General features: G+C 43.9%; 2 long non-coding RNA genes across 4 annotated transcripts; both read right to left on the bottom strand.

The window, feature by feature from the left end:
- Positions 1-146,019: 146,019 nt before the first annotated feature.
- On the bottom strand, positions 146,020-389,718 carry LOC135321033 (uncharacterized). Of its 3 annotated transcripts, XR_010380443.1 has the most exons (7): positions 389,114-389,718; positions 372,463-372,513; positions 191,399-191,606; positions 161,226-161,412; positions 157,107-157,235; positions 147,670-147,768; positions 146,020-146,344 (listed from the first exon to the last, which is right to left on the bottom strand). It is a non-coding gene; the product is annotated as an uncharacterized LOC135321033 (long non-coding RNA). The 3 variants fall into 3 exon arrangements; XR_010380441.1 differs by lacking the exon at positions 147,670-147,768; XR_010380442.1 differs by lacking the exons at positions 147,670-147,768; positions 161,226-161,412.
- A 133,684-nt stretch (positions 389,719-523,402) lies between these two features.
- Positions 523,403-537,549, bottom strand: LOC135321085 (uncharacterized). Its single transcript, XR_010380509.1, has 3 exons — positions 537,477-537,549; positions 529,479-529,675; positions 523,403-523,533 (listed from the first exon to the last, which is right to left on the bottom strand). It is a non-coding gene; the product is annotated as an uncharacterized LOC135321085 (long non-coding RNA).
- Positions 537,550-576,716: the final 39,167 nt, after the last annotated feature.

Below are 576,716 nucleotides of genomic sequence, written 5' to 3'. Positions count from 1 at the left end.
ACTTTCGCTCATCTAGCACAAAGGGAACGGGTTGCAGGAGAAACTTTTACTCTGGTTTCTCAGTCTGTTTCCTAGTGCCGTTTTGAAGTTCCTGCAGTTTTCACTGTAAAACCGAGTTGGAGTTAGTACCTCCCCATATATATGTATGGAGTGGAGTTTGCAACTTAAAAAAACTTTGTGTTCCCAACAAGCTAGGTTAATGAAGGCTTTCACACACACTTATCTCTCAGAACTGAGCATGTGGAGAGACGTTCGTTCATCTAGAATAATGGGAACGTGTTGCAGGGCAACTTTTACTCTGGTTTCACAGTCTGTTTCCTAGTGCCGGTTTGAAGTTCCTGCAGTTTCACTGTAAAACCGTGTTGGAGCTAGTAAATCCCCATATGTATGTATGGAGTGGAGTTTGCCACTGAAAATAAACTTTGGGTTCCCAACAAGCTAGGTGAAGGACGGCTTTAACACACACTTATCTCTCAGAAATGAGCATGTGGAGAGACGTTCGTTCATCTAGCACAATGGGAACGGGTTGCAGGAGAAAGTATTTCTCTGGTTTCTCAGTCTGTTACCTATTGCGTGTTTGAAGTTCCTGCAGTTTTCACTGTAAAACCGAGTTGGAGCTAGTACCTGCCCATATATATGTATGGAGTGGAGTTTGCAACTGAAATGAAACTTTGTGTTCCCTACAAGCTAGTTGAAGGACAGCTTTCACACTCACTTATCTCTCAGAACTGAGCATGTGGAGAGACGTTCGTTCATCTAGCACAAAGGGAACGGGTTGCAGGAGAAACTTTTACTCTTGTTTCTCAGTCTGTTTCCTAGTGCCGGTTTGAAGTTCCTGCAGTTTTCACTGTAAAACCGAGTTGGAGTTTGTACCTCCCCATATGTATGTATGGAGTGGTGTTGCAAGTGAAAAGAAAATTTGTGTTCCCAACAAGATAGTTGAAGGAAGGCTTTCACACACACTTATCTCTCAGAAATGAGCATGTGGAGAGACTTTTGCTCATCTAGCACAAAGGGAACGGGTTGCAGGAGAAACTGTTACTGTGGTTTCTCAGTCTGTTTCCTAGTGCCGGTTTGAAGTTCCTGCAGTTTTCACTGTAAAACCGAGTTGGAGCTAGTACCTCCCCATATATATGTATGGAGAGGAGTTTGCAACTTAAAAAAACTTTGTGTTCCCAAAAAGCTAGGTTAATGATGGCTTTCACACACACTTATCTCTCAGAACTGAGCATGTGGAGAGACGTTCGTTCATGTAGAACAATGGGAACGGGTTGCAGGGCAACATTTACTCTGGTTTCTCAGTCTGTTTCCTAGTGCCGGTTTGGTGTTCCTGCAGTTTTCTCTATAAAATCGAGTTGGAGCTAGTACCTCCCCATATATATGTATGGATTGGAGTTTGCAAGTGAAATAAACTTTGTGTTCCCAACAAGCTAGGTGAAGGACGCCTTTCTCACACACTTATCTCTGAGAACTGAGCATGTGGAGTGACGTTCGTTCATCTAGCACAAAGGGAACGGGTTGCAGGAGAAACTTTTACTCTGGTTTCTCAGTCTGTTTCCTAGTGCCGGTTTAAAGTTCCTGCAGTTTTCACTGTAAAACCGTGTTGGAGCTAGTAACACCCCATATATATGTATGGAGTGGAGTTTGCAACTGAAAAGAAACTTTGTGTTCCCAACAAGCTAGGTGAAGGACGGCTTTCACACACACTTATCTCTCAGAACTTAGCATGTGGAGAGACGTTCGTTCATCTAGCAAAAAGGGAACGGGTTGCAGGAGAAACTTTTACTCTGGTTTCTCAGTCTGTTTCCTAGTGCCGGTTTTAAGTTCCTTTAGTTTTCACTGTAAAAACGAGTTGGAGCTAGTACCTCCCCATATATATGTATGGAGTGGAGTTTGCCACTGAAAAGAAACTTTGTTTTCCAACAAGCTAGGTGAAATACGGCATTCACACACAATTATCTCTCAGAACTGAGCATGTGGAGAGACGTTCGTTCATCTAGCACAAAAGGAACGGGTTGCAGGAGAAACTTTTACTCTTGTTTCTCAGTCTGCTTCCTAGTGCCGGTTTGAAGTTCCTGCAGTTTTCACTGTAAAACCGAGTTGAAGTTTGTACCTCCCCATATGTATGTATGGAGTGGTGTTGCAAGTGAAAAGAAAATTTGTGTTCCCAACAAGCTAGTTGAAGGAAGGCTTTCACACACACTTATCTCTCAGAAATGAGCATGTGGAGAGACTTTCGCTCATCTAGCACAAAGGGAACGGGTTGCAGGAGAAACTTTTACTCTGGTTTCTCAGTCTGTTTCCTAGTGCCGTTTTGAAGTTCCTGCAGTTTTCACTGTAAAACCGAGTTGGAGCTAGTACCTCCCCATATATATGTATGGAGTGGAGTTTGCAACTTAAAAAAACTTTGTGATCCCAACAAGCTAGGTTAATGAAGGCTTTCACACACACTTATCTCTCAGAACTGAGCATGTGGAGAGACGTTCGTTCATCTAGAACAATGGGAACGGGTTGCAGGGCAACTTTTACTCTGGTTTCTCAGTCTGTTTCCTAGTGCCGGTTTGGTGTTCCTGCAGTTTTCTCTATAAAAACGAGTTGGAGCTAGTACCTCCCCATATATATGTATGGATTGGAGTTTGCAAGTGAAATAAACTTTGTGTTCCCAACAAGCTAGGTGAAGGACGGCTTTCTCACACACTTATCTCTGAGAACTGAGCATGTGGAGTGACGTTCGTTCATCTAGCACAAAGGGAACGGGTTGCAGGAGAAACTTTTACTCTGGTTTCTCAGTCTGTTTCCTAGTGCCGGTTTAAAGTTCTTGCAGTTTTCACTGTAAAATCGTGTTGGAGCTAGTAACACCCCATATATATGTATGGAGTGGAGTTTGCAACTGAAAAGAAACTTTGTGTTCCCAACAAGCTAGGTGAAGGACGGCTTTCACACACACTTATCTCTCAGAACTGAGCATGTGGAGAGACTTTCGTTCATCTAGCACAAAGGGAACGGGATGCAGGAGAAACTTTTACTCTGGTTTCTCAGTCTGTTTCCTAGTGCCGGTTTGAAGTTCCTGCAGTTGTCACTGTAAAACAGAGTTGGAGCTTGTACCTCCCCATATGTATGTATTTAGTGGTGTTGCAAGTGAAAAGAAACTTTGTGTTCCCAACAAGCTAGTTGAAGGACGGCTTTAACACACAATTATCTCTCAGAAATGAGCATGTGGAGAGACGTTCGCTCATCTAGCACAAAGGGAACGGGTTGCAGGAGAAACTTATACTCTGGCTTCTCAGTCTGTTTCCTAGTGCCGTTTTGAAGTTCCTGCAGTTTTCACTGTAAAACCGAGTTGGAGCGAGTACCTCCCCTTATATATGTATGGAATGGAGTTTGCAACTAAAAAAAACTTTGTGTTCCCAACAAGCTAGGTGAATGACGGCTTTCACACACACTTCTCTCTCAGAACTGAGCATGTGGAGAGACGTTCGTTCATCTAGAGCAATGGGAACGGGTTGCAGGGGGACTTTTACTCTGGCTTCTCAGTCGGTTTCCTAGTGCCGGTTTGAAATTCCTTCAGTTTTCACTGTAAAACAGAGTTGGAGATAGTACCTCCCCATGTATATATATGGAGTGGATTTGCAAGTGAATAGAAACTTTGTGTTCCCAACAAGCCAAGTGAAGGACGGCTTTCACACACACTTATCTCTCAGAACTGAGCATGTGGAGAGACGTTCGTTCATCTAGCACAAAGGGAAAGGGTTGCAGGAGAAACTTTTTCTCTGGTTTCTCAGTCTGTTTCCTAGTGCCGGTTTGAAATTCCTGCAGATTTCATTGTAAAATCGAGTTGGAGCTTATACCTCCCCATATATATTTATGGAGTGGAGTTTGCAAGTGAAAAGAAACTTTGTGTTCCCAACATGCTAGGTGAAGGACGGCTTTCACACTCACTTATCTCTCAGAACTGAGCATGTGGAGAGACGTTCGTTCAACTAGCAAAAAGGGAACGGCTAGCAGGAGAAATTTTTCTCTGGTTTCTCAGTCTGTTTCCTAGTGCCGGTTTGAATTTCCTGTAGTTTTCACAGTAAAACCGATTTGGAGCTAGTACCTCCCCATATATATGTATGGATTGGAGTTTGCAACTGAAAAGACACTTTGTGTTCCCAACAAGCTAGGTGAAGTACGGCTTTCACACACACTTAACTCTCAGAACTGAGCATGTGGAGAGTCGTTCGTTCATCTAACACAAAGGGAACGGGATGCAGGTGAAACTTTTACTCTGGGTTCTCATTCTGTTCCCTAGTGCCGGTTTGAGTTTCCTGTAGTTTTCACTGTAAAACCGAGTTGGAGCTAGTACCACCCCATATATATGTATGGGGTGGAGTTTGCAACTGAAAAGAAACTTTGTGTTCCCAACAGCTAGGTGAAGAACGGCTTTCACACACACTAATCTCTCAGAACTGAGCATGTGGAGAGACGTTCGTTCATCTAGCACAAATTGAACGGGTAGCAGGGGAAACTTTTACTCTGGTTTCTCAGTCTGTTTCCTAGTGCCGGTTTGAAGTTCCTTCAGTTTTCACTGTAAAACCGAGTTGGAGCTAGTAACTTCCCATATATATGTATGGAGAGGAGTTTGCAACTGAAAAGAAACTTTGTGTTCCCAACAAGCTAGGTGAAGGACGGCTTTCACACACACTTATCTCTCAGAACTGAGCATGTGCAGAGACGTTTGTTCATCTAGCACAATGGGAACGGGTAGCAGGGGAAACTTTCACTCTGTTTTCTCAGTCTGTTTCCTAGTGCCGGTTTTAAGTTCCTGCAGTTTTCACTGTAAAACTGAGTTGGAGCTAGTACCTCCCCATATATATGTATGGAGTGGAGTTTGCAACTGAAAAGAAACTTTGTGTTCCCAACAAGCTAGGTGAAGGACGGCTTTCACACACACTTATCTCTCAGAACTGAGCATGTGGAGAGACGTTCGTTCATCTAGCACAAAGGGAACGGGTTGCAGGAGAAACTTTTACTCTGGTTTCTCAGTCTGTTTCCTAGTGCTGGTTTGAAATTCCTCCAGTTTTCATTGTAAAATAGTGTTGGAGCTTGTACCTCCCCATATATGTTTATGGAGTGGAGTTTGCAAGTGAAAAGAAACCTTGTGTTCCCAACAAGCTATGTGAAGGACGGCTTTCACACACACTTATCTCTCAGAACTGATTACGTGTAGAGACGTTCGTTCAACTAGCACAAAGGGAACGGGTAGCAGGAGAAATTTTTCTCTGGTTTCTCAGTCTGTTTCCTAGTGCCGGTTTGAACTTCCTGCAGTTTTCACTGTAAAATCGATTTGGAAATTGTACCTCCCCTTATATATTTAAGGATTGGAGATTGCAAGTGAAAAGAAACGTTGTGTTCCCAACAAGCTAGGTGAAGGACGGCTTTCACACACAATTATCTCTCAGAACTTAGCATGTGGAGAGACGTTCGCTCATCTAGAACAAAGCGAACGGGTTGCAGGAGAACCTTTTACTCTGGTTTCCTAGTCTGTTTCCTGGTGCCGGTTTGAAGTTCCTTCAGTTTTCACTGTAAAACCGAGTTGGAGCTAGTAACTTCCCATATATATGTATGGAGTGGAGTTTGCAACTGAAAAGAAACTTTGTGTTCCCAACAATCTATGTGAAGGACGGCTTTCACACACACTTATCTCTCAGAACTCAGCATGTGGAGAGACGTTTGTTCATCTATCACACTGGGAACGGGTTGCAGGGGAAACTATTACTCTGGTTTCTCAATCTGTTTCCAAGTGCCGGTTTTAAGTTCCTGCAGTTTTCACTGTAAAACTGAGTTGGAGCTAGTACCTCCCCATATATATGTATGGAGTGGAGTTTGCAAGTGAAAAGAAACGTTGTGTTCCCAACAAGCTAGGTGAAGAACGGCTTTCACTCACACTTATTTCTCACAACTGAGCATGTGGAGAGACGTTCGTTCATCTAGCACAAAGGGAACGGGTTGCAGGAGAAACTTTTACTCTGGTTTCTCAGTCTGTTTCCTAGTGCCGGTTTGAAGTTCCTGCAATTTTCACTGTAAAACAGAGTTGAATCTAGTACCTCCCCATATATATGTATGGAGTGGTGTTTGTACCTGAAAGAAACTTTGTGTTCTCAACAAGCAAAGTGAAGGACGGCTTTACACACACATATCTCTGAGACCTGAGCATGTGGTGAGACATTCGTTCAACTAGCACAAAGGGAACGGTTTGCAGGGAAATTTTACTCTGGTTTCTCTGTCTGTTTCCTAGTGCTGGTTGGAAGTTCCTGCAGTTTTCACTGTAAAACCGAGTTGGATCTAGTACCTCCCCATATATATGTATGGAGTGTAGTTTGCAACTGAAAAGAAAGTTTGTGTTCCCAACAAGCTAGACGAAGGACGGATTTCATACACACATATATCTCACAATTGAGCATGTGGATTGACGTACGTTCATCTAGCACAAATGGAAATGCTTGCAGGAGAAACTTTTACTCTGGTTTCTCAGTCTGTTTCCTAGTGCCGGTTTGAAATTCCTGCATTTTTCAATGTGAAACCGATTTGGAACTAGTACTTCCCCATATATATGTATGGAGTGTAGTTTGCAACTGAAAAGAAACTTTGTGTTCCAAACAAGCTAGGTGAAGAACGGCTTTCACACAAACTTATCTCTCAGAACTGAGCATGTGGAGAGATTTTCGTTCATCTAGAACAAATGTAACGGGTTGCAGGAGAAAATATTCTTCTGGATTCTCAGTCTGTTTCCTAGTGCCGTTTTGAAGCTCCTACAGTTTTCACTGTAAAAACGAGTTGGTGCTAATACCTCCTCATATATATGTATGCATTGCAGTTTGCAACTGTAAAGAATCTTTGTGTTCCAAACAAGCTGGGTGAAGGAAGGCTTTCATACACACATATCTCTCACAATTGAGCATGTGGAGAGACGTACGTTCATCTAGCACAAATGGAAATGCTTGCAGGAGAAACTTTTACTCTGGTTTCTCAGTCTGTTGCCTAGTGCAGGTTTGAAGTTCCTGCAGTTTTCACTGTAAAACCGAGTTGGAGCAAGTAACTCCCCATATATGTATATGGAGTGTAGTGTGCAACTGAAAAGAAACTTAGTGTTCCCCCAAGCTAGATGAAGGACGGCTTTCACACACACTTATCTCTCAGAACTGAACATGTGGAGACACGTTCGTTCATCTAGCAAAATGGAACGAGTTGCAAGAGAAACTTTTACTCTGGTTTCTCAGTCTGTTTCCTAGTGCCGGTTTGAATTTCCTGCATTTTTCAATGTGAAACCGATTTGGAACTAGTACTTCCCCATATATATGTATGGAGTGTAGTTTGCAACTGAAAAGAAACATTGTGTTCCAAACAAGCTGGTTAAGAACGGCTTTCACAGCCACTTATCTCTCGGAAAGTAGCATGTGGAGAGACGTTCGTTCATTTGCATAAAGGGAACTGTTTGCAGGAGAAACTATTACTCCGGATTCTCAGTCTGTTTCATACTGCCGGTTTGATTTTCCTGCATTTTTCACTGTAAAACCGATTTGGAACTAGTACTTCCCCATATATATGTATGGAGTGTAGTTTGCAACTGAAAAGGAACTTTCTGTTCCCAACATGCTACGTGAAGGACGGGTTTCAAACACACTTATATCTAAGAAATGAGCATGTGGAGAGACGTTCGTTCATCTAGCACAAAAGGAACGTTTTTTAGGAAAAACATTTTCTCTGGTTTCTCAGTCTGTTTCCTAGTGCTGGTTTGAAGTTCCTGCAGTTTTCACTGTAAAACCGATTTGGAGCTAGTACCTCCCCATATATATGTATGGAATGGAGATTGCAACTGTAAAGAAAATTTGTGTTCCCAACAAGATATGTTAAAGACTCCTTTCACACACAATTATTTCTCATAACTGAGCATGTGGAGAGACGTTTCTTCCTCTAACAAAATGGTAATCGGTTGCAAGAGAAACTTTTAATCTGGTTTCTCAGTCTGTTTCCTAGTGCCTGTTTGAAGTTCCTGCAGTTTTCACTGTAAAACACAGTTAGAGCTAGTACTTCCCCATAAATATGTATGGAGTGGAGTTTGCAATTGAAAACAAACTATGTGTTCCCATCAAGCTAGGTGAAGAATGGCTTTCACACACACTTATTTCTCAGAACTGAGCATGTGGAGAGACTTTCGTTCATCTAGCACAAAGGGAACGGGTGGCAGGAGAAAATTTTCCTCTGGATTCTCAGTCAGTTTCCTAGTGCCGTTTTGATGTTCCTGCAGTTTTCCCTGTAAATTCGTATTGGAGCTAGTACCAACCCATTTATATGTATTGAGTGGAGGATGCAAGTGGAAAGAATCTTTGTGTTCCCAACAACCTTGGTGAAGGAAGGCTTTCACAGACATTTATCTCTCAGAACTGAGCATGAGGAGAGACGATCGTTCATCTAGCACAAATGGAACTGTTTGCTGGAGAAACTTTTACTCTGGTTTCACAGTGTGTTTCCTAGTGCCGGTTTGAAGTTCCTGCAGTTTTCACTGTAAATCCAAGTTGGAGCTAGTACCTCCCCATATATATGTATGGAGTGTAGTTTGCAACTGAAAAGAAAGTTTGTGTTCCCAACAAGCTAGACGAAGGACGGATTTCATACACACATATCTCTCACAATTGAGCATGTGGATTGACGTACGTTCATCTAGCACAAATGGAAATGCTTGCAGGAGAAACTTTTACTCTGGTTTCTCAGTCTGTTTCCTAGTGCCGGTTTGAATTTCCTGCATTTTTCAATGTGAAACCGATTTGGAACTAGTACTTCCCCATATATATGTATGGAGTGTAGTTTGCAACTGAAAAGAAACTTTGTGTTCCAAACAAGCTAGGTGAAGAACGGCTTTCACACAAACTTATCTCTCAGAACTGAGCATGTGGAGAGACTTTTGTTCATCTAGAACAAATGTAACTGGTTGCAGGAGAAAATATTCTTCTGGATTCTCAGTCTGTTTCCTAGTGCCGTTTTGAAGTTCCTGCCGTTTTCACTGTTAATACGAGTTGGAGCTAGTACCTCCCCATATATATGTATGGAGTGTAGTTTGCAACTGAAAAGAAACTTTCTGTTCCCAACATGGTAAGTAAAGGACGGGTTTCAAGCACAATTATATCTCAGAAATAAGCATGTGGAAAGATTTTCTTTCATCTAGCAGAAAGGTAACTTGTTGCAGGAGAATATATTCCTCTGGATTCTCAGTCTGTTTCCTAGTGCCGTTTTGAAGCTCCTGCAGTTTTCACTGTAAAAACGAGTTGGAGCTAATACCTCCTCATATATATGTATGGATTGCAGTTTGCAACTTTAAAGAATCTTTGTGTTCCAAAAAAGCTGGTTGAAGGAAGGCTTTCATACACACATATCTCTCACAATTGAGCATGTGGAGAGACATACGTTCATCTAGCACAAATGGAAATGCTTGCAGAAGAAACTTTTACTCTGGTTTCTCAGTCTGTTGCCTAGTGCCGGTTTGAAGTTATTGAAGTTTTCACTGTAAAACCGAGTTGGAGCAAGTAACGCCCCATATATATATATGGAGTGTAGTGTGCAACTGAAAAGAAACTTTGTGTTCCCAACAAGCTAGTTGAAGGACGGCTTTCACACACACTTATCTCTCAGAAATGAACATGTGGAGACACGTTCGTTCATCTAGCAAAATGGGAACGAGTTGCAAGAGAAACTTTTACTCTGGTTTCTCAGTCTGTTTCCTAGTGCCGGTTTGAATTTCCTGCATTTTTCAATGTGAAACCGATTTGGAACTAGTACTTCCCCATATATATGTATGGAGTGTAGTTTGCAACTGAAAAGAAACATTGTGTTCCAAACAAGCTGGTTAAGAACGGCTTTCACAGGCACTTATCTCTCGGAACGTAGCATGTGGAGAGACGTTCGTTCATCTAGCATAAAGGGAACTGATTGCAGGAGAAACTATTACTCCGGATTCTCAGTCTGTTTCATACTGCCGGTTTGATTTTCCTGCATTTTTCACTGTAAAACCGATTTGGAACTAGTACTTCCCCATATATATGTATGGAGTGTAGTTTGCAACTGAAAAGAAACTTTCTGTTCCCAACATGCTACGTGAAGGACGGGTTACAAACACACTTATATCTAAGAAATGAGCATGTGGAGAGACGTTCGTTCATCTAGCACAAAAGGAACGTTTTGTAGGAAAAACATTTTCTCTGGTTTCTCAGTCTGTTTCCTAGTGCTGGTTTGAAGTTCCTGCAGTTTTCACTGTAAAACCGATTTGGAGCTAGTACCTCCCCATATATATGTATGGAATGGAGATTGCAACTGTAAAGAAAATTTGTGTTCCCAACAAGATATGTGAAGGACGCCTTTCACACACAATTATTTCTCATAACTGAGCATGTGGAGAGACGTTTCTTCATCTAACAAAATGGTAACCGGTTGCAAGAGAAACATTTAATCTGGTTTCTCAGTCTGTTTCCTAGTGCCTGTTTGAAGTTCCTGCAGTTTTCACTGTAAAACACAGTTAGAGCTAGTACTTCCCCATAAATATGTATGGAGTGGAGTTTGCAATTGAAAACAAACTTTGTGTTCCCAACAAGCTAGGTGAAGGATGGCTTTCACACACACTTATGTCTCAGAACTGAGCATGTGGAGAGACTTTCGTTCATCTAGCAAAAAGGGAACGGGTGGCAGGAGAAAATTTTCCTCTGGATTCTCAGTCTGTTTCCTAGTGCCGTTTTGATGTTCCTGCAGTTTTCACTGTAAATTAGTGTTGGAGCTAGTACCACCCATTTATATTTATTGAGTGGATGTTGCAAGTGGAAAGAATCTTTGTGTTCCCAACAAGCTTGGTGAAGGAAGGCTTTCACAGACATTTATCTCTCAGAACTGAGCATGAGGAGAGACGATCATTCATCTAGCACAAATGGAACTGTTTGCTGGAGAAACTTTTACTCTGGTTTCACAGTGTGTTTCCTAGTGCCAGTTGGAAGTTCCTAAAGTTTTCACTGTAAAACCGTGTTGGAACTAGTATCTCCCCATATATATTTATGGAGTGTAGTTTGCAACTGAAAAGAAAGTTTGTGTTCCCAACAAGCTAGGTGAAAGACGGCTTTCACACACACTTATCTGAGAACTGAGCATGTGGAGAGACGATGGTTCATCTAGCCAAAACTGAAAGGATTGCAGGTGAAACACTTACTCTGGTTTTTCAGTGTGTTTCCTAGTGCCGTTTTGAAGTTCCTGCGATTTTCACTGTAAAAACGAGTTCGAGCTAGTAACACAACATATATATTTATGGAGTGTATTTTGCAACTGAAAAGGAACTTGGTGTTCCCATCAAGCTAGATGAAGGACGGCTTTCATACACATTTATCTCTCAGAACTGAACATGTGGAGACACGTTCGTTCATATACCACAATGGGAACGAGTAGCAGGAGAAACATTTACTATGGTTTCTCAGTCTGTTTCCTAGTGCCGGTTTGATGTTCCTGCACTTTTCACTGTAAAATACAGTTGGAGCTACTACATCCCCATAAATATGTATGGAGTGGAGTTTGCAATTGAAAACAAACTTTCTGTTCCCAACAATCTATGTGAAGGACGGCTTTCACACACAAATATCTCTCACAAATTAGCATGTGGAGAGTCGTTCCTTCATGTAGCAAAAATAGAACAGGTTGCAGGAGAAACTTTTACTCTGCTTTCTCAGTCTGTTTCCTAGTGCCGGTTTGAAGTTCCTGCTGTTTTCAGTTTTAAACCATGTTGGAGCTAGTACATCCACTATATATGTATGGAGTGGAATTTACAACTGGAAACAATCTTTGTGTTCCCAACAAACTAGGTGAAGGACGGCATTCATACACACTTATCTCTCAGAACTGAGCAAGTGGAGAGACTTTCGTTCAACAAGCAGAAAGGGAACTGGTTGCAGGATAAATTTTACTCTGTGTTCTCAGTCTGTTTCCTAGTGCCGGTATGAAGTTCCTGCAGTTTTCACTGTAAAAACGATTTGGAGCTAATACCTCCCCATATATATGTATGGATTGCAGTTTGCAACTGAAAAGAATCTTTGTGTTCCCAACAAGCTGGGTGAAGGAAGGCTTTCATACACACATATCTCTCACAATTGAGCATGTGGAGAGACGTACGTTCATCTAGCACAAATGAAAATGCTTGCAGGAGAAACTTTTTCTCTGGTTTCTCAGTCTGTTACCTGGTGCCAGTTTGACGTTCCTGCAGTTATCACTGTAAAACCGAGTTGGAGCAAGTAACACCCCATATATATATATGGAGTGTAGTGTGCAACTGAAAAGAAATTTTGTGTTCCCAACAAGCTAGATGAAGGACGGCTTTCACACACACTTATCTCTCAGAACTGAACATGTAGAGACACGTTCGTTCATCTAGCAAAATGGGAACGAGTTGCAAGGGAAACTTATACTCTGGTTTCTCAGTCTGTTTCCTAGTTCCGGTTTGAATTTCCTGCATTTTTCAATGTGAAACGGATTTGGAACTAGTATTTCCCCATATATATGTATGGAGTGTAGTTTGCAACTGACAAGAAACATTGTGCTCCAAACAAACTAGGTGAAGAACGGCTTTCACACCCACTTATCTCTCAGAACGTAGCATGTGGAGAGACGTTCGTTCATCTAGCATAAAGGGAACTGTTTGCAGGAGAAACTATTACTCTGGATTCTCAGTCTGTTTCATAGTGCCGGTTTGAATTTCCTGCATTTTTCACTGTAAAACCGATTTGGAACTAGTACTTCCCCATATTATTTATGGAGTGTAGTTTGCAACTGAAAAGAAACTTTCTGTTCCCAACATGCTACGTGAAAGGACGGGTTCCAAACACGCTTATATCTCAGAAATGAACATGTGGAGAGACGTTCGTTCATCTAGCACAAAGGGAACGGGTTGCAGGAGAAACTTTTACTCTGGTTTCTCAGTCTGTTTAAAAGTGCCGGTTTGAAGTTCCTGCAGTTTTCTCTGTAAAACCGAGTTGTAGCATGTACCTCCCCATATATATGTATGGAGTGTAATTTGCAACTGAAAAGAATCTTTGTGTTCCCAACAAGTTATTTGAAATACGGCTTTCACACACACTTAACCCTCAGAAATGAGCATGTGGAAAGACTTTCGTTCATCTAGCACAAAAGGAACGGTTTGTAGGAAAAACATTTTCTCTGGTTTCTCAGTCTGTTTCCTAGTGCCGTTTTGAAGTTCCTGCAGTTTTCACTGTAAAACCGATTTGGAGCTAGTACCTCCCCATATATATGTATGGATTGGAGATTGCAACTGTAAAGAAACTTTGTGTTCCCAACAAGATAGGTGAAGGACGCCTTTCACACAAACTTATTTCTCATAACTGAGCATGTGGAGAGACGTTTCTTCATCTAACACAAGGGTAGCCGGTTGCAAGGGAAACATTTAATCTAGTATCTCAGTCTGTTTCCTAGTGCCTGATTGAAGTTCCTGCAGTTTTCACTGTATACCCAGTTGGAGCTAGTACTTCCCCATAATTATGTATGGAGTGGAGTTTGCAATTGAAAACAAACTTTGTGTTCCCAGCAAGCTAGGTGAAGGACGTCTTTCACACACAATTATCTCTCAGCACTTATCTTGTGGAGAGACGTTCGTTCATGTAGCACAAATGGAATGGTTTGCAGGAGAAATTTTTACTCTGGTTTCTCAGAATTTTTCCTAGTGTCGGTTTGAAGTTCCAGCAGTTTTCACTGTAAAACCGAGTATGAGCCAATTCCTCCCCATATATGTGAATGGAGTGTAGTTCACAACTGAAAAGAATCTTTGTTTTCCCAATAAGCTATGTGAAGTATGGCATTCACAAACACTTGTCTCTCAAAACTGAGCATGTGGGGATACGTTCGTTCGTGTAGCACAAGGGAACGGTTTGCTGGATAAACTTTTACTCTGGTTGCACAGTTTCCTAGTGCCGGTGGGAAGTTCCTGCAGTTTTCACATTGAACCCGAGTTGGAGCTAGTACCTCCCCATATATATGTATGGAGTGTAGTTTGCACCTGAAAAGATAATTTGTCTTCCCAACAAGCTACGTGAAGAACGGCATTCACACAAACTTATCTCTCAGAACTGAGCATTTGGGGAGGCATTCGTTCATGTAGCACAACGGGAACTGGTAGCAGGAGAAATTTTAATTAGTTTTATTGTGTTTCCCAGTGTTGGTTTGAAGTTCCAGCAATTTTCGCTGTAAAAAAATTTTGGTGCTAATAACTCCCCATACATATATATGGATTGTAATTTGCAACTGAATACAATCTTTGTGTTCCCAACCAAGCTGTGTGAAGGGTGGCATTCACACACATATAACTCTCAGAACTGAGCATGTGGGGAGACTTTCGTTCATCAAGCAGAAAGGGAACTGGTTGCAGGATAAATTTTACTCTGTGTTCTCAGTCTGTTTCCTAGTGCCGGTATGAAGTTCCTGCAGTTTTCACTGTAAAAACGATTTGGAGCTAATACCTCCCCATATATATGTATGGATTGCAGTTTGCAACTGAAAAGAATCTTTGTGTTCCCAACAAGCTGGGTGAAGGAAGGCTTTCATACACACATATCTCTCACAATTGAGCATGTGGAGAGACGTACGTTCATCTAGCACAAATGAAAATGCTTGCAGGAGAAACTTTTTCTCTGGTTTCTCAGTCTGTTACCTGGTGCCAGTTTGACGTTCCTGCAGTTATCACTGTAAAACCGAGTTGGAGCAAGTAACACCCCATATATATATATGGAGTGTAGTGTGCAACTGAAAAGAAATTTTGTGTTCCCAACAAGCTAGATGAAGGACGGCTTTCACACACACTTATCTCTCAGAACTGAACATGTAGAGACACGTTCGTTCATCTAGCAAAATGGGAACGAGTTGCAAGGGAAACTTATACTCTGGTTTCTCAGTCTGTTTCCTAGTTCCGGTTTGAATTTCCTGCATTTTTCAATGTGAAACGGATTTGGAACTAGTATTTCCCCATATATATGTATGGAGTGTAGTTTGCAACTGACAAGAAACATTGTGCTCCAAACAAACTAGGTGAAGAACGGCTTTCACACCCACTTATCTCTCAGAACGTAGCATGTGGAGAGACGTTCGTTCATCTAGCATAAAGGGAACTGTTTGCAGGAGAAACTATTACTCTGGATTCTCAGTCTGTTTCATAGTGCCGGTTTGAATTTCCTGCATTTTTCACTGTAAAACCGATTTGGAACTAGTACTTCCCCATATTATTTATGGAGTGTAGTTTGCAACTGAAAAGAAACTTTCTGTTCCCAACATGCTACGTGAAAGGACGGGTTCCAAACACGCTTATATCTCAGAAATGAACATGTGGAGAGACGTTCGTTCATCTAGCACAAAGGGAACGGGTTGCAGGAGAAACTTTTACTCTGGTTTCTCAGTCTGTTTAAAAGTGCCGGTTTGAAGTTCCTGCAGTTTTCTCTGTAAAACCGAGTTGTAGCATGTACCTCCCCATATATATGTATGGAGTGTAATTTGCAACTGAAAAGAATCTTTGTGTTCCCAACAAGTTATTTGAAATACGGCTTTCACACACACTTAACCCTCAGAAATGAGCATGTGGAAAGACTTTCGTTCATCTAGCACAAAAGGAACGGTTTGTAGGAAAAACATTTTCTCTGGTTTCTCAGTCTGTTTCCTAGTGCCGTTTTGAAGTTCCTGCAGTTTTCACTGTAAAACCGATTTGGAGCTAGTACCTCCCCATATATATGTATGGATTGGAGATTGCAACTGTAAAGAAACTTTGTGTTCCCAACAAGATAGGTGAAGGACGCCTTTCACACAAACTTATTTCTCATAACTGAGCATGTGGAGAGACGTTTCTTCATCTAACACAAGGGTAGCCGGTTGCAAGGGAAACATTTAATCTAGTATCTCAGTCTGTTTCCTAGTGCCTGATTGAAGTTCCTGCAGTTTTCACTGTATACCCAGTTGGAGCTAGTACTTCCCCATAATTATGTATGGAGTGGAGTTTGCAATTGAAAACAAACTTTGTGTTCCCAGCAAGCTAGGTGAAGGACGTCTTTCACACACAATTATCTCTCAGCACTTATCTTGTGGAGAGACGTTCGTTCATGTAGCACAAATGGAATGGTTTGCAGGAGAAATTTTTACTCTGGTTTCTCAGAATTTTTCCTAGTGTCGGTTTGAAGTTCCAGCAGTTTTCACTGTAAAACCGAGTATGAGCCAATTCCTCCCCATATATGTGAATGGAGTGTAGTTCACAACTGAAAAGAATCTTTGTTTTCCCAATAAGCTATGTGAAGTATGGCATTCACAAACACTTGTCTCTCAAAACTGAGCATGTGGGGATACGTTCGTTCGTGTAGCACAAGGGAACGGTTTGCTGGATAAACTTTTACTCTGGTTGCACAGTTTCCTAGTGCCGGTGGGAAGTTCCTGCAGTTTTCACATTGAACCCGAGTTGGAGCTAGTACCTCCCCATATATATGTATGGAGTGTAGTTTGCACCTGAAAAGATAATTTGTCTTCCCAACAAGCTACGTGAAGAACGGCATTCACACAAACTTATCTCTCAGAACTGAGCATTTGGGGAGGCATTCGTTCATGTAGCACAACGGGAACTGGTAGCAGGAGAAATTTTAATTAGTTTTATTGTGATTCCCAGTGTTGGTTTGAAGTTCCAGCAATTTTCGCTGTAAAAAAATTTTGGTGCTAATAACTCCCCATACATATATATGGATTGTAATTTGCAACTGAATACAATCTTTGTGTTCCCAACCAAGCTGTGTGAAGGGTGGCATTCACACACATATAACTCTCAGAACTGAGCATGTGGGGAGACTTTCGTTCCTGTAGCACAAGGGAACGTTTTGCTGGGGAAACTTGTACTCTGGTTTCACAGTTAGTTTCCTACTGCCGGACGGAAGTTCCTGCAGTTTTCACTGTGAGCCTGAAATCTAGCTAGTACTTCCCCATATATATGTATGGAGTGTATTTTGCACCTGAAAAGATAATTTGTGTTCTCAACAAGCTAGGTGAAGGACGGCATTCACACAATCTTATCTCTCAGAACTGAGCATTTGGGGAGACGTTCGTTCATGTAGCACAAAGGGAACGGGTTGTAGGAGAAAATTTAATTTGGTTTTTCAGTGTGTTTCCTAGTGTCCGTTTGAAGTTCTTGCAGTTTTCACTGTAAAAACGAGTTGGTGCTAGTACCTCCCCATATATATATATGGAGTGTCTTTTGCAACTGAATAGTGTCTTTGTGTTCCCAACAAGCTCTTTGAAGGGCGGCTTTCACACACATATATCTTTCAGAACTGAGCATGTGGATAGACTTTCGTTCATCTAGCACAAATGGAACGGGTTTCAGGAGAAATTTTAATCTTGTTTCTCAGTCTCTTTCTTAGTGCTGGTTTGAAATTCCTTTAGTTTTCACTATAAAACCGAGTTGGAACAAATACCACCTCATATATAAATATTGTATGTAGTTTGCTTCTGAAAAGAAACTTTGTGTTCCCAACAAGCTTGGTAAGGACGGGTTTCACACATATTTATCTCTCAGAACTGAGCATGTGGGGAGACATTCGTTCATCTAGCAAAAATAAACGAGTTGCATGGAAAACTATTACTCTGGTTTCTCAGTCTGTTTCCTAATTCCGGTTGTAAGTTCCTGCAATTTTCACTGTAAAACCGATTTGGAACTAGTACTTCCCCATATGTATATATGGAGTGTAGTTTGCAACTGAATAGAATCTTTGTGTTCCCAACAAGCTATGTGAAGGACGGCTTTCGCACACATAGATCTCCAGAACATAGCATGTCGGGAGACATTCATTCATCTACCAAAACAGAATGGGATGCATGGGAAATTTTTACTCTTCTTTCACAGCCTTTTCCTAGTGTCGGTTGGAAATTCCTGCACTTTTCACTTTAAAACCGAGTTGGAGTTATTAATTCCCCATATATATGTATGGATTGTCATTTGCTTCTTAAAAAAACTTTGTGTTCCCAACTAGCTATTTGAAGTACGGCTTTCACACACACTTATCTCTCAAACTGAGCATAAGGGGAGACGTTCGTTCGTCTAGCACATGGGAAAGCTTTGCTGAAGTAAATTTTACTCTGGATTCTCAGTCTGTTTCCTAGTGCCGGTCTAAAGATCCTGCAGTGTTCGCTGTAAAACCGAGTTGGTTCTACTACTTCCACATATAAATATATGGAATGTAGTTTGCAACTGAATAGTAACTTTGTGTTCCCAACAAGCTAGTTGAAGGACTGCTTTCACACACAATTATGTCTCAGAACTAAGCATGTGTGGAGACTTTCGTTCAAATAGCAAAAAGGGAACGGATTGCATGTGGAATATTTACTCTGGTTTCTCAGTCAGTTTCCTAGTGCTGGGATGAAGTTCTTGCAGTTTTCATTGTAAATCCGTGTTGGAGCTAATACTTCCCCATATATATATATGGAGTGTTGTTTGCATTTGAAAAGAGTATTTGTGTTCCCAAAAAGCTAGTTTAAGGGAGGGTTTCACACAAACTTACCTCTCTAAACTGAGCATGTAGAGAGACTCTCGTTCATCTAGCACAATTTGAACGTGTTTCAAGAATCTTTACTTTGGTTTCTCAGTCTATATCCTAGTGCCGGTTTTAAGTTACTGTAGTTTTCTCTGTAAAACCGAGTTGGATCTAGAACCTCCCCATATATATTTATGGAGTGTAGATAGCACCTGAAGAGAAACTCTATGTTCCCAACAAGCTTGTTGAAGGACGACTTTCACACACACATATATTTCAGTGCTGAGGATGTGGATAGGCTTTAGTTCATGTAGCACAAAAGGAAAGTTTTGCAGGAGAAAATTTACTCTGGCTTCTCAGTCTGTTTCCTAGTGCCGTTTTGAAATTCCTGCATTTTTCACTGTAAAAACGAGTTAGAGCTGGTTCTTCCCTACAAAATGAATGGATGGCAGTTTGCTTCTTAAAAGTAACTTTGTGTTCCCAAGAAGCAAGGTGAAGGATGGCATTCACACACACTTATCTCTCAGCACAGAGCTTGTGGAGAGACGTTCGTTCATCTAGCACAAATGGAATGGTTTGAGGTGAAATTTTTACTCTGGATTCTCAGAATTTTTCCTAGTGTCGGTTTGAAGTTCCTGCAGTTTTCACTGTAAAACCGAGTATGAGCCAATTCCTCCCCATATATGTGAATGGAGTGTAGTTCACAACTGAAAAGAATCTTTGTGTTCCCAATAAGCTATGTGAATTATGGCATTCACACACACTTGTCTCTCAAAACTGAGCATGTGGGGATACGTTCGTTTGTGTAGCACAAGGGAACGGCTGGCTGGAGAAAGTTTTACTCTGGTTTCACAGTTAGTTTCCTAGTGCCGGTGGGAAGTTCCTGCAGTTTTCACTGTGAACACGAGTTGGAGCTAGTACCTCCCCATATATACGTATGGAGTGTAGATTGCACCTGAATAGAAATTTTGTGTTCCCAACAAGCTAGGTGAAGGACGGCATTCACACAAACTTATCTCTCAGAACTGAGCATTTGGGGAGGCATTCGTTCATGTAGCAAAACGGGACCTGGTAGCAGGAGAAATTTTAATTAGTTTTATTGTGTTTCCCAGTGTTGGTTTGAAGTTCCAGCAATTTTCGCTGTAAAAAAATTTTGGTGCTAATAACTCCCCATACATATATATGGATTGTATTTTGCAACTGAATAGAATCTTTGTGTTCCCAACCAAGCTGTGTGAAGGGTGGCATTCACACACATATAACTCTCAGAACTGAGCATGTGGGGAGACTTTCGTTCATCTAGCACATAGGGAATGGTTTGCAGGAGAAACTTTTACTCTGGTTTCTCAGTCTGTTTCCTAGTGTCGGTTTGGATTTCATGCTGTTTTCCCTTTAAATCCGAGTATGGGCCAATACTTCCCCATATATATGAATGGAGTGTAGTTTACAACTGAAAGAATCTTTGTGTTCCCAACAAGCTTTGTGAAGTACGGCATTCACACACACTTGTCTCTTAAAAGTGAGCATGTGGGGAGACATTCGTTCGTCTAGCAAAAGGGAACGTTTTGCTACAGAAACCTGTACACTGTTTTCTCAGTTAGTTTCCTAGTGCCAGTCGGAAGTTCCTGCAGTTTTCACTGTGAGCACGAATTCGAGCTAGTACCTCCCCATATATATGTATGGAGTGTAGTTTGCACCTGAAGAGATAATTAGTGTTCCCAACAAGCTAGGTGAAGGACGGCATTCACACAATCTTATATCTCAGAACTGAGCATTTGGGGAGACGTTCGTTCATGTAGCACAAAGGGAACGGGTTGTAGGAGAAAATTTAATTTGGTTTTTCAGTGTGTTTCCTAGTGTCCGTTTGAGGTTCTTGCAGTTTTCGCTGTAAAAAAGAGATGATGCTAGTACCTCCCCATATATATATATGGAGTGTCTTTTGCAACTGAATAGTGTCTTTGTGTTCCCAACAAGCTCTTTGAAGGGCGGCTTTCACACACATATATCTTTCAGAACTGAGCATGTGGATAGACTTTCGTTCATCTAGCACAAATGGAACGGGTTTCAGGAGAAATTTTACTCTTGTTTCTCAGTCTCTTTCTTAGTGCCGGTTTGAAATTCCTTTAGTTTTCACTGTAAAACCGAGTTGGAACAAATACCACCCCATATATATGTATTGTATGTAGTTTGCATCTGAAAAGAAACTTTGTGTTCCCAACAAGCTAGGTAAGGACGGGTTTCTCACACATTTATCTCTCAGAACTGAGCATGTGGGGAGACATTCGTTCATCTAGCAAAAATGAAAGAGTTGCATGGAAAAATATTTCTCTGGTTTCTCAGTCTGTTTCCTACTTCCGGTTGGAAGTTCCTGCAATTTTCACTGTAAATTCTATTTGGAGCTTGTAATACCCCATATATATATATGGAGTGCAGTTTGCAACTGAATAGAATCTTTGTGTTCCCAACAAGCTATGTGAAGGACGGCTTTCACACACATAGGTCTCCAGAACATAGCATGTCAGGAGACACTCATTCATCTACCAAAACCGAATGGGATGCATGGGAAATTTTTACTCTTGTTTCACAGTCTTTTCCTAGTGTCGGTTGGAAATTCCTGCACTTTTCACTTTAAAACCGAGTTGGAGTTATTAATTCCCCATATATATGTATGGATTGTAGTTTGCTTATTAAAAAAACTTTGTGTTCCCAACTAGCTATGTGAAGTACGCCTTTCACACACACTTATCTCTCAAAGTGAGCTTAAGGGGAGATGTTCGTTCGTCTAGCACATGGGAACGTTTTGCTGGAGAAACTTTTACTCTGGATTCTCAGTCTGTTTCCTAGTGCCGGTCTGAAGATCCTGCAGTGTTCGCTGTAAAACCGAGTTGGTTCTAGTGCCTCCCCATAAAAATATATGGAGTGTAGTTTGCAACAGAATAGTAACTTTGTGTTCCCAACAAGCTAGTTGAAGGACTGCTTTCACACACAATTATGTCTCAGAACTAAGCATGTGTGGAGACTTTCGTTCAAATAGCAAAAAGGGAACGGATTGCATGTGGAATATTTACTCTGGTTTCTCAGTCAGTTTCCTAGTGCTGGGATGAAGTTCTTGCAGTTTTCAATGTAAAACCGTGTTGGAGCTAATACTTCCCCATATATATATATGGAGTGTAGTTTGCATCTGTAAAGAGTATTTGTGTTCCCAAAAAGCTAGTTTAAGGGAGGGTTTCACACAAACATATCTCTCTAAACTGAGCATGTAGGGAGACTCTCGTTCATCTAGCACAATGGGAACGTGTTGCAAGAAACTTTTACTTTGGTTTCTCAGTCTATTTCCTAGTGCCGGGTTTAAGTTACTGTAGTTTCCACTGTAAAACCGAGTTGGATCTAGAACCTCCCCATATATATTTATGGAGTATAGTTTGCACCTGAAGAGAAACTCTATGTTCAAAACAAGCTTGTTGAAGGACGACTTTCACACGCACATATATTTCAGTGCTCAGCATGTGGATAGGCTTTAGTTCATGTAGCACAAAAGGAAAGTTTTGCAGGAGAAAATTTACTCTGGTTTCTCAGTCTGTTTCCTAGTGCCGTTTTGAAATTCCTGCATTTTTCGCTGTAAAAACGAGTTGGAGTTGGTTCTTCCCTACAAAATGAATGGATGGCAGTTTGCTTCTTAAAAGTAATTTTGTGTTCCCAAGAAGCAAGGTGAAGGATGGCATTCACACACACTTATCTCTCAGCAGAGAGCTTGTGGAGAGACGTTCGTTCATCTAGCACAAATGGAATTGTTTGAGGTGAAATTTTTACTCTGGATTCTCAGAATTTTTCCTAGTGTCGGTTTGAAGTTCCTGCAGTTTTCACTGTAAAACTGAGTATGAGCCAATTCCTCCCCATATATGTGAATGGAGTGTAGTTCACAACTGAAAAGAATCTTTGTGTTCCCAATAAGCATTGTGAAGTATGGCATTCACACACACTTGTCTCTCAAAACTGAGCATGTGGGGATACGTTCGTTCGTGTAGCACAAGGGAACGGTTTGCCTGAGAAACTTTTACTCTGGTTTCTCAGTCTGTTTCCTAGTGCCGGTCGGAACATCCTGCAGTTTTCACTGTGAACACGAGTTGGAGCTAGTACCTCCCCATATATATGTATGGAGTATAGATTGCACCTGAAGGGAAATTTTGTGTTCCCAACAAGCTAGGTGAAGGACGGCATTCACACAAAATTATCTCTCAGAACTGAGCATTTGGGGAGGCATCCGTTCATGTAGCACAACTGGAACAGGTTGCAGGAGAAATTTTAATTAGTTTTATTGTGTTTCCTAGTGTTGGTTTGAAGTTCCAGCAATTTTCGCTGTAAAGAAAATTTGGTGCTAATACCTCCCCATACATACATATGGATTGTATTTTGCAACTGAATAGAATCTTTGTGTTCCCAACAAGCTCTGTGTAGGGTGGCTTTCACACACATATAACTCTCAGAACTGAGCATGTGGGGAGACTTTCGTTCATCTAGCTCAAATGGAATGGTTTGCAGGAGAAACTTTTACTCTGGTTTCTCAGTCTGTTTCCTAGTGTCGGTTTTGATTTCCTGCAGTTTTCACTGTAAATCCGAGTATGAGCCAATACTTCCCCATATATATGAATGGAGTGTAATTTACAACTGAAAGAATTTTGTGTTCCCAACAAGCTTTGTGAAGTACGGCATTCACACACACTTGTCTCTCAAAAGTGAGCATGTGGGGAGACATTCGTTCGTCTACCAAAAGGGAACGTTTTGCTAGAGAAACTTGTACTCTGTTTTCTCAGTTAGTTTCCTAGTGCCAGTCAGAAGTTCCTGCAGTTTTCACTGTGAGCCCGAATTCGAGCTAGTACCTCCCCATATATATGTATGGAGTGTAGTTTGCACCTGAAGAGATAATTTGTTTTCCCAACAAGCTAGGTGAAGGACGGCATTCACACAATCTTATCTCTCAGATCTGAGCATTTGGGGAGACGTTCGTTCATGTAGCACAAAGGGAACGGGTTGTAGGAGAAAATTTAATTTGGTTTTCCTTGTGTTTCCTAGTGTCCGTTTGAAGTTCTTGCAGTTTTCGCTGTAAAAACGAGTTGGTGCTAGTACCTCCCCATATATATATATGGAGTGTCTTTTGCAACTGAATAGTGTCTTTGTGTTCCCAACAAGCTCTTTGAAGGGCGGCTTTCACACACATATATCTCTCAGAACTGAGCATGTTGGGAGACGTTCGTTCATCTAGCACAAAATGAATGGTATGCAATAGAATATTTTACTCTGTTTTCTCAGTCTTTTTCCTAGTGCCGGTTTGAATTTTTTGCAGTTTTGACTGTAAAAACGATTTGGAGCTATTACCTCCCCTTATAAATTTATGTAGTGTAGTTTGTCAATGAAAGGAGACTTTGTGTTCCCAACAAGCTACATGAAGAAGTGCATTCAAAGACACCTATCTCTGAGATCTGAGCATGTGGAGAGATGTTTGTTCATCTAGCACATAGGAACGTGTTTCACGGGAAACTTTTACTCTTCTTTCTCAGTCTGTTTCCTCGTGCCGTTTTGAATTTCCTGCAGTTTTCACTGTAAAACCGATTTGGAGCTAGTACATCCCCAAATATATGTATGGATTGTAGTTTTCATCTGAAAATAAACTTTGTATTCCAAACAAGGTAGGTTAAATACGGGTTTCACACACACTTATCTCTCACAACTGAGCATGAGGGGAGACTTTCATTCATCTAGCACAAAGGGAACTGGTTGCAGGAGAAATTTTACTCTGGTTTCTCAGTCTGTTTCCTTGTTCCGGTTTGAAGTTCCTGCAGTTTTCACTGTAAAACCGCGTTGGAGCTAGTACCTCCCCATATATATATATGGAGTGTAATTTGCAAGTGGAAAGCAATCATCACCAAGTTTTTTAGGAAACCAGAATATCTGTCCCCTGGGAATTATTCTTCTTACATATCTAAGTGGAGGCAGAATCTCCAGTGCGCTTTTCCATTGCAAACCACTTTTACTTGAAACTGGCATTAAGAATCATGCTGTGAAATCAGACTTAGTATTTCTATAAATCACTCTGCCTTATATGATGGATTACAGAGCACCACTCCACACGATCAATTATCAGATCTGTATGAATTTGGCAGCCGATCTTCACCTAGCTTGTTGGGAAACTAGAATTTCATGTCTATGGGAGCTATGCTGCTTTGATATATATGGGGACACACAAGCACCAGCACGGTTTTCAACCCCAAACTTCATTTAATTGAAACGAGTTTTGAGAAACATGCTGAGGAATCAGAGTAAATGTTTCTATATGTCAATTAAACTTCAATGGTGGATGAAAGAACGCGTCTCTACAAGCTCACTTCTAAGATCTTAATATGTGTTGGAGCCGTCCTTCACTTAATTTGATTGAAACTGAGAGTTTCGTGTCTAGGGGAACTATGATACTTATATATCTAAGGGGAGGTAATCGCTCTCATGAGGTTTCCCACAGCAAACCGCTTTTACATTGAAAACGGCATTAGGAAACATGCTGTGAAGTCAGAGAATGTGTGTCTAGAAGTCCGTCTGCCTTTTATGCTACATGAAGTAACGCCTCCCCATATGCTCAATTTTCAGAATTTTATGAGCGTGTGAGCCGTCCGTCACCTACCTTGTTAGAAACCCAGAGATTCAGTCCCAGATAAACTATGCTGCTTTCATATATATGGAGACATACTAGCCTGAACTCGGTTTATAACTGCAAAACACTTTTACTTGAAACCGGCTTTAAGACACATGCTGAGAATTCAGAGTAAGTGTTTCAGTATGTCACTTAACCTTCAATGCTGGATGAAAGAACGCCTCTCCACAAGCTCAATTCTGATATCTGAATTTGTGTTGGAGACGTCCTTCAACAAACTTGTTGGAAACCCAGAGTTTGTGGTATAGGGGAAATACGCTACTTACATATATAAGGAGAGGCACTCGCTCCAACATGGTTTTCTACTGCAAACCTCTTTTACATTGAAACGGAGTATGGAAACGTGCTGAGAAATCAGAGAATGAGTGTCTAGAAGTCCCTCTGCATTTTATGCTGGATGAAGGAATGCAACTCCACATGCTCAACTTGAGAACTATATGAGTATGGGAGGCGTTCTTCACCTAACTTGTTGGAAACTCAGATTTTCTGGTATAGAGGAACTATGCTACTTACATATGTAAGGGGAGGCACTCCCTCCAATGCGGTTTTTGAAAGCAAACCGCTTTTTTTTTTTTTTTTGCTTCATAATTAAACTTAGAATTTTTTATCATTTTTTATTGATTTATAATCACTTTACAATGTTGTGTCAAATTCCAGTGTTCAGCACAATTTTTCAGTCATTCATGGACATATACACACTCATTGTCACATTTTTTTCTCTGTGAGCTATCATAACATTTTGTGTATATTTCCCTGGGCTATACAGTGTAATCTTGTTCAAAGCAAATCGCTTTTACATTGAAACAGGCATTAGGAAGCATGCTGAGAAATCAGAGAATGTGTGTCTATAAGTCCCTCTGCCTTTTATGCTGCATGAAGGAATGCCTCTCCACATGATCAATTTTGAGAACTGTATGAGTGTGGAAGCCGTCCTTCAACTAGCTTGTTGGAAACTGAGAGTTCCAGTCCAAGGTAAACTATGCTGTTTTCATATATATGGGGATGTACTAGAATGAACACAGTTTTTCACTGCAAACTGCTTTTACTTGAAACCGGGTTAGAGGGACATACTGAGAAATCAGAGTAAGTGTTTCTGTAGGTCACCTAACCTTCAATGCAGGATGAAAGGATGCATCTCCACAAGCCCACTTCTAACATCTGAATTTGTGCTGTAGCAGTCCTTCCCCTAACTTGTTGGAAACTCAGATTTTCTGGTATAGGGGAACTACACTACTTACATATCTGAAGGGAGGCACTCTCTCCAACGCAGTTTTCCACAGCAAACCGCTTTTACATTGAGACCGGCGTCAGGAAACATGCTGAGAAAACAGGGAATGTGTGTCTAGATGTCCCTCTGAGTTTTATGCTGGATGAAGGAAAGCGTTTCCACATGCTCCATTTTCAGAAATGTCTGAGTATGGAAGCCGTCCTTCACATAACTTGTTGGAAACCCAGAGTTTCAGTACAAGGTAAACTACTCTGATTTCATATATATGGGGACGTATTAGCACATACTCAGTTTATCACTGGAAACCACTTTTACTTGATACTGGCTTTGAGAAATACACTGAGAAATCAGAGTAAGTGTTTCTGTATGTCACTTAACCTTCAATGCTGGATGAAACAACGCCTCTCCACAAGCTCACTTCTGATATCTGAATTTGTGTTGGAGACGTCCTTCACCTAACTTGGTGGAAACCCAGGGTTTCTGGTATAGGGGAACTACTCTACTTACATATATAAGGGGAGGCACTCGCTCCAACATGGTTTTCCACAGCAAACGGCTTTCACATTGAAAATGGAGATAGGAAACATGCTGAGAAATCAGAGGATATATGTCTGGAAGTCCCTCTACATTTTATGCTGTATGAAAGAACGGATCTACACATGCTCAATTAACAGAACTGTATGAGTGTGGAAGCCGTCCTTCAACAACTTGTTGGAAACTCAGAGATTCAGTCCAATTTAATCTATGCTGCTTTCATATATATGGGGACATACTAGCTCCAACTCGTTATTTCACAGCAACCTGCTTTTACTTTAAAACTGGCTTTGAGATACATGCTGAGAAACCAGAGTAAGTGTTTCTGCTGCAACCCATTCCCTTTATGCTAGATTAACGAACGTCTCTCCGCAGGGTCAATTCTGAGTGTTAAGTGTGTGTGAAAGCAGTTAATCACCTAGCTTGTTGGGAACACACAGTTTCTTTTGATTGGGAAACTACACTAGATACATATATATGGGTAGGTACAAGCTCCACTGGGTTTTACAGTGAAAACTGCATGAACTTCAAACGCTACTTATATATCTAAGAGGAGGCAATCACTCAAATGCAGTTTTCCACAGCAAACCTCTTTTACTTTGAAACAGGCATTAGTAAACATGCTGAGAAATCAGAGACTGTGTTTCTACATGTCACTCTGCATTTTATGCTGGATGAAAGATCGCCTCTACACATGCTTTATTTTCAGATTTGTATCGGTGTGGAAGCCGTCCTTCACCTAGCTTGTAAGGAACCCAGACATTCTTGTCTAGCGAAACAATGCTGCTTTCATATATATGGGGATGTATTAGCACCAACCCACTTTTCACTGCAAACCCATTTTACTTGAAGCCAGCATTGAGAATCATGCTGAGAAATCAGAGTAAGTGTTTCTGTATGTCACTTAACCTTCAATGCTGGATGAAAGAACGCCTCTCCACAAGCTCTCTTCTTACATCTGAATTTGTGTTGGAGCCATCCTACACCTAACTTGTTGGTAACCCAGAGTTTCTGGTATAGGGGAACTACGCAACTTACATATCTAAGGGGAGGCACTCGCTCCAATGCAGTTTTCCACAGCAAACCACTTTTACATTAAAAACAGCATTAGGAAACATGCTGGGAATTCAGAGAATGTGTGTCTAGAATACCTCTGCCTTCTCTGCTGGATGAAGGAACGCCTCTCCACATTCTCAATTTTCAGAACTGTATAAGTGTGGAAATCGTATTCACCTAGCTTGATGGAAACCCAGATTTTCAGTCCAAGGTAAACTACGCTGCTTTCATATATATGGGGATGTACTAGCACGAATTCGGTATTTCACAGCAAACCGCTTTTACTTGAAACCGGCTTTGAGAATCATGCTGAGAAACCAGGGTAAGTTTTTCTAGTGCTACATATTCTCTTTATGCTAGATGAATGAATATCTCTCCACGTGCTCAATTCTGAGGGTTAAGTGTGTGTGACAGCCTTCAATCACCTACCTTGTTGGGAACACACAGTTTCTTTTTAGTGGGCAATAACACTACATACATATATATGGGGAGGTACTATCTCCAACTCGCTTTTACAGTGAAAAATTCATGAATTTCAAACCCGCACTAGGAACATACTTTGAAATCAGTGTAAGTGTTTCCACTGCAACCCATTCCCTTAATGCTAGATAAACGAACATCTTTCCACATGCTCAATTCTCAGTGTTAAGTGTGTGTGAAAGCCGTCAATCACCTAGCTTGTTGGGAATACACAGTTTCTTTTCAGTGGGAAACTACACTACATAAACATATATGTGGAGGAACTGGCTCCAACTCGGTTTTATAGTGAAAACTGTATGAACTTCATACCTGCACTAAGAAACATGAGAAACCAGAGTAAATGTTTCTACTACAACCCATTCCCTTTATGCTAGATGAACGAATGTCTCTCCACATGCTCAATTCTGAGAGTTAATTGTTTGTGACAGCCTTCAATCACCTTCCTTGTTGGGAACACACAGTTTCTTTTGAGTTGTAAACTACAATGCATACATATAAATGGGGAGGTTCTATATCCAACTCACTTTTACAGTGAAAAATGCATGAATTTCAAACTGGCACTAGGAACATACTTTGAAATCAGAGTAAGTGTTTCTACTGCAACCCATTCCCTTTATGGTAGATGAACAAAAGTCTCTCCACATGCTCAATTCTGAGAGTTAAATGTGTGTGAAAGCCATCAATCACCTAGCTTGTTGGGAACACACAGTTTCTTTTCAGTGGGAAACTACACTAGATACATATATATGGGAAGGTACAAGCTCCAACTAGGTTTTACAGTGAAAACTGCACGAACTTCAAACGCTACTTACATATCTAAACAGAGGAAATCACTCCAACCTGGTTTTCCAGAGCACAGCGCTTTTACTTTGAAACTGGCATTAGTAAACATGCTGAGAAATCAGAGAATATATTTCTACATGTCACTCTTCCTTTTATGCTGGATGAAAGACAGCCTCTCTACGTGCTCTAATTTCAGATCTGTGTATGTGTGGAAGCCGTCCTTCACCTACCTTGTTGGGAACTCAGATTTTCTGGACTAGGGAAACTACACTGCTTTCATATATATGGGAACGTTTTAGCACCAACTCGGTTTTTCACAGCAAAGAGCTTTTACTTGAAATTGGCTTTGAGAAACAAGCTGAGAAATCAGAGTAAGTGATTCTGTATATCACATTACCTCCAATGCTGGATGAAAGAACACCTCTGCGCATGCTCACTTCTGATATCTGAATGTGTGTTAGATCCATTCTTCACTTAACTTGTTGGAAACCCATAGTTCCTGGTCTATGGGAACTATGCTGCTTACACATCTAAGCAAAAGCAATCGCTCCAACTCTGTTTTCCTCAGCAAACTTGTTTTAGTTTGAAACTGGCCTAAGGAAACTTGTTGAGAAATCAAAGAATGTGTTTCTGTATGTCACTTAACCTTCAATGCTCGATTGAAGAACACCACTCCACATGCTCTATTTTTAGATCTGTATGTGTTTGGAAGCCGTTCTTCACCTAGCTTGTTGGGAACCCAGATTTTCTGGACTAGGGAAACTACACTGCTTTCATATATATGGGAACGTTTTAGCACCAACTCGGTTTTCCACAGCAAACCCCTTTAATCGAAACTGGCTTTGAAATACATGCTGAGAAATCAGAGTAAGGGTTTCTGTATCACTTAACCTTCAATGCTGGATGAAAGAACGCCTCTCTACAAGCTCACTTCTGACATCTGAATGTGTATTAGGGCCGTCCTTCACCTAACTTGTTGGAAAACCTGAGCTGGTCTATGGGAACTACGCTGCTTACATATCTAAGCAGAGGCACTTGCTCCCACTCTGTTTTCCTCAGCAAACTTGTTTTACTTTCAAACTGGCCTAAGGAAATATGCTGAGAAATCAGAGAATGTGTTTCTGTATGTCACTTGAACTTCAACGCTGGATGGAAGAATGCCTCTCCACATGCTCTATTTTCATGTCTGTGTATGTGTGGAAGCCGTCCTTCACCTACGTTGCTGGGAACTCAGATTTTCTGGACTAGGAAAACTATGCTGTTTTCAAATATATGGGGACGTACTGGCAACAACTTGGTTTTCCACTACAAACCACTTTTACTTGAAATCAGCTTTGAGAAACAAGCTGAGAAATCAGTGTAAGTGTTTCTGTTTTTGCTTAAACTTGAATGCTGGATGAAAGAACGCCTCTCCACATGCTCACTTCTGACAGATAAATGTGTTTTGGAGCAATCTTTCACGTAACTTGTTGGAAACCCAGAGTTTCTGGTATAGGGGAACTGAGCTACTTACATATCTAAGCGGAGGCACTCGCTCCAATGTGGTTTTCCACAGCAAACCGCTTTTACTTTGAAACCGGCATTAGGAAATATGCTGAGAAATCAGAGACTGTGTTTCTACATGTCACTCTACCTTTTATGCGGGATGAAGGCTTGCCTCTATACATACTCAGTTTTCAGATCTGTATGTGTGTGGGAAGCCGTCCTTCACCTAGGTTTTTGGGAACCCAGAGTTTCTGGACTAGGGAAACTACACTGTTTTCATATATATGGGAAAGTATTAGCACCAACTCGGTTTTCCACTGCAAATTGCTTTTACTTGCAACCGGCTTTGAGAAACATGCTGAGAAATCAGAGAAAATGTTTATGTATGTCACTTAACCTTCAGTGCTTGATGAAAGAACGCTTCTCCACATGCTCACTTCTGACAGCTGAATGTGTGTTGGAGCCATCTTTCACCTAACTTGCTGGAAACCCAGAGTTTCTGGTCTTCGGGAACTACACTACTATCATATCTAAGTGGAGGCATTTGCTCCAATGAGGTTTTCCTCAGCAAGGTGATTTTACTTTGAAACCGGCATTAGTAAACTTGCCGAGAAACCTGAGAATGTGTTTCTACATGTCACTCTGCCCTTTTTGCTGGATGAAAGTACGCCTCTCCACATGCTGTCTTTTGAGGTCTGAATGTGTGTTGGAGCCGTCCTTCACCTACCTTGTTTGGGAACGCAGTGTTTTTAGCCTAGGGGAACTACACTGCTTACATTTCTAATGGGTGACACTCCCTCCAAAGCGCTTTTTCAGGGAAATCTGCTTTTACTTTGAAAGTGGCTTTAGGAAGCATTCTGAGAAATCAGAGTAAGTGTTTCTGCATGCAGTTTGCGTTTTAAGCTGGATGAAAGAACGCCTCTCCACATGCTCATTTCTGAGATCTGTGTGTGTGGAAACCGTCATTCACCTAGCTTGTTGGGAACCCAGAGTCTCTGACCTAAGGTATCTACGCCTCTTACATATCTATCGTTTGTCACTCACTCCAACCCCGTTTTCCACTGCAAACCGCTTTTAATTGGAAACTGGCTTTTGGAAACTTGCTGAGAAATCAGAATATGTGTTTATATAAAGTCCCTCTGCCTTTTATGCTGGATGAAAAAACACCTTTCCCCATGCTCACTGTAGAGTGTTGAATGTGTTTGGAAGCTGTCCTTCACCTAGCTTGTTGTAAACCCAGATATTCTGTCCTATCAAAAACACGCTACTTATATGTCTTTGTGGAGGCACTCGCTCCAACTTGGTTTTTCAGCGCAAACTGCCCTTTCTTGCAAAAAGGAGCTGGGAAACCGAATTTGAGCGATTGCCTCCCCATAGATATGTAAGTAGCACAGTTTCCCTGAAGCAGAACCCTCTGTTACAGGTTTTATAGGGACACCATGAACTGACCCACGTGGAAGATGCAGAGGATTCCAAGAACAAAAACTCCTACACAAAGAAGTTTGAAACAACTAACCACAGCTCTTGCCATTTTTACAAAAAATGAGCCTGAAGTCTCACTTGGGGAAGATTGTTCTCCAGGACATTAGTCTGCCTTTATCTTGGTCTGCAGCTGTCTATATGGATCAGGTCATAGTGCCTCTGTAAAACCTCTAACAAAACAAAATTTATTTTCTATTCTGCAATTTGTTGTCTTTATATCAGTGCAAAAGTTTTAAGATCCTTAAAGATCAGAGACTTGAAAATAGGCTTTCCTATAAATTTTAGGTAAAGGCAACATTGTCTCACAAAAGGTGCAGAGTTAGCAAGACTAAGCCCAGAAAAGAGGGCATGGGGTTAAAGCCAAAGAACAGATCTAATATGAAGTCAGGTTTGTTCTTTTCTAATATAGTATATTCGATTTTTATATTTTAAGTATATGAGTAAAGTTTAGCCTTTTCCCATTTTAAATTGTGCAATTAAGGTGCATTAGCTGCATTAACAATGCTGTGAGACCAACACCACTGGTTTCAGACTATTGTCTTCCTCAAAGTAAAAGCTTGTATCCAAAGCACACCCCACGTCCTCCCTCCCCCAGCCTGTGACAAGCCCTCATCCCCTGTCTCTTTCTATGTCTTTACCTATCCTGGAGGTTCCCTATCAATTAAATCATATAAATGGTGGCTTTTCTGTTTTTGTTTTTGTTTTTGTTTTTTTGCATGCCCATATATCTTAAGCAGGGTTGGGTGAATTTTTTTGTTTTTATGTGAATTAGCATTTTTGTATTTTGAGAGGAAAATCCAGATGGATTAAAGATGAGATGTATTAAATGAAGCCCTTTTAGTAACTCTGTGCATAATCTCATAGTAGGAACTGATGTTCTAAGTGTGAAACCAGAGCCAGAAGGGAGGTGCTTAGCTCTTCCTGTGGCAAAATAAATGCAAACAAAACCAGAAAACAAAGGCCAAGAAAGACAGCTGGAAAGACAATCCACAACCTGGAAAAAGCATTCCTCATGACTCAAGGTCAGAGAAAGGCTTCACATCCCTGTGGTCCAAAAACCTCTTGAAATCCAGTGTTCTGAAAAGAAACAAAACACACAGTCAGTTCCAATGAGAGGCAGTGCCGGTGGCCAGTGTGTGTCAGGTGAGGACACAGACATAGGGACACACTGTGGAGACAGCATTGGCCAACGTCAGACTGACAGGCATTTAGCCTGGTGACAACCAGATCTGGTGACAATGTGAGAGGGCAGAGGACCCAGCAGGTTGCCTGGAAAGAAGAGCAAATGGATGCTTCTCTCTGGGAGAACAGGGTACAGGACACATCAAAGTACCACAGGTGCATCCATTCCCCAGCAGTGCTGATCCTTAGGGCTGATCCCACCAAAGATCTTGCACAATTTTCAAAGATTATTTTTCTTCAGTAACATGAATTCAAAATAATCAATATGTCATCAAGGGATTTTCAGAAGTGACCTTCCCTGGGCCCTAACAATACACACACATAAATACACACATATACACATAAATACAAATAGAAACATAAATATGTACACACATACATCCAGGAAAAGAGACAGACAGAGTGAAACACAGAGAAGCAGAGGGAGACAGAGAAACAGAGAGAGACAAGACAGAGAGAGAGGCACTGAGAGACAGACAGGGAAAATAAACACTGGAGCTGGGAAGGAGTGGAAATCACGCACATTTTCACAAGTCAGTCTACATCTCAGAACCTGGTCCCAATGTCCATCGACCCTCCAGGGAAGGGTGTGGGGATCACACAAGGACGTGTGACCAGAAGGCAAAAAACAGGAAGCCATTGTGGGGCAGCCCACCACAGAGGCCTAGATTGGACACTGGGCCTGTTTGTCAACATGACAGAATGACCTAGGAGGTTGTATGCCAGAGTGGACTATGTCAGAGTTGTATTTAATTTCAGCCCCAAGACTGGGAGCTGGGAAGCAAGCAGCAAGGAAAGTGACTTTCTCCAGGCCCCAGGGCAGACTCTGGCCTGTGTGGCATGTGATCTGCACTCTGCCAGCCCTCTGTGGGGTCCTTCCTTTGCTGAGTCTGTGCACAAGCTCCCTGTGATGCCAGCCCATGGAGGTGACAGGTGCAGTAGGGGTTTCTTGGTCTAGAGACAGGATGGGTTCTCTAGGAAGCAGAGGATAGAATGATCCCCACTGTGCCAATGGGGGATTCGGGAGACACTGAGAGGCACGTGGCTTGTCCATGGTGACAGCACTGCTGAGTGGGGGGAGCCAGGTATGAACCCAGCTGTGTCCTCAGAGCTGCGGCCCTGGCTGCATCCAGGCCTCCCCAGGGCTATGGGGGAATTCTCAGTTGGTGTTGCTGTGTAAGGACATGGCATGGGGTGGGAAGTGAGCCATTGGCAGCCCAGAAAGTCCCTTGGGGAGCTTTGTTTAGGGAGGAGGCTTGGGTAAGGGGGCTCCAGGAAGTGACCTTACTTCCCTGGCAATAGAGCACAACAAATTGGAACCGAGGTCACCAGGCACCCATTCTGTAGAGAAGTCCCTACTCAGCTCACCTGGTTGGAGACAGAGGCATGTTCTGCTGCATCCCAATATCCCGAGGCCACAGCCCCTGGAAAGCCCACAGGGAGGGGCTGTAACAATGGAGCCGACACTGGGTCAGGTCTCACCCCAGGCGCCTCTGGCCTTTTGGCCAGAGAGACCCAAAGGTAACACAGGGAGACCAGGACAGTCCCACCCAGGCCGGGCCACCACTAAGATCCCACCCAGGTAGGCCCACGGCCACTTCCTGGCTGGTGGAGGTGGAGCAGTCATGTTGGGGATGGGTTTCTGCCTCAAGCAAGAGCAGGTCAGAGTCCTGGGGGGCCGGTAACATCCACAGCCCAGGTCAAAGCTGGCTGGATGGGATGTGGAGAGCTGGGGCAGGGTCCTGCTGCCCGAGGTAGAGCCCATGATCTCTGGGTACGTCTTTTCCCACCCAGGTGTCTGAGCTGAACAAGGTCCCGGTCTGATCTGGCAGCAGAGGGTCGAGTGGACGGAAGCAGTTTTCCTGGTTGGGCAGGGCTCTGAGACTTCCAGGCCGGGTCAGCTGCTGGTCACTGTCATTGCAGAACCAGATACCACATACTGAACAGAAGCTGATGAATAAGAACACCAACGCCCCCTCCCCAAGTGAAGGGCTGGTGTGCTACTCTTCTGAGGGCCAGCGCAGGATCCAGGTGAGTCTGGATATGGAGGGGTCCCCACCACGATGGCCCAGAAATGAATGGGGCAGGCCTCCGACCCAGACATCACCCAGGGCTCTCCCCAGGGACCTGCCCGGGGCTGACGGGCAGCTCAGCACACTCGGCTCTTAGCTGGAGCACCGTGCCCACCTCGCTGCAAGTCAGGTGGAGGACCAGGAGCCCCCAAAGCAGAGCCCAAAGGTCAGAAATGCAGGGCTGGTGCCTGTGTGTAGGTGAGGGAGGGGCAAGGGCTGGGCCACACAGGGAGGTGTCCCCAGAGGCTACTGTTGGGACCAGAGCAAAGAATGGCCTCAGACCACCTGTCTAGAAGAATTCAGTCACAGAAAACATCCTGTGGGCACTTTCTGGGTGGGAGCTGTCTGGAAAGCTCTGGGAAGGTTTCTGTCTTTCAAGAGGCACATGGAAAGGGAGGCAGGTGGGTAAATTATTCCTCTCTCACAGCATGAGCTCTTCCACAAGACTTAAAACTCTCTCCACATCCAACAGTTACAGAGCAGGCAGGGGCAGGGGAAGATGTCAGAGACCAAAAAAAGGACGATCTAGACCCAGCAGGAGACCCCGAGCTCCCTCCTGCTGCTCCTGCAGATCCTCCTGAACCTGCATCTGCACCTGGACTGCTGGGCAACAGAGAAGCAGTTCAGGCATCACCACCCCCTGGGACGGAGCCCCCTCTGTGCCCACCCACACCTTCTTCTCCAAAATGTTCTCCAAAATCCCACCGTCATTCTGCCCTCCTCCCCCTCACAAAGTTGACGTCCTTTCCACTGGAGATGTTATTGTTTGGTTTTTCTTTAATTTCCTTTGTTTGTTTCACATTTTCTTTTTTCTTTTTAAAGTTTCTTGTAATAAAATATAGACCTTTTCCCTTTTAAGTTGTGCAATTCAGGAGCATTAGGTGCATTAACATGATGTGCGACCATCACTACCATCTAGTTTCACACTATTTCTTTCCTCAAAGTAAAACCCTGGATCCAGAGCACACACTCCCCTTTCTCCCTCCCCCAGGCCCTGACAACCCTAAGTCCTCTTTCTCTCTGGGTGTCTTTACCTCTCCTGGGTGTTCCCTATCAATGAAACTTTATGAAAGGTGGATTTTTGTGCTTGCCCACTTGTTTTAAGCTGTGGCTGGTGATTTTTTGCTTGTTTGTTTTCACTTGAAATAGCATTTTTATTATTTGAAAGGGAAATCCAGGGGGATTAAAGATGTGATGTACAAAATGAAGCCCTTTTAGAAACTCTGTGCATAATCTCATTGTAGACACTGCTGTTCCCCCTGTGACACCACAGCCAGAAGACAGAAAGGAGATTCTTAGCTCTTCCTGTGGCAAAAACAAAACCAAACAAATCAAAAAACAAGCAAAAGCCCAGAAAAACAGCTGGAAAGACAAATCACAACCTGGCAAAATTGTTCCTCATAACCCAAGGTTGGAGAAAGTTTTCACATCCCTGTAGCCCAAAAACCTCTTGAAACCCCTTGTTCTAAAGAGAAAGAGAACAGACATGGGTAGTTTCAATGAGAAGCAGTGCAGGTGGCCAGTGTGTGTCAGAGATGCTTGATCTCTCAGGTGAGGACACAGGTGGATGGATACACTATTGAAACAACACTTGTCACCATCACACTAGCAGGTCTTTATTCAAGTGACAACCAGCCCTGGTGACAATGTGAGCAGGCAGAGGATCCAGCAGATACCCTGGAGGGAAGAGTGGACGGACACTCCTCTCCAGGGGAACAGGGTGCAGCACTCATCAAAGGGCCACAGGTGCATCCCTTCCCCAGGATCCTTAGAGTTCATCCCACTAAAGTCCTAGCACACCTGTTCAAAGATGTCTTTTCAAGGGTGTTCATCACAGCACTGGTCGAAACATTTGGAATTAAAGCATCACTAAGGTAAATGGAGAGGGGATGTGGTCCATTCGTTCTGGTTCATGTAGATGAATGAATGTTGTGCAGTTGGAAAAGTGGGTGCCTAGTCTCTACCCAATGTCAAGGGAGGCCTCAGGGTGGAAGTATGCAGACCCACCATCTGCATCCAGGGTCCCATCTGCACGACCACATATGTGTGAAATTAACATAGATGGAAATGAATCTGATTGAGTGTGTGAGAGACAGAGATAGAGAGAGAGACTGAGAGACACAGAGACTGAGAGATAAGCACCAAATCATTCATGACAGTCACCTATGTGGGTGGGATTTACAAATCTCTTTTCTTTTAAGTAATATTTCAATTTTTTGTAATGTGATGTATTGCTCTACTAATTCTAAAAGGATTAAAATCCTAAGTTAATGTAACCCATTGATTACTTATCTATGGAGTAATTAAAGTACATTAATCCTATTTTTAAAAGAATTTAAAGCCTTCTCAAGACTCAGTTCCATGTCCACTCCGTGGCAGCAGAGGTTCTCCAGGAGGTCGTGTCTCTTCTGAATCAGCATCCAATAGAGGTGAGGAAGAAGTCCCAGACTTGGACACTGAAGACTACAATAGATTAGAGATTCTGTTGAGAGAAATTAAGACCTACATTCACAGAAAATAATCCCATATTCATGGAGCAGAAGGCTTCATTCTACTAAGATGACAATAGTCCATGAATAGATCTAAGGATTCAAAGAATGCCTACCCAAATCACAGGTGGTGTTTTGCAGAAATTGACAATCAATCTAAAATTCACGTGGAAAATCCAGGGGCTCTGAATACATGAGTGAATCTTGAAAAAGAAGAACAAAGTTCGAGGAATGGAAAGTCAGATAGAACCCACGGTTAATACAAAAGCACTTTAAGCTGAAGATACCTGAGATTCAATAGATGTAGAAGAAAACCTGTCATGGAAGCCAGTTCTCTCCTCCCCCTTTGCCCTATTAAGTTAGGTTGATAAAAAAAAAGTCTTTAACTTTCACCATTTAACATGGTAGTTACTTTTCTGGTTGGCTCCTGCGTGTGTATAAATAAACCGTTTCTCTTGTTCATCTCCTCTTTACTTCTGTGGTCTCTTTGGGAGGGACTCTGGATGATAGGGACTTGATCTTTTCTCACCTTCTTTAGTAACATCTTTTGTCCATGGTGAAGTGATTAAAAAAAAAAGACGCTCATTGGTTTTGGGTCAGATTTGGAACATGTATACCTTTGGAGACCCCCTGGAGGAACAAGGGGGTTAAATACTGCTGGGAGAATTTACTGGTTTTATTGTCCAAATGCCCAGTAAGATGCTATTTGCAAGGATTTTTTTAAAGGTTCTTACCCTAAAACAAGTACCCTATCTAAACTTCTTACCTGATCAAATAGAAAGAAAGACAACAGAGAATCATGCTTAGCCTAAGATTTCCTTAACAAAATGGAAGGTCAGAATCAGATTCATAGCAAAAATTAAAATCCATGTATACCATCAACCCTCCCACCCTTTTGTAGACTGTCCTCATGTAATCTTCCAGATGGCTCCCTGGAGAAAGCCCTCCCCAAGATCGCACATGGCCAGCTCTTTGCCTGGACCTCTTGCTTGCTTTCAGAGCTTGGCCCAGTGGGAGGTTGGTCCCCACGGCCTGAGAGGGGCTATTTGTGAAACATTCTCTGCTAAGACCCACAAGGCTGAAGGGGACCTGTGTTCTCTGAGGGAGAGAGAGCACACCGAGCCTCTGTGGAGGCATCTCTGAAATCATCCAAAAGGCACACAATTCTAACTCTGGACACAGAAATTTTTGATTGGCGTCTTAGTTGGAAATCTCCTCCTAGATAGAAAGAAGCAGATTCAAGATGTTGCAATTGGATGGGGAGGTCAGCCTCTCGAATTTGTCAATGAGGAGGATACACAATTCTCTGCAGAAGTAGGAACACCCACCTCTGCTCTGCTGACTTCATCTATAGAGAAACAGAGACGCAGCTCTAGGGGGAATTCAACGCCCAACAACCCTTCTTACTGACGTCAACGTCCCTACTTTATTCTCCTGTCAGTTCCCTGCAGAAAACCTGTGGCTCAGCCCCAAATATCACATACCCGTCAACCTGAACCACTCTGTGTCTCTCTGTGTCCAACTCGAGCACTAAGGCCTGTGACCGTTATTGTCAAGTCGTGTCCCCTTTGAGCCCGTCTCCCGCCATCATCCCAGCCCAACCTCGGTGTCTCTCTCCAGGTCAGCAGCACTCTTCCCACTGGCTTCCCATCAGCTTACCTTGCCCTGCTTCCATTGCTCATTCCCCATACATTACCCACAACAGTCTTATTAAAGTATGAATCAGATCAAGATGTTCCCCTGTACAAAATACTCTCGTGATTTTCCATTTTATTGAGAAGAATATCGAGTCCCTACCAAGGCCCTGTGTGATCCGGTCCCTCACCCGTCTCTGCAGCCTCAGTTCTCACCGTCCTGCTCCAGCCCATCTTCACCGCCCAGATGGTCCCCAGCAGGAGAGCTGTGTTTGTAACTCCAAGTCTTGTACTTGCACTTCTCCCGGCCTGGGAGGCTTTTCTTGTCTGTTCCCTACGTGGCTTATTCTTTTGCTTCATTCAGGACTTTGTTCAAATTATTTTACCCTCAAAGAGGACTTATCTGACCACATTATTTAAAATAGCACACACATATTTCCTATTCAATCATTTTCTCTCCTAATATGGTTTATGTTTCTTTGTGTCAATTATTAGCACCTGGCAGTACATCATATATTTATTTGCTTACTGGTTTATTGTCTATCTTTCTTACTAGTCCTACATTCACAGAACCACAAATTAATGTTTTAAGCAGTAACTTTCAAACCACATTTAAATGAGTTATTTTATAAGATGAGAATTTTAGAGGCTTCCACGGGTTGCTTAGGGGAAAAAAGAGAAAGGATTCAGGTTGAACTAGGTTATTAAGGACCTGGGAGTTGGTTATTTATTTTATTCACAGTAGTGTGTATCTGTTAATCCCAAACTCCTAATCTAGCAAAGGACCGAGCTGATTACTATTTTTAAAAAGCTTTTTTTTTCCTTTTAAATTTGGGTTGTTTGAGATCTCTTTTCTCCTTTGTTCTTTTTCTTTTTTAAAAAAAGCATTTTTCTTCTTATTAATTTTTAAATTGAGGTACTGTGAATTGAACCCAGCACGTACTCTACCCCTTGAACTATACCATCCCCTCCAAAGACAATTATTTTTATACTTTGACAATACCATACTGAATTAAGATTTTTTTTTTACTTTATTTTCCCTTCAGAGAGTTTATAACTGAGGGATAGAGTCAGAGGAAGCCCTGGGCCATTTCTTCCTTCTCAGCGCATTACTACACAGCAGAGGAGCTTGGATGTCACCAGGCCCAGCTCACCTTTCTGCACTGAGGGCTGACTCAGGCCACTTCTTTAAACAGAAGCGTGTTATAAGCAGCAGAAAGCCAACTAGCCAGCAACAATGACAAAACTGACCCACCTGCAGTTGGACATCATCTGCTCTGAAATGATCCTCTTAAACCTCTTCTTCCTAATAGTGGATGGTTTTCAAAAATATTCCCAAGGAGACGAATCTCACTCTATTTTTCTGGATTTCTTGGGCCTTCTATGACTTTAACTGCAGGCTTGATTTTCTGCAGAACGTCTGCAGGGAAGCCAGCCAGAACACGTGAACAGACCCTGCAGGCCACAGCTGAGGCCTCCGGTCAAAACATCCTTGTTGTGCAGAGCCTACATTCATGGGACCATTTTCATGACTGCTGTAATTAGTTCTCATCCAAGTGTCCCACCGAAAATGTTTCTAGATGGAAGGTGATCTGATGCACGTGAGCAGTGGGGATGTGGGATGCAGATGGCAGACATACTGGAAGGAGAGAAGGGAAATGTTTGTTCAGGCTTCAGTTTGGAAGATTTCTGATTTTCATATGAACATTAAACTGGGTCAGGCTGAAGCGCCATTTGCTCTAAGACGGGATGATGTACACGTATCCCTACAACTTCTAAAAGCTATGTTGAAGATGGACGTGACAGCCTAGGGGACAGAGAGCTTAGAGTGACACCTATGTTCCAGGATGCCTATGATCTCGGGCTCACAAAGAGGAAAAGAATACACATATTTTGCCTGTGTAGTTCTATGTGAAATTATTTTGACCCTTGCCAGATGGTGCAAGATCAGAGATCATGTAGTCTTTCTTACATCGCAAAGACGACAATTCTTCTTGATGAGTTAGCACGCTGTTTCCAATGGCCCAGGGTCTGTGCCAGACATTAGCTGTCTAGACAAATACCACACAGCCCCCATTCCTCAAGGAGTTCACAGTGTGTCATGAAAGAAACAAATTTAAATAGGTTTTCAAAACAATGTGGCAAGAGTCACTTGGCATCATGTATACTTAATGTTCAGAGGGGCTCTTGCACTGCCTTGGGCTGGGTTCTAGAAGGTAGGGAAGGTGTCAGAGAGGAAATGCTTTCTGCACTGACATCTGAAGGATTCCAGCAAATCTGTAGACCAGGAGAGTCCGTGGTGTGGACAGGATTCTCGGCAGCTTGCGTGTCTCGTGCAGACGCCTGGTCGTGCCTAAGATCACTTTGCACTTAGGGAAGGAAGGTCAGTGAGGCTGCAGGCTGTGAGGAACTAATGGAAGCTGAGGCTGAAAAAAAGCAACAAGTAGGTGATGAGAAGGTGTAACATTAAATCAGGGAGCGTGGACATCCTCACATATGCACCGGGGAATTCTCTGGGATTTTAAAGAGGAGAGTGACACAGATTAGTCATTAAAAGTGAGAAAAGTGGATTGTTCACTCTAAAGAACAGCACTGGGGAGACTAGCAAGGGGTGTGAATTAATGCAGAGAGGAGCGAGGAGCAGGGACTTAGTTGGGGGATATTAAGGAAGAGAATTCTAGTACTGATGGGGGTGAGGGAGTGGAAAAGTAAAGGAAAACTCCCAGATGTATGGCACGGAAAACAGATGGGATAGTGATGCCATTATTTGAAGAAGTAAACCTAGTTCTGAGCGAGTGTAAATTCAAACATACAAAGCTTGACATTTTTATGGGTTAATCAAGTGTGAATGTCTACTTGTCAATTATAAGTATATTTCTGGGACTGAAATAAGATGTCCTTGCTGGAAAAGATTTGACAATTAATCAGCGGACAGAGAGAGGTTGAAGCCACGGGAATAAATGCCACCCACTGACAGTTTATCAAAGAAAAGGGAAGGAGGGAACTTCTGGTTCAGAAAATAAGGCAGACCAGAAACTTGAAGACCCACTCACTGAAGACACATAAAAACGTAGGGCACAATGCCGCCAATCTTTTCTTGTTTTTTTTTCTACAGGCACCTTTATTGTGGTATGATTCCTGTACAGTAAACTACACATATTTCACATACACTATTTGATGAATTTGACAGATGTCTACACCCAGAAAACCATCACCACAATCAAGATAGCTAACATTTCCTTCACTCCCCAAGAGGGGCACTTTTCGAATTCCCATATTTATCCCTTCCCATATCCTTCTCTACATGGTAACCATAAGTTTGTTTCTCAATCTCTGTGGGTCTATTTCTCTTTTGTAATTAATTTCATTGGTGTCTTTTTCAGATTCTACATGTAAGTGATATATGGCATTTTTCTCATTTTCTGGCTTACTTCACTTAGAATGACTATCTCTAAGTCCATCCATGTTGCTGCAAATGGCATTATTTTGTTCTTTTTAATGGCTGAGTAGTATGCCTTGGTCTAAATATACTGCTACTTCTTTATCCAGTCACCTGTGGATGGACATTGGGGTTGCTGCCATGTCCTGGCTATTATAAATACTGCTGCTGTGAGCATTGAGGTGCATGTGAATTTTTGAACTAGAGTTTTCTCCTGACATATGCCTGGGAGTGGGATGGCTGGATCATGAGTTAAGTCCATTTTCATGTTTAAAGGAACCACCACACTGTCTTCTTTAGTGACAATGCAGCCCGTCTTACTGAAGCAGAGCCATGCTCAGAAATTAATGGGTATTTCTAGGGGCCAGATATGAAGTACAGTGAGTGTGGCCTGTTCAAGAATCAGAGGGCAGTCTGGCAGGGATGGAGGAGAGTGACTGGGAGACAGAGGTACAGGCAAGATTCAAACCACGTGGGTACATAACAGGCTGGGATAAGGAGACTGGACTTCCTGTCATCCATTTGTAACCACGGGGCACTGGTTCCAGAACTCCCCTCAGATGTCAACATCCATGGATGCTGATGCCTTTTGTATAAAATGGTACAGGACCTGTATGGAACTTATGTGAACCCTCCCATGTAGTTTTTTTATATATATATACAAAATTTTAATCGAGATATACACGTTTTACAATGTTGCATCAAATTCCAGTGTAGAGCATAACTTTTCAGTTATACATGAATATACACATAAATTCATTGTCAGATTATCTTTTGCTGGGTCCTCCTGTGTACTTTTAATAATCCCTAGCTTACTCACAGTATCTAGTAAAACATGAATGCTATGTAAATAGTTGCAGGTGTATGCCAAATTCAAGTGCTGTTTTTTGAAACTTTCCGATTTTTCCCGAATATTTTCAACCCAAAGTTAGTTGAATCTGCTGGAAAGGGAGCCACAACATATGGAGAACCACCAAGCTCCTCCAACCCACTTGCTAAATTTCCACTGTAAGTGCTGAAAGGGACCAAAGAGAGAAGAGTGCCCTCTAGCGGCTGAAAACGCTGAGTAATTCCTTCAGCATAAGCAGCGCAGGAGAGTTTTCGGGCCAACTAGCACAAAAGGAGGGCCCGCCTGCACAGGAAGGAGGAAGGAAGGCAGTGGAAGCAAACTCGCACCCTTCCTCGAGCTAGCAGATAGCAGTGAGGGAAGCCAAGGAACTGGGGACACGTCGAGTGGGGGGCAAACCTGGCCGCCAGGTGCAGGGTTCACACAGCAGAAAACATTTTGCAGGATCAAAATAAAAAGGAGTGGGGGTGGAGGGAAGGGGCTGCCTCAGAAGCGGGATCCAGACAAGGGCAAGAGAACCGTGACCTCAGGTAATGCAGCTCCCTTAGTAAGCCAGAAAAAGTAAACAATAAGGCAAGATATTGCAGATTCCACCACAGCCACACGAATAACTCGATCTCTCAGCTGACAAAATGGAACAATCGGAAAGAGGAATGTTTCTTTTTCTCTTATTTTGGAACTTGGGAAAGGGAGCCACACATCTCTGATGGGAAGCATCCTTACTCTGGTAGAGAGATCACTTTCTCAGGAATAAGCATGGAGAGAAAGAGTGCGGTGAAGCTTTAGTGGTTCAAAACACAAGCCAGTCTGAGAAACGGTAAAAACATGCTTCTCAATGAAGCCGAGTTATGGCAAAAAGCAGGAGGAAGCTTAAGGTAACATCTCTTAATATCCATTCAGCAGACAAGACTAGTGGGAACTTAAAGGCAGCACTTTTAATCAGGATAATTTTGTTATGATTTGTTGGTTTAGTTTTGTTTTTTGGTTAAGAAAAACAAAGCCGTATTTTAAAACACAGCTAGGGGCCCTAGATATGGAGAGTGTTGTAGAGAGTTGAGGCAGAAAATTGTTGATGAGGAGAACATAAAGCTGCGTATAGACAGGTAAGGGTTCCAAGACCACTGCTCGAAAAACATTAGCCAATCAAGTGTCCATTTGATTGGAAAAGAAGTAAGTAACTCAAAAATGGGAAAGACATCGGATTAAATAGCAGTAGTGAGCAATTACATCCAAGAAGTTTATACCTCTATTTTCATCGTGAATGTAACAAACTTAAAGCAACTGTCTAAAAAGCAGTAACTGTAGCACGAGTGCGCACAAACACACACAATTGGGAAGAGCAGAGAGGTAAAATATGCTCGATCTATCATGCTTGAGAAACAAGATCTAAAAGATTATTTCATTTTTGAGACTGTTATAGCAATACTGGTCCAATTACATATAAAGCCATGAACTTAGAGATGATTTATAAAAAATTAGAGCGAGTTTTCATTGAAAGGCAATATAGCTTCCAAATCATTGAAGAGAATATTAACCTCAAAAAAATTAATCAATCCAGCTAAGATGGAGTAACGGAGACCATAGTTACCAACTTAGAATAAAACCAAAATAGATAAAATATATGAAGCAAAGATTTGTAACATATGTGAAAAAGATCATCCACTAGGACCTCGTCCTGCTGCCCCCATACCAAGGCTGCTAGGCCACCTAATGCCACTACCAAGGAGGACCAACAGGTGGCGACATTGCCTCGCTCTGAACCTGCTGCAGAGCCAGTACTGATTAGTCCTGTTCCAGGTTTTGGCAGGAAGCTCCCAAAAGCGCTCTCGTGGGCCTTGGTCCCTTTTAGCCACCAGCAAAGGGATCAAGGATGAGCAGTTAGCCCCTTTACTCTGTGAAGTTCCAGGAAGCTATTGGATTTCTGAGCAGCCCTTTACCCTTGTCTGCTGTCTCGTACTCTCCACACGACTTGCAGAGTCCGCGGCTTGGGCAGACTGCACGCTGGCCCTGACCCATCAGAATCAGTTCCCCTGGAAGAGAGGACATGCACGGTCTTGTGCAGGGCTCCGGGCCTCTGGAGCCATGCCGCTTGGACTGCGTCCTGGCCCTGGGATCGTGAGATCCATGCCCTTGGCTGAGTCACTTAACGTCTCTAAGCTACTTTCCTCATCAGTACAATGAAGGCACAATCAATGTGGGGGAGAAAATCAGAATCCGGGGGGACTACATTTCTGGTGATTGAAGATTATTTTCATTTGGAATTATACAGTGAGGGACACCATACAGTTTTTACTACTTCAGACTTCAAAAGGACAGCTTCTACTATTCTTCAAACTAATGCATTCACTTACACGCAAACACACGTGAACGCACACTGACTCTGCTCCACATTCTTCCCCATGCACGCACACGTGGACACATGGACCAAAATCACACCCATAACATACACACAACCACACACGTCCCAAGGTGCGTGCGAGCGCACTTGCACACACACGTCACACACACCTTTGGCGTCACTCTAAACCAACTTCCAATCGAGGGTCTCAGTGTCCATTGTTTCATCTGCTCAGAAGCTCCTGACTTCGGAGCATGAAGCAGGATCCCCTCCTCTCTGGAGATGGTCTTTGCCTCTTCCAGTCTCAACAGAGCCAACAGAACTGCTCTGGACCTTTGGAAATGCAGGGCCAGAGCATACATGGGAGTTCCCATCCTATGTAGGTCAACATTTTAAGTGCAGTCAGTTCAAAACTCCTGCCTTTACAACCACACATTCATTAGAATGGGGAAGGCCAGGTTCAACTTTAGAATTCCCAGACCCAGGGGAGTCCCACAAAGAAAGTGCCAGTGTGGGGAGAGCCGATTCCCAGTCTCTGACCACTAGCCTCACCCTTTTCTTCCCAATGAAGGGTCCATCCCTTGCCCCAGGGTCCTTGGTTGTTCACAGGGGGAACCTCAGATCTCACATCCTGGCTCTCTCCATAACCTCCATGCCAACAGCTGCCCGTTGGCATCCCTGTGAGTCCTGGGTAGCTGAAATCCAGGGAGAGCTGGTGCAGACACTACAAGTGGGTCAGGGGCTGCTGGAGCGGGGAATTCGGGTTCCTGGGTTTCCAGAGCACGGGTTGGAGCCAATGGGTGTGTCCCCTTGGCCCCGCTGACTCCAGCCCGTGGAGGGCTTGGCCAGAGGGAGTGTCAGGGCCACATGGACCCTCTGTAGTGCAGGACCCAGGGAAGGGGGATGGGCAGCCCGAAAAGTTGTCTAAGGGCAGAAGCAGTAAGGAAGGGACTGAGGAAGCTGTAAGGTATCCACATTCCCATCAATTAAAAGAAAAGCTCGCCAGAGGCGAGGGTGTGAAGGCTTTTGTTAAAACAATGAAGGCGATTGCCAAGGTATGGCCAGAGATGGCTGGGGGGCTTGCCAGGCTGATGACGAACCGAGAGGCCATCAGCCTCGAAACACCACCCAACTTCCTCCTGGTGACACTGAAATGCAGTGAGACACGGAAAGCACAATAAACACAGGCTGGAAAATCAGCAGCCTGTTGCTTGTTTCTCCATCCATATGGCGTCCCCAATTTTTGGAGCCTTTAGTGCATCACCCAGGGCTGACCCGGCTCAGGATTACAGCTGATATTCCACAGGTGGCATCACTCGCTTGTGACACGAAGCAGGCATGTTAGCCACCTTGCAAACACTGAGGCTCCTCCTGGGAGGAGCTTCCGGGTCCCCAGTCCACACTCTGCGCCACCATGCTCCTTAGTGCCACTCACGGTTTGCTGCCCTGGCCTCTAGCTCTGGCCACAAACTCGCTGGATTGTCGATAATTATCCCCCATGCACCACGTCTAAGCTTGGGGTCCAGATGTGACCATGGCTCTTATCTTCTTCCCATCGATGTATCCTTCGGGTTTTATGTCATCGTGTTGGCAGGAAGGTCAGCACCACATTCTTGAGGCCTCCCTAAAGACACATAGAAACATAGGACACAATGAAGCCCAACTCTACTTGTTAAAACACCTTTATTTTGGTACGATTTTTGTTCCATGAATTAGACACATCTCACATGTAATATTTAATGAATTTTCCCAGATGTCTACACCCAGAAAGCCATCACCACCATCAAGAAAGCTACCATTTCCGTCACTCCCCAAGAGGGGCAATTTTCCAATTTCCATATTTACCCCTTCCCACCACCTTCCCTCCATGGTAACCATAACTTAGTTCCTCTATGTCTGTGGGTCTGTTGCTCTTTGGTCGTTAAGTTCATTTCAGTCATTTTTTTAGATTCCACACGGAAGTGGTATCATATGTCAGTTTTCTCTCTTCTGGCTTACTTCGCTCAGAATGACTATCTCTGTGTCCATCCATGTTGCCGCAAATGGCATGGTTTCATCCTTTTTCATGGCAGAGTAGTATTCGACGGCAGAAATAGAACACTGTTTTTTATCCAGTCCCCAGTCAACGGACGTTTGGGTTAGTTCCACGTCCTGGCCATTATAAATAGGGCTGCTGTGAGCATTGAGGTGCATGTGACTTATTGAATTAGAGATTTCTCCTGACATATCCCCAGGCGTGGGAAGGCTGGATCATAAGGTTAGTCCATTTGTACTTTTCTAAGGACCCTCCATCCTGTCTTCTCTAGTGGCAGTGCAGCCCCTCTTATTGAAGCAGAGCCATGCTCAGAAAGTATTGGGTGTTTCTAGAGGTCAGACATGAAGTGCAGTGAGCTTGGCCTGTTCCAGAAGAGGGCATTCTGTCAGGGCTGGAGGAGACTGACCAGGGGAGTGTGGTACAGGAAGGATTCAGGCCACGTGGGGACATCACAGGCTGGGATAAGGAGCCTGGGCTTCCAGTCATGCCTTGGTAACCATGGGGCACTGGTCCCAGGACTCCACACACATGAAAAAATCCATGGATGCTGACGCCTCTTGTAGAAAATGACATAGGACTTACATGGAATTACATGCATCCTCCCGTGTACTTTATTTTTTACCAAGAAACATTTTATTTTTCGAGTTATACTCACTTACAGTGTGTCGAATTCCAGTCTAGAGCAAAATATTTCAGTTATACATGAAAATATGCATACATTCATTGTCACATTCTCTTTCGCTGTGTCCTCCTGTGTACTTTAAATCATCTCTAGATGACGCGCGGTATGAAAGGCAACGTGAATGCTGTGTAAGCATTTGCCGGTGTGTGGCAAGTTCAAGGGTTGCTTTTTGAAACTTTCTCTTTTTTTCGAATATTTTCAACCCACAGTTATTTGAATCAGCTGGATCGGGAGCCCCTAGATACAGAGAACCTCCAAGCCCGTCCCACCTCCAAAATTTCCACTGGAAGCACTGAAGGAGACCAAAGACAGGAGAAGAGCGCACTCTAGTGGCTGAAAACGCTGAGGAATTACTTCAGCATATGCAGCGCAGGAGAGAAGGTTTCGGGCAGACTAGTGCAAAAGGAGGGCCCGCCTGGACAGGAAGGAGGAAGGACGGCAGTGGAAGCCAGCTCGCACCCTTCCTGGAGCTAGCTGGTAGCCGTGTGGGACACCGAGGAACTGGGGACAAGTCACGTGGGTGGCAATCCTGGCCGCCAGGTGCAGGGTTCACACAGCAGGCACCCAGTTTGCAGGATCAAAATGGCAAGGAGTGGGGGTGGGGGGAAGGAACTGCCTCAGCACCGGGATCCTGACAAGGGCCTGAGCGCCACGACCTCAGCTGATGCGGCTGCCCTAGTAAGCCAGAAAAAGGAAACTCTGAGGCAACATATTGCAGATTCCACCGAAGCCGCACGGAGAACTAGACCTCTATTCTGACAGAATGGAAGCATCAGAAACAGGAATCTTCCCTTTTCTCTTCATTTTGAACTTTGGACAGGGAGCCATGCTTCTCTGACAGAAACCATCTTTAATCTGTTAGAGAGATCCACTTTTCCAGGAATAAGCATGGAGAAAAAGAGTACGGTGATGATTTAGCAGTTCAAAGCGGAAGCCCATCTGAGAAACGGTACAGACATGCTTCTCAATGAAGCTGAGTTATGGCAAAAAGCAGGAGGAAGGTTAAGGTAACCTCTCTTAATATTCAATCAGCAGACAACAAGCTGGAACTTAAAGGCAGAACTTTCAATGAGGATACTTTTGATTTTTTTTTTTTTTGGATATGAAAAACAATACCGTATTTTAAAACAGAGCTTGGGGACCTAGATACGAAGAGTTTTGTAGAGTGTTGAGGCTGAGAGTTGTTGATGAGGAGAACATAAAGCTGCGTATAGACAGGTAAGGGATCAAAGTCCACTGATTGAAAAATAATTAGCCAATCATGTGTCCATTAGATTGGGAAAGAAGTGAGTAACTCAAAAATGGGAAAGACATGGGATTAAATAGCGGTAGTGAGCAATTACATCCAAGATGTTTATGCCTCTATTTTCATTGTGAATGTAACAAAATTAAAGCAACTGTCTAAAAAGCAGTAACTGTAGCGCGTGCGCACACACACACACGCACAATTGGGAAGAGCAGAGAGGTAAAATATGCTCGATGTATCATGATTGAGAAACAAGATCTAAAAGATTATTTCGTTTTTGAGACTGTTATAGCAATACTGGCCCAATTACATATAAAGCCATGAAATTAAAGATGATTTATACAAAATTAGAGCGAGTTTTCATTGAAAGGCAATATAGCTTCGAAATCATTGAAGAGAACATTAACCTCAAAAAAATTAATCAATCCAGCTAAGATGGAGTAACGGAGACCATAGTTACCAACCTCGAATATACACCAAAATGGATAAAATATATGAAGCAATGATTTGGAAGACATGTGAAAACGATCATCCACTAGGACCTCGTCCTGCCTCCTCCATAAAAAGGGTGCTAGGCCTCCTACCTCCACTATCAAGGATGAACACCAGGTGGCGACATTGACTCCCTCTGCTCCTGCGGCAGAGCCAGTCTTGATCAGTCCAGTTCCAGGATTTGTCAGGCCGCTCCCAGAAGCGCTCTCGTGGGCCTTGTTCCCTTTTAGCCACCAGCAAAGGGATCGAGGATGAGCAGTGAGCCTCCTTACTCATCGAAGAACTAGGAAGCTATCAGATTTGTGAGCAGCCCTTTACCCTCATCTGCTGTCTGGTACTCTCAACACGACTTGCAGAGTCCGTGGATTGGGTAGCCTGCACGCTGGCCCTGGCCCATCAGAATCTGTTCCCCCGGCCGAGAGGCCACACGTGGTCGTGAGCAGAGCTCCAGGCCTCTGGAGCCGGGCCGCTTGGACTGTGTCCTGGCCCTGGGCTCGTGAGCTCCATGCCCTTGATTGAGTCACTTAAAGTCTCTAAGCTACATTCCTCATCATTACAATGAAGGCATAATCAATATGGAGGAGAAAATCAGAATCAGGGGGGACTACATTTCTGGTGATTGAAGATTATTTTCATCTGGAATTATACAGTGAGGGATACCATACAATTTTTACTACTTCAGACTTCTAAGGGACAGCTTCTACTATTCTTCAAAATAATGCATGCACCTACACCAAAACACACGTGCACACACACTGACTCTGATCCACATACATCCCCACGCACACACACGTGGAGTCATGGACCACACTCACACCCATAACATAAAAACAACCACACACGTCCCCAGGTGCACTCGAGAGCACACACACACACATGTCACACACACCTTTGGTGTCATTCTAAATCAACTTACAATCGAGGGTCTCAGTGTCCATTGTTTCATCCGCTCAAAAGCTCCTGAATTCGGAGCAGGAATCAGCAGCCCCTCCCCTCTAGAGATGGTCTTTGCCACTTGCAGTCTCAGCAGAGCCAAAAGAAAAGCTCTGGACCTTTGGAAGTGCAGGGCCAGAACATACATGGGAGTTCCCATCCTATGTAGGTCAACATTTTAAGTGCACTCAGTTCTAAACTCCTGCCTTTACAACTACACATTCATTAGAAGGGGGAAGGCCAGGCTCAACTTTAGAATTCCCAGACTCAGGGGAGTCCCGCAAAGAAAGTGCCAGTGTGGGGAGAGCCAATTCCCAGTCTCTGACCACTAGGCTGACCCTTTTCTTCCCAATGCTGGGTCCATCCCATGCCCCAAGGGGACTTGTGTGTGCACAGGGGGACCTGCAGAACTCACATCCGGGCTCTGCCCATACCCTCCATGCCAACAGTTGCCCGTTGGCCTCCCTGTGAGTCCTGGGGAGATGACTCTGGGGAGAGCCGGTGCAGAAACTATAAGTACCACAATAAAGGTGTTTTAAAAAAAGAGAGATGGGCTGCTTTGTGTCATATGTTTCTATGTGTCATCCGGGAGGCCTCAAGAGAGCGGTGCTGGCCTTCCAGCCAACATGATGGCATAAAGCCCGAACGATCCATCGGTGGGAAGAAAACAAGAGCCCTGGCAACATCTGGACCCCAAGCTTAGACATGGTGCGTGGGTGACAATTATCGACAATCCGGCGAGGTTCCGGCCAGAGCTATAGGCCGGGGCAGCAAAGCGGGAGCGGCACTAAGGAGCATGGTGGCGCAGAGGCTGGACTGGGGGCCCGCAGGCTCCTCCCGGGAGGAGCCTCAGAGTTTGGGAGGTGGCTATCGTGCATGCTTCATGTCACCAGCGAGTGATGCAACCTGCGGACAATCAGCTGGAATCCTCAGCCGGGTCAGCCCTGGGTGAGGCGCTAAGGGCTCCTAGCATAGGGGACGCCAGATGGACAGTGAAACAAGCAAAAGGCTGCTGAGTTTGGGGCTTGTATTTCTCGTGCTTTCCATGTCACACTGCATTTCAGTGTCACCCGGAGGAATTGTGGCGGTGTTTGAGGCTGATGACCTCTTGGTTCCTCATCACACTGGCAAGCCATTCAGTCCTCTCCAGCCAGACATTGGCAAGCGCCTTCCCTTGTTCTAACAAAAGCCTTCCCACCCTCGCCTGAGGGGAGTTTTGGTTTTCTTAATTGATGGGAATGACGATATCTTCCAGCCTCCTCAGGCCCTTCCTTAGGGCTTCTTCCCTTAGACCCCGGCAAGGGATTCCTCCCCCACACTGCTGCCCTGGGTCCTGCACTACCGAGGGTCCTTCTGGCCCTGACACTCGCTCTGGCCATGCCCTGCACAGGCTGGAGTCAGCAGGGCCAAAAGGACACGCCCATTGGCTCCAACCCATGCTCTGGAAACACAGGACCACGAATGCTCTTCCCCAGCAGTCCCTAACCCACTTCTAGTGTCTGCACCGGCTCTCGCCAGAGCTCAGCTTCCAAGGGCTCACACAGAGGCCAACAGGCAGCTGTTGGCATGGAGGGTATGGACAGAGCCTGGATGAGAGGAATGAGTGTCCACCTGTGCAACTAATAGGCCACTTGGGGCATGGGATTGATCCAACATTGGGAAGAAAACGGTCAGGCTAGTGGTCAGACACTGGGAATCGGCTCTCCACACACTGTCAATTTCTGGGTGGAACTCCCCAGAGTCTGGGAATTCTAAAGTTGAGCCTGGCCTTCCCCCGTAGAATGAATGTGTCATTGTAAAGTCAGTAGTTTAGAACTTATCGCACTTAAAATGTTGACAAATATACGATGGGAACTACCAGATAAGCTCTAGCAATGCACTTGCAAAGGTCCAGAGAAGTTCTATTGACTCTGCTGAGACTGCAAGGGGCAAAGAACATTCCAAGAAGGGAGGGGCTCCTGCTTCATGCTCCGGAGTCAGGAGCTTCTGAGCGGATGAAACAATGGACACTGAGACCCTCGATTGGAAGTTGCTTTAGAATGACGCCAAAGTTGTGTGTGACCTGTGTGTGCGTACGCGCTCGCGTACACCTGGGGACGTGTGAGGTACGTGACAGTGATTTTGCGTTTGTGTGTGCGCCTGAGGACGTGGGAGGATGTGTGTTATGATATGTGTGTGTGTGGGTCACATGACTCCGAGTGTGTGTGTGGTGATGTAGGAGCAGCAGAGCAAGTGTTTCTGGATGTGTGTTTGGGTGTAGGTGCATCCAGTAGTTTTAAGAATAGCAGAAGCTCTCCCTTAGGAGTCTGAAGTAGTAAAACTTGTATGGTGTCCCTCACTGTATAATTCAAAATGAAAATAATATTCAATCACCAAAATTATTCTCCACCCCAACCCGATTCTCATTTATTACCCGATATTGATTCTGTCTTCATTTTACTGATGGGGAAACTAGCTTAGAGATGTTAAATGACTCAGCCAAGGGTATGGAGCTCGCGAGCCCAGGGTCAAGACGCAGTCCAAGTGGCCCAGCTCCAGAGGCCTTGAGCCCTGCTTATGACCGGGTATGGAATCTTGGCCGGGGGAACAGATACAGATGGGCAGGGGCCAGCGTGAAGGCTGCCAAAGACACGGATTCTGCAAGTTGTGTTGAGAGTACCAGACAGTAGACGAGGGTAAAGGGTTGCTCAGAAATCAGATAGCTTCCTAGATCTTCGTTGAGTAAGGTGGCTCACTGCTCATCCTCGATCCCTTTGCTGGTGGCTAAAAGGGACCAAGGCCCACAAGAGTGCTTAAGGGAGCTGCCTGCCGAAACCTGGAACAGGACTGCTCAGCACTGGCTCTGCAGCAGGGGCGGAGGGAGGCAATGTCGCCACCTGGTTGACATACTAGGTAGAGGCATTAGGAGGCACAGCACCCTTGGATTGGAAGTGGCAGGAGGAGACCTTGGGGACGATCGTTTCGACGGGTCTTAAAAATCATTGCGTGATATATATTATCCATCTTGGGGTTTACTGTAGGATGGTAAATATGGTCTCGTTACTCCTTCATAGCTGGATTGATGAATTATATTTGAGCTTAATTTTCACTTCAGTGATTTGCAAGCTACATTGCCTTTTAAGTATAAATCTCTCTAAGTGTTTATAAATCATCTCGAAGTACATAAATCTGTATGTAATTGGAACAGTATTGCTAAAAGAGCCTCAAAAATGAAATCATATATTAGATCTTGTTTCCCAAGAATGACACATTTAGCATATTTAACAACTCTGCTTTTCCTAATGGTGCATGTGTGTGCGCTCGCGAGATACACTTACTGCTTTTTAGACAGTTCCTTTAAGTTTGTTACATTCACAATGAAAAGAAAGTTATAAACATTTTGGATTTCATTACTCACTACCACTACTTAATCCCATGTCTTTCCCATTTTTGAGTTATTTACTTCTTTCCCAATCAAAAGGAGACATGATTGGCTAACATTTTTCGAGCAGTGGACTTGGAACCCTTCCCTGTCTATACGCAGCTTTATCTTCTTGCCATAACTTGGCATCATTGAGAAGTATATTTTTAACATTTCTCAGACTTGCTTCCGCTTTGAACCACTAAACCGTCACCGCACACTTTCTCTCCATGCTTATACCTGAAAAAGTGAGCTCTCTACTGAAATAAAGTTGCTTCCCGTCAGAGATGTGTGGCTCCGTATCCAAAGGTCCAGAAGAAGAGAAAAGGAAAGATTCCTGGCTCCGATGCTTCCATTCTGTCAGCTGAGAGATCTAGTTATTCGTGTGCCTGGGGTGGATCCTGCAACTACTTGCCTCAGAATTTCCTTTTTCTGGCTTACTAAGGGAGCCACATTAGCTGAGGTCAAGGCACTCTGGCCCTTGTCATGATCCCAGTGCTGAGGCAGCCACTTCCCCCCACTCCCACTCCTTGTCATTTGGATCGAGCAAACTGGGTGACATCAATGCAAACCCTGATGGCGGCCAGGATTGCCCCCCCACGCGACGTGTCCCCATTTCCTCGGCATCCCTCACTGTTACCAGCTATCTCCCGGAAGGGTACGAGCTGGCTTCCACTGCCGTCCATTCTCCTTCCTGTACAGGCTGGCCCTCCATTTGCGCTAGTTGGCCCGAAACCTTCTCTCCTGCGCTGCTAACGCTGACGAACTGCCTCAACGTTTCCAGCCTCTAGAGGGCGCTCTTCTCCACCCTTTTGTCCCCTTCAGTGCTGACAGTGGAAATTGAGCAGGTGGGAAGGACTTGGGCGTTCTCCGTATCTAGGGGCTCCCGATCCAGCAGATTCAAATAAGTGTGGGTTGAAAATATTCGGGAAAAAAAACAGAAAGTTTCAAAAAGCAACACTTGAATTTGCCACACAACTGCAACTGCTTCCATATCATTGATGTTGCCTTACATACCACTCGTCACTTAGAGATGATTTAAAGTGCAAAGGAGGACACAGTGAAAGATAATGTGACAATGAATTTATGAGTATGTTCGTGTATAACTAAAAAATTGTGCTCTACAATGGAATCTGACACAACATTGTCAAATGACTATAACTCGGTGAAAAAAAGTTTGTATGTAAAAAGTAAGTACACGGGAGGGTGCGTGTAATTGCATGTAAGCCCTATGTCATTTTATACAAGAGATGTCAGCATCCATGGATGTTGGCAATTGTGTGGATTCCTGGGACAAGTGCCCCATGGTTAACAAGGGATGAGTGGAGGACCAGGCTCCTCGTCCCAGCCTGTCATGTCCCTACGTGGTCTGAACACTGAATGAGCCACACTCCCCTTTTCACCCTCCTCCAGGCCTGCCACACTGCCCTCTACTTCTGGAACAGTCCAAGCTCACTGCACTTCATGTCTGACCTCTAGAATTACCTGTTGTTTTCTGAGCACGGCCCTGCTTCAGAAAGGCGGCCTGCATTGCCGCTAGAGAAGACAGGATGTGGGTTCCTTAAAAAACTACAATTGGTGTTACCTTATCATCCAGCCTTCCCACACCTGAGGATAAGTGAGGAGGAACCTCTAATTCAAAAAGTCACATGCACCTCAATGCTCACAGCAGCCCTATTTATAACAGCCGGGACGTAAAACCAAGCCAAACGTCCATCAGCTGGCGAGTAGATAAAGAAGTAGTAGCCTATATATGCCATTGAATACTACAAAGCCATGCAAAAGCATAAAACAATGCCTTTTGCGGCAACATGGACGGACACAGTGATAGTCATTCGGAGTGAATGAAGCCAGAAGAGAGAAAAATGCCGAAGGATACCACTTCAATGCGGAATCTAAACAAAAGACAGAAACGAACTTAACGACCAAAGAGGAACAGACCCACATACATAGAGAAACAAACTTACAGTTACCAGGGCGGGAAGCGGGTGGGAAGGGGTAAATATGGGAATTGGAGAATTGCCCTTCTCGCAGAGTGATGGAAATGGTAGCTATCTTGATGGTGGTGATGGTTTTCTGGGTGCAGACGTCTATGAAAATTCATCAAATACTACAAGTGAGATGTGTCTAATTGATGGAAGAGAAATTGTACCACAATAAAGGTGTTTTAAAGAAAGAGAGATGGGCTGCATTGTGTCGTATGTTTCTATGTGTCTTAAGGGAGGCCTCAAGAGTGCGGTGCTGGCCTTCCTGCCAAAACGATTTCATGAAGCCTGAACGATCCATCGATGGGAAGAAGATAAGAGCCGTGGTCACATCTGGACCCCAAGCTTAGACATGGTGCATGGGTGACATTTATCGACAATCTGGAGAGATTCCGGCCAGAGCTAAAAGCAGGAGCAGCAAACCGGGAGCGGCACTAAGGAGCATGGTGCCGCAGAGGCTGGAATGGGGGCCCGCAGGCTATTCCCAGGAGGAGCTTCAGAGTTTGGGAAGTTTCAAACGTGCCTGCTTCATTTCACCAGCAAGTGAAGCCACCTGTGGACAATCACCTGGAATCGGGAGCCGGGTCAGCCCTGGGTGTTGCGCTAAATGTTCCTAGCAGTGGTGGCACCAGACGGACAGTGAACCAAGCAACAGGCTGCTGAGTTTTGGGCCTGTGTTTCTCGTGCTTTCTGTGTCTCACTGCATCTCAGTGTCTCCTGGAGGAATTGCGGCGGTGTTTCGAGGCTGATGGCCTCTCGGTTCCTCATCAGCCTGGCAAGCCCACCAGCCATCTCAGGCCAGAACTTGGCAAGCACCTTCCCTTGTTCTAACAAAAGCCTTCCCACCCTCACATGCATGGAGCTTTTGTTTTCTAAATACTTGGGAATGATGATACCTTCCAGGCTCCTCAGGCCTTTCCTTAGGGCTTATGCCTTTAGACCATGGCAAGGGGGCCCTCCCCCACCACGCTGTCCTGGGTCCTGCACTACCGAGGGCACCTCTGGCCCTGACACTCCCTCTGGCTAAGCCCTGTATGGGCTGGATTCCGCAGGACCAAGGGCACACGACCATTGGCTTTACCACGTGCTCTGAAAACACAGGATGCCGAATGCCAAGCACCAGCAGCCCCGGAAACACTTCGAGTGTCTGCACTGTCTCTCGCCTGAGCTCAGCTTCCCAGGATTCACACAGGGGCCAACGGGCAGCTGTTGGCATGAAGGGTATGGACAGAGCCCGGATGTGAGAACTGAGTGTCCCCCTGTGCACCTAAGAGGCCACTTGGGGCATGGGATACAACCAGCATTGGGAAGAAAACGGTTAGGCTAGTGGTCAGACACTGGGATTCGGCTATCCCCACACTGTCACTTTCTGCTAGGGACTCCCCTGTTTCTGGGAATTCTAAAGTTGAACCTGGACTTCCCCCTTAGAATGAATGTGTCATTGTAAAGGCAGGAGTTTAGAACCTACCACACTTAAAATGACCAATATACGATGGAAACTAGCAGATAAGCTCTGGCCCTGCACTTGCAAAGATCCAGAGCAGTTCTGTAGGCTCTGCTGAGACTGCAAGGGGCAAAGAACATCTCCAGAAGGGAGGGGCTACTTCTTCATGCTCCAAAGTCAGGAGCTTCTGAGCAGAAGAAACAATGGACACTGAGACCCTCGATTGGAAGTTGCTTTAGAATGACGCCAAAGGTGTGTGTGACGTGTGTGTGCGTGCACGCTCGGGAGCACCTTGGGACATGTGAGGTACGTGAGGGTGAATTTGCGTGTGTGTGCGCCCCTGAGGACGTGGGTGGTTGTGTGTTATGTTATGTGAGTGTGTGCGGCACATGAATACGAATGTGTGCGTGGGGATGTATGTGGGGCAGAGCCAGTGTTTCTGCACTTGTGTTTGGGTGTAGGTGCATGCAGTAGTTTTAAGAATAGCAGAAGCAGTCCCTTAGGAGTCTGTAGAAGTAAAACTACTATGGTGTCCCTCACTGTATAATACAAAATGGAAATAATCTTCAATCACCAGAAATGTACTCACCCCCACCCCGATTCTCATTTTTTCCCCGATATATACCCTGTATTCATTTTATTGATGGGGAAACTAGCTTAGAGATTTTAAGTGACTCAGCCAAGGGCATGGAGCTCGCGAGTCCAGGGACATGACGAGGTCCAAGCGGCCCCACTCCAGAGGCCTGGAACCCTGCTCACGACCGCGCATGGCCTCTCGGCCGGGGGAACAAATTCTGATGGGCAGGGGACAGCGTGCAGGCTGCCCAAGCCACGGACTCTGCAAGTCGGGTGGAGAGTACCAGACAGCAGACGAGGGAAAATGGCTGCTCAGAAATCAGATTGCTTCCTAGACATTCGATGAGTATGGAAGCTCACTGCTAATCCTCGATCCCTTTGCTGGTGGCTAAAAGGGACCAAGGCCAACGAGAGCGCTTCAGGGAGCTGCCTTCCGAAAACTGGTACAGGACTGCTCAGGACTGGCTCTGCAGCAGGAGCGAAGGGAGGCAATGTCGCCACCCGGTGGACATCCTGTGTAGTGGCAGTAGGAGGCTTGGCACCCTTGGTATGGAGGTGGCAGGATGAGGTCCTAGGGGATGATCGTTTCCACGGGTCTTAAAAATCATTGCTTCATATATTTTATCCATCTTGGGGTTTTCTGTAGGATGGTAAATATGGTCTCAGTTACTCCTTCTTAGCTGGATTGATGAATTTTTTTAACGTTAATTTTCTCTTCAGTGATTTGGAAGCTATATTGCCTTTTAAGAAAAATTCTCTCTAAATGTTTATAAATCATATCCAAGTTCATAAAACTATATTTAAATGGACCAGTATTACTACAAGAGCCTCAAAAATGAAATCATCTCTTAGATCTTGTGTGTCAATCATGATTCATTTATCATATTTTACCACTCTGCTCTTCCCAATGGTGCGTGTGTTTGAGCGCGCGATCTACACTTACTGATTTTTAGAGAGTTGCTTTATGTTTGTTATATTCACAATGAAAATATAGGTATAAACATCTTGGATTTCATTAAACACTACTACTACTTAATCACATGTCATCCCCATGTTTGAGTTATTTACTTCTTTCCCAATCAAATGAGACATAATTGGCTAATTTTATTCTAGCGGTGGACTTGGAACCCTTACCTTTCTATACGCAGCTTAATTTTCTTGCCATAACTCGGCTTCAGTGAGAAGCATGTTTTTACCGTTTCACAGACGGGCTTCCGTTTTGAACCACTAAACCATTACCGCACTCTTTCTCTCCATTCTTATTCCTGAAAAAGTGAGCTCTCTACTGGAGTAAAGATGCTTCACGTCAGAGATGTGTGGCTCCCTTTGCCAAGGTCCAGAAGAAGAGAAAAGGAAAGATTCCTGTTTCCGATGCTTCCATTCTGTCAGCTGAGGGATCTAGTTATCCGTGTGGCTGCCGTGGAACTTGCAACACCTTGCCTCAGAGTCTCCTTTTTCTGGCTTACTAGGGTAGCCGCATTAGCTGAGTTCACGGCATTCTGGACCATGTCGGGATCCCGGTGCTGAGGCAGCCCTTTCCCCCCACCCCCACTTCTTGTCATTTGGATCGTGCAAACTGGGTGCCAGCCGTGCGAACCCTGCTGGTGGCCAGGATTGCCCCCCCACGCGACGTGTCCCCAGTTCCTCGGCGTCCTTCAATGCTACCAGCTAGCTCCAGGAAGGGTGTGAGCTGGCTTCCACTGCCGTCCTTCTTCCTTCCTGTAGAGGCAGGCCTTCCATTTGCGCTAGTTGCCCCGAAATTTCTCTCCTGCGCTGCATACGCTGAAGAACTGCCTCAGAGTTTTCAGCTGCTAGAGGGCGCTCTTCTCCTCTCTTTGGTCCCCTTCAGCACTGACAGTGGAAATTGAGCAGGTGGGAAGGGCTTGGGGGTTCTCCGTATCTAGGGGCTCCCGATGCAGCAGATTCAACTAAGTGTGGGTTGAAAATATTCGGGAAAGAAACAGAAAGTTTCAAAAAGCAACACTTGAATTTGCCACACAACCGCAAATGCTTCCATAACATTGACTTTGCCTTACATACCACGCGTCACCTAGAGATGATTTAAAGTGCACAGGAGGACACAGCGAAAGACAATGTGACAATGAATGTATGAGTATGTTCCTGTATAACTAAAAAATTGTTCTCTACACTGGAATCCGACACAACATTGTCAAATGACTATAACTCGGGAAAAAAAGTTTGTATGTAAAAAGTAAAGTACACGGGAGGGTGCGTGTAATTGCATGTAAGCCCTATGTCATTTTATGCAAGAGGCGTCAGAATCCATGGATGCTGGCATGTGAGGGGAGTCCTGGGAAAAGTGCCCCATGGTTACAAATGGATGACTGGAAGCCCAGGCCCCTTGTCCCAGCCTGTCTTGTCCCCACGTGGTCTGAAACCTGCCTATGCCACACTCCCCATGTCACCCTCCTCCAGCCCTGCAAGACTGCCCTCTTTTTCTGGAACAGTCCAAGATCACTGCAATTCATGTCTGATCTCTAGAAATTCCCGTTACTTTCTGAGCATGGCTCTGCTTCAGAAAGGCGTCCTGCATTGCCGCTAGAGAAGACAGGATGTGGGTTCCTTAAAAAACTACATTTGGAGTTAACTTATGATCCTGCTTTAACACACCTGAGAATAAGTGAGGAGGAATCTCTAATTCAAAATGTCACATGCACCTCAATGCTCACAGCAGCCCTATTTATAACAGCCGGGAATAAAACCAAGCCAAACGTCCAACAGCTTGCGTGTGGTTAAAGCAGTAGTAGCCTATTTATGCCATGGATACTACTCAGCCATGCAAAAGGATAAAACAATGCCATTTGCGGCCACATGGACTGACACAGGGATAGACATTCGGAGTGAATGAAGCCAGAAGAGGGAAAAATGTCGTAGGATACCACTTCCATGCAGAATCTAAACAAATGACAGAAACGAACTTAACGACCAAACAGGAACAGACCCACAGACATAGAGAAACAAACTTACGGTTACCAGGGTGGGAAGGGGGTGGAAAGGGGTAAATATGGTAATTGGAAAAATGCCCTTCTTGGAGAGTGATGGAAATGGTAGCTATCTTGATGGTGGTGATGGTTTTCTGGGTGCAGACGTCTATGAAAATTCATCAAATACTACAAGTGAGATGTGTCTAATTGACCGAACAGAAATCGTACCACAGAAAATGTGTTTTAAACAAAGAGAGATGGGCTGCATTGTGTCCTCTGTTTCTATGTGTCTTCAGGGAGGCCTCAAGAGGGCGGTCCTGGCCTTTCTGACAACACGATTGCATGAAGCCCAAACGATCCATCGATGGGAAGAAGATAAGAGCCGTGGTCACATGTGGACCCCAAGCTTAGATATGGTGCGTGGGTTACATTTATCGACAATCCGGCGAGGTTCCTGCCAGAGCTATAGGCCGGGGCAGCAAAGCGGGAGCGGCACTAAGGAGCATGGTGGCGCAGAGGCTGGACTGGGGGCCCGCAGGCTCCTCCCGGGAGGAGCCTCAGAGTTTGGGAGGTGGCTAACGTGCCTGCTTCATGTCACCAGCAAGTGATGCCACCTGTGGGCAATCAGCTGGAATCCTGAGCCGGATCAACCCTTTGTGATGCACTATGGTCTCCTAGCAGAGTGGGCGACAGACGGACAGTGAACAAAGCAACAGGCTTCTGAGTTTGGGGCCTGTGTTTCTCGTGCATTCTGTGTCTCACTGCATCTCAGTGTCGCCCAGAGGAATTGCGGCGGTGTATCGAGGCTGATGGCCTCTCGGTTCCTCATCAGCCTGGCAAGCCCCCCAGCCCTCTCTGGCCAGACCATGGCAAGCGCCTTCCCTTGTTCTAAAAAAGCCTTCCCATCCTCGCCTGTGGGGAGCTTTTGATTTCTTAATTGATGGGAATGAGGATACCTTCCAGCCTCCTCATGCCTACCTTAGTGCTTCTGCCATTTGACCCCGGCAAGGGGGCCCTCCCCAACCCTGCTGCCCTGGGTCTTGAACTACAGAGGGTCCCTCTGGCCCTGACACTCCCTCTGGCCACGCCCTCCACGGGATGGATTCAGCAGGGCCATGGGGACACTCCAAATGGCTCCACCCCATGCTCTGGAAACCCAGGATCACGAATGCCCTGCCCCAGCAGCCCCTGACCCACTTCTAGTGTCTGCACCAGCTCTCGCCAGAGCTCAGCTTCCCAGGACTCACACAGAGGACAACGGTAAGCTGTTGGCATGGAGGGTATGGACAGAGCCAGAAAGTGAGGACTGAGTGTCCCCCTGTGCACCTAAGAGGCTACTTGGGGCATGGGATGGACCCAGCATTGGGAAGAAAATGGTATGGCTATTGGTCAGACACTGGGAATCGGCTCTCCCCACACTGTCACTTTCTGTGCAGGACTCCACTGAGTCTGGGAAATGTAAAGTGGAGCCTGGCCTTCCCTCTTAGAATGAATGTGTCATTGTAAAGGCAGGAGTTTAGAACCTACCGCACTTAAAATGTTGACAAATATACGATGGGAACTACCACATAAGCTCTGGAACTGCACTTGCAAAGGACCAGAGCAGTTCTTTTGGCTCTGCTGAGACTGCCAGCGGTAAAGAACTTCTCCAGAGTGGAGGGGCTCCTGCTTCATGCTCCGAATTCAGGGGCTTCTGAGCAGATGAAACAATGGACACTGAGACCCTCGATTGGAAGTTGCTTTAGAATGACGCCAAAGATGTGTATGACGTGTGTGTGCGTACGCGCTCTTGTGCTCCTTGGGATGTTTGAGGTACGTCACAGTGATTTTGCGTGTGTGTGCCCGCCTGAGGACGTGGGAGGTTGTGTGTTATGTTATGGGTGTGTGTGTGGCACATGACTCCGAGTGTGTGCGTGGGGATGTATGTGGAGCAGAGTCAGTTTTTCTGCAAGTGTGTTTTGGTGTAGGTGCATGCAGTATTTTTAAGAATACCAGAAGCTGTCCCTAAGGGGTCAGAAGTAGTAAACTTGTATGGTGTCCCTCACTGTATAATTCAAAATGAAAATAAACTTCAATCACCAGAAATGTACTCCCCCCCACCCCGATTCTCATTTTATCCCCGATATGGATTCTGTCTTCATTTTACTGATGGGGAAACTAGCTTAGAGTTGTTAAGTGACTCAATCAAGGGCATAAAGCTCGCGAGCCCAGGGCCAGGATGCAGTCCAAGCGGCCCGGCTCCAGAGGCCTGGAAACCTGATCATGACCGCGCGTGGCCTCTTGGCCTGGGGAACAGATTCTGACGGGCAGGGGCCAGCGTGGCGGCTGCCCAAGCCACGTGCTCTGCAAGTCGGGTGGAGAGTACCAGACAGCAGACGAGGGTAAAGGGCTGCTCAGAAATCAGTTAGCTTCCTAGATCTTCGATGAGTAAGGAGGCTCACTGCTCATCCTCGATCCCTTTGCTGGTGGCTAAAAGGGACCAAGGCCCACGAGAGCGCTTCTGGGAGCTGCCTGCCGAAACCTGGAACAGGACTGCTCAGGACTGGCTCTGCAGCAGGAGCGAAGGGAGGCAATGTCGCCACCTGGTGGACATCCTGGGTAGTGGCGGTAGGAGGCCTAGCACCCTTGGTATGGAGGTGGCAGGACGAGGTCCTACGGGATGATCGTTTCCACGGGTCTTAAAAATCATTGCTTGATATATTTTATCCGCTTTGGGGTTTACTGTAGGATGGTAAATATGGTCTCCGTTACTCCTTCTTAGCTGGATTGATGAATTGTTTTTGAGGTTAATTTTCTCTTCAGTGATTTGGAAGCTATATTGCCTTTTAAGGAAAATTCTCTCTAAATGTTTATAAATCATCTCGAAGTTCATAACTCTATATTTAATTCGACCAGTATTGCTACAAGAGCCTCAAAAACGAAATCATCTATTAGATCTTGTTTCACAATCATGATACATTTAGCATATTTTACCTCTCTGCTCTTCCCAATGGTGCATGTGTGTGAGCGCGTGATCTACACTTACTGCTTTTTAGACAGTTGCTTTAAGTTTGTTACATTCACAATGAAAATATAGGTATAAATAACTTGGATTTCATTACTCACTACCACTACTTAATCCCATGTCTTTCCCATTTTTGAGTTATTTACTTCTTTCCCAATCAAATGGAGACATGATTGGCTAATTTTTTTTGAGCGGTGGACTTGGAACCCTTCCCTGTCTATAAGCAGCTTTAGGTTCTTGCCATAACTCGGCTTCATTGAGAAGCATGTTTTTACCGTTTCTCAGACGGGCTTCCGCTTTGAAGCACTAAACCGTCTCTGTACTCTTTCTCTCCATGCTTATTCCTGAAAAAGTGAGCTCTCTACCGGAATAAAGATGCTTCCCGTCAGAGATGTTTGGCTCCCTGTCCCAAGGTCCAGAAGAAGAGAAAAGGAAAGATTCCTGGCTCCGATGCTTCTGTTCTGTCAGCTGAGAGATCTAGTTATCCGTGTGGCTGCGGTGGAACCTGCAACAACTTGCCTCATAGTTTCCTTTTTCTGGCTTACTAGGGGAGCCGCAGTAACTGAGGTCACGGCGCTCTGGCCCTTTTCGGGATCCCGGTGCTGAGGCAGCCCCTTCCCCCCACCCCCACTCCTTGTCATTTGGATCGTGCAAACTGGGTGCCAGCCGTGCGAACCCTGCACCTGGCGGCCAGGATTGCCCCCCCACGCGACGTGTCCCCAGTTCCTCGGCATCCCTCACTGCTACCAGCTAGCTCCAGGAAGGGTGCGAGCTGGCTTCCACTGCCGTCCTTCCTCCTTCCTGTCCAGGCGGGCCCTCCTTTTGCGCTAGTCGGCCCGAAACCTTCTCTCCTGCGCTGCATACGCTGAAGAACTGCCTCAACGTTTCCAGCCGCTAGAGGGCGCTCTTGTCCTCTTTTTGGTCCCCTTCAGCGCTGACAGTGGAAATTGAGCAGGTGGGAAGGGCTTGGGGGTTCTCCGTATCTAGGGGCTCCCGATCCAGCAGATTCAAATATGTGTTGGTAGAAAATTTTCGGGAAAGAAACAGAAAGTTTCAAAAAGCAACAATTGAATTTGCCACACAACCGCAACTGCTTCCATAGCGTTGACGTTTCCTTACATACCACGCGTCACCTAGCGATGATTTAAAGTGCACAGGAGACACAGCAAAAGAGAATGTGACAATGAATGTATGAGTATGTTCCTGTATAACTAAAAAATTGTGCCCTACACTGGAATCCGACACAACATTGTCAAATGACTTTAACACTTGGAAAAAAAATGTTTGTATGTAAAAAGTAAAGTACATGGGAGGGTGAGTGTAATTGCATGTAAGCCCTATGGCATTTTATGCAAGAGGCGTCAGCATCCATGGATGATGGCATGTGTGGTGAGTCCTGGGAAAAGTGCCCCATGGTTACAAATGATGACTGGAAGCCCAGGCCCCTTGCCCCAGCATGTCTTGTCCCCTCGTGGTATGAAACCTGCCTATGCCACACTCCATTTCTCACCCTCCTCCAGCCCTGCCAGACTGCCCTCTTCTTCTGGAACAGTCCAAGCTCACTGCACTTCATGTCTGACCTCTAGAAATTCCCGTTACTTTCTGAGCATGGCTCTGCTTCAGAAAGGCAGCCTGCATTGCCACTAGAGAAGACAGGATGGGGGTTCTTTAAAAAACTACAATTGGACTTAACTTATGATGCAGCCTTCACACACCTGAGGATATGTGAGGAGGAACGTCTAATTCAAAAATTCACATGCACTTCAATCCTCACAGCAGCCCTATTTATAACAGCCGGGACGTAAAACCAAGACAAACGTCCATCAGCTGGCGAGTGGATAAAGGATTAGTAGCCTATTTATGCCATTGAATACTACTCAGCCATGAAAAAGGATAAATCAATGCCATTTGCGGCCACATGGACGGACACAGAGATAGTCATTCGGAGTGAATGAAGCCAGAAGAGAGAAAAATGCCGTATGATACCACTTCCATGCGGAATCTAAACAAAAGTCAGAGACGAAGTTAACGACAAAAGAGGAACAGACCCACAGACATAGAGAAACAAACTTACGGTTACCAGGGCGGGAAGGGGGTGGAAAGGGGAAAATATGGGCATTGGAGAATTGCCCCTCTTGGGGAGTGATGGAAATGGTAGCTATCTTGATGGTGGTGATGGTTTTCTGGGTGCAGACGTCTATGAAAATTCATCAGATACTACATGTGAGATGTGTCTAATTGACGGAACAGAAATCGTACCACAATAAAGGTGTTTTAAACAAAGAGAGATGGGCTGCATTGTGTCCTATGTTTCTATGTGTCTTCAGGGAGGCCTCAACAGGGCGGTGCTGGCCTTCCTGCCAACACGATGGCAAGAAGCCCGAACGATCCATCGATGGGAAGAAGATAAGAGCTGTGGTCACATCTGGACCCCAAGCTTAGACATGGTGCGTGGGTGACATTTATCGACAATCCGGCGAGGTTCCGGCCAGAGCTATAGGCCGGGGCAGCAAAGCGGGAGCGGCACTAAGGAGCATGGTGGCGCAGAGGCTGGACTGGGGGCCCGCAGGCTCCTCCCGGGAGGAGCCTCAGAGTTTGGGAGGTGGCTAACGTGCCTGCTTCGTGTCACCAGCAAGTGATGCCACCTGTGGGCAATCAGCTGGAATCCTGAGCCGGGTCAGCCCTGGGTGATGCGCTAAGGGCTCCTAGCATAGGGGGCGACAGACGGACAGTGAACCAAGCAACAGGCTGCTGAGTTTGGGGCCTGTGTTTCTCGTGCTTTCCGTGTCTCACTGCACCTCAGTGTCGCCCGGAGGAATTGCAGCGGTGTTTTGAGGCTGATGGCCTCTCGGTTCCTCATCAGCCTGGCAAGCCCCCAGCTTTCTCCGGCCAGACCTTGGCAAGCGCCTTCCCTTGTTCTAACAAAAGCCTTCCCACCCTCGCCTGCGGGGAGCTTTTGTTTTCTTAATTGATGGGAATGACGATACCTTCCAGCCTCCTCAGGCCTTTCCTTAGTGCTTCTGCCCTTAGACACCGGCAAGGGGGCCTTCCCCAACCCCGCTGCCCTGGGTCCTGAACTACAGAGGGTCCCTCTGGCCCTGACACTCCCTCTGGCCACGCCCTCCACGGGATGGATTCAGCAGGGCCAAGGGGACACGCCAAATGGCTCCACCCCGTGCTCTGGAAACCCAGGATCACGAATGCCCTGCCCCAGCAGCCCCTGACCCACTTCTAGTGTCTGCACCGGCTCTCGCCAGAGCTCAGCTTCCCAGGACTCACACAGAGGCCAACGGTCAGCTGTTTGCATGGAGGGTATGGACAGAGCCCGGACGTGAGGGCTGAGTGTCCCCCTGTGCAACTAAGAGGCCACTTGTGGCATGGGATGGACCCAGCATTGGGAAGAAAACGGTCAGGCTATTGGTCAGACACTGGGAATCGGCTCTCCCCACACTGTCACTTTCTGTGCGGGACTCCCTTGAGTCTGGGAATTCTAAAGTTGAGCCTGGCCTTCCCTCTTAGAATGAATGTGTCATTGTAAAGTCAGGAGTTTGGAACCTACCGCGCTTAAAATGTTGACAAATATACGATGGGAACTACCAAATAAGCTCTGGCCCTGCACTTGCAAAGGACCAGAGCAGTTCTTTTGGCTCTGCTGAGACTGCAAGGGGCAAAGACCTTCTCCAGAGTGGAGGGGCTCCTGCTTCATGCTCCGAATTCAGGAGCTTCTGAGCGGATGAAACAATGGACACTGAGACCCTCGATTGGAAGTTGCTTTAGAATGACGCCAAAGTTGTGAGTGACGTGTGTGTGCGTACACGCTCGCGTACACCTGGAAACGTGTGAGGTACATGACAGTGACTTTGCGTGTGTGTGCGCGCCTGAGGACGTGGGTGGTTGTGTGTTATGTTATGGGTGTGTGTGTGGCACATGACTCCGAGTGTGTGCGTGGGGATGTATGTGGAGCAGAGCCAGTGTGTCTGCACGTGTGTTTGGGTGTAGGTGCATGCAGTAGTTTTAAGAAAAGCAGAAGCTGTCCCTAAGGAGTCTGAAGTATTAAAACATTTATGGTGTCCCTCACTGTATAATTCAAAATGAAAATAATCTTCAATCACCAGAAATGTACTCCCCCCAACCCCGATTCTCTTTTTTTCCCCGATATGGATTCTGTCTTCATTTTACTGATGGGGAAACTAGCTTAGAGTTGTTAAGTAACTCAAACAAGGGCATGGAGATCACGAGCCCAGGGCCAGGATGCAGTCCAAGCGGCCCGGCTCCAGAGGCCTGGAAACCTGCTCATGACCGCGCGTGGCCTCTTGCCCGGGGGAACAGTTTCTGTTGGGCAGGGGCCAGCGTGCCGGCTGCCCAAGCCACGGACTCTGCAAGTCGGGTGGAGAGTACCAGACAGCAGACGAGGGTAAAGGGCTGCTCAGAAATCAGTTAGCTTCCTAGATCTTCGATGAGTAAGGAGGCTCACTGCTCATCCTCGATCCCTTTGCTGGTGGCTAAAAGGGACCAAGGCCCACGAGAGCGCTTCTGGGAGCTGCCTGCCGAAACCTGGAACAGGACTGCTCAGGACTGGCTCTGCAGCAGGAGTGAAGGGAGGCAATGTCGCCACCTGGTGGACATCCTGGGTAGTGGCGGTAGGAGGCCTAGCACCCTTGGTATGGAAGTGGCAGGACGAGGTCCTACGGGATGATCGTTTCCACGGGTCTTAAAAATCATTGCTTGATATATTTTATCCGCTTTGGGTTTTACTGTAGGATGGTAAATATGGTCTCCGTTACTTCTTCTTAGATGGATTGCTGAACTGTTTTTGAGGTTAATTTTCTCTTCAGTGATTTGGAAGCTATATTGCTTTTTAAGGAAAATTCTCTCTAAATGTTTATAAATCATCTCGAAGTTCATAACTCTATATTTATTTCCACCAGTATTGCTACAATAGCCTCAAAAACGAAATCATCTATTAGATCTTGTTTCTCAATCATGATACATTTAGCATATTTTACCTCTCTGCTATTCCCAATGGTGCATGTGTGTGAGCGCGTGATCTACACTTACTGCTTTTTAGACAGTTGCTTTAAGTTTGTTACATTCACAATGAAAATATAGGTATAAATAACTTGGATTTCATTACTCACTACCACTACTTAATCCCATGTCTTTCCCATTTTTGAGTTATTTACTTCTTTCCCAATCAAATGGAGACATGATTGGCTAATTTTTTTTGAGCGGTGGACTTGGAACCCTTCCCTGTCTATAAGCAGCTTTAGGTTCTTGCCATAACTCGGCTTCATTGAGAAGCATGTTTTTACCGTTTCTCAGACGGGCTTCCGCTTTGAAGCACTAAACCGTCTCTGTACTCTTTCTCTCCATGCTTATTCCTGAAAAAGTGAGCTCTCTACCGGAATAAAGATGCTTCCCGTCAGAGATGTTTGGCTCCCTGTCCCAAGGTCCAGAAGAAGAGAAAAGGAAAGATTCCTGGCTCCGATGCTTCTGTTCTGTCAGCTGAGAGATCTAGTTATCCGTGTGGCTGCGGTGGAACCTGCAACAACTTGCCTCATAGTTTCCTTTTTCTGGCTTACTAGGGGAGCCGCAGTAACTGAGGTCACGGCGCTCTGGCCCTTTTCGGGATCCCGGTGCTGAGGCAGCCCCTTACCCCCACCCCCACTCCTTGTCATTTGGATCGTGCAAACTGGGTGCCAGCCGTGCGAACCCTGCACCTGGCGGCCAGGATTGCCCCCCCACGCGACGTGTCCCCAGTTCCTCGGCATCCCTCACTACTACCAGCTAGCTCCAGGAAGGGTGCGAGCTGGCTTCCACTGCCGTCCTTCCTCCTTCCTGTCCAGGCGGGCCCTCCTTTTGCGCTAGTCGGCCCGAAACCTTCTCTCCTGCGCTGCATACACTGAAGAACTGCCTCAACGTTTCCAGCCGCTAGAGGGCGCTCTTCTCCTCTTTTTGGTCCCCTTCAGCGCTGACAGTGGAAATTGAGCAGGTGGGAAGGGCTTGGGGGTTCTCCGTATCTAGGGGCTCCCGATCCATCAGATTCAACTAAATGCGGGTTGAAAATATTCGGGAAAAAACAGAAAGTTTCAAAAAGCAACACTTGAATTTGCCACACACACGCAACTGCTTGCATAGCATTGATGTTGCCTTACATAACACGCGTCACCTAGAGATGATTTAAAGTGCACAGGAGGACACAGCGAAAGAGAATGTGAAAATGAATGTTGGCGTATGTTCGTGTGTAACTGAAAAATTGTGCTCTACACTGGAATCTGACACAACATTTTCAAATGACAATAACTCGGGGGAAAAAAATGTTTGTATGTGAAAAGTAAAGTACACGGGAGGGTGCGTGTAATTGTCTGTAAGCCCTATGTCATTTTATGCAAGAGGCATCAGCATCCATGAATGTTGGCATGTGTGGGGAGTCCTGGGACCAGTGCCCCATGGTTACCAAGGGATGACTGGAAGCCCAGGCTCCTCGTCCCAGCCTGTCATGTCCCCACATGGTCTGAACCCTGCCTGTGCCACACTCCCCTGGTCACCCTCCCCCAGCCCTGCCAGACTGCCCACTTCTTCTGGAACAGTCCAAGCTCACTGCACTTCATGCCTGACCTCTAGTAATACCCGTTACTTTCTGAGCATGGCTCTGCTTCAGAAAGGCGGCCTGCATTGCCACTAGAGAAGACAGGATGGGAGTTCCTTAAAAAACTAACATTGGACTTACCGTATGATCCAGCCTTCCCATGCCTGGGGATATGTGAGGAGAAATCTCTAATTCAAAATGTCACATGCACCTCAATGCTCACAGCAGCCCTATTTATAACAGCCGGGACGTGGAAAGAAGACAAACGTCCATCGGCTGGCGAGTGGACAAAGGTGCAGTGTCCTATTTATGCCATGGAATACTACTCAGCCATGAAAAAGGATAAACCAGTGACATTTGCGGCCACATGTACGGACACAGAGATAGTCATTCTGTGTGAAGGAAGCCAGAAGAGAGAAAAATGCCGTATGATAAAACTTCCATGCGGAATCAAAACAAAAGTCAGAGACAAAGTTAACGACAAAAGAGGAACAGACCCACAGACATAGAGAAACAAACTTACGGTTACCAGGGCGGGAAGGGGGTGGAAAGGGGAAAATATGGGCATTGGAGAATTGCCCCTCTTGGGGAGTGATGGAAATGGTAGCTATCTTGATGGTGGTGATGGTTTTCTGGGTGCAGACGTCTATGAAAATTCATCAGATACTACATGTGAGATGTGTCTAATTGACGGAACAGAAATCGTACCACAATAAAGGTGTTTTAAACAAAGAGAGATGGGCTGCATTGTGTCCTATGTTTCTATGTGTCTTCAGGGAGGCCTCAACAGGGCGGTGCTGGCCTTCCTGCCAACACGATGGCAAGAAGCCCAAACGATCCATCGATGGGAAGAAGATAAGAGCTGTGGTCACATCTGGACCCCAAGCTTAGACATGGTGCGTGGGTGACATTTATCGACAATCCGGCGAGGTTCCGGCCAGAGCTATAGGCCGGGGCAGCAAAGCGGGAGCGGCACTAAGGAGCATGGTGGCGCAGAGGCTGGACTGGGGGCCCGCAGACTCCTCTCGGGAGGAGCCTCAGAGTTTGGGAGGTTGCTAACGTGCCTGCTTCGTGTCACCAGAGAGTGATGCCACCTGTGGGCAATCAGCTGGAATCCTGAGCCGGGTCAGCCCTGGGTGATGCGCTAAGGGCTTCTAGCATAGGGGGCGACAGACGGACAGTGAACCAAGCAACAGGCTGCTGAGTTTGGGGCCTGTGTTTCTCGTGCTTTCCGTGTCTCACTGCACCTCAGTGTCGCCCGGAGGAATTGCTGCGGTGTTTTGAGGCTGATGGCCTCTCGGTTCCTCATCAGCCTGGCAAGCCCCCAGCTTTCTCCGGCCAGACCTTGGCAAGCGCCTTCCCTTGTTCTAACAAAAGCCTTCCCACCCTCGCCTGCGGGGAGCTTTTGTTTTCTTAATTGATGGGAATGACGATACCTTCCAGCCTCCTCAGGCCTTTCCTTAGTGCTTCTGCTCTTAGACCCTGGCAGGGGGCCGTCCCCAACCCCGCTGATCTGGGTCCTGAACTACAGAGGGTCCCTCTGGCCCTGACACTCCCTCTGGCCACGCCCTCCACGGGATGGATTCAGCAGGGCCAAGGGGACACGCCAAATGGCTCCACCCCGTGCTCTGGAAACCCAGGATCATGAATGCCCTGCCCCAGCAGCCCCTGACCCACTTCTAGTGTCTGCACCGGCTCTCGCCAGAGCTCAGCATCCCAGGACTCACACAGAGGCCAACGGTCAGCTGTTGGCATGGAGGGTATGGACAGAGCCCGGACGTGAGGGCTGAGTGTCCCCCTGTGCAACTAAGAGGCCACTTGTGGCATGGGATGGACCCAGCATTGGGAAGAAAACGGTCAGGCTATTGGTCAGACACTGGGAATCGGCTCTCCCCACACTGTCACTTTCTGTGCGGGACTCCCTTGAGTCTGGGAATTCTAAAGTTGAGCCTGGCCTTCCCTCTTAGAATGAATGTGTCATCGTAAAGTCAGGAGTTTGGAACCTACCGCGCTTAAAATGTTGACAAATATACGATGGGAACTACCAGATAAGCTCTGGCCCTGCACTTGCAAAGGACCAGAGCAGTTCTTTTGGCTCTGCTGAGACTGCAAGGGGCAAAGACCTTCTCCAGAGTGGAGGGGCTCCTGCTTCATGCTCCGAATTCAGGAGCTTCTGAGCGGATGAAACAATGGACACTGAGACCCTCGATTGGAAGTTGCTTTAGAATGACGCCAAAGTTGTGAGTGACGTGTGTGTGCGTACGCGCTCGCGTACACCTGGAAACGTGTGAGGTACGTGACAGTGACTTTGCGTGTGTGTGCGCGCCTGAGGACGTGGGTGGTTGTGTGTTATGTTATGGGTGTGTGTGTGGCACATGAGTCCGAGTGTGTGCGTGGGGATGTATGTGGAGCAGAGCCAGTGTGTCTGCACGTGTGTTTGGGTGTAGGTGCATGCAGTAGTTTTAAGAAAAGCAGAAGCTGTCCCTAAGGAGTCTGAAGTATTAAAACATTTATGGTGTCCCTCACTGTATAATTCAAAATGAAAATAATCTTCAATCACCAGAAATGTACTCCCCCCCACCCCGATTCTCTTTTTTTCCCCGATATGGATTCTGTCTTCATTTTACTGATGGGGAAACTAGCTTAGAGTTGTTAAGTAACTCAAACAAGGGTATGGAGATCACGAGCCCAGGGCCAGGATGCAGTCCAAGCGGCCCGGCTCCAGAGGCCTGGAAACCTGCTCATGACCGCGCGTGGCCTCTTGCCCGGGGGAACAGTTTCTGTTGGGCAGGGGCCAGCGTGCCGGCTGCCCAAGCCACGGACTCTGCAAGTCGGGTGGAGAGTACCAGACAGCAGACGAGGGTAAAGGGCTGCTCAGAAATCAGTTAGCTTCCTAGATCTTCGATGAGTAAGGAGGCTCACTGCTCATCCTCGATCCCTTTGCTGGTGGCTAAAAGGGACCAAGGCCCACGAGAGCGCTTCTGGGAGCTGCCTGCCGAAACCTGGAACAGGACTGCTCAGGACTGGCTCTGCAGCAGGAGTGAAGGGAGGCAATGTCGCCACCTGGTGGACATCCTGGGTAGTGGCGGTAGGAGGCCTAGCACCCTTGGTATGGAAGTGGCAGGACGAGGTCCTACGGGATGATCGTTTCCACGGGTCTTAAAAATCATTGCTTGATATATTTTATCCGCTTTGGGTTTTACTGTAGGATGGTAAATATGGTCTCCGTTACTTCTTCTTAGATGGATTGCTGAACTGTTTTTGAGGTTAATTTTCTCTTCAGTGATTTGGAAGCTATATTGCTTTTTAAGGAAAATTCTCTCTAAATGTTTATAAATCATCTCGAAGTTCATAACTCTATATTTATTTCCACCAGTATTGCTACAATAGCCTCAAAAACGAAATCATCTATTAGATCTTGTTTCTCAATCATGATACATTTAGCATATTTTACCTCTCTGCTATTCCCAATGGTGCATGTGTGTGAGCGCGTGATCTACACTTACTGCTTTTTAGACAGTTGCTTTAAGTTTGTTACATTCACAATGAAAATATAGGTATAAATAACTTGGATTTCATTACTCACTACCACTACTTAATCCCATGTCTTTCCCATTTTTGAGTTATTTACTTCTTTCCCAATCAAATGGAGACATGATTGGCTAATTTTTTTTGAGCGGTGGACTTGGAACCCTTCCCTGTCTATAAGCAGCTTTAGGTTCTTGCCATAACTCGGCTTCATTGAGAAGCATGTTTTTACCGTTTCTCAGACGGGCTTCCGCTTTGAAGCACTAAACCGTCTCTGTACTCTTTCTCTCCATGCTTATTCCTGAAAAAGTGAGCTCTCTACCGGAATAAAGATGCTTCCCGTCAGAGATGTTTGGCTCCCTGTCCCAAGGTCCAGAAGAAGAGAAAAGGAGAGATTCCTGGCTCCGATGCTTCTGTTCTGTCAGCTGAGAGATCTAGTTATCCGTGTGGCTGCGGTGGAACCTGCAACAACTTGCCTCATAGTTTCCTTTTTCTGGCTTACTAGGGGAGCCGCAGTAACTGAGGTCACGGTGCTCTGGCCCTTTTCGGGATCCCGGTGCTGAGGCAGCCCCTTCCCCCCACCCCCACTCCTTGTCATTTGGATCGTGCAAACTGGGTGCCAGCCGTGCGAACCCTGCACCTGGCGGCCAGGATTGCCCCCCCACGCGACGTGTCCCCAGTTCCTCGGCATCCCTCACTACTACCAGCTAGCTCCAGGAAGGGTGCGAGCTGGCTTCCACTGCCGTCCTTCCTCCTTCCTGTCCAGGCGGGCCCTCCTTTTGCGCTAGTCGGCCCGAAACCTTCTCTCCTGCGCTGCATACACTGAAGAACTGCCTCAACGTTTCCAGCCGCTAGAGGGCGCTCTTCTCCTCTTTTTGGTCCCCTTCAGCGCTGACAGTGGAAATTGAGCAGGTGGGAAGGGCTTGGGGGTTCTCCGTATCTAGGGGCTCCCGATCCATCAGATTCAACTAAATGCGGGTTGAAAATATTCGGGAAAAAACAGAAAGTTTCAAAAAGCAACACTTGAATTTGCCACACACACGCAACTGCTTGCATAGCATTGATGTTGCCTTACATACCACGCGTCACCTAGAGATGATTTAAAGTGCACAGGAGGACACAGCGAAAGAGAATGTGAAAATGAATGTTGGCGTATGTTCGTGTATAACTGAAAAATTGTGCTCTACACTGGAATCTGACACAACATTTTCAAATGACAATAACTCGGGGGAAAAAAATGTTTGTATGTGAAAAGTAAAGTACACGGGAGGGTGCGTGTAATTGTCTGTAAGCCCTATGTCATTTTATGCAAGAGGCATCAGCATCCATGAATGTTGGCATGTGTGGGGAGTCCTGGGACCAGTGCCCCATGGTTACCAAGGGATGACTGGAAGCCCAGGCTCCTCGTCCCAGCCTGTCATGTCCCCACATGGTCTGAACCCTGCCTGTGCCACACTCCCCTGGTCACCCTCCCCCAGCCCTGCCAGACTGCCCACTTCTTCTGGAACAGTCCAAGCTCACTGCACTTCATGCCTGACCTCTAGTAATACCCGTTACTTTCTGAGCATGGCTCTGCTTCAGAAAGGCGGCCTGCATTGCCACTAGAGAAGACAGGATGGGAGTTCCTTAAAAAACTAACATTGGACTTACCGTATGATCCAGCCTTCCCATGCCTGGGGATATGTGAGGAGAAATCTCTAATTCAAAATGTCACATGCACCTCAATGCTCACAGCAGCCCTATTTATAACAGCCGGGACGTGGAAAGAAGACAAACGTCCATCGGCTGGCGAGTGGACAAAGGTGCAGTGTCCTATTTATGCCATGGAATACTACTCAGCCATGAAAAAGGATAAACCAGTGACATTTGCGGCCACATGTACGGACACAGAGATAGTCATTCTGTGTGAAGGAAGCCAGAAGAGAGAAAAATGCCGAATGATAAAACTTCCATGCGGAATCAAAACAAAAGTCAGAGACAAAGTTAACGACAAAAGAGGAACAGACCCACAGACATAGAGAAACAAACTTACGGTTACCAGGGCGGGAAGGGGGTGGAAAGGGGAAAATATGGGCATTGGAGAATTGCCCCTCTTGGGGAGTGATGAAAATGGTAGCTATCTTGATGGTGGTGATGGTTTTGAGGGTGCAGACGTCTATGAAAATTCATCAAATACTACATGTGAGATGTGTCTAATTGACGGAACAGAAATCGTACCACAATAAAGGTGTTTTAAACAAAGAGAGATGGGCTGCATTGTGTCCTATGTTTCTATGTGTCTTCAGGGAGGCCTCAACAGGGCGGTGCTGGCCTTCCTGCCAACACGATGGCAAGAAGCCCGAACGATCCATCGATGGGAAGAAGATAAGAGCTGTGGTCACATCTGGACCCCAAGCTTAGACATGGTGCGTGGGTGACATTTATCGACAATCCGGCGAGGTTCCGGCCAGAGCTATAGGCCGGGGCAGCAAAGCGGGAGCGGCACTAAGGAGCATGGTGGCGCAGAGGCTGGACTGGGGGCCCGCAGGCTCCTCCCGGGAGGAGCCTCAGAGTTTGGGAGGTGGCTAACGTGCCTGCTTCGTGTCACCAGCGAGTGATGCCACCTGTGGGCAATCAGCTGGAATCCTGAGCCGGGTCAGCCCTGGGTGATGCGCTAAGGGCTCCTAGCATAGGGGGCGACAGACGGACAGTGAACCAAGCAACAGGCTGCTGAGTTTGGGGCCTGTGTTTCTCGTGCTTTCCGTGTCTCACTGCACCTCAGTGTCGCCTGGAGGAATTGCGGCGGTGTTCCGAGCCTGATGGCCTCTCGGTTCCTCATCAGCCTGGCAAGCCCCCAGCTTTCTCCGGCCAGACCTTGGCAAGCGCCTTCCCTTGTTCTAACAAAAGCCTTCCCACCCTCGCCTGCGGGGAGCTTTTGTTTTCTTAATTGATGGGAATGACGATACCTTCCAGCCTCCTCAGGCCTTTCCTTAGTGCTTCTGCCCTTAGACCCCGGCAAGGGGGCCCTCCCCAACCCCGCTGCCCTGGGTCCTGAACTACAGAGGGTCCCTCTGGCCCTGACACTCCCTCTGGCCACGCCCTCCACGGGATGGATTCAGCAGGGCCAAGGGGACACGCCAAATGGCTCCACCCCGTGCTCTGGAAACCCAGGATCACGAATGCCCTGCCCCAGCAGCCCCTGACCAACTTCTAGTGTCTGCACCAGCTCTCGCCAGAACTCAGCTTCCCAGGAATCACACAGAGGCCAACGGTCAGCTGTTGGCATGGAGGGTATGGACAGAGCCCAGATGTGAGGACTGAGTGTCCCCCTGTGCACCTAAGAGGCCACTTGGGGCATGGGATGGACCCAGCATTGGGAAGAAAACAGTCAGGCTATTGGTCAGACACTGGGAATCGGCTCTCCCCACACTGTCACTTTCTGTGCGGGACTCCCTTGAGTCTGGGAATTCTAAGGTTGAGCCTGGCCTTCCCTCTTAGAATGAATGTGTCATTGTAAAGTCAGGATTTTAGAACCTACCGCGCTTAAAATGTTGACAAATATACGATGGGAACTACCAGATAAACTCTGGCCCTGCACTTGCAAAGGACCAGAGCAGTTCTTTTGGCTCTGCTGAGACTGCAAGGGGCAAAGACCTTCTCCAGAGTGGAGGGGCTCCTGCTTCATGCTCCGAATTCAGGAGCTTCTGAGCGGATGAAACAATGGACACTGAGACCCTCGATTGGAAGTTGTTTTAGAATGACGCCAAAGTTGTGTGTGACGTGTGTGTGCGTACGCGCTCGCGTACACCTGGGGACGTGTGAGGTACGTGACAGTGACTTTGCGTGTGTGTGCGCGCCTGAGGACGTGGGTGGTTGTGTGTTATGTTATGGGTGTGTGTGTGGCACATGACTCCGAGTGTGTGCGTGGGGATGTATGTGGAGCAGAGCCAGTATGTCTGCACGTGTGTTTGGGTGTAGGTGCATGCAGTAGTTTTAAGAAAAGCAGAAGCTGTCCCTTAGGAGTCTGAAGTAGTAAAACTTGTATGGTGTCCCTCACTGTATAATTCAAAATGAAAATAATCTTCAATCACCAGAAATGTACTCCCCCCAACCCCGATTCTCATTTTTTCCCCGATATGGATTCTGTCTTCATTTTACTGATGGGGAAACTAGCTTAGAGTTGTTAAGTGACTCAGTCAAGGGCATGGAGCTCGCGAGCCCAGGGCCAGGATGCAGTCCAAGCAGCCCGGCTCCAGAGGCCTGGAAACCTGCTCACGACCGCGCGTGGCCTCTTGGCCGGGGGAACAGATTCTGATGGGCAGGGGCCAGCGTGCCGGCTGCCCAAGCCACGGACTCTGCAAGTCGGGTGGAGAGTACCAGACAGCAGACGAGGGTAAAGGGCTGCTCAGAAATCAGTTAGCTTCCTAGATCTTCGATGAGTAAGGAGGCTCACTGCTCATCCTCGATCCCTTTGCTGGTGGCTAAAAGGGACCAAGGCCCACGAGAGCGCTTCTGGGAGCTGCCTGCCGAAACCTGGAACAGGACTGCTCAGGACTGGCTCTGCAGCAGGAGCGAAGGGAGGCAATGTCGCCACCTGGTGGACATCCTGGGTAGTGGCGGTAGGAGGCCTAGCACCCTTGGTATGGAGGTGGCAGGACGAGGTCCTACGGGATGATCGTTTCCACGGGTCTTAAAAATCATTGCTTGATATATTTTATCCGCTTTGGGGTTTACTGTAGGATGGTAAATATGGTCTCCGTTACTCCTTCTTAGCTGGATTGATGAATTGTTTTTGAGGTTAATTTTCTCTTCAGTGATTTGGAAGCTATATTGCCTTTTAAGGAAAATTCTCTCTAAATGTTTATAAATCATCTCGAAGTTCATAACTCTATATTTAATTCGACCAGTATTGCTACAAGAGCCTCAAAAACGAAATCATCTATTAGATCTTGTTTCTCAATCATGATACATTTAGCATATTTTACCTCTCTGCTCTTCCCAATGGTGCATGTGTGTGAGCGTGTGATCTACACTTACTGCTTTTTAGACAGTTGCTTTAAGTTTGTTACATTCACAATGAAAATATAGGTATAAATAACTTGGATTTCATTACTCACTACCACTACTTAATCCCATGTCTTTCCCATTTTTGAGTTATTTACTTCTTTCCCAATCAAATGGAGACGTGATTGGCTAATTTTTTTTGAGCGGTGGACTTGGAACCCTTCCCTGTCTATAAGCAGCTTTAGGTTCTTGCCATAACTCGGCTTCATTGAGAAGCATGTTTTTACCGTTTCTCAGACGGTTTCCGCTTTGAAGCACTAAACCGTCTCTGTACTCTTTCTCTCCATGCTTATTCCTGAAAAAGTGAGCTCTCTACCGGAATAAAGATGCTTCCCGTCAGAGATGTTTGGCTCCCTGTCCCAAGGTCCAGAAGAAGAGAAAAGGAAAGATTCCTGGCTCCGATGCTTCTGTTCTGTCAGCTGAGAGATCTAGTTATCCGTGTGGCTGCGGTGGAACCTGCAACAACTTGCCTCATAGTTTCCTTTTTCTGGCTTACTAGGGGAGCCGCATTAACTGAGGTCACGGCGCTCTGGCCCTTTTCGGGATCCCGGTGCTGAGGCAGCCCCTTCCCCCCACCCCCACTCCTTGTCATTTGGATCGTGCAAACTGGGTGCCAGCCGTGCGAACCCTGCACCTGGCGGCCAGGATTGCCCCCCCACGCGACGTGTCCCCAGTTCCTCGGCATCCCTCACTGCTACCAGCTAGCTCCAGGAAGGGTGCGAGCTGGCTTCCACTGCCGTCCTTCCTCCTTCCTGTCCAGGCGGGCCCTCCTTTTGCGCTAGTCGGCCCGAAACCTTCTCTCCTGCGCTGCATACACTGAAGAACTGCCTCAACGTTTCCAGCCGCTAGAGGGCGCTCTTCTCCTCTTTTTGGTCCCCTTCAGCGCTGACAGTGGAAATTGAGCAGGTGGGAAGGGCTTGGGGGTTCTCCGTATCTAGGGGCTCCCGATCCATCAGATTCAACTAAATGCGGGTTGAAAATATTCGGGAAAAAACAGAAAGTTTCAAAAAGCAACACTTGAATTTGCCACACACACGCAACTGCTTGCATAGCATTGATGTTGCCTTACATACCACGCGTCACCTAGAGATGATTTAAAGTGCACAGGAGGACACAGCGAAAGAGAATGTGAAAATGAATGTTGGCGTATGTTCGTGTATAACTGAAAAATTGTGCTCTACACTGGAATCTGACACAACATTTTCAAATGACAATAACTCGGGGGAAAAAAATGTTTGTATGTGAAAAGTAAAGTACACGGGAGGGTGCGTGTAATTGTCTGTAAGCCCTATGTCATTTTATGCAAGAGGCATCAGCATCCATGAATGTTGGCATGTGTGGGGAGTCTTGGGACCAGTGCCCCATGGTTACCAAGGGATGACTGGAAGCCCAGGCTCCTCGTCCCAGCCTGTCATGTCCCCACATGGTCTGAACCCTGCCTGTGCCACACTCCCCTGGTCACCCTCCCCCAGCCCTGCCAGACTGCCCACTTCTTCTGGAACAGTCCAAGCTCACTGCACTTCATGCCTGACCTCTAGTAATACCCGTTACTTTCTGAGCATGGCTCTGCTTCAGAAAGGCGGCCTGCATTGCCACTAGAGAAGACAGGATGGGAGTTCCTTAAAAAACTAACATTGGACTTACCGTATGATCCAGCCTTCCCATGCCTGGGGATATGTGAGGAGAAATCTCTAATTCAAAATGTCACATGCACCTCAATGCTCACAGCAGCCCTATTTATAACAGCCGGGACGTGGAAAGAAGACAAACGTCCATCGGCTGGCGAGTGGACAAAGGTGCAGTGTCCTATTTATGCCATGGAATACTACTCAGCCATGAAAAAGGATAAACCAGTGACATTTGCGGCCACATGTACGGACACAGAGATAGTCATTCTGTGTGAAGGAAGCCAGAAGAGAGAAAAATGCCGTATGATAAAACTTCCATGCGGAATCAAAACAAAAGTCAGAGACAAAGTTAACGACAAAAGAGGAACAGACCCACAGACATAGAGAAACAAACTTACGGTTACCAGGGCGGGAAGGGGGTGGAAAGGGGAAAATATGGGCATTGGAGAATTGCCCCTCTTGGGGAGTGATGGAAATGGTAGCTATCTTGATGGTGGTGATGGTTTTCTGGGTGCAGACGTCTATGAAAATTCATCAGATACTACATGTGAGATGTGTCTAATTGACGGAACAGAAATCGTACCACAATAAAGGTGTTTTAAACAAAGAGAGATGGGCTGCATTGTGTCCTATGTTTCTATGTGTCTTCAGGGAGGCCTCAACAGGGCGGTGCTGGCCTTCCTGCCAACACGATGGCAAGAAGCCCAAACGATCCATCGATGGGAAGAAGATAAGAGCTGTGGTCACATCTGGACCCCAAGCTTAGACATGGTGCGTGGGTGACATTTATCGACAATCCGGCGAGGTTCCGGCCAGAGCTATAGGCCGGGGCAGCAAAGCGGGAGCGGCACTAAGGAGCATGGTGGCGCAGAGGCTGGACTGGGGGCCCGCAGACTCCTCTCGGGAGGAGCCTCAGAGTTTGGGAGGTGGCTAACGTGCCTGCTTCGTGTCACCAGAGAGTGATGCCACCTGTGGGCAATCAGCTGGAATCCTGAGCCGGGTCAGCCCTGGGTGATGCGCTAAGGGCTTCTAGCATAGGGGGCGACAGACGGACAGTGAACCAAGCAACAGGCTGCTGAGTTTGGGGCCTGTGTTTCTCGTGCTTTCCGTGTCTCACTGCACCTCAGTGTCGCCCGGAGGAATTGCTGCGGTGTTTTGAGGCTGATGGCCTCTCGGTTCCTCATCAGCCTGGCAAGCCCCCAGCTTTCTCCGGCCAGACCTTGGCAAGCGCCTTCCCTTGTTCTAACAAAAGCCTTCCCACCCTCGCCTGCGGGGAGCTTTTGTTTTCTTAATTGATGGGAATGACGATACCTTCCAGCCTCCTCAGGCCTTTCCTTAGTGCTTCTGCTCTTAGACCCTGGCAAGGGGGCCCTCCCCAACCCCGCTGCCCTGGGTCCTGAACTACAGAGGGTCCCTCTGGCCCTGACACTCCCTCTGGCCACGCCCTCCACGGGATGGATTCAGCAGGGCCAAGGGGACACGCCAAATGGCTCCACCCCGTGCTCTGGAAACCCAGGATCACGAATGCCCTGCCCCAGCAGCCCCTGACCCACTTCTAGTGTCTGCACCGGCTCTCGCCAGAGCTCAGCTTCCCAGGACTCACACAGAGGCCAACGGTCAGCTGTTGGCATGGAGGGTATGGACAGAGCCCGGACGTGAGGGCTGAGTGTCCCCCTGTGCAACTAAGAGGCCACTTGTGGCATGGGATGGACCCAGCATTGGGAAGAAAACGGTCAGGCTATTGGTCAGACACTGGGAATCGGCTCTCCCCACACTGTCACTTTCTGTGCGGGACTCCCTTGAGTCTGGGAATTCTAAAGTTGAGCCTGGCCTTCCCTCTTAGAATGAATGTGTCATCGTAAAGTCAGGAGTTTGGAACCTACCGCGCTTAAAATGTTGACAAATATACGATGGGAACTACCAGATAAGCTCTGGCCCTGCACTTGCAAAGGACCAGAGCAGTTCTTTTGGCTCTGCTGAGACTGCAAGGGGCAAAGACCTTCTCCAGAGTGGAGGGGCTCCTGCTTCATGCTCCGAATTCAGGAGCTTCTGAGCGGATGAAACAATGGACACTGAGACCCTCGATTGGAAGTTGCTTTAGAATGACGCCAAAGTTGTGAGTGACGTGTGTGTGCGTACGCGCTCGCGTACACCTGGAAACGTGTGAGGTACGTGACAGTGACTTTGCGTGTGTGTGCGCGCCTGAGGACGTGGGTGGTTGTGTGTTATGTTATGGGTGTGTGTGTGGCACATGAGTCCGAGTGTGTGCGTGGGGATGTATGTGGAGCAGAGCCAGTGTGTCTGCACGTGTGTTTGGGTGTAGGTGCATGCAGTAGTTTTAAGAAAAGCAGAAGCTGTCCCTAAGGAGTCTGAAGTATTAAAACATTTATGGTGTCCCTCACTGTATAATTCAAAATGAAAATAATCTTCAATCACCAGAAATGTACTCCCCCCCACCCCGATTCTCTTTTTTTCCCCGATATGGATTCTGTCTTCATTTTACTGATGGGGAAACTAGCTTAGAGTTGTTAAGTAACTCAAACAAGGGCATGGAGATCACGAGCCCAGGGCCAGGATGCAGTCCAAGCGGCCCGGCTCCAGAGGCCTGGAAACCTGCTCATGACCGCGCGTGGCCTCTTGCCCGGGGGAACAGTTTCTGTTGGGCAGGGGCCAGCGTGCCGGCTGCCCAAGCCACGGACTCTGCAAGTCGGGTGGAGAGTACCAGACAGCAGACGAGGGTAAAGGGCTGCTCAGAAATCAGTTAGCTTCCTAGATCTTCGATGAGTAAGGAGGCTCACTGCTCATCCTCGATCCCTTTGCTGGTGGCTAAAAGGGACCAAGGCCCACGAGAGTGCTTCTGGGAGCTGCCTGCCGAAACCTGGAACAGGACTGCTCAGGACTGGCTCTGCAGCAGGAGTGAAGGGAGGCAATGTCGCCACCTGGTGGACATCCTGGGTAGTGGCGGTAGGAGGCCTAGCACCCTTGGTATGGAAGTGGCAGGACGAGGTCCTACGGGATGATCGTTTCCACGGGTCTTAAAAATCATTGCTTGATATATTTTATCCGCTTTGGGTTTTACTGTAGGATGGTAAATATGGTCTCCGTTACTTCTTCTTAGATGGATTGCTGAACTGTTTTTGAGGTTAATTTTCTCTTCAGTGATTTGGAAGCTATATTGCTTTTTAAGGAAAATTCTCTCTAAATGTTTATAAATCATCTCGAAGTTCATAACTCTATATTTATTTCCACCAGTATTGCTACAATAGCCTCAAAAACGAAATCATCTATTAGATCTTGTTTCTCAATCATGATACATTTAGCATATTTTACCTCTCTGCTATTCCCAATGGTGCATGTGTGTGAGCGCGTGATCTACACTTACTGCTTTTTAGACAGTTGCTTTAAGTTTGTTACATTCACAATGAAAATATAGGTATAAATAACTTGGATTTCATTACTCACTACCACTACTTAATCCCATGTCTTTCCCATTTTTGAGTTATTTACTTCTTTCCCAATCAAATGGAGACATGATTGGCTAATTTTTTTTGAGCGGTGGACTTGGAACCCTTCCCTGTCTATAAGCAGCTTTAGGTTCTTGCCATAACTCGGCTTCATTGAGAAGCATGTTTTTACCGTTTCTCAGACGGGCTTCCGCTTTGAAGCACTAAACCGTCTCTGTACTCTTTCTCTCCATGCTTATTCCTGAAAAAGTGAGCTCTCTACCGGAATAAAGATGCTTCCCGTCAGAGATGTTTGGCTCCCTGTCCCAAGGTCCAGAAGAAGAGAAAAGGAAAGATTCCTGGCTCCGATGCTTCTGTTCTGTCAGCTGAGAGATCTAGTTATCCGTGTGGCTGCGGTGGAACCTGCAACAACTTGCCTCATAGTTTCCTTTTTCTGGCTTACTAGGGGAGCCGCAGTAACTGAGGTCACGGTGCTCTGGCCCTTTTCGGGATCCCGGTGCTGAGGCAGCCCCTTCCCCCCACCCCCACTCCTTGTCATTTGGATCGTGCAAACTGGGTGCCAGCCGTGCGAACCCTGCACCTGGCGGCCAGGATTGCCCCCCCACGCGACGTGTCCCCAGTTCCTCGGCATCCCTCACTACTACCAGCTAGCTCCAGGAAGGGTGCGAGCTGGCTTCCACTGCCGTCCTTCCTCCTTCCTGTCCAGGCGGGCCCTCCTTTTGCGCTAGTCGGCCCGAAACCTTCTCTCCTGCGCTGCATACACTGAAGAACTGCCTCAACGTTTCCAGCCGCTAGAGGGCGCTCTTCTCCTCTTTTTGGTCCCCTTCAGCGCTGACAGTGGAAATTGAGCAGGTGGGAAGGGCTTGGGGGTTCTCCGTATCTAGGGGCTCCCGATCCATCAGATTCAACTAAATGCGGGTTGAAAATATTCGGGAAAAAACAGAAAGTTTCAAAAAGCAACACTTGAATTTGCCACACACACGCAACTGCTTGCATAGCATTGATGTTGCCTTACATACCACGCGTCACCTAGAGATGATTTAAAGTGCACAGGAGGACACAGCGAAAGAGAATGTGAAAATGAATGTTGGCGTATGTTCGTGTATAACTGAAAAATTGTGCTCTACACTGGAATCTGACACAACATTTTCAAATGACAATAACTCGGGGGAAAAAAATGTTTGTATGTGAAAAGTAAAGTACACGGGAGGGTGCGTGTAATTGTCTGTAAGCCCTATGTCATTTTATGCAAGAGGCATCAGCATCCATGAATGTTGGCATGTGTGGGGAGTCCTGGGACCAGTGCCCCATGGTTACCAAGGGATGACTGGAAGCCCAGGCTCCTCGTCCCAGCCTGTCATGTCCCCACATGGTCTGAACCCTGCCTGTGCCACACTCCCCTGGTCACCCTCCCCCAGCCCTGCCAGACTGCCCACTTCTTCTGGAACAGTCCAAGCTCACTGCACTTCATGCCTGACCTCTAGTAATACCCGTTACTTTCTGAGCATGGCTCTGCTTCAGAAAGGCGGCCTGCATTGCCACTAGAGAAGACAGGATGGGAGTTCCTTAAAAAACTAACATTGGACTTACCGTATGATCCAGCCTTCCCATGCCTGGGGATATGTGAGGAGAAATCTCTAATTCAAAATGTCACATGCACCTCAATGCTCACAGCAGCCCTATTTATAACAGCCGGGACGTGGAAAGAAGACAAACGTCCATCGGCTGGCGAGTGGACAAAGGTGCAGTGTCCTATTTATGCCATGGAATACTACTCAGCCATGAAAAAGGATAAACCAGTGACATTTGCGGCCACATGTACGGACACAGAGATAGTCATTCTGTGTGAAGGAAGCCAGAAGAGAGAAAAATGCCGAATGATAAAACTTCCATGCGGAATCAAAACAAAAGTCAGAGACAAAGTTAACGACAAAAGAGGAACAGACCCACAGACATAGAGAAACAAACTTACGGTTACCAGGGCGGGAAGGGGGTGGAAAGGGGAAAATATGGGCATTGGAGAATTGCCCCTCTTGGGGAGTGATGAAAATGGTAGCTATCTTGATGGTGGTGATGGTTTTGAGGGTGCAGACGTCTATGAAAATTCATCAAATACTACATGTGAGATGTGTCTAATTGACGGAACAGAAATCGTACCACAATAAAGGTGTTTTAAACAAAGAGAGATGGGCTGCATTGTGTCCTATGTTTCTATGTGTCTTCAGGGAGGCCTCAACAGGGCGGTGCTGGCCTTCCTGCCAACACGATGGCAAGAAGCCCGAACGATCCATCGATGGGAAGAAGATAAGAGCTGTGGTCACATCTGGACCCCAAGCTTAGACATGGTGCGTGGGTGACATTTATCGACAATCCGGCGAGGTTCCGGCCAGAGCTATAGGCCGGGGCAGCAAAGCGGGAGCGGCACTAAGGAGCATGGTGGCGCAGAGGCTGGACTGGGGGCCCGCAGGCTCCTCCCGGGAGGAGCCTCAGAGTTTGGGAGGTGGCTAACGTGCCTGCTTCGTGTCACCAGCGAGTGATGCCACCTGTGGGCAATCAGCTGGAATCCTGAGCCGGGTCAGCCCTGGGTGATGCGCTAAGGGCTCCTAGCATAGGGGGCGACAGACGGACAGTGAACCAAGCAACAGGCTGCTGAGTTTGGGGCCTGTGTTTCTCGTGCTTTCCGTGTCTCACTGCACCTCAGTGTCGCCCGGAGGAATTGCAGCGGTGTTTTGAGGCTGATGGCCTCTCGGTTCCTCATCAGCCTGGCAAGCCCCCAGCTTTCTCCGGCCAGACCTTGGCAAGCGCCTTCCCTTGTTCTAACAAAAGCCTTCCCACCCTCGCCTGCGGGGAGCTTTTGTTTTCTTAATTGATGGGAATGACGATACCTTCCAGCCTCCTCAGGCCTTTCCTTAGTGCTTCTGCCCTTAGACCCCGGCAAGGGGGCCCTCCCCAACCCCGCTGCCCTGGGTCCTGAACTACAGAGGGTCCCTCTGGCCCTGACACTCCCTCTGGCCACGCCCTCCACGGGATTGATTCAGCAGGGCCAAGGGGACACGCCAAATGGCTCCACCCCGTGCTCTGGAAACCCAGGATCACGAATGCCCTGCCCCAGCAGCCCCTGACCAACTTCTAGTGTCTGCACCAGCTCTCGCCAGAACTCAGCTTCCCAGGAATCACACAGAGGCCAACGGTCAGCTGTTGGCATGGAGGGTATGGACAGAGCCCAGATGTGAGGACTGAGTGTCCCCCTGTGCACCTAAGAGGCCACTTGTGGCATGGGATGGACCCAGCATTGGGAAGAAAACAGTCAGGCTATTGGTCAGACACTGGGAATCGGCTCTCCCCACACTGTCACTTTCTGTGCGGGACTCCCTTGAGTCTGGGAATTCTAAGGTTGAGCCTGGCCTTCCCTCTTAGAATGAATGTGTCATTGTAAAGTCAGGATTTTAGAACCTACCGCGCTTAAAATGTTGACAAATATACGATGGGAACTACCAGATAAACTCTGGCCCTGCACTTGCAAAGGACCAGAGCAGTTCTTTTGGCTCTGCTGAGACTGCAAGGGGCAAAGACCTTCTCCAGAGTGGAGGGGCTCCTGCTTCATGCTCCGAATTCAGGAGCTTCTGAGCGGATGAAACAATGGACACTGAGACCCTCGATTGGAAGTTGTTTTAGAATGACGCCAAAGTTGTGTGTGACGTGTGTGTGCGTACGCGCTCGCGTACACCTGGGGACGTGTGAGGTACGTGACAGTGACTTTGTGTGTGTGTGCGCGCCTGAGGACGTGGGTGGTTGTGTGTTATGTTATGGGTGTGTGTGTGGCACATGACTCCGAGTGTGTGCGTTGGGATGTATGTGGAGCAGAGCCAGTATGTCTGCACGTGTGTTTGGGTGTAGGTGCATGCAGTAGTTTTAAGAAAAGCAGAAGCTGTCCCTTAGGAGTCTGAAGTAGTAAAACTTGTATGGTGTCCCTCACTGTATAATTCAAAATGAAAATAATCTTCAATCACCAGAAATGTACTCCCCCCAACCCCGATTCTCATTTTTTCCCCGATATGGATTCTGTCTTCATTTTACTGATGGGGAAACTAGCTTAGAGTTGTTAAGTGACTCAGTCAAGGGCATGGAGCTCGCGAGCCCAGGGCCAGGATGCAGTCCAAGCGGCCCGGCTCCAGAGGCCTGGAAACCTGCTCACGACCGCGCGTGGCCTCTTGGCCGGGGGAACAGATTCTGATGGGCAGGGGCCAGCGTGCCGGCTGCCCAAGCCACGGACTCTGCAAGTCGGGTGGAGAGTACCAGACAGCAGACGAGGGTAAAGGGCTGCTCAGAAATCAGTTAGCTTCCTAGATCTTCAATGAGTAAGGAGGCTCACTGCTCATCCTCGATCCCTTTGCTGGTGGCTAAAAGGGACCAAGGCCCACGAGAGTGCTTCTGGGAGCTGCCTGCCGAAACCTGGAACAGGACTGCTCAGGACTGGCTCTGCAGCAGGAGCGAAGGGAGGCAATGTCGCCACCTGGTGGACATCCTGGGTAATGGCGGTAGGAGGCCTAGCACCCTTGGTATGGAGGTGGCAGGACGAGGTCCTACGGGATGATCGTTTCCACGGGTCTTAAAAATCATTGCTTGATATATTTTATCCGCTTTGGGGTTTACTGTAGGATGGTAAATATGGTCTCCGTTACTCCTTCTTAGCTGGATTGATGAATTGTTTTTGAGGTTAATTTTCTCTTCAGTGATTTGGAAGCTATATTGCCTTTTAAGGAAAATTCTCTCTAAATGTTTATAAATCATCTCGAAGTTCATAACTCTATATTTAATTCGACCAGTATTGCTACAAGAGCCTCAAAAACGAAATCATCTATTAGATCTTGTTTCTCAATCATGATACATTTAGCATATTTTACCTCTCTGCTCTTCCCAATGGTGCATGTGTGTGAGCGTGTGATCTACACTTACTGCTTTTTAGACAGTTGCTTTAAGTTTGTTTCATTCACAATGAAAATATAGGTATAATACCACTACTTAATCCCATGTCTTTCCCATTTTTGAGTTATTTACTTCTTTCCCAATCAAATGGAGACATGATTGGCTAATTTTTTTTGAGCGGTGGACTTGGAACCCTTCCCTGTCTATAAGCAGCTTTAGGTTCTTGCCATAACTCGGCTTCATTGAGAAGCATGTTTTTACCGTTTCTCAGACGGGCTTCCGCTTTGAAGCACTAAACCGTCTCTGTACTCTTTCTCTCCATGCTTATTCCTGAAAAAGTGAGCTCTCTACCGGAATAAAGATGCTTCCCGTCAGAGATGTTTGGCTCCCTGTCCCAAGGTCCAGAAGAAGAGAAAAGGAAAGATTCCTGGCTCCGATGCTTCTGTTCTGTCAGCTGAGAGATCTAGTTATCCGTGTGGCTGCGGTGGAACCTGCAACAACTTGCCTCATAGTTTCCTTTTTCTGGCTTACTAGGGGAGCCGCAGTAACTGAGGTCACGGCGCTCTGGCCCTTTTCGGGATCCCGGTGCTGAGGCAGCCCCTTACCCCCACCCCCACTCCTTGTCATTTGGATCGTGCAAACTGGGTGCCAGCCGTGCGAACCCTGCACCTGGCGGCCAGGATTGCCCCCCCACGCGACGTGTCCCCAGTTCCTCGGCATCCCTCACTACTACCAGCTAGCTCCAGGAAGGGTGCGAGCTGGCTTCCACTGCCGTCCTTCCTCCTTCCTGTCCAGGCGGGCCCTCCTTTTGCGCTAGTCGGCCCGAAACCTTCTCTCCTGCGCTGCATACACTGAAGAACTGCCTCAACGTTTCCAGCCGCTAGAGGGCGCTCTTCTCCTCTTTTTGGTCCCCTTCAGCGCTGACAGTGGAAATTGAGCAGGTGGGAAGGGCTTGGGGGTTCTCCGTATCTAGGGGCTCCCAATCCATCAGATTCAACTAAATGCGGGTTGAAAATATTCGGGAAAAAACAGAAAGTTTCAAAAAGCAACACTTGAATTTGCCACACACACGCAACTGCTTGCATAGCATTGATGTTGCCTTACATACCACGCGTCACCTAGAGATGATTTAAAGTGCACAGGAGGACACAGCGAAAGAGAATGTGAAAATGAATGTTGGCGTATGTTCGTGTATAACTGAAAAATTGTGCTCTACACTGGAATCTGACACAACATTTTCAAATGACAATAACTCGGGGGAAAAAAATGTTTGTATGTGAAAAGTAAAGTACACGGGAGGGTGCGTGTAATTGTCTGTAAGCCCTATGTCATTTTATGCAAGAGGCATCAGCATCCATGAATGTTGGCATGTGTGGGGAGTCCTGGGACCAGTGCCCCATGGTTACCAAGGGATGACTGGAAGCCCAGGCTCCTCGTCCCAGCCTGTCATGTCCCCACATGGTCTGAACCCTGCCTGTGCCACACTCCCCTGGTCACCCTCCCCCAGCCCTGCCAGACTGCCCACTTCTTCTGGAACAGTCCAAGCTCACTGCACTTCATGCCTGACCTCTAGTAATACCCGTTACTTTCTGAGCATGGCTCTGCTTCAGAAAGGCGGCCTGCATTGCCACTAGAGAAGACAGGATGGGAGTTCCTTAAAAAACTAACATTGGACTTACCGTATGATCCAGCCTTCCCATGCCTGGGGATATGTGAGGAGAAATCTCTAATTCAAAATGTCACATGCACCTCAATGCTCACAGCAGCCCTATTTATAACAGCCGGGACGTGGAAAGAAGACAAACGTCCATCGGCTGGCGAGTGGACAAAGGTGCAGTGTCCTATTTATGCCATGGAATACTACTCAGCCATGAAAAAGGATAAACCAGTGACATTTGCGGCCACATGTACGGACACAGAGATAGTCATTCTGTGTGAAGGAAGCCAGAAGAGAGAAAAATGCCGAATGATAAAACTTCCATGCGGAATCAAAACAAAAGTCAGAGACAAAGTTAACGACAAAAGAGGAACAGACCCACAGACATAGAGAAACAAACTTACGGTTACCAGGGCGGGAAGGGGGTGGAAAGGGGAAAATATGGGCATTGGAGAATTGCCCCTCTTGGGGAGTGATGAAAATGGTAGCTATCTTGATGGTGGTGATGGTTTTGAGGGTGCAGACGTCTATGAAAATTCATCAAATACTACATGTGAGATGTGTCTAATTGACGGAACAGAAATCGTACCACAATAAAGGTGTTTTAAACAAAGAGAGATGGGCTGCATTGTGTCCTATGTTTCTATGTGTCTTCAGGGAGGCCTCAACAGGGCGGTGCTGGCCTTCCTGCCAACACGATGGCAAGAAGCCCGAACGATCCATCGATGGGAAGAAGATAAGAGCTGTGGTCACATCTGGACCCCAAGCTTAGACATGGTGCGTGGGTGACATTTATCGACAATCCGGCGAGGTTCCGGCCAGAGCTATAGGCCGGGGCAGCAAAGCGGGAGCGGCACTAAGGAGCATGGTGGCGCAGAGGCTGGACTGGGGGCCCGCAGGCTCCTCCCGGGAGGAGCCTCAGAGTTTGGGAGGTGGCTAACGTGCCTGCTTCGTGTCACCAGCGAGTGATGCCACCTGTGGGCAATCAGCTGGAATCCTGAGCCGGGTCAGCCCTGGGTGATGCGCTAAGGGCTCCTAGCATAGGGGGCGACAGACGGACAGTGAACCAAGCAACAGGCTGCTGAGTTTGGGGCCTGTGTTTCTCGTGCTTTCCGTGTCTCACTGCACCTCAGTGTCGCCTGGAGGAATTGCGGCGGTGTTCCGAGCCTGATGGCCTCTCGGTTCCTCATCAGCCTGGCAAGCCCCCAGCTTTCTCCGGCCAGACCTTGGCAAGCGCCTTCCCTTGTTCTAACAAAAGCCTTCCCACCCTCGCCTGCGGGGAGCTTTTGTTTTCTTAATTGATGGGAATGACGATACCTTCCAGCCTCCTCAGGCCTTTCCTTAGTGCTTCTGCCCTTAGACCCCGGCAAGGGGGCCCTCCCCAACCCCGCTGCCCTGGGTCCTGAACTACAGAGGGTCCCTCTGGCCCTGACACTCCCTCTGGCCACGCCCTCCACGGGATGGATTCAGCAGGGCCAAGGGGACACGCCAAATGGCTCCACCCCGTGCTCTGGAAACCCAGGATCACGAATGCCCTGCCCCAGCAGCCCCTGACCAACTTCTAGTGTCTGCACCAGCTCTCGCCAGAACTCAGCTTCCCAGGAATCACACAGAGGCCAACGGTCAGCTGTTGGCATGGAGGGTATGGACAGAGCCCAGATGTGAGGACTGAGTGTCCCCCTGTGCACCTAAGAGGCCACTTGTGGCATGGGATGGACCCAGCATTGGGAAGAAAACAGTCAGGCTATTGGTCAGACACTGGGAATCGGCTCTCCCCACACTGTCACTTTCTGTGCGGGACTCCCTTGAGTCTGGGAATTCTAAGGTTGAGCCTGGCCTTCCCTCTTAGAATGAATGTGTCATTGTAAAGTCAGGATTTTAGAACCTACCGCGCTTAAAATGTTGACAAATATACGATGGGAACTACCAGATAAACTCTGGCCCTGCACTTGCAAAGGACCAGAGCAGTTCTTTTGGCTCTGCTGAGACTGCAAGGGGCAAAGACCTTCTCCAGAGTGGAGGGGCTCCTGCTTCATGCTCCGAATTCAGGAGCTTCTGAGCGGATGAAACAATGGACACTGAGACCCTCGATTGGAAGTTGTTTTAGAATGACGCCAAAGTTGTGTGTGACGTGTGTGTGCGTACGCGCTCGCGTACACCTGGGGACGTGTGAGGTACGTGACAGTGACTTTGCGTGTGTGTGCGCGCCTGAGGACGTGGGTGGTTGTGTGTTATGTTATGGGTGTGTGTGTGGCACATGAGTCCGAGTGTGTGCGTGGGGATGTATGTGGAGCAGAGCCAGTATGTCTGCACGTGTGTTTGGGTGTAGGTGCATGCAGTAGTTTTAAGAAAAGCAGAAGCTGTCCCTTAGGAGTCTGAAGTAGTAAAACTTGTATGGTGTCCCTCACTGTATAATTCAAAATGAAAATAATCTTCAATCACCAGAAATGTACTCCCCCCAACCCCGATTCTCATTTTTTCCCCGATATGGATTCTGTCTTCATTTTACTGATGGGGAAACTAGCTTAGAGTTGTTAAGTGACTCAGTCAAGGGCATGGAGCTCGCGAGCCCAGGGCCAGGATGCAGTCCAAGCAGCCCGGCTCCAGAGGCCTGGAAACCTGCTCACGACCGCACGTGGCCTCTTGGCCGGGGGAACAGATTCTGATGGGCAGGGGCCAGCGTGCCGGCTGCCCAAGCCACGGACTCTGCAAGTCGGGTGGAGAGTACCAGACAGCAGACGAGGGTAAAGGGCTGCTCAGAAATCAGTTAGCTTCCTAGATCTTCGATGAGTAAGGAGGCTCACTGCTCATCCTCGATCCCTTTGCTGGTGGCTAAAAGGGACCAAGGCCCACGAGAGCGCTTCTGGGAGCTGCCTGCCGAAACCTGGAACAGGACTGCTCAGGACTGGCTCTGCAGCAGGAGCGAAGGGAGGCAATGTCGCCACCTGGTGGACATCCTGGGTAGTGGCGGTAGGAGGCCTAGCACCCTTGGTATGGAGGTGGCAGGACGAGGTCCTACGGGATGATCGTTTCCACGGGTCTTAAAAATCATTGCTTGATATATTTTATCCGCTTTGGGGTTTACTGTAGGATGGTAAATATGGTCTCCGTTACTCCTTCTTAGCTGGATTGATGAATTGTTTTTGAGGTTAATTTTCTCTTCAGTGATTTGGAAGCTATATTGCCTTTTAAGGAAAATTCTCTCTAAATGTTTATAAATCATCTCGAAGTTCATAACTCTATATTTAATTCGACCAGTATCGCTACAAGAGCCTCAAAAACGAAATCATCTATTAGATCTTGTTTCTCAATCATGATACATTTAGCATATTTTACCTCTCTGCTCTTCCCAATGGTGCATGTGTGTGAGCGTGTGATCTACACTTACTGCTTTTTAGACAGTTGCTTTAAGTTTGTTACATTCACAATGAAAATATAGGTATAAATAACTTGGATTTCATTACTCACTACCACTACTTAATCCCATGTCTTTCCCATTTTTGAGTTATTTACTTCTTTCCCAATCAAATGGAGACGTGATTGGCTAATTTTTTTTGAGCGGTGGACTTGGAACCCTTCCCTGTCTATAAGCAGCTTTAGGTTCTTGCCATAACTCGGCTTCATTGAGAAGCATGTTTTTAACGTTTCTCAGACGGTTTCCGCTTTGAAGCACTAAACCGTCTCTGTACTCTTTCTCTCCATGCTTATTCCTGAAAAAGTGAGCTCTCTACCGGAATAAAGATGCTTCCCGTCAGAGATGTTTGGCTCCCTGTCCCAAGGTCCAGAAGAAGAGAAAAGGAAAGATTCCTGGCTCCGATGCTTCTGTTCTGTCAGCTGAGAGATCTAGTTATCCGTGTGGCTGCGGTGGAACCTGCAACAACTTGCCTCATAGTTTCCTTTTTCTGGCTTACTAGGGGAGCCGCATTAACTGAGGTCACGGCGCTCTGGCCCTTTTCGGGATCCCGGTGCTGAGGCAGCCCCTTCCCCCCACCCCCCCCACTCCTTGTCATTTGGATCGTGCAAACTGGGTGCCAGCCGTGCGAACCCTGCACCTGGCGGCCAGGATTGCCCCCCCACGCGACGTGTCCCCAGTTCCTCGGCATCCCTCACTGCTACCAGCTAGCTCCAGGAAGGGTGCGAGCTGGCTTCCACTGCCGTCCTTCCTCCTTCCTGTCCAGGCGGGCCCTCCTTTTGCGCTAGTCGGCCCGAAACCTTCTCTCCTGCGCTGCATACACTGAAGAACTGCCTCAACGTTTCCAGCCGCTAGAGGGCGCTCTTCTCCTCTTTTTGGTCCCCTTCAGCGCTGACAGTGGAAATTGAGCAGGTGGGAAGGGCTTGGGGGTTCTCCGTATCTAGGGGCTCCCGATCCATCAGATTCAACTAAATGCGGGTTGAAAATATTCGGGAAAAAACAGAAAGTTTCAAAAAGCAACACTTGAATTTGCCACACACACGCAACTGCTTGCATAGCATTGATGTTGCCTTACATACCACGCGTCACCTAGAGATGATTTAAAGTGCACAGGAGGACACAGCGAAAGAGAATGTGAAAATGAATGTTGGCGTATGTTCGTGTATAACTGAAAAATTGTGCTCTACACTGGAATCTGACACAACATTTTCAAATGACAATAACTCGGGGGAAAAAAATGTTTGTATGTGAAAAGTAAAGTACACGGGAGGGTGCGTGTAATTGTCTGTAAGCCCTATGTCATTTTATGCAAGAGGCATCAGCATCCATGAATGTTGGCATGTGTGGGGAGTCCTGGGACCAGTGCCCCATGGTTACCAAGGGATGACTGGAAGCCCAGGCTCCTCGTCCCAGCCTGTCATGTCCCCACATGGTCTGAACCCTGCCTGTGCCACACTCCCCTGGTCACCCTCCCCCAGCCCTGCCAGACTGCCCACTTCTTCTGGAACAGTCCAAGCTCACTGCACTTCATGCCTGACCTCTAGTAATACCCGTTACTTTCTGAGCATGGCTCTGCTTCAGAAAGGCGGCCTGCATTGCCACTAGAGAAGACAGGATGGGAGTTCCTTAAAAAACTAACATTGGACTTACCGTATGATCCAGCCTTCCCATGCCTGGGGATATGTGAGGAGAAATCTCTAATTCAAAATGTCACATGCACCTCAATGCTCACAGCAGCCCTATTTATAACAGCCGGGACGTGGAAAGAAGACAAACGTCCATCGGCTGGCGAGTGGACAAAGGTGCAGTGTCCTATTTATGCCATGGAATACTACTCAGCCATGAAAAAGGATAAACCAGTGACATTTGCGGCCACATGTACGGACACAGAGATAGTCATTCTGTGTGAAGGAAGCCAGAAGAGAGAAAAATGCCGTATGATAAAACTTCCATGCGGAATCAAAACAAAAGTCAGAGACAAAGTTAACGACAAAAGAGGAACAGACCCACAGACATAGAGAAACAAACTTACGGTTACCAGGGCGGGAAGGGGGTGGAAAGGGGAAAATATGGGCATTGGAGAATTGCCCCTCTTGGGGAGTGATGGAAATGGTAGCTATCTTGATGGTGGTGATGGTTTTCTGGGTGCAGACGTCTATGAAAATTCATCAGATACTACATGTGAGATGTGTCTAATTGACGGAACAGAAATCGTACCACAATAAAGGTGTTTTAAACAAAGAGAGATGGGCTGCATTGTGTCCTATGTTTCTATGTGTCTTCAGGGAGGCCTCAACAGGGCGGTGCTGGCCTTCCTGCCAACACGATGGCAAGAAGCCCAAACGATCCATCGATGGGAAGAAGATAAGAGCTGTGGTCACATCTGGACCCCAAGCTTAGACATGGTGCGTGGGTGACATTTATCGACAATCCGGCGAGGTTCCGGGCAGAGCTATAGGCCGGGGCAGCAAAGCGGGAGCGGCACTAAGGAGCATGGTGGCGCAGAGGCTGGACTGGGGGCCCGCAGACTCCTCTCGGGAGGAGCCTCAGAGTTTGGGAGGTGGCTAACGTGCCTGCTTCGTGTCACCAGAGAGTGATGCCACCTGTGGGCAATCAGCTGGAATCCTGAGCCGGGTCAGCCCTGGGTGATGCGCTAAGGGCTTCTAGCATAGGGGGCGACAGACGGACAGTGAACCAAGCAACAGGCTGCTGAGTTTGGGGCCTGTGTTTCTCGTGCTTTCCGTGTCTCACTGCACCTCAGTGTCGCCCGGAGGAATTGCTGCGGTGTTTTGAGGCTGATGGCCTCTCGGTTCCTCATCAGCCTGGCAAGCCCCCAGCTTTCTCCGGCCAGACCTTGGCAAGCGCCTTCCCTTGTTCTAACAAAAGCCTTCCCACCCTCGCCTGCGGGGAGCTTTTGTTTTCTTAATTGATGGGAATGACGATACCTTCCAGCCTCCTCAGGCCTTTCCTTAGTGCTTCTGCTCTTAGACCCTGGCAAGGGGGCCGTCCCCAACCCCGCTGCCCTGGGTCCTGAACTACAGAGGGTCCCTCTGGCCCTGACACTCCCTCTGGCCACGCCCTCCACGGGATGGATTCAGCAGGGCCAAGGGGACACGCCAAATGGCTCCACCCCGTGCTCTGGAAACCCAGGATCACGAATGCCCTGCCCCAGCAGCCCCTGACCCACTTCTAGTGTCTGCACCAGCTCTCGCCAGAGCTCAGCTTCCCAGGACTCACACAGAGGCCAACGGTCAGCTGTTGGCATGGAGGGTATGGACAGAGCCCGGACGTGAGGACTGAGTGTCCCCCTGTGCAACTAAGAGGCCACTTGTGGCATGGGATGGACCCAGCATTGGGAAGAAAACGGTCAGGCTATTGGTCAGACACTGGGAATCGGCTCTCCCCACACTGTCACTTTCTGTGCGGGACTCCCTTGGGTCTGGGAATTCTAAAGTTGAGCCTGGCCTTCCCTCTTAGAATGAATGTGTCATCGTAAAGTCAGGAGTTTGGAACCTACCGCGCTTAAAATGTTGACAAATATACGATGGGAACTACCAGATAAGCTCTGGCCCTGCACTTGCAAAGGACCAGAGCAGTTCTTTTGGCTCTGCTGAGACTGCAAGGGGCAAAGACCTTCTCCAGAGTGGAGGGGCTCCTGCTTCATGCTCCGAATTCAGGAGCTTCTGAGCGGATGAAACAATGGACACTGAGACCCTCGATTGGAAGTTGCTTTAGAATGACGCCAAAGTTGTGAGTGACGTGTGTGTGCGTACGCGCTCGCGTACACCTGGAAACGTGTGAGGTACGTGACAGTGACTTTGCGTGTGTGTGCGCGCCTGAGGACGTGGGTGGTTGTGTGTTATGTTATGGGTGTGTGTGTGGCACATGAGTCCGAGTGTGTGCGTGGGGATGTATGTGGAGCAGAGCCAGTGTGTCTGCACGTGTGTTTGGGTGTAGGTGCATGCAGTAGTTTTAAGAAAAGCAGAAGCTGTCCCTAAGGAGTCTGAAGTATTAAAACATTTATGGTGTCCCTCACTGTATAATTCAAAATGAAAATAATCTTCAATCACCAGAAATGTACTCCCCCCCACCCCGATTCTCTTTTTTTCCCCGATATGGATTCTGTCTTCATTTTACTGATGGGGAAACTAGCTTAGAGTTGTTAAGTAACTCAAACAAGGGCATGGAGATCACGAGCCCAGGGCCAGGATGCAGTCCAAGCGGCCCGGCTCCAGAGGCCTGGAAACCTGCTCATGACCGCGCGTGGCCTCTTGCCCGGGGGAACAGTTTCTGTTGGGCAGGGGCCAGCGTGCCGGCTGCCCAAGCCACGGACTCTGCAAGTCGGGTGGAGAGTACCAGACAGCAGACGAGGGTAAAGGGCTGCTCAGAAATCAGTTAGCTTCCTAGATCTTCGATGAGTAAGGAGGCTCACTGCTCATCCTCGATCCCTTTGCTGGTGGCTAAAAGGGACCAAGGCCCACGAGAGCGCTTCTGGGAGCTGCCTGCCGAAACCTGGAACAGGACTGCTCAGGACTGGCTCTGCAGCAGGAGTGAAGGGAGGCAATGTCGCCACCTGGTGGACATCCTGGGTAGTGGCGGTAGGAGGCCTAGCACCCTTGGTATGGAAGTGGCAGGACGAGGTCCTACGGGATGATCGTTTCCACGGGTCTTAAAAATCATTGCTTGATATATTTTATCCGCTTTGGGTTTTACTGTAGGATGGTAAATATGGTCTCCGTTACTTCTTCTTAGATGGATTGCTGAACTGTTTTTGAGGTTAATTTTCTCTTCAGTGATTTGGAAGCTATATTGCTTTTTAAGGAAAATTCTCTCTAAATGTTTATAAATCATCTCGAAGTTCATAACTCTATATTTATTTCCACCAGTATTGCTACAATAGCCTCAAAAACGAAATCATCTATTAGATCTTGTTTCTCAATCATGATACATTTAGCATATTTTACCTCTCTGCTATTCCCAATGGTGCATGTGTGTGAGCGCGTGATCTACACTTACTGCTTTTTAGACAGTTGCTTTAAGTTTGTTACATTCACAATGAAAATATAGGTATAAATAACTTGGATTTCATTACTCACTACCACTACTTAATCCCATGTCTTTCCCATTTTTGAGTTATTTACTTCTTTCCCAATCAAATGGAGACATGATTGGCTAATTTTTTTTGAGCGGTGGACTTGGAACCCTTCCCTGTCTATAAGCAGCTTTAGGTTCTTGCCATAACTCGGCTTCATTGAGAAGCATGTTTTTACCGTTTCTCAGACGGGCTTCCGCTTTGAAGCACTAAACCGTCTCTGTACTCTTTCTCTCCATGCTTATTCCTGAAAAAGTGAGCTCTCTACCGGAATAAAGATGCTTCCCGTCAGAGATGTTTGGCTCCCTGTCCCAAGGTCCAGAAGAAGAGAAAAGGAGAGATTCCTGGCTCCGATGCTTCTGTTCTGTCAGCTGAGAGATCTAGTTATCCGTGTGGCTGCGGTGGAACCTGCAACAACTTGCCTCATAGTTTCCTTTTTCTGGCTTACTAGGGGAGCCGCAGTAACTGAGGTCACGGCGCTCTGGCCCTTTTCGGGATCCCGGTGCTGAGGCAGCCCCTTACCCCCACCCCCACTCCTTGTCATTTGGATCGTGCAAACTGGGTGCCAGCCGTGCGAACCCTGCACCTGGCGGCCAGGATTGCCCCCCCACGCGACGTGTCCCCAGTTCCTCGGCATCCCTCACTACTACCAGCTAGCTCCAGGAAGGGTGCGAGCTGGCTTCCACTGCCGTCCTTCCTCCTTCCTGTCCAGGCGGGCCCTCCTTTTGCGCTAGTCGGCCCGAAACCTTCTCTCCTGCGCTGCATACACTGAAGAACTGCCTCAACGTTTCCAGCCGCTAGAGGGCGCTCTTCTCCTCTTTTTGGTCCCCTTCAGCGCTGACAGTGGAAATTGAGCAGGTGGGAAGGGCTTGGGGGTTCTCCGTATCTAGGGGCTCCCAATCCATCAGATTCAACTAAATGCGGGTTGAAAATATTCGGGAAAAAACAGAAAGTTTCAAAAAGCAACACTTGAATTTGCCACACACACGCAACTGCTTGCATAGCATTGATGTTGCCTTACATACCACGCGTCACCTAGAGATGATTTAAAGTGCACAGGAGGACACAGCGAAAGAGAATGTGAAAATGAATGTTGGCGTATGTTCGTGTATAACTGAAAAATTGTGCTCTACACTGGAATCTGACACAACATTTTCAAATGACAATAACTCGGGGGAAAAAAATGTTTGTATGTGAAAAGTAAAGTACATTGGAGGGTGCGTGTAATTGTCTGTAAGCCCTATGTCATTTTATGCAAGAGGCATCAGCATCCATGAATGTTGGCATGTGTGTGGAGTCCTGGGACCAGTGCCCCATGGTTACCAAGGGATGACTGGAAGCCCAGGCTCCTCGTCCCAGCCTGTCATGTCCCCACATGGTCTGAACCCTGCCTGTGCCACACTCCCCTGGTCACCCTCCCCCAGCCCTGCCAGACTGCCCACTTCTTCTGGAACAGTCCAAGCTCACTGCACTTCATGCCTGACCTCTAGTAATACCCGTTACTTTCTGAGCATGGCTCTGCTTCAGAAAGGCGGCCTGCATTGCCACTAGAGAAGACAGGATGGGAGTTCCTTAAAAAACTAACATTGGACTTACCGTATGATCCAGCCTTCCCATGCCTGGGGATATGTGAGGAGAAATCTCTAATTCAAAATGTCACATGCACCTCAATGCTCACAGCAGCCCTATTTATAACAGCCGGGACGTGGAAAGAAGACAAACGTCCATCGGCTGGCGAGTGGACAAAGGTGCAGTGTCCTATTTATGCCATGGAATACTACTCAGCCATGAAAAAGGATAAACCAGTGACATTTGCGGCCACATGTACGGACACAGAGATAGTCATTCTGTGTGAAGGAAGCCAGAAGAGAGAAAAATGCCGAATGATAAAACTTCCATGCGGAATCAAAACAAAAGTCAGAGACAAAGTTAACGACAAAAGAGGAACAGACCCACAGACATAGAGAAACAAACTTACGGTTACCAGGGCGGGAAGGGGGTGGAAAGGGGAAAATATGGGCATTGGAGAATTGCCCCTCTTGGGGAGTGATGAAAATGGTAGCTATCTTGATGGTGGTGATGGTTTTGAGGGTGCAGACGTCTATGAAAATTCATCAAATACTACATGTGAGATGTGTCTAATTGACGGAACAGAAATCGTACCACAATAAAGGTGTTTTAAACAAAGAGAGATGGGCTGCATTGTGTCCTATGTTTCTATGTGTCTTCAGGGAGGCCTCAACAGGGCGGTGCTGGCCTTCCTGCCAACACGATGGCAAGAAGCCCGAACGATCCATCGATGGGAAGAAGATAAGAGCTGTGGTCACATCTGGACCCCAAGCTTAGACATGGTGCGTGGGTGACATTTATCGACAATCCGGCGAGGTTCCGGCCAGAGCTATAGGCCGGGGCAGCAAAGCGGGAGCGGCACTAAGGAGCATGGTGGCGCAGAGGCTGGACTGGGGGCCCGCAGGCTCCTCCCGGGAGGAGCCTCAGAGTTTGGGAGGTGGCTAACGTGCCTGCTTCGTGTCACCAGCGAGTGATGCCACCTGTGGGCAATCAGCTGGAATCCTGAGCCGGGTCAGCAATGGGTGATGCGCTAAGGGCTCCTAGCATAGGGGGCGACAGACGGACAGTGAACCAAGCAACAGGCTGCTGAGTTTGGGGCCTGTGTTTCTCGTGCTTTCCGTGTCTCACTGCACCTCAGTGTCGCCCGGAGGAATTGCGGCGGTGTTCCGAGCCTGATGGCCTCTCGGTTCCTCATCAGCCTGGCAAGCCCCCAGCTTTCTCCGGCCAGACCTTGGCAAGCGCCTTCCCTTGTTCTAACAAAAGCCTTCCCACCCTCGCCTGCGGGGAGCTTTTGTTTTCTTAATTGATGGGAATGACGATACCTTCCAGCCTCCTCAGGCCTTTCCTTAGTGCTTCTGCCCTTAGACACCGGCAAGGGGGCCCTCCCCAACCCCGCTGCCCTGGGTCCTGAACTACAGAGGGTCCCTCTGGCCCTGACACTCCCTCTGGCCACGCCCTCCACGGGATGGATTCAGCAGGGCCAAGGGGACACGCCAAATGGCTCCACCCCGTGCTCTGGAAACCCAGGATCACGAATGCCCTGCCCCAGCAGCCCCTGACCAACTTCTAGTGTCTGCACCAGCTCTCGCCAGAACTCAGCTTCCCAGGAATCACACAGAGGCCAACGGTCAGCTGTTGGCATGGAGGGTATGGACAGAGCCCAGATGTGAGGACTGAGTGTCCCCCTGTGCACCTAAGAGGCCACTTGGGGCATGGGATGGACCCAGCATTGGGAAGAAAACAGTCAGGCTATTGGTCAGACACTGGGAATCGGCTCTCCCCACACTGTCACTTTCTGTGCGGGACTCCCTTGAGTCTGGGAATTCTAAGGTTGAGCCTGGCCTTCCCTCTTAGAATGAATGTGTCATTGTAAAGTCAGGATTTTAGAACCTACCGCGCTTAAAATGTTGACAAATATACGATGGGAACTACCAGATAAACTCTGGCCCTGCACTTGCAAAGGACCAGAGCAGTTCTTTTGGCTCTGCTGAGACTGCAAGGGGCAAAGACCTTCTCCAGAGTGGAGGGGCTCCTGCTTCATGCTCCGAATTCAGGAGCTTCTGAGCGGATGAAACAATGGACACTGAGACCCTCGATTGGAAGTTGTTTTAGAATGACGCCAAAGTTGTGTGTGACGTGTGTGTGCGTACGCGCTCGCGTACACCTGGGGACGTGTGAGGTACGTGACAGTGACTTTGCGTGTGTGTGCGCGCCTGAGGACGTGGGTGGTTGTGTGTTATGTTATGGGTGTGTGTGTGGCACATGACTCCGAGTGTGTGCGTGGGGATGTATGTGGAGCAGAGCCAGTATGTCTGCACGTGTGTTTGGGTGTAGGTGCATGCAGTAGTTTTAAGAAAAGCAGAAGCTGTCCCTTAGTAGTCTGAAGTAGTAAAACTTGTATGGTGTCCCTCACTGTATAATTCAAAATGAAAATAATCTTCAATCACCAGAAATGTACTCCCCCCAACCCCGATTCTCATTTTTTCCCCGATATGGATTCTGTCTTCATTTTACTGATGGGGAAACTAGCTTAGAGTTGTTAAGTGACTCAGTCAAGGGCATGGAGCTCGCGAGCCCAGGGCCAGGATGCAGTCCAAGCAGCCCGGCTCCAGAGGCCTGGAAACCTGCTCACGACCGCGCGTGGCCTCTTGGCCGGGGGAACAGATTCTGATGGGCAGGGGCCAGCGTGCCGGCTGCCCAAGCCACGGACTCTGCAAGTCGGGTGGAGAGTACCAGACAGCAGACGAGGGTAAAGGGCTGCTCAGAAATCAGTTAGCTTCCTAGATCTTCGATGAGTAAGGAGGCTCACTGCTCATCCTCGATCCCTTTGCTGGTGGCTAAAAGGGACCAAGGCCCACGAGAGCGCTTCTGGGAGCTGCCTGCCGAAACCTGGAACAGGACTGCTCAGGACTGGCTCTGCAGCAGGAGCGAAGGGAGGCAATGTCGCCACCTGGTGGACATCCTGGGTAGTGGCGGTAGGAGGCCTAGCACCCTTGGTATGGAGGTGGCAGGACGAGGTCCTACGGGATGATCGTTTCCACGGGTCTTAAAAATCATTGCTTGATATATTTTATCCGCTTTGGGGTTTACTGTAGGATGGTAAATATGGTCTCCGTTACTCCTTCTTAGCTGGATTGATGAATTGTTTTTGAGGTTAATTTTCTCTTCAGTGATTTGGAAGCTATATTGCCTTTTAAGGAAAATTCTCTCTAAATGTTTATAAATCATCTCGAAGTTCATAACTCTATATTTAATTCGACCAGTATTGCTACAAGAGCCTCAAAAACGAAATCATCTATTAGATCTTGTTTCTCAATCATGATACATTTAGCATATTTTACCTCTCTGCTCTTCCCAATGGTGCATGTGTGTGAGCGTGTGATCTACACTTACTGCTTTTTAGACAGTTGCTTTAAGTTTGTTACATTCACAATGAAAATATAGGTATAAATAACTTGGATTTCATTACTCACTACCACTACTTAATCCCATGTCTTTCCCATTTTTGAGTTATTTACTTCTTTCCCAATCAAATGGAGACGTGATTGGCTAATTTTTTTTGAGCGGTGGACTTGGAACCCTTCCCTGTCTATAAGCAGCTTTAGGTTCTTGCCATAACTCGGCTTCATTGAGAAGCATGTTTTTAACGTTTCTCAGACGGTTTCCGCTTTGAAGCACTAAACCGTCTCTGTACTCTTTCTCTCCATGCTTATTCCTGAAAAAGTGAGCTCTCTACCGGAATAAAGATGCTTCCCGTCAGAGATGTTTGGCTCCCTGTCCCAAGGTCCAGAAGAAGAGAAAAGGAAAGATTCCTGGCTCCGATGCTTCTGTTCTGTCAGCTGAGAGATCTAGTTATCCGTGTGGCTGCGGTGGAACCTGCAACAACTTGCCTCATAGTTTCCTTTTTCTGGCTTACTAGGGGAGCCGCATTAACTGAGGTCACGGCGCTCTGGCCCTTTTCGGGATCCCGGTGCTGAGGCAGCCCCTTCCCCCCACCCCCCCCACTCCTTGTCATTTGGATCGTGCAAACTGGGTGCCAGCCGTGCGAACCCTGCACCTGGCGGCCAGGATTGCCCCCCCACGCGACGTGTCCCCAGTTCCTCGGCATCCCTCACTGCTACCAGCTAGCTCCAGGAAGGGTGCGAGCTGGCTTCCACTGCCGTCCTTCCTCCTTCCTGTCCAGGCGGGCCCTCCTTTTGCGCTAGTTGGCCCGAAACCTTCTCTCCTGCGCTGCATACACTGAAGAACTGCCTCAACGTTTCCAGCCGCTAGAGGGCGCTCTTCTCCTCTTTTTGGTCCCCTTCAGCGCTGACAGTGGAAATTGAGCAGGTGGGAAGGGCTTGGGGGTTCTCCGTATCTAGGGGCTCCCGATCCATCAGTTTCAAATAATTCGGGTTGAAAATATTCGGGAAAAAACAGAAAGTTTCAAAAAGCAACACTTGAATTTGCCACACACACGCAACTGCTTGCATAGCATTGATGTTGCCTTACATACCACGCGTCACCTAGAGATGATTTAAAGTGCACAGGAGGACACAGCGAAAGAGAATGTGAAAATGAATGTTGGCGTATGTTCGTGTATAACTGAAAAATTGTGCTCTACACTGGAATCTGACACAACATTTTCAAATGACAATAACTCGGGGGAAAAAAATGTTTGTATGTGAAAAGTAAAGTACACGGGAGGGTGCGTGTAATTGTCTGTAAGCCCTATGTCATTTTATGCAAGAGGCATCAGCATCCATGAATGTTGGCATGTGTGGGGAGTCCTGGGACCAGTGCCCCATGGTTACCAAGGGATGACTGGAAGCCCAGGCTCCTCGTCCCAGCCTGTCATGTCCCCACGTGGTCTGAACCCTGCCTGTGCCACACTCCCCTGGTCACCCTCCCCCAGCCCTGCCAGACTGCCCACTTCTTCTGGAACAGTCCAAGTTCACTGCACTTCATGCCTGACCTCTAGTAATACCCGTTACTTTCTGAGCATGGCTCTGCTTCAGAAAGGCGGCCTGCATTGCCACTAGAGAAGACAGGATGGGAGTTCCTTAAAAAACTAACATTGGACTTACCGTATGATCCAGCCTTCCCATGCCTGGGGATATGTGAGGAGAAATCTCTAATTCAAAATGTCACATGCACCTCAATGCTCACAGCAGCCCTATTTATAACAGCCGGGACGTGGAAAGAAGACAAACATCCATCGGCTGGCGAGTGGACAAAGGTGCAGTGTCCTATTTATGCCATGGAATACTACTCAGCCATGAAAAAGGATAAACCAGTGACATTTGCGGCCACATGTACGGACACAGAGATAGTCATTCTGTGTGAAGGAAGCCAGAAGAGAGAAAAATGCCGTATGATACCACTTCCATGCGGAATCTAAACAAAAGTCAGAGATGAAGTTAACGACAAAAGAGGAACAGACCCACAGACATAGAGAAACAAACTTACGGTTACCAGGGCGGGAAGGGGGTGGAAAGGGGAAAATATGGGCATTGGAGAATTGCCCCTCTTGGGGAGTGATGGAAATGGTAGCTATCTTGATGGTGGTGATGGTTTTCTGGGTGCAGACGTCTATGAAAATTCATCAAATACTACATGTGAGATGTGTCTAATTGACGGAACAGAAATCGTACCACAATAAAGGTGTTTTAAACAAAGAGAGATGGGCTGCATTGTGTCCTATGTTTCTATGTGTCTTCAGGGAGGCCTCAACAGGGCGGTGCTGGCCTTCCTGCAAACACGATGGCAAGAAGCCCGAACGATCCATCGATGGGAAGAAGATAAGAGCTGTGGTCACATCTGGACCCCAAGCTTAGACATGGTGCGTGGGTGACATTTATCGACAATCCGGCGAGGTTCCGGCCAGAGCTATAGGCCGGGGCAGCAAAGCGGGAGTGGCACTAGGAGCATGGTGGCGCAGAGGCTGGACTGGGGGCCCGCAGGCTCCTCCCGGGAGGAGCCTCAGAGTTTGGGAGGTGGCTAACGTGCCTGCTTCGTGTCACCAGCAAGTGATGCCACCTGTGGGCAATCAGCTGGAATCCTGAGCCGGGTCAGCCCTGGGTGATGCGCTAAGGGCTCCTAGCATAGGGGGCGACAGACGGACAGTGAACCAAGCAACAGGCTGCTGAGTTTGGGGCCTGTGTTTCTCGTGCTTTCCGTGTCTCACTGCACCTCAGTGTCGCCCGGAGGAATTGCGGCGGTGTTTCGAGGCTGATGGCCTCTCGGTTCCTCATCAGCCTGGCAAGCCCCCAGCTTTCTCCGGCCAGACCTTGGCAAGCGCCTTCCCTTGTTCTAACAAAAGCCTTCCCACCCTCGCCTGCGGGGAGCTTTTGTTTTCTTAATTGATGGGAATGACGATACCTTCCAGCCTCCTCAGGCCTTTCCTTAGGGCTTCTGCCCTTAGACCCCGGCAAGGGGGCCTTCCCCAACCCCGCTGCCCTGGGTCCTGAACTACAGAGGGTCCCTCTGGCCCTGACACTCCCTCTGGCCATGCCCTCCACGGGATGGATTCAGCAGGGCCAAGGGGACACGCCAAATGGCTCCACCCCGTGCTCTGGAAACCCAGGATCACGAATGCCCTGCCCCAGCAGCCCCTGACCAACTTCTAGTGTCTGCACCAGCTCTCGCCAGAACTCAGCTTCCCAGGAATCACACAGAGGCCAACGGTCAGCTGTAGGCATGGAGGGTATGGACAGAGCCCAGATGTGAGGACTGAGTGTACCCCTGTGCACCTAAGAGGCCACTTGGGGCATGGGATGGACCCAGCATTGGGAAGAAAACAGTCAGGCTATTGGTCAGACACTGGGAATCGGCTCTCCCCACACTGTCACTTTCTGTGCGGGACTCCCTTGAGTCTGGGAATTCTAAGGTTGAGCCTGGCCTTCCCTCTTAGAATGAATGTGTCATTGTAAAGTCAGGAGTTTAGAACCTACCGCGCTTAAAATGTTGACAAATATACGATGGGAACTACCAGATAAACTCTGGCCCTGCACTTGCAAAGGACCAGAGCAGTTCTTTTGGCTCTGCTGAGACTGCAAGGGGCAAAGACCTTCTCCAGAGTGGAGGGGCTCCTGCTTCATGCTCCGAATTCAGGATCTTCTGAGCGGATGAAACAATGGACACTGAGACCCTCGATTGGAAGTTGTTTTAGAATGACGCCAAAGTTGTGTGTGACGTGTGTGTGCGTACGCGCTCGCGTACACCTGGGGACGTGTGAGGTACGTGACAGTGACTTTGCGTGTGTGTGCACGCCTGAGGACGTGGGTGGTTGTGTGTTATGTTATGGGTGTGTGTGTGGCACATGACTCCGAGTGTGTGCGTGGGGATGTATGTGGAGCAGAGCCAGTATGTCTGTACGTGTGTTTGGGTGTAGGTGCATGCAGTAGTTTTAAGAAAAGCAGAAGCTGTCCCTTAGGAGTCTGAAGTAGTAAAACTTGTATGGTGTCCCTCACTGTATAATTCAAAATGAAAATAATCTTCAATCACCAGAAATGTACTCCCCCCAACCCCGATTCTCATTTTTTCCCCGATATGGATTCTGTCTTCATTTTACTGATGGGGAAACTAGCTTAGAGTTGTTAAGTGACTCAGTCAAGGGCATGGAGCTCGCGAGCCCAGGGCCAGGATGCAGTCCAAGCGGCCCGGCTCCAGAGGCCTGGAAACCTGCTCACGACCGCGCGTGGCCTCTTGGCCGGGGGAACAGATTCTGATGGGCAGGGGCCAGCGTGCCGGCTGCCCAAGCCACGGACTCTGCAAGTCGGGTGGAGAGTACCAGACAGCAGACGAGGGTAAAGGGCTGCTCAGAAATCAGTTAGCTTCCTAGATCTTCGATGAGTAAGGAGGCTCACTGCTCATCCTCGATCCCTTTGCTGGTGGCTAAAAGGGACCAAGGCCCACGAGAGCGCTTCTGGGAGCTGCCTGCCGAAACCTGGAACAGGACTGCTCAGGACTGGCTCTGCAGCAGGAGCGAAGGGAGGCAATGTCGCCACCTGGTGGACATCCTGGGTAGTGGCGGTAGGAGGCCTAGCACCCTTGGTATGGAGGTGGCAGGACGAGGTCCTACGGGATGATCGTTTCCACGGGTCTTAAAAATCATTGCTTGATATATTTTATCCGCTTTGGGGTTTACTGTAGGATGGTAAATATGGTCTCCGTTACTCCTTCTTAGCTGGATTGATGAATTGTTTTTGAGGTTAATTTTCTCTTCAGTGATTTGGAAGCTATATTGCCTTTTAAGGAAAATTCTCTCTAAATGTTTATAAATCATCTCGAAGTTCATAACTCTATATTTAATTGGACCAGTATTGCTACAAGAGCCTCAAAAACGAAATCATCTATTAGATCTTGTTTCTCAATCATGATACATTTAGCATATTTTACCTCTCTGCTCTTCCCAATGGTGCATGTGTGTGAGCGTGTGATCTACACTTACTGCTTTTTAGACAGTTGCTTTAAGTTTGTTACATTCACAATGAAAATATAGGTATAATACCACTACTTAATACCATGTCTTTCCCATTTTTGAGTTATTTACTTCTTTCCCAATCAAATGGAGACATGATTGGCTAATTTTTTTTGAGCGGTGGACTTGGAACCCTTCCCTGTCTATAAGCAGCTTTAGGTTCTTGCCATAACTCGGCTTCATTGAGAAGCATGTTTTTACCGTTTCTCAGAAGGGCTTCCGCTTTGAAGCACTAAACCGTCTCTGTACTCTTTCTCTCCATGCTTATTCCTGAAAAAGTGAGCTCTCTACCGGAATAAAGATGCTTCCCGTCAGAGATGTTTGGCTCCCTGTCCCAAGGTCCAGAAGAAGAGAAAAGGAAAGATTCCTGGCTCCGATGCTTCTGTTCTGTCAGCTGAGAGAGCTAGTTATCCGTGTGGCTGCGGTGGAACCTGCAACAACTTGCCTCATAGTTTCCTTTTTCTGGCTTACTAGGGGAGCCGCAGTAACTGAGGTCACGGCGCTCTGGCCCTTTTCGGGATCCCGGTGCTGAGGCAGCCCCTTCCCCCCACCCCCACTCCTTGTCATTTGGATCGTGCAAACTGGGTGCCAGCCGTGCGAACCCTGCACCTGGCGGCCAGGATTGCCCCCCCACGCGACGTGTCCCCAGTTCCTCGGCATCCCTCACTGCTACCAGCTAGCTCCAGGAAGGGTGCGAGCTGGCTTCCACTGCCGTCCTTCCTCCTTCCTTTCCAGGCGGGACCTCCTTTTGCGCTAGTCGGCCCGAAACCTTCTCTCCTGCGCTGCATACGCTGAAGAACTGCCTCAAAGTTTCCAGCCGCTAGAGGGCGCTCTTCTCCTCTTTTTGGTCCCCTTCAGCGCTGACAGTGGAAATTGAGCAGGTGGGAAGGGCTTGGAGGTTATCCGTATCTAGGGGCTCCCGATCCATCAGATTCAACTAAATGCGGGTTGAAAATATTCGGGAAAAAACAGAAAGTTTCAAAAAGCAACACTTGAATTTGCCACACACACGCAACTGCTTGCATAGAATTGATGTTGCCTTACATACCACGTGTCACCTAGAGATGATTTAAAGTGCACAGGAGGACACAGCGAAAGAGAATGTGAAAATGAATGTTGGCGTATGTTCGTGTATAACTGAAAAATTGTGCTCTACACTGGAATCTGACACAACATTGTCAAATGACAATAACTCGGGGGAAAAAAATGTTTGTATGTAAAAAGTAAAGTACACGGGAGGGTGCGTGTAATTGTCTGTAAGCCCTATGTCATTTTATGCAAGAGGCATCAGCATCCATGAATGTTGGCATGTGTGGGGAGTCCTGGGACCAGTGCCCCATGGTTACCAAGGGATGACTGGAAGCCCAGGCTCCTCGTCCCAGCCTGTCATGTCCCCACGTGGTCTGAACCCTGCCTGTGCCACACTCCCCTGGTCACCCTCCTCCAGCCCTGCCAGTCTGCCCTCTTCTTCTGGAACAGTCCAAGCTCACTGCACTTCATGCCTGACCTCTAGTAATACCCGTTACTTTCTGAGCATGGCTCTGCTTCAGAAAGGTGGCCTGCATTGCCACTAGAGAAGACAGGATGGGGGTTCCTTAAAAAACTAACATTGGACTTACCTTATGATCCAGCCTTCCCATGCCTGGGGATATGTGAGGAGAAATCTCTAATTCAAAAAGTCACATGCACCTCAATGCTCACAGCAGCCCTATATATAACAGCTGGGATGTGGAAAGAAGCCAAACGTCCATCGGCTGGCGAGTGGACAAAGGTGCAGTGTCCTATTTATGCCATGGAATACTACTCAGCCATGAAAAAGGATAAACCAGTGACATTTGCGGCCACATGTACAGACACAGAGATAGTCATTCTGTGTGAAGGAAGCCAGAAGAGAGAAAAATGCCGTATGATACCACTTCCATGCGAATCTAAACAAAAGTCAGAGACAAAGTTAACGACAAAAGAGGAACAGACCCACAGACATAGAGAAACAAACTTACGGTTACCAGGGCGGGAAGGGAGTGGAAAGGGGAAAATATGGGCATTGGAGAATTGCCCCTCTTGGGGAGTGATGGAAATGGTAGCTATCTTGATGGTGGTGATGGTTTTCTGGGTGCAGACGTCTATGAAAATTCATCAAATAGTACATGTGAGATGTGTCTAATTGACGGAACAGAAATCGTACCACAATAAAGGTGTTTTAAACAAAGAGAGATGGGCTGCATTGTGTCCTATGTTTCTATGTGTCTTCAGGGAGGCCTCAACAGGGCGGTGCTGGCCTTCCTGCAAACACGATGGCAAGAAGCCTGAACGATCCATCGATGGGAAGAAGATAAGAGCTGTGGTCACATCTGGACCCCAAGCTTAGACATGCTGCGTGGGTGACATTTATCGACAATCCGGCGAGGTTCTGGCCAGAGCTATAGGCCGGGGCAGCAAAGCGGGAGCGGCACTAAGGAGCATGGTGGCGCAGAGGCTGGACTGGGGGCCCGCAGGCTCCTCCCGGGAGGAGCCTCAGAGTTTGGGAGGTGGCTAACGTGCCTGCTTCGTGTCACCAGCGAGTGATGCCACCTGTGGGCAATCAGCTGGAATCCTGAGCCGGGTCAGCCCTGGGTGATGCGCTAAGGGCTCCTAGCATAGGGGGCGACAGACGGACAGTGAACCAAGCAACAGGCTGCTGAGTTTGGGGCCTGTGTTTCTCGTGCTTTCCGTGTCTCACTGCACCTCAGTGTCGCCCGGAGGAATTGCGGCGGTGTTTCGAGGCTGATGGCCTCTCGGTTCCTCATCAGCCTGGCAAGCCCCCAGCTTTCTCCGGCCAGACCTTGGCAAGCGCCTTCCCTTGTTCTAACAAAAGCCTTCCCACCCTCGCCTGCGGGGAGCTTTTGTTTACTTAATTGATGGGAATGACGATACCTTCCAGCCTCCTCAGGTCTTTCCTTAGTGCTTCTGCCCTTAGACACCGGCAAGGGGGCCCTCCCCAACCCCGCTGCCCTGGGTCCTGAACTACAGAGGGTCCCTCTGGCCCTGACACTCCCTCTGGCCACGCCCTCCACGGGATGGATTCAGCAGGGCCAAGGGGACACGCCATATGGCTCCACCCCGTGCTCTGGAAACCCAGGATCACGAATGCCCTGCCCCAGCAGCCCCTGACCAACTTCTAGTGTCTGCACCAGCTCTCGACAGAGCTCAGCTTCCCAGGATTCACACAGAGGCCAACGGTCAGCTGTTGGCATGGAGGGTATTGACAGAGCCCAGATGTGAGGACTGAGTGTCCCCCTGTGCACCTAAGAGGCCACTTGGGGCATGGGATGGACCCAGCATTGGGAAGAAAACGGTCAGGCTATTGGTCAGACACTGGGAATCGGCTCTCCCCACACTGTCACTTTCTGTGCGGGACTCCCTTGAGTCTGGGAATTCTAAGGTTGAGCCTGGCCTTCCCTCTTAGAATGAATGTGTCATTGTAAAGTCAGGAGTTTAGAACCTACCGCGCTTAAAATGTTGACAAATATACGATGGGAACTACCAGATAAACTCTGGCCCTGCACTTGCAAAGGACCAGAGCAGTTCTTTTGGCTCTGCTGAGACTGCAAGGGGCAAAGACCTTCCCCAGAGTGGAGGGGCTCCTGCTTCATGCTCCGAATTCAGGATCTTCTGAGCGGATGAAACAATGGACACTGAGACCCTCGATTGGAAGTTGGTTTAGAATGACGCCAATGTTGTGTGTGACGTGTGTGTGCGTACGCGCTCGCGTACACCTGGGGACGTGTGAGGTACGTGACAGTGACTTTGCGTGTGTGTGCGCGCCTGAGGACGTGGGTGGTTGTGTGTTATGTTATGGGTGTGTGTGTGGCACATGACTCCGAGTGTGTGCATGGGGATGTATGTGGAGCAGAGCCAGTGTGTCTGCAGGTGTGTTTGGGTGTAGGTGCATGCAGTAGTTTTAAGAAAAGCAGAAGCTGTCCCTTAGGAGTCTGAAGTAGTAAAACTTGTATGGTGCCCTCACTGTATAATTCAAAATGAAAATAATCTTCAATCACCAGAAATGTACTCCCCCCAACCCCGATTCTCATTTTTTCCCTGATATGGATTCTGTCTTCATTTTACTGATGGGGAAACTAGCTTAGAGTTGTTAAGTGACTCAGTCAACGGCATGGAGCTCGCGAGCCCAGGGCCAGGATGCAGTCCAAGCGGCCCGGCTCCCGAGGCCTGGAAACCTGCTCACGACCGCGCGTGGCCTCTTGGCCGGGGGAACAGATTCTGATGGGCAGGGGCCACCGTGCCGGCTGCCCAAGCCACGGACTCTGCAAGTCGCGTGGAGAGTACCAGACAGCAGACGAGGGTAAAGGGCTGCTCAGAAATCAGTTAGCTTCCTAGATCTTCGATGAGTAAGGAGGCTCACTGCTCATCCTCGATCCCTTTGCTGGTGGCTAAAAGGGACCAAGGCCCACGAGAGCGCTTCTGGGAGCTGCCTGCCGAAACCTGGAACAGGACTGCTCAGGACTGGCTCTGCAGCAGGAGCGAAGGGAGGCAATGTCGCCACCTGGTGGACATCCTGGGTAGTGGCGGTAGGAGGCCTAGCACCCTTGGTATGGAGGTGGCAGGACGAGGTCCTACGGGATGATCGTTTCCACGGGTCTTAAAAATCATTGCTTGATATATTTTATCCGCTTTGGGGTTTACTGTAGGATGGTAAATATGGTCTCCGTTACTCCTTCTTAGCTGGATTGATGAATAGTTTTTGAGGTTAATTTTCTCTTCAGTGATTTGGAAGCTATATTGCCTTTTAAGGAAAATTCTCTCTAAATGTTTATAAATCATCTCGAAGTTCATAACTCTATATTTAATTCGACCAGTATTGCTACAAGAGCCTCAAAAACGAAATCATCTATTAGATCTTGTTTCTCAATCATGATACATTTAGCATATTTTACCTCTCTGCTCTTCCCAATGGTGCATGTGTGTGAGCGCGTGATCTACACTTACTGCTTTTTAGACAGTTGCTTTAAGTTTGTTACATTCACAATGAAAATATAGGTATAAATAACTTGGATTTCATTACTCACTACCACTACTTAATCCCATGTCTTTCCCATTTTTGAGTTATTTACTTCTTTCCCAATCAAATGGAGACATGATTGGCTAATTTTTTTTTGAGCGGTGGACTTGGAACCCTTCCCTGTCTATAAGCAGCTTTAGGTTCTTGCCATAACTCGGCTTCATTGAGAAGCATGTTTTTACCGTTTCTCAGACGGTTTCCGCTTTGAAGCACTAAACCGTCTCTGTACTCTTTCTCTCCATGCTTATTCCTGAAAAAGTGAGCTCTCTACCGGAATAAAGATGCTTCCCGTCAGAGATGTTTGGCTCCCTGTCCCAAGGTCCAGAAGAAGAGAAAAGGAAAGATTCCTGGCTCCGATGCTTCTGTTCTGTCAGCTGAGAGATCTAGTTATCCGTGTGGCTGCGGTGGAACCTGCAACAACTTGCCTCATAGTTTCCTTTTTCTGGCTTACTAGGGGAGCCGCATTAACTGAGGTCACGTCGCTCTGGCCCTTTTCGGGATCCCGGTGCTGAGGCAGCCCCTTCCCCCCACCCCCACTCCTTGTCATTTGGATCGTGCAAACTGGGTGCCAGCCGTGCGAACCCTGCACCTGGCGGCCAGGATTGCCCCCCCACGCGACGTGTCCCCAGTTCCTCGGCATCCCTCACTGATACCAGCTAGCTCCAGGAAGGGTGCGAGCTGGCTTCCACTGCCGTCCTTCCTCCTTCCTGTCCAGGCGGGCCCTCCTTTTGCGCTAGTCGGCCCGAAACCTTCTCTCCTGCGCTGCATACGCTGAAGAACTGCCTCAACGTTTCCAGCCGCTAGAGGGCGCTCTTCTCCTCTTTTTGGTCCCCTTCAGCGCTGACAGTGGAAATTGAGCAGGTGGGAAGGGCTTGGGGGTTCTCCGTATCTAGGGGCTCCCGATCCATCAGATTCAACTAAATGCGGGTTGAAAATATTCGGGAAAAAACAGAAAGTTTCAAAAAGCAACACTTGAATTTGCCACACACACGCAACTGCTTGCATAGCATTGATGTTGCCTTACATACCACGCGTCACCTAGAGATGATTTAAAGTGCACAGGAGGACACAGCGAAAGAGAATGTGAAAATGAATGTATGCGTATGTTCGTGTATAACTGAAAAATTGTGCTCTACACTGGAATCTGACACAACATTGTCAAATGACAATAACTCGGGGGAAAAAAATGTTTGTATGTAAAAAGTAAAGTACACGGGAGGGTGCGTGTAATTGCCTGTAAGACCTATGTCATTTTATGCAAGAGGCATCAGCATCCATGAATGTTGGCATGTGTGGGGAGTCCTGGGACCAGTGCCCCATGGTTACCAAGGGATGACTGGAAGCCCAGGCTCCTCGTCCCAGCCTGTCATGTCCCCACGTGGTCTGAACCCTGCCTGTGCCACACTCCCCTGGTCACCCTCCTCCAGCCCTGCCAGACTGCCCTCTTCTTCTGGAACAGTCCAAGCTCACTGCACTTCATGCCTGACCTCTAGTAATACCCGTTACTTTCTGAGCATGGCTCTGCTTCAGAAAGGCGGCCTGCATTGCCACTAGAGAAGACAGGATGGGAGTTCCTTAAAAAACTAACATTGGACTTACCGTATGATCCAGCCTTCCCACGCCTGGGGATATGTGAGGAGAAATCTCTAATTCAAAAAGTCACATGCACCTCAATGCTCACAGCAGCCCTATTTATAACAGCCGGGATGTGGAAAGAAGCCAAACAAACGTCCATCGGCTGGCGAGTGGACAAAGGTGCAGTGTCCTATTTATGCCATGGAATACTACTCAGCCATGAAAAAGGATAAACCAGTGACATTTGTGGCCACATGTACGGACACAGAGATAGTCATTCTGTGTGAAGGAAGCCAGAAGAGAGAAAAATGCCGTATGATACCACTTCCATGCGGAATCTAAACAAAAGTCAGAGATGAAGTTAACGACAAAAGAGGAACAGACCCACAGACATAGAGAAACAAACTTACGGTTACCAGGGCGGGAAGGGGGTGGAAAGGGGAAAATATGGGCATTGGAGAATTGCCCCTCTTGGGGAGTGATGGAAATGGTAGCTATCTTGATGGTGGTGATGGTTTTCTGGGTGCAGACGTCTATGAAAATTCATCAAATACTACATGTGAGATGTGTCTAATTGACGGAACAGAAATCGTACCACAATAAAGGTGTTTTAAACAAAGAGAGATGGGCTGCATTGTGTCCTATGTTTCTATGTGTCTTCAGGGAGGCCTCAACAGGGCGGTGCTGGCCTTCCTGCCAACACGATGGCAAGAAGCCCGAACGATCCATCGATGGGAAGAAGATAAGAGCTGTGGTCACATCTGGACCCCAAGCTTAGACATGGTGCGTGGGTGACATTTATCGACAATCCGGCGAGGTTCCGGCCAGAGCTATAGGCCGGGGCAGCAAAGCGGGAGCGGCACTAAGGAGCATGGTGGCGCAGAGGCTGGACTGGGGGCCCGCAGGCTCCTCCCGGGAGGAGCCTCAGAGTTTGGGAGGTGGCTAACGTGCCTGCTTCGTGTCACCAGCGAGTGATGCCACCTGTGGGCAATCAGCTGGAATCCTGAGCCGGGTCAGCCCTGGGTGATGCGCTAAGGGCTCCTAGCATAGGGGGCGACAGACGGACAGTGAACCAAGCAACAGGCTGCTGAGTTTGGGGCCTGTGTTTCTCGTGCTTTCCGTGTCTCACTGCACCTCAGTGTCGCCCGGAGGAATTGCGGTGGTGTTTCGAGGCTGATGGCCTCTCGGTTCCTCATCAGCCTGGCAAGCCCCCAGCTTTCTCCGGCCAGACCTTGGCAAGCGCCTTCCCTTGTTCTAACAAAACCCTTCCCACCCTCGCCTGTGGGGAGCTTTTGTTTTCTTAATTGATGGGAATGACGATACCTTCCAGCCTCCTCAGGCCTTTCCTTAGTGCTTCTGCCCTTAGACCCCGGCAAGGGGGCCCTCCCCAACCCCGCTGCCCTGGGTCCTGAACTACAGAGGGTCCCTCTGGCCCTGACACTCCCTCTGGCCACGCCCTCCACGGGATGGATTCAGCAGGGCCAAGGGGACACGCCAAATGGCTCCACCCCGTGCTCTGGAAACCCAGGATCACGAATGCCCTGCCCCAGCAGCCCCTGACCCACTTCTATTGTCTGCACCGGCTCTCGCCAGAGCTCAGATTCCCAGGACTCACACAGAGACCAACGGTCAGCTGTTGGCATGGAGGGTATGGACAGAGCCCCGATGTGAGGACTGAGTGTCCCCCTGTGCACCTAAGAGGCCACTTGGGGCATGGGATGGACCCAGCATTGGGAAGAAAACGGTCAGGCTATTGGTCAGACACTGGGAATCGGCTCTACCCACACTGTCACTTTCTGTGCGGGACTCCCTTGAGTCTGGGAATTCTAAAGATGAGCCTGGCCTTCCCTCTTAGAATGAATGTGTCATTGTAAAGTCAGGAGTTTAGAACCTACTGCGCTTAAAATGTTGACAAATATACGATGGGAACTACCAGATAAGCTCTGGCCCTGCACTTGCAAAGGACCAGAGCAGTTCTTTTGGCTCTGCTGAGACTGCAAGGGGCAAAGACCTTCTCCAGAGTGGAGGGGCTCCTGCTTCATGCTCCGAATTCAGGAGCTTCTGAGCGGATGAAACAATGGACACTGAGATCCTCGATTGGAAGTTGCTTTAGAATGACGCCAAAGTTGTGTGTGACGTGTGTGTGCGTACGCGCTCGCGTACACCTGGGGACGTGTGAGGTACGTGACAGTGACTTTGCGTGTGTGTGCGCACCTGAGGACGTGGGTGGTTGTGTGTTATGTTATGGGTGTGTGTGTGGCACATGACTCCGAGTGTGTGCGTGGGGATGTATGTGGAGCAGAGCCAGTGTGTCTGCACGTGTGTTTGGGTGTAGGTGCATGCAGTAGTTTTAAGAAAAGCAGAAGCTGTCCCTTAGGAGTCTGAAGTAGTAAAACTTGTATGGTGTCCCTCACTGTATAATTCAAAATGAAAATAATCTTCAATCACCAGAAATGTACTCCCCCCAAACCCGATTCTCATTTTTTCCCCGATATGGATTCTGTCTTCATTTTACTGATGGGGAAACTAGCTTAGAGTTGTTAAGTGACTCAGTCAAGGGCATGGAGCTCGCGAGCCCAGGGCCAGGATGCAGTCCAAGCAGCCCGGCTCCAGAGGCCTGGAAACCTGCTCACGACCGCGCATGGCCTCTTGGCCGGGGGAACAGATTCTGATGGGCAGGGGCCAGCGTGCCGGCTGCCCAAGCCACGGACTCTGCAAGTCGGGTGGAGAGTACCAGACAGCAGACGAGGGTAAAGGGCTGCTCAGAAATCAGTTAGCTTCCTAGATCTTCGATGAGTAAGGAGGCTCACTGCTCATCCTCGATCCCTTTGCTGGTGGCTAAAAGGGACCAAGGCCCACGAGAGCGCTTCTGGGAGCTGCTGCCTGCCGAAACCTGGAACAGGACTGCTCAGGACTGGCTCTGCAGCAGGAGCGAAGGGAGGCAATGTCGCCACCTGGTGGACATCCTGGGTAGTGGCGGTAGGAGGCCTAGCACCCTTGGTATGGAGGTGGCAGGACGAGGTCCTACGGGATGATCGTTTCCACGGGTCTTAAAAATCATTGCTTGATATATTTTATCCGCTTTGGGGTTTACTGTAGGATGGTAAATATGGTCTCCGTTACTCCTTCTTAGCTGGATTGATGAATAGTTTTTGAGGTTAATTTTCTCTTCAGTGATTTGGAAGCTATATTGCCTTTTAAGGAAAATTCTCTCTAAATGTTTATAAATCATCTCGAAGTTCATAACTCTATATTTAATTCGACCAGTATTGCTACAAGAGCCTCAAAAACGAAATCATCTATTAGATCTTGTTTCTCAATCATGATACATTTAGCATATTTTACCTCTCTGCTCTTCCCAATGGTGCATGTGTGTGAGCGCGTGATCTACACTTACTGCTTTTTAGACAGTTGCTTTAAGTTTGTTACATTCACAATGAAAATATAGGTATAAATAACTTGGATTTCATTACTCACTACCACTACTTAATCCCATGTCTTTCCCATTTTTGAGTTATTTACTTCTTTCCCAATCAAATGGAGACATGATTGGCTAATTTTTTTTTGAGCGGTGGACTTGGAACCCTTCCCTGTCTATAAGCAGCTTTAGGTTCTTGCCATAACTCGGCTTCATTGAGAAGCATGTTTTTACCGTTTCTCAGACGGGCTTCCGCTTTGAAGCACTAAACCGTCTCTGTACTCTTTCTCTCTATGCTTATTCCTGAAAAAGTGAGCTCTCTACCGGAATAAAGATGCTTCCCGTCAGAGATGTTTGGCTCCCTGTCCCAAGGTCCAGAAGAAGAGAAAAGGAAAGATTCCTGGCTCCGATGCTTCTGTTCTGTCAGCTGAGAGATCTAGTTATCCGTGTGGCTGCGGTGGAACCTGCAACAACTTGCCTCATAGTTTCCTTTTTCTGGCTTACTAGGGGAGCCGCATTAACTGAGGTCACGTCGCTCTGGCCCTTTTCGGGATCCCGGTGCTGAGGCAGCCCCTTCCCCCCACCCCCACTCCTTGTCATTTGGATCGTGCAAACTGGGTGCCAGCCGTGCGAACCCTGCACCTGGCGGCCAGGATTGCCCCCCCACGCGACGTGTCCCCAGTTCCTCGGCATCCCTCACTGATACCAGCTAGCTCCAGGAAGGGTGCGAGCTGGCTTCCACTGCCGTCCTTCCTCCTTCCTGTCCAGGCGGGCCCTCCTTTTGCGCTAGTCGGCCCGAAACCTTCTCTCCTGCGCTGCATACGCTGAAGAACTGCCTCAACGTTTCCAGCCGCTAGAGGGCGCTCTTCTCCTCTTTTTGGTCCCCTTCAGCGCTGACAGTGGAAATTGAGCAGGTGGGAAGGGCTTGGGGGTTCTCCGTATCTAGGGGCTCCCGATCCATCAGATTCAACTAAATGCGGGTTGAAAATATTCGGGAAAAAACAGAAAGTTTCAAAAAGCAACACTTGAATTTGCCACACACACGCAACTGCTTGCATAGCATTGATGTTGCCTTACATACCACGCGTCACCTAGAGATGATTTAAAGTGCACAGGAGGACACAGCGAAAGAGAATGTGAAAATGAATGTATGCGTATGTTCGTGTATAACTGAAAAATTGTGCTCTACACTGGAATCTGACACAACATTGTCAAATGACAATAACTCGGGGGAAAAAAATGTTTGTATGTAAAAAGTAAAGTACACGGGAGGGTGCGTGTAATTGCCTGTAAGACCTATGTCATTTTATGCAAGAGGCATCAGCATCCATGAATGTTGGCATGTGTGGGGAGTCCTGGGACCAGTGCCCCATGGTTACCAAGGGATGACTGGAAGCCCAGGCTCCTCGTCCCAGCCTGTCATGTCCCCACGTGGTCTGAACCCTGCCTGTGCCACACTCCCCTGGTCACCCTCCTCCAGCCCTGCCAGACTGCCCTCTTCTTCTGGAACAGTCCAAGCTCACTGCACTTCATGCCTGACCTCTAGTAATACCCGTTACTTTCTGAGCATGGCTCTGCTTCAGAAAGGCGGCCTGCATTGCCACTAGAGAAGACAGGATGGGAGTTCCTTAAAAAACTAACATTGGACTTACCGTATGATCCAGCCTTCCCACGCCTGGGGATATGTGAGGAGAAATCTCTAATTCAAAAAGTCACATGCACCTCAATGCTCACAGCAGCCCTATTTATAACAGCCGGGATGTGGAAAGAAGCCAAACAAACGTCCATCGGCTGGCGAGTGGACAAAGGTGCAGTGTCCTATTTATGCCATGGAATACTACTCAGCCATGAAAAAGGATAAACCAGTGACATTTGTGGCCACATGTACGGACACAGAGATAGTCATTCTGTGTGAAGGAAGCCAGAAGAGAGAAAAATGCCGTATGATACCACTTCCATGCGGAATCTAAACAAAAGTCAGAGATGAAGTTAACGACAAAAGAGGAACAGACCCACAGACATAGAGAAACAAACTTACGGTTACCAGGGCGGGAAGGGGGTGGAAAGGGGAAAATATGGGCATTGGAGAATTGCCCCTCTTGGGGAGTGATGGAAATGGTAGCTATCTTGATGGTGGTGATGGTTTTCTGGGTGCAGACGTCTATGAAAATTCATCAAATACTACATGTGAGATGTGTCTAATTGACGGAACAGAAATCGTACCACAATAAAGGTGTTTTAAACAAAGAGAGATGGGCTGCATTGTGTCCTATGTTTCTATGTGTCTTCAGGGAGGCCTCAACAGGGCGGTGCTGGCCTTCCTGCCAACACGATGGCAAGAAGCCCGAACGATCCATCGATGGGAAGAAGATAAGAGCTGTGGTCACATCTGGACCCCAAGCTTAGACATGGTGCGTGGGTGACATTTATCGACAATCCGGCGAGGTTCCGGCCAGAGCTATAGGCCGGGGCAGCAAAGCGGGAGCGGCACTAAGGAGCATGGTGGCGCAGAGGCTGGACTGGGGGCCCGCAGGCTCCTCCCGGGAGGAGCCTCAGAGTTTGGGAGGTGGCTAACGTGCCTGCTTCGTGTCACCAGCGAGTGATGCCACCTGTGGGCAATCAGCTGGAATCCTGAGCCGGGTCAGCCCTGGGTGATGCGCTAAGGGCTCCTAGCATAGGGGGCGACAGACGGACAGTGAACCAAGCAACAGGCTGCTGAGTTTGGGGCCTGTGTTTCTCGTGCTTTCCGTGTCTCACTGCACCTCAGTGTCGCCCGGAGGAATTGCGGTGGTGTTTCGAGGCTGATGGCCTCTCGGTTCCTCATCAGCCTGGCAAGCCCCCAGCTTTCTCCGGCCAGACCTTGGCAAGCGCCTTCCCTTGTTCTAACAAAACCCTTCCCACCCTCGCCTGTGGGGAGCTTTTGTTTTCTTAATTGATGGGAATGACGATACCTTCCAGCCTCCTCAGGCCTTTCCTTAGTGCTTCTGCCCTTAGACCCCGGCAAGGGGGCCCTCCCCAACCCCGCTGCCCTGGGTCCTGAACTACAGAGGGTCCCTCTGGCCCTGACACTCCCTCTGGCCACGCCCTCCACGGGATGGATTCAGCAGGGCCAAGGGGACACGCCAAATGGCTCCACCCCGTGCTCTGGAAACCCAGGATCACGAATGCCCTGCCCCAGCAGCCCCTGACCCACTTCTAGTGTCTGCACCGGCTCTCGCCAGAGCTCAGATTCCCAGGACTCACACAGAGACCAACGGTCAGCTGTTGGCATGGAGGGTATGGACAGAGCCCCGATGTGAGGACTGAGTGTCCCCCTGTGCACCTAAGAGGCCACTTGGGGCATGGGATGGACCCAGCATTGGGAAGAAAACGGTCAGGCTATTGGTCAGACACTGGGAATCGGCTCTACCCACACTGTCACTTTCTGTGCGGGACTCCCTTGAGTCTGGGAATTCTAAAGATGAGCCTGGCCTTCCCTCTTAGAATGAATGTGTCATTGTAAAGTCAGGAGTTTAGAACCTACTGCGCTTAAAATGTTGACAAATATACGATGGGAACTACCAGATAAGCTCTGGCCCTGCACTTGCAAAGGACCAGAGCAGTTCTTTTGGCTCTGCTGAGACTGCAAGGGGCAAAGACCTTCTCCAGAGTGGAGGGGCTCCTGCTTCATGCTCCGAATTCAGGAGCTTCTGAGCGGATGAAACAATGGACACTGAGATCCTCGATTGGAAGTTGCTTTAGAATGACGCCAAAGTTGTGTGTGACGTGTGTGTGCGTACGCGCTCGCGTACACCTGGGGACGTGTGAGGTACGTGACAGTGACTTTGCGTGTGTGTGCGCACCTGAGGACGTGGGTGGTTGTGTGTTATGTTATGGGTGTGTGTGTGGCACATGACTCCGAGTGTGTGCGTGGGGATGTATGTGGAGCAGAGCCAGTGTGTCTGCACGTGTGTTTGGGTGTAGGTGCATGCAGTAGTTTTAAGAAAAGCAGAAGCTGTCCCTTAGGAGTCTGAAGTAGTAAAACTTGTATGGTGTCCCTCACTGTATAATTCAAAATGAAAATAATCTTCAATCACCAGAAATGTTCTCCCCCCAACCCCGATTCTCATTTTTTCCCCGATATGGATTCTGTCTTCATTTTACTGATGGGGAAACTAGCTTAGAGTTGTTAAGTGACTCAGTCAAGGGCATGGAGCTCGCGAGCCCAGGGCCAGGATGCAGTCCAAGCGGCCCGGCTCCAGAGGCCTGGAAACCTGCTCACGACCGCGTGTGGCCTCTTGGCCGGGGGAACAGATTCTGATGGGCAGGGGCCAGCATGCAGGCTGCCCAAGCCACGGACTCTGCAAGTCGGGTGGAGAGTACCAGACAGCAGACGAGTGTAAAGGGCTGCTCAGAAATCAGTTAGCTTCCTAGATCTTCGATGAGTAAGGAGGCTCACTGCTCATCCTCGATACCTTTGCTGGTGTCTAAAAGGAACCAAAGCCCACGACAGCGCTTCTGGGAGCTGCTTCCTGCCGGAACCTGGAACAGGACTGCTCAGGACTGGCTCTGCAGCAGGAGCGAAGGGAGGCAATGTCGCCACCTGGTGGACATCCTGGGTAGTGGCGGTAGGAGGCCTAGCACCCTTGGTATGGAGGTGGCAGGACGAGGTCCTACGGGATGATCGTTTCCACGGGTCTTAAAAATCATTGCTTGATATATTTTATCCGCTTTGGGGTTTACTGTAGGATGGTAAATATGGCCTCCGTTACTCCTTCTTAGCTGGATTTATGAATTGTTAGTGAGGTTAATTTTCTCTTCAGTGATTTGGAAGCTATATTGCCTTTTAAGGAAAATTCTCTCTAAATGTTTATAAATCATCTCGAAGTTCATAACTCTGTATTTAATTTTACCAGTATTGCTACAAGAGCCTCAAAAACGAAATCATCTATTAGATCTTGTTTCTCAATCATGATACATTTAGCATATTTTACCTCTCTGCTATTCCCAATGGTGCATGTGTGTGAGCGCGTGATCTACACTTACTGCTTTTTAGACAGTTGCTTTAAGTTTGTTACATTCACAATGAAAATATAGGTATAATACCACTACTTAATCCCATGTTTTTCCCATTTTTGAGTTATTTACTTCTTTCCCAATCAAATGGAGACATGATTGGCTAATTTTTTTTTGAGCGGTGGACTTGGAACCCTTCCCTGTCTATAAGCAGCTTTAGGTTCTTGCCATAACTCGGCTTCATTGAGAAGCATGTTTTTACCGTTTCTCAGACGGGCTTCGGCTTTGAAGCACTAAACCAACTCTGTACTCTTTCTCTCCATGCTTATTCCTGAAAAAGTGAGCTCTCTACCGGAATAAAGATGCTTCCCGTCAGAGATGTTTGGCTCCCTGTCCCAAGGTCCAGAAGAAGAGAAAAGGAAAGATTCCTGGCTCCGATGCTTCTGTTCTGTCAGCTGAGAGATCTAGTTATCCGTGTGGCTGCGGTGGAACCTGCAACAACTTGCCTCATAGTTTCCTTTTTCTGGCTTACTAGGGGAGCCGCATTAACTGAGGTCACGGCGCTCTGGCCCTTTTCGGGATCCCGGTGCTGAGGCAGCCCATTCCCCCCACCCCCACTCCTTGTCATTTGGATCGTGCAAACTGGGTGCCAGCCGTGCGAACCCCGCACCTGGCGGACAGGATTGCCCCCCCACGCGACGTGTCCCCAGTTCCTCGGCATCCCTCACTGATACCAGCTAGCTCCTGGAAGGGTGCGAGCTGGCTTCCACTGCCGTCCTTCCTCCTTCCTGTCCAGGCGGGCCCTCCTTTTGCGCTAGTCGGCCCGAAACCTCCTCTCCTACGCTGCATACGCTGAAGAACTGCCTCAACGTTTCCAGCCGCTAGAGGGCGCTCTTCTCCTCTTTTTGGTCCCCTTCAGCGCTGACAGTGGAAATTGAGCAGGTGGGAAGGGCTTGGGGGTTCTCCGTATCTAGGGGCTCCCGATCCATCAGATTCAACTAAATGCGGGTTGAAAATATTCGGGAAAAACAGAAAGTTTCAAAAAGCAACACTTGAATTTGCCACACACACGCAACTGCTTGCATAGCATTGAAGTTGCCTTCCATACCACGCGTCATCTAGAGATGATTTAAAGTGCACAGGAGGACACAGCGAAAGAGAATGTGAAAATGAATGTTGGCGTATGTTCATGTATAACTGAAAAATTGTGCTCTACACTGGAATCTGACACAACATTGTCAAATGACAATAACTCGGGGGAAAAAATGTTTGTATGTAAAAAGTAAAGTACACGGGAGGGTGCGTGCAATTGTCTGTAAGCACTATGACATTTTATGCAAGAGGCATCAGGATCCATGAATGTTGTCATGTGTGAGGAGTCCTGGGACCAGTGCCCCATGGTTACCAAGTGATGACTGGAAGCCCAGGCTCCTCGTCCCAGCCTGTCATGTCCCCACGTGGTCTGATCCCTGTCTGTGCCACACTCCCCTGGTCACCCTCCTCCAGCCCTGCCAGACTGCCCTCTTCTTCTGGAACAGTCCAAGCTCCCTGCACTTCATGCCTGACCTCTAGTAATACCCGTTACTTTCTGAGCATGGCTCTGCTTCAGAAAGGCGGCCTGCATTGCCACTAGAGAAGACAGGATGGGAGTTCCTTAAAAAACTAACATTGGACTTACCGTATGATCCAGCCTTCCCACGCCTGGGGATATGTGAGGAGAAATCTCTAATTCAAAAAGTCACATGCACCTCAATGCTCACAGCAGCCGTATTTATAACAGCCGGGACGTGGAAAGAAGCCAAATAAACGTCCATCGGCTGGTGAGTGGACAAAGGTGCAGTGTCCTATTTATGCCATGGAATACTACTCAGCCATGAAAAAGGGTAAACCAGTGACATTTGCGGCCACATGTACGGACACAGAGATAGTCATTCTGTGTGAAGGAAGCCAGAAGAGAGAAAAATGCCGTATGATACCACTTCCATGCGGAATCTAAACAAAAGTCAGAGACGAAGTTAACGACAAAAGAGGAACAGACCCACAGACATAGAGAAACAAACTTACGGTTACCAGGGCGGGAAGGGGGTGGAAAGGGGAAAATATGGGCATTGGAGAATTGCCCCTCTTGGGGAGTGATGGAAATGGTAGCTATCTTGATGGTGGTGATGGTTTTGAGGGTGCAGACGTCTATGAAAATTCATCAAATACTACATGTGAGATGTGTCTAATTGACGGAACAGAAATCGTACCACAATAAAGGTGTTTTAAACAAAGAGAGATGGGCTGCATTGTGTCCTATGTTTCTATGTGTCTTCAGGGAGGCCTCAACAGGGCGGTGCTGGCCTTCCTGCCAACACGATGGCAAGAAGCCCGAACGATCCATCGATGGGAAGAAGATAAGAGCTGTGGTCACATCTGGACCCCAAGCTTAGACATGGTGCGTGGGTGACATTTATCGACAATCCGGCGAGGTTCCGGCCAGAGCTATAGGCCGGGGCAGCAAAGCGGGAGCGGCACTAAGGAGCATGGTGGCGCAGAGGCTGGACTGGGGGCCCGCAGGCTCCTCCCGGGAGGAGCCTCAGAGTTTGGGAGGTGGCTAACGTGCCTGCTTCGTGTCACCAGCGAGTGATGCCACCTGTGGGCAATCAGCTGGAATCCTGAGCCGGGTCAGCCCTGGGTGATGCGCTAAGGGCTCCTAGCATAGGGGGCGACAGACGGACAGTGAACCAAGCAACAGGCTGCTGAGTTTGGGGCCTGTGTTTCTCGTGCTTTCCGTGTCTCACTGCACCTCAGTGTCGCCCGGAGGAATTGCGGCGGTGTTCCGAGCCTGATGGCCTCTCGGTTCCTCATCAGCCTGGCAAGCCCCCAGCTTTCTCCGGCCAGACCTTGGCAAGCGCCTTCCCTTGTTCTAACAAAAGCCTTCCCACCCTCGCCTGCGGGGAGCTTTTGTTTTCTTAATTGATGGGAATGACGATACCTTCCAGCCTCCTCAGGCCTTTCCTTAGTGCTTCTGCACTTAGACCCCGGCAAGGGGGCCCTCCCCAACCCCGCTGCCCTGGGTCCTGATCTACAGAGGGCCCCTCTGGCCCTGACACTCCCTCTGGCCACGCCCTCCACGGGATGGATTCAGCAGGGCCAAGGGGACACGCCAAATGGCTCCACCCCGTGCTCTGGAAACCCAGGATCACGAATGCCCTGCCCCAGCAGCCCCTGACCAACTTCTAGTGTCTGCACCGGCTCTCGCCAGAGCTCAGCTTCCCAGGACTCACACAGAGGCCAACGGTCAGCTGTTGGCATGGAGGGTATGGACAGAGCCCGGATGTGAGGACTGAGTGTCCCCCTGTGCACCTAAGAGGCCACTTGGGGCATGGGATGGACCCAGCATTGGGAAGAAAACGGTCAGGCTATTGGTCACACACTGGGAATCGGCTCTCCCCACACTGTCACTTTCTGTGCGGGACTCCCTTGAGTCTGGGAATTCTAAAGTTGAGCCTGGCCTTCCCTCTTAGAATGAATGTGTCATTGTAAAGTCAGGAGTTTAGAACCTACCGCGCTTAAAATGTTGACAAATATACGATGGGAACTACCAGATAAGCTCTGGCCCTGCACTTGCAAAGGACCAGAGCAGTTCTTTTGGCTCTGCTGAGACTGCAAGGGGCAAAGACCTTCTCCAGAGTGGAGGGGCTCCTGCTTCATGCTCCAAATTCAGGAGCTTCTGAGCGGATGAAACAATGGACACTGAGACCCTCGATTGGAAGTTGCTTTAGAATGACGCCAAAGTTGTGTGTGACGTGTGTGTGCGTACGCGCTCGCGTACACCTGGGGACGTGTGAGGTACGTGACAGTGACTTTGCGTGTGTGTGCGCGCCTGAGGACGTGGGTGGTTGTGTGTTATGTTATGGGTGTGTGTGTGGCACATGACTCCGAGTGTGTGCGTGGGGATGTATGTGGAGCAGAGCCAGTGTGTCTGCACGTGTGTTTGGGTGTAGGTGCATGCAGTAGTTTTAAGAAAAGCAGAAGCTGTCCCTTAGGAGTCTGAAGTAGTAAAACTTGTATGGTGTCCCTCACTGTATAATTCAAAATGAAAATAATCTTCAATCACCAGAAATGTACTCCCCCCAAACCCGATTCTCATTTTTTCCCCGATATGGATTCTGTCTTCATTTTACTGATGGGGAAACTAGCTTAGAGTTGTTAAGTGACTCAGTCAAGGGCATGGAGCTCGCGAGCCCAGGGCCAGGATGCAGTCCAAGCGGCCCGGCTCCAGAGGCCTGGAAACCTGCTCACAACCGCGCGTGGCCTCTTGGCCGGGGAAACAGATTCTGATGGGCAGGGGCCAGCGTGCCGGCTGCCCAAGCCACGGACTCTGCAAGTCGGGTGGAGAGTACCAGACAGCAGACGAGGGTAAAGGGCTGCTCAGAAATCAGTTAGCTTCCTAGATCTTCGATGAGTAAGGAGGCTCACTGCTCATCCTCGATCCCTTTGCTGGTGGCTAAAAGGGACCAAGGCCCACGAGAGCGCTTCTGGGAGCTGCTGCCTGCCGAAACCTGGAACAGGACTGCTCAGGACTGGCTCTGCAGCAGGAGCGAAGGGAGGCAATGTCGCCACCTGGTGGACATCCTGGGTAGTGGCGGTAGGAGGCCTAGCACCCTTGGTATGGAGGTGGCAGGACGAGGTCCTACGGGATGATCGTTTCCACGGGTCTTAAAAATCATTGCTTGATATATTTTATCCGCTTTGGGGTTTACTGTAGGATGGTAAATATGGTCTCCGTTACTCCTTCTTAGCTGGATTGATGAATTGTTTTTGAGGTTAATTTTCTCTTCAGTGATTTGGAAGCTATATTGCCTTTTAAGGAAAATTCTCTCTAAATGTTTATAAATCATCTCGAAGTTCATAACTCTATATTTAATTCGACCAGTATTGCTACAAGAGCCTCAAAAACGAAATCATCTATTAGATCTTGTTTCTCAATCATGATACATTTAGCATATTTTACCTCTCTGCTCTTCCCAATGGTGCATGTGTGTGAGCGTGTGATCTACACTTACTGCTTTTTAGACAGTTGCTTTAAGTTTGTTACATTCACAATGAAAATATAGGTATAAATAACTTGGATTTCATTACTCACTACCACTACTTAATCCCATGTCTTTCCCATTTTTGAGTTATTTACTTCTTTCCCAATCAAATGGAGACATGATTGGCTAATTTTTTTTTGAGCGGTGGACTTGGAACCCTTCCCTGTCTATAAGCAGCTTTAGGTTCTTGCCATAACTCGGCTTCATTGAGAAGCATGTTTTTACCGTTTCTCAGACGGGCTTCCGCTTTGAAGCACTAAACCGTCTCTGTACTCTTTCTCTCCATGCTTATTCCTGAAAAAGTGAGCTCTCTACCGGAATAAAGATGCTTCCCGTCAGAGATGTTTGGCTCCCTGTCCCAAGGTCCAGAAGAAGAGAAAAGGAAAGATTCCTGGCTCCGATGCTTCTGTTCTGTCAGCTGAGAGATCTAGTTATCCGTGTGGCTGCGGTGGAACCTGCAACAACTTGCCTCATAGTTTCCTTTTTCTGGCTTACTAGGGGAGCCGCATTAACTGAGGTCACGGCGCTCTGGCCCTTTTCGGGATCCCGGTGCTGAGGCAGCCCCTTCCCTCCACCCCCACTCCTTGTCATTTGGATCGTGCAAACTGGGTGCCAGCCGTGCGAACCCTGCACCTGGCGGCCAGGATTGCCCCCCCACGCGACGTGTCCCCAGTTCCTCGGCATCCCTCACTGATACCAGCTAGCTCCAGGAAGGGTGCGAGCTGGCTTCCACTGCCGTCCTTCCTCCTTCCTGTCCAGGCGGGCCCTCCTTTTGCGCTAGTTGGCCCGAAACCTTCTCTCCTGAGCTGCATACGCTGAAGAACTGCCTCAACGTTTCCAGCCGCTAGAGGGCGCTCTTCTCCTCTTTTTGGTCCCCTTCAGCGCTGACAGTGGAAATTGAGCAGGTGGGAAGGGCTTGGGGGTTCTCCGTATCTAGGGGCTCCCGATCCATCAGATTCAACTAAATGCGGGTTGAAAATATTCGGGAAAAAACAGAAAGTTTCAAAAAGCAACACTTGAATTTGCCACACACACGCAACTGCTTGCATAGCATTGATGTTGCCTTACATACCACGCGTCACCTAGAGATGATTTAAAGTGCACAGGAGGACACAGCGAAAGAGAATGTGAAAATGAATGTATGCGTATGTTCGTGTATAACTGAAAAATTGTGCTCTACACTGGAATCTGACACAACATTGTCAAATGACAATAACTCGGGGGAAAAAAATGTTTGTATGTAAAAAGTAAAGTACACGGGTGGGTGCGTGTAATTGCATCTAATCCCTATTTCATTTTATGCTAGAGTCGTCAGCATCCATGGATGTTGGCATGTGTGGGGAGTCCTGGGACCAGTGCCCCATGGTTACCAAGGGATGACTGGAAGCCCAGGCTCCTCGTCCCAGCCTGTCATGTCCCCACGTGGTCTGAACCCTGCCTGTGCCACACTCCCCTGGTCACCCTCCTCCAGCCCTGCCAGACTGCCCTCTTCTTCTGGAACAGTCCAAGCTCACTGCACTTCATGTCTGACCTCTAGTAGTACCCGTTACTTTCTGAGCATGGCTCTGCTTCAGAAAAGCGGGCTGCATTGCAACTAGAGAGGATAGAATGGGGTTTCTTTTAAAACTATTTATGGACGTACCTTTTGATCCAATCTTCCCAAGCCTGGGGATTTGTGAGGAGAAATCTGTAATTCAAAATTCACAAGCAGTGCGGGGATTTGCCTCAAAGACTGAGGGTTGTGCACTCATTGCTTAACAACCGTTTTTGCTGTACATAGCCCTTGGAGACTTGCTGTGCCAAGATTCCCTGTCCAGCCACCCCACCTTAAATTTTGTTGATTAACAGTTGTTTGCCCTAGAAGAGGTTCTGTTCTTTGCTACTTGCCCAAGGAAATCAAGATTAGGAAAGCTTTACATCTTTACTTTATGACTGCAATTAATATGTCCAGAACAGCATTGTAAAAGATCTTGAGGGACACTATGTTATCCTCCTTGGTATGCAATGTTTTTTCTCCTTAAGCATTATAAAAATAATTGCTGAACAAACCGCCTCGGCGGTGTCAGTCCTCTGCCTCAGAAGTCTGCAAGACCCGTCCCTCTCGATCCCATTCTTTGTGTGTGTCCTGTTCTTTTTTCCTAGTTGTAGCGACCGCGTCTTCAGACATATTCCTTTTGCCGGCTGGCTCCGGCAAGTGTTGCCCGAACTGGAACTTAAAGCCGTAAAGTAGTTGCCACGACCGCTGCCCTGAGAAGACAAGGGATCCCGAAGTAGATGACAGAAAGTTAAGGAAAGGGCAGGGAGAGTAAAGTCGAGAGTATCAAATTATTGGGCAAGGTATTAGTAGACAATTGTTTGTTCAGATGTTAAAGTTTATTTTAAAGGAAAGAGGGGTGCATGTAAATATATCTAAGCTAGAAAAATTTTTTTGTTCATAGAAGAGGTACGTCCCTGGTTTCCTGAGGAAGGGACTATGAATTTAACCACTTGGAAAAAGGTTCGAAATAACTCCATGATTATTATACTGCTAATGGGCCCAATAAAGTTCCAGTAGATAATTTTCCCTTATGGAATTTAATTAAAGATTGTCTGGATCTTGACCATGAGGGAGAAAAATTGCGACTTGCATCAAAACAAGAAAAATATACCGAAAATCCTATAAATCTTACACCTACTGCCCCTCCAGAAGAACCTCTATATGCGGTTCCTGAGGGAGTTACAAAAGCAGCTTCTGACCTCCGTGGCTCCTTTGACTTCGAATTAGATCCTGCTGATCAGGCCGAGTTAAAGGAACAGGCAGCCCATTATCATGATGAGGAATCCCCTTGGAATGTTGTGTTAAATTTAGAACAGAACAGCACTTCAGCACTGGTCTTCCGTAAACTACGGCAATTACTAGCTGAGTGCGTTAAATGTTTACCCAAAAATACGAACCCGGAGATTAAAGATGAGCTTCTGCATTTATCTCCTGCTTATCCTCCTTCTGTTATAGCCGGTTTAGATCCTCCACCTCCTATTGAAATACCTGTTTCTCCGCCTGTAATTGCTGGTGCCTGCCAGCAAACCACTTCTATCAGTTCTCCAGTCTGGGTATTGAGCCCATTGCAAAAGGCTTTGTGACAAGCACATCAAATTGGAGAAACAATACCAGGATTTACTAATATGTTCCCAGTTTTTGAAAATGCACAGCAGCAACGATATCATGAACCTATCCCTTTTAAACAGCTTAAAGAGTTAAAACTGGCTTGTGCTCAATACGGCCTTATGGCACCTTTCACACAAGCCATCCTTGAAGCACTCGGCAATCAATTTCTCCCTCCTAATGATTGGAAACAAGTAGCTCAAGCCTGCCTAACAGGGGGAAATTATTTACTGTGGAAATCAGAATATGCAGAACAATGTGGAGCTACATCTGAAATTAACAGACAACAAGGATTGCCGGTCACTTTTGATATGCTGGTAGGAGAAGGAGCTTATAGAGATATGAACACCCAATTAAATTATCCAGCCGGAGCTTATCCTCAGATCAATGCTGCAGCCCTTAAAGCATGGAGAAAATTGCCTAATTCAGAAAATAAAACTGAGGATTTGTCAAAAATTAGACAAGGGCCAGACGAACCCTATCAAGATTTTGTTGCCCATTTATTAGAGACTTTGGGAAAAGTGGTAGGAGATGATCAAGCTGGAATGGTGTTTGCAAAACAGCTAGCTTATGAAAATGCCAACTCGGCATGCCTGAGGCATTATAGAAAAAAGGGTGGCCTATCTGATTACATTAAAATATGTGCTGATATAGGACCTTCTTATGTATAGGGTGTAGCTATTGCTGCTGCCCTGCAAGGTAAAACTATAAAAGAAGTCTTATACCAACAATCAAAATGAAAAATTTTAAAAGTGCCTCACGAGTAGCCAGGCCCCCAGGTAGTTGTTATGCGTGTGGCCAGATGGGGCATCGGTTTGCCCAATGCCCTCAAAAATTTCAACAACCTCAAGGAAATGGAATATTAGTGCAGCCACCAGGAGTTTGCCCGAGATGGAAAAAGGGAAAGCACTGGGCCAAAGATTGTCATTCCAAGACAGATATCAATGGCCAACAACTTTCACCCTAGCAGAGAAACTGGGTGAGGGGCCAGCCCCAGGCTCCGAAACAACGTTATGGGGCAATTCAAAGCCAGAGCATAGAGACCCAAAACCCATTTCTTCCAAACAAACTGTCTCAAATTTGTTCAGAGCCAACAAAGGAAGCACAGGTTTGGACCTCAGTGCCTCCTCCTATACAGTATTAACACCTGAAATGGGTATGCAAGCCCTACCTACCGGGGTATATGGGCCTTTGCCTGAAGGGACCACGGGCTTGCTTTTGGGATGCAGTAGTTCCACCATGAAAGGACTTTTAGTTGTTCCTGGAGTTATCGATTCAGATTATGAGGGAGAAATTAAAATTATGGCTCATTCTCCAAAAAATATTACAGTTGTTCAATCAGGGCACCGAATTGCACAGCTCCTGCTTTTGCCCTTAGTGTCATCAGGACGTGTTCATTCTGATGTAAGACGAGGGTCAAATGGATTTGGGTCCTCAGACGCCTATTGGATTCAAAGTATAAGTGCTCAGCGCCCTGAATTAATTTTATATATACAAGGAAATAAATTTAAAGGAATTTTAGACACAGGAGCTGATATCTCTGTAATTTCTTTAGACAATTGGCCTCAGCATTGGCCAAAACAGGTAGCCTTATCAACATTACAAGGCATAGGACAGTCTCATAATCCCGAGCCAAGTTCTGCAATCCTGACTTGGAAAGACGGTAAGGGACATCCTGGACAATTCCAACCTTATGTTCTTCCTGGATTACTGGTCAATCTATGGGGAAGGGATGTGATGGCTTGTATGAGTGTCTATTTGTATAGCACTAATGCAAAAATTACTAATCAACTTTTAAGTCAAGGTTTGCTCCCCGATCAGGGGCTAAGAAAGAATGGACAAGGAATTGTTGAGCCGATTGATCCCAAGCCCAACTATACAGGCACTGGTTTGGGATATTTTTAGCAGGGGCTTTTGATTATCCTGCAACCCATGCAGATCCTATAACTTGGAAATCTGATGAGCCTGTATGGGTTGATCAATGGCCCCTTTCAAAAGAAAAAATCGAGGCCACGGAACAGTTGGTGCAGGAACAACTTGATCGTGGCCATATAGCCCCCTCTAACTCTCCTTGGAATTCCCCAATATTTGTTATAAAGAAAAAATCAGGAAAATGGCGGCTATTACAGGATTTATGAAAAGTAAATGAAACTATGGAACTTATGGGAGCATTGCAGCCTGGGCTGCCCTCGCCCATGGCTATACCTGATAATACTTATAAAATTATTATTGATTTAAAAGATTGCTTCTATACCATTCCTCTTGCACCTTCAGATTGCAAGGGTTTCGCTTTTAGCATTCCCTCTAATAATTTTACAGAACCAATGAGACGATACCATTGGTTGGCCTTACCTCAAGGTATGGCAAATAGTCCTACATTATGTCAAAAATTTGTGGCACAAGTGTTACAGGCTTTTCGACGGGAATGTCCCTCAATTTATTTGATACATTATATGGATGATATCCTTTTGGCTCATACGAATGAAGAATATCTATTATCTGTTTTTGGAATTCTGACTGAAAAATTGTCTAAAAAAGGACTAATAGTAGCCTCCGAGAAAATACAAAAATTTCCTCCCTTTTCTTATCTTGGCTTTCGATTGTTTAGCCGACATTTTCAAACACAAAAAATTGAAATCAGAAAAGACTGCTTAAAAACCTTGAATGATTTTCAAAAATTATTAGGCGATATAAATTGGATATGACCATATTTGAAATTTACTACTGGTATGTTGAAACCTTTATTTGACACTTTAAAAGGAGACCCTGATCCCAATTCGTCTCGTGTACTTACTATGGAAGCTAGACAAGCTCTATCTCTTGTGGAAACTGCTATTTCTCAGCAACAAATCAGATATTGTGACTATAACAGAGACTGGGGACTATTTATTTTGCCCACTGCTCATACACCTACGGCAGTGTTATATCAAGATACTCCACTTTTGTGGATTCATTTAAATGCATCTCCCTCAAAAGCCTTGGCCCCTTATCCTGATTTAGTTGCTACCTTAATTGCCACAGGACGTAAAGATTCTCTCTCTTATTTAGAAAAGATCCTGCTCTCATTTGTGTTCCTTATACTCAACAACAGCAGGATTGGCTTTTTCAATTTAATGATTACTGGACACTTCCTTTGGCTCACTATGCTAGAAAAATCAGTAATCATTACCTAGCAGATAAAATTTACAATTTGCAATGTTACATGCCTTTGTATTTCCAAAAATTACTCAATCTCATCCTATTGTAGGAGCTCTTACAGTTTTTACCGATGGCTCTTCTAATGGTGTTGCTGCTTATAAAATTGGAACCCAACTTATTTCTTGGAACACTTCTGTTTCTTCTGCACAAACAGTAGAATTACTTGCCTTACAAGCTGCTTTGATTGCCACATCTGCCTCTCCCATTAACCTTTTTTCAGATAGTCAATATATAGTTCGAGCTTTAAATGTTCTGGAAACTGTTCCATTTGTAGGCACCCTTAATTCCTTAGTTTGTAATCTTTTCCTTAACATTCAGCAGCTTCTCCAATCCAGACAATTTCCATGCTATTTTGGTCATTTACGAGCCCATTCTAACTTGCCTGGACCCCTAGCCGAAGGCAATGCAGCTGTAGATGCAGCTACCAGAATTTTTCTTACTCAAGAACAACTTGCTGTACAATCTCATCACCTACATCACCAAAATAGTAACAGTCTGAGACTCCAGTTTAAGATCCCTCGCGAAGCTGCTTGCCAAATCGTGAGAAGTTGTCCTACTTGTCCTCAAATTATTTCTATTCCCCAGTATGGAGTCAATCCTAGGGGAATTCTCCCAAATCATTTATGGCAGATTGATGTTACCCATATTCGGGAATTTAAAAATACTCCTTATGTTCATGTAACTATTGATAACTATTCAGGTTTTCTTCATGCTACTTTACAAACTGGTGAAGCTAGTAAACACTGTATAGCTCATTGCTTACGGTGCTTCGCTGTCATGGGACTCCCAAAAACCATAAAAACTGATAATGGCCCAGGCTATACAGGAAAGGCCTTCCAAACTTTTTGTGGCCAATTGGGTATATGTCATAAAACTGGAATTCTCTATAATCCACAAGAACAAGGCATAGTAGAACGCAGCCATCAAACCCTTAAGAATCAACTATTTAAAATTAAGAAGGGGGAATTATATCCAGGAACCCCCCAGAATTATCTCAACCATGTTCTTTTTATTTTAAATTTTTTACAATTAGACTCAGAGGGTGCATCCACTGCACAAAGGCTTTGGAATCATGATAATAATTTTAAGCAGAAGCCCTTGGTGCGATGGAAGGATCCCTTAACAGGGGTATGGAAGGGACCCGACCCCGTACTAATACGGGGTCGAGGCCATGTTTGTGTTTTTCCACAGGATGCCGAAGGATCACGCTGGCTGCCGGAAAGGATAATAAGCTCAGGAGGCGGAGATCCGCTCGATATCAAGAAGATTTCTATCAAATCTGGGACGAGTACTTTTGGATGACACCCGAAAATGGACATTTGGTCACGGCGGCACCTATTTGTTGGAAGCAAAGAGAACAAAAGACTGGATTTGGGAATCAGCCCTTGAGGAGCACTGACTTAAAGCCTATGGGACATATATCTCCATCTTTGTGTAAACAAATTATTGATGTAACATACTCTTTAAATAAGTCTGTATTTTGGCCAGGATCTGATTGGCTTAATAATCCAGGAATACGTTGAGTGGCCCCTAATGGAACAAAATGGGTTTGTGGAAGTTATCTTTGGCCTTGGCTCCCCATAGGATGGGTGGGTCGTTGTACCCTCGGGTTTGTATTTGCTCCTGGAAGAATTAGACAAACTATTTCTGGTACTCCGGCTAATCTCCCTTATTTGCATGCTAGGTGGTCTTGAGCTGTTTTTAAATGGTATGATTATCTTGCCACAACATTTATACCTTCGCTTGGAAGTTTAGACATCATGTTAAAGGTTGATGCGCTTACAAATTTTACTCAACAAGCGCTGCTGGATGCAAAAAAGGCTATAGAAGATTTAAATGAAGAACAAAAACAAATCAGAAAGGCAGTGTTACAAAATCGAATGGCTTTAGACATAATTACTGCAGCTCAGGGAGGAACTTGTGCTATAATTAAGGTAGAATGTTGTGTTTTTATCCTGGATATGTCAGGAAATGTATCTCAGGCTGTCGAAGATATTCAGAAGCAAGTAGTTGCTATGGCTGTTCCTGAGTCTTCTATTCTAAGTAAAATTTTATCTTGGTTTAGAAGTGATTGGTGGAAAAATCTAATACTGATATGTGCTATATTCCTATTAATCTTGTGCTGTGGACCATGTGTCTTTCAAGCACTTACAAATTTTGTTACTCAAAGATTAATGATGTTCTCCAGGATTACAAAATGAAAATCGTGAAATTAAAGATTTCCCTGACAAGGAACAAAAACCAGAATGTTTAGAAAAAGAAAGGGGGAGATGCGGGGAGCTGCCTCAAAGACTGAGGGTCGAGCACTCAGGAGTTAACAACCCTGTTTGCAAGACATAGCCCTGGGAGACTTGCTCTGCAAAGATTCCCTGTCCCGCCACCCCACCTTAAAGATTGTAGATTAACAGGTGTTTGCCCTGGAAGAGGATCTGGACTTTGTTCCTTGCCCAAGGAAAACAAGATAAGGAAAGCTTGACATCTTAACTTTATGACTACAATAAATATGTCCAAAAGAGCATTGTAAAAGATCTTGAGGCACACTATGTAATCCTCCTTGGTATGCAATGTTTTTTCTTCCTAAGCATTATAAAAAGAATTGCTGAACAAACCGCCTCGGCGGTGTCAGGTCTCTGCCTCGGCAGGCTGCAAGACCTGTCCCTCTCGATCCCATTCTTTGTGTGTGTTCTGTTCTTTTTTCCTAGTTGTGGCGACCGCGTCTTCAGACCTGTTCATTTTGCCGGCAGGCTCCGGCAGTGTATTAAGTTTGTCTATCTATTATCTAATAGAGGAGGAGATTAGTGTGTCTCTCTACCTACTTAATTGAGGAGTAGGAGGAGGCTAGTGTGTGTGTGTGTGTGTGTGTGTCTGTCTGTCTGTCTGTCTATGTATGTATCTGTCTACCTATATAATGAATGAGGAGGAGGAGGTTAGGATATACGGCTGTTTCTCAATGGATGAAGAGGCTAGTGTGTCTGTCTGTCTATTTATTTGTCTGTCTGTCTGTCTAATTGGAGGAAGCCTCCCAGGATTCGACCCACCTGGAGGGATACCAATTGCCACCCTGAAGCAGCAGAGGGCGCCCTCATTGCAGGCCGAGGGGGACACTGGATAGAAATCCGCAGGCTTGCCTGGGCAGCCCGTGCCTCCCGCTTCCGCCCTCTCTGCAGCCGCCCCCGCCCCCTCCTCCTGACCACACTGCACCTGCCTGCAGGGAGCTGACTGACCTGGAGATGTGCTTCTGGTGAACTTGGGCCGGTTGAGGATGCACGCAGGCCAGGCATTCATGGAGATTGGAGCAAAATGACCACCTCACCGGGGCAGGCCCCTTGGTCCCTGTGCCGCTGGCTGTTCTTGTTGTTATATATTTAAGAGTTTCTATGTGTCAAGAATCCAGGCGTTGCTTAGTTGAGTCCTGCTTCAGTGTCTGTCATGAGGTTGTAACTAAGACGTCACCCAGGGCTGTGGTCTTCTGTGAGCACTCAACTTGGGACGTGTACATCTCCAAGCTTACATCATTGTTGACAGGGTTTAGTTCCTCTAGGCCTGTTGGACTGAGGGCCCAAAACGGCTTCTCGCTTGGTCAACGTGTGTAAGTCAAGAATGCATTAGAAAGTCTAACTAAGATGCAAACCACAGTTTTATGATATATAATCATAAAAGTTATAACCGCTCACTTTTGCCATAGTCTATGGATTAGGTCCCACCCACACTCATAAAGTCAAGGCGTTACACAAATTCATGAATGTCAAAAGGCAAGAGTAATTGGTGGTTATTTTTAAACTTGTAACTACAACTGCCCTTCCCACCTGTGTTTCTCCCACATCTGGGTTAGGAACTACCTTTGTATGCATTAAACTCACCCAGTTATTGGGTATATCAATCACATTATAATTATACATATTTTTCCCTGCTAGCATATGAACTCCATGAGGACAGAAATAGTCTATCTCTGTCATTTCTTTATGTTACTTCACATAAAGTAAACTTTTATTGACTGTTTATTTGTTCCTTTGAATAGGAATCATTTATCTCTATTTTCACTGCTTAGTACATTAGCTGTTACATGGTAGACATTCAACCCAGGTTTGTCAAAAGACTGCTTAGATGAAAAATGTTATTATTGAGATAATTCAGAAGAATTTTATTCAGGAAAAAAGAATTTCACTGTAAATTTAACATTCAGAGTCACTCCTTAAAATACTAGTAACCAGGGTTACAAATATCCACATGTAAAGATAATAGCACAGACAGCATTAGACTGCAGGGGCAGAAAGGGATTTCCCGAAGAACAAGAGCTGTTCTGTGAATCCCATGTCTCCTGCTTCTCTGATACAGCTGCACATATTCTGGATTATGGCGAGGGCTGTTGTACATCTCAAACCACGGGCTTAACTTCTCAGTATACACCAAGGCCAAGTAGCCATGCCCCGTGAAGCAAAAACAAATGCCATTGCTGGCATTCTGCTCTCCATTCCCTCCCATTTTCCAGGCAGGCTGCATGGCTGCAGCTTGGGCACCATCACTTCTGGAGTGGTAATGTTCCCTTGTCCCTGAAAACTAAAGACTGTACTTTCCTATAGAAATAATAGTATACATTTTGACTGGCTTCCTGTGCCATTCTACAGTATAGATCTAACTCAATAAATGGCCATATTACCTTTTTTGCATTCAAAGTTCTAGAATTCAACATTTGGCAAATTTATCTGAACTACCATATACTGTCTACATTATAGGTTAAATAGACTAGGTTGGAGCCTGGGCAAAAATTGTAAACCTCCATCTGAAATATGGTTCTCTCTGATATTCATTAATTAATTCATTAATTTAATGAACTTTTATGAGGACATTCCCATGCACAGCTAGAGCATCATCACCGTGCGGTTAGAGCCCCAGGTAGATGGCAGCGCCAGAATGAGACACATTTATACAAACTGATAATTACAATTTAATGTAGAGTTTGTGTGAGAGGAGAGGTGAGCATGCAGTGCTCTGGGGCACCAAAGAGGGACTCTGCCCAATGGAGACTTGACACTATCTTGAAGAATTAGGAAGCATTTATCCTAAATAGAAGGGTGTGCATGGCATTTTAAGTCAGAGGAATGCCACATGCAAAAGCCAGAAAGTTCTGAAAGGCATGGTGTTATTTAAAAATGACCAGAAGAAATCCAGTGGTGATAGATAATGAGAAATGATGGGAGATGCAGAAAATGGTTGTCAGAGCCTTGACTGAAAAGGTTCTATGATCAAGAGTGAAAATATTTCAAGAAGGGCTTCAGTGAAGTTTATGCGAAAGAGTGACTGGGTATGATTTGTTTTGTAGGAACTTTGGGAGCAGAAATATCCATTAGAAAGCTCCTGAAAATGTCCAAATGTGAAACAATGATAGTCTTATTTTGGCAATGGCAGCAGCAGAGTTGAAAAGGAGGATGTTCATGCAAAAGACAGTCCTGAAGTAGACATATCAGAATCTGATGGCCAACTAGGAAGGCAGCGGCAGAGGACAGGAAGGATAACAGTGTTGGAAGAAATGGGAAAAAAGAGTAGAGGATACTGCAGAGATTTGTGTTTGAGGAGCTTAGGAAATGTGCTCGTGAAATATGAGAGAATGAGCTGAATTGGAGTGATAGATAACGAATAGGTGATGCTTGGAGTGGAATTACAGTTTTAAAACTTAGGAGCCTACATGATTTTCTGAAAATCTCTTCCAAGTTTCAGTATCTCCTTTTACTTTTTTCATATCTTGGGGCCCAAAGGAGTGACTGATTTTCATTTCATTCTCAAATGTGTCTTCCAGACAATAGACACCAATCTCAATTCAGTGTTCCTTTGGAATCTAAGCAAGGCAGAATGACCATCCCTGCCTTGGGCCCCAACTCTACTCCATGCAGACAGGTTTATTTTTGTTCGTTTTAATGAAAAGTTGTCATGACCTGTATCTTATATGATGTATGATTTTGGCACCCAGAATAAATGGATAAATGAATGAATAAATTGGGTTCTGGTTCAAGATGGTGGTATAGGAAAACCTTGAACTGACCTCCTCGCAGAGACATACACAATTACACCTACATAAAGAGTGATTCCTCCTGAGGAATACCTGCGGGCTGATTGAAAAGCTTCTGCCCAAGAAAAGATAGAGGGGCCACACAGAGATGGGTAGGTGAGAAAGAGCCATGGTATCAATGGGAACCCCACCCTGAGGCTGCAACTTGTAGTGGGAAGGGATATCACTGAGGGCCCAGCATGCAGACTCATCCACCATGAGAAATAGTGGAAAAAAACAGTCATTTAAAGGGCACCTAGACTATGTGTGGAGGAAATCCATTTACTAGCCCTAGAATATCTGCCAAACAGGCAGGGAACTGCTAGAAGTCTCCTTGGGTTCAGAGGTGCTCAGGAGTACTATGTTTTGCATTCTTCCAAAACCTTGATCGTGCCAGGGGGAATATGGTCCAGGCACTCTAGCCAGCTTGCCAAGGTTACTGCAGAGTGCCCCAGGGCCCTGGCACACACCAGGTACAGCCATTCCCCCAAGGCAGCCCTGGTACAACATGCCCTTGGCTCCCCTGTCCATACCCATTCCAGCACCATCTGTCTCACCAAGGCTGCCCCATCACAGCACACCCCAGGACCCCAGGTCCATATCTTTTCTAACTCGAGCCATTCCACCAAGGCAGCCCTGTTGCAATATGCCTGGGGCCTCTGTACAGGTTTGCACACACTTCATCTCCAGCCAGCCACAGCTGCCCAGAACATGCAGTCTACACCAGGAATGTGCCTACATATACAATGCCATGCTTTCAAAACCAGGTGAAGTAACTATTTTGCCTAATTCATAGAAACAAACACAGAAAGTCAAACAAAATGAGGAGACAGAGGAATATGTTCTGGGAAAAGAACAAGCTAAAACCCCAGAAAAACCCTGATGAAATGGAGATAAGCAATTTACCTGATAAAGAGTTTAAAATAATGTTCATAAAAATGCTCACCAAACTTGGGAGAATGAAGGAGAAAAGATCTTCAACAGAGTTAGAAAATATAAGAAAGAACCAATCAGACCTGAAGAATATACTAACTGAAATTAAAAACTTACTATAGAGAATCAACAGCAGAAGAGATGACACGGAAGAACAGATCAGAGTGCTGGAAGATGGGAGACAATTTTAAAAAGATAAGAATAGTTTAAGGGACTTCTGGGCCAATAATCAGTATACTAACATTCTCATTATAGGGGTCCCAGAAAAAGAAGAGAGAGAAATGGATAGAAAACTTATTTGAAGAATAATTCCTGAAAATTTTCCTAACCTGGGGAAGGAGACAGATATGCAGGTCAGAAGTTCAGAGTCTCAAATAAAATGAATTAAAAGGGATCAACACCAAGGCATATAATAAAAATGGCAAAAGTTAAAGAGAGAATTTTAAAGGCAGCAAGAGAAAAGCAGAGAGTCACATATAGGGGGCCCCCATTAAGTTACCATCTAAATTTTTAGCAGAAATTTTGCAGGACAGAAGGGAGTGACATGGTGTGTTTAAAGTGCTGAAAGGAAAACACAGTCAAGAATACTCTACCAGGTAAGACTGTCATTCAGAACCGAAGGAGAGAGAGAGCACTTCCCAGACAAGCAAAAAGTAGAGGAGTTCATCACCACTAAAGCAGCCTTATAAGAAAAGTTAAAGGATCTTAAGTGGAAAAGAAAAGGCCATAACTAGAAATAAGAAAAAAAAAAAAAAAACACTCACTGGCAAAGGCAAATATATAGCAAAGGCAGTGATCACCACGTTCAGCATGAAGACTAAAAGACAAAAGCAATAAAATCACTGATACTTACAATAAGTAGCTAAGGGATGCACAAAATAAAAGATGTAAATATAACATCAAGAACATAAGATCTGGGGAAGGAGGTAAAAATGTAGTACTTTTAGAAGGCATTTGAATTAAGCGACTATCAGCTTATTAAATTAAGTGCTATATGAATAGGTTGATATTCACGGACCTCATGGTAACCACAAACTAAAATGTACAATAGATACATGACAAATAACACTAAAGGGATTTGTCAAACCATAAGGGAAGCGATCAAGAGAAAAGAGAGCGGGCCCAAATAAAATCAGAAGTGAAAGAGAAGTTAAAACTGAGCACAGAAATGCAAACAATCATAGGAAACTACTGTGAACAATTATACACCAATTTTTCCAAAGAAGACATACTGATGGCCAGTAGGCACATGAAAAGATGCTTAATATCACTTCAACAGGGAAATGCAAATCAAAACCATAATGAGATGCTACCTTACATCTGTCAGACTGGCTTGTATCAAAAAAACAAACAAAAAAACAAAAAAACAAGAAATAACAGGTACTGGTGTGGATGCGGTGAAAAGGGAACACTTGTGCATGGCTGGTGGGAAGATAAATTGGTATAGCCCCTACAGAAAATCATATGGAGGTTCCTCAAAAAATTAAAAGTAGGACTACCATACATTCAGCAATTTCACTCCCGGGTTTTTATCCAAAAGGAACAGAAACTCTAACTTGAAAAGATACATCCACTTCATTGTTCATTGCAGCATTATTTACAATAGCCAAGATATGGAAGTCGCCCAAGTGCTCATTGGTAGATGAGTAAAGAAGATGTGGTGTATAAATCTACAATAGACTATTACTCAGCTCTAAAAAGAATGAGGTCTTGCCTTGGCAGCAGCATGGATGAACCTAGAGGATATTATGCTAAGTGAAATAAGCCAGACAAAGACAAATACTTTATGATTTCACTCATATGTGAAATCTAAATAACAAATGAACAAATATGACAAAACGGAAACAGATTCATAGACTCAGAGAAAAAACTGGTGACTGCTAGAGGGTGGGGCATGGGGTGGATGAAAACGATGAAAAGGATTAAGAGGTACAAATTTTCAGTTATAAAATAAGTCAACAGGATATAATGCACAGCACAGAGAGTATAGCCAGTAATATTGTAGTAATTTTGTACAGTGACCAATGGTAACTACACTTATTGCTGTGATCATTCCATAATGTGTAAAAATATCCAGCCACTGTGTTGTGCCTTGATACTTATATATATTGTAAGTCAATTATACTTCAGTTAACAAAAAAGAAGAAATAAACTGCCGTGTTTGCCATCATTCCTAGTCTTTTAATTCAGTATCAGTAAGGAATAAACTGGAGAAGTAAAACAGTAGCAATATAGATGTATTTTTTGTTTTTATATTACAAATCAAAGGCTTGCTTACAGGGAATTAGCTTGTGGGGCTGGATAAGCAGTTTCTGCCAGGCCGTCTCTGCGCCTGGTGCTGGCCTGACGTTCAGAGGGCGGGCAGTTGGGAAGCGACAGTCACCAAGCAGACTAGAATCACATGAGGATGCGCTGGAACCTCATAAGGATGGATGGAAATCCATGTTCGTTCTTGCTGCTTCTGACTTGGTGATGTGGGTAATCTGCAGAAGATGAGACCCTTCGTCACAGAGCCAAACACACACACCTGATCCAGGCATTGCTTCATACAAGTGAGGTCCGTTCCCAGAATGGCTTTGAAACCTTTTTTAAATACAACTTGGACATCAAGTTCTACGGTTTTTGTTACTTTCACACAAGCTAGAGGAGCAGCCCCATGTCCTTCAATCACACTCACTTGGTTCTTTCCTAATCTTGGGTAAGCCTCAGAAAGCTTAGCTCTGTCGGTGACGGGACATCACTGCATCAGCTGTGCTCCTGAGCATTTATGCCGCCCAGACTGCACTGGCTCTTCACTGCTCGTTTTCTACTTGTTTATTACTTCACGCTGATGACTTGCTACTGTGTCTTCTCTGAGCATTTTTCATACTTCTCAAGCTCTCAAATTTAGCCTCAATCTTCTAACATGGACTATAACATTATCTCTTCTGTCTCGGAGAACATAAGAAATAAAATCAAGTGAAATTCCTGAATTTCTTTTCCTTCTCTGTGGCCTCAGAGAAAAAGTATCTGAATCCTCTCCTAGGCAAGTTACTTTCCTAAAACTAATGATGGGACTTCACTACCTCAACAATCTCTTCTTCCTTTTGAATCTTTTCTCTCTTCCCCTCCTCTAAACTTATATACATGTTCACATCATCCATTTTCTTAAAAATGTATCTTGAGTCCCACCCCTATTCCTTTTTTAAACCAGCTTCCACCACAACCACCCTATGAAAAGTCCTAAAAACAAATAACCTCTTAACTGGTAAATGTAACAGCCTCTTTCCTGCTGTCATTCTCCCTGGCCTTTCTGTAACCTGTGGCCAAGTTTCCATCTTAATGCTGTCATCTTTGATCACTCCCCAGTCTCCTTTGTCATCTCCTCCTTCTTTCCTGGCTCCTAAATGTAGGATTCTCTCAAGATGATCAATATTCTTTCCTTGGCCTACTTACTCTAAGCTGTTCCTTTTGTGATCCCTTAAGAATTCAAAGGATTCCTTTATGTGAATAATTGTCCAACAAAGATATAATTCAAGCCACATATGTGACTTTAATTTTCCTAGTAGCCACCACAGAAAAAGTAAAAGAAACATTAATTTATCATACTTTAATTGAATATACCCATGATACATTTTAACATGTAATCAATTAAAAATTACTAATGAAATATTTTACATCCTTCATTTGTAACATGTCTGTCAATATCCATTGTGTACCTTACACTTAGAGCACGTCTCAGTTGGTACTGGTCTTATTTCAAGCACTCACTAGTCTCATGAAGCTAGTAGCCACTGTCTTGGGTGTTCCAACTCTGGAATCTACAAACCTGTCCTGAATTCTGAGTTCCACAGCTGGAATCCAACTGCTACTAAGATCTAACATTCATCCTCTTGTATAATCTGTCACTCATAGTGGTAGCAATTATCTGTAAAAATATGAGACAAAGATTTTACCCCATTACTCACATATCTTTATGGCTTTCTACTTGCCGAATGAAAGGCAGCATGATGAGCATAAATCTTGAAGTCACAGATAATTAGACAGATAATTGAATCCAGGCTTCATGGCTAATTTGTATGCAATTTGGGACAAGTTACTTAACCTTCGTGAGAGTCTGTTTTCTCATCTAAAATGGGGAACACAGTCTTTCCTTCTGGGTTTGTTATAGGAAGATGTTGCTATTATTTCTCGCCCAGTGCATGACCCATAGTAATGTCAAAATAAATGGTAACTGGGCCATTAACATGACATTCAAGGTTCTCCATGACCTGTGTCTAATATACCTTCCCAACTTTGTGTCCCACTCTTACTTGTACCCTCATTCATCTATGCCTTCATACTTTCATTCTTCAAAAAACACATACTGTCAGCTGGGCCCTATCACTAAAACTTTACTTAAAGAGTTTATTTATTTATTTATATATTTGCTTGTTTGTTTCTTCAAGATGAATTGATTAAACATTGACTTTGTGTTGACTTCTTTTTAGATGCTTGAGATAAATTACTGAATAAAACAGACAAAACATTTGCTCTTGAGAAATGGACATTTTAGTTGGGAAGACAGAAAACAAAGAGTAAACATAATTAATTAGAGAATGATAAAGAATAGGAGAAGCTTATCGTGCTGTGAGGAAAAAACAAAAACAGAACAGAGTCAGTGAGACTGAGGAGGGGCGGAGTCTCTTACCCACTGTTAGCATCCTGGATACAACAGTTTCTCTTATGCATTCACAATAGTACGTAACTAGTACTTTGAATGTAATAAGGACTAAATAGAGAACTAATGAAGTCAGTGGGAATGCATGGGGAAATGAGATCTAATTTCTAACTAAACAGTTTAGACATGCACTTTATGAACACTTTCTGTGTTAAATTGGAGCCCTTTTGATATTCTCTAGCAGAGTTCTTGGAGCTGGCATTTTAATGGGTACCTTTCTTTCCCCACAATTTTAGTCCTTCTGATGGGGTGCAAGGAAATAATTATAGGGGTGGGGTATGGATCCTGTGCTAATTGGAACTGAGCGCCTATGTAACTATGGATAGTTATAGTTCTATACAAACAACACGGTGAGGCTGGTAGTTAGCCCCCGAATTTTTGAGCAAAGTCAAGCAGCCTTAAATATGTGAATGTATCTTAGACTCTCCAAGAAGACTACTGCATATAATACACAGCATTTCTTAAAATTAATTAACCATACAACTCCTGGTGTATAGAGAAATTAGTTTAGGTAAATGTAAATTTGGAAATGATATTCTAAAAAACAAATGGTAATGTAGTCAGAAGTATTTAGATTATAAAGAGGAAGGTCATATAATTTATCATTTAAGACAGACATTTTTGAGAATGAAATGGCAATGTTAATAACTACGCCAGGAAAGCAGGAGTCAAACAAAGTTATCCCAGTAAATTAGAACATGTGGTCGCTGTAGTTACAGTTTACTGCACATTCGTATCTTTCCCCCAAATACACTTTCTAGTTTTTCCAGCTCCCTTGGGAGGTGGGTCCAGGGGAAGCCCTGTGTGAAAGGAGGCAGAATAGCTGCACTCCTTTCGGAGGGAGGTCTTTTGAAATCCTCAGCAATGCAGTGCACCATAAAAAAGAAAATTAAAAATGAAAACTTCGAGGAAATACGTGTTTAGCCTTTTCAAGCAAAATAAGGAATTAGGTCTCCCCGAAGATGCTAATTTACTGAGACTTTTCAGCTTAAGGAATTATTTTGGTTACCTTTCCAGAGATATAAAAAAGATCATCTTAGATATATTGATAAATTTGTGGCTGTGTTTGATATGGGGATCACTATCAATACATACGGAGTAAGGTTAAAAAAACCTTTTTAATGGGTTTGGAATTTTATAATAAAAAGTAAATAATAAGAATATAATGTTCATTAAACAACAAAATAAATTTTGCTTTTTAGAAAATACATGAGCGCTCACTTGTATATTTACATTTTGTGCATCTCACTGTAAAAACCTACACTAAACTAAGGAATATATCAAACTACAGTCTTCTGCAACAAGTTCTATTTTTGTTCTTCATGTAAATAGTCAACCAATAACTTGCCACTCTCAAAGTGGAATTCAGTATTCCTTATATTCATTATAGCCTTCCTTCAGCAAACAGTTTTTAAACACAGCATCTAAATTCAGGATCATTGGGCACTAAAAAAATCAACCTATTCAGAAATGCTCCATAAGCTAAATGGGGTAATATTTTTATAGAGTTTTGGAAAAATGTTGTATGACTCTCAGAAGAGAGAAGTTCTAATTTTATTAAAGAACATTTTGTCCTCAAATCTCCTTTCCAAGTTCAATAAATAGAGAAAGCCCCCAGTGCAAAAGCATGAAGTGCCTACGTATCCACCAGAAAATAATTATGTTAAGGAGACAGTAATATTTGTAACATTTAAAGAAATTCATTATTAAAGAGAAAACTTCTCTGAGTTGGGGTGCAGGACAATCACATTGTAGTTTTTCTGAAACAGCATGAACATCATGATTTGCATTTTCTGTTTCCTTTGACCTGATAGTCTGATTGTCTCTAAATGAAATAACTGGCCTTGATGTGTATAGACAGAGGACATGGTTACCCTGGCAACAGGTACCATGGACCACATGTGACCCTCCTCCGAAGAAAATCTATGCCTCTTTTTTAAAACATAAAACAAAACAAAACAAAGTCTACTGTCTCCTACTTAAAACAAAACAAAATAAAATCCCAGTTTTTTAACACTAACAGAAGAACATTCCCAACTAATTTCAGCTTCTTTATTTAGCAAACTGTTTTCCTGTGGATTTTGAAATGGATCAACCTCACTTCTTTGTGTTAATCTCATCACCATGAGTAATCCAATTGGTTGGGTAAATGTAAAGTACTGAAAACTCTTTCTGGCATTCACAGTCTGAAGATCCAGCAGAGGGAGCCCACACATTACTGCTGTTTTTTAAATGTCAGTCTAAAATGATGATACAATTTTACAAGTTCCAGTAATAGAACTTTCGATATTTTGGGACTCTAGAGATAACTACCTGGCAAAGTGTAAATCCTCTAATGTCATTTTGTTATTGTTGATGTTTAAATCTAATGAAGTGCCAGTATTTTTTAACTCATGTTTATGTAAGTAAAGAGTTTTTAGATCTATTTATGCAACCAATTCAAGGCTACCTAATGGGACAGATTTAACCTTTATTTCAGATTTCCCAAAAGTTTTTAGTTATATCCACATCTCCATAAACATGCATCTCCTAAAATGTTGGCTGCAGACAGCCAGGGCACACCCATGAAAAATGTCATGGGATAGTATTTTAACTGAGAATAGAAGACATGAGGAATCCCTAGCTGGTTCCATAAAAAGAACACAAGTAGTTTTCATGGCATTGTTTTCATGTCAGGAAAGATGTCTTTGAAAATGACATGCCTTCCATGGGAAGCTGTGGGGCCCCAGGGCCATCCTTGCTCCTAGAAGACACACAGACATGCTAGGTGATGCTCATCATCAGCCAAGGAACAGTCACTTGTCCAGTCTTTTCCTTCAAAAATGTTACTTGATTTCCTTCTCTCTTCTGGTTACTATTTCAAGTTTGGAGAGCAGAAGCATAATAAAAATAGCTACCATATATTGTGTTGTTATGCTGATGTAGACACTGTGATGCATTCTCTCTTCCTAAGGGTTACAATAGCTAATTTACTGATGAAAAACTGTATGTATCTCAGAGAACTTAAATAAATTGCCTACAGTCCCAAAGGTAGTAATTGATAGTTTGCATTTGAATGCAAGTCTCTAAGACCCCTCAGGGCCCACTGCTAACCACTGTGAAATACTGCCTTACTAGACTCAGGAGATTCACAGCCCATCAATTTCACTCGTTTCTACTGAAACAAGAATTTCTTGTCCTTAGTGCAAAGACTTCTAGAAAGGAAAATGAAAAGTGGAAAATATTTGAGTGCATATCATGAGCCAGTCACCACATTAGATGCCTTATATGTCTTATTTAATCTTTACAGCAGCCCTAGAAGGTACATATTATCCACACTTTACAGGTGAAGGAATGGAGGCCCGGGAGATTATACAATATACCCAAGATATAACATGAACTCAGGATTTGAATCTAGATCTTTCTGATTTTAAAATCTTCATGGTCATCCTGCTTCTAATTACACAATTATTTCTTTCAGCAGTTTCTCAAAAAGAAAAAGTGTCTCAAGTAGTTATTTGGAGTTAGCTCAGTAAGAATTTTTAAGGAAATTTTCTAACCTTCAACTCAAATATTCATTCACAATTAAGTTTCTTTCTTTCTTCCTCCCTTCCTCCCTTCCTCCCTTCCTTCCTTCCTTCCTTCCTTCCTTCCTTCCTTCCTTTCTATGTAAATTTATATTAATTTTTACATAGAAACCATGTTTCTCATCATATAATCTAAACAGAACCTGTTAACTGAAACAATCATAGGGTTTAAAAACTGCAGTCAGTGGGCCTTAGTACTCATTAAGTCTGATTCTCTTAGTTTATTAGTGAGAAAACTGAAGCCCAGAGAAATTGACTTGGTTGATTTCCTATCATTACTAAGTGACAGCACAGAACTACCATTTTAACCCAGGAAAGCAACATTCCCCTTACCCTGCTTCAAAAATGATTTAAGATGACTTGTATTAGAAACAGATCTAATCCTCGAGTAGTGACCTGGGTCATAACCTGACATTGAGTTTGGAAAAGTTAAAGTCAGTTTTATGAGGCCAGTGCTGGATTGTACTCATGGCATGAAAATAAAAACTAAGGCAAGTTTTATTCAAAGGTAAAAAAATAAAATGGACTCACTACTCAAAATTTAATAAAATTAGTTTCAAAATTCTTTTAAGATCAAACTAATGAGTCAAAGATAAATTTTATAGAGTTTTTAATTTGGGTAAAACAGCAAGTTGGACCATATAATGAATATTGCAGTATCAAGTTCAGAAGATGTGATTATGTCATTGATTTATTATGCCACACCACTAATTTTAGCTACACAAGTATATTGTACATTTTAATTCAGCATCACATACAATTTTTGTGGCTCCCTTGTGTTATTTGCAGATGGATAGTTTCCACAGGTAAGTTTCAAAACACACACATGTGTACAAGCACACACATGAACGCACACAGTTTTTAAAGCAATCCATGATACATGCCATTTGTTTAGAGTCACAGCAGAACATTTGGGTGTGTGAGGACAGGACAGCAGCTAAATCCTGTTGAGATCCTGACCCCCGATATCTTGAACAATTCTGAAAAAGTCCAGTCTGTTGGGGTGACAACATCTGATTGGGAAGACAAGTTAGTTTTTAGAGGCCTTGCTTTCATAAAAGTCCCCTAACCCGGTCAGTTTATACAGATGTCCATAATATGATCTCAGCAGTGATAAGACTCATGTATAAGAAAGTCTGACTGAGCCTTAACTATGTTATTGGTTGAGTATGTACCCCCTAAACTTTCAGTACTGGCCTGTGGCAGAGAAAAATTAGTCAACCACAAAGTAATCATTGTATGCTAGGAGCGACTCAAAGGCAACTGCAGATGTGGCATACAGTTTTAGAGGAGCTCATAAGCCATTGGCGGAAATAGGGCCAATGGAAAAATACCCAAGTTCACAAAAATTTTAAAAAAAATAAAACTTAAAAATAATATTTTAACCATATTATCATTCTACTTTTAGTCATTTTTTATTTGCTACCCATAGCTTAGTATCTGGTAATTGTAGGCATTCCGTAATTGTTGGTTGAATGGCTAAAACCTGGCAGCCAAGATTTATTGAGCACTTTCTGTGTGCTAAACAGTAAGAACTTCTAACTGCATTATCACACTCAAATCCACGATAATTCTATGAGGTCTGGTTGTGGAAACGCGACTTCTGTTACATATCCATGGTCACCCAGTGAGTGCGGGAGGCAGTATTTGAAGCAAGGTTTGGCACTCCAGGGGGGTGATTTTGATCACTAGGATACAAATCCTTAAAACAGGTTAAAGTTGGAGAGTTTCTATCAGGAGCTAAACTGTTGGTGAACTCTTGTTCTGTTCACACAAACTTTGTTATTTTTTTTTAATGGTAATGATTATAGCATGGTCATATTGTTGCTGCAAGTTTTACTGGCTTATGTAAGGTATTTTATTTGGTTTTCTATAAATGCCTCTTTAAGAAACATAGGGACACTGGACTTAAATATAACTTCAGGTCACTGGTTGACCCAGCTCCAAAAATTCCTGTGCAAATGTCGCTTCCCATGGGTAAAAGATAAATTCAGGATATAGGAATTGATGCACAACATTTTAATTCTTGCTACAAAGCCCAGGCTTCTGGGCATAAATGGGCTTTAGATCATGTCATGTTATGGCAGTCTACCACTGTGTCACCTGGGTGTCACCTTACTGACATTCAAATTCCAGGAGAGCTAGAAAAATTTCTTTTCCCATTAAACAGTACTTTAAACAAAACTTAAACCCAAAGTGGGATTTGGAGCTCACCTCTGAGCTCACGGAAATGTGAGGATGGGCTAAGACCAGGTCAAAGTAGTCAAATGGCTTGGAATTTGGTCTGATATTTTTTCCTTGTTAATTAAAAAAGGAATTATTTTCTCTTGCCAGTGAGTGGCCTTTGGATTGGGAATATTGTATAACCCAAGAAACCATCTTAATAAATTAGTCAGGAAATACATTGTTCAAGCAATCTTGTTTTTTGGCCTTTGCAGAGAATATACGGCTAAGTGATCCAGGGGGAGGGTGGGGCAGGAAATATGCAAGATGAATGTTGGAGAACTGCGTTCTTTGTGCATTCAGGATCCACCATAATTCATTGTACTGGTCAGATGCTTATAAAACAACTTTAAGTATGTTGGATCCATAAAAGACACTTATCACTCTTTTAGAACAGCTTACTGCCTAAGAAAATCATTTGTTACATAATTGAATAGATTAATACTTCTTCGTATACGTCCTTCCATGATGCCATAAAACAAATTAGCTCTATTTTTTAATCTTGAGTTCCTTTTTCTCACGGGATGCAAGTTGAGACAAAATATGTCCTAACTGGCCATTCTTCTGCAGATGACCTCTTTCATTTGGTATAAATATGGATAAGTGTCTTGCTTAGCCCAAGTCATTCCTTTGAAAATAGCTTGAGTTAAACGTGATTTTCAAGAGACAGTCTTGAGATGGAATCTAGAAACAACTAGGTTAAGCTACCTCTTTAATCACAGAATCTCTTGTTTGAAAGGTACCTCAAAAGGCCACACAGTATCACCACATTAACTACAGTTTACCATTAACTACAATCAGTCAATATTCATGGAATACTTGCCAGCACCTATGCTCCAAAGTTCTTTAATTAAAAAACAAAGAATTTAATTTGATTCCCTGTGCCTTTATTGTCACTTCAGGACCCTCTAAACTGTTCCTGCTCAATGCTGTTTAAGATACAGCATGATAGTGGTCAGGCAAGGAACATGTCTGTGGAAATTTTGATGGCACAGTGGTATTGTGTGACCACTGACAGGCTGTGTTTCCCGGTAACTGCACAAAGGGGCTTCTCAGGAGAAGGTTGTCTGGGTTCAAATGTGGCTCTGATGTTTGCTAGCTCTGCAATCTCTGGTGTTGTATGAGTCTCTAAGTCTCTCAGTTTCTTACTGTATCAAAAGGGATAGTGATGCACTGGCCTCACAAGCTTGTGTAAAGGTCAAATGCAAAAGCACACATACACAACATAGCATGGCTCCTTGCCCGTGGTGTGTGCTCAGTTCACGCAGCTGTTACACAGATCATGATTATGTGATTATCATACTGTGGCCTTTGTGACAGTGTAGTGTCTGCCACATAATGGATGCTCAGCCCACATTTATCAAGTGAGTGAATGAATAAATGAGGGAGACAGCTCCTCTACTGTGAGAAAAGTTTATCAGAATGAGTGCAGTCAGCTCAGACGTTTGCTATTCAACACCTCCGGGCACAACCTATATTCCCAAGTAAGTTGATAAGGTTGTCAAACTCAGTCAGTAATCTCTACTCTTTTCTGGAATTCTAGACCTTGACTACAAGGTAGTTGAGGTTTAGGGGTAATTTTACCCAGAAGAAAAGCTGTCATTTTTATGTACAGCTAAACATAGGAGTCTTGGCTCAGACCAGCTTCATGGTCCAAAGAGGTCTGGTAGGTTCAAAGCAAATAAAATGAAGCACAGCTGTTGTTTAAATAAGGTCATGTAGAGATGTGGATTCAGCGTCCTTATGTTGATTTTAGGTGGTGGTTACATTTCAAGACACAAAGTGGTGTTGGCTAATTTCCACAGTAGAAAGTTGCCCTAGTGAATATTTTCAGTAATTTCTTTTTCTTCCTCATTCTTAATAAAGAAAGAAATATTTGAATATCTGATATGAGTGATTTAAGCATGCAAATGCAAATAAGAAGGACAATTTTATTGCAAATCACTAATAACATTAATAAAAAGACATTAATTAAAAAGAAATAAGACATAAATTTTTGAAAAAGAAGTTTTTCACATATATTTTTGAAATATTGAGGGATTATGGTATTTTACATTCTTAAATTAACAAATTCTTAAAAGCTTTATTATATTATCATCTATCACTTTTATCGTGGGTTGGCTTATTTCAGCACAATAGCTATTTTTTGAGCACTTACTCTGTACTAATGATTTGGTCTCTGAGGGGATTGCACAAATGGGGGAATAAAGCTAGTTTTAGTTAGAAGGCGGTAAGTGCCGTGATGAGTAGGAGGACATTATAAGAGAAACCAAACATAGGTCAGAGAGGTTAGAAAAAGTTTCCTAAAGGAGATGAAACTTGAGGCGTGTTTTGAAAGATGAGTAGGACTTAGTCAGAAGGTGGAACAGGGAATTTCAGGTAAAGGGAGCCAAAGACACGTGGGAAGGAACATGCTGCTCATGAGGAACTGCAAGTCACAGGACCCTCAGGAGGCATGCTGTCAGGGGGAGAGGGCAGGAAATATGAGGGAAGTGGGCTGGGTCAGTCCCTTTACTTTATTTCCTTAGTATGATCAAATCACACTGTGCCAGCATTTTCAAACTGTGTTCCACTGCTTGTTAGTAGCTGTTACTTTGGGGAAAACAAGAGATCATGAGTCAAACGCTTATGGGCCATGTTTTGTTATACAATATTTTGTGTTTCTTTACTTCAAGTCTTTTTGGGACCTTTATTATGTCAATGGACTTTGTGATTTTGCAAGAGGAGGACACAGCATGCAGCGTTTTCTAAACTTACTTGGACATAGATCATCTTGTAGCTTTTGTGCTTCATCTTGCAGGATTTGAAGCATTTTCTAAACTTATTTCAGCAGGTCATCTTGCAGGATTTGCATTTCATGGAAAACCCTTTTGGCAAAAGTGCATTCTAGTAGAAAAGTAGAGGAAGAAAGTGAAAGGGGAAAATTAGATGGAGGCAGATTAATTATGATCTCATTGTCATAGTCCTGGAGTGGCCTAGAGAGGGATGGGGCAGAACCAGCCTTCACTAGTAGACAACAAAGATGAAGAGCAGGTGATTGATTGAAAGCATTTTGGAATCTATGGGAAACACGGATCTGGTGATTGCCTTCTCCCATTAAACTAGGAGGTTAAAGTCAGCAGGACTAGGCAATTGATGGCCTATGAAGGGTGAGGAGAGGATGAGCGAATCAACACTGACTCAGGTTCCTGATCTGGGAAAGTGGGTGACAGAGGTACTTTCAGTGAGACCTGAAATACTAGAGGAACAAAGTGGAACTAAGAGTGCTGGGAAATAGGCTTTAAACATATAAATGTTAATGTGTCCAGGGAACAAGTTGAATATTTAAGTGGATGTGGGAGACAGGAGCACACAGCAGTAGTTCAGTCCGTGTGAGTGGATGAGATTACTCATCCAGGGAGGAATATGGGTCATTTTACCAAAAAGCAATTTGCAAAAAGCTGTCCTTCTCAGGGAATTGCTTTCAGAGAATTATCCATTTAGGAAATTGCCTTTTGGCTAATTGTACACTGGCAAACCGTCTGTAGGCAAATTGACCTAGAGCCACCAGAAAAGCTGTAGGGCACGAGAGGATTCAGGACAAAGATGAACCTTTGAATTAAGACACGGCAGATTCAAAGAAAAAAACTCAGAAAAAAGAAATGGACTATGGAATGAAAGGATATATTTTCACTAGTATAATTTGTTCTGCCAAACAAGTATTTATTTATATGAAAGTGTCTGCCTCAACAGAAGAATTAATACCAAACTCTTTAAGTTGGAAGATAGGTGGGAAACTGTGTTTGTTCTGAAATGTGCTTGAATAAATGGTCCAAGGTCAGGATTAACTGAACTTCTTTATCTCTAACAACAGTACCCTGTTACCCATGTTACCCACTCCTACTGTGTATTTTTAACATAGCTCAGACTAAGCCTAGATCTTCTTGCCTATAATAGTGATGACTGTACACAGCTAGACACATTACATGCACATAATAGCAGCCAACATGCTTCAAGATAGAAATAATATGACTATTTTATTTTTGAGATCTCTTGCTTAAATAAGAAATGATGATGATACTTTGATTCTAATTTTGTACACTTTAGTGAACTCATGGGTTTCTTCAGCAATGATCCGTCATCTTCAGAATTAGCTGTGCCTTGTATAGCTGCTGCTGGGCTAAGACCTGCATCTAAGATCTCAGATTATCACCAAGGAGTAAGTGTGTGGCCTTGTGTGGGGGGAATGTGTGGCCATTAGAACGAGCAGAAGACAGGGTTTCTAGCCCCAAGTTTTGTTTATTTATCTTTATTTTAGTAAGAACACTTAACATGATATCTATCTTTGTAACAAATTTTTAAGTGTACGATACAGGATTGTTGATTACAGGGGCAATATTCTAGAGAAAATCTCTAGAACTCAGTCATCTTGCATAGTTGAGACTTTATGCCTGTTGCTTAGAAACTCCCCACTTCCCTTCCCCTCCATCCTCTGACAATCACCATTCTAGTCCCATTCGACAAGTTAGGCTATTTTAGATATCATGGATAAGTGAAATCATGCAGTATTTGTTTTGCCACGGCTGGCTGATTTTATTTAGCAAAATGTCCTCATGGTTTGTCCATGTTGTCACATACCACCACACACTAGATTGCTTTTTAGCAAAAAGAGAGGAAAGGAGTATATATCAAGTTCTATTGCAAGTGGCTATAAAGCAGGGAAGATAAGCAAGATCAGAGGCCTAGCAGGAAAGCAGAGGACAAGCTGGGTGTCAACAATAGCTGCTCATTCTCTGAACTCCCTGAAGTTTGAGTTTCAATTATTCAGACAGGCAATGATGATCCATTCCTTAAATGAAAGCCTTGGGTTGCAAACTTCTAAAAAGGGAAGACAAATACTGGGAAACAATGTTTGAATGGTATCAACATCCACGAATTAAAGAAATGTTCTAATATTTTATCCACCTAAATCCAGGCAGCTAGACATTGGTGTCCTGCATGTTCTTTAGAGATGAAGTATTTCCTCCACATTGTCTGTGCTGGGCCAGTCCAGCCTGGCATCTAAGGTCATGCTGTGCCCGTCCTCTTAGCCATACAGATTCTATCTGTCCTTTATGATTTAGCTGAAGATGCCTTTTGTCCATAAAGATTCTCCTGACTTCTCTTGTTAATATCTCATTGCTCTATATCATTAGTTCATTCCAAATATATTTATTGAATGTCCATTATGTGTCAGACTCAATTCTTGGTCCAGGATTATAGCAGTGAACAAAACCAAGCCCCCTTTCTCAAAGAGCTTACATTCTAGAAGGAGAAATTGACTAAGAAAATAATCTCTTTGTCTCTAGATAGATAGACAGAGAGAGATAGCAATGGATAGATGGCTGGAAGGACAGATGGATAGACGGAGATAAAGTTGATAAAGGCTATAAGAAAAAACAGGAAATAAATAAATAATAATAGTAGCAGATAAAGAAAATGTGAGTGAGTGATTAGCGTGTGTGGTGAAGGAAAGCTGACAAGCAGGACTTACTATTATTAGCGTTTGCTGCCATATTGTGAACTGCTTGAAGAGAAGTGCTCTGTTCTGTTTCTCTTATGCTCTCATCAGTGCCCGGGCACAGGGCAGGATATAGGCAATAGGCTTAGCAGATGTTTGTTTATTGACACAGTTTTTCACTTTTCATCCGGATACTTTGGCATGACAGAGGTGCAGCTTTAGTTTCCATTGAAATATCAAATTGCTCTAAATAGGCTGGGCTAGAGGTTTGGTTTCATGTTTGTATGCAGAGCAATATGCTCTAAATAAATCCAAGGGGATTTAGTGACAATTTTTGGCAGCAGTTTCTCCTTTGTGCTTCTGTTTTTCCTTTCATGGTTTTCCCTGACGTCCTTCCATTACTGAGAGATTTCTGAGTGCAATTACTGTGGCTCCACCCAGTGGCCTTTCGCCTTTGCCCTGAACAGATGATAAAGCTGAACCAAAGGAAAGGAGGATCACAACAGAGGCCACTGGAGAGCACTCTTTGGGCCTGGGAGGAGTGGGAGCATGTAGGGGTGATGTTCTCTTGTCCATTTATACCTCACCCCTTTCAGATCTCACTGAACCTGCTGAAGAAGGGCACAGGCTAACAACAAGAAACACTTTTGCCTCAGGAGTTACCAGGGGCAGTGCCAGGAAGGAGAAAAGCAGAGTGAGAGAGAATGGAGGAGGGAGGGGGAAAAGGATCTCAGGATAGGGGGTCAAAAACAAACCAGGACAGAAAAATGCTTTTCCTAGCTTTTGTATGAGACATGGCATCCCCAGATAGAATTTGTTAAACTCAGTGAACTTTCAAATGGCATTAGAAAGGTTTCCACCTGGAGTCTGGGGAGAATTTATAGTATTCTTGGAAAGGGTTTTTAAACATCTCTAGCATGCAAAGAAACTAAAACAACAATCTCCTTTGCTCTGTGCTGTTTGTATTTCCCCTCCTGTTTATTAATGCAGTCTTACTTTATCAACACAACCGAGAACTGCACGAACTGGGCCTCCGTGAACACAGGCCTTCTGCCCGCCCTGTCTAACTTCACCTCACCATGATCCCTGGGAGGGAGACACGGTTACTTCTCTGTCACAGAGGAAGAAACCCAAGTCTGAAGAGATTAAGAGCCTTCCCCCAAGCACACAGCAGCTGTGTCAAAACGGAGATTCGAACCCAGGTCTCTGGGGTCACAGTCACAGTCTATGAATTCTTTATGTCTTTTAACAGGAATCAAATTGTTCAGGTGAGAAATTACAAGTATAGTGCTGATGGCTGAAAATAGAGTTACCGTTCTCCCCATCACACACACACACACACACACACACACAGCCTGGATGTAGAGGGATGTAAATAGAATAACCAGTCATGTTACCGTCCATCCTTGCCTGGCTCCATATGGATCTTCTGCCTCATTTCTTTTTCCTGCTCAGATTCCTCTCAGGCTGTGGGCATGCAGGCTGGCTTTTATAGCCGTGATGATTTATAGTCATGTTTTACTTGGTTTGCCATGTAGGAACTTATCCTGAAGATCTCCAACCCCCTGAATGTGTCAAACAACCCTACGATGGGATTGGAAGGTAATTTTTGTGAAAATCAGGTAAGACAGTGAAGAAAAGGAAGGGAGAGAAGATTCTATTAAATAGACTTCAGTGGTAAACATTAAAAGTGAAAAATAAAATTTGCTTTTGGTGCTTGGCTACTGAAATCCTGATTTGGAGCCTGCCCTTCAACATACAAATTATAAAAGTACAGTGAAAATATCATGAGAGTGTGTCAGCTGACTTCTAGTTGAAAGCCACTGTGACCTGGGGAAATCCTTGAGTTATAGTTTCCTCGTCTGCAAAATAAAGGGATTTATTTTAGATCATTCTGTGTCAAAATTTTACATTCTTTTAAAATTTCCCTTGTTTAAAGTTATGTTTTTTGAGCCTCTAAAATGACTCAAATGATATTCTAAATATTCTTTTTAAAATTTTATTTTTAAAATAACTATCTGAAGATTAGACTAAGTGTACAAGGGGACCTAACCTGTATTTTGTGTTCATAATTCACCTAGAATCACATGGATATAATTATCCTCACTGCCGTGGCTATTTGAAGAAAATGGATCCATTTGGGGGTCATGAGCACGACGTCTGGAGGTTCAGGGCAGTGACACTTGCTCTCTTGCTGAGGAGATTTCAGAAACATCGTGCAGCCTAGAAAAGTGACCCTCAGGACCTGTCACCTAGTGAAACTGACAGAGCAGCCTGTGAGGAGGCCACCAGCCAGGGGCACAGGCACACAACAAGTGAGGGGCACCAACAGTCTGCTGCTTTTGGTGAGTAAATGCAACAGCCTCAGCCAAAAGCCACCAGAACAGCTGTCAAGCTGAGGTCACAGCACAAGGTTACAGGACATGGCATCCAGGAAGCATTATAAGGACAGGCAGGTAACACTTCAGCAATAGCTAAAGATCAGAAAGAAAAGAGATCTATTCAGCTGAGTGGAAGACAGAGACACAAGGAAATATTTATAGCAAATGATTTCCAGTGTAACCTAGAAATGTTCTGTGGCAGTTATTGAAACTTTGTAGTGAAACCACAGTAATTCTTTGGTCTCAGTTCTTAGTGGGGACTTTGGGTATACATGAAAAACAGAGACTTTGACCAAACTGAGCTCCAGACAAGCAAAAAGTAATTCAGCAGATGGCTGTGCATTTCTGAATTCTCAAGTGTTAGTGAGCCTTGTACCCTTGGATCACACATCGTATCCCATTGGTATTAGAGATGGTGGCTTTTCCTTTCCTTGTTGTGTGACTGTCTGGTGTGGTGTGTATCTGTGCTTTTCCTCTTTTTAATACAGGATTCATCAAAGTAATGTGTATATTTCTTTAAATTATGCTGTTTACAAATGTGTTTATCTTATGGGTTTTATGATCTTTCCTTTTAGAAATTGACTTGAATAATTTAGATGTTAAAACCTTTATTAGTTTGATTTTTAAAATGTTTTATTAACATTCTTTCTCACTTCTGACTGACCCTGTAACTGCAAGATATGTAATAGTACCTGTGTGGGATTTGAGGGACATTGTCACTTTGCTTATAGTGGGTCTTAGGGTGTCATGTGACAGTCATCCTTAAAATGAATGAAAACATATTCTTAGAGGGAATTTTGGTCAATTCGAGGCTGTTGTCTTTTGGGAAACCTGATACTCATTAACCAAGGCTGGGGATTACTGTTCTGAAATTGTAATTTTGCATAGCAATGATCTTAGAAAATGTCTACAGTGTTTGTAGCTGCCCCAGAATCATTCATTTTAAATGAAGAATTGGCCAGAATTGAGAGCTGTGTCTGTAGAGGAAACTTCCACAGGCTGGTGATACTTGCAGGAGGAAAACAGGGAGGCCTGGTTCCATCAACTGTGAAATTAGACAGAACACAGGTGAAAGGACAGGGAGGGAGTGAGGCTGGGGTATGATAAATGGGGACACCAAGCCCGCTCACTGCTAACCAAAAATAAGGTGGGGGGGATGATAGAAATTTCTCCTTTATGTGAAGTGCAGTTCCTTTGCGGGAACAGATGCAGGAGATCTTAAGGGAAAAATCCCACTCATCAGGCTATGGCAAGATATAATCACTGGTGTGCCTGGGCCCTACGAGTCCCAGGCCCTCCCCAGTAGGAGGAATTCCCACTCTACATGGTGGAGACCAATGGAAGCAGGAGAAGCTTCAGCATGTGGGAGGCCAATCTGAGGAGCTGTTCCCATGGCTCATTCCTGACCCCTGCACCTGGTTGCCTTCCTCACACGTGGGTGCCTGGAAGTAGCAAATTTGGCTGGAGAGGGGACAGCAGAGATAGCAAAAGTTGTAGACAGAAATAAGAATATGGTGCTACAGTGGGTAGCAGGGGATTCTCTGAGTGGCAGCAGGACAGGAGACCAGGGGTATCTCCATAAGCACCTAGCCACCAAGAGAAGTGAGGCAATTGAGAGGCACCCCAGAGGGAAGAATTTGGAGGGGCTGTTGTTCCAGGGACTCCAATCTGTTGTCCCTGTTTTGTTCTGTAACTGCATCTAGGCCTCGAGAAAAGCTTTTACAAGTGAAACAGAATTTTGGAAGAATGAATGACGAGTGAGAAGAATGAGTAAAGAACTTACACTGAATATTAGAGGGCTCTGTGTCCATTGACTTGTTAGATTATGCCTTGTTTTGTATGTTTGCTAGCAACTCATTTTAAGAAAACTGAAAAGAAAAAATAATGTGTCTTCCTTTCATGCCATTCCATGGTTCAAAAGCATTTTCACATGTTTTACATCATTTATAAAAAGAAAAAATTATGAGATAAACAAGGTTTGTTTTTCCAGTTTTGTGGATTAAGAAACCAAGCTCAGGATGATGGTTAAGTTACTGTTCAAGGTTACATAGTCTATAAGTGAATCAAGCTTTGATTCCAGTTCTTCTTTGCTTTTATTTTATTATGTTTCTTTTTGCTTTGGATAGTTTACACATTCACATGATTAAAAAATCCAACTGGAACAGCATTAAGAAGTCCCTCTCCAGCCCCTGTCCATGTCGACTATAGTCACACCTCCTTTTAGAAATAAAAGATATCATACTATGTACCCTTTTTTATGACTTTTTTTTGATGCAGTTAGTGATTTATCCTGGAGCGCTTCCCAGGGCCACGCACAAAGCGCCCCCTCCTTGCTTTGAGTTGCTGTATGCTGCTCCCTTGGGTGGAGGGTTCACAGGTATAAGTTTGAGTTTGATAACATTTGCATTTTTTTCTATTACAAACAAGGTTTTAGTGAATAGTTGCACATACATCATTTCATTTTATACATATGCTTCTGTAGGATAATTCCTCAAAGCAGTCTTGGGTCAGAGGATAAATGCATTTATAATTAAATAAAAATTGCCAAATTTCTCTTCATAGGAGTTACACTATTTTACACTTTCACCTGTAATATGTAAGACCGTCAGTTTCTTCATAAAATTGCCTGCAAATTGGTATTGTCTAACTTTGAATTTATGCCATTATGATTGTTTAGGCTAATTTCTTGGTGTAACCTTAATTTGCCTTTTTGGGGAAATTTCTCCTTTTGATTTTAATTTTTTATTGAAATATATGTGATTTACAATATTACATTAATTTCAGGTGCACAACATAGTGATTCTAAATTTTTATAGTTTGTGCTCCATTTAAAGTTATCATAAAGTATTGGTTATATTATCTGTGCTGTACAATATGCCCTTGTAGCTGATTTATTTTATACATGGTAGTTGTACCCTTAGTTCCCTATCTCTGAATTTCCCCTCCCCATTCTCTCTACCCACTGGTAACCACCAGTTTGTTCTCTTTATCTATGAGTCAGTTTCTGTTTTGTTATATTCATGTTTGCTTTATTTTTTTTAGATTCCACATATAAGTGATAACATACAATATTTGTCTTTCTCTGTTTGATTTATTTCACTAAGTATAATACTCTCCAGGTCCATCCATGTTGTTGCAAATGGCAAAATTTCATTCTTTTTTATGGCTGAGTAGCATTCCATTTTATATATATAAATCACATCCTTCTTTATCCATTCATCTATTGTTGGACACTTACATTGCTGCCATATCTTGGCTATTGTAAATAATGCTGCTATAAACATTGGGGTGCATGTATCTTTTCCAATTAGTGTTTTTGTTTTCTTTACTTATATACCCAGGAGTAGAATTTCTGGATCAAATGGCAGTTCTATTTTTAGTTTTTTGAGGAACCTCCATACTGTTTTCCACAGTGGCTTCACCAATTTACATTCCCACCAACAGTGTACAAGGGTTCCCTTTTCTCAACATCCTCACCAACATCTGTTATTTGTGGTCTTTTTTGATGATAACCATTCTGACAGTTGTGAGGTGATATCTCATTATGGTTTTGATTTACTTTTCTCTGATTAGCAATGTTGAGCATCATTTCATATGTCTGTTGGCTATCTGTGTGTCTTCTTTGGAAATATGTTCAGATCTTCTGTCCAATTTTTAATTATCTGTTTTTTAAAATATTGATTTGTATGAGCTGTTTATATATTTTGGATACTAACCCCTTGTTGGTCATATCATTTGCAAATATTTTCTCCCATTTAATAGGTTGACATCATTTTGTTGATGGTTTCCTTTACTGTGCAAAAAATTTTAAAGTTTACTTAGGTCCCATTTGTTTATTTTTGATTTGTTTCCTTTTCCTGGGGAGACATATCCAAAAAAGTATTGCTATGATTTATATCAAAGAGTGTTCTGCCTATGTTTTCTTTTAGTAGTTTTATGGTGAATGGCCTTTAATCCATTTTGAGTTTTGTTGTGTACGTGCTGTCAGAGAATGTTTTAATTTCAGTCTTTTACAGGTAGCTGTCCAGTTTTCCCAGCACCACTTACTGAAGAGACAATCTTTTCCCCATTGCATATTCTTGCCTCCTTTGTAATAGATTAGTTGACCATAAATATGTGGGTTAATATGTAAGCTCTCTATTTTCTTCCATTGATCTAAGTGTCTGTTTTTGTGCAGATACCATACTGTTTTGACTACTGTAGCTTTGTAGTATAGTTTGTAGTCAGAGAGTATGATACCTCCTGCTCTGTTCTTCTTTCTCAAGATTGTTTTGACATTTGTCTTTTACACTATGAATTGAGATTAATTTTTCCTCTATCATTTGTCTTTTGATTTTGCTACTTGTTTCTTTCTTTTCTTTTTCAATAATTTTTTTGAGTTATAATCAGTTTACAATGTTGTGTCATTTTCCAGTGTAGAGCACAATTTTTCAGTTATACATTAACATACATATATTCATTGTTGCATTCTTTTTCACTACGAGCTACCACAAGATCTTGTATATATTTCCCTGTGCTATACAGTATAATCCTGTTTATCTATTCTATATATACTTGTCAGTATCTACAAATTTCGAGTTCCAGTCTGTCTCCTTGTTTCTTTTTAATTTGGTATTTAGACATATTTTTAGGTAGACAAAATGATTATTATATTTTTTTTTTACAATTTAAAAATGATTCTAGATTTTAAATTAGAAAGGCTTTCTCTAACCTAAGGATATGTTTTCTTCTATTGGCATAACAAGGTATAAAAGTAAGATCAAAGCCAATATCTAAAATTTCAATGTCTCCAGGTTAGCATGTTTCATACCAGCACTGGTGGAAGGCTAAATTTGTGCCCTCATTCTCCCATGACACTAGCAGAAACTGTAGTGCAAGACCTTTTCAAATAATTTTATGGGTTTTTCCTTTTTGAAACTTATGTAGATATTTGCAGCATATCTTCTTGAGAAGGTTATCATCATTTGCTAATGCCAATTCCTCACTTGCCAATCATTCTTAAATCAACTCTGTTTCAAATCAGTAGCCTACATTCCCACTATTCTTCTGAAATTGCTCTTTTCAAGGGCATCTATCACCTTCATGTTGCTTAAACCACTGGTCAATTCTTAGTCCTCATATTAGTTGATCTGAAAGCTACATTTGTCATTGATCATCCTTCTCCTTGAAACATACTTCATTGGTTTCCAGGACACACACTTGCCCGCTTCTTTCCGACTTCATTGGCTACTTCTTCTCTTCAGGCTGCTTTGCGGATTCCTCCTCATATTCCTAATCTCTTGACACTCGAGTCCAATCTTTTCTCTTCCCTAGCTCCCCTCACTCCCTTGGTGGTTACTTCTATTCTCAAAGCTTCTGCTTCTCATGTCTCTCACCTCCTGAACCTCCCAGATGATACCCAGATTTACATTTCCATTATGGGTCATTCCACTAACTCTAGGGTCATCTATTCAGATGCTTACTAAATGTCTCTTCAGTAAGTTCCTCAAATTTAACATATCTGAAACTAAGCTACTATTCTTTCTCTTTTCTAAGTCTGTTCATATTTTTCTCCATCTCATTTAACAAACTTAACTTCTCATTTGCTCAGACCTCTCTCACACCCAACATTCAAGCCCCAAGGAAATACTTCTGAACTCAGCTTCAGAATATTTGCCTGACTACCCATCCCCATAGCCTTTGCCCTCATCAAAGCCGCCATCACCTGGGTCACTGAAAGAGCTTACTCACTGGGCTCTAGGCTTTTATCCTTGCCCTCATACAAAGTAGCTATCCCTTTAAGACGTAAGACATCACATTCCTCTGATTAAAACTTCACAATGGCTTCTGACCTCAGAGTTAAAATCAATGTTATTACACAGGCCTCCAAGGCCATTCATAATCTACCTCCACTCTTTCACTCTGACCTCATCTTCTAATACTGCACTTCTCCAGACTCACAGACCTCCCCACTGCTCCTTGTTTAATAAGCAAGATACTCCCTCACTGTATTAATTTTCTACTGCAGCTGTAAAATATTATCACAAAATTAGTGATTTAAAGCAACACAAATTTATTATCTTACAGTTTTGTAGGTCGCAAGTCTGACACAGGTCTCACTGGGCTAAAATTAAGATGTTGGGATGTCTGTATTCTCTTCTGGAGGCTGTAGAGGCAAATCCATTTCCTTTCCTTTTCCAGCTTCTAGAGGTCACCCACATTCATTGGCTTTTGGTGCTTTTTATCCAACTTCAAAGCAAAAATGATAGCATCTCTCTGATCCATCTGCCATAGTCGCATATCCCTGTGACCATAGCTGGGAAAGGTGCTTTGATTTTAAGAACCCAGTGTGGTTAGATTGGGCCCACTTGTATAATCTCTTCATCTCAAGGTTGGTAACCTTGTTAATATCTGCAAATTCCCTTTTGCTATGTAAGTTAAACACACTTAAGGTTCCAGGAATTAGGATGTGGATATCTTTGGGAGGAGGGCCATTATTTTGCTTAGCACACTCATCTCTTTTAATATTTGCTCATAGATCACTTTTCCTATTTAGATCCACCACTACCACAGTATTCCCTCTCTTACATTCCTACTTTTTTGTTCTAATAATAGTAATCACCTTATAATATACAGTGTGGTATATATTAATAATTGTTTTTTTTCTGTCCCCCCTCATCAGAGTGTAAGCTGTGTGGTGTCACCAAAGTTTATGTTTGTTTCATGCTCTAACTGCAATGCCTTGAGCAGTGCCTCAGGATAGCCTCAATAGATACTTGCTGAATGAATGGATGAAAGAAGGAGTGGGGATTAAAACCCAAGGATCCTACCTTGTTTCTAAGGTAGACTTTCCAAATCAAGGGATGAAATACATTTTGAGCCAGTATCCCCATGGATTGATTGTAGAATTTATAAATTTACTTTTACTGATGGACTCATAATAAGTAATGGAGTTTACTGGACTTTCACATGTGTACAGTGACATAGTGGATCCTTAGTCCTTATAATAGGGCCTTATTCATAACACAGGATATGATCTAATTTGATCTCATTTGATCTATAATTTATTGATTTCATAAATATCAAGTTGAGGATGATTCCTTCTATTCCTAGTTTTCTGAGTTTTCTGAGAGTTTGTACCATGAATGGGTGTCACACTTGGTCAGATACTTTTTAAGCATCAGTTGATGTGATCAGATGATTCCTCTTCTTTAGCCTGTTGATATGGTGGATTATACTGATTGATTTTTAAATATTGAGCCAGACTTGTATCCTTGAAATAAACTCCACATGTTCTTTATATGTTCCTGGATTTTACTTTCTAATATTTTGTTAAGAATTTTTGCTTGTATATTCATGAGGAATATTTGTCTGAAGTTATAATTTTTGTACTATCTTTGTCTTACTTCAGTTTCAGGGTAATAGTGGTTTCATGGAATGAGTTGAGAAGGGTGCCTCCTCCTCTGTTTTCTAAAAGAGATTATGGAGAAGTTCTAGTTGGGGAAAGAAGTCAGGAAAGGGAAATAAAAGACATAAATTAGAAAGGAAGAAATATGCTGTCCCTATTTGCAAGTGACATGATAGTCTATGTACAAAATTCAAGGAAATCTACAAAAAAACTTCAAGAACTAAAAAGTGAGTTCAGGAATTTAGAATATAAAATAAACATTCAAAAATCAATTATGTTTCTGAATGTTAACAATGAAAATGTAGAAACCAAAGTTATACAAAAATACCATTTATATCCATTCAAAGTTAGTTGTAAATTTAATAAAACACGCAGGACTTGTATGCTGAAAACTACAAAACACTGATGAAATAAATCAAATGAAGAAACAAACCATGTCCATTGATTGAAAGACTCAACATAGTAGAGCATTGCAAAGATGTCAATTCTCCCCAAATGAACATACAGATCCTATAAATATCTCAGGAAGATTTTTTATAGATGTAGACAAAATTATATTGAAAAGCAAAGGAACTAGAATAGCTTAAACAATTTTCAAAAAGAAGAATAAAGTGGGAGAACTCACTCTACCTGAGTTCAAGAATGATGATGTACCACAGAAACCAAGACTGCAGTGGTACTGGTGAAAGGAGAGGCCCAGAGATCACTTGGATAGAATAAAGAACTTAGAAATAAACCCAGACAAATACAGTCAACTGATTTTTTTCTAAAGATGCAAAAGCAATTCGATGAAAAATGAATAAACTTTTTAATAAACAGTGCTGGAGCAATTGGATGTCCACAAGCAAAAAAAAAAAAAAAAAAAAAAAGTTTCAACCTAAGCCTCACATGTTATACAAATATTAACTTAAACTGATTAATACATTTAAATGTGAAATGTAAAACTATAAACATTTTGAAAATGACATAGGAGAAAATTTTCAGTACCTAAAATGAAGATTTATTAAGGACAACACAAAAAGCATTATTCACACAAAAAATGATAAATTAAACTTTATCAAAATTATAGACTTTTGCTCTTGGAAACCTTATTAAGAAAATTGAAAAGACAAAAGAAGACTTACAGACTGAGAGAAAATATTTGCAAGTGATATATCTGACAGCAGACTCACATCTAAAATATATAACGAACTTTCAAAAATTAATATAAAAATAGCAAATAATCTAATTAGAATATGAGCATAGAGAAGAAGAGAAATTTCACTGACAGGAGTACATTATGGCAAATTAGTACATGAAAAAATGTTTAATGTCACTAGCCATTAGTGAAATACAAACTTAGATAACAATGATATATTAAGCCACACCTCTTAGAACAGCTGAAATAAGAAATAGTGACAATACCAAATCAGCATTTGGGAAGGACGTGGGGTCACTGGATCTCTCATATATTGCTGGTTTGGCAGTTTCTTAAAAGAACTAAATATACATTTATTATAAAATCCAGCAATAGTATTTCTGGGCATTTATTGCACATTTATTGGAAATTTATGTCTACACAAAAACCTGTACACAGTTATTTGTAGAAGCTTTATTTGTAATAGCCCCAAACTAGAAGCAACCAAACTGTCCCTTGGGAGGTGACAGTTAAACAAGTTGTGGTACATCCATACCATGGAATATTACTCAGTAGTGATAAGGAATGCCTGCACAACTTGGATGGATTTCAAGGACATTACAATGAATGAAAAAAGCCAATCTCAAGAGATCACAAGCAACATAATTCCCTTTATATAACATTCTTTTTTACAACATTTTTTATTGATTTATAATCATTTTACAATGTTGTGCCATATTTATATAACATTCTTGAAATGACAGAGTTATAGAAATGGGAAAACAGACTAGTGGCTGCCAAGGGTTAGGGATGGTGTTGAGCAGAGAATGTGAGCACGACTGTGAGGAAATAGCATAAGGGAGATGTTTGTGCTGGTGGAATATTTCTGTTTCGTGATTGCAGTCATGCTTATACAAATCTATACACTTAATAAAATGGAAAAAGCCCAGTAAAGGCTTGCTTTCAGCTAAGTCTAGGTCTGGGGTAATGGTGTAAATTGAATCACCGAGTTTGTACCACCTGGAGGAAAGAAATATGAGCATGCCTTGAAGATATTGTGGGTTTGATTCCAGACTACAATAAAGAGAATATCACAATAAAAATGACACAGAACTATCCATGCACATAGTAGCAATGTCCAATTCTTGATTATAATATTATACTATAATAATGTAAGATGCAGCCAGTGGGGAAACAGAGTGAAGAGTACATGGGTCCTCTTGATTACTACTTTTGCAGTTTCCTGTTTAATCAATATTTTAAAATAAAAGTAAAAAAAAAAAATACATGTTTTATTCCAGTGCATAATGGTTATCTAAAGAAAATACAGATGCCAAATATGCTTTTTAGAGATATAGTGCCACTTATTTTGAAAAGTATTTTTTATTGAGGAGAAATCATATAACATTAAAAAATAACTATTTTAAAGCATACAGCTCAGGGGCTTTTAAGTACACAAAGCTGTGCAATCATCATCACTATCTAGGTCCAAATCATTTCATCAGCCTGAAAGGAGACCCTGTACTCATTAAGCACTCACTACCAGTATCTACTCCCCTCTACCTGCAGCCCCTGGAAAGCCAGTCATCTACTTGCTGTCTCTACTACAGATTTACCTGCTCTGGATATTTCATATAAGTGAAATCATACAATATAGGACCTTTGTCACATGCTTCTTTCACTTGGCATAATGTTTTCAAGGTTCATCCATGTTGTGGAATATATCAGTACTTCATTCCTTTTGTGACTGAATAATATTCAATTATAAGGTTGCACCATGGTTCGTCTATCCTTTCATCTGTTGATGGACAATTGGGTTGTTTCCACCTTTTGGCTATTGTGAATAGTCTTGCTATAGACATATGGTGGCAATTTAATACAAGAAAATAGTCCATGCTTTCCTTGCGGAAGGTGTAGAATCCATGTAAGTTATATATTGTGGGTTACAACCAGTAACTCTAAGCGTTTGTCATTTATTTGGGAAAGATGACCTGTCACTGCAGTTTTCTCAGTCATTCCTTCATCCCAGGTGAATCAAATATTGGAGCACTTAGAGATAACACAGGCACTGACTGCTTATTTTGGGAGGAACAAATAAGAACACTTTATGAGATCAGAGACAAAATGTCATCATAAAAGCAATTGTAAATTATTAGATGAGAGTCAACATTGTTCTCATAAGTGATCAAGACATAAATATTTTATTCTTTAAAGGCTTCAAAAACATAAAATAGGAGATACAGTTCTTCAACAATAAAACAATGTGAACCATGGAGATGCTTAACCTCTTGGGTTCAGTTTATTTAATATGTGGTCATCTTTGTGTCCTTAAATGCTTTAGAAATTAAATATATAACACCTTAAAGTCACTAAAGTCATTGTTTTCCAATCCTAGAACTAAATAACTCTCCAGAAATGTTTTTAGGCCTATCCAAGTAAGTTTACTCTTTCTTTGTACAGAACCAGTCCAGCTCTTTTCACAGCCTTTCTTCCTGGTTAGCTCTTTCAATGTGAAACCATTGCTTTCCCAGCCATGCTGCGTGTCAGAACTGCCTAGTACATTTCCTAAAATACCTTTGTCTATGCTGCCACCCAGATCAACTGAATCAGTCTTTAGGAACAAGCCCAAGCATCTTATTTAAGTAAAATTCTCAAGTGATCTTAAGATGCTACCAGGGTGAGGGAGTAATGATTCAAGCCAGTGTTTCTCAAACTTGGATGAGCATCAGAGTTCCCTACAAGACTTGTTAAAAAGAAGCTGGGTCCCACATTTTGGATTCTGATTCAGTGGTTCTGGGTGGGACCTGACGTTTTACGAGATGAACAAGATCCCCAATGATGCTGATGCTGCTAGCCCAGGATCCAATTTTGAGGACAATGAATTAATGTCCTTTTCTCTCAGTGATGATGAGTACTGGCCAAAGTCCTCCATATAAATACCTTGAAAATTATTCTTTTTACCTATTTTGAAGAATTTCCTTTAGCATGTTAATTAAGATGATGGGCCTTACAGTCAGAAGGCCTGATTAAATATGCCCCTTCTATGTAACTTTGGTCAAATTTCTTATTTTTTTCTTTTTCTTTTTTCTTTTTGTTAATGGAGGTACTGGGGATTGAACCCAGTACCTTACAGTTTCTTATTTTTTAAATCTCTGCTTTCTTCATCTGTGAAATGGGTATGATATGCTTGTTTTAAGTGTTAAATTTGATAATATATGTAAAGTGATTGACATACAGTAAATAGAATCTTTAACTTTTCTTGATAGCTTTCATTTCCAACTATCACAACTTTCCTTTGTTCTAATTGGCTGTCAAGTTCTGTTCTTCTTATTGGTTAATAAATAAGGAAATGTATGTTAAAAATCAAGAAGATAATTAATTTGGGAGTTCAGCTGAGGCTCTCAAAGAACTGACTGAGGGTATTTACTGGTTGTATGTAGTGGGTAAAAGCTTCATCTCTGGAGTCAGAAAACCCAGGGTTTGAGTTCTGTCTGAAACTTCTCTAAGTTTGTTTTCCTCTGTAAAGTGATGGTAATAAGAGTTCCTACACATTGAATTATTGTGATTGTAACAGAAAAGATAATGCAATGAAGTGATTAGACAGTCCTGGGCATGTCTTAGGTACTCAATAAATGTTAACTATTATTAATCTGAGGGGTAGTTGATTCCTAACTGCTCCTTTAAATATTAACTCTCGTTTTCCTCTTTGAGCTGATGTGTTTTTATAGTTCCTTGAGGTATGTCAGGAAGGAATGTAAATTCCCCACGGGGAATGCAACTCTGGAGAAGAAATTTGTTTACTGTTTCTGCAACACTCTTCTAAATACAAGACTGAGAAGGAGTGAAGAGTTACTCTTCAGACACTAAATAACTTCACTTTTATTTCCATTGCGAGAATCAAGAGAAGAGATGTTGAAACTCTTGGTCAATCATTAGTTTCCATTTCAGACCCTCACTTGGGCACTTCTGTCAGTGGACAGCATTTCAAACAGGGCTGCCAGTCCCCCTCTGTGGCTTCCTGGCTGGGATGTAGGGAAGTCCTTCACATGCTCTCTGGCAGTGTAAGTGCAGATACCTCTATTCAAAAGCTTTTTTGTTTTTTGTAATTTTAATTTGATTACAGAATGGAAACCATCCCCAAATGCTCTGGATGTGATGCCAACTGATCTTGAGGCACAGCAGCATCTACAATAGTCTTTTCTGCAAATATATTAACAGGAGGTGTTTCTTCATTCAGTTCTCAGGAAAGGATGACTCTGCTGCTGATAGCACTCAGTCATGTTTCCTAAAGTTTGGTACACATCCCACGAGGGACATGAAATATTTGATGGGTGGTGAATAGACAGGCACTTATTTTAATATTCAGTGTTTAATATACATTAGGAAAAAGCACACATGCTTGTTTTCCCAGATACTCTTGTTTAAAGTAAATCTAAGATACATAGAAAGCTTAAAATTTGAGGTAAGGAAATATTAGGTGAACAATAGTATAAGGGGCATGTATGCAGTTTTGATAAATACAGTGAAGGTGAATGTGATACAAATTTGGGAAACGTGTTGCAAAATATGCAGGCTGTTTGGTGCCTCAGGAGCTAAAAATGATCCATCTGTATATATCACAAGTAGGGGTACATTTAGCTGTAGAGAATGAAATGGCTATGACAGTCTTTTCTAATTTTTCATTCATGTATGGTTATCTTCTATACCAGCTTTCCTTTGCTTGTCACAATTCTCCCCTTTAAAGATTTTACTAATTATAAAAGAAAGATAAAGAGGAAAGAACCAACACACATATTCAGTGAAAAAGAAAGTGTAAATTTTTGGATTAATGGGTACTTCATTTAAGATGGCCATTAATATGACCAGACTTTCTTGTCAATTTATGAAGTAAGAGCCTGGCTCAAGCCATTATATTTTCACATGTTTTATGTAGCACTGGAATTTATTTTGTAATTTAATGGCTAGATTCTTAATCTTATTGGATCCTGAAGGGAAGCAAAATTAGTACTGGAAAAAAAATAAATAAAATAAGTTTTCTTTGCTTATGTGCAAGTCATGCCAAGCTGTATGTTTCATGTAAGATTAATAGCAGAGTGTTTCAGTTCTTTTTTATCAGAAGCAAAAACTGGCTACTTTATCTCCCCAATCCAGGAAACAATGGAGTGATATATGCCACAAGTCCAGGCATAAAAGAAGCTCTTGAAAATAAGGTCTTCTAAGTTGAATTGGCCAGAAATGAGTCAGAGAACAAGTCATGGTGATGAAGACATAAATGGCATCCACATTGCTACCATGGTTTCCAAGGAATAATATTCTCTTCGTACTACCAAATGTGACTGGTTTATATATCTGCCCTACTATTGTCTCTGTGAAGTAGTATATATATATTTTTTACTAAATTGTTCAACAAATATTTATTGAGCACCTTTGATGTGTCAGGCACTCACCGTTTCAGGTGCTGGTGATGTAGCAGTGAGGAAAACCACTGAAGTCCCTGCCCTCAAGGAAACCAGAGCTGTTTATGCGAACTATCATTGTGAACATGATTACCTTCCTACATTAAAATGTACTTCTTAAATATTCTTATTTTCAAGAAGTTCAGAAGTGATTTTAAACAATTAAGAAATGATTGGGAATAGAGTTAGGTCATAAAATTCAGTTAAACAAGTTTAGAGGTAGCGCACAAGAAAGAGAACTCACGTTTAAAGACAACAAGAATGAACATTTAGAGCACTTGATATGCTCTGGACACTTTGCTCAGCACTCTGTATTTATTATCTCATTTAATCTTCACATCTCCCTTATATAAGTGGTACTATATTATCACCCTCATTTTATGGATGAGGACACTGAACTTAGAACAATTGAATGTCTTTTCCAATGTAATCCAAGCTTGTTTAATGGCATAAATAAGAAATAAAAACAAAAAGAAAGCAATCTGCCCCCCACCTTAACCACCATAGAAAAGTTCATCCATCATGGCAGGGGGAAAGAGAAAAAATTAGATTAACACAGAGTATGAATACAAGAGTAAAAATCAAAAAGTGGTAGATTTTAGAAAAATTCAGGGATCCTATTTCCATATTTTTATCTGAGTTTGCAATATTTGTGATTGATCCGCCCCCTCCTCCCCATCTCTGACAATAGGTTGTCACATATTTCTAATCACAAATGCAAAATCACAGAAAGTCCTGTATTTTCAAGCCACTGCTCAATGGAGGGCACTTATCAACTTTGGCTACAAGGATTAGCCACCACTCAAGTGCTACTGGATACAAGAGTCTTCAAATGGGGATTCCAGCCATTCCTTTCAAATACATACTAGTTCTGAGTTTTGGAGAACATGTAAAATATGTATTTTTTCTTGAATTTGGAAAAGTTAGGGCAGAGAAACCATTGTGTTTTTCTCTCCTCTAGGGATTAAGACTTAATGTAGGGAAAAAAGCAAAGGAGACGGTAGATGCAAAGTGGTCTATATGTGTATTCCTGTAATAAAATCTCATTGCACTTGGTCTCCAGTGGAAATCTTCCTCCATCCTGGTGGGAAGGGAGTGCTGGCATCTGCACGTGTGCTGGGTACTTTCTCCAGCTGCTTGTTTACTTTTCTAACTTAAGTATTTGTAGAAGTTACCTCCACTGTGGAATTAACAAGTAACCTCACCCTGAAAAGTATTTCTGCAGTGTTTCTTGGATGGTTCTTCAACCACAACAATGCTCGTGAGTGGCTGGGAGCATTAGGTTCTGTTCCGCTGCCACTTCTGGGATTTGCTTTGAAATCTGTGGACTCTGAGTCTCTTAGGTGTCTCTCCAGAAAGTGAGGTTTGGGGACCTAGGCAAGATCAACACATGAAAACCTCAAAGAGAGAATAATACTTTCCTGTCTTTAGATCCCTTCATCAAGGATAAAGGTGAGTGAGTCAGCCAGACAGCTGAATCACAAATACTTGTCAGTTGCCTCCTATGTGCCAGGAAGAGGGGACAGAGTGACCAATGGCCGGCATAGCCCCAGCCCGAGGGAGGCTCTCACCTAGTGTGGAAACCAACATGGAATAGGTGACTTTGTGTTCACATCAACAGTCAAAGGAACCCAGAAGGTAGTTATTCCCACACATGGAGTAGGGGCCAATGATTTTTCTCATTCACTCTAAAGAAGCCACTTGCCCCCAAGCGTATATTTTACTGAAAACAATAAGAGGGATTTTTATCTCACAGGACAGGAAACACCATTTCTCACCAAACCTGTGGACTTGATCTATATTCCCAAGTTCCTCACAGCCACAGAGCCACACGTTTTCTCTCTCTTTTGACTCTTCTCTAAACCTCTCTAGTTCCAGTCCTCCATTTCCAGATCTTTCCTTGAATCCTTTCTCTTTCTTAAATATAATAAATTAATTCTGTTTCAGCTCTTTCTAACTTTCATAGCTGCCTCTAAAAACTGACTTAGCAAGCAGCATACCTGCCAATTATCAGGAATTTCTCTCATTAAAAGGCAAGGGAAAATTATGTAATACTTTTGATTTCCTCACTTATGTCTCCACCCACTGCAGGGTTTCCACCTCTTTGCAAAGTCTTCCCAATTGGTTTGAGAGTTCCCAGCTGATATTTCACATGTACTTACAAAGTGCTGTCAGTCACCAGATGACATCCTTCATCTGTTTGCTTTTCTGTTTTAGCCCCCTGTGGTTTTCCCATCTGTGGCGGATACCTTTGATGCCTGCATAGTCACATAGTCCAGTGAAGGTGTCTTGGCTCTGCCTCCAGGATTTTCAGCCAAGCTCCCTCCTTTTAGACAGAGCTGCCAGTACACAGCCTGCTGATATTCGAGTGCCAGAGCAGAGCCATAGAATCTGATGTCCCTAGGATATAGAATATATTCTAAGAATGTGTGCATAGAATATGTGCTGAATGACATTGTGTTCATCGTGCAAGGAGGGAGAATGCTTTCCCACTCTTTTTGTCATCAGAGAGGTCATATGAACACTAGAGAGTTTTTCCATTGACACCATTTTTGGACTAACAGCATCCTCTTGCTGTGTAGTCTCATTATATTCTTGCTTCAGAGAATTAGGATTTAACATGCCATTACATGAAATATGTTGCTGATGATGATAGTCTTTTTAAAGACTATATTTGTATTACACATATTTTACTCATATTACTATCCACTAGAATGTGGCTTCCATTCTAGGCTGTCATTTTCTCAGGGCCTAGAATAGTATATGATCCGTAGCAGATAGATAATAATTATTTGCTGATTGAATAAATGGATGCATTGTCTCTGTGTTGCAATCTACACTATACTATATGTCATTAACGTTTTGGATTATATACCTTACCTCCCTAAGTAGATTTTAAGTTGTCTTTTAAGCAAGGACTACATGGGGGAGGAAAAGTTATTTTCTCTCTACACTTCCAGGTTCATGGCTAAGATCCTTCTGTAATAAAAAACATATTAACAGGAGAAAAACAAATAGAAATTTAATAACTGGTATACCTTCCGTATACATGGGAGATACCCAGGAAAACTGAGTAACTCCCCAGAATGACCCAACCTGCCGCCTTAAATACTGTTTCCAGCTAAAGACAAAAAAAGGCATTTGGTGAGGAGAGCCTGGTTTTCAGGCAAAGCACAGTAAACAAAGGTATGGTTGTTATGAAGATTTAAGTCCATGTCTTTTCATTGATAGAGTTGCTAGAGGTTTAGTCACCCTCCTTTTCATGGTACAGAAAGGTAGACACCCTTACAAATGGAAATTTCCCTTATAAGTGTAAATTTCTCTTATGAAAGTGTAATTTCTACTCTGTTTTCAGAGTTTTTTTCTGTGTCCGCTGTTTCTTAAAAATAATCAGCCTGAAATAATCCTTATGTCAAAAAGGCTTTTTTTAGGGTGACTTATTCTGCTCCCCTTCAACTACATCCTACAATTATTTTTGTCCTAATGTTAAAGATAAAGGGTCTAGATTAGGTGGTAATTACCCAAATTGTACTTAGTCTAGGATCTTAAAAACTCCTACAGTCACTCCATTTGTCCTCTTAATTATTCATTGAGTCAGCTTTGTTGACAATTTCTCCATGAAATGTCCCCATACTCCCATGCTCCACTTAGCATCCCAGGCTAAGTTCTCCTGTGCTATCACTTTCATGTATCATGTTAACACTGCATTTCCATGTTGTATGGCTGTTGTCATTTTCAGTATTTTTGTTGAGGGCTGTTTGCCTACTTAGACTGTGAGTCCTTAGACTGTAACAAATATCTCTTTATCCATCTTTATGTCTCTGATAATGTTTAATAAGTGTCTGAACAGTGTCTCTGTTATGATAATATGAAAATTAAAAAACCTCCAAATAACATTAAATGCTCAAGTATGTGGTGCTAAGTATAAAATAATGCAGGTTAAGGGACCTTGTAACTGCTTTCAGATGCTAAAGTTTGCTTCTAAGTTACTTGAGGGTGAAATTGACCTTCCTGTGGGATGACAAAGAATTTTATACTTCAGATCAGTAGGCAAACATTTACCGCAGACAACAGTGGCATATATTTACATATAATATTTGCACATGTGAACCTCAGTAACTAGAAGTGACTTCTTATCTATGCATTGTTTTGGTGGCTGGTGACTATGCAAAACTAAACCAGAGAAGGTGCTCTGTTTTAAATAAATATGTCGAGGGACTTCCAGAATGTGTAAAATAAGCAGACAATTGATAAGTATGTTTTTTTTAATTGTCACTAAATTTGGAGAAAATATTCATATGTGATTTATGCATAGAAATAGCAAAAAAAAAAAAAAAGGCAATTGCTAGGAAAGGTTACTAAGAATAATTGTCTTTTAAACTCAGTAGTATTTCCCTGCCAACTTTGAGAATAACACCTGATTTTCAAGTCAGGTAGGAGCCCTTTAGTTAATGCCTCTGTATTAACTTTTCAATAAATAGTTAGGTTTTATTGTTTGCTTGTTATAGTTTAGAATCCAAAGATTCAAGAAGTCAGAAAGCCTTTCTGGGCCCCAGAAGCTGGGCATTTGGTGTCTAACAACTTTTCAGGTTTCTCTGTGGGAAGGAGCAAGCCTTCCCCGAAACTGTCTCCACTGGGGGATCTCAGGTGTCAGAAGCATGGCAAGTAGGTTCTTATCTTGGCTGATTGCAGACCTTCCTTACTTCTGACTGTGCCATTAGTAGCATTTATGTCATATGTAATTATTGGTTAAATGTAATTTAAAATAAAAAAGAATGTGCCATTCTTTTCCTTAAAATCCCCCTGCATTTTTCCATCATGTAAGAATAAAATCCAAATTCTTTACCATGAGGTCCTATATAATCTGCCTCCACACTCCCCTCTGGATTCACCATTCACCGCCTTTCCCTCATTCCAGACATTCAAAAGGCTTTAACCTTCTTGTTATGTCTCCAGCAGAGCAGCTCATCCTGTCTCAGGGACTTCACATGGCTTACTTAGCTAGGAAAAATCCTTGCCCCAGGTCTCTGCATGATGGCTTCTTCTCTTCATTCAGGACTTTGCTCAGAAATCTTCTTCACAGAGTCTTCTCTGGGCACCATTACCTACCACTTTTCCTCACTTTGCTAAGTGACTTTCTAGCATAATATATGTATTATCTCTTCATGACATTTACCACTGTGACCTTTTATTGCTTATTGTTTGTCATATAATTTGTTTTGTCTCCCTCTACTAAGAATGCCAACACCACAAGAGGTTCTTGTCTGTCTTGCTCCCTGCAGCACACATCACTCTTAGACGAGTGCATGGCACATAGTAGGACCTTGGTAATATTTGCAGAGTATAGTCCCCAGACCTTATACTCTGTGAGGCAGAGACTGCCTGTCTTGTTCACCAGTCCTTATTTATTATTTTATTTATTACTTTGATAGTAGGTCTACTTTCCTTGCACAATGCCTGGGATGTAGTTGGAAAGAATACTTTAAAAAAAATAACTAGAGAAATGAATGAATTCCATGGACAGATTTTGAGTATAATTAAATATATGTATGAAAATGAGGCTTAACTATGTTCTATATATTACACTACTATGTAAAAGAAGAAATTTTAATTAATCCTGAGTTTCTATATGTTATTTCAAGGATCAGAAAATTATGGCCCTTGGGCTAAATTCTGCCCACCACCCATGTTTGTAAATAAAGTTTTATTGGCATTCAACCACGTGCATTCCTTAATATATTGTCTATCCATTTGTAAATAATGTTCTATTGGAACAGAGTCAAACCATTTGCTTATGTATTACCTATGGCTGTTTTCTTCCTACAAAGGCATAGTTGAGGAGTTAAAGTAGAGACCAAGTGGCCTGCAGAGCTTAAAATTGGATATCCAGCCTTTTACAGAAGAAGTTTGCTAACGCCTGTTCTACAACACAAAAGGAATATAGCTTTAACATTGGGGCCATTGCAGGGTAAATTGTGAGGTTTGTTGTGTGGGGAAAAGATGGCCCTCCAGGAAGCCAAGTAATCTTAGGCCCACACCAGCTGGCAGAGAGCCTGCCTAAGCCATCTCTTGGCTTGGTACTGCGACATGCTGTGAGGTGACATTTTGCAGTACAGGCAGGGAAATTTCACGTGTTTTTTTTTTTTAAATTCCCTGCCCATCTTCATGTGAACAGAAAAATATTCCAAACCAGATATATCTTAGAAAAAGCACCTGAATAACAACACAAATTGGCAGCCTCTGGATAAGCAAGTCTGGGTGCCAGGGCTCGTCTGCCTTCCGCGCCTGTCTCATCGTGCAGGTTGTGGCATTAGCAGTAATGCTGGTAAAGCATCGCAGGCATTCTGTTTTCATAGAAAGGGAACTTCAGGCTCAGCCTTTTATATGCAGTCTATTTAGAAACCTTTCCTCCTTTTGTAGTTTATTTTAGATATAAACACTACAAGTGTTCCCACTTGTGTAGGTGGTGAGAGGGGAGGAACTACAAGTGGGAGGCTCCACACTGGCTTACATATATATATAAGGGGAGGCACTCGCTCCAACTCAGTACTTCAGCACAAACGTCCTTTCCCTTGAATCCAGCTCTTTGAAATTTGCTGAGAATTTGTGTTGTTTATACTTGTACCCTTCACTTTCTGTCTAGCTGAATGAAGGCTTCCCCACATGTTCCATTTTTTGATCTGAACATGTGTGCAAGCTGTTCTTCACCTACCATGTTGGGAACATAGATTTTTTGTGTTATGTTGACAGGCCTTCCTAAATACATAATGAGAGGCAATCTCTCCAAGTTGGTTTTCCAGCTCAAACCTCCTTTACCTTCAAACCATCTTTACAGAGCTTGATTTTTATTTCAGGGTAATTGTTTCTAGATGTACCATGGCTATTCTGGCTAGCTGAATGAACGCTTCTCCACATGTTCCAATCTGGGATCCAAATGTGTTGGAAGCTGTCCTTCAACTACCTTGTTGGTAGATTTTCTGTGTTAGGTTGACAGGCTTACCTATATATATAAGGGGAGCAATCACTCCAACTCGATTTCCCAGCACAAACTGCCTTAATTTGAAACTTTCTCTAGGAAACATGCTGAGAAATCAGAGTATGTGTTTCTAGATGTAACTTTGCCATTAATGGTAGCTAAATGAACGCTTCCTGACATGTTCCAGTTTGGGATCCGAATGTGTGTGGAAGCTGTCCTTCTCCTACTTTGTTGGGAACAGTTTCTGTGGTAGGTTCACAGGCCTAACTATAAACATAAGGGGAGGCACTCACTCGAACTCAGTTTTCCAGAGCAAACTGCCTTTACCTTGAAACTGGCTCTAGGAAGCCTGCTGAGAAATCAGGGTATATCTTTCTAGATGTACACTTGCCCTTCAAGCTAGCTGAATGAACTCTTCTCCACATGTTCCATTCTGGGGATCCAAATGTGTATGGAAGCCTCCCTTCACATAACTTGTTGGGAACACAGTTTCCGGGTTAGGTTGAGAGGCCTACCTATATACATAGGGGAAGGCACTCAGTCGAACTCAGTTTTCCAGCACAAACTTTCTTTACCTTGAAACCTTCTCTAGGAAACATGTTAGGATATCAGGGTAAGTGTTTCTAGATGTACCCTTACCTTTCAGGCTAACTGAAAGCTTCTCCACATGTTCCATTCTGGGATCGGAATGTGTGTGGAAGCCATCCTTCACCTAGCTTGTTGGGAACCCATAGTTTCTGTGTTAGGTTGACTGGCCTACCCATATACATAAAGGGAGGCACTTGCTCCTACTAGGTTTTCCAGTGCAAACTGCCTTTAACTTGAAACTGGCTGAAGGAAAATTGCTGAGAAACCATGGTAAGTGTTTCTAGGGAGTATCTTTATCCAGCCTAATTCACATAAATATTTCCTTTCTGAAATCCATAAGACCAGCACTATTTACTGTAGAGGAATTCAGTAACATTATCTCATGTATCATCTTTCTGTGAAACTTTAAATACATAATTCCTTGATATACCTCCCATGTAATACCTTATTCTCTTAAAGATTTAAAAAACTTACTTCTTATAAACTTATCAAGTTTTCTCTTGATATTTATGGCAAAGAAGAGTGACTGTGTTACTTAATTCCTAAGACCTAACAGATTGCATGCAATGGCTATTTATAAATGTCACTGGACTGTCACCTTATTCTTTGAATACCTTAGGTAACTTAGCTTTTGAATACCCTAAGGTTCTTACAAGAAAAATCACCAGTGGGCAATATGTTTATCTAGAAGCTAATTTGTGACTGTCTGCTTTACCTTCCACTTCTAGATTCACTCTTAAGTAGCTGGCATAAAATTAGAGTAATTAGGCAACTTAGGACCATAAAGAAGTGGAATAAAAATAGTGGTCAGGAAAAACAGTATATAAATAAATCAAGCACCACTCTGTATCTGCAACTAGTATTCCATGAGACAAAATCTTTCCAGTGTTAGTATGTCCCTACTCTTCTTACTTACTTATAGAGTGATGATAATTTGAATTCTGGAAATTGGAAATTGGATTATTTTCCATTGTATCTTTGGCACAGAGAATCCAGCACATACAGGCACTCAGTGAAGTAGAAAAATAAATTCAAAGTGATTTTTTAGCCACACAAACATATACCACACAAGTGAGCTATAGTCACTTTTGTGAAGGACACATCAAGTTTATTGAAGTAAACTTGGAGGTAAACTTAGAGGTAACTTAGACTACTTAAAGAAAAGAAAAGAAAAGAAAAGAAAAGAAAAGAAAAGAAAAGAAAGAAAAGAAAAGAAAAGAAAAGAAACCTTTGAATTTAACGATTGGGTAAAGTGGCTTGATTTATGTCCAAAACTCTAAGGATCCCCAAATACATATTTCTCAACTCTCATCTGTGGACCTATGATTTTATGGAAAACCATGGGTTCTCTCCTTCTTGTGCCACTCTTTACTTCCAACCTTAGAACTTTGCTTTGCATTCAGTAGTATCTTTTATCTCAATATTTATTGACAGGCAAACTATTATCAGCCAATTAGAATAGTTCTGTAAACAAAATATTTTTGTGCAGGGATGCTGATCTGGTTGGCTCCTGCATAAAACTGCCCGGCCAAAAGAACTGGAAATGTAGAGTCTTGGTGGTTGCAGGGAGCCTCACCATCCCTCTAACCGATCACCCTCCTCTCCTTCTGTTGTGAATTCTCTCCCACGCTGACCAGCACAGCCACCTCAGCTGAATTCTGTAAATTATTTGCTCAGTTGCCTCCCACAGACTTGGAATTTTTTCCATATTTCTTTGTTCAAAATCTTAAGAAAGATGTCCAGTTTCTAGCTCCACATGCAAAGAGACTGGAAGCCACTACTTCATTTTAACAATAAGTAAAAAGTTTAATGGATTGAGAAATCAGCAACTCTTCTAGGATCCATAAGAAAAGAGAGGACACATGACAAGCTGCTACTTCCAATTTCGGAGAGACATACAGGTAAATATAGGGAGACACGGGTCACTAGAGCAGAGACTCACCAGCAGAAACTGCCACAGGAATCAGTGCTGGAGCAAGAAAACCTGGGCTGTAATGGATAGATATTAACCCAGCTATATCAGTGAACACTTTGAACATCAATATTCTAAGTGCATCAGTTCAGGGTGGGGGACATAGCTCAGTGATTCAGCCCATGTTAACATGCATGATGTCCCGGGTTCAATTCCCAGTCCCTCCATTTGGAAAAAAAAAAAAATTCAAATAATGACTGAAAATATAAATCCATCACTAGGGGCAGTATTGTTTTGTTTTTTAATTTACAAACAACATTTTTCTCAGTCATCTCAGGAGTAAATAAAAGAAGTGTCTTAATGGGGACCCATCCCTATCTTTCACAAATTTCCCCGGCATTTTGTTTTAGATAAGACCAGAGACTGTCCCAAAGACAGTTTCTTATCTACTTAGCACCAAGTTAGAAAGTTTTGTGATCTCTTTTGTTTTCTAAAAATATATCATTAATTTCACATTTTAAAGAAGACACGGAGCCCTAGTGGTTATGAATATAATTAAGTGTATTTTCAAAGACTAAAATTTCAAGAACTGAGCCCAAGGTAAGTTCATTCTTCTGGATCATTGTTGAATATTTCCACTATGTAATTTTCCCAACTCTGTTGTTATGCCTTAAAGAAATAAATGTATATCTGGTGGATTAGCCAGTGCATTTGGATAATTTTATTTTCTTTTTAAAAAGAATCATAATATCTGGATCACATTGTGGACAAGAGGTTCGAGTTTAGCTTCATCAATATGTTTTATGTGCATTTCTTTCTTTACAGTTCTAGCAATATTTGAGTCTTCTTAAAGTTTTACAAACTTGAAAACTTTCTATAATGTATAATCCACTGATTAAAGGGATTAATTATAAAAAGCAATCATGAATTTCACAGTCATTGTTTCTAATTTAAAAATAAGTTCTTTGTGCAATTCTCAACATCTGTAAAGTTAAAATAGAAATTTCTCTTTCCTTCTCTCCAATTTTACATGGCAGAGATAACCATGGTTAACATTTTGACATGTATCTTTTCAGATTTTATTTTCCTATTCACATAGAAACATGCGTGTACATATATTTTAATTTAGTTTAATCTTTACTGTGAAAAATTTCAAAGTTCTGGAAATTAGAATATTATAATGAGCCAATATATACCTTTCACCCAAATTGAACTCTTTTAATTTTTCCTCAGTCTTGCTTCATCCACACTCCCACCCAATGTCTTCCATCCCTCACTGGGTTATTTGTATAAAAAAAAAAAAGGCATAATATTTTATTAGTCAATACTTTAGTATTTATTTATCTCTAAAACATGACATTTAAACACCATTACCATACCTAAAATTTTCTAAATAAATAACTTCAATAAAATGAAGTAGTGTTCAAGTATTCCTAAATATCTGAAAAAATATATAAACTATATACATATATATAACAGAACTATACTAGACATAATGCTAGTTTATTGCACAAAAATTTAAACTAACAAAACAGGTAGCCCCTTTGTATATGTAACACTTATGAAAATAAGTTGGCTTTATATAACTCCTTTGTAGATAAATGATTAAAAAATTGTTTATTTATCATTTGCTTCTTAAAAATAGAATATTAATTGCATAAAATATATTTTCTTTCAAATTCATACTTTTTTCCCAATACTATCTTGACTTGTTTACATAAGTCAACCCATATTCTGATTTATTTTAAACACTCAGTATGTGCTTCTGTCTGTTACTTTATTAGAGAGCAAGAATTCTTTATTATTTTTAATAAAATATACTAGCAGGAAACTACTGGGATTCTTCCATTCACAGAGTCAAGCAATGATACCTGTTTTGTTAGATCAAGTGTCTAAGACTCTCAACTTCCAAAAGATTACATGGACAAAGTTTAAAGCGTCATAAATGATCAACTAACAAAGTTAAAAGTAAATGGTAGATGAAAGAACATTACTGGGATGCATTGGGATCTCTGAGCTTATGTTTTACACTCCTATTAATTTATGAAATTCTATCTGAGGTCAGGCTTAAAGCTCACTTCTTCCATAAATGTCTACTAATATCACCTATCTTTTCATGTATGTATTTTCCAAACCTATATCTTTAGTGAAATGCCTTTTAATGACTTTTGCCCATTTTTTGAATTGAATTGTCTTTGTTTCTTTATTTTACTGTGGAGTTTTGATACGGACTTAAGAGATGAATCCTTGGTCAGATGTTTGGTTAGCAAATATTTTCTCCCTTGCTCTAGCTTCTCTTTTTATCTTCTCAACAGTCTCTTTCATATAGCAAACATTTTTCATTCTGATGAAGTCCAATATGCTGATTTTTTTCCCTTTATAGGTCATGCTTCTGGTGTCAAGTCTAAGAAGTCACCACTCAGCATCAGCTCCCCATGGTTTCTCCTATGCTATCATCTAAAAGTTTTATAGTTTATGTTTTACATGAAGGTGTGTGATTCATTTTGAGTTAATTTTTGCATCAGGTGTAAGACTTAGGTCAAGGTTCATTTTTTTCTATGCATATCCAATTGTCCCAGTACCATTGGTTGGAAAGACTTTTCAAAAATTTCTTTTTGTATATTTGTCAAAAATCAGTTGCCTGTCCTTGGGTAGGGGCTATTTCTGGGTTTTCTATTCTATTCCATTGACTAATGTGTCTATTGACCAATATAAATTTTATGTAATGGGTCTAAATATTTCCTACTACACAATCTAGTCACCTGTCTACTGTAGTCTCCTCTTCATTGCTGTCCTCAACCAGGTACTCTTATCATTATGTTCCTGGTGTAAGTTTTTTGCTTTGGGGGTGGCTTTTTTTGGTCTTTAAAAAAGACATAGAGAATCTTGAATATTATTCTATTTAATGGTATTTTGTGAATTTCCTTGGGAAGAATTTAGTCTCTTTATTAAGCTTTCTTAGAGAGAAAGCTCTCAGCCTCACCATTCAGTATGTTAGCTGTGGGCTTTTCATATGTAGCATTTATTATGTTGAGGTAGTTATCTTTTATTCTTGTTGGTTAAGGGTTTACATCATTAAAAGGTGTTAAATTATGTCAAATGCTCTTTCTGCATAAATTGAGATGATCATGGGTTCCCTTCACCTTTATTCTGCTACTGTGGCATATTAAATTGATTAATATTTGTATGTTGAACCATTCTTGCATTCTAGGAATATATTCCACTTGGTCACAGTGTATAATACTTAAAAATGTGCTGTTAAATTCTGTCTGCTGACATTTTCTTGAGAATTTTCATCAGGGATACTGATCTGCAATTTTTATAGTGTCCTTGTCAGGATTTGGTATCAGTGTAATGCTGACACCAAAATTGAGTCTGGAAATGTTCCCTCCTCTTCAATTTCTTGGAAGATTTTGGGGGAGAATTAGTGTTAATTCTTCTGTAAATGTTTGGTAGACTTCACAAATGAAGTCTTCTGGTCCTGAGCTTTTATTTGTTGAAAGATTTTTGATGACTGATTCAATCTCCTAACTAGTTTTGGATGTTTAGATTTTCTATTTCTTCATGGTTCAGTCTTGGTAGGTTTTGTGATTCTAGGAATTTGTCCATTTCATCTCAGATATCCAATTTATTGGTGTACAATTTTTCATAATGCTAACACTTTTTATTTCTGTAAATTTTATTGTAATATCCCTTCTTTCATTTATGATTTTAGTTATTTGAGTCTGTCTCTTTTTTCCATAGTCAACCTAGCGAAAAGTTTGTCAATTTTGTTTATGTTTTCAATAAAGCAACTCGGTTTTATTGATTTTTCTCTGTAGCTTTTCTGTTCTCATTTTGAATATCTCTGCTTGAATCTTTATTATTAACTTCCTGACACTAGTTTTGAATTTAGTTTGTTCTTTTTTAGTTCTTTAAGGTGTAAATTGTTGATTTGGGAATCTTTCTTTTTTTAATATAAGCATTTGCAGGTATAAATTTCCTTCTTAGTACTACTTTTACAGAATCCCTAAGTTTTGTATGCTAGGTTTTCATTTTCATTTGACTCAGTTTTCCTAAATTTTCTTATGATACCTTCTCTGACCCATGGGTTGTTTAAGGGTGTTAATTCCTCACATTAGTGGATCTTCCCAGTTTTTCTTCTGCTATTGATATCTAGTTTCATTCCATTTTGATTTAAAAGATTATTTATATTTCAATCTTTTTAAATTTACTGAGACATTTTTGTGGCCTGACATAGTGTAACCTGGAGAATATTCCATATGTACTAGAGAAAAATGTGTTTTGCTGTTGTGAAGTGGAGTTTTCTATATATATCTCTTAGGTTCAACTGATCTATAATGTTGATCAAGCCCCCTATTTCTTTATTGACCTTCTGTCTTGTTGTTCTACCTATTATTGAAAGTGTGTTATTGATGTCTCCTACTATTATTGTAGAACTGTCTACTTCTCCCTTCAAGTTTTTCAATGTTTGCTTCATATATTTAGGAGACTCGATGTTTGTTACATATATCATTATAAACTATATTTGTATAACAATTCAATTGAAAAATAGGCAGGAGACCTGAATAGACATTTTGCCAAATAAGACATACAGATGGCCAACAAGCACATGAAAAGATGCTCAACATCACTAATAATCAGAGAAATGCAAATCAAACCCAAAATGAAGCATCACCTCACACCTGTCAGAATGGTCATCTAAAAGAACACAAAGAACAAATGTTGGCAGGGATATGGAGAAAAGGAATCCCTCATATACTGTTGGTGAGAATGTAAATTGGTGTAGCCACTGTAGAAAACAGTATGGATGTTCCTCAAAAAGCTAAAAATGGAACTACCATATGTCTCTTGGTGTATACACACACACACACACACACACACACATACATATATACACACACACACATACATACAATGGAATACTAATCAGACATAAAAAATGAAAATTTGCCATTTACAACAACATGGATGGACTTGCAGGGTATTATGTTTGGTGAAATAAGTCAGACAGAGAAAGACAAATACTGCATGATATCAATTATACATGGACTCTAAAAAATACAACAAATTATAAACTAGTGAATATAACAAAAAAGAAACAGACTTATAGGGAACAAACTAGTGGTTACCAGGTTACATTGTTTGTCTTTGTGTTGCTTTGTTAAGTGACTGCTAGTTTGTCATCATTCAGGATCATCAGGGTGTGCTTAAATAACACATTACTCATAACAATTGAATTATCTTACTTTTTGGAACTCTTAAGAGTTTCTTCATTTCTAACATATGAGAGTTTTCTCTTGCACAGTGAAAAAAAGTGACAATGAATATATGTATGTTCATGTATAACTGAAAAATTATGTTCTACACTGGAATTTGACACAACACTGTAAAATGACTATTACTCAATAAAAACGTTTAAAAAGAGAAAAAGAAGAAAAAAGAAACATTTTTAACACAAAATAAAGCACTCAAATGTAAAACAGAAAAAAAAAAAAAGTTTTCTCCTGGATCCATCTCCCTTTAATCCCTTGAAACTCTCATTTTAAAATGTTGCTTTATGGTTTGGTTTGAAGGTTCTAACCCTAGTCTGTATTAACTTTTATCTTTTCCTTTTTTAAGTTTAATTGAAAAGAAAACTAGGAAAAAAAAAAAAAAAACCTCTGGCAGCTGTGATACTAACACAATTATATTACAATAAAAGTCCTATAGAATATGAAAAGCATTTTTAAACACCTGTAAACAGGACTTACCTGCATGAGGTATGGTTATTAACCCTAATGCATGGATTTTCCTTGCTTCTGCTTTTGAAGTCCATGATGCTGAACTAGCAGAGTATTTTTTTGATGTGTCCCTCCATGGTGTCATGCAGGTGGTCCCCCTAGGGTGGGATGGAGAAGGACCAGTAATACACCGGGCAGGAGATCATGTCTGGTGTGAAAGTGATGATCATGACTTATGCTGGGAGGAAAAGAGTAAAGGGAGCATTAATTTAGAGCCTTTATAGTTATGGTCAACAGACATGACAGAATTTCATTTTCAGCAGTAGATTTTTTTTTAAGATTCAGAAAACTTAATTCTTTCCTGTAAACTGGACATAGCTAGTGAATATCTTAAAATCTTTGAGCAACTGCTTTAAAGTAGTGTAGTTACTTTACTTTTAGTCTTTAACCTAAGGGAATATCCAGAAGTCCAGTGGCAGTTTAAATGCAAGGGCCTGATCCTTGCCTATTACATTTTTTAAGTACAGTAAGTATAACTGTAGACTATGGTACTGTGGATAACTGAAGAGCTGCTTGGATATGTTATATGTAATTTATATTTTCAAAAATTAGAAATATCATGAAAATCAATCAACCTTGGAGTTCTATTTGGTATAATTTAATCTTTAATAATGTACATTTAGATAGCCCTTTTGTATATATAACACTTATGAAAATAAGTTGGCTTTGTATAACTCCTTTGTAGATAAATGATTAAAAATTTGTTTTTTTTATCATTTGCTTCTTAAAAATAGAATATTAATTGCATAAAATATGTTTTCCTTCAAATTCATACATTTTTTTTCTATACTATCTTGACTTGTTTAGATAAGTCAACACATATTCTGATTTATTTTAAACACTCAGTATGTGCTTCTGTCTGTTACTTTATTAGAGAGCAAGAATTCTTTATTATTTTTAATAAAATATACTAGCAGGAAGCTATACTGGGATTGTTCCATTCACAGAGTCAAGAAATGATACCTGTTTTGTTAGATAAATTGTCTAAGCCTCTCAACTTCCAAAAGATTACATAGACAAAGTTAAAGACATCATAAATGATCGACTAACAAAATTTAGTGTGTTCCTTGATTAAAAGTATAAATATGGGTCAGTGTTAAATTCAGATGTAAAGCTCTTATGAATGACATGAGTTTTCTCCAAAATTCCTTAATTTGGGCTTTAAACCCTCCAGTAAAAAACTGGTTTGAAGGAAGAGGAAAGTCGAGAATAGATCCAATCCAAATTCTATGGGAATAAACAAAGCTAAATGTTTCAGTCATTTTTTTGAAGCAGAACAGATATGTTTTCTGATATGATTTTAATAGTATTCATCTGAACATACGGTTTAGACACTGTGAGACCACAAACCAACAAACAAGATCTCAGACAAAGCAAGAAAAACAACTAAGGGGATTTTCTATTGCAAAATTTCCCCAAACTAGAACTGTAATAAGAAGAACAAGTCTGACGCCGTATTGGATCTGTTCCTTTAGTTTTAAGCACTGTGTCCTGTTTTCCAGGCTTAATCTTGCTGGCTCTGCACCTTTTGTAAAACAATGCTGCCTTTGGCCTGAAATCTACAGGAAAGCCTATTCTTGGGGCTCTGACCTTTAAGGATGTTAGCACTTCTGCACTTATGCAGAGATGGCAAGTTGCAAAATAGATAATAACCTTTGTTTTGTTGGAGGTTTACAGGGACACCATAGCCTGACCCACATGGATGGCTGCAAGAACAAAGAATGCCTGCAGCAAGAAGTTTGCACAACCAACTGCACCCCCTCCCCTTTTTAGTTTAAAAGGAGCCTGAATTCTGACTTGGGCAAGATAGTTCTCCAGGATGTTAGTCCCCCATCTTCTTGGTCTGCCAGCTTTCTGAATAAAGTTACTATTCCTTGCCCCAAAACCTCGTCTCCTGATTTATTTATTTATCACTGTTGTGCAGTGAGCAGAACAAGTTTGGCCTCAGTAACAGAACCAGCTTTGTCATTTCCTCTGATGTGAAGTCTCTCTGGGTGTACATGTGCTTGCCTGGTGGTGGTGGTGGTGGTAGACAAAAATATTTCAATTCTCCTAGATTTCAATAGGCTAAAATTCCCTGTTATTTAATTCAACTCTAGACTTTTACAGAATCACCTGCAGTTGTGCTTCTGGAAGCTACAAAAATTCCAACAAGGAAAATAATTCTATTGTCTCCTGACAAGATACTTTTCCTGAAAACTGAGCAGCTCTGAGACACACTGCAGGAGTACAGATAGATGCAGTGTGCTTCATTTCCCATGCTGTTCCAACACAATTTTCCACTTATATCAAAGTATATTGAAATCGGTCTTCAACAGCAGATGCTCTGGCATGATACAACAATGTCAATTCCACTTATTTATTGAGCTATAGCAGCTTTAGAATGATTTTATACCAAACTCCTGCTTGTTGCCCTGTCTTCTCCCTGGTGGCTAATTCCTTCTTCTTACTTCCTAAAAGTTCTCCTGTTATGGGAAGTTAGCCTTTACTGTGCACATTCGATTGGGAAGCCACAAATTAAATATGTGAGGGGATGACATACATATTTAATTCTTACTTATACATACATACAAGACCTGTCTCTTGGAAGATGTCACCTCCTAATGTGGGCAAGAGGAAGGTCTATAGTTCAATCAATGATCTAAAAGCAGTTTTCTAGGATATAATAAAGCAATGCTTGAGTTATAAGACAGAACAACTCCTGGATATGAATCAGTGGCACCAATCAGTGGGTGCACGTGTGTGCACACACATGCTCATGCACACGGAGCAGCCTTGGAGACACTCCATACCTCATCACCCTTAAGGTTAGGGTCAGGGTTAGGGTTAGGGTTCGTTGATGTCTCCTGGTGGCTCTGGGGATGCAGCCGGTCACCGCCCTGGGGAGTCATGGCCCAGGGAGAAAGAGGCTGGCCACAGACACTGCATGAGGTGAGAGCACGAAGGTCTGAGGTGGCCGCTGAAGGGGCTCAGGGGGCCCTGGTGGAGGGGTTAGCATGGCAGCCGGGGCAGATGCTGCAGGGGCTCCTGCGCCCAGGGAGCCCTGGGCATGCAGACAGGCCCAGGCTCACGGGGCTGGGGCTCTGGCCTTAAAACATCTCTCCGCACACTGCTGCAGCTGCACGGTGGCTGTCAAAGGCTTTGGAAGTCTTGTTAAAAAACTGCCCCTCTCCTTGTACGGATGAGAATTTTTTTAAATAAATGCACTCCTCATCCCAGCTCAGAGGGAACTTTCATGAGCCGATTTGACTCTGTGTGTGCCCAGGCCCAGCTGTGAAAGGGGAGCAGGACCCGAGGCCTCTGACATGAACAATGGCCTGGGGGGTGGCAGCGACGGCTACGCTTGGCTGGGGACAGAGTCTGGGGGGCTGGGGGCCAAGACACCTGAGAACTCGGTGAGCAGAAGGAAGAGACTCTCTTCTTCGCTCCTTTTCCCACTCTCCTCTGGGGGGCGCTGTAGTCAGAAGGAGGAGGCGGAGGAAAGCAGACACTGCGCATGCCTAGATCTCAGTGTAAGCTCATCATTCTGGATTCAAAAGTTCGTCTGCCCAGTGTGGGATTTCCTCCGAGTAGAGCAGTTGTCTGCATGTTCTCCTGGTACTCTGGTCTGTGCATGTGAAAACAGGAAATCAGGAGAAGTCCCGGAGATTTCCATTAAACAGTACTGTGAACAGCTTGCCGATGCATTCAGTCAGGGGGAAGTCAAACTGATTATCTCTGTTTTCCCTAAAATCAATGTGAATTAACAGCATATTTAAGGGGACTCATGGGGTAAAACCTCCCTTCCAATATCTTCCCCTAAGAAACTATTCAAGCTTTCAGAGAGATTAATCGACAGTGAAGCTGACGGGAGAAACAATAAATGGTTGTACTTATGTACTGGTTTGATCCTGTGCTCTGCTAATCTATTTCAGCATATAAATTAATAATAAGAGGCAGTGGGATAAAAACAATTCCCCTATTTCTCCAAACTGAAATAATCTCCCAGCTCTCAATATTTTACTTCAAAGTAGAATTGCACTAAATTGTCATTTCTATGGTTTGTAGGGAAAAAGCATGACTGACCGAAATAAGAGAAGGGTTATCAGAAATAACCAATCTTTTTCTTGAATATGGTACAGAATTTCTTTCATATAATCCTAAAAACCCAACTCATTAAATAAAAGGCCATAAAGTCCAAGAAAAGAAACTCAGATGAGATTTATCTTTCCCTGATCAATGGTGACTGGTGAGTCTCTGTCACACGTGCACTGTCTTAAATACTGGGACTCAAAATATCCCTAAACAGTGAAGGTTTCAATTTAAACCAAGAAAATTACATGGGAAAAGAACTTCTGAAGGATATCTAAATTCAGATAGATAAGGCCCACTGATATCAGCAAAGCTATGATGAACCATCAGGGTTTCTCAGAGAAGTGCCCGTGCATCCCAGCAGCTCAGAGCAAGGGCCCTGGAGCCAGACTGCTGGCTTCAGCCCAGCTCCACCCAGGCCAGCTCTGTGACCTTGGGTAACTCAACCTCCTACACTTGCGTTTCCCAATCAACAAAATAACAAAACCAACTTTTTTTAGAGCAGTGGTTCTCAGAACTTCTGGTCTCAGAACCCCTTTACAACTTACAAAAAAATTCATGATAACCCCAAAATTCTTGTTTATGTGAGTTACAGATTCCTATATTCATCATATTAGAAAGCAAAACTGGGAACTTTTAATATATTTATTAATTAATTTAAAATAATAACATTAAAGTTATTATATGTTATCATAAAAAATATTTTTGAAAAGTAACTTTATTATCCCCAACCAAAAATATTACTGAAAAGAGTGGCAAGAGTTTCATATTTTTTCCAAATTTCTCCAATGTCTGGCTTAATAAAACAAAACTAGATTTTCAGATATGCTTTTGCATTTAGTCTCTTGCAATTATGTTGCTTCAAATTGAGGGATATGAAAAAATCCAGCCTCCCACAGATGAGTAGTTGGAAAAGGGAGTGTTTTAGCAGTCTTTTCAGGTAATTGTGACTATTCTTGATATTGCACCACAATTGAATGAGTGGTAGTTTCAGAAGGGTGAGTTGCAATGAGGAATGTGATCAGAGATCATCTTTTTCACTTACTAAAGAGTAAAGCTTCAAACTATACGGAAACAATTAGCAACAACAGTAACAATAAACAAGACTACCCTAAAATTAAAGAAGTGTTTTCCTTAGTTTAGTGTGCACAATGGCTGCTGCAGACCACCTCACCTCTCACTACTTCACACTATTCAGAGAAGCTGCAAGTGCAGATAAATAAACTCGGGCAGCTTCTTCCTTTTTATCAAAACAGCCAATCAATGAAGAAAGTTACTAGGAACATTATTTTGCCTTAGTGTCCTGGCTGCAAAGTTCAATAGGTTTTGGGTGATCTCTTGGGTTCTGTTATATTAGTGTACAATTTTACAGAACATAGGAATTTTTCAGGATCACATATATGGAATAATAAGAAAAACACATATTACTCAGATAATAATAAATGCTATAGAAAAAATATGAGAGGAAATAGAATTGGAGGAAGAGGCTGCAGTTTTACGAGGAAGAAAAGGGAGGTTTCATGGTGAAGGTGGCACTGGGTGAGGATCAGAAGGAGCTAAGGAAGGGAGTCACGCACTTGGCAATAGAGAGCATTCCAGGCAGCAGGAAAAGCGAGAACAATGGCTTGACGTGCAAGTGAGCCTGGTGTGTCCCAGGAATGGCAGGAGGACCTAGGAAAAGCCGAGCACAAAGCACAGCCAACCAGTTTTTGACAAAGGTGAAAAATAAATTCCATGGAGCAACTGAAACTGGAACCTTTAAACAAGTGGTGATGGAGAAACTAAACATCCAGAGACAAAAAGATGAACCTCTACTCAACCTTCACATTTTACAGTAAAAATTAACTCAAAATGGATCATGAATTTAGGTGTAAAACTATAAATCTCTTATTTAAAAGGTAGGACAAAATTTTTAAAATCTAGAGTTAGGCAGAGGGTCTTACACCTGACACCAAAAGCACAACACAGAAAAGAAAAAAAAAATGACAAATTGAACCTTATGAAAATTGAAAACTTTTGTTCTGCAAAAGTCCCTGTGCAGAGGATGAAAACATGTGCATACCTTAGGAGAAAATATGTCCAAACCATGTACATGAGAAAGGACTAGCACCTAACACATATAAAGAACCCTAAAAAGTCAACAGTACAAAACAAACAATCCAAATAGAAACTGGGCAAAAGATATGAACAGACATTTCACCGAAGAGGGTCTACAGATGGCAAGTATGCAAGTGAAGAAATTCAACATCATTAACCATCAGAAAAATGCAAACTAAAACCACAGTGAGTTATCAGTACACATCTATCAGAACAGCTAAATTCAAAAATTGTGACAACACTAAATGCTGATGATGTAAGAAAAAAAAAAAAACTGACTCACTCAACCATTGCTGTAGAAACAGAAAGTAATACAGCCACTCCAGAAAACAGTTTGGCGGTTTCTGCTAAAAATTAAACATATAACTACCGCGTAACCCAGTAACTGCACTCTTGAGCATTCATTGCAAAGTAATGAAGACAGAGTCACACAAAAACCTGGACGAGATGTTAACAGCAGCTCTAGTGATAACAGCCCAAAACTGGATACCATCCAGACGTTCTTCAAAAAGTGAACAGTTTTGCAAACCATCATCTGTCCTGGCATACTACTCGGTAATAAAAAGGAACACACTATGCATACGCACCACAACCTGGATGAATCCCAGAGAATTCTGCCAAATGAAAATAATCTAATCCCCAGCGGTCACATATGATCCATTTATACAACATTCTTGAAATGACAAAACTATACAAAGGGAAAACAAATTAGTGGTTCCTAGGGTCAGGGATTTGGCAATGAAAGGGCAACATGAGGGACCTTTGTCATGATATAAATGTTCTGTCTTGGTGGCATCAGTGTCAGGACTCTGGCTGTAACAGAGAACAATAACTCTGCAACATATTACCACTGAGTCAACTGTATAGGGCCCCCAGCTCCCCTCTGTATGATGTGTAAGAACTCCATGTGAATCTATAATTACCTCAAAATCAAAAAATTTGATTAAAACAAATGCTCTGTTAAGATAATGAATATGAAAGCCACAAAGTAAGAGGAAATATTCTGGTGACATACATGAAGAGACTTATAGCCAGATTATATAAGGAATGCCTACTACTACATGATAAGATGAAAAGGTATAAATAAAATGAACAAAAGACTTGAAAAGCACTTCACAGAGGAAGAAATACAAATAGCTAATGAGCAGACAGGAAAGTGTGTAATGTTATCTGACAGTAGGAACTATAATGGCCAAACTGAAAAAGACAGACACCAAATGTGGACAAATATGTCACAACTGCAACCCTCCCCCTCCTCACTGGTCAGAGTGTAAAACCGGCACAGCCACCTGAGTAGAAGGTTTGGCAATTTCTTATAAAATTAAACACCTACTCAATGACCCAGAGATTCCAGGTCTAGATATTTATTCAAGAGGAAAGAAAGCAAATGTCCACATGAATAATTTTACATGGACAGTCACAGTAGGGTTAATTATAACACCCTAAACTGGAAACAACAGAGATGCACATCACCGAAAATGAACAAATTGGTAAATTCAACACTGTGGAGGAATTTCAGATATTATACTGGGTGAAAGAAGCCAGACACAATTGCCCATATTGTATGATTCCCTTACTATGAAATTTAAGCACAGGTAAAATCAATCTATGTGCAAAGAAATCAGAAAAATGGTTGCTTACAGGGATGGAGACTGACTGGAATGGACCTAAAGAAATTTGATATGGTGACAGAAATGTTCTAGTTCCAGACTGAGGTGGTGGTGGCATGAGTTTATACATCTGTCAAGACTCACCAAATTGTACACTTGATATCTGTGAATTTATAAATTTTACCTCAAAAGTCCTTAAGGCAGCCATCTATCTATCATCTCAGAAATACAGACAATCCTTTCTCAGTTACTGCCTCAAACTGCTTTAAGGCAATGACTAATGGCCACTCTGGGGGTCACCAGCACTTTGAGACACACCCTCCTGAACTGCCATGCTAATGAGATTGCCTAGAGCTCCTGAATTTCCAGTTCTCCCATTGCTGTTTAAGCCTTTACACGTCTTACTTCCCTATCACATGGAGTCAACAAGGTGATAGCTTCTATTCATGCTGCCAGTACTACTACCAACCTGACAATGATAGAGCATCTACTGTGTACCAAGGAAGGAATGTTTGAACAAATAATATCTCAGATATCCCCACAACAACCCCATCAGATGGGTCATATTTTTAAATGCCCATTATACAGGTAAAAAAACTGAGACAGAATGTGGTTATGTAACTCAGTCTAGATCACATAGTAATTCGTAGGGTTAAGGTCAAATACCACTGTCCTTAACTAATTCCACCACCATACAGTTGGCTCATTGCCCTTCTGGTTCCAATGTAAACCAAAAGTGGGTAGAAATATAATTGCATGATTAAACATCAACCTTAGGGTTGGCAAGCTTTAAATCAGGCAGAGTGTCTCATGTTTCTGTTTCAAAATCCATAAAATGTACACACAAACATGCCCCTCACACCAGACGAAGCTATGTGCAGGAAAGCATTAACACAACAGCGGTCAAAGGTCATCAGTGCCTTAGCCAAGTGCTTCCTGCATGGAGCGTCCAGTGGACAGGGCAAACTGAGGCATTAAAATGAGTATATATAATTTCCTATAAGCCAAATTACATAAACTCACCTATCCTACAGAAAAACCACTATTATGTAGCGGATTGAAAACTTACATCATTCAGGCAAGATGAAAAAACAAACAAAACAAAACAAAACACAACTGGGAGAAAATTGGCTGCATCTGACTCCAATCTTCTGAGAGTTGCTGAGAACAAATTGTAACTCACTGTGGTGGCAAAAAGGGTATTTTCCATGTTACTAACCACCAGTTTTTCAAACCAAAGCAAGTACAGATGAAATCAAACAAAATGATCTCTCTACACATAAACCTATTAGGAAACGATGAAATTCTAAACTCTAAAGCAAAGATGACTTTACTTTATCTCGAATTACATTTTCTCACTGTTAATGAGAATCATGTATCATTCGTTAAGTACGCTTGACTTAAAAACTCCTCTCTCGCCATGGTTGCAAACTTTATAAAAGCAAGAACTGAAATTTCTAATAGCTGTGTTATCTCTGTAACAGTAAGAACTTGTCCTTACACTCAACAGTGTATTTAAGCTAATAAGCACAGGAAACATATTCAGCAGCATCAGTCATTAGGAAAATGAAAATCAGAATCATAATGAGAAGACCTGTTCCAGGCCACACACTGCAATGGCTATAATCAAAAAGACAAGTAAGAACAAGTGTTGGTGCAGCGACCGTGCTGGGATGAGCTCTCTCCCCGCTGCCTGCCTCCACTCCCCGCCTGCCTGTAGGGGGAAGAGGGGCGGGAGGGCACCAACTCTGGATTACTCATCCCCCCCCCAGCTAGTTTTCACCTCCACCCCAAGTATACTGATAAGCAATGAGTTAAAAAACCCTGGGCCATACCAGCCAGTGTTCCAAAAGCATACAGTAAACATATGCTTTCAAATTGCCAGATAAAACATTTAAGATGAGGCCATCTCAGCTGCTTCTGAAGTTGTGACTTAGCCAAGTTCTTTTTTGTCTAAGAGCAGTGACATTTACCTAAACAGGGCTTCCACAGCAGGAGCCCCCCAGCTCCAGCAGCCTGCTGTGCACCACACAATGGCCTTGAAAGGAATGTCTGGTCACAGCTCAGAAAGGAACCAGAACACCAAGATAAGCAAACAGAGGATAAAACCCCAGCTTAGGAAAAAATAAATAAATAAGCTTCACTGGGCAGAATCATCAGCAGCCACACACAAACAGCATCACTAAAATGTCACAAGGATGACCAGGAGGTAGGAAGGAAGAAAAGGGCAGTGAGTGGAGTTACAATTACCCGGACTATTAAAAGGCCTAAAAAGAGGAGGCATTTCCTCAGATCTGCAAGGCTTAAACCTTGGGTGCACCTCCTCATTTTGCAAGGATTCTGTTGTTCTGCAATGTCTGCATGTAAGGGGGACTGGCAATTATATTCAAAACAGCATGCAATCTTTTTACGACAGATAGCTGACATTTTACAGTAAGACATCATTTTGATTTCAAACTGTTGGGTGATTCTTATAATGACTTAAGGAGCTCTAAGGAAATAAAGTATCAGCAGGTGATCAGTCAAATACTAAGAAATTCCTCACTTCACAGGCAGTAATCAGGTTGAAATACTTCCGCCATTACTCCCAAAAATAGAGCCGACAGTAATATGCAGGCCTTCCTAATTTCAAAACTATAATTTCCACAAATGGTAAAAATACATTCATTTGTTTCTGCATGAAACCATTGTGAAGGAAAAGCTGGGCTGGTCTAACAATATAACTCACAAGTCTAAGTATTGGAATACTGATCTGAGTTCTGCTAGACTAACTTGTAAATCTAGGTTAATTAGTGTTGGTTTGCTGTTTATGATTTTTTGCTAGCCAGCTGGGTTTTCAAAGATACATATCTGGCTTTGGAATGTTGGTTTGCTGCCTTCCTGCCTCCACTTTTGTGATGATAATGCTGCTAAAGCTGTTCCATGCCTATTGGCCAAATACCCCAAGCTTGTACTTTACCCTATTAAACCTCATGCGCACGTCTTGGAGGTGCTCAGAGCTTCGGAGAAGAAGCCCCTCTGAGTCCGCCGGTGTAATACATCTGAGTACTCCAACCCTCTGAGTGGTGCTTGTTTCTTGACTGGCCTGTCGTTTCCGTAACACCATCAATAGACTTGTTTGTGATCTGTGTCAGGGCATCTAAGAAAAATAGCTTGGGGGAAATTTATTTAAATCGGTGCTTTTCAAACTTTGGACCCCATACTCCGCTTACTAAATCCCATCCTGATATGCTTACTAAAGTTTAAGAATCACTCATTTAAAGATTTTCCTCTCTTCGCACAAATTTTGCAAACATTTAAAAAAATGAGTTTCATGTTTGAAATACAAAAAAAAAAAAAAGCCATCAATATAAGTACATCCCAACACGTCCATGAGCAAAGATCAGCAACAGCTTCCAGCAGCTGTGGCCCCAGCATGCTCATTAACCCTTTTTCACCCAGCAGGGCAGAGTAGGCCCAGAGCAAATTCCACCAAGGAACAGACACCGGAAAGTCATTCAGTGCATGCGCTTTTGAAGGAGGAAGCCCCAGCCATCACTGTGATTTGTTTTTCTGAATGTCAGTACGAGCAGTCAGTGCAAAATACTTTAGTTTTATGACCTTCACAACATGCCCAATGCCAAGGCCCCTGGGCAAGCACATAAAGGACGTCCAGAAAGGAATTAATAACAGCCAGGCCTCCCCTAGGTGGCCAGTGATCCTCCCCGTGTCAGTCACATGAAAGTGCAGAATTAACAGCCTGGTCCTGCCATGCCCTGCAGGCTCAGAATGGTTTAAAATTGGGAGGTTTCAAAAACTTAGGTCCTGGCACTCAGCATTATGATGCTGCAAAGGAGAAGGGAAATCTTTACAGCGACTGCCGTCTAAAGCACAAAGGCTTCGAGGATAAAGGGCAGCACTGAACTGCCAGTAAGTTGGCCTGAGCCGCCTGCTCAGGATTTTACAGCTCCAAAGGTAAAACGTGAAAATACTCCGACCTACCTTTTAAGAAACAAGCAGATGTGACTAAGGAATGATTATAGCTGTGGTTCTTAGCTTTGGAAGCACACTAGAATCTCTGGAGAGTTATTAAAAGTGCTAAAACCCAGGCCACCCCCTAGACCAATTAAATCTGAATGTCTGGGGCTGGGGCCCAGGTATCAATATTTTTCAAATTTCCCTTGTGATTTCATTGGGCTGCTAAGGCTGAGAACCATTTAAGGGAACTGAAGATAACCACGCACAGTTATCTGACATGAGCAATCTTCCCCTAAATATGTTCAGACTTTCCGTTTTAATTAATAGAACTCTGTTGCCTAAAGCAAGAAATCACTGTGACTTAGTGATTTCAAACTTATTAGTATTCATTTTTTAGAAGCTAAACAGAATATTTTAAATAGTCAATTCACTTCTTCATTAAATTTGTTTATTTGTTTCATTAAATTTCATTAAATTTATTATATAATTTAAAAAGAAGAAGTCTTTGTTCCACAGAGTTTGATTTTCCAATTTACCCATAATCTGCCTTCTCTGTTGTGTTTTGTCTTTAGCATTATTCATTCACACTTCAATCAAAAGAAAGGCAAAGAAACGAAAACAGAGAAGATGAAAAGTCTAAATTTACTCATTTTTTAAAATGTTGAACCAACTAGAATTCAAAAAAGACTATATGTTTCTGCTTCAAATCTGCTAAAGTTCAGCTTCACCCAGGAGTACTCAGGTGGAGAACTGGTCAGGTCCCCCTGAAGAAGAACCTCTCCCTGCTGCAAGCCACACACATCAGCTCCAGCCGTCACCTGTGTCAGCCCGTGCACAGCTCGTTTCCCCTCCACCCCAAGATGTATTTATACTTCTGCCAACATGAAGTCAGCCCTTCCACTCACTGTCACTTTTGTGTGTATCCCAGCACAGCACCACATAATTAAATCAAGAAGTATATACTTCCAGAAAAGTGGAGACTCTGATCAGCACAAAGACTGAGAATTTGGAGAAGCTAAAGATTCGATTTATCCACACTTTTTGTATTACTCAAATAGCATAGTATTCAAGGGCTCATTATGCAAATAACATCACATTGTCTTCCAAGAAGAGTGGTCACCCCAGCCGGCGCTAATAACACCTGTAAGAACCAGAAGGAGACATTCCAGCTGTGGAGACATTGTTGATGACCAAGAAGAGTCCAGGCCCTGGTGGCCCAGGGCCACACTGACTGTGTGAGCAACTCTGTTTGCCCCTCTGTGTCCCAGGATCTGCAAAATGGGGGTCATAATCCTGCCCGCATTATGGTGAGGATTAAATGCGTTGGTATCCGTACAACAGCTGTTAACTAATATTAGTACAAATTAACTCCTGCCCTTCACGTCCGATTCACTGTTCCATGTCAGGAAACTTAAGTCCCAAATGAAAAGGCAGCTCCTTTTGTAGTAAATGACAACTTCAAAATCACTTCTGACAGGCAGACGCCATGTGAAAAGGACCATGGAGACAGGAGAGCAAACCAAATGCATGCTTTGACTCTTTTATTTCTTTGCTGGATCGTCCACAGTAATGACTCAAAGTAGCTTTCTTTTGTCTCAAGTTTCCCTCATCTAATAAATTACTTTACTCTAGAACACAGCAAGAAGAAATGAAATCAGCCTGATCCAGATATTGATAAGCCCTGATCAATTGAAAATTTATAATTCAATCACCAGTGAGGTGTCCAAAAGGTTTCATTAAATCTTTTGCAACATCTTTCTCACACTTGGCATTAAGTCATGGCTGAGAAGACTTTCTTCACCTCAGCAACGACTCCAGGAGCATCCCCCAGGACCCTAGCCGTGGGACCTGCCCAGCACGCTCTCTCTCCTCACATGGGGGGAATCCAGGAGCACCCCAAGGACCCCAGCCGTGGAACCTGTCCATCACGCACACTCTCCTCACACAGGTCGCCCAAGAAGAGCTCAGTGCTTTGAGTCAGGGGTCTTTGATGAGCGCACTTTCTCGGCCAGAGGCTTTTCCTGTTTGAATGTTCCTTTGTTCTTTGTTTTTATTTATTAACCTGCCATAAAATGCAAAACTGTTCAGGATGGACTTTACTCATTAGTGTCATCCTGAAATAATGATTTAACCTAAATCTGCTAAGTCTCTGTGGACTGAAGATAAGTACTGCTGGAAATATGATGTTATTAATCCAATGCTGTAAACCCCATAGTCAGACTTTTCACCAAGTCACTCTCCACCTAAATAACATGTATACTTAGCTTTACGGAACCTTGTATTTGGCCAGCAAATCGGATTGCGACAAGTCGCTTAATTTCTCTGCAAATCAGCTTCCTTATCTATAAAACGATAATAACAGAGTAAAGGGCTCTGGGTTCCCAAAAGACTGACCTAGGGTTCCTCAAAATGCTGAAGATCCCTGGTACACCTGAAATAGGATTCAATTTACAAAGAACTGATCTACCCACAGCTTTTCAAGAGCAACCATATTGGCATAGACATAAGTTTATTGGATCAATGAACCATCCAACACATTTTTATTGAACATTTAGTACATGGAATGTGCTGTGTCAGCTACAGAGAACACAGAGGAGCTCATGCATAACTGGGATGTGGAGAACAGGTGTGCAGACATGGAAAGCTAGGTGACCATTCAAGGAAGGTCATGGAGGAGACTGATTGTTAATTTCATGTGTCACCTTGACGGGGCCAAAGTATGCCCAGACAGCTGGCTAAACGCTGTTTCTGGGTGTGTCTGGGAGGGTCTTTGGGGAAGAGATCAGCAGTTGAGCCAGTGGACTGAGTAAAGACGGCCCTTCTCACTGTGGGTGGAGGTCATCCAGCCCCTAGAGAGCCTGAACAGAACAAAAAGGAAGAGGAGGGTTGGATTGGCCCCCTGCCCCACCTGACTGAAGAGCTGGGACGCTGATCCTCTGTCCTCTGCACTCCTGGTTCTCAGGCCTTAAGACTCAGACTGGAATCTACACCACAGTCCCGGAGGCTGGCAGAATCTCAAAATACACCACCGGCTCTCCTGGGACCCCGGCCCGCAGATGGCAGAGTGTGGGACTTCTCTGCCTCCATGTTCACGTCTCTCTCCTCCTCCTCTTCCGTCTCTGTTTCTGCCTCTGTCTCTCTGTCTCTGCCTCTCCCTCTCCCACTGTTACATCCCATTGGTTCTGTTTCCCTGGAGAGCTCTAATACAAGCAGCAGATGCTGAAAATCTCAAACTCTCTAACCCACCTCTGACTCTCAGTCCTGGCCATCTTCTTCCTCCACTCCATCACTTCTCGGTCTCTGGCATCAGTGTGACTACTAAATTCTCAACCACTCCTTCTTTCCTAGGTCCAGGAGCAGAGTTTGCGCCAGGACATAGTTGTGTCTGGGCCCATAACACAACCTCACACATGACCAAGTACCCCCTGGGAGAAGCTCAGCCATGCCCACCATGCCAGTGCCCAGACCTGCGTGCTGTGCCCTGCTGTCCTTCCCTCGTCCTCCTTTTCCTCCTACCACACCAGGCAGCTCTGCCAACTGCTTTGCTACAATGCCAGCTAACCCCATTCAGACCCTCAGTTGCTTAAAAAGAAACAATCTCTTATGGAATCCTTATCACACTGACTCTCTCACAACTTCTCTGGCACATATCACCTCTCTGCAGAAGTGGCAGCCTCTCTGCCTCCACTGAGTGCCTTCCCCTTGCCTACACAAACATGAGGAGATCCCCCGTGACATCCAGGTGACAGCAAAGTTGACTCTGTCCTTGGACACCATAATACAAGTGCCTCTGCCATCCTTGCCCACGTACTATGGGAAGTCCAAATCCCTCCTCAGCTTTGCTGCTAGTCCCCGAGAGGCAGGTTCTCAAGGTCGCATCAGCGAGGCATACTTGCTTCCACTCACGGCTACTGGCCCACAGCTGCATCTCCTGTGTCCTGTGGTCCATGCTGACCCAGCAGAACTTAGGGCCCCCCTCTTTTTTGGTACGACTTAAATTCTTCATCTCTCTGCTCCATTCTGCCCAAAACATTGGCCCAAAGTGTTTCCATGCGTGACACACTTCACTGACAGGGCAACAGAGCCAGGGCCCTGCCCTCGCCCTCCCTAAGGACTCTGCACACCTGCCTGTGTTCTACTCTGGGGGCCCCTTTTCCAGGCCAGTCCCACCCAATCAGCTCTGCGCTTATATCTGCATATCCAAAGCCACCTCCTTGTTTCCTCGAGAACAAAGAGCCTCAAACTCTGTTTCCTTTATCAGCAAAGAAACGGCACTCTGCTGAAATGGCCGCCTTCCCTCTGACCCCTCTGCCATCAATCTCTGAAGGCAGAAGAGAAAAACAGACATTTCCCAGATAACAAACATTATACCACATCTTTAGAGGCAAGAGTGGCTATATCTGTTTTGCTTTCAGTTTTGTTTTTTCCCTGTTTTGTCCATCTTACACTTTCCTCAAGCTGGATGCACCTTCTAGCCACCCGCCCCCACCAGCCTCCCCATCATAACACCATCTGAGGCAGCATCACTGTGCCACGGCAGTCCTGTCACTCCCCGGATTCCACGTATTTAACAACAGGGGTCTCGAGCCACTCCCTCAAGTGGCCTCGGTGGCTCCACACTCCATTCCTGCTTCTGGGGCCAGTCCTCTCTCTCAAGAGCACTCCTCCTCTTCCTTTCTGTGCCAAGACATCCTATCCCTTATCTTTTTCTGCTTAACCCCTGTCCCACCATATGCAGGCTACACCACCACCCTCTCACCCCTCGTCTCTGAAAGATCGCCCCCAGCCCTCACCGCTGGCTCTGCTACTCCTGGTTCTGAGTCACCTCCTCAGCTGCCCGCTGGGCACTTCCTCTCTGCCTGTTCTCCCTCCTGTCTGGGCTACTGGGAAGCTGGCCATCCCAGTGCTTGGTGCCCCAACCCCAGCACCATCAGACTGTTTCTCAAAGTGAGCCCAGTGCAACCCTGTTCTCAAAAGCTCAGTGAACATGGGATTCTGCCTTTGCCCAGGTCCTCCAGGAAGCAGAGCCTGAGGCAAGGATTAAATGCTGCCATTCTAGGGAAGTACATGCCAGGGCAGAGGATGGAGAGACCTGAGGCAAGGAAAGATGCAGAGTCATCAGGGTGGTGATGACGGCACAGACTCAGAGACACATCAGCGCACCTGGTGGATGTGTCCAGGCATGTGCAACTTCTCTGAGAAGTTCTCAGAAGAAAGCACACCTTGGAGCAAACTGCGGAGGGAGAAAGGATGGAAAACCGACCCGCTCTGCTCTCTCCCAACCCCCATGGTCGAGAGTCGCCTCTGAGAAGCTAAGCACCACAGGAGGCCCAGGCTGCATCACCCACCCCTCAGTCGCCCCAGGGAGCACTGCCGCGGGGCCTTTCACCCAAGTCCAGAAGCGGAGCGGGGACTAGCTCAAAGTTGAGTTGGGCGGAAGGGCCAGTGGGGCTGTGGCCACGGGTTAAACTGGGCCGGCAGCACCTGAGACAGAAGGCGAGGCCAAGGGTCCCACCTGGTCTGTGTTCCACTCAAGTTCTACGTCACATACGTTTGAAACGATGCAAAATACATCCCCGTCCAGAAAGCCACAGAGTATACTAAAGTCTCTAAGAAGTCTTACAATGAAGACCTATGTATTTCCCAAACCTAATTTCAAGCACAGAACCCTTTTCTTCTCCCAACACCCCAAACTAGGTTCATAAAAACATACTCTGAAAAAATTATTCACAGCAATGTACTCTCCTTGCTGTGCAAACTTTAGCAACGTCTCCATCAACAACCGCTTCATGCTGGCACCTGGTTCCTCCTGGGACAGGGAAGGACGGCTGGTCTCTGACCCCAGACTGGGGTTCCAGCCTACTTCCTAACAAAGCGCTGGAGTCTAGCCTTCACTCCAACCAGACTGACTCCCAGGGCTCCACAGGCCCTGAGTGCTCCTCTGTTGACCTGCTGCTGCCCAGACCTGCTGCCCCAGATGCCACCTCCTCTGCGCCGCTCCCTGTGACCTTGCAGGTAGCCGTGGTCTTCTCGCCTGTGCCCTCCTCTGCACGCCGCACCTCTCAGAGGGCACTGAGGACCCCCGCCTCCTTTTTAGTATTTCCCTTTCACACTGTAGAGGCTCAAAGGCCAGCAAATTCATTTCTGTGTCTCAGGGAGAGCCCTACGTGACGGGTCCACACATAATAGCAGCTCAGTGAACGAACTGGAAGTAAGTACGATGAATGGGGTAGAAACAACCTGTCGAAGACATAAGTACGGACGTGGACCCCATCATTTCAGCTCCTCGCATGTTTCCAGCAATAGATTGCTGGCTCTCCTCGTGTTTTAAACCTGTTTTAAACAGAATCTGATTTCAAGGTAAATAAAATATTATTTATGAATCAGTCAACTTTAAGAGCAGTTTGGCACAAGAAGAGGAAAGTTTCAAAATGGTAACATAATAAACTGAAAATTTGTTTACTAAGAAAGCAGTTTACACCCGGAAAGATGGAGGACATTATTTTAGAGCAAGAACTGCCAAATTTACATACTCTTGGGCATGAATGATAATCCTCATTAGGCTGAGAGCTGTAAACAAGGTCGTGCTGATACACAGGTCGCATGGCTGCAGCCAGAGCCTAAATGGAAGGAACAAACCGAGGCTGGGAGAATGTTTACACCAATTTGTCCACAGTCTACAATTTGTTTCTTTATCAAAATGCCTTTTCCCCACGACCCCACCCCCACTGTCAGCTTTCGCCTGAGTAACAGCAGTGGGACCCTGGGAATGCAGGTTCCCTCGGGCTTGGGAATCACTGGGTGTACACCCATAGCCTAAGTGAGTCCTTTATCATCTGCCACAACCCTCCCACTGTGTGTCATTCTCTCCAGCACCACACGGCTCCTTGATGATGAAGTCCTTGCCACACACAGGCCACAGAGCTAACTGGGGAGAGAAGCTGCAGAAACGGGAAGGAGGCTGGGCTGGGGAAGCCTGAAGGCCCACCAGAGACCAAAGGGACTCTGCCTCCTTGCCGGCAGATTCGGCGCGGAGACTGGACCTGATAGCTCTTTCATAAAGCCCCCTTTTGGGAAAACTGAAAGCCAAAGGGGAAACTGTAACACACATCCAGGAAAGGGAGGCACAGGAAGAGCAAGGAGCCCCCCCCTCATCAGCGTGAGGTGCATCAGAGGAACCCACTCAGCCCTCGGCCCATCCTCCCTCTGCCCGTTTCTCTAACAGCTCTGGCACTCCTCCAAGCAGAATCAGCCAAGGCATCCGTCGCAGTCCTCTGTGTCGCCTGGGCACACAGAAAAGGAGGAAATCCCACTCTCTGCCCTCAAGCAGCTTATAACAAGGCAGAGGGACAATGTACCAAACAAAAACTTCATGCAAGCCAGTCTCCTCATTCGTGACAGAGACTGCTGTCCTCATAGGGCCACTGCAGGAAGGAAATCCTCAGTTTATTTCACTTTAATTTGACTGAGAGACATGGAAAGCTCTTGGCACAGGGTTCAATGCAGACAGATTTGGATAAATAGCAAGAAAATGAAAGACTTCCGGGGGTCACACGGAGGGAGGGAATCCTCCAAGAGGGCCTACTGCACAGAAGGGGCCGCCTGAGGCAGAGCCAGGGGAGCGTGAAGGAGGCCCGCTCCTGCACACAGGGACCCCGGGGGCCCCCCAGGCCCCACCAGGGCTGCACGGTGCCCAGGTCCCTCAGCTGGTGACCAGCGGACACCAGGACCCACTGGCTGGGGACCCAGGGCCAGGCACCCGTCTCCCGTCGTCTGCTTTTCCTTGTGTGTAAGATGGCTCAGATAACAGGACTGGCTATGTGGTTCCTGGGACTAGAGGAGGATGTGTAGACAAGTGTAAGGAAGGGAAATGTAAAGCTAGGCTGCGGGTGTGCAGGGGGGCCTGGGATTCCAGGGGGAGGAGCCAGGACTTAAGGGGCCCAGCGCCTCCAGCTCCAGGGGATACACGTTTGGCCCTGTCTCTGCGAGGTGGACTGGACAACAGGACTCAAGCCAGGAGGCGGTTGTGAAGGCACCGGGGAAAGTCAGGAAGCCTGTCCGCGGTGTGGAAATGTGAACGGATGCACTCCATGTCCCCCATTGCTCAGACGCCCAGCAGCAACCAGGGAAATTAAGGTGCTGGTCCCCAAATGCAGGCTTAGGCAGCCCCAGCAAACGGCAGCAGGCTTCGGCTTTGCAGAGACTCTGGGTACAATTCAAGGACCCACTTTCCTCCTGAGTCAAGTAAGCATCTGGAACTAAACGTAGATGCTCTAGTTTCCAGGGCAATAAAGAAACGCTACTTTTAGTTCGTACACGTGGGCTTCCTGCAGACACAACACAGCCACATACAGGACCGTGCGTAACTCACACCAGGGTGAGCGATGTCGCCTCCACTGGAGAAAGCTGGTAAGGCAGTTCACACAGAGCAACAAAAACATTCAAGGAAAAAAGGTGTCTGCTGGAGAGCTGACGGCATGGCACCCATGCATGGGATCAGTTCCTTCAAATACCACCGTACTAAGTCCAGGGATCTCTGCGTGTCACCACCAACACCCGGCCACACACCGGGGATTCTCTGCTCAGTCCCCTGAGGAAGAAGCAGGCGGCGTGCAGCGTACCTGCTCTGGATGCTCTGCACTGGGTCAGAGTCAGACTGGGGTGTCTGGTGTGCTCTCAGACGCCTTCACCTGGAGCAGGCCACTGCCTGCTCTGTAAACAATGGTGACCCCAAGGAACCTACCTGGGGGCGAGGGACATGAAAGAGAAGTCTGGGTAGCACGACATTATCATTCTACATGATTCATAATGGCACACGAGAGACCCAAAGCACACCTGATTTGATGGAAAATTCTGTCCAGAGCTGGAGACAATGAGCCGCCTTCTCTAATGACAGCTTTAACTCTGCTCTGAAATGTAAAGTCGGACTCGAGATTTTCCTTTTTTCCCTTTCTCTTCTCTTTACCTTTGAACACAGTCCAGGTAAACAAACACATTCATAAGCGAAGCGGGCACACTGAATCGCCGCTGACTGGGGTCACATGGGGAGGAGCAGAGCAGAGATGAAAGGCTGCATCTCGTTTCTCATGGCTATTCACAGGCCTCACTCTGGAGCCTGCACTTTTACTTAAAAATAAATAATAGATTTGCAGCCTCCTGGTTTGTAACAAGACAAATGCTATTGTGTTTTGGGTTTCAGTGACACCTGACAGACTGGGAAGCTTGTTTTTAATTCACTCCTACAACCTTAAAGAACAAAGAAAGCTTGATGGGGTTGAATGCTATTAATAAGTTGAGCCCCCAAACTTTCTCTAAAGACAGTTATTGCCTCTCCTAAGATGGTCCCTTTGAAGCTATTACTTAATGGAATTTTATTGTTTATCACTAAATCTATTTTTGTTGATCTTGAAAAATCAAAAGCTGGCTGAAATCACCATTTATAGCCTTTGTGGGTTTTTTTTCTCCAGAACATGTATAGTATTCTTTTAGCCTAAGTAAAAACATTAAATGAGATGTTGATATGGGCTGAATGTTTCTGTCCCCTCTAAAACAAATCGTATGCTGAAGCCCTACCCGCAGTGTGATGGAATTCAGTGTGAGGCCTCTGGGAGGTGATCAGGGTCAGATTTAGCTGGGAGTGGGGAGCTCCCATGGTACGAGGTGTCCTTACAAGAAGAGACACCTGAGAGCCTGTGCTTCTTCTCCTTTCTTGCTTGAGAAGGTGGCCGGCCGTCTGCAGCCAGGAAGAGAACGGTCCCTGGGAACCGAACTGGCCAACACCTTGATCTTGGATTTCTAGGCTCCAGAACTGTGAGACATAAATTTCATTTGTTTAAGCCTCCCAGTCTGTCGCATGTTGCAGTGGCAGCCAGAGCCGAACAAGACAAATGTCAATCCAGACGAAAGGCTCTGTCCTCCAAGAAGCAAAGGAGACATTCTTTGGGCTCCTCATGAGTGCAAAATCAGTGATCTTTCAAACAACTATGGAGGAGCTGAAAGCAGCAACTCAGAAAATAATGCCCCTGCACGCTGAGGTACCAAGTAGCTCCAACATGACAGCTCACACTCAGACATTTTCTTTATGGAAATGTCTGAATTATTTCAGAGAAAGTGCCTTTCACATTATTAATTTGTGAGCCTGATAACTGCTTCTCCTCTTAATCCTAGAACTCTAACTACTCATCTCAGCAAACTCCAACTTTCCTTCATCTTTTATCACGTGTCCCTTTAGCCCTTTGCTTGGTTTAGTCACTGGTTTGCTTCATAACTTTAAGTGAAGTGTTTTCCTTCAGATTTTCATAAAGCCAGGACATACAGTGTTGCACCAACTACTTTAGAAGCTGCTTTAGCTGCGTGCAATTTGTGTGCAGAGGGGATAGTAAGGAGGGGAGGGGATGGTACGAAGGGGAATGGAGGTAATGCTTTGCAAATGGTAGGACCCTGCACCCAGCACTGACAAGGGTCAAGGGTGTGGGAAGGAGACTGGGAACTTTCCTGGGTCCATGTACTCCCAGCAGCAAGCATGCTGGCCCCAGTGGTTACCTGAAACCCAGGTTCAGGTATCAGTTAACAGCAGAAATGGTAATTCACAGACCAGATCAACCTGAGGACCAACAGAGTCTGCTTCAGAAGGACAGCTGAGCCCTCAGTGTGAAGCCAAGTCTACCCACTCATCAGAGTAAACTGCTAGGAATCCTGCAACACACCTATTTGCAGAATGCTAAATCTGCAGAAAATTACACCTAAAATACAGCCTTCTTTTAGTAAATATTCAATAAATGCATGTAGAATTAATGAATCTGCCACACACAAAAAAGACAAAACACACAGTGTCTAGGTTTGACCTGATAATATACATTCAGATTTCTTTTCCTTTCTTTTCCTTTTCTATCTTCTCTCTCTTTCTCTGTTTCTCTCTTTTTTCCCTTCTTAACAAGCACTGGAACAAGAGGTGGAAAATGGAAAGAACTGTGGGGGGCTTCGAGTCCTTGGCTGCCTTAGGAAAAAGGAAGAACAGAAATCAGAGTGTTTTGTGGCCACAGGAACCACCAGGCAGCCGGTTCCCAGAAAGCCCTTGGTGTTTCAGTTAGCTTTGGTCCTGAGCTAATCACGAAAAGGCGCCCAGCCCTGGGGAGAGGGGCGCTGGACCACTGTTCTTCCTGCTAAAAGGCTGGCCCTGGAAGAAGCACTCATTCACCAGGTGCTGGGTGGGACTGAAAGCCTCGCATGGCTGCACCTCTTCCAGGCTGTGCACAGTCAATGCTCCTGCTCTCCAGGGGACAGCTGACCTACTGTTGTCTGGTGACACTGGCTCCCTAATGCCTGTCCCTCTGTGGGCCCACCCCATTTCCTGTTGCTGAAGAGAATACAGATCCCCAAGACAGGCCCAATGGAGAAGGGCCCTCTGCTCAGCCTTTTCTGACTGTCTACTTAGCCCACTGTTCACGCCCCTGTGGGCTCATGTCACTCATCTGCCCCTTCTGGTTCTCCAGCAGAAACCCCACCAGTCCAAGCCACTCTCCACTCTGAGGCCAGAGAAATTTCCCTGAGTATTTAGTCAGATACCAGCGATACTTGAATTAAGCTACAGCTCCTTCACTGCTCTGGAATGAAACCCAGGCTCCTTCAGCCAAGCTGGGGTCACTGCCCCAGCAGGAACCACCAGGCGGATCCAGGCTGCAGGTACCCATGCCCGGGGTGCTCTGCCCTCTCCTTCACTTCTGAGTGGTCACGTGAGGGCAGCCTCTGCTGAAATACAGCCTGCTTCACCTCCTGCTCTCACCAACTCCCACCCACCTTCCAGCTGAAACACCCCTTCCTGGGAATTCTTCTTCACCACTGTCACACTCACACTGTTTCACCTGCACTTGTCTGAATCCCCCACATAACTAAATGTTCTGGGGGGCAATGAATTGGTCTGACCAGTTCACAGTGAAACCTTTGTGCACCTGGTGCCTGCCTATCACTGACAGGCACTCCATGAGGGGCCACAGGCTCATGACCATCCACCTCCACTGAGCAAAGTTCACAGGAGAGGAACACAGTGGCAGCGTGAGTACAGAAGCCGCCAGGCACTGGGCTCAACACCGTGAGCAACATGCTCCCCTTCATAGGTTTGGCTCATTTAATCTGCACTCTTTCTGCACATACCAGATGCCACCCCCCACCCCACGCTCAGCCAGCCGTCTTTGCACTTTATTGAACATACAGAGGGAAATTACTGCAGTCCAGCCAGATGTTATGCCAATGCTAAACCCAAGTCTCGATGTCCATCAGGAATGCCACCTCCACAGTCGGCCCTGAGGGTCTAGAGGGTCTAATCCCAAATGGGCTCCACGTCCTCTCCACTGAGGGATTTTGCCTAGGACTGTCATCCGTTAAAAGTCTCTTCTTTATGAAAATACATGAAATACCACTAAACAAACTAATAAACAGAAACGTCATTTAAATTGGAGTCAGGAGACCAGGAGGGAGACCTCTGGCACCCTACTCCTCGACAGCAATCGCAGAAACAACAGGAGATGTATGTTTACATCCCCAACAGGGAGAACTTTATTACCTTACTACCCAGCAGGAGGAAGGGAGAATTCCTTCCTGCCCGGCAACAGCCCAGCCAATGAGAGACTCACGACTCAGCCAGTGGAAACTCCGTCTCCTCCAGTGGACTTTTTGTTTGTAACAGCCCCTCCCAGCTCCCCTCTTCTCCTCTATAAATGTTCCTCTCCTTTGTCCTCCAGACCTGCCTGTGGCTCGCCCTAGATCGCATGTCCTGAATTACAATTCTTTGCTGTTACTGAATAAACCCATTCTGCTGGTAAAGTAACAGGCTGCTTTGTTGTTTTAGGTCAGCAAGGTCTAGCGAAGTAATAGAAGAAAGCAAGAATGAAAGTCACTTGAAATTAGGAGCTACTGACTTATTAGTCCACCTATTATCACAGTATTTTGAACACAGTAAGTACCCAGGAAAGGTTTGCTGAACTGAATAAAAAATACTAGTCATTTCTTGCTATCTGAAAGTTCAGTTTAATGGGTTGAGGGCCCTTTCTCTGATGGTTAGGCATTGGCAGTTAGCCAATGAATCCTCGGTACTCAGATGCTCAATAAGTAGATTTCAAAGATTTTCCTAGGATAGCACGGGAGTTACTTGGGCAAGAGAAGGGGATAATATGAGAAGAGAGAAAGACTGGTGGCTTTTTGAGGGCTAGGCAGAGGGCTACCCGTTAGCTTAAAAGAAAGACAGCAGATTTAACTCAACATTAAGAAAACAGGTCATTTTACACTTCCTCATAACTCACGCTAGAACTGCCTGTCCAAGGTAAAAATTTAATCCCGTTCTCTTATTACCAAGAACGCTATGTTCAGTGGTCTCCTTGCATTTTGGAAAGTTGATTATTTAAAAAAGAGGTTTTGATGAGCTAATAACAATTTTCAAAAGCTATGAGCTTGGGAACTCCCTCATAACAAACTCTAGAACAAAAAGCTACTTTGTTAACAAAAAAGATAGCCTGCAGTAACAATAGCACCAAACCAAGATTTTGCAGCTCGGTAGGATAAAGTGCCGCAAATAAATTTATGCCTCTATGTCCAGAGAGAGAGAGATGTTCCAGCAATTACATTTAGGTAAATAATCAACTTAAATAATCCAACTCAAAATTAAATTGCATAACATAGAATACTTAATTGGAATTTTTAAAATAAGTATTTCAAAGGAAGATTCTAATTCCATTAAATATATATATATATATATGAAAAATATAAAGTATTAGCTCCCTGGGAAAATGTAAAATAAATGAGTGTACTGTAAGTACAAATATCTCAGTACACATTCTGACACAGAAATTCATACTACAGATGGTAAACATATAAATCACCATAGATTAAAGAAGCATGCATGAAAAGTTAGCAAGCAAACTGGGATTATAATGAATTCTAAGCATTTCTGTATTGACAAAAACCACCAAACAAAATAAAGAACATTACTCTGTATTGAAATAAAGCACTTTGTGGAGCAAAGCTTGAAATGCCTCTGGGGACCCACTGGTGCAGTAAACTGTACCGCTCTCACGAGCCTGTGCGTGCCATGCTGTGGGACACAGCCAGGCCACTGCCATCTGTGACTGTGACATAAGTTAATGACCATGTTGTTATAAATAAAAGTATCATTAGAAAACAAGTACTACCCCCAGATAAGATGGAACATGAGAGATCCTCCCCAGAGCGATGGATTAAATGGCAATCCTCACCATCCCAGGAGACACATAGAGTAGTTTGGGGAAACAGAACCATTAATTAAGAGATACAGAAAAAGAAGAAAAAAAAAGAAAAAAAACAAAGCAGGAAAGAAACAGCCTACGGCTTCTCCCAAACCAAATGGATGAAGTGGAAGCTAGTGCCACAGAGACTGATGAGCCAATGGTTTCTGCCCCCGCCTCTCTCAACTGATGGAGCCATTGTCCATGATTCAGGATTGTGAAGACAAGACAGTGACGGGAGAAAATGATGGTCCCAAGGTCAAAGGCAGAGAAGGGCTCTCTTAGTCTCAAGGAGGCAGCATCGAAGGAAGATGCTGGTTTATCACACATAGGACACACCAGGGGACACAGTTCCCATCAAAAAGTAAACCAAGTGTCAACTGTATGTCACAAAGAACAGAAGAGACCCTAATAAGTTTAAGGTCAAATTCTTCCTCCAAAGTAACAAATTTGTAATGCATGTTGGCAGAGTGAAATTTTCCTTCAGTAAGTGCAAAGCAGAAGCCAATGGTTCTGCGTGCACAAACACCCTGGTCTCTTTATCAAAGGATCACTGAGAACTGCCGGGCCTGAGAGGTCACCCAGGGCAACCTCATGGCCCACGTGGAGAGAGACCACACTGGGTGCACTTGGGACTCATCTTAAGGCTCCGTAACGATGCCACTGAGACACTGCTCACTAACCCACAATGTCCCCCCAATCAAACTTCTCAAAAAACATACCCTCTGATCCTAGAATCATGGATAGCTATGCTTCTTTGAAACAAAGAACTTGCTTTACCCAATGAGCCTTGGGAACCAGGCAACTGGCTAGGATTCCCTTTTCCTGCCGGCTGCTGTATACACAGCATATGGCTAAAATCGGGCACAGCCCCAGCGCATGCCCGGGCTCTGTGTTCTGTCAGCTCACACCCAGTTCTTGCCCGCGGGCCTACTTTTCTTCTTCCTTGTTTTCCTCACTTCTAACTGACACATTTGTTTTTGTACTCTCTGTATCCTTTTCACCAACTTTAAATGCATTTTAAAACTAAACAACATATAAATTTTAAATAAGTAAACAACTATGAAAAACACAAACTCATTCATTTTTCAAGTGGGAAAATTAAGGTCCAAAGAACTGCCAGTAGTAACATGGTACTAGACAAAACACACGCCATGCTAAATCTTCGGTAATAAACTGGACAAGGGAAACTAAGAATATATGTTTATTTGCATAGTGAAAAATGATAATAAATCAGCTTGTGATTCCTTGGGGAAAATATTTTCTATTTTATTAACAATAGAAAATGGATATCTGCTCCTGCGTAGGAGCAAAACTCGCTGGAATATAAAGGGAGTTTGAAGGGTTCTGGTGACCAGCACTACTCATCACAGGTACTCCAAGATGAGGCCAATTTAGGAAAAAAACATTTCATGTCAGGGAGCCCGCCAAAGGCCACATCCATATGTCACCAAAGGTGGAGTCATAAATTGTAAAGCGGGCCCTGTCTGCCAAGCGCCTGCTCTCTGCCACAGACTGTGGGTGCAAATCGCTTCTAAGGCCCTTGGGAACATGGTAATGAATACCCTTGAGGGACATCCTGAATATTTACCAGAAAGAAGCCTGAAGGATTCCAAGGGGGATGGCCACAACTCACCTCAACAAAAACTCCTCGAATGTTAACAATTTTAGGGATCAAAGGTGAACCACCCATAGTCAGGAGAATCTGAAACCTAGTGAGGGAAAAAAATGTATGCACCTTGTATACAAGGAAGAGCGAGATGATCGCTGAGACAGAGGCACAGAGGGGTATGGAGCGCTAAGAAGGAACACAGTTTCTTCTGGAAAGAAGCTAGGAAACCAGGAAATAAGCTTTCTGATAATGACTTCAGTAGCTTCATAAAATGCGCTGCTCATTTTCCTCTCTACCTTCTGATTTCGGGGACAACTTGTAAAAGATCAAAAGTGACTGTTCCTTAAAAATTTACCAGAAATCACCTATACCATTTTCCATAGAGATTTTGGGGGAAAAAGTCTTTCACTACTATTTCCATGATTGGTTTAAGCATATATTGGTCTAACCATGTTCTCTATTTCTTCTCATGGCAATTTTGAGATTTTATATTTTTCCTGAAAAGGTATTAATTTTGTTTAGTTTCCATCCCTGCCCCGCAAATTTATTTATATTTGTTTCAATGCTGTTTTCATTGGAAATGTTTTTGCTCTGTAGCTGTTTCCCTCATCTCCTGCTCGCATTTATTCTTTCTTCCTGTTCAGTCTATCAAAGGTGTGTCTTTCAAAGGTCTACTTTTTTATTTTCTCAACATTCTTTATCATTTATTATTATTTTGTTCTGTGTTTTACTGCTTTAGGTACTTGCCTTTATTATTCCCCTCCTTCTGATTTCCTTGAATTTTGTTTCGTTGTTTTTTTTTTTAAACCAACTTTTGACTTGAATGTGTGGCTCATTTATTTTTTACCCTTTCTTGTTTACTGATAAAACCCCTTCAAACACTGCTTGAAGTATACCCCACAGTTCTGACATTCAGTGTTTTCACTTTCAATTCTAAGTGTACCGTTTCATTTCAAAATTTCCTTTTTAACCCAAGGGTTATTTAGAAATGTGCTATTTAATCTGTAACCACAGGGGCTTTTGTTGGTGGGGGCGCTCCCAATTTGTTAGTAACTTCTGACTCCATTGCACAGCACGGAGAGACCCTAACGTGCATCGCTTTCATCCTTGGGAATCACTGAGGGTCCTTTTTGGCAGAATTCATACCTATTCCCCATGAGACCCCAAAAGCCACATTCTCCGCCCACTGAGTGTACAGTTCTAGGCATATTTCTAACAGCACAAGATTTTTAATTGTGTTGCTCAGGTCTTCTCCGTGTCTGTTTACTTTCTGACTGCAGGATCTATGCTCCTAAGAGAAGTGTGTTAAAAACATTCAGTACGATCGTTGATTTCCGCTCTCCCTGCTGAGCTGTCCGATGTTGCTTGGTGTATTTTTGGGCTGTGTGTTAGACGCCTGTGTTCTGGTGACTGCACCTTCCCTGTGTTCTTGCTGTTCTCATGTTCTTTTTCTCTCTTTCTAACAATTCCTCTTTTTCCCTTATAATATATTTACTTTAAGTTACTGCTACTTTCTCTTGGATTCTATTTATGTGGTCTATCTCCTTTCCATCCTTTTATTTTCAACTTTTCTCTGCCTCTCTTTTGAAGTATATTTCATGTAGATAACTCACTTTTGCATCTGGATTTTCCATTCAGCCTGAGCGCTTCTCTTTATAATGGACAAGCCAGTAACATTTACCAAAATTACTATCCTAGTGGATTCTGGCCACTTTTTTCACATTTTCCATTTAATGTACTTTTTGTTTTCTTCCCCATCCCACCCACCTTTCCTATTTTTGATTGGAGAGATCACATTTTCTTCTGCTAGTTTTCTGTACACACAGTGGCCGCTTTTTCGATCTGTTCTAATGTTCATTTATCTCCACTGTCAAGTCCCTCTGGTTTCCCCTTAACTGAATAATGCAGATAATGCCTAGAATTTTAGTCCTGGGTCACTTTGTCTATAGAGTTTCTCTCTCCTTTTTACTTATTTATTGTTTTGGTCCTTGATTTTGGCCCAGCCCACATTACAAACCAAACCCTGAGTCACCATGCATTACAGGAATGCCTGTCAAGGAACCTCACACACCAATCAGAGTCCTCCACCCAGCCTGGCTAACTCACCTGACCCCAGAAATGAGGCCCCGCCAGCCTCCCAGGGACACTCCAGCCTCCTCGTCAACCCTGCCCTGTTTCCCTCTTGCTCCATCTAATGTTCCATAAACCCACCTCTTGCCCCAGATCCCTCAGCAATGATGCTCCCCAGCTTGTGAGCCACTGTGTTCCCTGAGTCCACGGACTGTCTTCTCTTGAGTAAAGGATCTCAAACTCGCTAGTAAATTATTGTATCTTTTCTTGTCCTCTGTAGCACTGCCAGGCTTTCCCAGGGGTGTTCTCCTCCAGACTCCCCTCACCACTCAGGCTGCCGTGTGCTCGTTACCCTGCACACCTAAATGCTTCTCCCAACACATCTCAGGATGGGTCTTCACCCAGAAAGCTTTATAAGGCCTTGAACTGATGAAGATACTTACTTGTGTGACAGTTTGGCTGAAAATAAAGCTAAAGGCAGTGAGAAAGGGGAAAGCAGAACTTAGTGTGAATGCGCTTCAGGCCAGTGAACTGTACGCTAAAATATGGTTAAAATGGTCGATTTTATGTTACACAGATTTTAGCACAATTAAAAGGAATAACTAAAAAGTACTCTCCTCCAGACCCTCATGAAACCTCTGGTTGCCTCCCCCCCGGGGCACAGCCACCTTCTCCCCAGCCACACAAAAGATGGAGCAGCCTCAGGATCTGCAGGGGAGCCTCGCATTTCCCTGCTAGCTCCCAGTGCCCCATCACCCCGGGTTTCTGTCCTTCCTCAGAGTCCTGGGGCTAGGAAGTCAGCAGTCTAGGCTAGTCTAATATCTTGGCCGGGATGAGAGCTCATATACCACTTTCTACATGTAAAACCTAAAGAAAGAATGTACCAAAGTATTTTCTCCAATAAGCATGTTTCACCTGAATAAACAGAAAAATTTCCTTTAAAGGTCAGGGTCAAAGCTGATCACAGCAAGCTATTTTTAGAAACTGTACAACAGGGTCAGAAATCCTGCGAGAGCCTTTGCCTCGAGCTAGGACCATCTCCCAAGAGGGCGCTGGTGCAGCTCCCCGGCATCCAAGTTCTGCTCCCCGGTGAACGGTGGCCAGAGGCAGCACGCTAGACACAGCACCGCGTCCCGTCCCGGACCAACACTGTAAACGCAGCTGCAGGCTGTTAAGAAAAGGAGACCTAAAGTATTTATTACGACTGCACAGTTTCTCTGTATTTCCCCCACTGGCACTGTTTGCTTATATTAATCTTTCTCAATCCATTTTAATGAGAAAATGAAAGCAAACGTGAACTTAAAAAGAAAACTTTGAAAAGAGAGTGAACTACTCATAACTTACAGGTTCCTTATAAAAAGATGTTCCACATGCAAGGCCAGCCCTATAATGAATCTTGTTTAAACCCATATTCAGAAAACCTACTTAGCTTGCTTGTTAGAAACAATGCATTCTGCAAGGAAACACAGGCTCCTTGTAGCTTGGCCTCTGATAACATCTCCTGCTGCTTCAAAATATAAAAGTGTGAAGGCCATGTGTAAATTGTACAGGGAGAAACTGAAGCCATCAAATTCAAATCCAGGGGCCCAGTCTTCATTCATAAATGATTTAAATGATTTACTGAGCACTTACTATGTGTTAAGCATTATGCCGGGCCAATAACTACCACTCAGGAAAACAAACACTTGCACACCCTGATGAGTAAGTCTCTGTAGGAGCCGTCTGCCTGGGGGAAGCACAGTCATCACCAGAACGTCGTGCTCCCACGACTTCCAATTCCCACAGCCATGCTTGGTCTCTGACATGTGGACCCACACCTGAGACACGGGAGTAAATAAGTGAGCGGAAAGGAGACGGTGTCTTTCTCTCCTCCCCCAAAAGCTCCCCCGATGCCTGAAGACAGCAGCAGCCACCGGGAGGTGGCCCAGAAGTGTCCCGACACTAAGGCAGCCTGGTGTCCTAAAAGCAGGATGCAGGCTTTTCACTGTGAGGGGGGTGCTAGGGATCTGACCCTAACAAGTGTGAAGGAGAGTTAAGAGGGAGGGTCCTGTAACTCTGGAGACAGATCAGGAACAATGAAGGTTTCCCAGCATGCCTGCTCTGTAGCAGACACCATCCTCCCCCACCCTCACCATGCTTACGCCCAGGGGCATATTCTGCAGGGGAGGGGGCAGAGGGCGGGAGATATAACAAACACCTTCAACATGTAAAATATATAGCATGTAGATGTGATAAGTATCAAGAAAAAAATAAAGCGGGGAAGGGGGATATGCTTGGTGGCAGGTGTGAAGTTTTAGACAGGAAGGATGGCACCACAAATGCGACTTCTGAGTAAACAGCCAAGTGTAGGAGCCAACCCTCTGGATGTCCGGGGTAAGAGTGGGTCTGACAAATGCAAAGGACTGAAGTAGCAACTCAGGCACTGGAGGAGCAGGGCGGAGGCCAGAGCCGCGGGAATGGGAAGCCAGGAGGAGTGATGTCACGGTTAGGTACAAGTGGGGCCCCGCAGGGCCTAGAGAGGACTCGGCCTTCACTCTGCTTACACGGGCGGGATGTGCAGAGTGAGACCACAACCTAACCTGCCAAGTGGAGGATGGGCTGGGGGGGCAGACACAGGGACACCACTTGACTGCCTACAACAAAGCAAAGCTGGCCATTTGTGATTGGCTGTCCTTAGTGTTTTGATTTTGATTTTGTCACCCTGATGCATTCACAGGCTTCAGTTTTGGTTTGTTTACTTAGGCCACCAACATTAGAGCCACCTAGTCTAACAGACTCCTTGTTTGATTAACTTAAGAGATGACGGTACCAGTCTGGAAGCAGTATCCAGGGTGGTTCAAAGTGCTCTGATTCAGAACGTGTTCTCAAGGCAGAGCCAACAGTGATCTCTGATGGAATGGATGCAAACTGTAGGAGAAAGAAACAAGCCACGAATGACTCGACAACCTTTCTGCCCAGCCAGCTGGATGGACAGAGTTGCTGATAACTAAGATGAACTGAGGGGGAGAACCAGAAGACATACATCTGAGTGTCATCAGCACAGAGGTGGTGCTTACACAGAATGTAATTAACCGGACATCTGTGTCTCTCAGCAGCAAGACAAGTACCCCAGAAACGGGTTTGTCAGGGGTGTTCAGGAGACACACAGAGCATTTTTCAGAAGGATGATATTATTTTATGGTAAATATCATTTAAAATAATTTTGTGCTAAAACAAACATTCCTAATATGAAGTAGGATTTAAACTGTGTATGAGCTTTTAAGATTAAACACCAGGCTTCAAAGGAGTGAGCTTGTGGTGGGTGGCTTTGAGCTGCGCACTGCTCTCCGGGGGCTGTGCTTCTCTCTTCTGCCAAGACAACTCTTCTCTGTGTTCTTCCAAGTTCTGAGGAGCTCGGTACTTTCTAAGTCTATTCAGCTTCAGACTTCCTGAAACATCTATTGAATGTCAAGCACACCCTGGGACCACCTAGGATACAGCCTGAACAAAGCAAGAGTCCCCTCCCTTGTGAAGTCTACAATCTATGTTGATGATACTTAAGTTTGTCTGTGATTGTTTTGTTTAGGTGAGTTTTTAAAGGGAGAAAAACACAGTGTCATCTCTATTTAAACTTTGCAGGTTACTTTGGAGGTTCAAGTGTTTATGTTTGTTAAATAGTTTAGAAATTGTAAACAGATACACAGGTGAATTTACACGACACAGCTTTTACAGCAGGGCTTCAGACAGATAAGAAAAAGCTATCACAAGATGCTCAGGATCAGGGAAGAGTACAAATGAATGGCTAACATCAGAGGACTCCAATTACTACATCTGGGCACGAAATTGGTCCCCAAAGTGTCCTGGCACTAAAGAAAAACTTAAAGTGTGCATCTTTTTGTTTCCTGGCAAAAGAAACACAAAAATTCATTGGCAGAGAAAATGTTTCCAGGAGATGGAAAATATTCTTCCAGGGTTCACAGTGGTCTTCATGGAAGCCATGCTGGTAACAGAGTGGACAAGAACGTCCACTACCATGTTACAAAGGAGATGACTGCATTGTTCAAACCGACGCTTCCTGTGCTGATGAGCTAACAAGTCGGACTGTGTAATAACAATAAATTACTCAATTATCAAATCCTTGCAGAAGTCATTATTCTGTACCATTTCGGAGTCTGTTTCCAAGTACACCCTGTTTCCAGGTCTGACTTTTGCAATACTAATAAAAGTAACTATGTATCTATCACAGTTCCATCCAGCATCTGTGTTACAGACTCAAGGCTTCAGAGAGAACCTTCAGCTGGAGAGGGCATGCTTTCTGTTTTCACTCTTGCATTTTCAAAAGAATACATCCTGTGTATAACAGAAAACTTTAAAACATTCAGCCATTGTTCTAACCCTCATTAATCAGAAGCCTGCTTTCAAACAGTCTTAGATATGTGACCTCAACTACAATAGGAAAAACTGATTATATGAATTTATAGTGGAATGCATATTTGCCTAATAAAAATGCATATGAGAAGTATACAAATATTATTCCTTGTTTAAATATTATTTTAAAAATATTTTCAACTGCTTCTAATATAGATTGGTTTGTCATTAACAGAAGGGGGAAAAAACCTACTGAACTCAAAAGCTGTAACAACTATGCATAACTTTAAATTGTTCCCAAATTCACAATTTAACTATTATTTAGCTATCTTGCTCTGATAACTACCGCCATGGCCTGCAGCAGCCCCTGGTTCCCAGTGGTCACTCTAACAGCTGAGTCTGGGTCCCCCCAAAAAACAGCAACACTCTGTGCCTCTGTCCACACTGCTGGGCTGTGCCCATCACTGCCCCCACCCCACTGACTGGGAAAGGTTTGGGAATGTGACTCAAACCAGGTTAACCTCATCCATCCCTGGGATCCTTTCAAATAAGTCATCCAAGAGGGAGGTCCCCTTTCCTCCGGACTGAAGGACTGCCATGATGAGACCCAGAGGCTGCCATGATCCCACCACAGGTGGTACAGAGAATGCTCAGCTGCAGCAGGACCCAAAGTTTAAGAAGAAAAGATAAGAAATGCGTAAGAGGACTGTGTCCCAGGTTCCAGCCTTGGAGACCCCCACAGTTCCTTTGACACTATTACCTACTCCAAGATCCTTCCAAGAAATCCTTTGTGCTCCAGTAATTTCTTTGAGCTATATGAAATCCCCATTTCTGTAAATCAAAAATGGTCTCATCCATTGGCCACTGGCAACATCAATTGGTTCCACCTGACAGGTCACGTCCGGTTTATGCCATTTGGAACCTAAAGAGTCACTGGGACTAAACTGCCAGTACTGAATGAGACTTTCAAACCATGTGACAGAAACAGGAAAAAAAACTATATTAACTAAAATTGATCATTGCAGGTAAACAAGATATACAGGCATACATACACACATGCTTTTAAATTTACACACAGCATGAATCCCATGCGACTGAGTAAAGCTACCAGCAATGCAGTGTCTCAGAATCACGTGGAAGAGCAGATCACTGGGATCACAGGTTCTGGAATCACACTGTCAGGGTTCAGCTCAAAGTAACAAGTTCTTAAAATTTTTAATTCAAAATTTTATTGAGATGCTTATAAATTCACACAAAGTTGTAAGAAATTATAGATATTCTGAGTACCCTTTACTCAGTTTTTCTGCAACAGCCATATCTTGCCAAATTATAGGATATTGGGGTCAGGATTTGATATGGACATAATCCAATGGCTCTTACTCAGATGTCCCCCGTTAAACTTGTGCTCGTGTGTCTGTGTGTTTAATTCTACAACTTCAGCACACATGTAGGCTTATGTGTTCATCACCACAGCCAATACAGAACATTTCCATTACCACAAGGATTCCTGGAGTTTCCCTTTTGTAACCACAGCCACTATCCTCTATCAATGTCCTTAATGGTTATAAAACTCTTCAAATTATCTGTTTCTTCTTGACTGAGTTTTGGTAGTTTATAGTTTTTGACAAATTGATCTCTTTCTTCTTAGTTGGCAAATTTATGGGCATAAAGCTGTCCTTTAATGTACTTTCAATGGTGTCCAGATCTGTAGTGTTACCCTTTGTTTCATTCTTCATATGAGTGATTTGTGTCTTCTCCCTTTTTTTTCTTTCTGTCTTGCTAAAGGTTAACCAATTTTGTTGATTTTTTTTTTAATAAAGAGCCAGCTTTTTGCTTCACTGCTGTTCTATTTTCAATTTCATTGAGTGTACTCTCCATTATTTTCTTCCTTTTGCTTGCTTTGGGTTTTTGTTTTGCTTTTCTCTTTCTAATTTCTTCAGGTAGGGACTTAGATTATTTTTGAGACCAGTCCTCATTTTTGATGTACAATTTTAGTGCTATAAATTTCCCTCTCAAAACTGCATTACCTGCATCCCACATATTTTGATAAGCTGTGTTTTTATTCCCATCCATTTCTATCATTTTTATTTCCTTTAAGATCTCTTTGACCCATGTATTGCTTGGAAGTATGTTGTCTGATTTTCACCAGTCTGGAGGTCCACCTGTTGTCTTTCTGCTATGGGTTCCTTGTTTTACTTTACTGTGGTCAGAGAACACATTCTTCATGAGTTCAGTTGTTTTAAATGTGCTGAGGTCTGATCTAAGGCCTAGGATATGCTCCATTTTGACAAATGCCCCATCTCTTGAGAAATCTGTGGTCTGCCACTGTGGGTGGAATGTTCTAGAAATGCCATCAGGCTGCTGGCCAATCGTGGTGTCCAGCCCTTCTACATCCTTGCTGATTTCCTCTCTAGGCAGTCACCCCACCTAGGTTTGTGGGCTGTGGTTCCAATGACAGTCTAATTTTCAGGGCCTCTGCTGTGTTCTTTGATCTGCTTCATTATCTGTGCCAACAGGCTCCCATTGGTGCCCCCTGAGAGGATGGAAGGGGCTTCCCCAGGCCCGGCTGCCTGGTGTCTCTCAGTGGGAGAAGGAGAGTGCTTTGGCCTGAGGCTGGAAGAAGCATCCCAAGACCACGTCTCACTGTGACAGGACCCCCTCACCTGTGTCCCGGCTGCCCCGTGTCTCTGAGCAGGGAAGGGTAATCTTAGGTCCATGAGGACAAAGCAGCTAATTGGTTGGGACATTTGTTGTGGCAGGACTCCTGTTGCAGGAGCTGCTAAGTGCCCAGGTGTCTCTCAGTGACAAGGACTGTCTCAGGCCTGACAGGAAGGAGACTGACCGATGACTCCTGGAGGGGCTCCTACTGATCCCCCTTGCCGGTGGTGTCAGGCTTGCTCCTGTTTGATCTGGGAAAGGAAGACACCTACCTGAGCTGCCTCTGTTGCTAGTTTAAGGGATCAGAAAACACAGGTCTCGCTGGTTCTTGTGTTGGCTGGGGAATGCAATACACCTACCATCATATGGTTCCTCCAGTCCAGAGGACCCAACCAGCTTGCCTGCTTCTCAACACCTTTCAGAGGCCTCCTTTTAAGCCTTTTGCACTATTTCTAAGGCTTATAGTGGTATTTAGCGGGGAGGGGAAGGGAGAACAATATCTGTGCCATCTTGGAGAGACTGGGAGTCTCAAGTTTCTAATTATGACATTGAATAAAATCTCTCTAAGTCTCCAATTCATCACTAGAAAAAACTGTCTCATAGATTGTAGTGAACATTAAATACTTTCCACAAGTAAAGCTCTCAATTCACTGCCTTCTATGAAATAAGCACTCAGAAAATGTCAGCTACTGTTACAAAATATAAAGCAATAAATTGTGAAAAAAATATGAATATAAAAGGCCAGAGGAAATCTATTAAGTAACTATACCTCTATATGGTAGGGTCATGGGTACCTTTAAATTTCCTTCTTCTATATTTCTCTGTATTTTCCAAATGTTCTATAATTAACAGGTTTTAGTTTGATGATAATTTTTTAAAATAAGCATAAACTAAATCTTTATTTTATCCCTTATGAATTCTTATTTTAAATACTTCCTTCACCATCTTCAGATAAATGAGGAAGATGATGAATGCAACAGTAAGATCCAAACTTACCTTCCATTTCTGGGTTTATAAGACATCAGGATAAAATTATTCAAGCACATTTAACCACTGCTGCTTTGTTTTGAGAATGTGATGATTATTTCAAAGTTTTTCACTTCCCTCAACCCCTGCAATGACTTAATTAGCAACCTGCACAACTGCTGAGACCAGTGACGCACAGCCACGAGGGAGGTGGGGTCCTGCTCTGTGGTCAGCCCAGCTCAGAAACATGGCTCGGAATAAATGGACCAGAAAGGAGCTCTCTAAAATGTGACTGAGGAAATGAAGTGAAAATAATTACTTTCAAAGAAAAAAGGTGTATCACAAAACTGACATATTAGCAAATTCTGCCTTCCTTTCAGGCTGTGTCAGCCTGGATGGGAGGGAGAAGAGGTAGGCAACAGCCTGGCTGACAGGGGTGGCAGAGTTGCTCAGTGACCATTCCTTCAACAAACACCTGTGAGGGCCTGGGACCTCAGCTTCCAGGACCAGGAGGATCTGAAAGGGTAAGATCCTACATTTAGGAGTTGCATCACACTGAAACCTCGATGAAACCAGTACTTAATTTTCTCAATGAAGAGTTTTTTAAAGATTGATAACATAAGTCACAATTTCTAGGTCTAAATAATTCCCTTAAGAAAAATTTTTTTAAGGTTATCCATTATATAAAACAACTAATTTTAGGGGGAAGTGAGGTCAGCTAAATTGATGTTTCTAGGGGAGGGTTTTGGATAGCTGTAATTCCAGGGAAAAAAAAGAGAGACTGGGGAGGCATGCAAGTGAGCTCGAAGTTTAACTGACTCAAAAATTATTAACATAATCGTGTATAAATATGTACATAATTAAGCCATCGTAAAGCAGGGAAACGCCACTGAAGGTTGAGTCCAACTCCAGGCTTGCTTGACGTATAACATGAGGCAGAAACACTGCAGCTGATTCCCCATTTGGATCTGAAAACTCTTACCAGGGTAATCTTGGCAGGTCATATTACATATCAACATTAAACATTTCTTTTATTTCAAATACCATAAAATAATGCACAGATGCTTATTTTAAATAATTCACATACCCGTCAGGTACTGATATATTAAAGTAATGTGACCTATATTAATAAATATTGCATTATAAACATAGATGTGTACTTTCTTTTTGGCTGGGATGTAACTCCTGAAAACATCTACTCCTGGCAAACAATTATTACAATAAATAAAATACAAATGAATGAAAAGGAAAGGATCTTTAAACAAAAAAGAAAATTTAGTTTGCCTGATTTAAAAGTAGGTTAGGACCTGTACACCAGTAACTGACTAGACTTCAATTTAAAAAAAAGTAGGCAAGGTTCTTAAACAGGCTATTCTTTTTGCTACCCTGCTAACAAAAGTATTAAAAGCTGGTTGAGTCCACCCAACACTTACACAATTTATTTTAACCTTTTCACTTCTTTTAACAATCATGAATGATAGAGGAAGGTTTAAAATAAGCTAGTATGTGCATTTCAACTATGCTCCAGAGCAGTATTGCAAAAAAATTATAAATAGCTTATCTTTAATAGAGGAAAATATTTCCTAGAAATACCAAAACATGAAAATAGAAGGAAACATGAGTTTCTACCAGAAATATTTTCTTAAACCATTACTTGTCATAGTAACAATATTAATATCACACAAAGCACTTCAAATTTTACTTCACATTTTAATGACCACAAGAGAGTGTCAGAAAGCATATGTCAAATGGACATGATCAGCACAAGAGAATTCCTGCATATTCCAAAGATTCACTCTTAGTCATCATCAAGTGTTAAGGACGGAGAAAAACCAAACTAACTCATGATAGATAGGCAAAGAAGTATTTCAAATAATACTATTCCAATAAAATCAGAGAAGGGATAACAAGCACCCAGTGATAACCAAGGAGAGGTTTTAAGGGCAGAGGGGGCATGAGATAAAAGCTTTACCCAAGTGGTCATTAGGACGACTCTGACCCCATCCTTCATAATGTGTGCCACACTCATAATTTTCACTTTGCAATAATACATTGATTTTTAGTATATTCATTAACCTGAAGACTATATTAGAAAAGGGAAGAAAACGCACATTACGAAAACATAAAGGTTAAAAAACTTCCAGGCACTGAAAGATTGTAGGTTTATTTAAACAGCACAAGAAACCTAAAATCTGCAAACTCTTTAATAAGTCATTTGTTATCTGCATCATCTCAATATATATATATACAGATATATTGAGATACACATATATGTTGAGATACACAAAAATACATAAAATTTTATATTGTGATATATAGGTAAGAATGTGTATGTATACATACTTACATGCAAAGCTGAAAACTCACATTGACCTTACAGATGCCGTGACGGCTGTGACAGCTGTGCTGATAGCTAACAGTACGTCATGTGTGTGGTATGTAATGTCTCCAAGTAGGTCTAAGGAGACTGTAAGTGAAGACACAGTGCTTTAATTCACTGCTGCATGCACCGAAGTAGGATGCTTTCCTTTCTGGCTAAATTTGGCTTGAGGAAAGAATTGGTCTATGCCAAGAAAAATGAGTCATGACTCAGAACTCTGTTCACATATTAATTGGTTTGCAGTAAACAGGACAGGAGTAAAAAGCAGTACCTTTACATGCATTAATAAAGCCATTTACACAAAGATGACAGTGTTATTGTTTAGGGCCAACTTAAACAAGTCCTATAATTCTCACTTATTTGTAGTATGACAGTCTAAGTGTGTGCTAACAAGTAAAGTCAAAACCAAACCCCCCCAGTGCATGGAGACCAGGTAACTCTGAGCAGAGGATGCAGGCGCCCTGAGCTCAGTCCGGTGTGCACTGTGACTGATGGCACATCTCCATCCTATTTCACACTGAGTCCTGTAAGACATTAAAACTTCCTGCTCTGAAAAGAAATTCATCGTCCTTAGGCAGGAGGAATAATATTTAGCCCAATTTTTTTTTTAATTTTTAAATTTTAAGTAAAATGGCAACACACAATTCTTAGGTAGTTGGTGAGAGTCAAGTAATTGGTGAGATGTCATTATTTCAACTCTCTCTCATTGGTTATAGACAGAGGTACAAAAAGTTCATGGAAGAAAAATAAGTAATACTGTATGAACCCTGCAGCAGCTTTCACAAAGAGAATGCATCCTCACAGGAAGAGTAGGACTCACAGAAATTACATTTCATGGCCTTCAGAATTAATTCAGTAAATTCTAGATTCCACCAAAAAGAACTGTGTGCATGAAAGATAACCAAACATAAGAGTAAGTCTTAGTACAGAACATGTTTTTTATACAGTTTGGGAATATACTACACTTCCATGGACTAGATGATGGAGAGTGACAGAAACCATGTAGCCGTGAGCTCCACCAAGGGGTGTAACTCACTCAGTGGAAAGGAGGAGGGGCTCTGGCCTCCACACAGTTGATCTACCTATACTGTGGAAAGTAATCCCCACTGCTGTTACTCTATGTGACTACACCATAACAGAAGTCTCTGATTAATGCCAGAGAAGGAGATATTTGGGGTCAAAGAAGTGATATTTTCTTCACAAACACATTGATACATAACTCTGCAACAGATGATAAAAAGGCTAAAAGAATATTCACTCCAGACCTCACAGGAAGCTCTATGTCAATTAGAAACTTGCTAGTGTAAAGAGAAGATGAGGGTCCAGCACTTCTCTATAACAAATCATGGTCTATGAACAGAAAAATAGTAAGATATTGAGTATAACACAAGAGCCAAATCATTAAGCTGGCATGGCCTTTCCGAAGGGCAATTTGGAAATCCATTTCAAAAGCCTTCAAAGCTGTGAGTATCCTTTGACTCAGCTATTTCACTTCCAGGGATTTGCTCTAAGAAAATAATCATGGACATCCACTTGTCAATTTAGAAATCATTTATAAATATTATTTATAAGGACAAAAAATAAAACAAAATGGGAACAACCAAATGATGAACAACAGAAAACATTCCTCTCCCCAGTCTCGCCCTCAGGGACTGTGACAGAACAACCTCCATCAGCACTAAAGATGCCACGTGTAGCGTGAGACAGACCTGGGTTCAGATCCTGCCTCTGCAGCTTGCTTACTTGGAATGTTTAGAATAATAATGCATCCGAAATTAATTTGTGCACGTACAGGGAGAAAGATGCCTAAAATTACCTTCTTCTGGAGGTATGGTCAGTTACATCCATGACATGTAATAAATAAACCATCTTCTCCAGACTGATTTGTGCCAGCTTTGTCATGTATCATATCTGAATAAGAACTTGGATGTCTAAGTAAAATGCTTCAAGAACTGGGGGGAAATTCTTAGACCTATTATTCCACTGGTACTTCAGAAATAACAACCTTTGTCTTTAAAAGAATAAAAGGAAAGAGGGTGGTGGGAGAAACTGGTTATCTTTATAATACATCCTTCAACAAGAGCATGTGGGTTGACATGATCAGAGGAGGTGCTGAGAAGGAGGTGGCTGGACAGAGAGGAAATCAGGGAAACAGAAGCCATCTTCTAAGGCTGAGGTGTATCTGAGACTTAAGAGACTGTGGAAGTATCCTCACATCTCAAGCTAATCAATATTCTTGGTTTTCCATCCTCACATCCTCTAGAGAAGCTATGGTTCTAGACAAAATTGTGAGAAATTTGTAGGAAGCAAACATTACGAGGTGATCTAAAGATGCAGTCAAGGTGAAGGGTGAGCATGGTAACGTGGACTGGGCCAGGGCTTCTCTATCTTTTTCACATATGAGGATCCCCCTCTTAATGCCAAGAATCTGAACAAAACCTGCGTGGTAGTAACTGGTCTGTATTCACTGGTTGAAAACATACAGAATAAAACCTATTACAACCGCAGTGAAGCTCTCATGTGAGCACTTGTTAGTCACAACGGCAGCTACGACGGGCATACACAGCTCCGCTTCGCTGTCTACAGCTCCCCCTGCCACTCAGGAAGAGCCTTAGCCCAGGATAAGCTTAAAAAATCTCAGTTTTATTGTCAAAGATAAATTTTATTTACTAGATAAAAATATGGCTCTGATCTATAAAGTTAATCCATATTTTCTCTTCAAATCAATTATCAATAATAATTATTACTGATAAATGATCACTTTATCTAATCTTAAGTATTGGGCTATTAAACCACTTGGAGTAAGTATACTAGTAGTTTGCATTCAATATTAACTCCTAAACCTATTATTAAGTACAATTTTCAAAATTCAGGTTAAACCATAAAAAAAATATCAAAAACTCTAAGACTGAACATGATCACACAGCATTAAAAAAAAATGCGAGGGCTGGTCAACTCTGTATGAGCTACATTTTTTAAAGTTGAGATTTTCAGGGCTTTTCCTCCCCCACCTCATTCGGGGAGACTGCTGCAGACTAAATGTGTGTACCCCCCCAAAGCCCATGTTGACATCTAACCCCGAGGGTGACAGTGCTGGTGGGGGGCTCTAGGAGTTATCAGGGCACAGGAGCAGAGGCTTAGCGCCCGTACAAAGATGATGGCAGAGAACTCCCTGCCCCTTCCACCACGTGAGGGCGCAGCGAAAGGATGGCTCCCTCGGCACCAGCACCGGTCCCTCACCAGACTCCGGGTCTGCCAGCGCCCTGGGACTGACCAACCTCCAGAACCATGAGAGATGAATGTCTGCTCTGTGTAAGCCACCCAGTCTGTGGCATTTTGTTATAGCAGCCGGAACGGGCTAAGGAAGTGACTTTATGTATCTTTCTGATATTTATGTTTATGATGATCTTATTGAAATGATGAGTTTTAAATGCTGGCAAAATGAATCATGTTATACTCTTCATTTCACCAAACCCTAAGAAACAGGTAACCTGAGACTGAGTCCATGAAGGATAAACTTCAGTCAGAACACACTAACACCTCAGATGTCTAAGTCTCAGGACACCACCTCTGCAAAACAACGTTTCTACAGCAAAACATGACTAGCATCTTCTCATGAAATGACGGTCTTTACACAGTGACACTTGTGCGAAGGCGATGGCGACCTTTCCTTCTCTGAATTCTTAACACTCACCGCACGCACTGGGCGTTGGGACACGCCGCCCTTTTGCTGTTCTCTCCTCTGTGTCCTGCTCTCCACTCCCGTCCACAGTGGGCCCTGCATGCCTTTCACTGCAGAGCAAGTGTTCACGGTTCATAACATATAGGATATTGAAAGGTGGTGTTTTTATAGAGTGTTACTTTTTTTTTTTAAAAAAATGGCTGTGTTACAACAATCTTTTCTGATTCTCTGTGAGGTCACTTATGACCATTTTCTACAAGAAGGAAACAGAGAACAAGAGGGGTTGAGAAACTTACACAAACTCAAACATTTCTTAAGTAGCATCACAGAGATTGAAGCACATGTATTTTTTTCTCCATTTTCAGAGCCCTTTCCTCGCCGTCACTGCTGGTCAGTGTGTGTCCCCAGAGCTGCGGTCTCACCGCCTGCTGGGAACTGGTTACAGACGCAGATGCTCAGGCCCCACTCCTGGCCCACTGCAACGAATTCCAGAAGGAGGGCTCCACAGTCTGGGGTGTCAGCAAGCCCTCCAAGCAACCTGGATGCACTCAAGTTGGGGAAGCTGCGCTCTACATCATGAGGATAAAACATTAAATTGTTCGCCTGACCATGTTTAGCAATTTCACAGCAATAAAACACGTGAAGGCAAGAACATTACAGGTTATGAAAGTCTTTAAATAACCAGATTCCACTAATTCAGGTTCTCCTTATTCTAATACACTCAGTGTAGAATAATTCAGAAGAGGGAAACAGAGACAAAACAAAAATTATGCATTAGGTACAGATTTACTTTTTCTCGTCACTTTTCAACTTTCCAGATACTCCTCCTACTTGCACCAGCCCCGCCCCAGGGAACAGAGCAGAGGCCAGAGTTCCCAGGCACCCCCTCCTCCTTAGCTGCTTCCGCCAGCAGCCGCCCTGGCATGGGCTCCTGCAGTGCGGAGCCAGCCAGAGGGGCCCGTGGGCACCTGGCACCACGGGAGCGGCCGCCAGCTGGTTCTGACTCACTCTTTCAGTAATCATGCAGCACAGCGAACTACGTGCTAGGCACACAGGATTCAAAAACAGCCCTTTGTCCTTGAGAAATCTGCAACTGAGTGGGAAAAATACGCAAATAAGTAGTATTCAAATTACGCCCAAAGGATGCGGAGTTAAGGACAGGAGCTCTTGAAGTGAACAGCGGTGATGAAGCCTACACCCTCATCTTTCGAGAATCAGCTCCACATTCATCTGCCCCGCCCCCCCATCTGCAATGGCACGGTGGCCTGAAGCTGGTTGTTGCCACCACTCCATTTGGCACGCTGCTGAACTGCTGGCTCGGTCCCCACCAGTGTTTCTCTAGCCCCATCATCAGTCCCATGACACTTCTCTGCTTTCCGTTGAATGCTTTTCCACCAGCCACCGTTCTCACCCTGTACGATGTGGAAACGCCTTGAGCAAATATCTGTTACCCATCGAAATTCTCCCAAGTTGGCCCTGGTTGGAAGACAGCCTCCGTAAATTGTGATGTCAGTCCAGCTGCCCACCCAGTACTCCAGTTCTCCCAGGCGCTGGAGGGCTGCACGTACCTGCCCCCTGAACTGGGATGCAGCACTTGGCTGCAGCCAATGAAGTGCACGCGGAAGTCTGGAGGCTCACTTCCAGGCAGGAGCACCCCAGGCCTTCCCCTCTGGCAGGAGTCAGCAGTGTCTGAGATGTGGCTCCCCCACCAGCCTAGGACTGTGCTGAGCGGAAGTCCCCCTGCCTACCCATACCAGCTGTGTGGCTACGCATGAAATAAACAGACATCTAAGACACCGGACTCCCGGACTCCCAGGGCCGCCCTCTGTGGATGCCCCACATGGCCTCGGAGGGTGCAGGAGGTCTAATGTCACTTGATCCACAATGTCTCCTGCACGGCCTGTGCTGACAAAATGTGCTCTACCCTAAATTAAGCTGCCAAGGAAAAATGTCTTTTAAATTATTCTGGCAGTTATAACCTGTTGGGAACCAAGACGGATACATATGGCCCCTGGAAAGTGAAGAATTCCTACAGAACTATACCAGAAAATTTATAAGCAGTCAAGCATGTCTCTGTAGGCATTAAAAAATGAAACTGATGCTATAAAGGCCAGATAGTCAAAAGCATTTACTAAAGAGAAAAGCCTTTAGCCAAGGATAACATAATTTATGAAAAAAATAACTCAAATATAAAAACCATATAATTGTTATGGTTGAGGAAGGAATTAAATAAGATGAACAGTAGCATGGATAGCTAGTGGTGACAATTTAGGAGTGAAAAATGATCATTTTTCAAAAATAAAATTAAGGCCATCTTAATGATAAGAACCAAGTTTATAAAACTTGGGTTGCTGATGGTGGTACTATCTGGTAACCAATAATTAAGTATTTTGAGGTAATTTAGAAGCTAATATTCACTAAATGCTCTGAAAAGATCATTCTCTTATACAGGATAAGCCAAAAGTGAAATTCAAACAATATGAACATCAACAGAATTTAAAACACATGATAACAATGAAGTCCTTATAATTCCTGCCCACATCTACAGGCACGCATAACACCATCACACACACACTGAATGCCGTCCCATACCATTTTCTCAGAAGCAAGCAGATGACCATCTCATATTTTTCCCATCACAGCCCCTACACCCCAGCCCTTTTCTCTTAAGAACCCAGTGCTGTGTCCCAGAGCATGGGAGCCAGGGCCATGCCTGCTAGTGAGATCTCTGTAGAACAAGCGGCCATATTAACGATCTGGACAAAGAAGAAGTTAAAAAGGATCTTTTTGATACATTGGATCACACTGGTGTTGGGGGAAATATAATGTTCTAAGTTGTCTTACGTGAGGCTTTCACAATCATTAGGTTTCTGGAAGATGAGTTCACTTGTGGCATATCTATGTCATTATCGTAATAGAAATCTATTGTAGCTTATTAGAGAAGTACCCATCATTCTGAATGAAAATTCTAAAAGTTGGCTACTTATCCAATAATTAAACTCTTAACTCAATGTGAACTATCTTAAAATGTTATAAAATAGTGTTGGATTTTTCAATTCGGTTTTGAAGGCTTAGGTATATATCTAGCCCTTCCTGCCTTAAAAATTCTTATTTTTTGTTCCTTTGTTTGAATTATATAATAACAATATGCAAGATCACTTAGTTCATCGCACTGTTAAGTTAAATGTTGAACAGAACACTGGGTTAATGGTTTGTTTGCCTGAGTCAGGCACTGGGGTGGTATCCGTCTAAATTAATGGATTCAACCTAAGTCAACAATCATTTGTTGGAAAGCTCTCCTATGTCAGATAAGTGCTCAGGAAGCTTACAGTCTTGTGGAAGAGAAAAATAAATACCAAAAATATTATTTGGTAAGTGCTGTATTCATGGTATGGGAATAATGACAAATATGTTTTAGGGTTAGCTCTAGAATAATTGACATTTTAGTCTGCCCCGGCAGCCTAGTAGGAGTTTGCAAAAATGATTAGGACAAGAGACTGGGAATGGATGGAACATCCCAGGCAGAAGGAAACACATGAGAAAAGATGTGGAGGCATGGAAGTACACAGAACGATCAGTGTGTGACTTAGATGACACCCTCCTTAGCACAATGGTGATAACAAATCAACCTGCATGGCTTTGAGCATATGAAGTACATGGAAGGAACTCAGTAAATGGGTCTTATTTGTTCAATGAGATAATTTCTAACTTGCACAAAGCACTCAGAGTAATTTATAATTAATTATAAACATTTTATTTCCACAAAAATGAAAACATCTTCTATGAGTCCAATGTCTTAGATAGGAAACATTTTGTGGTACTTAAGAACATACTTTGTTCAATTTTGACTTAAAATGCATATGTCACTTGAAAAACATTGATCAAATTTAGCAAATGGAAATAATTGTGTCAAATGTTTGAGAGACTTTGGAGATGTGTTCTTTGGTAGATAACATGACATAAAATTAATTCTGAGACTTTAACAGGGCTTCCCTCCAATAAAATAAAACCTCCTGGAACAGGATCTACTGTCATAACTTTGCCCAGACAGACAAGACGAAGGTCCACCCTATCATGGTGAGGATATAAAAAGAGTGGTTCCTTTCACAGTTTCATGCAAATTCCTTGAAATATTTTAAACCCTCTTTTAAAGTATTACATTATAGATATATGAATAATGGTTTTCAAAATGTCAAATAAATTTATATGAACTTGGACTCTTTTGCCAAAGCTTTAAGGAAATAACTTTAAAAACAACTTTGGTCCAATTGATAAAGCCACAGTCTGGACCATATTTATGCCAGACCAAAAATAGCTGCATAATGTTAATATGAATTCCCCTGCATTCATGAATGATTCACTGTGTTTGCTAATTAATTGACTTCTCCACAGCATATATCATAGCAGATATCCATCAACCCTGCCCAGATTTCCTGAGAGTCTTCCCTTCTTAAGATTCAAGTTCACTGGTCTCCCCCAGCTCTTTAATCACCTTCTCAAGCTTGCTGTGGGATTCTTTTCCTTCCATCTTCCCTTAAGGGTTGCTGGCACCTGGTCCTCTGCTTGTCTGGTTTTCTAGAGAGCGTAATGTGAAAGTAGTCTACAGACCAAATCTGACCCTTATGTGCATTTTATTTGTTCCTCAAAATATCACAAATTTAAATTTTAAAATCAGAATGGTTCATGTTACCATTTGAAAAATTGGGAGCCCTGGCATGGTATCTACCGGCTACAGCTGAGTGGCAATGCCCCCATGAGAAAGGTGGGTGCTTCCAGCAGGCCACTGTCTACTGACACCTGGCCAAGCTGCGGCTGCAGCTTATCACCCGAAGGTGGGCGCTCCAGCTCATTTCTCTGGACTCTACACAGAGTTGGTGGGCCCTGTGAAGCTGATAGATGCAGTAATTCTCTGCAACCCCACTCATTCTCATGGCTCATCTTGGTGTGGACAAGTTCCATAGTGACAGCTGCCCCACTTCATCAGTCTGTAATTGTCTACTGAGCACCTATTACATGCCCTCAACCATGCCAGTTGCCAGGAGCTCAAAAACAAATGAGAAGCAGCCCCACTCTAAGTAAGCCTGCAGCCCAGGGTAGGGGAGCCAGGCAAGCACATCAGTCTGCTGGGCTCTGGCCCAGAGTCCCCAGACCAAGGGGACCTCGCACATGGACACTGCAAAACCCACACAAACCTAGTCCGTTCAGCCTAATGGTCCTACAAGAAGCCCTCTTCTGAGCATTGCATGTGGCAAGGGCAAGGGCCTGACAGTTCCTCTTCCTTTTTTCAGTTAAAATTCCATAGAAACTTTCAAACAACGTTGTAAACCACGCAAATGTCAGGTCTTTGCAGTAATTTCTAAAAACAAAGCACCAACGGGATGAGGACTTCATGGCCACACTCCAGCTGCTTGGTAAGCCACGCCTCCTCCCGGGCCCTGCCTTGTGGAAAGAAACTCCCCAACCTGGGAAGCAGGTGACGAGCAAAGAGAAGGCTGCTCCCAGAAAGCCTCCCTGAGTCTTCCTGTCACCTGATGGTCACGGAGAGTATGCAGCTCATGAACAGCAAAGCCAGAGCCCCTCCTTGTGAGCTGCGCCACCCCAGTTAGTGACTACACTGAAAAGGCAGAGAGGGATGATGCCAGCTTGGGGGACAGGACAGACACAGGAAAAGGAACCAGCAAAGCCACCTCTCAGGGAGGTTCCTTCTGCCTGTTGGCTCCCACAGCCAGGAAACCATGCCAGCAGCATAACACAATTTGGGTTTCTTTCTTTTTCTCTCTTTTTTCCCTTAAAACATTATCCAGCCACCAAAGTGATTTCCCCCCCCCACTAGGGCCTGAATGTGCCTTCTGCCTCCTTCCTTCCAAGTTCATGATATTGTGGGGTGAGGAGTGCCTTAAATTCCTGCGTCCTAAGCCTAGCACAAAGCAGCTGGGCTGGCAGATATGAGCAGACCCAGGTGAGGGACTTAATTTCCACAGAAAAGGAATAAAGAACAAATTCTTTAGCATGACATCCAACAGCATCTTCCTTTCCAGGTAAGGGGGCAAGTACCCTGAATAAATAAGGATGAGTTGCAGACAGGGCAATAGGAAAGCACTTGGAGTCAAAATTACATTGATCTTTGGAAAATATGAAAATTCAGTATTTCTGAACCTGCCTCAGAATTAACAGAAGGAAACATTAATTAAAAGACAAAATTAATGAAAGAAGATCTATTCCTAGAGTGATTAAAAAAAAGAAAAAAAGACTTCCAAGATAAAGATGGCAGATTGAAAGTGTGTACCCATCAGCTCAGCCCACTGCCAGAACCTGGTGTCAGCAAGCAGCCGAGAGCAGTGTCTGGTTCACAGTAGTGACTTGGTGAATACGTGTTGCATGAAAACTGGAATGTTTTTAATACAATAAATGCAGTTTGTTGTAATGCATAATCCCAAAGTATCAAGGGACTGGCATGGAGAATTCATTATGAGGAATGAATTACATGTTCCTCAGCATAACATTCAAGGTATTTCACAGTTTGACACCATCTTTCATCCCAACTTTATTTCCTATCACAAGCCCCAGGAGAGCCACAAGCATCGGGTCAGGGAGAAGGGCTCTGGGTCACACAGACCTGGGCCCAATTCTTAGTTCTGGCACTTCCTAGCTGTGGAACTTTGGCCCAGTTACTTGAACACTAAGAAAAAGAATAAAAGGTATTTTTAAACAGTGATGAAGACACGTAAATACTGATACCATGTGTTATGGAACAGTGAGACACAGGAGAGCACAGAGGCTGGGATTTAATCCGTGTGACACTCAGAACAGAAGAAACCAATCTATGGGGACAGGTACCAGACCAGGGATGCCTGGGTGGAGGGGAGGGACTGGTGTAAAAGGGGTTTCAAGGACTTTTATGAGACTCTTGGAATGTTTCATACTTTAAGTGCAGTGGGTAAAAAAAACTCATCAAAAGGTACAGTCAAAAATCTCTGCATTTTATTATATGTAAATTATACTTTATTAAAAAATAAAGAGAATGGGAAAAATAACAATAAAATATTTTTAATGAGGTGTGATTTAATAGTCAATAAAGAATATGGTTTTATAACTTAATTAAACTACTGATTGATAATTACCTCATAATAGCATGGTACTTTTTATTAAAATGGATTTTCCCCCCAATAAAATGTCAACTGTTAAAAATATGAAATATACAGAAAAGCATAAAGGAAAAATTACTTCAAATTTACTACTCAATAAAAGCATCATTAACATTTGCTTTAGCTATTTTTAGACATTTTTCTATGCATAGGTTTTTAAAAATTATTCTGCTAATACAATTTAAACATGCAGGGGGGAATTAAGATTTAAGAAAAAAGGCAAAGAACTAAAAATTAAATTTCTTATCAGTTTAAAAATAGAGCTACCAGATATTGATTAAAAATAAATATGTTCAGGAATATGTTTATGTCAAATGATTTCCAAAATATAAGGGAGGAAAAAGTACAGTGCTTAATGATACCTGTACTGTGATTTACATGTCTGTATACTGATGCATGCATGAAAAATTTCTGCAAGAACACATAGGGACCATTAGCAATTATTAGCTCTGTCACTGCAGATTTTTCTTCTAATCAGTTTTCTTTTGAGTGTAGGTGGGAGTAAATTTTCATTTTTTGTTTTATACATTTTGATAACGTCTGAATTATTCACCATGATACACACATACATACATATATATTATGTGTAATGTGTGTATCTGTGTGTGTGTGTACTGTTTGCACATGTTGATTATACACTTACTAATTTAAAAAGAAAGATCTTTAAGATGTAGTTTGTCATACAATAAGGGAACATTGCAAATAGAGAAAACCCAAGGGCTCTCATTTCACAGCTGAGAAAATTTTAAGGCAGAGAAGTTGAGTAACTTGCATAAGGTCACACAGCTAAATAGGTGTCTAGCTCAACCTGGAGAACAGGCCTCTTGGTTCCCAGGCTAAATTTCCTTCCTTACTGTAGCCCCAGGGTATAACATAATCAAAGGTTGTTAAAATTAAGAATGAGAGTCATAAATTGATGAATGTAACATTCAATAGTAATGCATATAATTAGAATAATGTACATTTTACTTTTAAATTAAATGAACAGATAAGCAAAGGGACTCTTTATAGTCTATCATAGTTTGCGTTAATGTAATAAAAGAATTACCCACACTTAACACAACCATACTAATGAAAATTAATGTCCAAGCCTTTTTATTTTATTAGCTTTGATAGTTCTGAAATAAATTGGTGCATTTTATTAATTTAAATCATTTTAAATGCATTTTTCTGACTTTACAAGAACCTTAGCATCTATTAGTAAAATATTTTTGAGAAAATATCTATCACTGCTCTTTCTATGAAAACACCTAACTTTCTATGTGATATCTGCCTATTTTTCTTACACTGGTTTAAAATATTTAAATTATTCTTATATGAAATGATTTTTCAACTGCTAAGCATTTAAGAATGAAAAAATGACCCATTATCTGATCCTAATTAAGGATCACAGCAATGAAGCCTCACTTAGGAGGAGCTGTCAACCACATAGTGGCTAGCAGGTCTTCCAGAAGAAGTGTGTGTTGTAATTTGTTAGCCTAAACCCAGTTTAACTCCTGAAGTACAGTCAACTTTGGGGAAGTAGAATTGTAATGCTTCTGAAAACAGCACCCTCCCCATCCATGGAAAGAAAAGGACTTTGCTCCTGATCCCCCAATAAAACCTCTCACACCAAACATGCTGCAAACAGATAATGTTAATATTTAAAAACCAAACCAATTAATAAACTTTCAGCACTTATAAAGCCTTCCATGATAATTCAGTGCAATATCTAATATCCCTAACATTTAAGGTTTCTTATACTTAATTCAAATAGCTTTCTAGTTTTGCTAGTTAAACATGGAGAACATAATTCACAAGACAAGAACTATGTACACTGACCCCTGGAGAACTCCATGAGATAAGATGGATCACCTTATAAAAAGCATTTGGGCCCCATCCATGTACAAAGAATTTATGACCAACAGGCATCTGAGGAAAGCCTCCAAAATGAAGGAGAGAGACCAAAACAACCAAACATAAAAAAAGACACTGGAAGAAGCAGAGGCAATGAACAGTGCAGAAGGAAAAAAAAAAAAAAAAAGAATATCCTGAGATGGCTAAGAAAAAAATACTGTGCAACAGTGCAGGGGGAAAGACAAAGAGATGGACAATAGAAAAGAAAAAGAGATGAAAATAGGAAAATCAACCCAGCAAGCCCAATAGGAAACTAGCAAGCATTCTGAAAAGAAATAAAAGACAAAAAGAGAGAAGGAAATGATCAAAGAAGTAATACCAAAAATAAAAAATTCCCGAACATGAATTTCCACATATGAAGGACACACAGAGCACCTGGTACTGCCGGTGTTCCTTACAGACTTACAGTGCTACCTGGCTTTCTACAGTGTATGTGTTAGGCTGCTAAAAAATTAAAATATTTAAATTCAAAACACTGCCTATAACACAATCTCTCACTGTATATAGAACAGAGTTTATTTTGGCATCACCCTCAGAATAATACAATTTATATATTTGAGTCACATATAAGTTGCCCGTAACCTTTCAAGCCGTAGTCATTCCATTTCTTTAAGTCTGGACCAGTGGGTCTTATTCCACTTGTAAGTTTATTTAGTAGAGCTCTCATTCTTCAGCCCTGCCTATGCTTTTATTTTGTATTATCCCATATTGGAAATGGAGTTCTCACCAGAGTCTGATCAGCAGTAACATTAATCTTGATAAGAGAGGTCGATGTTATACACCATATACACTCAGGGTTTCCATGCGGTCTCACTCACTCATGCTTATCACATGGTTTAGGTTGGCTACAGCACTCAAATCATTTTCTCTCACATCTACATATACATAGTTCAACTATTTCCTATCTGTATTTTTATTTTTCTACCCATTGGGACTCATTCTCTGCCCCTCAGGTGCCCATGTTTGTTCATAATCTGTCCATCTCCCTCTCTCTCCCTGTATTTCCTCCATTTATTGACTGCCTATGCTGGCCAAATGGATGATGATTTTGAGGATGATGACTCCAGAGGCAGGGTGCAGAACAAGGAGTGAAAAAAGACAAGAGATGACAAGAGATGAACTAGGGCTATGTAACAGAGATGCAGACGAGGAAAGATTCTAGAGATACTTAAACCAGCCAGGGTTTAGTAACTCTTGGAATGGAGAGCACAGGGAAGTCTAGGATGAGTCTCTGGCTTCTAGTCTACATAAGAGGGTGAGTAACAAGAGTCCCATCAAGAAAGAACACAGACTCTTTACTTATCAAGACTAATGACAATGGCCATAATAATTACCTGGTGTTAAGGTTGTAGTTACAGTAGAAAAGCAACAGGCTTGGAGACCAGAGTTGAGACTTAAACCCAGGGTTCTGCTACCATTTAGTGTGTGTAAGCTTGGGTGATGCCCAGAATACTCACTCAGGGCTCAGTTTACTCAGCTTGGAGAGAGGCTGAAGGAACCAGGTAAGACCTAGCATACCATGAGTCAGAGACCTCTCAGTAATCAACCTTTCAGGACAAATCTACAAGTCCAAAAATGCTGGAGAGGTATGAATGCCCAACACGGCTGATAAGAACAGCTCTCAAGCATCACACTTGCTCCCTGGGCCCTCACCCTGGCCCTCCTGGATCCTGATTTTACCATAAACAGTTATGCCTAACAACTTTGGTTTCACAAGCCATGGAAAACAAAAAGCAAAACCACTAAGACACAGAAGAGTTATTAGAGATGATAGAATAGCAGAAGAAATAACAGTTTATTAATTGGACCAAGAAGAAAGAAAAACTTAAACGTTGGCATAACACTCGACTACTTCAGTTTTTAAATAGTGGTCCTGAGTCATCAGAAAAAAATGAAATTGCATTGAGAATCCTCTGACTAAGAAAGTATGGGAAAGTAAGAAGGTAGAAAGTGTATAATATATTTTATAAAGATTTCCATCAAAAATGGCTAAATTTAAAAGATTTTAGTCCTTGAAGGTGCAAGATTCAGTTACCTGGAAAACTAATTTACGATCAGTTACCTGGAAAATTCCATCATTCTGGAAAATGACCAGATAAATGGGGTGTTACTGAATGCGCTACTGTAGTACAAATAAATGAATCAAGTTTAAAACAAAAGCCTACTTAATTTCTAGAAGCTCATTCTATCTGAACTGCAAAATATTTCCTGTGAATTCCTTGTATATTTAAAATATTAATGTGTAACACTTTGCATTGTTCAGATAAGCACTGTAAGTAGTAAACCAAAAGCGTTTGTTTCTTGAGAACAAGTTCTCCCACACATCACTTGCACAGAAGTCAGTACCCAGTACAGATGGAAACATCAAAATAAATAATGGAATTAATTTAATTAGTTACACTAACAAGGAGGAAATAGTATAGATGATCCAAATAATTTTAAATATGTTAGAATTACTTACATTTAACTATCTGAGACATATTTAGGTAGTGACACAAATATTATTACTTACACACTAAATACGTTCTAACCAACCTCCATTCCCTCCTGGCTGAACTCAGAACACGGCTAGGGAAATTTCAGTCTCTATGAAAAAATCCAAAAGACCAGTTAACTGCCCAGATTGTTGGTAAATTCAGAGTTTTTCTTTTTTTTTTTAAGCAAGTAAAAGTTAAATTTATTCTCAGTTTAGCCTTTCAAATACCCATTATTCAAATAAAGACTAAATCTCTGCCCTATTTCTCACTACACTTAAGTGACTAAAGTCAAAATAAATGTGAACAATTCAATACAAAATTAAGGGTAAATAAAGGACTTACATTAAGCATTAACATGGGGCATGGATTAAGATCAATCCAAAATTGAATTGTTCAAGTAAAAATGTGGGCTTATCAAAAAATTCACATTTAATATCAACTGAAAACTTCACATAGTCTGAGGGTCAGTACTTTGGTCTGACAACCAGGAACAGGTCCAACATTCAGAGCAGAGTTCACATTGTTCAAGTCTTTTTAGACTCTTAAAAGAATCATTCATTCACTGCTACAGGAAGCACAGCTATTTTGGTGGAACATTCTAACAGCATAATCCCAACTACCGACAACAGATTTCCAAACCAATGAAAATTCAACAGAGATGATCAACTGTACAATAAGGATTTTTCATTGAGGAACAAATTTTAATATCATTTATATTCGACCTTCTGGACAGTTGTCTGTTTCTATACATTGTGAAGTCACAGGGCAAGTAACTAATTCAGAAAACACGTGATCACACAAATTTGTTCTCTGATTTCAGAGACTCCCCAGTACTCCTCATGAAGCAAATGTAGGCTGATACTTCACGTGTGAATTGAGCTACCATGGCTGACACCGTTATTTCTCATTCACGCACATATGCTCAGTTCACATTCAAGGTAATTTTGAAATAGATGATTTACCTTATTTGCCCACCCATGTGAAACTAGGTGACACACTGGCAACGACATCACAAGTGAACAACAGAAATCCTGCTTTGTCTCTGCTGTTCATTCTAGCCATTCTCTTTTCCTTTGTAAAACACAAGTGGATCTGAAGTTCTGTCTTCCCTTCTTATTCCTTCTGACTCAGTTTTCTTCCTTTTCTCATGGTTTACAGTAGTTCTAAGAACTAATTATTAGTAGATGTGTTCTGTAGGCTAATCACATAGGTTAACGATATGACAAAAGACAAATTTCCTTCAGTAATCTGGAAAGGTTTAAAATTTTAATAAGCACTTAGCCTTAAGAAAAAATCCATGAACTCTGATTGGAAGTATTTATGTCAGAGGGTGATGTACATCTGTAAGGGACACCATAGAAAATGTTCTTGCACAGAAATATCTAAATCCTGCTCTTAGGCAAGTTGAAATGGGTCATTCTAAGACTCTGTGGTTTATTTTACTATTACTTGTAAATGCATGCAAATAAACTCATTGCCGTTTTGAACTGATATAATTGGAATTTACATACAAATCACTGGTGTGAGGGTAAACTAGTCCTCGGTTTGGGGAATATAATTTAACATTACTTTTCAAGAGTCTTTAACAGCTCCTACTATTTAATTTAACTGTTATATTCCTACAGCTCTGTCCCGAGGAATATACTCCTAAGTGTAGAATTCTATCCAAAAAGACTGTGATCACTTAATAATGAAAACTTAAAACTCTGCAACTATACAATGTTGAATTATGACTTACTTACATGATGGAATACTATTTTTTGACATTAAACAGTTGCTTATAAATATGTTAAAAAGAAGGAAAACTGGCTATGAAGTATTTGTATATATAGCGCTGTTTCAACTATGTAAAGCTACATTAAATAAACAGTAAAGAAGCATACCGAAATGGAATGCTGATTATTCGAGTAAAGAATTTTTTTCTTCTTTATATGTTACTACAATCTCTGTAAGGTTTCTTCCTTAATTCAGGGGGAAAAAAAATGAAGGTAATTGTTAAAGAATTAGTGAGTTTCATTTTCTATTTTGGTGATGTAACAGAGTGCCGGAATGGCTGGGGATAGGAAAAGTACCTTCAGGCTTCTCTGTAACCACTAACGTGCCTTCCAGGTCTGCAAGGGGAAGAGCCCAGGTCAGACCAGATGAAGCACTGCCTGGAGGAGGGCTTGCTGCTGCCCTGTCGAGGTGCTGCCACCATGCACTGCCTGACAGGCCAGCCCCAGCACCGGGGCAATGTGAGCACTGATGGCTTACACTTCTCTGCAGCAGTCCTGTTATGCCCTAAGTTACTGTTTTGTTCGTTCCCTTGTTTTGTTGAAAACTTCCACCCACAAAAGGACTTCAAGCATTCTAGGTTATTGGATATTTTGCAGCTTCTCAACCCCATATAACTCTCTCCACTGCAGGAAATGGATTCAAATTCTACCTCCCCCGACCCCAACCCCATGCCCTGCCACTATGCCCTCTGGCATTCACTGTGAGCCATGCCTCTGCACCCTCCATTTCTTCTCCAAATAGCTCCACCACCTCTTTCTTTAACTGAAACCAAGCTGTCCCCTGAAGCCCCTTGTAGGTGGCAGCCGTTTTTCTCCATACCCCATATACCATCGCCCTGAAGATGGCATGTCATGGTTGGTTCCAGATCTTTTCCCTCACTCAAAACTTTCTACAAATTTAAAGAATTAACCTTAAGCCATTAGAATTACTTTCCTATTGCTGTTATAAAAGATAGCCACAAAATCAGTAACTTCAAACAATACAAATTTATTACCTCACCATTATGGACGTTAGAAGTCCAAAATGGGTTTCACTGGGCTAAGATCAAAGAGTTGGCAGAGCTGCATCCTTCTATCTCCTTGCCTCTTCCAGCTCCTAGACACTATGCCTCCTTCATCCCCTGGTGGTGGCCCCTTCCTCCTCATGCCAGCAGCACAGCATCCTCAGTCTCCTGGACTCTGCTTCCATCAGCACGTCTCCTTCTCAGACTCGAACACCCCTGCCTCCTTCTTACAGGGACCTCATGATGAAATCTGGCCCCCAGATAACCCAGAATAATCTCTGTGCCACAAGAACTTTCATGCAATCACATATTCCAAGTCTCTTTTGTCATATGACATATTCACAATTTCCAGGGATTAGGATGTGGCTATTTTTAGGAGTGTGTGGGGGAAGGGGAGGCATTATTCTGCTTACCAGAACATTCCATCCTATCTGCTTCTCTTTAAAACCAGCTACTTACTTCCTGGTCACCCCTTCTTCTCACTGGTGAAAACGTTAGCACTGTCTTTTTTGAGCCATCATGCTTTCTGCTGTCACTCAATGTGTGTACAAAGATGATTTGGCCCTCACCCTATCTCTCAGTCCTTCACTGTCATCATTTCTGAAGAACTTTACCTCCATCCCAACTCGCCCACCTCTTCCCATAATTATACTCTGGACACCTTAAGAAAACCTCAGTCTCAAGTATCCTGTGATGGCCCTGGCTCACTTTCTCAATTTTCAGGACCACCGGGTGTTCTTCCTTGCAGTACAACGGGAACTGCACCATGAGGCAGTCCCACTAACACACCACCAAACCAGAACTGACCTCCATCAAGACCTTCGAGCTGTTGACCTCCAGAACATCTTTGATGGTCATTCCTCTGTTCATGTCCTACCTCAGCCCCTACCCAGTGTAGACCCCATGGTCCATCACTATAACCAGGCCCTGAACTCCCTTGTCCTCTCCCCTGCATCACAGACACCTGGAACACAGCAATACTGATTAAAGCAAATGTTCGACCCCCACTTCACCTGCACACAAACAGCTGAACATGGTTTATGACAAACATGAAACCAAGCTGATTTGATCTCACTTTAAATGCCATCTTTACAATGATGAATCCTAAAATACATCCAGCCACAACTCCCTAGAAATCTAGGTTCCCAAATGCAATGAGTACACCAAGTGCTTCAGCCCTGGTCTCTAAACTCCACCTTCCACTAAAAGGAAACCCCAGTTCCTTGAAGGAATAGTTGATTCCAGCATAAACATAAGATGATCCTGGAAAATGTATTTGCAGAAAGTAAGGAAGTACTCAGAATGATGGGGGCATGTCAGAAGTTACAGGACCCGGCTTGGAGGGGCTCTCACTGGCCAAACTTTGGGCAATTTGAGCATCAAAATAAATTATGATGGTAACAGGTACAAATAAATAATAGGAGAGAAGGAAAGTTCCTTCTTACAGCAGAATGCCTGTTAATAAACGAGAACAGAATGATTAAGTTTTTTAAAAAAATCACCATTTGGCTCCCACCACAGTGGTGGCTGACTGAGGTGGCAGGCATCCCTGGACACTCATGTTGGTGGGGGAGGTCTGACCAGGGACAGGTGCTGGTGTAGTCCTGGCATATCTCCCCACAAAATACAGATCAGTTACAAAGGGAAATCTGATCAAGATGGACACTGGCAGGGGTGGGATACAGTGACATCACATGTCTCCCGACGAGAAGTACTGAGAGCAGCATCAGTTATGCAGTATTTCTGCCAAAATGCAACCTCTGTCTGGGTATGAGGAAATGCTGGGCAGACTCAGGATGAGGGACATCCTGGAGGATGAAAGGCCTGGGCTCTTTAGAATTGTCCACATTGTTAAGATGGCAAAAGACTAAGAAACCTATACAGACTAAAAGAGGCAGGAGAACATAGCAACTAAACGCAACCCACAGATGCCGGAGCAGAAGCAGAGAGAGATGGCAGGATGCCTGGTGAAACATGAGCAGGGTCTGTGGGCAGGACTGACAGTGCCACATGAACCCTGACTTCCTGATTCCAACAGTCATGTTGTGGTTATGTAGGTGGGCATTCTTGGACTCTTTTAAAAATTATTCACAAATGCAAACAAGCTCACAGCCCTTCCCTACAAAAAAAAATCCCTCCATCTTAAGGGGACAAGTCTTCCACTTAAAATAAAATCTAAACTCTTCACTCTTTCCTATGCCCCTTAAAGCCCCTGGCTCACCCCCACTGCCCCCCAACCTCACTACCTCCCACTCCCGCCAGCCGACTCCATCTGCCTCCCCTGAGGCATGCCCAGGGAGTGGGCCAGCTCTGCCCAGGGCCCTGCTGCCTGCTGCTCCCCTGCCTGCACTGGGCTTCACTTCATTGCATCAGTCAGGTCTCTGCTTGAAGGTCCCTTTCCCAAGACACCTCCCCTGACCACACCAGGGGTCTTCAGCTCCACCTCTGCACCCTGCTGTGTTTTCTTAGCAGCACTTAACACTATCTGTAGCTCTAAGATGTCTGTGTTTACTTGCTTGTTGTCTGTCTCCCACACTAGAATGTAATTCCTTCAGGGACATCCTGTGCACCATGGTATTCCCATTACCTATGTGCCTGATACACTGTGGGCATTTGATAAATATTTGCTAACCTGACACATTAGCACAAATGTATGCATAATGTTTACAAAAGAGAAATAAAATCACCTGAAGATGTAGATTCACCATGAATGTCAAAGTAACAGAGTTAGTGACACTAACCACTAGCAACATCAGGAACAGGCCACCAAACCAGAGGTGTGCCATTCATAACAGAATTTATGTAATTATAGGGTACTGAAACCAGAGATAGACTTATAGCAACTTAACTGACAACCTGCCCTGTAAGCAGTAGAAAAGGTAGGTAGAGACAGTCTCAGGGAAAAAGCCTGTTGGAACTGACCAAATGACAAATATCTTCATAATAATATAAAGCCAAATCTGGAAGACATATCTAGAATTCAAAAATGCATACTCCAGTGCTCTGTATATGCATCGAGAATGAAAATCAAGCAAATAAAACACCACCACAGCTCTTTGCAGCAGTGGAAAAAGCAAAAGAAACAGAGCCGCTACACAAATGAGACAGATTGATGGCATGAAGGAAAACCTGACAGAAATAAATGGGGCTGCAGGAAACAATCATGATGGTGAAAGAGAAATGAAAGTAACCATTTCATCCAGCACTCCGAAGCACTGTGATAAAGGAAAGCAGAACTCAAAATAAAAATCCAACCTAAAAACTATCTGCAGATAATGAATACATACACTCACATTACTGCTTAGCAGGAAAATACATGATACAAAAAGGATGCTGATAAAATTTCAATCTAAAACATGATTATTAAATGGAAGCTATATCAAATCATAGGGGAAAAGATTGACTTTAAAAATTTTCTCCAATGTATGAAAAATAATGCCAATTTATGGTGAAATAGGTATCATAATAAAAATCCATGGAAAATCCTACAATGTAAAAATTGGGTGATAAAAATAACAAATACTATACAGACCTAAATGTGAATTATTTGAGAGCAGGAATATATTAGCTCATTAATCTTTATCCCAACCCCATTTTGGGTCCTTGGTAAAATTTGAATTTCACTTAAGTGAACAAAATTACACAGGACAAGTTATTACTTTAAATGTGATTTTTTTTTTTTTATCGGTCAGAGGGAGTTGGGGAATTCCAGGCAGAAGACATCTTTCTACAAAGCAACTGAGACAGAAAACAACAAGACAAGTGGGGAAAGCCCTTCGGAAAATCAACAGTAAATATGGCAGCCATATGTCCAGAAGCCATCCGTTGGTCAGAAGTGATACTCTAACAGAAAAGAGAAGGGGCAGAAGTTAAGCCTGACCCAGTACAAGGGCAGAGGCTTTGGCAATCAGAAGGATGTTGTATGTGAAACAGCTACAGAAATATTCCCCAGGTTGCGGGTGCTGGGGGACACTTCTGAGTGAGCTCTGCTCTCTTGTTAACCAGCCACACCTGCAGACTCTGCTCGGGGAGTGAATGGACCGTGCCGTCAACCTCCCAGAAGACAAGGAAAGGGAGACGAGGGGTCTAAACAACGTTAGGTGCAAAGAGGCATTTCTCCAAGTGCAAATGAGCAAACCGCGCAAGACAGGCTCATTGAATAAAGAAAGGGCAGGCGGCGGAAGATGACACTTGCGTGGAGACCCAATCCTTGGAGTGCGGACCCAGGGACAGATGCCCACCACTTACAGAAGGGAATCTCTCTCTCGCATGGGAGACCCCCACGTCTACTCCCAGGCAGCTGACTGGGAATTAGAAGGAAGACACGTAATCCTAGCAGCTGGGCTCCCTTCAAATGCATGACGCTTATGAACTGCAAGAAGGGCCCTTCTCGCGGTGAGGGGTCCCGCTGTTGGCCCAGTTCCTCTCCCAGCCCCGGCATGACGACTGCGTGTGCCTTTCCCCATGCCTCCCACGTGGCCTCCTTCCTCCTCGCTGCAGTTTGTTCCTGCTTCTCTGTGGAAGTAAATGCGATGACAGGCTCCTGCACACAGCCACCCCTTATCTGCCCAGCGCCCGGTCTGTGCCTGGATATTCTGCCCCCAGACCCACCGCTGTAGATGCCCTGGCTGTGCTCCCCTCTCCGGCCACACCTGCATTCGCACTCTATCCAGGAATTCCAGCAATCCCACCCTGTCTCTCGCTGTCACCAGCTCTTCCCTCTCCTCTTCTTTACTGTCCCTTACAACCAACTTCATCTTCACTCTCCAGTTTCTTTTTTCCCATTGACTCTGGAAGCCACTCCAGGTAGGTTTTCATCAACATCACTTCATCAAACTGTTCCTCAAAGGTAACGTCCAAGTGGTGGAGGTGTCAGGGTTCCTTGCTGAGTGGACGCAGCAGCAGCAGCGGGCAGGGCTGGCCCGCCTTCCTCGTGGTCCTGGGCGCCACACCCACCAGTGCCCCTGCCGCTCTGCCTGTTCCCTCTTGGTCGCCCGGATCTCTAAATATTGGCGAGCTCGGCACTCACTTTAAAAAACCTCTTCTCTCTTCTACCTATGCTTTCTCCCTTAGTGATCTCATCTATTCTCATGATTTTTAAGCCTTTTGTCATACTGGTAAGTCCCTGTTTTTACTTCCAACCCAGACCTCTCGGAGCATAATTCCAGACTTGTACATCCAACTCCCTGGCTGACAGTTCCGCCTGGATGTCTAACAGACATCTCAAAGTGAACGTGCCTAAGACTACGTTCCTGACGTTCACCCTCCAAGCTGCTGCTCTCAGTGACCCCATCCCAGTGGACAGAAACGTAACCTTCAAAACAACTGAAGCCATCCTTGGCTCTGTTTTCCCTTTCTCCTTTCTTTTACAGGCACACATACACATGTGCACACGTGAGTGGACACATACACACACTCCTTATCCAACCTGTCAGCAAGTCCCACTGGCACAGCCTTTAAAATACATCCCCAAATCCTACACTCCCTGCCCTCTCTCCTGCTACCCTTGGGTCCAACCACCTCACTACCTTTGTTTGGATCATTTAAATTGCCTCCCAGCTGCTCCCCCTGCTTCCATCCCTGTCCCCTTCACAGTGCTCTCAACAAGACAACCAGAGTAACTTCATTCAAATGTAGGTAGAAACTTCTCATTTCTACTTCCACTCAAAGCTCACCCCTCCTCCAGGGGCTTGTCAAGTCACTCCAGATAAAAGCCAAAGTCTGTAAATGCTCCAGAAGGCCCTGTAGGACCGTGCATGACCCGGGCCCTTACCTCACTCTCAGGTCTCAGAGCAATCACTTTTGCTGTCCCTTCTTTCTGGAAAGTCCTTCCTTCACACACCCACTTAATTCACTCCCTTCCTTCCTGCAGGTCTTTGCTGACGCGTCATCCTCTCAGGCAACATTCACTGAACGAATGAATGACTCAGTGTTGTCAGCAGAGCTGCTGTGCTGACTCAGGCCAGGAACTGCAGGATTCCAGTCCCAGTGATGGAATCACTGGCCAGGGGCAAGAACCCAGACTCCAGGGAGACAGGTCTGTGCTGACACTAAGTTATCTGACAGCGGGGCCTGGACTGGCAATGTCACATTTTTGCCGTGAAAGTAACCACCACAAGACTTTTTGGTGATGATGACATTAGAACAAAGAGACTTAAATTATCCGGGAGAATACAGGCAAAATCAATCATCCAGTCACACTGTACAACTGCTGCTCAGATGTGACCCAACACGGCCAGTCTGCACACAGTCAGGACAGAAAGTCGGAGTGAGCACTTAAGAAACTTTGAGAAACACGGCTTTGCTGTGATACATCGGTGAATTTGATCAGGGTACACACCAGTTCAGGTTCCGTGTAGTATGAGCTACATTCTAATCATGTGAAGAAAGACCGTTAATTAGTCGGCAATGAATTAGAACTTTTAAAAGAAGAAAATGCTGGTCCTTCACCACAGTTTGTGAAGCACCACTGGAAGGGATGCCTTTATAATGAATACTTAATTACCCATCAAATAATAATTCTTCCTTTAAATATATACAAAAATATTAATAGCTGCTTTTCATCTTTTTTTCCTTAGGTCAAACGTCTATTCAATGTTCTCTTGACAAAAAATACCCATGACAGGTTGTAATTTGGAAATTCTAAGCTTTTCTTTTAACTGACATTGATAAGTTTACCACTTCCTGGTGACTACTTTCTAAAGAATTTTCTTAAAGATCAACAATCTTGTCTTTGGCATATAGATTCTACTAAACATTTTTCAGAAAGCTTTCTGATATCAAAGACTTTCCATTATAACATTGTAATCTCTTTTCCCAGACCCCCTCGGTACTCCGTATGTCCCCTAAGACAGTTCTCCCCTCATTACACTATAATTATCTGTTTAGTTGTCTGTTTTCTCTAATGGACTCTAGTATCTGTAAGGTCAGGCATCATGTCTGAATTCTAAAACAATACTTAACAATAGATACTGGCTCATAATAGTCATCCAATAAACATCTACTGAACAAATGAATAAATAAATAAATTCATCTCATATAGGTGAGTGAACTCTAGGTGATGGAAAATCCAGAGCCCATCACCTGGAGAAAGGGAGAGAGAAGTACATGCTTCCTGAACAACAAGACACAGGACCACAGCATAACTCTCAGTCCTGCGTGTGAGTGAGCTTGGTTCCAGAAATTCCCCTGCCTTTCATCAGACAAAGCTAGTGAAACAGAAGAGGACTTTTGTAAGAGAATACAAAACTGTAAATGAAAATATAAGAAACCAAATCATTTAAGATAACAGCAAGAAGCACAGTGAAAAGTTCCCTTCGAGCTAGAGTGTGCCGCACAGAATTCCTGTGCTCTGCTGGGCACCCGCGGAAGCACCGGACACGGTAGGGGAGGGAGAAGGGCCGGGGGCAGAGGTGCTACACCCCCACCCTCCACAGCGCGGCTGACTCCTGTCCCTGCTGTACGGTTCTGATTTTCCTTTGCTTTGCTTTTCTAGCTTGATGAAAAGAAAGTTTCACATTGCTGCAAATCAGAGGTCTGACTAGCTATTAGCAACTGGCACAGCTTACTTAAAATTTGATAATTCTGAGTTCTGACAGTTACAAGTTTTTCTCTTGCTTTGGGAGGCTGGGCCCCCCAGGGCTCCCCATCCTGCACTCATTCTGATGGCTACATCCATTGGGGTATCGTAGAAGCTGTGACAGAAGCACACACTGCATACAAGTGGTGAAGGGTCAAAAAAGACTCCACAGGACGCTTACAGGTCTTAGCGAAATCTCAGATGATTAGGAGCCACTGCCCAGGCAGACGGGCTTCGAAGAAGGGTCACTTTCATCCACTGATCCAGTACTCGGGGACAACATCCCATGCCCTGAGTACTCACGGCACGCCGCCGGGCCCACAGCAAAACACCCTGGAAAAGCATGCCTGTGTCTGCGGGTCTCGCCCCCACCAGTCTGGACGCCCAGGGACAGCACAGACCGCGTCTCCAGGTTCTAGTACCCAGCATGGTCCCCGCATGTGGAAGACATCAGTAACTGTTAACGGAGAAGACAATAAGCCATTTTCACTGATGACTTATAAGTGTTTTTGCCATATTTGGCATCTCTTTAATGATTACATCATTCAGGTCAATTGCAGATAGTGTTTTTCATGAGATTTCACCCAAGTTTCCTCAAAAATATACAAATAGTGTCATTTCTAATTCAAATGTGGTACCTAAAATTTTTTACCTTTATTTACTCCTGATCTACATCATCTGTCTCATGATACAAATGTTACAGTTATGCCAATTTACCACTTTGTAATAAATTACGAATTTGCCTTGAAGAGAGTTTTTATAAAACTATTATCCAAGTCCTATAGGGTATAATTAAATGTCAGACTAGCCCTCAGGGACCTCTTACTTTGAAATGAAATTTTAGAGCCAAAGAGTGGCCGTAACCTTTACTGAAGTCATGCCTAAAATGCTAGTTTGAATTTAACAAACTAATCAGATCTCCTAAAAGGTTAGTCACGCTCTCTGATGGGAATACTTCCAATCTCCTCCCCACCAAAAGGATCAATATGGAAATTATTGTAAAACAAGACTGCGTTTTTCAAAGGGTGCTGTGAGTCTTCAAGCTGGAGCCCCGGGCATCAAGCAACTCAGGGTTAGGATCTTGGCCAGGTTGTCAACTGGCCCTCAGGCCTCTGGCAGTTTGGAAGAAAAGCAGTAAGAAGCCTTTCAAAGGTCAGCAAAGGTGACCACAATCATCAGTCATTAATTTAATAAGTATTACAGGGCTCTTTCTATGAGCCAGTCCCTGTAACAAGCACCAGGGCACCAAGATGATCAAGTCCTTGCATCGGAGGAGCTGCAAAGTATTTACCACATGCCTCATAGATAAGCTATCTCCCTAAAAGTGAGCAAATAAATACATATATTTATTTAGCAGGGAGATTATTCAATGTAGTTTAAGCTGTGTGTCTGAAGATTTCCTCAACTGATCTCCAAGAAAAGCTGCATGGATAGGGCACTGGATCAGAATTAAAGCCCAGAATTTCACTTCAACTTATGACACTGGCATGCTGAATGATCTTGATAAAATAACCTCAGATTTCTGAATTTCAGCTCTTCATAGTCAAATAGAAAAAGCAATTCTTTCTATCCTGAATGCGTTCTGAAGACAGCTATGTGAGGCACTAAAAGTCTGACACAGGAGAAGAGGTTATCACTCTTACTGACATCAAAGCCTCCAGAGAGAGGGAGAGGGAGAGACTGATTTACTGTATACAGTAAAACCAAAAGATGGCATCGCTAATGAAGGAGTTAATGAAATCGCCTCTCAAAGTCTGTGCTTTAAAGTCATAAAAAGTCTCACGTCAATACTTGAAGTTGAGATTAATAAGCAAGGTGCTTAATGACCACTGCTCAGACCCTCGTCCAAACCCTGCCTCCTGCACCTTCAATTCAACCCATGCATCGCTGCCAGACTAATCTCTGTGAAACCCACTCCCTTACATCACTCTCTTGCTCAAAAATGAAGTGGTTTCCCATTTTAAGAAATCGTACCTAAATTGCACTGTGTGTCTCATACTATTTGTACATATTATTTCCTACAATTTCTAGCCAAGTAGTGTGCTTGCTGTCACATAAATACATCATGCCCAACCCTACATCGTATTTGTTCAAGGTGACTGAGTTCTTCCCACCTTCTGTAACTCCTCAGTCCTTGGAAGATCAAGACCCATAGCAGCCTTAAAGGGCCCTCTCAGGAGCTTCCACCTCTACGAAGCCTTCCTTATTTTCCATCTTCACTCATTTTACTTTCCTTTAAGATCCTAGTACTAATACCAATGTAAGGGTTAGCCCAAGTCCTCAACTAGTTTTTACCAACTCACGCATAGGATTCTAACCCTTATTTTCTGGGTGCTTACTACTATGGATAACACAGGGGCTAACACATAGAAAGACTGTGCTTATGGCGTGAGAACAAACAGGCTCCCTGCGGTATACAGAGCAGCCCCCAAAAGATATCCATGCCCTAATCCCTAGAACTTTGAATATGTTACTTCACAAGGCAAAAGGGATTTTGCAAATGTAATGGGGAGATTATCCTGGATCATCTGGGTGGGCCCAATCTAATCACTTGAGCTCCTAAAGCAGAGAGATGTAGCAGAATGGAAGTGGAACATTCTCTTGAAGAAGAGTCAAACTGTTCCCGGAGAGAGCCACATGGAAAACATAAGGAGTGCAGGGAGCCCCTCGGAGCAGGGATCAGCCCCTGGCTCAGAGCCAGCAAGGAAATGGGGCTTCAGTCCTACAGCTGCAAGGAACTGACTTCAGATGACTCTTGAGTGGGCTTGGAAGCAGAGTCAACCTCAGAGCATCCATGAGCCCGCTGGCCCCTTGACTGTGGCCTTATAAGACTGTAAGGAGAGGAACAGGTCCATCCCTAATGTACTCAGTCTTCTGATCCACAGAACTGTGAAATAAGGAATGGGCCTTGTTTCAAACTGCTAAACCTGTGGTTTTTATTACAGTAGTAACAGGAAGCTAACCTGCTCACAAATATGTGGCACAAGGTCAGACAAGAAGGTACACAGGTCAAAGCGTACATTGAGACATGCTGCTTAAACAGGAGCTAAATGCTGGTAAACTGGTTAGCTAAAGACCAACATGCCCACTGGAACAGAGGAAACAGTCAGGAGCAGAAAATGTTGCAGTTTTTATGAAGGAAAACCTGGAGAGACGTCCATAGTCAAAATGAATTTTAAAGTCATTAGGTCAAATATATTAGAACTATAGTGTATAACAAGGCTTATTTGCTTCAATTGCATTTGAAATAAAGTGAGAAATTTATATAAACATTTCCAAATATTTAGGCAAAACATCCCCTTATGACCCAATGGGTTTTCTTTGATAGGACTGGGGGTCCAGTCTGTACCACAGAACACGGCAAAGTTATGCAGCCTACAGGGAGACCGTTCACAGAGCTTCAATGTCGTAAATGCTACATGAATGACATAACCGTCCAGGAGCTCCAAGGAGCAAACAGATAACTGCACCTGATGCTCTTAACTCAGCAGACAGACTGGATACCAGGACAGATAAATCAGCAGACCCACAGAGCATGTACCCAAGAGCTCTAAAGGAATAGCCAGTGAAACTACGCTCTTGCTGGTCAAAATCCTGATATGTCATTTACAAGGTCACTCAGCCAAATACAGGTAGAGTGTGAAAGTAACCCCTCAGGAAGGGCTCCAGAGAAGATTCTGGCAGCTTGATACTTAGCATTTTTACTTACCTAGCTGGCACAATGGCAAAGATACAATTAAAGGTAATAACTTTTAATCTAATTAAGGCAGTTTTAAATAACCTTTTTCCCACTTGCAGAATAACATACTCAAAGGAAAAAATGAAAATGGAAAAAATACATGCATAAATAAAATCATCCACAGTCCCAACATGCAGAGGTAACCAACATGGCTAGTGTTCTGTTAGGTGAGCTCCTGGTTTATTTATACAGTATCTGTAGTCCAACTTATGTGTAGTATAAAAATAGTATCCCTTTTTTTTAAAGTTGTTCAAATTCCCAAGGCTATTCAGCAACACAGCAGAATGAGAAGTTGCTGCACATCTGGGTCCGGTCTCCTCCCGGCCGAGTGCATTATGGAAAGCACTTTCCACAACTTGAAATTTTAATCTCCTTACAGAATTCTATTATATGTTTCTCCTCTTATTTCATTAATAACCTCTATTTGTGGATATATAAGTGGTTTCAGAATTTTTAGTTTTTTACATGCATTTTTGTACACATCTCTGAGAGTAATAGGAGGCAAAGTAAAACCCTGGCTTCTCCATTCACTAGCTAAGTGATATCAGGCAAGTTACTTTATGCACTTCACTTTTTTAACCTAAAATCTGGATATAACCACAGTACCTCCCTCACAGGTTATGGTGAGTTAGATAATTTAATATATGTAAAAAGCAAAGAGCATTGAAGGCATAGTGAGGGGACTAGAGAAGTTAACTACCATTGCTAATTATTTCCCACTGTAAATTCAATCATTGGGTAGAAAGGCTCACACTTTAAGCACTTTTAATGTGTATTACTAATTTTTTTCCAGAAAGGATAGTAGAAAATATTCACCTAAAGAAATGTACTTTCTTGCCTCGTATCAGTACTGGGTATACTATATAAACTCAGCCTATCGTCTAGGTAAAACAGTGCTCATACAAACACAAACATCTCACTGAAACACTCTGAAAGATAAATTATGTTTTGACAAGAAAGGGCCTACAACTACAACTTAATTTGGCTCTAAATACCCTGGTAGTTTTCTCCACCAAAAAGAGAGAGGGCATGGAAACAAACTAACAAAATACAAAATGAATTAACCATCAGACTGAGAAAAAATATTGAGTCACTGGCTAAAAGTAACATAAAGACAAGGAATTTGTTTTCTGCAAAGAGCAATTTCAACTGCAGTGTCAGGTGCTAGAAAAAATGGTCTTATTTAATGATGACCTAGAAGAAGAAATGCACAAGGAATTCTCCAGATGAGCCAGAAAGAGAAAGCGCTGGGTGGTGGTAAAGTTCAAGGCTAATAGATCATGTGACATAGAAAAGCGGAGAGCTTTATCAGAAGAGAGGGGGGCATCAGTATGGACAACTTGCAGGTAACACACTCAAGATAATAATTCAACCTACTCCAGCAATGACAGGCTCCGAGCTCTGAATCATGGAAGGTGACATACTCATGGCTCCCCAAGTTGCCCAGGGCTATTTCCTAATGAAATAGGCTCAATAAGTTCCTGCAGAAAGCATGGAAAAGTGACAAGGGCCATCAGGAAGAGTATTTGAAACACAGAACACCACTTGGTGTGCTCTGTGGTGGAACCATGACATGTTTCTGCTGCTGCCACTGTGTTGAGTTTGCATAGGGACAGCTCAAGAGGAGACATAATAAATAAAATGGAAATAAGCTGAAATAATTAAGAAGACACAAGAGACCCATGGAAAGACAGACTAAAAACACTAGTGCTCTACAAAACAGAGGAGTAAATTGGACATAACAAGTTTTCACAGAAAGCTGGACAAGCTCAAATTATGGGGCACTCTCATAAGCCTGAAAGTTGTAATTTCCTGACCATCAGAGCAATTGCTGCTATTTTTCCAGAAGGCTTAGGAGTAAGTTTCTTCCAGAAACAGCTCTGACTAAACATGCAAGTAGGTTCAGTAAGAGTTTTCATACATTTATGAATGCTACAGGTCACAGAGAAATATCAGGGCTGTTTGCTTATAACCCTAATCCTCTAAAATGACATAATCACAAGCAAACATTCCAAGAAACAGTCCCTGCTTGTCAACATCAGAAAGCTATTAGCAGGCTGATCTGACCCAACATGGCATTTCAGAGCTCTTTAAGCAAGTACTTTTTCATGCCCCAAATTATGGGTAATGAAGTCTATTTCAGTTAATGAATTCTTGAGAAAGTAAAGTGCTTTTCCTTGAATGATCTTGTATCAATTTCTTTTAAAGTAAAAATGTATAAAACTGGATGTATTTCAAATTGTTAACTGTCAGACAATAACTAGATTTCTTCACAAAAGTCTTCCATGAACTTGCCCAAGTCATTGTTTATACAAACCCACAATAAGCCATGTGAAAGGCTATTACACCTTAATTAAAATATTCTCAGAACACTTTGCAAAGGTGTTGTCATTAGTACACCAGAGAATGAATTCCTTAAGAGGTCACAGAAGCTCGAAAGAGACTTCATTTAGAAATCAGGAGGATGTTTCCATAAAAAGGTTGACTATTATCTCTTTAATTATTTTTTAAAATATAGAATAGCCCCTTTAAGTAAAATACTCTAAAATTTCTTATTGTGCTTTCAGTGATTAGCCTGTGGCAAATAAATGTAAAAATCAAGGTTATGGTTGAAAGAATATAGAATCATTGAGCAGGATGGTATGGCACAGGCAGCTTCCACTGAAGGGCTTTGTGTGTGTGTAAGACAAATTGTGCACAGGTGCACGTATGTATGAACACATATAAATGCATAATTTATGGTCTATATAATATGTACATATATAACATATAATCTATATAACTACAGTAAATAGGTGCATATATACAGAGAGAGAATTCATGCACATGCACATATTTTGAATGGACCAAAAAATCAAGAAAATATCTTTTGAGTAAAAAGTTAAGAACAAAGGAGAGTTCTAAAATTTTCTTACATTTTTTCAACTTGAAGCATAAAGATGTAACACTAACTAGTTCTCATCTGATGAATTATAAGTATAAAATAACAATTAGTAATGAAATAATTACACTTGCAGAAAGCCCTTCTAATTATACTACATGAATATTTTCAAAGGTCAAAAATGAAAAATTTTAGCTAAGTCTTACTCGTAGTAAAGAGTATTTTTCATTAGTTTTGTTTCAATCTTCAAAAAATTGATCAAAATAAGGTGATATATAGCTTTGAGACTGTACTATTGTGATTTCTTAATAATACGTTTGTAATTTAAAGTAATCAGTAATGTGGGCCTTATGCACACATTTCAAAGGATGCAATTTTTGCCCTCCAGAATCTTACCCATCCTAGGGATGCCTCTCCTCCTGAATTAAATTTAGATGCAAGATAAAATAACAAACTTTCTTTTTTTCTTAAAATGCATAAGTCTTTCTTCCTATGGGGCTATTTCTCAAGATGGTCCCAAGAGTTCAGAGTCAGCTCTGAGTCCAAGATGGGCTCAACTTCCCAGGGCTGTTTGGCAACACAGCAGAACAAGAAGTCACTGCACCTCCAGGTCCGGCCTCCTCCTGGCCGAGTCCAGCCTGCACCTTCCCTCACCTGCCCTGTCGGCCCCCGGATACACCAGTGATGTCAAGGGGACAACAGGGTTAAAAGTACTGTCCATGCCTGGTGACCAGTGGTCACGCAACTTCACCTTCAGTGGTGCAAATGGCCTAAGGGTTATTGTTCTAATTAGTATTAGAAATGTTTCCTTTGCTCTTACTACACATGAAATACATGCTTCTGTGTGCAGACATTAAGAGATAAATGTAAATAAAGTGGGCCAGAGACAGCTACTTATTCAGCCCAGTATGCCTTCTCCCATTTCTCTTTGGTTATACAGCTCCTGACTTTCACTGTGTCTTGTTCCATGGGCCTAATGTTCAGCCAATGAGAAATAGTGTCAGTACTGCACAGCATCGTCCAGACACACCCTTAGTCAGAAGCTGAGCCTATGCCACTGGCCCTGTTTTCCTGGGCCCTCCTCCCCCTGGAATTCTGAAACACAGGACAGTTGGATGACTGCATCCATCCAGGACAACTCGGACATGCTATGGGTGGCAGAGGTGAGTCACATGGAGTCCAAATCCCACCACCCCAGCCTTGGACTATCTACTTCTCAAAATGTAGGAAAAAATTAACCTCTCTCTTGTTTAAGCCACATGGATTTTCTACTGAAAGCAATCAAAGCTAATCTACCTCATCTGTAAAATTTCTACAAACATATTTGTGAATTTTAACCATGTATTTTCCTTGTTTCATGAACAGAAAATACACGTTAACACATAAAAACATTCCCAGGAAACAACAGATTATACAACAGATTCAACTTATAAACTGCAGAAATGTCAATCATAAATCTCTTGCAGAAAAAAAAAATCACACTTGGTGAAAACATACAAACTCATCAGACAGTAAGTCTGCATACATTTCCTCTAGAATGCTGATAACCTACCTTGTCCTTCTGCTCTTTTCCTTCTTACTTCTAAAATACTAATACTTTCCTTATATTCTCCACCATAATATTCTCTTTTAGCCATGTGAGTTTTAAGCCTTCATTAAGAGACAGTCAGCATGACAAAGATTTGAATAGAGATTTGCTACATATAGGAAGACTGGAAAGGAAAACTGTAAGTCCCAAATTGATTTATAAGGTTAACAAAATTCCAAACAAAACCTCAAAACTAAGGGAAAATGTAGATGCAAACATTTATTAACTTTCTAGGTGATGTTTCTATGTTTCAAGGAAATAGAAGAAATCATAGAAGAAATAGATTTATCCATTCAGACTATATTTTTTAAATTCAAAATTTGCGATCAAAGCCAACTTAAAATTAAAAAGCAAACCACAAACCTGGACAAAATATTTGTAATGAATATGATACAATATAGATAAATTAATTCCCTTATGGATAAAGAGTTCACAGCAAGTTAATGACAATTTAAGGACACGAAAAGATAAGGCACTGAACAACAAACACAAATGGCTAATACATATATGAATCACTTCTCATTAACTTTGAGAGCTAAGCACACCAGAACAAGAAGCCATGTCTCCACCATAAAAGTCAGTGGGATTTTCAGAACAGGAACCTGACAGTAGAGAAGACCAAGGACTGCAAGCTGATCCAGTGCCTTCTTGCCAAGCAAAGCAGTACAGCTAAGGGGCCCTGAAGGAGACAGATCCCCTGGGTTTGAGTCCTGGCTCAGCATCTACCAACTTTCTGGGCTTCAGTTTCTCCAGCGAGAAAGCAGGAGAGTCACAGGTCCTCCTCAACAGGGTCATTGAGAGGATACAATGAGATAAAACATCAGAAGGGCCAAGAATAAGAGCTCTGTGTTAACTGCTATTATTTTTGTTAGTATAACTACTGGAAAGCAACCTCAGAACATGTATAAACACCCTCAAAAATGTTTCTACTCTCCAAAACAGCTGCTTAATTTCTGGGCATGCACTCTCAGGAAATAATAGAGAATACAAAAAAAAAAAAAGTTTTTATGCACTTATGCACAATTATTTGAATGGCAATGCTATTTATAATTTTTAAAAGATAAAGATAACTAAAATTTCTAAGAATAGGTGACTGTTAAATCGCATTACAATAACAGAGCTCTTACAATGAACATGACGCATTTTTAACAAAACAGGAAAAGCTTTTATTGTGATGTTAAGTGGGAAAAGAAAAGTCACAAAATTATATTTACCCCAAATCTCAACTATTCATACAAATAAACACAGAAATAAAAAGATGGGGGAAAAAAATAACATTAAGAATGGCTGTCTCAGAATGGTAGAATTCTGGTTGATTTTCTGTTTTTATTTTTTACTTCTTTAAACTTCTTATGCTTTTTTTTTTTCTAGAATTATTTTAAAATAAATAATTACCAGGAAAAAAATAAATTAGAGGGAATTCCATAACATTAAGAAGACAAGAATAACTGCTGAATAAACACGTCAAGAAACCATTTAACAGAGGCTGACAATTTGATTAGCAGATTTTACTTGTTAATGAAATATCCATTAAACAGGAAAATTTTAATGTAAAGTACTAATGTAAGTAAAATGACCTAAGTAATCTACTTATTGAACTTCAAATAATTTAAACTTTAAAGAATTGAAGTTATTTTTGAACTAGAGCTTCATTTAAAATCTTGAGCCCTGATACCAAATGGAAACTCTCAGAACATATAAATAGTTAAGATATCCTCACTCTGAGAATGATAATGAGAAGTGAGAATAATCTAAATATAGTTTTCAGAGACTACTAAATTATGTTACAAGTGCCCATAAACGGGAGAAATAAAGCTCAAATCACTTTATTAAATTAGCCACAGCCTGTGGTGAACATCAGTAGAAACAAGTATGATCGGGGGTGGTCCTAGACTCCATTCCTCGGACTATGCACACAGCACGGAGCCCTGCTGGCTCCGACCCCACAAGCATCCCTGCCAGCCTGGCCCAGCGCATCTTCTGCCTGGTCACCGCCATCAGCCCAGCCCTGGCCCTGGCCTCCACCCTCACCTGTACCTCCAGCCAGCAGTCAGGGCTGTGTTCCGTGGGATCCTGCCACCTCCTGTCTCACACAGAGGAAGAAACAAAAACCCTTCTGAGGGCACCAATGCCCAAGCCCCTGCTATCTCAGGCTCACCTTCCTTCTAGTGACCTGTGGTCTCCGGCTGCTCACCAAAGCATGCTGACCATCCTCTACCCCTGGGCCCTGCGTCTGCCATCACCAGAACACCCTTTCCTGATGTAAGTGCACTGTCCACCCCCTCACTTCTCTCCAGTCTCTGCTCAGATGTCACCATTTCCAAAAAACCACTCGCTCAGTCCCTCAAGCCCACCTCTCACCCCTGCTCCTTCAGGCCTCATATCATTTACCACCTTACACCACATACACGGTTTACCCACTCACTTATTTACTCTTCATCCCTGGTGAGTGCTGCCGCTAAATAAATGTCAGTAAGGGCAGGCATTTTTGTCCATTTTGTTCCCTGATGCCTCCCAAGCGTCTAGAGTTTGAGCTCCACATAGTACATGCTAAATAAATGTGTTAAATAAATGAAAAAGTGGTACATTCACTGTGGTATACAAGCATACCATGGAAAATCTGCCTAAAAATAAATTTAGAATGCTCGCTTCTCTTTTAGGATCAGTGACACTTACTGTCTGTACTGCCAAAGGTGACTATTACCAGACATCGGAAACTATCCTCTCTGTGGAGAGAAATACACACCGGAGTATCTAAAATGAACATCTGGTAAAAGAGATGGAGACATTCCTTCTCCAAAGCCAGCCACTGATAGTCCTTCATTTTTTCACTTAATCCTCCATCTGTTAAATTAATCCTTTCCTAAAAGCAAAATATCAGACTATTAGTATCCAGTTTTAATCCTGGATTGCATGATGTAAACAATCGCACACTGTGTGGCCAACAAGCACAGTGAAGTAAAAACTTCAAGCAAACAACACCTGCCCAGGACACTTAGGGTGCCACGGGATCTTCCGTGCCCACAGATGGCAGTGTCCAGGCACCGTTTCCCCACGAAGTGGTACCCTCCTCAACCCGCGGGCTTCCTCATCGCCTCACACAGCTTCCTCTCTCCCCTCAGTGACTGGCAGCACATAGCGGTTTCAAGCTGCATTAAAGAACACCCCCCAGGCCAAGCACTGTGAAAACACTGTGAGATCTACTTCTGATAAGGCCATCTCCTGGTAAGGCTGGCAGCACAAGACATGCCTGAGCCCCCACCAGTCTCCATCTCGGGTTGTTTCAACCATGGCTGCCCCTCATGGCCCCCTGGGGAGCTCGGAGAAGCCCTGGAGGTCCTGATCTTCACACGCAGCCTGGGTGGAGAACCACCGATTTAACTCAGCCCACTCTCTAAACTTTAGGCTCCACGTGCTCATTACCTAGGTGTATTTGAGGGCTCTCTACCTGTCCTGCTCCTTTCATTTCAGGGATCTTGCCCAGCGCCGGTGGAAGAGAACAACCGTCCTGTCTGGCAGTGGCACAGGAGTCTGTGCACGCCCTTAAACGGAGGGTCAGAGGGAGGAGGCAGGCGTGACCTGGGGGAAGAGACTCGGAAACACATCAACTCTGCCACTGGAGGAACCCCGAGGTCACTCAGCTGACCTGCTCATAGCAGTGGATTGTAAAACGGAGGTGACAGAATAACCCCCAACACTGTGGTTTTAAGAATTCTCTTAATAAACCCTTAATTAGCAATGATTGTGCGCCAGGCACTCTGCAGTGCTTTACAGATTACCATTCCTATTTTCACTTGCCTGAGGTCACATCTTGGCCAAGCTGGGATTCAGACCCAAGCAGCACTGGCCCCAGGGTCACCTGAGAAGCTCCCATCACTATCACTGGAAATACAGCTCAGTTAGGAAAGCCCGAGGATCCATCCCCAGGCACCTGCTGCAAGGCCGGCACCCCAGGGATCGAGTCACTGGACACACTTCTATTGTCTAATACGACTTAATCTTCCTCCATACTCTGCTCCTTTAGGATGGACTGTGTGTGTGTGTGTGTGTGCACATCTCTCACAAGCACACACACTCACGTGCACACACACACACACAGAATTCATTCCTTAGGCTACCATAAAATATGGAATTCATCATGGCTCCCTGCCTGCTAGGGCCGCTATCACTGCCACAGTTATTACTAGAACGTTCTATTTACTAAAACATTTTAGATACATTTATTCATTAAAAGCAAAAGAATAAACTACATGCCACATTCAATAAAAGAAATAATCACTTTGTATAAATCTTATTTCTTCATTTGTTCACTGAACATATACCTACTAAGTACCTCATTACAGAATCAGCTCCTGCCACCAAAGAAATTACTTACAACCTAATGAAGGAAACAAACAAGTTTGGGGTAAGGCCAACTCAATACAAGACAATTTCCATACAAAGGCTCTACACATTAAGATAGAAAAAGTACAGAATGCTTTGGAGAATTAGGAAAGGATACTTGGAATTGGATATCTAAGTTACAATCTCAAGAATGATAATATCAGAGCAAGAGTAATGACTAGTCCAATCTGGGGTATACTGGGTCTGAACGTCTGATGGACAGGAAAGTCAAGCAGCCAGCTGTCTGCATGAATCTGAAGCTCAGATGAAAGTGTGGCCAGGAAAAATAACATTGGAAAATACCAGCTTCTGGTTGCTAATTCAAGTTATGGAAGTATGTGAGATTGTCGAAGAGGTATATGCAGAATTAGACAAGACAAAAAAACATGGACAATACTCCAACAATCACCAGTATTTTATGCCTAATAAGAGAAAAGGGTACCAGACAAGAAATGGACAGCCAGAAAGGAAAGAAGAAAACAGAAACTTATGTTGCCAAAAAAAAAAAAAAAAGGAAAAAATAATTTCCAGGTGTCAAGTGTCAGATGTCACCAGAAATCAAGTGAGATCAGTATGGAGACAGTCCAGTGATACATACAATAGAGAAACTATGAGTAACCCTGACAAATGCTATCGCAGGAGAACTACTAGGTGGAAGCAAGCATGAAATAGGCTGAGAATTAAGCAAGACAGCAGATCCAGATATGCCTGTTTAAGACAAGGGGAGATTAAAGCATATTTAAATGCTAATTTGAGGACATGAGCACTGTACCAGAAGTAGAAAATACAGGAGAAAGGGAGGGATCATCTATTCGATAAAACACTCAGCAAATATTTATTAAGCACTTATATATCAGGCTTTATCCTAGATGCAATGATACAGCAGACTGGAGAAAGTCCCTGCATTAATTAAGGAGACAAAATATTATCAAGTTAAATAATAATAACAAAAAGACAGCTGAACAGTGTGAAGTACCTAGCATTGGACCAGTCTTCCTAGAGAAGAACCTAGAAAACAGAACAAAATATGAGAGATGACTATGATGCCTGAGAAAAAGGAGGAAATGGAGGCGAGCCCTATAGTCACCTTGGGTTTCTGCCTGGAGGCATTTATGGGACCATCATGTGGGGGGATGGGAGCCCAAACAGGCATGATGGTCTGGGCAGTTGAGGAGACAGAGATCATAGGAATCTACTGGGAAGAACACTAAGAAGGAGAAGTTCCACAGAGAAAGAGGTCTAGAACTCTACACAGCATCCCCTCGACTCTGTCTGAATCCTGAATTGTGAGATGTGTAACGTGAGGTTTCTAGAGGCACAGCAAAAAACAGAAACAACTGGAGAGGAGAAAGCTGGAGAATTACTGGAGCGCACAGGGTTGGAAGACATCAGAGACCCACTGGAACCTCCTTAATCACCAGAGGCATTAAGTAGTAGACCTTTGAAGACTAGGAATTAGAATTTGGGCCAAGACACCACTACAGTAAAGAACACTATTCAATCAAAACTCAAAAGCCAGACTTGAAGAGGTAAAGTTGATACACAGGTAATTTAGCTTGCCACCAGAAGAATAATAAATGCTTTTAAAGGAAAATGTAACTTAACCAGAAGAAAAGTCAAACAGCAATGACAGAGATGATGAACTTAACAGACAAGGTCTTGAAATGAACTCATAACTATATTTGAGGATTTAAAGGAAAATAAAAAACCTAATGAATATAGATTAAAAATACAGGGAAAGATCTAGAGTTGAAAAATACAATAACTGAAATGAAAAAGTGACTAAATGTGCTTAAAAGCACATAAACAGGGGCAGAAAAGAAGAGTGAATTTGAAGGCAGGACCATAGAAACTGTACAGACTAAAGCATGGGGAGAAAAAGCCTGAATGATAAAAAAAATAGTCTGCATAATTAGGGAAATCATCAAGCAATATTACTCTGCATGACACTGGAGTCCTGGAAGAAGGTGAAATATTTAAAGACAAAATGTTTTTAACAAATTAGTTAAAAACATAAATTCATATATCCAAAAGTCCTATAAGCCCCAAACAGAGTAAAAACCAAGAAAATATACCAAGGAACATCATCATTTAATTCCTGAAAACTAGTGACAAGAAGAAACTCTTACAAAGCAGCAGAGGAACAATAGAGAAAATAGATGAGAGCTATTACACACTTTTCATAAGAAACAATGCAAGTCAGAAGACAATGGAAGAACACACTTATCTTTCAGAAAAAAATAAAAGTATCATCTTGGGATTCTAAATCTAATGAAAATGTCATTCAAAACTAGAACATTGTTTCTCTGCCAAGAAAAAAAAAATGCTAAGAGAATTTGTTTTCAAAAGACCTGAACTACAAGGAAAGCTAAAAGAAATTCTTCAAGTAAAAGAAAAATGTTATAAATAAAATAAAAACTTGCAACTACAAAAAGCAATAAAAAGCATTCTAAATGATAAATATGGGTAAATATAAGTTGATTTTTTCTTATATTTCTTTAAAATATAATTGAGAGTTAAAAGCAAAATTAAAAATGATTGTAGAGCTTATACATATGTAAAAAACATGGGATGGTAATAATAGCATAAAGGGTAGGAAGAAGGAAATAAAAATATACTGCTTTAGTGTATTATCTTTTACATGAAAGGATATACTATTTAAAGATAGACAATAAAGTAAATATGTGTATTGTAAACCTGAGAGCAAAACTTAAAGTGCTTTAATTAATAAGGCAAAAAAGAACAGAGCAGGTTACAGTTCAAAATTCTGAATCCAAAAGAAGTTAAGGAAAAAGGAAAATTTCTATTTTGTTCTTTTGAAGTACATACAATCTGTATTTTTAAAAGACAATTACTCTAATAGTCCAAAGTATTACCATATAGAAAAAGAACAGAGTGAAACATCTAGAGTTATATCATCCCTTGAAATGTTATATTTTTTACTTGTTTGTTTATATTTATTTACTTATGTTATTACACAAGGCATATAAGAAGTGCTCAATGCTCAATAAATACTAGCTGAATGAATAAATCAAATGCTTATAAATGGTAGCTCATGCTCTAAATATTTACTTCTTATTATTTTATTTCTTAAAGCAGTACAATCCATTTTCCAAACAAAATCTTATGTGGAACTACAATCTATATAATGGATAAAAGAAGAAGGACTCTGTTAGAGGTGGGAAGGTAGCCTGCGGCACCTGAGGCCCCTGTCACTTGTCTCCCTCTCACCTGTGGCAGCTCCAATCACATTTCCATGAAACAAAAATGGTCCACAAACCACAATCCAAAACCTTTTATATCATTTTACTGACAACTATGTAATAGTCGGGTTTCTTAAAAGTTTTATTGACATATGTCATATACCATAAAATTTAACTATTTAAAGGGGACAATTTAATGGATTTTAGTAAATTCTCAGAGTTGTGTCACTATGATAACCTAATTTTAGAATAATCCATCACGCCTAAGAGAAATTTCATTTCCATTAGCAATTAATTCCCATTCCCCAACTCACTCCCAGCCTTAGGCAACTACTAATATTTCTCTCCATAAAGATTTGCTTGTTCTGGACCTGTTATATAGGTGGAATCAAACAATAAGTGGTCTTTGTGCCTGCACTCTTCACTTAGAATAATGTTTTCAAGGTTCTTCCATGTTTCATTCATTGTTACTGCTGAGTAATATTCAAATGTATGGATATACCACATTTCATTTACCAGTTCATTAGCTCATGGACATTTGGATTGATTCCACTTTGGGGCCATTTTGAATAATGCTTCTAGGAACAAGTGTTGTCACATTTTTTAAATGGATGTACATTTTTTTACTTTTATTGGGTACATGTCTAAGAGTGCAATTGCTGGGTTATATGGTAACTGTATCTTTGACATTTTGAAGAACTGCCAAACTGCTTTCCAAAGTGACTGCCCCATTTTACATTCCCATGAGCAATGCATGAGATTGTTTTTCTTTTGTTTCTTGTGCTTTTAGTGTAATATTTAAGACACTAATACATAACCCAAGGCCTCAAGATTTACCCCTATGTTTTCTTCTAAAAGTTTTATAGCTTTAGATATAAAAACATTTGAGATCATCTTTATACAGGTATGAGGTAGGGGTCCAAGTATTCTTTGAACATGGATATCTAGCTACCTCAGCACAATCTGCTGAAAAGACTAACTTTTTCTCCATTTAATTGTCTTTGCACTTTGGTAAAATCAGTTGACTATAACTGTAAGAGCTTATTTCTGGACTTTCAATTTTATTCCATTGATCTATATGACTTTCTTTATGCCAATACCACACTCTCTTGATCACTGCAGCTTTGAAGTGTTTGAAATTTGAAAGTGTAATCCTCCTACTTTTATTTTCTTTTTCAATATTATTCTAGATCCCTTGTATTTCTATATGAGTTAAGGATCAGTCTGTCAAATTCTACAACACTGACAAAAAGATTCAGCTGGGATTTTGATATGAATTGTGTTTAATGTGCAGATCAATTTGGGGAATAATGCCATTTTAACAATATTAAGTCCTCTGATCTATAAATATGTCATGTCTTTCCATTTATTTAGAGCTTCTTTAATTTCTTTTAATAATGTTTTATGATTTTCAGTGTACTAGTCTTGCACTTTTAAATTTTTATTTTTAAGTATTTGTCTTTTTAATACTATTGCAAATAAAGCTGTTTTCTTAATTTCATTTGTGAATTGTTCACAGCTATATACTGTGTTTGAAAAGATTCAATCATCACTGGCTGAAAATGAATATTTTGAAATATTATGAATACTATAAGCCAAATAATCCAATTCTTCCAAATACAATTGCTAGATTTCCCAAGTCTTAATGAATATTTTCTTACTCTGTTTCTCCCTAGAGCTGATAAATTCTTAAGAACCTTGTAATTATGTACAATTTAAATATTTCATGTTAATATTCACTTGCCATTTGCAGAGGAGGACAAGATTGCAGCAAGTATACCACTACTGCCATGTAATTTTAATTAAAAAGAATCCAAAACCTTAGATGACACAATGACACCATTATCTAATCCAGTGTACTGAACATAGTACATAATATTAATGATAATGTCAACTATTTAGTTAATTCCAATTCTAAGAACAAAATATTTTGTGAACATTAGTTCATTAATCCCTACAATATTGCAATGATTTGATAGAATGAGGATTTAGCATCTTCACCTCAGTTTTATAGCCAAGAAAAGTGTGTTATAGAACAAATAGTTTGTTCAAGGTCATTTAGAAAATCAGAAGCTGGAGCTGATAAAAGGCCCTTTCATTTGTCAAGAAATACAGGCATATGCTCACACAAAATATGTACTGCTGAAAATGTATGTAAAGCCAAATTTTGTATATGCAATCAGGCTTTAAATGTATTAAAGGTACTATTTAAAACAAATCATCTTATGAAACATTTTTCAAAAAAATATTAAAATTTTATTAAAACAATAAATGTTAAAATTCTGAAACAAGCCCCCATTAATGATCCTTGTACACATCTGAATTTTCATTTCATAGTTTTGTTTTAATTGCAGTGACTGAACAGTAATTTTAACATTAACAGATTTAATCCTAGTGACTAAATGACAAAGAGCTTATGTATAAGTGGAATTTTTTATTAAAGGTTTTTCAATCACTAGAAATGCAACTGTTATAAAAAAAAACCAAAGTTATAAAGAACAAACATCTCTGGTCTAGGACGGCAAAACAACAAGCAAGAATAAAGGTAAGTTAAGATAATTACAGAAAAATTCAAATTTCTGAATGTCTGTAAATCAATAGGAAATCATGATACAAACCTTGGAGAACTTGTCAAAACTAAAAAATATTTTGCAAACATAGTGTCCCGTTACTTTTGAGAACTTGCAGTTAGTTTACACTTGCAAAAAGTTCAAACAACTGCTCTACTTCAACAAAAATTAAAAGAAGATTATGGTAATTATGGACCAGTAGTATTTACTTCAGTAACAAGGAAGATTACAGAACAAATTAATGAATAAGTTATTTTATAGTCAACTAGAAAAGTATATTACTGGCTCAACAGAAATGAGCAAGAAAAAACAAATTACTCCAGAACAATGTGCATTAATACTTCATCTACTTAGAATTCTGTTACATGAATACATCATGTTTCCAGAATACATCCAAGAACACCAAATAAACAAAGACATGTTTCTGGGTCACCAAAATATATATCCAAAAAAATCCACACATTTAAAGAATTTTATGCACAGGCCAGTTCCTTAGGCTGTCATTGAGGATCTAATTGTTATAACTTCAAACAATGCTAATCAGGTTTCCCCCCTGACCCCCTAGCTTATAGAAAATTGGAAACAGCAAATTAGAGAAAAGGAAAGGAAGAAAAAGTGACAACAACTCAAATCCAAGCAAGAGGTTGAAGTAATCTTCTCTAGGGAATCTGATCAGTTAAACAGAAACTCTGAAATGACACTAATGTCAAAAGTGACCCAATAACACCTCAAGCAGTTCACCCTGCAATGGAACTCAACATGTCCCACTCACAGGAGCAGCACTTTCAGTCAAATTTTTAGCCTACCATTTTGCCTTATAAACACACATCTAGGATTAACAGTCATCTAAGGAAAGACTTCAACAGAGAAATTAGAAATCAACACAATCATAAAGAAAATAAAAGCAACTTGAGGACAGTAAAGACTGCACAGAGAGAAGATAACTTCCCCCCAAAATCTATCATTAAAATTCTCAGAGATATGAAAAAATACTGCATCTAATAAATAAGAACAGGATGCTATAAAAAGGAAAAGAACAACAACAACAACAACAACAACAACAACAAAAACTCTTAAAAATTAACGGCATTATAGCAGGAAAAAAAGAAAGAGTTGGAGAATGAAGTTAAAGAAATCCTCAGAAGAAAGTGAAGCAAAAAGTCAAAGAAATGCAAATTTGGACAACTAAGAAATAGAGGACAAGTCCAGGAGGTGGAGCATCCAAATAATAGGATTTCCAGAGAGAAAGAACAAGAAAAAAAAAAAAAAATGAAGGGGAGAAAATCATTAATGAAATTATTCAAGAAAACTTTTCAGAACTGAAGGAAATCAGTTTCTGGGTTAAGTAGACCAATAAGCACCCAGTTCAATAGAAAACTGATCTCCACCTAGACATACCATTGTGAAATCTCAAAACATTAGTGAAAAGAGTTCTTGCAAATAGCCTAAGAAAAACCCCAAGGTCACATCAAAAGATTTAAGAAACAGAATGGTTTTTAACTTCTCAATAGCAACACTGGAAGTGAGAAGACAATGGAGCAATACCTTCATATTACTGACAAAAATGATTTCCAATCAAGAATCCTCTATCTTTCAATCTAAGAATGAGGGTAGAATAATGATGTTTTTAGATACATAAAATCTCAGAAAAAATCATCTCCCATGCAGCTTTATGTCAAAAGATCCTGGACGATGTTTTCCACGAAAACAAGAAAGTAATCTAAAAAAGAGGGAAATGTGAGATACAGGAAGCATGAGATCCAGCCCAGAGAAGCAGCAAACGGAACCATCAGAACACAGTGGAGAATGATCCTAGGATCAGAGATGTGCGACAAACACAGAGAGAACTGTTCCAGTTTCAGGAATGTGACCAATGAGATAGTCATGCTGAGGGCTATCACCACAAATCCCTCCCCCATGTCTTTTATTTTCACCACCTTTTCAACCTAAACACAAACTGCCCAGGTGAGCCTGACCCAGACTCCTTCCTGTACATGGCTTACCCTAACCATTTGTTAATGAAGTTCCTGCTCTATCCCCAACCAATTCTTAACCTGATCTTTAAGCCTTCATATCCACTGAGGACTTTCTTTTCACTCTATGATGGCTACTTTGTCCTACTTTGGAGAGCTGCGGTGGGCACAGTGAACTCAAAAACAGAAAACAGAGGAGTCACCCCCTCTTACTGTGTTTCTGCCAGGCATCTGACACGTGACCCCACACCACCCCTGCCAATTTTTCTGACTACAGTAAACTCTATATTTCCCAGAACTCATTCATGACCTTGGCCACTAACTTCCCCAGAAGGTGCTTTGTAAACTCTCAAGAAAAATGAAGCCCAAGCTTCCCATTAAAATCTGGGACAAGACAAGGATGCCCACTATCACCACTCCTATTCAACATAGTCTTGGAAGTCCTAGCCACAGCATTCAGGCAAGAGAGAGAAATAAAAGGGATCCAAATGGAAAAAGAAGAGGTAAAAGTGACACTATATGCTGAGGACATGTTACTATACATAGAAAACCCTAAAAGGTCCACACACAAAGTAACAGAGCTGACTGAAGAATTCAGCAAGGTAGCAGGTTACAAGATTAATGTTCAAAAATCAGTTGCATGTCTTTACACTAATGATGAATCAACAGAAAAAGAAAGTAAAGAAACAATCCCCTTTAAAATAACACCCAAAGTAATAAAATACCTAGGAATAAATCTAACCAAGGAGGTGAAAGAATTATACACAGAAAACTGTAAGCCACTGATAAAGGAAATTAAAGAAGAATTTAAAAAATGGAAAGATGTCCCATGCTCTTGGATTGGAAGAATCAATATTGTTAAAATGATCACACTGTCCAAGGCAATCTACAGATTTAATGCAATCCCTATCAAATTACCCAGGACATATTTCACAGAAGTAGAACAAATAACCCTAAAATTTATCTGGAACCATCAAAGACCTAGAACTGCCAAAGAATTACTGAAGAAAAAGAAAAAGGCTGGAGGAGTAACTCTCCCAGACTTCAGACAATACTATAGAGCTACAGTAATCAAGACAGCATGGTATTGGTACAAAAACAGACATATAGACCAATGAAACAGAATAGAGAGCCCAGAAATGAACCCACAAACTTCCGGTCAACTAATCTTTGACAAAGGAGGCAAGAATATACAATGGAATAAAGACAGCCTCTTCAGCAAATTGTGTTGGGAAAATTGGACAGCAGCATGTACAGCAATGAAGCTAGAACACTCCCTTACACCATACTCAAAAATAAACTCAAAATGGATCAAAGACTTAAACATAAGACAAGATATAATAAACCACCTAGAAGAAAATATGGGCAAAACATTATCTGACATACATGTCGACAACATTCTCCTAGAACAGTCTACTCAAGCAATAGAAACAAAAGCAAGAATAAACAAATGGGATCTAATGAAACTTACAAGCTTCTGCACAGCAAAGGAAACCATAAGTAAAACAAAAAGACAGCCTACAGAATGGGAGAAAATTTTTGCAAATGAAACCGACAAAGGCTTGATCTCCAGAATATATAAGCAGCTTATAAGACTTAATGAGAAAAAAAAAAAAAACCCAATCCAAAAATGGGCAGAAGACCTAAACAAGCAATTCTCCAAGGAAGACATACAAATGATCAATAGTCACATGAAAAAATGTTCAATATCACTAATTATCAGAAAAATGCAAATCAAAACTACAATGAGGTATCACCTCAAACCAGTCAGAATGGCCATCATTCAAAAATCCACAAATGACAAATGCTGGAGAGGCTGTGGAGAAAAGGGAACCCTCTTGCACTGCTGGTGGGAATGTAGTTTGGTGCAGCCACTGTGGAAAACAGTATGGAGATTCCTCAAAAGACTAGGAATAGACTTACCGTATGACCCAGGAATCCCGCTCCTGGGCTTATATCCAGAAGGAACCCTACTTCAAAAAGACACCTGCACCCCAATGTTCATAGCAGCACTATTTACAATAGCCAAGACATGGAAGCAGCCTAAATGTCCATCAACAGATGACTGGATAAAGAAGATGTGGTATATTTATACCATGGAATACAATTCAGCCATAAAAACTGACAAAATAACGCCATTTGCAGCAACATGGATGCTCCTGGAGAATGTCATTCTAAGTGAAGTAAGCCAGAAAGAGAAAGAAAAATACCATATGAGATCGTTCATATGTGGAATCTAAAAAAAAAACAAAAACAAACAAACAAACAAAATAAACAAAACATAAATACAAACCAGAAACAGACTCATAGACAGAATACAAACTTGTGGTTGCCAAGGGGGTAGGGGGTGGGAAGGGATAGACTGAGATTTCAAAATGTAGAATAGATAAACAAGATTACACTGTATAGCACAGGGAAATACATACAAGATCTTATGGTAGCTCACAGAGAAAAAAATGTGAGTGAATATATATATGTTTATGTATAATTGAAAAATTGTGCTCTACACTGGAATTTGACACAACATTGTAAAATGATTATAAATCAATAAAAAATGTTTAAAAAGAAAAAAAGAAAAATGAAGCCCAGCTGTGGCCCAGAGACTCAGTTCAGTGTCTCTAATTATGGAGACGACAGCAGCAACACTGCTTTTCCCTTACAAAGCCAGACTGCACAAAAGGTACTCAGTTTTCCAAAACAACAACGAATGGTTCTATGCAAAATAGCAATATGGTGGTTAGCCTGTAAAGAAAAGTAAGGAAACAGTATGGGTTTACGACTGAGGGCGAGGGAGAGGCAAACAACAGGGAAGGAGTCCACAGGCGGCTTCTCATGTACTGACAGTGTAACTTGCTCAGCCTGGAAGTTGATTCCTTAGGTCTTCATTTTGTTATTATTCTTCAAACCATAATACTCTTCCTCGTGTAGTATATACGGCTCACAATTTAATAAAAAGAGAACAAAAATAGGAAAAAAGGCTAAGGTATTAAAGAATAACTGGCTAATAAACCCCATTTTAATACAGAAAGTTAGTGCTTTTTTAAAATGACTGAAAAGCTACAATGAATGGAAAACTGCAGCACTTTCATAATAAAGGGGCAAAGATGCCTGCAGCAGAGAGCTGGAAAAACAGTGATAAATATCATCAGTCAAAAAATAAAAAATAAAATGTAAAAAGAGTAGGCATCTTGACAAAGTATTTATGCAAGTTAATGTTGTAGATATGACTGTTAATTGTTTAATTAAATCAACACATAAAATTAATTTGAAAAGATGTCCATTACTTAAAGAAACAATTTGGTGTTGCACTGGGTACAATCCCAGCAATTCAAAAAATCAGGTTTTCCAAAACAAGTAATCTCAGAGGCATCATGATTACCAGGAATTGTAGAGATGGAACACTGGACTAAAATTTATTTGTGTTATAGTGTGACAACGCAACATGAGATTGTAAAAAGCAAAGTATAAAACACCTACACTTTAATTAAATTTTGGATTTCCACATATTCTTAATTAATCAAGAGCTGACAACAGGTCAGTGGTGTTCATTTCCAAACTGATCTCTACCTATCCTTATGGCCACTGGGTCCCCCAACATGCAGGGTCAGAAGTGTCTTTCAGAGGAGCCCAAAAGAGACATCTGGGTTGGAGATAACCATGTGGAAACCCTCAACAAGCAAATAAAAGATAACGCCTACAAGTGAAACCCAGTACTGAACAGGCAGGTAGACGAAGAAGCAGGCAAAAGGCTGAGCCCCTGCATCAGTGATGCTGGAGCAGAGCAAGGTGAGAAGAAGGTTTTAGAAGCCAAAAGAGGAAAGAGGTTCAAGAAAGGAAGAAGTAACAGCTATTAATTATAGCTGGAACTTAGTACTGCTAACTAGTAGTAAATTAAATCTTTTTTTCTCACATAAAATATGCCAGGCAGCATGTTAAGCACTTGACATGAACAATTTCACTTAATTCTCCCAACAATGCTATGCAATGGGTACTGTCATCACCCCATTTTTTAGACTCAAGAGACTCAGAAAAGTTAGTTAAGGAGCTCAAATCTAGAAAGCTGATCAATAAAGAAGGTGGTTATAACACCAAAGTCCACCTATGTTTTCAGCTCTTCCAAAATCTAAAAAGAGACACAAGTTCAAACTATGAGGACATATTCATATACAGTTTATAGAGTATAAAATTTTTTTTTATAAAAGTTGAATTTTTCAAGGCAAGCCGTGAGTTTTCAAACCCCTAAACCTCACAAAGACAAGAAACAAGGCTTAATTTTACAAATAAGTCCAAAATAAGTTTCGAGAAAAATCGTTGAAAACTTCAAATTAAATGTAGGCCAATTTAGCCTTAGGGTTTTAAATGACCAACTTTCAGAGGGCTGGTTTCTTTAAATCAATTATGATCGATATAAACCAGATGGCTGGACTGTCAAACTGGATAGAGCTGTCTGAATGATAAGGCCACTGCATCTGTCACTGGGAGATGGGAAAAAGTGTCACATCCAGAAACTCCCTAACCTCACAGCCCATATATTTGAGAAGAGTCCATCAAAGATTAAGCTGTGCAGTGAGGAGATTAGACAGGGCTACAGCATTTGGCAGGGTTTGTCTGTCAAATTATTGTTTGTATTTTTATTGGGGAGTAAAGAAAGGAAACAAAATCAAAAGCTCTCCACAGCCTAAATATCATCTAAGGGGTTTATCAAGGTATGTGATTTTATTCCTTCATCTTTAAACCACTCTTTACTCCATCTTACTACAAACAGTGCAGTCTTAACGGGTGCCATACTGTGTCTGCTATCAGGAAGGATATTACCATAATTAAATGTTATTTCTGTGAGGATATGTGTGTTACAGGTTGAGACAAGATCATATGTAGTATTATATTGCAATTTGCAAAATCATCTCACACCTGCTGCTTCAGAAACTCACTCTGGAATAGCAATGACTGGAAAGCTGCAGCACTTTCATAATAAAGGGCAATGATGTCTGCAGCAGAGATCTCTGAAAAGAGTGATAAACATCATCTATCAAAAATAAAACGTAAAGAGTAGGTAGGTTGACATTCCCACAAACACTATATTTACTCACACAAATCTGCAGCCGCAGCCCGTCATGTAAATTTCTATTTCACAATTTCCTCGCTGGGGACGCCTACCTTCAGGGAAAAACAATCTTAAAAAATAAAAGAGTAACACTGCACTCATGTAGAGGTAATGTCCTTGCAGGAGCATTTTTCAGGATCTCTCTTTTTAGTTAAGTCATAGATTAAAATAAAGCCTTAGGTAAGAAGAACTGTCTTGGCTGTTAATACACATTCTTAGCGAGAATTATTTCAACCCTCACTTATTTGTTGTGGACATTTTTCACTGGAAAATGGCATGGCCGCCAACAATAACTATTTAATTATTTAATTATTCCACGCTGAGAACATAGAGGGATAGAAATACAGATATGGGGATTCAGATTGCTTGGCTGCTTCACAACCACAATTAAATCAGGTGACCTCTGAGGAGTCTGGTCATGCACTGCTATGGGAGGTAAAAGGATTTTTATCTTCTAGCTTGTAGAAGAAACTAGCCAAATTTAGCTTGAATTTGTATAGCTTCGCTACACTAAATGGATTAACCAATGGCTCATTCTTTCTGCTTTCAGAATGTAACAAATGAACCCAAATTGAGAAGCAAAATATTCACATTACAGACATTCTTCATAAAATGGAGAAATTTAATGTATGAAAATTCACTGTGTTGAAATTTACTGAGCATAAAATAATGTATTATATTTGACCTGAATCCTCACTGTTTTAAATTTTCACCTTCACCATGCAACCTGTTCCCATTAACTCATTTGTTAGTGCAAAACATCATTTTCCCCCATGGATTACAAGTAGGAAGCAAAACAAGACAAAGTAGGTACAGACAACCTTTGTCTATAATGCTCAATATACAATATAAAAACTAGGATTTGATACCGTGACAAGTTACAGAAACTTACAAAGATGATATATGTATGTGTGTGTGTTTGGAAAAAAAACAGAATGATTTTATTCAGAATCTTATAAATAAACTCTGGGACTTACAAACACAGCTATGACCATGGGGTCATAACTGACAACAATAATATAACAACAAAATGGCTAGAATGTATACCACATGGTTCCATACCAGACACCATCCTCGAAGATTCAGATATGCTGCCTTGTTTGTTCCTGCAGCAGTCCCAGGAGGCAGGTAACACATTAGCCCCACTGTAATGAGAAGGAAGCAGGGCTGACAGGGAGGTTAAACCCACGCAGCTACTTCCTCTGTGCTAGGGCAGGAATTCAGTACCAAGCCATGTGCCTCCAGAGTCAAGCTCTTCATCGCTATTCCCTGGGAAAAGTTTATCAACAACTTCATTTCACAGTTAAGATCTTATTTGATTTTTACAGTGACAGTCCACTGAGAAAACATGATAACTTTTTCTAATTATGCGCAAAATTTTCCTGGAATTTACACACAGACATTTTGAGAAGTGTATGTTAATAGACCCATACTAGTCAGAAACGGACGTTAACTCCAGAGACAACAGCGTATCATCTCCTTTGCTTCGATATTTTAGAAGAGCATCCAGCCAATGAGAACAGCACGTGCAAAGGCACAGAGCTGTGGTGGGACACAGCCCCTGGGGAGACCAAGCTGGGGCCCGTGGGAAGACAGCAGTGCAGGGAGAAACACACAGGAACCAGAAGACAGGTAAAGGGCTGGTGGTCTTTGTGGCAAGCATGGCAGTATCAGTATCGTTTTAAAGGGAAGAATTTTGTCCATGTTGTGGGCAGCCTAAACAAAGGGAAAACATTTAGAGCTGTTACTTATTCCAGCTAACGGCAATAGGAAAGGAGAGAATGGTCTCTTTGAGAGGACAGTTCTGAGGAAAACATAACGTTGTGATCAACAGGCTATGGATACTAAGAAAAGCACTGAGATTACTCTAAACTTCAAACTTGAGATACAGATGGTGGTGTCCTCATTAACCAAGGCAGGAAATGCCCCTGAGTAGCAGAAGTTTAGGGAGACAGAGGGAAGAGAGGGTTTTTTAAAATGTCTTTATTACACATTTAAAATCTAGGGAAGCTCCTTTTTCCCACCCAAAGAGTTCATAAATATAAACAGCAGAGCAAGTTATTTTAAAATATCACTGATGAATAGGTAAAACATGATATCCACAGACATTAGTCCACCTTCTAACAGGCAGTGCAATCTTTAGACAGTCATATAACCAAGGTTAGTAAGGCTGTCTCACCATCCAGAATTTATGGGTTAATTCCTACACTTAACAAAGAGGATAAAATGTATACAGTTCAACAGGGGAAAAAAGCTACTCCCAAAATACACTCCTGGATCTGTCCCCAAGTTTTCCACTGGAGCTGATTTAGTTTCTCTGTCCCCCTGGCCCTTGGTGCTTTTGCCATATGTACTACTGTTATTCTCTACCTCTTTTTGCACAAATGTGTTTGAGTGATAGCAGGTTTCATGCTCTTACAAGAGAAAAGGTCACTGCTCAACATTAACCCATAAGAAATAATGATCTCGAACTTTAGCAAGTGATTAGGTTGTAGACTGAGAGATAAAGCCACACATGAAACCACAGGACCAAGAAGTGTCCACATGGGGAAAGGAGATGGCCCCACATCACTGCCTGCACATGATAAATGTTTACCAAATAAAGCATATGCAGTAATCTGAATTGGGCAGCATGATCTGTGAATGAGGTGATCCAAATAGGTGAACTTTACAAACATTTGCTCTTATTGTAAACATTAGGTTAAACTTTTAATGACTTCAGTAGTTTTGCCAATATATTATGTCTTCTGTAATAAAGTATATAAAACATAATCCTTTTCATAAATGTATAATTTCTAACATTTATTTTCTTACTATAACATAATGTTCTGATACCCTTACAAGTTATCATTGGCTCGGAGTTACTCAGCACCACCCTAAACATCCCCACACTATGATAATTCCTTCCCTCTCTTCCAAATGTGATACCCCTGTCATTTCTCACAGCTCCATTTAGCACTATCCATCACCTCCCTCCAAACTCCTATCTTTAATCTGTACTGTAATTGAATAACATATAACAAGGCTTGTTAAAATCATATATAAAGTAAAAGCAGTGATTCAAGATAGAAGAGCATAAAGGTCTTCCTTATGCAATAATAACTATTTTGAATGCTGAGAGCAGAAGGAGGTGTTTTCTTTCTCCCAGATCTTTGGAATATATCTGACTCTAAATAAATGAGATGAAATTTTACTAAAAACCTACCTTTTCAGAACTCACCTAAGTATGATATAGAAATGGGCTCTTCCAGTGAACAGTCTATACCAAAACTTACTCCTTGGTCTTCTCTGGCTGTATCAAACCATCAAAGCATCTGATGACTTATGAGATGCTTGAACTGATATTTCTGATTCAAACTGGAAGGTTGGATGAAGGATTTGTAATGGAACGTTGGTGCCAGTTCAGTCTGGTCATTCCATGTACAGACAGTTTCAGACTGATCTACTATAGCAAATCCAATGTTCCATAAGTCACAGAGGCTACACCATAACTGAGAAAGGAAGATCAAATGTAGTATTTGCAAGCTAACACAAGAATAAGTCTCTTAACCTTGCAAGAGATAAACTGAAACTGAAAAGCCAGAACACTGCAAAAGCCCTGCTTCATGAAGATAGGATTCATAAAATTCTTCCTGTAATTCCCCTTTTCTTTGGTTCATTAAGTAATATCCTAGGAAAATCAAATTTATTCATTAATTATAACTTTTATCAGTGTGGGCACATCCTTATAAATACATATTAATTAGAAATAAAGGAAACAATATTCTATAGTGAAAACAGCACACTACACCAGAAGTAATATTTCTAATTTTCTTTTTTGAGAACAAAAACCATAAGCATCATTAAAATCTGATCATTATAATAACACAATGGACTGAGCTCTAGACTTAAAGACTAAAAACTCAAGAGTTTTAGCTCTCAAGTAATGTCAAGGACGGATAAGTAGGTAGGTAGATGGACAGATATATATATTTAAATATTCTCTTGGAACACAGTATGCAAAAGCTACTAATTATCTGAATCTCAATTAAATTCCCAGTGTTTTCTTGGCTAATCTTTAAATATAAAAATTTAAGTCATTAGGCAACTGAAGGCCAAATTAAGTTCTATGTTCAATCAAGAAGAGCAAACTAAGCAGCTGCCTCTTTGTTCGCCATTACTGTCAATGAGTCGGGACTTTGTTTCATAATTACAGTCTTAATGGGATGTCAGGACATTATGTAACAAACAGAACATCGGTCAACCAGAAAGTAACAGGGCACTTGTTAAACGTGAACTGTTGAGACTCAGGATCAAGTGTGCTGTGTTAGAAGGAGGAGGGACACCGATGAAGAACTACTCACTGCACACCTGCTGTCCACCCTCCCTTTGGTAAGATCACCCAATTTCACAGACACATCTGTCAGACACCAGCTTTTTAATTAGAGATGTTACTCTTTAACTCACAAACCTGCCCTCACGCATAATAAATTTTAGCACAGAAGGAAGTTTGAGATGAATGCAAAAGATTTTAGGAAATGTTCTGGATTTAAATAAGCAGTTATTACTATTTCTTCATGTTTTAAGTCCCTAAATAGCATGTATTAGAGGAAATCTGAGTTTTATCCTGCCAAATGTCCCAATCACATCTGGCTTTGAAAACAAAATTAACACCGTGAGTTGTATCCAGAAACCAACAGGAAGTCAGTGCAAACTGCAACTAAAGGTAATGTGTTTCATATGGATAGAGGATTTTAAATGCTTATAATATATTTCATAGGAGGAACTATATTCAGTGCATCAACTAAACAGTGGCCAATAAGAAACTTTCATCTACACTAATTACTATTTCTAATTTTTAAATTCTGTTCATAAGTAAGGAATCTTTAAATGGCTTCTTTATACTTTGATTACATAATTGTTGGCATATGAGAAAAAGCATTTGGCTTGCAAACAATGTTGGATTTATTGCTCTGGTTCATTTAAAAAGCTATAGCACTTGGGGTACTTTCAGTGGAGCAATGAGACAAGATCTAAAGTTCTGCCTCAGCTAAGAATATATATCCTGCCTTAATTAGTACCTGCAAAAAGACTTCAGGAGACATAGCTATATGTTTATTTCTTTTTTCTAAGTAAATCTCACCAGGCAAAATTAGGTAATTCTATAGAAGACTGCTAACACAATGGTTCATGAATGGAGAAAAAAAAGAAAGGCCTTAATCTTTAATTCATTTTATAGACAATTCAATAACATTTTTCTGTAACATCTACCACAAAATTGCAACAGCTGCATTGTTCAAGCTCTAAGCCAGTAGCTCTCATATTCGGCTGCAAATTGCAGCCATGTGAGGACTTCCAAAACCCTGATGGCCCGGGTTTGACCCTCAGAGTCTCTGATGGGGATATGCACTTGGTGCTCCATTTGTGGTGTCATGATGTGGAGATACACTGACCCACCTCACCACAGTCTCATCATATGATGTCAACCTGAACAGAAGCCAAGGTGGGCCCCTTAGCAACCAAGGAGACCGGAACTTCCTGCTCATTTTTGACTTACATACACCCGTAAAATGGAGTTCCATGAGCATATGCTTGAACTTCTATGAGGCAATCCAAACAAGAAGTGGGTACTTGCGAGGCTGAGAGCAAAAGTGCACAGAGCACAAGGCGTGGAGATGATAGACCTGTTGATGGTGGCTATTTGCATTCCAGGACCCCAGGGTGAATGCTACACAGGAGTGAGTGCCAAACAGAAGCAAATTTGTCTGTGGGAGCAAGGGATAGACAGGGAGAATCCACTACTCTCCTAGTCTTCTAGATTTCTAAGAATGCCCCAAGATACGAGAGAGAATACTCTTCCCCAAGGCCTAAAGGAAGCTTGCTGCTTCGTGAAAATCTGGGAGACTGACCCAAAATTGCAGGGAACAAGAGTCCCTGCACATCCCGAGCTGTGAGGCAGGAGAAGGGGTGCCCAGAGAATGCCCCAATCAGGGAGGCGAGCTCGGCAGTGCCTGCCCTCACCAGCCACGCCAGGTAGTGGAGTGTCTGAGCAGGTAGGGCTTCATGCATGTGTTCACGCTGAATTGCTTTCCTGACAGAAAGTTAAAAGGAGGTGATTGGATAGCATCCTATACAGTAAAGTCTTAACATAAAATAAAGTCTCTAAAGAAATACCAAAGAAAAGGAAAGACGATGTTTAAAATGATGTGTAGAACACATGAGTGACTGGTAATCACAAGCACTCCATACATACTGTTAAATTAATGAATAAATTTATTCTATGTCAGATATGATGCCTAGGCCAAATCCCATACATCCTCTCCAGGAGTAACAAAACGATCCTGAAAGAGCAATTAAGAAATGCAAGTTCTGGGAATTCATTTTTCTTTTGCTAACTGATATTAGTGATAAGGACTATGAATTTTAAATATGCCTATCTCCTATAAAAAAATTGAATAATCCATTATTCTTACTAAATTACCTGGATGCAAAGTAAAGACCCTAAGAGCTATAAGATTAAACAGTTACAAGACACACTATACTAGTTGTAAAAATTAAGATGAATTTCTTTTCACTTAATTGATACCGATGCCTAAACATCAAGAAAAATAATTCCAGCTTGAAGGCAAGTGACAATATATCACTTCTGTGCACTGTCTCAACAAAAGCGAAAATAAACAAAGGACCAGTAAGCACAAGGGGGTAAAAAAGCTCATCCTGATAATTAGTTATCCAAACATATTAGCTTTTGACTACTTTAGGTATAATTGGCAAAATGATTTCTTTATAACAGGACTCATTTAGTGACACCACAACTTCACATTAATGTAGCATTTTACAATTAACTTTAACTAGTAATTAGCTGGCATGAATCTTGTTGCATTACCATATATACTTTGTGACCAGATTTTAATAGGACCATCTCATCTGCATTCACACAATTTTGTTAAACTAACTATTCTTATAAGTTGCCTTAAGATAAATCTACTTTATTTTTCATATTAGAAGCTTTCCCTGGACTACAAATATGTGGGGGGAAATAACATTTCAATAAAAACAAACTAGGTAGCTAATCACATCTTGAGTTACATTTCAGTCTATCTCCAGATATGCACCTTTTATTATTAATAATAAATAGTTTCTGGAAACCAAGTGCTCACTGCTTGATGAATAATAAAGAAGACACAATGTTCAAAATCATAAGATTCCAAACTATAAACAAAGTAGCAAATATATATATATCTGACATACAGTAATAAAAAGAATTTTATAGTAATCATTTTTCAGTGGGGCAGCATTAAAGTAAAAAAAAATCACACCAAACTTTCAGTGATAAACTCAATTATTTACAGTCAAAAGTTACTTCTAAAAGAAAATAATTCCAAATGAAGTGTGTGGATTGCTTATGCTGTCTTACAGCTGATAAAAGCATTCCACTGTGTAGACAATTATACTCGTTTCCCATGGGACCACCACCCTGGAACTCCCTGTCCCACCCGGCCTTTAAACGTACTCTAAGAACCCTGATTTTGTTCTCTGGCTCAGGGTCTGTGTTCCTCCGGAGAGGCAGCTGCACCTCCAACCACGACGCACCCTCAAGCAGCAAGTTATTACTGCCCTTACTACCCACGGTGGTCTTAACCCCAGGGACTGCTTTAGGAATGAGCCTGTAACGCAATTCTCATCACTGAAAGGGCTTGTTGGATCTACAAGAGGATTCTGGGAAGGCCTTACACACACACACACACACACACACACACACACACACACACACACACACACGCTCACACCACAAGCACTAAATGGGGGAATTTACCCTTTATCTGGTCATTATCCATGAGAGTCATCCTGAAAACATGGGGAGAAGCAGCCTATGAGGACACACCCAAGCTGGGAGGGGAAAACAAAAAACAGAAGGAACGTAGGTTTTTTTTTTTTTTTTTATGATGCTGTTGAAGTCCCCAGTTAACAATCCCTAGAAACGCCCTGCTTCAGGGCTTACCTGTAGGTGAAAGCGCCTGAACTGATGACCACGGTAACAGACCTCAAAAATCACTTTGTGATCACAGAACACTTATGAAGTTCAATTACACATTATGCCACAAACTAAGGCTCAACTCGAAAGAACATAAATTATAGAGATCACATTCTCTTAACATAATGTAATAAAACCTGAAATTCATGACAAAAATATAATACAAAAAAAGTTAAATAAGGAAAAAAAATTTTAATTCCCCTCAAGTAATAAATCATTTTTCAAATAAATAAGAAGCTAAAGAAACAATTGCAAAATCTTTAGAAAATAAAATGAGAACATCACATACCAAAGAAGAAAGAAAAGAAGAGATAGGAGAAAAAAGAAATATGACCAGAATATAACCAGATATATATTAGAAGAAAAGAAAATAGCAATAAGCAAAATAAAGATAAAAATAGATGAATCTGGAAGAGACCTGGAAAACTAATCCGAGAGAGTCTCTTTGAAGCGGCCAGAGAGACCAGCCTCTAGCCAGCCTAATAAAGAACAACTAGAAAACACACAATATGCAACATAGGAGTAAGAAAAACGTGTCACTTCAGAAACAGACACTATAAAAATTGTAAAGAACATTACATTCAGGAAACAATACTAAGTCTGAATACCTTACTGTTTTCTCATGATCATGCCCTTAAGAAGCCTTTCCTAACCAATAACCTGCCCTTGAAATTAAATGCTAAGGAGTAAGACTTTGTTGGGTAGGACTGAGCTTTGTAAGGCACGATTACAATCTCTAAGTTTTTTTTTGTTTTTTTTCTGTCTACCCTCCTGACCTAAGCCAGTTTTCACAGTATTGTTCTTGCTAAGAATGCATGCATTAATACTACTGTATATTAGAAAGATAAAGATTTTCAAGGCAGATTCAAGAGGGAGAATACCAGAAATGTTAAAAAAAAAATGGGTAAAGCTGTACAAATTTTCAACAAATTACTACCAAAAAGGTTAACAGACACAGATAATATTACAGAAAGATAATATCTAAATTTCAGAGTCTTATAATCTTTATGCTAGATCAGGAGTTGGCAAATTCTGGCCCACTACATGTTTTTGTAAATAGTTTTATTGGAACACAGCCACATTCTCCCCCCTTACATATCATCTAAGACTACTTTCACACTTCAAGTGCTGAGTTGAGTAGTTGTGACGAATCATCTGGCTACAAAGCCTAAAACATTTATTACCTGGCCCTTAACAAGACAAAATTCCCAAACCCTGTTCTAGACCATAAAAGATAGGTAATACAACATTTGCAAAGCACATATAACCTTTGTGCATTTAATACAATAGATTTAATGTGTATATGAGATAAAAACAAGGAGAAATTAATAGAGAATAAGACAGTTATGAAAGGCAGAGAATAATGTACATTCTTATCGAACACATGTGAATGTTTAAAAAAGTAATCAACCAAATATTAGTATAAAAGAATATATTCACAAATTCAAAAAACAGAAATCACACATATCTTTTTAAATGAATGTAATGAGATAAAATTAAAACATGGTTACAAAAATACTATCTATCTATCTATTGAACTTTAAAACCTTACTTACAAATGTGTTTGGGGTAAATTAAAAAAAATGAAAAGAAAAATTTCCATGCCCTTTATACATGAATAACAATTAGAGTTTATAAAATAAAGACTGGGAAATAGCCAAAGCAGGGCCAGAAGAATACCATAATATAAAGTACATTTATTTAGAAAACACAAGAGATTTTAGGTTCTTATTCAGAAAACAAGAAAAAAAAAAAACTCACAAATAAATCCAAAGAGGAAGGTAGAATAAATTACTGAAGATAAAGGATGAAATTAATTAGAAAACAAAAGAAAAATATCAGGACACTTGAAACCCACGTTCTTTGGAATGATGAACAAAAATGGCAAAGTTTTAGCAAGTCTGACTAAGAAAAAAGAGACAACATCCAAATAAACCACACTAGGAACCCAAAAGGAAACAACTTCAGGGTGAAAGACATTTCTCTTTTAATTTCTCTCCATATAACTTTAATTTTAAAACCTAGACAGAATAGGTAAAATATCAGAAAAATACACTAAAACTTACATAAGAACAAAAAGAAAACATGAACACACCAATAATCATAGAAAAAACTAAAATGATAGTTAATGATTTAACTCTAAAAAAATGAAAAAGCAGTAAGCTCAGATGGTTTTTGAAAAAGTTTTCCAAATCTTATGCAATAAATTCCCATGTTATATAAAATATCTTAGGACAAAGGAAAAGATTTTATAAAAAGCTAACATATTTTAAGAGGCCAATATAATTGAATTCATAAACATGATAAATAAGAGAACAGAAACTTAAATGGAAATAGCATTTATGAACATAGATGCAACATTTTAAAATAAAGTATTATGTTAAATTACAAAAGTTAACCAAGTGTTGTGACCAAGTGGGATTTATCCAAGGTATATTAATATGTTTCAATAATAAAAAGGAAAAGAAAAAAAGAGTCCCAATGAATTTACTGTATTAAAGGAGAAAAAATCATACAATTATCAAATAGAGGCTGAAGTATCATGTAATGATATTCAACTCCAATTCCTAACACAAATGCTTAGCAAATTTTAATAAAGGGTATATATCAGAAATTTAGAGAAAAATTTATATGTAATGGTAAAATATTAGAAATCTCCATTAAAAGGAAGAATAAAACAAGAAGCTCTATTCTACCTGCTAAAATCCCACATCCCAATATCCAATTTGGGTACCGCAATATGATAAACAAAAATTTGGGACTATAAATATTGGAAAGGAAAAGATAAGATCATCATAATTCATAAACAGTATGATTATTCACTGAGAAAATCAGAGGTAATCAAAAGAAAAACAGTAAGAAATTCTGGCAAGTGGACTACATGCAAGGTCAACACAAAAATCAATAGCTTTCTTCCACCTCCAAAATAGCCAATTTAACAATCTAATAGAAAAAAGCAACATAAACACCAAAGTGGGTATAGAACTAAAAGAAATGTGCAAGATCTTTATGAAGACTACTATAAAACTTTACTAAAGAACATAAATGAAGCCTGAATAAATGAAAAGACACACCCTGCCCAAGAATGGTGAGACTTAATACTGTGAAAGTGCCAGTTTTTAACAAATTTGTTGATAAATGTAATCCCCATCCCTATCAAAATTCAAACATGAATTTTCAGGAACTTGACAAGCTAATTCTAAAGCTTACATAAAATTTTAAAATACATGAAAAAATAGTTTAAAGAACATTATTAAAAAGAACAATGTAGGAGTTTGAGCTATATGAAATAATACAAAAATAAAATAGCATTATATTAATTAGTGTGATATTAATACAGGAAGAAACAAATCAATTAACAGAAGAGAATTAAAAAGACTCAAAATCATCAGCATCATCATTCCATCATCACCATCATCACAGCTAAGATTTCCTTGGCTCTTCTTATGTGCCAGGCATGGTTCTAAATTTATTACATAGATTAGCTCATTTAATTCTTACAACAATTCTTGTGAATGGGTATATTTTTATTATTCCCACTTTACAGCTGAGAAAACTAAGACTCAGAGAGGTTAACTTGTCTAAGGTCCCACAGCTAGTGCTTGCCAGATAAGGATTCAAATTCAGTATATCCAACCACAGTAACCACCAAATTATTCTGGTATGGTGCCACATAATTTATGGAGGTTGAGGATTTAAAAGGTAGTTTCCAAGCAGCAGACATGCTGAGGACCTTCCACGACCTCTCTAGATGGGCCCTTCTGCACACTTCTCTGTGCCCAAGAGGCTGACCTGCTGGAACTACAACTGTGGGCTCCTATGACTTCCATTTGGTTTCAGTGAATTGGGGATGAGGGTAAAGAATTAGGTCAAGGTATTTGTTCTGACCCCTGAACCCTGTCTGTCCTCCACACACAGAACTGCCCCCTTTCTATAGGGTTCCCCAGAGCTCACCAAATCCCCTGCCAGAATGTCCCAGCCCCTGTCAGATGGCCCTCTGTGCTCAGCTCACTCATGTCTGCTTTCTACTTCCACTGACTTTATCCCTTAAGGCCTGGTGGTAGAAAAAGCAGTTGTTACTTGCTCCAGGATATGGCAGAATTCCTTTTAGTTTCCCTAAACTGCCAAACATTTGTGAAAATTTCTTTTTTAAACTCTTTAAAAACTATTCCAGTTTACTTGCACAATCCGTTTTCTGCCAGAATCCTGGCTGACACACTGAGAAAGAATCAGCTATCAAATCAGCTCTCCTTTGGGGGAAACAAATGGTTAAAGCCTACCTCATATCAGTCACAAAAACTATTATAGACAAACTGAAGATCAACATGTTCAAAACAAACTATATAAATATCAATAGAAGGTATAGGAAGATATTTTATAAGCCTGGGAAAGAATTCCTTTTAAAAAAGACATAAAACTCAAAACACAAAAGAGAAAAAATGAATTGAATGACATCAAATTTTAAATTTCTGTGTGACCAAAAAAAAAAAAAAAAAAGCAACCGATTTGGCAGGCAAAACCTGTAACAAAAGAAAGCACTAATAATTAAGGCATGTAAAGAATGTCAAAATATCTACTAAAAAAGATAAGACACACAGTAGCAGAGTGAAAGAACACAGTCTACTAGACACTTTGTAAACCTATAGCAATAAAGGAGATGCTGGTATTTTAAAAAAAACAGGGTTCCCTTCACAGTATCATGACAGACCAGACACCCTAAATAACGTACTTACTGACAACTATTAAAAATGTTATGTGAAATATTTTTTTGAAGGTATTCTAAAATGTATTTCTGATCAGGCAAGAGAGTAAGAAGCTGGCTGGGAAAAAACTAAAAGCTGAGCTCTGGGAGGGCAGGGAGCTCTCCCATCTCTCTGAACCCTTCTGATTTGATGGCTGCATAAGGCATCAGAGATGGCAACAAAGCCGATGGTCTCCACAAGCCAGGAACCTCAGAGAGGCTTCTGAATAAATTTAGAATTCGAAGTCTTCACCCCCGGTGTAAAGGTGAATGAGAAAGAAGCCCCTTGTAGGAGAGGAGGGTGAGATGCAAGTCTGGCTGACTGGGTTGGAAGGGAAACCCTCCCGGAGAGGTTCTAACCAGCAGGAGGACTCACACAGGTCTGCAGCCCAGATTCCCGCTGCACTAGCAGGAAGCACACAGCCACCTCCAGCTAACAGTTTTTACATGTAGCCTTCAGGTGGCTGCACCCCCAGCAACTGGCAAAAGCAAATACAAACCCTCTCTGGAGGAAAATCAGCTTCAACCCAGGATTGAAAGCATTACTAAAGGCAGCAACAGAAAGCCAGGGGAAGGACCAGCAAGCACCTGACAGCAGATACAGTGTGCACCATCAGTAAACAGAGAGCACAGAGAGACGCAGACCCTCACCAGCAGTGACCAGAGACGTGGAGACGGAGACAGCAACGCAACGCCACCTCACCCCATTTACTGGCAAAATTTATAAACCTCATCATATCTGGCACTGGCACAGATCTGGGAAGACCAAACCCTCATATGTTGCTGACTCGTCCATTATTCAACGAAGTATTTACTGAGCTCCTGTATGTACATGGTGTTATTTTAGTGAAAACACAAAGTCTATTTTGAAGCTTACGTTATAGTGACCAGAGCCAAACAATAAACAAATAATTATATATAAAGGGGAGAGGAAGGAGCAGAGAGTTAAGGGATAAAAAGAAATATAAATCACAGTAAGTACACAGAGCAGAGGTCTGCAAACTTTTTCTGTAAAAGCCCAGACAGGAAATATTTCAGGCTGCTCGGGCCAAATGGCCTCAGTCCAGACTACTGGCACCCCTCGTCTGACTGCTCTTCGTTTTCTTGCGCCTCACGGACACTGTGTTTTCCACAGTGGGAAGGTCTGTGGCAACCCAGCATCGAGCATGCCTATCAGCACCAATTTCCTAACAGCATTTGCTCACTTTGTGTCTCTGTGTCACATTTTGGTAATTCTCACAATATTTCAAAGCATTCATTATTATTATATTGTTATCCTGATCTGTGGTCAGCGATCCTTGCTGTTACTCTTCCCATTGTTTTGGGGTGCCGTAACGGTGCCCGTATAAGGTGATGAAGTTAATCTACAAATGTGCATTGTGTTCTGACTGCTCCAGTCATTGGCATTGCCCCATCTTGCTCCCTCTCCTCGAGCTTCCCTAGCCTCCAAGACAGGCAGTATTGAAATCAGGCTAACTGATAACCCTACAATGGCCTCTAAGCATTCAGATGAAAGAAGAGTGGCATGTCTTTCACTTTAAATCAAAAGCTAGAAATGATTAACCTTAGTGAGGAAGGCATGTCAAAAGCCAAGACAGAATGAAAGCTGGCCTCTTACATCAAATAGCCAAGTTATGAATATAAAGTAAAAGTTCTTAAAGAAAATTAAAAGTGCTACTCCAGCGAACACACAAATGATAAGAAAGCTAAACAATCTTATTGCTGACATGGAGAAAGTCTTAGTGTCTGGATAAAAGGTCAAACCAGCCACAATATTCCTTTAGGCCAAAACCTAATTCAGAGTGAGGCCCCAGCTCTTCAGTTCTATGAAGGCTGAGAGAGATGAGGAAGCTGCAGAAGAGAATTCAGAAGCTGGCAGAGGCTGGTTCATGAGGAGAGAAGCCGTCTCTGTCACACTGAAGCACAGGTGCAGCAGCCCGTGCTGATGCAGAAGTGCAGCAAGTTCTCCAGAAGATCAGCTCGATCATCCATGAAGGCGCCACATCAGACAACAGCGATTTTCAACATAGGTGAAACAGACTTACACTGAAAGAAGGTGCCATCCAGGACTTCCATAGCAAGAGAGGAGAAGCCAGTACCTGCCTTCAAAGCTCCAAAGGACAGGCTGACTCTCTTGTTAGGGGCTAAAGCAGCTGGTGACTTTAAGTTGAAGCCAAAGCTCATTTACCATTCCAAAAATCCTAGGGCCCTTAAGAATGATGCTAGAGGAGAAGGTACAGCTCAGTGGTAGAGTGCATGCTTAGCATGCATGAGGTCCTGGGTTCAATCCCCAGTCCCTTCATTAAAAAATAATAATAAACAAATAAATAAATAAACATGATTATCTCCCCACTAAAACAAAACAAAACAAACAAACAAGAATAATGCTAAATCTACTCTGTCTATGCTCTATGAGTGAAGCAACAAAGCCTGGACAACAGCACATCTGTTTACAACATGTTTACTGAATATTTTAAGTCCACTGTTGAGACCTACTGCTCAGAAAAAAAAGATTCCTTTCAAAATGTTACTGCTCACTGATGATGCCTCTGGTCACCCAAGAGCTCTGATGGAGATGGACAATGAGATTAATGTCATTGCACGCCTGATAATGCAACATCCACTTGGCAGGATTGTTTTTAACTAAGGTATTAAACTAAAGGATTGTTTTCAACTAAAAATAGAGTTACCATATGATCCAGGAATCCTAATCATGGGCATATATCTGGGGAGAACTCTAATTTGAAAAGACACATGCACCCCAATGTTCACAGCATTATTTACAATAGCCAAGACATGGAGGCAACTTAAATGTCCACTGACAGATGAATGGATAAAGGAAAAGTGGTGTATATATATAATAGAATACAACTCAGTCATAAAAAAGGATGAAATAACACCATTTGTAGCAGTATGGATGGACCTAGAGATTATCATACTAAGTGAAGTAAGTCAGAGAAAGACAAATATCATATAATACTACTTATATGTGGAATCTAAAACAATGACACAAATGAACTAATTTACAAAACAGAAACAGACTCACAGACATAGAGAACAAACTAATGGCAAACTAATGGTTACCAAAGGGGAAAGGGGGAGAGAGATAAATCAGAAGTTTGGAATTAGCGGATACAAACTACTATATATGAACAACAAGGCCCTACTGTGTAGCACAAGGAACTATATCCAGTAACTTATAATAACCTATAATGAAAAAGCATAAGCATATAGCTAAATAACTATGCTGTATACCAGAAACTGACACAGCATTGTAAATCAACTACATTTCAATAAAAATTTAAAACAAAAATCATTCTGACTTGAAAGCCAAGGTCCTTCCACTATCCTTCATCACATATCCTGTGGTAGCTAGGAATATATACAAATTTGGGAAAACAGCCTAGGAAAAATGAAGACACTACAATGGTCTAAAGTGATCACCTGGTTCCTATCACATACTCTGAACATTACCATATATATTAGCACCTTATTTGGGGAGCTGGGGCTCTGTTTAGGAAGAAGAAGCTAGAAGCAGAACTAAGGTAACTAGAAATATAAAATGAAAGAAAGTAATAATTCAAGATATAGTAGCTGAATCTAGGGGGGAAATGTAGTAATGAATAAGCACATGGAAGCACACAATAGAATTCAAAAGGCTTTTGCAGAGTCGTTGAGGACTATCAACACCCCACTTCACCCCGGAGACCCATCTAGAGAAGGGTGGTCCTTAGGGTATAAGAACTTCACAAAGCTATCCTTCAAACCAGCCTAGATGTGTGTTTATGCTGTCTAACTTCCAATAGTACATACAATACAAATCTACAAGGATTATTAAAGATGTAAATTTATAAAGCATTTTTTAAACTCACAAACCAAGTAATTATAATAAGTATTTAAACACAATTTCACTCCTCATTTTCTACATGTTCTAAATGATTCCCTGCTTTGGGGAAGGACCTGGGATGGAACCAGCTTTCTGATGGGCAGTGGGGAAGGCCTGGAGTGGCACATTTGGGGTTGAGGTCTTGCTTCACTTACTTCAGCAGATTGTTTCACTGATTTGTAGATATGCTTTCTCAGCGTAGATCAGCCAATCTTGGCCTACCTCACAGGTTTCTGAGATGCTCAAGTAAACTGGTGTACACGAATGTAAATGTCGGCCATTTTCACCCATCAGTGACGCTCATGAGCTCCTCTTCCCTAAGTGTTGCCAACAACTTGAACGCGCACGTCAGCCCATGTCCTGATGCTGGCTCCATTTGCCAGCTGTGTAACTCAGGCACGTCACCGGCTTCAATTTCTTCCAATGTAAATTGAGTAATTTATGCTAAAGTTCTAAACTGTTCCTTCAAAATATCCTTACAAATTAACTTTATCATGTACTGTTTTCTAACTTACTAACCTTGTCCCTGTAATTACATAGTAAATCTCTTCAGGCAGGAAAAAATTATTAATTTTAAAGCTAAAAATGGAATTTTGTAGATATCAAAAAACAAGAGACGCAAAATAATACTTACAATCCTTTTTGCCAAGAAAAAGTAGTGGAGGGAAGTATGAGTTTACTAACCCAAAACACGATGGAGAAGGAGACGTGGACAAAGGACAGAAAAGCACTTGTGTTCGCTGGAAAGTGAAGTGCAAAAAGAAGGATATAAAGACCACAAAAGTGAAAAATGGAAAAATGTTCAAGACGACATGTATGCTTCAAGTAAAAGTGACTGTGGCTATGGATAATTTGAAGAGCTTGATTTTTTTTAAAGAGAAAAAAAAGCCTCTTCTGCAAATCAAATACTTCAATATTTATTTCAGCGAAACCTCATGTTTCAATTGAAATTTAAAGTCCCAGAGAATGTTTCAAACTAGTATCATCAGGCAAGTCTCATGTTAAAAACAGAAAGCCAAACGGACTATAAAAAGTTGAACCATAATACAAAACTCATTTTGTTCTCGCCTAGTAAAAGTTGTATTTTATCTATTTCTTTGCAATGTTACTTGTCCTTCACTTGAACACAAACTACATTGGCCTGTGTAAGTTGACAACATTTCTTATCTTGACTGACTTTAAACATCTCAGACAAACTGAAAACAAAGTGTAAATAAGTAAAATTGAATTTCATCTGAATTAAAGAATCTAAACTGAGTGCTCATATTGCTGACTTTATTAATGACTCCTTAATTAAAAAGGTTCTAAGTTCCTATAGTTTGAGGATTAACACATATTAAAAATAATAGTGTGAAATAACCCAATTTACAATATCAGGAGATGATAATGATTCTTGCAGCAAGAAACAAGGTCTAATAAAAATAATCTAAATTCCCAATATCACTTACTGACAATCACAGCTTTATATCACACTAAAATTGCATACTTATCTCCTCATTAGCAACTAATCTCACTTATTCTCCATGCCAAACCAATTAGAAGAAAATTTTCAGACTCAAAGGAATTAACAGGACACTTGGACTTCTCTCAGTCTTCTTGTGACCCAAATAACTAGCAAGCACTTGTATATGAAATCCAAATTGTTTTTCTAAACTAATTAATGAAATGAAGGACATAAAAATGTTATCAACTAATAGCAACTAAAGTCCCATATACCAATAGTCCTCAAGCAAATGGAATAATTGCCAGATGTTGACAGGTTCTTCTTGGTCGACTCTGAGACTAATTTGGGGTGTAAATAAGGAGGAGGAAAGACAGGCAGCTGCTTATCAAACACAGCAAATTGTTTAGGTGATAAAGGAATAATTTATAGGCCATGCCTATAAACAGCTATTTAAGCAGCTTCTGGATTGTCCCAACTCTTCAGGCACATGACACAAGGTGAACAAATTATTCAGAAATTATTCAGAAAAGCAGAAATTTGCATTTATATGGCATTTTCTTCCAAGCCTCTCAAAATGGAAGAATATAAAACTAAGCCACTTCTTAAAATTTCATAAAAAGCCTGAAATTTCTGAAAAGAATTTTGGAAAGCTTGATTCTCCTGTCAGTTCCTTATTTTCTGTGTCCTTTCAACCATTTATTTCAGAAATCAGACTGTAACCCTTCGTTAGATTTTCATATTGTTTCCTCTCCTTTCACATCCCCAGACGCAACAGAAAGTGTCCACTGTACCCGGTTATCACTGTCTCCCCAAGATTTTATAACTGACTGAATGAGAGCCTCAAAGCAGACTTTCTGAGGACATATTTTATGTTATAAATTAACAGTTCACTAGCTGTCCGTAGCTCTAAAGTTTTAAAAGGCTAAATTCATAGTAAATCAGAAATTAAATTTAGTTTGATTACAGATTTTATATTTCTTTACTAAAATTGAGGCCCTTCAAGAGATCTCCAAACAGCTGTGTGCAGTGTTCTCAGGACAGTTCTCTGGCTCTGAGGCCCACAGCACATCTGACCCTGTACCTGCTAGGTTTGCTCCTAGCAGCAGTGATCGCACAAACCCAGAGATAGCACTGCAGAAGCACTCTGTACATATTTGTTTAAAGGAGGGAGGAGGGTTGGCATGTAGATTTTTGAAATTTTTAAACTCTAGCTTCAGAAAAGCCTTCCAAAGATGTCAGACACCAGTAAGGCCAAGGTCGCATGGACGTGAGCAGTGCGACATACAGCAGAATGACTGAAAGGCAGCTGCTTCCACCCATCAGTACAATTGTATGAACTTTGTGCCTGAAGTGAAATTAAAAATATTTTCTCACACCAAGTCAAGATCTCTGAAATCCCTAGCCAACGATTAAGCCATTGATCAGCACAGCTGTTTCCCTTCGTCTTATTTCAGAGAAGCTTCACCTGATCTGGAATCTCAGGAAGCACCTTCAATTTCCCTGGGAAAACACCTGACAGATTTCTTTTTAATCTCCCATTAGATAAAGCTCTCTGCAGATCAAAGGGGCCTCACTCAGGCAGATGTGTTTTGCTGTCAATGGCTAAAAGGGAAAAACAGACTTAAGCAAAGTGCTCAGAGAATCCTTAAATAATCAGGCACTAAATGGAGAATACAAAGTCTGCAGGAACATCAGCAGGAGAGGAGAAGCGCAGCACTCACACACATGCACACTCCCCCTGGGAAACGACCTAGATATCAGCCCTACCAGGAACACTAAACCACAGCTATGTGGGCAAGCTCTCTACAAACATTCTAAAACACTGAAGAAGCACACATAACCTAATGCTGTCTGCTTCAAGTCTTAATGTCCAAAGAATTTCTGATGGGATCACCTAACTGACACAAAATTCCAAATTTAAAATCAACCTGTACATAATCAAATGATCAGAAAAATCAATCTTTAAACCTAACAACATATTGTTAATAAGTTTTTGATAACTCCATGTAACTAGAGAAAAGTCCAAAGTGTGTAAACAGCCCCCAGAATTCTGTAAACCAGTTTCTGTTTCTATCCATCCAGAAAACGGATCATTGGGAATGAGAAAATCATATTTCACTAGCAGTAAAAGGAAATATACTCCTCTTGGACAACATGAATATCACATGAGGTAAGGATAAAAAAATGTTAAACATATATATGAACTTGGTCACAACTTGAACAAATGATTCTCTGCTTTTATTTTCCTTTCAAAAATACTGAGATAACTATTCATTTCTTGGGTATATATATACCATTATAAATGGCTGCAGCAAAGAACTGCTTACACTCTTCATTAAAGAAACATAACAGCAATGACAATGTCACCTACATATGACAATCAGAAAGCTAGAAAGTCCGAAAATTACATAAAAGCAAGAGCTCTAATCAACTTGTGATGCAGTTTCAGATGTCTCTAAGTATCATTCCAGTAAATAAACTAATAAAGTCTAAGCTAACTAAGGAAAAGTAACTAAGGTTCCATTTGGAGAATAAGTTTTAATTAAACACTGTCTAATTTAAGACATTTTACCGTTAAGTGTTTCTTCAGTCACATCTCAATTTATAAATATAAAAAAGTAGAAAGAAATCACTAACAAAGAAATTGATTATAAGACAAATTCTTAAAGGTTTCAACAAAATTTGTTTCTAAGGAATCTTGATTGCTGTGAAACATAAACTATGATTTACATTGTATTTTAGTAAGATAACAATTTTAAAAGAACTTACTATGATAAAGCATTACCTAAAAGCAAATAAACTCTCTCAAGTAAAGGAACATCTAAGCCCATTTCTCCAAAACCCAGTTGTAGTGTTGTTTCACCACGTACAGTCTTTATATAAACTGAACGTATAATGGGCAACAACTCTCACATGCCCATGAGTATGGCTCTTAAATTTATAGGTAAAAATATTTTCTTTTTTAAGAGAATATAAGTGGTGTTTAGCTTCAACTTAGATGTTGCTCAATATACAGAACTTTATTGTGTTTTTAATTATTAACAATTTTAAAAACATTTTTCTACTGTAAAAGTAATATGTGCTTATTATAGAAAAATTTTACAGAGTTTTTACTAATTTTTACTGACTTTATTAAAAATACACGCTCTTGGCAGGGAGGGTATAGCTCAGCAGTGGAGTGTATGCTTAGTATGCACGAGATCCTGGGTTCAATCTCCGGTGCCTCCATTAAGTAATAAATAAACCTAAGTAAATAAATAAATAAACCTAACTACACCACCACCATCCCCACCCTGCAAAAATAAATAAATAAATATATGCTCTCCATGAAGCAAAGTATAAAGAAATAAAAAGTATCCCAAATTCTAGCACCCAGGTGTAACCACATTTATCAACATTTTATGTCTTTCCTTAAAGTCATATTTACTAACTACATATATGTTTTCACATCCTTGATCATGGAAGTACAGAGACAGGGGAAGACAGGGAACAACAAAGACAAAGATATTTAAAAGCATATTTATTGAGGGAACTAGAAAAAAGATACTAACAAAAAGAATTTGATGGCACATAATGTTTACCATGGATGATGTGTAAATATTTCCAACTTTAAAAACTCAATGCCTCCAGTCATTTCACATCAGTTTAAAGACACAGTAAATCAGTCAAAATCCTAAGCTATGAAAGTTCCCTCTATGTTGTTCAATTCAACTGTGCTATGGAGAAGGGGGTGGGGCAATACTTTGTGTAATCCTCTTGACAGATTATCATAATCATTTGGATAGTTCTGCCATTACCAACAAATGCTACAACAGAAAGGAGCCAGTTATTATTTTACATGATAAGCAAGAATGACAAGCAATTTCATATGAACTGTAGACTGGAACATGGCTCAAAAAGCAAATATACTCATTCTGAGATAAGATCAGATGAAGAAGGGTACACCTGCCAGAGACAGCACACGGCTGAGCTCACAGCCCCGGCTACAGAATCCAACTGACAAGATAACCCAACTCAGTTCTTGAGGTTAGGACACCAACTCAATCAGAATCCTGTCTGTGAAAAAAATAGTGTTCCCCTTGTCCTCCGGGTAAGCCCCTAGAATTTATCCAGTATCAGAGAGAAAGCACAATAATTTTACTCATAGTTGAATTTGCAAGTGTTATAAAAATGTTGGAAAACTTATGGTAACCTCCAGAGAATGCCATCCATTGTCACAAGTGACAAACTTGACATGAGGGCCTCTGCTTCATCCCAGAAGCAGCACTGCATCACAAATCAAAAAGGGCACTACAGAGTTTGTCCTTAGAATTCTACTAACCACTGTGAAGTGGAGGCATGATTCCAGTTTGCCTTGGGGAGCTCTCCAGTTGCGCCTCACTTACAGCATTGTCTCCACCACACTCAAATTTTCTGACTTAGTTTCTGTAAGAGTTTGTGCCCTTCCTTTCAGAAGTCTTCCTCTACTGCACCTTCAGTTAGTAATATTGTTAGCCTTAGCAACACAAAGTACATTATTTTAAAGATACTCAAAACTATAGTTCAGTGTCAAATTCTAAAAGAAAAAAAATCGTATAAATGCATATTCTCTCCAGATAAGGACTAATTTAATAAACAGTATAAAGTTACAACTTATTTTGTAAAAATATACCAAAAAACTGAACTGACAAATAAGTAAATTATAAAGCTGAGATACATTTCAGCCCAGGTATTTATGTATACAGCCAAAGATAGGGAAATGGTCCTGACCTTTTGGATGCCTGGACTGGGATAAAGGAAGAACTCTGGGGCCCATGTACCTGGAAGTGTCTAAGTTCAGGTTCCAAAGTCACCACTAAATCATTCTCCTCATATAGCCCATTATGGAGGAAACATGTTGAAGGCAACCAGAAACTAATGCAGAGAAATATATGGAAAGACCAGCATTACAAGAACGATTAGCAGGGGTGGGAGGGGCACTTTTTTTTTTAATGAGCCCAGAAGGGCCCCTCACAAGGCTAAGCCCTGTCCCATCATTTTTTCCCTTAAAGACAGATAAAGTAATTTAAACCCACACAGAAAACTCACTTACTTTAGAAAACCAGAAATTACAAACACTTCTGTAATAATCATCATAATCATTTGATGATTTTTGGTACTCATCACAGGCTGGCACTAAACTATGTACTTTCATTTATATTATTATGTTATGTACAGTAAGTACCTCCACTTAACAGATGAGGAAGAAAGACTTTTAGAAAAATTGACGTCTGTAAAATCTTGCTCACAGTCACACAACAAGCTTAAGCGTCAGGACGCAGCCACGGTCTATCTGACATCAGTCATTCATTTCATTCATTCACTCATTCACAAATATGTCAGTCCCAACTATGTGATAAGCATTCTGCAGCACCAAGGTTAAAATGATGGGAAATAAAAAAAAAACAGAGAGAGAGAGACATTAATCATATTATCACAGAATTAAAGTTATATGTGTGTAAAGGACTGTGAGGGATAAGGGAAGCCTACAAGTCCTCACGCAGTCTCCATGGAAGTCAAAGGCAGCCTCCCTGAGGACAGGACACATGTGCGAACATCCGAAGGGCAACAGAGTTAGTAAGAAACAAGGGCAAAGCCCCACAGCAGGAGGGAGCAGGGCTTTCACTGTTCAGAGGAAAGGAAGGGGGAGGGCAGGGAGGCGGGGTCCAGACGACATAGTCCATGGTGAGGGGTTTGGTGTTTATCCAGTCAGCAATGGGAAGGCGCTGAAGGATAAGCAGATGGGGTGACATGATGCTATTTTTGTTTTTCAAAAATCCCTTTGGCAATGAGCAATGGACAGACTGGAAGGGGACCAGAATAGGTGAGACGGGAGATGTTTGGGAGGAAAAATAATGCTATGTGGGTATAATGTGAATGAGGCATTGAGGATGACACCTATGTTTACGGAGTGTTTGACTGGATAGTGGATTCAAAATCTGTATCATTGGAGTCCCAGAAGGAGAGGTGAAAGCTAGTGGGGCAAAAAGAATATCTGAAGAAATGATAGTAAAATATTTCCTAAATTTAGTGAAAAACAAAATCTACAGATTCAAGAAGCTGAATGAATCCCAAACAGGATAAACCCAAATAAACCCATACCAAGGCAAATTAATGAAAACTTAAAAAAAAAAAAAAAAACTACTGAAATCAGTGAGAGAGAAATAGCTCTTTACTTACAGAGGAATAACAATTCAAATGACAGCAAATTTCTCAGCAGAAACCATGGAGGCCAGAAGGAAATGACACATTTCTTAACTGCTGAAAGAAAAAAACTGTCAACTATAACTTCTATATCAACAAAGTTATCCTTGAGAAATTGAGGAAAAAATTAAAACATTCTGAAACAGAGGAACAGAGAACAAAAGAATTCATGACCAGCAAACCTTTCATTAAAGAATGTCAATTGTTCCCCCAAACTGATTCACTGATCTAACACGATTTCTATCAATATCCCAGCACAAACAGAGACATTGTTGACACAGACAAGAGGACTCAAAAATTTACATGAAAAGGCAAAGAACCTAGAATAGCTACAACAATTTAACACTGAGGAACAAAATGAATCACTCAACCCAATATTAAGGCCTACTGTACAACTAGAATAATCAAGACTGTGTAGTATTGGCAGAGAAGCAGACACATATATAGATGGAACAAAACAGAGAACTCAGAAACATATACATATAATTATCCACCCAACTTATTTTTGACCAAGTTGCAAAAACAACTCAGTAAAAAAATAGCCTTTTCAACACATAGAGCTGGAGCAACTGGGCTACTATGGGGGGTGGGGGGGCTGGAAAAATTCAACCTAAGTCTTACATTTTATGCAAAAAATTAATTCAAAATGAGTCACAATCTTAAATGTAAAGCTTAAAACTTTAAGTTTTAGATAAAAAACAGGAGAAAATCTTCTGGAACTAATGATAGGCAAAAAGTTCTTTGACTTGACTCTAAAATAACAACCCATAAAGGAAAAATTGGTAAGCTGGGCTTTATCAAAATTAAAAACTTTTGCTCTGTAAAGACCCTGTTAAGAAGATGAAAAGATAAGCTACAGGCTGGGAGAAGATATTTGCTACCCACATATCCAACCAAAAACAAGTATCTGAACATATAAAGAACTCTCGAAACTCAACAGAAAAAAATCTAATCATCAAATGGGCAAACAACATGAACAGACATCAAAAGACATTCAACATCAACAATCACGAGACCAAAGTGAAATCATACTGAGATATCACTACATACTTATCAGAATGTCTAAATTAAAAAGCAATTATACCAAACACTGACAATGACACAGAGAAACTGTGCCATTCCTACATAGCTGGTGGCATACTAAAATGGTACAGCCACTCTGTGAAAAAGTCTGACAGGTTCTTACAACTAAACATGCAATTACTATAAACTGAGAAACTGCACACCTATGATTTATCCAGAGAAATGAAAAATTATGTTCACACAAAGCCCTGCAAATAAATGCTCACAGTAGCTTTACTGGCAACAGCCAAAAACTACAAATAACCCAGACGCCCTCCAATGGGCCAATGGCTAACACACCCCAGCAGAGCTGTGTCATGGAATACTCCTCGGCAACAAAAAGGAATGAACCATCGATGAACACACAACTTAGCTGACTTCCAAGAGGATTATGCTAAATGAAAAAGAAAATCCTAAAAGATTACATAAACTTTTAAACGACAACCTACAGAAATGGAAAACAAATTTGTCATCACCACGGATCAGGGACTGGGGAGCAGACAGCTATGAGAGCACAATGCAGTGACCCCCTGTAGTACCAGAACTAGTCTGCATCTCAACTGGAGAAACACAAACCTACACCTGTGATAAAGTTGCACAGAATTAAACGCATGCACGCACACACACATAAATGACTACAAGTAAATCTGGGGAAACTTGAGAAATCTAAATATATTTATTAACACCAATAAAAGTTCATGTTAAAGGGGAAGTTTAAAAGAAAAAAACAACAAAATGTAACAACAAAAGAAATGACAAAGATGAAAGTCTAGAAATTGAATGGTTTTTTATGACTTGGCTGTAGAATAAAACCTGACAAAGGTCATCTCAGGTTTTTCTTGAAATCCAAAAGCATCATTCGTGCCAATAACTAATCACTTGCTTTCATCAGCTGCATATAAACAAAATCAGTAAAAGCTAACTATGAGAGCCAGAGGAGATAATTGATTGCTACTTAATTAGTAGCTTCTTCCTTGCTATCTCCCTGAAACCCTCCCACATGACACAACTTCAGATAGTTGCCCCCATTTACCACCCTCTTTCCTCAGTTTTGTCTTAAAGATCCCCACCAACCTCTGTATGATTACTCCCTAATTTCCCCACACTGAACACTCTCTTGTGGATATGCCCATTTGTCAGTATCCTTCTGAACATGTCACACCCAGGACTAAATGCTGATGTTATCTGACCAGCACGAAGTCTAGTTACTTTCCTGGAACTGAATATTATCCTTACATCCAACATCTTAAGATTATTAAACCTAAGTTCTAAATTACACTAATGCAACTGGTATAAAACTAGAGAAAGAAAATCAACTAATTCACTGCTAAATTAAAATGTATAACCACTTTGTACCCAACATGTATATAAAAGAATATGCATTCTCAGTAACAGATTTAAATAAAAATGGAGTATTAAGCAATAATTTACTACACATTAAATTATAATGTCTGGTACTTGCTTCACAATGAATGGGCAGAAGGGAACAGGTGGGATGTAGAAGAAACAAGATTAACAATGAGCTAAAATTACTGAGGTGAAAAACTGGGTGATAGGTACATATTCCAATGCTGCATATGTTTACATTTTTCGTGATAAAAAGTTAAAGCAATAAAAAATAAATGAAACATAAAATGGGAACAAAGAAGCTATCAGTTTGTGTATTTTGACTTGCAACAATTTTAAAAGACCAACAAAGCAGCAGCTGGTGAGAAATTGTGGAAATGAGGACTTAGTCAAAGTATAAATTAACACTACCTTTCTCAAGGGCAGCCTGGCGATACTCTGGACATACTCTGGGATGCAGCAATCCTCCTCCAAGGTATCTACTCTAACTAAGGTGATTATCAGACAAGCAGGAAAAGACATATAACTAACCATATTCATCACGTCATGATTTAAGGTGGAGAAGAACTTGAACAACGTCAATGTCTATTAATCCGAGAGTTAAGGAAAATCTGACTCACAGTGGAAGAGGATGCATCTATCCATTAAAAATAACGGTGGATGTCTATATTTATAGATTTGAAAAGCAACAGATTGTTGAGTCTAAGATTAAAGAATAGCGTACAATTTGATCCCACTTCTATGGGGATGTGTACACTTATACATATGTTAACAATGGTTAATCTGTGGGAAGGAAGACTTCTGTTGATGTTTACTTTCTTTTCTTTCCCAATTTAATTTTTACATTCTTTGTAGTTTTCTACACTCAACCTTTTTTTTTTTTTTTTTTTTTTTTTTTTACAGAACAAGTAGCATTTTTACAAATCCTAAGCCATAGGAGGAGGTTTAGGGGGTGGTGGCTAACCATCTTATTGGTGTTACATTAAGAGATATTCAACAAGTCATATATAAATGCCTAAGTATATAATTGTCTTTTTCTTTGGTGGGCTCTTTCTCCCAAAGAGAATGTATATGGATACAACCAAGTGTGATGGTGTTTTTCAGGTCTCTCAAAGGGAATACATTTGACTCAGGCAATCTAGTCATGATTTCTAAAAGCCTGCAACTTTTATTATAACCACCATCTATAAGCTCTTCCTGCTCACAAAAAAATCAGTTGAATGAAATTGCAGGATTTCAAGGGGTCTAAGGATTATGTAGTTTTTTTTAAGTAAGACATTATTCAGCACTGGTTCTAGTTCTTTCAAAGATATATAAAACTACTATTCAGCAATACTAATAATTTTACACAAAAAGCTGGTTTATTTTGTTGATTTGCACTTTAATACCTTAAGACAGTTCTATGATGGAAATAGTTACTGTTATATTCTACCTTCTACAATTAAAATCATTATGATTGCTGGGAACCAGGATTACATAAAAAGAGCTTCTCCACATGATTTTAATAAAAAGAATTTTAAGTGTAATGTCTGAATTCTCAAATTAAAATGTATCCAAATTTTTCTCCTTTTGAAGTTAGTATTCTTTGAATATTAATGAAAATAAAAAGTAAAATTACTTATGTCATGTATAAATATATGCAATAATCAGTGACATTAAGAGAAATGCAAAATAATAGGTTAAGATTACACATATAAAGGTTATAACATTATATATAAGAATGGGACTGCTAAAATATAAGTAATAAGAAAAAATAAGCCATTGATCCTCAGATTGTGAATCTTTTGAGTATCAGTGCTTATGATATGGTCTTTTAATTTAAGTTGTCAAATTTCTACATTAGAATAACACATCAGAATCTGTGTTTCAAGACGGACCTGTGAGACTCAAGTATCACCAAAATGTGGTGAGGAAGACAAGAAGCTGTCCTTCACAGTGGGTCTAGAGTTCTTTTTGTAATGGTGACAATAAATGCAATTCTAAGGACACATAATGAATAGGTATTCCATTAGCAAATTCTACCTCATTATATGGGGCTTGAATATAGTTTCCTAGAGCTTGTTCTCTGTTAAAAGAGAAAAGTTCAACATGGAAAGCATGCTGTATGATAAAACAGAAAAACTAAGCATGGAAAAAGGACTTCCTTTCGAATGTTGGACCACAAGACCTTTCAAATATATAGATTCTGCAATCTCGCCCTTTACTTTTTTGCTGTGCACAGGTTTAACAAAATTAAAGAGAAAAAACTAAAATCTCTGGTCTTAAAGATATAAAACCAACCACCACTTCAAACTGACCCCATTAGGATGACTTTCTTAAAGAACAGTTTTCCAGTTTCTATTTTATTTTAACAGCAAAAGTTAAGAACCTACTCTTGTTTTGAGTGCAAATCTCATTTTTATAACTAGAAGTTAGCTATACAGTGAGAGTTTATTTCCTGTTACTGAGCAGATAAGGAATCTAGCCTCACAACACCTTTGCTCACAAGGTCCCATCCTTTGTAAGAAACAAACTTTCAGGAGCTACTTCTTAACTACTCTTACCCCATGCTCCAAACAGGTTAAAGATCATCTTTTATACCTACTTAAAATATTTTTTAAAAAGGACTAAGTAGACAAAAAGTTCATCAAATGAATGGGCAAACAAAGCACTGCTTTCAAAGTGGCCATACAGTAGTCAGGCTTCTGGAATACTGGTATGTGTTCTAATGTTTTGATTTGGGTATCAATTACATGTGTGTGTTCCGTTTGTGAAAATTTATCAAGTGATATAGTATTTGTATACATTTCTGTACATCTATTTCAATAAGAAGCGTACTTTTAAAAAACAACATTCTGCTTATAATAATAATAATTAAAAAAGTCTACTAAATGGTTTCAAATGCTAAGATAAAGGACAGGAATGTCAAGAAAAATAATCAGCCTGAATCTGCAATGTGAGAAAGAGAAACATGAATCACATCTCCCTAGAAAAATATATACTATACTTCACTATGGGGAACAACAGTCCATTTAAACTCATTTCTCTCAAGCTTATCTTCACATTATGAGATACATCACATGACTAAAATCCTCATCACATATGCAGCAATATGAGACCAAACGGCTTGAACAAATGGAAATAGGTCATATAAACCCTGAAATTAAAAGGCAGGGAAAGATACTCTACTGGATAAAGCCAACATGGAAAAGGGACCTCAGTCCTACAACAGCAAGGAACTGAACATGATCAACAGTGAATGAACTTGGAAGTGGATTTTCCTCTAGATACTCCAGGTATATTATGAGCCACCCAAACGCTGGCCCACGTTAACTATATTTTTTCTTCCTATCTTTTACAGCAAGCTCTAAAAATTCAACAAGTACAGGCATAAAAGGTGATAAAGAAAAAACTACACAACACATTCATTCATTTAACAGGTATTTACTGGGTTCCTATTATACAGTGGGCACTGTGCCAGGTGCAGGGAATAGAATAATGAATAAAATAATAGTATATTTTGAAGTTCTCAGACTGGTGAAAGAGACTGACATAGTAAAGTATAATGAGGAAGGTACAAAAGTAGGGAGATGCACAGGATACTGTGGAAACCAAGACAATTCTTCACATGGTGGACACCGAAAACAGACAAGCTGCAAAGATGTGGTGATACCTGAGCTGAGATTCAAGGAATAAGCTCAAGTTTACCTGGCCAAAGATGGGATGAGAGAAGGGGGCTAGGGGCAGCATTCAGAGCTAAAGGGACCTGCAAAACAGAGGCAAGGAAGTAAAAACAACATAGCTTGCTAGGGAGAAGGGAGCACAATTCAATATTCTGAGAATCCCAGGTGAAACTAAGAAGAGATTACATAGCAGAGGAGACAAGGGTCAGATTATGAAGATCCCCAAAGGTCTCAGTAAGAGCCATTATAAGCAGAGATTCATGGTGAGACTTCTGTTTTGGAAGCTATGTGGAGGCTGGATTTGACCAAGAACTGGGGAGAAAAATCAGTTAGAATGATGAAGGCAGATTTTAGAAATATTTAGAGAAGTAAAATCCAAAGGATTTCAAAACTAATTGGATGCAGCAGGGGAGGAGGAAGAGTCAGGAAGGAAGAGGCAGATTCAAGATGAATCTCAGGATTCTAGCTGAAGTGACTCAGTGGATGATGGTGACACCAAGAGATGGAAAATACTAGCTAAAACAGGCTAGGTTACAGAAGAATAAGAGAATAGGCTGGAAAGGTGTTTAGTGACATCTAGAGGCAGGTGAAGAGCTTCTAATCCTAGGCTCAACTTGGTAAGCTTTGGAAAGCCAAATAAAATTTCTAAGACTAAAAAGTCATCCCCAAGGTATTCTTTGAAAAGGCTGTTAGTCACTAAAATTGCCCAGACAGTAGGTGGAGTCCACATTCAGGTTGAGGCAGTAGAAAAACAGGGAATGTATATGAAATATCTTCCTGTGGAAACAATGGTTTTATTTCTGTATATGGTGTGAGAAAATGTTCTAATCTCATTCTCTTACATGTAGCAATTCAGTTTTCCCAGCACCACTTATTGAAGAGACTTTTCTTCATTGTACATTTTTGCCTTCTTTGCCATAGATTAACCTGGTCATAAGTATGAGAGTTTATTTCTGGGCTCTCTATTCTGTTCTATTGAACTATGTGTCTGTTTTTGTGCCAGTGCCATGCTGTTTTGATTACTGTAGCTTTGCAGTGTAGTCTGAAGTCAGGAATCATACCTCCAGCTTTGTTCTTTTTCTCAAGACTGCTTAAGCTATTTGGGGTCTTTTGTTGGTCCATATAAATTTTAGGATTTGTTCTAGTTCTGTGAAAAATGTCATGGGTATTTTGATAGGGATTGCATTAAATCTGTAGATGCTTTGAGTAGTATGAATATTTTAACAATATTAACTCTTCCAAGCCAATAACATTGGTATCTTTCTTTGTATCATCTTCAGTTTCCTTCATCAATGAGTTCTATTCTTCAGAATGTAGGCCTTTCACCTCCTTGGTTAAGTTTACTCCTAGGTGTTTTATTCCTTTTGATTCAATTTTAAATGGGATTGTTTTCTTGTGTTCTCTGATAAGTTCATTCTTAGTGTGTATAAACAGCAACAGATTTCTGTATATAAACTTTGTATGCTATAACTTTACCAAATTCATTTATTAGTTTTAAGAGTTGTTTGAAGATTTATGGTCTTCTACACACAGGATGTCATCTGCAAATAGTGACAGTTTTACCTCTTCCCTTCCAATTTGGCCATATTTTCTTTTTCTTGTCTAATTGCTGTGGCTAGGACTTAAAATACTATGTTAAATAGAAGTGGCAAGAGTAGGCATCCTTGTCTTATTCCTGATTTTAGAGAAAAGACCTTCAGCTTTTCCCCATTGAAAATATGAATGATGTTATCTGTGAGTTTGTCATAAAGGGTCTTTATTATGTTGAGATATGTTCCCTCTATACCACTATGATGAGAATGTTTCATCTTGAATGGATGTTAAATCTTGTCAAATGCTTTTCTACTAAGATGATATGTAATTTCTATATCTATTAAGATGATATGTAATTTTTATCCTTCCTTTTGTTAATGTGGTACATCACATTGATTTGCAAATACTGAACTATATTTGCAACCCTGGAACAATCCTACTTGATCATGGTGTGTGATCCTTTTTATATATTGTTAAATTCTGTTTGCTAACATTTTATTGAGGATGTTTGCATCTATATCCACAAACACTGACCTGTAATTTTCTTTTGTATAGTGTCTTTTGTCTAATTTTTGTATCATGGTAATGGTGGCCTCATAGAATCAATTTGGGAGTGTTCCAACCTCTTTAACTTTTTGGAATAGTTTGAGAAGGACAGATATTATCTCCTCTTTATATGTTTGGTAGAATTCCCCTGTAAAGCCACCCAATCCTGGACTTCTGTTTGCTAGGATTTTATTTTTAAATTACAAATTCATTATCACTGCTTGTAATCTGTCTGTTCAGACTATTTCTTCCTGATTCAGTCTTGAAAGGCTATCTGTTTCTAGAAATTTATTCATTTCTTCTATGTTGTCCAATTTGTTGGCATATAATTGTTCATAGTATTCTGATATTTTTGTGTCACTGTGGTATCAGTTGTTACTTCTCTCAGTTTTTTTATTTTGCTTATAGGTAGGCAAAGCAAGGTCTGAGTCACATTTTTAAAAGGAAGTCAGAAAAAGACGGAAAATACTTTCATTTATGAATTTATTTCCAAAATACATGTTTACTATAGGTCAGAGATGGTACTAGATGATGCAATGTCAACTCTGGCTTGAGAGATTACTGTATTTGAGGTTCGGGTAGGATGAATCAGACCCAAACCTCAGATCAGAGGCTGGAATGAGGAGATACAGATGAAGTCATCTGTTTAGAAATGGCAGCTGACAAAGAGTAGATAAGATTATAAGGAAGAAAAGGCCAAAGATGAAACCCTGGGGGAACGTCTACACTTAGGAGATTAAGGAAAGGGAGGGAACAGCATAAAACTTTACAGATTAATTCCCTCAAAATGATCAGCTATAATTGATTGAGCATGATACAAGTTCAAAGTTCTGAGAAAGACACACTCTCCAGAATCAAGGAATCTATATACTACAATAAGAGTTTATGTGTACATAACTATAATACTAAATGGAACTTATAGGTATGCTATGAAAGTTGGGGTACTATTCTAGATTGGGTAAATTAGGGAAGATTCCATCAAGGAGAATGTATCTGAGTTGATCCTTCAAAGAGGGAAAGCACAGACAAGAAGGTAATGTAATAAAAGGAAATGATAAGCAGTAACAATGGCAGACTTTTATAATATTTTAGTCAATTTTTGCAACTACTCTCATTTCATAAAGGAAAATAATAATCAAAAAGTTGAATGTAGGTAAGAGTATGTTATGGCAAAGAAGAGGGACACTATTCCTCAGTTTGGTGCAGATCCTCTTGATGTTCTCTATGATCAAGAATCAAAATCCAAAGTGGATATTCACTTAAATGTTTATATTTTAGTTGAAGAGGATATACCCATGTATACAAAACATAACAATGCTCTCCTGTAAAACACTCAGAGGTACCTGTAACAGGGGCAGCCACTGACCTGAGTAAGCCATAACCCCAACACTCTACAGCAGTTCTCACAGGAATAAAGAAATGATGAAATGTAATTGAAGCACTAAAGAAAAAACTCAGGTAAGAATAAGTCATTTTCGCTTTCAAAGATATCATATTTAAGACTCTGGGCCTTTGCTGCAGAAATCCCACTTCAAAAAATCTACCACACAGATACACCAGTACAAGTGTAAAATTACCCACATGTAAGATTATGCAATATGGACTATTTGGAATAGTAAAAGACTGGAAATGGGACCTAAGCAATCTGGACACAGGTTGACTAAACTATGGTATATCCATACAATGAGGTACTATGCAAAGACAGCGGGTAGGGGGGAAGGAGAAAAGAGAGAATCCCTATGTACTAATATTGAGAGATTTCCAGATTACATTGTTAGGTCGAAAAAATTCAAGTTACAGAAAATATTGTAAGTAATATGCCATCTTTTATATATGACTGGGGTAAATAAAAATATGTGTGTATATCCACTTGTATTTGCAAAAAGAACACAGGAAGTATAGGCAAGAAACCAACAACAGAAGGAGAGAAAATTACAAATCATATTAGTATTCAGAATATAAAAAGAATTCTCACAATCCAACAAAAAGACAATACAATTCAAAGATGGACAAAGAACTTGAAACATTTCTCCAGAAATAATATACAAATGCCTAACGATCATATGACAAGATGCTCAACATCATTAATCATTAGGGAAATGCAAATCAAAATGACCAAGACATACCACTCACACCTACTAGGATTACAAAGGAGAAAAAAAGCACTGGCAAGGATATGGAAACACTGGAATTCTCATACATTGCTGGTAGGACTAAAATGGTTCAGTCACTGTGGAAAACAATTTGACAATTTTTCAAAAAGTTAAACATATAATTATCACATAATCCAGCAATTCTGCTCCTAGAAATATACCCAAAAGAAATAAAACCAAGTACTCAAATGCACATACATGCATTTCATAGCTGCATTATTCACAACAGCCAAAAGGTGGAAACAATGCAAATGATCACTGGAAGAATGGAAAAACAAATTGTGGCAGACACATACAATAGATTATTATTTAGGAATAAAAAGAAATGAAGTACTTATGCATGCAACAACATGGATCAACTCTGATAACACTGTTAAGTGAAATTAGCCAGACACAAAAGTTTTCATACTGTATGATTCCATTCATATGAAATACCCAGAATACGTACATGTATACAGACAGAATGTGGATTTGTGGTTGCCGAGGGGGAAGAGCTGGAGGTAGGGGGATCTGGTAGTTACTGCTAATGGGTACAGGTTCCCTTTGGGTGATGAAAATGTTCTGGAACTAGACAGAGGTGGTGACTGAATAACACTGAGAATGTGCCAAATGTCACTGAATGATTCACTTTTAAATGGTTAATTTTGTATCATGTGAATATCACCTCAATTTTAAAAAATATTTTTAAAAGAAATAAGCTAATAAAAATGGCTACCTCCGACAGGGGAGGGGGCAAACATACTGAAGGGAAGTGTGTAAGTAAGACTTCTCTGTAGACACTCCTACATGGTTTGACCTTTGAATCTGATAAATATGTTCACAAAGCAGTCAAAAACAACTCCACATTAGTTTTATTAAATCTAAGCTTTAAAAAATAACTTCTCTTTTGTTACAACATGACTAGTGTTTCTTTGCAAAGTACTTTCTTTACAGTACCTTTAAGTGTGTTTTGTTTTATTTTCTTTTTTTTTTTTAAGAGTGTGGCTTTTTTGAGTTCTTACAACAGCATGACAGGTTCTGATACCCTCACCTCATTTACATTTTTGGGTTGAGACTCCAGAGCCAGGGGTAGCAGGACAGGCCAAACTCACTGCCCACAGCCTAAACAGCAGGACCCCATCATTGGCACTGCAACAAATCAACTCAAACTTAATGACCTAGGAAAACCACAGATGACTTTCTAATTCATTTTGACTTTGATTTTGAGGCTTCTAAGCAATCTGTCAAAAAAAAATTCTATAGCATCATCTTTCTTCTGGATTTTTTAAGATTTTCAAATTTCAGAAAAAAATTATTTCCATGTATCATAAATACACTTAATAGTTTTCATTCCAAAAGCCTTTCTTTAGTAGATAAGCTCTGATAGATCTTCAAGTTTTAGCACAGTAAGATATCCCTGTATCCTGTTATGTTAGCAAAAGTTACATTTCAGAAGAAAAACACAGAACTTGTGATCCTCTCTGTCAAAGTCTACAGGCTACATTCACTTGTCCTCGAGTGCAGGGTTTATAAAGTAAGACAGTTTAGCTTTAGCCACACTGTTCCTTCGGCACCAAGGTACTAATTTCTCTAATTCCTGAGATTTATCAAAACCATTATTTTAAACTTTTGTTTGTCAAGCATAACCCTATATATAAAGCCTGGTCTTATTCTATAAGCAGCAAAAGATATATGAAAGGTCTTACTTGATTTCTTAATAAAGATGAGTAGTTGAACAAGTTTCATACCTCAAGCAGGACTTATTCTGGGATTGCTGTAATTATTATTTAAAACAGAGAAATTGCTTAAAATACAGGATATTTTTACTAACATCTACAAAGGCCATGAACTGGCATCATAGATTTGGTTTGATTTCTGATGACTTATTTGTAAAGAACAAAAATTAGTCAAAATGCTTCCCCTATCTTTAAGGTTTTCATACACCAACCAAGAAAAAAAAAAAAAAAAACAATGTTAAACAAGGCCAGTTTTTTTTTTTTTAAGAAGGACCTGTGACACTGAAATACACAATTCCAAATGCTAAGCAGTAATTTACAGGAACATGAGTTCTTATTCTGTATAATATAAAAATCTATTTTTTTAACTTGTAGCTTTCTCCAGAGTTCAAGGTATTGTATGTAAAGAAGAACAAGGGATAAGAAAAAAAAAAAAAACAACAACAACACTGTAACTGCAGAAGAGGGCAAAGATGTCTGGAAATTAGAATGTCTAACTCTTTCAGTACATAAATGCATGTGAGAGGGGTAGGGAGAGAGGGGAAATTGTGTATGAAGCAGAAGCATCTGGTGCTTCTTAAACCCACACATCAAAACAGAATAGGGCAAAGAGAAATAAATCTGGAAGAATCATTTCAAAAGGCAAAAGAATTATGATTCTGCCACACCATACCCTCCACCACTCCAGGGCAATTCTAAAATAAAATTCATTTTCTCGCTTTCTCAGAAAGCTTTGGTACAGAGTTGACTCATCATCTCTTTAAATGTTCAAATTTTCAGAAAAGTAAATAAAAAAAGACTGCTAAGAATGGGTTAGATCTAGGCAAATGGAAGAGGATATCAGGTTTTTAACATAGAGGAACAGTAACAAAAGTTAAATCCTTGAAGAGAACGTTTGAAATGTATTTCAAGTGCTACATGTCTACGTATTCCCTTCAATGATTATAGTTCTACGTCAGAAAAGCTATTTGAGTTGGCAATAAACAGGCCAGGGACACACAGACCATCACCAGGTACCTTGGGAGTGGATAACAGATCCTTCTTCATCGCCACAGCATATGACAGAAACTCAAAAGGGGCAAAAACATTAAGATTATCAAACAGTTCATGTATGTATCATCCAAGTAGTGAAAACATATCAAGGCCAAGAGGCCAGAAAACACACTCCTGAAGAGAGGATAAAAGAAACCTCTAAAATGTAATAAGCCAGCTTGCTTAGGCCACACCAGCCAGTGGATACAGAGGAAATCACACTGATGTGAATTAATACCTTAAACTGGTCAGCTAAGTCCTCAGATGTTCTTCTGGGCACTCAATCACCTTAAAAGGCCCTACACAAGTGTTCTGGGTGCACTAATCCTGACTTCTCCAAGCATGACAGCTTGGCAGGCCCCTGGCAAGAGAGACTCATGCCTCCCCTGTGGAAAAGGGTGGGGGCTTCCAGCAGCCAGACTGTTTACACCCTGAAGCAGAACATTAAAATAGCTTAGTAATGTAGCTCATCTAGTTGATACACACCACATTTTTTTTTCCTTTTTAAAAATACATCACACTCTGTACTATTCCCTGTGAGGATCCATGGCCTCTGACTTACCCCTGAGAGTTTTAGTTAGCAGTGGGTCATTGTACCCACCCCCCACCCATGCACACACACACACTCCCTGTCACGACTGTCCCTGGGGACCCGCCTCCTCACACTGCCTCCAGACAGGCCCACAGTTGAAGTGCTGTGGAGGCATCTCAGGCCCACATCTATTACTCTCTGCCAGCTGCCACCTGTGTCCATATCTCAATTCTACCCCAGCTGAAATCCCAATCACAAAAAGATTCATCCTGTCTAGTGACCTCAGTAAATCTGATTGCCAATATTAAATTCACTCCAGAGTACCATCAAGAGAAATAATCCTTCTCTGTTGAGGTTTTTTGCTAAACAACAATTGATGGTACCTAACGCAACAGCAGGAAGGGTATGATAGGTCAGTAGAGTCATCAGCAAGCCAAGAAACCTCAAAAGTAAAAGAAATACATAACATTATTCATAGGGGAGAAGGTGGGGAAAAGGCAGAGAATATAAAAAACTGATTGGAAGAAAAGGACAATCAACGAAAGTCAAAAGGTCAAGAAACATGTAATGCCTTCTGTGTATTTTATTTTAGTTGAAGAAAGAGAAACACATTAGGGGTTCATTTGATCTGAAAAATTAATTAGCACAATAATATTTATGATTTATTAAAGCAAGACACTCTGCTAAATGTTTTGCATACATTAACTCTTCTAATCCTTATAAAAAACCTTGTGCAGAGATATTAACTTTTCATTTTATAAATGAGCAACTGAAACAGACAGGTTATGTAATTTGCCCAAGGTCACACAGCTTATAAATGGCAGAGCCAGGATTTGAACTCAGCTCTAAAAGTCATGACACCATCACATTATAATGTCAATATACTACATCCAATGGCTGAAAAGCACATTTTCTATGTAGGTATTTTAAAATGAAATATATCTGTATTTGCTTATATGAAATGATCTCTAAGATACATTATTAAATGAAAAAAGACAACTATTCTGAGGCCAGTCTCCCAAATATGTAACAGTATGCTACTATTTGTATAAAGCCAGAGTGGGAGTAAAGACAGGCATATATCTCTACACATAAAATATCACTGAACAAATATTCAGACTGGGAACAGTAACAACCTCAAGCAGAGGGGACCAGAGGACTGAGGAACAGAAAAGTAGATCCTTTTCACAACATATACTTTGGTAGGATACAACGTTTTAACCCATGCGTGCAATTTTTCATGAGGAATAAGCACTACAAAATAAAATATAACTGTAAAGTAAAAACCTGTCATGAAAGGATACATTAAGCCTCCTTGCTTACCAAAGATGAATAAAATAGAAGCTTAAGAACCACAAAGGCACACTTATTCTAATACACCATCTTTTCTAGATGTCTCCACCTGTAAAAGGCACCTATTGACACTGTCCACATCCTAAACATAGACCACATGTGCTGTCGCACAAAGAAAGGACAAATTCTGCTGAAAATGGGAAGAGAGATTGCAGGTAGGAAACCCTAACGAGATAGGGAAGGAAGTACAATGGCCATTCAAAAACAGTAAGCCGAGAGAGACAGGAACAGGCAGGCATGAGCCCGCTCCTGGCGGGCCCGGAGAAGCATGGCTTTAGAACGAAGCAGAGTCTTGGAAAGAGGGATGGAAGATACAGGCACATAAGCACCTAAAGCAAGGTAAGGGAATTCTCACTTTCCACTAAGTCTGGAAAGATGAAAACAAAGTCAGAATAGGCAAAGACCAATTCCGTTTACTGTAATTCCATGAATAATATGTCCATTCAGAATCAATATATGTTCCTTTGCTTGTCTTGAAATATTTACCTTTAGAATCTGTACAATTTTTAACTTATACTGCAGTTCAACATTATTGGCAGTGCTTAGTAAGCCCTCCCATTTAAAAGGTTTGAATATTGTTTGCTCAAAGAAAAGCAACTACAGCTAACTTAAGCAAATGGTGGCATACCAGAAAACAGACTTGAGGAAAAGCTGAACATGCAAACCTGGGGACAGACAAAAAGCAGAGCAGCTCTGAGGTGGCAAGATTTGCAGAACTCCATGAAAACAAGTCAAGATGGCACAACAGAGAAATGGCTCCTGGGCCCTGCTGTATACAAGGGCCATTCTCACAAAATGGTGCCTTTTATTGCCTACTGTATTACTGCATTCATACGTAACACTCTTCTAATTTGCATTTATATTTAATATAAATTTATTGATAATCCATAATTTATGAAAACATTTAAAATTTAAATCACTAATTTTCATTTACAAATGGCATGTTTCAAAGTTTTCATACAGAGTACCATAGAAAACTTAAATTTATTAAATGTATTCAATATCAGAGTTGTTATTGGGAGAATTTGACACTAGAATCATAGAACAAAGATTAAATGGCACTAATCAAAAATCGATCGTACAAATGTGTTTATCAATCTATCTTTCAAAGGAGTTTTTGTTCTTACAATGAGCCTGTAATTTAAGATACGGCATGCCTTTTTCAAGTAGATGAACAAAATAAGACCCAAAAACAGTAATTTAAGTTTCCTCAAATAGGAGAAAAAAAAAAAAAAAAACAAACTCTCAGGTCTCCATTAATGCAACCTCAGCCTGAACCACTAAACCACGGTAAATAATTGCCTTCATAATTTTTAAAAAGTTATAAATACTTATTGTTTGAAACTTAGAAAGTGCATAAAAAAAGAAAAATTTCCTATAACACAGATAAAAGCTCTTTAAGCAGGACAGTCTACTTCCATACTCGCCATATATACTATAAAACAGTAATTTCTTACCCATTTCTGACTTAAAATTATACCCCTATTCCTTTTTTAATCTATTACACTTTTCTGTAAGATTTTATATCATTTCTTATTTCAAATGCAATCTAAGCCCAGTATAGAAAATATGAAGTTAGAGAAAAATGAAAGAAAATAAAGTCACTGAGAGACAGCTGCTGCCAGTATCTTGGCACGCTGCCTTGGCCCAGACCCTTTTCTACCCACATATGTATGATGACCCTAAGTCAGAAACTTCCCACCACGTGTGCTCATGTCACACACAAAGGGCAGCAAAGCCTAAGAACAGGGGCTCTGGAATCAGCTAGCACTGCATTCAAAGCCCAGGTGCACCACTTAAGTGGGTGACCTTAACTTCTCTTCACCTCAGTTTCCTCATCTGTAAAATAGAGCTGCACAGAAACACCGTAACACACTGCCTGGTGCATGAGAAGCACTCAACAACGACAAGCTACTGCACTGTTACACATCATGTATAACCTCATTTTTTACCTAATATATTCTGAACATCTTTCCATGTCAATTAGATTCAGTTCTACAATATTTTTTTAATACCAACATAGTACAACAGTTTTCTCATGTGCCACATCAGCCACTAGAAAAGATGTCAGGAAAATTCAGATCCTCACCATTTTGTTCAGGGTTGCCTGACACTATCACACATAGGGCAGAGGATTCCAACCAACCCAGCTTGTTACCGAAAAGAGGGGAATGAGAGTCAGAGCAGGTTAAGACTCACAACATTTCCTCCACTAAGTGATCTGGAAGAAGTCACAGGGCAAAAGGGGTTTGGTTGTTTTGGGTTTTTAAAATATATTTTATTGCCAATAATATTTGTAATGAAATTCAGTTTATTGACCTCAAGAGCACGTTATAAAGCAAAAAACTTGTGTTAAAAAGAAAAACTCATGTTACCTCATTTTCAGCTATTAAAATACTAAACTATGAATTTTAAGTTGCTACAAAGGATCAATCTACATAGAAACATACCACTATTTATGTTCCACACTTGTGATCCCGCAAAGAACAGCAAAGTTAAAGATGTAGATGACCACTGGCTTTCTGACTATAATACAGTGATATTAGATTTAAGTAATTTTCAAAGGTCAGGAGTTGGCCAAAACCAACCAGCCAACAATATCAAGGTGACACAAAATGGCAAATGTCTACATTCTCGTCTGACATTTATCCTCAATCATTGAGTGACTTCATACCTGAACCATAGTCCTACCTCCATATGCATGCTTCACTTCAAATGTTGTTAAATGTACTTTACCCTTGTGCATTTGATCTAGCTCTCTGAGAGCTAAGACCCAAGTCCCATTTTTCCACAGCTAAGACCCCAATTGGAATGTAAAGGAGGTGATTTTGGAATGTGTTGTCTAAACATGAAGGTCTTGGTGTTTGGTCCTACCCAGTGAGAATCCTGTCATTACCTAGACACTGAGTTCCTCACTCCTGCTCAGTCTCTTTCTACCTGAATCCTTCATGTTCCCAAGTGCTAAGCTGAATCCCCAGACTCTAACACGACCTGCCTGCTTGTATCCCCACTAAATTGCTATTTAAGCTGATCTCCTAGATTCTCCTCTGTCTTAGCACTTTCCTGTTTGTACTTCACACCTTTCTTCAGCTTTCAGTTTCTTTCTTCTTGAAGTACATATTTTAGTAGTTCCTTCTGCAAATCTCTTCAAGCGATCAACTTCATCCTTATCTACAAAGCTTTCATTTCACATTTACTCTTGAATATTACTTCATATGGATATAGAATGCCAGGTTGGAGTTTGTTTCTCCTCCAAAGCACTCTGAAGATATATTCGATCATCTTCTGTTACCAAAATGTCTTCCAGTCTAGACAGTGGCTTTCCTCAAGTTGCTTCTTTCTTGTTTCTTGCGTTTCATCTACATGTCTAGGTATGGATTTATTTTTATTTATCCTCCTCAGGGTTTGCTTTGCTTCTTACACCTGAGAACTCAAGCCTTGCATTTACTATGGAAATCTCTCAGCCACTGTATCTTTGGATAGTATCTCTCTCTCTATTTCCTCTTTCTGGAAGCTCACAGAAGGTAATATTGAACTTTCTCAAACTACAGTTCATGAGTTTTAACCACTCATTTTCCATCTCTTTATCCATCAGTACTGTATTCCAAGCAACTTCCTCAGAACTCCTCAATGACTAATAGTTTTCAATTATATCTAGTCAGATGTTTAACCTGTCCATCAAGGTTGAGGTTTCTAGGAATTCTATTTGGCTCCTTTCCAAATCTCTGTGTTACTTTTCCTAATCCGTGACATTCTTTCATTGCAGTCTTACCCTCTTTGTCTCTAGTAATTTCAACCCAATGGTTTCTGTCCTGTGTCCCAGGAGCACCACCTGGAGTACCAATTCTCCTATATACAACATCTGCCAAATCTCCTTTGGAGTGATTCGTCTCCTTGTGTGGCTGGCAATATTTCATTGCAGGGTTATCTTTAGCATGAGTTGTCTCTTCAAGAGTCCTAGGTTGTTCATCTGCTCTGCAGGACAGTTTCACACTTAATTACTGAGGGCTCCATCAGTCCCTGTAGTTCTGGACCAGATTTTGTGCTAACTTCTCAGTTTGAGGGTTAGCTGCCCTGTAAGCAATGTTAAATTTTAACCTATATTGTGAAGTACAGCTTTTCTCTTTTTTTATTCCTAATTATGCACAACTCCAGGAAGAGAGCATTTTTTTTGCACTTCCTCAGCCCAGTGCACAAGGTTTTTCTAGTCTTTTCACAGATAAGACACCCTTTGAGGTTTTACACAGGAGGACCTCAACTTCATCTTCCTTCTTTATGCAGACCTAAAGCCATGTTCCTTCATGAGACCTTCAGGACCAAGCTCTTGAGTCTACGCCCAGATCTGAAACCACCACAGGCCTTGAGCTCCCAATTATACCTTCACTTTGAATTCTCTCTTCACTTCTGGCACTTGGGACCTCCTGGTTTATCAGACTCAGGAATGCCTTTGTCCTTGCTAGATTTTTGTCCACAGATTCGATGTGTCCACAGCAAGGGTGGAAGTAGAAGTCCTCTGTATCAGCTCTGGCAGCAGTGTTGCTAGAAGCCTCCAGTAGTCACAAAATATGAAACTGTGAAATGATCACTTCAGAGAATTGTGATGATTACTTACCATTTTGCCAGATGACAACAGCCTGTTTTTTTTTTCAGTCTTGAGAACAGTTTTCAAATTGGAAAAAATAAATACTCCCAAGGCATTTTAAGGTCATTTTGTCACTACACACTTCAAATATCTTCATAGTTCTTTTCTTGCTTGAGAAATTTAACAGTATGAGGAAAACACACCTGTTGACTCCATTTTCTCCCTACCCATTCATTCTGTAATCACCTTCAATCTGCTTTATAGTCCTACAACTTTAGTCCAATTATACTCAAGAAGATTAACATTTCCCACCTAATCAACAAATCCAATGGCCTTTTCTTGGTCCTCGTATTAAATTCACTCCCACCAACCCAACCTCTTCCTTCTTCAATTCATGCCATGTTAATATTACTATACTGTAGTCATGACAACTGTTCACACTGTTTACACTTCCCATTCCTTCCTACAGTGACTCATTAATACCTAGTATTATGAGAAAAGGCAAAATGAATGGGGCATGATTCCTGTTCACAGAAGTGTAAACAACAATACCACCACCTAGCACTTACTGGATGCATACCGTGGACTTGGTAAGGTACTGAACACCTTATCTGTGATCATATCAATTGATCCTCACAGTAGCTGTGTGAAGTAGGTACAATTATGAAGTAGGTACAATTGTACAATTATACTTCAGGGATGAGAAATAACACTTAAAGGTTAAGTAGCCAACCCAAGGGAAGCAGAGCAAGCTTTTATGAGTCAGGTTTATTTGATGCCAAGCCCATCCTCTTAAACAACATGCTATAGTACCTATACAAATATTTATACCAAAAGCCAAAAACTCTCCTCTGATTGCAAAACTCATATCTAAACACCATCTTAACAGCTCTGTCTGGATGCCTCAAAGGTACCTCCCATTAATACATTCAAAACCAAAATCACAATTATACCGCCCAAACTGAGGTGGTCTAACATCAGTGAATGACTGCCCTAATCAATCCATCATGCAAGTCAGAAACCTAGACATCGCCTTAGACATATTCTCACTCACCCTCAATATCCAACCGAGTTCTGTCCCTGTGTGCCTACTTCTGCCCTCTCTATCTCCAACACTACCACCCTGGCCCAAGCTACTTCTTCCTCTAAACCCACTGCTGATACAGTCGAACTCGTCTACAGTCATTCGTTCTGGTTTCTTCCAAACTATTTGAAATTTTGCAACCAAAATGCTTCTTTCTTCTCAAGATTATGCTTTTAAAATACAAACCTGACCATTCTACAAATTTCACAAGCAATAGGAATTCAAAGACTGGTGATAGCCGAGTTTCAGACACAAAGAGAAAGGCGATCTCAGTGAGAATCAAGTAGGACATTAAAAAGAGAGAGAGAGAGAGAGAGAGAGAGAGAGAGAGAGAGAGAGAGAGAATCCATCCAGATGTAAAACAAAGAAGAAGGAGGAGGAGGAATAGGACCTGAGCATAGAAATGGAAGCAAACAGATGATGACAAAGAGGACAGCACCTGAGGGGTTCCCAACACTTGGCTCTCATTATTTCTGACCTGGGGCTGACTCCTTAGTTTGCCGAGTTTCAAGGTATTATTCTTGTGTGATATCCCAAGATGTTGCCAATGAAATCCCCTTTTTCTTAAGCAGCTTAGGCTGAGTTTCTAGTTTGCAATCAAGAGAGTCTTATCTAAGAAAGAAAAAACCCTCAGAAGAGCCAAGACATCACACTTAGAAAAAGGGGACATGCCTACAAGGTGAAAAATAAAACAAATTCCTCATAAAGTAAAAACACCTTTGGCCAGAAACTATATAAATATGTTCAATGTTTGTAAACTCGTGTGTCTCCTCCTTTTAAAGGTGTTACATAAAATGCTGGAGGGTAAGAGCCATGTTTTCTTTTATGTTCTGCAAGTCATCACAGCTATAGTAGAGCTAAATGCTAAATTTAAAAAAATTAGTAGTAAAAGCATGACTGTACAAAAACATAAATCACAAAGTTGCATCCTTGGAAACCCACTCCCTCTGGGAACAGTTTATTCATGCACTCGTGTAAATAAAATGTCATTTTTCTAGTAATACTTTACCACTACTCTATTTCCTGGTTGTGATTTGCATTGTAAGGTATTATAAGCTCATCCTGCTCATAGCTAAGAATTTTATATATTGCACAAGTACTCTGAAAAGCACTATACCATGGAAGGGAAAAAAAACAGCTATGGAAACTAGGGATTACATCGTATATAAACACCTTTTCTGTTGCCATCTGTGATGGATGGATGGATGGATGGATGGATGGATGGAAGAGTGAGTGGGTGGATGGATGTATGGGTGGATGGATGTAAGGGTGAGTGGATGGATGGGTGGGTGGATGGGTGGTTCTAAAGACAGATAGACATTAAAAAAGGATTGGGAAAAATGCAGCAAAATGTTAATGCTGGTCATAGGTGACTTTTTCATTAAAAATTCTAAGAATTCTAGGCTGAATACGTTTCACATTAAATTAAATAACAAATAAACTCAACCAAGTTATGTTTTAATGTGGAGGTGGTATTAGCAGCCCTCGCCTATGACATGAGGCATGAACAGCATTTGTCCAACTCACACTGGGAGACGCTGGGAATTTTCAGTCATGCTGCATCTTGCTACAGCTGCATCCTTTCTCTTTCCTCTCCGTTCTTTTCCTCTCAAAAACCATCACAACTGAGTCAGCCTCCCGGACCAGTTGGCATCATTCTGGGACCAACAGTGGCACCAAAGAACATTTGGTGGAAGGACCAAGAATCACAAAATTTGAGAGCTGGAAGGGGCCTCAGAAACCATCTCATCCAAGACAGTTACTCTCCGTTATCAGCTAGAAGAGCAAGAAGTGAGCGACGGAACATCCTGCTTTACCATAATCAGCCATTATGAGCCTCTCAACCATGAGGTTGTCTGAATCATTTTCAAAGCTGTTTGTGTTTTCAGGTGTACTGTTTCCATAAATCTGCTACCCGCTGTGGGAAGCAAGGATGGGGAGGACGTGGTTTAACAGCAACACACAAAAGAGAAGGATCCTGGCTACTCTCAGGCTGCCTGTGAGCTCTGCAGGGGGTCGGCTCCATGTGCTGGTGGTCCTGGGCTGCTGTGGGGTCAACACAGTGTGCAGAGAGCAGGATGAGCTGGCCGGCTCAGGGCCAGCCTGGCCATGGTTGAAGCAATGTGTTCAGTTCCTGGTGGTGCAGATGGAGCTGAGGCTGCTGTGAGCCACGTGGTACCTGGGGATGACCGGGTTGCACTCTCTGGGATCCAGTGGGTTGATGTCACAGTTCTCGTAGTCAAAGGTTCCGTTCCATAAGTACTTTGCCAGCTGAAATGCTATCTTCCGTTGTGCGAGTGTGACTTCTCTTCTGTGCCAGATGTAAACTTCTCTCCCCAAATCAAACACCAGTACCTGGGAAAAGGGCCCTGGAACATCTGTTAACATCCAGGATAGGCTCCAGTGGAATTAGAGTCCCTAGGGACAGGGAGTCGAGTGGGTGATGGCGCCAATACTAAGGGAGCATTTAATACCAAAACAGAAAGTTCTGGCTGCCTGGCACTGCCCACCAAGCCAGCCTCTGCCCTGTGGTGTGATTTCTGTCTTGTTGTCCTAAATGCCCAAGTTAATGTCGCCCCCTTTGAACACTCAAGCCACCTCAGAATTCAGACTCATAAGAGTTATTTAAGCACATCTTCCTCCTTCCCCTCCCTCCCATCCCTCCTTCCTTCTTTTCTCTCTCTCTTCCTCTCTCCTTTGTCATTCATTCACTTAGCTTATAAGGCCACTTCATATGGCCTCAAGGACCGCGTGATGCCTTCTCTTTCCAATTCCAAGTCCATACTGGACACACTGAGTAGGCCAGCTCTTCTCCAGCTGGCTGTGCCTGTCTAGGTTGTCCTCCTCTGAGGATCTTACCCATCATTGGCTAGCCAGCCATACATGCTGGACACACTGAGTAGGCCATCTGTGGTCCAGCCAGCTGTGCCTGTCTTAGGTTGTCCTCCTCTGAGGATCTTACCCATCATTGGCTATCCAGCTGTCCATACTGGACACATTGAGTAGGCCATCTGTGTTCCAGCCAACTGTGCCTGTCTTAGGTTGTCCTCCTCTGAGGATCTTACCCGTCATTGGCTATCCAGCTGTCCATACTGGACACATTGAGTAGGCCATCTGTGGTCCAACCAGCTGTGCCTGTCTTAGGTTGTCCTCCTCTGAGGATCTTACCCGTCATTGGCTATCCAGCCATGCATCCTGGACACATTGAGTAGGCCACCTGTGGTCCAGCCAGCTGTGCCTGTCTTAGGTTGTCCTCCTCTGAGGATCTTACTCATCATTGGCTATCCAGCCATGCATACTGGACACATTGAGTAGGCCACCTGTGGTCCAACCAGCTGTGCCTGTCTTAGGTTGTCCTCCTCTGAGGATCTTACCCATCATTGGCTAGCCAGCCTTCCATACTGGACACATTGAGTAGGCCATCTGTGGTCCAGCCAGCTGTGCCTGTCTTAGGTTGTCCTCCTCTGAGGATCTTACCCATCATTGGCTAGCCAGCCATACATGCTGGACACATTGAGTAGGCCATCTGTGTTCCAGCCAACTGTGCCTGTCTTAGGTTGTCCTCCTCTGAGGATCTTACCCGTCATTGGCTAACCAGCCATCCATACTGGACACATTAATAGGCATCTCTTATCCAGCCAGCTACCTGACATTTCTCACAGCTTGTTTATCAGTTCAGCCCATGGCTTCTTCTCTACAGTCTTCAGGCAGGGCCTACAGTTTCCTGATAGCCAGTTGTTCCCTAATATCAACAACCACCCATCACTTATACTTTTCTTGCCTTTTGCCTTTTGCCTTTATGCCTCAGGACACCGGCTCAACTCACCTTCCAGAAATTGAACTTACCTGTCCTCCACTCTGATACCTCAAAGAGACCTCAGCTTTGTCTCAAGACTCAGTTGTCTCTACCATCTGACATCTCTTGATCTAGCCAGGGCTAAAATTCCCAACTGTGACATTTAGAAATGGGATAAAAGTGGGAAGGATGATAAAGCTGGAGAAAGGAATTAACATTTGTTTTTCCCCCACTATGTGCCTGGCTCTGGACCTGGCCCTAACACATCAGATTTTTCAATTCTACTTCTGAAGAACACCAGGGAGGCTGGAGATGATAATTCCACTATCTGTGACTTTGGGTTAGGAAATAACTCTCCATCCAGATCCCAAGTGTTTTCATTCATGAAAAATAATCCACTTCCTTGAATTACTGATTTTCAGTTGCAGGTCTGAGAATTGATGAATATCTGTAATGAAAATTTGACCCATCTACAACAAAATCAGAAAAATAAGGGCAACAAAACGCATTTATCCATAGGCTAAAATAGTCTATGTAAAGGGTTATCCTTTGTTCTGAGACCACAGTGGAACAATATGTTAAGATGGAGTAAAGTGATTCCTTATTGGAAAAATTGCATACAGCCAAAATTATCCTTCAAAATGTCTTATGAAGGTACAAAAATGAAGTCCAAGCCAATCACAGCCTAATTTTCCTACAGCATGGAATAGATTGCTAATCCTATGGTTGAGTGTATCTGATGAAATAATTGGGCTTCCTTTAAGTGTCATGATGTTTTTAAAAACAAACCTCTTAAAGACCTGAATGGCACATAGCTGAGGGACATGGGACTGTAGACTCAGGGGAACAGAAGATTCACTGTACACCCAGACCTGCTAGGAGAAGGGAAGATCCACACCTTCCATGCCTTCATCAGTCCAGAGTACATGCTCAGTAAGTGGAACCAAAACAGCTGACAGACTGTCCCACACTCTTTAAGGTGTGTACTTTTGAATGTATATGGTTGAAGAGAAGTCACAAAAGTTAAATGGCTTATGACACTTTGTCCTTCCATTGTTGTCTTTTAGTTTTTGGTGGGGGAAAAAAAAACCAAAAAAAAACCTTCCTTTCATGACATGAGGTTGAGATCAAATAAAACTTTTAGTAAAAAAGGAGTTGGAAAAATAAAACATTGGCAGTCTTTATCAATCTCCAAACCCTTTTAAAGGATACTTGTTTGTGAAATTCAGATCTCTGAATCTGCAAGTTATAAACTTAATATCAGAATAGTAAGCAGCTGCCATAGGAAACAGAGAGGGGCGGAAAGTTGCAGCCAATATCCTAAGGTCAAACCTGGATTCCTAAAGAAACGATCCATCTAAAGACTTTTTTTCCAAAAGTGCTGAATTTAAACACCATTACTTTTAACCTATTTTTCTAACTTTCCATGGTTCCTTCTCATAGCATAGTTGAAAATTTAGCAAAAGAATAGATTTACCGTGTCAAAATCTAGTTCTCACCCCACTCAGATAAACCTACTCCACTCCACCTCAAACTCCACATCTAGCCCCTCAGCCAAAACCTCAGAGTCATTCTTGTATGTTCCTTCTCCTTCACCCACTTCCAATCCAACAGAGAATCTTGCCCATTCTCTCCTTAAACTGGATCCAGATTCCAACACCTGCTCACCACCTCCAACCCACCAGGGACTGTGCAGATTATCACAACAGCTTCCTCACTGGCCTTGCTGGTTCAACCCTCATCTACTGTCAGCACAGCAGCCTCAGCACTTCTACTAATGCTTAAGTCAGATCAACATTTATCTGCTCAAAACCTAAAAGTGGCTCCACATCATTCAGAATCCCATGTTCTTACTCTGGCCAACAAGAGTGACTTGACCCATGTATCTCACTTATTTCTCTGACCTCATCTCTTGCTGTTACTGTTTCATGAACTTGGGACAGTGTCTGGCAGAAGGCAGCTGTTAGACAACGGGTATCGGGCTCTGTTATCACTAGCGTTATTTCCATTACTGCTACTGCTACTCCCAGCACTGTTTTGTCACCCACCACTTGCTCCCCTCCGGCCACACCACCTTTCTTGCTGCCCCCAAACACACAAAGTGGAGTTCTGCCTTTACACTCTGCACTTACTGTTCCCCTTGACAAGAACACCCTTTTTCCCAGATATCATCCAGACCTTTCCAGGCTATCTGCAGGACTTCCTCACTCACCACCTTCAGCTCAAATACTTACTCAGTACGTCCTTCTCTGACCACTCTATTTTAAAATTGCAACTGCTTCCTCTAACCATGACACCCCATCCCCTTTCCTTGTTTAATTGTTTTCCTTACAGCAACTACCACCTTCTAGTATAATATATAATATCTATTTTTTTGTTGTTTATACTTTGTCTCTATATATTTTAACATAAGTTCCAAGAGGGTAGTGATTTTGTACATTTTGTTTACTTCTGTATACTGGCTAGTAGATAATAAATATTTGTTGAACAAATAACATTCAATTATTATATTCAGATCATCAAAAACCACTAAGAATTTACTGAATTTAATATCCATTCATGATATTTTTAAAACTCCTTAGAAAACTAGAAATATTACAGTATTCTCTCAATCAGACAAAGGTAGCTTTAAAAAAATTCTACAGGTAAGGTAACATTTAATAGTGAAATATTACATTCCTTCCCCCAAGGCTAAGAATTTAACAAGGATATCCACACTCTCACCATTTCTATTCAATATGGCACTGGAGGTCTGAGCTAATGAAAAAAGGCAAAAAGAAAAAAAGGCATTAATATTATCAAAGATGAAGTTAAACTGTTTTATTCAAAGATGATGACTGTCTGTAGAAAATCCAAAGGAATCTATAAAATGTTAGGACTAGTGAGTGAATTTAACAGTATCACACTGTATAAAGTTAACACCCCAAAATTCAGTTTACTTTTAAAGACTAACAAACACTTGAAATATAAAATTTTAAAATATTTATATCCTCAAAAAATTAAACACAGGATTACCATATGATTCAGTAATTCCACCTCTCATATGTAAACAAAAGGATTGGAAATACAGACTTGAACAGGTATCTGTACACCAATCATCATGGCAGCATTATTCATAATAAAAGATGAAAATAATGTCCATCTATACATGACTGGATAAGCAAAATGTGGTATTATATATAGTAGAGTGTTATTATACATTATACAGTCTGAGAAAGGAATGAAATTATGACATGTGCTACAACATGGACAGGTGTTAAAGGCACTGTGCTAAGTGAAATAAAGCAGAAGGACAAATATTGTATGATTCCATGTATATGAGGTGCCTAAAACAGTCAAATCATACAGACAGAAAGTACAATGGTAGTTTCCAGGGCTAAGCAAGGGAATGGAGAGCTATTATTTAATGGATACAGAGTTTCAATGTAGGATGATAAAAAAGTTCTGGAGTTGGAGAGCAGTGATGGTTGCACAACAATGTGGATGTACTTAATGCCACTGAACTATACATTCAAAAACGGTTAGAATGGTATATTTTGTATTATATATAGTATCACAATAAAAAATATCATTTATAAAATCATCAAATGCCTAGGAATAAAATTAATAAAAGATGTGCAAATCCTCCACCCTAAAAACTACAAACATGGCTGAGAGAATTTTCCAAAGACATGCATAAATGGAGAGAATTACTACATTTATGATTAGAAAGACTCTATTATTAAGATGTCAAGTCTGCCCAAGTTGATCTATAGATTCAATGCCATCTCCCTCAAAACCCCTTGATTTTTGCCTTTGAGTTTGCATTTTCCATGGAGCTGCTTTTTCAATAAACAGGCTGATCATAAAATTTACACAAAAAGCAAAAGATCTAAAAAGCCAAAACAATGTTGAAGGAGGAGGAAGAGGAGGATGAAAAGGAGTAAGATGAAAAAGGAGAAGAATTTACACTACCATGTTTTGAAACATACTCTAAAGCTATAGTAATTAAGAGCAAGTAGTACTGGCATAAGAATAGACAAGAAGGCCAATGGGGACAGAATAGAAAGTCCAAAAATACACCCAGACAATATGACCATCTGATTTTCAACAAAGACACCAATGAAATTCAGCAGGGGAAAGAAAACTCTTTTCCATATAGTAAGGGAGCAACTGAGTACCTTTATTACTCCACACTGTACACACTCCCCCCAAAACTAATTCTCAATGGACATGGATCTAATACTTAAATGTGATGGCTAAAACAATAAAGCTTTTTGGAGGAAACCCTAGAATGATGTATTTGGGAACTGTGGCAAAGATTTCTTAGCTAAGATGCAAAAAGCACTAATTATAAAGTGGAAAAAATATGATAATAGACTTCATCAAAAGGCAAAACTTTTATTCATCAGAAACACCATTAAGAGAGTGAAAAGGCAATCTATCGACTAGTAGAAAACAATCATAGTACACATATTTAACAAAGGATCTGTATTAAAAATACATAAAGAATTACTACAAATCAACAGTAAAAAGATAATCATAAAAATAGAAGAATGAAAAATACTCAACATCATTAGTTATCAAGGGAAATAAATTAAACCACAGTGAGATATTAAGAGATCCTCCCAAAAGGGCAAAATCTAAAAGACTGGTGATGCCAAGTGTTGGTGAGGACACAGGCAAATGGGAACTTTGGTACACTGCTTGTAAAATGGCATCCCGTGTTTGGAAAACTGGTTAGCAATCGCTAACAAAACTGAACTTACCCTTAAATTAAGCAGTGTCACTCATATGACAAAGAGAAGTTAGTCTATATGTCCACAAAAAAAAGTGTACAGAAATGTTCATAGCAGCTTTATTTGCAAACAAAAAATGGTAAGTGCACCAATGACCATCAACAGCAGAATGAATATGATACAAAGGAACAAGCTATTACTGCACACGGAAGAACCTCAAACACATTATGCTAAATGAAAGAAGCCAGCATCAAAGGTTGCATATGTATGATTTGTATGACATTCTGGGAAAGGTAGAACACTAGGGATGGAGAACAGATCACTGGTTGCCAGGATCCGTTGTGGGGAGGAGCATTTGGATTCTAACGGGAGATTTGGGGGCTGCATCCTGACCATGGTGGTGGTTACAGGAATCTATTATGTGTTAAAACTCATAGAAATGTACACGTAGAAAAACAATGAATTCAACTGTATGTAAATTTAAGACTATTTACATCTAGTGAAAGGAACCAGACACATTTCTATGCAAGAAAGCATAGTGTACAAGCCCTTTTACCTAATGCTGAAAAACAGACCAAACCTACCTATGGGGAAAGACCTCAAAAGAGTGGTTAAATTAGGGTCATGATACGAGTAAGAAAGGGAACTTTCCGTGGTGAAGGAAAGGTTCTAAATTTTTACCTGTGTGGCACTCACGTGGCTATTGATGTCATTGAGCTTTATACTTAGATTTGTTCACTTTACCCCAGGAAAGTGTTGCAAAAAATTTTTCATCTTGACAGGCATGTGATTATGAAGAGAATGCTCAAAACTTCTTATTTTCCCACAACTGAATTTCAATTGATACACTTAAGTCCTTAAGTTTTTTGAGCATTAAGCCTTCTTTCTGGCAGGAAATTAGGTACCTAAAGGAGCTTCTTAATTCTGTCAAATATTAAGTCAGAAGCCAAAGCCACCGGCTCCAGATCTCTAACTTCTTCACTTATTACTAAAAACAGCCTCAGGGGCCAGGGAGCCTGGACTTTCCCTGCACTTTTATGAGACTTTCCTCCATCTTAGCTGAATTAACTCAAAATCTATATGTGACTCAGTCAAACTGTTACGAATCCAATAAGAAGACGTTTGCATTCTGGGTTAGAGGCACAAGAAAAATGCTATAATAGTTTAAAAAAAAACTCACATCTCCCATAAAAGGTTTATTAATTCCTTTTTGAGTTTTACCAAACAAAAGATGTTTAAATCTCGACTTAAAAGGACATCAAAGCAACACTTCATTGTCAGTATGCAAAATCTAGAAAATAATGCAGCAAGAAAGCACTAGCCTTCGGATTAGCTATTATATAGGTTACTTTCTTTCACCCTCTCAATTCATAGCCCCCATGGGAGTTTATTAATGTAAGGCTAGGTTCACGTTAATTAAGCTTAACTGCCCTTGACCGCTTAAACAGCTAATCCATAAAAAACGCAGCTGCTTTTGGACAGATAGATTTATCTATCCGAAATCTATGTATTCATAGGTAGGTATATCTATGTACTTGTGTATATAGAGATATGTAATTACTGAAAAATTTTTTCTTTATTTTAACATTTCCATTGCTTCAGCCAGACTGCATTAGCATCGTGCACCATTCATGGATAAATGGTAAAGCACTGCCATTCACGTGTGCTGTCCTTCCCATGTGGAAGAAAACTGAAATAAAGCTGCAGCATCAACCCTGTGAGTTTGAACCTCCCATTGAGCAGTGGGTATTTTTCACACATCTGAAGCCAAGTCCCTGGACTCCCAAGCCTTAAACTGCTAAGCAAAGTCAAGTGGAGTGTCCGTGCCAATGATGAGAGAGCCTAACACAAAGAAGTATCAGCTGTTCATCACTGTTTCATGTCCACCTGGGCCTCCTGTTTGGCTTTATCATTTTTCCTGCAGCCACCTCAAGCCAACCACTCAGATCGAATCACTGTGGCAACTCGTGAATACCTTCTGCTCTATAAGATGACTACTTCTCCCCAGGTGCTTTCTTTACCAGGCTGTTTAACAAACAGCAGGGCAACTGGGAATGAGCCTGGGAAGACCTGGCTGGGACGAGGGGCCTGCGGCGACCCCTTCGCACACCCACCCACGGTGGCATTGCACACTGCGGCCCCCAGGCACCTCACCTGAGGCCGTGGATGGGATGCTGAGGCCCTGGCAGTGCTCTGTGTGGCAACAATTCACTGTAAAGAGGCAGCACTGCGTTGATCCCCGAGGAAAGTAAGTGCTAAACGTTTGAGTCACAGTGAGGACAGGACCACTTTGTTGAATAACCTTAGACTACTTGTCTGGGCTTCGACTCCCACAGTCCTGTGAAGATGTCCCAAAGATGCAAAGATAAGTCACCTTCAGGACATGTTCCCTTGTATGTGGGAGACAGTGAAAGTCTCCCTCATTTTCATTCATGACAGCAGCCCTTTCAGGTCTTTAAACAAGGGAATGAGAGATTTTTTTTTAAGCCCAGTAGGAAAGGAAAGAGGAGAAGGAATTCTGATATAGTGCACATGACCTGGAACAGCAAGAGCGAAGCTGGGCAGATCATGGTCCCTGGGGAGGCCATGGGCAGTACCCCCATGCCCCCCCAGTGGGAGAAGAGGGGACTGAGAGCTTCCATGGGCCCATAACCCCCTCACTTCACTACATGGAGTCAGTAGTTGGGAGATGTTGCCCTTCTGTGGTCCCTAACTGGACACTGATGCTGTCACAGACACCATGGGGATCATCACAAAGTCCTGGGCAAGGAAATACTTAGGTCCCAGATCAGTGCCCATTTCACTTCCATCTTCCACAGAACACAAAGCATTGAAGAAACCAAGGTGCTTCCACAGTATGTGTCTTCACTGATCAGATTTTCCTTTTCCTCTAAAACAGTTAATCCCAAGCATCCCCACTCCCTCCTCTTTCTCCTGTAATGGGACATGCCCGTGCTTGACAGAGAAAAACACAGGATGTGGGCCATGCCATAAGAATCTCCACATCTCCTGCAGAAACACATCGACAGACTGTCCTGAGTTGGTGATGGGGATGCTGAATCTGGAAGCTAAAGGGGATACCCTAGTCCAGGGCCTGTCCAGACTCAGCAGAAGTCACCTCGCTTACATGACAGGGACAGACACACTAGTGCACACCCCTCGAGGGGCCAGGCCATCTATCCCTGGTGTATGCTCAGCCATGAGGACAGGCTACTGGGCAGTTTTGGTTTGAAACCTAACGTGTCCTCCCCAGGCCTTGGGACCTTGGTGCTGGCCCCTTACCAGTCACCTCCCTGAGGAAGCAGAAAAAAGGTATCTGGGTGCAGAGTCTAGAGGAGCACACACCAGGGTCAAAATAATTTCCTCAAAATGTACAGGGGACCAGCTGGTCTCAATTAAAAATATATCTGGAAGCCAGAGATCTTGATCTCAAACAGATATAGGAGTACAAAAAGAGCTTTTAGCACATATAGTATATACTAACGAATAAATGCTTTTGTTAATACAAGTAACTGTTAAGGATATATACATATATAAAATATATACTATGTACATGTATATATACGAAAAAACTTTATATGTAATAAAAATACATCATGTATCATGCAAATACATTGAAGCATGTATTACGTATTTACTTTCATTTTGTGTCAATCATAAATTTCTAGGCTTAGCTTACCTGAAAAATGAGAAAAAAAGTCATAAAACTCTAAAAAACAGTTACTAAAAGTAACTCAAACCTTGTGTTTATCCAATATAACCACAAAAAAAAAAAAATACAAATTTGCATTACACACTCATTTCCTCAAAAGAGCTTTAAAACCATCACAATAAAATGACAGGCAATCAAAATTCCTGTTGGTCTGCCTGGGCAGCATGGCAAAATCATGCAGGAGGATCTGTTGTAATATCATCTAACAAAATCAGGAAAAAGAGAAATAGAGCAGTCAAACAATAAATGCTGGAGGGGGTGTAGAGAAAAGGGAGCCCTCCTACACTGCTGGTGGGAACATAGTTTGGTGCATCCACTATGGAAGACAGTATGGCAATTCCTTTAAAAACTAAAAATAGACTCACCACATGATCCAGCAATCCCACTCCTGGGCACATATCTGAAGAAAACTCTAATTTGAAAAGATACAAGCACCCCAGTGTTCACAGCAGCACTATTTACAACAGCCAAGACATGGAAGCAACCTAAATGTCCACTGACAGATGAATGAATAAAGACAATGTAGTTATATGTATACACACACACAAACACACACACACACACACACACACACACACACACACACACACACACAATGGAATACTACTCAGCCATAAAAAAGAATGAAATAATGCCACTGGCAGCAACATGTTTGAACCTAGAGATGATCATACTAAGCAAAGTAAGTCAGACAGAGAAAGACAAATATATCACTTATATGTGGACTCTAAATAAATGATACAAATGAACTTGTTTACAAAACAGAAACAGACTCACAGACATAGAAAACAAACTTATGGTTACCAAAGGGGAAAGGGAAGGGAAGGGAGAAACTAGGAGTTTGGGATTAGCAGGTACAAACTACTATATATAAAAGAGACAAACAACAAGGTCCTACTGTATAGCACAGGAAACTATATTCAATATCTTGTAATAACCTATAATGAAAAAATTTGTATGTATAACTGAATCACTATGCTGCACACTAGAAACTAACACAACATTGTAAATCAACTGTACTTCAATTTAAAACAAAAAAAATTTTTAAAGCATTGGAACAGCAATTTGTAAAGATCCTATTCTTTCCACAGGTTTTCTTTCAAATTCTTCTGAATTCTCTTCAAGCTTGTACATCTGGACTAGCCTTTGCTAAACAGTAAATAAGCACTGCTTTGTAACAGTGGTGGGATATTCATAAGAAATAGGGATATTTTGGATCCATTTTTCCCTGTCCATACAATGTAGATTAGTTTCCAAGACAACACTAGCTGCTCAGTCACAGCATCACCCCCCACCTCAACTTCTATGACTCACAGTAAGCCATTGTCCAATTTGTAAATAGATGACCATTTTAAAGAAAAGGGGAATGATTCTGCTGTTTATTAAGTCTTAATATTTATATTTCTGGAGAAACGGGTATCTTCTATATTTTGTAGTTTAGCAACACAGGGCAGTTGGGGTTTCTGAGCCCTGGAAGTCATTCCTGGTGTCTTGGCATTGTTGATTTGATAGAGCTGGCTTCTTGGGGGCCATTCCAACCCAGGTGACCTCCCAGCCCCCAGTGTCCTCAAGTACACGCAGACTTAGAAATATTCATCACAGGGAGAACGTTCTTGAGGCTGCGTGGCAACTAAGGCTTCATTTGTTAAAGGTTAATCCAAGGCTGCAGCAAAAATACTCAATAAGGGGGTTATTAAATTTCTCATGAAATGTAACCAGGGAGCTTTGTTGTCTGGATGTCAGGTTAAAGCCACGACTGAGAAAAATGCTTCTGAAGACAAAAAAGCACAGTGTTACAGCTATCCTCATATATCAACCTTGTCACTTGCACTTGAGAGTTCTTTAATCTTCATGACAAATATCAAGTGTTGAGTGTGCACTTTACAGCTTGCACAGAGCTATAAGCTGGGGGAGCACATCCAGTGTTTCAGAAATGCCCTTGACCACAAAATCATTGACTGGCTGCTGAGGTTTGACAGTGGATGACAGGCCATTATCCCTAAGTCAGACAAGACTCCCACTAGGGTCCCTTCCCCGCTAGTCCTGGGTCTTGCATCAGGAAGACACTGCACACTCAAACACTTCAGAATAAACTCACAGGAATCTCAGGCAATCAAGGACCTCACAGCTCATCTGCCTGGACCACTCATTTTTATAAATAAGGACTTTGACACCCAGAAGAGGGAGATGAATTCTCTAAGTAAGGCTGAGTTCAAATTGGAAACCAGGTTTTCGAATGTTGTCCTGCAGGGACAAGGAGGCATGTAGGCAGCAGGGGACGGGATGCAGCCTTGGGGCGGTGATGGCCTCCGGCACATCCCACACATGGTGGCCTAGAGCACAAACACATCAGAGCAGAGTATTGGTTGGTCATGCTTCTGAGGCTGAACACACTGAGCAGGTAACATAAAGATCGGTCCCAAGGGGGACCACCAAGAAGAGGCGGCTGCGGCAGGGGTGGGCAACTGACTCTGATCTTTAGGAACAAGCCCAGTGCAGCGATGCCAAGAGAAGCCACAAATCCAGATTGTTTAATGTAAAATCTCCCAATTTCTTAAACTGGCACCCTATTCAAGATATTTTTTAGAAACCATGTCTGCAGATATGATCCAGCCCTCAAGCCTCCAGTTTTCAACTTCTATCCTAAAGCAGTTAATAATGGATCTTTCTTTTGTTTTTTCAGGCAACCATTCATTCACTGCTGGGTTGCTCTATCCATTCAGTGACTCAGTGAGTGTCAACTGTATTCAGCTTGATAAGGTGAGTACAACACAAAGATTCAGATATTGGGAATATCAGGAAAACCAGAAGAATGAGCTCACCACATTGCTTATTTTGATAAAGAGGTGATCAACCTTTTGGAAGGATTTACCCTGCAAGGAGAGAGTGCTGAGGAATAAAGCTGTACCACAGCAGGAGAGTGGGAAGTTTGAGGACAGCACTGTTAGACTGTCCTGGCTGGAGTCCAGGGAAAATATTAAAAGGGTAAACAAAGGCAGTCACAGTGGGAATGGAAAGGAGAGGAGATTCAAGAAATTGTTAAGACCTGGCTTCAATATGTGATGCTTCAGAGGGTGACACTGCCTTAACCACTAGCCTTCACATGGCCGGCCTCTATCCTGAGGGCTGAGGCCAGAGTGAACCTTCTCCAGGGACCACACCCACTATGTCAGACACATTCATCCAGCAAACACTTCCTGAGCCCTTGATATATGCAAGACCCTCATCTTAGTTCGGGCTGCTACAACAAAGTACCACACGCTAGGTGAATTAAACAACAAACACTTCTTTCTCACAGTTCTGGAAGTTGGCATGTCCAAGATCAAAGTGCCAGTAGACTCAGTGTCTGGTGAGGGCCCTTTTTCTGGTTCATAGATGGCTGTCTTCTCAGTAGAAGGAAAGGAAGGAAAGGAAGAAAATGAAGGAAGGGAGGGAGGGAGAAAGGAAGGAAGGACTCTATAGGGCTCACCTCAACTCCCCAGTAGGACATGGAAACCTTCCATACACCCTCTCCCTTGGGCTTACTGGGGTCCCAGAGGCATATATATCAGGGATAGTGTCCTCACGGAGCAGCTGGACAGTGATGGCAGCCAGGTGAACAGTTATCAAGCACACCTGGGGAAGGTGGGACTATGTCCCTTCACATGAAGGATATGGAGACCAGACAGCCAACTTGTGAGGGTGATAAGGGCTGGTGGGTTCTCCTGACGGACACCCTGAGCAAGACAGATACTTGTGAAAATATTGTTTTCTAACTCATCAAAAAAAAAATAATGATAAACAATTGCATTACCCCTTTTAATGGAATCTAAAAGTGAAAAAAGTAAAGTGAAAATAAAACTCACAAATCCAATGTTCATACCCTGCTCCACAAAGGATCTGAAGATGAAGATGAGAACACCTCATTTTTCTTTAACAATCCTCTGACCCCCGGGTGTGCATTTATTACTTTATTTTTCAATTTATTAAGCACCCACTATGTACAAGTCACAGTGCTTGATGCCAGAAATGCCAATATGAAAAGACACAGTCTCTCCTCACCAGGGGTCTGTGTGCATACATAAATTGAAAATTTTTAGGTTTGCTGATGGGGAGCACGGTGCACACAGGGAAAAAGTATCTATGTCTGCCTAAGAATTCAGGAAGATTCTCTACACAAAGATTCCTTCTCCATCCCATTATTTTTGAGCAGAAATTGCTTTCTTTAGCTTAGGTTCAAGCTATGTGGCTATCACATGTCCCCCTTGGTAATCTAAATTTGGCCACTATTAAAAATGAGCTGCCTTGAGTGCACAGAAATAGTCCATGTCCACCTCTTTTCTCTACTTCTTCTCCATCTCCACCCCATGCCCTTTAGTGAAACAAGTGTGAGTCCATCCTACACACAAAGGAAACTAAAACCAGGTATCAAGTGTATTTCCCAGTTATCTCATTGCTTTGATTCATTCAAACTTTAATTCCAAGTAAGTGACCAACCACTTTGATTTTCTCAAGACTGAGGGGTTTCCCAAGATTTAAGATACTCAGTTTTAAAACTGAGACAGTCCTAGACAAAGGAAGACCTTGATCACCCCAAGTCAGTTGGGCAGGTGTGGGTTCTGGCCATCTTGAGGCTCAGGCCAGCTTTTTGTAAGGAAGCTCCCCTGAACTCATGATTACAACAGTCATCATCTCAAATCACTGCTTTATCAAGTCAGGTTCTTGGCAACAAGAGGACAAAATAGAGATCTTGTCTGAATTTCCTTGACCCCCTTGTACCATTTTTAATTATAGCCAAAGTGAAAAATAAATAAATCAATAAAACCCCTCCAAGCCAGGTTCCAACTTAATTCTAAACCTAACCAGACCTGACTAAATCTCTCAAAGGATAATAATTAAAATAGAGGAATGGACATATCCTTAGACCGGGGGTTGAAGGCAAGGAGAGCAAACATTCCCAGTTACTGCCTGGACAACCTCCACCAAAAGGGCCTTTGGGATATAATACAGCAGGTATCTTAAGACCAGACCAGGGGCCACCTCCTTTATGCAAAGTCCCTTGGGATTGTCTATTGTTTTAAATTAAATGTGAAATTATGCCCATGGATCCTACTGCCTTGATGTCTTAAAAGCCAACCATTAGAAAATACTGATTGCCTGGGTGGGAGTGAAAGGTCCTTTGACCAGAAGAAAAATAGCTCAATGCTGGGTGTGGGGTGTGACTCTTGCTTCCAGCCACTGGCAGCCCTTGTCTAGAACAGGTCTGTATCATCCAGCGAGCTGTCCCAAGAGGGAAGTCACATTTCCTCAGATTTCTTGAGGTTACTAAGGAGGTCCAAGTATAGAGCTCTCAGCAAATCTTCAGGACAGTCTCTGTCACTTCACATTCTCTGACTCTGAAACTCCTATGGAGAAAGACATTGTTGTGTGAGCAAAGGGGAGGGGAGAAAACTGAAGCCTGCTCACAAACCAGTTTATCTCATTACAGCGTCATTTCCCTTCTTGCTTCCCACAGCTAGGTGGTTACTGGAGACTGCAAGTCAGGGCAACTGGAGACACGAAAGCTTGCCATGAGGAGCATGGAAAGCTCTAAACTTCAGAAGGGCACTAAAGGGGGGTCATTTCAGCACAGAAGTAAAACAGGAGGAGGAGACCCAAGTCTTAGTGAGTCTATGTGAGTCTATGCCCGGACAGAAAGAGGAGCTGAGGTGAAAAGAGATCAGAGGTTGAAAGCAGACCCCACCTGCAACACACACAGACACACACACACCTGCATTCTGAATGCTCCACTCAGAAACATCTAAATACCCATTACAGAAAAATATATTTGCATTGTTGAATAAGGGGAAAAGGTCACAGCTTAGTGGTCTTTCCAAGCCTTCTGCTCCCTGCAAAATGATAGCCACCCATAAGGCATGCGGTACAAACACGCTCCCTGCCAGGCAGCCCACCATGAGGGGAGGGGAATTTGCAGAGAGAGGCCCCTGCCTGGTGCAGGGACTAATTAGGTAACATGGTGCTTGATGCTTCTGTGGTGTGGGTTGGCTTGTGTATGGATTTTCCACCTGATCTTTAATTTTTTTCTCTTCACATTCTCCACCCTGCACTAAAATTACTCTCCAGAATAGTATTTATCTTTCCTATTGCTGCTTCACAGCCTGTCCCCATAGAGGATTTTCAGGAAGGACTAGCTAGTACCTGTAAAAATATCCACTGACTTTTACAAGTGGAACATGACAAGAAAATCCTATTTTCTGTCCTCCTCCTTGTCCTTACTGGCTACCTGCTCAACTCGTAAACTGAGGAAAAGGATTTCATCCTTTTTCTCACTTTTTCTTTCTTCTACTTTTTTTTTTTCCTGTTTGGGGAAAATTTATTTCAAGAAGTTTTACTTTCAGGAACTGTAGCTGATTTCCAGAAACAGATGAGAAAACTCATTGCAAGACATCCCTGCCTGTCTTGTGTTAAGATATCACTATGTGTGTGTACATGTGTGCGTCAAAGAACTATTTCCCACCAAGTTTTTCTTAACTTTTATTATAATTAAAAAAATAAAAAATTCATAATGGAGTATTTGGAAATATTAAAATAGAAAAAAATTTTTCACCAAGCTAAAAGCCAGAAGCCACCAAATATTAATATTTCTACATATTTTTCCATTATCCTACTTCCTGAGTTATTGTTTTCATATACTGTTTTAGATTTCTGTAGAGGTTCATCAACTCACTTCAAATATTTCTTTCCCTGAAAACCTTTTCTAAGCTTCTTCTAGCCCCAGGGTTGCCTTCTCCTCATGATCACACCTATCATATCAAACAATATTCTATGTGTACACATTTGTGTCATTCACTAGACTAAGAGCATTCTGTCTGGCTCATGTTGGTTACTCCAGGATCTAGCACACAGCAATAATTTTAGCAATCAAAGCAAATATTTGTTCACACAGTATCTGTGTCGCTGGCAGCTCCCGGAGACTGAGTATACACCAGTGAATCAAGGAAGTGGACGTGAGGGGAGCCAGCCATGGGCTGGGTGTGATGCAAAAGGGTGAGGACTGGGCAAGAGGAGGTTTTGAAGAATGGCCAGAGCAGACCATGCAGGGCTGTGTGAGCTGTATGATGGGGAACCACTGAAGGTTTCAGGCAGGCATCACAGTTTCCCTGGATGCTCTGTAGGCATAGATCAGAGCTGCTTTCCCCAAGTGGAAGTAGGGGACCACTCCCAGAGCTGAGTGTAGCCTCGACTATGGGGAGAGAAGAAGGGCTGGGGCTAAGTGGCCAGGCTCAAGATAAGCTTTGGAGGTGGGCTAAATGGGAACATCTGACAAACTGACTCAGGGTAGGAAAAAAGAAGAGATGAGTAGGTTGTCCAGGTTTCTGGATGAAGCAACTGGGCAGGTGAAGATGTGATTTACTGAGATGGGGAAGACAGGAAGCCACAGACTGAAGTGGCAAGAATGAAGAGTTCATTCCAGGACACATTAAATTTGAGATGCTTGTGAAACAGTGACACGGGAATTTGGAGTAGGCAGCTGAATGCAAGAGTCTGCAGTGCAGAAAAGTGGTCCAGGCTGAGGCTGTAAATTCAGGAACCACCAGCAAATAAATGTTATTTAAAGCTGTGGGTCAAGCTGAGACCACCCACCGAGAGTGGCAGGAAAGACAAGGGCACAGGAACAGGGCAGAGAGGGCTTGGTAGATGGCGAGGAGTCAGGAGGCAGCCCTGGCAAGGTGGTGAGAGTTGCAGAGGGAGGAGCCCGATGAGGACAGAAACTCAGCCCTGGGTGTGCAAAGAGAAGGTCACTGCCTCCCTCGGGCAGGGCTACTGCAGTCAAACAGCAGATGGGGATGCCTGACTGGTGTGCAGAAGAGCTGAGGCAGGAAGACACCTCCTGAAGAATGAAACAGATATGGAAGGGCAGCTGGAGATCCTTGAAAGGCCCAAGGAGAGCATGAAGAATGTTTGCCGGCTGATGGGAGTCATCCAGAAGAAAGGGAGGGCTTGACAAGGTTGAAGATAGAGGGGAGGTTCAAGGCAGCGGTCCTTGAGAAGGTGCGGGGGAGTGTCCAGAGCATAAGCAGAGGGGTTCACCTTGAATGGGGAAGGGACAGTTTGAGAACTGCACCTGGAGGAAAGGAAGAGGAGAAAGGAATGCTGGATGAGAGGTCTGGTAGGAAGTAGAGAGCATTCCCATTTCTCAGAGAAGTGAGAAGCAAGCCTGTCAGCTGAGTGTGAAGGGGGAACATTGGGCACGCATGTTCCAGGAGCACAAGGAGCAGCCTAACCCAGCTGTGGGGAGGCACAAAGTCTGAACTCAGCAGGGGAAGAAGAGTGAAACCTGGCTGTGAAGAGCAGAGCAGGAAAGAAGCCAGCCAGGCATGGGAGGGCTGGGTGCTGAGAGTGTGCTGGCTGGCCTGAGTATGGATGGGGAAGTAGTGAGCAGCAGGGCTGGAGAGGTAAGCTGGGGCTCTGTATGCTCTGTAAAGAATTCTGACTTTATCCCGAAGGTGACAGGGAGATTCTGGAGCAGGTTAACAGGGAAGTGACATAATCAGACTAGAGTCCTAGAGAAGATTCTGGGTGGGCATGGATAGCAGCTTTGCTCGGGGTTGGGGGCCTAATGAGGCAGTGGAAAAAGATCAGAGTGGAAGAGACAAGGCCAGAGGTGACATGATGATCAAGATGGGGGGTGATGCAGGCCTGGCATGAGCAGTGGTGGTGATGGACAGAAGTGGACAGATTTAAGAAATACTTAAAAGGAGAGGCCAACAGACTTGGAGTCAAAAAAATACCTACTTAAAATTTTCCTAAACAAGCATTATTTGATTTTAAAATACCAGATAAGATCAAATTATTATTAAATTTAGTGTCCTCTCAAATCTGACAGTAAAAGCAGGCATCTCTATAAACGGCCTGGCTGAGCTGTCTTCATGCTCCTCACCCTCCACTGCCATGCACAGTGCAGGGTGCATAGCTTTGGTTACGTGATTTCTTCTAGCCAACTTAAGCTCCCCAGGGGGAGGGACGGGCCAGCTCCAGCCCACCCCTACAGGAGGCACTGACTGGTAGCGTTCACAATCCCTGGTCAATCCCTGACCGACCAATCAGGTCACATGTGAGAGTAAAACTTCAGTGGTACCATATGTGTGGAGTGGTACACATCACCGCACACTATCATTCTGTATCACATGATCCTGTCTCCCCAGAAAAATGGGCAGAACAGGACTGATTATTTCAGTGTTATAAAGATACTGAAAGCTTAGAAAGGCAGAGTAAATTTCCTAATTTCCCAAATCCAGGGAAAAGGGAGGGACCCAAAACAGAGTCCAGGGTCTTTTTGACTGGGGACCTCACTTAGCCTTATACGTTGCAAGGAGCCAGTTTTCATTTTAGAGCCCTACCCTTTTAATGTCTTCCTCTTACAGTGAAAATATCTGATTCTCTGAATTCTCAGCACATCTGTTCTCGCTTAAGAGCTCTCCAACTGTTCGGCTAGAAAGGCCTCCAGACCTCAGTGGCTCCTGGCCTGCATCCACACCATCAGAAAGCATTTATTCAGTGTCTTCCTATGCCTTTTACTATCTTCCAAAGGAAAGAATTTATTTTCAGCAGATGAACTGGCCATTTTCCCTGACTTACCCACTAGGTTGGGTAAATCAGGGGATTACTGTGTAATTTTCACAGAATAATTTTCATCCATGGCCTCCAAATCCAGCATCACTCATGCAAACAGCTCACCCAAGAAGAAATGACAAGTCCTGCTTTCAAGCTAGCATTAGGTTAATAGGATCATGGAAACACCAGGCCTCAAAGACCTTCTCTCTTGAGTCTCTCCTTCTTTCATTGGCAAATAAACATTTTGACATCCCTCTATTTCCTTGTTTCCCCTTCCTACTTCCTTTGTGAGAGTTGGAAGGGAAAGGTTGGAAGGAGTCAGATTTGAGAAGGCAAAGAGTCAAAGAAGTAAAAAGAAGCAGGGGGCCAAAAGATGGAGGCCTGGAAAAAGGGGGAATTTAACCCATTATATCAGCTGTGATAGCATTTACAACTGAGGAAGAATAACTTCATAGGCAAGAGCTGTTGAAATTAAATGTTCTGAAAACAGACTGGAGAAGATTGTTTTTTAAATTATGATATTTTTCAGAAAGAATGGCTTTAACAAGATGAAAATGGCAGCAATGGAGGTTCACAGATGGTGGGAGGTTCCACTCTAGAGAATCCTAGAGGGCAAAAGCAGGTAGAACAACAGAGGGAAGCCCCAGTCCGAGGTCAGGTGTCACAGAGCACAGAGCAAGCTGGCCTGGAGGCCCAGGGCAGGAGAAGCCACGGCCGTGAGCAGGACCACAAGAGGGACCAAGAGCAGGTTAGGCAGAGAGCAGGATCTTAATGCACATTGTTCATCATCTCTTTTCATTGTTCAAATCATTTTAAATGTACCTCTTTTCACTCTAATTGACACATTGACTGTCCACTGTGGAGAGGGTGCCCCTGAGGAAACACAGCTGTCCCCCAGATTTGAGTGATCATTAAGTAGATCTCCCCATATCCACCCCATGATTTTGTTATTGCACCCTACTTATTTTATTTATTAAACTTAAGAAAATTTTCAGCCTCATGGAACACAAGACCAAAACTCAAAGCAGCATAACCAATAAGGAAATGTCTTAACTCGATAGCATGCTTCCCAGCATCTCCAGAACTGGTTCACTCAAAGATCACAGCAGCCTCAAGGACACAGCTCCCTGGGTCTCCCTCTCTGCCATCCATGTCATGTTGGCTTCCCTCAGCCTAGGCCCCCTCACTATTCCAGGTGGCAGCCACAAAGGTCCTGGGGTCACCTGTTGACACAACCACTTCCAGTACCAGAAGTCTAGGTCCTCCTCTATGTCTCTTTTTAAGAACCATTCCCAAGAGCCCCCTATAGCAGTCAAGGTTTGGATAGGGAAGAGCTGGTACTCTCACAGAATTTAATTGAAGTGAATTTGACAGAGGGACCATTTAAAGACCTTGAGCAGAAGTGTTAAGGGGACAGACCAATGAAAGATGGTAAAGTGCCAAGGATTAGTAACAGCAGGAAGCTAATACTACTTCTGGTCCTTAAGGGACAAGAGGAAATGAAATCAAGAGAGCTGTTGCAAAGGAAGAGGTTGTCAGACAGGCCCTGTGCCTCAGAGGAATTAAGCTGCTGGCAGGATCACTGCCAGGAGGACAGGGGTCAGGAGGGAGAATGGTAAATACTCTTAGCTCCTAGCAGTGCCCCCATTAGCCAAACTCGGTGGGAAGCCAGCAGGCAGGGAAACCTTTGTGGGGCAATCCTTAGGGGCCAGAAAGGCCATGAAAAACAGAGAATGGTTCTGGATGGAGAGACGCAAGTGGAAAATGATCGCACAGCCTTCAAGACCCCTCTTCATGTACATTGTTATCCAGAATAAGGTCATGTGCCTGTCCTTAAACCAATCACTCTCAAGGGCATGGACTCAGAACCCTAGACTGGTCAATATTTAACAATGACTCACATGGGAGAGCGGGAGACTCCCAAACAAAACTGGAGTTCTTCCAGCGAGGAAGGAGGACACAGTATCTGCTACAATAGGTATTTCTAGAAAAAATGTAAGTTTGATGATCTTTTTTTTTTGACTACTCTAACCTGGCCAAAAAAAAAAAAAAAAAAAAGGAACGATTATAAGCTAGTGTTCAAAATATTTTGTGTGTGTGGAAATTTACTAGTCCACGAAATCTAAAAGTTTTGGGACAGCTTCTACATACTTATTAATACAAAAGACTATTTAGTGTCATTAGGATTTGGGGATTGAGAGTTAAAAGAGGTCTGCAGGCTAAAGGCTGGGTAATATAGATCCACCTTAGACCCTAGACGGTAAGGTCACCAACTGAAACAGCCCTCCATAGAATGTTCTCTGGCACTTTGTCTACTGGAGTTTTAAGTGGCTCACAGAGTGGTGATTCTTGAGAAGACTGTAACATTTCCTCTCCTGCTCTGAAATAGGCCACAACACACAAATCCAATCTAATTCTCACCCAATGCACCGATTATTACAATAGCCAAAAGGCAAAGAGAACAGTTTAGCATGGAATAAAAGCACTCCAATTGCGACCTCTTTATTGAAAGGACAAACCAGGAAAGGAAGTGTGTGCACTGCAGTCACCCAGAAGCCAGACCTAGAAGGAGCATCACCTGACAGTCTCAACAGTGACTTATCATTTCATCCAATGACAGCTGACAGAACAATGAAGAGTTTTGCCTTCTCTACCCAAGGTGCAGATGGCACAGCTGTGAGCAAACACTGTGAATAAATTTCTGTGAAACTTCCAGCTGACTTTCAGACAGTTCTGATATGAAGAATAAGAGAATGTTACACTGAACAAAATCCAAATAATTTAGAAATAAACATTTATTGAATTTCTACAATGTATTAGTCTGTTTGGGCTACTATAACAAAACTATCACAGACTGACTGGCTTATAATCAACATAAATTTATTTCTCACAGTTCCAGAGGCTGGGAAGTCCAAGATCAAGGCACTGGCAGGTTCAGTGTCTGGTAAGTCTTCCTCCTGGTTCATAGATGGCCATCTTCTTGCTGTGTCCTCATATCAAGGCAGAAGTGGGGAGGGAGTCTTCTGGGGCCTCTTTCATAAGGACACTAATCCCATTCCTGACAACTTTGCCTTCGTGACCTAATCACCTTCTCTAGGCTCCACCTTCAAGTACCATCACATTGGTTAAATTTTAGCACTAATTTTTGGGGAGGCAGTGCAAATATTCTGTCTATGGCAGACAGCATCAGGAAACAGGAACAAAAAGACAATAAAGGATGCTAGAGGTCTGGGTTAGCAGGAAGATAAAGGAGCAGGTACCTACAAACAGCCTGGTATGAATGAGGTTCCCTTATAGATATTCTCATAGATCTGTTCTAGCTACAGGACAAAGGGCGGCTAACCCTTCAGGGCAAGAGAAGAATTAGCAAGTTTTGGACTCAGCACTCTGACTACTTGTAGTATAACTATTTGTTAACTTAAACAAACTCCTTAATTCTGACAGCAAATAACTATTACTCCCAAAAAAGCCAAATTATTCCCTCAATCTGCAAATGGAAGATGGTGATTTGGGGGCATATTCTCATTTATTCACACACACCTGGGATGGTAACAAAGGCAGGGTAATCTGACTGAAGTTGTATGGAACAGCAGAAATTGGTGAACTTGCCAGTTGCTTCTCTCACACGCAGGCATTATGCTCCCGCCAGGTACGTGTCTTATTACACTTGCAAAAATAAGGTCATGGATAAGAAAGTGTTATGACAATGACCAAAGAGAAATCATTTGAAGGCAGTTAGAATAGGCCTTTAGGAGGAAATAGGTCTTAAGAAGGAATCTGAAGATCAAGAGATATTGGTAAATCAAGGACAGCTGGCAAGCAGTCTGGTAATCTTTAGCATCAGAGAAGATGGAGAAGGGATGTTGAAGATGTTGGCCTGGGAGGAATAGAAGGTCTGAGAAAACTTGTTAATAAGGAGAAAAGAAGGGGAATGACAGCTAAAGATGCAATAAATCTCAAAGTCCATGTGCTATAGTCTGAACATCTGTGTCCCCCCCAAATTCACATGTTGAAATCCTAATGCCCAGTGTGACGGTTTTCAGAGGTGGGGCCTTTGGGAGGTGATTAGGACATGAGGGTGGAGCCCTCATGAATGGGATTGGTGCCCTTATAGAAGAGACTCCAGAGAGCCCCCTTGCCCCTTCCACCATGTGAGGACACAACGAGGGGTCTGCAGCCCAGAAGAGGATATTCACCCCACCATGCTGGCACCCTGATCTTGGATGTCCAGATGCCAGACTGTGAGAAATAAATTCCTGGTATTTATAAGCCACCCAGTTTGTGGAATTTTGTTACAGCAGCCTGAACATCCTAAGACACCACAGCTTGAAGATTTGAAGGAAAAAATGGGTGATGGGAAGCCAATGAAAGGATCTGAAATAAAAGATTACATTCTTTGTATAAAAGTTATTTGGGAAATAGAGTTCATCTAGTAAGTGTCTGAGTGAAGAAACAGAAGGGCTATCCTCTCCTGCTCTTGTCTCAAGCACTGTAAGGAGCCACATGATGTCTTCTGGGAGCTACTGTCAAGGACTATGAATATAGGAAAAAAATGATAGCCACTTGTAATGCCAATATCTGAATCCAATGAAGATTATATGCATGGTGTCATAAACCATAGTAGGAAACCAGAAAGGCAAGAGAGGGTCAAAGTGGAATGCAGAGAGTTTATTCACCATCATCTTTAAGTCTGGGTGACAATCAAACATCCAAGAGGAAGTAGCTCAGCCACAGAAGGTACTTAATCTAAATGTGAGACCAGTTTGGTTTTGTTTCCTCTGAATTTAGCTGCTTCAAAAATATAAAAAGCAAATTCCATAATAACCAAGAAAAGTCTGTGTGCAGTTCACAGAACACTAACCCAACTCTGGGTAAAGGAAGTGGGGGAGTGCTTACATTTCAAACAAAAATTTTGCATCTGCAATTAACTTAGATTTATATTCAATTTAGTTTTCCTGTTCAACTTCCAGAATATTTTAACTGTAAAATCCCCTGAATAAAAAATAAATAAAAACTTGTAATGAGAAAATCTGGTACTACTTTGTGAATCAACTTTTTAAATGGGCAAAAACATTTCCATGTGTTAGCATGACTCTACTAGACACTTACGCATCCTACTGCTTCATCTATGGGTAAACAGACTACAGTGAGCTGACTAAAGCATTGTGTTGATGGGTCGGTCCCCAGGAAAGCAGACAGTGAGGCTGAGTTAGAAGGGCAAGAGATTGGGAGTTGGGGTGATGTCTGTGAAAAACATCCAAGGAGGAATGAAGATGACCAGTGGTTCAGCTCTACCCTTTGTATCTGTCTGTGTCCTAATCTCCTTTTCTTATAAGGACACCAGTCATAATGGATTAAGCCCACCCTAACGACCTCATTTCAACTTAACTATCCTCCTTAAAGACCCCATCTCCAAATACAATCACATTTCAAAGCACTGGGGGTTAGAACTTCAAAGTATGAAATTGGTGAGGGGCACAATTCAGCCCACAGTAATAACTAAATGGGGTTAATTAAGTAATTTCAGAGACACAAAAGAAGAATAAGCCCAATGAAGGAAACTATGATGGAAAATTAAGAAATCAGAGTAGAACTGAGAGACCATGGTCACAAAAGCCAAGAGAGAAGAAAGGTTGAAGAAGGAGGAAGTGTTACACAGTGCTGCAGAGAATTTATGTAAGATGAAGTGTCAGGTGCCCTTCCACCAGAGGAAGATGCTCTTCCTGGAACTAGGATGTTGCCCTCTGCATCCCTGAGCTGTATAACTGTCAGATGACCTCTTCTGTGAAACACTAGCTAGGATGATCCTGTGCAACTGGAAATCATAACTGGGGAAAGAGAATACCTCAGTGTCTCAGAGTTCTGAAAATGTCTAATAAATTTCACTGAATAGAGGCAGGCTTAATCCTTTCCAGAGTATCTTTCAATCCACTTTTTAAATCCAAAAGACCTCACTCTTACTTAATATTTTGAGGTTAAGGGTTTACTCCAGTAGTAAAATATGCCAGATCAGATTCTGAGCTCAGGAACTCAGAGTGAAAACATTTCTTGAGAGATATTCTACTCATAACATTAGTTATGGCAAGACACAGTTTGCTATACAAAAGGAAGATGCTGTTAAGAAGCCAAGAATTATCATTGTGCTGTGTCTCCATTCCCTTTGTAGTCCTCAAAAACCTTGTGAAGTTGTGAGTCTATAGAAAGGAAACCATGTTCACTCAAGGGGGAATGTAAAAATAAAACCATTTATCCTTATCCTGATGGGAAATGTGAATTTTTAAAATGTTCTAATGTTATTTTTGCAAGTCAGTATATAAGCATTACTGGAAAGTCCAATATTGCCTGAGTTTTATAGCTCCCAGCTTTTAGGAAGACATTTAGATCAGAAAACAGTTTTATCTAATCCTTTGAGTTAACACAGGTTTTGATAACATTGACTGAATGTATGGATTAGAAGTTAGAAGTATTGCTATTATTGATCCTTTTCTGATATATACTTTTCCTCAATAATTCATCAATTCCTGACAAAACAATTAAAACTGAGCATTTATGGAGAGCTCACCTTTTTGCAGACAGTGGGCTAAGTGCTTTATATTTGCATCCAGGCCCTTTCTACCTGCTTCTCAAGAAACCTCACCCTTCACCCCACATCCCAGTGACTAGAAAGCTCTCCTGTCTATCACACACCAGACCTGGAGATGATAGAGGGTCCCTCCTCAATCTCCTTCCACTTCCAGATCCTTCTCCCTCCCTTCTACTTTAAATCACATCATTGCCCCTCATTATTCCCCACCTTTTCCAACAATAACAGTTCCTGGCTCATTGGTGCCCTCTCTACCATACCTCCTGCCTTCTCTTAGCATGTCCAATACAAGGGTAATAATCCTTCCTGTGTCCCACCCTTCCATTCCACTGAACTTCTACCCTCCCATCACCTTGACTTCCTTCTTCACATAAACAGCCGCTGATTTCCACAGACACACCCACATCTCGTGTTGACCAGTTATTATGGTGCTTTGCCCCTCTGGACTTCTAAGTACTGGAGAGTCCCCAGGCTCAGTAATCGGTCCTCTTTTTGTCTCTGTCTCTACTTGCTCCCTGGAGATCTCATCCAAGTTCATGGCCAGAAATACCATCCACATGCCGATGATGCCCAAATGAGTATCTCCAGTCCTGTCCTCTATCCTGAACTCCAGAACTGGACATCCAGTAGTCTACTCATCTTTTTCACTTGATTATAATACATGTCTCAAACTCACACATCCACAACTGGGCTGGCTTCCCCCACCAAGCTTGCTCAGCCACATTTCCCATATTATTGGACAGCAATTCCATCCTTCTGGCTACTCTAGTCTAAAACTGAAGTCTCCTTGGACTCACCCTTGACTCCTCTTTCTCTCATGCCCTATATCCAATCTATCAGGAATTTCCATTGTCTCTTTCTTCAAAATATACCTGGAGTCATCAAGAAAGAAATGAAAACAGAAGTCTGCACTTGAAACATTATTACATAAATCTAAGATTAAAATATGTAATCTGTTCTGCAAACTCTGTTTCCATACTGAAATGGCTTGTGTACTTTTTCCTGCACAATCATCATCATCTTGTCAGGCCACTTCTCAAAACTGGAAACATCAGAAACTCAACGCTTTTCAATCTAATTATCTGTCACTCACTCAGTTTTCAGTGTGGGCTACAGGCAGCAACACATGGCTATGAAGGATTATTCACTAGATTAAATACACTATATAGTAAAATAAACACTCAACACCTTTAGCAATAGGAACAAGAAAGTCATTTTAATCTCATTTTGGCCAATAGCTTCCTAACTGTCCTCTATTTTCCTCCCAGTGGTCCACAAGGACCAGACATTGGCAAAGCCCAGAGCAGGTCAGCAGCAGAGCCTAGAACCTGAACTTAGCACCCTTCCCAATGTGTGTCTATGCTGTGATGAGGGCAATAAATCAGGCACAACAAGAGACATCTTGGCCCTTGCTTAGTCCTGTGCCATGAAGGCTGTAAAAGTCGGGCTTTCCATCCTATTCCTCAGCCATTCTTTTTGTCATTTTATTCTACTTAGCTATTAACAAATAACGAATTTGGGAACATTTCATGATCGTGGTTGAGAAAACTCTGGAGTGTTAAGGAATTGGCTGGGTGTTTTGATAACTTTTCACAGCATGTTTGGCCATACTGCATAATTTACTTCATAAACATCCCAATGTGAACTTAATTAAGTCTGGTGAGAAGCAACAATACTCTCAAGAAATAAGAGAACAGCAACCAACATGGTTCTTGGCTCTTGCAAAACTTAGATTTAGACTACTATAAATATACTCCACTGTGCATACTGCCAAATACTATATTTCAGTGTCTGTTCATAAAACATAATTTGAAATACATGTCAGATGATAAACAGCCTTTTTGTAAAAGGAAGTTATTATCTGTGATAAAAGCAGTTGTTGACATTAGAAATGTGGATGCGAGGATCCAGATGGGAAATTTAATAAAAAGAAAACAAATGTGGCAGGGAAAATGGGGGTTAACAATATGGCAAAGCAAAGCCAGATCTGGCTGCAAATATCTGCCTACAGGCAAAACCTGGACTCCTACCTTTCAGATGTGCCATCAGGGGCAACAAGAAGCAAAACATGGCCTCAGATTTAGAAAAGGAAAATAGACTATTTAATGTATCACTGCTTGCTTAGCAGGAATCCTGTGAGTAGACATAGGTACCTGTTAATTCTGAAGCACCACTTCTTTTGGTGTCTAATGTTAATTGCCTGTGGATTTCCACTTTGCCAGCCTTCCTCATCCCACATCCTCCAGCAGGCCCAACCTGTAGTCTGATGAACTGGTTTTAATTATAATCCCCAAAGATTTGCAGATATGAGACCACACTGTAGGAACTGTATTTCAACATGTTTTCCTAGGCTCAGCTAATCTGTTAAATGTTAGCTTCTTTAAATAAAACCCACTGGAAAGTTCTCCCCTCTCCACATCCGTGCAGTTTCCTCCTGGAAGTGATTAGCACGGATCACCAGGATCCTGTGAACTCCCAGCGTGCCTTCCAGATGCACACCATAGCAAACCATCACAGTGGATGCAGGTACTGGTGTTGATGCTGTTTGGAGCTCATGTTTTTAGTACTTCCTGTAAGACAGTTGTGTTTTTCAGCTAGTGTTTCACCCCAGGCTGTCTGTAGCACGGTTTTTTCCTTAATGTCCAAAAGAATTCCATGCCTACACAAGTAACTGAAAATTCATAGGTTTTCCAAAAGGGGTTTGTGGGGTACCAATTAAAATTTGTCACTGGACTCCAAGGGTTTACTTAAGTTTGGCTTTTAAGTTAGAGGTTTGTTCTAAAACCCAGAAAGGATATACTAAAAGCATCAAAGGAGAGTCAAGTTTTCTGATGTATTTTTAGTACAGGTGCAACCCTTTCAAGATGGAAGCTTTTGATAGTTCTCCGAACTTCAGCATAATTTAGCAAACCACTCAACAATAATGCCCTTTCAGGTTTGAGAATTCCTATCACTCAACACAACCTGTAATCTTGAGTACCACAGAGCCCCTGTCTTTTCCTTCTCTTCCTAAGTAAATTGCTGGAAGATTCAAATTATAATAGAACTAATGCGCATGAAAACTGTGGGTGGTGTGGAAACATTTGGCCCTGCCTCAAGCCCACAAAAACTCCAGAAGGAAGGCAGCACCCAAGGGTGTGCAGATGACATCACAGAAAAGGACAGACCTTGAGATCCTGAATGATTTCCTATGTTTCCTGTGTGTTCCATAGCACAGAAATGTTTCTAGTAAGATGATTCTCAATAAGAATCAAACACTTCTTCAAGTCTTGCCATGAATGTATTTGAAAACAATAGCCACATGAATAGAAATCAGATCTGGAAAGATCTACCCAGGTTGATTTAAGGGCATCCAAGCTAGGGAGTTTAAGAAAGTTTAGACCTTTCAACATTTTCTAAGCAGTATTAGGCAGCACCCAATTGCTAATTGAGACCCACAGCAGGGGGATGGAAGTCCTGCATTGAAACTCTCAGGCTTAGGGGCCATTTTCAGCCTCTGAGTGAAAATCCAGAGCTGGATCTTTGGGTGGTAACTGCCTCCCAATCCTCTCTGCTGATGTGGGTTGGCAGCCCCACAGAGCAAGCACACATGGAGCCAGCTAGTTAAATTTTGGCCAAATAGTAACCTTAAAGAGGGCACTTTCAGGATCTGGGTATGAACATGTAATTATTTCTTTTAAATATTTCAAACCTGCAGGATATTGAATAAACAGGTAGTTAGGAAGGTTGGGGAAAAGCCAATCTGAATGCAAACCTCAACTTCAGAGACACTCAATACATTCATTTGTGAGAATGCTGTGCTCGCTGTGATACAAAACAAGATGGTTATGTACAGAGACTACTAGTCTTTCATTTTAATTCTAATTATTTGCAACTTTTCTTATTGCAACAGGAATACATGAACATAATATAAAATCTTAGGATATATATATGCAAAAAGGAGAAAATTGGTGTCATCTTTGATCTTAGCCCACAGCGGTAACCAATGTTAGAATTCTGGTGTATGTCACTCATTCCTTTACTCCTTTGTTACTCAGTTCTTTATTTAGCACCAATTAAGGGCCAGGACTACATATATCCTTTCTGTTCTTTATCTATAGATAAATATGCATATATTTAAAACATGGAAATATTTTCTACATAGGACTTTAAGCTGATATATACTAATATATTAAGAACACTATATATCATCTACTGTATACCATATTAATAGCCATATAATATTCCATTAAATGTATTGATGGACCATTATTTAAACAAACTATGATTGCTAAGCATATGCCTTTTATGTAATTAAAAGTACTGTGCTAAATGGAAGCTGTACACACATCTATGACGGTTTCATGATCGTAAGTTCTTATAGGTAAGCTTACTATATCAAAGAACATGTTTTTTTAAAGGATTTTCCAAACTTATTACCAAATTATCCAATACTTGTATTTTATATTCCCACCAAAAGTATGTGATTTCTGTTCCAAAAATTGATCCTTTTTTCAAATTTTATCAATTTGCTAGGTAAAAATGACACATCATTTTGACCTGCAGTGTTTTCAGTTATTAGGGAAATTGAGCTTTTTCTCATTTGGCTAGCTTGTTCCTTCAATCAACAATAAAAGGCACTTATTGAGTACCTATTATGTTACAGATCAGTTCTAGGCTCTGGAGAAGATTAGTGCTTTGCAAATCATGTGAAGAATAATGAAATACTAGGAGACATAACACAGAGCAAATAAGACTTAGAAGGGACAGTCATTTCAAGAGCTACAGTATGAAAAGGAAATTGGATCAGCTGCATTTTTTCTTCTTGTAATCTCTTTTTAAACTTTTTGTTTTGTACATATACTACATACAACAAAATACATACAAGTTAACATTTTAAAGAACTATAATTTGAAAATAAATGAACCAAATGCCCACACACCTATCACCCTGCTTAAGAAACAAACACAGCTGACTATCCTGAAGCCCTCCTATGATGCCTCCACCTGCCCCTCCTTCCTTCCAAGAGGTTAGCTGCTGCATCTTATATAAGCCACTCCTTGATTTTCTTTCTAAATTTTCCCACATGTGAGAGTATCCCTGAATAACATACTGTTGAGTTTCACCTGGCTTTGAATTGTGTGTAAGTTCTTCTGCAAATTAGTATTTTGTTTGTTTTGTTCTATTTGGCTTTTGCATACACTGTGTTTTTACCTGATCTGTGTTGACTACAGGTTCATCATTTCCACTGATCTAAAGTCTTCCATTGCATAATGCACCCCAATATGCATATCCATCATGCTGTCAGTGGACACAGAGATTTAGGGCATTTTCTCTTCACAGCTGCCACAAGCAATACAGCTGTGAATAATCCTCCATGTGCCTCCCAATCAAACAGTGTGAGACATACCCTAGGATATCACTTAGATCTGCCCACATGAAATGATCATTTTTGAACGTTAAAAGTGGTTGAGTGATTAGCTTGTAGGATACACATGTGTTACACCTAACTCCTAATAAATTGTTTCCTAAATTGGTTTCATCAACTCACTCAGGAACAGCAGTGTTTGAAAGCTCTTTTTGTTCCAAACAACACTTGCTATCATGAGACACTTTAATTGGGGCCAGTGGAGGGTGTACAGTGACATCTCATTGCCGACTGTCCTGATAACTAGTGAGGCCAAGCACTTTTCATGTGTTCAATAGTTCCTCATTCCTCTTCTGTGTCTTCCCTCTTCATAGTTTCTGTCTCTGTTTTAAGTGGGGTATTTATCATTTCCCTATTAATTTGTAAGCATTTGTACTTATCTTCAGAATACTAATCCTTTGCCAGGCATGTGTTGAAATATCCCAGATTGTGACTTGGTTTTTCACTCTCTCACTGGTGCTTTTTGAAGGCCAGAGGGTCTTAATTGTACTGTGGTTTAATTTATCCACTTTTCCTTTATGGTTCCTGCCTTTTGTACTTGATTAAGAAATCCTGCTCTAGTCCCAAAGTCGTAAAGATATTCTTCTATGTTTTCTTCTAAGTATGTTAAAGTTTTGCCTTTCACATTTTGGATTTTAATCCACCTTGCCCTCTCGCTTCAGGATTGTCATTTGAATCTGGACTATGAGATAGCTTTTATGATTTTCCCATATACATAACAGACCTCAGCACCACTTGTCCAATAACCCATCATTTCCATGTGGACCTGCAATTGTGAGCTCTACTATTTATGAGATTTCTGTTTTAAAGGCATATTTCTGGGTTCTCTATTCTATTCCTCTGGTCTCATTGTGCTGATTGTGTCTTAACTGCTAAAACTTTATAAAAAGACTTGTTATCTTATAGAGTTATGTGTTCTGCCTGGATCTTCTTAAGACTGCCTTGGTTATTTTCATCAATTTACCCTTCTATTTAAATTTTAGAATCTGCTAGTCAAGTCCCACAAAAAAATATCCTGTTGGAATTTTTATTAAATTGCTTTCAGTCTCTAACCAGAGATCGAGAATTGACAGAATTTGCGTCAATTGAGAATTTAATAATCAGTGGTAGAAAACTGACATGTTTGTGATAAGTCTTCCTACCATGAATATGGTTCTTTCTCCATTTACTTAGTTTCCTTTATTGTGGTTGAATACAACTGTATGTGTCTACATTAAAGCACCTTCAGGGCATTTGTTAAATGTGTGATGGGCATTCTCCCTTTGCCCTCGAATGTACCCTTCACCATTCCCATCATGCCCTGTGCCCAGGAGATGAACTCTGTAGATGCTACATCAGGAAGTCCCTGCATCCTGACTCCCAAGAGGGATGGAAATAAGCAATGGCCAGGAGATCACAGGAAGAGAGTAAGACTAGGCGTTGTCCTCCTGCCCCCTCTCTTCAGGCAACTGGTCAGCAGGGCTGTGCTCTTCTACTGAAACACTCACCTCCCACTTTCAGTAGTTGCCTAAAGCTGCAGCGCCCCCCCCAGATTCTGTTAGCCACTCCCCACGTTCACCCACCGAAGATCTGAGGGTCCTCTGGTGTTACTTACCCTGGGGGTTTGACCATCTTTGTTGGCGTCCCTTCACCCAGCCTGCATCTTTCTAGTCATCAAACTCTACATTGAGGATGCTACCTATTCCCTATGGAGACTGTGACTAGATACAACAGTGTATGTGTGTGTGTGTGTGTCTGTGATTTCTCATTATTTGTAGATTCTTTTGCTTTTTCTATATGGAAAATCACATTGTCTGCAAATAGTCATATTTTGTTTTTCCACTTGTTTTACTGCACTTGCTTGTACTCCAGAGCAATGTTAATTAGCAGTGCTAAGAGTAGCCACTCCTGTTTCATCCCTAATGTTAAAGGCACTGCTTTCCATAAATTTTCCACTAAACCTAGCTTGCTAAGGTTTTATCATGAATGGTTGATGAATTTCATCAAATGTTTATCTGAATCTTCTGTGATCACAAGGTTTTCCTCCTTTAAATGCTGATTTACATAACACATTTTATAATATTAAATCAATCACTCCAGAAATAAATGCTATTTGGTCATTGCTGGCTCTAGTTAGCAAATACTTTATTTCAGATTCTTGCCTTTAGATTCATGGATCAGACTGCTCTGAGGCTTTCCTTCCAACTAAATGTCCTTGTCCATGTCTGGAATCAAGACTATATTAGCTTCATGGGTGAGAAGTGTTCTCTCTTTTCCCATTCTTTTGTATTTTTCACATTCTTTAAAATGGAGATTTGGGGGATTAGACCCAAGGAAGACCTGGTGCACACCAGGCATGCACTCTTACCACTTCTTCAAAAGAGCTTGTGTGAACTTCGAACTGTCTGTACCTTGAATATATACTAGAAACAACTTGTGAAAACATCTGGGACTGGTGTTTAGTGGAAAGATTTTTAACTACTGACTCAAATTCTTTACAATTATAGGACCTTCCAGGTGTTTATTACTTCTTAAATCAGCTTTAATAATTTAAACTTTTCTAGGAATTCTTCAACTTCACAGATGTTTTTAAATATTTGACATGAACTTGATCATAATACTCCTTTAAAACTTAATCTCTGCTCATCAGTATTTATGACCTTTATTCATCCTGATATTGTTTGTGATTTCTCTCTTTTTTGGATCTGTCAAAAGTTTGAGCAGATTTGCCTTTGAAAATTTTGTGGGTTTGTTTTTTATTTTATTTATTCCTACTCATTTCTTTACTTTCCTTCTACTGTTTTTGGGTTTATTCAGTTATTTCTTCTTTTCTAGCTTCTAAAGATGGACACACAGCTAATTTCTTGCCAGTCGTTCTTCTTTCCCAATATAAGCATTTAAAGCTACAAATGTCACTCTAAGATCTACTTTAGCCATGTCTACCAAGTTTTCATAGTCTTCCTATGTTCATTATCATTCAACTTCAACTATTTTGATTCCATAATGATATTTTCTTTGAACCATAGGCCTTTTTTTGTTGTTAACTTCCAAATAGATGAGGTTCCTTTTTAAGTTTATCTTTTTGCTGTTAATTTCAATTTTAGAGGGATTGTGGCTAGGGACTTTGAAATGTGTAAGCTTGATTTATGACCATTAAGTAATTAATTTTTTAACTGGTGCTTAAAAAACTGATTTCCAGTGGCTAGGTGCTATTCATACACATACACATCTGAACACATACAGACATGTGTACACATATGTGTATGTATTTGTCTCAGTGGGTGAATGTAATTGTGCTATTCAAATCATCAATGTCCTTGATGTTCTTACTGCATCTATCAATTGCTGAAGGTAAAACATTATCTTTATACTTTAAAACATTATCAAACATCTTCTTAAAGCAGTCAATTTTGGCTTCGTATATGATTAGGTGCCTACAAATTTAGAATCAGAGCTCCCTGTTTCACTGAAACTTCCACCAGTATGTTGAAACTCTCTAATAAATTATTTTTGCCCTTAAGGCTAGTTTGTCCTGATGGAGTCCCATCCACCTGACCACTCAGGACTCCAGCATACTGACCTAGTTAAGTAATAAAATGAACTCCAAGCCACTTATCAGGTAGACAGACTCTACAGCTTGATCACAATCTATCCACCATCTCTGAAGGGTGAAATGCCACTTCTCTTTCAGCTTTCCCCTTACCTCCATGCTCTATAATTTGCTTTTTTCTTTATCTCTCCATGACTTAAGTGCCTCTTAGATTAAGTCGTTCAGACACAGGCTAGTCACTGGCCAGCTCAAGACCCAAAATAAGCCTCTTGAAGCCACATGTAGTTCTGTGATCTTAGTTGAAACACTACCAAAAAGCCTTTTTCACTCAACATATTTTCAGGCCAGCAAAAGACAAAGAAATGTAAAAACTTCTCCAAAATGTCAACAGGACAGATGACATGGGTTCTTTCCATTCCATAATCTTGAAAATCACAACTACCTGACCTTGAGGGGAAAACCTGTCCCCATGGACTTATAAACCCCCTGCAGTCTCTTCCTCGGGGTATGAAATGTGATGCTGCCAGGCCTCCAGGAAGAATCCAAAAGAGAGAAAGATAACTGATCTCTGAACAGAAATGGACTTTCTGGCCACATGTGGCAAAACAGAAATTGGCCTTTTGGGGTTGAGGGTGAGGCTGACCCTTAGCTTGTGTTGCCCCCTCATAAGAGGGAGGAGGAGGAGAGGAAAAGGATGGAGAAGAAGAAGGACATTTGCTAAAGCAGAAAAGTTTAAGTCAAATTCATCTCAACTCCTTTCAGAAAGTTTTTTTCAATGATGCCTGGTTTTCCCCACCATCCATCCCTCATCCAGATAAGCGTGCAATAGCGGTCCTCGTTCTCGTCAGAGGTTCTCAGTATGTGCTTTTTCCTCCATGAAGAGGCTTCCTGACCCTCCCTCTAAATTCTGCACTCAGGGTGACATCTATTTCTTTAATTGTCTTCATGGCACATCACTTCTAGAATCATCCTATTTATTCTTTTGAAAAATTTGATTATTTGTCCCATCAGCAAGGAGACACTCCATGTGATTGGGGACCTCTTTGAGTCCCAGAGCCTGGCTTTTGTAGTCACTAAATAGATTACTGTCCAAACAGCCAATGAATGGATGGATGAACCCATCCACCCAGCCCAGCTGACTGCCTGAATGGACAGACACCCAGTCATAATAGCTTTCGGTGAGTAAAGGAACCACAGTGCCACTGTTGTTTTGTATTTTTCTTTTTCATTCTCAAACAAAACTATGAAGTTATAACCTAGAAAAACAGAACCAAAAGAATCTATCCCATCTATCTGTTCCATTAAGGGAACATCCTCTCCCTCCCTTGAAAAATGGTGACTTTAAGGAGGAAACCTTAGCATTCTTGCTTAAGGAAAGCATTTGGATGGGTTGAAATTTGGGTGACGCTGACAAGGACTCCTCAGGAAAAAAAATTACACACTCTGCCTATGGTTTAAAATCAAAGCAAACTTAGAATCAAACATTTTCTTATTCTGTACAATGTGTGTTTAAGAAGATACAGCCAAAGAAATGGAATTGACATGAAGACATTTCATTTCTCTTGCATCAACTTAGCTTGCTGTCTGTGAATTTCAGATAAAACAGTCTGGGCTTTCAGATCTTGTGGCTTATGGGGAAGGGGGAATGGAAGTAGAGTCAAAGGCTAATGGTGGAGAGAAAGAGAAAACAGAGAATCGAGAGAGAAGGAAAGAGGAAGAAAGAGAAAGCTAGAAGTAGATGCAGAGACTCCGATGGAGCGACGGAGCGAGTATGCTAAGGAATGTGCTCCCGACCAGCCTGGGGAGGAAAGGGAAAGACACTGATACCTTCGAGATTTGTCTGTCTCTCTTTTTAAGTCCTGGGAAGAACAGATAAGGAGGTAAGAAGGAAGCTGAAAGAGGAGAGGAGGAAGGAAGTTGTAAAACATTTCAAATACATTAAGTGGAGGGAGGATTCCTGCTCTCTCGCTGAGGTTTCTTTCATTGACTGACACCAGCTCCAGCCAAAAGCTCCAGCTTAGCACTGCCCACATCCTTTCTCTGCCCCGTGACAGCTCCCTGCATGTATCTCCCAGGCTCCATTGGCCTGAAAGCAGACAGACATTTACCATATCCCACAGACCCCCACCCCTGGCCTTCTGCCTGGTGAGCCTTCTACAACAGTATCTGGAGGCAGATGAAAATAACATTTGCTTCAAGTAGAGAAAAGCAAAGGCTGCAAATTCACAAGGAGCTAGACAAACACTTCAAGGTCCACCCGCCATTGTGGACATTCAATAGCACTTAACCTATTCCGCAAACAGAGCGTGCATCTCAGTCCTGCTCTCCTTGAAGAAGGCTGAGTTGTATACTCATCTTTGAAGTCCCAGCCTCTCCACCCTGCTGGGCTCACAAGGAAAAGGGGCAATGCCTGACTCACACTGTGGATACAGTTTTCTCTGTGATGCGCAGTTGGCATCATAATGTGTCTGTACACAAACTGTCTCAAACTATGACAGATATTTCAATGTGTGCAAACAAAATTTCCCTATTACATACACACACTCCAGCAAGTGTTAACTCAAAATTTTATTTGAAGGGGTGTTGGAAAAGCATTTTCACAGGGATATAGATCAAGCATGACTTTACTGGAACTCAGATCAGATCCTTCTGGTTTTTAACACCTACATATAAACTGTAAGGGAAACACTCCTTGGGCTGGCAGAAGGCATGGGCATTGGTTTCTGTGCTGTCTTGCCCAAGGGCCATTTTTTCAACACTACCCTCTTTCTTCTGCTTAGAATGTAGAAGCAGGATTTCCATGGAATGAATGGAACCCAAATGAATTTCCCAAAGGGGGAAAAATAAAAAAGCCTCTGGATTTTGACATAGTGTGGTGAGTAGAGGTCAGAAGAAAAAAAGGAGGGTCATTCAAACAGGGATACCCAAGAGGCCAACAAATGTGTCTCATTTTTTGAGCATTACACATTGTAAGGAGGGAGAGGTTTGTCAGACACTGATTTATGCACCAGACCACCTAATATAACAACTTGTGACTTTGTTAGGAGAACGAAACCCAACAAGCCTGCTTCCAATCATGCAGGGACTAACTGTCCTGGTGTGAAATGCCCCAATCCTTTTCCCTGTTGAGTACTTTGTACAATTACATCATCCTGAGGGGAGCACAGAAGAGGAAAGAATGTAAGGTTTTAAAATATCGGTTTGGGGAGCAAGGAAGAAAATCCACCAGCTAGAGTGGGAGTTACAGGCAGAGGATTTACAGCTATCCACAGTGCCCTGATCCCTTCCTTGCACCAGAGGGAAGACTTCCTCACCCTTATTAGGAAGGAAAAAGGCCTTGGAGTGGGGGGGGACCAGAGATTATGATATTTAAAGGAAGGAAATCCTTCCATAAAAGAGGCCCAAGAAGGACTCCATTTACCCTGATGACTGGGAATTCCTGAGGCCCTTTGCATTGCCTAAGTTGGGATAAAGAATCTTCTTCGTGAAAAATACACTGGCTAATGATATGTTACCTTCTTAAAACAATGTTTAATTACTTAGAACTAAGAATGAATATATTCTTTCAAATGTTCCTACAGTCAGAATTACAGGCATACCTCACTTTATTGCACTTTGCTTTACTGCGTTTCACAGATACTGCGATTTTTACTAATTGAAGGTTTGGGGCAACTTTGCATCAAGCAAGTCTATTGGCCTCACATTTCCAACAACATTTACTCACTTCCTGCCTCTGTTGCACATTTTTCAAATTTTTTCACTGTTATTACATGTGTTTGGTGATCTGTGATCAGTGATCTTTGATGTAACTACTAGGACTCACTGAGAGCTCAGATGATGGTTAGCATTTTTTTCTTTTTTTTTTTTTGCAGTAAAGCATTTCGTAATTAAGGTATATACATTGCTTTTTTAAACTTAATGCTATGGCACACTTAACAGACTACAGTTTAGTGTAAACATAACTTTTACAGCACTGGGAAACCAAAAATCTGTGTGACTCACTTTATTGTGATATTTGCCTTATTGCAGTGGTCTGGAACCAAATCCACAACATCTCTGAGGTCTGCTTGAACACAGGATTAAACTGTATGTATTGTTCTGTCTGTAGTTTTTCACACAGAAATATACCTTATAAATCTTCCCTTGTGAGCACTGTAAGTCTGCTCTTCTTCTACTAGTCTTCTACCTTATTCTCTTTACTGCTGCACACTATTATATAATAGTGGCTGTATCAGAAAGGAGCATAGTTTATTTCCCTAACCATGTTACCTTCTATGTTTAAATGGCTTCTAATTTTTTGCCATTACAAATAATACTGCGTTGATTGATGCTTCTCTGTACACGAGGGAAGAATCCCCTTGGAAAGAAACGTAGAAGTGGAAGTGATGGTTCAAAGTATATCGACATTTTCTCTGTTGATATATACTTCCAAATTGACCTCCAAAAGACTACTGCATTTTATGCTCCTTCAACATTGAAAGCAACACAATTTTTTTTTTAATTTCCAATCTAATGGGTAAAACATGATCTATCATCATTACTTTGATCTTTGTACTTTATTTACTTCTTAAGCACCTTTTCACATGTAAATTGTTCACTTTATTTAGACTGTTTATATTTTTGCCTGTCTTTCTACTTTTTTATTTCTCTTATTTATTTGTATGGGCTCTTTATATATTGTGAATTTTAATCTTTACCTACTAGTTAGCTTGCAAATATTTCACCCTAGACTGTTGCTCACATTTTATATATTTCACTGTATTAAAGCTTAAAATGTTTAATGTACCATTAAAAAAAAAACTTTATCCTATATGGTTTCTGGGTTTTATATCTTCCTTAAAAGAGGTATTACCCACCTAAAAATTACAAAAAAAAAAAAAAAGTTTTGCTATTCTTCTAATACTTCACAGATTTTTCTCTAGATTTAGTTCTTTAATCCATATGAAGCATGTATTTATATTTACAGTGAGACTGAAATTTTCTTTTCTTCTCATTATCCTGACATTATGAAGTAGGTCCTCAGTTGCCCATAACTTGAAGTGTTTTCTTTGTTGTAAATACTAAATTCCTATGTAAATATACATGGATGTATTTATAGACTCTTTGTTCCACAGATTCATTTCTCTATTCTTGTGTTAAGAACACACTGTTCTAATTACTGTCATTTTAAAGTATCTTTTGACATAAAACAGGATAAATCTCCTATCACTGTTAACCTTTTTTCAACGAATTTTTTTTGATCTGTGCATTTTCTAGTCTATATAAACTTGCAGATCAGCTTGTGAAGTTCCATTAAATATCCCCCTTGCAATTTTTCTTAGGATTGCATTGAATTAATGGATTATATGGCAAAGAACTGACACCTTCACAATTTTGAGTCTACTGCAAACCTGGTATGTGTCTGCATATTTATTTGTTTGGCTACAGTATCGGAAACATTTGCCTCATTTGGAAAGCCTATTGGCTGTTTGTGATTGGCTATTCTTGGGCTTCCCATTCTTAATTCTGGCATGAAAGGCTTAGGTCTCACTTTGCTCACTTAGGCTCCTGGCACAGGAGCCACCTCAGTCTCATGGCTCCTTGTTTAACTAAGGTAGCAGTACTGTTCATCTCCACATGAAAAGCTCCAGGAAGAAATATTAATGAATAAGTTTAATAACCAAGACAAATGGATACATAGGTCAGAAAGTTTAAAAGAAAAGGAAAATGTTTAGAAAACCTTCTTGAATATATTTTCAACCACATTTCTAGTGTCTTCTACACAAAGTCACACGGGGGAAATTTTTTCACTACTGAAAGCCTGTGTTTTCCCTGTGGTCATATGGTTTTTCCTCACAAAGAATCAAAAATAAGCAACTGCCATGTTTCTTCCCCCAACCCACTTTTTCTCTGCATTTGTTGCCAGAAAGTTTAGCGTTAACTTGCTCGGTCAACCACAGTGACTTCAATATTCTGATTCTTCTCTCCCCACCTACTGAGGCAGAATTTGCTTTCTTTATGTTTTTAATTTGTATTGGCTATAAGCTGCTTGATCTCCTAAGAAGCAAGGCACAGAAAGAAGAGAAGAAAATATTCCTAAGTCATCGAGGACACCAGTTGGTATAAAACAGATTTGAAGGCGACCTTTCTTTTGAACTGCTGAGACCTCCAAGGACAAGGTCACTCAGCTCTACCTCTTTTCCCAAGGTTACTTCTGCCTTTTCAGCCAGTAGCTAAATTGTCATCAAGGCACAAATGAGAGACAGGTCCTGAATCCTTCCATCACGTAGGCAGTTTTTTCTGGAGTTGTTTTTTTGTTTGTTTGTTTTTCTTGAGTGTTTGAAAGGAAGAAAAAAGTGAGGAGGAACCTTCTGTCAAAGACCCAAAACAGTTTTAAAGTTGCGTGCTCAAGGCAAACTGCTTCTCTGTTCTGCTTATATGTTTTGGCCCCACAATTTTGAGTGACTCAGATGTCAAAAGACAATTCCGTTCTGGAAGAGGAGCCCCCACGGGTTGTTGCTCTAATTTAGCAGATCTTCAAACTGTGAGGCCCAGATGACACAAAATACCAAAGAAGCTGGGATTTTAACCTAAACTACAGGTTTACATTTTTTTTCCATTTCTCTGCTTTTCCTTCCCTGTCTCCACCCCCGCCATCCACACCCCACACCCTCCAACTAAGCTTTTCTATTGCAAATGACCTGGGACGGGATTTGAATAAAAGCCAAAGCTATTTCCTCTGCTCCTAGACCTGCAGACGACTGCACCCTAGTTTAGATACGCTGAACGCTTATTACCAATTGTGAAATAAATAAGCTTATCTGATGCATGTAATTTGAGTAAAAGAAAATTGCAAAGTAATGGGTAAAAATAAAGAGGCTCATTGTGCCTCTGTGAAGGAAATTACCAGAAGAACAACTGACCTTTAGATTTTTATATGATTAAGCTTGAACAAGAGAACAATAACATAGGAATTTACACACTTCTTCCCCCATCCCTATGCCTCCATCCCCCTACCCCTCCCCAGCCAAAAGTGATCAGGACAACTTTTGCAACAGATTTTTGACCCTTGAATAATTCAGAACCTAGAGTCTACCAGAAACAGAGACAGAAATGATTCTTTGACTAGAAAAATTTCTAGAAGAGTCAACTGACAAAATTTCAACCCAAGTAGCTGAAAGAGAACTCTTCCATCAGATTTATCGAATGTCATTCATTGTTACTTAAAACAGACTCTTGCTTTTGGTTCTGAAGCTGGGTGAGAGTGCTTTTTCCTTTTTCACAACTGATGACATTAGAAATGGCATGAGAAGGGAGAATATCCTCCTTGTCATTTTCATAATCCATATTTAAACTCCCACCTTAATAAAGTCCCTTTTACCCCCCTCAGCATCTTTATTCTTTAATAGCATTTCAGCTGACTACAAAAGTAATGTATGTAGACACTGTAGATATTTTGGGAAACACTGAAAATCATAGGGAAGAACAATTTAAATCATGCACTTTTCCAGCACCCATCAATAACCACTATTAATATTTTAATGAGTCTTCTAGCCTGTACTTCTCAATGTACATAGTCATATTCTTCACAAAAGTGAGAACATGCCACTTTTGCTTTGTCATAAACAGTTAAAAATCCTCACCATCTTGGTTGCAATGAGATTTCATCCCATGATGTACCATAATTTTTTCAACCTACCTCCTCTTATTTGGGTTTTTCTTGGTGGCTCTTTAAAGCATGGAGTTCACCGCTAAAGATGTGAATGACATAAAATGTATCTTAACTCACCCCAAGTGACATTTCCATCTCTGAGACCAAGAATCCTCCTGGGGCACACACCTGATGGGAAAAATGGACAGGAAAACATTTTACACACTGTCTGGGGAGCTGGGTAAACTAGACAGTAGTGTCATTACTAAAATGTCAACAGCTCATTGGCTAAATATACTGGGAAAAAAACCTACCAAAGAGGAAAAAAATTATATATTCTCTATGAAAGTACTCTTTCTCCTTTTCTCTAAAAAAAACACAAAAAGTGCAAGGAAAGATCATTTGAACCTTTATATCCCTTTTTGATGCAATGAACTCCAACATCTGCATGTCCCCCTCGAAGGTCACCTCCACCATAAAACTCCTACCCCAGCCATTTCTCCATCCTGTTCTGCCTTCATTGGATCTGCTTCTGTTCATGGCAGCCATCAGTTTCTGTAGCATTAAGGTGACTTTAAACAACCCCACTTTACCTCTCACCCATTTCCTTTCCACAAGGGTCTCTGTCTGATTCAACTTGGTATCTCCACGCAGTAGGCACTCAATAAATACTTGTTGAATGATTCTTTCAAGGCACCTCAGTGAGGGTCCTGGGTGCTTCTTCTGCATTTAGGTCTCTCACAGGCTGGAGGCCACAGTTTAACAAAGCCAGGGCAAGGTCAGGGGAGCCAGAGAAGGCAGCTTTCAAGTTGAGTAATGAAAAGCGATGTTAATTACCAACATGGGCCATTTAGAAGGAAGAAAAATGCTATCTCTTATTAATTTTGCTGAAATGGACACACTCTTGTCAGGGGCTAATGATTAACAAAGCCGACCTTTTCTGAAGACAGAGCAGGAAAATCTCAGAAAAGAACCTGGGGGCCACAGTGCAGAAATGAACTTCCTGCCCCCACATGTCTGTGTCAACCTGAGATAACATGCCTTACTTTTGTTTGGGCTTTTTGTTCCTGTATAAAATTAGACAGAAAGCCATCAATGAGAGGTTAAAAAGTTCATTTGTACCAAGATGTTCAGTACGGGCTTGCTTATAGGGACCCTCAGTCACAAACAGTCTCCTGCTAAGGACCCAGGAATCGAGTTTACATTTTAGTGGTGGAAGAGGGGGTCAGAAAAGAAATCAGCTTGTGGAAAGGGAATTCCTCCTCCTGTTAGTGGGAAATACTAATTTAATCAAGAAAGGGTTTGTGGACCTAGCACTGTCCCAGGGATTTTAGCATCCCAGGTAATCCTGGGTGGACACATTCATAAGTGCTTCTCAAATGCTCCCCTTGCTTTCAATCTGCATGCTGGCTTTGGCACTTGTGAACTTCAAGTGGACCTATTTAAGCTGATCAGAGGAAACAGGCTGACAGTGAGCTGATCAGAAACCTCTTAGAGGACCTACTTTAAAGAGGGAAAGGAGTTCTGAATTTTTCTCATCAGCTTTGTAGAGAGAGAGCGGGTAATGAAGAGAGGTCGGGGTGGGGGTCAGGGGAGGAAAGCGACCATTTTCAAACATGAAGGAAAACCACCTCCTCGCCAGACCTTTGCCAACCTTCCTGTTCTTGTCAAGCTCTGCTTTGAGGGAGTGTTTGAAGATAACAGGAAAGGAAATAATGAAATGATATGGCCAGGCTGAGAGAGACTTACAGAGACAAGTGAAAGCTGTTTCCTTGACCCGGGCTTATCTCCAGCCTGCCAAAAAAGCACCATCTATCAGAGACCCATATAAAGGCTAGAGACCTTGGAGTGAAATCCTTCTTTTAACAATAAAACAATGATATCTGAATTTGTTTAGAAAACAGCATTACAGCTGTACTTGGCAGCCTTTTCCACAACACACAGAAAGTGTGCTTTGGTCTCCAGGAATGGAGAGGTGGGGAGGGTGATTCCTTTCAAAAAGCTGAATGTTTATGAGGAGTGAGGACTTCCATTTGAGAAATGTTATAAACATATTAATGTTCAGGGGAAACATTTCAAAACCTCAGGGGCATGGAAGGGGGCAGAACAGGGGTTGCTGACAATGAGGTATGTGCAGAAAAAGATTCCACTACAAATTCTAAATAAATAAGTTGCCACTTTGCCATCCACAGAGCCTTTATCAGCAACAAAAAGTCCAGGTTAAGGATTTGCTTTCCAAACTGATAGCCTACAGTTGACCCAAAATCAAGCAGACAATTGGGGGCTGGGGGAGACTGGGGCCCAATGGCAGAATCCTGAAAATCTGACCCTCTTTGAAATGCTCACAGAGCCTCTGGGCTGCGGCCTGTAAGGACAGAACAGCAGTTTAGATTCCAGACCTTAAACTGAAAATGAAGTTTACAAATTAGCTCTGAATAAATGTTATCCTTCCAGGGAAGAGCTGCAGCCCCAACTGAAGCCAAATTCAAAAAAGACACAATTCAGCTCCTCTGTACACAGAACCAAATGAAGCTGCCCTAAAACTGGCATATTTCTCTCACTCTATCAAAATAGCATGGTGATGTCATGCTTTTCATCATCCCCCAAAACCAAACACCTATTATTCCTGAAAACAGCTTGATATCTTCTAAGGGGAAAAAGGGAGAACTCAAAATATAAAGAAAAAAATTTTAAGTTTAAACCAGCAAGTAGTAAAAGTCAATCTTTTCTTTCCTGTTTACTCATCTCTCTGACTGTGTGTGCACGTGTGTTACAAAATCCCTCTGAAAATTGTACAAGAAGGAAAAACCGTCTCCAAAATAATTTATGTAGTCTTATTCTGAAGCTTTCTCATTTTTGTAAATTTCCCCTTTATTCTTCTCCAATGAATGTACTGGAGTCTGGATTAACCAGGTTCTTGTCTTGGAGCCCTTTGAAAAATGCAAGTGCATTTGGCAGGAAGAGGAACAAAGAAATCCACTGAGTATCAGGGACCTGGGCCAATGGCTGTCCGTGCTGTTTGGGTCCATGGTGTCAGGACACCTGTAAGGCACTGGACTTGCTGGGGACCTGTTAAATCATTTAAGTAAGGCCCAGTCATCTGTTTCATTCAAGAGGAACTCAGGTGACCCGGGGATGCAGTCAGCATTGGGGACGCTGATCAGATGGTGTGAAGACCAGTTCCACAGAGCAAGCTCGCATGTCCCTCCCCCCACACCTAGAAGCTGCACCTCGTCCCAGCTCTTAGACACAGCAGAGGCCAGATATTCTGACAGGTTCACTGTTTCAGACCCCACCCCTACTTAAAATAGCTTAGCATCCTCTCCCACTTCCTTTGTTTCTCATAAATTGCTATAGATTGTCTTTGATCTCAGAGGAGAGCTCCCTATAAAAAAAAAGCAAAGTAACTGAGATGGAGAAAAACTTTACCCAAGAATCCAGTCCGATGGGTTAGAAGGACCCCTCCCAGAGATGAAAGATTTAGGTCAATGACCCTTGACTAGAGACAAGCAGAGGGAAAGGAAGGGGGAATCACTTTGAAATGATACCCACAGCCCAACTTACCCTCTGGTTATGAAGACTGTTATTTGCCTGATGGTCAAGTTAGAGAAAACCCAAGTCAAAAAAGGTGATTTCTAATAATAAAAGATCTTAACTTTGTCAAGTCCTTCTACTTCTCCATTTTTATAACTAATTCCATAAACAACTATACACTTACACAAGATCTGTTAACTATGCAAATTTGAAGGCTGCTTCCATTTCCCAGCTTAAGAGAAACATAGGAAAATTTTCATAGGATTATGAAAATGACTTCTAAATACCAGTATGTTTTTGTTTTTTAATTTTCACTTTATCAAGTCAAATATCCGCCTGACATTTAAAAAGCTTTAAGTCTCTGGGCTACAATGGACCACAAGAGGGAGGCACATTTTCCAGTTTCTGTCTCTGGTCTGACCAACACCATCAGAGCCAATCTTAAAGACACTGCCACTGAGGAAGTTTCGTGGCCTCCCCTCGCACACCACGTCTGTCTTCCTACCCTCACTGTTAGTGGACATGCAGACTGGATACTTAATCACATATTTAGACTTCTGTGAAATTAGCTTCTGTTTTTTCTCTTTCAAGTGAAGCAGCTCTACTTCTAAGCCCTCCCAGACATCTCGGGCTCCAGCCTCTTATCCCCACCCTGGTTCCCTCCAACACTCTCCAGGTTCTGCCAGGCTCCTCCAGAAGGGCTCTGAAGGGACCAGGTTTGGAGGAACAAGGGCAAACGGTGTCATGCAGACTACAAATGCCTTGACAAATCCAAGGTGGACAAATCCAAGGAAGGCAGGTTCCCTTGCTGCAAGCCCACCAGGGACACCTCAATGGAGGGGGCAGGTCCCGATCTGGGCTTCAAAGGGGAGGTCAGGATGGGGCAGAGGAGACACTGGCTTTGCATGAGAAGTGTTCCAGCTTTGCCACACAGCAACCCTAGCACAGAACTAATGTAGGGTGGAGCGGGAGTGTCACAGGGAGGAGTGAAACAATTAGAAGACTTTTCACTGGAGAGATGGGTCTGTCCTAAAGATAAAGCTGGAAGGAAAAGATGACCAAAAACCCAGTGAAGCCTGAATGCTAAGCTGAGGGCCCTGAAAATTGTCAGAAAGGCAATTGAGAGGCCACTCTTGGATTTTAAAGTGGAGAGTGACATTGAAGACGTGTGAGCTAACAGCCGTGTGTCTGAAGACGCTGATGGTGCACAGGGGTCAGTGAACACAGCAACCTGGGTTTGAGGCAAAGGGGCCTGCCACTGAGGTTTATTGATAAGCATGTTGCCCAAGACTGAGTCAAAAGTCTCACTGTCAAGCCAGATGAAGTCTGTCCACTGCCTTTAACCTAGCAGGCCAACCTAGGTCTCCAGGAAAAGAGGAAGTTCACCTGACTGGGTCTTGTTTGTAAAACCAGGTGAGTTGCAATCCACAGTATTCTATCTCGACTCTTAGAATATGTATGCATGAGGATCTGATGATCATTTCCTTCCTCTCGCTGCCAGGACCCAACAGAACTCCCTAAAAATATCAGAATAATGGAATGTTAGGACTCAACACAACATTAGGAAGTGGATATTTCCTGTTACACACCAGCATGTCATTTTGCTCTGAGGGTCACCACGTGCCCAGAACTGTGCTGGATTACAGTGGAAGCACTGCCCTACCAAAAATACCAGCTTAAAAACAAAAACCTCAACTACTTTATTTCACAGATGGACAAACTGGATGTAGAGACATTACATGACACATCCACCATTGTACAGATATGATGGAGACAGGTAAAATATGCAGGCAGATGGACATATACAAGGAGATTTCATTTTTATACATATAAAAGGGAAAGGCTGTATATTTATAACTTCCCTATATATTTGTGTGCATATGTATATATGTGTATATATGCGTGTGCATATAAATATATATGTGCATATATGCAAAAGGCTCTCTGGCAGCTGAGACTATCAAAGAGTTAATAAGTATGCAACCTAATTTGGCATCCAGACAATGCAGATAAGGAAGCTTCCCTTTGATTCACTTACTTACAGAAAAAAAAATTAATGATCTTTATCACTGGGCTCCCTGAGCAGACACAGCCTGGGAGCTGAAAGGAGCAGACTTTTAAGGAGCACTCTCATTTATTAACACACCATGCTGTCCCCCAAGTACAAGGAACTACATACAAAGCATTCCACTCTCAAAATACACTTCCCCATCCCAGGATGTTTTCACTTAAAACAGGCAAGAATTGGTTGCATTCAGCACCAAGGGACAGCCTTGCTGAGCTGGGCCTTGTGTTTTTTTTCCAAGGTATAGCCTCCAAGCCTCTCCACTCACAGGATTCCTGTGGATTTGGCTTTATCTGGGGGCAAGTGACCAGGCCTTGACAATCTAACTCCCTTCCCCAGAATAATGAGAAGATTTGAAAAGCCACTTAGAAATAACTTGATCAACCAATTTTCCTCACCAGTGGGCCTTAGTGAAATTGCCTTAACTTCCCCCCGGGTCGGGGGGTGGTGTGTGGCTTATGGGGCTTCGGTGGCATCTGCATGGCAGGATGCTCTCGCAGAGGGCCTGCAGCTGACAGCTTAGGCACTGGCCCTGGAGGTCTTAGCAAAATGGTTAGTTATGTTTTAGCTACAAGTCAGACCGAACCTAGAGGTGAGAAGACAATCAACAAAGCCACAAAGCTGAGACTCCTGAAATGGGAAACAGCTGTCTCCGAAGGAAACTTTGGCTGCCCCTCTGTACCACGGGTGGCTGAGGATTAGGACAAGCAAGACAGAGACCCACACAGATGGAAATACAGACTAAGTGCTGATCAGGCTACCTGGGAGGAGTGCAAAGGTGGACTGAGAAAGAGTAAAGGAAGAAACAAGGAAGAAGGCAATTCTGGAGGAAAAAATGCTATCAAATTTAGTTACAAAGGAACCTCTCTTGCCGTGCAAAAGAATGATCTGGAATTTGGTGACAGTGATCTCTTAAAGATAGTAATTCTAGCCATACTCTAAAGAAATTCGATCAGGTATGAAAAAGGGTCTTTGGCAGAATGAGGCCAGCTGGAGGAGCATTCAGCTGAGATGCATGTGGTTTGGACAATTTGCAGCTGAAGTGAAAACTTAGGCTTTCAGGGTGTACTTAAGAGAGGTGTTGTTTTGTTTTATTTTTTTTTAACCATCCCAAAATGAAGCTTAAAAGAGTAGAAAAACAATCACAAAAAAAAAAAAAAAAAAAAAGAGAGAGGAGGGTTTAGGGAGTAAATTGGGAGAAAGAATACGAGGGAAAACACAAGTGAGATACAAAATTTTCCCCAGGGAAGCCCTGGTTTTCACTTTTAGTATTTAATAAATCTTTCTATATCAAAAGAGCTCTGAGTACAAAATGTTTACAGAACCAGGAACAGCTCAAGAGATGCAGAAAGTCATCTCCAGTGTAGTCCTAGTCTTTGAAGACAGGTTACTTCATGGGCACACAGGATAAGGCCCCAGTTTAACCTCCAATCCCAGAGGCAAACTAGAAGCCTGAGCTGGTGACACCCTCAAAAAGTGGCAAACGTTTCAGAATTAGATGTGTTCATACACAGCCTTGACTGTTGCCTGTGATCTCCCAGGATGAGGGGGAACAGAATGCATCTGTCCTTTTATGACAGAGGGTCACAGAAACAAGGAGCCAGGGGTGAGGAAGGAATGGAGGAAAATTATATGTTTGAAGGCAGAAGATGGAGAGACAGCAAAGATGAACATTAAAGAAAGAGGGGAGAAGAATACAGATCTAGAATTTCTAAATTACCCTTGGCTCAAAGGTCTGGTTTACCGCTGAAGCAGTATAATTATACAGCTGGCTTAAAACAGACCTAATATCGAGTTACTAATTTCTTACTAGCAATAGCATCAAAACCCTTTCTGCTGGTAGCTGGTCTCTTGACAAAAACCGTGCCTCTCATACACGATGTGACCTATAGGGAGAACTGGTTTTAATCACGTGGATCTATAAAATGGTATGCAATTGTGGTCTCCCTTCTCAGATGTCAATCCGAGCAGAGAAGAAAGTGAGGGTTGCAACTGTCAAAGTAACTTGGGGTTGGGGGGTACATTTGACATAAATTCTCCCTTGTCTTGCAGATGCAGTATACAGGCTAAGTTTGTAGGAAAATTTGGTGGGAACCGTCTGGTGGATTTGAGAAAAATGACCAGAAACATTCCTGTTGTGCTTATGTTTTTGGACCAGATTCTGCTTGGCCTCAAAAAGGAAATTCTGGCCTGGTTACAGCCTTAAATGGGTGCTCAAATCCCCTGAACATTTATTGCAGAAATACTTTCATTCTTACCCCATTTTAGTTAGTAAGAACAGCAGGCATCATAGGCACATAGGGCTTGACTCCCGTTTACCTTGGCAATTATATAGCCAGTGTTCAAAAGAAGACTTGTTTACTTCTAAGGTACAAAATTCCCATTTGTAAGAAATCTTTCTAGAATTATACATGGTAGGCATTTTTCTCCCTTTAACTATTGCTTGTGTTTCCTAGGAAAATGTCAAATTACAAATGTAGATTAAAAAAAAAGGTAGCCTTTCAGAATCAGGATCCCAAGTTCTTTCCCAATATAACTAACTCATCAGTCAATTATTCCTCAGGGTTAACAATCACTCCTTTTTAAATGCAAATCTCTGGTAGGAGGATTAAGTCATTGAGCCCCAGGAACTGGATGGAAGGGGGCTGGGGACAGTATGGGGGAGCCGGTGGAAAAGTGGTCTGTAGACAGCACAAGGGATTTGGGGAGACCAGGAGAAGAGGCATGCAGGAAAGACAGACTTTCATTCCACTTTTCCTAGGCCTCAAGTGATGCTGAGTTTTCTGCCAGAAATTGCAAATCAGCTTGTCTCACCTTTTTATTAGTGAGACAACTGTAGTAGTATTTCTGATTCCTGGAACAGAGATCAGAAAACAAACAAAAAACCTCAGTGAGTGGTGGAGGCATTCCCATGAAATACTATATAAATCAATATTATCCATTTGCTTTTTTTCAACAGATATACACCCACCATGTACCAGGAAATATCCTAGTTGTCAATGAGAAAAAATGATTTTTACACCATGCCAATCATACTATAATGTACACTAGTATAAGCAAAGTGTACAAAAGAGATCATGGAGAGATCATAATTCATAATTATGAGTTGAGCTGGGCCATCAAGGTTTTGCTGAACTGATAAGCTGATTGTGGCAGAAAGTGTTGGCAGATCTGAAAATCCACGATCTGCTAGACTACATGTCCCAGCCTCCCTTGCACTTAAGGGTGGCCATGTGACTGAGTTCAAGCCAACTGAATGGGAGTGGAGGGCATGTGTACCATTTTCAATCCTGGCCATAAGCATCTCTTTCATGGACTCCCCAGTGTTCTTTTCTTCTTTTGTCAGGTAGGATGGAGATGATCCCCAGGGCTGTCTTGGAAGCTGTGTATCAAGGATGGCAGAGCCTCAGCCCTTCTAGGTTCTGAAGGACTGACAGATGGAAGGCTGCTTCCCCAACATGTTCAAACCTACAGTGCTGTAGCAAAAGTAAACTTCTGTTACATCTGATCCAACACGTGTTTGCCTGTCTGTCGTGGCAGTTGGGCTCGCTCACCACTGAAGGGCTGACAATCCAGCACGTGAGAAGCTGCACAGGGGCTAAGGGATCGGCATGTGCCAGGAAGCTCAGGAGAGGCAGTACATAAGGTTGGAAAGGTAGCAGAGCACAATGACACACATGCTCAGTGCTGGCTTCTTCCCACAGGCCCGTGGTTCTCAACCAGGGGTGATCTGGCACAGCACTCCCATCTCCCAGGGAACATTTGTCAATGTCTGGAGCCATTTTTGGTTGTTACACCAAAGCGGGCAAGGAGTACCACTGACATCTGTAGGTAGAGGCCAAGGATGCTGCTAAACACCCTACAGGGCACAGGACATCCCCCTACATTAAAGAATTATCTGGGCCAAATGTAAACAGTACTGTGATTGAGAAATCCAGCTACAGTAAATGGGGCACAAGCAACAATTCTTAAGAGGAGAGAATGGCAATCATGTTTGTGTTTTGAAGAGAGAATTCTGATAACAATCTAGAAGATGAGAAAAACCAGAGATGAGAAAAGCAATTTCATCCTTTGTTTGTCAAGTACTTACTATGTGTCAGGCACCAGGGATACAAAGATGAGTAATAGCCCAGCCAGTCCAATCATGATGACTCTTATGTGATCTGGGGAAACTTGACCCCTGGCCTCAGGGCTCTGTCTCTGGATGCATTAGAATCCGTGGCCTTTGGTTACCAGTTCAGAGCCGACAAAAGTAAAGTAAGAAAGGATGCTGGACTAGATCAGTCACTGAAGAAATGGAGAAGAGGAATCTATCTGAGAAACATTTCAGAAGTTAAATAGACCATAACTGGGTGTCCAAGTGGATGGAGAAGTTGAGAGACGTGAAGGCCAACTCTGAGCAGGTGATGATGCTAATAAGCAGGACATGGGGAGAAGAACTGCCTTAGAGGGCTGTGATTTGCATTCTTTTGTTTGAGGCCTGTGAAAATCGGACATACCTAAAGGACTGATACAAGCAATTGACATAAGAAATGCTGATGTCCAATAAACAGTTTCAAAGATGTTTCACTTCACTAATAATCACAGAAATGGGTATTAAATCAAAATGCTCTTTTGTATCTTTCAGATTGGCAAAAAAACTTTAATTATTAATATCCACTGTTAGCCCTGATATGATTAAACAGGAATTCTTACTCTCTTAGGGTGGATGGGTAAATTTATAAAATCATACTAAATGGAAAATTAATTACTAATGCTTGGAAAAATACAATATAATATATAATATTTACATATATGTATATATATTATGGGTATATATAATATTGTGTGTGTGTGTGTGTGTATGCTCTCTAATCCAGCAATTTCACTTCTAGGAATAAATTCTAAGGAAATAATCAAATAAGTATAAAAAATGTATATACGCCCCAAACATTTAACATAGTATTGTTTATACTACATTGGAAACAAAGGTACATAAATAGGGGACTGGTTAAATAAATTCCAATACTTTTTGAATTAATGAAAAACTATACAGCTACTAAGAATAACATTTACTGAAAGGAAAGATAGCCATACTATAAATAATATTAACAAGTTAACAATATTAAAGTGACTAAAAATCAGGCTGTTAAACAACTTGTAGAGCAGGATCCCTTTTATGTTAAAATATAGATAGGAAGGTAGATAGACAGACAGGTAAGTATGTAGATAGATGATAGATTACCTAATAAAGTAAAATCCACACTGGTAGATAAAAAGACAATAATGGTTGTCTGTGGGGGATGAGGTTGTATGCAGTCTTTCACTGCTTGGTAAATGCAAGTAAGGTTTTAACATTTTATAATATAATATGTATAACATAATATAACATTAAGTTATACATTTTATGGTCTGATGGTTTTACAAACATTTTTTCTTCGATACAACAGAAACAGTACAAGCCCTTTAAATTGTGCATAAGATCTCCTAGCCCCTCCAAAAAAAGATAATGGCCTATTTAATTCTCTGTGTTTAAATCATTCAGTATAAAGTAAGGTTCAAAGGAAAGGTGGCCACACGTGCTGGGTGTCCCATGCTGGTCCTGGGTTGCACACACTGTCCTGCCATAGTTATTAAAACTGTCCACTTCCACTCTCAAAGTTTCCTGGTTAGGGGATAAACTATAAGATCACGCCACTCAAAGATGAAATCTACAAATGTAACACTGCTAAATTTTATCCTAATACACAGTTTGGCCAGTCTCCCAGAAGTTCTATTTGCATCCCCCAGGCCCCTCAGCCTTTGCTGTCTAATCATTTCATGTATTATTTATAGACAGAGACCAACCTAAAATATCCTGCCCTTCGATTCCCTCTAGCCAACAGCTGAAGGAATTTACCTTTGCCTTCACTGAAGACTAAATTGTATCATTAAGGCTTCCATCTAAACCTTGTTATTTTGACTTTTTGACTTGCTTTGCGCTCTCTGACATATAAAGTAGCAACAATTTCTACAATGAACAAGTGTATTTGTCCACCAGAAATTCTTTCTGTCCCTCAGCTTCCTAATGGTTATGTATATGATAATCTGAAAAATTGCCTGGCACGGTTTAATGAGAGCATTTAAACAAACTTTCCCTACAAAGCTTATCAGGTAGTTACTTAACCTGTATGAATAGGTTAAATATTTTCCATAGTATTTATACAAAAATGATACCTGGTATCATGTGCAACCTAATAAAAAGGAAGTTTTTCTTTCCTTAAATTACTCCCGTTTCTTTCATTTTTATCTTTCCCTTCTTTACAACCACTTGACTAACAGAAATGCACAGGGCAGATGTGGAAATGTCGCTTTATAAATACAAGATGCAGCCAGTATACTGTTGTTGTCCTTGTTTTAGGGAAAGAAGAGATAACTATTCCTCCAGGATGTATGCTTTGGCCATGAAACTGAGGTCTAAAATCAAGTCAAAGGACTATTTCAAGTTAAAAACAACAACAACCTGGAAATGAAACAATCTATATGTGCTGCATCCAGAGTGGTGATGCAGAGGCTAGTATGATACACAGAAAGTATCCCATCACGTTCTGGGTGCTTAACAAAGTGCTCCTTGTTTCTGTTATTTCCCAAAGGCTCCAAGCACACATACGCTACAAATTCTCTGCCAATGGAGAAACGCTCTGCTAACGGCTTCATTCATTCCCACAAGTTATATTTATTAATTTTTCAACCAAAGTGGCATATTGAACATGTATTCCTGGAAATTCCTGAAATCCATTCATTAGGCTTTCAGCTAGCTTCTCATGCACCTCCACATGCAGGGAGCCAACCCTAGCAAACCCAAGTCCCAGATGCTCCATGGTCAAATGCCTTCATATCCAGTGCCGGGCAAGGAAAAGGCCTTTAGGCCAAGACTGCATGATGGTGAGTGATCAGCTAGCCCTGCATGTTGCCTTTAACTCATAGTAAACCCAACCCCCTAACTATGACACCACCCAAAATATTGCCTTCTGTTGCAGGTCCTATGCCTTCTGCCTTCTGCCTTCTGTTTGTTTCCCTAAACTCAGAATAGAAGCAGATTAGACCAGCAGATGGCTGACACGCTCTTGTGATCTGGGACAGCCCTTGTAAGTAGGCAGGTGGGAGAGAACAGCTTCAGACCAGCAGGTCACCCACTGGCAACCTCACTTTGATCATTCCGTGCAGCCCAAGAGACAGCATGTCATTCAGAGGGTAGACAGCGAAGACCCTGACAGCTACAGCTCAAGGACCATCGTGCCCCCAGCACAGTTTACGTTTCTCAGTAAACAGGGAAAGAAAGCCCCCTGGAAATGCATCTGAAATTGGGCAGTTTCTAACAGAACTAGAACTAAAATGTAAACCTTTTTTAAATTACATTTTCCCATTGTAAAAAGTTCTAATTCGGAAAGACTATGGTTCTAGTGCTTCAATTTACCTATAAAACCAGAAACACTGCTAAATACAGCTAATGACAAGTGACCTCACAAAGCTGTCACAGCTGATGTCTGGAACAGCAATAGGATATAGGGGATAGTCCCCCAAAAAAGTTTAGAGATAAATGAATTATTCCATGAACAAAAAGAGGGACCAATCTAAACATCAGTGTATGAGACAAATACTACATGGTATCACTTACGTATGCAATCTAAAAAATACAACAAACTAGTGAATATAACAAAAACGCAGAGTCACAGATGCAAAGAACAAACTAGTGGTTACCGATGGGGAGAGGAAAGGCGGAAGGACAATACAGGGGTAGGGGACTAAGAGGTACAAACTATTAGATATAAAATAAGCTACAAGAACATATGGTACACCATGGGAATAGAGGCCAATATTTTAAAATAACTATAAATGGCGTATAACCTTTAAAAACTGTTAATAACTATAGTGTACACCTATAACTTATATAATACTGTACAGCAACTATGCTTCAATAAAAAAATAATAATTTAAAAAACCAAAATATAAACATGCTCTATGAATGCCTCCATGAGAAAAACACTAGGTTGGGAGTTAGGAGGCCTAGGTTTCAAGTCCTGCTCTGGGGGTCATCCAACATATGACCTCAAACAACTTAATCCCTCTGGGTTTCTATTTCCACATCTATGAAACAGACATTAGATTTGATGATCTCTGAAATCCCCTTTCTGCTTGAAATGCATATTGTCCTGTAAGGGACTGGATTTTCAATTTAAACCCCTGCAGCCCTGCAGAGAGTTCTGAAGCTACAAAGCCCCTGGATACCTTTTCCCTGTCTTCTAAGCAGCCCACAGGCTGTGTCTCAGATTCCCACACTGGGTGCCCAGGGGCTCAGCTGTCCTGGGGAACGCCTGAAATTTAGGCAGGGGCTGCTCTGGGGCTGAGGGAGCAAAGGGTGCAAATACTAAGATGAAATGCTGTGATTTTCACTGAAAAGTACCATATCCAAGCAAAGCTAGTGTTCACACTTTCTCCTTAGCTTGGAGGTCTTTCCTGAAAAACAAAAATCACCAGCAAAACCACAGTCCCTAATCAGCAGGCCCCAAACCCAATCTTTCAGCAGGATGAGAAAGGTTCAGGAGAAGCCAGAGCTGTACTTCCCGGCCCACAGCCCACCGTGATCCAGCCCAGCGTCAGCTCCAGAGCTTGGGAGGGGAGAGGCAGGCCACTTGCAGCTTCCTCCTGCCCTACCCAGCTTCACATGGATGGAGAAAGAGAACCCGCTTCTGGATTCTCAGCCTGCACAAACCACAGCTCCTCTGATTCTACCCCTTAAATCCAGTCTCCATCAGGAAGCGACCAAGAAAATGTGTTCTGTCCCGAAGCTGATTCTGGAACAGGGGAGATAGGTGACTTCCAAAGAATGCAGAACAGGGGATTGTCTTCAGCTACAACAGAGGGCACTTGTGCTAAATGTAACAGCTCTGCTTCATGAGTTTAATAATAATAAAGAAAAGCCCAGAGATCAGAGCCACTGACTAAAGCAGCTGTGCAAAAGGAGAAGACATCCTCCGTGGAAACATTGCTCAGTGATCTATCAGTGAGGGTACTTATGCTCAAAACTAAGTTACATAAACAAGGACCGGAGTCAATACAATGAGGCCTGCACCCCTACCAAGCACCACTGAAGGGGAGCCGCTTGTAGCTCCAAAGTCAACGGCAAAGTTTTATCAAGTAAAATAGCAAAAAAGGGGAAAGCGAAAACGTAACCTGTTGTCACAGATATTTGAAGTATTTGAAAACAAGTCCTACCAGAATGAGCAACTCACCATTCCAAACGTAATTCAAGAAATTGCAAGAAAGTATTTGAGAAGGAAACACAAGTAAAAAGGGCAAGAGTTCTACCCTGGGAACAGCGAGAAAATCTGGAAACAACGTGTTCGTGTCCTGGGGGGAGAAAGCTAACCCTGAAGAGATGAAAGAGGCACGTACAGAGAAAGGAGGACTAGCAGATAAGGGGAGGCAAGATGGGGCCTGGAATAAAAGGGACCCACGTCAGTGAGGAGCTTCAGAAATCTAAGTGACAAAAAACATGCAAAGACCACGTACACAAATTGCTGGGAGGCAGCCCGGTTCCCACAAGGAGGGCCATTGTCATCGGCACCGAGCGAAAGGATAAGACGTGATTCCACCCTGCCCGGGGTCCCTCTGCCCTAGTCCCATCTTTTACACCTGAAACAGGAAACTCTTCTTGGAAGTAAACAGAAGAAGCAGGGTGAAAAGTGTCAGGCTTGAGCTGCATGGCACTGAGGGCAATTAGAATAAAGTGGAGGCGGCACATACAGTGAGATATTCTGGGGAAATGCTTATTTTCAAGAGAAAAATAAGACTCTGTTCTCAAAGAAGAGGAGACTTAGGCATAGCCCAGTGTGAAGCCTGAGGAGGGGCAGGAGGGATGGGAGCTGCCCTCCTACGGCTGCCACCAGCTGGAGGGAGAACCTGGCATGTGGGGTCCACAGGAAAGGGATGGGCTCTGTCTCCCAGGGTGAAGCTGTGCCCCAGGGTGAAGCTGTGTCTGGACACAGGAGGACTTAAGCTAAGGTATCCTTCCTCTGCTTGTCACTCACACCCTAGGTGGACAAGAAGATGTCTCCTGGAGTTGGGAAGGAGGAAGAGAGAAAGGTAGCTCTATGACATGCCCGTTCACTCCTGCATGTGTGATCCAGCCCAGCTATGAAGAAGTCACTGGCATCACTGCCACCACCCTGGTCCTGGCCCTCATTATTTCTCCCTGGACCATCATGATTAGAGTCTTCTTCTACACATCCCTTCTGACCTAACTCTCCCTACACCTCAGCCCCACCAAATCTCTGCCACACTGCTTGCCACCAGAGTACACTATCCAATGCACAAATCTGATAACGTCCTTTCCTGCTTAAATGTCTACAATGCCTCCCATTCTCTACAGCGGTCAGCAAGCTGACCTGTGGACCAAATCCAGCCTGCAAGTGACAAATGGGTTTAATGTGTTTAAAGAGCTGTAATAATAATAATAATAATAATAATAATAATAATAATAATAATAATAATAATAATAATAATGCTGGAATACTACTCAGCCATAAAAAAGAAGGAAATAATGCCATCTGCAGCAACATAGATGGGCCCAGAGATTATCTATACTAAGTGAAGTAAGTCAAAGAAAAATATATGCTATCACTTATATGTGGAATCTAAAATATGACAAGTGAACTTATTTATAAAACAGAAACAGGCTCACAGACATAGAAAACAAACTTATGGTTACCAAAGGGGAAAGGGGGAAGGGAGAAATAAATTAGGAGTTCGGGATATGCAGATACAAACTACTATATATAAAATAGATAAGCAGCAAGGTCCACTGCAGAGCAAGGGTACTATATTCAAAATCTTATAATAAACCATAATGGAAAAGAATATATATATCCGAATCACTATGCTGTACAATAGAAATTAACACAACACTGTAAATCAACTCTACTTCAATTAAAGAAAGAACCATAAAAAAATAAAAATAAAAAAGGAATATTTGACAGAGATGTATGTCCCTTGCCAGGTCTGAAATATTTACTATCTGGCCCTTTTCAGAAAGTTTGTCACCCCTCATAACTTTGGCAAAGAGCAAAGCAGCCAAGTATACAGCAGATCTTTCATGATCCTGCGCGGCTCCTCCTCAGCCCCCTCAGCCCCGCTCTCCCGGCTCTGAGCCCCCCGGGGACGGAACCATACCGGGCCCTGGTTCTCACGGTGCTCTGTCCCCTCGTCCGTCCGGGAAGGCCAGCTCCTGGCGATGATCGCTGACTCAGGCTTCCTTGGGAACTGCACCTCCGGAAACAGGGCACTTCGGCCGCCCCTCGCAAGTCTTTCCTTTCTTTACACCCATTGGGCCATGAATTCACAGGAGTGGGTTTTCGCGGGGCTTCTGCGGGGCTTCCGAGGGGCTGGCTCCTTCCCCTCGGCTCTCAAGCCGCCCGCCTCTGGCCCGGGGCAGGCTGCTGCCTCACCGGAGCCCTCTCCAGCTTCCCTCTTTCTCCGACCACTCCACCGACACGAGTCAGGAAGCGCTTCGGCTCTGCGTGGCGGGAACCGGGCCCTTGTTCGTTCACAGCGATGCCGGCATTGCGCTGGGTACCGCCTCCGCCACCGCTTTGTGGTGCCGTTCGCAGGGCCTGTCTTTTCGAACAGTACCTATGCCCTCGAAGGCTCCAACGCCCCTTTTCTTGTAACTCCGCGTGTATGGGGCCCCAGGAGCCACTCCACGTTTCCTAAAAGGCCTGGAGAACACACAGCGCGCACCGCTCCGCTTCCCCTCGGCGGCATAGGTCCCTTCTGGAAGCCACTGGAACAAGGCGGGGCGGGGATGGGGGCGGGGGCGGTGGGGGGCCCGCCCCAGGAAGAGGGCGTGGCCACGGCGCCCGCCACAATGAAGGGGGCGTGGCCACGGCTCCCGCTCCAAGGACCCCGGGGCAGGCTGTCCTCCGCGCCGCCTGAAGAAATGCAGCCCCACGGCGCTGACGGCGTTCCTCTAGAAAAGAAGTTTGAATCCAATGATTTTTAAACCCTCGTAGCTCTGAAGTGATACTCCATGAGAAATAGATTTTATATTTTGGGGTTGTTGTTAACGGAGGTCCTGGGGATTGAACCCAGGACCTCGTGCATGCCAAGCATGCGCTCTGCCACTGAGCTCTACCCTCCCCGAGAAATCGGTTTTAAACTTCAATGTAAACTAGAAAAAAAAAAGAGTCTTGCCTGTGTCTCCTCAAAGAATTTTAGAAATAGTGCTAGCTCAGCTCTCAGGAAATAGTTTTCTTTGCTTTCTCTCTCTTGGTCCGTGTGTTCTCTGCCGAGCATTCTTAAAGAACTGGACCTATTGCTCCAATAGAGTCTGGTACATGGTACACACTTGATAGTTTTTAAATTTATGAATGAAGATAGGTGCTGAAAAGGCAACAATCTTCACAGTTTTCTACTCTAAAAGGGTCTTGTTTTATATACTGAGCCCTCCCGCCAGATTTTGTAATCACACCCACTTTTAACAAACTTCTGGTCAGCTCACTAATCTTCCTTTCCCTTTCAGTTAGAAGCAGACATTGCCCAACTAATCTCTAGGTAAGTAGTAACATAATTAAACTGAAAACCTAATGCAGTCATATTGTGCTTCATATGGTAGCAATTAATTACTCTCAGGAATAACTCTGGGCTCTATTTTGTGTGATCTACTTAAAATAACGTTATTACGTGCTTTTAGGTTTGAAAGAGATGATGTGAATGATCTTTAGTTACATATCTATAACTGAGGACTTATTATTAATGCCTGCACTGAATAACTTGAAAGAAAGATGACTATTCCAAGAAAGTCTGGTTGCCAAAAAATAGTTTAGAAAGCCTGACTATCTAGTACTGAGTCATGGGGAGTGGGAACAAGTAAATTGATTTCACTGGAAAACATTCCACATGTAACACATGGTACATTTCAAATGACTGTCAAGGTCATATATATTTTTATTACATTTTGTTTTCCTACCCATTATTTGACAGGACCTAAAAAATTAGCCAGCCATACATAATAAACTGTACTCGAAGCATGTGCGCTCTTCGCATAAGAATATATTTTAAGTTGTATATCTGCCAGTTGGTAAGAGCACATGCATTTTTGCGTTTAAAATGTGATTCCACAATTTGTTTCCATTTGATGGCTAATTTGGGAAGATCTGCATGTGTGTTGGCCATTTAAAAATATTTTTGGTACAAAGAATATTTTGGCAATTAATTTGTTTTTATTACTAACTTGTACTGCTAAGACTATTAACAGGGTTGCAACTGCCCATCTATCCTCATAGATAAATAGCTCTGAATTCTTTGTGCAGGAGCTGCTGAAGCTGGGCCACTGCCCCTTTGCCCACTCAGTGCCACCAAGAAACCTAGGGAAAGGATACAAAGGAAGTGTGCTCTCTGTATTCACATACATAATAAAGAGGTGGTACTGTATAGCAAGTGTTATTCTATCAATCAATCTGCTTCAGCTGTCCTTTTCTTTATATTATGACAAAATAGAGGCAGCCTACCTGACTGTGTAGGGCTAGTTAGTGTGCAGAAAGCTAGAGCTTCCATTCAGGAATAAGTTTTTAAAGCCTGATTAAAGCAGGGGATACCATCAATTATCACCCCTCCCACCACACTTCCAGATTTCCCAGGACACCAATCAAGAGGTGTATCATAGAGGTAAGAAAAGCTTCCATCATCACCTGTGTTTTTGGAAGGAGCAATAATAATAATGATGGAAGAAGCTGTGGTAGAAAAAAAGCCTTTTATACTTTACAAAGATTGTTCTTATACATTATCTTATTGAAGAGAAAATTATTCTCATTGTACAGATAAGTTATTGTGGCTTAGAGAAGTTAAGTAATATGTTCAAGATGACACATTTAGTAAATGGCAGACCTTTTGGCTATAAATCCTATGCTCTATAAACTAATCACTTTTAGATTAAAGAAGAAAAATAGACCTGTTAATGTATCATTTCAAGTTTCAAGTGATTATTTCTTTAAAGATAATTCTTAGAAAGAAGTCTGAATGCAGAGTACATTTTGATCCTTACAATTAATCCCAGTCATTTATACCCCACAGCTAATATTATACTCAACTGTGAAAAAAGAATTTCTGCTAAGATTAGGAGAAAGCCAAGGATGCTCACTATCCCAATTTATGTATTGGAAGTACTAGCCACAGTGATCAGACAAGAAAAAGAAATAAAAGGAATTCAAATTGGAAAGGAAAAAGTAAAACTGTCACTGTTTGCAGATGGCATGATAACTACACACAGAAAATCCTACAGATGCCACCAAAAAAACCATTAAAACTCATCAATGAATTCAGTAAAGTTGCTGGATACAAAATTAATATATAGAAATCCATTGCATTTCTATACCCTAACAACGAACTACCAGAAAGAGAAGTTAAGAAAACAATCTAATTTACAATCACATCATAAAGAATAAAATACCTGGGAATAAATGTAAATAAGGAGGTGAAAAATATCTACTTGGAAAACTGTAAGGTACTGATGAAAGAAGCTGAAGATGATGGAAACAGATGAAAAGATATACCATATTCATGGACTGGAAGAATTAATATTTTTAAATGACCATAATTTGAAAGACAACCAACAGATTTAATGTAATATCTGTCAAATTACCAAGGGCATTATTCAGAACAAATAATTCTAAAATTTATATGGAAACAAAAGACCCACAATAGCCAAAACACTCTTGACAAAGAAGAAAGCTGAGGGTATCATGCACCCTGATTTCAAACTACATCTCAAAGCTATAGTTATCAAAACAGTATGGTACTTTCCCAAAAACAGATGCAGAGATCAATCGAACAGAACAGAGAGCCCAGAAATAAGCTCACACTTACATCGGCAATAAATCTACAAGAAAGGAGGCAAGAATATACAATGAGGAAAGGATAGCCTCTTCAAAAATGGTGCTGGGAACATTGGGAAAACTGGACAGCTACACGCAAAAAAACCAAATTGGATTTTCTCACACCATTAAGAAATATAAATTAAAAATGGTTAAAAAACTTAAATGTAAGACCTGAAACCATACAACTTCTTGAAGTAAACATAGGTGGTGTGCTCTTTTACATTGATCTTAGTAATATTTTTGAGATATGTTTACTTAAGCAAGGGAAACAAAAGTAAAAATTAAAAAATGGGACTGCATGAAGGCTTCTGCACAGCAAAGGAAATGATCAGCCACAATTTCCAGTTCCAGTTTCTTTAAAGTGGATTCTTACATAGAACTCTGAATGCAGACAATATTTTGATTATTACCATTTATCCCAGTTACTTAATTTGGCAATTTTTTTCTCGTTGGCAGCACTTTTCTTTCAGCAATTTGAAAATGTTATCTCTCTACCTTTGGTATGCACCACTGTTGATGAGAAACCACCTGTTCATCTTATTGAGTATCCCTGATATATGATGAGTCGCTTCTCTCTAGTTGCATTCAAGGCTATTTCTTGACCATAGCATGCAGAAATCTGTGTTATGTCTATGTGGAGTACACTGAACTTCTTGGATGTGTAGACTAATATTTTTTATTAAATTTGAGAAGTGTTCAGCCATTAGTTTTTCAAATAATTCTTCTTTCCATAAAGGCCTGAAATAAGTAAGCACCCAAAGTCTTTGCTGAGGGGCTCTATGTGGCCGTTGAGGCATACCCACGACTCTGAATTAGCCTTCCTCTCCTGCCTGTGCAGAGATTTAAGATCTGCCACAGGTGAGAGCATAGGCCCTTCTTACATCATTTTTAGCATGCGCAGAGCCAGGGATGAATGCACAGACCTATGCATGTTCATAGACTACTATTTTCCCAGGAATCTACTGGAGCTTTTCACACGGTGAGCGGACTTCTCATTCCCCAGCTTTTCCTTTTATACTTGTTGCTTAGCTTAAAAGTTTATTTCTTATACAATACTTCAAGCACCATTAAAAAAAATTATTTCTGGCACACACCCTTGAATTGGTAAAGGGATTTTCACACTGGAACATTCCTAGTTGATAAATTTGAAAGAGTAATTACTATGAAATCTTCATTTTTTTCATAGAAAGTTATTTTACCTCATTAACCAAGTAAAAATGTATACTACGTTTATCACAATGTCAAGGTGGTGATAAGAACAAATATATTCCCCCTTGGGGAATCCAATGGAAAAGCAAGAGGTAGATAAAAAGGTTTTAATTGATGACTGGTGGAGTATAGCTATGCGGATATTTAAAACAGAGAATGTGAGGTTTGAGCATAAAATAGTGGATTGATGCATGACAGAAAGATGTAATATATAGACATTATATCATTACATACATTAGGATAATTTATTACATATTATTATCGAAATAAGGATATATGTGTATCTATATATTATTATACACATTAAGATAAAATTACAGCAATATAAACATTAAAACCTAACAATCTAAAACACCAGCTTTGCCTTTATAAATAAAGAAGACTGTGTTCTACTTATGATTGTGACTGGACTTAACTGTCCTTTTAAGTATGAAGAACATTTATTACAATCATTTATTTATCATTCTAACAGGAAAAAACAAATTCTTCATACAGAATATACAGAACAACTGGTTTTCAATGATCAATTAAAAGTAAAATGTATTCTCATAATGGCATTTGTCAGTTTTTTTGTCTTCTTCAAAGTAAAAATCGATCATTTGGTAATAACATGAAATAAAGATATGAATGTAATTTCAAATATTTTAGCTTATAATACTCTTTTAAATGTATTTGCTATTTAGTTGATTTTGAAAAAGGAAAAGAAAAGCTTCTATACATCTTCAACTAATTGAAATCATACCAAAAAAAAAAAAAAAAAAGAAACCTTAAAATATTGGAGCCAGTTGAGAAACTACAAATTTTCAAATACAGCAAATCATGATTTTATAATATCTTAATGTGATCTACTCTTGGGAAACATAGTTAACCAAACCTTATTTCTGTACAGGAAATATTGCATCATACAGTTGTAATACATTGTGGTGAAGGCTTCCATCTGCAGATTTTTCACCTGCAATGCCCCATTGTTACTGTGGCTTACGGCATTGCATCAAGAATGCCTTCCTATTCGGAAGACCATCTAAGTACAAACAAGACCCTAAGTTCAGTTTTTATTTATCCTTGGTATTAGAATATGGTAAGTTAATAGTCCTGATAAATACTTTTTTAGCCTTTAAAAGGAAATGTGTAACATTCTTTTATTAGGATCTATGTTTGGGTTGTTTTTTCAAAAAACTTAACATATGACACAGTTATCTTAACAATTTATCAAGCTGCCAAGTTTCAGGCAAATGCATGTGTGTAATATGATGTCTTTCAAGTTAATATTTACCATAAAGACAAATAATATATAAATATTAAGAATTTCGGAGTCAAAACATACTTACAGCAGGGTCAAGTGTTCTAATTTTTGGTTTCTTTTAAAGAGACTACAAACCCTAATTCAATACTGTGCTCTAGTCTCAGCTCTACCTATTCAAGTATTTTACTCATCTGTATGGAATAGTGAGATGTACACTGTACACTGTGAAGAACACTAACTAGGTATCAGGGGAGCTTAACTCTAATGTCAAATTAGTTGCACACTAGTTTTAAAACTTGAGTTGAAGTCAAAGACCCAATTTAAGCCTCACTCTTCTTACCCATAAAAAAAATCAGATGATGGAATAAGACAATTCCAGCTCTTTAAACTATAAAGTGATAAAGATAGTTATATATATTATATATATAATATATATACACACACACATATATATATTATACACACACACACACAAACTTATATCAGCTATGGAAGACACAGATAGTGTCTCTCTACTAACAAAGTGGCAGGCAAGTTTACCTCCTTTTCAAAAGATTCAGGTTCCCCACGTTTGGGGTTCCTTTCTTAGAATGTATCTCACTGTGTGTTTAAGTGTCACCTGGCTCTCTTCCTTTTACTCGAAGGGAACTGGGGCTTTCGGAACTGGCACATGTGCAGACACTCTGTTGTCGGTAATACTCTGTCTTTCATCTCTGATCCAACATGCCCCTATTTTCTACCAGCATCAATAAGACTGTAGCAGGCTAAGTTGTTAACTTACAAATAAGCTAAACACTTCACAATTTTTGACACCTACACTTTTTTTAGCATATATTTTACTATGTATCACATATATACAACACATACATAAATGTATATGTAAAAGTGAAATTAATTAGCCCAGCAATTATACTTTGTTCACCAAATATTTATTGTTTCTAGGATAAGGGCAAGCTCAGGATACAGTGGTCAGCAAGGGAGACACACGTGGTTCGTGACTTCATGGAACTGACAAATAACGAACACAGAGTTAAGTACCTGACGTTGCCAGACATGATTTAAATTGTGTTAAAACAATTTTTTAACCCAATTACTCCGCACATTTCTAGTAAATTTGAATCCATCTTTAGAGTCCAAATTAAAGTGGTTTAACTATTTATAAGTGGGAGGATTTATTTTCTCAAAGCCTAATAAATGTAAATAAGGAGGTGAAAGATCTATACTTGGAATATGGTAAGTTACTGATGAAAGAAACTGAAGATGATGGAAATAGATGAAAAGATATAGCATTTTCATGGACTGGAAGAATTAATATTTTTAAATGACCATAATATGCAAGACAACCTACAGATTTAATGGAATATCTATCAAATTACCAAGAGGAATATTCAGAACAAATAATTGTAAAATTTATATGGAAACAAAAGACCCTCAATAGCCAAAACAATCTTGAGAAAAAGAAGAAAGCTGAGGGTATCATGCACCCTGATTTCAAACTAAATCGCAAAACTATAGTTCTCAAAACAGTATGGCACTGGCACAAAAACAAATGCAGGGATCAATGGAACAGAACACAGAGCCCAGAAATAAGCTCACACTTACATGGGCTATAAATCTACAACAAGGAGGCAAGAATATACAATGGGGAAAGGATAGCCTCTTCAATAAATGGTGCTTAGTACTTTGGGAAAACTGGACATCCACATGCAATAGAACCAGATTTGATTTTTACACACCATTAAGAAAAATAAAGTAATAATGGATAAAAAACTTACATGTAAGACCTGAAACCTTACAACTTCTAGAAGAAAACATAGGCGGTTGCTTTTTTACATTGATCTTAGTAATAATTTTGGATATATTTACTTAGGCAAGTGAAACAAAAGTAAAAATTAAAAAATGGGGCTGCATCAAGGCTTTTGCATAACAAAGGAAATTATCAGCAACAATTTCCACTTTCAGTTTCTTTAAAGTGGATTCTTTGAAAGAACTCTGAATGCAGACAATATTTTGATCCTTACAATTTATCCCAGTTACATAATTTGGTAAATTATTTATCATTGGCATCTCTTTTCTTCAGCAAATTGAAAATATTATCTCTCTGCATATGGTCTCCGCCACTGTTGATGAGAAACCACCTGTTAATATTATTGAGCGTCCCTTATATATGATGAGTCGCTTCTCTCTAGTTGCATTAAAGGCTGTTTCTTGACTATTTCTTGCAGAAATCTGAGTTTTCTCTATGTGGAGTTCACTGAACATCTTCGATGTGTAGACTAATATTTTTTATTAAATTTGAGAAGTCTTCAGCCATTAGTTTTTCAACTAAATCTTCTTTCCATAAAGGCCTGGAATCAGTAAGCACCCACAGTCTTTGCTGAGGGGCTCTATTTTGCCATAGAGGCATACCCTCAACTCTGCCTTAGCCTTCCTCTTCTGCCAGTGCAGAGACTTAAGGTCAGGCAGGGCAGAGAGCAGAGGCCCTTCTTACAACATTCTTAGAATGCACAGAGCCAGGGATGAATGCACAGACCTATGCATGTGCATAGACCACTAGTTTCCCTGGAATCTGATGGAGCTTTTCACACTGTCTTTGGACATCTCATTCCCCAGCTTTTCCTTTGAAGCTTGTTGCATAGATTAAAGATTTATTTGTTATCCAATGCTTCAAGCCCCATTTAAAAAAATTCTTTCTGACATACACCCTTGGATTGGTAAAGGGATTTTCACACTGGCACATTCCTAGTTGATAACTTTTGAAAGAGTAATTGTTATGAAACCTTCATTTTCTTAATAGAAATTTATTTACCCTCATTAACCAAGTAAAAATGTATACTACATTTATCACAATGTCAAGGTGATTATAAGACCAAATATATTCCCCCTTGTGGAATCCAATGGAAAAGCAAGTGGTAGATAAATGTTTTTAATTGATTACTGGAAGAGGGCAGGTATTCGGATAGTTAAAACATAGAATGTGAGGTTTGAGCATAAAATAGTGGATTGATGCATGACTGAAAGATGGAATGTATATATACATTATATCATTACATAAAAGAAGATAATTTATTACATATTAGTTTTAATTAAGATAAATGGATATCTAAATATTATCATACAAATTAAGATTTACTTACAGTAATATAAAAATTATAAGCTAATAGGCTAAACCATCAGCTTTGCCTTTATAAATGAAGAAGACTGTTTTCTACTTATGATTGTGACTGGACTTAACTGTCCTTTTAAACCTGAAGGAGATTTATTTCAATCAGTTATTTACCGTTATAACAGGAAAAACCATATTCATCATACACAACATAGAGAACAACTGATTTTAAATGGTCAATTAAAAGTAAAATGTATTCTGATAATGGCATTTGTCAGTTTGTTGTGTCTACTTGAAAGTAACAATCGATCATTTACTAATAACATGAAATAAAGATATGTATGTAATTTCTACTGTTTTAGCTTGTAATACTATTTTTATACTTATTTGCTTTTTAGTTGATTTTGAAGAAGGAAAAGAAATGCTTTTATACATCATCAACTAATAGAAATCATACAAAAAAAACACCTTAAAATATTGGAACCATTTGAGAAACTACAAATATTCAAATACAGGAAATCATGATATTATAACATCTTAATATGATGTTCTCTTGGGAAACATAGTTAACCAACCCTTATTACTGTACAGGAAATATTGCAGCATAAATTTGTAATACATTGTGGTGAAGGCTTACAGCTGCAGATTTTTCACCTGCAATGCCCCACTGTTATTGTGGCTTACTGCATTGCATCAAGACAGCCTTCCTGTCTGGAAGACCCTCTAAGTACAAACAAGTCTCTAAGTCCAGATTTTATTTTCCCTTGGTAACAGACTATGGTAATTGAAGAGTCCTGAAAAATACTTTTTTAGCATTCAAAAGGAAATGTATAACATTCTTTTATAAGGATCTATGTTTGAGTTGGTTTTTCAAAAAACTTAATATATGACCCAGTTTTTTAATACATTTATCAAGCTATGAAATTTCAGGCAAATGCAGGTGTGTAATATGATGTCTTTCAAGATAATATTTCCCATAAAGACAAATAATATAAATATATAAAGAACTTCTGAGTCAAAAAAAACTTACAGCAGGGGGGAACTGTTCTATTTAATGATTTCTTTTAATGAGAATACAAACACTAAATTCAATAGGGTGCTCCAGTCTCAGCTCTAAATATTCAAGTACTTTACTAATCTGTATGGAATAGTCAGATGTACACGGTACACTGTAAACAAAGCTTACTAGGAATCAGGGAAGCTTAACTCTAATGTCAACTTAGTTGCACACTAGTTCTTAACCTTGAGTTGAAATCAAAGACCCAAATTCAGCCTCAATATTCCTACCTATAAAAGCAGTCAGATGATGGAATAAGACAGCTCCAGTTCTTTAAAACTTTAAAGTGATAAAGATAGATATATATATATATTATATATATAATGTATATACACAAACACATATATATATTATATATAAATATACACACAACAACACACATGCATATATCAGCTAAGGAAGACACAGATACTGTCTCAGTACAAACAAAGGGGCAGGCAGGTTTACCACCCTTTCAAAAGATTCAGGTTCCCCAAGATTGAGGTTCTTTCTTAGAATGTAACTCACTGGGTGTTTAAGTGTCACCTGGCTCTCTTCCTGTTACTCGAAGGGAACTGAGGCTTTCGGAACTGGCACATGTGCAGACACTCTGTTGTCGGTAATACTCTGTCTTTCATCTCTGATCCAGCATGCCGCTATTTCCTACTAGCGTCTATGAGACTGTGACAAGCTAAGTTGTTAACTTGCAGATGGGATAAACACTTCTCAACTTTTGACAAGTACACATTATTTAGCATATATTTTTCTATGTATCACATATACACTACACATACATAAATGTATATGAAAAAGTGAGTTTAATTAGCCTACCAATTATAATTTATTTGTTCACCAAATATATATTGTTTCTAGGATAAGGGCAAGCTCAGTATACAGCGGTCAGCAAGAGAGACATACATGGTTCGTGACTTCATGGAACTGACAAATAACGAACAGGGAGTTAAGTACCTGACGTTGCCAGACACGATTTATATTGTGTAAAAACAATTTCTTTCATGCAATTACTCCGTAATTTTCTAGTAAATTTGAATCCATCTTTAGAGCCAGGTCCTGGGAAGCTGTCCAGGTGAGCCCAAGGGACAAGGACGTCGCGGGGAGAGGACTGCCTCAGGTGAGCTGATCAGTTTGCTCCCATGTCCACAAGCGCCTGGCCTGGGGGCGGCCTCTCTTACCCCAGGTTCAGAGTATGCAAGTTTCCAGCTCAGCCAGCCCACCCGAGGCCGGCGCGGTGTGATCAGGGTCTGCATTGAGAAGTCGGGGCTGACTCACCGAGCCCGTGTATTTGTTAAGATCTCCCCCTTGGCTGGTCCTGGGGTTGGCCTTGGCTACCCTAGGTACACGAAGTGCTCATCTCTGTGTTTTCTGGCTCCCAGGAGGCGAGTGTGGGGTGGTCAGGGGGCGGGGAGTGGGCGGGGCTGGGGCGGGTCGGAGGCAGCTACAGAGAGGGCAGAAGCGGGAGGCAGGGGCTGCCCAGACAAGCCTGTTGGTTTCCATCCAGCGTCCCCCTCGGCCTGCAATGAGGGCGCCCTCTGCTGCTTCAGTGTGGCAATTGGCATCCCTCCAGGTGGGTCGAATCCTGGGAGGCTTCCTCCATTATATAGACAGAGAGACAAATAAATACACAGACACAGTAGCCTCTACATCCATTGAGAAACAGCCATATATCATAACCACCTCCTCCTCATTCATTATATAGCTAGACAGATATGTACATAGACAGACAGACACACACACACACACACAGTAGCCTCCTCCTACTCCTCAATTAAGTAGGTAGAGAGACACACTAATCTCCTCCTCCATTAGATAATAGATAGACAAACTTAATACATTCTTTCTCCTCCTCCATTAGATAGATGGAAAGTGAGATTGACGGATACACACAGTGGCCACTACCTTCTCCTGTTAGAGATACTGAGAGATAGCCAGACACATGGAAATACTTCTTCTCCATTAGATATAGACAGAGACAGACTCACAGACACAGAGACAGACAGACACAACTCTTCTGCTCTGACAGACAGAGAGTTAGACACAATAGCCTCCTCCTTCTTCTTGAATAGATACAGGTGCATAGATAGATATCTCATTTATAGACAGACACAGAGACATACTAGCTTACTCCTCCTACATTAGATGCACACATAGACTGATAGACAGACACAGTAGCCTCTTCCCACTTTAGTTACAGATACTTTGATAGACAGACCCGCACGAACACACACACACACACATACACACACTCTAGCCTACTCCTCTTCCTCAAATAGGTAGATAGGTAGATAGACACACTAACCACCTCCTCCAACAGACAGACAAATAAAAAGACACATTTGCCTACTGCTATGCCTGCACTTATTAGGTAGGTTGTTAGATAGTTAGATAGATACATAGATAGATACATAGATAGATTGATAGATAGATAGGCAGGGAAATAAACATAATTGTCGCCTCCTCCTCCTTTAGATATATAGATAGAAACACACATAGACTAGCTTCACCCATCCTCCAATAGATAGGCAGTCAGCCAGGCAGTCAGTCAGACACACACAATTGATGTGGGGTGTAGACTTGTGACAGGGTTCAGTGGAGGTGATCAGGGACAGGAGTGCCACTGGCAAGCCATAGGATTTCATAACATGTCCTTAGCTGCCTTGCATGGGGGCAGTCTCCGCTCCAACAAATTCGACGGACTGAAGATTTGAAGTTAGCCTGCTCTTGGGAGCAGGCGTGGTAAGGAAAGGGGACGAGGTCAGTGGCAGATACGGAGGCGGCACAGCAGCGAAGGGGGATGCCGCGGCGAATCGGTCATTTTCATCCCATCTCCAATTCTTCTGGCCTCGGGGCAGCCTCTGCTAACCCAGGTGTGCGGGATTTATTTCCTCTTGTCAGCCAGGTCCTGGGAGGCTGTGGAGGTGAACACAGCGGAAAGGGACGTGGAGGGGAACGGAATGCCACGGGTGAGCCGATCAGTTTGGTACCTTCTCCAGAAGGGCCTGGACTTGCGGCGGCCTATCCTGCACCAGGTTCACAGTATGCATGTTTCCAGGACAGCCGGCGACCCGGAGGCAGGGGCAGTGTGATCAGGGGCTGATTTGAGGAGGAAAAGTTGCCCTACGATCCGAAGTATGTGCTCAGATCTCCCTTTTGGCCGGTCCTAGAGTTGGCCTGTGCTACCCTAGATAGATGAGGTGCACAACTCTGTGTTTTCCTGCTCCCGGGAGGCGAGCACGGGGTGGTCAGGGGGCGGGGAGGGGGCAGCTACAGAGAGGGAGGAAGAGGGAGGCAAGGGCTGTACAGGGAAGCCTGTGGATTTCCATCCAGTGTACCCCTCGGCGTGCAATGAGGGCACCCTCTGATGCTTCAGGGTGGGAATTGTCATCCTTATAGCTGGGCCTAATAGTGGGAGGCTTCCTCAATTACAGAGAAAGACAAATAAATAAACAGACACACTACACACTTCTTCAATTTAGAAACACCCATATATCTTAGCATTCTCCTCCTCATCCATTATATAGGTAGACAGATACATATATTGAGAGACAGACACACACACACACACACACACAAAACCACACACAACCTTGCCTTCTACCAATCATCAATTAAGTAGGTAGAGAGACACACTAATTGCCTTCACCATTAGATAATAAATAGACAAACGGAATAGACTCTTTCTACTCCTCCTTTAGATAGGTGGAAAGTGAGAATGACGGATTCACACACTAGCCTCTAACTTCTCCTGTTAGAGAGACAAACAGATAGCCAGACACATGGAAATCTTCCATCTTCTCCATTAGATATACATAGAGAAAACTCCAAGACACACAGAGAGACAAACACTAGTCTCCTCCTCTGACACACAGAGGGATAGATAATCTTCCCTCCTCATTTTTTTTTATTAGGTATAGGTACATACATACATATCTGATAACAGACAGCCAGACAGACATACTAGCCTACTCTTCCTCCATCAGATACATGCATAGACTGATAGACAGATACAGTAGCCTCCTCCCCCTTTAGATACAGATACCTAAATAGACAGATCCCCAAAAGCACACGCGCGCGCACACACACACACACACACACACACACAAGCCTTCTCCTCTTCCTCAAAGAGCTAGATAGTTATATAGACACACTAAAATTCTTCTCCAAAAGACAGAAAAATAAATGACATACTAGCTTACTGCTATGCCTCCCCACATAGATAGAGAGCTAGCCAGATCGATAGAGAGGCATGCAATTAGAGAGACATAATAGTCGCCTCCTCCTCCGTTGGAGAAACAGACAGACACACACATTGACTAGCTTCAACCATCGTCCAATAGATAGTCAGTCAGGCAAGCAGTCAAAAAGACAGACACACTAGAGGCGGGGTGCCGTCTGGCTACGAGGTTCGGCAGCGGGGCCCGGAGAAGAGGGTGCCCCTGGTGAACCAGAGGATTTTCTCCCATGTCCCTAGCTGCCTTGCCTCTGGGTGGAATCCGCTAACCCAAGTTCGCCGGACGCAAGCCTTTGAAGTCAGCCTGCTCCTGGGAGCCGGCAAGGGAACGACAGGGGAAGTGGTCACCGGCAGATATGGAGGCGGCCCAGAACGCAAGAGGGATGCCTCGGCGAGTCGGTCATTTTCCTACCGTCCTCCCTCTCCTGGCCTCGGGGCGGCCTCTGCTAAATCAGGTGTGCGGCAATTAATTCTCCTTGTCAGCCAGGTTCTGGGAAGATGTCCAGGTGAGCCCAAGGGACACGGACGTCGCGGGGAGCGGACTGCCTCTGGTGAGCCGAACAGTTGGCCCCCATCTCCACAAGCGCATGGCCTAAGGGTGGCCTCTCCTGCGCCAGGTTCAGAGTATGCAAGTTTCCAGATCAGCCAGCCCACCCGAGGCCGCCGCGGTGTGATCAGGGTCTGCATTGAGAAGTCGGGGCTGACTCACCGAGCCCGTGTATTTGTTCAGATCTCCCACTTGGCTGGTCTTGGGCTAGGCCTCTACTACCCTAGGTCCACGAGGTGCTCATCTCTGTGTTTTCCAGGTCCCGGGAAGCGAGTGCGGGGTGGTCAGGGGCCGGTGAGGGGGCGGGTCGGGGGCGGGGCGGGGGCAGCTACAGAGAAGGCTGAAGCGGGATGCACTGGCTGCCCAGGCAAGCCTGCGGATTTCCATCCAGTGTCCCCCTCGGCCTGCAATGCGGGCGCCCTCTGCTGCTTCAGGGTGGCAATTGGCATCCCTCCAGGTGGGTCGAGTACTGGGAGGCTTCCTCCTTTAGACAGACAGAGAGACAAATAAAGAGACAGACAGACACACTAGCCTCTTCATCCATTGAGAAACAGCCGTATATCCTAATCTCCTCCTCCTCATTCATTATATAGGTAGACAGATACATATATAGACAGACACACACACACACATACACACACTAGCCTCTTCCTACTCCTCAATTAAGTAGGTAGAGAGACACACTAATCTCCTCCTCCATTAGATAGATGGAAAGTGAGATTGACCGATACACCCAGTAGCCGCTACCTTCTCCTGTTAGAGATACCGAGAGATAGCCAGACACATGGGATTATTTCTTCTTCTCCATTTGATATAGATAGAGACACACTCACAGACACACAGACAGACAGACACACTACTCTTCTCCTGCTCTGACAGACAGAGAGATAGACACTCTAGCCTCCTCCTTCTTCTCGAATACATACAGCTGCATAGATAGATATCTCATATATAGACAGACAGACTTACTAGCTTACTCCTCATCCATTCGATGCACACATAGACTGTTAGACAGACACAGTAGCCTCTTCCCCTCTTTGTTACACATACTTTGATAAAGAGACCCGCACGCACACACACACACACACACACACATACACACAGGCTAGCATCCTCCTCTTCCTCAAATAGGTAGATAGGGAGATAGAAACACTAAATTCCTCCTCCAACAGACACACAAATAAAAAGAAACACTTGCCTACTGCTGTGCCTGCACTACATAGGTCGATTTGTACACAGATTGATAGATACGCAGATAGAGAGATAGATAGATAGATAGAGAGACAGGCAAATGGAGAGACATAATATTCGCCTCCTCCTCCAGTAGCTATATAGACAGACACACACATAGTCTAGCCTCTCGCATCCTCCAATAGATAGACAATCAGCCAGGCAGTCAAACAGTCTGACACACGTGAGGCGGTGTGCAGTCTGGGGTTGGGCTTCAGCAGCGGTGACCGGGGACAGGTGTGCCACTGGCGAGCCATAGGACTTTATCCCATGTCCCTAGCTGCCTTGCCTGGGGGCGGCCCCCGCTCCCCCAAATTCGACGGACTGAAGCTTTCAAGTTAGCCTGCTCGTGGCAGCAGGCGTTGTAAGGAAAGTGGAAGAGGTGAGCGGCAGCTCCGGAAGCGGCAGAGCATCTAAGGGGGATGCCTCGGCGAATCGGTCATTTTCCTCCCATTTCCCCCTCTCCTGGCATCGGGGCAGCCTCTGCTACCCCAGGAGTGCGGGATTTCGTTGTCCTTGTCAGCCAGGTCCTAGGAAGCTGTCGAGGTGTGCTCAGGGGACAGGGATGTCGCTTCTAGAGGACTGCCTCGGGTGAGCCGATCAGTTTGCTCCCATCTCCACAAGCGCCTGGCCTGGGGGCGGCCTCTCCTTCCCCAGGTTCCCAGTATGCATGTTTCCAGCTCAGCCTGTGCCCTTAGGCAGGCGCGGTGTTCTTAGGGGCTGCATTGAGGAGGCGGGGCTGCTCCACCGAGCCCGTGTATTTGCACAGATCTCCCCGTTGACCGGTCCTAGGGTTGGTCTCTGCTACCCTAGGTACACGATGTACACATCTCGGTGTTTTCCGGCTCCCGGGAGGCAAGTGCGGGGTGGTCAGGGGGCGGGGTGGGGGGTTGGAGTGGCGGTGGCGCCTACACAGAGGGAAGAAGAGGGATGCACGGGCTGTCCAGGGAAGCCTTTGGATTTCCATCCAGTGTCCCCCTCGGCGTGCAAGGAGGGCACCCTCTGCTGCTTCAGGGTGGGAATTGGCATCCCTCCAGCTGGGCCTAATAAAGGGAGGCTTCCTCCATTAGAGAGAGAGACAAAAAATAGACAGACAGACACACTAGCCTCTTCCTCCATTTAGAAACACCCATATGTCTTAACCTTCTCCTCCTAATCCATTATATAGGTAGACAGATACATACATAGACAGACAGACAGACAGACACACACACACACACAAACCCAAGCCCACACACAACCTTCCCTCCTACCAGTCCTCAATTAAGTAGGTAGAGAGACACACTAATCGCCTTCTCCATTAGATAATAAACAGACAAACGGTATAGACTATTTCTACTCCTCATTTAGATAGATGGAATGTGAGACTGACGCATTCACACACTAGCCTCTACCTTCTCCTGTTAGAGAGACAGACAGATAGCCAGACACATGAAATCCTCCATCTTCTCCATTAGATATACGTAGAGAAATCTCTAAGATGCACAGAGAGACAAACACTAGTCTTCTCCTCCTCTGACAGACCGAGGGATAGATAATCAAGCCTCCTCATTCTTTTCCATTAGGTATAGTTACATACATACATATCTGATAACAGACAGCCAGACAGACATACTAGCCTACTCTTCCTCCTTCAGATACATACATAGACTGATAGACAGATACAGTAGGCTCCTCCCCCTTTAGATACAGATACATAGATAGACATCCCCACGAGCACACGCGCGCACACACACACACACACACACACACACACACACAGAAGCCTTCTCCTCTTCCTCAAAGAGCTAGATAGTTATATAGACACACTAAAATTCTACTCCAACAGACAGAATTATAAATGACACACTATCTTACTGCTATGCCTCCCCACATAGATAGATAGCTAGCCAGATCGATAGAGAGGCAGGCAAATAGAGAGTCATACTAGTCGCCTCCTCCTCCGTTGGAGAGACAGACAGACACACACATAGTCTAGCTTCAACCATCCTCCAATAGATAGTCATTCAGGCAAGCAGTCAAACAGACAGACACACTAGAGGCGGGGTGCCGTCTGGCTACGTGGTTCGGCGGCGGGGCCCGGGGAAGAGGGTGCCCCTGGTGAACCAGAGGATTTTCTCCCATGTCCCTAGCTGCCTTGCCTCTGGGCGGCCTCCGCTAACCCAAGTTCGCCGGACGCAAGCCTTTGAAGTCAGCCTGCTCCTGGGAGCCGGCGAGGTAAGGACAGGGGAAGTGGTCAGCGGCAGACACGGAGGCGGCCCAGAACGCAAGAGGGATGCCTCGGCGAGTCGGTCATTTTCCTACCATCCCCCCTCTCCTGGCCTCGGGGCGGCCTCTGCTACCGCAGGTGTGCGGCAATTAATTCTCCTTGTCAGCCAGGTCCTGGGAGTCTGTCCAGGTGAGCCCAAGGGACACGGACGTCGCGGGGAGCGGACTGCCTCGGGTTAGCCGATCAGTTTGCTCCCATCCCCACAAGCGCCTGGCCTGGGGGCGGCCTGTCCTGCGCCAGGTTCAGAGTATGCACGTTTCCAGCTCAGCCAGCCCACCCGAGGCCGGCGCGCTGTGATCAGGGTCTGCAATGAGAAGTCGGGGCTGACTCACCGAGCCCGTGTATTTGTTCAGATCTCCCTCTTGGCTGGTCCTGGGCTAGGCCTCTACTACCCTAGGTCCACGAGGTGCTCATCTCTGTGTTTTTCAGCTCCGGGGAAGCGAGTGCGGGGTGGTCAGGGGGCGGGGAGGGGGCGGGGCGGGGGCGGGGCGGGGGCAGCTACAGAGAGGGCTGAAGCGGGATGCACGGGCTGCCCAGGCAAGCCTGCGGATTTCCATCCAGTGTCCCCCTCGGCCTGCAATGCGGGCGCCCTCTGCTGCTTCAGGGTGGCAATTGGCATCCCTCCAGGTGGGTCGAGTACTGGGAGGCTTCCTCCTTTAGACAGACAGAGAGACAAATAAAGAGACAGACAGACACACTAGCCTCTTCATCCATTGAGAAACAGCCGTATATCCTAACCTCCTCCTCCTCATTCATTATATAGGTAGACAGATACATATATAGACAGACACACACACACACATACACACACTAGCCTCTTCCTACTCCTCAATTAAGTAGGTAGAGAGACACACTAATCTCCTCCTCCATTAGATAATAGATAGACAAACTTAATACATTTTTCTCCTCCTCCATTAGATAGATGGAAAGTGAGATTGACCGATACACCCAGTAGCCGCTACCTTCTCCTGTTAGAGATACCGAGAGATAGCCAGACACATGGGATTATTTCTTCTTCTCCATTTGATATAGATAGAGACACACTCACAGACACACAGACAGACAGACACACTACTCTTCTCCTGCTCTGACAGACAGAGAGATAGACACTCTAGCCTCCTCCTTCTTCTCGAATACATACAGCTGCATAGATAGATATCTCATATATAGACAGACAGACTTACTAGCTTACTCCTCGTCCATTCGATGCACACATAGACTGTTAGACAGACACAGTAGCCTCTTCCCCTCTTTGTTACACATACTTTGATAAAGAGACCCGCACGCACACACACACACACACACACACACACACATACACACAGGCTAGCATCCTCCTCTTCCTCAAATAGGTAGATAGGGAGATAGAAACACTAAATTCCTCCTCCAACAGACACACAAATAAAAAGAAACACTTGCCTACTGCTGTGCCTGCACTACATAGGTCGATTTGTACACAGATTGATAGATACGCAGATAGATAGAGAGATAGATAGATAGAGAGGCAGGCAAATGGAGAGACATAATATTCGCCTCCTCCTCCAGTAGCTATATAGACAGACACACACATAGTCTAGCCTCTCGCATCCTCCAATAGATAGACAATCAGCCAGGCAGTCAAACAGTCTGACACACGTGAGGCGGTGTGCAGTCTGGGGTTGGGCTTCAGCGGCGGCGACCGGGGACAGGTGTGCCACTGGCGAGCCATAGGACTTTATCCCATGTCCCTAGCTGCCTTGCCTGGGGGCGGCCCCCGCTCCCCCAAATTCGACGGACTGAAGCTTTCAAGTTAGCCTGCTCGTGGCAGCAGGCGTTGTAAGGAAAGTGGAAGAGGTGAGCGGCAGCTCCGGAAGCGGCAGAGCATCTAAGGGGGATGCCTCGGCGAATCGGTCATTTTCCTCCCATTTCCCCCTCTCCTGGCATCGGGGCAGCCTCTGCTACCCCAGGAGTGCGGGATTTCGTTGTCCTTGTCAGCCAGGTCCTAGGAAGCTGTCGAGGTGTGCTCAGGGGACAGGGATGTCGCTTCTAGAGGACTGCCTCGGGTGAGCCGATCAGTTTGCTCCCATCTCCACAAGCGCCTGGCCTGGGGGCGGCCTCTCCTTCCCCAGGTTCCCAGTATGCATGTTTCCAGCTCAGCCTGTGCCCTTAGGCAGGCGCGGTGTTCTTAGGGGCTGCATTGAGGAGGCGGGGCTGCTCCACCGAGCCCGTGTATTTGCACAGATCTCCCCGTTGACCGGTCCTAGGGTTGGTCTCTGCTACCCTAGGTACACGATGTACACATCTCGGTGTTTTCCGGCTCCCGGGAGGCAAGTGCGGGGTGGTCAGGGGGCGGGGTGGGGGGTTGGAGTGGCGGTGGCGCCTACACAGAGGGAAGAAGAGGGATGCACGGGCTGTCCAGGGAAGCCTTTGGATTTCCATCCAGTGTCCCCCTCGGCGTGCAAGGAGGGCACCCTCTGCTGCTTCAGGGTGGGAATTGGCATCCCTCCAGCTGGGCCTAATAAAGGGAGGCTTCCTCCATTAGAGAGAGAGACAAAAAATAGACAGACAGACACACTAGCCTCTTCCTCCATTTAGAAACACCCATATGTCTTAACCTTCTCCTCCTAATCCATTATATAGGTAGACAGATACATACATAGACAGACAGACAGACAGACACACACACACACACAAACCCAAGCCCACACACAACCTTCCCTCCTACCAGTCCTCAATTAAGTAGGTAGAGAGACACACTAATCGCCTTCTCCATTAGATAATAAACAGACAAACGGTATAGACTATTTCTACTCCTCATTTAGATAGATGGAATGTGAGACTGACGCATTCACACACTAGCCTCTACCTTCTCCTGTTAGAGAGACAGACAGATAGCCAGACACATGAAATCCTCCATCTTCTCCATTAGATATACGTAGAGAAATCTCTAAGATGCACAGAGAGACAAACACTAGTCTTCTCCTCCTCTGACAGACCGAGGGATAGATAATCAAGCCTCCTCATTCTTTTCCATTAGGTATAGTTACATACATACATATCTGATAACAGACAGCCAGACAGACATACTAGCCTACTCTTCCTCCTTCAGATACATACATAGACTGATAGACAGATACAGTAGGCTCCTCCCCCTTTAGATACAGATACATAGATAGACATCCCCACGAGCACACGCGCGCGCACACACACACACACACACACAAGCCTTCTCCTCTTCCTCAAAGAGCTAGATAGTTATATAGACACACTAAAATTCTACTCCAACAGACAGAATTATAAATGACACACTATCTTACTGCTATGCCTCCCCACATAGATAGATAGCTAGCCAGATCGATAGAGAGGCAGGCAAATAGAGAGTCATACTAGTCGCCTCCTCCTCCGTTGGAGAGACAGACAGACACACACATAGTCTAGCTTCAACCATCCTCCAATAGATAGTCATTCAGGCAAGCAGTCAAACAGACAGACACACTAGAGGCGGGGTGCCGTCTGGCTACGTGGTTCGGCGGCGGGGCCCGGGGAAGAGGGTGCCCCTGGTGAACCAGAGGATTTTCTCCCATGTCCCTAGCTGCCTTGCCTCTGGGCGGCCTCCGCTAACCCAAGTTCGCCGGACGCAAGCCTTTGAAGTCAGCCTGCTCCTGGGAGCCGGCGAGGTAAGGACAGGGGAAGTGGTCAGCGGCAGACACGGAGGCGGCCCAGAACGCAAGAGGGATGCCTCGGCGAGTCGGTCATTTTCCTACCATCCCCCCTCTCCTGGCCTCGGGGCGGCCTCTGCTACCGCAGGTGTGCGGCAATTAATTCTCCTTGTCAGCCAGGTCCTGGGAGTCTGTCCAGGTGAGCCCAAGGGACACGGACGTCGCGGGGAGCGGACTGCCTCGGGTTAGCCGATCAGTTTGCTCCCATCCCCACAAGCGCCTGGCCTGGGGGCGGCCTGTCCTGCGCCAGGTTCAGAGTATGCACGTTTCCAGCTCAGCCAGCCCACCCGAGGCCGGCGCGCTGTGATCAGGGTCTGCAATGAGAAGTCGGGGCTGACTCACCGAGCCCGTGTATTTGTTCAGATCTCCCTCTTGGCTGGTCCTGGGCTAGGCCTCTACTACCCTAGGTCCACGAGGTGCTCATCTCTGTGTTTTTCAGCTCCGGGGAAGCGAGTGCGGGGTGGTCAGGGGGCGGGGAGGGGGCGGGGCGGGGGCGGGGCGGGGGCAGCTACAGAGAGGGCTGAAGCGGGATGCACGGGCTGCCCAGGCAAGCCTGCGGATTTCCATCCAGTGTCCCCCTCGGCCTGCAATGCGGGCGCCCTCTGCTGCTTCAGGGTGGCAATTGGCATCCCTCCAGGTGGGTCGAGTACTGGGAGGCTTCCTCCTTTAGACAGACAGAGAGACAAATAAAGAGACAGACAGACACACTAGCCTCTTCATCCATTGAGAAACAGCCGTATATCCTAACCTCCTCCTCCTCATTCATTATATAGGTAGACAGATACATATATAGACAGACACACACACACACATACACACACTAGCCTCTTCCTACTCCTCAATTAAGTAGGTAGAGAGACACACTAATCTCCTCCTCCATTAGATAATAGATAGACAAACTTAATACATTTTTCTCCTCCTCCATTAGATAGATGGAAAGTGAGATTGACCGATACACCCAGTAGCCGCTACCTTCTCCTGTTAGAGATACCGAGAGATAGCCAGACACATGGGATTATTTCTTCTTCTCCATTTGATATAGATAGAGACACACTCACAGACACACAGACAGACAGACACACTACTCTTCTCCTGCTCTGACAGACAGAGAGATAGACACTCTAGCCTCCTCCTTCTTCTCGAATACATACAGCTGCATAGATAGATATCTCATATATAGACAGACAGACTTACTAGCTTACTCCTCGTCCATTCGATGCACACATAGACTGTTAGACAGACACAGTAGCCTCTTCCCCTCTTTGTTACACATACTTTGATAAAGAGACCCGCACGCACACACACACACACACACACACACACACATACACACAGGCTAGCATCCTCCTCTTCCTCAAATAGGTAGATAGGGAGATAGAAACACTAAATTCCTCCTCCAACAGACACACAAATAAAAAGAAACACTTGCCTACTGCTGTGCCTGCACTACATAGGTCGATTTGTACACAGATTGATAGATACGCAGATAGAGAGATAGATAGATAGATAGAGAGACAGGCAAATGGAGAGACATAATATTCGCCTCCTCCTCCAGTAGCTATATAGACAGACACACACATAGTCTAGCCTCTCGCATCCTCCAATAGATAGACAATCAGCCAGGCAGTCAAACAGTCTGACACACGTGAGGCGGTGTGCAGTCTGGGGTTGGGCTTCAGCGGCGGTGACCGGGGACAGGTGTGCCACTGGCGAGCCATAGGACTTTATCCCATGTCCCTAGCTGCCTTGCCTGGGGGCGGCCCCCGCTCCCCCAAATTCGACGGACTGAAGCTTTCAAGTTAGCCTGCTCGTGGCAGCAGGCGTTGTAAGGAAAGTGGAAGAGGTGAGCGGCAGCTCCGGAAGCGGCAGAGCATCTAAGGGGGATGCCTCGGCGAATCGGTCATTTTCCTCCCATTTCCCCCTCTCCTGGCATCGGGGCAGCCTCTGCTACCCCAGGAGTGCGGGATTTCGTTGTCCTTGTCAGCCAGGTCCTAGGAAGCTGTCGAGGTGTGCTCAGGGGACAGGGATGTCGCTTCTAGAGGACTGCCTCGGGTGAGCCGATCAGTTTGCTCCCATCTCCACAAGCGCCTGGCCTGGGGGCGGCCTCTCCTTCCCCAGGTTCCCAGTATGCATGTTTCCAGCTCAGCCTGTGCCCTTAGGCAGGCGCGGTGTTCTTAGGGGCTGCATTGAGGAGGCGGGGCTGCTCCACCGAGCCCGTGTATTTGCACAGATCTCCCCGTTGACCGGTCCTAGGGTTGGTCTCTGCTACCCTAGGTACACGATGTACACATCTCGGTGTTTTCCGGCTCCCGGGAGGCAAGTGCGGGGTGGTCAGGGGGCGGGGTGGGGGGTTGGAGTGGCGGTGGCGCCTACACAGAGGGAAGAAGAGGGATGCACGGGCTGTCCAGGGAAGCCTTTGGATTTCCATCCAGTGTCCCCCTCGGCGTGCAAGGAGGGCACCCTCTGCTGCTTCAGGGTGGGAATTGGCATCCCTCCAGCTGGGCCTAATAAAGGGAGGCTTCCTCCATTAGAGAGAGAGACAAAAAATAGACAGACAGACACACTAGCCTCTTCCTCCATTTAGAAACACCCATATGTCTTAACCTTCTCCTCCTAATCCATTATATAGGTAGACAGATACATACATAGACAGACAGACAGACAGACACACACACACACACAAACCCAAGCCCACACACAACCTTCCCTCCTACCAGTCCTCAATTAAGTAGGTAGAGAGACACACTAATCGCCTTCTCCATTAGATAATAAACAGACAAACGGTATAGACTATTTCTACTCCTCATTTAGATAGATGGAATGTGAGACTGACGCATTCACACACTAGCCTCTACCTTCTCCTGTTAGAGAGACAGACAGATAGCCAGACACATGAAATCCTCCATCTTCTCCATTAGATATACGTAGAGAAATCTCTAAGATGCACAGAGAGACAAACACTAGTCTTCTCCTCCTCTGACAGACCGAGGGATAGATAATCAAGCCTCCTCATTCTTTTCCATTAGGTATAGTTACATACATACATATCTGATAACAGACAGCCAGACAGACATACTAGCCTACTCTTCCTCCTTCAGATACATACATAGACTGATAGACAGATACAGTAGGCTCCTCCCCCTTTAGATACAGATACATAGATAGACATCCCCACGAGCACACGCGCGCGCACACACACACACACACACACAAGCCTTCTCCTCTTCCTCAAAGAGCTAGATAGTTATATAGACACACTAAAATTCTACTCCAACAGACAGAATTATAAATGACACACTATCTTACTGCTATGCCTCCCCACATAGATAGATAGCTAGCCAGATCGATAGAGAGGCAGGCAAATAGAGAGTCATACTAGTCGCCTCCTCCTCCGTTGGAGAGACAGACAGACACACACATAGTCTAGCTTCAACCATCCTCCAATAGATAGTCATTCAGGCAAGCAGTCAAACAGACAGACACACTAGAGGCGGGGTGCCGTCTGGCTACGTGGTTCGGCGGCGGGGCCCGGGGAAGAGGGTGCCCCTGGTGAACCAGAGGATTTTCTCCCATGTCCCTAGCTGCCTTGCCTCTGGGCGGCCTCCGCTAACCCAAGTTCGCCGGACGCAAGCCTTTGAAGTCAGCCTGCTCCTGGGAGCCGGCGAGGTAAGGACAGGGGAAGTGGTCAGCGGCAGACACGGAGGCGGCCCAGAACGCAAGAGGGATGCCTCGGCGAGTCGGTCATTTTCCTACCATCCCCCCTCTCCTGGCCTCGGGGCGGCCTCTGCTACCGCAGGTGTGCGGCAATTAATTCTCCTTGTCAGCCAGGTCCTGGGAGTCTGTCCAGGTGAGCCCAAGGGACACGGACGTCGCGGGGAGCGGACTGCCTCGGGTTAGCCGATCAGTTTGCTCCCATCCCCACAAGCGCCTGGCCTGGGGGCGGCCTGTCCTGCGCCAGGTTCAGAGTATGCACGTTTCCAGCTCAGCCAGCCCACCCGAGGCCGGCGCGCTGTGATCAGGGTCTGCAATGAGAAGTCGGGGCTGACTCACCGAGCCCGTGTATTTGTTCAGATCTCCCTCTTGGCTGGTCCTGGGCTAGGCCTCTACTACCCTAGGTCCACGAGGTGCTCATCTCTGTGTTTTTCAGCTCCGGGGAAGCGAGTGCGGGGTGGTCAGGGGGCGGGGAGGGGGCGGGGCGGGGGCGGGGCGGGGGCAGCTACAGAGAGGGCTGAAGCGGGATGCACGGGCTGCCCAGGCAAGCCTGCGGATTTCCATCCAGTGTCCCCCTCGGCCTGCAATGCGGGCGCCCTCTGCTGCTTCAGGGTGGCAATTGGCATCCCTCCAGGTGGGTCGAGTACTGGGAGGCTTCCTCCTTTAGACAGACAGAGAGACAAATAAAGAGACAGACAGACACACTAGCCTCTTCATCCATTGAGAAACAGCCGTATATCCTAACCTCCTCCTCCTCATTCATTATATAGGTAGACAGATACATATATAGACAGACACACACACACACATACACACACTAGCCTCTTCCTACTCCTCAATTAAGTAGGTAGAGAGACACACTAATCTCCTCCTCCATTAGATAATAGATAGACAAACTTAATACATTTTTCTCCTCCTCCATTAGATAGATGGAAAGTGAGATTGACCGATACACCCAGTAGCCGCTACCTTCTCCTGTTAGAGATACCGAGAGATAGCCAGACACATGGGATTATTTCTTCTTCTCCATTTGATATAGATAGAGACACACTCACAGACACACAGACAGACAGACACACTACTCTTCTCCTGCTCTGACAGACAGAGAGATAGACACTCTAGCCTCCTCCTTCTTCTCGAATACATACAGCTGCATAGATAGATATCTCATATATAGACAGACAGACTTACTAGCTTACTCCTCGTCCATTCGATGCACACATAGACTGTTAGACAGACACAGTAGCCTCTTCCCCTCTTTGTTACACATACTTTGATAAAGAGACCCGCACGCACACACACACACACACACACACATACACACAGGCTAGCATCCTCCTCTTCCTCAAATAGGTAGATAGGGAGATAGAAACACTAAATTCCTCCTCCAACAGACACACAAATAAAAAGAAACACTTGCCTACTGCTGTGCCTGCACTACATAGGTCGATTTGTACACAGATTGATAGATACGCAGATAGAGAGATAGATAGATAGATAGAGAGACAGGCAAATGGAGAGACATAATATTCGCCTCCTCCTCCAGTAGCTATATAGACAGACACACACATAGTCTAGCCTCTCGCATCCTCCAATAGATAGACAATCAGCCAGGCAGTCAAACAGTCTGACACACGTGAGGCGGTGTGCAGTCTGGGGTTGGGCTTCAGCGGCGGCGACCGGGGACAGGTGTGCCACTGGCGAGCCATAGGACTTTATCCCATGTCCCTAGCTGCCTTGCCTGGGGGCGGCCCCCGCTCCCCCAAATTCGACGGACTGAAGCTTTCAAGTTAGCCTGCTCGTGGCAGCAGGCGTTGTAAGGAAAGTGGAAGAGGTGAGCGGCAGCTCCGGAAGCGGCAGAGCATCTAAGGGGGATGCCTCGGCGAATCGGTCATTTTCCTCCCATTTCCCCCTCTCCTGGCATCGGGGCAGCCTCTGCTACCCCAGGAGTGCGGGATTTCGTTGTCCTTGTCAGCCAGGTCCTAGGAAGCTGTCGAGGTGTGCTCAGGGGACAGGGATGTCGCTTCTAGAGGACTGCCTCGGGTGAGCCGATCAGTTTGCTCCCATCTCCACAAGCGCCTGGCCTGGGGGCGGCCTCTCCTTCCCCAGGTTCCCAGTATGCATGTTTCCAGCTCAGCCTGTGCCCTTAGGCAGGCGCGGTGTTCTTAGGGGCTGCATTGAGGAGGCGGGGCTGCTCCACCGAGCCCGTGTATTTGCACAGATCTCCCCGTTGACCGGTCCTAGGGTTGGTCTCTGCTACCCTAGGTACACGATGTACACATCTCGGTGTTTTCCGGCTCCCGGGAGGCAAGTGCGGGGTGGTCAGGGGGCGGGGTGGGGGGTTGGAGTGGCGGTGGCGCCTACACAGAGGGAAGAAGAGGGATGCACGGGCTGTCCAGGGAAGCCTTTGGATTTCCATCCAGTGTCCCCCTCGGCGTGCAAGGAGGGCACCCTCTGCTGCTTCAGGGTGGGAATTGGCATCCCTCCAGCTGGGCCTAATAAAGGGAGGCTTCCTCCATTAGAGAGAGAGACAAAAAATAGACAGACAGACACACTAGCCTCTTCCTCCATTTAGAAACACCCATATGTCTTAACCTTCTCCTCCTAATCCATTATATAGGTAGACAGATACATACATAGACAGACAGACAGACAGACACACACACACACACAAACCCAAGCCCACACACAACCTTCCCTCCTACCAGTCCTCAATTAAGTAGGTAGAGAGACACACTAATCGCCTTCTCCATTAGATAATAAACAGACAAACGGTATAGACTATTTCTACTCCTCATTTAGATAGATGGAATGTGAGACTGACGCATTCACACACTAGCCTCTACCTTCTCCTGTTAGAGAGACAGACAGATAGCCAGACACATGAAATCCTCCATCTTCTCCATTAGATATACGTAGAGAAATCTCTAAGATGCACAGAGAGACAAACACTAGTCTTCTCCTCCTCTGACAGACCGAGGGATAGATAATCAAGCCTCCTCATTCTTTTCCATTAGGTATAGTTACATACATACATATCTGATAACAGACAGCCAGACAGACATACTAGCCTACTCTTCCTCCTTCAGATACATACATAGACTGATAGACAGATACAGTAGGCTCCTCCCCCTTTAGATACAGATACATAGATAGACATCCCCACGAGCACACGCGCGCGCACACACACACACACACACACAAGCCTTCTCCTCTTCCTCAAAGAGCTAGATAGTTATATAGACACACTAAAATTCTACTCCAACAGACAGAATTATAAATGACACACTATCTTACTGCTATGCCTCCCCACATAGATAGATAGCTAGCCAGATCGATAGAGAGGCAGGCAAATAGAGAGTCATACTAGTCGCCTCCTCCTCCGTTGGAGAGACAGACAGACACACACATAGTCTAGCTTCAACCATCCTCCAATAGATAGTCATTCAGGCAAGCAGTCAAACAGACAGACACACTAGAGGCGGGGTGCCGTCTGGCTACGTGGTTCGGCGGCGGGGCCCGGGGAAGAGGGTGCCCCTGGTGAACCAGAGGATTTTCTCCCATGTCCCTAGCTGCCTTGCCTCTGGGCGGCCTCCGCTAACCCAAGTTCGCCGGACGCAAGCCTTTGAAGTCAGCCTGCTCCTGGGAGCCGGCGAGGTAAGGACAGGGGAAGTGGTCAGCGGCAGACACGGAGGCGGCCCAGAACGCAAGAGGGATGCCTCGGCGAGTCGGTCATTTTCCTACCATCCCCCCTCTCCTGGCCTCGGGGCGGCCTCTGCTACCGCAGGTGTGCGGCAATTAATTCTCCTTGTCAGCCAGGTCCTGGGAGTCTGTCCAGGTGAGCCCAAGGGACACGGACGTCGCGGGGAGCGGACTGCCTCGGGTTAGCCGATCAGTTTGCTCCCATCCCCACAAGCGCCTGGCCTGGGGGCGGCCTGTCCTGCGCCAGGTTCAGAGTATGCACGTTTCCAGCTCAGCCAGCCCACCCGAGGCCGGCGCGCTGTGATCAGGGTCTGCAATGAGAAGTCGGGGCTGACTCACCGAGCCCGTGTATTTGTTCAGATCTCCCTCTTGGCTGGTCCTGGGCTAGGCCTCTACTACCCTAGGTCCACGAGGTGCTCATCTCTGTGTTTTTCAGCTCCGGGGAAGCGAGTGCGGGGTGGTCAGGGGGCGGGGAGGGGGCGGGGCGGGGGCGGGGCGGGGGCAGCTACAGAGAGGGCTGAAGCGGGATGCACGGGCTGCCCAGGCAAGCCTGCGGATTTCCATCCAGTGTCCCCCTCGGCCTGCAATGCGGGCGCCCTCTGCTGCTTCAGGGTGGCAATTGGCATCCCTCCAGGTGGGTCGAGTACTGGGAGGCTTCCTCCTTTAGACAGACAGAGAGACAAATAAAGAGACAGACAGACACACTAGCCTCTTCATCCATTGAGAAACAGCCGTATATCCTAACCTCCTCCTCCTCATTCATTATATAGGTAGACAGATACATATATAGACAGACACACACACACACATACACACACTAGCCTCTTCCTACTCCTCAATTAAGTAGGGAGAGAGACACACTAATCTCCTCCTCCATTAGATAATAGATAGACAAACTTAATACATTTTTCTCCTCCTCCATTAGATAGATGGAAAGTGAGATTGACCGATACACCCAGTAGCCGCTACCTTCTCCTGTTAGAGATACCGAGAGATAGCCAGACACATGGGATTATTTCTTCTTCTCCATTTGATATAGATAGAGACACACTCACAGACACACAGACAGACAGACACACTACTCTTCTCCTGCTCTGACAGACAGAGAGATAGACACTCTAGCCTCCTCCTTCTTCTCGAATACATACAGCTGCATAGATAGATATCTCATATATAGACAGACAGACTTACTAGCTTACTCCTCGTCCATTCGATGCACACATAGACTGTTAGACAGACACAGTAGCCTCTTCCCCTCTTTGTTACACATACTTTGATAAAGAGACCCGCACGCACACACACACACACACACACACATACACACAGGCTAGCATCCTCCTCTTCCTCAAATAGGTAGATAGGGAGATAGAAACACTAAATTCCTCCTCCAACAGACACACAAATAAAAAGAAACACTTGCCTACTGCTGTGCCTGCACTACATAGGTCGATTTGTACACAGATTGATAGATACGCAGATAGAGAGATAGATAGATAGATAGAGAGACAGGCAAATGGAGAGACATAATATTCGCCTCCTCCTCCAGTAGCTATATAGACAGACACACACATAGTCTAGCCTCTCGCATCCTCCAATAGATAGACAATCAGCCAGGCAGTCAAACAGTCTGACACACGTGAGGCGGTGTGCAGTCTGGGGTTGGGCTTCAGCGGCGGCGACCGGGGACAGGTGTGCCACTGGCGAGCCATAGGACTTTATCCCATGTCCCTAGCTGCCTTGCCTGGGGGCGGCCCCCGCTCCCCCAAATTCGACGGACTGAAGCTTTCAAGTTAGCCTGCTCGTGGCAGCAGGCGTTGTAAGGAAAGTGGAAGAGGTGAGCGGCAGCTCCGGAAGCGGCAGAGCATCTAAGGGGGATGCCTCGGCGAATCGGTCATTTTCCTCCCATTTCCCCCTCTCCTGGCATCGGGGCAGCCTCTGCTACCCCAGGAGTGCGGGATTTCGTTGTCCTTGTCAGCCAGGTCCTAGGAAGCTGTCGAGGTGTGCTCAGGGGACAGGGATGTCGCTTCTAGAGGACTGCCTCGGGTGAGCCGATCAGTTTGCTCCCATCTCCACAAGCGCCTGGCCTGGGGGCGGCCTCTCCTTCCCCAGGTTCCCAGTATGCATGTTTCCAGCTCAGCCTGTGCCCTTAGGCAGGCGCGGTGTTCTTAGGGGCTGCATTGAGGAGGCGGGGCTGCTCCACCGAGCCCGTGTATTTGCACAGATCTCCCCGTTGACCGGTCCTAGGGTTGGTCTCTGCTACCCTAGGTACACGATGTACACATCTCGGTGTTTTCCGGCTCCCGGGAGGCAAGTGCGGGGTGGTCAGGGGGCGGGGTGGGGGGTTGGAGTGGCGGTGGCGCCTACACAGAGGGAAGAAGAGGGATGCACGGGCTGTCCAGGGAAGCCTTTGGATTTCCATCCAGTGTCCCCCTCGGCGTGCAAGGAGGGCACCCTCTGCTGCTTCAGGGTGGGAATTGGCATCCCTCCAGCTGGGCCTAATAAAGGGAGGCTTCCTCCATTAGAGAGAGAGACAAAAAATAGACAGACAGACACACTAGCCTCTTCCTCCATTTAGAAACACCCATATGTCTTAACCTTCTCCTCCTAATCCATTATATAGGTAGACAGATACATACATAGACAGACAGACAGACAGACACACACACACACACAAACCCAAGCCCACACACAACCTTCCCTCCTACCAGTCCTCAATTAAGTAGGTAGAGAGACACACTAATCGCCTTCTCCATTAGATAATAAACAGACAAACGGTATAGACTATTTCTACTCCTCATTTAGATAGATGGAATGTGAGACTGACGCATTCACACACTAGCCTCTACCTTCTCCTGTTAGAGAGACAGACAGATAGCCAGACACATGAAATCCTCCATCTTCTCCATTAGATATACGTAGAGAAATCTCTAAGATGCACAGAGAGACAAACACTAGTCTTCTCCTCCTCTGACAGACCGAGGGATAGATAATCAAGCCTCCTCATTCTTTTCCATTAGGTATAGTTACATACATACATATCTGATAACAGACAGCCAGACAGACATACTAGCCTACTCTTCCTCCTTCAGATACATACATAGACTGATAGACAGATACAGTAGGCTCCTCCCCCTTTAGATACAGATACATAGATAGACATCCCCACGAGCACACGCGCGCGCACACACACACACACACACACAAGCCTTCTCCTCTTCCTCAAAGAGCTAGATAGTTATATAGACACACTAAAATTCTACTCCAACAGACAGAATTATAAATGACACACTATCTTACTGCTATGCCTCCCCACATAGATAGATAGCTAGCCAGATCGATAGAGAGGCAGGCAAATAGAGAGTCATACTAGTCGCCTCCTCCTCCGTTGGAGAGACAGACAGACACACACATAGTCTAGCTTCAACCATCCTCCAATAGATAGTCATTCAGGCAAGCAGTCAAACAGACAGACACACTAGAGGCGGGGTGCCGTCTGGCTACGTGGTTCGGCGGCGGGGCCCGGGGAAGAGGGTGCCCCTGGTGAACCAGAGGATTTTCTCCCATGTCCCTAGCTGCCTTGCCTCTGGGCGGCCTCCGCTAACCCAAGTTCGCCGGACGCAAGCCTTTGAAGTCAGCCTGCTCCTGGGAGCCGGCGAGGTAAGGACAGGGGAAGTGGTCAGCGGCAGACACGGAGGCGGCCCAGAACGCAAGAGGGATGCCTCGGCGAGTCGGTCATTTTCCTACCATCCCCCCTCTCCTGGCCTCGGGGCGGCCTCTGCTACCGCAGGTGTGCGGCAATTAATTCTCCTTGTCAGCCAGGTCCTGGGAGTCTGTCCAGGTGAGCCCAAGGGACACGGACGTCGCGGGGAGCGGACTGCCTCGGGTTAGCCGATCAGTTTGCTCCCATCCCCACAAGCGCCTGGCCTGGGGGCGGCCTGTCCTGCGCCAGGTTCAGAGTATGCACGTTTCCAGCTCAGCCAGCCCACCCGAGGCCGGCGCGCTGTGATCAGGGTCTGCAATGAGAAGTCGGGGCTGACTCACCGAGCCCGTGTATTTGTTCAGATCTCCCTCTTGGCTGGTCCTGGGCTAGGCCTCTACTACCCTAGGTCCACGAGGTGCTCATCTCTGTGTTTTTCAGCTCCGGGGAAGCGAGTGCGGGGTGGTCAGGGGGCGGGGAGGGGGCGGGGCGGGGGCGGGGCGGGGGCAGCTACAGAGAGGGCTGAAGCGGGATGCACGGGCTGCCCAGGCAAGCCTGCGGATTTCCATCCAGTGTCCCCCTCGGCCTGCAATGCGGGCGCCCTCTGCTGCTTCAGGGTGGCAATTGGCATCCCTCCAGGTGGGTCGAGTACTGGGAGGCTTCCTCCTTTAGACAGACAGAGAGACAAATAAAGAGACAGACAGACACACTAGCCTCTTCATCCATTGAGAAACAGCCGTATATCCTAACCTCCTCCTCCTCATTCATTATATAGGTAGACAGATACATATATAGACAGACACACACACACACATACACACACTAGCCTCTTCCTACTCCTCAATTAAGTAGGGAGAGAGACACACTAATCTCCTCCTCCATTAGATAATAGATAGACAAACTTAATACATTTTTCTCCTCCTCCATTAGATAGATGGAAAGTGAGATTGACCGATACACCCAGTAGCCGCTACCTTCTCCTGTTAGAGATACCGAGAGATAGCCAGACACATGGGATTATTTCTTCTTCTCCATTTGATATAGATAGAGACACACTCACAGACACACAGACAGACAGACACACTACTCTTCTCCTGCTCTGACAGACAGAGAGATAGACACTCTAGCCTCCTCCTTCTTCTCGAATACATACAGCTGCATAGATAGATATCTCATATATAGACAGACAGACTTACTAGCTTACTCCTCGTCCATTCGATGCACACATAGACTGTTAGACAGACACAGTAGCCTCTTCCCCTCTTTGTTACACATACTTTGATAAAGAGACCCGCACGCACACACACACACACACACATACACACAGGCTAGCATCCTCCTCTTCCTCAAATAGGTAGATAGGGAGATAGAAACACTAAATTCCTCCTCCAACAGACACACAAATAAAAAGAAACACTTGCCTACTGCTGTGCCTGCACTACATAGGTCGATTTGTACACAGATTGATAGATACGCAGATAGAGAGATAGATAGATAGATAGAGAGACAGGCAAATGGAGAGACATAATATTCGCCTCCTCCTCCAGTAGCTATATAGACAGACACACACATAGTCTAGCCTCTCGCATCCTCCAATAGATAGACAATCAGCCAGGCAGTCAAACAGTCTGACACACGTGAGGCGGTGTGCAGTCTGGGGTTGGGCTTCAGCGGCGGCGACCGGGGACAGGTGTGCCACTGGCGAGCCATAGGACTTTATCCCATGTCCCTAGCTGCCTTGCCTGGGGGCGGCCCCCGCTCCCCCAAATTCGACGGACTGAAGCTTTCAAGTTAGCCTGCTCGTGGCAGCAGGCGTTGTAAGGAAAGTGGAAGAGGTGAGCGGCAGCTCCGGAAGCGGCAGAGCATCTAAGGGGGATGCCTCGGCGAATCGGTCATTTTCCTCCCATTTCCCCCTCTCCTGGCATCGGGGCAGCCTCTGCTACCCCAGGAGTGCGGGATTTCGTTGTCCTTGTCAGCCAGGTCCTAGGAAGCTGTCGAGGTGTGCTCAGGGGACAGGGATGTCGCTTCTAGAGGACTGCCTCGGGTGAGCCGATCAGTTTGCTCCCATCTCCACAAGCGCCTGGCCTGGGGGCGGCCTCTCCTTCCCCAGGTTCCCAGTATGCATGTTTCCAGCTCAGCCTGTGCCCTTAGGCAGGCGCGGTGTTCTTAGGGGCTGCATTGAGGAGGCGGGGCTGCTCCACCGAGCCCGTGTATTTGCACAGATCTCCCCGTTGACCGGTCCTAGGGTTGGTCTCTGCTACCCTAGGTACACGATGTACACATCTCGGTGTTTTCCGGCTCCCGGGAGGCAAGTGCGGGGTGGTCAGGGGGCGGGGTGGGGGGTTGGAGTGGCGGTGGCGCCTACACAGAGGGAAGAAGAGGGATGCACGGGCTGTCCAGGGAAGCCTGTGGATTTCCATCCAGTGTCCCCCTCGGCGTGCAAGGAGGGCACCCTCTGCTGCTTCAGGGTGGGAATTGGCATCCCTCCAGCTGGGCCTAATAAAGGGAGGCTTCCTCCATTAGAGAGAGAGACAAAAAATAGACAGACAGACACACTAGCCTCTTCCTCCATTTAGAAACACCCATATGTCTTAACCTTCTCCTCCTAATCCATTATATAGGTAGACAGATACATACATAGACAGACAGACAGACAGACACACACACACACACAAACCCAAGCCCACACACAACCTTCCCTCCTACCAGTCCTCAATTAAGTAGGTAGAGAGACACACTAATCGCCTTCTCCATTAGATAATAAACAGACAAACGGTATAGACTATTTCTACTCCTCATTTAGATAGATGGAATGTGAGACTGACGCATTCACACACTAGCCTCTACCTTCTCCTGTTAGAGAGACAGACAGATAGCCAGACACATGAAATCCTCCATCTTCTCCATTAGATATACGTAGAGAAATCTCTAAGATGCACAGAGAGACAAACACTAGTCTTCTCCTCCTCTGACAGACCGAGGGATAGATAATCAAGCCTCCTCATTCTTTTCCATTAGGTATAGTTACATACATACATATCTGATAACAGACAGCCAGACAGACATACTAGCCTACTCTTCCTCCTTCAGATACATACATAGACTGATAGACAGATACAGTAGGCTCCTCCCCCTTTAGATACAGATACATAGATAGACATCCCCACGAGCACACGCGCGCGCACACACACACACACACACACACAAGCCTTCTCCTCTTCCTCAAAGAGCTAGATAGTTATATAGACACACTAAAATTCTACTCCAACAGACAGAATTATAAATGACACACTATCTTACTGCTATGCCTCCCCACATAGATAGATAGCTAGCCAGATCGATAGAGAGGCAGGCAAATAGAGAGTCATACTAGTCGCCTCCTCCTCCGTTGGAGAGACAGACAGACACACACATAGTCTAGCTTCAACCATCCTCCAATAGATAGTCATTCAGGCAAGCAGTCAAACAGACAGACACACTAGAGGCGGGGTGCCGTCTGGCTACGTGGTTCGGCGGCGGGGCCCGGGGAAGAGGGTGCCCCTGGTGAACCAGAGGATTTTCTCCCATGTCCCTAGCTGCCTTGCCTCTGGGCGGCCTCCGCTAACCCAAGTTCGCCGGACGCAAGCCTTTGAAGTCAGCCTGCTCCTGGGAGCCGGCGAGGTAAGGACAGGGGAAGTGGTCAGCGGCAGACACGGAGGCGGCCCAGAACGCAAGAGGGATGCCTCGGCGAGTCGGTCATTTTCCTACCATCCCCCCTCTCCTGGCCTCGGGGCGGCCTCTGCTACCGCAGGTGTGCGGCAATTAATTCTCCTTGTCAGCCAGGTCCTGGGAGTCTGTCCAGGTGAGCCCAAGGGACACGGACGTCGCGGGGAGCGGACTGCCTCGGGTTAGCCGATCAGTTTGCTCCCATCCCCACAAGCGCCTGGCCTGGGGGCGGCCTGTCCTGCGCCAGGTTCAGAGTATGCACGTTTCCAGCTCAGCCAGCCCACCCGAGGCCGGCGCGCTGTGATCAGGGTCTGCAATGAGAAGTCGGGGCTGACTCACCGAGCCCGTGTATTTGTTCAGATCTCCCTCTTGGCTGGTCCTGGGCTAGGCCTCTACTACCCTAGGTCCACGAGGTGCTCATCTCTGTGTTTTTCAGCTCCGGGGAAGCGAGTGCGGGGTGGTCAGGGGGCGGGGAGGGGGCGGGGCGGGGGCGGGGCGGGGGGCAGCTACAGAGAGGGCTGAAGCGGGATGCACGGGCTGCCCAGGCAAGCCTGCGGATTTCCATCCAGTGTCCCCCTCGGCCTGCAATGCGGGCGCCCTCTGCTGCTTCAGGGTGGCAATTGGCATCCCTCCAGGTGGGTCGAGTACTGGGAGGCTTCCTCCTTTAGACAGACAGAGAGACAAATAAAGAGACAGACAGACACACTAGCCTCTTCATCCATTGAGAAACAGCCGTATATCCTAACCTCCTCCTCCTCATTCATTATATAGGTAGACAGATACATATATAGACAGACACACACACACACATACACACACTAGCCTCTTCCTACTCCTCAATTAAGTAGGGAGAGAGACACACTAATCTCCTCCTCCATTAGATAATAGATAGACAAACTTAATACATTTTTCTCCTCCTCCATTAGATAGATGGAAAGTGAGATTGACCGATACACCCAGTAGCCGCTACCTTCTCCTGTTAGAGATACCGAGAGATAGCCAGACACATGGGATTATTTCTTCTTCTCCATTTGATATAGATAGAGACACACTCACAGACACACAGACAGACAGACACACTACTCTTCTCCTGCTCTGACAGACAGAGAGATAGACACTCTAGCCTCCTCCTTCTTCTCGAATACATACAGCTGCATAGATAGATATCTCATATATAGACAGACAGACTTACTAGCTTACTCCTCGTCCATTCGATGCACACATAGACTGTTAGACAGACACAGTAGCCTCTTCCCCTCTTTGTTACACATACTTTGATAAAGAGACCCGCACGCACACACACACACACACACACACATACACACAGGCTAGCATCCTCCTCTTCCTCAAATAGGTAGATAGGGAGATAGAAACACTAAATTCCTCCTCCAACAGACACACAAATAAAAAGAAACACTTGCCTACTGCTGTGCCTGCACTACATAGGTCGATTTGTACACAGATTGATAGATACGCAGATAGATAGAGAGATAGATAGATAGAGAGGCAGGCAAATGGAGAGACATAATATTCGCCTCCTCCTCCAGTAGCTATATAGACAGACACACACATAGTCTAGCCTCTCGCATCCTCCAATAGATAGACAATCAGCCAGGCAGTCAAACAGTCTGACACACGTGAGGCGGTGTGCAGTCTGGGGTTGGGCTTCAGCGGCGGCGACCGGGGACAGGTGTGCCACTGGCGAGCCATAGGACTTTATCCCATGTCCCTAGCTGCCTTGCCTGGGGGCGGCCCCCGCTCCCCCAAATTCGACGGACTGAAGCTTTCAAGTTAGCCTGCTCGTGGCAGCAGGCGTTGTAAGGAAAGTGGAAGAGGTGAGCGGCAGCTCCGGAAGCGGCAGAGCATCTAAGGGGGATGCCTCGGCGAATCGGTCATTTTCCTCCCATTTCCCCCTCTCCTGGCATCGGGGCAGCCTCTGCTACCCCAGGAGTGCGGGATTTCGTTGTCCTTGTCAGCCAGGTCCTAGGAAGCTGTCGAGGTGTGCTCAGGGGACAGGGATGTCGCTTCTAGAGGACTGCCTCGGGTGAGCCGATCAGTTTGCTCCCATCTCCACAAGCGCCTGGCCTGGGGGCGGCCTCTCCTTCCCCAGGTTCCCAGTATGCATGTTTCCAGCTCAGCCTGTGCCCTTAGGCAGGCGCGGTGTTCTTAGGGGCTGCATTGAGGAGGCGGGGCTGCTCCACCGAGCCCGTGTATTTGCACAGATCTCCCCGTTGACCGGTCCTAGGGTTGGTCTCTGCTACCCTAGGTACACGATGTACACATCTCGGTGTTTTCCGGCTCCCGGGAGGCAAGTGCGGGGTGGTCAGGGGGCGGGGTGGGGGGTTGGAGTGGCGGTGGCGCCTACACAGAGGGAAGAAGAGGGATGCACGGGCTGTCCAGGGAAGCCTGTGGATTTCCATCCAGTGTCCCCCTCGGCGTGCAAGGAGGGCACCCTCTGCTGCTTCAGGGTGGGAATTGGCATCCCTCCAGCTGGGCCTAATAAAGGGAGGCTTCCTCCATTAGAGAGAGAGACAAAAAATAGACAGACAGACACACTAGCCTCTTCCTCCATTTAGAAACACCCATATGTCTTAACCTTCTCCTCCTAATCCATTATATAGGTAGACAGATACATACATAGACAGACAGACAGACAGACACACACACACACACAAACCCAAGCCCACACACAACCTTCCCTCCTACCAGTCCTCAATTAAGTAGGTAGAGAGACACACTAATCGCCTTCTCCATTAGATAATAAACAGACAAATGGTATAGACTATTTCTACTCCTCATTTAGATAGATGGAATGTGAGACTGACGCATTCACACACTAGCCTCTACCTTCTCCTGTTAGAGAGACAGACAGATAGCCAGACACATGAAATCCTCCATCTTCTCCATTAGATATACGTAGAGAAATCTCTAAGATGCACAGAGAGACAAACACTAGTCTTCTCCTCCTCTGACAGACCGAGGGATAGATAATCAAGCCTCCTCATTCTTTTCCATTAGGTATAGTTACATACATACATATCTGATAACAGACAGCCAGACAGACATACTAGCCTACTCTTCCTCCTTCAGATACATACATAGACTGATAGACAGATACAGTAGGCTCCTCCCCCTTTAGATACAGATACATAGATAGACATCCCCACGAGCACACGCGCGCGCACACACACACACACACACACACACACACACAAGCCTTCTCCTCTTCCTCAAAGAGCTAGATAGTTATATAGACACACTAAAATTCTACTCCAACAGACAGAATTATAAATGACACACTATCTTACTGCTATGCCTCCCCACATAGATAGATAGCTAGCCAGATCGATAGAGAGGCAGGCAAATAGAGAGTCATACTAGTCGCCTCCTCCTCCGTTGGAGAGACAGACAGACACACACATAGTCTAGCTTCAACCATCCTCCAATAGATAGTCATTCAGGCAAGCAGTCAAACAGACAGACACACTAGAGGCGGGGTGCCGTCTGGCTACGTGGTTCGGCGGCGGGGCCCGGGGAAGAGGGTGCCCCTGGTGAACCAGAGGATTTTCTCCCATGTCCCTAGCTGCCTTGCCTCTGGGCGGCCTCCGCTAACCCAAGTTCGCCGGACGCAAGCCTTTGAAGTCAGCCTGCTCCTGGGAGCCGGCGAGGTAAGGACAGGGGAAGTGGTCAGCGGCAGACACGGAGGCGGCCCAGAACGCAAGAGGGATGCCTCGGCGAGTCGGTCATTTTCCTACCATCCCCCCTCTCCTGGCCTCGGGGCGGCCTCTGCTACCGCAGGTGTGCGGCAATTAATTCTCCTTGTCAGCCAGGTCCTGGGAGTCTGTCCAGGTGAGCCCAAGGGACACGGACGTCGCGGGGAGCGGACTGCCTCGGGTTAGCCGATCAGTTTGCTCCCATCCCCACAAGCGCCTGGCCTGGGGGCGGCCTGTCCTGCGCCAGGTTCAGAGTATGCACGTTTCCAGCTCAGCCAGCCCACCCGAGGCCGGCGCGCTGTGATCAGGGTCTGCAATGAGAAGTCGGGGCTGACTCACCGAGCCCGTGTATTTGTTCAGATCTCCCTCTTGGCTGGTCCTGGGCTAGGCCTCTACTACCCTAGGTCCACGAGGTGCTCATCTCTGTGTTTTTCAGCTCCGGGGAAGCGAGTGCGGGGTGGTCAGGGGGCGGGGAGGGGGCGGGGCGGGGGCGGGGCGGGGGGCAGCTACAGAGAGGGCTGAAGCGGGATGCACGGGCTGCCCAGGCAAGCCTGCGGATTTCCATCCAGTGTCCCCCTCGGCCTGCAATGCGGGCGCCCTCTGCTGCTTCAGGGTGGCAATTGGCATCCCTCCAGGTGGGTCGAGTACTGGGAGGCTTCCTCCTTTAGACAGACAGAGAGACAAATAAAGAGACAGACAGACACACTAGCCTCTTCATCCATTGAGAAACAGCCGTATATCCTAACCTCCTCCTCCTCATTCATTATATAGGTAGACAGATACATATATAGACAGACACACACACACACATACACACACTAGCCTCTTCCTACTCCTCAATTAAGTAGGGAGAGAGACACACTAATCTCCTCCTCCATTAGATAATAGATAGACAAACTTAATACATTTTTCTCCTCCTCCATTAGATAGATGGAAAGTGAGATTGACCGATACACCCAGTAGCCGCTACCTTCTCCTGTTAGAGATACCGAGAGATAGCCAGACACATGGGATTATTTCTTCTTCTCCATTTGATATAGATAGAGACACACTCACAGACACACAGACAGACAGACACACTACTCTTCTCCTGCTCTGACAGACAGAGAGATAGACACTCTAGCCTCCTCCTTCTTCTCGAATACATACAGCTGCATAGATAGATATCTCATATATAGACAGACAGACTTACTAGCTTACTCCTCGTCCATTCGATGCACACATAGACTGTTAGACAGACACAGTAGCCTCTTCCCCTCTTTGTTACACATACTTTGATAAAGAGACCCGCACGCACACACACACACACACACACACATACACACAGGCTAGCATCCTCCTCTTCCTCAAATAGGTAGATAGGGAGATAGAAACACTAAATTCCTCCTCCAACAGACACACAAATAAAAAGAAACACTTGCCTACTGCTGTGCCTGCACTACATAGGTCGATTTGTACACAGATTGATAGATACGCAGATAGATAGAGAGATAGATAGATAGAGAGGCAGGCAAATGGAGAGACATAATATTCGCCTCCTCCTCCAGTAGCTATATAGACAGACACACACATAGTCTAGCCTCTCGCATCCTCCAATAGATAGACAATCAGCCAGGCAGTCAAACAGTCTGACACACGTGAGGCGGTGTGCAGTCTGGGGTTGGGCTTCAGCGGCGGCGACCGGGGACAGGTGTGCCACTGGCGAGCCATAGGACTTTATCCCATGTCCCTAGCTGCCTTGCCTGGGGGCGGCCCCCGCTCCCCCAAATTCGACGGACTGAAGCTTTCAAGTTAGCCTGCTCGTGGCAGCAGGCGTTGTAAGGAAAGTGGAAGAGGTGAGCGGCAGCTCCGGAAGCGGCAGAGCATCTAAGGGGGATGCCTCGGCGAATCGGTCATTTTCCTCCCATTTCCCCCTCTCCTGGCATCGGGGCAGCCTCTGCTACCCCAGGAGTGCGGGATTTCGTTGTCCTTGTCAGCCAGGTCCTAGGAAGCTGTCGAGGTGTGCTCAGGGGACAGGGATGTCGCTTCTAGAGGACTGCCTCGGGTGAGCCGATCAGTTTGCTCCCATCTCCACAAGCGCCTGGCCTGGGGGCGGCCTCTCCTTCCCCAGGTTCCCAGTATGCATGTTTCCAGCTCAGCCTGTGCCCTTAGGCAGGCGCGGTGTTCTTAGGGGCTGCATTGAGGAGGCGGGGCTGCTCCACCGAGCCCGTGTATTTGCACAGATCTCCCCGTTGACCGGTCCTAGGGTTGGTCTCTGCTACCCTAGGTACACGATGTACACATCTCGGTGTTTTCCGGCTCCCGGGAGGCAAGTGCGGGGTGGTCAGGGGGCGGGGTGGGGGGTTGGAGTGGCGGTGGCGCCTACACAGAGGGAAGAAGAGGGATGCACGGGCTGTCCAGGGAAGCCTGTGGATTTCCATCCAGTGTCCCCCTCGGCGTGCAAGGAGGGCACCCTCTGCTGCTTCAGGGTGGGAATTGGCATCCCTCCAGCTGGGCCTAATAAAGGGAGGCTTCCTCCATTAGAGAGAGAGACAAAAAATAGACAGACAGACACACTAGCCTCTTCCTCCATTTAGAAACACCCATATGTCTTAACCTTCTCCTCCTAATCCATTATATAGGTAGACAGATACATACATAGACAGACAGACAGACAGACACACACACACACACAAACCCAAGCCCACACACAACCTTCCCTCCTACCAGTCCTCAATTAAGTAGGTAGAGAGACACACTAATCGCCTTCTCCATTAGATAATAAACAGACAAACGGTATAGACTATTTCTACTCCTCATTTAGATAGATGGAATGTGAGACTGACGCATTCACACACTAGCCTCTACCTTCTCCTGTTAGAGAGACAGACAGATAGCCAGACACATGAAATCCTCCATCTTCTCCATTAGATATACGTAGAGAAATCTCTAAGATGCACAGAGAGACAAACACTAGTCTTCTCCTCCTCTGACAGACCGAGGGATAGATAATCAAGCCTCCTCATTCTTTTCCATTAGGTATAGTTACATACATACATATCTGATAACAGACAGCCAGACAGACATACTAGCCTACTCTTCCTCCTTCAGATACATACATAGACTGATAGACAGATACAGTAGGCTCCTCCCCCTTTAGATACAGATACATAGATAGACATCCCCACGAGCACACGCGCGCGCACACACACACACACACACACACACACACACACACAAGCCTTCTCCTCTTCCTCAAAGAGCTAGATACTTATATAGACACACTAAAATTCTACTCCAACAGACAGAATTATAAATGACACACTATCTTACTGCTATGCCTCCCCACATAGATAGATAGCTAGCCAGATCGATAGAGAGGCAGGCAAATAGAGAGTCATACTAGTCGCCTCCTCCTCCGTTGGAGAGACAGACAGACACACACATAGTCTAGCTTCAACCATCCTCCAATAGATAGTCATTCAGGCAAGCAGTCAAACAGACAGACACACTAGAGGCGGGGTGCCGTCTGGCTACGTGGTTCGGCGGCGGGGCCCGGGGAAGAGGGTGCCCCTGGTGAACCAGAGGATTTTCTCCCATGTCCCTAGCTGCCTTGCCTCTGGGCGGCCTCCGCTAACCCAAGTTCGCCGGACGCAAGCCTTTGAAGTCAGCCTGCTCCTGGGAGCCGGCGAGGTAAGGACAGGGGAAGTGGTCAGCGGCAGACACGGAGGCGGCCCAGAACGCAAGAGGGATGCCTCGGCGAGTCGGTCATTTTCCTACCATCCCCCCTCTCCTGGCCTCGGGGCGGCCTCTGCTACCGCAGGTGTGCGGCAATTAATTCTCCTTGTCAGCCAGGTCCTGGGAGTCTGTCCAGGTGAGCCCAAGGGACACGGACGTCGCGGGGAGCGGACTGCCTCGGGTTAGCCGATCAGTTTGCTCCCATCCCCACAAGCGCCTGGCCTGGAGGCGGCCTGTCCTGCGCCAGGTTCAGAGTATGCACGTTTCCAGCTCAGCCAGCCCACCCGAGGCCGGCGCGCTGTGATCAGGGTCTGCAATGAGAAGTCGGGGCTGACTCACCGAGCCCGTGTATTTGTTCAGATCTCCCTCTTGGCTGGTCCTGGGCTAGGCCTCTACTACCCTAGGTCCACGAGGTGCTCATCTCTGTGTTTTTCAGCTCCGGGGAAGCGAGTGCGGGGTGGTCAGGGGGCGGGGAGGGGGCGGGGCGGGGGCGGGGCGGGGGGCAGCTACAGAGAGGGCTGAAGCGGGATGCACGGGCTGCCCAGGCAAGCCTGCGGATTTCCATCCAGTGTCCCCCTCGGCCTGCAATGCGGGCGCCCTCTGCTGCTTCAGGGTGGCAATTGGCATCCCTCCAGGTGGGTCGAGTACTGGGAGGCTTCCTCCTTTAGACAGACAGAGAGACAAATAAAGAGACAGACAGACACACTAGCCTCTTCATCCATTGAGAAACAGCCGTATATCCTAACCTCCTCCTCCTCATTCATTATATAGGTAGACAGATACATATATAGACAGACACACACACACACATACACACACTAGCCTCTTCCTACTCCTCAATTAAGTAGGGAGAGAGACACACTAATCTCCTCCTCCATTAGATAATAGATAGACAAACTTAATACATTTTTCTCCTCCTCCATTAGATAGATGGAAAGTGAGATTGACCGATACACCCAGTAGCCGCTACCTTCTCCTGTTAGAGATACCGAGAGATAGCCAGACACATGGGATTATTTCTTCTTCTCCATTTGATATAGATAGAGACACACTCACAGACACACAGACAGACAGACACACTACTCTTCTCCTGCTCTGACAGACAGAGAGATAGACACTCTAGCCTCCTCCTTCTTCTCGAATACATACAGCTGCATAGATAGATATCTCATATATAGACAGACAGACTTACTAGCTTACTCCTCGTCCATTCGATGCACACATAGACTGTTAGACAGACACAGTAGCCTCTTCCCCTCTTTGTTACACATACTTTGATAAAGAGACCCGCACGCACACACACACACACACACATACACACAGGCTAGCATCCTCCTCTTCCTCAAATAGGTAGATAGGGAGATAGAAACACTAAATTCCTCCTCCAACAGACACACAAATAAAAAGAAACACTTGCCTACTGCTGTGCCTGCACTACATAGGTCGATTTGTACACAGATTGATAGATACGCAGATAGATAGAGAGATAGATAGATAGAGAGGCAGGCAAATGGAGAGACATAATATTCGCCTCCTCCTCCAGTAGCTATATAGACAGACACACACATAGTCTAGCCTCTCGCATCCTCCAATAGATAGACAATCAGCCAGGCAGTCAAACAGTCTGACACACGTGAGGCGGTGTGCAGTCTGGGGTTGGGCTTCAGCGGCGGCGACCGGGGACAGGTGTGCCACTGGCGAGCCATAGGACTTTATCCCATGTCCCTAGCTGCCTTGCCTGGGGGCGGCCCCCGCTCCCCCAAATTCAACGGACTGAAGCTTTCAAGTTAGCCTGCTCGTGGCAGCAGGCGTTGTAAGGAAAGTGGAAGAGGTGAGCGGCAGCTCCGGAAGCGGCAGAGCATCTAAGGGGGATGCCTCGGCGAATCGGTCATTTTCCTCCCATTTCCCCCTCTCCTGGCATCGGGGCAGCCTCTGCTACCCCAGGAGTGCGGGATTTCGTTGTCCTTGTCAGCCAGGTCCTAGGAAGCTGTCGAGGTGTGCTCAGGGGACAGGGATGTCGCTTCTAGAGGACTGCCTCGGGTGAGCCGATCAGTTTGCTCCCATCTCCACAAGCGCCTGGCCTGGGGGCGGCCTCTCCTTCCCCAGGTTCCCAGTATGCATGTTTCCAGCTCAGCCTGTGCCCTTAGGCAGGCGCGGTGTTCTTAGGGGCTGCATTGAGGAGGCGGGGCTGCTCCACCGAGCCCGTGTATTTGCACAGATCTCCCCGTTGACCGGTCCTAGGGTTGGTCTCTGCTACCCTAGGTACACGATGTACACATCTCGGTGTTTTCCGGCTCCCGGGAGGCAAGTGCGGGGTGGTCAGGGGGCGGGGTGGGGGGTTGGAGTGGCGGTGGCGCCTACACAGAGGGAAGAAGAGGGATGCACGGGCTGTCCAGGGAAGCCTGTGGATTTCCATCCAGTGTCCCCCTCGGCGTGCAAGGAGGGCACCCTCTGCTGCTTCAGGGTGGGAATTGGCATCCCTCCAGCTGGGCCTAATAAAGGGAGGCTTCCTCCATTAGAGAGAGAGACAAAAAATAGACAGACAGACACACTAGCCTCTTCCTCCATTTAGAAACACCCATATGTCTTAACCTTCTCCTCCTAATCCATTATATAGGTAGACAGATACATACATAGACAGACAGACAGACAGACACACACACACACACAAACCCAAGCCCACACACAACCTTCCCTCCTACCAGTCCTCAATTAAGTAGGTAGAGAGACACACTAATCGCCTTCTCCATTAGATAATAAACAGACAAACGGTATAGACTATTTCTACTCCTCATTTAGATAGATGGAATGTGAGACTGACGCATTCACACACTAGCCTCTACCTTCTCCTGTTAGAGAGACAGACAGATAGCCAGACACATGAAATCCTCCATCTTCTCCATTAGATATACGTAGAGAAATCTCTAAGATGCACAGAGAGACAAACACTAGTCTTCTCCTCCTCTGACAGACCGAGGGATAGATAATCAAGCCTCCTCATTCTTTTCCATTAGGTATAGTTACATACATACATATCTGATAACAGACAGCCAGACAGACATACTAGCCTACTCTTCCTCCTTCAGATACATACATAGACTGATAGACAGATACAGTAGGCTCCTCCCCCTTTAGATACAGATACATAGATAGACATCCCCACGAGCACACGCGCGCGCACACACACACACACACACACACACACACACAAGCCTTCTCCTCTTCCTCAAAGAGCTAGATAGTTATATAGACACACTAAAATTCTACTCCAACAGACAGAATTATAAATGACACACTATCTTACTGCTATGCCTCCCCACATAGATAGATAGCTAGCCAGATCGATAGAGAGGCAGGCAAATAGAGAGTCATACTAGTCGCCTCCTCCTCCGTTGGAGAGACAGACAGACACACACATAGTCTAGCTTCAACCATCCTCCAATAGATAGTCATTCAGGCAAGCAGTCAAACAGACAGACACACTAGAGGCGGGGTGCCGTCTGGCTACGTGGTTCGGCGGCGGGGCCCGGGGAAGAGGGTGCCCCTGGTGAACCAGAGGATTTTCTCCCATGTCCCTAGCTGCCTTGCCTCTGGGCGGCCTCCGCTAACCCAAGTTCGCCGGACGCAAGCCTTTGAAGTCAGCCTGCTCCTGGGAGCCGGCGAGGTAAGGACAGGGGAAGTGGTCAGCGGCAGACACGGAGGCGGCCCAGAACGCAAGAGGGATGCCTCGGCGAGTCGGTCATTTTCCTACCATCCCCCCTCTCCTGGCCTCGGGGCGGCCTCTGCTACCGCAGGTGTGCGGCAATTAATTCTCCTTGTCAGCCAGGTCCTGGGAGTCTGTCCAGGTGAGCCCAAGGGACACGGACGTCGCGGGGAGCGGACTGCCTCGGGTTAGCCGATCAGTTTGCTCCCATCCCCACAAGCGCCTGGCCTGGAGGCGGCCTGTCCTGCGCCAGGTTCAGAGTATGCACGTTTCCAGCTCAGCCAGCCCACCCGAGGCCGGCGCGCTGTGATCAGGGTCTGCAATGAGAAGTCGGGGCTGACTCACCGAGCCCGTGTATTTGTTCAGATCTCCCTCTTGGCTGGTCCTGGGCTAGGCCTCTACTACCCTAGGTCCACGAGGTGCTCATCTCTGTGTTTTTCAGCTCCGGGGAAGCGAGTGCGGGGTGGTCAGGGGGCGGGGAGGGGGCGGGGCGGGGGCGGGGCGGGGGGCAGCTACAGAGAGGGCTGAAGCGGGATGCACGGGCTGCCCAGGCAAGCCTGCGGATTTCCATCCAGTGTCCCCCTCGGCCTGCAATGCGGGCGCCCTCTGCTGCTTCAGGGTGGCAATTGGCATCCCTCCAGGTGGGTCGAGTACTGGGAGGCTTCCTCCTTTAGACAGACAGAGAGACAAATAAAGAGACAGACAGACACACTAGCCTCTTCATCCATTGAGAAACAGCCGTATATCCTAACCTCCTCCTCCTCATTCATTATATAGGTAGACAGATACATATATAGACAGACACACACACACACATACACACACTAGCCTCTTCCTACTCCTCAATTAAGTAGGGAGAGAGACACACTAATCTCCTCCTCCATTAGATAATAGATAGACAAACTTAATACATTTTTCTCCTCCTCCATTAGATAGATGGAAAGTGAGATTGACCGATACACCCAGTAGCCGCTACCTTCTCCTGTTAGAGATACCGAGAGATAGCCAGACACATGGGATTATTTCTTCTTCTCCATTTGATATAGATAGAGACACACTCACAGACACACAGACAGACAGACACACTACTCTTCTCCTGCTCTGACAGACAGAGAGATAGACACTCTAGCCTCCTCCTTCTTCTCGAATACATACAGCTGCATAGATAGATATCTCATATATAGACAGACAGACTTACTAGCTTACTCCTCGTCCATTCGATGCACACATAGACTGTTAGACAGACACAGTAGCCTCTTCCCCTCTTTGTTACACATACTTTGATAAAGAGACCCGCACGCACACACACACACACACACATACACACAGGCTAGCATCCTCCTCTTCCTCAAATAGGTAGATAGGGAGATAGAAACACTAAATTCCTCCTCCAACAGACACACAAATAAAAAGAAACACTTGCCTACTGCTGTGCCTGCACTACATAGGTCGATTTGTACACAGATTGATAGATACGCAGATAGATAGAGAGATAGATAGATAGAGAGGCAGGCAAATGGAGAGACATAATATTCGCCTCCTCCTCCAGTAGCTATATAGACAGACACACACATAGTCTAGCCTCTCGCATCCTCCAATAGATAGACAATCAGCCAGGCAGTCAAACAGTCTGACACACGTGAGGCGGTGTGCAGTCTGGGGTTGGGCTTCAGCGGCGGCGACCGGGGACAGGTGTGCCACTGGCGAGCCATAGGACTTTATCCCATGTCCCTAGCTGCCTTGCCTGGGGGCGGCCCCCGCTCCCCCAAATTCGACGGACTGAAGCTTTCAAGTTAGCCTGCTCGTGGCAGCAGGCGTTGTAAGGAAAGTGGAAGAGGTGAGCGGCAGCTCCGGAAGCGGCAGAGCATCTAAGGGGGATGCCTCGGCGAATCGGTCATTTTCCTCCCATTTCCCCCTCTCCTGGCATCGGGGCAGCCTCTGCTACCCCAGGAGTGCGGGATTTCGTTGTCCTTGTCAGCCAGGTCCTAGGAAGCTGTCGAGGTGTGCTCAGGGGACAGGGATGTCGCTTCTAGAGGACTGCCTCGGGTGAGCCGATCAGTTTGCTCCCATCTCCACAAGCGCCTGGCCTGGGGGCGGCCTCTCCTTCCCCAGGTTCCCAGTATGCATGTTTCCAGCTCAGCCTGTGCCCTTAGGCAGGCGCGGTGTTCTTAGGGGCTGCATTGAGGAGGCGGGGCTGCTCCACCGAGCCCGTGTATTTGCACAGATCTCCCCGTTGACCGGTCCTAGGGTTGGTCTCTGCTACCCTAGGTACACGATGTACACATCTCGGTGTTTTCCGGCTCCCGGGAGGCAAGTGCGGGGTGGTCAGGGGGCGGGGTGGGGGGTTGGAGTGGCGGTGGCGCCTACACAGAGGGAAGAAGAGGGATGCACGGGCTGTCCAGGGAAGCCTGTGGATTTCCATCCAGTGTCCCCCTCGGCGTGCAAGGAGGGCACCCTCTGCTGCTTCAGGGTGGGAATTGGCATCCCTCCAGCTGGGCCTAATAAAGGGAGGCTTCCTCCATTAGAGAGAGAGACAAAAAATAGACAGACAGACACACTAGCCTCTTCCTCCATTTAGAAACACCCATATGTCTTAACCTTCTCCTCCTAATCCATTATATAGGTAGACAGATACATACATAGACAGACAGACAGACACACACACACACACACACAAACCCAAGCCCACACACAACCTTCCCTCCTACCAGTCCTCAATTAAGTAGGTAGAGAGACACACTAATCGCCTTCTCCATTAGATAATAAACAGACAAACGGTATAGACTATTTCTACTCCTCATTTAGATAGATGGAATGTGAGACTGACGCATTCACACACTAGCCTCTACCTTCTCCTGTTAGAGAGACAGACAGATAGCCAGACACATGAAATCCTCCATCTTCTCCATTAGATATACGTAGAGAAATCTCTAAGATGCACAGAGAGACAAACACTAGTCTTCTCCTCCTCTGACAGACCGAGGGATAGATAATCAAGCCTCCTCATTCTTTTCCATTAGGTATAGTTACATACATACATATCTGATAACAGACAGCCAGACAGACATACTAGCCTACTCTTCCTCCTTCAGATACATACATAGACTGATAGACAGATACAGTAGGCTCCTCCCCCTTTAGATACAGATACATAGATAGACATCCCCACGAGCACACGCGCGCGCACACACACACACACACACACAAGCCTTCTCCTCTTCCTCAAAGAGCTAGATAGTTATATAGACACACTAAAATTCTACTCCAACAGACAGAATTATAAATGACACACTATCTTACTGCTATGCCTCCCCACATAGATAGATAGCTAGCCAGATCGATAGAGAGGCAGGCAAATAGAGAGTCATACTAGTCGCCTCCTCCTCCGTTGGAGAGACAGACAGACACACACATAGTCTAGCTTCAACCATCCTCCAATAGATAGTCATTCAGGCAAGCAGTCAAACAGACAGACACACTAGAGGCGGGGTGCCGTCTGGCTACGTGGTTCGGCGGCGGGGCCCGGGGAAGAGGGTGCCCCTGGTGAACCAGAGGATTTTCTCCCATGTCCCTAGCTGCCTTGCCTCTGGGCGGCCTCCGCTAACCCAAGTTCGCCGGACGCAAGCCTTTGAAGTCAGCCTGCTCCTGGGAGCCGGCGAGGTAAGGACAGGGGAAGTGGTCAGCGGCAGACACGGAGGCGGCCCAGAACGCAAGAGGGATGCCTCGGCGAGTCGGTCATTTTCCTACCATCCCCCCTCTCCTGGCCTCGGGGCGGCCTCTGCTACCGCAGGTGTGCGGCAATTAATTCTCCTTGTCAGCCAGGTCCTGGGAGTCTGTCCAGGTGAGCCCAAGGGACACGGACGTCGCGGGGAGCGGACTGCCTCGGGTTAGCCGATCAGTTTGCTCCCATCCCCTCAAGCGCCTGGCCTGGGGGCGGCCTGTCCTGCGCCAGGTTCAGAGTATGCACGTTTCCAGCTCAGCCAGCCCACCCGAGGCCGGCGCGCTGTGATCAGGGTCTGCAATGAGAAGTCGGGGCTGACTCACCGAGCCCGTGTATTTGTTCAGATCTCCCTCTTGGCTGGTCCTGGGCTAGGCCTCTACTACCCTAGGTCCACGAGGTGCTCATCTCTGTGTTTTTCAGCTCCGGGGAAGCGAGTGCGGGGTGGTCAGGGGGCGGGGAGGGGGCGGGGCGGGGGCAGCTACAGAGAGGGCTGAAGCGGGATGCACGGGCTGCCCAGGCAAGCCTGCGGATTTCCATCCAGTGTCCCCCTCGGCCTGCAATGCGGGCGCCCTCTGCTGCTTCAGGGTGGCAATTGGCATCCCTCCAGGTGGGTCGAGTACTGGGAGGCTTCCTCCTTTAGACAGACAGAGAGACAAATAAAGAGACAGACAGACACACTAGCCTCTTCATCCATTGAGAAACAGCCGTATATCCTAACCTCCTCCTCCTCATTCATTATATAGGTAGACAGATACATATATAGACAGACACACACACACACATACACACACTAGCCTCTTCCTACTCCTCAATTAAGTAGGGAGAGAGACACACTAATCTCCTCCTCCATTAGATAATAGATAGACAAACTTAATACATTTTTCTCCTCCTCCATTAGATAGATGGAAAGTGAGATTGACCGATACACCCAGTAGCCGCTACCTTCTCCTGTTAGAGATACCGAGAGATAGCCAGACACATGGGATTATTTCTTCTTCTCCATTTGATATAGATAGAGACACACTCACAGACACACAGACAGACAGACACACTACTCTTCTCCTGCTCTGACAGACAGAGAGATAGACACTCTAGCCTCCTCCTTCTTCTCGAATACATACAGCTGCATAGATAGATATCTCATATATAGACAGACAGACTTACTAGCTTACTCCTCGTCCATTCGATGCACACATAGACTGTTAGACAGACACAGTAGCCTCTTCCCCTCTTTGTTACACATACTTTGATAAAGAGACCCGCACGCACACACACACACACACACATACACACAGGCTAGCATCCTCCTCTTCCTCAAATAGGTAGATAGGGAGATAGAAACACTAAATTCCTCCTCCAACAGACACACAAATAAAAAGAAACACTTGCCTACTGCTGTGCCTGCACTACATAGGTCGATTTGTACACAGATTGATAGATACGCAGATAGATAGAGAGATAGATAGATAGAGAGGCAGGCAAATGGAGAGACATAATATTCGCCTCCTCCTCCAGTAGCTATATAGACAGACACACACATAGTCTAGCCTCTCGCATCCTCCAATAGATAGACAATCAGCCAGGCAGTCAAACAGTCTGACACACGTGAGGCGGTGTGCAGTCTGGGGTTGGGCTTCAGCGGCGGCGACCGGGGACAGGTGTGCCACTGGCGAGCCATAGGACTTTATCCCATGTCCCTAGCTGCCTTGCCTGGGGGCGGCCCCCGCTCCCCCAAATTCGACGGACTGAAGCTTTCAAGTTAGCCTGCTCGTGGCAGCAGGCGTTGTAAGGAAAGTGGAAGAGGTGAGCGGCAGCTCCGGAAGCGGCAGAGCATCTAAGGGGGATGCCTCGGCGAATCGGTCATTTTCCTCCCATTTCCCCCTCTCCTGGCATCGGGGCAGCCTCTGCTACCCCAGGAGTGCGGGATTTCGTTGTCCTTGTCAGCCAGGTCCTAGGAAGCTGTCGAGGTGTGCTCAGGGGACAGGGATGTCGCTTCTAGAGGACTGCCTCGGGTGAGCCGATCAGTTTGCTCCCATCTCCACAAGCGCCTGGCCTGGGGGCGGCCTCTCCTTCCCCAGGTTCCCAGTATGCATGTTTCCAGCTCAGCCTGTGCCCTTAGGCAGGCGCGGTGTTCTTAGGGGCTGCATTGAGGAGGCGGGGCTGCTCCACCGAGCCCGTGTATTTGCACAGATCTCCCCGTTGACCGGTCCTAGGGTTGGTCTCTGCTACCCTAGGTACACGATGTACACATCTCGGTGTTTTCCGGCTCCCGGGAGGCAAGTGCGGGGTGGTCAGGGGGCGGGGTGGGGGGTTGGAGTGGCGGTGGCGCCTACACAGAGGGAAGAAGAGGGATGCACGGGCTGTCCAGGGAAGCCTGTGGATTTCCATCCAGTGTCCCCCTCGGCGTGCAAGGAGGGCACCCTCTGCTGCTTCAGGGTGGGAATTGGCATCCCTCCAGCTGGGCCTAATAAAGGGAGGCTTCCTCCATTAGAGAGAGAGACAAAAAATAGACAGACAGACACACTAGCCTCTTCCTCCATTTAGAAACACCCATATGTCTTAACCTTCTCCTCCTAATCCATTATATAGGTAGACAGATACATACATAGACAGACAGACAGACAGACACACACACACACACAAACCCAAGCCCACACACAACCTTCCCTCCTACCAGTCCTCAATTAAGTAGGTAGAGAGACACACTAATCGCCTTCTCCATTAGATAATAAACAGACAAACGGTATAGACTATTTCTACTCCTCATTTAGATAGATGGAATGTGAGACTGACGCATTCACACACTAGCCTCTACCTTCTCCTGTTAGAGAGACAGACAGATAGCCAGACACATGAAATCCTCCATCTTCTCCATTAGATATACGTAGAGAAATCTCTAAGATGCACAGAGAGACAAACACTAGTCTTCTCCTCCTCTGACAGACCGAGGGATAGATAATCAAGCCTCCTCATTCTTTTCCATTAGGTATAGTTACATACATACATATCTGATAACAGACAGCCAGACAGACATACTAGCCTACTCTTCCTCCTTCAGATACATACATAGACTGATAGACAGATACAGTAGGCTCCTCCCCCTTTAGATACAGATACATAGATAGACATCCCCACGAGCACACGCGCGCGCACACACACACACACACACACAAGCCTTCTCCTCTTCCTCAAAGAGCTAGATAGTTATATAGACACACTAAAATTCTACTCCAACAGACAGAATTATAAATGACACACTATCTTACTGCTATGCCTCCCCACATAGATAGATAGCTAGCCAGATCGATAGAGAGGCAGGCAAATAGAGAGTCATACTAGTCGCCTCCTCCTCCGTTGGAGAGACAGACAGACACACACATAGTCTAGCTTCAACCATCCTCCAATAGATAGTCATTCAGGCAAGCAGTCAAACAGACAGACACACTAGAGGCGGGGTGCCGTCTGGCTACGTGGTTCGGCGGCGGGGCCCGGGGAAGAGGGTGCCCCTGGTGAACCAGAGGATTTTCTCCCATGTCCCTAGCTGCCTTGCCTCTGGGCGGCCTCCGCTAACCCAAGTTCGCCGGACGCAAGCCTTTGAAGTCAGCCTGCTCCTGGGAGCCGGCGAGGTAAGGACAGGGGAAGTGGTCAGCGGCAGACACGGAGGCGGCCCAGAACGCAAGAGGGATGCCTCGGCGAGTCGGTCATTTTCCTACCATCCCCCCTCTCCTGGCCTCGGGGCGGCCTCTGCTACCGCAGGTGTGCGGCAATTAATTCTCCTTGTCAGCCAGGTCCTGGGAGTCTGTCCAGGTGAGCCCAAGGGACACGGACGTCGCGGGGAGCGGACTGCCTCGGGTTAGCCGATCAGTTTGCTCCCATCCCCTCAAGCGCCTGGCCTGGGGGCGGCCTGTCCTGCGCCAGGTTCAGAGTATGCACGTTTCCAGCTCAGCCAGCCCACCCGAGGCCGGCGCGCTGTGATCAGGGTCTGCAATGAGAAGTCGGGGCTGACTCACCGAGCCCGTGTATTTGTTCAGATCTCCCTCTTGGCTGGTCCTGGGCTAGGCCTCTACTACCCTAGGTCCACGAGGTGCTCATCTCTGTGTTTTTCAGCTCCGGGGAAGCGAGTGCGGGGTGGTCAGGGGGCGGGGAGGGGGCGGGGCGGGGGCAGCTACAGAGAGGGCTGAAGCGGGATGCACGGGCTGCCCAGGCAAGCCTGCGGATTTCCATCCAGTGTCCCCCTCGGCCTGCAATGCGGGCGCCCTCTGCTGCTTCAGGGTGGCAATTGGCATCCCTCCAGGTGGGTCGAGTACTGGGAGGCTTCCTCCTTTAGACAGACAGAGAGACAAATAAAGAGACAGACAGACACACTAGCCTCTTCATCCATTGAGAAACAGCCGTATATCCTAACCTCCTCCTCCTCATTCATTATATAGGTAGACAGATACATATATAGACAGACACACACACACACATACACACACTAGCCTCTTCCTACTCCTCAATTAAGTAGGGAGAGAGACACACTAATCTCCTCCTCCATTAGATAATAGATAGACAAACTTAATACATTTTTCTCCTCCTCCATTAGATAGATGGAAAGTGAGATTGACCGATACACCCAGTAGCCGCTACCTTCTCCTGTTAGAGATACCGAGAGATAGCCAGACACATGGGATTATTTCTTCTTCTCCATTTGATATAGATAGAGACACACTCACAGACACACAGACAGACAGACACACTACTCTTCTCCTGCTCTGACAGACAGAGAGATAGACACTCTAGCCTCCTCCTTCTTCTCGAATACATACAGCTGCATAGATAGATATCTCATATATAGACAGACAGACTTACTAGCTTACTCCTCGTCCATTCGATGCACACATAGACTGTTAGACAGACACAGTAGCCTCTTCCCCTCTTTGTTACACATACTTTGATAAAGAGACCCGCACGCACACACACACACACACACATACACACAGGCTAGCATCCTCCTCTTCCTCAAATAGGTAGATAGGGAGATAGAAACACTAAATTCCTCCTCCAACAGACACACAAATAAAAAGAAACACTTGCCTACTGCTGTGCCTGCACTACATAGGTCGATTTGTACACAGATTGATAGATACGCAGATAGATAGAGAGATAGATAGATAGAGAGGCAGGCAAATGGAGAGACATAATATTCGCCTCCTCCTCCAGTAGCTATATAGACAGACACACACATAGTCTAGCCTCTCGCATCCTCCAATAGATAGACAATCAGCCAGGCAGTCAAACAGTCTGACACACGTGAGGCGGTGTGCAGTCTGGGGTTGGGCTTCAGCGGCGGCGACCGGGGACAGGTGTGCCACTGGCGAGCCATAGGACTTTATCCCATGTCCCTAGCTGCCTTGCCTGGGGGCGGCCCCCGCTCCCCCAAATTCGACGGACTGAAGCTTTCAAGTTAGCCTGCTCGTGGCAGCAGGCGTTGTAAGGAAAGTGGAAGAGGTGAGCGGCAGCTCCGGAAGCGGCAGAGCATCTAAGGGGGATGCCTCGGCGAATCGGTCATTTTCCTCCCATTTCCCCCTCTCCTGGCATCGGGGCAGCCTCTGCTACCCCAGGAGTGCGGGATTTCGTTGTCCTTGTCAGCCAGGTCCTAGGAAGCTGTCGAGGTGTGCTCAGGGGACAGGGATGTCGCTTCTAGAGGACTGCCTCGGGTGAGCCGATCAGTTTGCTCCCATCTCCACAAGCGCCTGGCCTGGGGGCGGCCTCTCCTTCCCCAGGTTCCCAGTATGCATGTTTCCAGCTCAGCCTGTGCCCTTAGGCAGGCGCGGTGTTCTTAGGGGCTGCATTGAGGAGGCGGGGCTGCTCCACCGAGCCCGTGTATTTGCACAGATCTCCCCGTTGACCGGTCCTAGGGTTGGTCTCTGCTACCCTAGGTACACGATGTACACATCTCGGTGTTTTCCGGCTCCCGGGAGGCAAGTGCGGGGTGGTCAGGGGGCGGGGTGGGGGGTTGGAGTGGCGGTGGCGCCTACACAGAGGGAAGAAGAGGGATGCACGGGCTGTCCAGGGAAGCCTGTGGATTTCCATCCAGTGTCCCCCTCGGCGTGCAAGGAGGGCACCCTCTGCTGCTTCAGGGTGGGAATTGGCATCCCTCCAGCTGGGCCTAATAAAGGGAGGCTTCCTCCATTAGAGAGAGAGACAAAAAATAGACAGACAGACACACTAGCCTCTTCCTCCATTTAGAAACACCCATATGTCTTAACCTTCTCCTCCTAATCCATTATATAGGTAGACAGATACATACATAGACAGACAGACAGACAGACACACACACACACACAAACCCAAGCCCACACACAACCTTCCCTCCTACCAGTCCTCAATTAAGTAGGTAGAGAGACACACTAATCGCCTTCTCCATTAGATAATAAACAGACAAACGGTATAGACTATTTCTACTCCTCATTTAGATAGATGGAATGTGAGACTGACGCATTCACACACTAGCCTCTACCTTCTCCTGTTAGAGAGACAGACAGATAGCCAGACACATGAAATCCTCCATCTTCTCCATTAGATATACGTAGAGAAATCTCTAAGATGCACAGAGAGACAAACACTAGTCTTCTCCTCCTCTGACAGACCGAGGGATAGATAATCAAGCCTCCTCATTCTTTTCCATTAGGTATAGTTACATACATACATATCTGATAACAGACAGCCAGACAGACATACTAGCCTACTCTTCCTCCTTCAGATACATACATAGACTGATAGACAGATACAGTAGGCTCCTCCCCCTTTAGATACAGATACATAGATAGACATCCCCACGAGCACACGCGCGCGCACGCACACACACACACACACACACACACACACAAGCCTTCTCCTCTTCCTCAAAGAGCTAGATAGTTATATAGACACACTAAAATTCTACTCCAACAGACAGAATTATAAATGACACACTATCTTACTGCTATGCCTCCCCACATAGATAGATAGCTAGCCAGATCGATAGAGAGGCAGGCAAATAGAGAGTCATACTAGTCGCCTCCTCCTCCGTTGGAGAGACAGACAGACACACACATAGTCTAGCTTCAACCATCCTCCAATAGATAGTCATTCAGGCAAGCAGTCAAACAGACAGACACACTAGAGGCGGGGTGCCGTCTGGCTACGTGGTTCGGCGGCGGGGCCCGGGGAAGAGGGTGCCCCTGGTGAACCAGAGGATTTTCTCCCATGTCCCTAGCTGCCTTGCCTCTGGGCGGCCTCCGCTAACCCAAGTTCGCCGGACGCAAGCCTTTGAAGTCAGCCTGCTCCTGGGAGCCGGCGAGGTAAGGACAGGGGAAGTGGTCAGCGGCAGACACGGAGGCGGCCCAGAACGCAAGAGGGATGCCTCGGCGAGTCGGTCATTTTCCTACCATCCCCCCTCTCCTGGCCTCGGGGCGGCCTCTGCTACCGCAGGTGTGCGGCAATTAATTCTCCTTGTCAGCCAGGTCCTGGGAGTCTGTCCAGGTGAGCCCAAGGGACACGGACGTCGCGGGGAGCGGACTGCCTCGGGTTAGCCGATCAGTTTGCTCCCATCCCCTCAAGCGCCTGGCCTGGGGGCGGCCTGTCCTGCGCCAGGTTCAGAGTATGCACGTTTCCAGCTCAGCCAGCCCACCCGAGGCCGGCGCGCTGTGATCAGGGTCTGCAATGAGAAGTCGGGGCTGACTCACCGAGCCCGTGTATTTGTTCAGATCTCCCTCTTGGCTGGTCCTGGGCTAGGCCTCTACTACCCTAGGTCCACGAGGTGCTCATCTCTGTGTTTTTCAGCTCCGGGGAAGCGAGTGCGGGGTGGTCAGGGGGCGGGGAGGGGGCGGGGCGGGGGCAGCTACAGAGAGGGCTGAAGCGGGATGCACGGGCTGCCCAGGCAAGCCTGCGGATTTCCATCCAGTGTCCCCCTCGGCCTGCAATGCGGGCGCCCTCTGCTGCTTCAGGGTGGCAATTGGCATCCCTCCAGGTGGGTCGAGTACTGGGAGGCTTCCTCCTTTAGACAGACAGAGAGACAAATAAAGAGACAGACAGACACACTAGCCTCTTCATCCATTGAGAAACAGCCGTATATCCTAACCTCCTCCTCCTCATTCATTATATAGGTAGACAGATACATATATAGACAGACACACACACACACATACACACACTAGCCTCTTCCTACTCCTCAATTAAGTAGGGAGAGAGACACACTAATCTCCTCCTCCATTAGATAATAGATAGACAAACTTAATACATTTTTCTCCTCCTCCATTAGATAGATGGAAAGTGAGATTGACCGATACACCCAGTAGCCGCTACCTTCTCCTGTTAGAGATACCGAGAGATAGCCAGACACATGGGATTATTTCTTCTTCTCCATTTGATATAGATAGAGACACACTCACAGACACACAGACAGACAGACACACTACTCTTCTCCTGCTCTGACAGACAGAGAGATAGACACTCTAGCCTCCTCCTTCTTCTCGAATACATACAGCTGCATAGATAGATATCTCATATATAGACAGACAGACTTACTAGCTTACTCCTCGTCCATTCGATGCACACATAGACTGTTAGACAGACACAGTAGCCTCTTCCCCTCTTTGTTACACATACTTTGATAAAGAGACCCGCACGCACACACACACACACACACATACACACAGGCTAGCATCCTCCTCTTCCTCAAATAGGTAGATAGGGAGATAGAAACACTAAATTCCTCCTCCAACAGACACACAAATAAAAAGAAACACTTGCCTACTGCTGTGCCTGCACTACATAGGTCGATTTGTACACAGATTGATAGATACGCAGATAGATAGAGAGATAGATAGATAGAGAGGCAGGCAAATGGAGAGACATAATATTCGCCTCCTCCTCCAGTAGCTATATAGACAGACACACACATAGTCTAGCCTCTCGCATCCTCCAATAGATAGACAATCAGCCAGGCAGTCAAACAGTCTGACACACGTGAGGCGGTGTGCAGTCTGGGGTTGGGCTTCAGCGGCGGCGACCGGGGACAGGTGTGCCACTGGCGAGCCATAGGACTTTATCCCATGTCCCTAGCTGCCTTGCCTGGGGGCGGCCCCCGCTCCCCCAAATTCGACGGACTGAAGCTTTCAAGTTAGCCTGCTCGTGGCAGCAGGCGTTGTAAGGAAAGTGGAAGAGGTGAGCGGCAGCTCCGGAAGCGGCAGAGCATCTAAGGGGGATGCCTCGGCGAATCGGTCATTTTCCTCCCATTTCCCCCTCTCCTGGCATCGGGGCAGCCTCTGCTACCCCAGGAGTGCGGGATTTCGTTGTCCTTGTCAGCCAGGTCCTAGGAAGCTGTCGAGGTGTGCTCAGGGGACAGGGATGTCGCTTCTAGAGGACTGCCTCGGGTGAGCCGATCAGTTTGCTCCCATCTCCACAAGCGCCTGGCCTGGGGGCGGCCTCTCCTTCCCCAGGTTCGCAGTATGCATGTTTCCAGCTCAGCCTGTGCCCTTAGGCAGGCGCGGTGTTCTTAGGGGCTGCATTGAGGAGGCGGGGCTGCTCCACCGAGCCCGTGTATTTGCACAGATCTCCCCGTTGACCGGTCCTAGGGTTGGTCTCTGCTACCCTAGGTACACGATGTACACATCTCGGTGTTTTCCGGCTCCCGGGAGGCAAGTGCGGGGTGGTCAGGGGGCGGGGTGGGGGGTTGGAGTGGCGGTGGCGCCTACACAGAGGGAAGAAGAGGGATGCACGGGCTGTCCAGGGAAGCCTGTGGATTTCCATCCAGTGTCCCCCTCGGCGTGCAAGGAGGGCACCCTCTGCTGCTTCAGGGTGGGAATTGGCATCCCTCCAGCTGGGCCTAATAAAGGGAGGCTTCCTCCATTAGAGAGAGAGACAAAAAATAGACAGACAGACACACTAGCCTCTTCCTCCATTTAGAAACACCCATATGTCTTAACCTTCTCCTCCTAATCCATTATATAGGTAGACAGATACATACATAGACAGACAGACAGACAGACACACACACACACACAAACCCAAGCCCACACACAACCTTCCCTCCTACCAGTCCTCAATTAAGTAGGTAGAGAGACACACTAATCGCCTTCTCCATTAGATAATAAACAGACAAACGGTATAGACTATTTCTACTCCTCATTTAGATAGATGGAATGTGAGACTGACGCATTCACACACTAGCCTCTACCTTCTCCTGTTAGAGAGACAGACAGATAGCCAGACACATGAAATCCTCCATCTTCTCCATTAGATATACGTAGAGAAATCTCTAAGATGCACAGAGAGACAAACACTAGTCTTCTCCTCCTCTGACAGACCGAGGGATAGATAATCAAGCCTCCTCATTCTTTTCCATTAGGTATAGTTACATACATACATATCTGATAACAGACAGCCAGACAGACATACTAGCCTACTCTTCCTCCTTCAGATACATACATAGACTGATAGACAGATACAGTAGGCTCCTCCCCCTTTAGATACAGATACATAGATAGACATCCCCACGAGCACACGCGCGCGCGCACACACACACACACACACACACACACAAGCCTTCTCCTCTTCCTCAAAGAGCTAGATAGTTATATAGACACACTAAAATTCTACTCCAACAGACAGAATTATAAATGACACACTATCTTACTGCTATGCCTCCCCACATAGATAGATAGCTAGCCAGATCGATAGAGAGGCAGGCAAATAGAGAGTCATACTAATCGCCTCCTCCTCCGTTGGAGAGACAGACAGACACACACATAGTCTAGCTTCAACCATCCTCCAATAGATAGTCATTCAGGCAAGCAGTCAAACAGACAGACACACTAGAGGCGGGGTGCCGTCTGGCTACGTGGTTCGGCGGCGGGGCCCGGGGAAGAGGGTGCCCCTGGTGAACCAGAGGATTTTCTCCCATGTCCCTAGCTGCCTTGCCTCTGGGCGGCCTCCGCTAACCCAAGTTCGCCGGACGCAAGCCTTTGAAGTCAGCCTGCTCCTGGGAGCCGGCGAGGTAAGGACAGGGGAAGTGGTCAGCGGCAGACACGGAGGCGGCCCAGAACGCAAGAGGGATGCCTCGGCGAGTCGGTCATTTTCCTACCATCCCCCCTCTCCTGGCCTCGGGGCGGCCTCTGCTACCGCAGGTGTGCGGCAATTAATTCTCCTTGTCAGCCAGGTCCTGGGAGTCTGTCCAGGTGAGCCCAAGGGACACGGACGTCGCGGGGAGCGGACTGCCTCGGGTTAGCCGATCAGTTTGCTCCCATCCCCTCAAGCGCCTGGCCTGGGGGCGGCCTGTCCTGCGCCAGGTTCAGAGTATGCACGTTTCCAGCTCAGCCAGCCCACCCGAGGCCGGCGCGCTGTGATCAGGGTCTGCAATGAGAAGTCGGGGCTGACTCACCGAGCCCGTGTATTTGTTCAGATCTCCCTCTTGGCTGGTCCTGGGCTAGGCCTCTACTACCCTAGGTCCACGAGGTGCTCATCTCTGTGTTTTTCAGCTCCGGGGAAGCGAGTGCGGGGTGGTCAGGGGGCGGGGAGGGGGCGGGGCGGGGGCAGCTACAGAGAGGGCTGAAGCGGGATGCACGGGCTGCCCAGGCAAGCCTGCGGATTTCCATCCAGTGTCCCCCTCGGCCTGCAATGCGGGCGCCCTCTGCTGCTTCAGGGTGGCAATTGGCATCCCTCCAGGTGGGTCGAGTACTGGGAGGCTTCCTCCTTTAGACAGACAGAGAGACAAATAAAGAGACAGACAGACACACTAGCCTCTTCATCCATTGAGAAACAGCCGTATATCCTAACCTCCTCCTCCTCATTCATTATATAGGTAGACAGATACATATATAGACAGACACACACACACACATACACACACTAGCCTCTTCCTACTCCTCAATTAAGTAGGTAGAGAGACACACTAATCTCCTCCTCCATTAGATAATAGATAGACAAACTTAATACATTTTTCTCCTCCTCCATTAGATAGATGGAAAGTGAGATTGACCGATACACCCAGTAGCCGCTACCTTCTCCTGTTAGAGATACCGAGAGATAGCCAGACACATGGGATTATTTCTTCTTCTCCATTTGATATAGATAGAGACACACTCACAGACACACAGACAGACAGACACACTACTCTTCTCCTGCTCTGACAGACAGAGAGATAGACACTCTAGCCTCCTCCTTCTTCTCGAATACATACAGCTGCATAGATAGATATCTCATATATAGACAGACAGACTTACTAGCTTACTCCTCGTCCATTCGATGCACACATAGACTGTTAGACAGACACAGTAGCCTCTTCCCCTCTTTGTTACACATACTTTGATAAAGAGACCCGCACGCACACACACACACACACACATACACACAGGCTAGCATCCTCCTCTTCCTCAAATAGGTAGATAGGGAGATAGAAACACTAAATTCCTCCTCCAACAGACACACAAATAAAAAGAAACACTTGCCTACTGCTGTGCCTGCACTACATAGGTCGATTTGTACACAGATTGATAGATACGCAGATAGATAGAGAGATAGATAGATAGAGAGGCAGGCAAATGGAGAGACATAATATTCGCCTCCTCCTCCAGTAGCTATATAGACAGACACACACATAGTCTAGCCTCTCGCATCCTCCAATAGATAGACAATCAGCCAGGCAGTCAAACAGTCTGACACACGTGAGGCGGTGTGCAGTCTGGGGTTGGGCTTCAGCGGCGGCGACCGGGGACAGGTGTGCCACTGGCGAGCCATAGGACTTTATCCCATGTCCCTAGCTGCCTTGCCTGGGGGCGGCCCCCGCTCCCCCAAATTCGACGGACTGAAGCTTTCAAGTTAGCCTGCTCGTGGCAGCAGGCGTTGTAAGGAAAGTGGAAGAGGTGAGCGGCAGCTCCGGAAGCGGCAGAGCATCTAAGGGGGATGCCTCGGCGAATCGGTCATTTTCCTCCCATTTCCCCCTCTCCTGGCATCGGGGCAGCCTCTGCTACCCCAGGAGTGCGGGATTTCGTTGTCCTTGTCAGCCAGGTCCTAGGAAGCTGTCGAGGTGTGCTCAGGGGACAGGGATGTCGCTTCTAGAGGACTGCCTCGGGTGAGCCGATCAGTTTGCTCCCATCTCCACAAGCGCCTGGCCTGGGGGCGGCCTCTCCTTCCCCAGGTTCCCAGTATGCATGTTTCCAGCTCAGCCTGTGCCCTTAGGCAGGCGCGGTGTTCTTAGGGGCTGCATTGAGGAGGCGGGGCTGCTCCACCGAGCCCGTGTATTTGCACAGATCTCCCCGTTGACCGGTCCTAGGGTTGGTCTCTGCTACCCTAGGTACACGATGTACACATCTCGGTGTTTTCCGGCTCCCGGGAGGCAAGTGCGGGGTGGTCAGGGGGCGGGGTGGGGGGTTGGAGTGGCGGTGGCGCCTACACAGAGGGAAGAAGAGGGATGCACGGGCTGTCCAGGGAAGCCTGTGGATTTCCATCCAGTGTCCCCCTCGGCGTGCAAGGAGGGCACCCTCTGCTGCTTCAGGGTGGGAATTGGCATCCCTCCAGCTGGGCCTAATAAAGGGAGGCTTCCTCCATTAGAGAGAGAGACAAAAAATAGACAGACAGACACACTAGCCTCTTCCTCCATTTAGAAACACCCATATGTCTTAACCTTCTCCTCCTAATCCATTATATAGGTAGACAGATACATACATAGACAGACAGACAGACAGACACACACACACACACAAACCCAAGCCCACACACAACCTTCCCTCCTACCAGTCCTCAATTAAGTAGGTAGAGAGACACACTAATCGCCTTCTCCATTAGATAATAAACAGACAAACGGTATAGACTATTTCTACTCCTCATTTAGATAGATGGAATGTGAGACTGACGCATTCACACACTAGCCTCTACCTTCTCCTGTTAGAGAGACAGACAGATAGCCAGACACATGAAATCCTCCATCTTCTCCATTAGATATACGTAGAGAAATCTCTAAGATGCACAGAGAGACAAACACTAGTCTTCTCCTCCTCTGACAGACCGAGGGATAGATAATCAAGCCTCCTCATTCTTTTCCATTAGGTATAGTTACATACATACATATCTGATAACAGACAGCCAGACAGACATACTAGCCTACTCTTCCTCCTTCAGATACATACATAGACTGATAGACAGATACAGTAGGCTCCTCCCCCTTTAGATACAGATACATAGATAGACATCCCCACGAGCACACGCGCGCGCACGCACACACACACACACACACACACACACACAAGCCTTCTCCTCTTCCTCAAAGAGCTAGATAGTTATATAGACACACTAAAATTCTACTCCAACAGACAGAATTATAAATGACACACTATCTTACTGCTATGCCTCCCCACATAGATAGATAGCTAGCCAGATCGATAGAGAGGCAGGCAAATAGAGAGTCATACTAGTCGCCTCCTCCTCCGTTGGAGAGACAGACAGACACACACATAGTCTAGCTTCAACCATCCTCCAATAGATAGTCATTCAGGCAAGCAGTCAAACAGACAGACACACTAGAGGCGGGGTGCCGTCTGGCTACGTGGTTCGGCGGCGGGGCCCGGGGAAGAGGGTGCCCCTGGTGAACCAGAGGATTTTCTCCCATGTCCCTAGCTGCCTTGCCTCTGGGCGGCCTCCGCTAACCCAAGTTCGCCGGACGCAAGCCTTTGAAGTCAGCCTGCTCCTGGGAGCCGGCGAGGTAAGGACAGGGGAAGTGGTCAGCGGCAGACACGGAGGCGGCCCAGAACGCAAGAGGGATGCCTCGGCGAGTCGGTCATTTTCCTACCATCCCCCCTCTCCTGGCCTCGGGGCGGCCTCTGCTACCGCAGGTGTGCGGCAATTAATTCTCCTTGTCAGCCAGGTCCTGGGAGTCTGTCCAGGTGAGCCCAAGGGACACGGACGTCGCGGGGAGCGGACTGCCTCGGGTTAGCCGATCAGTTTGCTCCCATCCCCTCAAGCGCCTGGCCTGGGGGCGGCCTGTCCTGCGCCAGGTTCAGAGTATGCACGTTTCCAGCTCAGCCAGCCCACCCGAGGCCGGCGCGCTGTGATCAGGGTCTGCAATGAGAAGTCGGGGCTGACTCACCGAGCCCGTGTATTTGTTCAGATCTCCCTCTTGGCTGGTCCTGGGCTAGGCCTCTACTACCCTAGGTCCACGAGGTGCTCATCTCTGTGTTTTTCAGCTCCGGGGAAGCGAGTGCGGGGTGGTCAGGGGGCGGGGCGGGGGCGGGGCGGGGGCAGCTACAGAGAGGGCTGAAGCGGGATGCACGGGCTGCCCAGGCAAGCCTGCGGATTTCCATCCAGTGTCCCCCTCGGCCTGCAATGCGGGCGCCCTCTGCTGCTTCAGGGTGGCAATTGGCATCCCTCCAGGTGGGTCGAGTACTGGGAGGCTTCCTCCTTTAGACAGACAGAGAGACAAATAAAGAGACAGACAGACACACTAGCCTTTTCATCCATTGAGAAACAGCCGTATATCCTAACCTCCTCCTCCTCATTCATTATATAGGTAGACAGATACATATATAGACAGACACACACACACACATACACACACTAGCCTCTTCCTACTCCTCAATTAAGTAGGTAGAGAGACACACTAATCTCCTCCTCCATTAGATAATACATAGACAAACTTAATACATTTTTCTCCTCCTCCATTAGATAGATGGAAAGTGAGATTGACCGATACACCCAGTAGCCGCTACCTTCTCCTGTTAGAGATACCGAGAGATAGCCAGACACATGGGATTATTTCTTCTTCTCCATTTGATATAGATAGAGACACACTCACAGACACACAGACAGACAGACACACTACATTTCTGCTCTGACAGACAGAGAGATAGACACTCTAGCCTCCTCCTTCTTCTCGAATACATACAGCTGCATAGATTGATATCTCATATATAGACAGACAGACTTACTAGCTTACTCCTCGTCCATTCGATGCACACATAGACTGTTAGACAGACACAGTAGCCTCTTCCCCTTTTTGTTACACATACTTTGATAAAGAGACCCGCACGCACACACACACACACATACACACAGGCTAGCATCCTCCTCTTCCTCAAGTAGGTAGATAGGGAGATAGAAACACTAAATTCCGCCTCCAACAGACACACAAATAAAAAGACACACTTGCCTACTGCTGTGCCTGAACTACATAGGTCGATTTATACACAGATTGATAGATACACAGATAGATAGAGAGATAGATAGTTCGAGAGGCAGGCAAATGGAGAGACATAATTTTCGCCTCCTCCTCCAGAAGCTATATAGACAGACACACACATAGTCTAGCCTCTCGCATCCTCCAATAGATAGACAATCAGCCAGGCAGTCAGACAGACTGACACACGTGAGGCGCTGTGCAGTTTGGGGTTGGGCTTCAGCGGCGTCCACCGGGGACAGTTGTGCCCCTGGCGAGTCATAGGATTTTATCCCATGTCCCTAGCTGCCTTGCCTGCGGGCGGCCCCCGCTCCCCCAGATTCGACGGACTGAAGCTTTCAAGTTAGCCTGCTCGTGTCAGCAGGCGTTGTAAGGAAAGTGGAAGAGGTGAGCGGCAGCTCCGGAAGCGGCAGAGCATCTAAGGGGGATGCCTTGGCGAATCGGTCATTTTCCTCCCATTTCCACCTCTCCTGGCCTCGGGGCAGCCTCTGCTACAGCAGGAGTGCGGGATTTAGTTGTCCTTGTCAGCCAGGTCCTAGGAAGCTGTCGAGGTGTGCTCAGGGGACAGGGATTTTACTTCTAGAGGACTGCCTCGGGTGAGCCGATCAGTTTGCTCCCATCTCCACAAGCGCCTGGCCTGGGGGCGGCCTCTCCTTCCCCAGGTTCCCAGTATGCATGTTTCCAGCTCAGCCTGTGCCCTTAGGCAGGCGCGGTGTTCTTAGGGGCTGCATTGAGGAGGCGGGGCTGCTCCACGGAGCCTGTGTATTTGCACAGATCTCCCCGTTGACCGGTCCTAGGGTTGGTCTCTGCTACCCTAGTTACACGATGTACACACTCGGTGTTTTCCGGCTCCCGGGAGGCAAGTTCGGGGTAGTCAGGGGGCGGGGTGGGGGGTTGGAGTGGCGGTGGCGCCTACACAGAGGGAAGAAGAGGGATGCACGGGCTGTCCAGGGAAGCCTGTGGATTTCCATCCAGTGTCCCCCACGGCGTGCAATAAGGGCGCCCTCTGCTGCTTCAGGGTGGGATTTGGCATCCCTCCAGCTGGGCCTAATACAGGGAGGCTTCCTCCATTAGAGAGAGAGACAAAAAATAGACAGACAGACACACTAGCCTCTTCCTCCTTTTAGAAACACCCATATGTCTTAACCTTCTCCTCCTAATCCATTATATAGGTAGACAGATACATACATAGACAGACAGACAGACACACACACACACACACACAAACCCAAACCCACACACAAACTTCCCTCCTACCAGTCCTCAATTAAGTAGGTAGAGAGACACACTAATCGCCTTCTCCATTAGATAATAAACAGACAAACGGTATAGACTATTTCTACTCCTCATTTAGATAGATGGAATGTGAGACTGACGCTTTCACACACTAGCCTCTACCTTCTCCTGTTAGAGAGACAGACAGATAGCCAGACACATGAAATCCTCCATCTTCTCCATTAGATATACATAGAGAAATCTCTAAGATGCACAGAGAGACAAACACTAGTCTTCTCCTCCTCTGACAGGCCGAGGGATAGATAATCAAGCCTCCTCATTCTTTTCTATTAGGTATAGTTACATACATACATATCTGATAATAGACAGCCAGACAGACATACTAGCCTACTCTTCCTCCATCAGATACATACATAGACTGATAGACAGATACAGTAGGCTCCTCCCCCTTTAGATACAGATACATAGATAGACATCCCCACGAGCACACGCGCGCGCACACACACACACACACACAAGCCTTCTCCTCTTCCTCAAAGAGCTAGATAGTTATATAGACACACTAAAATTCTACTCCAACAGACAGAATTTTAAATGACACACTATCTTACTGCTATGCCTCCCCACATAGATAGATAGCTAGCCAGATCGATAGAGAGGCAGGCAAATAGAGAGTCATACTAGTCGCCTCCTCCTCCGTTGGAGAGACAGACAGACACACACATAGTCTAGCTTCAACCATCCTCCAATAGATAGTCATTCAGGCAAGCAGTCAAACAGACAGACACACCAGAGGCGGGGTGCCGTCTGGCTACGTGGTTCGGCGGCGGGGCCCGGGGAAGAGGGTGCCCCTGGTGAACCAGAGGATTTTCTCCCATGTCCCTAGCTGCCTTGCCTCTGGGCGGCCTCCGCTAACCCAAGTTCGCCGGACGCAAGCCTTTGAAGTCAGCCTGCTCCTGGGAGCCGGCGAGGTAAGGACAGGGGAAGTGGTCAGCGGCAGACACGGAGGCGGCCCAGAACGCAAGAGGGATGCCTCGGCGAGTCGGTCATTTTCCTACCATCCCCCCTCTCCTGGCCTCGGGGCGGCCTCTGCTACCGCAGGTGTGCGGCAATTAATTCTCCTTGTCAGCCAGGTCCTGGGAGTCTGTCCAGGTGAGCCCAAGGGACACGGACGTCGCGGGGAGCGGACTGCCTCGGGTTAGCCGATCAGTTTGCTCCCATCCCCACAAGCGCCTGGCCTGGGGGCGGCCTGTCCTGCGCCAGGTTCAGAGTATGCACGTTTCCAGCTCAGCCAGCCCACCCGAGGCCGGCGCGCTGTGATCAGGGTCTGCAATGAGAAGTCGGGGCTGACTCACCGAGCCCGTGTATTTGTTCAGATCTCCCTCTTGGCTGGTCCTGGGCTAGGCCTCTACTACCCTAGGTCCACGAGGTGCACATCTCTGTGTTTTTCAGCTCCGGGGAAGCGAGTGCGGGGTGGTCAGGGGGCGGGGCGGGGGCGGGGCGGGGGCAGCTACAGAGAGGGCTGAAGCGGGATGCACGGGCTGCCCAGGCAAGCCTGCGGATTTCCATCCAGCGTCCCCCTCGGCCTGCAATGCGGGCGCCCTCTGCTGCTTCAGGGTGGCAATTGGCATCCCTCCAGGTGGGTCGAGTACTGGGAGGCTTCCTCCTTTAGACAGACAGAGAGACAAATAAAGAGACAGACAGACACACTAGCCTCTTCATCCATTGAGAAACAGCCGTATATCCTAACCTCCTCCTCCTCATTCATTATATAGGTAGACAGATACATATATAGACAGACACACACACACACATACACACACTAGCCTCTTCCTACTCCTGAATTAAGTAGGTAGAGAGACACACTAATCTCCTCCTCCATTAGATAATAGATAGACAAACTTAATACATTTTTCTCCTCCTCCATTAGATAGATGGAAAGTGAGATTGACCGATACACCCAGTAGCCGCTACCTTCTCCTGTTAGAGATACCGAGAGATAGCCAGACACATGGGATTATTTCTTCTTCTCCATTTGATATAGATAGAGACACACTCACAGACACACAGACAGACAGACACACTACTCTTCTCCTGCTCTGACAGACAGAGAGATAGACACTCTAGCCTCCTCCTTCTTCTCGAATACATACAGCTGCATAGATAGATATCTCCTATATAGACAGACAGACTTACTAGCTTACTCCTCGTCCATTCGATGCACACATAGACTGTTAGACAGACACAGTAGCCTCTTCCCCTCTTTGTTACACATACTTTGATAAAGAGACCCGCACGCACACACACACACACACACACACACATACACACAGGCTAGCATCCTCCTCTTCCTCAAATAGGTAGATAGGGAGATAGAAACACTAAATTCCTCCTCCAACAGACACACAAATAAAAAGAAACACTTGCCTACTGCTGTGCCTGCACCTCATAGGTCGATTTTTACACAGATTGATAGATACGCAGATAGATAGAGAGATAGATAGATAGAGAGGCAGGCAAATGGAGAGACATAATATTCGCCTCCTCCTCCAGTAGCTATATAGACAGACACACACATAGTCTAGCCTCTCGCATCCTCCAATAGATAGACAATCAGCCAGGCAATCACACAGTCTGACACACGTGAGGCGGTGTGCATTCTGGGGTTGGGCTACAGCGGCGGCGACCGGGGACAGGTGTGCCACTGGCGAGCCATAGGACTTTATCCCATGTCCCTAGCTGCCTTGCCTGGGGACGGCCCCCGCTCCCCCAAATACGACGGACTGAATCTTTCAAGTTAGCCTGCTCGTGGCAGCAGGCGTTGTAAGGAAAGTGAAAGAGGTGAGCGGCAGCTCCGGAAGCGGCAGAGCATCTAAGGGGGATGCCTCGGCGAATCGGTCATTTTCCTCCCATTTCCCCCTCTCCTGGCATCGGGGCAGCCTCTGCTACCCCAGGATTGCGGGATTTCGTTGTCCTTGTCAGCCAGGTCCTAGGAAGCTGTCGAGGTGTGCTCAGGGGACAGGGATGTCGCTTCTAGAGGACTGCCTCGGGTGAGCCGCTCAGTTTGCTCCCATCTCCACAAGCGCCTGGCCTGGGGGCGGCCTCTCCTTCCCCAGGTTCCCAGTATGCATGTTTCCAGCTCAGCCTGTGCCCTTAGGCAGGCGCGGTGTTCTTAGGGGCTGCATTGAGGAGGCGGTGCTGCTCCACCGAGCCCATGTATTTGCACAGATCTCCCCGTTGACCGGTCCTAGGGTTGGTCTCTGCTACCCTAGGTACACGATGTACACATCTCGGTGTTTTCCGGCTCCCGGGAGGCAAGTGCGGGGTGGTCAGGGGGCGGGGTGGGGGGGGTGGCGTTGGCGCCTACACAGAGGGAGGAAGAGGGATGCACGGGCTATCCAGGGAAGCCTGTGGATTTCCATCCAGTGTCCCCCTCGGCCTGCAATGCGGGCGCCCTCTGCTGCTTCAGGGTGGCAATTGGCATCCCTCCAGGTGGGTCGAGTACTGGGAGGCTTCCTCCTTTAGACAGACAGAGAGACAAATAAAGAGACAGACAGACACACTAGCCTCTTCATCCATTGAGAAACAGCCGTATATCCTAACCTCCTCCTCCTCATTCCTTATATTGGTAGACAGATACATATATAGACAGACACACACACACACATACACACACTAGCCTCTTCCTACTCCTCAATTAAGTAGGTAGAGAGACACACTAATCTCCTCCTCCATTAGATAATAGATAGACAAACTTAATACATTTTTCTCCTCCTCCATTAGATAGATGGAAAGTGAGATTGACCGATACACCCAGTAGCCGCTACCTTCTCCTGTTAGAGATACCGAGAGATAGCCAGACACATGGGATTATTTCTTCTTCTCCATTTGATATAGATAGAGACACACTCACAGACACACAGACAGACAGACACACTACTCTTCTCCTGCTCTGACAGACAGAGAGATAGACACTCTAGCCTCCTCCTTCTTCTCGAATACATACAGCTGCATAGATCGATATCTCCTATATAGACAGACAGACTTACTAGCTTACTCCTCGTCCATTCGATGCACACATAGACTGTTAGACAGACACAGTAGCCTCTTCCCCTCTTTGTTACACATACTTTGATAAAGAGACCCGCACGCACACACACACACACACACACACACACATACACACAGGCTAGCATCCTCCTCTTCCTCAAAAAGGTAGATAGGGAGATAGAAACACTAAATTCCTCCTCCAACAGACACACAAATAAAAAGAAACACTTGCCTACTGCTGTGCCTGCACCTCATAGGTCGATTTTTACACAGATTGATAGATACGCAGATAGATAGAGAGATAGATAGATAGAGAGGCAGGCAAATGGAGAGACATAATATTCGCCTCCTCCTCCAGTAGCTATATAGACAGACACACACATAGTCTAGCCTCTCGCATCCTCCAATAGATAGACAATCAGCCAGGCAGTCACACATTCTGACACACGTGAGGCGGTGTGCAGTCTGGGGTTGGGCTACAGCGGCGGCGACCGGGGACAGGTGTGCCACTGGCGAGCCATAGGACTTTATCCCATGTCCCTAGCTGCCTTGCCTGCGGGCGGCCCCCGCTCCCCCAAATTCGACGGACTGAAGCTTTCAAGTTAGCCTGCTCGTGGCAGCAGGAGTTGTAAGGAAAGTGGAAGAGGTGAGTGGCAGCTCCGGAAGCGGCAGAGCATCTAAGGGGGATGCCTCGGCGAATCGGTCATTTTCCTCCCATTTCCCCCTCTCCTGGCCTCGGGGCAGCCTCTGCTACCGCAGGAGTGCGGGATTTCGTTGTCCTTCTCAGCCAGGTCCTAGGAAACTGTCGAGGTGTGCTCAGGGAACAGGGATTTTACTTCTAGAGGACTGCCTCGGCTGAGCCGATCAGTTTGCTCCCATCTCCACAAGCGCCTGGCCTGGGGGCGGCCTCTCCTTCCCCAGGTTCCCAGTATGCATGTTTCCAGCTCAGCCTGTGCCCTTAGGCAGGCGCGGTGTTCTTAGGGGCTGCATTGAGGAGGCGGGGCTGCTCCACCGAGCCCGTGTATTTGCACAGATCTCCCCGTTGACCGGTCCTAGGGTTGGTCTCTGCTACCCTAGGTACACGATGTACACAACTCGGTGTTTTCCGGCACCCGGGAGGCAAGTGCGGGGTGGTCAGGGGGCGGGGTGGGGGGTTGGAGTGGCGGTGGCGCCTACACAGTGGGAAGAAGAGGGATGCACGGGCTGTCCAGGGAAGCCTGTGGATTTCCATCCAGTGTCCCCCTCGGCGTGCAATGAGGGCACCCTCTGCTGCTTCAGGGTGGGAATTGGCATCCCTCCACCTGGGCCTAATAAAGGGAGGCTTCCTCCATTAGAAAGAGAGACAAAAAATAGACAGACAGACACACTAGCCTCTTCCTCCATTTAGAAACACCCATAAGTCTTAACCTTCTCCTCCTAATCCATTATATAGGTAGACAGATACATACATAGACAGACAGACACACACACACACACACACACGAACCCAAACCCACACACAAACTTCCCTCCTACCAGTCCTCAATTAAGTACGTAGAGAGACACACTAATCGCCTTCTCCATTAGATAATAAACAGACAAACGGTATAGACTATTTCTACTCCTCATTTAGATAGATGGAATGTGAGACTGACGCATTCACACACTAGCCTCTACCTTCTCCTGTTAGAGAGACAGACACATAGCCAGACACATGAAATCCTCCATCTTCTCCATTAGATATACGTAGAGAAATCTCTAAGATGCACAGAGAGACAAACACTAGTCTTCTCCTCCTCTGACAGGCCGAGGGATAGATAATCAAGCATCCTCATTCTTTTCCATTAGGTATAGTTACATACATACATATCTGATAATAGACAGCCAGACAGACATACTAGCCTACTCTTCCTCCATCAGATACATACATAGACTGATAGACAGATACAGTAGGCTCCTCCCCCTTTAGATACAGATACATAGATAGACATCCCCACGAGCACACGCGCGCGCACACACACACACACACACAAGCCTTCTCCTCTTCCTCAAAGAGCTAGATACTTATATAGACACACTAAAATTCTACTCCAACAGACAGAATTTTAAATGACACACTATCTTACTGCTATGCCTCCCCACATAGATAGATAGCTAGCCAGATCGATAGAGAGGCAGGCAAATAGAGAGTCATACTAGTCGCCTCCTCCTCCGTTGGAGAGACAGACAGACACACACATAGTCTAGCTTCAACCATCCTCCAATAGATAGTCATTCAGGCAAGCAGTCAAACAGACAGACACACCAGAGGCGGGGTGCCGTCTGGCTACGTGGTTCGGCGGCGGGGCCCGGGGAAGAGGGTGCCCCTGGTGAACCAGAGGATTTTCTCCCATGTCCCTAGCTGCCTTGCCTCTGGGCGGCCTCCGCTAACCCAAGTTCGCCGGACGCAAGCCTTTGAAGTCAGCCTGCTCCTGGGAGCCGGCGAGGTAAGGACAGGGGAAGTGGTCAGCGGCAGACACGGAGGCGGCCCAGAACGCAAGAGGGATGCCTCGGCGAGTCGGTCATTTTCCTACCATCCCCCCTCTCCTGGCCTCGGGGCGGCCTCTGCTACCGCAGGTGTGCGGCAATTAATTCTCCTTGTCAGCCAGGTCCTGGGAGTCTGTCCAGGTGAGCCCAAGGGACACGGACGTCGCGGGGAGCGGACTGCCTCGGGTTAGCCGATCAGTTTGCTCCCATCCCCACAAGCGCCTGGCCTGGGGGCGGCCTGTCCTGCGCCAGGTTCAGAGTATGCACGTTTCCAGCTCAGCCAGCCCACCCGAGGCCGGCGCGCTGTGATCAGGGTCTGCAATGAGAAGTCGGGGCTGACTCACCGAGCCCGTGTATTTGTTCAGATCTCCCTCTTGGCTGGTCCTGGGCTAGGCCTCTACTACCCTAGGTCCACGAGGTGCTCATCTCTGTGTTTTTCAGCTCCGGGGAAGCGAGTGCGGGGTGGTCAGGGGGCGGGGAGGGGGCGGGGCGGGGGCGGGGCGGGGGCAGCTACAGAGAGGGCTGAAGCGGGATGCACGGGCTGCCCAGGCAAGCCTGCGGATTTCCATCCAGTGTCCCCCTCGGCCTGCAATGCGGGCGCCCTCTGCTGCTTCAGGGTGGCAATTGGCATCCCTCCAGGTGGGTCGAGTACTGGGAGGCTTCCTCCTTTAGACAGACAGAGAGACAAATAAAGAGACAGACAGACACACTAGCCTCTTCATCCATTGAGAAACAGCCGTATATCCTAACCTCCTCCTCCTCATTCCTTATATAGGTAGACAGATACATATATAGACAGACACACACACACACATACACACACTAGCCTCTTCCTACTCCTCAATTAAGTAGGTAGAGAGACACACTAATCTCCTCCTCCATTAGATAATACATAGACAAACTTAATACATTTTTCTCCTCCTCCATTAGATAGATGGAAAGTGAGATTGACCGATACACCCAGTAGCCGCTACCTTCTCCTGTTAGAGATACCGAGAGATAGCCAGACACATGGGATTATTTCTTCTTCTCCATTTGATATAGATAGAGACACACTCACAGACACACAGACAGACAGACACACTACATTTCTGCTCTGACAGACAGAGAGATAGACACTCTAGCCTCCTCCTTCTTCTCGAATACATACAGCTGCATAGATTGATATCTCATATATAGACAGACAGACTTACTAGCTTACTCCTCGTCCATTCGATGCACACATAGACTGTTAGACAGACACAGTAGCCTCTTCCCCTTTTTGTTACACATACTTTGATAAAGAGACCCGCACGCACACACACACACACATACACACAGGCTAGCATCCTCCTCTTCCTCAAGTAGGTAGATAGGGAGATAGAAACACTAAATTCCTCCTCCAACAGACACACAAATAAAAAGACACACTTGCCTACTGCTGTGCCTGAACTACATAGGTCGATTTATACACAGATTGATAGATACACAGATAGATAGAGAGATAGATAGTTCGAGAGGCAGGCAAATGGAGAGACATAATTTTCGCCTCCTCCTCCAGAAGCTATATAGACAGACACACACATAGTCTAGCCTCTCGCATCCTCCAATAGATAGACAATCAGCCAGGCAGTCACACAGTCTGACACACGTGAGGCGGTGTGCAGTCTGGGGTTGGGCTTCAGCGGCGGCGACCGGGGACAGGTGTGCCACTGGCGAGCCATAGGACTTTATCCCATGTCCCTAGCTGCCTTGCCTGGGGGCGGCCCCCGCTCCCCAAATTCGACGGACTGAAGCTTTCAAGTTAGCCTGCTCGTGGCAGCAGGCGTTGTAAGGAAAGTGGAAGAGGTGAGCGGCAGCTCCGGAAGCGGCAGAGCATCTAAGGGGGATGCCTCGGCGAATCGGTCATTTTCCTCCCATTTCCCCCTCTCCTGGCATCGGGGCAGCCTCTGCTACCCCAGGATTGCGGGATTTCGTTGTCCTTGTCAGCCAGGTCCTAGGAAGCTGTCGAGGTGTGCTCAGGGGACAGGGATGTCGCTTCTAGAGGACTGCCTCGGGTGAGCCGCTCAGTTTGCTCCCATCTCCACAAGCGCCTGGCCTGGGGGCGGCCTCTCCTTCCCCAGGTTCCCAGTATGCATGTTTCCAGCTCAGCCTGTGCCCTTAGGCAGGCGCGGTGTTCTTAGGGGCTGCATTGAGGAGGCGGTGCTGCTCCACCGAGCCCATGTATTTGCACAGATCTCCCCGTTGACCGGTCCTAGGGTTGGTCTCTGCTACCCTAGGTACACGATGTACACATCTCGGTGTTTTCCGGCTCCCGGGAGGCAAGTGCGGGGTGGTCAGGGGGCGGGGTGGGGGGGGTGGCGTTGGCGCCTACACAGAGGGAGGAAGAGGGATGCACGGGCTATCCAGGGAAGCCTGTGGATTTCCATCCAGTGTCCCCCTCGGCCTGCAATGCGGGCGCCCTCTGCTGCTTCAGGGTGGCAATTGGCATCCCTCCAGGTGGGTCGAGTACTGGGAGGCTTCCTCCTTTAGACAGACAGAGAGACAAATAAAGAGACAGACAGACACACTAGCCTCTTCATCCATTGAGAAACAGCCGTATATCCTAACCTCCTCCTCCTCATTCCTTATATTGGTAGACAGATACATATATAGACAGACACACACACACACATACACACACTAGCCTCTTCCTACTCCTCAATTAAGTAGGTAGAGAGACACACTAATCTCCTCCTCCATTAGATAATAGATAGACAAACTTAATACATTTTTCTCCTCCTCCATTAGATAGATGGAAAGTGAGATTGACCGATACACCCAGTAGCCGCTACCTTCTCCTGTTAGAGATACCGAGAGATAGCCAGACACATGGGATTATTTCTTCTTCTCCATTTGATATAGATAGAGACACACTCACAGACACACAGACAGACAGACACACTACTCTTCTCCTGCTCTGACAGACAGAGAGATAGACACTCTAGCCTCCTCCTTCTTCTCGAATACATACAGCTGCATAGATCGATATCTCCTATATAGACAGACAGACTTACTAGCTTACTCCTCGTCCATTCGATGCACACATAGACTGTTAGACAGACACAGTAGCCTCTTCCCCTCTTTGTTACACATACTTTGATAAAGAGACCCGCACGCACACACACACACACACACACACACACATACACACAGGCTAGCATCCTCCTCTTCCTCAAAAAGGTAGATAGGGAGATAGAAACACTAAATTCCTCCTCCAACAGACACACAAATAAAAAGAAACACTTGCCTACTGCTGTGCCTGCACCTCATAGGTCGATTTTTACACAGATTGATAGATACGCAGATAGATAGAGAGATAGATAGATAGAGAGGCAGGCAAATGGAGAGACATAATATTCGCCTCCTCCTCCAGTAGCTATATAGACAGACACACACATAGTCTAGCCTCTCGCATCCTCCAATAGATAGACAATCAGCCAGGCAGTCACACATTCTGACACACGTGAGGCGGTGTGCAGTCTGGGGTTGGGCTACAGCGGCGGCGACCGGGGACAGGTGTGCCACTGGCGAGCCATAGGACTTTATCCCATGTCCCTAGCTGCCTTGCCTGCGGGCGGCCCCCGCTCCCCCAAATTCGACGGACTGAAGCTTTCAAGTTAGCCTGCTCGTGGCAGCAGGAGTTGTAAGGAAAGTGGAAGAGGTGAGTGGCAGCTCCGGAAGCGGCAGAGCATCTAAGGGGGATGCCTCGGCGAATCGGTCATTTTCCTCCCATTTCCCCCTCTCCTGGCCTCGGGGCAGCCTCTGCTACCGCAGGAGTGCGGGATTTCGTTGTCCTTCTCAGCCAGGTCCTAGGAAACTGTCGAGGTGTGCTCAGGGAACAGGGATTTTACTTCTAGAGGACTGCCTCGGCTGAGCCGATCAGTTTGCTCCCATCTCCACAAGCGCCTGGCCTGGGGGCGGCCTCTCCTTCCCCAGGTTCCCAGTATGCATGTTTCCAGCTCAGCCTGTGCCCTTAGGCAGGCGCGGTGTTCTTAGGGGCTGCATTGAGGAGGCGGGGCTGCTCCACCGAGCCCGTGTATTTGCACAGATCTCCCCGTTGACCGGTCCTAGGGTTGGTCTCTGCTACCCTAGGTACACGATGTACACAACTCGGTGTTTTCCGGCACCCGGGAGGCAAGTGCGGGGTGGTCAGGGGGCGGGGTGGGGGGTTGGAGTGGCGGTGGCGCCTACACAGTGGGAAGAAGAGGGATGCACGGGCTGTCCAGGGAAGCCTGTGGATTTCCATCCAGTGTCCCCCTCGGCGTGCAATGAGGGCACCCTCTGCTGCTTCAGGGTGGGAATTGGCATCCCTCCACCTGGGCCTAATAAAGGGAGGCTTCCTCCATTAGAAAGAGAGACAAAAAATAGACAGACAGACACACTAGCCTCTTCCTCCATTTAGAAACACCCATAAGTCTTAACCTTCTCCTCCTAATCCATTATATAGGTAGACAGATACATACATAGACAGACAGACACACACACACACACACACACGAACCCAAACCCACACACAAACTTCCCTCCTACCAGTCCTCAATTAAGTACGTAGAGAGACACACTAATCGCCTTCTCCATTAGATAATAAACAGACAAACGGTATAGACTATTTCTACTCCTCATTTAGATAGATGGAATGTGAGACTGACGCATTCACACACTAGCCTCTACCTTCTCCTGTTAGAGAGACAGACACATAGCCAGACACATGAAATCCTCCATCTTCTCCATTAGATATACGTAGAGAAATCTCTAAGATGCACAGAGAGACAAACACTAGTCTTCTCCTCCTCTGACAGGCCGAGGGATAGATAATCAAGCATCCTCATTCTTTTCCATTAGGTATAGTTACATACATACATATCTGATAATAGACAGCCAGACAGACATACTAGCCTACTCTTCCTCCATCAGATACATACATAGACTGATAGACAGATACAGTAGGCTCCTCCCCCTTTAGATACAGATACATAGATAGACATCCCCACGAGCACACGCGCGCGCACACACACACACACACACACACACACACACACAAGCCTTCTCCTCTTCCTCAAAGAGCTAGATACTTATATAGACACACTAAAATTCTACTCCAACAGACAGAATTATAAATGACACACTATCTTACTGCTATGCCTCCCCACATAGATAGATAGCTAGCCAGATCGATAGAGAGGCAGGCAAATAGAGAGTCATACTAGTCGCCTCCTCCTCCGTTGGAGAGACAGACAGACACACACATAGTCTAGCTTCAACCATCCTCCAATAGATAGTCATTCAGGCAAGCAGTCAAACAGACAGACACACCAGAGGCGGGGTGCCGTCTGGCTACGTGGTTCGGCGGCGGGGCCCGGGGAAGAGGGTGCCCCTGGTGAACCAGAGGATTTTCTCCCATGTCCCTAGCTGCCTTGCCTCTGGGCGGCCTCCGCTAACCCAAGTTCGCCGGACGCAAGCCTTTGAAGTCAGCCTGCTCCTGGGAGCCGGCGAGGTAAGGACAGGGGAAGTGGTCAGCGGCAGACACGGAGGCGGCCCAGAACGCAAGAGGGATGCCTCGGCGAGTCGGTCATTTTCCTACCATCCCCCCTCTCCTGGCCTCGGGGCGGCCTCTGCTACCGCAGGTGTGCGGCAATTAATTCTCCTTGTCAGCCAGGTCCTGGGAGTCTGTCCAGGTGAGCCCAAGGGACACGGACGTCGCGGGGAGCGGACTGCCTCGGGTTAGCCGATCAGTTTGCTCCCATCCCCACAAGCGCCTGGCCTGGGGGCGGCCTGTCCTGCGCCAGGTTCAGAGTATGCACGTTTCCAGCTCAGCCAGCCCACCCGAGGCCGGCGCGCTGTGATCAGGGTCTGCAATGAGAAGTCGGGGCTGACTCACCGAGCCCGTGTATTTGTTCAGATCTCCCTCTTGGCTGGTCCTGGGCTAGGCCTCTACTACCCTAGGTCCACGAGGTGCTCATCTCTGTGTTTTTCAGCTCCGGGGAAGCGAGTGCGGGGTGGTCAGGGGGCGGGGAGGGGGCGGGGCGGGGGCGGGGCGGGGGCAGCTACAGAGAGGGCTGAAGCGGGATGCACGGGCTGCCCAGGCAAGCCTGCGGATTTCCATCCAGTGTCCCCCTCGGCCTGCAATGCGGGCGCCCTCTGCTGCTTCAGGGTGGCAATTGGCATCCCTCCAGGTGGGTCGAGTACTGGGAGGCTTCCTCCTTTAGACAGACAGAGAGACAAATAAAGAGACAGACAGACACACTAGCCTCTTCATCCATTGAGAAACAGCCGTATATCCTAACCTCCTCCTCCTCATTCCTTATATAGGTAGACAGATACATATATAGACAGACACACACACACACATACACACACTAGCCTCTTCCTACTCCTCAATTAAGTAGGTAGAGAGACACACTAATCTCCTCCTCCATTAGATAATACATAGACAAACTTAATACATTTTTCTCCTCCTCCATTAGATAGATGGAAAGTGAGATTGACCGATACACCCAGTAGCCGCTACCTTCTCCTGTTAGAGATACCGAGAGATAGCCAGACACATGGGATTATTTCTTCTTCTCCATTTGATATAGATAGAGACACACTCACAGACACACAGACAGACAGACACACTACATTTCTGCTCTGACAGACAGAGAGATAGACACTCTAGCCTCCTCCTTCTTCTCGAATACATACAGCTGCATAGATTGATATCTCATATATAGACAGACAGACTTACTAGCTTACTCCTCGTCCATTCGATGCACACATAGACTGTTAGACAGACACAGTAGCCTCTTCCCCTTTTTGTTACACATACTTTGATAAAGAGACCCGCACGCACACACACACACACATACACACAGGCTAGCATCCTCCTCTTCCTCAAGTAGGTAGATAGGGAGATAGAAACACTAAATTCCTCCTCCAACAGACACACAAATAAAAAGACACACTTGCCTACTGCTGTGCCTGAACTACATAGGTCGATTTATACACAGATTGATAGATACACAGATAGATAGAGAGATAGATAGTTCGAGAGGCAGGCAAATGGAGAGACATAATTTTCGCCTCCTCCTCCAGAAGCTATATAGACAGACACACACATAGTCTAGCCTCTCGCATCCTCCAATAGATAGACAATCAGCCAGGCAGTCACACAGTCTGACACACGTGAGGCGGTGTGCAGTCTGGGGTTGGGCTTCAGCGGCGGCGACCGGGGACAGGTGTGCCACTGGCGAGCCATAGGACTTTATCCCATGTCCCTAGCTGCCTTGCCTGGGGGCGGCCCCCGCTCCCCAAATTCGACGGACTGAAGCTTTCAAGTTAGCCTGCTCGTGGCAGCAGGCGTTGTAAGGAAAGTGGAAGAGGTGAGCGGCAGCTCCGGAAGCGGCAGAGCATCTAAGGGGGATGCCTCGGCGAATCGGTCATTTTCCTCCCATTTCCCCCTCTCCTGGCCTCGGGGCAGCCTCTGTTACCCCAGGAGTGCGGGATTTCGTTGTCCTTGTCAGCCAGGTCCTAGGAAGCTGTCGAGGTGTGCTCAGGGGACAGGGATGTCGCTTCTAGAGGACTGCCTCGGGTGAGCCGATCAGTTTGCTCCCATCTCCACAAGCGCCTGGCCTGGGGGCGGCCTCTCCTTCCCCAGGTTCCCAGTATGCATGTTTCCAGCTCAGCCTGTGCCCTTAGGCAGGCGCGGTGTTCTTAGGGGCTGCATTGAGGAGGCGGGGCTGCTCCACCGAGCCCGTGTATTTGCACAGATCTCCCCGTTGACCGGTCCTAGGGTTGGTCTCTGCTACCCTAGGTACACGATGTACACATCTCGGTGTTTTCCGGCTCCCGGGAGGCAAGTGCGGGGTGGTCAGGGGGCGGGGTGGGGGGTTGGAGTGGCGGTGGCGCCTACACAGAGGGAAGAAGAGGGTTGCACGGGCTGACCAGGGAAGCCTTTGGATTTCCATCCAGTGTCCCATTCGGCGTGCAAGGAGGGCACCCTCTGTTGCTTCAGGGTGGGAATTGGCATCCCTCCAGCTGGACCTAATAAAGGGAGGCTTCCTCCATTAGAGAGAGAGACAAAAAATAGACAGACAGACACACTAGCCTCTTCCTCCATTTAGAAACAACCATATGTCTTAACCTTCTCCTCCTAATCCATTATATAGGTAGACAGATACATACATAGACAGACAGACAGACACACACACACACACACACAAACCCAAACCCACACACAACCTTCCCTCCTACCAGTCCTCAATTAAGTAGGTAGAGAGACACACTAATCGCCTTCTCCATTAGATAATAAACAGACAAACGGTATAGACTATTTCTACTCCTCATTTAGATAGATGGAATGTGAGACTGACGCATTCACACACTAGCCTCTACCTTCTCCTGTTAGAGAGACAGACAGATAGCCAGACACATGAAATCCTCCATCTTCTCCATTAGATATACGTAGAGAAAACTCTAAGATGCACAGAGAGACAAACACTAGTCTTCTCCTCCTCTGACAGGCCGAGGGATAGATAATCAAGCCTTCTCATTCTTTTCCATTAGGTATAGTTACATACATACATATCTGATAATAGACAGCCAGACAGACATACTAGCCTACTCTTCCTACATCAGATACATACATAGACTGATAGACAGATACAGTAGGCTCCTCCCCCTTTAGATACAGATACATAGATAGACATCCCCACGAGCACACGCGCGCGCACACACACACACACACACACACAAGCCTTCTCCTCTTCCTCAAAGAGCTAGATAGTTATATAGACACACTAAAATTCTACTCCAACAGACAGAATTATAAATGACACACTATCTTACTGCTATGCCTCCCCACATAGATAGATAGCTAGCCAGATCGATAGAGAGGCAGGCAAATAGAGAGTCATACTAGTCGCCTCCTCCTCCGTTGGAGAGACAGACAGACACACACATAGTCTAGCTTCAACCATCCTCCAATAGATAGTCATTCAGGCAAGCAGTCAAACAGACACACTAGAGGCGGGGTGCCGTCTGGCTACGTGGTTCGGCGGCGGGGCCCGGGGAAGAGGGTGCCCCTGGTGAACCAGAGGATTTTCTCCCATGTCCCTAGCTGCCTTGCCTCTGGGCGGCCTCCGCTAACCCAAGTTCGCCGGACGCAAGCCTTTGAAGTCAGCCTGCTCCTGGGAGCCGGCGAGGTAAGGACAGGGGAAGTGGTCAGCGGCAGACACGGAGGCGGCCCAGAACGCAAGAGGGATGCCTCGGCGAGTCGGTCATTTTCCTACCATCCCCCCTCTCCTGGCCTCGGGGCGGCCTCTGCTACCGCAGGTGTGCGGCAATTAATTCTCCTTGTCAGCCAGGTCCTGGGAGTCTGTCCAGGTGAGCCCAAGGGACACGGACGTCGCGGGGAGCGGACTGCCTCGGGTTAGCCGATCAGTTTGCTCCCATCCCCACAAGCGCCTGGCCTGGGGGCGGCCTGTCCTGCGCCAGGTTCAGAGTATGCACGTTTCCAGCTCAGCCAGCCCACCCGAGGCCGGCGCGCTGTGATCAGGGTCTGTAATGAGAAGTCGGGGCTGACTCACCGAGCCCGTGTATTTGTTCAGATCTCCCTCTTGGCTGGTCCTGGGCTAGGCCTCTACTACCCTAGGTCCACGAGGTGCTCATCTCTGTGTTTTTCAGCTCCGGGGAAGCCAGTGCGGGGTGGTCAGGGGGCGGGGAGAGGGCGGGGCGGGGGCGGGGCGGGGGCAGCTACAGAGAGGGCTGAAGCGGGATGCACGGGCTGCCCAGGCAAGCCTGTGGATTTCCATCCAGTGTCCCCCTCGGCCTGCAATGCGGGCGCCCTCTGCTGCTTCAGGGTGGCAATTGGCATCCCTCCAGGTGGGTCGAGTACTGGGAGGCTTCCTCCTTTAGACAGACAGAGAGACAAATAAAGAGACAGACAGACACACTAGCCTCTTCATCCATTGAGAAACAGCCGTATATCCTAACCTCCTCCTCCTCATTCATTATATAGGTAGACAGATACATATATAGACAGACACACACACACACATACACACACTAGCCTCTTCCTACTCCTCAATTAAGTAGGTAGAGAGACACACTAATCTCCTCCTCCATTAGATAATAGATAGACAAACTTAATACATTTTTCTCCTCCTCCATTAGATAGATGGAAAGTGAGATTGACCGATACACCCAGTAGCCGCTACCTTCTCCTGTTAGAGATACCGAGAGATAGCCAGACACATGGGATTATTTCTTCTTCTCCATTTGATATAGATAGAGACACACTCACAGACACACAGACAGACAGACACACTACTCTTCTCCTGCTCTGACAGACAGAGAGATAGACACTCTAGCCTCCTCCTTCTTCTCGAATACATACAGCTGCATAGATAGATATCTCCTATATAGACAGACAGACTTACTAGCTTACTCCTCGTCCATTCGATGCACACATAGACTGTTAGACAGACACAGTAGCCTCTTCCCCTCTTTCTTACACATACTTTGATAAAGAGACCCGCACGCACACACACACACACACACACATACACACAGGCTAGCATCCTCCTCTTCCTCAAATAGGTAGATAGGGAGATAGAAACACTAAATTCCTCCTCCAACAGACACACAAATAAAAAGAAACACTTGCCTACTGCTGTGCCTGCACTACATAGGTCGATTTTTACACAGATTGATAGATACGCAGATAGATAGAGAGATAGATAGATAGAGAGGCAGGCAAATGGAGAGACATATATTCGCCTCCTCCTCCAGTAGCTATATAGACAGACACACACATAGTCTAGCCTCTCGCATCCTCCAATAGATAGACAATCAGCCAGGCAGTCACACAGTCTGACACACGTGAGGCGGTGTGCAGTCTGGGGTTGGGCTTCAGCGGCGGCGACCGGGGACAGGTGTGCCACTGGCGAGCCATAGGACTTTATCCCATGTCCCTAGCTGCCTTGCCTGGGGGCGGCCCCCGCTCCCCAAATTCGACGGACTGAAGCTTTCAAGTTAGCCTGCTCGTGGCAGCAGGCGTTGTAAGGAAAGTGAAAGAGGTGAGCGGCAGCTCCGGAAGCGGCAGAGCATCTAAGGGGGATGCCTCGGCGAATCGGTCATTTTCCTCCCATTTCCCCCTCTCCTGGCCTCGGGGCAGCCTCTGTTACCCCAGGAGTGCGGGATTTCGTTGTCCTTGTCAGCCAGGTCCTAGGAAGCTGTCGAGGTGTGCTCAGGGGACAGGGATGTCGCTTCTAGAGGACTGCCTCGGGTGAGCCGATCAGTTTGCTCCCATCTCCACAAGCGCCTGGCCTGGGGGCGGCCTCTCCTTCCCCAGGTTCCCAGTATGCATGTTTCCAGCTCAGCCTGTGCCCTTAGGCAGGCGCGGTGTTCTTAGGGGCTGCATTGAGGAGGCGGGGCTGCTCCACCGAGCCCGTGTATTTGCACAGATCTCCCCGTTGACCGGTCCTAGGGTTGGTCTCTGCTACCCTAGGTACACGATGTACACATCTCGGTGTTTTCCGGCTCCCGGGAGGCAAGTGCGGGGTGGTCAGGGGGCGGGGTGGGGGGTTGGAGTGGCGGTGGCGCCTACACAGAGGGAAGAAGAGGGTTGCACGGGCTGACCAGGGAAGCCTTTGGATTTCCATCCAGTGTCCCATTCGGCGTGCAAGGAGGGCACCCTCTGCTGCTTCAGGGTGGGAATTGGCATCCCTCCAGCTGGACCTAATAAAGGGAGGCTTCCTCCATTAGAGAGAGAGACAAAAAATAGACAGACAGACACACTAGCCTCTTCCTCCATTTAGAAACAACCATATGTCTTAACCTTCTCCTCCTAATCCATTATATAGGTAGACAGATACATACATAGACAGACAGACAGACACACACACACACACACACAAACCCAAACCCACACACAACCTTCCCTCCTACCAGTCCTCAATTAAGTAGGTAGAGAGACACACTAATCGCCTTCTCCATTAGATAATAAACAGACAAACGGTATAGACTATTTCTACTCCTCATTTAGATAGATGGAATGTGAGACTGACGCATTCACACACTAGCCTCTACCTTCTCCTGTTAGAGAGACAGACAGATAGCCAGACACATGAAATCCTCCATCTTCTCCATTAGATATACGTAGAGAAAACTCTAAGATGCACAGAGAGACAAACACTAGTCTTCTCCTCCTCTGACAGGCCGAGGGATAGATAATCAAGCCTTCTCATTCTTTTCCATTAGGTATAGTTACATACATACATATCTGATAATAGACAGCCAGACAGACATACTAGCCTACTCTTCCTACATCAGATACATACATAGACTGATAGACAGATACAGTAGGCTCCTCCCCCTTTAGATACAGATACATAGATAGACATCCCCACGAGCACACGCGCGCGCACACACACACACACACACACACACACAAGCCTTCTCCTCTTCCTCAAAGAGCTAGATAGTTATATAGACACACTAAAATTCTACTCCAACAGACAGAATTATAAATGACACACTATCTTACTGCTATGCCTCCCCACATAGATAGATAGCTAGCCAGATCGATAGAGAGGCAGGCAAATAGAGAGTCATACTAGTCGCCTCCTCCTCCGTTGGAGAGACAGACAGACACACACATAGTCTAGCTTCAACCATCCTCCAATAGATAGTCATTCAGGCAAGCAGTCAAACAGACACACTAGAGGCGGGGTGCCGTCTGGCTACGTGGTTCGGCGGCGGGGCCCGGGGAAGAGGGTGCCCCTGGTGAACCAGAGGATTTTCTCCCATGTCCCTAGCTGCCTTGCCTCTGGGCGGCCTCCGCTAACCCAAGTTCGCCGGACGCAAGCCTTTGAAGTCAGCCTGCTCCTGGGAGCCGGCGAGGTAAGGACAGGGGAAGTGGTCAGCGGCAGACACGGAGGCGGCCCAGAACGCAAGAGGGATGCCTCGGCGAGTCGGTCATTTTCCTACCATCCCCCCTCTCCTGGCCTCGGGGCGGCCTCTGCTACCGCAGGTGTGCGGCAATTAATTCTCCTTGTCAGCCAGGTCCTGGGAGTCTGTCCAGGTGAGCCCAAGGGACACGGACGTCGCGGGGAGCGGACTGCCTCGGGTTAGCCGATCAGTTTGCTCCCATCCCCACAAGCGCCTGGCCTGGGGGCGGCCTGTCCTGCGCCAGGTTCAGAGTATGCACGTTTCCAGCTCAGCCAGCCCACCCGAGGCCGGCGCGCTGTGATCAGGGTCTGCAATGAGATGTCGGGGCTGACTCACCAAGCCCGTGTATTTGTTCAGATCTCCCTCTTGGCTGGTCCTGGGCTAGGCCTCTACTACCCTAGGTCCACGAGGTGCTCATCTCTGTGTTTTTCAGCTCCGGGGAAGCCAGTGCGGGGTGGTCAGGGGGCGGGGAGGGGGCGGGGCGGGGGCGGGGCGGGGGCAGCTACAGAGAGGGCTGAAGCGGGATGCACGGGCTGCCCAGGCAAGCCTGTGGATTTCCATCCAGTGTCCCCCTCGGCCTGCAATGCGGGCGCCCTCTGCTGCTTCAGGGTGGCAATTGGCATCCCTCCAGGTGGGTCGAGTACTGGGAGGCTTCCTCCTTTAGACAGACAGAGAGACAAACAAAGAGACAGACAGACACACTAGCCTCTTCATCCATTGAGAAACAGCCGTATATCCTAACCTCCTCCTCCTCATTCCTTATATAGGTAGACAGATACATATATAGACAGACACACACACACACATACACACACTAGCCTCTTCCTACTCCTCAATTAAGTAGGTAGAGAGACACACTAATCTCCTCCTCCATTAGATAATACATAGACAAACTTAATACATTTTTCTCCTCCTCCATTAGATAGATGGAAAGTGAGATTGACCGATACACCCAGTAGCCGCTACCTTCTCCTGTAATAGATACCGAGAGATAGCCAGACACATGGGATTATTTCTTCTTCTCCATTTGATATAGATAGAGACACACTCACAGACACACAGACAGACAGACACACTACTCTTCTCCTGCTCTGACAGACAGAGAGATAGACATTCTAGCCTCCTCCTTCTTCTCGAATACATACAGCTGCATAGATAGATATCTCCTATATAGACAGACAGACTTACTAGCTTACTCCTCGTCCATTGGATGCACACATAGACTGTTAGAAAGACACAGTAGCCTCTTCCCCTCTTTGTTACACATACTTTGATAAAGAGACCCGCACGCACACACACACACACACACACACACACATACACACAGGCTAGCATCCTCCTCTTCCTCAAATAGGTAGATAGGGAGATAGAAACACTAAATTCCTCCTCCAACAGACACACAAATAAAAAGAAACACTTGCCTACTGCTGTGCCTGCACCTCATAGGTCGATTTTTACACAGATTGATAGATACGCAGATAGATAGAGAGATAGATAGATAGAGAGGCAGGCAAATGGAGAGACATAATATTCGCCTCCTCCTCCAGTAGCTATATAGACAGACACACACATAGTCTAGCCTCTCGCATCCTCCAATAGATAGACAATCAGCCAGGCAGTCACACATTCTGACACACGTGAGGCGGTGTGCAGTCTGGGGTTGGGCTTCAGCGGCGGCGACCGGGGACAGGTGTGCCACTGGCGAGCCATAGGACTTTATCCCATGTCCCTAGCTGCCTTGCCTGCGGGCGGCCCCCGCTCCCCCAAATTCGACGGACTGAAGCTTTCAAGTTAGCCTGCTCGTGGCAGCAGGAGTTGTAAGGAAAGTGGAAGAGGTGAGTGGCAGCTCCGGAAGCGGCAGAGCATCTAAGGGGGATGCCTCGGCGAATCGGTCATTTTCCTCCCATTTCCCCCTCTCCTGGCCTCGGGGCAGCCTCTGCTACCGCAGGAGTGCGGGATTTCGTTGTCCTTCTCAGCCAGGTCCTAGGAAGCTGTCGAGGTGTGCTCAGGGAACAGGGATTTTACTTCTAGAGGACTGCCTCGGCTGAGCCGATCAGTTTGCTCCCATCTCCACAAGCGCCTGGCCTGGGGGCGGCCTCTCCTTCCCCAGGTTCCCAGTATGCATGTTTCCAGCTCAGCCTGTGCCCTTAGGCAGGCGCGGTGTTCTTAGGGGCTGCATTGAGGAGGCGGGGCTGCTCCACCGAGCCCGTGTATTTGCACAGATCTCCCCGTTGACCGGTCATAGGGTTGGTCTCTGCTACCCTAGTTACACGATGTACACATCTCGGTGTTTTCCGGCTCCCGGGAGGCAAGTGCGGGGTGGTCAGTGGGCGGGGTGGGGGGTTGGACTGGCGGTGGCGCCTACACAGAGAGAAGAAGAGGGATGCACGGGCTGTCCAGGGAAGCCTTTGGATTTCCATCCAGTGTCTCCCTAGGCGTGCAATAAGGGCGCCCTCTGCTGCTTCAGGGTGGGATTTGGCATCCCTCCAGCTGGGCCTAATACAGGGAGGCTTCCTCCATTAGAGAGAGAGACAAAAAATAGACAGACAGACACACTAGCCTCTTCCTCCTTTTAGAAACACCCATATGTCTTAACCTTCTCCTCCTAATCCATTATATAGGTAGACAGATACATACATAGACAGACAGACAGACACACACACACACACACACAAACCCAAACCCACACACAACCTTCCCTCCTACCAGTCCTCAATTAAGTAGGTAGAGAGACACACTAATCGCCTTCTCCATTAGATAATAAACAGACAAACGGTATAGACTATTTCTACTCCTCATTTAGATAGATGGAATGTGAGACTGACGCATTCACACACTAGCCTCTACCTTCTCCTGTTAGAGAGACAGACAGATAGCCAGACACATGAAATCCTCCATCTTCTCCATTAGATATACATAGAGAAATCTCTAAGATGCACAGAGAGACAAACACTAGTCTTCTCCTCCTCTGACAGGCCGAGGGATAGATAATCAAGCCTCCTCATTTTTTTCCATTAGGTATAGATACATACATACATATCTGATAACAGACAGCCAGACAGACATACTAGCCTACTCTTCCTCCATCAGATACATACATAGACTGATAGACAGATACAGTAGGCTCCTCCCCCTTTAGATACAGATACATAGATAGACATCCCCACGAGCACACGCGCGCGCACACACACACACACACACACACAAGCCTTCTCCTCTTCCTCAAAGAGCTAGATAGTTATATAGACACACTAAAATTCTACTCCAACAGACAGAATTATAAATGACACACTATCTTACTGCTATGCCTCCCCACATAGATAGATAGCTAGCCAGATCGATAGAGAGGCAGGCAAATAGAGAGTCATACTAGTCGCCTCCTCCTCCGTTGGAGAGACAGACAGACACACACATAGTCTAGCTTCAACCATCCTCCAATAGATAGTCATTCAGGCAAGCAGTCAAACAGACAGACACACCAGAGGCGGGGTGCCGTCTGGCTACCTGGTTCGGCGGCGGGGCCCGGGGAAGAGGGTGCCCCTGGTGAACCAGAGGATTTTCTCCCATGTCCCTAGCTGCCTTGCCTCTGGGCGGCCTCCGCTAACCCAAGTTCGCCGGACGCAAGCCTTTGAAGTCAGCCTGCTCCTGGGAGCCGGCGAGGTAAGGACAGGGGAAGTGGTCAGCGGCAGACACGGAGGCGGCCCAGAACGCAAGAGGGATGCCTCGGCGAGTCGGTCATTTTCCTACCATCCCCCCTCTCCTGGCCTCGGGGCGGCCTCTGCTACCGCAGGTGTGCGGCAATTAATTCTCCTTGTCAGCCAGGTCCTGGGAGTCTGTCCAGGTGAGCCCAAGGGACACGGACGTCGCGGGGAGCGGACTGCCTCGGGTTAGCCGATCAGTTTGCTCCCATCCCCACAAGCGCCTGGCCTGGGGGCGGCCTGTCCTGCGCCAGGTTCAGAGTATGCACGTTTCCAGCTCAGCCAGCCCACCCGAGGCCGGCGCGCTGTGATCAGGGTCTGCAATGAGAAGTCGGGTCTGACTCACCGAGCCCGTGTATTTGTTCAGATCTCCCTCTTGGCTGGTCCTGGGCTAGGCCTCTACTACCCTAGGTCCACGAGGTGCTCATCTCTGTGTTTTTCAGCTCCGGGGAAGCGAGTGCGGGGTGGTCAGGGGGCGGGGCGGGGGCGGGGCGGGGGCAGCTACAGAGAGGGCTGAAGCGGGATGCACGGGCTGCCCAGGCAAGCCTGCGGATTTCCATCCAGTGTCCCCCTAGGCCTGCAATGCGGGCGCCCTCTGCTGCTTCAGGGTGGCAATTGGCATCCCTCCAGGTGGGTCGAGTACTGGGAGGCTTCCTCCTTTAGACAGACAGAGAGACAAACAAAGAGACAGACAGACACACTAGCCTCTTCATCCATTGAGAAACAGCCGTATATCCTAACCTCCTCCTCCTCATTCCTTATATAGGTAGACAGATACATATATAGACAGACACACACACACACATACACACACTAGCCTCTTCCTACTCCTCAATTAAGTAGGTAGAGAGACACACTAATCTCCTCCTCCATTAGATAATACATAGACAAACTTAATACATTTTTCTCCTCCTCCATTAGATAGATGGAAAGTGAGATTGACCGATACACCCAGTAGCCGCTACCTTCTCCTGTAATAGATACCGAGAGATAGCCAGACACATGGGATTATTTCTTCTTCTCCATTTGATATAGATAGAGACACACTCACAGACACACAGACAGACAGACACACTACTCTTCTCCTGCTCTGACAGACAGAGAGATAGACATTCTAGCCTCCTCCTTCTTCTCGAATACATACAGCTGCATAGATAGATATCTCCTATATAGACAGACAGACTTACTAGCTTACTCCTCGTCCATTGGATGCACACATAGACTGTTAGAAAGACACAGTAGCCTCTTCCCCTCTTTGTTACACATACTTTGATAAAGAGACCCGCACGCACACACACACACACACACACACACACATACACACAGGCTAGCATCCTCCTCTTCCTCAAATAGGTAGATAGGGAGATAGAAACACTAAATTCCTCCTCCAACAGACACACAAATAAAAAGAAACACTTGCCTACTGCTGTGCCTGCACCTCATAGGTCGATTTTTACACAGATTGATAGATACGCAGATAGATAGAGAGATAGATAGATAGAGAGGCAGGCAAATGGAGAGACATAATATTCGCCTCCTCCTCCAGTAGCTATATAGACAGACACACACATAGTCTAGCCTCTCGCATCCTCCAATAGATAGACAATCAGCCAGGCAGTCACACATTCTGACACACGTGAGGCGGTGTGCAGTCTGGGGTTGGGCTTCAGCGGCGGCGACCGGGGACAGGTGTGCCACTGGCGAGCCATAGGACTTTATCCCATGTCCCTAGCTGCCTTGCCTGCGGGCGGCCCCCGCTCCCCCAAATTCGACGGACTGAAGCTTTCAAGTTAGCCTGCTCGTGGCAGCAGGAGTTGTAAGGAAAGTGGAAGAGGTGAGTGGCAGCTCCGGAAGCGGCAGAGCATCTAAGGGGGATGCCTCGGCGAATCGGTCATTTTCCTCCCATTTCCCCCTCTCCTGGCCTCGGGGCAGCCTCTGCTACCGCAGGAGTGCGGGATTTCGTTGTCCTTCTCAGCCAGGTCCTAGGAAGCTGTCGAGGTGTGCTCAGGGAACAGGGATTTTACTTCTAGAGGACTGCCTCGGCTGAGCCGATCAGTTTGCTCCCATCTCCACAAGCGCCTGGCCTGGGGGCGGCCTCTCCTTCCCCAGGTTCCCAGTATGCATGTTTCCAGCTCAGCCTGTGCCCTTAGGCAGGCGCGGTGTTCTTAGGGGCTGCATTGAGGAGGCGGGGCTGCTCCACCGAGCCCGTGTATTTGCACAGATCTCCCCGTTGACCGGTCATAGGGTTGGTCTCTGCTACCCTAGTTACACGATGTACACATCTCGGTGTTTTCCGGCTCCCGGGAGGCAAGTGCGGGGTGGTCAGTGGGCGGGGTGGGGGGTTGGACTGGCGGTGGCGCCTACACAGAGAGAAGAAGAGGGATGCACGGGCTGTCCAGGGAAGCCTTTGGATTTCCATCCAGTGTCTCCCTAGGCGTGCAATAAGGGCGCCCTCTGCTGCTTCAGGGTGGGATTTGGCATCCCTCCAGCTGGGCCTAATACAGGGAGGCTTCCTCCATTAGAGAGAGAGACAAAAAATAGACAGACAGACACACTAGCCTCTTCCTCCTTTTAGAAACACCCATATGTCTTAACCTTCTCCTCCTAATCCATTATATAGGTAGACAGATACATACATAGACAGACAGACAGACACACACACACACACACACAAACCCAAACCCACACACAACCTTCCCTCCTACCAGTCCTCAATTAAGTAGGTAGAGAGACACACTAATCGCCTTCTCCATTAGATAATAAACAGACAAACGGTATAGACTATTTCTACTCCTCATTTAGATAGATGGAATGTGAGACTGACGCATTCACACACTAGCCTCTTCCTTCTCCTGTTAGAGAGACAGACAGATAGCCAGACACATGAAATCCTCCATCTTCTCCATTAGATATACATAGAGAAATCTCTAAGATGCACAGAGAGACAAACACTAGTCTTCTCCTCCTCTGACAGGCCGAGGGATAGATAATCAAGCCTCCTCATTTTTTTCCATTAGGTATAGATACATACATACATATCTGATAACAGACAGCCAGACAGACATACTAGCCTACTCTTCCTCCATCAGATACATACATAGACTGATAGACAGATACAGTAGGCTCCTCCCCCTTTAGATACAGATACATAGATAGACATCCCCACGAGCACACGCGCGCGCGCACACACACACACACACACACAAGCCTTCTCCTCTTCCTCAAAGAGCTAGATAGTTATATAGACACACTAAAATTCTACTCCAACAGACAGAATTATAAATGACACACTATCTTACTGCTATGCCTCCCCACATAGATAGATAGCTAGCCAGATCGATAGAGAGGCAGGCAAATAGAGAGTCATACTAGTCGCCTCCTCCTCCGTTGGAGAGACAGACAGACACACACATAGTCTAGCTTCAACCATCCTCCAATAGATAGTCATTCAGGCAAGCAGTCAAACAGACAGACACACCAGAGGCGGGGTGCCGTCTGGCTACCTGGTTCGGCGGCGGGGCCCGGGGAAGAGGGTGCCCCTGGTGAACCAGAGGATTTTCTCCCATGTCCCTAGCTGCCTTGCCTCTGGGCGGCCTCCGCTAACCCAAGTTCGCCGGACGCAAGCCTTTGAAGTCAGCCTGCTCCTGGGAGCCGGCGAGGTAAGGACAGGGGAAGTGGTCAGCGGCAGACACGGAGGCGGCCCAGAACGCAAGAGGGATGCCTCGGCGAGTCGGTCATTTTCCTACCATCCCCCCTCTCCTGGCCTCGGGGCGGCCTCTACTACCGCAGGTGTGCGGCAATTAATTCTCCTTGTCAGCCAGGTCCTGGGAGTCTGTCCAGGTGAGCCCAAGGGACACGGACGTCGCGGGGAGCGGACTGCCTCGGGTTAGCCGATCAGTTTGCTCCCATCCCCACAAGCGCCTGGCCTGGGGGCGGCCTGTCCTGCGCCAGGTTCAGAGTATGCACGTTTCCAGCTCAGCCAGCCCACCCGAGGCCGGCGCGCTGTGATCAGGGTCTGCAATGAGAAGTCGGGGCTGACTCACCGAGCCCGTGTATTTGTTCAGATCTCCCTCTTGGCTGGTCCTGGGCTAGGCCTCTACTACCCTAGGTCCACGAGGTGCTCATCTCTGTGTTTTTCAGCTCCGGGGAAGCGAGTGCGGGGTGGTCAGGGGGCGGGGCGGGGGCGGGGCGGGGGCAGCTACAGAGAGGGCTGAAGCGGGATGCACGGGCTGCCCAGGCAAGCCTGCGGATTTCCATCCAGTGTCCCCCTAGGCCTGCAATGCGGGCGCCCTCTGCTGCTTCAGGGTGGCAATTGGCATCCCTCCAGGTGGGTCGAGTACTGGGAGGCTTCCTCCTTTAGACAGACAGAGAGACAAACAAAGAGACAGACAGACACACTAGCCTCTTCATCCATTGAGAAACAGCCGTATATCCTAACCTCCTCCTCCTCATTCCTTATATAGGTAGACAGATACATATATAGACAGACACACACACACACATACACACACTAGCCTCTTCCTACTCCTCAATTAAGTAGGTAGAGAGACACACTAATCTCCTCCTCCATTAGATAATACATAGACAAACTTAATACATTTTTCTCCTCCTCCATTAGATAGATGGAAAGTGAGATTGACCGATACACCCAGTAGCCGCTACCTTCTCCTGTAATAGATACCGAGAGATAGCCAGACACATGGGATTATTTCTTCTTCTCCATTTGATATAGATAGAGACACACTCACAGACACACAGACAGACAGACACACTACTCTTCTCCTGCTCTGACAGACAGAGAGATAGACATTCTAGCCTCCTCCTTCTTCTCGAATACATACAGCTGCATAGATAGATATCTCCTATATAGACAGACAGACTTACTAGCTTACTCCTCGTCCATTGGATGCACACATAGACTGTTAGAAAGACACAGTAGCCTCTTCCCCTCTTTGTTACACATACTTTGATAAAGAGACCCGCACGCACACACACACACACACACACACACACATACACACAGGCTAGCATCCTCCTCTTCCTCAAATAGGTAGATAGGGAGATAGAAACACTAAATTCCTCCTCCAACAGACACACAAATAAAAAGAAACACTTGCCTACTGCTGTGCCTGCACCTCATAGGTCGATTTTTACACAGATTGATAGATACGCAGATAGATAGAGAGATAGATAGATAGAGAGGCAGGCAAATGGAGAGACATAATATTCGCCTCCTCCTCCAGTAGCTATATAGACAGACACACACATAGTCTAGCCTCTCGCATCCTCCAATAGATAGACAATCAGCCAGGCAGTCACACATTCTGACACACGTGAGGCGGTGTGCAGTCTGGGGTTGGGCTTCAGCGGCGGCGACCGGGGACAGGTGTGCCACTGGCGAGCCATAGGACTTTATCCCATGTCCCTAGCTGCCTTGCCTGCGGGCGGCCCCCGCTCCCCCAAATTCGACGGACTGAAGCTTTCAAGTTAGCCTGCTCGTGGCAGCAGGAGTTGTAAGGAAAGTGGAAGAGGTGAGTGGCAGCTCCGGAAGCGGCAGAGCATCTAAGGGGGATGCCTCGGCGAATCGGTCATTTTCCTCCCATTTCCCCCTCTCCTGGCCTCGGGGCAGCCTCTGCTACCGCAGGAGTGCGGGATTTCGTTGTCCTTCTCAGCCAGGTCCTAGGAAGCTGTCGAGGTGTGCTCAGGGAACAGGGATTTTACTTCTAGAGGACTGCCTCGGCTGAGCCGATCAGTTTGCTCCCATCTCCACAAGCGCCTGGCCTGGGGGCGGCCTCTCCTTCCCCAGGTTCCCAGTATGCATGTTTCCAGCTCAGCCTGTGCCCTTAGGCAGGCGCGGTGTTCTTAGGGGCTGCATTGAGGAGGCGGGGCTGCTCCACCGAGCCCGTGTATTTGCACAGATCTCCCCGTTGACCGGTCATAGGGTTGGTCTCTGCTACCCTAGTTACACGATGTACACATCTCGGTGTTTTCCGGCTCCAGGGAGGCAAGTGCGGGGTGGTCAGGGTGCGGGTTGGGGGGTTGGAGTGGCGGTGGCGCCTACACAGACGGAAGAAGAGGGATGCACGGGCTGTCCAGGGAAGCCTGTGGATTTCCATCCAGTGTCCCCCTCGGCGTGCAATAAGGGCGCCCTCTGCTGCTTCAGGGTGGGATTTGGCAACCCTCCAGCTGGGCCTAATAAAGGGAGGCTTCCTCCATTAGAGAGAGAGACAAAAAATAGACAGACACACTAGCCTCTTCCTCCATTTAGAAACACCCATATGTCTTATCCTTCTCCTCCTAATCCATTATATAGGTAGACAGATACATACATAGACAGACAGACAGACACACACACACACACACACAAACCCAAACCCACACACAACCTTCCCTCATACCAGTCCTCAATTAAGTAGGTAGAGAGACACACTAATCGCCTTCTCCATTAGATAATAAACAGACAAACGGTATAGACTATTTCTACTCCTCATTTAGATAGATGGAATGTGAGACTGACGCATTCACACACTAGCCTCTACCTTCTCCTGTTAGAGAGACAGACAGATATCCAGACTCATGAAATCCTCCATCTTCTCCATTAGATATAAATAGAGAAATCTCTAAGATGCACAGAGAGACAAACACTAGTCTTCTCCTCCTCTGACAGGCCGAGGGATAGATAATCAAGCCTCCTCATTCTTTTCCATTAGGTATAGTTACATACATACATATCTGATAATAGACAGCCAGACAGACATACTAGCCTACTCTTCCTCCATCAGATACATACATAGACTGATAGACAGATACAGTAGGCTCCTCCCCCTTTAGATACAGATACATAGATAGACATCCCCACGAGCCCACGCGCGCGCACACACACACACACACACACACACACACACACAAGCCTTCTCCTCTTCCTCAAAGAGCTAGATAGTTATATAGACACACTAAAATTCTACTCCAACAGACAGAATTTTAAATGACACACTATCTTACTGCTATGCCTCCCCACATAGATAGATAGCTAGCCAGATCGATAGAGAGGCAGGCAAATAGAGAGTCATACTAGTCGCCTCCTCCTCCGTTGGAGAGACAGACAGACACACACATAGTCTAGCTTCAACCATCCTCCAATAGATAGTCATTCAGGCAAGCAGTCAAACAGACAGACACACCAGAGGCGGGGTGCCGTCTGGCTACCTGGTTCGGCGGCGGGGCCCGGGGAAGAGGGTGCCCCTGGTGAACCAGAGGATTTTCTCCCATGTCCCTAGCTGCCTTGCCTCTGGGCGGCCTCCGCTAACCCAAGTTCGCCGGACGCAAGCCTTTGAAGTCAGCCTGCTCCTGGGAGCCGGCGAGGTAAGGACAGGGGAAGTGGTCAGCGGCAGACACGGAGGCGGCCCAGAACGCAAGAGGGATGCCTCGGCGAGTCGGTCATTTTCCTACCATCCCCCCTCTCCTGGCCTCGGGGCGGCCTCTGCTACGCAGGTGTGCGGCAATTAATTCTCCTTGTCAGCCAGGTCCTGGGAGTCTGTCCAGGTGAGCCCAAGGGACACGGACGTCGCGGGGAGCGGACTGCCTCGGGTTAGCCGATCAGTTTGCTCCCATCCCCACAAGCGCCTGGCCTGGGGGCGGCCTGTCCTGCGCCAGGTTCAGAGTATGCACGTTTCCAGCTCAGCCAGCCCACCCGAGGCCGGCGCGCTGTGATCAGGGTCTGCAATGAGAAGTCGGGGCTGACTCACCGAGCCCGTGTATTTGTTCAGATCTCCCTCTTGGCTGGTCCTGGGCTAGGCCTCTACTACCCTAGGTCCACGAGGTCTCATCTCTGTGTTTTTCAGCTCCGGGGAAGCGAGTGCGGGGTGGTCAGGGGGCGGGGCGGGGGCGGGGCGGGGGCAGCTACAGAGAGGGCTGAAGCGGGATGCACGGGCTGCCCAGGCAAGCCTGCGGATTTCCATCCAGTGTCCCCCTCGGCCTGCAATGCGGGCGCCCTCTGCTGCTTCAGGGTGGCAATTGGCATCCCTCCAGGTGGGTCGAGTACTGGGAGGCTTCCTCCTTTAGACAGACAGAGAGACAAATAAAGAGACAGACAGACACACTAGCCTCTTCATCCATTGAGAAACAGCCGTATATCCTAACCTCCTCCTCCTCATTCATTATATAGTTAGGCAGATACATATATAGACAGACACACACACACACATACACACACTAGCCTCTTCCTACTCCTCAATTAAGTAGGTAGAGAGACACACTATTCTCCTCCTCCATTAGATAATAGATAGACAAACTTAATACATTTTTCTCCTCCTCCATTAGATAGATGGAAAGTGAGATTGACCGATACACCCAGTAGCCGCTACCTTCTCCTGTTAGAGATACCGAGAGATAGCCAGACACATGGGATTATTTCTTCTTCTCCATTTAATATAGATAGAGACACACTCACAGACACACAGACAGACAGACACACTACTCTTCTCCTGCTCTGACAGACAGAGAGATAGACACTCTAGCCTCCTCCTTCTTCTCGAATACATACAGCTGCATAGATAGATATCTCCTATATAGACAGACAGACTTACTAGCTTATTCCTCGTCCATTCGATGCACACATAGACTGTTAGACAGACACAGTAGCCTCTTCCCCTCTTTGTTACACATACTTTGATAAAGAGACCCGCACGCACACACACACACACACACACACATACACACAGGCTAGCATCCTCCTCTTCCTCAAGTAGGTAGATAGGGAGATAGAAACACTAAATTCCTCCTCCAACAGACACACAAATAAAAAGACACACTTGCCTACTGCTGTGCCTGAACTACATAGGTCGATTTATACACAGATTGATAGATACACAGATAGATAGAGAGATAGATAGTTCGAGAGGCAGGCAAATGGAGAGACATAATTTTCGCCTCCTCCTCCAGAAGCTATATAGACAGACACACACATAGTCTAGCCTCTCGCATCCTCCAATAGATAGACAATCAGCCAGGCAGTCAGACAGACTGACACACGTGAGGCGCTGTGCAGTTTGGGTTTGGGCTTCAGCGGCGTCCACCGGGGACAGTTGTGCCCCTGGCGAGTCATAGGATTTTATCCCATGTCCCTAGCTGCCTTGCCTGCGGGCGGCCCCCGCTCCCCCAGATTCGACGGACTGAAGCTTTCAAGTTAGCCTGCTCGTGTCAGCAGGCGTTGTAAGGAAAGTGGAAGAGGTGAGCGGCAGCTCCGGAAGCGGCAGAGCATCTAAGGGGGATGCCTTGGCGAATCGGTCATTTTCCTCCCATTTCCACCTCTCCTGGCCTCGGGGCAGCCTCTGCTACAGCAGGAGTGCGGGATTTAGTTGTCCTTGTCAGCCAGGTCCTAGGAAGATGTCGAGGTGTGCTCAGGGGACAGGGATTTTACTTCTAGAGGACTGCCTCGGGTGAGCCGATCAGTTTGCTCCCATCTCCACAAGCGCCTGGCCTGGGGGCGGCCTCTCCTTCCCCAGGTTCCCAGTATGCATGTTTCCAGCTCAGCCTGTGCCCTTAGGCAGGCGCGGTGTTCTTAGGGGCTGCATTGAGGAGGCGGGGCTGCTCCACGGAGCCTGTGTATTTGCACAGATCTCCCCGTTGACCGGTCCTAGGGTTGGTCTCTGCTACCCTAGTTACACGATGTACACACTCGGTGTTTTCCGGCTCCCGGGAGGCAAGTTCGGGGTAGTCAGGGGGCGGGGTGGGGGGTTGGAGTGGCGGTGGCGCCTACACAGAGGGAAGAAGAGGGATGCACGGGCTGTCCAGGGAAGCCTGTGGATTTCCATCCAGTGTCCCCCACGGCGTGCAATAAGGGCGCCCTCTGCTGCTTCAGGGTGGGATTTGGCATCCCTCCAGCTGGGCCTAATACAGGGAGGCTTCCTCCATTAGAGAGAGAGACAAAAAATAGACAGACAGACACACTAGCCTCTTCCTCCTTTTAGAAACACCCATATGTCTTAACCTTCTCCTCCTAATCCATTATATAGGTAGACAGATACATACATAGACAGACAGACAGACACACACACACACACACACAAACCCAAACCCACACACAAACTTCCCTCCTACCAGTCCTCAATTAAGTAGGTAGAGAGACACACTAATCGCCTTCTCCATTAGATAATAAACAGACAAACGGTATAGACTATTTCTACTCCTCATTTAGATAGATGGAATGTGAGACTGACGCTTTCACACACTAGCCTCTACCTTCTCCTGTTAGAGAGACAGACAGATAGCCAGACACATGAAATCCTCCATCTTCTCCATTAGATATACATAGAGAAATCTCTAAGATGCACAGAGAGACAAACACTAGTCTTCTCCTCCTCTGACAGGCCGAGGGATAGATAATCAAGCCTCCTCATTCTTTTCTATTAGGTATAGTTACATACATACATATCTGATAATAGACAGCCAGACAGACATACTAGCCTACTCTTCCTCCATCAGATACATACATAGACTGATAGACAGATACAGTAGGCTCCTCCCCCTTTAGATACAGATACATAGATAGACATCCCCACGAGCACACGCGCGCGCACACACACACACACACACAAGCCTTCTCCTCTTCCTCAAAGAGCTAGATAGTTATATAGACACACTAAAATTCTACTCCAACAGACAGAATTTTAAATGACACACTATCTTACTGCTATGCCTCCCCACATAGATAGATAGCTAGCCAGATCGATAGAGAGGCAGGCAAATAGAGAGTCATACTAGTCGCCTCCTCCTCCGTTGGAGAGACAGACAGACACACACATAGTCTAGCTTCAACCATCCTCCAATAGATAGTCATTCAGGCAAGCAGTCAAACAGACAGACACACCAGAGGCGGGGTGCCGTCTGGCTACCTGGTTCGGCGGCGGGGCCCGGGGAAGAGGGTGCCCCTGGTGAACCAGAGGATTTTCTCCCATGTCCCTAGCTGCCTTGCCTCTGGGCGGCCTCCGCTAACCCAAGTTCGCCGGACGCAAGCCTTTGAAGTCAGCCTGCTCCTGGGAGCCGGCGAGGTAAGGACAGGGGAAGTGGTCAGCGGCAGACACGGAGGCGGCCCAGAACGCAAGAGGGATGCCTCGGCGAGTCGGTCATTTTCCTACCATCCCCCCTCTCCTGGCCTCGGGGCGGCCTCTGCTACCGCAGGTGTGCGGCAATTAATTCTCCTTGTCAGCCAGGTCCTGGGAGTCCGTCCAGGTGAGCCCAAGGGACACGGACGTCGCGGGGAGCGGACTGCCTCGGGTTAGCCGATCAGTTTGCTCCCATCCCCACAAGCGCCTGGCCTGGGGGCGGCCTGTCCTGCGCCAGGTTCAGAGTATGCACGTTTCCAGCTCAGCCAGCCCACCCGAGGCCGGCGCGCTGTGATCAGGGTCTGCAATGAGAAGTCGGGGCTGACTCACCGAGCCCGTGTATTTGTTCAGATCTCCCTCTTGGCTGGTCCTGGGCTAGGCCTCTACTACCCTAGGTCCACGAGGTGCTCATCTCTGTGTTTTTCAGCTCCGGGGAAGCGAGTGCGGGGTGGTCAGGGGGCGGGGAGGGGGCGGGGCGGGGGCGGGGCGGGGGCAGCTACAGAGAGGGCTGAAGCGGGATGCACGGGCTGCCCAGGCAAGCCTGCGGAATTCCATCCAGTGTCCCCCTCGGCGTGCAATGAGGGCGCCCTCTGCTGCTTCAGGGTGGCAATTGGCATCCCTCCAGCTGGGCCTAATAAAGGGAGGCTTCCTCCATTAGACAGACAGAGAGACATATAAAGAGACAGACAGACACACTAGCCTCTTCATCCATTGAGAAACAGCCGTATATCCTAACCTCCTCCTCCTCATTCATTATATAGGTAGGCAAATACATATATAGACAGACACACACACACACATACACACAGTAGCCTCTTCCTACTCCTCAATTAAGTAGGTAGAGAGACACACTAATCTCCTCCTCCATTAGATAATAGATAGACAAACTTAGTACATTTTTTCTCCTCCTCCATTTGGTAGATGGATAGTGAGATTGACCGATACACCCAGTAGCCGCTACCTTCTCCTGTTAGAGATACCGAGAGATAGCCAGACACATGGGATTATTTCTTCTTCTCCATTTGATATAGATAGAGACACACTCACAGACACACAGACAGAGAGACACACTACTCTTCTGCTCTGACAGACAGAGGGATAGACACTCTAGCCTCCTCCTTCTTCTCGAAAACATACAGCTGCAGAAATAGATATCTCATATATAGACAGACAGACTTACTAGCTTACTCCTCCTCCATTAGATGCACACATAGACTGTTAGACAGACACAGTAGCCTCTTCCCCTTTTTGTTACACATACTTTGATAAAGAGACCTGCACGCACACACACACACACATACACACACATATACCCACAGGCTAGCATCCTCCTCTTCCTCAAATAGGTAGATAGGGAGATAGAAACACTAAATTCCTCCTCCAACAGACACACAAATAAAAAGAAACACTTGCCTACTGCTGTGCCTGCACTACATAGGTCGATTTGTACACAGATTGATAGATACGCAGATAGATAGAGAGATAGATAGATAGAGAGGCAGGCAAATGGAGAGACATAATATTCGCCTCCTCCTCCAGTAGCTATATAGACAGACACACACATAGTCTAGCCTCTCGCATCCTCCAATAGATAGACAATCAGCCAGGCAGTCACACATTCTGACACACGTGAGGCGGTGTGCAGTTTGGGGTTGGGCTTCAGCGGCGGCGACCGGGGACAGGTGTGCCACTGGCGAGCCATAGGACTTTATCCCATGTCCCTAGCTGCCTTGCCTGCGGTCGGCCCCCGCTCCCCCAAATTCGACGGACTGAAGCTTTCAAGTTAGCCTGCTCGTGGCAGCAGGCGTTGTAAGGAAAGTGGAAGAGGTGAGCGGCAGCTCCGGAAGCGGCAGAGCATCTAAGGGGGATGCCTCGGCGAATCGGTCATTTTCCTCCCATTTCCCCCTCTCCTGGCCTCGGGGCAGCCTCTGCTACCGCAGGAGTGCGGGATTTAGTTGTCCTTGTAAGCCAGGTCCTAGGAAGCTGTCGAGGTGTGCTCAGGGGACAGGGATGTCGCTTCTAGAGGACTGCCTCGGGTGAGCCGATCAGTTTGCTCCCATCTCCACAAGCGCCTGCCTTGGGGGCAGCCTCTCCTTCCCCAGGTTCCCAGTATGCATGTTTCCAGCTCAGCCTGTGCCCTTAGGCAGGCGCGGTGTCCTTAGCGGCTACATTGAGGAGGCGGGGCTGCTCCACCGAGCCCGTGTATTTGCACAGATCTCCCCGTTGACCGGTCCTAGGGTTGGTCTCTGCTACCCTAGGTACACGATGTACACATCTCGTTGTTTTCCGGCCCCCGGGAGGCAAGTGCGGGGTGGTCAGGGGGCGGGGGGGGGGTGGCGTTGGCGCCTACACAGAGGGAGGAAGAGGGATGCACGGGCTATCCAGGGAAGCCTGTGGATTTCCATCCAGTGTCCCCCTCGGCGTGCAATGAGGGCACCCTCTGCTTCTTCAGGGTGGGATTTGGCATCCCTCCAGCTGGGCCTAATAAAGGGAGGCTTCCTCCATTAGACAGACAGAGAGACATATAAAGAGACAGACAGACACACTAGCCTCTTCATCCATTGAGAAACAGCCGTATATCCTAACCTCCTCCTCCTCATTCATTATATAGGTAGGCAGATACATATATAGACAGACACACACACACACATACACACACTAGCCTCTTCCTACTCCTCAATTAAGTAAGGAGAGAGACACACTAATCTCCTCCTCCATTAGATAATAGATAGACAAACTTAGTACATTTTTTCTCCTCCTCCATTTGGTAGATGGATAGTGAGATTGACCGATTCACCCAGTAGCCGCTACCTTCTCCTGTTAGAGATACTGAGAGATAGCCAGACACATGGGATTATTTCTTCTTCTCCATTTGATACAGATAGAGACACACTCACAGACACACAGACAGACAGACACACTACTCTTCTCCTGCTCTGACAGACAGAGAGATAGACACTCTAGCCTCCTTCTTCTTCTCGAATACATACAGCTGCATAGATAGATATCTCATATATAGACAGACAGACTTACTAGCTTACTCCTCGTCCATTCGATGCACACATAGACTGTTAGACAGACACAGTAGCCTCTTCCCCTTTTTGTTACACATACTTTGATAAAGAGACCCGCACGCACACACACACACACATACACACAGGCTAGCATCCTCCTCTTCCTCAAGTAGGTAGATAGGGAGATAGAAACACTAAATTCCCGCTCCAACAGACACACAAATAAAAAGACACACTTGCCTACTGCTGTGCCTGCACTACATAGGTCGATTTTTACACAGATTGATAGATACACAGATAGATAGAGAGATAGATAGGTAGAGAGGCAGGCAAATGGAGAGACATAATTTTCGCCTCCTCCTCCAGTAGATATATAGACAGACACACACATAGTCTAGCCTCTCGCATCCTCCAATAGATAGACAATCAGCCAGGCAGTCAGACAGACTGACACACGTGAGGCGCTGTGCAGTTTGGGTTTGGGCTTCAGCGGAGTCCACCGGGGACAGTTGTGCCCCTGGCGAGTCATAGGATTTTATCCCATGTCCCTAGCTGCCTTGCCTGCGGGCGGCCCCCGCTCCCCCAAATTCGACGGACTGAAGCTTTCAAGTTAGCCTGCTCGTGGCAGCAGGCGTTGTAAGGAAAGTGGAAGAGGTCAGCGGCAGTTCCGGAAGCGGCAGAGCATCTAAGGGGGATGCCTCGGCGAATCGGTCATTTTCCTCCCATTTCCCCCTCTCCTGGCCTCGGGGCAGCCTCTGATACCGCAGGAGTGCGGGATTTAGTTGTCCTTGTCAGCCAGGTCCTAGGAAGCTGTCGAGGTGTGCTCAGGGGACAGGGATGTCGCTTCTAGAGGACTGCCTCGGCTGAGCCGATCAGTTTGCTCCCATCTCCACAAGCGCCTGGCCTGGGGGCGGCCTCTCCTTCCCCAGGTTCGCAGTATGCATGTTTCCAGCTCAGCCTGTGCCCTTAGGCAGGCGCGGTGTTCTAAGGGGCTACATTGAGGAGGCGGGGCTGCTCCACCGAGCCCGTGTATTTGCACAGATCTCCCCGTTGACCGGTCCTAGGGTTGGTCTCTGCTACCCTAGTTACACGATGTACACATCTCGGTGTTTTCCGGCTCCCGGGAGGCAAGTGCGGGGTGGTCATTGGGCGGGGTGGGGGGTTGGACTGGCGGTGGCGCCTACACAGAGAGAAGAAGAGGGATGCACGGGCTGTCCAGGGAAGCCTTTGGATTTCCATCCAGTGTCTCCCTAGGCGTGCAATAAGGGCGCCCTCTGCTGCTTCAGGGTGGGATTTGGCATCCCTCCAGCTGGGCCTAATACAGGGAGGCTTCCTCCATTAGAGAGAGAGACAAAAAATAGACAGACAGACACACTAGCCTCTTCCTCCTTTTAGAAACACCCATATGTCTTAACCTTCTCCTCCTAATCCATTATATAGGTAGACAGATACATACATAGACAGACAGACAGACACACACACACACACACACAAACCCAAACCCACACACAACCTTCCCTCCTACCAGTCCTCAATTAAGTAGGTAGAGAGACACACTAATCGCCTTCTCCATTAGATAATAAACAGACAAACGGTATAGACTATTTCTACTCCTCATTTAGATAGATGGAATGTGAGACTGACGCATTCACACACTAGCCTCTACCTTCTCCTGTTAGAGAGACAGACAGATAGCCAGACACATGAAATCCTCCATCTTCTCCATTAGATATACATAGAGAAATCTCTAAGATGCACAGAGAGACAAACACTAGTCTTCTCCTCCTCTGACAGGCCGAGGGATAGATAATCAAGCCTCCTCATTTTTTTCCATTAGGTATAGATACATACATACATATCTGATAACAGACAGCCAGACAGACATACTAGCCTACTCTTCCTCCATCAGATACATACATAGACTGATAGACAGATACAGTAGGCTCCTCCCCCTTTAGATACAGATACATAGATAGACATCCCCACGAGCACACGCGCGCGCACACACACACACACACACACACAAGCCTTCTCCTCTTCCTCAAAGAGCTAGATAGTTATATAGACACACTAAAATTCTACTCCAACAGACAGAATTATAAATGACACACTATCTTACTGCTATGCCTCCCCACATAGATAGATAGCTAGCCAGATCGATAGAGAGGCAGGCAAATAGAGAGTCATACTAGTCGCCTCCTCCTCCGTTGGAGAGACAGACAGACACACACATAGTCTAGCTTCAACCATCCTCCAATAGATAGTCATTCAGGCAAGCAGTCAAACAGACAGACACACCAGAGGCGGGGTGCCGTCTGGCTACCTGGTTCGGCGGCGGGGCCCGGGGAAGAGGGTGCCCCTGGTGAACCAGAGGATTTTCTCCCATGTCCCTAGCTGCCTTGCCTCTGGGCGGCCTCCGCTAACCCAAGTTCGCCGGACGCAAGCCTTTGAAGTCAGCCTGCTCCTGGGAGCCGGCGAGGTAAGGACAGGGGAAGTGGTCAGCGGCAGACACGGAGGCGGCCCAGAACGCAAGAGGGATGCCTCGGCGAGTCGGTCATTTTCCTACCATCCCCCCTCTCCTGGCCTCGGGGCGGCCTCTACTACCGCAGGTGTGCGGCAATTAATTCTCCTTGTCAGCCAGGTCCTGGGAGTCTGTCCAGGTGAGCCCAAGGGACACGGACGTCGCGGGGAGCGGACTGCCTCGGGTTAGCCGATCAGTTTGCTCCCATCCCCACAAGCGCCTGGCCTGGGGGCGGCCTGTCCTGCGCCAGGTTCAGAGTATGCACGTTTCCAGCTCAGCCAGCCCACCCGAGGCCGGCGCGCTGTGATCAGGGTCTGCAATGAGAAGTCGGGGCTGACTCACCGAGCCCGTGTATTTGTTCAGATCTCCCTCTTGGCTGGTCCTGGGCTAGGCCTCTACTACCCTAGGTCCACGAGGTGCTCATCTCTGTGTTTTTCAGCTCCGGGGAAGCGAGTGCGGGGTGGTCAGGGGGCGGGGCGGGGGCGGGGCGGGGGCAGCTACAGAGAGGGCTGAAGCGGGATGCACGGGCTGCCCAGGCAAGCCTGCGGATTTCCATCCAGTGTCCCCCTAGGCCTGCAATGCGGGCGCCCTCTGCTGCTTCAGGGTGGCAATTGGCATCCCTCCAGGTGGGTCGAGTACTGGGAGGCTTCCTCCTTTAGACAGACAGAGAGACAAACAAAGAGACAGACAGACACACTAGCCTCTTCATCCATTGAGAAACAGCCGTATATCCTAACCTCCTCCTCCTCATTCCTTATATAGGTAGACAGATACATATATAGACAGACACACACACACACATACACACACTAGCCTCTTCCTACTCCTCAATTAAGTAGGTAGAGAGACACACTAATCTCCTCCTCCATTAGATAATACATAGACAAACTTAATACATTTTTCTCCTCCTCCATTAGATAGATGGAAAGTGAGATTGACCGATACACCCAGTAGCCGCTACCTTCTCCTGTAATAGATACCGAGAGATAGCCAGACACATGGGATTATTTCTTCTTCTCCATTTGATATAGATAGAGACACACTCACAGACACACAGACAGACAGACACACTACTCTTCTCCTGCTCTGACAGACAGAGAGATAGACATTCTAGCCTCCTCCTTCTTCTCGAATACATACAGCTGCATAGATAGATATCTCCTATATAGACAGACAGACTTACTAGCTTACTCCTCGTCCATTGGATGCACACATAGACTGTTAGAAAGACACAGTAGCCTCTTCCCCTCTTTGTTACACATACTTTGATAAAGAGACCCGCACGCACACACACACACACACACACACACACATACACACAGGCTAGCATCCTCCTCTTCCTCAAATAGGTAGATAGGGAGATAGAAACACTAAATTCCTCCTCCAACAGACACACAAATAAAAAGAAACACTTGCCTACTGCTGTGCCTGCACCTCATAGGTCGATTTTTACACAGATTGATAGATACGCAGATAGATAGAGAGATAGATAGATAGAGAGGCAGGCAAATGGAGAGACATAATATTCGCCTCCTCCTCCAGTAGCTATATAGACAGACACACACATAGTCTAGCCTCTCGCATCCTCCAATAGATAGACAATCAGCCAGGCAGTCACACATTCTGACACACGTGAGGCGGTGTGCAGTCTGGGGTTGGGCTTCAGCGGCGGCGACCGGGGACAGGTGTGCCACTGGCGAGCCATAGGACTTTATCCCATGTCCCTAGCTGCCTTGCCTGCGGGCGGCCCCCGCTCCCCCAAATTCGACGGACTGAAGCTTTCAAGTTAGCCTGCTCGTGGCAGCAGGAGTTGTAAGGAAAGTGGAAGAGGTGAGTGGCAGCTCCGGAAGCGGCAGAGCATCTAAGGGGGATGCCTCGGCGAATCGGTCATTTTCCTCCCATTTCCCCCTCTCCTGGCCTCGGGGCAACCTCTGCTACCGCAGGAGTGCGGGATTTCGTTGTCCTTCTCAGCCAGGTCCTAGGAAGCTGTCGAGGTGTGCTCAGGGAACAGGGATTTTACTTCTAGAGGACTGCCTCGGCTGAGCCGATCAGTTTGCTCCCATCTCCACAAGCGCCTGGCCTGGGGGCGGCCTCTCCTTCCCCAGGTTCCCAGTATGCATGTTTCCAGCTCAGCCTGTGCCCTTAGGCAGGCGCGGTGTTCTTAGGGGCTGCATTGAGGAGGCGGGGCTGCTCCACCGAGCCCGTGTATTTGCACAGATCTCCCCGTTGACCGGTCATAGGGTTGGTCTCTGCTACCCTAGTTACACGATGTACACATCTCGGTGTTTTCCGGCTCCAGGGAGGCAAGTGCGGGGTGGTCAGGGGGCGGGTTGGGGGGTTGGAGTGGCGGTGGCGCCTACACAGACGGAAGAAGAGGGATGCACGGGCTGTCCAGGGAAGCCTGTGGATTTCCATCCAGTGTCCCCCTCGGCGTGCAATAAGGGCGCCCTCTGCTGCTTCAGGGTGGGATTTGGCAACCCTCCAGCTGGGCCTAATAAAGGGAGGCTTCCTCCATTAGAGAGAGAGACAAAAAATAGACAGACACACTAGCCTCTTCCTCCATTTAGAAACACCCATATGTCTTATCCTTCTCCTCCTAATCCATTATATAGGTAGACAGATACATACATAGACAGACAGACAGACACACACACACACACACACAAACCCAAACCCACACACAACCTTCCCTCATACCAGTCCTCAATTAAGTAGGTAGAGAGACACACTAATCGCCTTCTCCATTAGATAATAAACAGACAAACGGTATAGACTATTTCTACTCCTCATTTAGATAGATGGAATGTGAGACTGACGCATTCACACACTAGCCTCTACCTTCTCCTGTTAGAGAGACAGACAGATAGCCAGACTCATGAAATCCTCCATCTTCTCCATTAGATATAAATAGAGAAATCTCTAAGATGCACAGAGAGACAAACACTAGTCTTCTCCTCCTCTGACAGGCCGAGGGATAGATAATCAAGCCTCCTCATTCTTTTCCATTAGGTATAGTTACATACATACATATCTGATAATAGACAGCCAGACAGACATACTAGCCTACTCTTCCTCCATCAGATACATACATAGACTGATAGACAGATACAGTAGGCTCCTCCCCCTTTAGATACAGATACATAGATAGACATCCCCACGAGCCCACGCGCGCGCACACACACACACACACACACACACACACAAGCCTTCTCCTCTTCCTCAAAGAGCTAGATAGTTATATAGACACACTAAAATTCTACTCCAACAGACAGAATTTTAAATGACACACTATCTTACTGCTATGCCTCCCCACATAGATAGATAGCTAGCCAGATCGATAGAGAGGCAGGCAAATAGAGAGTCATACTAGTCGCCTCCTCCTCCGTTGGAGAGACAGACAGACACACACATAGTCTAGCTTCAACCATCCTCCAATAGATAGTCATTCAGGCAAGCAGTCAAACAGACAGACACACCAGAGGCGGGGTGCCGTCTGGCTACCTGGTTCGGCGGCGGGGCCCGGGGAAGAGGGTGCCCCTGGTGAACCAGAGGATTTTCTCCCATGTCCCTAGCTGCCTTGCCTCTGGGCGGCCTCCGCTAACCCAAGTTCGCCGGACGCAAGCCTTTGAAGTCAGCCTGCTCCTGGGAGCCGGCGAGGTAAGGACAGGGGAAGTGGTCAGCGGCAGACACGGAGGCGGCCCAGAACGCAAGAGGGATGCCTCGGCGAGTCGGTCATTTTCCTACCATCCCCCCTCTCCTGGCCTCGGGGCGGCCTCTACTACCGCAGGTGTGCGGCAATTAATTCTCCTTGTCAGCCAGGTCCTGGGAGTCTGTCCAGGTGAGCCCAAGGGACACGGACGTCGCGGGGAGCGGACTGCCTCGGGTTAGCCGATCAGTTTGCTCCCATCCCCACAAGCGCCTGGCCTGGGGGCGGCCTGTCCTGCGCCAGGTTCAGAGTATGCACGTTTCCAGCTCAGCCAGCCCACCCGAGGCCGGCGCGCTGTGATCAGGGTCTGCAATGAGAAGTCGGGGCTGACTCACCGAGCCCGTGTATTTGTTCAGATCTCCCTCTTGGCTGGTCCTGGGCTAGGCCTCTACTACCCTAGGTCCACGAGGTGCTCATCTCTGTGTTTTTCAGCTCCGGGGAAGCGAGTGCGGGGTGGTCAGGGGGCGGGGCGGGGGCGGGGCGGGGGCAGCTACAGAGAGGGCTGAAGCGGGATGCACGGGCTGCCCAGGCAAGCCTGCGGATTTCCATCCAGTGTCCCCCTCGGCCTGCAATGCGGGCGCCCTCTGCTGCTTCAGGGTGGCAATTGGCATCCCTCCAGGTGGGTCGAGTACTGGGAGGCTTCCTCCTTTAGACAGACAGAGAGACAAATAAAGAGACAGACAGACACACTAGCCTCTTCATCCATTGAGAAACAGCCGTATATCCTAACCTCCTCCTCCTCATTCATTATATAGTTAGGCAGATACATATATAGACAGACACACACACACACATACACACACTAGCCTCTTCCTACTCCTCAATTAAGTAGGTAGAGAGACACACTATTCTCCTCCTCCATTAGATAATAGATAGACAAACTTAATACATTTTTCTCCTCCTCCATTAGATAGATGGAAAGTGAGATTGACCGATACACCCAGTAGCCGCTACCTTCTCCTGTTAGAGATACCGAGAGATAGCCAGACACATGGGATTATTTCTTCTTCTCCATTTGATATAGATAGAGACACACTCACAGACACACAGACAGACAGACACACTACTCTTCTCCTGCTCTGACAGACAGAGAGATAGACACTCCAGCCTCCTCCTTCTTCTCGAATACATACAGCTGCATAGATAGATATCTCCTATATAGACAGACAGACTTACTAGCTTATTCCTCGTCCATTCGATGCACACATAGACTGTTAGACAGACACAGTAGCCTCTTCCCCTCTTTGTTACACATACTTTGATAAAGAGACCCGCACGCACACACACACACACACACACACATACACACAGGCTAGCATCCTCCTCTTCCTCAAGTAGGTAGATAGGGAGATAGAAACACTAAATTCCTCCTCCAACAGACACACAAATAAAAAGACACACTTGCCTACTGCTGTGCCTGAACTACATAGGTCGATTTATACACAGATTGATAGATACACAGATAGATAGAGAGATAGATAGTTCGAGAGGCAGGCAAATGGAGAGACATAATTTTCGCCTCCTCCTCCAGAAGCTATATAGACAGACACACACATAGTCTAGCCTCTCGCATCCTCCAATAGATAGACAATCAGCCAGGCAGTCAGACAGACTGACACACGTGAGGCGCTGTGCAGTTTGGGTTTGGGCTTCAGCGGCGTCCACCGGGGACAGTTGTGCCCCTGGCGAGTCATAGGATTTTATCCCATGTCCCTAGCTGCCTTGCCTGCGGGCGGCCCCCGCTCCCCCAGATTCGACGGACTGAAGCTTTCAAGTTAGCCTGCTCGTGTCAGCAGGCGTTGTAAGGAAAGTGGAAGAGGTGAGCGGCAGCTCCGGAAGCGGCAGAGCATCTAAGGGGGATGCCTTGGCGAATCGGTCATTTTCCTCCCATTTCCACCTCTCCTGGCCTCGGGGCAGCCTCTGCTACAGCAGGAGTGCGGGATTTAGTTGTCCTTGTCAGCCAGGTCCTAGGAAGATGTCGAGGTGTGCTCAGGGGACAGGGATTTTACTTCTAGAGGACTGCCTCGGGTGAGCCGATCAGTTTGCTCCCATCTCCACAAGCGCCTGGCCTGGGGGCGGCCTCTCCTTCCCCAGGTTCCCAGTATGCATGTTTCCAGCTCAGCCTGTGCCCTTAGGCAGGCGCGGTGTTCTTAGGGGCTGCATTGAGGAGGCGGGGCTGCTCCACGGAGCCTGTGTATTTGCACAGATCTCCCCGTTGACCGGTCCTAGGGTTGGTCTCTGCTACCCTAGTTACACGATGTACACACTCGGTGTTTTCCGGCTCCCGGGAGGCAAGTTCGGGGTAGTCAGGGGGCGGGGTGGGGGGTTGGAGTGGCGGTGGCGCCTACACAGAGGGAAGAAGAGGGATGCACGGGCTGTCCAGGGAAGCCTGTGGATTTCCATCCAGTGTCCCCCACGGCGTGCAATAAGGGCGCCCTCTGCTGCTTCAGGGTGGGATTTGGCATCCCTCCAGCTGGGCCTAATACAGGGAGGCTTCCTCCATTAGAGAGAGAGACAAAAAATAGACAGACAGACACACTAGCCTCTTCCTCCTTTTAGAAACACCCATATGTCTTAACCTTCTCCTCCTAATCCATTATATAGGTAGACAGATACATACATAGACAGACAGACAGACACACACACACACACACACAAACCCAAACCCACACACAAACTTCCCTCCTACCAGTCCTCAATTAAGTAGGTAGAGAGACACACTAATCGCCTTCTCCATTAGATAATAAACAGACAAACGGTATAGACTATTTCTACTCCTCATTTAGATAGATGGAATGTGAGACTGACGCTTTCACACACTAGCCTCTACCTTCTCCTGTTAGAGAGACAGACAGATAGCCAGACACATGAAATCCTCCATCTTCTCCATTAGATATACATAGAGAAATCTCTAAGATGCACAGAGAGACAAACACTAGTCTTCTCCTCCTCTGACAGGCCGAGGGATAGATAATCAAGCCTCCTCATTCTTTTCTATTAGGTATAGTTACATACATACATATCTGATAATAGACAGCCAGACAGACATACTAGCCTACTCTTCCTCCATCAGATACATACATAGACTGATAGACAGATACAGTAGGCTCCTCCCCCTTTAGATACAGATACATAGATAGACATCCCCACGAGCACACGCGCGCGCACACACACACACACACACAAGCCTTCTCCTCTTCCTCAAAGAGCTAGATAGTTATATAGACACACTAAAATTCTACTCCAACAGACAGAATTTTAAATGACACACTATCTTACTGCTATGCCTCCCCACATAGATAGATAGCTAGCCAGATCGATAGAGAGGCAGGCAAATAGAGAGTCATACTAGTCGCCTCCTCCTCCGTTGGAGAGACAGACAGACACACACATAGTCTAGCTTCAACCATCCTCCAATAGATAGTCATTCAGGCAAGCAGTCAAACAGACAGACACACCAGAGGCGGGGTGCCGTCTGGCTACCTGGTTCGGCGGCGGGGCCCGGGGAAGAGGGTGCCCCTGGTGAACCAGAGGATTTTCTCCCATGTCCCTAGCTGCCTTGCCTCTGGGCGGCCTCCGCTAACCCAAGTTCGCCGGACGCAAGCCTTTGAAGTCAGCCTGCTCCTGGGAGCCGGCGAGGTAAGGACAGGGGAAGTGGTCAGCGGCAGACACGGAGGCGGCCCAGAACGCAAGAGGGATGCCTCGGCGAGTCGGTCATTTTCCTACCATCCCCCCTCTCCTGGCCTCGGGGCGGCCTCTGCTACCGCAGGTGTGCGGCAATTAATTCTCCTTGTCAGCCAGGTCCTGGGAGTCCGTCCAGGTGAGCCCAAGGGACACGGACGTCGCGGGGAGCGGACTGCCTCGGGTTAGCCGATCAGTTTGCTCCCATCCCCACAAGCGCCTGGCCTGGGGGCGGCCTGTCCTGCGCCAGGTTCAGAGTATGCACGTTTCCAGCTCAGCCAGCCCACCCGAGGCCGGCGCGCTGTGATCAGGGTCTGCAATGAGAAGTCGGGGCTGACTCACCGAGCCCGTGTATTTGTTCAGATCTCCCTCTTGGCTGGTCCTGGGCTAGGCCTCTACTACCCTAGGTCCACGAGGTGCTCATCTCTGTGTTTTTCAGCTCCGGGGAAGCGAGTGCGGGGTGGTCAGGGGGCGGGGAGGGGGCGGGGCGGGGGCGGGGCGGGGGCAGCTACAGAGAGGGCTGAAGCGGGATGCACGGGCTGCCCAGGCAAGCCTGCGGAATTCCATCCAGTGTCCCCCTCGGCGTGCAATGAGGGCGCCCTCTGCTGCTTCAGGGTGGCAATTGGCATCCCTCCAGCTGGGCCTAATAAAGGGAGGCTTCCTCCATTAGACAGACAGAGAGACATATAAAGAGACAGACAGACACACTAGCCTCTTCATCCATTGAGAAACAGCCGTATATCCTAACCTCCTCCTCCTCATTCATTATATAGGTAGGCAAATACATATATAGACAGACACACACACACACATACACACAGTAGCCTCTTCCTACTCCTCAATTAAGTAGGTAGAGAGACACACTAATCTCCTCCTCCATTAGATAATAGATAGACAAACTTAGTACATTTTTTCTCCTCCTCCATTTGGTAGATGGATAGTGAGATTGACCGATACACCCAGTAGCCGCTACCTTCTCCTGTTAGAGATACCGAGAGATAGCCAGACACATGGGATTATTTCTTCTTCTCCATTTGATATAGATAGAGACACACTCACAGACACACAGACAGAGAGACACACTACTCTTCTGCTCTGACAGACAGAGGGATAGACACTCTAGCCTCCTCCTTCTTCTCGAAAACATACAGCTGCAGAAATAGATATCTCATATATAGACAGACAGACTTACTAGCTTACTCCTCCTCCATTAGATGCACACATAGACTGTTAGACAGACACAGTAGCCTCTTCCCCTTTTTGTTACACATACTTTGATAAAGAGACCTGCACGCACACACACACACACATACACACACATATACCCACAGGCTAGCATCCTCCTCTTCCTCAAATAGGTAGATAGGGAGATAGAAACACTAAATTCCTCCTCCAACAGACACACAAATAAAAAGAAACACTTGCCTACTGCTGTGCCTGCACTACATAGGTCGATTTGTACACAGATTGATAGATACGCAGATAGATAGAGAGATAGATAGATAGAGAGGCAGGCAAATGGAGAGACATAATATTCGCCTCCTCCTCCAGTAGCTATATAGACAGACACACACATAGTCTAGCCTCTCGCATCCTCCAATAGATAGACAATCAGCCAGGCAGTCACACATTCTGACACACGTGAGGCGGTGTGCAGTTTGGGGTTGGGCTTCAGCGGCGGCGACCGGGGACAGGTGTGCCACTGGCGAGCCATAGGACTTTATCCCATGTCCCTAGCTGCCTTGCCTGCGGTCGGCCCCCGCTCCCCCAAATTCGACGGACTGAAGCTTTCAAGTTAGCCTGCTCGTGGCAGCAGGCGTTGTAAGGAAAGTGGAAGAGGTGAGCGGCAGCTCCGGAAGCGGCAGAGCATCTAAGGGGGATGCCTCGGCGAATCGGTCATTTTCCTCCCATTTCCCCCTCTCCTGGCCTCGGGGCACCCTCTGCTTCTTCAGGGTGGGATTTGGCATCCCTCCAGCTGGGCCTAATAAAGGGAGGCTTCCTCCATTAGACAGACAGAGAGACATATAAAGAGACAGACAGACACACTAGCCTCTTCATCCATTGAGAAACAGCCGTATATCCTAACCTCCTCCTCCTCATTCATTATATAGGTAGGCAAATACATATATAGACAGACACACACACACACATACACACAGTAGCCTCGTCCTACTCCTCAATTAAGTAGGTAGAGAGACACACTAATCTCCTCCTCCATTAGATAATAGATAGACAAACTTAGTACATTTTTTCTCCTCCTCCATTTGGTAGATGGATAGTGAGATTGACCGATACACCCAGTAGCCGCTACCTTCTCCTGTTAGAGATACTGAGAGATAGCCAGACACATGGGATTATTTCTTCTTCTCCATTTGATACAGATAGAGACACACTCACAGACACACAGACAGACAGACACACTACTCTTCTCTTGCTCTGACAGACAGAGAGATAGTCACTCTAGCCTCCTCCTTCTTCTCGAATACATACAGCTGCATAGATAGATATCTCATATATAGACAGACAGACTTACTAGCTTACTCCTCGTCCATTCGATGCACACATAGACTGTTAGACAGACACAGTAGCCTCTTCCCCTTTTTGTTACACATACTTTGATAAAGAGACCCGCACGCACACACACACACACATACACACAGGCTAGCATCCTCCTCTTCCTCAAGTAGGTAGATAGGGAGATAGAAACACTAAATTCCCGCTCCAACAGACACACAAATAAAAAGACACACTTGCCTCCTGCTGTGCCTGCACTACATAGGTCGATTTCTACACAGATTGATAGATACACAGATAGATAGAGAGATAGATAGGTAGAGAGGCAGGCAAATGGAGAGACATAATTTTCGCCTCCTCCTCCAGTAGATATATAGACAGACACACACATAGTCTAGCCTCTCGCATCCTCCAATAGATAGACAATCAGCCAGGCAGTCAGACAGACTGACACAAGTGAGGCGGTGTGCAGTTTGGGGTTGGGCTTCAGCGGCGTCCACCGGGGACAGTTGTGCCCCTGGCGAGTCATAGGATTTCATCCCATGTCCCTAGCTGCCTTGCCTGCGGGCGGCCCCCGCTCCCCCAAATTCGACGGACTGAAGCTTTCAAGTTAGCCTGCTCGTGGCAGCAGGCGTTGTAAGGAAAGTGGAAGAGGTCAGCGGCAGTTCCGGAAGCGGCAGAGCATCTAAGGGGGATGCCTCGGCGAATCGGTCATTTTCCTCCCATTTCCCCCTCTCCTGGCCTCGGGGCAGCCTCTGCTACCGCAGGAGTGCGGGATTTAGTTGTCCTTGTAAGCCAGGTCCTAGGAAGCTGTCGAGGTGTGCTCAGGGGACAGGGATGTCGCTTCTAGAGGACTGCCTCGGGTGAGCCGATCAGTTTGCTCCCATCTCCACAAGCGCCTGCCTTGGGGGCAGCCTCTCCTTCCCCAGGTTCCCAGTATGCATGTTTCCAGCTCAGCCTGTGCCCTTAGGCAGGCGCGGTGTCCTTAGCGGCTACATTGAGGAGGCGGGGCTGCTCCACCGAGCCCGTGTATTTGCACAGATCTCCCCGTTGACCGGTCCTAGGGTTGGTCTCTGCTACCCTAGGTACACGATGTACACATCTCGTTGTTTTCCGGCCCCCGGGAGGCAAGTGCGGGGTGGTCAGGGGGCGGGGGGGGGGTGGCGTTGGCGCCTACACAGAGGGAGGAAGAGGGATGCACGGGCTATCCAGGGAAGCCTGTGGATTTCCATCCAGTGTCCCCCTCGGCGTGCAATGAGGGCACCCTCTGCTTCTTCAGGGTGGGATTTGGCATCCCTCCAGCTGGGCCTAATAAAGGGAGGCTTCCTCCATTAGACAGACAGAGAGACATATAAAGAGACAGACAGACACACTAGCCTCTTCATCCATTGAGAAACAGCCGTATATCCTAACCTCCTCCTCCTCATTCATTATATAGGTAGGCAGATACATATATAGACAGACACACACACACACATACACACACTAGCCTCTTCCTACTCCTCAATTAAGTAAGGAGAGAGACACACTAATCTCCTCCTCCATTAGATAATAGATAGACAAACTTAGTACATTTTTTCTCCTCCTCCATTTGGTAGATGGATAGTGAGATTGACCGATTCACCCAGTAGCCGCTACCTTCTCCTGTTAGAGATACTGAGAGATAGCCAGACACATGGGATTATTTCTTCTTCTCCATTTGATACAGATAGAGACACACTCACAGACACACAGACAGACAGACACACTACTCTTCTCCTGCTCTGACAGACAGAGAGATAGACACTCTAGCCTCCTTCTTCTTCTCGAATACATACAGCTGCATAGATAGATATCTCATATATAGACAGACAGACTTACTAGCTTACTCCTCGTCCATTCGATGCACACATAGACTGTTAGACAGACACAGTAGCCTCTTCCCCTTTTTGTTACACATACTTTGATAAAGAGACCCGCACGCACACACACACACACATACACACAGGCTAGCATCCTCCTCTTCCTCAAATAGGTAGATAGGGAGATAGAAACACTAAATTCCTCCTCCAACAGACACACAAATAAAAAGAAACACTTGCCTACTGCTGTGCCTGCACTACATAGGTCGATTTGTACACAGATTGATAGATACGCAGATAGATAGAGAGATAGATAGATAGAGAGGCAGGCAAATGGAGAGACATAATATTCGCCTCCTCCTCCAGTAGCTATATAGACAGACACACACATAGTCTAGCCTCTCGCATCCTCCAATAGATAGACAATCAGCCAGGCAGTCACACAGTCTGACACACGTGAGGCGGTGTGCAGTCTGGGATTGGGCTTCAGCGGCGGCGACCGGGGACAGTTGTGCCACTGACGAGCCATAGGACTTTATCCCATGTCCCTAGCTGCCTTGCCTGGGGGCGGCCCCCGCTCCCCCAAATTCGACGGACTGAAGCTTTCAAGTTAGCCTGCTCGTGGCAGCAGGCGTTGTAAGGAAAGTGGAAGAGGTGAGAGGCAGCTCCGGAAGCGGCAGAGCATCTAAGGGGGATGCCTCGGCGAATCGGTCATTTTCCTCCCATTTCCCCCTCTCCTGGCCTCGGGGCAGCCTCTGCTACCCCAGGAGTGCGGGATTTCGTTGTCCTTGTCAGCCAGGTCCTAGGAAGCTGTCGAGGTGTGCTCAGGGGACAGGGATGTCGCTTCTAGAGGACTGCCTCGGGTGAGCCGATCAGTTTGCTCCCATCTCCACAAGCGCCTGGCCTGGGGGCGGCCTCTCCTTCCCCAGGTTCGCAGTATGCATGTTTCCAGCTCAGCCTGTGCCCTTAGGCAGGCGCGGTGTTCTTAGGGGCTGCATTGAGGAGGCGGGGCTGCTCCACCGAGCCCGTGTATTTGCACAGATCTCCCCGTTGACCGGTCCTAGGGTTGGTCTCTGCTACCCTAGGTACACGATGTACACATCTCGTTGTTTTCCGGCCCCCGGGAGGCAAGTGCGGGGTGGTCAGGGGGCGGGGGGGGGGTGGCGTTGGCGCCTACACAGAGGGAGGAAGAGGGATGCACGGGCTGTCCAGGGAAGCCATTGGATTTCCATCCAGTGTCCCCCTAGGCGTGCAATGAGGGCACCCTCTGCTGCTTCAGGCTGGGAATTGGCATCCCTCCAGCTGGGCCTAATAAAGGGAGGCTTCCTCCATTAGAGAGAGAGACAAAAAATAGACAGACAGACACACTAGCCTCTTCCTCCATTTAGAAACACCCATATGTCTTAACCTTCTCCTCCTAATCCATTATATAGGTAGACCGATACATACATAGACAGACAGACACACACACACACACACAAACACACACACACAAACCCAAACCCACACACAAACTTCCCTCCTACCAGTCCTCAATTAAGTAGTTAGAGAGACACACTAATCGCCTTCTCCATTAGATAATAAATAGACAAACGGTATAGACTATTTCTACTCCTCCTTTAGATAGATGGAAAGTGAGACTGACGGATTCACACACTAGCCTATACCTTCTCCTGTTAGAGAGACAGACAGATAGCCAGACACATGAAATCCTCCATCTTCTCCATTAGATATACGTAGAGAAATCTCTAAGATACACAGAGAGACAAACACTAGTCTTCTCCTCCTCTGACAGAACGAGGGATAATCAAGCCTCCTCATTCTTTTCCATTAGGTATAGGTACATACATACATATCTGATAACAGACAGCCAGACAGACATACTAGCCTACACTTCCTCCATCAGATACATACATAGACTGATAGAGAGGTACAGAAGCCTCCTCCCACTTTAGATACAGATACATAGATAGACATCCCCACGAGCACACGCGCGCGCACACACACACACACAAGCCTTCTCCTCTTCCTCAAAGAGCTAGATAGTTATATAGACACACTAAAATTCTACTCCAACAGACAGAATTATAAATGACACATTATCTTACTGCTATGCCTCCCCACATAGATAGATAGCTAGCCAGATCGATAGAGAGGCAGGCAAATAGAGAGTCATACTAGTCGCCTCCTCCTCCGTTGGAGAGACAGACAGACACACACATAGTCTAGCTTCAACCATCCTCCAATAGATAGTCAGTCAGGCAAGCAGTCAAACAGACAGACACACTAGAGGCGGGGTGCCGTCTGGCTACGTGTTTCGGAGGCGGGGCCCGGGGAAGAGGGTGCCCCTGGTGAACCATAGGATTTTCTCCCATGTCCCTAGTTGCCTTGCCTCTGGGCGGCCTCCGATAACCCAAGTTCGCCGGACGCAAGCCTTTGAATTCAGCCTGCTCCTGGGAGCCGGCGAGGTAAGGACAGGGGAAGTGGTCAGCGGCAGACACGGAGGCGGCCCAGAACGCAAGAGGGATGCCTCGGCGAGTCGGTCATTTTCCTACCATCCCCCCTCTCCTGGCCTCGGGGCGGCCTCTGCTACCGCAGGTGTGCGGCAATTAATTCTCCTTGTCAGCCAGGTCCTGGGAGTCTGTCCAGGTGAGCCCAAGGGACACGGACGTCGCGGGGAGCGGACTGCCTCGGGTTAGCCGATCAGTTTGCTCCCATCCCCACAAGCGCCTGGCCTGGGGGCGGCCTGTCCTGCGCCAGGTTCAGAGTATGCACGTTTCCAGCTCAGCCAGCCCACCCGAGGCCGGCGCGCTGTGATCAGGGTCTGCATTGAGAAGTCGGGGCTGACTCACCGAGCCCGTGTATTTGTTCAGATCTCCCTCTTGGCTGGTCCTGGGCTAGGCCTCTACTACCCTAGGTCCACGAGGTGCTCATCTCTGTGTTTTTCAGCTCCGGGGAAGCGAGTGCGGGGTGGTCAGGGGGCGGGGCGGGGGCGGGGCGGGGGCAGCTACAGAGAGGGCTGAAGCGGGATGCACGGGCTGCCCAGGCAAGCCTGCGGAATTCCATCCAGTGTCCCCCTCGGCCTGCAATGCGGGCGCCCTCTGCTGCTTCAGGGTGGCAATTGGCATCCCTCCAGGTGGGTGGAGTACTGGGAGGCTTCCTCCTTTAGACAGAGAGAGAGACAAATAAAGAGACAGACAGACACACTAGCCTCTTCATCCATTGAGAAACAGCCGTATATCCTAACCTCCTCCTCCTCATTCATTATATAGGTAGACAGATACATATATAGACACACACACACACACACATACACACACTAGCCTCTTCCTACTCCTCAATTAAGTAGGGAGAGAGACACACTAATCTCCTCCTCCATTAGATAATAGATAGACAAACTTAATACATTTTTCTCCTCCTCCATTAGATAGATGGAAAGTGAGATTGACCGATACACCCAGTAGCCGCTACCTTCTCCTGTTAGAGATACAGAGAGATAGCCAGACACATGGGATTATTTCTTCTTCTCCATTAGATATAGACAGAAACACACTCACAGACACACAGACAGACAGACACACTACTCTTCTCCTGCTCTGACAGACAGAGAGATAGACACTCTAGCCTCCTCCTTCTTCTCGAATATATACAGCTGCATAGATTGATATCTCATATATAGACAGACAGACTTACTAGCTTACTACTCGTCCATTCGATGCACACATAGACTGTTAGACAGACACAGTAGCCTCTTTCCGTCTTTGTTACACATACTTTGATAAAGAGACCCGCACGCACACACACACACACACACACACACACACACAGGCTAGCATCCTCCTCTTCCTCATATAGGTAGATAGGGAGATAGAAACACTAACTTTCTCGTCCAACAGACACACAAATCAAAAGACACACTTGCCTACTGCTGTGCCTGCACTACATAGGTCGATTTTTACATAGATTGATAGACAGACAGATAGATAGAGAGATAGATAGTTCGAGAGGCAGGCAAATGGAGAGACATAATATTCGCCTCCTCCTCCAGTAGATATATAGGCAGACCCATACATAGTCTAGCCTCTCGCATCCTCCAATAGATAGGCAATCAGCAAGGCAGTCAGACAGACTGACACTCGAGAGGCGGGGTGCAGTCTGGGGACGGGCTTCAGCGGCGGCGACCGGGGACATCTGTGCTACCGGCGAGACATAGGATTTTATCCCATGTCCCTAGCTGCCTTGCCTGGGGGCGACATCCGCTCCCCCAAATTCGACGGACTGAAGCTTTGAAGTTAGCCTGCTCGGGGCAGCAGGCGTGTTAAGGAAATTGGAAGAGGTCAGCGGCAGCTACGGAAGCGGCAGAGCTTCTAAGGTGGATGCCTCGGCGAATCGATCAATTTCCTCCCATCTCCCCCTCTCCTGGCCTCGGGGCGGCCTCTGCTACCCCAGGTGTGCGGGATTGAGTTGTCCTTGTCAGCCAGGTCCTAGGAATCTGTCGAGGTGTGTTCAGGGGACAGGGATGTCGCTTAGAGAGTACTGCCTCGGGTGAGCCGATCAGTTTGCTCCCATCTCCATAAGCGCCTGGCCTGCTGGCGGCCTCTCCTTCCCCAGGTTCCCAATATGCATGTTTCCAGCTCAGCCTGTGTCCCGGAGGCAGGCGCGGTGTTCTTAGGGGCTGCATTGAGGAAGCGGGGCTCCTCCACCGAGCCCGTGTATTTGCTCAGATCTCCCCGTTGACTGGTCCTAGGGTTGGTCTCTGCTACCCTAGGTACAGGAAGTACACATCTTGGTGTTTTCTGGCTCCCGGGAGGCAAGTGAGGGGTGGTCAGGGGGCGGGTCGGGGGCGGGGCATGGGCGGTGGCGCCTACAGAGAGGGAGGGAGAGGGATGCACGGGCTGTCCAGGGAAGCCTGTGGTTTTCCATCCAGTGTCCCCCTTGGCCTGCAATGAGGGCGCCGTGTGTTGCTTCAGGGTTGGAATTGGCATCCCTCCAGCTGGGTCTAATAATGGGAGGCTTCCTCCATTAGAGAGAGAGACAAATAAATAGACAGACAGACACACTAGCCTCTTCCTACATTTAGAAACACCCATATATCTTAACCTTCTCCTCCTCATCCATTATATAGGTAGACAGATACATACATAGGCAGACACACACACACACTCACACACTCACACAAACACACACACACAGTTGCCTCCTACCAATCCTCAATTAACTAGGTAGGGAGATACACTAATCGCCTTCTCCAGTAGATAATAAATAGACAAACTGAATAGACTCTTTCTACTCCTCCTTTCTATAAATGGAATTTGAGACTGACGGATTCACACTCTAGCCTCTACCTTCTCCTGTTAGAGAGACAGACATATAGCCAGACACATGGAAATCCTCCTTCTTCTCCATTAGATATACATAGAGAGATCTCTAAGACACACAGAGAGACAAACACTAGTCTTCTCCTCCTCTGACAGACAGAGGATATATAATCTAGCCTCCTCATTCTTTTCCATTATATATACGTACATACATAGATATCTGATGATAGACAAACAGACAGACATACTAGCCTACTCCTCCTCCATCAGATACATACATAGACTGATAGACAGATACAGTAGCCTCCTCCCCCTTTAGATACAGATACATAGATTGACATATCCCCACTCATGCGCACACACACACACACACACTCTAGCCTTCTCCTCTTCCTCAAAGAGCTAGATATTTATATAGACACACTAAACTTCTACTCCAACAGAGAGACAAATAAATGACACACAAGCTTACTGCTATGCCTCCCCAGATAGATAGATAGATAGATAGATAGATAGATAGATAGATAGATAATAGATAGATAGATAGATAGATAGATAGATAGATAGATAGATAGAGAGTGAGGCAAATAGAGAGACATAATAGCCGCCTCATCCTCCAGTAGATATATTGACATACACACACATAGTCTAGCCCCTCCCATCCTCCAATTGATTGGCATTCAGCCAGGCAGTGAGACAGACAGGCACACTAGATGCGGGGTACGGTCTGGTGTCGTGGTTTGGCTTGGGGATCGTGTAATAGTGTGCCTGTAGCCATCCAGTGGATTTCCTCCATGTCCCTAGCTGCCTTGTGGGGGCGTCCTCCGCTCCTACAAGTTCGCAGGTCTGAAGCCTTTAAATCTGCCTGTTCCTGGGAGCGGGGCGTGGTGAGGTCAGGGGATGAGGTTGGCGGCAGAGAGGAAGGCCGCACAGCACCTTAGGGGTTGCCTCTGCGAGTTGGTCATTAAACTTATTTTATTAAAAACAAAAATGACAGCCATTATTGTAACATAACCAAGTAGCTGACATTTCATGTTTTCTTTCAAAAAGGCAGAATTAAAATGGTATAGTGATGCTATCAATATTTTGTCTGCCACTTAAGCAAAAACTCAAAATAAATCATAAGAGTGAAGAGGAAGAAGAGGTGAGGTATGTTCAGATGCCTCCTTTATAATTCAAGCATCTTCACAATGTCCTTCCTGGGCTTCTAACCCATTGAATGGAAATGTGCCCAGTTTATACTAAGTTGTAACTAACAATGAAGACCAATTATTCAGTGAATTAGATGAGAAAAGTGTTCAAATGCAAATGTCATTAGTATGGAGTGTCTCAGACAATCTATAATGATAGTAAAGAATAAAAATGAATAGGATAAGCTCATTTTATTGCAATTAAATGAAGGTGTTTCATATATGAAATCTAATCTGAGTCTCTGGACCATTTTTCTTTAAACATCAGTGTTTGTTTCTATCATTTTGGCAGCCACAATGCCCTCTCCTAATTTATTAAATAGGTGTTTGTTAATAAAAACTTAACCTCATGGTTACCAGGTAAACCAGCCCGCATTTCTGAACATGAGTCGCTAATATATGCTTATTTTTAAAATTATATAATTAAATGATCTATCTTAAAATTTATAGCATCTTTTTTTTTTTTTTATACTTGGCAGCAATTTGTTTCTTCTTGGTGGCTTTTCATTTCAGTATCATCAAATAAAACAATGATGTCTGGAGATCACTGGCATCTTAGATTTGATTAAAAATAATATTAAAGAATATATAACTAGAAGATAGCTTACCAATGTATCAATTGGCCCTAAAAGTCACTATTTTCGTAACTCTTCTGTCCCATTTTTTTTTTCTGAGCCCTGGGACCTTGGGTATGTTACTCTTTGAGACCATCTGCAGTGTGAGGATTCTGCCACCTTCCTGACAGGACTGATATGACTATTGCAGACAATGGAGGAAAAGCACAAGCAATATGGTAGATGTTCAAGACATGGTGGCTGTTATTTCTTGAGGAAGACATTTCAAAAATGGTTCTATAATCATTAACAACATAGTACCTCACTTCTAATTTCTAAGCTGTATTAGAAACGATTAAAGTTAAACAAAGAAGTCTCTGGAGTTTAATGCATCAATAAAGCAAACAAATGTCACTCATAAGTTGCAAAAAAAAAAAAAGAGAGAGAGAGAGAGACTATTCTTATTTGTTTTTAGACTATGTACTACCTGGAACGCCATTCCTAAAATTTAAAATACCACCACCAGATCAAGTAATATATATAGATCTGTATGCCCTCCAACAGAAATAACTGATTTTTATTCAATCACTTTAAGATAAAATCAACATATTATCATATAAAAATAACCATTAACTCAAATTTTTGGTCTGGGTCAGGGCGCATTGCTTTGTCTGTCTGTCTGTTTCCCTATGTAGTACTTCATTTCAGTGTCATGTTTGCTCATGAGCTCAAGAAGTCGCACTTCTATCTGGGCTTGATTCAGAAAAGCCTTCTTGTTCTTTATTATTTTAATGGCAGCCCATTCTTGTTCCACACGATCATATGCCTTTACAACCTAAAAGCGAAAAAAGATAAATAATATCTATTTCATTAACAACAATTTACAATTCACCTTAATTATGCATTTATCTAATTCCCATTTTTCTGACCTTCCTAAATATGAGATTCTATTCATTTCCATTTAACAGCATCCATTTACTACTTTATTGTCACTTTAAGTCAATCTTTTCAATTGGATTTCTTTTGCATCCTTATAGTATTTCTAAACATCCACAAAGTAGGTAAGTTTCTTAACAAAATTAGAATAACTATTTTCCTCTTTCAAAAATAAATTATGAATGTTGACAAGTGCTTTGGTTTTCCACCTTTCTTACTAAATAACATTATAAAACAATACGTCTGACTATTCTTTTAATGCGAGAAAAACCTGGTTTAAGTTCTAAGTATACATGTGAGATATTTAAAAGGTTGTAAGTCATTTGAAAAATGTAGGTAACTTTCTAAATTTAAATTAGATTTTCATAGGCATATAAGAGAATTACTTCAGACTAAAAAAATTTTTTTAAATAAGCAGGATATAAGTTAAAATATCATAATTAGAGGATTTTGAGTTTTAAAATGAGAATTAATGCTAAGGAAACTGAAGTGTTCATGAACAAGTGACTGCACACCTCTCATTTTAAATTTTACTCATTTAAACAAGTTTCACACTGTTGACAAAGAAATTTACATTAAAAACTAGGAAACAAATACAAAGATAAAAGAACACTGTATCTATACAAATTAGAAATAACCACTATACCTGATTAAATATTCTTACTTTTGTAACATTATATATAGTCTGAATAGATAATAGCTTTAGACACATTTTCTAGCATATTCAGAATGTCTGGAGATGCATGTAGAACTCCAAGTGATTCCAATGTTTTGATTGAGCATCACTGGATTAGAGGAAGAGAATGGATGCATGGTCCAAGATCCACATCAGTCAAGGTTATTGTCAATGGCAGATCATAAATGGTTTAGCTGAAATCAAATTTGAAATATAAAAAAAAGCAGTATCTCTGGTTTCACCCAATTCTAAAATAAACTACTGCCTACTGCCTTTTAAATCAGAGGTGACCCACGTAAGCATCTGACCATGACCAAGTGGTTTTGATATTCTTCTCTTTCACTGACCATACTGACTACATCAAGAGTGGCAGTTTAGTGCCCAGATCCTAATGGTCTCCAGGACAAAGGCCACTAACAGGGCCCCAACTATTTACTGACTTTGCAAATAGTTAACTGGCTCAGTGGTAAAACAATGATTGTTGACCTTGAATTATACATTCAACAGGCAGTTTTCAAGAATGCCGATGTCCAGAATTCAGTCAGAGATTCTTAGTTCATTAGTCTGGAGCTTAGGCATCAGTCCTTCCCCCCAAAGCTCCCATCCCCAAAGCTCCCTGGAAATTTTCAATGTGCAATCAGGACTGATAACCACTGGCCTAAGAAATGAAGGAGCTGCTTATTTGACAAGGACCTGGCAGAGAATTTAGAGAAAGCCTGACAAAGTCAATAAGGAAGAATTTATTTGGCGAGTGAGAGGCCCTGACCCTGAACACACTTCAGCCTAGGAGAAAGGTGTCCATCAGTCTCATCTGGGAAAATGAATCCTGATGTCAAACAGGCCTGTATTTTCACAAGTATATGATGTAGCGTTCTCTTAGAAATCAGAGTATGAGAAAAGGCAAAGGGGAGGGGGAGGATCACTGTGAGCTTGAAGAGTAAGTGTCAGGGAAAACTAAGTTTAAAAAGCAAGCCGCATGGCCATGACTTGCACAGTGGGCATCACAGAAGTCAGACGACGCCCTGCTGGAGGCAACTGCCAGAGTGTCGGTGTGATTTTGAAGGTGGAGACAGAAATCACTCCACCCAGCGCATTCACAGCCTTACCTACATAAGTGGTAGGCCTCAGAAACACCGTTCCTTAAGAGGCTTTGACAGAGAAGTAGAAGTTGCTTCTGACAAGAAGTAATATTTTGATACAGAAGGGCTCCCATAACACTGAGAAACCCCTGCCTCAGAAGAAAGAGGTTAGAATCAAGGGAAAAGGCCCTGAATTATGTATAATTACAAAAATTCCTTGACATCATGGAAAGGAGCAGGCATACTGTACACATGACATCAGGGCCTGGCAGAGACACCCCAGAACTGCAGAGCTCTGCTAACAACCTTGTTCGTATCTCCTTCAGGTTTCACTGCTTAGATGTGTCCTGGTCTCAGCCTGTGGCTGCTAGTGTCTTACAGTATTCTTTCTGTCCTAAACACAATCAGATTCATACAGGAAAACCTTTCCTCACAGGGTGATAGAGGCATATTTTGTTTCTCACAAGGCAGGAACAGATAAGTAAGAACATGTAGGTTCCACAGTTTAAGAAAAAAACAAAAACAACCCCCAAAATTGTCAAAAAGTCAGAAGTATTTGGATTGCAAATTAATAACTGCTTCACTGCAGAAAAGTTGCAAGGCAATGGAGAATGGGATGAACAGGAAACCATATCTCAAATAAAACAGCTCTGCGGCAACCCAATGAGATGGGGGATTTAGGAGTGGGAACAGCTTGGGAAGCCACAGCCCAAGAAAAGCTTCATGAAGTGCAAGGAGGAAGGACTGACAGCTAAGTCTGGGCTCAGCTGACGCAAGACACTGATGCAAGACACTGATGCAGTTAGGGTTTTGTCCTCTGTATTGGGCAGGATGGGCAAGTGAGGAGAGGAGATTCATGGGTAGAGAGAAGAGGCCAGGAAGGAAGTGAAAAAACCAGGTCCCCTGGAGTTCCTTCCTCACTTTCCTAAGCAGCTGTGCTGCCCAAGTGAGTGGTTCTGCCCATCAGAACTCCACCAGTCACAGCCTTAGCCATGCTGGTGCTGTGGGGCCTGAGAAGGACATCCTGGAGACTGTCTGCCCACTCAGAGGCCTGGCAGAGTTAGAAGAGGAGCCAAGAGACAAAGTCAAGGCACAGCCCCTGGCATCCAAGCCTCTGAAAAAGTGAGAGGGCACCTGCTGTGCTGGCTGAAGATGGTAAGTGTTTTTCTCTTTGAAGAGGAATATCAGACAGGAACGCAATTATCTCTAACATACATAATGAAGAACCACCCACAGACACCAAAGCCCGTGTGAAGAGGCAATACTACCTATCAGTGATTAAAATCAACCACTTAGTAAAGTAGCTGCCTGGTTAAGTTCAATAAGTTCAAAAAAACCAAAAAACAAAAAAACCCACAAAAAAATGCTAATGGAGTTTCTAGAGCTGATGCAGTATTAGTACCTTCACAGAACAACGACAATCCAAATACTTAACCTGTCCGTTGCTGAGATCTATTTACAAACATTAAAAGTGTACTATTGAGAAAAAGATGTAACAACATGATTCACTAATACGTTCTAACTATAAAATTCAGCATTTTCCATTAAATTACCTATCCAAAGGAACCTTTGCCTATCAAGGAGTCAATTTCATAACGATCCATCCACTCTTCTCCGTCTTTTACCATATAATCATAGTTATTGTTAAGTGTGTCACTAAAATCACTGGGGGGGGGGGGTGTGCACACCATATATCAAGACAAATCTGCTATCAGTAGGAAACAGATGAATTTCTATTCTTTAACACACACACACACACAAATGAAATAAAGAATTTTCTATAGTTGCTATTTGAATTACAGAATAACACTAATATATAACCAGAGAAAATTTCTGCAGTAAAATTCCCTTTAGAATTATACAGATTATACATTTTGTAAATAGATGTTAAGTGACTGGAGCAATGCCTCCCATTCAAGAAGAGTAACAGGACCTGATCTACATTTATTTTTTTAAACCAAGATATAATTTATATACAGTGAAATGGCATAGATCTCAAGAGTGTATCATATGAGGTATTTTGGAAAATTGCTCATGTTGATGCAATCAACAAATGCCAAACAATATAAATGACATTTTTGTCCTCCTTATATTCAAGTTCCTTCATGCCCCCTTCTAGTCCATCCCAATTTTATATTTGATCCTAAGGCAAAAGAGTTTAAAAATGAAAGTTTAAATGTATATGAACTGATGTTTTACTAATATAAAAGGGGCCTCTGAGACATGCCCAGTTTTTAAGCCTATAACAACACATTAATGAAAAACAGATATGCTCCCTACCTATCCCGCACCCACTAAAGGCCATGAACCTTGTGGTTGATCACAAAATGAGTTATTTTCCTTATATCTGTTTTTCTTATAGTTTCTAAGACTAGTTAAAAATAATAGTTGGACTAGGCAATAGTCCAAGTGATTGGTAACTAACTGAGGAAGTTATAAATTACACTGCAAGGAGCAACATCACAAAAATTCTAGTTTACAAGGTGGCAAAACAGTTGAAAACAAGCTTCAACAGAGTTACTGTTAACAGTTTAACTATTTATCAGATATTAACAAACTGACATTAATAAAGTGTTAACTATTTTATCAGATATTTTCAGATAACCAAAAGCTGGCTTGGCACATCTTTTATAACACATTAATTATGTGCAAAATCCAATTTAGAAATGTTCCTCACTGAGTTCATTCCAATTTTATCTTGCCACAATGCCACAGTAACATAAATACTGGGATTAAATGGTATCTAACTATTATAAAATTTATACACACATAAGAACATCTTTTTAGATAAGTGGCTCTAACACTGGTAGAAGATAAGCCTTCAGTGTGAAAGGATGTAGTGCCCCCAGGAAAAGGAAAGAAAGCACAAGCACTCTTCTCCAGAAAAGCTCATTTAATAATTAATTACAGAGCTAGAGTTGCAGTTAGAAGCAAGTAACAATCATGCCAGAGGTCTAAGACAACACCAGAAAAATAATTTTTGGATGCAAAGAGTCAAGTTGGAAGATGAGTTATTCAAAGTGTATTTTTTTTATCATACTTACTTCCACCAAAAAGGCTTTTGGATATCTTACAATGAAAAGATACAGATAAAAGAACACATATCAATTTAAAAAGAAAATTATATAGATAAACTAGGCCAGATGCCTGTTACCTGGGTACTGAATACATCTCAGAGCTTCCTGACATCCACGGCAATAGGGAAACAGATAAACAAAAATTCAAGCAAAATTCTAACATATTCAGTCTTTTCCAGTGTCATTATTCCCTCCCTTCCCCTTTCTTGTTTTGAAGAGGAGTTATTATAGAAGTGATAACTCAGCCTATATTAAACATTTTGAAAAAGAAAAAAAGTTATCCATAATTATCTTAAATTTTCTGTAGTCCCTGTTAATATGCCTTTTTTCTTTTATGTAATTGTACTATCCATAAATCATTAACTTACCAGTCTTCATAACAGTCATCAATATGACAAGTCATTGGGAGTAAAAAAATTTAGTATGTTTAAATACATCACAAAATAACTTCTTTCCCCTACTCTATTGCAGGGTAGATGGTGTTATAACAAATCAATAGTCTTACCTCATTAATATGCTTATATGTTTTGATCAAGTCAATAGAAAGTTTTCTCAGGGGAGCAGTAGCTGGATCACGGAAGGTTTGGGGCATCCGCCTCTGTAACATGACAATATCAGGCATCACCTTAACTAGACAGAAAAGACTAGCACTTTAACTATATTGTACTGACATGAACTTCCTCTTTTGTAACCTGTGTATATGTATTATGAAAAAAAAAAAAAGACATCTACATTAGAAGTTTCAGTTATCTCTTTTGACTGGAATCCAATGAAGACAACCACTGGAAAAATAATGAAACAAGAAGATAATATGCCCAGCTGCCCAAGGCTTCAGTTCTGTTCCCCAAATTAAACAGCAGCATTATAGACATACCCCTGGTTCAGGAGACATGCATGATATGCTGCCCAAGAGGGCTTCTCCACCATACAATTAGCCAAGGAAAAACTTCTGAATTATCCCTAAGCCTGACCTGACTCAGAGCAGACAAAGACTAACTCATCTTCCAGCCTCCTAAGACAAGATTTTAGGACCCAGCTGGCACCATGAAGCAAGCTGGTCACAGGGCAGAGATGGAGTTTGGTGCTGCAGAAGTGCAGCTCCCAACACCCCCAGAGCCTGCCCTCCAACAAGCATCTGCCTATAATGTAAGCAAGGCTGAAATCTGCACTCACTTCTGTAACATAATTGAGCAAAGCATGCTCTCCACCTGACGCATCTGAGCTCAACCTCCACGTTCCCTTGGCCCCCGCCCTGCTGAGTTATCACCACCTGACATGCTAGTATACATTTGCTCATTTACTGGTTTTGGTTTGTTCTCCTTCCACTACAAAGAAAACTCCGTGTGGCACAGGGATTTTGTTCAATGTTGTATTACCTTTGCCTACAACAGTGCCTGGAACACAGTAGGTTCTTTAATAAATATCTGTTGAATAAACAAATGAATCCATAATACCAGTATCTCTACTTCTGATTACACTAAGAGCTGACCACAAATAAGTTCCAGAGGACACCTTAAAGCTAATGAAACTTTCTTTCAAAAAACCCATTTCAGCCATAATCCCAGCGCAACGCTAAACCACGTCTTTCATCAACCAGTAAGCAGTCAGGGTACAACTGTGAGCTTCCTGCTAGATGGGGGCTGGAGCAGGAACACGAATGTCCTCCATACACAAGCACACCCAGGGACGCTGCAACTAGCATGCTAATGATGCTGGGTTGTTGTTCCCACCTGACTCTGCCACGTGGCAAGCCTCAGTAGAGGGGATCCCAGTGGGGCTTCTTGCAACCAAGAGATCCTGATCCTCACAACCAATTAATTGCATCAAGGTACCTACAGTGCCTACCACTAGCCATCCTTGGATTCCTGTCTAGCTCTCTTACAGACATTTATACCAGCAAAATCTACTGAGCCAGGATCCCCTGATGCAGCCCCTTTCAAAGGACACTCTGGTCAATTTGAGGGGCAGAGAGAAAGCAAACACATCACACTAAGGCCTCACAGAAATGTCTGGAATCTTGGGAAAATTAACCAAGTTAACTCACACTACTAACAAAAAAGAAGAGAGAAGGGTAGAGGTAACAATGGACACAAAAGAAAAGAATCATCATCCCGGCAGCATGAGAAGATGGAGTGATCGCAGCAGTGAGCAAACTGATCTTAACATTAGTTTCCTTTGCATCTACACTCAAATTCTAAAAGTTGTTACCCAGATAGCAAATTCACTGAATTACTGTATTCAGTTAATAATTATCTTTTCCCATGATCTCTCCTTCTCAAAGTTCCAAATAAGGTTTAAGGGGAAAAACAGCGATTATAACTATTTGTCTGAAAATATAGTAAGACTTAATAAGATAATCTGAATTAAATTTTAAATTACATATTGTTTTATTTTTTTAAATATAAACAGGTACAACTAGGTTCACAGAGTATTTGGCTCTCATACCAGTCCTTGGAGACTGAAGGAATAGCCAATATCAGTATAAGCATGTCAATTATTTTCATGTGAATGAAGCTGTAAGCATTTAAGGTAGTGAAACAGGTTTCTCCTAATCTATTTCCTTTCTTATTTTTTAAGCACTGGCATTGTTTTCAAGCAGGTAATGTTCTTGGCAAGACCCTTCTTGGACTACTGGAGTGCAGCCTCACTGTGAGGTTTCACAAAATCTGAACAAGTGAAATACTTCATTACCACTGTAGTAAGAGTTGACAGAAGGTATAACTACCATTAGAAATGAATGAATTACTTAAGTTGTTAACAATAAAATAATAACTGTAGCAGCAAGTGTTTGCTATACACTGTATTTTGGGCGTGCATATTTTTACATCTTTCATGTAATCTTCTCAACAATCTCACAAAAATAAGTAATGTTCCTGTCACCATTTTACAAATGAGAAACCTGTGTTCCTGAGGTAATGTTACTTGACCAAGGTCCTAGAGCCAGTAAAATAATACAGATGAGAAGAGAACTAAGGCAGTCTCACGCCCAACCCCACACTCTGAATCACAGCACTGGGCCAGAGGCTCCCTGTTAATTTTAGGAGTCTATTCTAGCTTCTTGGCGGAATCATTTTTAGGCTATTTGCTGGGCAAAATAATTGAGCCATGCATAATATATACCAATAAAATAAACATATGCATTTATTAAAATTAGTTATGTCCAAAAGTATAAGTATGTTTAAGTTTTCAACCTGCCCACTTACAACTCCACTGGTATTTCAAACACTGGAAAAAAGAACCAATGACTACATTATTTCCAGGAGTAACTATGCTCACTTAAAAAACCAAAATCACACAATCAAAAAAAGATTTTTTAATGTACTGCACAGACCTGAAATTGGCTATAAAAGTAATTCTGACTACCACACTTTTATGCACACAGTGTGTAAGTGTGCATTATGCACTTGGCATGTCATGACACTGCTAACATTTTCACAACTGGCCAAACCGCCTACAAGGCTGAGTTGATTAGCTAATTCTAAATATCTTACTTGGCTTACAGACTTTTGGCAACAGAGGTTACTATTTCAGGAACATATGTATATATAAACCAGATGCATTCCATCCATAAAAAAATTGGCCTTTGGATCAGACTGTACTTCAGTGCTTCCAATAGTGCCTTGTACAGAGTAGATGCTCAAAACACATGGGAAGAACAAATTAATTCCTACAAACTAAACAACACTTTCTTCACTAACTTTCATTGTGATTTCATGTTAGGTAACCAAATTTTCTGTTTTTCACTACTGTCATGCCATAATCACAAATCCAGAATTAGAAAATAATTTTTCCAAATACACTGTTACAAATTTATACTCAAACTCAAACCAGCCCTAAGCATCTGATGTTTTGTCCGCTTCCAACTTCCACAGTCACAAAGTCAGGAAAATGTAATGTAACAAGCTCCCTTCTTCCCTTCTCCAGCTGGGTGAAAAAAACCAGTGGGTCAGAGGACCCAGGAGCTCACCAAGCTGCTGCAGGTAGCGAGCTCCCCTCCACACTGCTGCTCAACGTCCCTGCTGCAAAAGGGATTGCTGCTGAGATAATTCTCCTGCTGCCTCAGCTATCTGGCTCTGGGAGCCAAAAACAGCCACACCCCCAAGGCTCTAAATCTCCTGACCTTTCTGTGTGAAGACACAGATCACAAAGACCAAAAAAAAAAAAAAAAAGCAGTAGTTCTCACCTCCTGCTTAGATCAGTTACAAGAGCTAAAACAACCTTTTTTTCCTGAAAAGATTCCATAGTGTAAGTGACAGGACTTCATTAAAAAATTGTTTTCTAGTTTAATAATACCTATTCCATCCATTTTATTTACATTTACCTCATATTTTCATACATAGTAAAGAGTAAGAAACACTATATCCTGCCATTCTTGCTATCTTGAGACCTATTAATAAAGCTGAACAGCATACATAACACACATGCAGAACACACAGTTTAAGAACCATGAAAGGTGCCGTGAAAACTGTAATAGCCCAAACAGGCTCAGCATTCCAAACAGTAACCACAGTTTTCTACACTTTTACTACATTTATCTTTTGAACAAAACTGTGTTTAAATTTATGTGAAACACACTCATATTAGAAAGATTAATTACCAGAAATGAAATGTTAAAGTAAGCTCATTTCAATTTTCTTGTACAATAAATCTTATTGAAAAGACACTGATAGGATGATTAACAAGTAACAATGGAAATCAAATAATGAAATTACCAAAGTTTAGAGCTAGAAGGCACTTGGGTGGGGGGGGATGTCGAGTCTAGTCCAATCTTACATTCAAGGAACAGAGAGAAGGGTCCATGTGGCCTGACTCAAGTCACACAACCAGATCATGAGTCAGGATCTGGAACCCACGTCTGGTAGACCAGGCCACATCAGCACACAGTTTCAGTGTTTTACACTTCAGTTATAAGAAAGCTTTTAATCTGACTGCCTTAGGTTCAGAAACTTCTGGAGTTTGGCAAAAATATCTGGCTGAATATTATTACTTAAAGACTTTTTTTCACACAATATGAATCTAAAAATATTTTACAGCTTAAAATGGATACTAAATTAACTTATCTCTTATTTGAAAATAATCCACAAATAAGATGTTAGTTGTATCTAAAAATAGGTGTTTTGCTAGCTACCTAGATTATCTACTACAATAATACAACCATAAAAATAACTTTAAAGGACTGAGTTTTTTCCTAGTCCTCTGCACATGCCAGGTGTTAGAGCGGAAAGACACTGTATCTAAAAAGAAAGAAGCCTGGGCTGGACCCCAGAGTCTACTGCCTACAAACTTGGAGAGATCACAAATGGGAGCTCAGTCCCTTCAGCTGCAAAACAGATTAAAAACAGGTGGCCTGCCTGATAGGCTGCTTCTGAACAAGTGGGAAAATGCATCCAAACATACTTTGCTTCTTACAAGTACAATGCAAATGGATCATTATGCTATTACTACTGTGTGGAAGTCCAGAGAATTTTCTTCTGGTACACACACACTTTCCAGTTTTGACCAACTACTCTAATTCTCAAACATACAATTCCTCAATTTACTGCATAAAAGAATTCTTAAGTCCTGCCATAATTTATCTTACTATTTTATTGTGAATGTTATTTACATGCTGTAATACATTTTATAAATGTAGAATCAGGTCAACTATTGACAATATTTTATTTTAATACATACAAGGGTGTCCTCAAATAATGGCGTTACTTAATTGTAGCCAATAGCTTATTAAAACCACATACTAAGTTAGGAAAAATTAATTTCCCTCAAATAATCCAGTAAAAGAAATACTCTGAAATTTTCCAAGTTTTTGATCATATTAAAAGACCTAAATAAACAGTGGCAAACCAAATTCCTAAGTACATGGAAAAACAGCCACTTTCAGTGCTCATCACACACTCCTCAGGGGGAAAGAAACTACCACAACTATAGCTAGTAAAAAAATTCTTCCCAAACCAAAAATCAACATAGTAGATGCAGTTAATTCAGGAAGATATTAAAAATACATACACACATGCTTATATGTATGTATGTCAAGAGGGTTCAGCATTTACTCACTTTATACTATTCTTATGAAAAATTACTGAATCTCTAATCTGAATATTAGAATGAGCAGCATAACTAATTTTAGTTAATTTTAAGGAGTTTCACATTTAATTGTAGGTATGTGTATAAAGTAGTTTATAACAGCATAAATTCAGCTCCATAAGTTTGCTATAATGGAATCTGACTTGTTTTCCTGTAACTTATATTTTTCTACTTAACCATCTTTCCCTAAAAATAAGCTTTCAGTCTCTGTAACTAATATTCTTTAGAAATAACTTCTCCCCTTATTGCAAAATGAGAGAATGTGTTTATGTTTATGTGTTTTTTAATTAAAGTGAAAAACACAGGGGAAGGAGAAAAAACCAACAAAAATTTTAATGCAAACTTCTTAACATCATATTTTGTTAATCTGAAGTCCCATGTGACATGTAAAACTGAAAACCATTAAGGAATTTGACTGTTTTCTATTACACCATTTTAAGGAATAAATGACCATCCCAACAAATCATTTCTGATACATCGTAAACTTACCTGGTTAGTTAGAGGTTGCTGAATCCGATCAGAATAAGGTAAGGCAGAAACCTGTTGGTCACTTATGTCTGGCTGGCGACGGTCCCTGTACTGATGTGAATGGGGCATCTGTGCAGCCATCTGAAGGCCAGCAGCATGGAATGAAAATGACGGTGCAAGCCGAACAGATGGAGGTTTGCATGCTGAAGTCTCTCCTCCTACAAGAAGATAGTAAATGAGGCTTAAAGGTTGCGTTCATATCCTAATGTTTTTACCTTCTGACCTATTTGATAGCTCCTTAAATTAAGAACTTTAGGATGTTCAATTATATTAAAAACCTTTAATACTACCAACAAGGATATAATACTCAACATAACTGTTGTACGTTAAATGGTATAGAATCCAGTAGTGATTAAAATGAGTATCTATAAATCTGGTTTAAGAGAAGATCTTAAAACACATCTTTTTGTAAAGCAATGGAAACAACATTTAATACTCATTTTCACATACGAGATTTTCATCAGTTGAGAACCGTAAATTGCAAAAGTAATCTCTGAATGCCCGCACCAGGCCTGTCCAGTGGGGCAGCTATTTAGAAATGAGTTCAAAGGAACACTGCTGAGGCTCTGCTTTGCACCTGCCAGGTGTACGGCAATCAGCCCCCCTGGCATCCTCCAAAGCAGGTGAGAAATTCGTCCTAATGGTGCTCGCCACTGATACAGGTAATTAAAGGCTGAGCACACAATACATGGAAACAAATTCACAGGCTGCTGTATTCCTCTGGACGCTTCTTACACAGTCCCAAGAGAACCTAGAGCAGGCAAGCCTGCCACGAAATGAACAATCAATAACGATTTTGCAGGTAGGCTGAGACCATGGTTATGATATTTCATGGTAGACATGGAAAATTAACATTTTGGCCCATAAAATTACTTGCTAGCTAACTAACAAAAGTTACTTTTTCCTTAAGAAGAGAGAAAGACTTTTCTTCTTACAGTCAACAAAACTTTCAATCACAAACTAAAGCCAGAAGGCAAAGCATAAAACCCTGGTCAACCAACACTGGCCCAGAATACCTGTTTGGTTTTTTTTTTAAGTAAACCAGCGAACTCTCACCACACTGGTCAGCACCATGGTACTTTTTCTCAAGCCGACTTGTTTCAAACACACACCAGCACTGGTGGAAAAGTGAAGAGCACAGACTGTTAGCCAGGCTGCTGCAGTTTGGAATTTCAGCTCCACACTCCACCAGCTGGGTGGCCTTGCACACCGAATGTCCTGATAATGATAATAATATGTACCTCAAACAGCTGTGGTGAAGGTTAAGTGCTTTAATACGTGTAAAGTACTGAGAACAGCTCTGGCATTGATAGCCAGCTTAACATCTGCTGCAGTCACCACACTGACAGTTCAGTCACGATGAAGAGACGAGTGCCCTTCTTGTGCAGCGTACAACCTCTAACTGAATGTTGCACAGATTCTGCAAACTGAAGACAACAAAGCTCAATTCCCCCCAAAATAGAAGTTCCACTTCTATATTCCCCCACAGCGAATGCCACTGTCTCCCACCGAGGCAATCAGAATCAAGGCTCTGGGAGTCACAGGGGAGTTCTTTTTGCCCACAGACCACCTCACACAAGTAACAGCCCCGCCTTGCTGATCCCACCTCCTGCAGAACACTCGGATACCACCTCTCCTTCTCGCCTCCGTCACCCCATGCCGCACGCAGACAACTGGAGCAGATCCCTAACAGCTCGCTCTGTCTTTACCTTGCCCACCTGCAATTCTGTATTTCTTCAGTGAGATGGCTACAGTGGCCTTTCTAAAGTGCAAATCTCAAGTCTTCACCCCTGCTTACACGTGCACATCACCTGCGTTAGCTCTGCTTTTAGACCTCGGCCTCCGTCCCCTCCTTCACAGCATGAGGCCCTTAACTGACCCAGAGTGTATGACTGATAAACGTCTGCTGAACATGTAAAAGGACCACGTCTTCATGGCAAATGGGGTAACTTGTCTAAACAATTCATTAATCAGAATTTAAAATACATTCAGTTAATTCAATTATGTGATTGTGATCAGTCTCATTAATAGATCAAAAGCTTATTAATTTTATTAAGTATATATATTCTTTTATATGTATCTTCTATTTCTGCACTCATCCTTGCTATCAGCAAGAGAGGTGTATTAAAAATCTCCCATTTAAAACAGTTATGTTACTGGATTACATAAGTTTAAAGCTGTAATACATACCTTCCTGATGAATAAAATCTTTCATCATTATAAATTGTCCCTCTGTCTCCAATAGTGCTCTGCTATACTAATATATACTAATAACCACACCAAGCCTACCCTTCATCTTTGCACGTATGTGTTTTGTCCATCCTTTCACTTTCAAATGTTCCATTTCCTTATACTTTAGGTTTACCTCTTATAAACAGTTATCTATGGGTTTAATTCATGTATGAACACTAGTAACCCTTCTACTGATTCCAACTGTTTTATGCTCCTTTCTTACCTTCTGCTGGATTAACCTTTTTATACCCCTCCTTGCATGCAAACTACTTTATTATTTTTAGTTATTTCATACATTACAATATAGACTACATATCCTTGACTCATCAAAATCTAATTACTCCTTTAATTTGTGTACTATTGTTGACTTGTGTATGTATACACACACACACAGTCACAAGACAGCAACTAATCATCCAGCGTGAAAAGAATCAGACTCAAGGATACATTCAGAGGGACAGATGGGTATTTTGTGATATCCAGACAGCTAGGAAAGAATTACGAAGAAATGGATAGCTGCTTCTTGATTATTACTATTATATAACTATACTCCTAAAATACTAGTTTCATTTTCTGAATCCAGATCCAGCCAATTACATGCATTAAAATCAACAAGCACTCACTGAGGTTGCACTAACTACCGCATTGTTTTGTGGGGTAACAGTGCCACGCACGATCTGTAACAGTGTGTCTCAAACTTTAACATGCTTACAAATTGCCTTTGTATCTTGTGAAAACTGCAGATTCTTAAAACTAAATCAAAAAACCCTGCAGATTCCATAGATCTAGGGTAGGGCTTGAGAATCTCCACAACCTCCAGATCATGCCAATGCTGCTTTGAACAGCATTTTTAAAAAATTTAATGGCTCACCTTAATAAAAGAAAGCTATTTTCCAACTAACGCAACTAACAGATAACCCCAAAATAAGCTATATTCTGACTACACAATACACTATAGCCACCCCCCCCCATACATTTACCTTCCTAGGTAAGATTTTGGGGTTTGTGGGTTTTGGTTTGTTTGGGTTTTTTGTTTTTAAAGACTAATACACACCTCGATGTGTAAGGGTGGTATGGTAGGTGATAAAGAATCTGACGTTCCTTTTAAAATTTGCTGTAAGTAATCTAAATATGGATTAACTAGCAATAACTATGATTCTCACTTGTGAGATTTTTTTAAGGCTATTTACTCCACCATCTATTAGAACTACTTAGTAACGTTACCATCTGTCTGGTGATGTGAAAGAAGATTACGCTTCTAGTGCTGAGGCCTCACGACTTATGGTCTGTGTCTGGGCACGTCTGCCACAGGCTCACTGCCTCCTTTCTCAGCTCAACTGCTGTGTGTGAAATCCACAAAGAGACTCAAGTTCAGTTGCCTCCCACAATGCCAGAAAGCATTTAAGGTGCTCACTCATCCATTCCTCTCCTAGAGTAAGACTCCAAAAAGTCAAATAATGTGGGACTCTCTTGCCAACCTGATTTTATAATTAAGCAAATCATCATGGTTTTTATTCTTTCTAAAGTTTCCATCTTCCCTTTTTATCCAAATGTTAATGAGAAAAAGGATTCAGTTGATCCTGTAACAGAGCTGTTGATAAGAAAGTGTTAGGTTGAACTAAATGAAATTGCTAGTATCAGACCTCCGTTGGCCTACAGAACAGCAATGCCATACGGTTTGCTCTATGTCTACCGTATTACATAATCTGTAATCAATTAAACTGAAAATCAGCTACAATATTTTAGCCCAAGAATGTGTCACATGTTGCAGTTATCAGGTATTTTAATGATAAACTTATATTTAATTCAAAATTATCTTCAAAATCATTATTTGGAGTTCAATTTCAAAATAATATTCTAAATTGCTTCCAAATATTACAAAAGGCAATTTGTAGAAAGTATGCGGGTAGGGTCGTACCTTCACTTTTTTACATTATTCCGAACTATGTGGATCTTTTTTACTATGAGGATATTTTTGAAACTTTAAAAAAAGTTCATTAAAATGTTGTTGGTAATTAAACAGTTTACTAAAAAATGAAGTAGCTTTCTCATTCCAGCCAAGTTACTATGTTCTAGCAAGAAAGTATAGTAAGTAGAGACCATAACACTAGTAGAGATTAGCACTGATTCTAGAGAGAAACGTTCCTTGAACAGATCTGAGACTGGGAGACAGCAAGACTCAAAACAGCAGGGGTTAAAAGGAGAGCAAACACCAAAGAGAAAAGCCTGGGAGGAGACCCTGAGTGAAAATAACCACCATTTTTAATCTCTGATCTAAGACCCACATGGAGCTCCACCTGTAGCTAACCTGAATTTCTTTTAGTTATTAGTATGTTGATAGGGGACCACCCTTATGACAGTATTAATCCACATTAGATTTTAAAGAGACAGAACAATATTAAAAAATGAAAATAAATGAAAATAATTCCAGTTAATTAAAACTACAGCATTCAAAGGTGGAAAGTTTTATGAGGCCAAGTTTCTGAAACAGAATCTCCTAAGAAGCAAGGGAAGGGCATCCAAGCTTAGGTGGGAAGAAATCTGCAAGGTCCCAAGCAACAAGACACATCTGTAACAAAAGAGAAGAAAAATGCTGAATAGCCAGTTGCACTTTTAATGATGGCTGGAGAGAAAGGTACACAAAAGGAGTGACTGAATGGACATCCACGAGGAAGTTCGGTTCAGCAGGGTATCATTAACACCAAGAACAGTGCCTGGGGCATGGCCTGCATTCAATAAATATTTGTTCAATGAAAAAATGAATGAGTCCATTAGGAATATTTAGAATGTGAAGAAATGGTTCAGAAAGAGAGGGAGAAACCTGATCAGAGGATAAGGATGAAAGAAGAATTTTTAAAAGGAGGGGCTTATGAGTCAGAAATAAGGAACAGCATGATCCTAGCACAGGATACGTACGTCTCTTGCTGAAAGTCAGTTTCTCTTACTCATGCACAGAGCACAGTTCCTGCCTCCACAGCAGGTGTTAAATAAACATATATTAAGGTGAAACTATGTTATGCTTTTGTAAATTATCTAATTTTAAGGACAAATGAACCGATTTCTTACAACCTTCTAGTTAGGGGCCAATATATATCACCACAGAACACAAACACACACATTAATCTACAAACCAAAGCAGCTACAAACAAGATGAAATTGCTCATAAGATCTAAATAAATGCTCAGGTTTATCAGTTCTATACTTTGATTAAATCTGTGTATTAAATTGTTAGGAATAACAATGGAATGGGGTGAAACATTTATCTTTAAAGCCTGTAATATCAGACTTCCACTTCTGACCATTTTAGAGTACCTAGCACTAAACTACCTCACTCACTGCAAACCACTATAACAGTGGTCAAAACATACAAAATAACTATTTTCCGACAGTGGAAAACAGGCCGTTCATAACTGTGATCACCGAGAAAAGGGAAATAAACTTGGTGAGCCTCACAGTCACCCTGGCTTTCTATCTGGAGACAATTTCCAGAGTATAGTGTAGGGAGGGACAATTTCCAAAGAACCCAGTGGTCTTGATGAGCTGAGGAGATGGAGATGAGAGTTCAAGGCTACTGAGCTGGCTGGAATTTGTGGGGCAGGCAGTAGAAATAAGAGACCTATGTATGTAGAGAAGGGGCTCCACTAATCTGTACCCAGGGATCACTTTGACTCTGGCCAAATACTAAGCTGCACAATCGTCAGACGAATGTCCAGGAAGCCACGCAGAGAGCAACCAGCAGGGAGCTGAAAGCTGAACAACTACTAGAAACAGCACAGGACGGCAGACGGAGTGACCAAATCACCTAGCAGGAGAGACCCTGCTGAACACCACACATGTTCCAGACACCCCAGGGAACCCACGCTTTAGGAGGAGAGCTCAACTGGCCCTACAGCAAAGGCTGCCATCTACAGGTCCTAGCAGAGACTGAAACAAACCTCAAAGGATCCAGATGATCTACAAGTTAACTAATGGCCTACCAGGTCAAAATTCAGCATTTTTAAAATGAGGATAACAAAGCCCAGAAGCTCAACAGCTCAGCATTCTTAACACACATATCCAATCAAAAATCACTAGGCACATAGAGAAGCAGGAAAATGCGGTCTGTATTCAAGAGAAAAAACAACAAAAACTCATTAGCAGACCCAGAAATGATAGAAATAATGAAATTAGCAGACAGGCAATGTCAGTGACTCAGTACAGACACAGTGTTACATACAAACATAGGACCTAATTTACATAAATTTCCTTCTGGCCATATATTAGAATAACATGATCCATTCAACAGGTAACTAATCAGGCTAAACTGAGATGAAGCTCCTAAAAAGGGAAAAAATCTACTACTACTGTAAGAATAAAAGTATTTTCAAGAACCTGATTGCATAGATGCTAATCACTTACTTAGCTGAAGGAGTCACACATTCACTGCAGTCACTTGGCCTGCAGTAAGTTTAACTTTCACTGATAAAGATACCAGAAGTTTTACAAAAATTACATAAGCCATTCAAACTGACAAACTACACTGGTTATAATCAAGAAATAATTCTTTCAAACAAGCTAGGAAACCATTACCATTCAGACTAGATGGTAAGCCAGACCCTGAGATTCCAGCATGTCTCTCAATGAAAGAAATGACCACAGAGCTCAAGGCTCTCAGACAGCTGTCCCTCGTACTAGTGCTGGTCGGATGATGCAGCCTCACTTACGGTTTACAAGACAGTCGCCTGAGACAGGACCAGCAGTAGCTGACGGACATGGAACAGGTCAATGCAGCCTAACTAACTTGTGCGCTCAGTGAACGGCACTTCCCTATTTTCCGTCAGAAGGTGGGGTCTGTGTTCACCTCTCAGGTCAGAGTCATCCGTGGGCAGTGAAGGGGGAGCCCTGGACCCCTCTGGCTGGGAGAGCTGTGGGTCTCAAGCTGCTCACACTCACCTTTGTGAAGCCCCGTGGTCTTTCTGTATCTCAGATGCCTCTGTACCATGCCAATTTAGCATATTCATTTACAAAACAGGTAAAATGAGAAATACGTGATTTGGAAAGTTCAACTTGCTACGCAGAAACACACTGACCTAGGGTTTAAGACTTCCTGTCCCTTGCCATAACCCCAGCATAAACGCAGCATGGTGACAAACAAGTCAGTTTCCTTATACACGAAGTAAGATTCATCATCATCTCGTCCAGTCACATAAATGCAAAGTAGTCCTTCCCTCGTAAAATGCCATGGGTTTGAAACGTTACACGGGTCACTGCCAGAGGAAAGGAAAGGTTGTGCTCAAAAGTCTCTTTTTAGAGCTGAAAAGACACATTTTAATAAATGGTGGTTAGATTCTAACTTATGTCCTTTTTTAAAAAATCTACACAAAAACATAGTAAAAAAAAAAAAACTTCCAATGTTTTATACACACACACACAGTGTGTGTATACGTACATACATATAAAACCTGAATTACACAAAGATGCTCCCTCCCCCACCCCGCTCCAGGAGTTTTCTTCAGCTCTCCTGACCATCATTTTGCCAGCGCCCACGCACACTAAACCTGCCTTCCAGAAACCTGAAAGCACAAACAGAAGAGACATGATGTACTGCAACACAGCTAGAAGCTAAAGTATTATGAAGCTACTGAAGAGCTGGACGCTGCCTGCGTGGCTGCCTTCCCCTGGGGGAAGAAGAACCAGGAAACAGAAAGAGGCAGCCAGGAGCACAACACAGGCAGAAAGCTCACCTACCACAGGCTGCCATCACCTTCAGCTCGGCCACAACCGTGTCACTTTAAGAAGTGTCTGAAGATGCTACTGAGTTTCAGGCACATTCAGTTTCTTTTAAAGAATGCTGCCTCAAACCTTCCCTCATCTCTGCCTCTGCCTTCTCGCATCTCTGCCTCTGCCTTCTCGCATCTCTGCCTCTGCCTTCTCGCATCTCTGCCTCTGCCTTCTCTCAAAGCTGGCAGAGCAACAGCAGCTGAGGGACACAACCACTTTTTACAACTTCCCCTCTCCTACCCCAGGCAGAAAAGAGGAGAACCCTGCACATACTCCTCTCCTCACCTTTTTTTTTAGTTCTAGCTAGACAGCTGTGAAACATACAAGATATTTTTAAATCTAGTCAAGTGCTTGGTTGGGTACCTATATTGAATTGCAGCAGAATACTTAAAATTATTCAATGAGGCAAACATTTGGCTTTGTGATTCCAATTAAAACACTGCATGTTTATGGGGATTTTTCCATTACAAAATGCCCGAAGGGCAAGATATTCATCTGACCAGAGACACTTTAAGAGTTAAGCACTGAGCAAATTGTTAACTGTTAGACAGAGGTTATAAAATGTAATAATATAGAAAAGTAACACTTCATTGAAAGTATACTTATGTAGCAAATAAACACATCATTTCAGAGCTCACCATTAGTTTTCTTTCTTCCATACATACTGTGTGAGTGTTTAAAATTTGTGGCTGAGTTCCACACCAAATGAAAATAGTATAGAAAATGTTACCGTATGAAATGTTATACAGTATCCTGAATATATATAGTTCCCTAGTGATACAATTAAAAACACTAAGATCTGTCACTGCCTCCCGCCCCCACCCTCCAAAAAGTCAGGCAAAAGATGAAATTCTCATAAACCAATAGTAAGTATATGGAAAAACTTTCAAATTCACTAGAAGTCAAAAAGTAAGCCCATAGATAAGTAACTAAGATTTCATCATTTACCTCTTAAACAAGCACATTTTTCCAAACCAGGCAGAATACCCTGAATAACAACAGCATGGATAGAGCAGCTTTCTAGGACCCTTTACCAGAACGCTCTGCTAGCAGTGTTTCACAATTAAAGAAAAAGTGATAAAAGTAAAAAATAGTAGGAACATCCATCACACTCTCCATGACAAACTTTGTGCCAGTATGCCTCAGATCCATGCAAGTCCCACGAACCAGGTGGCATTATTACAGCATCTGTCACATTATACATAGAAAGAAAAGAGTCCAGCAGCCCCATGGGGCCTGGCAGCTGATGGCCCCACGTTCATGGGCTTGGGGCTGATCAGTGCAAGTAAGGCAAACCAGACCCTCCAGGGTCCACCGTCCTCAGAGACAGAGGGAGTAGGGGTAGGGGGTGCTCAAGAGACTTGGGGAGCGCCCCTGTGAGACAGGACTGATGGGTCCTCACAAGAGTGAAGAGAAACTGAACCAGCAAGTCTGAAAAGAGATCGGGCTGGGAACCAGCCCTCTGCGAGAGATGTCCCCTCCCACGTGCAACCTACTTGAATGCAGGTGAATGCAGATGAATGGGTGGCTCTGGCCAGAAGAGATGGGAATTTAAAAGGGAGTCTAGGAAAAATAAGTAAACTTCACATCAAATTTTACAAAAGAACCTTAAAAAAAAAAAGAAAAGCCAGTTCTCTAGTCACCATGAATTTTGTGACGAGCTCATGAAACTGACCTTGAGAAAAGACTAGACTAGGAAGTGAGCCACAGTCCAGCAGCCCTGTCCCTGCAGCCTCCCTCTGATACCCACCCCCTAGGCTCCCGGCATACCAGGGATACCCTCCACCTCGGAAGTCCTGGCTCTGCTGCTTTGCCTGAGCAACTCCCACTTCCCCTCCCAACTGCAGTTCAAATGTCACTTCAGGTTTGGCTGGAGAATGGAGTACAGACAGAGGAGCAGGTAAGGATACACAGGTAGGCTGTACCAGAGTCCTTCCACCAGGGTAAGAAATCTGGATTTTGTTAAAAAAAAAAAAAAAGCTATGAGGACACCAGGGAAGGTATGCCAGGAGTGACATGGCTCTGGCTGTGTTTTCAGTCACAGTGATAAACACTCTGGGGTGTCTGGATTCAATCTCGCCACTTACTACCCAGCGACTGAGTGACTGGGTAAATAAATCTGTGCCTCCCTTCCCATCTGCAGAATGGGTTAAGCCAGTACTCAAACCTCAAGACTATTATGAAAATCAAAGACTTAATGTTTAAATTGGTACCTGGCACATGGGACCTTCCTGGATTCTACACTCCCCCTTAACACCCAATCTATCCTCTAATTCATTCATTCAACAAACATTTACCACGCCCCCACTACGCTCTACACCTTAGCTGTCCGGTATGGCAGCCACTAGTCACAGGTGGCCCCTCAGTGCTTGAAATGCAACTATCTGGGACTGAGATAAGCTGCAAATCAAAGCACATGCAAGATTTCAAGGACTTAGTACAAAAAACAGAATATAGACTATATCAATAAATTTTTAATTTTAAAATAATGTATTTTAGATATATTGGGTAAAATAAGATACCAAAATTAATGTTTCTTTTTTTTTCTATTTTTCAAACTGTGACTCCTAAAAGCTTAAATTACATAAGTGGCTTGTTTTATAATCTACTGGACAGTGCTGTTCTAGAAAAAGTTCTTAGCATTAAAGACACAAGAGAAGACGAAGGGCAAAGTCTCTGGCCTCCTGGAGTCTGTATTTTATTGCTGGTTGGGAGAGGACACGATCCCTCACAAAATAAATAAGTGAATTCGGTAATGTCAGAAAATGATCAGTGTTCTGAAGAAAATAAAACAAGGAAAGAGAAATTGGGAGTGGAGGGGAGCTGTGTCTTCCACCTCACCTCCCGTCTCTCACAACAGAGAGTGCAGCCAGGTCTCCTGTCAAGCACGAGCTCAGATAGACTGGCAGCAGCCATCCTGAGCACGTACTGTTGTTACATTCACACACCCCCAGGCTAACCTGAGCGGGTCAGAAATCCCGGCGCTCTGCCTGCCCAGGCGGGAGCCCAGGCGGGAGCACAGAGAGGACCGCCGTGTGCGCCCGGTTCTATGAACTGCATCCCCCATCCATCCACTCGAGCCAGAAACTCTCTCTCACCCCCACCTCCCTATACACACAAGCTACATTCTGAGACTGGCCTCAGGAATGTCTCACAAATCCCACTGTTAATTTGTTTACTCTGTCAGGCTCTAACTCAGAAGAAAGTGAAAGTGATGAAGGGGCGATTCTGCAGCACCCGAGGCTTACCCAGTCTCTGTGCCCTCTCCCCACTGCTGCCGGTCTGCTTCCTTATCACAGGTTCAAGGTCAGCATCGCTTTAAGAGATCCAGAGCTTCCAGGTTTACATGTCACCTCATCTCACTGCCCACCAGGTCTCTCCATCCCGTGGCCCCATACATGGCCTCCCTCTGAGCTGCACTGACAGTCCCCAGGCAGAAGTGCTCCCCCGTCTAGAATGCGGTCCCTCTTCTCCTCTTTTCTGCTCCTAGAAATCTTGGATTCAATCTAATGTCATCTTCTCTAAGAAACCTTCCCAGAATCTTGCAGTGAGCTGCTCCCCTGCTCCATTTCTTTCCTACTATTCTGCTGTTAACACAGCAAACATGCGCTGTGCTGAAGCAATCAGCACATCCTCACAACTAGAACCCTTGAGGGAAGGACTGGTCGTACTTGTTTAAATATTCTCATGAATACAACAATGCAAAGGCTTAAAATAGACAAAAAATAAGTGGGTGAGTGAAGCAGAGAGGCCCGTGAACCCCCTGCCCACAACCCTCCCATCCAGATGAGGGGCTCCTCAGGAGCTGCTGGGCCCCCCACAACTGTGCGAGAAGGACTTCTCTGCTCTGAAGGGCGAGACAGCCAGCATGCCTCTCTCACTCTTCTCTTTCATGCCAGCACATAAAGGCATTCAATAAATATTTTATTCAATGAGTGTGCAGATGAACAAGCATTATCAGACATCAAGTTCCCCATCTCAATTTATAGAGGGGACACCTGCGACCCAGAGAAGTTTTATCTTTTGTCCCAAAAGGTCAGTGGCAAAATCAAGACTGGGACAGTCTCCTATCTTACACCCAACATGGCACATTTTCTTCTGATGAAAAGGTCCTGAAGTAGGCATTTGTCACCTTTTGGTCACTCAGTATCTGGACACCCATCATGGTTGTGGCAGTCACAGAAGACAGAAAAAGCCGTGTCTCCTACTATAAAAGCCAAACAGTAACAAAACTTCTCTCATCCTCACTCCCTGCTAGCAACCCAAGTTTGAATGGTCAAACGTTCCTGCTCAGCCTGAGAACTGGAGGCGCAGCTCCTGCAAGGCGCACGGGCAGTGTGAGCGTGCTCCCCGCAGGGAAGGGAAGATGAAGCTCACACAGCAACTGACTGCAAAGAGCCAGGAGCGGTGAGACCGGGCCTATGGCCTGACCCGGCTGTGTCCTCTGCTGCTGCCTGCCACGTTGCCTCCTACTTATTTCTCTAGCACAGCCTCCAGCTTTCCAATCAATTCTGCGGGCTAACTGATTCATTTTCTGCCTAAATTAGCCAAGGATGGGTTTGTTGTCTGCATCCAAGAACCCTGACTGTCGCACATAAATGAACAACAAGGGACAATCACTCAAAAAAGGGGGATGAGAAAAGGAACAATGAAAGAAAATGTTACACAGAATAAACCAAGGCCCTGCTGGTGTTTACAGTGGCCACACATGCCACATGGACAAGACTGCTAACCGACAACCAAAGGCATTTTTCTTCCCTGACTGAAGCAACTAGTCATTTCCCAGCTTCCCCTGCAGCTAGCACGGCCCTGTGACTCAGCTCTGGCCAGCGGAACGGCAACAGAAGCGACGTGTGTACTACCAGGCCTGACCCACAAACCTCCACGCTCTGCCCCAATCCAATGACTGAATGCCAAAACCCAGGGCCACCTTTGGACATCATATGTGAGATAGGAAAAATATCCAGTTTGGTCCCTGAGTGACTGTATGGAGCAAAACAGTTATTGCCAGTCACTGGGCTATTACATAAACAAGAAATAAATTTCGAATTTAAATCAATGAAATGTCACATGTCTGTTACACCAGTTAGCGTAGCACAATGAAAACAGAAAGTAACACCTGCCTAGGGAAGTTAGCAAATACTTCACTGAAAACAATGATCAGATGTATGTCACTTGCCACTAGTAAGGTAATACAAACAAAGCTACCATCCAAAAGTTAAGGAATGTGTTTTTGATTTTGAAAGGACTTTTTCTTGGTGATTAAGTACAAAAGTAGAGGGTGAGAGGGAGTAAATTAATGTGACTCTTTAAATCAAGTGACATAATCCCTTTTTTATATGCATTTCCTTCCTTTGTTCAACATCTGGATTCAAAGGAACTCAGTATATAAATTTTTTTCCAGGATAAACCATGAACTATATACTAGAAGCATGTTAAACCTTCCTATCTGCCTATAAATTTTCATTATGGAAAGAAAGTTGTATCATACAAGGTGCCACCTGCTCAATAGCTCACTTGGAGGGCTCTTTCTTACAGATGACATCCCAACCTCTAAAGATCTGGATTCATTTAGGCCTAAAATAGGGACCAGACATCAATATTTTTCAAAGATTTACCAGGTGATCAGATTACAGGGTGCCTCCACTAGAAGAATTTTGATGAAAACTTGTAAGATTTAAAATAATGATGATATAGCACAAAAGTGCTTTAATATTTGCCATGAAATCATAATTTTAAAAATCTACAATGGTAACTCATAACTGATGGGAAGACTTACACTAAAATTCTTTCCAAAATATTTTATGTTAGTATTGTATGTAATAAACACTCAACTGTACAACCCCTAATTCTCTGCATTTTGAGGAACCAAGTCAACTAACAGGTCACAACGTGAAAGAAAATAATCAGAAAACATTTTTTTTAAAACTCTTGGATAGAAGGAAATATTTAGACAGAGGGAAAAATCCATGTCTTAACAGCTCTTAAGGAGTATTTCTGAAGAGTGGGACTCTAAGGAAATAGGAGCAACTCTCATTCTCTAATCTGTATACACTTTTATTAGATCACATTTGAAAAATCACCATGAACAATTCACACTGCTATAAAACACCAACAACAAATGCTCTTCTGAAAGCAGAACAGGCTCCCCACCTAGAAGAAAAACTTCCTTAGTCACCTCCACCTCTGAGTTACCACGGTAACCCACACCTAGTGGATGGAAACTATCCTCTCTGCACCAAAGTTCCAACCATCTGTCATCCCTGGTGGCTTCAAAAAACGAGCTTTATTTTCTAACTCTGAGGCTGAACCGCTACCTTCAAGTACAATGGCTGGCAAGATCTTGAGCAAGAGGGCAGCTAACTTTTTCTTAAAGCCAGAGTGTAAATATTTTAGGCTTTATCGAGGATACACTGTTGTAATTAATCAACTCTGTCCTTACAGCATAAAAGCTGCCACAGACAATACATAAGCCAATGAGTGTGACTGTATATTTATTAAAAAGAAGAAACAGGCTGGATTCAGGTCTTGAGGCTTCAGAGGCAGCAAAGTTAGTGTGAGGCACTGAAATTATATATATACACACACACACTTATATACCTATATATTACCTATCTACATCATATAAAATATTGTATGTTTATATGTTTATTTATATAGTACCTGTGTTTGTGTTATTATCTCTTTTACCCCAACTATAATACAAAGCACTTAAGGATGCTGCTTCATTCACTGACAAATCTTTGGTGAGTGGGCACACGATGGCACACAAAAACCATCACTGCCTGGCTCAACAAACTCACCTCCTGAGACCCAAACACAGATTAACAGGAAGGAGGGGGATACAAAAGAACCAATTTTCTCCTGCCAGGAGTAGAGAGATTATTAAACACAAACCTAGGTTTCTATAGTCAAATGGCAAGCGCCCTCGCCTCCCTTGCCAAGGCATCACTGTAACTGATGAGGACGATGAGCGCTAACAATGAGGGACAGTCACAGGACTAACAGCAACCAGAGGAGCTGTGACTTTTATCAAGAACTGCAGGCAGCAGATTTGCCAAGGAGGCCACCACAGGAGAGCTCCTTCCGCCAGTCCTGGACGTGGTGCTCCATCAGCAAGAAGGGAGAGCACCAGCCAGGGCTTCCTGGGGGTGGCATCCCCAAGCCCAGGGCTCATGGCAGGCAACAGGGACACTCTGCAAAGTCTAGCCTCAGCTCAACTAACTCACAGTGTGATGACCCTGGCCTTTCTCAAGGCTAAGATGCCCTTCCAGTAAAGGAGGGACGATAAATCATTCCAACACCTACGAGAGGTTCATGTGAGCAAACTAACGTGAGCACATTTCACAAACTCTAAAACACCACATATATTCAAAGATAAAGGATGTGAAAGTTGCCTTCACGCTATGAATTTGCAAATGTCAGGATACACATACTTTAGTAGCTGGAAAACAGTACCAACTTTCCTATTAACTACTTTATTAAATAGGAAAATAATGTCAATTAATATTTTTTTAAAGGCCCCCATGGACCTGAAGGCTATTTTCATTTTGAATTTTTGAAAAATGCCACTTGCCAGGTTTGTTTCCTGAGCTCTACCTACTGCAGTGAGTACTTAATAGTAATGCATTTAGTTCAACGTGTCTTAGAAAAAAAGTTAATATGCCTGTGTTTTCAGATACATATAATACTTAGGAGGTAGTTAAATTAAGTGCAGTAAAATCAATTTTATGCAAAATGAGTGAACGGAGAAACCTGGTGCTCAGGAAAACTTTCTCAAACTTTCAGTTATAAAACGTTCATCCATATTAACTATCAATAAACACGGATGGTATGAAGGGACACTAGCAACAACTCTCCTGCATGATACTACGTGCTTTTCTTAATGCTAAAGACAGTTCTGGTAGTAAAAGCTACTCACCATTTTAAAAGCAAGGAAGCCCTCCCCCTAAACAAATGACAAGAGCAGAGTGCTAAGCTCCCCCCTCTCCCTGGCCCCCTGGCCAGTCTTTTACACAGAGCTTCCTGGTTTCACATGGACACCCATCATTCCTCTCCCCCAACTGGGAAGAAATGTTAAGTTGTTTTGGATATTAGAATAGATTTGCAAGATCTTATGCATGGCTGTGGTTGGCACTATCAACTAGGCTATTCCACAGACACACATGTTCATTTGAAACAAGTCAAATGAAACTGAAGTAAAGCACTCCCTTGGAGAGACCATCCCTGGCCTTTCTAGAGAAGACTGCACCTGCCTCCCACATCATCTGTTTGCTTTGATGTTTACTGTGTATCTCCAGCCACTAGAATCCAAGCTCCATGAAACCAAGGGCGTTGTCCTCTAGTATGCACCTAATACTGAGAGGAAATGCTCGGCATGACAAATGCTTAATAAATGCGTGTTGCTCATCTCACCATTTTCTTAAACTACCTGACATCTAGTAGAATATCCCCTGGTTACTAAGTGATCATAAAAAGTTCCATTATTCTCGGGTAGGCATTCTGCAAGTTGTAATAATTTAACAGAATTGCTTTGGTTCCGCTGTATTTATTTTTACTCCTACCTTCAAGACAAGTGAGGCTGATGTTCTTATAACTGTATAATATTATTATAGTTTCCTTAGGAGTGTTAAACAATTGAGTGCATTTAAGGAAAAATTATTAGAGACAGTACAGAGTAGTGCTAAAAGCACAGACCCTTGAACCACAATGTCCAGGCTTGAATTCCAGCTCCACCACTTATCAGCTGCGTCCCTGGGCACCTCTCTTAACTTTCTGTGCCCTAGCTTCCTCATTAGTAAGAGAGAAATGATCGTCATATTATCACCTCCCAGTTCTCCAGCCCTTTCACTCTTCCTTCAAACACTTTCAGAACAGCACCTGCCCAGAAAAGCCCTGTTGTTGACCACTGTCAGCCCCCCTTGAAGGGGCTGCTCAAGCTCTCTCTCCTCTCGTGGTAGAGTGAGACCAACATCTATTGATTCGCTATTCATTTTGGCATTTTCTACTTCGAGGTTCTACTTATTTATCCAGAAGCAAACTAACTTACCCCCCACACACACACCTCAAAGGATGCCTTTCCTGACCTGCCATCTCCACCAGCAACACTCTCCCACTCGTCCAGGCTTAACACCACGCTTCTCTAATGCTCCTTCACCCCCCACCTTGCATGACTCATCATTCTCTAAGTTCTGCCTAGGAACCCCTTCATGCCCATCTTCTCTGTTCTTTTACCTCTTACCTGTTCATAGACAGTAAGTTCCATGAGAACAGAGGCAGATTCTGTAATTTTCATAGGTTTATCTCTTCCTAATACATAGTAAAGGGTTTTGTATCTAGTAGGCTCAGTAAGTATTTGTTTAATATAAACTAATGCACACCAGGCTTACTACAATCACTTCTAGGACTCCAGACTCCAATCCTTCCTTAAGTTACAAATCATTCATAAAATGTCTCATACCTACAACTTGTTTGCTCAGACACACTCATTAACATATTCAATTCAAGTAACCACTAGTTATAAAGCACTACAGGTGGTTTGGGGGAGGGAAGAAAGAACTAGGGCATGATTCCAACAATGAGTCCTCTCCATGTCTTCAAAAATATTACAAGAATGTGTAAGAAACAGCCACGTAAATATTTACAATAAAAGGTAAATAGACATTAATTCTGATTAGTAGGTGGTTTTTAATAAAGACAATACAAGCAAAGGAAAGGAAAAGGGGGCATTCCAAGACATGGGAAGAACACAAGTAAGAAGCATCAAAGTGTTATGTTCAGGAAACATCACTGGGGGAGGGGACAGGTGAAGGGTCAACTGAGTCCACTCAAAATTCCTGTTAAAGTCTAACCTCAAGCACCACAGAATGTGACTTTATTTGGAACTGCCCTTATTTGAAAATAGGGTCATTGTGATGTTATGAGTTAAGATAAGGTCATTAGGGTGGGCCCTAATCCAGTATGGCTGATGTCCTTGTAAGAAGAGGAAATCTGGACAGAGAGACAGGCGCACAGGGAGAACAGGGCAAAGCGGGGTCAGGCCAGGACCCACCTTCACCAGTCAGAGCCAAGGCCTGGGCATCTCTGCTTCCACACGCCACCTGGATCACTCTGTGACCAAGGACGTTCACCTACTCAGTTACAAATGCAAAAACAGATCAAGCACAGGCACAGAGACAGCAGGGGGGTTTCTCCCCACAGACTGAGAGCCATACTGCACAGGGTGTCATGACCTGTCTGAGACTCGGAGCTTATCTCCTCTGGAAATCAGCAGATGGGAAGCTTTCTGAAAGCAACAGAAATGTGTATAATCACCATCCGGGGCTTCAGCTGTGTTGTACTGTCCCCGTGTCCCAGGCGGCCATACTCTCCGAGGCCCCAGGTGTACAGTTCACCGCTGGATGTCAGGGCTGCGCTGTGTGAGCTCCCGCAGGCAATGTCCCAGATCCGCTTGGTTTTCAGGGCCTCTGTCAGCCGGGGCTTGTCACAGTTCCTAGAGCAAGATCAAGTAATATTCCCTATAATCAATTCAGCCTTTTGGAAAGAAGAAAAAAATGGACATCTGCATGAACCCACATTCAGTCAAAACAACAGCTATAGATCAGCTGAACTATCAAAACTTAGAACAGAATATGTGAGGCCAAGTCACATTCATGGAGATTTTTTAAAAATATATTTTTCAGTTCTATCTTCATAAATAACCTCTCCTATTCAATTTTCCACAAAACAACTTTCAAAGGGCCTTCACTCTTATGATCAGTAACAGTTTCTTATTAACACATAATGAAGAAAATATTCTTAAAGTCTGCTGAAGTGTCCGAGTTTGCCATCATCACCTTCACCCCAAGAAAACACTTTCCCATCGACGGTTAAAGCCACAGCGTGCCGCCCACCTGCAGCATTCACACACACAGGGGCTGCCCGAGCTGGCTGCCCAGAGGTTAACGGCATAACTACCCACTGTGCCTGGCAGCCAGTATGGACTCAATGAATCTGTGCTGAATAAATGAGTAAAGAGGGTCAGCATTTCAGGGCATCAAGTACATAAAATAAGTGAATGATTATTAAACTACAAAGTGGAAACCCCAGAAAGAATTTTACTTGCCAAGAAGTGGCAAAATAATGCTATTTATTTAATGGGGTTGCTGCTATGTCAAATACAGAAAAGATCAAAATTCAGATGAAAAAAGTAAAAATAAGTACCTTTGTGATCAGGCAAATTGTCAAATGCAGAGGCAATCAGGCTTTGGAGAAATGCAGTGGGATTATGTAAGCAAAAGTACCATCGACTGCAGTTAAGGCACTATGCTCACTCTCCCCAAACAACCCGCTCACGCTCCTCCCCCAGCATGGTCTGTCCTCCCAGGCTATCCACCCCACTCAGGACTGAGGAGGGTTTCCTCTGAGCAGTGACTGCCAGCTCCTAGGCTCCCGGCCTCCAACACTCATCCCACTACTGCTAGAGCCCACGTGATCGAGGGCCATGTGCTCTGCTAAAGCTCACACTTCCCTGGCTCCCCTGCCCAGAGAGCACAGTGGCAGAGACACAACAGAAGTGAGTAAGGCTTCCAGAAAAGCTCTCGGACAGGTCGAACGGGCCTGAGGAAGCATCTGTCTCGTGTGCTCACCTGCAGCTGCAGGGACGTCTCTCAGCGAGGGTGGACAGCAGGCCAGCACTCCCCGGGGGCACTCGAGCTGCCGCACTGGCTCTGGACCCCACCTTCAGGCTTTTACAGCAGACTAAAGCTAAACTCTGTCTTGCTCAAGTTGCTACTGTTTGGATTTTTCTGTTATAAGGGGTGAAATCTAACCCTATTCAGTACAGAGATGAACTGAGTCTGTTGTATCTAATTCAGTTCATTCCTCAGAGGCCTCATATCATGGTTGGAAATAATAGTAAGTTTCCTGAACTGAAGGGGTATGACTTTTGTAAAAGGTTCTTTCTAATCACCGGGATACACAGACACTGGGAATCTCATGAAAGTTACAGGCTCTTTCCCCAGAAAAATAACACATACTTAGGCACTGAAGGTGATGATTTCAAAGATGCTATAAACCCCACCACAGCTTCAAGACTGAAACCCCCTCCTTGGAGGGGTATGCCCCACATGCCTGGGATTCCAACAACCACTGGTCCCCAAAAGCCTTGGGAGCAACAACAATTCAACTCTACACCACCTGGAGCTGTACATTATTCCATTTTTATTCCTAATAGTTAAGTAAAACTTGAAGAATCCATTGGTACTTTAGGGAAAATTATTTAAGACCTCGAGTTAATTACAGAGCATGAGCAACAGGCTTGTCTGCACACAAGTGCCAACCCTGGCCCCGTACCTGAGTGAATGGCCACCTTCTTGACCACGTAACTGCTCAGGGCTGTGATCTGCCGAGGGGTGGGCACAATCCCGCTGGAGAGGCCCAGCCCCAGCCGGCCGCTGGTGGCTTCCCCACAGGCATACACCTTCCCTTCCACGGTCACTGCCAGGGACAAATGTGAGCAGAGCATTCACTTTTCACAACAGAACTATGTATTCAGTGCTAAGCACAATTCAAAAACCATTTAACATTAAAGGAGTCATATCTGCAAATAAACTTTTCGAACCACCAGCCACCTGTACTACTTTCAAAGCAGATAATTTCTCAGAGAATGAAGGAACTTTTATCTAAAATGGGATTTTTTAAAAAGCAAAAGAGAAAAAAAGATAATTTTATACATTTGAAAATTATAAGTAATCTTATTAAATGTTACAAAGAATTACTGCTAATTTACATGGTTATATTAACCAAAAAAGTTCTTTTCTCTTAGAGATACAAAGTAAAGTATTTTAAGCATGAAAGGATCCAATAAGATTTATTTTAAAATAAATAGGGGTCGGGGGTGTAGAAAATAAAGACAGAAGTGACACCATCTACCGGGAACTGCTGAAGCTGGTAGAGGAACCAGAGGACTCGGGTCCCTATTCTTCCTACCTGGGTACACCTGAACATCTCATAATAAAAGGCAAAAAATAAAATACACATCATGTAAGGATATGAACAAACATTTGGTGAACTATATTTTATTTCAGGTCATGCCCTGCTCACTCCTGTTGATTCTGTCTTTTCTAAGAAATTATATGCTTAAATTTCCCATTGGAGATGGGTGTGATGTAGTGTAAAATTATTAAAGCCCCCATCTAAGAAAACCTTATGATTCCCATGCGTCAGAAACTATCAGTCACCACCACCATGGGAGAAAGGATGTTCATCGCAGCCCCGAAGCGCCAACCCACCTTCACACGCAAACCCCCACAAGGGCCACGTGCCCTCAGGACCCCCTCGACAGCCCACACCGTCCTGACCGAGGCTCCCAGAGGTTCTGGCCCCCACGCCCCTCCAAATGCAGCACAGGAGCCTCAGAATCAAATGTAATTCATGGCTGCTGAATTGCATAAGGTAATTTTTGTTGCACTAGAACAGTGAGACTTAAAATGAGCTCTAACTTTCCTTTTCAGCTTCTCAACGACGCAGGTAACTAAGGGATCTGACAACGGGCCAAGCCGCCCAGAACACGAAGCAGCAGAGACGCTCATCTGAGAAGAAACTGTTTCCAGGCACGAACCCTGGGAGGAATCTGTTCTCTGGCTCCTCAGTTAGGAGCCACACTGAATTCAACTCCAGTTCTGATGCATCATTTGTTTTATCTGTTCTTCAAATCACATCTCGCTCATCCTGTACTATGACTACATTATCTTATTCACGGGAAGCAAAAATGTTTACTGTATTGAAGGCAAGATAGATACAATTATCCTCTACAATTTTCACCCCTGTGCTTGTCAAATCTTTTCAAAAGTATACGCTTTAGTTTACAAAACAGCAATAATGCAACCGTATCTGAAGTGCCCTATTTTCCAAGGACAGAGGCTTCTCAGAAACTAAAATTGAGAATGTCTGTGGTTCATGCCAAGAAGTACTTTAGGAAAGTCAATTTTAGAGAACCACATGTAGAAAGCAAAAGCATCACAGAAACCTCAGAAGGCCTGGCAGTGGCTGGGCCCTTGTGGGCCAGAGCAGCGGGGTGAGGCAAGGGCGGGGGCACTGGGTGGGGACCTTGGAGATAGAGGTCATTTAGAATGAAAAAAATATTTTTTTTAATAAAAAGTAAAGCAACCTCAAGAACACACAGTTTGCTGGTTACTATCAGAAACTCTTAAAGTTTTGTTTTAATCCAAGAAAAAAAATCAAAATTTAATATCCTGAGATATACACAGGAGTTAGTGTTCCAGAGGGTCAAAATTTCTAGATATCAGCTTGCAATCTTTCAAAACTAGAATTTAATTTTAGCTTACTCATTTGGTGGTGCTCTTCTTGCGAGACCACAGTTCTTTCCTCCTGTACACCAAGTTGAACATGACAGCTTTTACTGAGTCAGAGCAATTCCTGCCCATCACCTCAACATACAGCTACTACAGAAGTAGCCGGAGAGAACACTGGTTAAGTGACCCCAAGAGTCACGACTGGAGCTGGCTTTGTGGCCATGTCCCTAAACCCAGTCATCTGTTTGGTCATACTTTTCCTCAAAAGAAATAATAAAATTGGGGGAAGGGTATTACTCAGAGGTAGCACACGTGCCTAGCATGCAGAGGTCCTGGGTTCAAGCCACAGTACCTCCATTAAAAATACACAAACCTAATTACCTCCCCCACAAAAAACAAAAATAAATAAATTTTAAAGATTTCAAAAAAATCAAAGAATATGAAAAAGTAACCAACAATTTTTTTTTAATTTGAAAAAAATAAAATAACCCTAGTGAGCTCTGAGGTGCTCTGACAGACACAGGCTGCAAGGCCAAATGTAACTTCCTTCTTTTACACCCTCGGCCCACTCTGCTGGCCAGCTGGGTGGGCGTCCCCACCTCCACCCTACCCGGGAGACCTGCCCGCACCCCGAGGTTCCTACCACCCCAGTCGTCCTATCTCCTGACCTGCCCTCGATGGGCCGTACATCTGGTCAACAAAACGCTCCGGTTCTTGAACCAGATGAGACCATCTATTACCTGGCACAGTGTTAGGTGTTCTTGGCTGAGGTGGTAAGAACTGCTGCATGCTGTGTGTTTGAGGTTTTGGCTTTTTGTCTGCTTTTGTTCTGTTTTTGTACAGCTAGGACAGACAACTGAAGACTCCAGAGATGAGGTAAGATTTTTTTCTTTGACGTGTTGTATCCTAATGAATATTTAAGGGATCAAAATCTCACGGCTAGGGAATAAAAATATAGGAAAACCCTCTCATTGGTATCAGGCACAGGAGACCAACTTGAAATACTTTGTAACGACTTGAAATACTTTTTAATAGTGTTGCTCAAAACTGTGCAGGGGACACCACCAGTGTCGAGAAGTGTGATGACTGGTACCATGTAAGCATGAGCCATGGGAAGGTGGGCCTGCAGGGGTCTGTGTGGGTGCCCCCCTGGCTGGGGGCCTGCCCTGTGGGAGGCTGCCCAGGCCACTCAGTGGTTATTAGCTGATTACTGATACCTGACAGGGAAAGGAAAATTACACTCAAATATCCAGAATTTCTTCTGTGAATCTACTCAACTGCATAAAAATTCCATCTATGAGTAAACCCAAACTTTTCTGGTTATTTTCCATACACATATGTATTAATTTTATTTGCCCAGTTGATCTTAGTTGCTACTGAATAAGAAAGTCTGAATCTGTAATCCTTTCTCTTAAAAATCTCTATGATTTATTGAAGTGAACTGGAGGTCTCATTAATTAAATTAATGCATGTAGACACTATCGGTTTGAATGATAACATGTGATATAATGTATATTCTAGATAAGGCAGTGTTATAAATATTATTTTCCTTTCAACTTCTTTGCAAAGCTTCCAAAATAAAACAAGACAGGATCCAAACCCAAGATCCCTGGAATGAGCTGGAATGACCGCAGTGGCCACCCATTCACAACTAAGAGTATGTGCTTCATAGCAGTGCAGGGTTAGGTTCCTTTGTGTCAAAGAGACAGGTTTCTGACATCACACCCTAGAAAGCATTCAGTGCTCAGGGCAGAGACCAGCAGAGCTCCGCTGGCACTGGGACCTGCCTCTGGTGCACATCTGCAAGGGCCCAACCACAGGGTCTGGGAATAAGAAGCAAATGTGTACAGACCTGGCAGACCCCTGTCTTCACCCGTGGTATGGGCCACTCCCCTGTCAACACCCTCTCCTGCCCACTCTGCCCTGAGGAGGAGAGCCTTCCTTCTCCTGACAGCTCAGCACACTTCTGCAGCCTCTCAGAGCACCAGGCGTGTCTCCCCCATGCACTTCCCACAGCCAAGAGGCCACTCTGATGTGTGTGTGCTTGTCTAGTTTTATCCTGCATGGTCATGACGGCAACTGCAGGACAGAGAACAGAGCTCAGCCTACAGTCAGCATTCACTAGACACATGGTGTGTGATTAAATACAGGAACAGCTGTCACCACAGGCCTCATACAAACTGAGGACCTGAATAAGCAGATGAGAACATAATCGTAAGATGAAATCTGGCACTCAATAAATTTATACAACAGAAGATGGATGATACGGACATTCTGAAGATGGACGTTGCCCAAAATTGCACAGTGATGCAAACATACTTAATGCCACTGAACTACACTTGTAAAAATGGTTATATGGTAAATTTTATGTGTACTTTATTACAATAAATAACTTTTTATTTAAAAACTAATAATAAAACACTTAGCACAAAAGGCTGTAAAATACATACCATATCACCTCCATAGGAAAACACAATCAGGGACAAATAAAAAAGGAAAGTACAAGGATGTGTATCAAAATATTAATGTGACATTTCAGATAGAAAATTATTTTCCCTTTTAAATGGTATTTCTCTAAATACCGTATGTTCCTACATTAACTATTTTCCTAAATTAAATTAAATTAAATTATAATTTTTGAACACTCAACTAATATTTACCGAATAGTCCTGTGGGCACAAATCTGTTATCATTATGAGATGCACACTAATTAGACACTGGCTTTTGAAAGGAAGAGCTCTGGCATGAGCACCACCAACAGCAACAGCTCTCACCTCCCACTGCTGCCTTTTTCATCTTCTTCCTCTTCATTATCTGAAGCTAAGAAAGGAATGGCAGCCAGACCCTCCTCCTCTGCACGGATCCGTCCCAGCAGGGTGAGGCCATGGATTTTACAATCAATTCCTGAGCTCCTGCACTGCTTTATCACAATTTCAATAAACCTGGGACCCAGTCCCAGCCCCTCGCTGACGTGCGGCAGTGTTACAGCACACAGCCGGGTGTGTGACCGAGACTGTCCCACAGCCTCGAATGTCCACCACCTGGCCCTTCACAGGAAAGTTTGCTGACCCTGGTCTGGACCATTGGACCATCTCCTGTTGAAGATGAGTAGAAAAGCTAAATAAATGTGTATATTTGATGTACACATACTGTAGGTATAAACTGATATAATCTGATGCTTGAGGCATCAGATACACTCATGATGGTGAAGGATCACAGGGCCAAGTTCCTTTTCTCCTATTTAAGTTCAGTTTGCATTCTTTGCTTTTTGTTACCTGAACTTCACGTCACATTTTGGAAAATAATTCATCCCATACTTAATCCTACCACTGATTTTTTTTGAATACATTCTTTAAAGTATATGTATTTCTTTTTTTCATATCTACCATATCATTTTTTTTTATTGAGGTACAGTGAGTTTACAATGTTGTGTCAATTTCTGACATACAGCACAATGTCACACATGAACACACATATATTCATTTTCGTATTCCTTTTCACCTTGAGCTACTACAAGATATTGAATATATCTCCCTGTGCTATACAGTGTAAGCGTGTTCATCTGTTTTGTATATACCAGTCAGTGTCTGCAGATCTCAAACTCCCAGATTATCCCTTCCCACCTCCCTCCCCCCCGGCAACCACAAGTATGTGTATTTCTAATTGTTGGTAATGAGACATCATTTTTACCGAATCTGCTATAAAAACAATACATATAAAATTATTCCATAAAATATTTAACTCATATTTATTGTCTCTATTACTTCAATTCCCATTCTTATTCCCAATTCTTACTCTTATTAATGTTATTTGGAAACATATGATAAATAAATAATTTTACATGACAAGATAATAATGAACTGGAACAATTATTTTGATTTGTTTTGTCTATCATATTTTCCACTTTGTCTAGGACAGTAAAAGTCATTTTTGAATTTTTTTTTTTTTTGCTAATTTTCTGTCCTATTACATTTTTTCTTTCTCAAATTGTATGCTTTTCTTTTGATATTAGAAACAATTTCTCTGGTTCATCTTTTTTTTAATTTGATTTTTTTTGCCATGTTAATTATGTTCTTTCTAACTGTGTTACAAATTTCATTGTTTTTATTTGTCCATGAATTCTAGCTTATGTCATTCTTCTCCTTTTCCATTTCATTCTGCTTTATATCTTGTTTTTTCCTATTGGTGTTTTTATTTCCATTTTATAGATGGCAGATGTTCTTGGATGGTAAGAAATTTTACTTATTCATACAGAAATATTATTTTCTCAGTTCTATGTCTCAGCATTCAAGACAATAGTTATTTTCTCTGTTTTTGCATCACTTAGTCACAAATTATTGTTGTTGTTTTGGTTTTTTTCAACATCACTTAAAGAAGTGAAAGCTACTCCAGTTCAGAACTTTGTAATTATCAGCTCTGTGACTGCTCCTGCTGCGCTCTCTCTCCCCATGTGGGTGGTGGCTGGATGCAGTGCTCAGTCCCTCACCTGGACCAAAAGCTAAGTCCCCAGAATCGCCAATGGTTCTTGTTAGACTTCCGTGGAGACTCTGCACTGCTGTGGTCAGTTTTGATCCTTTCACCAAATGATCTTACTTTCACACTGTGAACCTACAGAGGGTGTGGAAGATGAAGTTTGGAGACTGTGCTCCTGTATCCTCACAAAAAGCCTTTTAGGGAGCTGGCCGTTTCCCAATACCTGGAACAAGACTGGGGCAAGGAAGGTGTTGAGCAGAGATAGGGCTCTGATCTATTTAAAGGCAACATGTAAATATAGACTTTGGGCTGCTAATTTAGGTGTCTAAAGTTAGAAAATGCATGATGTGACCCCCCCATCATTTTTTAGATGATATAAAGATAAAGTGTTTTTATCCTGGTTCCATTAGCTTTGCTGTTGGTAGAAATTCAAATTTGGGATTTAGTGGTACTCTAAATTCTAGTCTTATTTTCAATTTTTACAGACATACTTGACAGGGTTTGGGAAATTTTTGACCATTGATTACAACTCAGACATCCTTTAAGACAGACAAAATAATTTGCTATGTTTTAGGCCATAAACTTAACATTAAATAAATGTCAAGGAAAAAAAGTCAACACCAGTAAAAAGAAAGTGAAAGTCAAGGAGAAATATTTTTAAAATCCACCCTTTTTACCTTTTCATTTAGCCCCAACAAACTGTCTCAAAAACTCTTCTTGGCTGCATATCTCCCATGCCTCCAGGCTCTTGGCTGTAAGTCTAAACTTTCAGTTAAAATGCATGCACATGTGCACTTTTGAATGATTTATGCACTGAAGGAAATCTGTATTATTGTGTAGAGTTATGCTACATAACAATTTACATCCATTTATGGGAATCCAATAAGCTAGAAAAAATTGAAAACATAATTGAAATCTGAAAAAAAATGGACTTTAGGATAAAGATGAAGAAAACAAATCACATGGTTACTAGGAATCAAAACTTTTAAAAGCATACATTATACACTTATGAGGTAATTTGACGTATACCCCAAATGTTTCAGATTCAGTGGTTCTTTATATTATTTTTTGCATTTTTAACTTACATTATTCTTTGTATTTTGTATGTTTAATCACAAAATTGTTATAATATTTTGACACATTTCAAGAAAGTAAACTCTTTTTATAAGCATTTTACCCAATATTTAATCATAACCTATTATATTTTATGTGCAATAGAAAATATTTTATGCACAAATGAATGCATCCATTGTCCTCCTTCACTGAGCAAATATGTGTTGGGCACCTGTGTGTTGGGCATTATACCAGGCACTTGGAAACATAAGTGAATGAAACAGATCCATATTTCTGCTCTCATAGGGGTTACATTCTAGTGGATATGTAGAGAAATAATAACTAAACATAAATAAAATACATTATTTTGTGTTAATAAATGGTAAGTGAATAAAAACAGAAAACAGCAAAGCGGCAGGAGAAGATGAGCAAATGCTGAGTGACTGGATGTACCAATTTTATACAAGGTGGTCAAGAGAGATATGGAGAAAGTGATACTTGGGCAAAACTTTGAAGGTGTAAGGCATTTAGTGATGGCAGATGTTGGGGAAGAAGGTTCCAGACAAAAGAAAGAGCTAGTGCAACATCCCTAACATCGGGGTGTGTCTGGGGTGGGAGTCCTATGGGATGACGTCAGAAAAATACAGGAGTCAGGTCCTCGGCACGCAGCTGAAGGACTTTAATTTTGACTGTGAAATAGGGAGCCCCCAAAGCCTTTTGAGCAGAGGAGTAATGTGGTCTGACAAGCTTGGAAGGATCATTCTGGCTGATGTGGTGTGAGTGGAAGGCAGCAGGGCTGAGGGAGAAGGAGAGAGTTTGGTTAAAATTCTCCTGCAGTCACCCAGATAAAAGAAATTAACTCCGTTATGAAAAAAATATCATTTTGCATATTTGCAAATCAAGAAAAAAGCTTAACTATTGAATCATAAAATAGAAACTGGCAGCAAAATTAACTGTAACTATGACATTGGAGGGTGTGCGTATGTTAAAAATCTGACCTACTGACAACACATAATAATGATAATTTAAAAATATACAAAGTTACACGTGCAAGCCATATAACTCACAATTTAAAATACCTCTTGTGAGATAATTAAGAGTTTTAGATTCAGTGAGAGATTCCATTAAAATAGAAACATAAAAGCCATTGCAAAACTTGAGAATCATGGTGTGAAATCGATGTACAGGGACGATACTATCGGGCTGTTTCAACGCTGACTTATACAGACGGTGTTTCTCAAAGGTAATAGGCAAATACACAACTCAAGGAGAAAAATATTATAAATATAATTTTAATAATACTGCTTTCTACTCTCATTCAAATAATTTTAATTTTTATTTTCAAGGTAGTATACAGTAAAATTTGTTGTGTGTTTGCATTTCTAAGAATTTTAACAAAGGGGTAGATTTGTATAATCACCCTTACAATTAAGATACTAAAGGGTTCCATGACCCCCAAAACTTCCTTCATGCTATTCCTTTTTTTTTAAGTTAGGGTTTTTTTTGGGGGGGGTACTTAGGTTTATTTATTTATTTACTTTTTAGAGGAGGTACTGGGAACTGAACCCAGGACCCCGTGCATACTAAGCACGTGCCCTACCACTTTGAGCTATACCCTCCCCCACCATGCTATTCCTTTTTAATCAGACTTCCCCCATCCCAAACTCTGACAACCACTGATCAATTCTTTATCATTACGGTTTTTCTTTCCAAGAGCATCATATAAAGGAATCGTGCATTACATGAGCTTTAGAGACTGGGTCCTTTCTCCCAGTATATCTTTGTGATCTAGCCAACGACTGCATGGAGTCATAGTCCATTCTTCTTATTGCTGAGTGGTATCCAAATACGCAGACATACCAAAGTCTGTTTATGTACCCACTTACTTAAAAACATTTGAGTTATTCCCACTTTTTTATGACTATGGATAAAGTTGCTATGAGCATTCATATATAAGATTTATGTTTCATTCTATGAGGTAATAAGATTTCATTCCCCCTGGTAAATTCTCAAGAATAGCATCATTAGGTCATATGGTAGTGAGTGTTTAACCTTATAAGAAACTGCCAAACTGTTCACCTCAGCAGCTGTACAGTATTCCTACTTCCCACCAGTGATGTATGAGTCCTTGTTACATGGCATTTCCAGGAACACTAGTGCTGTCATTTTACTTTTTTTTTTTTCTTTCTGCCATTCTAATAAGGGTGCAGCAGTAGCTTATTGTAGTGCAAGATATTGTAAAAATCACATTCAGTTTTTTCAAAACCCTTGAAACTTGAGAAGGGGTAATGAGTTCAAGAATTTCAGGGGTGATCAAGAAAAATGCCAGGATCATTAGGGAGCAGGGGTGCATGGGGAGCTTTCTTTGGGTTAGGTTAGTATTATAAGCAGGAAGCCCTTTACCTCCCATCAGGAGACTTCAGAAGCAGGGGATCAGAGTCACCCCAGAGGGCAATGAGGGTAAAGAAACCCCTGGAGAAGAGGGACCATGAGGAGGGGCCTCTCAGGCCTAGGTGGCATCCTTCAGCTGCACAGCTGGGGGTTCTCCAGGGCAGAGAACTCTGAAGGGCAGCCACTGGGGGTCTTTTGTAGTCCTAAGGTAGTTCTTATCTATGGCTTGCAAATGTTTTGCTGTGTATGGAATGCAGGGAGGTTCTAGTTTGCTAAAAACAATGCTGATCAGGGCATTATGCAAAGCAAATGGATGTGTAAAAATTTAAGTTTGGCACTTGCAGGTATTTGAGTGAATGGTCCCAGCTTGCTGTGAAGAAGTAAATAAAATAGGGGTCAATACAGGAACATCTTTGGCCAATGGGGAAGGAAGTAGGACTATAGAGACCTATAAGATTTAATCAATTGTGTGAATCATGTTAATACACTTTCTGTAGAAAATCATAACACTTTACTACTATTTGAGAAACTAAAATTGGAAGATGAGAAAATGAAAATACGCATTTTTGAGAACTCCTTTCTTAATGCTTGAAAGAGAAACAAAATTTGATCTTCATATTTGAAGGTAGTATTATAGACCTTCTGGTAAACTTTCTTACCTAGAAGTGGAGATAAACATTTGCTCAGAAATCCACATAAATCCAAGTCTTAAGAAGGAATGTCCTGTGTTAACGCAATAGCTTTTTGATTTAATGATATAGTTTAAGGCTGTGGAAGTCTGTGTGTGTGCACACCAATTACAAGTTAATTTGACAACTCTTGTGTTGCTGGTAGTAACCTGTTGATCTACGCAGGCAAAAATATCACTAAGTATCATCAAAACAAATGTTTGTGTACTTGATCAGGGAAGCAGCCCAGGGAAGAGCTGGGTATGCGGAAACCAGCTTTTTGTTCAGGGTCAGCATCAGTCTGAGTAAATCCCACTAATAGTTATTGAATCTCCTTCCTCCGTTGGTTAACACTGTTAAGTATTTCCAAATGGCCCAGTGACAGTGCACACATTTCCAGGTCTGGGGAGATGAGACACCAGGGTCACAATCGTGGAGAGTTTTGCTTGCTTTCTGTACCAGCTAGACCTCATCAAACAGAGAGACAAGTCATCAGGCAGGAAGACTTGGAGGCATTATTGTCTTAGCAAGTATGATGACATAAGTCACATTTACATTCTGCATCTTAAAAAAAAATGTGAATATTTGTATTATGACAAGTATACATGAATATTTTGTACATAGAAGACTTTGTCTATTTCTTTACTTTGTGGATTTGTTAAGTTAGATGTAAATTTTGGAAAATGTGATTATCTTCTAGGGAGGTAACATTTGATGAGAATAAAGTTTAGGAGACAAAATAATCCCTGTATACTTTCTTCCCTATTGGCCACTCACTGTCTGAATCTTCCTTATTCTTTCCTCCCAACTCCTTCCTTCTCTTTCCTCCCCTCCCCTTCCCTCCTTCCTTCCTCCTTTCCTTCCTTCTTCCCTGCCTTTCTTCTCTGTCTCTTTCTCTCTTTCTTTCTCTCTTTCTTTCTCTCTTTCTTTCTCTCTTTCTTTCTCTCTTTCTTTCTCTCTTTCTTTCTTTCTTTCTTTCTTTCTTTCTTTCTCCATTCTTTTTTTCTTCTTCTTGGACCATCACTGAGGAAGAATTTAAGGGAGAATTAACTATAATACAGTGACCACTCCCCAGGAAGGAGAACTAGATTATACTATTGAAATCTCATAACTATAAGAATATTTCCCACTATTTGAGTTTCTTTGAATATCTGGTAGTTTTCTTTATTTTAAAATCAAGCTCCATGTGTCCAGAATTTCAAGATCTTTTGAAGAGTAAGATGTGATGAGGGCTTTCCGTCACTTACTCACTTAACAAACAATTATTAAGCAGCTACCACATTTCAGGCACTTGTTGACTTATCAGCTTTGAAAAGACTATACAAGAATATTTCATTTTCTTCTTTTTCATTAAATTTGAAGAGTTAATAGATTTGATTATCTCCAATTTTATGTACATGTTTGTCTTAATAATTTGCACTTTTCCTAATAGTGATGCTGAAAACTTCTGTAATTGGATCTTTAGTCATTTTGTTTGACATTTAAATTATTGAGGTCTCTAAATTCAACCTGCTAGCCTCTGCAAATACTGTAAAGGTAGTGAGAGCAATTAGTTTGCATTAATATCACAGGCATCTAAAACATCACTAAGACAATCAACTGTTTCATCTTTCCTGGAAAGTGAAAGTATTAATTAAGCACCCTCCTCCCCCAGTTTTTGTGACCTCTGCACTGAGCATCTCCCTGTCACTCTTTCATATATGTTTACAGATGGTTTTTCAAACCAATAGGTGTGTCTTGATCAATTAATTTTGGGAAAGTTCACTTAGCTGGCATCATCTTCTCAACTCTTGGCAACTGTGCATATAATTCTATCATAGCAGAAGGGTTTTTTTTTTTTTTCCCCTCTGATTTTTTTAAACGAAAAAAATATGAAAGCATTTTTTAGGAACAAATCTTCTCAAATATCAACCCTATTAAAATTATATGTTTATTTCTAAATCTTCTTGGTTAAATTATTTTGCAAGTACATTTTTCTCATTACAGAGATATGACTTGGCAAATCTCTCTATTACTGTAGTTTGAATTTACCTATTTAAACAAGAGGAGTAAGTGCATATTTTTGATGCTATTTAGATTTAAAATAGCTCTGGCAATGGTTTTTAACTTGAAATGTTGCATTTCCTCCTCAGTGCCTGGCAAACTACAATATTTCTAATGAATAATAAAAATAATATTCTTTATCAGCCCAAACCATTTTCAAGAATTATAAGATAAAATGCATATGTGCTTTGTGGACAAATATAAAAATGTTACTTTTGCTGGATATTCACTAAATTCCAAATATTTAATGTAGCACACATACATCCTTGATAAGTCTGTGCAAATTCTGCACTTAACAGAAACCTCATTTCTGAGTAGTTCTATTAACAAAAATACATGACTGCTCTTCCACTTTGAAGTGATAAATGGGAATTGGAAGATGAGTCAAAGAGATCTGGAGCCGTCTGCGAGGGTGCCTCATTCAGATCAGCATCCATTATGCCATTTGTATGGGTTTTTTTTCCTGTTGTCTTCATTTGCCAGCCAGGATTCAGGATTCTCTTATATGTTCCTTGAGGTTAAGCAGCAGACAGGGGTGGGGAGGTTGGGGGAGGTGAGGGTTGACATAGGAGGGTGTGGTGTGGGTGAGGGTGGGAGAAAAGAGGACTGAAACTGAAAAGATGAATCTGAAGTCTCTGCCCTAGAGCAAGTCACAGGTTGGTGGATAAAGAAGGCCAACCACATGGAGAAATTACAGTAGAAGACGTGAGGCGCCATAGTAGGGAAATCCATGGGTGCTCTAACAAGTATTGATTATGTACTTTCTGCATGATCAGATTTGGATTTCAGAATGATATCTTAATTAACAAAGGTAGAGGATAATTTAAAGTTTGAAAGGCTGCAATAAATCTGGTTATTACAATTTGAAGATACAGCGCTAAACTAGCACTGCCAATGGGAAGGAAACAGCACTGCAGGCACGTGTTAACAGTCAGCATGGCGGGCGGGGGTGCAGCTCAGCCATGGAACCCAGCTTAGCGTGCATGAGGTCCAGGATCCAGTCCCCAGGATCTCCAGTAAATAAACAAATAAACCTAGTTACCCCCCAAAAAACCCCCAGCAAAATAAAACAAAACATTAATAATAATAATAATAATAATAATAATAATAATAATAATAATAAAGAATCAGCGTGATATCACCATGTAGGTAGTTACATGAGGAGATGGATGCAGGAGCCTTAAGAAGCAGGATTGCTCCCTGGTTCCCCACTGACATGATTAGGTGGACAACAAGTTTGAGGGTAGAGTGAAGTGATGAGCCAACTTTGGACTTGCTTGAGCTTGAGATACCATGGCTATTCATGCAAGAGTTTTGACTGATACTTGAAGATTTTTCCTAAATTGGTACAAGCCTTGTTTGAGTAAGAAATATGCAAATATGTTTAAGTTGGGTTTGTAGGTGGAAATGCGGATTTTCTGGAATAATTTCAGCTTGATTCACTGACATTGGAACATATTGGAACAAGCTTGAACTTGTTTTTATTCATCAGACTATGTTATGCCAGAGTAACCAAACAAACAGCAGCAATGACTTAGAACAAGGAGAACTTCCTTCTCATCAGACAGGCACAATGGTAAGCTTAGCTGACAGTCCATGGCAACCATCAAGCCAAGGAGAGTTCAACCCCATGTTTCCACATCCACCAAGACTGTTGTCACTTTGAAACAGAGCCCTGGAGCTTTCTACCAGCAATTAATTGCTTTCACGCTTAAGTAACATATGTCCCATCTGCACACATTTCTTGGCTAAAACCAATCACAAGCCACATCTAACTTCAAGGAGGTAAACAGGTTCTCTGACTAGCCTCATGTGCTCAGGAGAACCAGAACTATTGATAAATCACACTATTATCTTCCACAGTTTTGAAGTCAGAGACACTTAAGTTTCAAGGCCAGCTCTGCCTAAGCTTCTATAGTCACAAAGCGAGAAGATTGATCTTCTGAGATTTGAGGATATGATGCCAAAGTCTGTATAAAACTCCTGGTCAGTTGCTCTATCAATGGTACAGTTGGTAGGCATAACTTGCTTGAATATTTAAATGCATGCTATCTGTTAAAATGAACTTTGAGTGTGGAACTTGTCCCCACACACCAAACACAAGTCTTTGAAAATTTGTTCTTTCCATTTTTAGTTTATATTATTGCAAAATGTGATTGGAAATAAATATAAATGAACATATGATCAATTCCACTTTGTGTAACTATAAAGGTTTCCCTGGGCATCACAGCTTATTTTGTTTTTGAAGACCTTGTGAATCTTGCTTGTAATTTGATGTCCTTCAAATTCTTCTTTAAAAGAAGTTCTCCTTTTTGATTGTTTGTTAGAGTTTGTTGGTGTTTCAATGGGTGGTTGCTTATTTTTGGATCCAACAGATTTTGATCTTCTGATTACTGATCTGGATCTAAATATATGATACATGCAAGTTTAATGATTTATTGCATGGCCACATCTGCATATCTTAAACCTGAATGTTATTAACCCATAATTCCCTTAGGCTGGGTAATGTCCACAAGGCTCCTCCCCACAACACTTCATCTCAGAGCTTCCTCAGGGCCTTTGTCCTCCAATGTCACTAGCATTCTGCCAGGCTTCCAAATGTCATTTTGACTGTAGACATGCCAATTTCAATTATGCAATGTTTTTAAAACTAAGATACAGATTGGAAATGCTCAGTGAATTCAAGTAATTACATATTATTACCTTGAGTGAGGTAATGCATTACAAGCTGTAATGTAATTAATCTTACCTTAGTGGCTTCTATAAGCATGCCTGATATACACCAACAAGCTTAATTACTTCAAGCAGCTAAATCTGACTCAATATTAGGACATCTGATTTCATTTAGAATAATTAAATTTAGTAAAAAAATCATCTTTTATGTTCTTATTTCAAAAGATGTAAAATTAATTTAAATTTTAAATGTATTATTATAAGTTAATTGTTCATTGAAAATATACCTTTGAGTGAATTTTTAACTAACATAAAATTAATTTGGGATATTCATCTTTGTGAAGGTACAAATGTTAAATATGCATTTAAATTAAAAAAAAGAAAAGATAGAGATCAGTACCTAAATGTAAGCAGCAGTCTGTGCTAGTCAGGAGAACATTCTCACTGTGGAGGCAGCAACTGAGAAACTCACAGCAGCTTTGACACCCAAATGATGTTATATGCTAACTTCTATTTATTGTACATGAACAAACTCTAAAGTTAATAATAAAAGTAGAATTTCTGAAGTTAAAAATGTGGAGGAAAACCCCCTCTATATCCCTATAACTCTAAAGACTGTGATATATTATCATTCAAATATTTGTTTATTGAGCATTTACAGTGGAAGAGGAGTGATTGGGTCCTGCAGAGGGGGCGTCTGAGTTATTACTGGGGTGCCAATTAATGCATCTTAGTTGAGGTAATAAGTACATAAATTTTTAAAGTTAAAGTGCTATGAAAACGTAGTCCAAATTTGCGTGTGGTGTGTATATAAAAAAAAATAGAGGTATTCCCTATTTATCTGCAAACATTTAAGTCGTGCTGCTGGTAAACACCATAAACAAGAGTTTTTATTATCTTTCTCTACTTAACACCAGAATTAAAGGCCCTCTTATTCCTCATGCTTAGAGTTGACTCTACCACTTAACTCAATGGTTCTTTTTTTTTTTTTCAAATTAATGTAGAAAACACCCAAGAAAAGTAAAGAATAAATAATAGCAGCAATTTTACTAGTAGTTATTAAACAAGTTCTTCCAAAGGGGAAAAAAAGCAAAAATTTCAAAGAAATGTGTCAACAAAAATCAGCTTTAGACAATAGAATCTGACCTATGGATAAAATTTTAAAAGAAGTTAAAGTATATTTTGAATAAAACAAAAAATGCCAAAGAGTGTGACTTTCAAATGTATCAACAATTTCCATAACAAGGATGAGCTGAGAGAATGTCATGTTTTACAGCAAAAATCATCAGCAGAAGTCCAGACGTGAGACATTTCTTGGGAGTCGGGTGTGGAGATGCAGCGTCCGCGGTCCTAGGGACTGACTGCAGCAGGCGCCCCCACTGCCCCGGGCAGGGGCAGAGACCGCAGGGACTACCCCAGCTGAAGGGGTTGCTGCCCAAGGCCACACCCTTCCCGGGGCGCTGCACATCCATCACTGTCTGATGAAGGATCACCAAGGTGCAGCCATTTCCCCTCAAAGCTGGACCACTCCGATAGGGTGCTTTTAGCTCCAGACATCCCTGGGTCAGTGGAGGCTCTGCTCACTGGGTGATGCTCCAGTTCTAACTCTCTCCAGAGAGACAGTGTACTTCCTCCCCTCCTCTCTCCCACACACTCAGCTCTGTTTCAACATCTCACTCTCAGAGCAGCTGATGTATCACATTTTATAAATGCAATTTAACTGAAAAGAAATCATGGCATATGAAATCTGACTTCTTAAGAATGATCTTTTCTTTTTCCACTAGACCTAAGATTGTTATACATATTCATATATGATTTTCTGTTAAAACAAAACAAAACAAAAAAACCTATGGAACACAGACATAGAGGAATTGGAATGAAAACTGTAAAATCTGTGGTATCTGGGCTGCCTTTGAAGAAGCTAAGCCAGGATTCTGATGGCAGGAATCACACCAGCCAGAAAGAACAAAAGCCGGGTTTGTTTTCAGACAGTGTAAGAATGGCAGAATTAGACATGAACTGTGAAAATAAAATAAATGTAAAATGTAGACACATATTCTGTTTTTTGCACTTTTCTCAAAAGATGGCAGAGTCCTTAGCATCTTCTAATTTCCGCAATAAACTGTTTTGAAATCTGCCTATGATCACAGAGTTTTGTGATGTGCTAAAGTGCTTATGACACTCAGCTTTTAAGATTTCAATTAGCAAGTGCTAATTAGCATCTAAAATGAGGGAAAGGTCCCAGAGAGGTTGTAGGAAAAGCAAGGAAGGTACAAAGTTGAGGGGCCTGAGATAGAAAGAGAGTGACTTCAAAGCAGAGAAGAGGAGAGTGGAGGAGCAGGAGGTGGGGGCGCAGTGGGCCAGAGGAGGAAATGATGTCTTCTCAGCAGAGGAAGCAGAGCGATGTGCAAAACTGCTTTTTCAGAGGGCTTGTTTTTCTTGCCCTTGCTTTCAAACAAGATTCTGAAAATGTTTCCTGCTTAAATGATTTAATTAAGTTTTATTTTCACCTTACAATCAAATCTGAAGAGTGAAATTCAAATAAGCTACAAGTAGCTTTCTGTTTTCAATTGTTGATAATTCTGGACAACAACGTACACTGACTTTATTCTCAGTTTCCTTCCTGTCTTGCATTAAATTGTACATATCACAACACAAAAGTTTAGAGTTTGAGAAAGTTGTTTACAACTCAATGCATTTTTATGATGATAAAAATTTCAGAAAGATCCCCTAAGAAATTATTATCCTTTATGAGTGAATAACTCAAAGACTTTAATTAAAAAATCCTTCACAGATCCCATATGCACCCAATAAGGCTAAAGTCATATAATTGGCTACCTAAGCTGTAGGCAGCTGGAGACGGTTTTCCAATTCCTTACAGGAAGGGAGCCAGAACAGACAGCAGGAAGACAATACGTCATTGAGAACATCGCTGGAGCATCACCTTTAGTGAAAGGAAGCAATGGAAGTCTCAAAGGGCAAAGGCGGGCAGTTGGTCCTGAGAATCTCTTGGACGAGGTTATTTTTATTAGGCATAGCTTATGATGAGAAGCAAATGCACTAGGAACAAACTACCTGGTGCAGACGGATATGGGTGTTAGTTTCCTAAGGTGAGAATCAAATTCGCAAACCTAACATTTAATCAGAACTATTGTTTCTAACTTGCAAGTCAAGCTCTATTGCTTCCAGGTAATACATTGTATGATTTCCAATCAAATGCTAATGAGGAATAGAAATGATAGAGTGGCAGGAACAGCACTGAGACAAACCTGCTTTTCTCCAGATATCCTGGGGGGGGAAAAATCCTCACCCCTAGGATATTTAAGAAAAGAAGAGAAGTGCAGACTTCCACCCTGCTTACATGCTGTAATCATAGTTCCATCACTGATAACACAGCTTAAAAATTGTACACAGCTTCACAAAATGTGATGGACATTGAGGTGGGTTCCATACTAACACTGAAGGGAATCATATGCTGTGGACTCAGCTTTACTGCAGGAAATAATTTGGCTGTGAAACATAGGCTGAGTTGGTTTTCACCATCATTTTCATCAGGGCTTAAGTTGTTACCCATTTTCATAATGCAGTGACTAAAAACATTGCATCTGGAATTACCACATTGTTAAGAACATTTACAATTATTTCAAGAATTAAAATTCTACTTTTCAAAACTGTATCTGGGAGGGGGCTTTATAAAGCAGTGTGTGTGTCTGTGTGAGTATGTGTGCATGTATGTAGATACGTGTGTAGGTGGATAAAATAGCCTGTCACGTTTGCTTTGAGTTAATAAAACAAAGATGTGCCCTGATGCAGTTTCACAGCACATGGGCTGTCATAGCCTGAAGCCAGCACATTCCGTAACTAGATTCTCAATGAAACTTAATACAACTTTTCTCACGTTAAGGATGATTTCTGTTTTTCCCTTACAATGTAAACGACTTATCACATAAGTGAATTCTGCTTTCAATTATTATAAAGCACGGTACAATCATGTAGTATGATGTCAGCATATGATGTCTTATGTGGTCATGTTAGTCATCGATCCTCATTTTCCATTGAATGTTGTCCAAGTTCCTTAGCAGCCTATAATGGCCCTCAGTGTCACAGGGTGTGTGTGTGTGTGTCTGTGTGTGTGAGACTACAACTCTCATCAGATGCTTCTGGAAAAGTATGTGCAGTACTGGAGAGGAGGTGGGTTTGACCTGTTGCAAGGACTAGGACTTGCTACTGGGATTTAATCAATGAGGACCAGTGATGCCAAGCATCCTCCTCCAAAACTGTCATGAACAGCAGAGAGCTGCCCAGTATGCTGGTAGCGCCTCTGCTGAGGAGCCCGTCATCACAGTCTGACTCGCTGTGTCTCTGTGAGCTTCGATCTGCCGTGCCCGCTCACAGGCTCCACACCCCGGGCACACTGGATGTGCTGTTTGCTTTAATATGGGCCTTGGTGTGCTGTCTCCCCTTCCTGAAGGGCCCTTCTATTCTTCCCTTCCCTGTCATCAGGAAGCCGGACTACTGACTCAGTTTTCCAAATTCAACTCACCTGCTGTTTCCTTAGTAAAATGTTCTATAACTTTCTCATGTTTCATGAAGTCATATCTTGTTTTATTGTGCTTTGTTTATTGCAATGCACAGACATTCTTTTCTGTCTTTCTTTTTACAAATTGAATTTTTGTGGCATCCCTGCATTGAGCAAGTCCATAGGTACCATTTTTCCAAAAGCATTTTCTCACTTTGTGTCTCTGTGTTCCATTTTGGTAACTTTCACCATATTTAAAACTTTTCCATCATTATTATATTTTTATGGTGATTTGTGATCAGTGATCTTTGATATTACTACTATGCTTGTTTGGGGCCACCATAAACCGCATCCATGTAAGATGATGAGTTTAATCAATAAATGCCGTGTGTGCTCTGAGTGCTGCCCCTCCTGCTGTCCCCCGACCTCTGTCCCTCTCCTCAGGCCTCCCTATTCCCTGAGACACAATGATATTGAAATTAGACTGATTAATAACCCTATTACTGATTTGAATTGTGATGAAATACTTACTTTTGAGTAACCACAAAAAATTTAATATTTCTGAATTTCAGTTTACAAAATCTATACAATTTATAACGTATTTCAAGAATGAAGCAAACACATATCTAGCGAGTGTTCTGTGAGGATCAAGAGGGGTTACATAATGCCTTAGACAATTTCAGGATCATTGGGGGGGTCTCAATGACTAGATCATATGAGAGCTGCATCCATCACTTTCAGCATGTCTTTATTCTTTCTGGCCTTTTCTCCTAAAGTTTAAATTTCTCAAACCTTTAAATCTTGCAAGAACTAAAAGTTCTTAAATTTTGCTGTATTCAAATATATATACAACTTGTTTACTATGTTTCATATGTTATGTTTTGATTTTTGCCATAATGATAGATCAGTTTTTTATTCTATTTCATGAGCAAGTTTTGATTTAGACCACGTGAACACTATGTTCAAATGTCTTTTGACAATTTAGCATGGATTCAAGGTATAAATCAAAATTCAGTCAAAAGCAGCACCTTGCTTTTTCATTGCCTTTTGTTGGTGTGACTTATAGTTTCCTCTGGCTTTTTTGGCTTTCTCCCAAGTTAATAGTTCTTCAACTCTTAGATACTTGATATCTTGTGTTGCCATTAATCACCTCAAAGTTAACAGCTAACACACCTCTCAGTATTATCTTGGGTTTAACTCTGTCTACACAGCAATGAATCAAAGTCACGAAAACAGGGGATAGTACCTCTTTAAATCAAAGCATTTAAAAATATATATATTGTTCAAAAGTTTCAGACTTCGGAAATTCTTTTGATTCTGACAATTTTCTCTTTGAAATTAATGTCCTTTAAACATGCTATCTGGTGAAATGTTACTTGATGAAAAGTATTAATTAGACATGACTCTTTAAGGTTATTTTGCTAAAGAAAAATTCCTATCTTGACTAAAAGTTTATTCAATTTTTATTGTTTTTCTAAAATGCTGCTATGTGTTTATCTCTCAGTATCGATACACTGTGTCTTGTATTAACACATTTTTAATAAAAGGGGAACTATAAATTTGATATTTGAGTGATAAATCAGGTGATTACCTGGATCAGTTAACTTCTTGGCTCTACAAGAAAAATAGCTTAATGACTGACTCAAAACCTTTGGGGGTTAAAACTATGTTGTAGACACTATGTGAGAATGTTTAAATTCTATAGCTTTGAAATCAAACTTTTATTTCCACAAAATTATGAGTATAGGAATCATAAATCTTATTGATATTGGAAGTTAATTGGGAGATTTTAATGTGAAAATTTTTGTCTAATTATATCATAAAATTATACTAACAAATAGTTTGGGCCTTTAAACAATCAAAAGATAGGTTAACTTGTTAAAAATACATTTCACAGAATATGGGCAGAATACGGAGATGAATTGAAAGATTCCAGAGATGGACAAATATGAAAGAGTGACATGATATTTCTATCTGAAGGCAAAGATTTGAAAATGATAGTTCTTCAGTTTATTGCTTTTCTTAAAATTGTATCTTAACATACCACTCATATTATCAACTCATAATTTTGTAATTTTAATCTGTTGAAAGCATGATTTTGCTGTCAGATAAACTTTTTTTTTATTAAAACTAACTTTAAGTGAATCTTGAACCCCTAACCAGAAGGAAACCATTAAATATAAAAAGGATTAAAATCTTAGCAAGTTAAAAAATAAAATTAACAGACAAGTTGAATTTTATAGTATGATAAAAATGAATGATTCAATTACATTTATGATATTTTCTCTCTCCTCTTTATGCACTTATGAGGAACTTCAGTTTTGATAGATGACTATTATTGTGCATCCATAATACATTTACTTAAACTATGGGCTAGTGGAAAGAAGCCTTAGATATTTTTCATGTGGTTAATATATAGGATTAGTAAAAGTGATTATTTTCATCTAGTCCAAAGGGTTATGAGGAACATTCAACACTGTGGACAGGGGGAAACAGACCCTTGGGTTCTTAGATTAGGAGAAGCCAAATAAGCTTGAACACAAATAATTATCAAAACAGTGACAATAAAAATCTACCCCACTTTTAAATTACTCAGCTGGCAGGTACTAGATTCACTTTCAATTGCTAAAGCAGAATCTATGCTTGAGGTCCTTGGCCAGCTTAATAGAGAGGTAAGTGACATGCACAACCTATTTGTATGTTAATAGTAAGAGCAAGATAAAACTTCAGGAGTAGACAGGCCACAAGCCAGGGAAAACAGGGAAGGGAGAGATAGTGGAATACATTATTAAGAAAAAGGAGGAGATATATATATATATATATATATCACACAGGATACATATATTGGGCCTGCTTCTGGCATCTCAGCATACATGTAATCAAATAGTTTATACATTTTAATATCTTATACTTTGTTACTTTGCTATGAAGTAAGGAGATTGGGAAACACAATCAAATAGGCTCTACAGCTGAACATTTTAGAATTGCAAATAATAATAATTATGCTACAATATTGATCTTGGCTAAAGAAGAAACTCCTAACATAAGAGACCTAAGATCGACTGCCTACCTGAATATTTTCCCCAGTAGGCAGAGAAGTGTAGAGGGTATGTTCCTTATAGCGTGGAAGGATTTTCTTTATTGCATGTAAAGTGTTAATACTGGAAGCAGTCAGATATTATATGTTTCTTAAATTATCTCCTTCAAATCTTACTATGATGCTACTAAGTGAGAGTATTTTCCTTTTTATAGACCAAAAGAAAAAAAAAAAAAAAGAAATACTTAGTAAGTTGCTCAAAGTCAGGTAGATTTTTGCATCTGACAGGGGTTAAACTCCAGCCCCTCCCCAAACTGCCCATTCCACCAAGCCAACAGCGTCCTGTTCTCTTCTTGAGAGTGGTTGTGGCAAATAAATCCCAGCTGTGTATGTTCTTCTTATATAATCTCTCTTCTTGTGGAGGAGGAAGAATAAAATATATCAATTAAATCGTCTTTAAACTAAATAACTTGCTTCTGAGACCCATCAAAATCAAAAGGAGTGGTGGAGGTATGACTCAGTACAGAGCACGTGTCTGGGATGTGTGAGGTCCTGGGTTCAATCCCCAGTACCTCCATTAAAAGGATAGAATAAAATCAAAAGTAGATACTGCATTTCAAATGCACAAAGCCAACATTTGCTGTAGAAAGAGTTATTCAGGATAAACTTTAAAAGTAGGATCTGAAATTAATAAAAAGACTATATGAAGAATGTATTGAAGAACAACAGTGCCTCTGCTGTACAATGGGAATGTGTGTCTAAAGAAACGGGCTCGCATAGCAATTTTCAGTGATATGTATACAATTACTGGCTGTCAAATAAAGTTACATTCATTAAATCTCAGATCAAGACACAGGAACTTTAACCATAGAACCATCCTTTGGTGAGTATTTTTAAAGTCTATGATTACTATTGGTATTGTTACTTATTCCCTGTACCTTAGATTAATTACTAAAAATATCTTCTGATCCTATGAATAAGAGGAAAAAGTTTTAGGAACTGATTTGAGGATTAACTTCAGATTTCATCATTAAACTTAGACTTATATTTAATATTCTTAATAGAGAGGAACATAAGTATTCTTGTAGGAATTTTTAGAAATAATTCCAAACAGTAATTCATATCAGCATGAAGTCATAAATAACTTTATTATAGGCAAATTGAAAAAAAAAAGTGAATTTCTTAAACTCTAGAATTTTTTCAGAATTGAGAATTCTGAAAGCCCACAGAATTCAAACCTGGTAATCTAAATAAACAGGCCTGAGTTGGGACTGAGGAACCTGATCATCATTAGTAAGGTATGCATACTTAGATACAGAGTAGGACCCCGGTGTTTCATAACACACTCTGAGGAACAACTGAGATAGCAGGTCCAATTGTTACAAAGTCCAAAATTGTTCTGCTCACCACACAACAGGCCAGTAAGTTGGGAGACTAGGTGTTGGGGCAAGGAATAATAACTATTTGGAAAGTGGGCAGACCGAGAAGATGCAGACTAAAAATGTCCTGGAGAACCATCTTCCCCAAGGCAGAATTCAGGCTCCTTTTTTACTAAAAAGGGGAGGGGGTGTGGTTGGTTGTTGCAAACTTCTTGGTGTCAGAATCCTTTGTTCTGCAGCCTTCCATGTGGGTCAGGTCATGCTGTCCCTGTAAACTTCCAACAACATGTTATTTTCTATTCTGCAACTTTTTAATCTTTATATGAACAGGAAAATGTTATACTCTTAAATAGCGCAGACTTGGCAATGGGCTGCCCTGTCTATTTCAGGCTCTGGGCAACATTCTTTTACAAAAGGGGCAGAACCAGGATGAGTCAGCTCTGGACACAGAGCACAGGGCTAGAGCTAAAGGCACAGGTTTAATATGGATTCAGCTTTGTTCTCCCCTATTTCACCATGAACAGGGAATTCTAAGAAGTGGGCAAATTATACATTTAAGAAGACAACACAATGTTTTCATTTTAAGAAAATAAAAGGATGAATACCTGCTTCAATTATACTTTAATTATAATCATTAAGAAAAATCAAAGTATCACTATGTATATAGACACTCCCAGTCATCCAGCCATTCATTCAATTAATATTCACTAAGTTCAGTTCCTGCCGTGTGTGTCCCAGGCTCTGGTAACAGGGATACATGGGGAACAAGAGATTTAGGGTCCCTGTGTCAGCAGAGCTGTCAGTCCTATGAGAAAGATTGCCATCTGATTGCCAAAAAGCAAGCAAAAATAAAATAAAATAATTAACAATTCTTATTGGGTTTCTAATGAAAAGAAGGTAGGTTTTCAATTACAAAAGAGAAGTATTTGAGGGTGAATTGTGTCACATAACAGAAAAAAATCTCAGTGAGGCATTTCTGAGGAAATTATGGTGAGTTCTCCAAGAAAGAAAATTTAACAGCTTCCTCTGTGATGTCTGTGTTGGTCTTGCCAGGCTGTTCCTGGCTGTAACTGAGCAGGAGTCAGGAACTTATATTCCTGGATGTCTTTGCAAAGTTCAAAGTTCATTTCATTGGGTCTCAGAGCACATCTCTTGACAAACAAGAGAATTTTAACTTATAGCTCATTTTATACAGAATAGTTTGTACCTCTTTCTTTCTTTTGTTATTAAAATATAGTTGATTTACAATGTTGTGTTAGTTTCAGGTGTACAGCAAAGTGATTCAGTTACACATACATATATTATTTTTTAGATTACTTTCCATTATCGATACTGAATATAGTTCCCTCTGCTATACAGTATGACCTTGCTGTTTATCTATTTTATATATGGTAGTGTGTATATTTTAATCCCAAACTCCAAATTTATCCTCCCCATGCCTTTCCCCTTTGGTAACTGTAAGTTTATTTTCTATGTCTGTGACACTATTTCTGGTTTGTAAATAAATTCACTTGTATTATTTTCTTAGATTTCACATATAAGCAATATCATGATAGTTGCCTTTGTCTGTCTGACTTACTTCATTTAATATAATAATCTCTAGGTCCATTCATGTTGCTGGAAATGGCATTATTTTATTATTTTTTCTGGCAGGGTAGTACTCCATGTATATATACAATGCATCTTCTTTATCCAATCATCTGTTAATGGACATTTAAGTTGTTTCTGTATCTTGATGTTTTGTTATTGAGTCATATACACTGTATATATATTCTGGAAATTAAGCCTTTGTCAGTTGCATCGTTTGCAAATATTTTCTCCCATTCCATAGGTTGTCTTTTTGTTTTGCTTATGGTTTCCTTTGCTGTGCAAAAGCTTATAAGTTTAGTTAGGTCTCATTTGTTTATCTTGGCTTTTATTTCTATTGCCTGGGTAGAATGCCCTAGAAGAACATTGCTAAGATTTATGTCAGAGAATGGTTTACCTATGTTTTCTTCTAGGAGGTGTATAGTGTCTTTCCTTATGTTTAAGTCTTTAAGCCATTTTAAGTTTATTTTTGTGTATGGTGTGAGGGAGTGTTCTAACTTCATTGATATACACGCTGCTGTCCTGTTTTCCCAACACCACTAGCTGAAGAGACTGTCTTTACTCCATTGTATATTCTTACCTCCTTTGTCAAAAATTAATTGACTGTAAGTCTGTGGGTTTATTTCTGGGCTCTCTTTCTGTTCCATTGGTCAGTATGTCTTTAACCATCTAACCACAAAATACCTTACTCTCTTAATTACTATAGATTTATAATGTATATAACTCTCAATATCTGATAAACTCTATCTCCCTTCTTATTTGATATAACATTGTCTTGGCTATTCTTGTCTCTGCCCTTGAGTACCAAATTTATCAGTTTTTAGTAGAAATTGATTACATTTGCAGATTGTGGGGAAAAATGATTTTTATAAGATACTAACTATTATATCCATCTCTACTTCTACATTTATGTAAATCCTGGGTTTGCTGTTGAAGACGATTTTATAATTATCACTACAGATGTTCTGCAAATTTCTTTACATATTGTTAAAAATGCATTGAAATGTATCTTTTTTATGTTGACATTTTATTCAGCAAACTTGATGAAGGCTTTCTTCCAAAAGACTGTCCTTTTCTATGTGGATTTACT

The sequence above is a fragment of the Camelus dromedarius genome, chromosome 3, assembly GCF_036321535.1.
Source record: "Camelus dromedarius isolate mCamDro1 chromosome 3, mCamDro1.pat, whole genome shotgun sequence".
NCBI classification, from domain to species: domain Eukaryota; kingdom Metazoa; phylum Chordata; class Mammalia; order Artiodactyla; family Camelidae; genus Camelus; species Camelus dromedarius.
This window is presented reverse-complemented; position numbering and strand designations above follow the sequence as displayed.